The 559,559-nt window shown below is 44.0% G+C and overlaps 4 protein-coding genes and 3 pseudogenes across 7 annotated transcripts; 3 read left to right on the top strand and 4 right to left on the bottom strand.

The window, feature by feature from the left end:
* Window positions 1-63,669: 63,669 nt before the first annotated feature.
* ZFR (zinc finger RNA binding protein) lies at window positions 63,670-138,503 on the top strand. Of its 3 annotated transcripts, XM_054583915.1 has the most exons (21): window positions 63,670-63,808; window positions 64,106-64,205; window positions 83,065-83,088; window positions 84,577-84,859; window positions 87,472-87,616; window positions 89,589-89,807; window positions 95,509-95,756; window positions 98,600-98,791; window positions 99,553-99,844; window positions 101,736-101,929; window positions 103,511-103,630; window positions 104,452-104,597; window positions 108,628-108,790; window positions 109,777-109,982; window positions 110,917-111,067; window positions 112,564-112,705; window positions 117,521-117,618; window positions 118,480-118,575; window positions 134,532-134,643; window positions 134,749-134,846; window positions 137,002-138,503. In XM_054583915.1, exons 1-21 carry the CDS (start codon window positions 63,772-63,774, stop codon window positions 137,179-137,181), a joined length of 3,246 nt encoding a protein of 1,081 aa, XP_054439890.1. In that variant the 5' UTR covers window positions 63,670-63,771; the 3' UTR covers window positions 137,182-138,503. The 3 variants fall into 3 exon arrangements, 2 of the variants coding, with proteins under 2 accessions (XP_054439890.1, XP_054439891.1); XM_054583916.1 differs by lacking the exon at window positions 83,065-83,088; XR_008530033.1 differs by lacking the exons at window positions 117,521-117,618; window positions 134,749-134,846; window positions 137,002-138,503 and having other exon boundaries at window positions 134,532-134,548.
* On the bottom strand, window positions 73,284-77,297 carry LOC129079020 (40S ribosomal protein S2-like; annotated as a pseudogene).
* Window positions 138,504-157,133: 18,630 nt separating the features above from the next.
* On the top strand, window positions 157,134-214,081 carry MTMR12 (myotubularin related protein 12). The gene is made up of 16 exons (XM_054583914.1): window positions 157,134-157,333; window positions 176,421-176,481; window positions 179,261-179,403; window positions 180,369-180,441; window positions 181,260-181,390; window positions 182,690-182,783; window positions 185,978-186,107; window positions 192,364-192,439; window positions 198,231-198,337; window positions 198,991-199,115; window positions 200,635-200,713; window positions 202,040-202,110; window positions 204,323-204,495; window positions 206,568-206,735; window positions 207,634-207,795; window positions 210,983-214,081. Exons 1-16 carry the CDS (start codon window positions 157,253-157,255, stop codon window positions 211,550-211,552), a joined length of 2,244 nt encoding a protein of 747 aa, XP_054439889.1. The 5' UTR covers window positions 157,134-157,252; the 3' UTR covers window positions 211,553-214,081.
* Window positions 214,082-243,022: 28,941 nt separating this feature from the next.
* GOLPH3 (golgi phosphoprotein 3) lies at window positions 243,023-286,185 on the top strand. Of its 2 annotated transcripts, XM_054583912.1 has the most exons (4): window positions 243,023-243,524; window positions 268,802-268,933; window positions 273,382-273,496; window positions 284,347-286,185. In XM_054583912.1, exons 1-4 carry the CDS (start codon window positions 243,300-243,302, stop codon window positions 284,769-284,771), a joined length of 897 nt encoding a protein of 298 aa, XP_054439887.1. In that variant the 5' UTR covers window positions 243,023-243,299; the 3' UTR covers window positions 284,772-286,185. The 2 variants fall into 2 exon arrangements, with proteins under 2 accessions (XP_054439887.1, XP_054439888.1); XM_054583913.1 differs by lacking the exon at window positions 268,802-268,933.
* Window positions 286,186-299,093: 12,908 nt separating this feature from the next.
* Window positions 299,094-502,343, bottom strand: PDZD2 (PDZ domain containing 2). The gene is made up of 25 exons (XM_054583993.1): window positions 501,868-502,343; window positions 382,053-382,342; window positions 381,841-381,970; window positions 373,153-373,215; window positions 369,712-369,844; window positions 364,132-364,287; window positions 341,488-341,599; window positions 333,556-333,701; window positions 330,201-330,320; window positions 329,250-329,364; window positions 326,705-326,778; window positions 326,307-326,532; window positions 325,405-325,522; window positions 323,627-323,759; window positions 318,779-318,860; window positions 317,295-317,329; window positions 316,381-316,537; window positions 314,564-315,369; window positions 311,483-311,591; window positions 305,572-309,658; window positions 304,538-304,655; window positions 301,470-301,571; window positions 300,527-300,797; window positions 299,479-299,613; window positions 299,094-299,104 (listed from the first exon to the last, which is right to left on the bottom strand). Exons 1-25 carry the CDS (start codon window positions 502,341-502,343, stop codon window positions 299,094-299,096), a joined length of 8,205 nt encoding a protein of 2,734 aa, XP_054439968.1.
* On the bottom strand, window positions 358,085-359,277 carry LOC129079056 (ATP synthase subunit g, mitochondrial-like; annotated as a pseudogene).
* A 5,151-nt stretch (window positions 502,344-507,494) lies between the features above and the next one.
* On the bottom strand, window positions 507,495-508,151 carry LOC129079042 (U2 small nuclear ribonucleoprotein B''-like; annotated as a pseudogene).
* Between the last annotated feature and the right edge of the window lie 51,408 nt (window positions 508,152-559,559).

Below are 559,559 nucleotides of genomic sequence, written 5' to 3'. Positions count from 1 at the left end.
TGGGCCACTCGCTCCCCTGTGTGGCCTTGATCCTGTGGGCGGCCTGTGCACAACTCATTTGTTAATTTGGTGATAAAAATAAAAGCAAGTCCAAAAAGACATACGGGTTAAAGGTATCAAAGTCTGAACAGGAGTATTTGTTTTTATTACTTTTAAAAAGCATGCAGTATCTCCTGAGGAGGCCGTGCCAGAGAAAGAAGAAAAGTGCCCAAAGACACAAGAGAAAGAAAGAAGCAGAGATGTTTGATAATTACCCTTTAAGCTCATGCTCCCCACAGGGCGTGGGAAGGGGGGCCAAGCTAAAGGAGTGCTGATTGGCCCCGGGCAGGGGTTCTCTACCCCATTCCAGTGACTCTGGGGTCAGCCTTTGCTGTGAGGGGCTCTCCTGTGTATGGCAGGATGTTTAGCAGCTGCTACAACTAATAACCTTGTATTTTTCTTTTTTAGGATTTTATTTATTTACTTTTAGAGAGACGGGAAGAGAGGGGTAAAATGAGGGAGAGAAACATTGCTGTGTGAGAGATACATTAATCAGTTGCCTCTCACACAGCCCCAGCTGGGGGCCTGGCCCACAACCCAGGCGTGTGTCCTGACTGGGAATCAAACCGGCAGCCTTTCAGGTCACAGGCCGGCACTCAATCCACTGAGCCACGCCAGCCTGTGCCAACTAATAATCTTTCAGAATTTATCATCCAGAGAATTTCAATAGAATTCACCAGATAGGAGGTCATTTTTTAAGTGCTGAGCTTCATATATATGTTATCTATCTATAGGTAGGTTCATTCACAGATTATATGTATACAAAATTTTATTTCCTACGGCAACCAAGGAGTTAGTATAGGAGTTCATTGTCTCCAGTTACCAAGCGAACAGGAAATGGATGACACTGGTGGAGCTTCAGGTGCTTTGACACATGTCATCTCACGGGCTACTTACAAGGCGGGACCGTGATTAGCGTCATTTCTTCTGTAGCTGGTACCCATGATGGTCACAGGGATGATAAGCCCTACCTACCTCTGTCACCCGAGGACAGGCAGGATGCCAGGAGAGAAATCGCCTGTCAGGACTGTCCCTTTCTGCCGCCCCGTGTCCTGTCTGCCAGCTTTTTATTTGTGCTGCTTAAAAGGAGCCCAGGCCTGCCGTGACACCGTGACACCGTCTCCCCACACTCCAGCCCCGTCCCCTCCCCCGCCAGTTCTGCCTGCAGCCAGTGCTGCCGCTCTCTCCTCCCAGCACACAATTTGAATTGCTCCAAGCCAGCCTCCGAGCATCCTTCCCGCGCCTCCCCTGCAGTCTCCCATGCAGCGGGCCGGGTGATGGGCTGGGATAGAGAACAGAGATGGACCATCACTGCCTTGACTGTCTCCCCCATGACTAAGCCACGGGAAGGCTGGTACCTTGCAGACTCCCCACAAGACCGGGAAAAACAAACAGCAACAGAAGGATGGATAGACAGAAAGCTACAAGGGGAAAAAGAGAACATGATTTAAAAAAATAAAAAAGGTCCTTCTGAGGCAGGCTGCTGTGACGATTCCTGATACTGGTGAGATCAGGCTGGTAGTGTGTGTTGTATTTTCTACCAAGCCTCCTGCTGCCTGAGAGTGAGGTCACTTGCATCAGTTGCAAATATGCACCCTAATTTCAAACTCTAGGTGCACAAAGGCCATGTAGCTTTGGACTTTAGGGTAGTTGTATTAGTAAGGGTTTTCCAAAGGAAACAGACTCAATTAGAGGGCAGGGGAAGGGGACAGGGAGAGGGAGGAAGTGGGAGATGGAAGAATAGAGAAGGGAGGGAAGAAGGGAGGGAAAATGAGATAGAGTGGGGGGAGAGAGAAAAAGATTAAAAATGGGGTCACAGGATTGTGGGGGCCAGCAAATGGGCAAGGCAAGCTGGAGACCCAGGGAAGAGCCAGTATTACAGCCTTCAACACAAAGTCTTGAAGTTGCAGATTGCAAGCCAAATTCCCTTTTCTTTGGGGAATTTCGTTCTTTGCTCTTAAGGCCTTCAAATGCTTAGATAAAACCCACCCACATTATGAAAGGTAATCTGCTTCAAAGTCTACTGATTTAAATGTAAATCACATGTTTTAAAAAATGTCTTCCTTGCAACATCTAGACTGGTGTTTGACCTAGCCATAACCTAGCCAAGTTCACACGTAAAACTGAACGTCACTGGAGTCCTAAAATTCTACATCAAGGAGTAGGGCTGGATTCAACAGGACTTGAATGACATACGTATAGGACTTGAATCAGAGCTGAGGTACTGGCAACTGCCTCTGGGGAGCCTCTCTGCAATGGTCGGGACTGGGAGGCCCCCTGCGCAGAGCAGAGGTTCTGCCTTCCATGCACCCACTCCAGTCCCATCTTGTTTACTCCTGCTCTGAACCTCCCCGCTTCCTTCCCAAGTGATCACAGTTAACGCCTGCACAAGCGCCTCCTGCGTGAGGGCTTGCTGGTCTCTGCCACTAGTTCAATGTCAGGAGAGCTGGCTAGACTACAGAAGCACCCACCTAGCACAATGTGTCAGATGTCCATTAAGAATGAATAAATGCCACCTCACACCCATGAGGATGGCTACTATTAAAAACAAAACAAACAAACAGGAAATAACAAGTGTGCGCAAGAATGTACAAGACATTGGAACCCTGTGCACTGTTCGTGGGAATGTAACAGGGTACAGCCCTGTGGAAAGAGTAGGGCAGTTCCTCAAAACATTTAAAATAGAATTATTGTATGATCCGGCAATTCCACCTCTGGGTATGTACCCCAAAAAGTGAAAGCAGGGACTGAGGTGTTTGTACGCCCCTATGCACAGCAGCATTACTCACAACAGCCAAGAGGTGGAAGAAAATCAGTCTCCACCGACAGGTGAAAGGGTAAACAAAATGTGACCTATACATACAATGGAATTTTATTCAGCCTTAAATAGGAAGGAAATTCTGACACATGCTACAACATGGGTGAACTTGAGGAAATTATGCTAAGGGAAATTAAGCCAGTCACCAAAAGACAAATACTTTATGAGTCCACTTCTGTGGGATTCCTAAAGAAGTCAGATTCAGAGAGACAGAAAGTACAACAGTGGGGCCGGGAGCAGGGGTGAATGAGAGGTCTTTGTGCCGAATGCACGTAGATCTTTGGTTTTGCAAGGTAAAAGTTCTGGAGATTGGTTGCAATTAAGTACAGTGTGAAATGTACTTCATACTACTGAGCACAAAAACTGTTAAGATGGCAAATTTTACGCTATGTATATTTTACCACAGTTTAAACTGTTTCTCAACAATGAACGGAGATACATTCAACATGAATGACCGTGAATACTTTAGACTACAGGGAAGGAGCCAGGAACAAAGGACAACATACGGTATGATTCTATTTATATGAAATGCTCAGGAGAGGCAATTCCACAGAGACAGAAAGTAGATTAGTGGTTTCCATGGGTTGGGAGGAGAAGAGGAATTATGCATCACTGCTAATGGGTACAAGGTTTCTTTTGGGGGTGATGAAAATCTCCTAAAATTAGAAAGTGGTAAAGTTCACTCTGTGAATACATTAAAAACTACTAAATTGTACACTTTAGGAAAATGACTTTTATGACCGGTGAATTATATCTCAATAAGCTCTTATTTTTTTAAAAAAATGAATGAGTGAGTGAGGTTCTAACTACATCCAGATACTTGGGATCATTTTAATTCAGTGTCGGTTCCAACAGAAGGGAGATTTGTCCTGAATAATTTGGGTCAGAAATAAGGGTACAAGACGCTCACGTAGGTACTCCGGGCAAATCTCAGCTCAGAGTGCCAGCAACCTTTGAAGGGTTTTGGCTAATGGTCCGTGAGGGCTGCCGGAAGCCCTCAGCTTTGGCAATTGACTGCAGGGCCCTGGCTTGTCAAAACACGGAGACCCTTTAAGGCACTAGGACTAGAGAGAGGACGCTTCCCCAGAAGCGCCCCACTGGGAATCCGGTTCACTGCCTGCCGTTGTGATGACGTAATTGCGTGCTACTCATTGATAATGTGTAAAAACAATCACTGGAGAGTATACACAAACAGCTGGCGAGCAACGTCCTTGCAATATGTGAAAGGCAAACGTCAAAAGATTTTTTTGAATGGTTTGTGCCAACCTGATGTGGTAATGTCAAGTGTGCGGCAGAGCATATGGGGCAGCTCGGAAACGACCGTGACACACTCTGTAAAACGGCACGTTGTCAGAACCACCACAGGAGAAAACCCGAGGGCAACAGTGAGCAAGAAAGTGGAATAACGACTCACTGGCAGGCCTTCGCTCCCATCAACGATCCAAACTTTTCATGCTTAAAGTCACCTTCTGTCCCCCAGTTGCATTTTCCTACGGCATGTACATTTCAATTTGCTTCTCCCGAAATACTTTCTTCTCTCAGCGAGTGGGGGCCTGTGAGCCTCTTTGTTGGAGGAGCCCTACCAATCAAGACCTGTGTGTTGCTGCCTGGTGAGCTACCGGAAAGGGTTCTGTCTAATCCCCAAGACCATCAGCCTGCACTGAATTTCTAACAACCTGAAGGGGCTTCTAGAATTGGATCTTTGGGAAAAAAACAGCAAAATAAATTAAGTATTTGAAAATTTAAAAACCAACCCTGTGGCTAGAATATAGACATATGTAAACAATCAATGCAGGCAGGCCTAGAAAGAAACCATTATTGTAAGTATAAGAGACATAGTTTTTGTTAATCACCAATTCCTCCTTTTTGAGAGAGATGGATACACTCTTTAGCCTCAGCAAAGAAAGGCAGTCTTAGGCCCAACCAGGTTTGCCCTCTGAACCCTGGGGCCCCGCCTGCAACCTCTTGTGCGTTCTGACTGAGGTGCAAAAGGCTCTGAGCTTCTTAGTTTTTATCCGTAGGATGAGGATTAGATTTATTTGCTGTAGTTGCTTCTTTCTTTAAAATATTTTTAAATTGAGATGTAACTTAAAGGCCATAAAATTTACCCTGTTAGTGGGTTTTTGTATATTCCCAAGATTGTGCAGCCATTGCCACTACCTAATTTCAGAACTTTTCTCCACCCCAAAAAGAAATCCCATGCCCATTCCCTCTTTTCCCAGGCCCTGGACACTCCTCATCTATCTTCTGGGTCTATAGATTTTCTTATTCTGAGCATTCCCTATAAATGGAACCATACAACATTCTGTCTTTTGGGACTGGTTTCTTTCACATTGCATGATGTTTGCAGGGTTCATCTGTGCTGTGGCACATAGCAGTATTTCATTCATTTGTACAACAGAATAATATTCCGCCATAAGAATGTCATGTTTGGTTTAGCCATTCCTCGCCTGATGGGTATTTGCGCTGTTTCCACTTCCGGCCACTATGAATAGTGCTACTGGGCACTCTGATATGCAGGTTTTGGTGGGGACACATGTCTTCCTTTCTCTTGAGTCTGTACCTAGGAGTGGATTTGATTAGTCCTATGGTGACGCTATATTTAACTTTTTTGCGGAGTGTGCAGGCTATTTCCTACAGCTGCTGCACCAGTTTAATATCTGTGGTCGCTCCTTATGGTCAAGCCTTTTCTTGGCCTTTGCAGGTTGTGCTTCTCGTTATCCTGCCTGATCAGCAGGCCCTCTGACCACCCACTGCCAGGTGTGTTCTTATTTCCTCGTCCCACTTGCCTTCTCACTTAGGTAGGTTGCTCCCAAGCAAAGAGAGCGGAACAAGAATGAAAATGAAGTGAGGGCCAGCTGCATACCAAGCTCTGTACTCCACACTCTATGTGTTTGGCTCTTCAGTTACTCACAACATGTCTGTGAGTCCCCACCTTACCAGCCAGGAAACCGAAAGGCCTCTGCTGCTTTGATTGCTCTAGGCTTCTTCCCAGGCCCGCTAGACTGTGGCTCTCAAACTCTGTCCCCCAAAACCCAATGGTGCTTCAGGGTTACAGCAAAAACACAGCATTTTCTGCCAGACATTAAAATATTAAATTCCCGAAAATTCCACTCCTCACTTCCGTCTGTTTCATAGTTTGGAGCTGTAGGAAGACCTTGTCAGTATTATTCATGACTGCTTGCCCAGAGCTTAGAAGAGTGCATGGCATATAGTGGTTGTTCAATACGTTTCTATCCCCTGAAATACATTTTCTGCTAAAAATTTAGCAAATCATGTGCTAAGGCATTGGTTCCCACATCTGACTGTATGTCAAAAGTCACCCCAAAGTATTTTTTTTTAAATATAGTTCACTGGGCCCTGCTGAATCAGCCTCTCTGGGTGGGCACTGAAATTGTCGTCATTAAATTCGCACAGGGGACGCTGCTGGAGCTTGCTGTAGGCCCTAGTTTGGATGCTGCTGCCCTGGGAAGTGCTGTCCCTGTGTGTCTGGCGAGTGACTTCCATGGATACCCTCCCAGACCCTAGAGAATCTCGCTCGGGCCCAGAATCACTGGTCAACAACCATATGATCAGGGCCTTTCTGCATCCATTGGTGTTAGAGTCCAATGATCACCCGTGGCTTTACTCCAGCCATTAAGACCTTTCACTGTGACAGATGATTACTCATGTCTGGAAAGGATCGCAGGTCTGGCTTTCCCAATGCTAGACCTGCTTTCTTATTATTAAGTAACAAAAATTAAAGCTATGCTAGTTTGCACTTCAGAAGTTCTCCAGGCTGCAGAGAAGCATCTCAACATTTCTTAAATTCTATCATCTTCTCCACCACTCCCCAGGGACTTGAGGGATGAACATATACTGTGCAAACAAGTTTGGGTTTCCCCTTTCTCTCCACCTATTATAAAAGGGTAGGAGTTCCTACAGGCTCAGCTCTTTCAAAGTCAAGGTTAGTGTAGGAAGCTGTAACGTTTTTCCCCACTCACGGTGGACTGAGAGAAAAAGTACTCCTGACTCATCCTTACTTGCTTGCTCAAGTTTTACTTCCTCTTTTCTCCCAGGAGGAAGGACTTTACCTATTACCAAACTGAAAAATTCTCTAGAGATGTTCAGCTATTTATCCACTGTCAGTTATTTACCTACAGGTGAGCAAAACCAGGGTATGGCAGTGGAGTTGGCCCTTTAGAGCAGAGGAGGGCATAGCAGAGTGAGGGTGGGAGTCCCTCGTGTTCAGTCAAGGGAGGGAGGAGGAAGCAGAGGGGCACAGTGAGTCTGGATGACCACAGGGTAGAGCCCAGTCAACAGAGCACAGCTACTGTAAGGCTGTAGGATCCTCCAATCAGTGCAAGCAAAACACCAGCACCAGGAGCTCGGAAACTCTCAGAATGGCCCCACGGGTCTGCAGAGGATCTCAACACAACTCTTCAGCACTTAGCCACTCAGCCGAACATTTGTTAGAAATGCAGAATTTCAGGTCCCACCGCCCAACTTAACAAGACCCCCTGAGACCTGAATGCACATTTAAGTGCTCTGAACGAGCTTGGGAACAAGCACAAGTAGTATTAAAACCAAGTAGATGATTCGGCAAAGGCTGGAATAAGATATTTTCAAGCTTTAATGCATGTGAGAATTGCCTGGAAAGGTTCGATGCCGTAGACTTTGGGTGGGGCGCAGGAACCTACAGTGGCAGCAAGTGCACAGGGGATTCTGATTCCAGACGCTCCAAATGGTTTAGTTCTGGATGGATGACATGAGGTTTCCATTCATGTGTGTGCACAATATTTGGAAAGCTTAACTAATATTTCACATGTATTTTTCTTTTTTGCCCATTCTCCAGTTTCAACAGATAGTCTATTTTATGCCATTGTCATTTGGAAAGGGTCTAAGAGGACAGAAAGCTAAAGAGAGGGAGGGCAGGAGACATGGGCAGACAGGCAGACAGGCAGACGGGCAGACTTCTTCCTGACTGTGGCTTCCAAAGCCTAATGTCCATAGTGAGAAGAGTTAGATAGAGCCTAATGTTTGACAGTGGGATTGGGGGCAAGGAGGACTTCTCCATACCAGAAAAAAATTGTGCTCAGTGACAGGAGGGACAGGCAAAAGGACAGGCATCACTGAGACCCAGAGACTGAGGCTCTGTGCCCGAATTGCTGCAGAGAGAAAGCATCTGCCTTGGAGGGACTCCTGTGCCTTTAAGACTTAAAGAGGGAATAGCATGGGAAAGGCCCTCGGGCTTGAAGGGACCAAGCAGACAGGAATGAGGGGCCTCCCAGAGCCACTTGCATGATTGGTATGTTGCAGGGACAGCCTTGGCAGGCACCCACATGAACAGATGACTTGGAGATTAAATGGGCCGTGACTGCCACCACGACCAAACCTGTGTTCACAGCCTCAGGTGCAGCTTCGGATTCAGATAAATGGCGGGAGCCACAGAAGGGGCAGGGTCGTGGGTATGAAGCCACAGTGGTACTTGGAATTAAGTTGTTATAAAAATTTAAAAAGTCAGACTGTGGAGTGAAAACTGCCTGGGTCACATGGGAAGGTCGGCAAGACCAGGACTCCAGAGCAGCCCCCACTGGGCTCCTCGGGGCCCTCACGAGGCACCCCTTGGACAGAAGCGCCTCTCCCCATCACCCACAGCTTTTCTCTAAGAACTCTTGGCTTTGCCCCAGCAAACCTCCTATTCTTTTTTTTTTTTCCTTTCTTTCTTGTATTCTCCTCAAAAGAGCTTTAATGGCCCAGAGTAACAACCGCCACCACTATTTAAAACCGGGTAGCCCACAACTAGGGAGAGGCAGAGATTCTCCTTTGAGCCACTTTCTCCTGGGGCAGGGAGAAGCCAGGATTTCAAAAACACGCTGCTTCCCCTTTCCTCCCTGCAGAGGCGAATGAACCACATGTGAACTCCCGCCCAGTGAGGACAGCAGCGGGGCCTCCCGCGCCTGAAGAGACAGAGGCAATGAAAGGGAGTGCAGACTGGTGCGACCACTGGAGAAAGCAGCATGGAGTTTGCTCAAAAAGTTAAAAATGGAACTGCATTTGGACCCAGCAATCCCACTTTTGGGACTATATCCTAAGAAACCCAAAATTCGAATGAATGAATAATTCGAATGAATATATGCACCCCTAGGTTCACTGTAGCATTATTTACAATAGCCAAGATCTGGAAACAGCCCAAGTGCCTATTAGTAGATGAGTGGGTCAAAAAATGATGGTACATTTACACAATGGAATACTACTCAGCCGTACCCCAAAAAAAAGGAAATCTTACCTTTTGCAACAGCACGGATGGACCTGCAGATTATTATGCTAAGTGAACTAAGCCAGTCAGAGAAATACAAATACCATATGATCTCATTTACATGTGCAATCTAATGAACAAAATAAACGGGTAAACAAAATAGAAACAGAGGCATAGATCCATGGAGCAGACTGACAGCTGTCGGGGGCGGGGGGGGGGGGCGCGGGGACTGCATGAAAGACGGTGAAGAGATTAACCAAAAAAATATTGACGTAATGCACGGACACGGACAACAGTACGATGATGGCAAGAGGGAAAGGCGGTGGGAGTAGGTAGAGGTGGGCAAGGGACGGGGCAATGGGGACCGAGACTTCGCTTGGGATGAAGGGGCACAATGTGGTGTGCAGACGGTGCTTTATGGAGCTGTACACTTGAAACTTGCATGGTCTTGCAAACCAATGTTGCCCCCATAAATTCCATGTTAAAAAATTATAGCACCAAAAATAGAAAAATAAATTAAAAAATAAAAATAAAACAAGATGGCCCCGGTATTCTTACCAACGTGGTTTCTGAATTTGAAGTCAAGGTGAGACATGTGTTAGCATTGGGGAGATATGCCTGCTATTAGCAGCGAACACAGTGTCCCCATTTCTACCCCTATCTCCTTGCCCCGTGATGAAGTCCAGTTTTCCTACAGATTCGAGGTCTTCGTGACCTGAAATATCTACCCTAGAGAGACTAATTCATATTAAAAGCATTTACCTTGTAATTGGTTATGGAAATGGAACTTTTAAATGAGTTCCAGGAGTAACAGTGACCTGTTAGGGGCAACGGTACCTCAGTCTCCTCCTTCCAGGCGGGGAGACCAGGCTGGAAGTCGCAAGGGGCTGAGAGTAGGAGAAAATACCACATGCACTCTGCAAGCTCGGTCATTTCTGTGTAGCAGCGTTTCCTACTCAATTCAAAACACACAGAGGCCTGGTCTTGCCCAGCCCCACGTCTCCACACCTGCCTCCCGGGACAGCCTGCTCCAGGGCTCCCTGGGGGCAGGGGTGGGCAGCTCCTTCCTCCTCCCAGCCCAGCGAGGATTTTGTTCACTCTTTGCCAGGTTTTGAGAAATGGAACAAGCTGTCTCCAAGTGGGGACAGGGAGCTAACTTAAGTGACTCAAATAACAGCCACCGCCTCTGCCTGCCCCCACTTCCTCTTCCCTTTCAGCAGCACTGGGAGCTACCTGTGGGTGCATCTTGCCCTTACAAGCCTCCTCCTTTCACTGGAGAATCTACGTGATAGTATGACCTCACCACACAACAATGAAACAGCCAAGTGCAGGGGAGTCCTTCAGTGGTAAGGAGGCTGACTGCAGTCATGCGGACAAAGAAGGAGAAAGAGAGCTGGCATTGGAGGGAAGGAACTGCGAAATGGAAAAGTGAGAGGCCAACAGCCAGTCCTGGCTCCCAAGAGTTCGCTTCCTGCCTCTATCCTCCCGGAAGCTTGACAGTTCTTGGGTTCCATAAAACATCACTGTGCATCAGCCCAGCACCTTATGCCTCCATCCGGGATACACTCTTTCTTCATTTAGATTGTCTAGTTCCCCCACAGAGATCCAAGATCTCCTTGACACCAGGAACCGGTTTTTATTCATATTTGTCATTGCAATCCTTGCTGAAGAAGTCTCGCCCAGAGAAAGTGATTCAAGTGTTGACTGAACGAATACAAGGATGACTCGATTATCACATTATCCTTGAAGGGCATATCTTTCATGATGAAGATTGTTAGACGTTATGTTTGGTGCTTTGTGCACACACACATGCTCACACGCACACAAATATTAAACATCTTTACTTCCATCTATGGTTGACAGTTAAACAGAATATTGCTTTATAAAAAACATGATTGCCTTCTCACCACATGTGCTTTTCATGGCTGCCTCGAAGCAAGAGCCCTTCGGCGGTGCTTATGCCTGCGGACTCTCCTGCAGGGCCTTCGCGAGGGAGCTGTTGCCCTCCCCCAGCGGTCACTCTCCGTCTGGCAGCAATACCCCCGCCCTGCCGTCCAGGTTACAAATGCCGGACTCGCCAATTCTCAGCCTCCCTTGCAGCTAGAGTTCAGGCAGGTGACCCAGCCTTGGTTACTGGGACCTGCTGTGGCTTCTGCTGAGAAGCAGGTCCTCCTTGATAACGGAAGAGAAAAGATGGGAACCCCCTCCCTTGTTGCTGTTGACAAGGCCTTGTGAGGGTGCGATGCTAAGAGCGCTAAAGCGACTTTCAAACCGTGAAGGGTGATGCTGCTGTTAACACTGAGAATGACTGAGGAGCAGCTATTAAAAAAAAGAAAGAAAGAAAGAAATCTTGCAACTTGTGACAGCATGGATGGATACTGAGGGTACTAAGCTAAGTGAAATAAAGCAGATGGCAAGTACTGTATGATTTCATGTATAAGTGGAATCTAAAAAACAGAAGAAACTAACAAACAAACCAAACTGATGGCTCCCAGAGGGAAGGGGGGTAGTAGGGGGAAAGGAGGAAGGAAGTGAAGAAGTACCAACTTCCAGTTATAAAAATCGCAATGGGATGCAATGTGTAGCCCAGGGAATGCAGTCAATAATGTTGCAATAACTCTGTGTGGTGCCAGTTCTAATCCCTGGAACCTGCGAATCTTACCTTATATAACAAAAAGGGCTTTACAGATGTGATTCAATGCTGGATTTTGAGATGAAGCGATTAACCCTGGATTATCCAGGTGGGCCCTGAATGTAATCACAGGTGTGCATACAAGTGGAAGGCAGAGGGAGGTTTGGTGGAAGCAAAAGGTTGCAGTGATTTGAGGAGTGGCCGTAGGCCAAGGAATGCAGAAGTCTTCCAGAAGCTAAAAAAGACAAAGAAGTTCTCTGGATTCTCCCCAGAGCCCCAAGTGACTTTTATCCAGGGAAACTGATATTTTGGACTTCTGGCTTCCAGAGCTGGAAGAGAATAAATTTGGTTGTTTTAAGCCACCAAGTTTGTGGTAATTGGTCATAGCAGCAATTTGTCAATAATGAACTAACCCCTCTACCTCTGGATTTCTTTTGAAATGACATTATTTTTTTAACTCCTGTGTTTTTCTGCTACTTTCAGCAAGGCTTGTTGCTTATAGCACAAAACACCCTAAATAACACTTTTATCACGATTAGTTAGGATGAATGGTAAAGCAGTTTGGGTTCAAGGGCTTTATCCAGAACCAGGCTTCTTCTATCTAACATATTGGGTACCTCCTACTTCTTTTTTTCAGTGGTGATAAATAGGTAGTGATATTTTTTAGTTAACATAAAAGTATGTCTCCATGCCCCGCCATGCCTGTGGCTCTGTGGGGCCCCCATTCTCACCACCCAAGGTGCTTTGTCACCAAGGAAACCAAACACCAGCTGAAAGGGCGAGGGAAGGGGAGGGCACGATCCTGAAAGCAGCCAGGCACTCCTGACTCCACGCTCAGCAACTGGCTCCAGAGCCACGCCTACAAGTCAGGGACACTGGAAGTCTTTATCCCAAGGTACCCAATTCAACACTCAGAAAAAGACGGGGAAAGCCCTTGAGGGAGGACAAATGATCTGTCTGAAGAGTTCTGCTGACAGATTACGGGAGCATGCAAACTAAAATCAAGAAGGCTTGAGCATCTCAGTAGAGTGGCCTAAGAATTAAGCCTACCAACGAAGCTTAACTCAGTCCAAACTGCCCCTGGTTTATGTTTTGTGTTTTGTGTTTTTTTGTTTTTTTGTTTGGTAGCAGCAGAATCTACAATATACAAGAGGCCAGCCCTGACCGGTGTGACTCAGTTGGTTGGGCGTCATCCCACAAGGCAAAGTGTCATCGGTTCATTCCCCTGGTGGCGGGGGGGGGGGGGCGGGGGGGGCGGGCTGGGGGGGAGGGGACAAAATCCTGGGTTGTGGGTTAGGTCCCCAGTCAAGGTGTGGTCCCTGGTGCGTAGGACAGACAACAGATCAATGTTTCTCTTTCTCCCTCCCTTCCTCTCTCTCTAAAAATAAACAGGTAGAATCTTTTTTTTTAAATAATCTGTCTTCTCAGAAAGAAAGAAAGAAAGAAAGAAAGAAAGAAAGAAAGAAAGAAAGAAAGAAAGAAAGAAAGCAGTGGTGGGCCCTCCCCCCTTCCCTCTCCCCCTGGGGCCCCCCTTAGGAACACTGGTGTTCAGTGAACACACTTTGAAGTAATGCATTGCTCTAAGGGGAAACAAAACCATACTGCTAGACTGCAAACCCATATAGCCAGACAGTAATCCTTGGGGATTCCCAACTCTTCTGAGTTTATTTGTCCTGAGAGAAATTCCCCAACCCTGGGTAAAGAAGCTGAACTAGTCCTGTTGCCACGTTCGGCGCTTGATGTATTGTAGAGTCAGTTGCTGTAGAGGAAACAGAGGTTTGAGCGCTCTCCTCTCAGCAAGTGAGAAGCCATTTTCAATTACACCCTGTAGCTCACAGTGCTGTCTGGGGCGGGAGCGAGTGCTGGTTGCCATGGCGCTCCTTTAAATCAGGCCTGTGCTGACACACTCTCACATCCTGCCCCCATAAACCAGAGCCACAGCTAGCTCTTCCTAGCGTGTGTTGATTGATGCTTGAGCTCTGCACCAGGAATATAGATGGATCGGCAAGAAAGCAAATCCATGCGGTTGCCACATCTCCTTTCTGGCTACTACATTGGAAATATTTGAACCAGGAAACAGGAGATCCAGGTTCTGCTCACAGTTCTCCACCATGTGGCTTAGGACAAATCGTTTCATCCCTCTGTGACTTGGATCCCTCACCCGCACTGTGAAAGGGAGGGAAGAGAATGTCCCCAAGGGTTCCTGATCTCCCGGTGTAACGGACTCCCGTTCCTGGATGCTGGTTTGGAGCTGTGGAGATGAGCAGAGCTCTGCAGAGGATGAACACCACAGTGCGAGGGAGGCAATTCCTATGAGCTCTTGCATGGTCCTCCCACCGTGGTTTCTGAAACTCCCCTCCGGCTCCTCTGGGCCGCTGGAGATCTGTTTTGAGTCAAGTCCCTGGCAAAATGCCGCTTGTCAAAAAGTCCCTTCTGATGTGCTAAGAGGACTGTTCTCTACTTGGCTTGAGTCATTATTTGCCCTGAAAATGATTTCTTCTTGAGATAGCCCCTGCCTGGTTCAATGCTCAGGACTTGGGTCCCAAAGATTGTTATCCCCTCGAATAAAGTAAATGATAAAACTAGAGATAGATAACACTTGTGAGGCTGGCCTTTGGCCCTGTTCTACAGAGAGCCTCTCCTGGGATGAGGAGAACTGTGAGAAGCAGCTCTGATGCTTGTCAAACCAGTGTGCAGCCATTCCACTGCCCAGGGCACAGAGGAGGTCATCCCGACGTTTCTGTTGACGTTGCCCTGTCCCCACCCCTCACCTGCTGGTTGCAGGAACAGGGCTTCCACTTACTGATGTATCCCCTTCCCGCCCCTCCATTACTTCTGAGAACCCCACAGAGGACCTCATGTGTATCCATGCAACAAAAACGTGGCCTGAGAAACCAAGGTTACCACAGGAATACAATGTCTTGTCATAAACTAGGGCTACACACGTCATTGGGAAAAAATCCAGGGCCTCAATAACCACCACCATCTCAATAACAAGGATTAAGCACCTCAGTTTGCCTGAGGAGAGGGGAGAGAAAACTCTAGGCAGCCTTCACAGAGAAGGCGAAATGCCAGCTGAGTCTTGAGAACAGACGTTAGATCGAATGGTGATGGCGCTCGGAGACAACAGGATGAGGCGGGCGCCTTGCTCCCCGGCTAACCGAGCTCGCCCGCTTTCAACTGGAACATTTGTTCATCCCTTTGGGACATTTTTTCCTAATTGTCCAAACTTAGAATGAAGGCAAAAAGATCATTACATGTCCTCTCCATGTCACATTGGCCGCCTACCTACAGGCCCTCTTGGGTCCAGTCTGACACAGCCCCGTGGGAGAGAGGGGCTGGTTGCATAGATCTTGTGAATCTACTTACGCCACTGAATGGTACACTTTACAAAGGTGACTTTTGCAATATGTGCATTATTTCTCAATAAAGAAAATAAATAACTTCTCTTGTTATTTAAAGAACAAAAAGAAGTAGCTACGTTCCCTACGCTGTGGGTCTAAGGTGCCTGTTTTCTGGGACCAGATGTGAAATCTGATTCACAGATGCTGGACTTTTCTGTATTGTTTTAATAACCATTGTTTTAAATCATTTCAAAAGCTATTATCTCTGTAGAAAAAGAGAAAAGCCACTCTCACCTGTCCATGCTAGCATATAACTAAACTAAATAGCACTAAATTCAGCCCAAATGAAACCATATTCCATCACTCTTGTTTCAGCATCCTCCAAACCCAGTGTCAGTAATATCATCGGGACTGTTTAAAATGTAAATAAGCAACGAGTCACAGGTGTGTAGCGCTATTGGCCTCCTCACTGGGGCGGCGGTGGCGGGGCGGAGGCCGGGTAAACCGCGCCGCTGGGCTGCTCATCCCCAGCTGTAAGCACTCTCATCTGCTATCCCAGCCTGCTCTACAAATGATTGTTTTTTTCTTATCATGTCCTGGTCCATTTCACAACCTGCTCTGCCCAACCCTGCTCCACCCCTGGCCATGTCGTATTTAGATTTTGGTTGTTGGAACAGTAACACAAGAAGTAGGCCATGAAACAATTCCTACTGAGGTTGGGGGGAGGGGGCAGGGGACTGTCTCCTTAAGACAAAGGAGGTACCCCTCCTGAGGCAGAAAAGGTCAGGGGATTGGGCCTCAGAAGGCTCTAAGGGTTGGAAATTCCATCTTCAGTTATTGTTGTTTACCTGGTTGATCTCCTTGATTTTGCTTTCTGATTTAATCTAAATGAGAAATCGAAATGCCTCCCAACTTTTTTCATATCATGGCTTGCCTCTAAGTCGCCACATCGAAATGTGTGCTCTCACCCAGAGACGCCAAGTCCATTCACGCCTCTGGACTGTTGTTGGTGCCATTTCCTCTGGATACTGTGTTCTCAAGGTCAGTTAAGCCCCACAAACGTATGGGTACGTACCATATAGCAGACTGTAGCACTATGCTATCTCCCCACCCAACGTCAGCCCTAAGCAGCCTGGCCCAAATATCACCTCCTACACAAATTTTTCCTTGACTTCACCACAGGTAGATTTAATAGTTTTCTTATTGTCTGTTCCCACACAGTTTTAACACATGAAAAAAAAAAACAACCCTTGGCATTCATATATTTAACATTTCTAGTTTAGCCAGTTCAAAAGTTGCTCTGTAAAGTGAGTCTATGAAGTGTCATCATTTGTCATTTGGCAAAGCACAAATGGGAACCGTTCTCCCTGAAGAGCTGAGAAATGAGACTGAGTCACCGCCTCGGGGAAGCCTTTCCTGATGCTCCACCCCACTCAGTGTCAGGCTGGCAGCCCTTTGACTCAGTCGGGATACTCAAACCCCTACCTGCAAGTTATTTCACACAACGAAGAGACTGGAGGTGGGCGATTCCGGGATTTGCCTAGCTCCTCAACAATGTCAGGGCTTCGGGTCAGGACTTTTGCAAGATTCAGCCAGGCCCACGCAGACACAACACAACAGCAGCTCCAAACAGCATCTCCTCACATAAATCTACTCACTTTTTCCTTTTATCTCACTTTTTCCCAGGTAGCAAAAATTCCTCCCGGAATTGCTCCGAAGGCTTTCCCTTTGACTCCATTGGCCAGACCTTGGTCACATGCTCAGCCACAAACCAAATGCCAGGGCAGGTGAACCAGGACGCCGTGCTTGATTTAGATTAGTAATCCTCAGGCCAGCAGCATCAGCATCAACTGGTAACTTGTTAGAAATACAAATTGCAGAGGTGAGGCCCAGGATTCTGGGTTTTAAAAGCCCTCTAGGTCAGCGGTCCCCAATCTTTTTGGCGCCAGAGGCCAGTTTTGTTGAAGAAAATATTTCCACGGACCTGGTGTGGCGGATTGGTTTCAGGATGATTCCAGTGCATTACATTTTTTGCGCACTTTATTTCTATTATTACTACATTGTAATATATAATGAACTAACTATACAACTCACCACACGCTAGGGGTAGCATGTGGGCTGACCAAAACTGTGACTGAGACAAGGGTGCTGTGCGGGAAAGAGGCAAGACAGACGTGGTAAACAAAGCAATGGGTGGGCCACGTGCAGACTAAACTGAGTGTCAATTCTAACTTAAATCCTGCCACCAGATGCAGCTTAATTGTCACTTGTCACTCACTGATGGGGTTTGATATGTGTCTGCAAGCAATTGATTTATTATGGTCTCTGTGCAGTCAGACCTCTCTGCTCACGCTAATCTGTGTTGGCAGCCACTCCCCGGCGCTAGGCTCGCCGCCTCAGCTCCACCTCAGAGCATCAGGCATTAGATGCTCATAAGGAACAGGCAGCCCAGATCCCTCGCATGCACGATTCTCAGTAGGATTTGTACCCCTGTGAGAACCTAATGCCACCACATATCGGACAGGAGGCGGTGCTCAGGCAGTAACGCGAGCCACAGGGGGCGGCTGTAAGTACAGATGAAGCTTCCCTCGCTTGCCAGCTGCTCACATCCTGCTGCGCGGCACAGTCCCTAACAGGCCATGGACCCTTGTCGATCCATGGCCTGGAAGTTAGGGACCCCTGCTCTAGATGATTCTAGTGCATATCAGAATGTGGGAAGCAGTGGCTGAGGCAGACCTTGGTTCATCCTGAGCATCTTGTCTACTTGAATAAAATCAGGATTCCAGGCACTAAGAAAGAAGAGAGGCATGCTGTTGGGTAGGCATCACGCTTCTATTATTTTCATTTAAAGTATCACTCATCATAGTATTGATCCATGGGTTTTCTTGCCTGACTCTAACACACCTGTAAGCTTCCTGAGAATGGTAAACCAAAACTTTCACAGTCTAAAGCTTTTCTGAAAGAAAGGGTTTATCGAGCCAAATGCTAGCCAGAAAACGACCAGGTCTTGGGCATGCAGTCTGAACAGCCAGCAACAGGGGTACTTGGAAATAGTTTGGGGAAGAAAGATGTAGTTTGTTTTGAAAGAATTAACACTGACTATAGGTGAAAGGGGTAGAAGAAGTGCAGGGAGCTAGTCTTGCAGTAGACGCAGGGTCTGTAAGGAGGAAGTGTTTGGTCCTTTGGATTGGTTGCGGGCAACAGTCCAGAAAGCTCATGCTAGGCATCAGAAGAGAGGGTGCCTGATGGTGGGGGGCTCCTGGCTATTCTTTGTAGATATTCGGGGAAAATAGCCACATGGCAGTTAATTAAAAGTTTCAACAAACACCCTGTAACGTAAGCAGTCTTTTGTTGGTTTTGCCCTGCAATTGTTAACTGATTAACCTCTCTTGTCTCTTCCTTCTACCCTTCTCCCTGCTGTAATTTAACTTAGGTCATCCCAGTAAGTTCTCCTTGTCAAGAGCTTGACCTTTGTCTTTTATTAGTGTTTCTATCCCTACCACAATAAGAGACACCCAATCAAAGTTTGCTGAACACATAAATAAATATTAAACTGGCCTCTTCTAATTGCCCTTCACAGCTGCTTCCTGCTGCCTTCGCTCAAGGAACATTTCCTCACATCAGCTCATGTCAGTGAGCCAAGGGCTGCCTCTTCCAGGGGGTCTGAGAACAGCTATTCCTTTGCGCATGGGTGCAAGCTGAAACTCTGGCTTTCCGAACACGTGTTGGGCTTTTGTGTGTGTGTGTGTGTGCACATTCGCTTTTGTTCAGGGTGTCCTTAGAGAGCACTGGTGTACAATAACACAGAGCTGAACGTGTGATTGTTTCGCCGGTTCTGCCTGCTGACCCCTGGCTGGCAACCTTTCTCAGACGCAGCTGTGCACTCCAAGGCACACACAACCTGGAAATAGCCAGCAAGCTGCAGCCGCAGAGGGGGCAGCATGGAGCGATGGCAAAGCAGCCGCACTCACTTCTGCTGGCACAGGGACCTCGACGAGCCTCCTGGGCTTTCTGCAGCCGCTCGTCCTAGGTGGGACCCTTTTGGTTGTAACTGACAGAAAGCCAAATGCAAAATGGTAAAAATAAAAGGCAGGGAGGAAGACTTATGGGTACATATATTTTAAAAGTCCTGGGGTAAAATAAAATAAATAAAAATTGAAAGCAATAAATAATAAGTAAGTAAGTAAGTAAGTAAGTCCTGGGGTACGTTGACACAAGAAATGTCCAAAGTTGTAAGAATTTTTTTAGTTTATCTGAACCAAACTGATGACAACTGCTGGGACACAAAATGGAGATAGATGAGAGAGGTGAGAGAAAGCAAAGTGCAAAATGTCAGGAATCGGATACAAAGTAAAATGAATAGACACATACTTTTTTACATAGGTGGATATAGGATAGTTAACAGTTAACAATTAACATGATAATAATAACAATGAGAAGCTCTGGTGGGAGATTGTGCTCTGAGGAGTCTGGAAGAAGGAAATTACCCTGACATTCCAAAGGTATGATATCAGAGATGCAAAAGGACAATAAGCTCAGTTAAAGACTGGTCTTTGTCAAGGAAGACGTTGGCCTCGGTCTGGACGACCCACCATGACTCCCGTTTAGCTAGGACATGCTCGTCTCAGACCATCTGTGCAGCTGCTTTAGGGCCCTGAGTTTTAAGGCCCCCCCATGCGGGCCTCCCCTGAGCTTGTCAGCTTTAGTGTACGGCCTCTTTCTCGTCCACAGATTGTATGAGTTTCAGCTGCAGCTGGATGTGCGCGCTCCATGTCCTTGGGGACCTCCCCTTCATCGCAGAACTGGCTGTCTTCCACGCCGCTCCATTCTTCGGCTTTCACAAAGCGACTCAGGAGCCACTGCAGATGGACACCCCATCCATTTAGCAGCCACAGCAGAAAGTGAGCCCCCTTTTCACAAAAGTGACAGCAAAAGTCCTGGGGCTGACTCTCATCTTCCTAAGTCACATGGACACTCCAGTACGATCACAGTGACTAATTGCTTAGGTTGATATATAAGTGCCCGGCTTGCAGTAGGGGTACTGGGTCGTGTGAGGGTCAGTCTCACTGACCATGTGGCCTGAGGAAAGGTGTCACCCATGCAAAAATCACTGGCTGTTACCGGAAGAGGGTGGGAATGGCTGCAGAGGAGGCAAAAGCCACACAGGCCTAGCCTGCTGCGACCCTGATGCTGAGCCTCCAAGTAACATTTCACGAAAAAGTCACCCACATACATCCATACATGAAGAGCGGGGTATCATTTTTCAAAACCAGGGAGAAAATAAAGTGCTCCCTAAAGATGAATAGTGCAGAGTCTTTCTATTTCCCACTGGCTTGAAACAGTTCCCAGCCCTAACGTGCTGGGGAGGGGGGGAAGTGGGGAGGTGAGGGGGGCGAGGAGGAGGGGTACCTACAACCTCCTTCTCTGTAATTTAATCCTCCAGAGCATCTGCCCTGAACATTCAGCTCTGAGAACAACCCCCTCTCCTCCTAACGGTTTCTTGGCCTGCTTGACTGTCCTTTGTAATCATCAGTTAACATCTGCGTTATTTTATATGTGACAGGAAAGATTTTTTTTCTCCTTTGCCCTTCTTCCTCCTGGGGTTGAATACAAAATGGATTAGAATAACAAAATGAGGCAGGCAGTTTCTTAACATGATAGCTGACAGATTCGTTCAGCTGGGAAGTGTCAATGGAGACCTCTCTGCCACTCCCCAAGGGCACACCCTTGCAAAGACCTCTCCTGGCCCAAAGCCCTGGATCTGTTGGAGGCAGAACGGCACCAGAACGTTACAGGTGATTGGGCCTTGGTTCGGCAACCTCGAGTTTTGGCTAAGAAAGAATTCAGAGTCAGGACTCAACTATAAAAGGAAGTTTATTTAGAAAGTCATAGACTCACTTTGGTGTTCAACCTGCAGCCCATGGGCCACATGTGGTCCAGGATGGCTATGAATGCAGCCCAACACAAAATCATAAATTTACTTAAAACATTATGAAACTTTTTTTATTTTTTTATTAGTGTTTGTATATTTAATGTGTGGCCCAAGACAATTCTTCTTCTTTCAGTGTGGCCCAGAGATGCCAAAAGGTTAGACACCCCTGTTATAGAGTAGAAGTGAGCCATAGAAGACATGGGCTCAGGAAACAAGTTACAGAGGCAAAAGAGCCCCTGGAGCTTAGAAGAGAGAGAGAGAGGCAAGAAAAACAAGCCTGGGGAAGTGGGGAGAGAAAGGGGGTGGGGAAAGGTACAGTGTGCTCCAAGAGGAAGCAGAGCACCAGGTCCTCTGTCCTGCAGGTATTTATCTGGAGGTCTCAAGGGAGGATCCCAGTGGAATATTCATCAGCTTTTCAGGTGCATCCTTTCAGGAGTGTGGTCTCTACTATGGGTTGACACCAGGGCAGGGGGTCATTAGGCAATGTTTCTGGTCCTAATGTCAGCCATGGTGTTGCTAGTCTGGTTTTGCTACTTTTCTGGGACTAGAGGCAACACTGAGGCCTAGATGTGTTTGATGTGCACCAGAACCTCATTGTCCTGCGGGCTTAACTCTTAACTCTGAAGGGCTATTCTCCACATGACCAGTGACCTGCTAGGGGAGGCAAGGTCACACTGGAGGCAAGGTCCCAGACCAGTTTTCCCCATTGCTAGGTAATGGGGGCTTTCCGCCCCATACCTGACCCATCATCCTTGCTCTGCTGTGTCTGTCTACCTGCTCGCCACGGGGGCCACCTGAGGCAGGAGAATACAAAACTAGAAAAGTTCCTGGGCATGTAGAACAGGGGAACTGGGACAGAAAGCTGACTCAAACTGGCCTCATCTAGCACTGTGACTCACTTGCTTCCTTCTCCCTTGCATGACAACTCCCTTAGCATGAAGCCCTCAGTACAATGAGGTTCAGAACAATATTAAATAATCTTAAGAACAAAGCCTTGGGTCTGCTGACCACAGAGACAGAGTTTTGGTCAAACTAGAGATAACATCTAGGTCTCAGTTGTGTTTCAGCTCCAGGTCCAGAAAGGCAGGAAAAGCAGATGAAGCGACACCATGGTTGGCACCAAGACTGGATGCTATTGTTAGAAATGCGAGAGAGAGAAACGGGAAGAGCCAGATGATCTGATCCAGGTGCCTTTATTTGTTGCTGCGCTTACAGGCAGGCTGAGGCTGGCGACTGCAGCCCTGTGGGGGAGGCAGGAATGGTAGAAATGGGGTTTTTAAAAGAAAAACAGTGGCTGTGTAGGGGGAATAGGGGAGGAGTTAGTCTCTTGCTTTTCTGGGCGGTTGCCTCAGGGTATCAGGATTTGAGTTGGGACAATGGGTTAGGGAAAGGGCCTGGCTGTTCCCAGGTACAGGAGGGTCAGTCTGCCCACGGGCCATTATGGCTGGCGCCAGATGTCTGTTGTGCACGGTGGGAGAGAGTTTCCATTAAGCCGGGGGGTACCAAGTGAGTTAGGATAACTGAGTCATAGGCAGTCCAGCGGGTTGGAGAACTGGCCTGGCCGGGTCCTGAGCAGTCTGCGGGTTGGGACACTGGCCTGACTCTTTCAGCGATGACCTGTGACCCCCTACCCTAGTGCAGACCCATCAGTAGAGACTAGGACCCTGACTCTATATGCTCATTTTGAGGAATCAGCATATTAGAGGAGACACCTTGAAAGCTGATGAATATTCTATTGAGATTCTTCCCTGAGACCTCCTCTAAAATTCCAGCTTTTAGGAAACAAATAAAAACTTTTAAGGCAAAGGACCCAGTGCATACTTTCTCTCTAGAGCACATCTGCACCCTCTTTCTTCAGACATGTATCTTTGTTTTCTTTCTCCTAAGCTCTAAGAGTCCCCAGGGGAGCAGCGGCAAGGGGCAGTTTTTCCCAGGCTACTCCCCTGAATCTGTCTCCAAAGGCTCTCCTTTGGCCTCTGTCACTTGCTTCCTGAGTTCACGCAGCCCAGCGGGCTCACTGCTTCTGCCTCTGTGACTTTCTTTCTAAAAGGTCAAGGCGACCCTCTGGACAACTTGCTCAATTCTGCTGAGTGTACTTTCACTTTGCTAAAGAATATTCCTCTTGCACTAAAGTTCTTCCCTCTGAATTCTTTCTTTGCCAAGCCAACAATACTGGTAACACATCCAGGAGAGAACTGATGACGCTGAAAGAGTAAATTCAAACTGAGACGGAGGGCAAGGGGGTTAGAGAAGGAAGGGCCACCATGGAGAGGTGGAAATAAGAAATCCAAGGGATTAGAAAATGAAGGCAAAAAGTCTCTTTGCTGTCTTTTGATGGGAGGGGGCACTATATTTTTTCCATCTGGAAGCAGACAATTCAGCTATGTGGGAGATATAATCTTTACACTGATAACAAAATCAAGGACTTAGCCCATTCCCCTACCTCGTTTTGACCAGGAGTGCAAGAACTAGTAAGATGACTAAAAGATGCATGGCACAGGAAGGAGAGGCAATTCTGGCTCAAACAGCCCTAAAATGAGGTTTTCCACACCAGGGAGGAAAGCCAGCAAGGCAGCTGGGAAAACAGGGCAGAGAGCCTTCCCCGCATCCCCAGAGCCCCCTCCACTCTACTGCCCCCACCCCGGGAGTCCTGTACTTCATCAGCGCATCCATTCGTGGCATGAATGAGACAGCTACTTCCTCTCCAACATGGCTAAATCAATGGGATCACATGTTTACTTATGTCAAAAGCATTCAACCAGTACATTGCAAAGCATAATGTATTAGGAGGAAAAGGTATATTTTGCTTATTTTAAATTCTCTAGTGAATTCATTTCTCAAATAAATATATTTCTTCTCCTCTATTTAACCTATTACCTTCCCCTACATTTGTATATTATGAGTCCTTTTCAGGGAACTCACTCTATCTTCCTGGCAGTAAAGTAGAACTGATTTCTCTATCTATGGGTTTCTTTCTAAGGGGGACTTCCTTTCTCCCTACAGACCTCAAAGATTCATTTGGTCTTTTTCCTCCTTTCCTCACTGCTGCTACTTTCTCTCCCATTTCTGTCTGTATTGATCAGAGTTTGCAGTGACTCACAACAACCCTCTCTATCTAGCTAGTTTATGCAGAAAGAGATTAATTAAGGGGTATTACAGGTAGCCTTACGCATTTCTAAAAAGACTAGAGAGAGAACCAGTCTTGGATTAGGGAACCACCCCAGTAAACTCTTCTAACAATAACCTCCTTAATGCCACTTCAGGCCAATTAGCATCTCTCATTGGGATTCTTTTTATAATCCCAGGGCATGCTGTGCACCCTGTAGACATTTTGGATTTGTTTATTACAATTTCCAGCAGATGGTGTCTTATTCTAATATAGTAGTATACTAATGACAATTACTTTTACGGATGCTTTAGGGAGCATTAGGTATCTTTTTATAATACAAAGATGCTGTATAGGTCAGCAGGAACCATGCCCATGACATCAGATATTAACAATAGAAACCCCACCACACTCTTCCAGAGGAGCCAAAACCCTCCACAACAGTGCTTTCCAAAAGAGACAGCCTCTTGGCCCTCAGGCAGGGCCTCACTTCCATCTCAAAGTCTCACCAGATGAGTGGTCTGATGCACCCCAGCGGCACAGGAGTCGTATTTGTAGGCTTGTCCGGCCCCCGCATACGGAAATGTGTGAGTGGTGTTCTGCAAACCAATCCATGCAGCTGATCTCTGAGATCTGCAGGGGAGCACAACGTGCTTCTTCATTCTTCCTGCTCTGCTGCAGCTGAAAACCACTCAGCCTCTGATATGTAAAAGGTTCTGCTGATCCCTATGGTGAATATCTGAGGAACCATGAAGGAGGGAGAGCTTTTGAAGTCAGCAAAAACATCCCTTGGCATGGTGCATTATGCTTTGCAATTAAGTCGTTGAAAGTTGTATGATATAAGCTACTGGAAAAATCTCAAAAGCCTCCCTCTGTATTCTTTCTTCAGTCTACATAGAAATGCAAATGGAGCTTCTGTTCCCATGGGTAAGCTGAGCACCCACATAAATAATCTACCACCCCCAAATATGACACCTCATGGAATGGCAGCACAGAGACGAGAAGGGAGGCCTGGGCAGCGCAGGGGTTTCAGAGGCACGAGAGTGGAGGAAGCCACCGCCTTGAATATGAGGGGAGGGTCTGACTCCCGGAAGGAAGCCCACAGCCCCTCAGAGGGTTCACGTCAAGCAGCGGTCAAGCTGGCCCTAAACAGGCATGACTACACAGCTGCTGGGTCTGAGATTTGCCACACTGTCATAGGCGGTAAGGAAACCGCCAGCCCAGACAGATGTCGATAGTTCATTGTTCACAGCCTGGCACATGGCGTGAGCCCGAAGTTCACATCAGGCCTGCCGGCCCCCCAGCCGCAGGGACAATGCTGAGCCGGCAGGGGTGACCACACATGGGGCCACCTCACTGCCGAGGAAATCCCCAGTCCTGTGAGGGAGTGGCTAGCAACCCTGCCCACCTGTGCCCCAGAGAAAGTATTTTTTTCATGTTGGGCACGAAACAAAACTGCCCTCTGACCCAGAGAGATGTTATCTCGAGCTTCGAAGGACATTTGCTGAGCAAATAATCTGGTTGTTTGGTTAAAAGCTCTCATAAAATGTGTAGCAATACTGTGGAGAATTGCCTCCCCACGCTCTGTGCGGGTGACAGAGGCAGGGGGAGAAGCGAGGAGGAAAGCAAGGGGTCCGCTAAAAGTCTACGTTGGAGGGGCGGCATCTTACCACCACCCCAGGCCCAGAAGTGGGGCGTTTAAGCTGGTACTTCTGCACCCCCTCAAATTCCAGGACCAATGCAGGGGCATTGCCCCTATACGTTTTAAGGCTCCTTTGGGGAGTGCTTATGGATGTCCCAGGATGTTACGGAATGAGGATTACCCCTACAGGGTAAGTCGAACAGGGGCCGAGCAAAGGTTTAGGGATGGGCAGGAGTTACCAGGTCGCAATCACATCAGTGAGGTGCTGCTGTTGTAGAGAAGTTCTCAAGGCCCGGCCAGCCTAGCCCCTGGGCGCGGTTAATGGCAGGTGAGGACCCGGCCCTGCAGGTAATGACTGAGCTCCCACTCCTTTCCAGGTCCTTAAATAAAGCCCTCTCATGAAAAGCCCCTTATTCCTGTCGGGGTGGCTCCTTCCAGTCAGGCGGTGACTCGCAGGAACTTCCAAACCTCTCTCCCCATTCCTTGCCTCCTTGGAGAGATTTGGAGAGATTTTCACCTTTTAGAATCAAGCTAGGAGACGTGTAGAGTGTCAATGTAAGAAACGTTTCAACTGGGAGAGAATTTTTGTGAGTTTATTTGAGTCAAACTGACAACAATTGCCAGGAAGCAAAATCTCAAGGAATTGAGAAATGGCTCCAGAGAATGGCAGTTGTGTGCCTTCCTTTACACATCACAATAAAAGGAGGAGGCATAAGAGAGGGGACATGAAGTCCATTGGTGAAAGATTAGAGAGGCGGGAGAAAGCAAAGCTGGGAAATCTTTGGGATTGGATAGAAAATAAAATGAGTAAGCACTTCTTTTACATTTGTTTGTATAGTATAGGTGACAGTTAACAATTAACACACTAGTAACTAGGGGTTCTGTGGTCTCTTCTCTGGTGCCCTGAGAGATCTGGAAAAAAGGAAATTACCCTGACATTCCAAAGATATGTTCCTGACACAAAAAGGCGACAGGCTTGGTGGAGGTGAAGATTGACTTTTGGCAGGGAAGATGCCAGCCTAGGACATGACTGCCCACCATGACTCACTTTTGGTGAGGAAGTTTTCGTTTCAGACCACCCGTGTGGTTACTCAAATCTCTGAGTTTGTGAGGCCGCCACACAGGCCTCCCCTGAGCTTGTCAGGCTTAACATGTGGCCCCTTTTTCACCCACAGGAGCAATCAGCTATGGCTAAGAAACACAATGTAAATCTTGTCACCCTTGACGATATGAAAGTAGAATTACAAATGTCAGAAACTGGGAAACAGAGCTTAGGAGTTTAAGAGAAAGGCAAGTTTTGTTTTTGGGGGGGGGGTTTTGTTTGTTTTAATAGAGGGAGAAGTCAAGAAGGTGCTGCTTTTTTTCCCTTGCATCCCTAAACCTCTGTTTTGTCATCTCTCGAACGGGGATGTGTGTTAAGGACTCTTCTGGAATAGGGCTCTTGGTACAGACTATTAACACAGGGTGGTCTGTTGTTCCTCAGCTAACAAAGTGCCTTGAAGGTAATAATTGCATAATCCTCCCCACCCCCGAAACTCGCATTTTACTTTTAAAGCCCAGAATCCTGTTCAGTGTGGGCACTTTTGTCCCTTGTGCACACATCTCTGAGGGCCTAAGCGTTCCTAGGTGAGTTCCAGACCTTGGTTCATGGTGATGCCACAGACTTTATATTCCTTTTTGTCCCACGCAGTGGAATGATGACTTCAGCCTGTCTCTGGATGAGGCCTACACCTTGCAGGCCCTCCAGGTAGGCAGGATACAGAAGTCTTCAGCAGTATCCACAAAAAAAAAAAAAAAAAAAATTAAAAAAAGCACTCACTGAGTTATGTTAAAAAAAAAAAAAGATAAGGCTTAAAAATAACTGTAGAGAGATTTAAGTCCATTACTTAATGTTGAAAAAGTAACCTAACCAATAGAGGAACTAATAATAAAGATATACCTCTACTAGGCAAGGCGTGTAAGTGAGCTAAATCCTTACATTCACAACAGGAAGCCAAGAGATCAGGCCTGAAGTTGATAAACCAACAAAAAGTAGTGCAAGCATAGTATTTAGATACACAGAGGTAATTACCCAAAAACCAGAATCAAGTCGCTGCCTCTGGGTAGCAGGGAATATTTGGTAACCAGGAGTGGGTGTAAACACCGGACTTGTGGTTAAGGGGGGCCTGGCTCTGGGCGGGTCTGCCGAGGGCCGGCCCATAGTGTGTGGGTTCTTGACTTCGTAAAGAGTCCAAGTGACTTTTAGAGGACATTCGTCAAAGCACGGGACAGTGAAACAAGGAAGGGCATAGGGTGGAAGAAGCAACAGGAGAGGGACTAGGTGGGGAAATGAGCTTTGGGCTGGGCTGCTCTGGCTCACTGAGAAGTCAGAGAAAAGGGGGCCTTGGGGACAGGGTCAGGGAGTTAGCCCGGGACGAGCTGCCGCTGCCCGTTGCTCCCTGGTTGCAGGCCTCATGGAGTCCCTTAGGGTTTAGGAGATGCCTGCCTGTGGGGGAAGAAGAAGGGGAAGGGAAAAGCACAGGCAGGTTCCCTGGAGGGAGAAGGGGAGGGAGAGCAAGTGTTGGGACCTAGAGTTTGAGGGTTTTTAAAGGCTGGGACTTTAGCAGAGGTCCTGGGGATGAGATCAATATCAATAGAACATTCGTTAGCTTTATGCTGGAGGCAGGAGATAGTCAGAAAGAGGGAAACTCTGGAGGTGCCCCAGGACTAAAATAAAGGACACTGACATAGGACAGAGACCCTCTAAGACTGGTTGTTCCACTTTCTGAAAAAGCACTGAATCATGGTGAATCATGAATGCGCCTGCGCAGATGCTACATGACCCCTACTTCATTATACTAGTATTATACTAAATTAACATTGTGGGAACCCCTCCCCTGGTGGCCAATCAAGGAAAATCATGGGAGACCACATGTGCAGTAGCTTTAAAGTAATATAACTACTTGTACATGCACAATAAAACCCCGCCAGAACTAGCCAGGAAATATCTGCCTTCTAAGAATAGAATCCCTCCAGCCCCTGAGGTCAATCTCTACTCGGAGGTGTTCTGCTCCCATATTCTGTGGAGTGTACTGTTGCTTAATAAATCTGCTCTCTCTCTTTCTGCTATAAACTCTCTGTGTGTTCTGTTCAATTCTTTGCCTGCAATCACCAAGAACCTGGTTACCTATGCCCACCTGTGATGTGCTGATGTCCCAAAATGAGATCAATTCCATTAACTTCATCTGTCCTTGGGTGTGGTTGCCAAAAGGCACTAATTGGATTTCTGCTCTCTCTCTCCCTGAATAGGGTGATTTAAGCTATTTACCGTCTGGTTGGTGAAAAGTGCAAACCATTTACTCTTAAGTACCCTTGGTTCAGGGGAGACAGAACTTACTAGACAGCTGTAAACTATCTGTCTCAGTTTCCCTATTCTGCTTGTCTTGGCTTACTAGCCTGTCTCATGTAAAATGTAATTTTTTAAAATCATATGTCTATATTACTTTATTTAATACAATAAATAACTTTAAGAACTATAAACAGGATTATGCTTGCTATCTTCTTCCTCCATTTATTCCACGAATAAGATGTTTCTTCCACATCTTTTCTGCTTTTATTCCTGGGAAGATTCATCATCCAAACAAGGAATTTCCATCTCATTTTTTTGTTTATTTAAATATTCATTCATTCATTCATTTATTCATACATACATTCATTCAATATGCATTCTGTGACTACATCATATACACTAGACACGGTGAATTTGACAGATTAAAACACTGCCTTCAAGGGGATTATAGTCCATTAGGAGAGAAGGCTGATTAATTAATTATACGCATAGTTATGATAAGTGCTATGAAATAAGAATAAAAGTACAGGGGGTCATGAGCGCTAGGGGCAGGGGGGCAGCTGTTAGGTGAGAGAGGAAGTAAAGTGCTGTTTCTGTTCTTTGGGGCACTCACAGCTCAACATGATCTTAACTGATACACCTGCCTCAGGTACAACTCTGTCTGCCTAGCACACCTGGCAACACTACGTTCTCTCTGGGCCTTGCCACATCCCTGGAGCTGTATCTAGGAGGATGGCAGAGTTCCCTCTGCTCCCCGAGTTTGCGTCCCCCCTTACCCACTCCCATCCCTGTGAGCCCAAGGTCCCCTCACTTGGGAATCCATTAACCTCCATGTACCTGCAGCATCTGTTCTACCTACTGCAGTCAGAAGAATCTTTACGGAGTCCAGAGGGCTGGAGCATTGTTTTTACATCTCATTATTTCTTAGTCTTTTCTACTCCCTTCAACTAGGCTGCTCGAACTCAAAAGCCGACCGGAACATGGAAGAAGAGGGTGGCAGAGACTTTACTGGGAACACGGGCAGGTAGATTAGCCTGGCCCTGCAATACAGTTTTAAGGGCGACAAGTCATACCTAGTAATAAGTGCTTGTAAGAGTAAATATTTATTGTTCTTATCTGTTACTATTTTATATCAGTTATATAGCCTATACAATAAAAAACACATTTGATCACAGTATAAAAGAAAACCCAATAACACTTTGGTATAATGCTGATGATCCCATAATGGAGCCAGTATCCAGTCTAAGTAAGTTGAGTCCCTCCTCCCTACCATGTTAGGCCGGGGGACAAGAAGGAAGCTGGGACCAAAACTGGAGATGACAACGCATGCCCTTGGTGTCTTTCCACCATGTTTACATCACTCTTTTCTGTCCATTCTAGATTCCAATTCCAACCCCAGGTGCCAATCCCAATAGACCTTGTTACCTATATTTTTCAACATTCTTTCTTTAGGGTATAAAAATGAAGATAATTAGATGTACATTATATGGGGCAGGATTTCACAGAATCTTGAACAATGTTAAAGAGCCTACTTTCTTAGCACTTAGATGTATAATACCAAGGAGTTAACAGAGGAGCTTAGCGCTCCTCTGAAGCAATGCTCTGAACCAGGGGCATTTCTGCCCTCCAGGGAGCATTTTGCAATATCTGAAGACATTTTTGTTGTCACACCTGGAGGAGGGGCTGACTGGCCTATAGCAGCAGAGGCCAGGGACGCGCTGAACATCCTGTAATGTACGGTTCGGGCCCCCACAACAAAGGATCGTCAGGCCCAAAACACCAGCAGCATAGAGACTAACAGGTCCTGCGTTAGGGTTTAAAAAAGTGATTTTATGGTGGTATAATTTAATCAATCAAACGTATCATTTTTAGTCAACTATGCTATGAATTTTTAATCACTTAAATTTGTGTATATCTAGTCTGTTTAGTAGATAAGGAATGCTGTAGTTTTTAGGTTTCTGTTTTTCTGTGTTTGGTTTGGTTTGGTTTGGATGTTGACCCCATTGGTCAGGAAGAGCTCTGCTCCGTGGGAGGAAAAGAAGATTTAGAACAGAGCTTATAAGGAATGACTTAATATGAGTTTTGCCAAATAAATTATGAGAGGGAAGGAGCTAAGTATCTGAAAAGCCTAACAGTGCCCGGCACATGGAAGAAATTCATTAAATATTGATCCAATGTGTGAAGGACAGTGTTGGGGCTCAGGGCAGGCCACCCCAAAGTATTTCACTGTGACATATTGATTATGTTGAATTAAAGTTATTTGAGAAACAGTCAGTGCAAGAAGGACACTCTGACCTCCTCTCTTTCCCCTTGAAAGCAGAAAATAAATCTCCCACGTGAAAGCTACCTTCCTTACACCAGGAGGTAGAGAGACATCTTTATCACCAGAGACAGGAAATAAAGAGCCAATAAGCCTACATCAACAAGCCTTGTTACTTCTTTACTAATTTACTACCACAGCCCAAACTCTGCTTAGACTGCTCACTAATTAAGCAGTCTAAGCTTGAGATTCATTCTCCTGTCACTGCTTCACAAATGTGTCGTTTGTCTAAAAAGCATAAAAGCTATACCCACTTTAGTCATTTCTTTGGGTCCCCTATGAGGTCTCTGTACGTATGCGTTAATTTTATTTTCTCCTGTTAATCTGTCTTGTGTCGACTTAATTATTAGCCCAGCCTAAAGAACCAAGAAGTACAGGGAAAATTTTCTTCTCACCAAGAAAAACGATGTTCTGTTCATACTGGAAATCCGGGGTCCCTCTTTAACTTCCCTGCGTGCTTCATTTAATTCATTACCCAGTCCGACGGGGTTTACATTTTCACTCTCTCTTGAATCAACCCTTTTTTTCTCCCACACTCCCCTCATCCCAGTCACGGTTCTTTCTCACTCAGAATAGGAGACAGCCCATGGCCAGGATTGCTGTAGACCTCATGGAAACAGCTTTCTCAAGCACTAGACTTACAGGGGAAGAAGACCCAGGAGACAATGAGAAGGGAGAACCAGAGGGTTACTCACAACCTATGCATTACAACTAAAGGATAAACTGCCTTATATATCAGTTATGTTGCATGACTTCCTGCAATTATCCAAGCATGAGCTAATCCAAGAAGGGGGCTGTTTCATGTCAAACACAGAAAGAAAAGCTCAGAAAGAGGCATTTTGAGATGAAGAGCTCTAATTGTCTTGGATCGTCAATAGCAGGAATCGCAGGGAAGATAAAACCCAGAAAAGAAGGCAGGGGAAGGAAAATAAAATCTGAGTTGGCAGCTTGGAGCTTGGATTAGTAGACCCTCCAAGGAACCCTACAATCTACAGTATTGCAAGCCTCCAGAGCGAACACAGAGCGGCCCCTCTCATGGAGAGGTCCCGCGCTTAGTTTGTGCTCTGCTGCCACCTCTTAAGACATTAGTATTTTTAAACAAGGGCTCCTGCATTTTTATTTTCCATGAGGCCCCACATACCATGTAGCTTGTCCTGGCAAGGGCAGTTTACGGTATGGACCTGAAAAGCAGAAGTTCTAAGTTATTTCATAGTTTCAATTTAAGAAGAAGAGCATTTGGCTGTAATTTTTGCAAAACTGATTCCTCTCCTAAAGACTTTTTTTTTTAACCTTCTCAGATCATCTGGTTTCACAGTCGGGAATTCATTAGAGGGAATCAGAGCGACAGGAGTGCCCGCCCCTCTCTCTCGCCCCACACCCCTCCGCCCGGAGGGCTGCTCGCTGGCCACACCCCTGGCCCCAGCTGGAGACCCTTCGCGGGCGCGGGAGGCCGCTCCGCTTGCGCGCGGTGACGCAGAGCAGCGGGAGTGCTGGAGTGGGCGTGGCTCCAGAGGCCGCCTTCAGCCAATGAGGAGCAGCGGAGGGGTAGGAGTGGTCCTCAGCCTACCCGCCCCTCAGGAACTGGGGTGTTCGGGGTCATTCTCAGCGCTCCCTCCCGAAGGGAACTACGGCTGCCCCGGGGGGAAACTCCCTTGCCGAAGCACACGGAGTTGGCTCCCTCCCCGGCCCCGTCCTAGTTTTCAATACCCCTATGGGAGCACTCTGGCGTTACCTCCAAAAGACGCTACTTGCATTCCAATCTTCATTTCGGGATATCCCTGGGGAACCCAAAGGCAACAAGTCACTTCATCAAATTCCAGGGAGGGTTGAAAGGGCGACGTGACAACTTGTGCGCGGTTCGGGGGCTACTTTCTCCTCGCCTGCCTCTGAGTCAGCAAACAAGAGGGCAAATGACCTGCCAGCTCAGAGGGGCCTGGGCTGCAGAATCACTGCTTTTTATACCTCTAAATTTTATACCTCAAAAACCTCAAGGACCTACCTCCTATCATGTAAGAAAATTTTTTTAAAAAATTTTAAATTGGTTTCTTAGAGAGAAAGGAGGACAGGGGAACAACAATTTGTTCTTCCACTTACTTATGCATTCGTTGCTTGATTCTTGTGTGTTCCCTGGCCAAGTATTGAACCCACAACGGTGGCATATTGGGATGCTGTTCTAACCAGCTGAGCTATCTGGCCAGGGCTGTAAGGAAATTCTCACTATGCTGTCATTACTTCATATGCTTCAATTGACAGAAAACCCAGGAACAGGGCTTAAACAAGTAGGAAGTTAGTTTGTGCTTCACATAGCAGATCAAGGGGAGACACTCAAAGGCTGGCATGGTACTCTTTCTAAGTTTAGCTTCAATCTGCATGACGCCCATTCCCAAAGTCTCCTCATTCTCCAAAATGACTGCTCACAGTCCAGCCATCTCATCCATGTCCGTAACCGCAAGGAGGAGGAAATGAGGAAGAAAAATATACCCTCTCCCTTTATGACTCCTCGGCAGATGTTATATATATTCTCTTCTGCCAACATCCTAATGGCCAGAATCTAGTCTCACGACTCTGACAAGGTACAAAGAAGTATGAGAAATGTAGTCATTGCTCTGGACAGCAGGCACCAGCTAAAAATTCGGTGTTCTATTTCTATAGGAGAGGAGAACAGGCATTAGGGTAAGCCCCTTACCACCCCATAGAAGGAACCCAGGGAGAGAAAGACCCCAAACTGGCTTAGAACATGTTTCTATTCCCTTAGTGAAATGAGGATTATGGTGGCAATTAGGACCTTTTACAAATATCTATTCTCCTCCTCCTGGGTAGATGGTAGGATGTGCATTGCCATGCCCCCTTGAAGTTGGCTGTGGTCATCTGATATACTTTGGCCAAAGCCATAAGAGCACAAGTGAGATGTATCCTGGCTAAGCTGAAGGTTACGAGCCCATAATGGCTAATTTTATGTGTCAGCTGGATGTTGCTGTGAAAGTATTTTTTAGATATGATTACCATTTAAAACAGCAGGCTCTGAGTAAAGCGCATTATGCTCCATAATGAGGGTGTCGTCCATTCAGTTAAAAGCTTTAAGAGAAAAGACCGAGGTCTCCCAAGGAAAAAGGACTTCTGCCTCCAGACTGCCTTCGGACTCTAGCTACCACATTAACTCTTCCCTGATCTCCAGCCCATCCTGCAGACTTTGGATTTCTCCAGCCCCTGCAATCGTGTGAGCCAGTTCTTTAAGATAAATCTCTCTCTCTCTCACCTTGATTGGGTGCAGAGCCTATGTGCAATTTGTCACATTTTCTTTTTCCCCTGCCACAGTGACCTTGGTGTGTGGACCTGGGGCCTCCAGCGTGGTCCCTAAGTAAACACCTAAGTTCCTCTCCCCTCCGTTGTGTTAAGCCCCTGAGATTTGGGGACTATGTAGGCCATAGAGCACAAACTAGCTTGTAGACAGGTAGAAGGAGGCAAACTAGCTATTAGGGTGACATAGAAACAAAACAAAAATTCTTCATCTTCAATTCTGGAGTTTGCAAACTAAGATTTCATTCCTGCTACAAGTCCTCATGGTTTCTGATTTCTCCTGGCCAGGCTTGCCCCAGGGCTGAAGCCCTGCGGGACAGAAGCAACTCTCTGATTTTTCCCTGCTTACAGTGCTCCTGGAATCAATGTCCTGTTCCCTTCACTCACACTCCCCAGGCTGTAAAATTACCTGCCCCTCTCATTCAATAAAAATGTTTCTTTTCTTCTCAGTGTAGAAGATCACAACCCTGCAATAAGAGGTAATAAGCAAATCCTCTCCAACATGTGAATAGAAGCTTCTTTTTTCCAAGGGGATTTGCATTTGAAAAGATTTCAAAAACAAAACAAAAATCCCACACAAATGAAGCTGTACTTGGTGAAGTTCCAGGAAGTACGACCAAGCGAAGAGATTTCCTGAAGCAAGGGAGATATTTGGGGGCCAGAGGGATGTTTCACAAGTGCTCTGCAGATGGTACTAATATTGTTGGATATTGTGCTTTGGATTTCTGGGTGCTTCTGAGGGGCAGAGAACAGGGAGTCCTCAGGGACACTTCAGAGCAACTTCCTGTGTGTCCAATAATCCACATTTCTCCTTCCCACAGCCTCACAGCCAAAAGGCTTTTCGTGTGTACCCTCAGGCCTAGCCGCCAGCCACTTTGCTTTCTATGGGGCATGTGACCTTTACCTCAGGGTATTGTCCTTGAAACACATATATACCCCCAGGTGCCACACCTCCCCCCTTACTTCATGCTTGAAGCTGACCTCTAATCCCAAATGCAATGTATATGCAGGAGCAATCAACTAGGGCTAAAATGGAGATTCGGAGATCCAAATGCCCATCCAGTAGATCGGACACAGCGCAGAAAGCTGCATTTGTACAAGCGTCCTTCTCCCGGGTGGCTCAGACTCACAGGGTAGTCAGAATATACTTGGAGGAGTAGTGCTCCCAGGAGATGGGGTGAGCTCCTCGCAGAGTCTGCCGCCCTGAATCTCCAGCTACAAAGGAATTCTTTTCTAGTAAGCTCTAGCATTCTACCGATGTAGCTGGGCCATCTGCTCACATCCTTAAAACAAAACAGACAAATAAAACAGGGAATGTTGCTTCTAGGAATTTCTGTGCTGTTTTTCTCTTTTATTTCTGTTTATAAGGAGATTTTTTTTTTTATGGGTGTGGTATTTAGTCTTTAATCACAAAAACGAGGACAAATTATCATCTGTTCTCCCACTAAATTTTTACCATAGTTGCTTAGGGCTTAAAGATAAACACAAAAGAAAGAAGCAACAAGTTCAACAGTTCTCAAATGAAAGTTCGGATAATAAAGAGTTAAATGAAATTCATTACTGTAGTGTCTTTATAAACCTTTTTAGAGCCAATAGCCACAGGGCAGAACCAAACGTCAAGAAGACAAACTCCAACTGGCCGTTTGAAGTGTTCATTTCTGTGACCTGCGGGAAAAGGACGCAGAGGCTCCCCACACTGGGAAGTAATTATCCTCTCCTGGCTCCTGCCCAGCCCCAAGCCCGGTCTCTGGCCGGAATGCATGCGCCTCCTGGTGGCTTTAAGGTGAACTGCAATTTACTTTTACCGGGACAGAGTTGCAGGTACCAGTCCTCTTCAAAGATGCGTTGTCGGGACTATTTGATAGGAAAGTATACCATATCTCTGGTGGCATCTTCACACTTTATCCTGCATAGTTTAAACATTCACAAATGCAGACATTTAGCAACCCTTAAAAGCAGTTTTTGCTGGGTCCAACTCTATGCACTGAATCTGGCCCACTCACCAGTGCTTGTCACAGAAAGCACTCAATAAAAATCAAGCCCCAAGCGCAGCATGGACCCTCCGGCTCCCCAGCACGCACGCTTCAATTCCAGACCCACCTTCCCAGTTTCTGCGTCTGTTTTTCTAACCCAAAACTCACCCCTTATTATGGACCCCAGAATATACTCCCAGGGACAGAGCATGCACTTACCTTGTGTCCCCCAGACTCCATCTGGCTCGCATATCTACTCCGTCCCCACCACCCTACTAGGGGAGCATCTCACAGCTCTAACCAGGAAGTAACAGAAAAAGGCCTCTGAACCCTCAAAAGGGGTTGGCTTTTAGCCAGACACTTGACTTACACATAAGATTTTTAAAAAATGAATTACACAGATACATCCTGTAGCTTAAAAATATCAAATACAACATACAGAAGCCATTGTTTTCCATTTGCAGCATGTACTTCCAGAACTTTCCATATGTATTTACTTATATAAATATACATAGAGAAACAGTTTTGTGAGCCATTTGGAGCTTTAAAAAAAAAAAAAAAAAACCAAATAGGATCATATTGTACCTATCTTCTTTTGCAGCTTGATTTTCTTTAAAAATTAAGAATAAGTCTTATTTTACCATTAAATCTTTCTATGTGCATATATGTGGAGCCATTTAGTTCTTTTTAATTGCCACATACTATTTCATAGTGTTGGGAGTTCAGAAAGCCAAAATAATACTCTCTTTTTTCCCTAAGTCTTGGATCAATGGAGAAAGAAGGCAGTAGCGACAGACAAATGTAAATAAAAAACTGACAGAAGTCAAAATGTCTGTGTTAACAAGCTGATTGGAATACATGGCTTAAAGTACATCCTGAAGAGCTTGCTATATTTCACCCCTGAATGAGTAAAAACTCTCCTGTCAGGCCACAGGCATTCCAGAACATCCAGTGTGTCCTCAGGCTTCAGAGCTTGCTGCAGAGAATGAACAGGACGGAACGCCCTCCAAGCAGGCACCTTGGAAGGCGGCAGCAGATGATCTGCATGAGGGGCCCAGCTCCTTCTGCCTCACTGCCCAATCCCACAGACCAGTCCTCTTTCCATAGAGATGAAAGAGTGAATGAGGGGTGAGAGAGAGGGCAGGACTGTGATCTAGAATCTAAGTGAGGCCAGGGACATGGAGACCCCCTTGAACATTTTCTATCCTTCTGTTCTTGTAAACTTTTTTAGCCCTGAATCCACAGGGGCATGGTTGACTCCCCTGTGCCCCCTGGGAGAAGAGCTCAGAATGTTCCTATCTTCTGTCTTTATCAATCTATTCCCCAAGTACCAACCATTGCTCTTCTGCGGGTCTATCTTGTGGACAGGTTTTATTTTGGCCTCTAGAGAAGACTCTAATATGGGTTAGGACAGTTCATTTGATAAAGTAACTTCTAGACCTTGATGTTGCCTAAGCCAAAATGTGCTCCATATTGTGTTTCCCATCAAAAACATACCCAATCACAATGTCCAGCGTAATTAACCAAAGGTTTTACAATAAGAAGATATGGTTACAGAACCCCACCTATGCTGTTCTGGAGCAGCTGTGGGGTTCAATTTCCTTCCACCAAGAAGCGTAAGTCCCAGTGCAAGAGTTTGGTGAAAAAGGAAAGGGGTCGTTTATTTATAGGTTATACAGATTCAGAATAATGGTGGATTTCTGCTATTAAGTGTCACTCTCTTTGAAACACCCAAAAACACATAATCCTGCCCCCTTTGCCAACTGAGACCAGTTTCAGAATATGCCAGTCAGAGGTACCATCTTTCAGAACAGCAGAAGTCTGCGGCTCAGCATTCCTGGCCACAGTTCAGCCTTCTCAGCATTTCCCACTAATTTGGACTTGGTTAGACAAGTCCCTGCACAGTCCCGTCAGCTCTGCCGCTGTGCTCTTCAGACAGGTTTCCCATCAGGTCTCCTCATTCTTACTCCAGCTCTTAATCCAAAACCACATGGCATCTCCTTATACACCAGACCTCATGGCTGAATCCCCTACTTCATGGCTCCTTCCTCATGGCTGCGACTTACCACTGACCTCATGGCCATTGGGGCGGTGCATCTACACCCTGCTCAAACTGCATGGCTGCTAACCTACTCTTTCAGCCATCATGGTGGACCAGCTCTTCTCTCTCAGCCCACCCTTATTTTTAAATGGTGGCCCAGAGCTTCCTATGTGACCTCATATGCAGCCCCTCTACAATGTGCTACTTCTGCCCGTTCCCCTGTATCTTTTACCGTCTTTCAGCTGCCATTTTTAGTAAGGGCAAGAGTCTTCTGTGACACACAGACATCTGGGGTAGGCCACCTCTGCTGGCTATGTCATGAGTCACTGAATGCTCTGAAAGTCAGCATGGCTATCAACTAGCTATAGTTATGCAAACTATCTTAAGCACTGTATCTTCACTTCCCTCCTCCCTCAATCCTGGGCTGTGAGGAATTTCCCCTATATTCTGGGGATGCCCACTTTGCAAGCAGTTTCAATGGGCCTTTCAAAAATGCAATATCAAACATAAAAAAGGCCATATATAAGGAACACACAGCTAACACGATACTGAATGGTGAAAGACTGAAATTTTTTCCCTAAGATCAGGAACAAGACAAGGATGTGTGCTTTCATCACTTCTATTCAACATAGTGTTGAAAGTCCTAGCCAGAGCAATTAGACAAGCAAAAGAAACATAAGACATCCAAATCTGAAAGGGAGAACTAAAACTGTCACTATTTGCTGATGACATGATGTTATATATATATAGAAAACCCTAAAGACTCCACCAAAAGCCTGTTAGAACTAATAAGAGAACTTGGTAAAATTACAGGATACAATCTCAATATACAAAAATCTGTTGTGTTCTTATACACTGACAATGAACTATTAGAGAAATTAAGAAAACAATTTCATTTACAATTGCATCAAAAAGAATAAAATATTAGGAAATTAAAGACTTGTGCACTGAAAACAATTAGACATCGATGAAAGAATTTGGAGAAGACACAAATAGAAAAAATATTGTGCGTGTGCATGGATTGGAAAAATTAATGTCAAAATGTCCATACTACCCAAAGTGATCAATAGATCAATGCAATTCCTATCAAAATTTCAATGCCATTTTTCATAGAAATAGAACAATAATCCTAAAATTTGTATAGAACCACAAAACACCCTGAAAAAAGATTCTTTCACAATCTTGAGAAAGAAGAACAGAGCTGGAAGCATCATGCTCCCTGATTTCAAACTATATTACAAAGCTATAATAATCGAAACAGTATAATATTTGCCTAAAAACAGATGCATACATTAATGAAACAAAACAGAGAGCTTAGAAATAAACCCACATGTATATGTTCAATTAATTTATGACAAGGGAACCAATAATATACATTGGAGAAAGGATAGTCTCCCCAATAAATGGTGCTGGGAAAACTGGACAACCACATGTAAAAGAATTAAAATGGATCACTATTTTATACCATACACAAAAATTAACTCAAACTAGATTAAAGACCTAACATAAGACTTGAAACCATAAACTCCTAGAGGAAAACATAGTCATTAAGCTCTTTGGTATCATTCTTGGCAATGACTCTTTTGGATTCGACACCAAAAGCAAATGCAACAAAGACAATAATAAACAATTAAGACTACATCAAACTAAAAAGCTTCTACACAGCAAAGGAAACAAATCAACAAAATGAAACAGCAATCTACCAAATGTGAGAAAGTACTTGCAAATCACATATTGATAAATGGTTAATATGCACAACATATAAAGAACTCATATAACTCCTTAGCAACAAAAAGTCCAATACAAAAATGGGTAGAGGAACTGAACAGACATTCACCCCAAGAAAACATACAAATGGCCTACAGGTACATGAAAAGGCTCAACATTGTAATCATTAGAGAAATACAAATCAAAATCACAATGAGATTTGTACCCCCTCATACCTGTTAGGATGTTGATCATCAAAAACACAGAAAATAAAAAGAGTTGGCAAGGATGTGGAGAAAAGGGATCCCCCACCCCCACCCCCAACCCCTAGCTTTGATGAAGTTGGTATGGGGTAGGGCCAGAGTCTTTACATTTCTAACAAGTTCCCAGTGATGCTCATGTTGCTGTGCTGGGCCCACACAGTGACTCCAGGCTCTCAGATCTCAGCCTTTCGTCAAGGGGACTCTCCTTTATTTTGCTTCTGTTCTTCAACTGCTCCAAACTAAAACCTATTTTTACAAACTTTCACTAGTTTCTCCTTAACTCTGTGACTCCTATAGATAGAGGCCTTTTAATACCTTCTCTCCCATTGGCTTTCTAGTAACTTTTATTGAGCTGTTTCTCTACTTCAACCTAGAATTTATCATAACTGTTTACAAATAAAACACATTTCTGTTTCTTGATCTGGGGGCGGATGTGGAGAGTGTTCACTTTGGAAGTCATTCATTGAGCAAGTACTCTTATGATTTAAGCACTTCTGGCATGAATGTTACATTTTAATTTTCAAACAAGGTTTACTAAACATACATCCATACTGATGTTGAAGCCATAGTGCCCGAGTCTCTAACATCCAAAGCCATGACCAGAGTTATGCCACTGGCCACGATGGTGGGCTGTTACTCTCAACCTGTAGATAAGCCAAATGAATCCAAGAGGTTAGTTTCCTGCTTGACCCTAAAAGCAGATGTAAAAAAGTGACCACATCTTGCCCTGGCTGGTGTGGCTCAGTGGATTGAGCGCCAGCCCACGAACCAAAGGGTCGCTGGTTTGATTCCCAGTCAGGACACATGCCTGGGTTGTGGGCCAGGTCCCCATGCAGTTGGGGGCATATGAGAGACACCCACACATCGATGTTTCTCTCCTTCTCTTCCTCCATTCTCCTTTCTAAAAATTAATAAATAAAAAATATTTTTTTAAAAAAGTGACCACATTTCAAACCATATTTCAAATAGCTATATTTCAAATACCCCTGCCCCTGGCCTTTCTAGAGCAACAACAAAGCCTAATGCCAGCAGCCCCAGCTGTGCCAGGACCCTAATCTCCCCATGTGTTCCTTCTGTTCTCAGGGCCAGCCCTGTTCCACTGCCCAAGGTTTCAAGTTGGGTTTTTAGGAGGCCACCATATTTGTTCTTTATTCCCATTTCAAAACAAGACCAACTGAAAAACAGACAGCAAATCACCGTGTCTGCTTTCTTACTGATAAACATAGAATTGAACATGGATTCAAATCTTTGGCTAAAAGCATTTCCGCCTACAGGTTAGGGTTGAGTTGGACAGGCTTCCTTGCTTGGTCACAACTAGTCCCAGAGAACTAAAACCTGACACACAATGGGGAAGAGGTCAAAATGCAGTGTCCTTAAAGGTCATAAAAATGAGAAAAAGTAAAAGACTTGGCTGAGTGTGCTTAGTTTTTTCTCCCAAATTCACTAATCCTAGATGTCCCCTCCTCCCACAGAGAGGAATTAAGTAAGGTGACGGTGGTGTTGCTCTAATTCTATTTCCTCTCATTGGAAATAGGAGGCCAGAAAAGAAATAGAGGTTCTCCCAACAGATAGTATGGTTTTACCAGAGTTGTTTGAATGATTTCCCTATTGATAAGTATTTAGGTTGTTTCTAATCTTTCACAAAATGAACAGGGAAGGTCCTATATACTTGTATGTTTCATAGTTCACATGTTTAAGTTTTCCTCTAGGCTGGGTACCAAGATGTAAATATCTAGGTTGAATGTATAAACATTTAAAATTGTAGTAAATACTGACAATTTTCTTTCTTAAAAGCCTGCACATGATTTGCACTTGAGCTGGGATGCATGCAAATACCTGTTTCCCCACAACTTCATCAATATTGGTTATAATTGGTCTTTTTAATTTTTTCCAATACAATAAGTGAAAAGGCTATCTCTGTATTGTTTTACTATATATTATTCTATCACTGAGGAAAATGAGTATCTTTTTATATGTTCACCAGCCATTTGTATTTCCTCTTCACAAGATTGTATGTTCATTTCCTTTACCCATATTTTTATTAGGTTATTTTTTTCTTATTAATTTGTAGACATTCTTTATACATTTTGGTTACCAATATTTTGCCCTTAATGCTTGTGACAATTATCCTTTCCAGCTGTGTTCTTGTTTTTTAAGTTGAATGTGTATCTTTGGTAGTATAGAAAATTTTATTTTCATGAGGTTGTCAAAATTTACTTTTTAAAAAAAATCCTCACCCAAGGACATTTTTTCATTCTTTTTAGAGATGGGGGTGGAGACGGGGGCGGGGGGGAGAGAGCGAGACATCAGTGTGAGAGACAAACATTAACTGGTTTCCTTCTCAAGCCCCTACTGGGATCGAACCCACAACTTGGGTATGTTCCCTAACTGGGAGCCGAACCTGCTACCTTTTGGTCTATGGGACGGTGCTCCAACCAACTGAACCACGCTGAGCAGAGCAAAATTTACTTTTTCTTACTTCATTGCTTCTACATTCTGTTTCTTTGGTTAAAAAGGTCTTCACCATTTCAAGATTTTTCCATATTATATTCTTCAACATTTTATTCAAATACTTTCCTTGTTTTGCTTTTGAAATAAATGTAAAAATCCAGCTAAAATTTACAACGGAATTAAGGAAGTTATTTTTTTAATTTTTTTTCCAAATAGTTAATTTTCCATTTGTTCTCTACTGACTTAAAAATCCCAGCTTTATCATATACTGACTTCCCTTGCATGCATGTGTCTTAACATATGATTCTAATAAAACTGGATAACCAATTTCCTTATCTACCTTAGATTGGAAGCAAGGAAATAAATGTAGTACTTTTTTTTTAAAGAAACAAGTCAAATGATGGCAAAAGGAAATGAAAAACTGAATACAAAAAAGAACACAGAAAACAGGAGGAGACACTTGTGGGGTCCCTGTTTGGGCGCCAGATGAGGGAGGATCTGTCCCACAGAGTCTCCCTGGTTGCCGTGGAGGAAGAAATCAACTGTACCAGACATGATTTGCCTGTCATGAACTGGGGTGGCAATTCCCTCCAGTGGAGAATGCCCCGAGCCCTTCTCTTAAAGTGGCTTTTATAGAGTTTAGCTCCTATAGGGATACATAGCATTTGCGTAAAGCTCATCAATCAATGTTAAACAGTAATGATTAAAGGAAGGAGGTACGGTTCAAGGATAACAATAAAGGGATTGTAAGAGTCTTTCTGAGTCAGGGTCAGGTAAACAGGGTGATGTCCATTTGGGCCTCAAACATCAGTACTCATTAACTCAGAGGGCATTCTTAGCAAAGCAGGTGTCATAGGATTTAATGCATTCCTTTTCCAGGCCTAATTGTCCTTGGGAACTGCCAGATCCAGTTTAGAGCTATACTTGCCTCTAGTATTGTTTCAAGCCTGAGTCAGGCTGGGAGGGGGTTGTGGGGTGGGAGCAGAGGAGCCAAGAGATAAGGAGACTTCTTTCAGATAGAATGAGGGCTCCGGCCAAGACAAAGCCAAGGGAAGAGGGTCTTTTGCCCCTTCCCCATGTCCCCCAAGTCCTTCCCTGATGGCCCCTATGCGACTGCGCTTGTCTTAGGTTGCCCCTGGCATCGAGGGGTCTTACCCGTCATTGACTAACCTGCTATCCTCTGGGACCAAGCAGGGTGATGTGAGGGAGGCAGGAGCTGTGCCCCTGCCAGGGGGACAGGTTTTGTCTCCTCAGTAGCCTATTTTCCCCAGGCCTCCTTGCTCAGCTCCGGCATTGGGGCCTTCTCAGCTGTCGGAAAGGCTACAGTCCCTGAAACCAGGCAGGACGGTTCCCAACAGAAACTATTACGTTGCACAATAGTAAACATAGATTAATATTCTAAGACTTTAAGAAAATATTGGCTTGTGTTTAGGCTCCTTTGATTTGAAGACAGGTAATAAATTATATATTTTATAACAATGTCTATTTCTAAAAGGTGGTGAAACAAACACTGTTTTGGCCCTTGAAAGGGCAAGTTTCTGTTAAACGGAAAGATCAGTTATGTGGAACCTTATTCTCACACTATGTTGGTAGACTGAGTAATGATATAATTCTTTGATATGAAAGAATCAAGTTCATTAAATGCAGAACAAGACAGATCTTACCTGTAGTTTTCTTTTTTCTTTTTTTATATTTTTCACTTACCTGTATTTTTCATTACTTGTATTTTTAGACAAACCTGAAAAAGAGCCCTGTGTGTCTTTTCCCCACCAGCCTGGCTGCTGCATGGTGCTGTGTGGGTGTCTAACTCAGCGCCTTATGTTACAAGTTACTGCTCTGTGTGTTCCTTCTCAGTTTTGTTGCTTCCTGCCAGGTAGAAGTTCCTGCCTGGTCCTGTAACTTGAGCTTCTGCAGTCTCATATTTAACCTGGGGGTAGAGTAGAAGAGGCTCAAATTTTAGCCTCTAGGGTCAAAATCAAGGATTCTGTATCACAGCCTTGGCTGGTACGGCTCAGTTTGTTGGAGCATCGTCCCGTGAACCCAAAGGTCATGGGTTCGATCCCTGGTCAGTGCACATACCTAGATTACCAGGTTCAATCCCTGGTGGGGTGCATACTGGAGGCAGCTGATTGATGTTTCTCTCCCTCCCTTCCCCTCTGTAAAATCAATAAGCTCATCCTCAGGTGAAGATTTAAAAAAAAAAAAGGATTATGTATCACAGTAATAGTAACACAGGAACAATCTGCAGCAGCATGCCTTTACCATTGAGATTTCACTCTCCTCGCTCAAGGTGTCTCCATGGTAACTCCCTTGTGCCTCCCAACAGCCTTGATGGCCCTGTGGGAGATGGGGTTACTGCTCCTTCACTCCCTCCCTGCAGCAGAATGAAACACCCGCAGCCTTTGCATGTGGCTTGGCAGGATCCCCCACCACAGTACATTTTCATGCTCCGTTGATGCTGGGCTTGACTATGTGATTTGTTTGTCAGCGGATTATTTGTTTGTCACCTGAGCAGAGATCTTAAACATTCCTGCATGGTTGGTCTTGGTTTCTTGAACTCTGTCACCTGCCGTGAGCAACTGCTAGTCCCAGCATGAGAGACATGTGGATGGAGCTGACCTGAACCAGCCCCACAACCTGAAGCCAAACCACCCGGTGGACCTGAAGTCCTATAGTGAGAAACATAAACATGGCACTGCTATCGGAAGCCACTGAAATTTGATTTTGTTTGTTTACCACAATCACTGCAGTAACACCTGTCTGAGCCAGCACCCCTCTTTGGCGCACACCCAGTATTTCCATGAGGCTCCCCTGTCATTCCAAGTCCCTCCTCGCCAGACATGCACTGTGACTTCTGCTGCATGGGTGACTACACGCTTCCCACTGTGGCTGGTGCCCCCATCGTCCCCTGTAACATATTATCTCCCATGTCTCTGGGGTCAAAGGCCAGGTACAGCTCCCCTCAGTTGAGACTGACTGAAGGACACAGGTTCTTCCAACCTGGGATAAACTCTACGATGCCATGAAAGAGCCACCCTGTGCTATTGTCTACAGCTCTTAGGCTTGACTAATTGTTTTCCTTTTGGTACCTGACTCCTCTCCCCAGGAGCCTGATATGAAAGGGCTGGGCCTAAAGATCATTTGAGACTCTATCCAGGGCTGCATTCAAACCCTGTCTCCTTGCCAGCCTAAGCAGTACTTCTGGGCCAAGTGGGAGTGCTCTTGTTGGGGTGAGTTGCTCTGCTTTCAGAGTACCACTGCGAAGGTTAAGATAAAGTGAACGTCCTCTCATCGAAGGTGGATTCAATCCTGGGGCCAGCTGTCCCAGCGTACCAAGCTCCAGGCTCTTTGGAGAAAATAGTTCCTAGTGGCTCATGTGGAAATTCACGTGAACTCCACAGCAGATACCTGCATTCTGTCTTGGATTCTAAGGACAATAAGTGGCTGGTGAATGGTATTGTCACTTTCTCAATCTCTAGAGCAAAGTTGGGCCACAACAGACCAGTCCTGGAAGATTCATTCTTCCACTCACCCTGCAAATACTTGTTCAACTACTGTGCTAAGCACTAGAAATAGAAAGATGGGAGACAAGGTCCTTGCCTTCATGTACCTTATATTCTTGGGAAAAGGAGAGGAAGGGCAGAGAAAATAAACACATAAATATACCATTTTAAGTAGTGACAAGTGCTGTTTTAAAAAGCAGGGCAGCCCTGGCCAGTGTGGTTCAGTGGGTTGGGTGTCATCCCACAAACCGAAAGGTCATGGCTTTGATTCCTGGTCAGAGCACATGCCTGGGTTGTGGGCTAGGTCTCTAGTTGGGGGTATGCAAGAAGCAACTGATTGATGTTTCTCTCCCTCTCTTTCTCCCTCCCATCCTCTCTAAAAATAAATAAAATTTTAAAAAAAGAATCATGGTGAAGGGTTAGAAGAAGTTGGGGCCCTCGCTGGTGTGGCTCAGTGGACTGAGCGCCAGCCTGTGAACTGAAAGGTTGTCAGTTTGATTCCAGTCAGGGTACGTGCCTGGGTTGTAGGCCAGGTCCCGAGTTGGGGGCATGTGAGAGACAACTGATTGATGTTTCCCTCCTCTTTCTCCCTCTCTTCCTCCATGTCTAAAAATAAATAAATGAAATCTTTAAAAAAGAAGAAGTTGGTATCTTTTACACAGGGCAGAGAGAAGGCATTGCTGAGAGTTACCATTTAGGCAGACACCTGCATCAAGGGAGGGAACAAGCCATAAGGCGTTTTTAGGAAGAACAATCTGAAATAAGAGCCATTATAAGGATCCTGAGGCTGGAGCAAGCTTTCAAAGACCATTGTGAAGGCCAGTGGCTAGAGTGAGCCCAGAGGAGGGGGGAATGGTGGGTGGACAGAGGCCAGGCCATAGAGGAGCCTGCCAGCCTCATAAGAAGTTTGAATTTTACTGTAAGTAGAAGAGAAAGCCACTATAGAGAACTGAACACGGGAGTGGCTTGTGATCTGACTAACCTTTAAAACCTCATACAAACAACAGGGCCAGAAGCAGCAAGTCCATATAAAAGGCTACTGCAGTAACACAGATGTGAGACGCCAGTCGTACAGACCAAATGGTAGTGATAGAGGTGGTAAGAAGTAGTCAGACTTAAGGTGTTGCTTGAAGGTGGAGTCAACAGGGCTTCATAAGCAATTGGATGTAAAGTGTGAAGAGAAGAGAAGAATCAAGGACTTCTTGGGATGGGCCACATGAGGTGGAAGGTGGTCTTGAGACAACATCATGAACCCTGTTACATGGCAACCCCAGATTCCCCTCTGCCATTTAGATGAGAATGTCATGAAGACAGCTGGATTTGCAAGTCAGCAGCCAGGAGAAAGGCAGGGGCTGGAGGCATCAACCTGGGAATCATCGGCATTTAGATGAGTTCAAATGAGTGTGGCTACTTGAGGGAGAAAGGGAACTGAGGACAGAGTCCAATCTGTCTGGAATTTCACAATTTGGAAGACTCTTTGAGAAATACACATGGTTCTCCGTTTGGATGTGATGGCTGATATATGTTCTTGAGGGCGGAGGCCCTGTCTTAATCACCTTGGTGAGCCCTCCAGCTTCTGTGGAAGCCCAGGTATGGGCCCCTGTCTCTGCAGCAGGGCAAGTCTCCCCTGAGGCTTCAGCTCTGAACCTGAAGGAACACCGCCAACTCAAGGCTGAGTCGCAGCCAGAAGCCAGGAATGAGCTACAGTTTCCTTCGTGTCGTGCATGGTTTCACACAAGTCTGTGGCCAGGATGCCAATTATGTTGTGTGGGAGGAGAAAAATGGGGAGGAAAATTTCTTAGGGTTTGAAATTTTCAACTATTTTTTTGAGCGAATCTCTAAGTTTTTTAAATAAGTCTTTCACAGTTGCTGGCAAACAAATAATCACCTACAATTAAATTGTGCTGACAATGTAATTTTTTAAATCTTTTTATTTATGGAGAATTTCCAGTTTACACAGAAGTAGACCAAATAAGATCATGAGCTCTTTAGGTATCTATTACCTAATCCCCCAAACCTTCAATCGATGACAATCTTGTCCCATCTGTACCCTGATCAACTTTGTGTCTCCTCCAATTGTTTTGAAGCAAATCTCAGACATAACATCATTTCATCCATAAAATTTGAGTACATTTCTTTAAAAGATCAGTTTTTAAAATATCAGCACAATACAATTATTACACAATAGCATCAAATGTTCTGTTGGTGTTTAAATTGCCAGTTGTCTCAGAAATGTTAGGAATTTTTCTTTTTCCATTTTGTGGTTTTTTAAAAATGGCATCCAAATACGGTCCACACCTTGCAAACGGTTACTATAATCTTAAAATTCCTATTAAGCATAGGTTTTCCCTCCACTTATTTTTATAACAATTTATCTGTTGAAGAAACCAGACTGTTTATTCTGAATAGTTTGCAATAGTCATGGACTTTGCTTATTGCATTTTGTAGTTTATTAAGCATGTTCCTTTGTCCTCTCTATTTTCTATAACTGGAACTTGGAATTAGATATTTATTTTTAACATAATTTATTTTAATATGGATAATTTGGAAACTGCAAAAAAGGTAATACAGAAAACACAAAAAGCACAGTTACACCTATTTTGATCCTCTTTTTGAACAGTAAATTATAAAAATTGAAATTCTCTCTTCCCCTCACGGGACCCCAGTCTTCAGGGGTAACCGCGGGTAACAATTTGGGACTTGGAGGACATGGTCCCAATTGTCTCCGACCACCAACTGGGGCCCTTGGGCCTGCCGCCATTCTCTAGGCAAAGGTTTGGTGGTAAAGGAGTGTTTACTCAAAAGCGTCACAATTTTGAAATAGCAGCTTTCCACACGCATTAATCACTTAAGCCTATCAATCAAGGCCAAATAACTCTTTAGTTACAGCTCTAATCACTTAAGCCTATCAATTAAGGCTAAACTCTTTTTTTTTTCAAGTATAGCTTATTGATTATGCCATTACAGTTGTCCCTTTTTTTCCCTTTGTCCCCCTCCATCCAATACCTCCCTTCCCTCCAGGAATCACCCCGCTTAGTTCATGTCCATGGGTTGTTCATATGAGCTCCTTGGCTTCTCCATTTCCTGCACTATTCTTAACCTCCCCCTGTCTATTTTGTACCTACCAATTATGTTTCTTATTCCCTGTACCTTTTCGCCCATCTTCCCCTGTCCCCTTCGCCACTGAAAATCCTCCCTGTCATCTCCATTTCTGTGATTCAGTTCCTATTCTAGTTGTTTGCTTAGTTTGTGTTGGGGGTTGGGTTTTTTTTTAGGTTCAGTTGTTGATAGTTAGGAGTTTGTTGTCATTTTACTGTTCAGAGTTTTGATTTTCTTTTTCTTAGATAAGTCCCTTTAACATTTCGTGTAATAAGGGCTTAGTGATGATGAACTCCTTTAGCTTTACCTTGTCTGGGAAGCACTTTATCTGCCCTTACATTCTAGGTGATAGCTTTGCTATACAGAGTAATCTTGGCTGTAGGTCCTTGCTCTTCATGAATTTGAATACCATATTTTGCTGTGTATAATGTGTATTTCTTGCCAACATTTTTAAGGGAAAAATAAGGATGCACATTATACATGAGTAGTACTAATTCTGTATCTATATAAATGTTTTTAATTTTTTATTTATGCTTATGCATCTAACGTACAAACTGAACTAACAAGCAAAACAGAGACAGACTCATAGACGGAGAAAAAGTGGCAGGTAGTAGGAGGGAGAGGTAAGGGGGTGGAGGGATTCAGCAAAAAGGAAAACGAACTGATGGACATGGACAACAGTGTGCTGATGGCTGGGGGAGGGGAGTGAGTATGAGGGGACTAAATGGTAATGGAAAAAATATAATGAGGTTATATATTAAAAAAGATTATATATTAAAAAAACTGTAACTCTAGAAATCAATAACAGTTCCAGGGTATATAAAATAATACCCTGGAATATGATAATCAGTTTTGTTTCTCAATATAAATTAATTAATTAATTAATTAAAAAATTAAAATGAAAGATTTTTTTTCCTGAAAGTTTGAGCCAAAAACGTGGGTGCACACTATACATAGCAAAATACAGTACTTCTTGCTAGTCCCTTCTTGTCTGCAAGGCAAGTATTGAGAAATCAGCTGACAGCCTATGGGAACTCCTTCATAGGTAACTCTTTTCTTTTTTCTTGCAGCTTTTAAGATTCTCTCCTTATCTTTAACCTTTGGCATTTTAATTATGATATGCCTTGATCTGGCCCTTTTTGTGTCCAACTTGTTTGGGACTCTGAGCTTCCTGGACTTATACGTCTATTTCCTTCACCAAATTGGGCAAGTTTTCTTTCATTATTTTTTCAAATAAGTTTTCAATTTCTTGCTCTTCCTCCTCTCCTTCTGACACCCATATGAGTCAGATGTTGGTACATTTAAAGTTGTCCCAGAGGTTCCTAAGCCTCTCCTCATTTTCTTGAATTCTTGTTTCTTCTTTCTGTTCTGGGTGAATATTTATTTCTTCCTTTTGTTCTAAATCTTTGGTTTGAATCCCAGCTTCTTTCCCTTCACTGTTGATTCCCTGTATATTTTTCTTTATTTCACTTTGTATGGCCTTCATTTCTTCCTTTATTTTGTGGCCATACTCAATCATTTCTTTGAGCATCCTTCACCAGTGTTTTGAACTCGGCATCTGATAGGTTTGCTATCTCCATTTCGCTTAGTTCTTTTTCTGGAGTTTTGGTCTGTTCTTTCATTTGGGCCATATTTCTTTGTCACCTCTATTTGGCAACCTCCCTGTGTTTCTGTGTATTATGTAGAGCTGCTCTGATTCTATCAGCACACCAGTTATGTTGTAAGAAGCAGAGCCTTAGGTATTTGCCAGGAGAAGGCAAAGTGATTTGCAGGTCTTTGGCACAGTATATGGGGGAGGGGTTAGAGAGGGAACAATGACTCTTGCTTAGTTCTCTCTCCATTTTCAGTCACTTCTACTGTTTCCCACAAGTTATTGGCGCCCTTCTATTTGCTACCCTGGTGTTGATTCCCTGAATGGGTAGGTTTTTGTATGTTCTAGGACGCTGTAGGTCCTTTAAATGGACTCTCCTGAGAGACCAGCATTTTCTTCCGCCACCACAACCCCCACTGGTTTTTACAGCCAAAGATTATGAGGCTTTATTTCCCAGTGCTGGAACCCTGGGCTGCACAGTCTGGCCTGGGGCTGGGATTGTTCTCTCCCCAGTTGTCCCTCCCAGTTTTTATTGGCTGCATGTGAATGTGGAACCATCGGTTCTGCCAGCTGCTGCCACCACCTCGCAGCACCTCCTCTCTGCCCTGGCCTGGCCCCAGCTGCCCATCTCCCCTCCTCCTACCTGTCTGAACGAACATTTCTTCTTTAACTCCTTGGTTGCTGGATTTCCATACAGTTTGATTTTCTAGCAGTTCTCGTTGTTTTTTGTCTCTAGATTGGTTGTTATCCTTCCTACTGTTGTGTGAGGAGGCAAAGCGTGTCCACCTACACCTCCATCTTGGCCGGAAGTCAAAGGCTAAACTCATTAACACCCAAGTTCTCCTATCATTCCTCCTGTTAGTTTTCAATTATCTTGTGTCTACAGGATAGTTCATAAACTAAAACAACATAAGATACAAAAGCTACATACTTTTGGAGGAATGGCAGACTTCTGCCTCAGAGGTTGTCCCCTCTAGAACATCCGAAGAATAACCCTGCCACCCTCTGCTGGGCCAGCCTGATCCTAGGCTGCACCTGGAGTTCCTTCCCATCCAAAACACTGTCCATTGTCCAGTAGGAAATGCAGGCAGCTGCAGCACGGTCATGCAAGCATCCTCAAGGGAGAGAGCCCAAGAACCAGAGCCAGCCAGCCCGAGAGCCCTCAAGAGCCCTTCTCCTTTTTTTTTTCTTTAAAGATTTTACGTATTTATTTATTTATTTTAAGAGAGAGGGAAAAGGAAGGAGAAAGAGAGGGAGAGGAACATGGTATGCTAGAGAAAAAGAGATCAGTTGCCTCTTTTATGCCCCCAACTGGGGACCTGGCCTACAACCCAGGCATGTGCCCTGACTGGGAATCAAACCCACAGCCTTTTGGTCCACAGACCAGTGCTCAATCCACTTAGCTACATCAGCCAGGAAACCCTTCCTTTATTTCAAATCTTCTCACCCATAATTCTATGCGCTCTGGAAGCATTCAGCTTTTCAGCCAATCCTGTCAGGCCTAGATGGTTTACCATTGCCTCATCCTATGGCCCCTCCATACTCCTCCCCAGTGATCTGATCAGATCTCTCTGTATCACAATTCAAAAATGAAGGAAGGTGTGATGGTTAATTTTATGTTTCATCTTAACTGAACCATAGGTGCCCAGACATTTGATCAAACTTTCTTCTATGTGTGTCTGTGAAGGGGGTTTTGGATAAGATTAACATTTGAATCAATAGACTGAGTAAAGCAGATTGCCCTCCCTTTGTCAGGCAGAGGGGGGACCCTCATCCAATTAGTTGAAGGTCTGAATTGAACAAAAAGACTGATTCTTCCTCAACTAAAATGGAGCCCCTCTTGCCTGATTCCTTAAACTGGGATTTTGGTTTGTTTTTTGTATTATTTTGTTTTTTTCCACTCTTTGGATTCACACTAAACTATTGGCTCCTCTTGGGTCTTGAGCCTGCTGGCTTTTGGACTGGAATTTATACCATCAGCTCTCTTGGTTCCAAGGCCTTTGGACTTCATCTGGAATTATGCATCAACTCTCTGGTGCCTCCAGCTTGCCACCTGCAGATCTTGAGACTTCTTATCTTCTGTAATTATATGAGCCAATTCCTTATAATAAATATATCTATATGAAATATACATATCTCCTACTGGTTCCATTTCTCTGGAGATCCCTAACTAATACAGAAGCCAAGTACAGGGGATGGAACCTAAGCTAGACCTTGAGGGATTGGTGGCATTTAAATGGTTAAAGACAAGGGGAAAGGGTACGCCATGAAAGCAAAGTGGAATCATCCGGAAAAATGAATCCGTTATGTGGGGCACAGTGGGGATATTGGACAGACTGCAGCTGAGACTGCTTTGTTGAGTCATGCAGGCCTTTGGAGGCCAGGATAAGGAGTGTGTATTCAGTGCTACAGATAAACAAGAACCACTATCTACTCTTATCAAGATAAGAGGCAGGTGTTGAAAAAGTTCACGTGTCTAGAAAGAGCTCGCAGTGGCAGGATTTGCTGGGCAAGTTCCATTGTGGAATTCTGAAGGAAGCCCAAGAGAGGTGGGTGCAAGGTAGAGGAAAGCTGCACAGAAGCCTCCCTCAGCAGAGTCACAGGTTCGTGCCTTGACTCTTCGACGCTCCACCGTGCCCTCAGCCCCTTTGGCTCACTGGTTCTCATCCTTAGAGTGCACCTGTGTCTGTGTGTCCTGCACTTCCGATGTAGTCTGGTTCCAGGCCTTTTTCGTAGTGTTTCAGGGTCTCTGTTCATTTTCCTCACATACATGAGAGGCAGTATAGGGTGCAGTGTTTCCGTATCTCTGGACCGTATTACTGACATTTCAATCCCCGCTCTATTTTTAAATAGCTGTGTGGCTTGGGGCAAGCAGCCTCAACTGTCTGAGCCTGGTTGCTCCTCTGTAAAATGAGTTAGAGCAACTTACACAATAAATTTTTTAGGACTAAATGAGATGGCACATGTAAAGTGCTTAGAACAGGCCTGATACAACAGTAATAGTTGTTTTTTACTAAAACATATGCAAAGCACGAGGTTTTTGCTTCCATGGCTCTATCCTACTGTTGAGGTCACCCGTGGTCCCGACTTTCATCCTCTGGACTTCAGAGACGTGGGCTGTGCTCTCTCAGGGTTCTTCCCTGGGAACACTGGGTTTCTACACTGCTGAGGCCCCAGGCTGGTTTCTTATCCTTTGGCCAGAGCTAGTTGAGCACTTTGACTTGGAGAAGTGACATCTGAGCCTCTGTCTATATCTGCTCAGCTATGAGCCCTGAGGCACTTTCGCAGCAGGCTGAGCTGACCCTGACCAAGAAGGGAGGTGCTTCGGGAACACTCGAGCCACCACAGAAGGGATCTGGAATCCCTCCGTGGCTGCCACGGGCCTGGTATTTGCTGTATTTATGCTTCTCAAACCCCTTAGCCACAGGCACGCCCCACCTTCCCCCTCCAAGCCTCCGGGCTCTACCTCTGTTTCACATTCCCACTCTAAACCAGGAGCTCTCTCAAAAAGCCTGGCTTGTGTTTGACACTGTGCCTTACCCTCTCTGGCCCAAAGGAGCTCTCCTCTGTTTTCTTCTAAAGGCTTTATTGATTTTCCTCTCATATTCAAATTTGCAATCCATCCAAAATTGATCCTGCCTCTAGTTTGTTCTGCAAAGAACTGAACTGAAAATGGTTGGTTTTCATTTTTTAAGCCGTGGAGTCTGACCAGACTTATTTCTGCTTCTTTGCCCTCCAGAGCTGACTTTGTTTCTGCCCAAGTCTGAGACTGATTCTCCAGCTTTCCTGTTAAGCTTGAGCTTTCTATAAAGTCCCCTATTAATTGCATTACCCAGAATTGGTTTCTATTGCTTGCAATCAAATATCCCAAGAAGTGGATGGCTTAGGAGGGATAGGAGGAGGAGAGAAGAAAGAGAAGGAGAGGGATACAGAGAAAGGGAAAGGGACGGGGAGGGACAGAGAGTTCTTTTCTATAGATTTATTTTTAGAGAGGGAAAGGGAAGGAGAAAGAGGGCAAGAAACATCGACCTGCGGTTGCTTCTCATACCACACCCCCTACTGGGGACCTGGCCCACAATCCAGGCATGTGCCCTGACTGGGAATTCAACTGGCGACCCTTTGGTTCCTAAGTTGGCACTCAGTCCACTGAGCCACACCAGCCTGGGCAGAAAGAGAGTTCTTCCAAAGGCATTGATTTCATCATGAGGGCCCTACCCTCATGACATCACCAAATATCAACACATGGGGGGGTGAGGGCTTCCATATTTGCATTTGGGAGGGGACGCAAACATTCAGTCCATAACAGCTGCTCAGTAGGCAATGAACAATATCTTCCATTCCTGTTCTGTGTGATGACTGGGTGGTGCCAGCTTGGGGATCACATTACTTGCAGGGGACACCAAAGATGTGATTATGATACTTTCAGTAATAGTGAAATTACGTGTCTCTAGCCACTCAGTCCTCACACATTCTCCCTCTCAGACTTCCAGAGCCTGAGACTCCTAGTCAACGGGCTCTGTCCACAGCAGGAATCTCTGATTATTTCAGCCACAACGGGGCAGGCTGAGTGTGGGTGGGGCACCAACTCTATTATAACAGATCTGGGACACCTAAGGAGGCTTATCTACCACAAAGGGAGTTAGTTGGGCTCGCAGAGCAGAGGTAGGACTATGGTTTCAGTTACAGGCATAATTTTTACTTGTTTGTCCAGGAATATTACCCATCTCCTCTGACGGACCCTTAACTCAGGCACCGACAGCAGAACACCCAAATCTCCATTAAACTGGGACTCCAGGGAACCTAATTTGGGGCAGATCTGCAGTGTAATGAGTGGAGAAGCCCTGAAGTCCCAAGACAGGTTATTTAACTTATTATGCCCATCAAATTATTTTGATGCTTGTAGATCTTCAAGGGTTCGATAAATGAGAACATTAATGACATATGGCCTAGAAATTATCCTCTACACAGATGGTTCTCAACCAACGTGATACTACCATCTGGGAAAATATTGGAAGTTTGTGGTTGTCACAGTGACACCTCTGGCATTTAATGGTTAGAGGCCACAGATGTTAAACATCCTGCAATGCATGGGACTGCCCTGCATGTCAATAAATTGTCTCACATTCTACGTGACTACAATATCAAATTAGACATTCATGTATTCTCAATACATGCAAAGTGTGTTGATAATGATCTTAGTCTATAATTTAAGTTGGCTTTGACATATAAATACAAATTATTTTTGAATAGTTTTAACATGCTCTAGACTTGAAAGAAATGTCATTATTGCCCAAATGTCATTATTGCACAAATGACATTGTCCTGTGTCCCATTTAAAACTTTAGCACAGATTGTTTACTATTTCAGAAAACCATGTCACCAGTGCCCTCGCAATTAGCTAGTACATTACCTGATACCATCTGTACTTGCAGCTCTTGCATTCCTGCGGGTTGTCATCCTGGGTACAAGCACCTCCTTCCTGTACTCATTCAATGTCTTCAGACTAGTTGTGACCAAACATTAATACACTGAAATACACATTATTTTATTACGAAGTTTTTCCCCTTTCCTTTTTTTCTTTATGCGTCCACTAAGGCACTCTACTGATTTTTTTAAATTATAAAATAAACATTTTATTTTAAAAAGAAAAATTTTCTACATACATGTAGCAGATACAATTATCTACAACTTTCCCTTCAGAAGAGGACAGAGGGTGTCATAAACTATTTGTGATAAAAGGGGGGCATTTGGGTTTGATAAAATGGGGAACAACCGCTCTATGAGAACTAATTTTTTAAGTAACTTCACATGGAAGTAGGTAGATTATATATATTTGCACAAAACATGAGTGGACCACTCAGTGAAATTTTATAAATTACCCACTTGTTATTCAATTCATATTTATAAATTAAAGTTTTATAAGTTACTCATCTTCTCTAATGGACCCTAATATTATCAGCGCATAGAACTCTCCCTCATACACCTTCCCAGTCACTTCCCACCCACTGTTCTGACTTATAACACCAGAGATTAATTTTGCCTGTTTTTAATTAAAACTCCATGCAAAAAATCATAATTATGTGAGGTCATGGATGTGTAACCTTACTGTGGTAAATATTTCACAATAAGTATACACGTATATGACACCAACACGTTGCATACCTTAAAGTTGCTTAACTTAATATGTCAATTATATCCCAATAAAGCTGGAAAAAAATAAAAAGAAAATACTTTATGTAAATGACATCATATAAACTTATTTGTGTCTGGCCTTTTTTTTCTCTCAGCGTTTACTTGTGAGAACCATCCATGCTGCTGCATGGATCAGTGATTCATTCTCAATGCTGATAATATTCTATTGTGGCAATACAATAGAATTTATTTTACCCATTTGACTATTGATATTTGGGTAGTTTCCAATTTTGGACACTATGAATAGTGGTTTCTATGAATACCCTTGTACATACCTTTTTGTAAACATAGACATTTCGGTAGGTATACCAGGAGTACTCTCACTGGGTAACGAGTACGCATTTGTTGAGCTTCAACTTTTTAACACTTCTCCAAAGTTGCTGAAATAACCGGCACAGTCATTGCAGTCGTGACGGTTCTACTTGTTCCCCACTCTGCTTGCTGTTCGGACATTTAAATGTGTTCTTTCAGCCCCACCTTACACAGAAACTTGCCCGTGCGGCTTTAAGAGGGGACTAATGAAAAACGAGAAAGGTGGGAACGTGGCCACCCCCGCAGAGGGTCCTTTCTGAAAGTGCCCAAGGCCGGGTGCTGCTTGGGCGTGTTGCTGGCAAGCACTCGGACAAAGGCCTTGGCTGTCACAGCCGCCAGTGCTCCCGCCCCTGGGGCTCCCGCTGCGGCTCGGGGCGGGGCGGGGGGCCGGTGGAGCATGACTAAACTCCAAGGTACCCCAGCAGAGAAGGGGTCGGTCAAAGGCCCAGCCTCCAGCCTGGCAGCGGTGGGGAGTCTGCAGTCGGCAGAGGAAAGGGAAGTGAGGGGGCTGGCAGCTACAAAGCTGACTCAAGGTAGGTGGGCGGGAGCCGGAGCCAGGGTACAAATGACTGTATTTCCAAGATGTACGCAGATCCGATGTGCTTAGAACTAAGTTTTTAGTTGAGAAATTCATTCATTGTGATATGGTAAAAGCTTTTTTCCTCCCCACCACAACAAAAGGGCGTATAATGAAAAAAATAAAGTCTCTCTCACCTCTTACATCGCTTGTTCCCTGGGCCTCTTCCCCAAAGAGACGGACCGTTCCTCCAGAGCCAGCCTGTGCTCACCGACCACGTAGGCACGGCGGCATCTTCAACAGGTTATTCAGCTTCTCTGGGCTTCAGTATCCTCTTCTTTAGAGTGGTGAGGTTGGGCCCAATGTCCCCCAAACTTTACTGATAAAAATCACTTGAGAGGGGGACTTGTTCACTCTATGTTTTCCCAGGCCACAGGCTCTGGGATTTCAATTCAGTGGGACTGCAATGCGGTCCAGGAATTTGTATTATTGAAAGACTCCCTGGGCGGTTTTTGTTTTATCATCAGAAAGCTAGGGAAAACACTGGAATTAGAGTCTTTAACATTTAAATCTTTTCAAGCGCCTACAATATTCTGTCCTTTAGAAATCATAAAGTGATATTACTTTGTAGAAATGTGGAGTTTCTAAGTAATGAAGAACGAAGACATGTATTTTCATGGTAGCACATTAAAATTAGAAAAAAAAAACTCCTCTGGGCTCTTTGTCAACAACACTGGTAAATGCTGGCTCTTCTCCTTGGTCTTGTCTTGCCTTTTGCTCCCTGCCTGGGGTCCCCGGCACACAGAGAAGCAGCAGTTCGCTCCTCGCCTCCCCTTGCATGCTCCCCAGGACCCTCCCTGCTGCCCCTCCCGATCTAGGCACCTCCTTTTTATTAAGCTCTCCTGGGCTTGATCTTCCCCTTACCCTACAAAAACATTCCCATCCTTTGGTTCATTTTCTGATTGTGTTAAGAATAGGTGGTGGTTAGAATAACAACCAACAGGCACAGAAGTACTTGTAAAGAGCCGGGCACTGCTACTGATCTAGAAGATTTACATCTAGGAGATTTTAAAGCCCTATCAACAACCCCCTGCTGTAGATGCTACTTTTATGAGCTCTGCTGACAGACGAGAAAAAGGAGGCACAGAGAGGTTGCTGGCTGAGGCAGGCGGTGCAGCAGGGAGTGACAGCTGAGAGTGGAAGCCAGGCGGGCCCAGCTTCAGAGTCCGTCCTCTCACTCCCCAGGCCACACTCCTCTTGGTATAGAGTAGCTTTTATGTTACCCTTGCCGGCTGGCACATTTGTATTTTAACCAGGCCTTTCGGGTTGCCAGGCCCGGACTCGAAGTTGTGACTAAAGAAGACTAGATACATTTTCTGTGAGTTTAGGGTGCAAGGCTTTCTCTGGCTAACTCCACCTTGTCAGTATCAGTCTGCCAATTATTTTCTGGTTTGCCCTCAGATACTGTTGCGGTTCCTAATAATCCCTGAGTTCCTGAACTGTCCTCTGAATCATTAAAAAGAGATTGCACTGTGCACAGCCTGCTTCATTTCCTAAATAAGCTCTTATTCGGGCGCCTATCACCAAGCACCCTGCCTTCATCAAGCTGTAATTTTAAGGGAAGGGGGGAGGGAAGATACGTTAAAGAACAAAGTTTAAATGAGTAAACTTGAAGATCTAATTGGCTTTACTAAGAGGACTAAGAAGTTAAAAAAGTGAATTATTTCAGACAAGGACACCTTCCCTGAGAGCAGTAATTTTCACACTGGACGGCGCCACACCTGCCTAATTAGGGGCACTGACCTCTTTTCCCTTAGATTGTCAAATAAAAAAAAAATGACAACAGCCAACACCACAGGAGCTGTCCAGTGTGAATGAATCAAAACTATACCTATTTATTTTTTGTCAGATGGGCAAAAAACGTATTTTCCGGTTTGCCGCAGAATTTTAGTAGTTAGTTTACGTGTGCTGCGAGATGAAAAGCGCCGCCAATCCTCTGCCTTAGAGGGAGGCATGGGGTCTTAGGTAGATTACCTCGCTAGTGTTCATCAGAAAATTCCAGGCCCATTGGTTTGAAACTTCACTCCTTGGAGAGGCTCACCCTGCCATGACGTTAGTTATTAAGTTGTACTTTGGTGATGTGGCTTAGCAAGAGGGACTCCAATTTGGCCTGTTGTTTGTTTCTTTCTTTCTCTCATTCAACATACATGTTAATCAAATAATCACAAAATAAGTAAGTAAAAGATTGCAACTGTGGCAAAGGCAACTAAGGGGAGATGCCTGGTGCTCTGAGAGCATAATAAAGGTCTGATCCAGCAGGGGCTCCACTGAGCGGAGATGTTGAAGCATGAGGATCACCGAGGTGAAGAGAAGAAGAAGATTTCAGTCAGCAAGAACATGCAAAGCTCTGTGGTGGGCGGGAGCATGGGAAACAGCAAGCCAAGGTAGCTGGACTAGGGAGAGTAAGGAGGAAGAGGCTGAAAAGACAGGGAGGCCAGATCACATAAGGCTTTGTGGGCCACACCAGTGAGTTTGCTCTGTCCTAAGAGGGAGAGGAAGGACAGGAAGGTTTGATCAGATTTGTGTTTTGAACCCATCACTCTAGCTAAAGTGTGGAGAACGACTGTTAAGTGTAATTTTTTGTATGTGTGTGTATGTGTGTTCTGATGCTAGCCATTTCTGGACATGAAAGATGACAGATATAATGGGTTGATTCCAGTTTTCTCTCACTTTCTGTGGTTGGTCCAGAGGACTGCATACTGTTCTGTTGCCTAGACTGTGTACACTCTGGGGCATAAACCTTGCTAGGGCAGAGCCACATACTTTTTGGTTTTAGGTGTCGTACATTCACTTACAAGAAGGAACATTTTTGAAAAAGATTTGCAATCATCCAGCCTAGTTCTTTTTACATAAATACCTTGTGCTTGGTATTGTTTTACAGAAATGCTACCTCACTTAATCCACACCACAGTCCTGTGACAGAGATGTTATTCCGGTCCTACAGGTTTAAAAAGCTTCAATAACTTAATTCCACTACAAAATGCTCAGGAAAAGGACTAAAGTCTTCTTGATTACAAATTCATTCCAAAACTCTTCCTTCATTCTTCCTTAAACAAATTTTTTAGGAGACTTTATTTATTCATTTTTAGAGAGAGGGGAAGGGAGGGAGAGAGGGAGAGAAACATCAATGTGTGGTTGCCTCTCATGCACCCCCCACTGAGAACCTGGCCCAGAACCCAGGCATGTGCCCTGATTGGGAATTGAACAGGTCACTCTTTGGTTTGCAGGCTGGCGCTCAATCCACTGAGCCACACTAGCCATGGCCCAGAACTCTTTCTTTATATAAGCCCAAGTCAAGGGGGAGTTGAGGCCTCTTCCTACAGATTCTCTGTTTGAGAAGAGCACTGGTGTAAACAATTTCCATCGCTGCCACACCTTCTCTGATCTCGAAGAACAGTTACCAAAGAGAATAGGCACCATGAGGCATGCCTTCCTCTTTCTAGTTACCTGCTTGCTCACTGGGGCGTGCCAGCAGCCCTCTTCGATCCTCTAAAGGTCTGCCAAGCAACCACGCATAAAAGTGGCCTACAAGAAATCTTATGCAGGTGATTAACACCTGTCTTTTGTCCTCCAGTTTTATCCGTGTAGCCTGGTAACCAATAATGCAAATTCATCAAAGCACTTACATCCAGTGCCTTGAAGTCTTGATTGTTCCATGGAGTTGAAGGCAAATTACCTTCAAAATGCAGTTCCGATATCCCATGTTGAAAATATTTTTTCCTAGCAACACACTTGGAGCACAGATAACTTCAGCCTAGGGAAACATCAGTATTCTCAAAAACTATGATGTTGATTTTTCTCAAATGTTCTAAATTCTCTCTTTTTTTGAAATGATTAAGAGGATAAATCAGATGGGTTCTTAAAACCAGCACCTCTGTAGGAGGTGTGGGAGAGCAGGAGTGGCACAAATAGGAATTAAGGTATTGTTTCTGCTCTGGCATAAGAGGGTGGGACAAAGCCCTAAGCTTCATGAGTGAGTTTTTTGCATTTCTTTTTAATGCTCATATCCGACATTGAGGACAAACCAGTAGCAGAGGGTCTGGGCAATGGCCATGGAGAAGATGAGGAGGAGGTGAAATGGAGCAGGTATGCCGAACGGAAGGTAGAAAAGAGAGTAGGTGGGAGAAAAAAATCAGAACAGGAAGTGCAATAGGAAAGAGAATGGTTGGAAATGATTGAGGAAGAGAAATCGGAAAGCAGAAGAAAGAAATACGTGCATGGGAGATTTCTATCCTTACCACGAAAGATCTGACACCCTTATAATGTGCCCTTTTGATCCGGTCTCCTGTCACTCAACTCCAGCGAGACGAACTTCCTCGCTGCTCTTGAGCACCCCAGCTCTAGGATCTCCACCTGCGGTCCGTCCCCCAGGTACCTAACGAGCTAGTCCCTCACTTCCTTCGGGGCTCTACTCAAGTAACCGCCCTATCCACTCCCTCCACTGGCTCTTCTTTACCTGGCTTTATTCTTAAAGCTGCAATCACCATCCGACACACCATTTATTTGGCTAGTGTCGAACCCTCTCTCTCCTTTCCCATAAGCTAAATTCCATGTGGTTGGGGACTTTATTGTATTCACTGCTGTATCTCCAGGACCTTGCCCCGCACTCTGTGTGTGTGTGTTGGGGGGCGGGGGCGGAGGGGGGAATGCGCGCTCGCGCGCGCGCGCGCGCGCGCAGGCGGGCGTGTGGGCGCGCGTTGGGGTGGGAGGTTTCAATATGCGTTAACCAAGCGAAGGAGTGGCTGCGAGTCGGAGAGAGTGCAAGTAGAGGTGTGTTCGGGAGGGGTGTCTGGGGGTGTGCTTCCAATCCAACAGAATTGCACACTTGCCATTCTTTTCTCTTTCTCGCCTCCTCTTTTCCTCCCCAATTTAGAGGTTAGGGACAAGAAGCCACAATGCGGGAAATAAGGAAGAATCCAAACGAGTCCAGCTCAAATTCTGATGAAAAATGCACAGGCGAGAAGGACTGAAAGGTAAAGAACAAATGCACACGCAATAGTGAAAGAAGAGTGAAAAGAAGAAAAGGCTAACAGACGTCACTCCCTCGGGTCACTCTCCCCGATTCCCCCACGGCGTGGAGAGGCGCTCCTTCGTCGTCCGGATTGCGGCTCGCTGTCACTACCACTTTGGAGGAGATAAGGCCTGTCCTCCGGCGCGGGCATCCCGCAATTCGCGTCTGCGGAGGCCCCAGCACGCGTCCTCTGGAGCCGCGAAGGCGGCGGGGACTACAGCTCCCAGGGTGCCGAGCGCTGCGGCGCCTGCGCAGGGCGGCGGGAGGCGGTGGACTGTTCTCGCTGAGGAGGAGCAGGGCTGAGGAGGGAGGCAGCGGGTGAGAGTTCAGAGTTCAGCAGCAGCAGCCCGAGCCCATGATTCCCATATGCCCTGTAGTTTCTTTCACCTATGGTGAGTATAATGTGCCCCGCCGAGGTCCCTGCCCAGCTCCTTCCTCGGCCTGGGGCAGCGGGGAGGCGCGGGGGCTGGGGCTGGCTCCGGGGAGGAGGCGGCGGCCGCCACCGGGGCGTGCAAGTGAGTGAGGGAGTGCGAGGCGGGAGGGGGAGGCGGCGCGGCTGCGGCCGCGGCCCTGGCCCGGCGAGGGCGGCTTCTCACGCGCCTCTCTCTCTCCCTCTCCCTCCCTTGGCGTCTCTGCGCCTCCGCTCCTCTCCTCCCGCCATGGGACCCGACTCTCCGTGCCCGCCGCAGTGCCCAGCCGGCTGGGGGAAGATGCCAAAATGGCGACCGGCAACTACTTTGGATTCACCCACAGCGGGGCGGCGGCGGCGGCGGCTGCGGCCCAGTATAGGTAACGGCTCCCGCCCTCCCCCTTCTCTCACCCAGCTCGCTCCTCTGCCCGGATCCCGCCGCCACGACGCCCCCGCGCCGGCCCCCGCCCCCGCGGCCCCGAGTTCCCCTCGCTGCGGGCCCGGCCCACGGCCTCTCCCTCCCCTACGGGCCGGGCCGCGGCGGGGAGCGGCCCCCGGTGGGGGCGGGACGAGAGACGGCCAGGGTTGGGGACGTGGAGAGCCGCCGGGGTTTTCGGCGGCCCCGCAGCTAAAATGGCCTCCCGCGGACTGGGAGCCCGGCAGACTGACGGAGGGACCGAGGCCGAGGCCCCGATCTCCCCGCCTGCCGTGCCTCCCCCTGGTTTCCCTCCCCTGGTCTCGGAGAGGGTGGGCGACGGGGGTGCCGATCGCACGACCCGCTGGCCGCCCTCTCCCGTGACGCCTCCCTTGCGCCCGTCTTCCCCGTGCTCCGGCCCCCTGAGTCCAGATAACGTGTCGTTTTCTCGGGTACCTTCTCTGGCCTGTGGCTTTTCCCCGGCCCTCCCCCCGAGCCCTAAAACAAGCCGCGGGTGTCACGACAGTCACTGGATTCCTTCAGTTTGTCCTGCAAGAAAAGATGTAAACATCCCAACCACCTGTGAATGGTGTAGGTGGTAGACCGCAAAAGACGGTGCGAAGTTTCTAGTGCTGATAAGTGAGTCCACGGCCTTGTCCTGGCTTTTGAGTATAGGTTCCATGTGGGCCAGTAAGTTCCCTTGGCGAGTCTTTCCTCTGGGGAGAAGCAAGCGCAAGTGGGATTGGACCGAGTTATTATGCATACACGTTATGAAATTCCTACCTTAAGGGAAGCGCTAATTTCTGAAGTGTCCGTAGTTCATTATCCAAAAGAAAAAGTAGGTTATTTGTTGTTACTGTCGCTGTTACTTTTGAGTCAGTCTGAGACAGTATCTTCAGATTCAGGCCAAAAGCATGCAGGGCTCCTACGTGATAAGCTTTCTGTAGTGCAGAGATTGTTAGATACCTCGTGTGTATCAGCCATGTCAGCTGTTGATTAAAGCCAGGTAGATTTTTCATCTCATTCACTTCAAGCAGCAGGTTGTGTAATGCAAAGGGCATCATTGGGAACTAGAAGCGCTGGGTTCCGGTGTCTCTTGCTCTAGGTTTTATGACATTAGGCACATCACTTTTCTGGGCTTTCATTTTCCTCATCTATTAAATGAGATTCTTGCCACCTTTGGGGGGTTAAAATTTGTAATTATGACAAAGTTGCCGTTTCTCATGGATTTCTAAGATGCCTTTTATTGTAAGGGGTATTGCTACCAATTAAAACATGACAATGCTTAAGACCATTGATTTTAAGAGATGTTAAAATGTATAAATGTGCGTTTTATTGATGAAATCGGTATTTTATTAGTTATTGAATGCCTTGAATGCATGTGGAATTTTTTTTTACAAGTTTCATATCTTGAGGCCTATATTCCAAAAAAAAAAAAAAAAAGGACAGATAATTGGGGCAAAATCTTGAGGCTCTTTAAATCTTAAAAAAAAATCCTTTACTTACAAGTTGTGAACAACTAACAAAGTCTCAGCTACTTTGTTAAAACCTTTTTAGGGCCAGTAATTTCTGTGGAGAGAGAAAAAAATAGCCATTTTCTTTTTCAGGGAAACAAGAAATAGTTGATCATAAACTCAGTGCTACCAAGTACTTCGTGTTCTAGACAAGGCTGTATTAACCATTAAAATTTTTTCTTGTTTTACCCAGTGTTTGTTTTTTGTTTTTGGGGTTTTTTTTGTTTTTTTAGTACTGGCAGAGTGATAGCTTTGGGGGTTACTGTTTATTATTGAAAACGTAGGGGGTTTGTTCTTTGTGGCAGTTTGAAATATTTTTCTAATGTAATCCTACAGACAGAAATGAAAGGAGAAAATGCCAATTTAAAGATACTTAATCATTTTGTTTAAAGATTGTGTTTATTTATTTTTAGAGAGGGAAAGGGAGAAAAAGAGGGAGAGAAACAGTGTGCGGTTGCTTCTTTGTGCACCCCCTGCTGGGGATCTAGCCTGCAACACAGGCATGTGCCCTGCCAGGGAATCGAACCCTTGACCCTGTGGGTCACAGTCCGGCACTCAATCCACTGAGCCACACTTATTCCAGCCAGGGATACTGAATCATTTTTTAAACAAAATAGTTACATGTATGTATTTTATCTCAATATAGGAAACTATTAAAGAATTTCTGTACCAAATTAATTTTTGGCTTTGGATTTCATAGTTTTAGTAAACTGTAGCAACAGTCCAGTTATTGGTTTTATGTATGCCTAGTGAAAAAAAGGCTACTTTTTTGATGTTGTTTATGTGTATATTGGCAAAACTAATCAAGATACTCTGTTCTTGTATATAAATATAGTACATGGAAATTGTTTGATTTTAATGGGAATAAATCAGGCCAAATAAAGCTAATACTTTGGCTCAACAAAAATGAACAAATAGCATTAATAATAAAGCATTTGTAAAAATTGCAGTAATGATACTCATTTTTCTTCCTGTCTGGAAGTCATTACAATTAACTTAGACTTGGAAGACCAAAGCCCACTTTGCAATTTTTCTTTGTTTTCCAATTTGAAGGATCAGGGAAATCTTAGGTATTTACATGTGGATGCTGTGAATAGTTGCTTCACCTGTCATTGAATGCAAGTAACTGAAAGTAACTCCTAAATCTAGATTTAATTCTGGTTCTAAGTTTTCTTGGTTACAGCTACATCAGGTATTTGATTAAATTTATTTGGAGCTTAGACTTTTGCTTGTTAATATTTGAGCTTCATAATAACATACTAAAAAACCAAGGTTTTTAAAAAAGATTTTATAAAGATCTCGTAAGTTCTGCTACTAATAACTTCAGGGTTGATCAAGGTTGTCATTTATATAATGACATATTAAACATTTTTGTGGTAAGCATTTATTCAGTCTTTATGCTACATGTTCCATCAGCTACTGAGTATTTTTCTCCCTGCTTTGTGTTATTTTTAAAGGCCAGTAAATAAACCTGTTATGCCATTTGCCACTCTTGCAAATGTAATCTTTTCATGTTCTGACCTTTCATTTGCTTTTTTTCCCTCCTCTTGGAAATCAAGAAATCAAAAAATTTTTAAAAAGTATTTGTGTGTATATGTATGTGCTCCTGATAGAATGTTACCTTGAGGTGTGTAGGACAAAGCAGATCTGAAGGATGGTGAAAAAACAGGAAGGGCTCCATGGCAAAAAAGGAACTTGGTTGGGTTGGTAACCCAATTTAGTGGAGTACTGTTTTTGTTTGAGAAGATAGACTTCCTTTTAGACAAACAAATCTAATTTTGTAATACATCTTGAAAAGTTTTTTAATAGGTATGAGGACTTAGGATAGCAAAGAATGTGAGGAAAGATAATTCTGAATAGAAAAACTTTGTAATTAATAATTTCATAGGATCAAAATCATTTATTTTCACTCTTTGGTAGTGATACAGAAGTTGTCACAGTTCTTCAGTTGTTGAAGGGGATTTGTGGCATATACACGTGTATGTATATGTACTATAAAATGAAGTAATCCCATTAAATTCCACTGCTAATAAAACATAACCATTTCTTTGAGTGTATTAAACAGGCAGTTTCCCTTATTCTTTAGAAAAGCCTTGGACATACCAGTTCCTTGTCATCTTTCTGTCTAGACGTGATACTTGATTTGCTCTGGCTAGGTGCCTCAGTTGATTGGAGTATTCTCCTGTACACCATAAGGTTGCAGGTTTGATTCCCGGTCAGGGCACATGCCTAGGTTTCGGGTTCAAGCCCCAGTTGGGGTGTGTATGGGGGGCAACTGATCAATGTTTCTCTCTCCGCCCCTCTCTCCTGCTCTTTCTCTCTCTCTCTCTCTCTCTGCCCCCCTTCCTCTCTCCCTCCCTTCCTCTCTAAAATGAATGAAAACATATCCTTGAGTGAGGATTTAAAAAAAGATACTTGTTTACTTGTCTTTTACGTGGGGAATCTGAATCTTCAGCTTGTGTTTAAACTAATTATCTTTGTCCTATATGTAACTTTTCCTGTATCATTGATATCTGAATGTTATTTGCCTTCAATATAGTTAGCTATTTAAAATAATCATTTGGCCCTGGCTGGTGTGGCTCAGTGGATTGAGCGCTGGCCTGTGAACCAAAGGATCACCAGTTCAATTCCCAGTCAGGGCGCATGCCTGGGTTGCAGGCCAGGTCCCCAGTAGGGGGCGCATGAGAGACAACCAACTGATGTTTCTCTCCCTTTCTTCCTCCCTTCTCCTCTCTCTAAAAATAAATAAATGAAATCTTTAAGAAACAAACAGAGTTTATTGAATTTGGAAACTTTAGAGATTGCAGAATAATTACTCCCATATTCTTAGAGTCTTGGCAAATGTTAAGTGATAAATATTTGAGTGGATTTTGACTGTTCTCTGGACATTAGTTTAAGAATCTGCTAGTCAAAGGAAGGCATCTCATCGAATGATGCTTGAGATGACTGTAGGACAATTTGTTCCTAAAGGATAATTAAGATAGCTTGGGCAGACTGGGTAAACTGATGAATTTTCTCTCTTTAAACTTTTTATTTGAATGTAGTGTTAAGAACATTGTGTCTTGAAGGAAAGAAAAAAAGTAACACTAGTAAGAAAAGGAATAAGCACTGAGAAGGTGAAAAAACCAGGTGAACAGGTTTTTGAAACCAATCATGGTGATGGAAATTTACTGGCTCTATAAAAAAAAGAATTATTGCAACTACTAATTATATCAGCTCTTACATCGTTGGGTCAGGAATCTGAGGATTCCTAATGAGTGAATGAGTTTGAAATAACGAAAATTTTTTTCCTGAAAGGATTGCTGCTGTTAACATTGATGATATTTCGTTTTAATGTTATTAATATCTTCAAGAGTAGAGTGAGCCAAAGTATTCCTGTATAGAATGCTGATGGTGTGTACTTGACAGTGCTTTATAAACTTCCTTATAATACGCTAGAATGGAAGGGGCATGAATTTGGAATTTGTGGGACTTGGCATGTATATCCCAGCTCTGTCCCTTCAGTCACTTGGCCAGATCACTTAACCTTTCCGAGACTCAGTTTCCTTGCCTAACAGACCTTGGAGTGAAGATTAAATGTAAAATTTCCTAGCCTAGTGCCTCATTTTCAGTAGGCATTTTACACTGCTGGTCTTTTTTTATAGAAATTTCAGTACTACTATAAGGGTTTTAAAAATTTCCTTAGTTGATGTTTATCATATACTTAATATATAGAGCTTCATAATCTCAAAGTGAAATTTTTTAATAGTAGGTACTGGAGTATTGGTACACCTGAATTTCAATGTCAAATAAGTCCTGTTTATATTTGGCCACAAAACCACTTAAGTGAGTAGAAATAAAACTAATGAGATATGCAAAACACTTTAAGGGAAAAAATATATTAGGATATGAAAGCCATAAAGGAAGACATGAATAAATGAAGATGAGCTGTGTTCATGGAGTGAAAAAAAATCAATACCATCAAGTTACAAATTTTCCATTAAGTAATCCATATATTTAATGTATTTCCAGTAAAAATCTCGACAGGATTTTTGGGGTAACTTTATGAAGGGTTTCTAATGTTAATTTTGAAGAGAATATCGGTCCAAAAGCAGTCCTGACTATCTGTAGGGTATGATAAGGAAGTTCTTGGATTATCAGATATCCGAACTTGACTAAACAGGAAAATGTGGTATTAGTACAGGGACGGACAAACAGATCATTGGATTAAAATACAGATCCCAGAGATGGATTTATACTTATGGGCAGTTGGATTTGACTGTATAGCTGTTTAGGTAGAAGTATTTGTTTAAAAAAAAAATTCAAAAATATACCATCAGGTTATTCAAGATAGCATTTGGGCTTATAGATGTAGTAATAGACAGACTATGTTAGAGTCACTTAGATACATGATTAAAGGTGAGGAGTTCTGTTGCTGTGCTTGTCCGTAAATTGTTTTGGGTATCACTCTGTCAGAATTAGGGTTATTGTTCTGAGTGGCATTTCTTAGTGTCTTGTGAAAGCTGTTTGCAGTGCAGCTCTTAAGTCATACTTATAGAGCACAAATTAATGAAATAAAGAACATTAGGCTTTTTTGTTTTATTATTAGTCTTGTATGATAATGTATGTTGAAATACATTTGTAGGAAGTAACATAATTAATGGACATCTCCAGTACACATAGTCTCTGCTCTCAAGGGGTTTATACTTTGAGGGGAGGAGAGTGGGAACAGATCAGCTATGCCTACAAATAACAGTGCCATGATAACAATCATAACTGAAGTTTAATGAAATAATAAAATGGGAATTGGAGGATTCTGACTAGGAGTTTGAGGTAGATTTCATGGTCTTTCTTTCTGAAAATCCAGGGAGTGTTATTTTATTTTTTAATTTTTAAAGATATTTTATTTATTTATTTTCAGAGAGAGAGAGGAATGAAAGTAGAAAGAGAGGGAGAAAAACATCAATGTGTGGTTGCCTCTTGCGTGCCCCCAGCTGGGGACCTGGCATGCAGTCTGGGCATGTGCCCAGACTGGGAATTGAACCGGTGACCCTTTGGTTCGCAGGTCAGCATTCAGTCCACTGAGCTGCACCATCCAGGGCAGGGAATGTTATTTTAGACAAAGGAAATGTGTTGAGCCAAGACATGAATGTAAGGATTGGTTAATATGACTGAGAGTGGATGGGCTCTGAAGTTAGCCTGCCTGAGCTGAATCTTGGTTCCTGCTACAACCTGCCGTGTGACCTTAGGCAGTCATTTGGTATTTCAGTTTCTTTATTTATAAACTGGAGATAATACTAATTCTTACCTCATGGGATTAGAATTTTTTAAAAATGTTGAAGTGTAATTTAACTGCAACAGTAATAACAGTATGCCTTTATATAGTGTCATATATGAACACTCCTGTATAACAAGCACCCAGATCAAAAATTAGAACATTACCAGCAATCCTGGGAGACCTACACAGTCCCCATTGTAGTGGTTTGACAATCTAATGAGGTAATATTTGTAATCTGCTCAGAACAGTTCCTGGCATATATATCATCCCCATCAATGTTAGTATTATAGTCAGTAAACAGTTGGAAATTGAGCTTAAAAAAGGGATAGAGTAGGTAGTGTAAATCTGGATATTATCTATATGGTGGTGACCTACCATTAATAGCTGTAAGTATGGTTGAACCATGATAAAGCAGTGCCTGGCATACATCAAACATTAGTAAACATTATTTGAATGAATAAAAAATAGAGCTGTGGTTACAAACAGGTAATGTCTGTGTTTAAGGTAGGGCTAGAGAAAGAAACAAATACTGGGTGAGCAGAGAGCTGGGAGGATGTAGTGTCATAAAAATCAAAAAGAGAGAGGTAGTCTGCAATATCATCGATGTTAGGGCTTCAGAGAGATTAGATTAAGGATTTGGTAGTTATCAAGTTATTGGTATAATTTTAATGGGTAGCTGTTATTGGAAAATTAGAATCAGATATGGAGCTATAGAAATACTAGCTTAAAAATTAAAAAATTTTGCTTAACATAAATTTTTTAGTCTAATTTAGTAGTTAAATTAATTCTTGGGTCCTACAGGTCAAACGAGCTGCAAGTATTGGAAGGGAAGCACTTGTTTGAAAGATCAAGTAAATGAAAATAAATTTTGAATTTATTTTTTATTTCTGGGAAATTATATTTATATAGTAATCTTTCCTTATCTTCAGGCATATGTTCTAGGACCTCCAGTGGATGCCTGAACCACAGATAGTACCAGACTTTATGTACACTATGTTTTTTCTTGTACATACATACTCTTACCGAAGTCTTTATACACAGTAGTTTCCCCTTATCTGCAGAATTTTGCTTTCTGTGGTTAACTACATTCTGAAAATATTAAAATGGGAAATTCCAGCAATAAACGATTCATAAGTTTTAAATGGCACACCATTCTGATTAATTTGCTAAAATCTCGTACTGTCCTGTTCTATCCCCCGGGATGTGAATCATCCCTTTGTCCGTGTTTCCACGCTGTGTATAGTACTTGCCTGTTAGTCATTTAGTACAGTGCTTGGGTTCAGGTAACCTATTTTATTTTATTATTAGTTATTATTAATCTCTTACTGTGCCTAATTTATAAGACTTTATCGTAGGTATGTAGAGGAAAAGATGATATATATAGGGTTGAGCACTATCCATGGTTTCAGACATCCACTGGGGGTCTTGGAATGTATTCCCTGTGGATAAGGAGGGACTCCTTGTAGACTCAAAGCTTTCTGGCGCAATACACTGCTGTTGGTCAGGACACATTATCTTTTCATGTCTTTCACCCACAAATGCCTTTCCATCTCAACTGAATACTTAGGACTCATTGTGGCTATAACTTTTGCAGTTTGAGGTGCAACAACAAAACTAGCACAGATTTCTTTTTTCTTCACAATTTCACAGATAGATTAATTCTTACCCAAGATCTTAGCAACCTCAGCATACAAATTTTCTTTGTAAGTCATGAATTTCCACCTTTTCACTTAAAGAAAATTGTTTGCAGCTTCTCTTTGGCAAATCCCAATTGCCAGCATCAGTACTCTTGCATTTTGGGACCATTATTAAGTAAAATAAAGGTTCCTTGAACACACACCGTGATACCACAACAGCCAATCTGATAGCTGACATAGCTAATAATTGACTAATGGGTGGGTAGCATAGACAGTGTGGAAATGCTGGACAAAGGGACGATTCATATTCTGGGTGGGACAGGATAGGACTGCTTGAGATTTTTCACCCTACTCAAAATGGTGTTCGGTTTAAAACACAAATTGCTTATTTTTGGAATTTTTCACAATGTTTTCAGACTGTAGTTGACTGGTGGTAGCTGAAGCCATGGAAAGCAAAACAGGATAAGGGGGGACTGCAGTGTGCACTGTAGAAAAGGTATCACATTGTTATGATAGCATTAAATGGGCACATTTAATGAAAAGAGATTTGAAAAAATCTGACACTTTTATAGGAAAAAAACAATAAAAAAATTTTTTTAAACCAGCTTAATTCACTTTATTTTTCGTTTATAAAATTATGTGGTGGCCACATCTGGAGCCTATGGCCTCTGCACAGAAAATCTGGTGTGGGTCTTTACAAGCTGGTCCGTGAATTCCCAGTAGGGAGACTTGGAGAACACAGTGTCTTTCCAGAGGTTGGGGGTGAGATAGCTGTAGGTCTTAGAGATGGCATTGCAGGTGGCCTCAGCGAAGTTCCCCAGGGTGAGTGCAGCCCCTGGCTGAGGGGTAGCAGTCCTGGATACCAGCCATCAGCAGCTCCTTGGGCACAGAGGCTGAGGTGACGCCAGTGCCCCTGGGGGCAGGGATGAGGCACACCTGCAGAGAGCCACAGCACCTGGTGGGCCTTGCTGATCTTATTCCCCCCCAGTAGCCTTGCCTCACAGGGACAGTAGAGAGTTTGTCAGTGTGACGGCCCCATGAATAGCAGTGGCTATTTCCCTTGAGCACTTAACACCCAGACCAACATGTCCATTGTTGTCCCCAGTGGCGACAAATGCCTCGAACCAGGTCCTCTGGCCTGCACATGTCCGCTTTTGCAGGGGCATAATCTTCAAAACCTTACCCTTGAGGGATGCCCCCAAGGAAAAGTCAATGATCTCAGATTCCTTGACAGGCAGAGAAAAGAGAGAGATCTCCTCCCTCCTCCAGGGACTTGATTTTCATGTCCTTGACCAGGTGGCCCAGCTCAGTAACGGGGATCCACTTTTTGTCCTAGGCCTTGGCCTCCGCAAGCACCATAGTCTCCATCTAGATGCAGCTGGTGCTGCGGCCTCCCCTTCTAGGGCCCTGGGGCCTTCCGGGCCCTCCTGTAGCACCAGCATCATCTGCTATTTAGTGTTTCCTGGGAAAAAAGCAAAGAAAGTCTTTAAAACAATAACCATATAAATGAGGACGAGAATGCAGTGATTTATGAAGATGGCTTATAAAGATGGCTTTATAGCTTCTCTCACTCCCCCAGTCCTACCCATCCCAAACAATGTTTTTACTATAAGCAGAATAGTCATTATCAAATGTAAATTCACATTACTCCTCTGTTTAAAATTTTTCATTGGCTTTCTACTATTTGCAGAATATCATTGTCCTAGCTTTATATTTAGGGGACTTCAGGATATTATTTTATATGTTTATAATTCCCTACCAACATTTATGAAATCTGGAAACTTCTGAAACTACTCCCAGTCAGTTTGTAAACAAACTTGATAGTAAAAATGGACCTGAAGTGTCAGGAGGCTATTTTTATTTATTTTCTATCACTATTTACCACCCCCATACCCTCGTCCACCTCCACTCACCATCTCTCCCCTCACAATACCACACTGTCATCCATGTAGGAGGCTATTTTTAGTTCTTTTTTTAAAAAAAAACCTTAGTGTGTATATTCATACCTTTCCCTGAAAAAATGTTAATATGCTGAGAATTCATAAAGGATGTGTTTTTCTTGAGTATAAAAGGTACTTTAATTTAATTAACCTACAGTATCCATCAGCTTTTATTGTATCCAGTAGTTTATGAGTTCCTTTTTGGGGCACTTCTGACTATTTACAGATAGTCAAAGGATTCACATGTCATGACTTTTTTTTCCTTAGAGTTCTTCGATGAAACCAGTTTGCTTGTTATTAAAAATTGAATATTTTATCTTACAATTACCCTATGGATCCATTGGTCTTTTTTATAAGGTCTTAGAGTTATAGTGTGGGAACTTATTAGTGATCTTATTTTTCTATGTCTTGAAACATTTCGCTATTTTATTGTCCTAGGAATTGCTTCTTTTTACTCATTTATTTCCAAGGATGCTAAAAAAGACTTAATACAATAGGAAAATGGAAGAATGTTAGAATCACCTAGAAGGATGGTACAATAGTGAAATCACTAGAGGATATTGCATTGCCCAAAGTACTGAGTCATCTTTCAAAGAGGTATGAAAGAAAGTAGAGACATTATTTTTATAATTGGCTTTTAGTTTTCCTTCAGCACAGTTAACTATTCAGAATTGTTCATTCTCTGTTTATATTAGCTAAGAGAAGAAAGTTAACACAGGAAGATGTTTGACAATAGGATGAATGCAAAATACAGCACTACTCTAGACTAACGATGATGGTGAAACTGATTGTTAGAGCAAAGTCTCATACTAAGAATCTTCATAGACAATGTCCTAGGTTAATTTTTCCAAACTTATCAATGAGTTAACAATATGTTTCTAAGGATAAAAAAAGAAAATATGCTATTCTCATCTATTTAGTAGGAAGGACTTCATTATGTAATAGTGTATGACAAGGTTCAGACATTCCGTATTGCTAAAAGTGTGGCAGAATTCTTTCTTTCATCTCTTGTGATGTTTGTGCACCAAAATTTACTTGATATGATTGATTAGTGGACAGATACAGAGGTAATTGGAAGGAAGTAAATGATTTGGAAATGAAAAGATCTATTACTCATTCCAAACCTCAAACTGAAATATTTTTCGATTATTGAGTAAAGAAGATAAAATATGAGCCATCAGATGTTGCAAAAAAAAATTTTAAGCATTGAATTTTGACAATTCAAATACAGGAAGAAGAACCAGAAGTAGTGATGAGTTAGAATTATTAGAGATAAATTTGAAATCTGGAATCAGCATTTATGAGATGGACATATTTCAGGTTTGTGCATTAAATTCAACGAGCAGTTATGCTCAGAGAAACACAGTCCATTTTGTGTATATACCTTTAAAAACAGGACAGTATGGAATAAAAATCTGGGTGTACTAGACTTACTTAAATTTTCTAATAGTTTTTAATTATCCCTCATTCTTGTCAAATGACTTCTAAACTACAAAAAAAAAAAAAGAAAGAAAGAAAGAAACAAACCAAAAAAAAAGTGTAAAAGTTTCTCAAACCAATATAGTTTAGTTGGTTGGGTTTCTTCCCTCAAAGCAAAATGTGCCTGGTTAGATTCCCAATCAGGACAGATGCCTAGGTTGTGGGCACATAAGAGAAGCAACCGATTGATGTTTCTCTCAGATCAATGTATCTCTTCCTCTCTCTCTCCCTTCTCCTCTCTCAAATAAATAAACAAACATACATATATACATACATAGATACATAGAAATGTAAAAGGTGCAGTGGACCAAGACGGTAAGTGGGAATGACTATTTTTCGTAGTATGTTGAGGGTTATAAAAATCCCAAGAAAACTGCAGGTATATCTTGGAGATGTGGGTTCAGTTCCAGTCTACAACAATAAAGTCAGTATCTCAATAAAGCAAATTAATAATATTTTTACTTGGTGGAGGGGCTTTGATTTGTTTAAAAAAAACCCCACACATCTGTGGAGTGCAATTTAAAGCAAAAGCACAATAAAATGAGGTATGCCTATATAAACAGTTTTCATATAGTTAATAGTCCCTCTCCCCTGCAGTCTACCAGTCTCTCAGTTGGAGAAATTGTAGGATTTGTTACTGTTTTTTCTTTTTAAGGATTTTATTTATTTACTTTTAAAAGGGAGGGAGGGAGAGAAACATTTATGTGCAAGAAACACCAACTGCTGATTGCCTCTTATAAACCCCCAACTGGGGACCTGGCCCACAACCCAGGCATGACTGGGAATTGAACCAGCAACCTTTCTCTTCCCTGGCTGATGCTCAGTCCACTGAGCTGCACCAGCCAGGGCGTTTATTGTGTTATAGTTTTAAGAAATGGAGCCTGAATTTAAATTTTTAAAATTGTACAATGATAAAGTTACTGTTTTAATAACAGTGCAAAGGTAAGGGGAGCATGACATTATAATGTCAGGTATAAGAAATAGTTAAAAGTGGTTTGTCTTTGAGATGATTCTATGAGGAAGTTTAATTTTGTGTCTTTTTAACGTTATAAAATACTAAATGTATAGAAGTTAATCTGTTTGTAATATTGTAGGTACATAAAATGGCATAACTTGAACTAGGAAAGTCCAACAGTAGAGCATTAATTTGGACTAATGGAAAAGTTAGATTATGTTTTGTATGCCATAAAAAAGAAAAAAAATATTTTCTTTGTTACCTTTATCCAACATTGTAACAAATGCACACAGAGTATGTTTTCCAAGGGAGAAAAAGTACCTCTAATGTAAGTGACAGATCCTGTCCACATTTTCTTGATTGAAACTCCCTCTCATTCCTTTTACAAGGTCAGAAATTAAACATTCTGCTTCTGCTCTTTGTGGTTCCTCTAGAAATTTAGAATGAATTTCTTCCCTTAGGTTAATTATTATCTTTACTCTCCTAAACAATATAAGGACTTAAAATTCTTTAACCTTGATACATTGCTTCCTGATATTTGCACTGTTGCTGTGCACTATTTTATATTTTTTTACCTCACAACCATTGTTGAGTACAGTTACTGTTTTATGTAGTCAGTGATTATTTAAATTAACCTTCAGATTTACCGCCTTTTTTTTTTTTTTACTTATCATTCATTCATTCTGAGATCAATTTTGTTTTTCCTAAAGTAAATCTTTGAGAATGTCTTTTAAAGTGGGTCTAGTAATGCCTTTTTTTTAACCTTAAAATGTCTTTAATTCACTCTCCTCATTTTTGAAAAGTCATTGCCAAGTCTCTAGGAAGATTTCATTTCCCCCTCCCCTTCAGTCTGCTTATAAATGGTTCTTTTTACTTTGATGTATCTTGGTGAGAATTCCTTTTAACTTACTACTATTTGGGATTTGTTAGAGCTCCTGAGTCTGAGGGGTTTCATCTTTTATTCTGGGAAATCTCAGACATTCTTTGTAGATGTTCCCCATCTTGCTTTCTTTTTCTTCATTTGCTACTCTAATTAGATATGTTACCACTTTTTATTCTGTCCTCTGGGTCTTTTAACCAATCTTCCTTCCTTCTTTTATTTATTTTTTATCTCTTTGTCTCTCTGTATGCATTCTAGGTCATTACAGACACTTTATAGCTCACTAATTTTTTTGCCAGCCATGTCTAATTTATGAAATGACTTTCTTATTTTCTAATGATAATGTTTATATACTGCATTTCATTCTGTTTGGTTCTTTTAAAATTATCTGTTTTGGTTTTGGTTTTTTGTTTTTAAGCAATCTTTGGTCCTTTGTCTTAGTCTTGATAGCCTTTTACTTTCTTTAAGTGTACTCATTTTATATTTTGTATCCAATAATTCTAATACATTTTAGTCTTTTCAAAAAAATGTTTATTCTGCAAATTCTTGCTCATAGTAATTTGTTTCCTTAGGAGTTTTGTTGTGATTACTTTGGTTGAGATCTCTTGTTTCTTGGAAGATTGTAACATATAGAAAAGAATATACTTTTGTGGCACATGGAAACACTGTTATCCCAGAGATAATATTAAACAAACTTCTTGGCTTAGAGTTTTCCTGGTCAGATAATGGGAATTCCAGAGCCCAAACAGAGGGGAGGGCCAGCTTGTGGTTATCAAATTGTAGAGGGAAACTTTTCTCCCTTTTACCCAGGACTGAAACAAAGTTTACTTACTCTCTCTTAAAGGGGGAGGTATGCTTTTTCCTAATTCACTCTGTGTACTGGTTTCTTGTGTGAGTCCCAAAGTTCTAGGCATTGCTTCCCAATGCCTTTCACGTGTCTGCTAACACATAAAATGGTATTTGTAGAGCAGCATGCTGAGTAAACTGGGAGATTTGTAGGGGGATCTGGTCACTCATGCATGGCTCTTTTTCCCTGACAGCTAACACTGTTTCCCTGTTGGATAGAAGGAAACATTTTGCCTAAAGATAATTATTAAAAAGCAGGGGGGAAAAAAAAAAAAAAAGGTGACTACTCTGTGAATGTTCTCTGTAGCATGAAGTGGCAGTTTTCAAACTTTTTGATTTTGGGACCCCTCTACATTTCTAATTGTTGAAGACCTCAAAGAGCTTTTCTTTATGTGGGTTATATAATAGTGTAACAAATTTTAAAAATATATATCAGGCCATTTTAAAATAAGAATAATAAATCCCTATATGCTAACCAAAAGTATTGTGAAAAATACCTATATTCCTACCTCCCCAAAAATAGTGAGATGAGAGGCATTGTTTTACATTTTTACAAATCCGTTTAATGTCCCAGTTATATGATGGTTGGAGCCTCAAATCTGCTCCTGAATTCAGTCTGTTGCAATAAATTATTTGGAATAAAATACATGAAGGCAATCTGTAATTGAAAAAGAGAACCTCCTAGACCTCTGAAAAGGCCTTAGGGACCCTTAGCAGCCTTTGGATCACATTTTGAGAACCACTGTAGTGTAGAAATGTGCCCCTGTTATCAGATGCCACTTACATGGATAAGCTATTTGTACACATAAGTTATTTTAATTTCAGTAGTGACTATAAATTTAGTATAATGTAAATCCACATCATGGTAATGGAATTTGAAAATATTACAAATGGGTCCACAGTTGGATGATAGGTTAGGGTTGAGGCCAGAAATGTAGAAGTTAGAGTCACGTTGGAGTTACTAGAAAGTAATATATAAATTTGGGGTTTGTTTGTTAGTCACTCAGGTTGCCAGTTTAAGAATTCTATTCCAATACCTTTATGCTTTTTTTCCCACCAGAGTAAAACAGAGAATTAAAAATAATGTAGTACAGAAGGGCTTATAATGAAAACAACGTTTCTTTATGTTCCTTCTCCCTGCCTCCCAATTCTCCTTCCAAGAGATCCCCACCTTTTATACATTCTGGTTTTATTTCACTAAATAATATGCTTTTTTTAATGTCTCAATTTATCAACTTTATGCATTATACAGTATTTTGATTTCCTACAATCATAGTTAGGAATTAGTGTATACCCCATCTTGCTTCTTATTTCTCCTCCCAAATTCAGTGATAACGTCTATTTCTGTTACTATAAACAGTTCACTCCATTTCTAGTTCCATCTAAGGTAGACAGTATCTCAGTACTGTCTATTTTAGGAAAAGAATCTTGAAACTCTTGTGCTTTACTTGACTGCTTTCTACATCCCACATCCAACTTAGCTGCAGTTTTACTTGCGATGCCATATACATTATGTTCTGTAATCATAGTTTACTTTTTGTGATTTGGGTTGATTCTAAAAGTTTAAAGCAAAAATTTTCATTATTATGACTGTGTAAATAGTATTTACTGTGAGTCAAGTACTGTCCTATGATTTTAATTCCTAATGTGTTTAATTTTTACAACCCTGTACCACTTACTAGACGACTCTTCCTAAGCTCAAATTAAAATGGATTTTTCCCCTTTTTGCACTCTAATTTTTCAATTATGTCTTTTAGCACGATCATACCTGTGTTCAACAGTTTTATATTTCCTGAAGTCTTCCATTACCTTGTCTTTCTTTCAGACCTTGTCGGTGCCTTTATTAGATTTTAAGGTGTTTCTAGGGTTCCAGTCTGTTGTTCAGTCCTCTTTTTTTTTAACGTGTTCCTTCTGTCCTTCCTTTGATTCCAGTCTAAGCTCATTGCCTCTCTGGGCCTGCTACACAGCTGCTGCCCTGGGCTTTTCTCTCACTCCTGGGTCTGGATCCATGTTTGCAGGATCCACAATTTCTTGACTGACTGGTGGTGGTGGTGGTGGTTGAAACACACTGTCATGACAAAGAAAAGGTATGTAGGAGATAAACTCGTTCAGTCCTTGAATGGCAAGAAAAATCTATATTCTTCACAAATAGTTTATCTGGGTATGGTATAGAATTCTACAATAATCATTTTCCCTTGAATTTTCAAGGCAGCCTATTGTCATTACAGTTTTCTCTATTACAATTTTCATATCTTTATCTTGTCTGTAGTCCTCAACTTGATTTCCTGACTAGTATAAAGTTCTTGTTTTATGAATATACATTAACGTTTTTGAAATTCTTGTCTGTTGCCTTGACATATTTGATTCCCACAGGGTCATTCTTGGGTGTTTTTTTGTGTTTCTCTCCCAGTTTATAGTAGGCTTTCTTTTAAGTTTGTGGTAATTTTGGTTGGCTGTCTTGCTTTGGTTAGCCCTCTGGCTGGCTTCACTTTTTGGTAAGCAGGTGTACTTAACCTCCAGGTTAAGTCCAAAAATATGAAATGTTTTACTCTTTAATATTAATAACTCCCTAAATACTTTCTTCTTTTTCCTTCCAAGAGAATTACCCTTCCATTTTATGTCTGATTCTTCAATTATTTCTTTACATTTTTAATCCATTTTTTATATGTATGTTTCATCATTTATTATTTAGTTTGTGCTGGTTAAAAACTGAGACTGATTAGATTTAATTTATTCACAAAGGATATTATCCAAGTAGAAGCTTCTGCTCTACCGAATGCTTAATAAATGAAAATCTTCTCATTTCACAAATGTATTTTTATGGCACAAGATTTGGGTTATTTGGCCCTGACTGGTGTGGCTCAGTTGGTTGGGCATTGTCCCTCAAAGTGAAAGGTCGCCAGTTCAATTCCCTGTCAAGACATATGCCTAGATTGTATGTTCGTTCCCTCGTCAGGGTGCATACAAGAGGCAGCTGATCAGTGTTTCTCTCCCTCTCTTTCTCTACCCCCCCACCCCAATAATTAATTAAAGAAATATTTACTTTATATCTGGCTTTATTTAAGAAATAACTTAAAGACAGTTGTACATTTTACAAAGGGATCTAATTTAACAGCTTTTATTCTAGCACCCACAGCTAGGCAGAAACCTTGATTTGATCAGCTATTTCCACTTAGACAAATTTTACTTAAATGAATTTGGACTTGATTTGACCTGAATTTTCTAAAATTACCTTATTTATTTAGATTTAACCACAGGATATTTAAGTGAACTGGTGTTGTCCAATCTGGTCATCTACCTCACATAAAGGACAGTTTTTCTAAGGATATTTGAAACTGAAAGAGAAATTCCCAGATGGGTCTAAGAAAACAACCCAGAGACTATTCTGAATAGCAAGCAGTCAGCTACCCTAGCTTTGACCCCTTGGGAATTGGGACTAGATCATTATTGTTTAGGATGCTTTTGGTGGAGGGTATGTCAGCTCATATGATGAGTTATACAGAGCAGAATGAGGTTAAGCAGCCCTTGGGATGTTTACAGTAATTGTTGAATGCACTGGCATTTTTTTATGGCTTCTTGGAAGAGCAGCGGTAGTTTATTGTTCATACCGAGACGCACAGCAGAGTGAGAGTTCTATTAATAATTATGCTGGGACAGTGAGCATAAACTGGAGTATATATGATCATCCCATCCTGAGCGACGTGGACTCTGACAAGTCAAATTGCCTGCCTAATTGACTGGACATTACTATTCTTTTCCCACTCTGCTTTTTATTTAATAGAACAAATTCTGGGGAGAAAGAAATGTGAACAGATATTTGATAAAGAGCAGTGGAATGAATAGAAAGAATATAGGAATCCTAGACTGTCTGAATTTTTACATAGCCTAAACCCCTTCTGTGTATACAATGTAGTTTGGATGTGTGAAATCTCACCGGTAAATGCAAAATACAAGTTTCACAGAACCGATTACTTATATTTTAAGTCTAATTATTCTTTTTAGTTTTAGGAACTTGGAAAAAGTATAATATGTTTGTTACTGGCATTTTTTCTTAAGGATGTGGAATTATCCATAGAAAATGTCAATCCCAAACCAGTTTCCCATTATTACAATTTAAACTTCCTTTTTTTCCTGTCTTAGACTCAGCATATACGTATAAAATGTTAGCTAATTTTAATATCACAATGTGGAACACTTCATCCAGATAGAAATTATAAGAGTTTCTTTGGACTCTGTTCTAAGTTTTTTGTTTTTTTTTCTTTTTTTCTTTTTCATATTGGGCTGAATTCTACCACCCTTCCATCCATTGGTTCTAGTTCTGTTCTCTGGAGCAGCATGGAGTAAGTCTCTTCTATTAGAAGGCAGCTATCATGTCTTCCTCAGTCACCTTTTCTAGACTGAATGTCTCCAGGTCTTCCATTTTTATATGAAATAATACCCATACTTGTAAGCTTCATATTGATTCCCTTTGAATAATTCCTAATTATCAGTGATTTCCATAATTTAGTTAAAATATGAAGGCCCCCAAAGTTTAATTTTATGCTGTATTTCTATGGTACTGTGCACACCAGTGAAGAATATCCTTTACTATCTATAATCCATGAATCAGACACTTTATTAGTGCAGCTTCAGCTTATGTCAGTAGTTTTTTTTTCTTAGCTATTCTTAACAGTTGAGTCAGTAAAACTTATAATCACCTAAACCCTGTCAGCCAAATAACTGTTGGAGCACTCTTTTTTTTTTTTTTTTTTTAAGAAGGCATTTCTGTCTTGATAATACAGCTTTAGCACATCATTGTGAGTGTATTATTCAATGATTGCAGAATAACAAACTTTATCATATGCCAACATCTTTCAGCTTTGGTTTTATGTGACATAGGCTCTCAATTTAAAAGTTAAAGTAAAAATTACTCTAAGAATTTTGGCTCCAAATTTTTTGATTTACGGTTTTGGAAACTTTTTGCCTCTTTGAGGTTTAAATGGTTATGATTGCAAAACATGCTGCATTTTAAAGAAAAAAATTAGTGTATATAATGAAATTCTGCCTCTAATCTGGAAAATTTATCTAAAATAATAGAGATTGCATTGTAGGTTTTGTACCCTAGAGCAGGATTTCTCAACCTCAGCACTGTTCACATTCTTGCCATAATTATTTCTTGTGAGTAGCTATTCTGTGCATTGTAGGATATGTAATAGTAATCACTGACCTCTATCCACTAGATGTCAGTAGCACATATCACCACCACCACCTTTGTACTTTGACCATCATCAGAAATCTCCCTAGATGTTGCCAGATGTGCCTGGGGGCTGAGGGGAGGGAGGGCCTCAAAATCTCCCCTAGCTGAAAGCCACCACTCTACATAGAGCAAAAGTATTTCTTAAGTCAACTGGGTAATAGTTTCTACCTTAAATGTTTTCCATAATTGGAGTTAGAATACAATATTTTTTTAACATCTTTTTGCAGAGTTTTTTTTAACTGTAGAGCATAATAGAGAACTGTATGTACAAGTATTTTTTTAAATTTCAAGTTTGATCAGTTTTTTCCTTCCTAATATTGGTTCCTATTCCAGTTTGTCATCCCTGCTTTGTGATGTGATCTGTGATCTGAAACATAATGTGTTACTAATGTATTGAGATTAAGGAATGAAAATTACATAACAGTGACAAATATGGTATTGATTGGGAGGTTCATTAAATTCAAATAAAATACTTGATCTTTTGTAGTCTTGTGATTAAATTACTTGAAATGTACTTTTTGTTTAAGTGTATTAAACTCCTAGGTTTTAAAATTAAATTGTATTATGTTTATTCTTCTACTCCACAATATAGCCAGCAGCCAGCTTCGGGTGTAGCCTACTCTCATCCAACTACAGTTGCTAGCTACACTGTCCACCAGGCTCCAGTAGCTGCGCACACAGTTACTGCTGCCTATGCACCAGCAGCTGCCACAGTTGCGGTTGCCAGGCCTGCTCCAGTAGCTGTTGCAGCTGCTGCAACAGCTGCTGCTTATGGAGGCTACCCCACTGCACACACAGCAACGGATTATGGTTATACCCAGAGACAACAAGAAGCACCACCACCACCACCCCCAGCTACTACACAAAACTACCAGGTAAGAAAACTATTAGTTTCAGTAGCCTTAACATAGAGGCTTCGGCATCCTCAGTGTATGATATAATGTCTGAGCCACCGTTTCTCAAACTTCGGTCTTTCAAAATGAACCTGTAATAATAGAGAAAAGGAAATGTGTTCCTAGGTAATTGAGGCAGGGGCATAGTTCAAGCATTAAGTTTCTGTGCTTTGAGTTTTATATTAATAATCTCCCCCGAGCCCATTTCACTATATTTGTTTGCTTTAATTTTGAAAAATTCACACTGTTTAAGTATTTTAATTTTACACCAAGTTTTTGAGGAAAATTAAGATATAGGGAAAATGCCACTTGTTTGCACTGTGGCATTATTTGTCCACTTAGAACACAGCTGTTCCTCCTATTTTGAGAACCATGAGCCTAAGCTGTACAGGACAAACAAATTATAGTGTCTTTTTGAAACTTACTGAGGGTGGAATTTCTGGTGTCTGTACATTCTTTCCCTCAAGATGTTCTTTCTTAGTATATAACAGAAAATGATCCTGCTCTTATCCAGTTGCTTTTTGTTCACCCTTGTGAGGATGTAAAAATTTAATTATCTTTATAGCGTTGTGTTTATTAAGGTACTAAATTACTGTGTGCTTATTTAATTAAATTTGGTCCCAGTTTCCTTTAACCCATTTTTATTTTCTTTTTATTGAATTTATTGGGGTGACATTGGTTAATAAAATAGTACAGGTTTCAGGTGTACATCTCTATAATACATCGTCTGTATATTGAATTGTGTGTTACCACCACCCCAAGTGTCCTTCCATTGTTTATCCTCCCATAACCCTCTTCTACCACTCTGCACCCCCTTTTCTTCCTTTCCCTCTGGTAATTACTATGCTGTTGTCTGTGTCTGTGAGGGTTTGTTTTTGCTTTTTAATCTCTTTACTTTTTTTACCCAGCCCTCAACCCCACCTCCCCTCTGACAGCTTTCAGTCTGTTCTCTGTATCTGTGAATCTACTTCTATTTTGTTAGTTAATTTGGCTCATTAGATTCCACATATGAGTGAGATCATATGGTACGTGTCTTTCTCTGACTGGCTTATTTCACTTAGCATAATACTGTAGGTCCACCCATACTGTCACAAAAGGTAAAAGTTTCTTCTTTTCTACGGCCAAGCAATATTCTCTTGTATAAGTGTACCACAGCTTTTTTATCCACTCATCTATTGATGGGCACTTGGGCTGCTTCCAAATCTTTGCTATTGTAAATAAGGCTGTGATGAACATAGGGGTGCATATGTTCTTTCGAGTTAGTGTTTTTGGTTTCTTTGGATATATTCCCAGAAGTGAAATCACTGGGTCACAAAGCAGTTCCATTTTTAAATTTTTGAGATAACTCAGTACTGCTTTCCACCGTGGCTGTTCCAGTCTGCGTTCTCACCAACGGTGCACAAGGGTTCCCTTTTCTCCACATCCTCTCTAACACTTGCCATTTGTTGATTTCTTGATGATAGCCATTCTGATAGGTGTGAGATTGTATGTCATTGCTGTTTTGATTTGCATTTCTCTGATGATTAGTGACATTGAGCATCTTTCCATATGTTTGTTGGCCATCTGTATGTCCTCTTTGGAGAAGTGTGTATTCAGGTCCTTTGCCCACTTTTTAATTGGAGTGTTTTTTTGGTGTTGAATTTTCTACGTTCTTTATAAATTTTGGATATTACCCCCTTACCAGGTATATCATTGGGGAATATGTCCTTCCATTCAGTGGGCTGTCTTTTCATTTTGTTGATGGTTTCTTTTGCTGTGCAAATTAACCTGTTTGTTTTTAGGATCTGTTTTCTAAACTTTGACCTTTCTGGACTTTGCCTAGTTTTCCTATATTCTTTTTAATTATGGGAATTTATTTTGATTAAAAAAATGACATGAATCAACAATATTAGTATTCACTATTAATATTTGGCAAGTTACTAAACAGGGAATTCCTTTTGACTTTTGTCATGGTTTTCATTATGTCTAGAAACATAATATAATAAATTCAGTTATTCTTAACAGGATGAATGAAGCCCATCTTTTTATCCGTTCTCCCTACTTCTCAGCCTTTCTACCTGCATACCTTCCCATCCCTCACTTGAAGCTGTACTGGAATTCACCAAGCTCACCTTGATCTTCATTGCCTTGGAGATTTATATTTAATGTGCCTTCTTCCTGGCACCTCTGTTCCCCTTTCTTCCATCTGGAAGCTCCTATTCATCACTGTGTTAATGATAGTAATAAATAAGGAAGAATGAAAAGAAAGCCGGAGCAATCACAACGTTGAGAATACACAGGTGTTCTTTACTATAGGACCCATCTTTAAGGAAAAACAGCTATGAATTTTTTTAATAAAATTATTATTTTTTAAACATTTTTAAATGTTTTGGTAGTTTTTCTGATATTAAAAGTTAAACATGCTGCTTGACATGGTTTTGACTTTATTAAGTCCAAAGTGAATTCCCTTTATAATTGAATTTGACTCATATATCTAGGTCTAGGTATATATTTAGTTTTTTTAATTTCCTTTATTACACTTTTATATAGCAAGATGAGGGGCATTTACTGTATCTTTACTAATAAAAAGATTTTCTTTCATTTTCTTTCCTTAGGACTCGTACTCATATGTAAGATCCACAGCTCCTGCCGTAGCTTATGATAGTAAGCAGTACTACCAACAACCAACAGCAACTGCTGCTGCTGTAGCTGCTGCTGCCCAGCCTCAGCCTTCTGTTGCTGAAACCTACTATCAGACAGGTAGGTGGGTTTTATTAACATACACGGCTTCATTGTGAATTACTGAAATATGTTATTAGGGTAATTTTAATGAAGATAATGCTCTTTTTAAGTCTGAACAGGTTCTATACAAAAATGAAATTTTTCTGTTCAAATTATACTTGAGGCTCTCTCTCTCCTGTTCCCAGTATTAAGCATCCCAGTATTAAGTATTAAGTATTACTCATCGTGTTATCTTGAAAGATAGGTTCTAGCCATGTCCTTCTTTTTCTCTGCTAGAATGCCTTTGAGTCCCAAAGAGAAGGCAATGGAAGCAATGCATGATCATGCCCTTCTCTTCTGGAAATGTATTTCATTTCTGATCTTCAGCTTACAGTCTACTTCCTGCTGAAATAAGCAGTTCAAAAGCAGTTCTGGTGGTAACCTCTGGCCACCTTCTCATCTTTGCCAGAAATGCCCAGGACACACTGCTGACTGCCATGTAACCAGTAGAGACCCTTTGTGGGTCCATATTTTTAAATCACCTGTCTCTTATCTGTACTGACAGTTGGTTCTGTAACTAGCCATCGATATTACAGTTGGCTCAAACACAGGAAGTGTTTTGTCTGCAAAGAATCCTATGTATTTGTAGTCTGGAAGATGGATTCTTCTGTGGAGTTTTAACAACTTTTAAAACAAAGCTCTCTGGGATTCAAAAAGTAGGCAACCTTTTTATTTTAATTATTTTTGAAGGAGCATGAGAGTATGCTCCTTGCAGTAGGGCCTTGGGTTAGGAAAACAGTAGGATTGGCTTCTAGTACTGGCTTCACCACTAATGTGGGCAAGTGATTTTTTTATATCTTTTCATCTCTGTTCTCTTATTTATAAATAAGGTAGTTAACCCAGATCTCTCTAGGATACTTCTAGTTCTAAGATTTTATGTGTTCCTTAAAAGTGGTTTAAAAATATTTTGAATTAACATAACCCCGATTTTTCCTATAGCCTCATCTCAAATGATTTGTGTGTACAGCAATCTATAGTGGACTTCCTGGTTTATTATAAAGGTTAGATTGTGTGTAAAAGTACTGTGTTATTTAAGACTCAGAAGACCTTGATGTAGTCTAATTTCTGACATTGAGTATGTAACTTTAGTTTTCTTTTTTAAAATGTCTGCAAAAAGTTTTATAAAACTTTTAAGTGCTATTTATTTAAGGTACCTTTATGTAATTGAGCATAAAATGAGTTTGGCCCCCCCCAGTATCCGGGCCTTTCTTAGAAATTATATTTGTATCCTTTAGTGATCCTTAATTGGTGATTAAATGAATTCAGTGATTGATAATGAGGCTGATGAGATTTTTAAAGTATACATTTGTTTTGAATATGGTCAAAGGCAGCAGAAAGTTTAGCAGAGACATTAATGGTAGCCATATATGAAGAGCTGCACTCAAGCTATTAATTGCATTTGAAGAGTTGTCAGAACCTTGTGAGTTGGAATTATGGATGAATCAGTAAAATGTGATGACTTGTATATGAACAGGTTCCCTATAATCAAAAATTGAAATTTTTACTGTGAATTCAAATATATACTTTGAGGCTCTCTCTCTCCTGTTCCCAGTATTAAGCGTAACTCAAGTAGACTGACTAGCCTAAATACATAAACACACCATTTCCAGAAACTTTATTAATACCTGTTTTAAGTAGTACTGGTAATCTCAGTTCTAAAGTTTTACAAAACATCATTTTGGAAGTATGGAATGAGATAGTAATTTATATAGGTATTATATTTTGTTTAATTGGTAATCAGAATTTTTACCCATTTGCCGAGAAGAAATTGCTAGCATCTAATTTACAGTTAACATTTAACGTACTTTTTTAATAGTTTTCCAGGATGTTGGTACAGTAACTATAGGTGTACCTTGCAGATATTGTAGGGTTTGTTCCAGCCCACAGCAGTAAAGCAAATACTGAAAGTGGTTTACCCTTCTAATTTTCTGATGTCTCTTTCTCAATTTAGCTCCCAAAGCAGGTTATAGCCAAGGTGCAACTCAGTATACACAAGCCCAGCAAACTCGACAAGTGACAGCCATAAAACCAGCGACACCGAGTCCAGCTACCACTACTTTCTCCATTTACCCTGTATCTTCCACCGTACAGCCTGTAGCGGCTGCAGCCACTGTGGTGCCATCCTACACCCAGAGTGCTACTTACAGTACCACGGCAGTTACTTATTCTGGTAAGACTGATAGAGAGCATTTAAATAAATAAAGACATTAGAGACTTTAAGTTGTATGCTGTTTTGTTTGTTTGTTTGTTTTTAAGCCAGGAAGATTTTAGCAGAACATGAAATGCTCTTTGGTCATTTAAAAGCTGGTCAGGGGCCTTGGGCCTAGCATTGCAATTAGAAAAAATAACACAATGTTCTACTAGTATTCTATATCCTTTCTGAGTTCTTCGAATGAATTTAAAACCTTAAAGTTAACAAGAGAGTACCACTGACAAATTATATTATTTATTTAAGCCCTCATGGAGCTATTTTTTCATATTATCAGGAATAAGTAATCCATGACAATATTTGTTAGGACTTACAAACATTCATAAGATGATGGTTACGTAATACACATCTCAGAAGGATAGTAGTTTTCCTTAAATGATCATATATTTTTCCTTCAAGAAGTATAATCACTAAAACCTTACTATGAGATACCTGAAGTATTTCAGTTATTAAAAAGCACACATTACTTTTTTGTAGACATTTAGTCTTATACTACTGTATAGTTTATTGTTTTGCATTTTATTTATTCCTTAATACCCTATTTTGTTCCATGGAGGATTTAAGGTGACATGGGTAATTTCAGTTCTTACCACTTGATACTTTGTTGTAGCTTGAGTATTTGAAGCATGCCTACTGAATTAAATTTTTTTTAATTTCTCAAGGCCAAACGCTATGATGGATGCTAGGTATACCATGGTGAAATTAGGCAGGCATGGAGTATTTGGGAATGAGAGTTTACTGTGGCTGTGATACAGGATATATGGGATAATATCAGGAGATGAGACAGAAAATGTCAGTGTGAAAAAGCCTTGTAGGCTCTGCTGTGGCGCCTGTCTTTATCTTGTGGGTGGAAAGGGCGCCAAGAGGAGATACTACAAAAGGGAGCAATGGGAGCGGATTGTGAGTTCACTGTGACAGTCAGGTGCAGGTGAATTGAAGTGAGAAGATGTTATCATTCCTAGATCTGTCATTCAGGATTGCCCAGATGAAACTTTTCTGCCTCTCTTTACCTGATTAACCAGTTATAATTGTAATGGAGTTATTTCAGTGAAATTTGAGTGGATAGATTATTTTTTAATGTCCACATTAGCTTCAGAATACAGAGCATGACAGTATGCTTTCCTTTATATTATGTGAATAACACCCATTATTTTAAACTGGAAACTACAGGTTAAAAAGGAGAGAAAATTAAATCACTGGACCTCTACCCCTAGACACTAACTGCCGTTAACATTTTACTATATATCTTTCTACTTTTCCATGGAAATATTTGTACATAAACATCATGGTTTCTTTATAAAAAAGAATTTGTCTTATATGTACTATGGTGTAAACCACTTCTCATTGTGAATGTCCTTTCATGTTACTAAATATGAAGATGTATCATTCCTTTAATGTTATTCTCCAACTTTTTATTTTAGAAAATTTTCCTTCTACAGAGAAGCTGAAAAAAATAGTAGAGCTGCTTATATAACATTTTCCTAGATTAACCAATTATTAATATTTTGTCACATTGGCTTCATTTCTCTTCTCAAAACATTTTCAAGTGGGTCAGCAGTATATAAAAGGTGCAAATGATCTGGCGCTTTACCCAGAATTTTTCAGCATGTATTCGTTCAGGGCTTTCTTTTACATAGTCGCTTCACAAATGTCATAAAAGGAATTGAACATGGATTTTTATCTAATAAATTTTTTCAGTTTTCCACAAATGTCTCTCAAATGGCTGGGCTTTCTGTGTGTTTGTGCCTTGTTTTCAATTCAGGATTCATTCAAGAGTCATGGATTGTATTTGGTTGTCTTGTCTTGTTTGAGGTGTTTTTGTTTTTAATGTAGAATAATTCCCTGTTTTCATCTCTCTCATGACCTTGACATTTTCTTAAGAGTTAGGCCAATTGTAGGCTATCCCACAATCTGGATTTATCTGATTTCTTTATGCTTAGATTCTGGTAGCTTTTTAGTCAATAAAACTAAGCAAACTTTCCATTTCATCATATCAAGAGCACATAATAAATAATGTCAGTTTATTCTTTATCGATGACAGCAAGTATAATCACTGGTTAAAGTGGTGACTGTCGAATCTCTCCCTTGTAAAAATATGTTTCTCCTTTTGTAATTAATAAAGTAATTTGCAGGCCTGTTTCCCATCTACCTTTCACTCTTACAGTATTAGATCCTTTGAAAAATCTCTTAACTGAATCAAGTCTTATAGTGGTGGTTACAGAGTCCTTTTATGTCAGTTCTTAGGCATTTTTCTCCAAAGAAGAGTTTTCTCGTCGCTTTTTTGTACTCATTCTTTTTTATTTAGTGTAGGATAATCCATTACTCTGGGGGCAGGGGAGGATTTGAGGGACACTCTGTCCCAAATTTGGCCAATGGGATTCTTTTCACACCGGCTCCTGAGTTGTTTGGCTTTGGCATCATTAGTCTTTTACAATTCTTTCCTTTCTGGCACAGTAAGGTGTTACAGATAAACAAGATTTTCTTTCCTTAGATTCACAATTAACCATTTTACAAAGAAGCCATGGTTTCTTATGTGGCAGTATAAAGAGGATCTATGCTTAGAAATACGTAATATTTCTAACATTTTGTTGTATCGATGTATTATATTTTAAAATTTCTCTCTTTTTAAGATTTTATTTATTTCTTTTTAGAGCGGGGAAGGGAGGGAGAAAGAGGGACAGAAACATAGGTGTGTGGTTTCCTCTTGTGCACCCCCTACTGGGGACCTGGCCTGCAACCCATGTGCCCTCGCTGGGAATTGAACTGGTGACCCTTTGATTCACAGACCGTCACTCAGTCCTCTGAGCCACATCAGCCAAGGGTAAAGTTTCTCTTTTGGGACATTCAGTTTCATATTATAGAAAAATTAAAAACAACACTGGGTAAAATAATCCTTGTGTGTAAAAATTTGTATACTTACCAGTTGTTTCCCTAAGATAAATTCCTATATTTGGAACTGTTATATCAAAGGGTATGCACTTTTTTAAAGAATAAGTGATGCACAGCATGCATTTGCCATCCAGAGAGATCATTTTTAGGGCATCTGAGTATATCAGCTATAACTTAGGTTAGCTGTTCTTTTTATCTCATAAAATGAGCTCTAGAATGTTGCTACATATTAAATGGTGGCTTATAGCATGATAGATTTATTATTGAAATGGTATGTTTTTGTTTCTGATAGTGTACATTTAAAAATTATATTAAGTGAAACTCTTAGTATTCAAAATTTAGCTTTTACTTAGGAGACACAGCCTTATATTTGTTTTTCCACAAAACTTTTTACAAGAAATATATATTTGTTTGCTAGTAATCAATAGAAGAATTAAAGATGTTCTTTAATAACATTCCGGAATCATTAGCCCACTTTTCAGTTCATGCTTGACAGTCCAAAAACTAAGACAGTAAGCTATAATTAAGCTTGCCTTTTACTAGTTTTAGACTGCATGTGTGCAGATAAAGCACGTTATTTGTAAATAGTAAGGTTACCTGGTTGATTTATGGTTTAAATAACTCAGTGTTTAAAGGAACTCACAATCTCTTAGCCTCAGTTGGGCGCACGCGCGCGCGCACACACAATCCCCCCTCCCCCCCAAATCTTGGTCCTCCAGCATTGTAGAATGCTGTTGGCTTTATTCTACTTTTTTTTTCTTGATATGTAATTCATGAAGTTATATTAAAGTGGCATTTTTTTTTAATCATTCAAGGACAGTCTTACTGATTTTAGAGACAGAAGAAGGGAGGGAGAAAAACATCGATGTGAGAGAAAACATGGATTGGTTTCCTCCTGTATGCGCCCTGACCGGGGACCGAACCTGCAACCCAGGCATGTGCCCTGACCAAGAAACAGACTGGCAACCTTTTGGTTACAGGGCCATGCTCCAACCTACTTAGCCACACCAGCCAGGGCTTAAAGTGACATTTTTTACAATTTCCATACACAACTAGTCATTTGGAAAAGTCTATTTTAAAGATTTCATACATAAATCATGGTCCTAATTGGTAATGATATAAAAATAGCTTTGTTATTTTTAATTGGATGATTTTATGATGGTGTTTAAAGAACAAAATTTAAACTGTTTTTGTGCCTATAAATTTGAAAGCATTTGGCTCTGCACTTAATTATGTTCTTATATCACATTCTTCAGTAGTAGAGGCCATTGGGAAGACTGACCAGTAAACAGTTTATTGATCTATATTCTTTTAACTGGTTACATCAGTTGTTTTCTAATATTTTTTTATGTGATCATATGCTTATTATTGGTATGTTTACCTACTTTCTAGTCTCAGTTTTAGATTTTTTTATCACACTTATGTATAGACATATATAGAATGTTGATAAGAATGTGTATAATTTAATAACCTGATATAAAAGTCTGGGAAGGCTTTTCATGGAAGTTGCCTGATTACTCTCTCCTGGATATGTCCAGTTTTGGATTCCTGTGATTGTGATTTCCCATGCATCTTAACTCTCACCTTCCCAATTTATGTTTTCTTTCCTGTGTGTGTAGATACAGTGGAATCAGTGAGTCATACGTCTTTAACTTTTCATTATAGCAGTCTGTATTTGAGAGAGCAAGAAGTTCTGGGGTTTTTTTAAGTAGTAATTCTGTGCTATTCTGGCAGTTAGGAGTGTCTCTCTCTCTCTCTCTCTCTCTCTCACCCTCACATTACATGGCTCTTTTCTAGTAAGAAATCTTACTGGAAAATGTGATAAGTAGGGAATCCACGAAATTGCCAGAGAGATCTTAGTTTAGAAGGGGTAAGATTTTTAGTTTTCAGGTAAGCTTATAAATAAAATCAGTGACTTTGTCAAATTTAAAACTTTTATAGGTCTTTAAATCTGTAAATCACTGAATGTAAACAACATGTACATATTATGTCAATAATTATCTTAATATACTTATTCATTTAAAACTTTGAACAATACAAATGGGTAGAATTCATACAGTTAACCAAAAAATATGGTGCTTTTTCATCTTTTGGAACATGAAACGCAGTAGTTAATTCCAAAATCTTTTATCGCTGTTCTATATATTCATCTGAGCCTCCAACTCCATATCACAGACTTCTGCAAAGTTTTATTCACCTTGCTCTTCTTCAAATCAACTTCTGTCAGCACCTGCTGTTATCAGATGCACAACACATCATTTGCTGGGATTCAAAATCTTGATATCATCTTTGTGTGTTTTCACCTTCAGTCATAGTTTTCAACTTAACCACCAAGCACATGAAATCTTATTTTCATGTGGATTTTTTTTTCCTATTTATTGTCTTAGTTCAGAGCCTTCCTCAAGTCCAACACTTTTCCAGTTGTATTTAGAGGAATTTTGTTTGGAGAAATAGTAATGGGTTCTGTAGCCACATAAGTTTACCATATACTCTTTTATCATATTCCTCCAACTGAACCATAAGTTTCCTGAGGACAAGGACCTTATACTTTCTTTATACCTCCATAACATCTAGTGTATGTTGACTAAATACTTGATTGACTTATATAAAACGAAGATAAATGTTTTCTAGGTTTGTGAGATACACATTATTTGTAAACATGCACGTGTAAATCTACCTTTATTAGCAGAATTTATTGAATTTAAATTCATAACATTTAACTTGGCCTTTTATAATTATGTAACATAATCTTTGTTTGATTTTTGTTTGTAAGGTACGTCTTATTCAGGTTATGAAGCAGCAGTGTATTCAGCTGCATCCTCCTACTACCAACAGCAGCAGCAGCAACAGAAGCAGGCAGCAGCAGCAGCTGCTGCTGCTGCTGCAACAGCTGCCTGGACAGGGACCACTTTTACTAAAAAAGCACCATTCCAAAATAAGCAACTGAAACCAAAACAGCCTCCCAAACCACCCCAGATTCACTATTGTGATGTTTGTAAGATCAGCTGTGCTGGACCACAGGTACTTATGTTGTATGTTTTACCACAAGTCTTCAATGGTTATTTTTTAATAGTTACATATGTTTGATATTCTTGCTTTTGTGCCTACAAAGAAGGTTTGCATTCTCTTTTCTGTTAGCTTTTAGCTAACATGTACATAGGTCACTAAATGGCCATTTTTTAAAAGGTATTTGTATTGAGACATAAGAATTAAGGGAAAAAAACTGTAAAAATGATTATGAATGTAAATGAAAAGTGGGCAAATTGGACTTTTATCCAAAAAGGATACTTAGCTTTTTAAGTAAAACTTAAATTTTGCTGAAAAATTTTATATTCAGATTAATTGGGATTTGGGGAGATTGAATTTTTCTTTTTTAGCCTTTATAACTTGCTTTTTCTTAAAGCTTTATACAGAGTTCTTCAACTTAAGACAGTTGATTAATTGATCCCTAGCTCTTCTTCAAGGTCCATTTTAAGTGTATGTACAGAATTTTACAGCTGAAAAAGGATGAGATAGAGATAATTGTTTACACACTTGTACTAAAAATGAAAGGAGTTTGTCAAATGTATTATTTTATTTTTTTGGAGAATATAAATAGCAAGAAAAAATGTCTTTCTGGAATTTTAAAAACTCAAATTCTTTTAAGAATCTACAATTTTTAGGATACTATTTATAATGAAACTGATTTTTATATATGCTTTATATAATATTACTTATTTTGTGTAATTTCCTCCATGAGGGAATAGGAATTCAGGGAACAAAAAAGGTGTAGGGAAGTGTCTTTTTCAAAAAATACCAACTAATGAAGAGTACAGAACCTTTATTCCCTCCCCCTACCACCACCTTTTTGGTCTTTTGTTTTCTGGTTGCTACATCTTAGTGATTTAGGTATTAATCTGTTTATAAAATCTAATGAGTTCAACTCCCTTCCCCACTTTATTTGTTGATATTGTACTTATCTTAAGAGTGTCTACTTTTATATAAAAATTTGGTAAGGAATTTGGCAGGTAATAGGCATATTATTTGATTGAGACCAAATTTTGACTCTCTAGTAGTTTCTTCCAGTTATACCTGTCTCCCACCCCTGCCCCATCTATGTACATTCTTTTTAACTTACTAGATCAGTTCTGTTTACTTTTTAATACTGAATTTTGGGGATATTTTCAGTTACCAGCATCCACTGAATTACTGTCAATAAATTAGGGAATCTTTTCATATGTGGCTACATAAAACAGTGTTTGTCCCTATTTGGAATGTGATAGGAAATGGTTTCATTGTGATTGCATAGTTGAAGGAGAGGGGACAGATGAGGAATATTTACAGTGACTGGGAGTAAACATGAAATGGAGCGGTATATTGGTCTTACTATGAGGAGTGTATCCTACTCTATGATGGCTGTTTTGAGAGGATGATGCTGTGAGTGGCAAATGTAAACCTAAGGGATTTATCCAATATGTAGCACCTTTATACAAGAATAGAACATGGCTCTAGGGTGATAGATTAAAAGCAGCATTTAGAATGAGTGTGTGTGTGTGTGTGTGTGTAGCTGACCATTCACTTGGGGTATCTGAATGGTTACACAAGGACAGGTCAGGGGTACTTCTGCAAGTCAGATGCAGTGTCTTAATGGATTAATGGGCCTTAGGGAAAAATATCATTGATATTGTGAGTCAGAGTCTAGGTGAACATGAGGAAGAGTAGTTAATTGAGATTTAAGGGGCCATGATTTCAGTCCTGGCTCTGCCACTAACTGTGACCTTGAGCAAGTCAGAGACCTTAACTTCTTTGGGCTTTTGTTTCTTCACTTTTGTAATAGGGACTTGTCCTAACTAACAGGCTTTACTTGCTTCATGGGGCCACGTCAGGCTGCCGCAGATGAGAGAAGAGTCATATGGCTGGGTCTTAGGTCTCCCTTTTTTGTTTCAAAAACAGCAGTTTTCCTTACTTGTGCATAATATTTTTTATAAAAAGGATTCTTTTACTTAAAAATTAGAAAGTCAGCTCTGAAATTCTATGATGAATTCATAATTTTATGCTAATTATGTCTGTCTTAACAACTTAAAAAATATGAAAGAATAACTAATTGGCCCCACTCAAGAATAAACAAACTAACCAGTAAGCCATATTTACTTCCTCTCATTTTAATAAATCTGCCTTCTTAATTGAAGACAATTTTTAATACATCGTTTCACTATTTTGTTTGCTAGTATTACAGTAATTTTTTTTGCAATTATACAATTTTTGCTATTTTTTAAAAAATATATAATCTGTATTATACTTGTTCCTTTACTGTTTAGTCCCCTTACACTCCTCTCCCCCAGCAATCACTATGCTGTTGTATTTTAAGTAGGCTTTTGTTTATGGTGGCAAGAATTTTATGTGAAAGTGCACTCTGAGTTAGAAAAGCCAATTTTGTAAACAAACATACCTGTTTGTTAAGGGTTGTGTTACCATACATTAACATGTTTTCCTTCTCATGATGTAGGTACCATTCCCTCCCATCTTAATCCTGTAATTAATTTCTTTGTGGAATGATCACTGTCTTCTCTATTCAGCATTATACATAAGCAGTAAAAGATACAAATTCTTGAAACTGAAAGCAGTTATCTTATATTGATACTAGGGATGTATGTGAAAGTCCTTTGTAAATGAAAGTGTTAAATATGTTCTTGGTAAACAGGATACAGAGAAGCACAGATGTATTAACGTGTGTAGAAAGTCCGATAAGATTTTGTTAAATTGCTTTTAAAATTGTTTAGGGCTCATTTTTAAATGAGTATTACAGATAGGAGAATTGAATAATTTAAATGATTTTCTATCTAGAAAATTAATGAAATGAACTTTATCCTTTTTGTTTGAAACAGACTTACAAGGAACATTTAGAAGGACAGAAACATAAAAAAAAAGAAGCTGCATTGAAAGCCTCACAAAATACCAGCAGCAGCAACAACTCTACTCGTGGGACTCAAAATCAGCTACGTTGTGAGCTCTGCGATGTGTCTTGTACAGGAGCAGATGCATATGCTGCCCACATTCGTGGCGCTAAGCATCAGAAAGTAGGTGGTTTCCCCTTCCCCCGTCTCCCTGTGCGCACGCACACGCTTATGTCTTATTTTACTTTTTTAGTGGGAGAAGGGAGTAAAGTAAAACTGGCCCCAAAACTTTGAGTGTGTTAATGAGCCTTTTTTTTAAAGTTCCTTTTTTTTTTTTTAAAGATTTTATTGATTTTCAGAGAGAGGGAAAGGGAGGGAGAAAGAGAGGAAAAGGAACATTGATCATTTGCCTCTCGCATGCCCCCAACTGGGGATCTGGCCCACAACCCAGGCATGTGCCCTGACGGGGAATCGAAATGGCAAACCTTTGGTTTGCAGGATGGCATTCATTACTCTGAGCTACACTAGCCAGGACTTACAAGCCTTTTTAATATGCTAATAAATATAAAGGTGACATCAAATAGTCATTGTTTAAAGAGGGAAAGATTGGAGACCTTTCTTTAAATTGAGCTAGATCATTTATTCTACAAATTGGAAAATTACATGTTTATTTTGTCTATTATTATGTTTAAGTCTAGGTTGGTATTTATGTGGCCAAGTCATTTCGTCTTTATCTGCCTGAATTTCCTCACTGGTAGTATATGGCATATGTATCCATACCTGCTTTACAGAAATTATTTTCAAAGTAATGAGTTTGTGTATGAAAATACATAACAAAAACAACAAAGAAAAATGTAGTTTATATTTTAATTTTATATTGTCTTTTAGACAAACTTAAAAATCTATACTCTGAGTTTCCTAACAATTGTGCATTTATTTTGTAGGTGGTTAAATTACACACAAAACTTGGTAAACCCATTCCTTCAACAGAACCAAATGTTGTTAGCCAAGCTACTTCTTCTACAGCTGTGTCTGTTTCAAAACCGACTGCCTCTCCTTCAAGCATCGCAGCAAACAATTGTACTGTGAATACTTCATCAATTGCAACTTCCTCAGTGAAAGGTCTTACAGCTACAGGAAACTCGTCTCTTAACAGCACATCCAACACTAAAGTCTCAGCAGTGCCTACAAATATGGCTGCCAAGAAGACATCTACCCCCAAAATAAACTTTGTTGGCAAGTACTAAAGATTCTTTATGTTCTGCCTAACTCTGTCAAAGTAATATTTCTCTTCCAGTCCATGACTTACCTTCTGCTTCTGCTCTTGTACCTATCTTCTCCGTTCTTCCCTGGGACTTTGTTGAATCACATTTCTATTTTTTTCCCTGACTTTTTAGTCAGTCCTCTAATGGTTTCTTCCCTCTTCCTTTCAGCCATGCAAGTGTGCCTTTGTCTTCCATAGTCTTAAATTTTAGAAAGATGTTTTCCCATTTCTTTTATCCTCTCAAACTACTAACCTAATTCTTACTTTCTCTATTTCTGTACTTCCTCTCCAGTCCTCAGTCTGTTACAGTGTATCCATTCTACCCTTCTCTGAAACTGCTTGCAGGAGTCACCAAAGACCTCGTTGCAAAATTCAGTAGCCAGTTTTCAGTTTCATCCGGTTGACATCTCTAACATTTGACACAGTTGACTACTAAACCTTAAACCTTAAGATACTTCTTTCTCTCTCTGTCATCTGTCTATTCACCCCTTTCTCGGGTATCTTTATTGGTTCTCTTGCCTTCATGTTCATTAAATGGTGGTGTTCCTAAGATTCTGATTCTGTTCTCATCTTACTCTACTCACCCAGTATTCATGAGTGGTCTCATCGATTCCGTTGTGTGCAGTGACTTTAAAATCTTCTGGGCAAACTCAAAACCCCTATCTGAGTCTTGATCCCTATTTTAGTTATTCTCTGGTCATCCTGTGTACAGCTGTATAGATGCCTACCGGTGTCTCATTTTAACCCATTGTCTCATCACAAGAGTACCATGAAATAATCTCATAAAATTGCTGCTTTTTCACTTGGTAATCTTCGCTGACATTATTTCTTAGTTATTGCCTCCTCTAGTTGTTTACTTAGTCCTTTTGTTCTATCAGTACAATATTTCTACCTCCCAAGAAAGTGTCTTCATAGCCACTGTCTTGTTTTTAGGCCTTCAAAGTCCGTTCCTCAGAGCTTTGTCTCCTATTGCATCCAGTCTCTCTAATACTTGTTAAAGTCATTTTATGAAAATGTATGCCAAATTATGTTAAACTCCTCACTAAAGGTTCCTGTGTCATACCCCCTTGCATATAGGAAAAAGCTATGTTCTTTAATTATTCTGTCAAAGGCCCTTCAGATTCTGGCTCCTGCCTCATGTGTCATCTTCTCTACCTAGGTAGTTATTCAGAGTGAATTACTGAGTCTTCCTTAAATTGACTGTAGTCTTTTTAACTCCATATTGTTGTGCTATTTTATACATGCTATTTTTTCAGTTCAGACATCATTCTTTTCCTTCTGCCTAGCCAGTTCATACTCGTTACTCTTCTTGCAAAGCCCAGTTCAAGTGTCATACCCTTGGTGAAGCCGTTTCTAATTGGATCAGATTCAAGGGTAACGGCTTCTTTGCTTTACATTCCCACAGTACTCTATTCATATTTATTAAAACTCGTATCACAATGTATTATAATTACTTGTATCTTCCCTTCATTGTTGGCAACTCAAGGCAACTACACTGTCACTGTCTTATTACCAGAATGTAGGACAGTGCCCAGTTCCCTCAGCAAAGGACTAGGGATACAACCAAATAAGGCTTAGACCCTTCCTTTTCAGATTCTTGCTGTTCACTTTTAGGTACTTGATATTATAAGAGCTGTGGTAGTGTTGGATGATGGAGAAGGGGAAAATCCAGACATGTGTCTCATCAATAGGATAAAAAAGCCAAGTGGTTTATATGGTTCTTCAAATTTTTGGTCAGTTGTATATTCAGCAGGTTTTTGACTACTGGTAGAAAAAATAATTTTATCTGAAGTTTTTGTTGTACCAGTTACGTATATATTTACACAAAAATAAAGTTATTGTAATTCTTTTATGCTTTTCTAGGTGGTAATAAGCTGCAATCAACGGGAAATAAAACAGAAGACTTAAAAGGAACTGAATGTGTTAAAAGCACTCCCGTCACTTCTGTACAGATTCCAGAAGTGAAGTCAGACACAGTGTCAGAACCAGTCACGCCTGCATCTCTTGCTGCTTTGCAGAGTGATGTGCAGCCAGTGGGCCATGATTATGTGGAGGAGGTATTGATTTGAGAACACCATTGCTGTGAAATTAGATAAAGGGAAAAAAGTGTGTCACTTTGTTGGAGGCCTTTAATTTTACATGTAAAATTAAATTATATTCAGTTATATTTTAGATTTAGGTTATGAAGAAACATTAATGTAATCTTTTAAGGGTTTTTAAAAAGCATGCACTTGACCTGGCTGGGTGGGTCAGTTGGTTGGAACGAGGTCCTACAGACCAAAAGTTTGTGGGTTTGATTCCTGGTCAGAGCACATACTTAGATGGTGGGTTCAGTCCCCATTTGGAGCGTGTGTGGGAGGCAACCAAGCAATGTCTGTGTCTCCCCACCATGGCTGCCACCCTCCCCGCCCCCGCCCCGCTTTTCTCTAAAATCAATAAATATATCCTGGGGGGAGGATTTTAAAAAAGAAAAACATGCTCTTTAAGTTTGCCTAAATGGCATCACAATATTATTATTATCTCCTTGCTGACACCATTCTTCTGTCCTTCAACTGTCCTGAACCATACAAATTAAAAAAATTGTGAGCAACAAAAATTTTGACAAAAAGAGCTAATATTTTATTTTTCTGAACAATCACTTAGTTTCATGTGTAAAGTTAGGGTTGCTAATAAAAAAGATGCTGTTCATTTGGATTTCTAAGCTGATTAGAAAATTTCCTGTTTTATAGGAAAGTAAACTCAGTCATGGAGGAGTGAGGGAACAACAGTCTTGATTTAAGCATTTGCTGCTGGTAGAAAGACTAACATAGAGTGATGTAAAACTATTATTTATTTGTAACTGTAGAAAATCTGTAAGCCCACTGAACTTCGTTGTTCAGTGAACTAAGTTGTGAAGATTAAATGAAATGAAGTACCTAGTATATAGTAGATTCCCTATCAAGTTACGTTGGGTTCTTTGTTTTCAAGGTGGAAAATTGGGTTATATAGTTTACATACAGTTTTAATTTAAAGAGTAAGATCTAGTTATCTAAAAAAATGTATACCAACAGAGCACCATGATTTTCAGTGATAACTAAGTAATCTGAAACTTCAGGTAATTGCATTCAGATTGCATCCATTATAAACTTCTTAATATATTACATTCTAGTCTACTTGACTTCCTAACTGGTTGTGCAATTAGAAAAAATTGACATTGGGGTTTTTTCCCCCATAAAGTTACATGTATAAAATTTTGGGCTTCGTAGACATTTGTCTACCAAAACAATGTCTTTAAGCATATTTACCTTCATTTCCAACAACAGTATGTGGTATTCAGTAACTACTTATTAGAGAGTTTAAGGTATCTAATTGTATTTAAACATTTACATATAGAAAAAAGTATTAAAATTAAAGTTAATTACAAAAACTAATATATTTTTTATCCTAGTGCTACAGTTAAAAAATCCTAACATTTAGTTTGTTTTTATAGATAATCCTTTGAAAAAATTATAGACAGTGCCTCTCTTTTTTTTTTCCACTTTAAACTCTAATTTTTCCCAGCATTTCTTTATCAGAGAGTCTAGGAGGCCTTATGAATGGAATCCTCAACTATAACATTCCTGTTTTGATTCCTGGATTTTTTTATTTCCCATATCAAGGTACGAAATGATGAAGGAAAAGTAATTCGATTCCATTGTAAATTATGTGAGTGCAGCTTTAATGATCCCAATGCTAAGGAAATGCACTTAAAAGGCCGAAGACACAGACTTCAATATAAGGTGAGTAAAAATTTCAGCTACTTCTTTTCTTTTATTAAACAGCTTGAAACATTCTAGATATAAAACAAAACATCTAAGTATCATAACTGAGTCAGTGAACTCCCACTCTAAGATTAGCGTATTATATCTCAGATTCAGATGTTTTGTTTTTACTGATTAGTTTGTTATGCTTATGTAAGAAGATTATAACCATATTTCATCATTTTCAATGACTGTGTCTAAATTGTAACATTGCTTAGATTAAGTGATAACGTAAGGGTAATTCTTCCCCTAAATAAAGTGTTTTGAAAGAAGTGTCAGGTCTCCACCTACTTTATCTTGGTGGAATTCCCACTGAAATGAATTTTGAAATGAGGAATTCTTCACTGAAAACACTTCAGATGGTAATTAAGTATAAATATTGTATGTAAAGTTTTTACTTAGGCTAGACTAACCTAAGTTTTTTCTTTTAAATACAGAGGTGATGAAAATTAAAATAGTCTGTTAAAGGGCAATACTCTTCTATGTAAAGAAAATTTTTACTGCCACGCTCAGACATTTAGAATCACCTAGTTACAAAAAAAAAGAAATTTAAACAACCATTAGTTCTCTTCTGTTGGTCACCACTGTTATGGACAGTTAAAAGGTTTGGGGGTGGGAATTTTATTCATGTGTTCTGAATCTTGTGATTCAACTTATATACTGATTGTACTCTTACATAATAGGAAATTTGCAACTAAAAGCCTCTGATGAAAGGATATGTGGGATTTTATGAATTTAAAATTGTGTTGATTGTTGGGGGAGGGGTGCTAGTTTTTGAAATGTCTTGTCTGTATTAACAGAAAAAAGTCAATCCAGATTTGCAAGTAGAAGTAAAGCCCAGTATTCGAGCAAGAAAGATTCAAGAAGAAAAAATGAGGAAGCAAATGCAGAAAGAGGAATATTGGCGAAGACGAGAAGAAGAAGAACGCTGGAGAATGGAAATGAGGTAATATCTTTAACTTTTAGTAGCATGATAAGTAGTTCAGCCTTTCTTTTTTTTAAAAAAAAAACCAAAACCTTACCTATTTTAAGTATGTAACTCCCATTCAAATCAATCCAGATTTATTTACTGTACTTTTAATTTTTACTTTTCAGGAAGATCCCAGGTCAAGAATAGAAATAACATTAAATTAAATTACTAGCTATTCTAATATTTGACCAAGACCTTAGTATTAGGAATTATGTGGTTGAGTGGTATCTTATATGTATTAAATATATGAAGAAATAGTTTAATATTATAAATGCCTGAGTTTAAAACAAAGTAGAACATTTGGTTACATGCTAAAAATATTACATTTAAGATTTGGTAGAGTCTAGATATCTTAGCGTGTTTTTTTAAAAAGAAAGTTTATTAGAGAAACTTTAAAGGATTATATATAATATATATGGAAGGAGAGTGAGAAACATATCTTCTAGAGATATCTTCGGGTTTTATTGATTTAACTGCCATATCTTTTTTTTCCTTTTTCCCCCCACCACCTGCCCCTGCTCCCCTCCCCCGCTCCCTCCCTCAGTCCTTACCCACTTTTGGCTTTGTCCATGAGTCCTTGCTGTGTGTTCCCTGACTTTCCCCTTCCCTTCCTCTCCCCTGCCCACCCCTCCCTCCTTCCCTCTTGTCTCTGTTGGTTTCTTTTTTCTTTCAGTGTTGCTGGTCTTATTTTCCTTGCATCTTTGTTTGGCTATTTTCATTTAGCATAATGTTTTCAAGGTTCCTGCATGTTACTGTGTATGTCAGTACTTCATTCCTTTTTATGGCTGTACCACATTTTGTTCAGCAGTTAATGGATATTTGTGTTGTTTCCACTTTTGGGCTGTCATGAATACTGCTCCTATGAGTATTTGTGTGCCAGTTTTGAAATACAATTTCACAAAATATGAACAGAAACATAATATTGCATAGTCTGTACCTCTTTTTCATGGCAGCGTAGTATTCTCTTGCACAGAGGAAAAATACTCTTTATAACCAGTTCCATATTATTACTTAGATTGTTTCCAGTATTTCCCTATTATAATTACATTGACCATCCTTAAGGCTATATTATTGCATAAATCATGATTAGTTGCTAATAATAAAATTTCAGAAATGGAAATATTTGACTCAAAGATACCCACACTTCATCCTGTTCTAGATAGTATAACTTAGTGGTTCTTAAATTTTTTGGTCTCAGGACCCTTTATATGTAATGTGGATTATAGCTGACAAGATTTTCTGCATTTGAAATTAAAACTGAGAAGTTTAAATACTTAGAATTTAATTTTAAAATGACATTTTAACTGTACTTGTTAAAATTAGTTAAATATAACATTAACAATTATATTGTAATATTAGATTAAATATATTTTATAAATATATGGTGAAAATTAACTAAAGAATAACTGTATTCCTTCCTCAGAATCATGAAAATGACTTTTTTTTTTACATTTTTGCAAATCTCTAATGTCTGGCTTAATAGAAAGTAGCATAATTCTCATTTTTGCTTCTATATTCAAAATGTCATATTACCACATTTTGCTTCTGGATAACTCCATTGTATACTCATAAGAGAATGAGAATGAGAAAGGCGTATAATGTATTAACATTCTTATGAAGGTGATTTTGATGTCATTGATTCCCTGAAGGTGTCTCAGGGACCATCAGGGGTTCCTGGATCACACTTTGAGAACTGCTGCTAACATTTATTTAAATTGCTGCAATGAGGGAGTGAAATATGGAAGCCATTTTTGTTTCAATTTGAATTGTTTTTAACTGGGAAATTAAAGTTTTATTTCATGCTTGACCACTTACGTTTCTTCTGTGGTAAATTGCTTGTTCATTTTTTTTTTTTTTACTTACCTGTTGTTGATTCATATAGACACTTCTTATGCTGTAGATAGTAAGCCATTATTGACATTTTACTTTTAAATAATTTTTGCTCTTAATTACGCATTGATTTTTTTTTTAAGGTTTTATTTATTTTTAAGACAGAGAGGAACGGAGGGAGAAAGAGAGGAAGAGAAACATCAGTGTGTGGTTGCTCCTCGCGCTCCCCCCACCAGGGACCTGGCCTGCAACCCAGGCATGTGTCCTGACTGGGAATTGAAATAGCAACCCTTTGGTTTGCAGGCCAGCGCTTAGTCCACTGAGCCACACCAGCCAGTGCTGTGTATTGAGTTTTAAAACTTATTTAAATCCACTGTTCACATTCTGCATGAAGTTTCTGCCTTTTTAATTCATTAGAAATTCTTCCCGATACCTAGATTATGCAGTTCTTTTCTCTTCACTGATACATATTTATTAAGTACTTACCATGAGCCAGAAGCATGTGCCCTGACTGGGTATTGATAAATAATACACCTGATTGGTGTAGCTCGGTTCATTGGGCGTCCTCCCATAAAGGGTTCAGTTGCCAGTCAGGGCACGTGCCTGGGTTGTGAGTTTAGTTGCTGGTCAGGGTGCATATGAGAGGCAACCAACTCAATGTTTCTCTCCCTCTCTTTTTCCTCCTCCCTTTCCCTCTCTCTAAAAATAAAATCTTTTTTAAAAAGAACAAAATATAAAAACTGTTTTTCTTTAAAAAGAAAACAATGTATAAAGGTCCTTGGCCTTATTTAACTTAAACATCTTTAGTAATAGCAGTAAACTCTATGAAACTTGAATGAACATGGTTTAGCAGAGCCTTCAAGCTGTTTTTATTCATTTTCTCTCAGGGCCTAAATAATATGAAAGTGTGGTCCTAAGTTGAATGACCTGAACTACTAATTCCCCAGTCTGACAGAATTGGTAGTTTCTACAAGGCTACTTGAGAAGCCTACGTCTCATGTTTTGCTTTAAACAAATTTGTCTAGTAAAAGCTTGTGGTTACAAAAATTTGCTTTAGTGACATGATTTCCCTTAGGAGGAGGCATTGGTATCTTAGTTTGAAGCTGAAAGTGAGGATAGAATGAAAGATGATGAACAGAAGTCAGATTCTGAAAATGTTGACCATTAAAGCAGAGGCTGTCCATTAGCTGTCCGCAGTCCAAGTTCAGCCCATGGTGTCTCGTTCAGTAAACATGGTATTTTTAAATCTGAACCAACACTCAAAGACCAATATCAAAGACATTTAAAAACATTAAAATCCTGGTGACCTTGGGATTACAGCATGTATTACATTATGGAAATAATTTTAAAAAATATTCTTTTATTAGTAGAGAGGGGAAGGGAGGAAACATCGATGTGTAGTTGTCTCTCATGCGCCCCCTGCTGGAGACCTGGCCTGCCATCCAGGCATGTGCCCCGACTGAGAATCAAACCGGCAACCCTTTGGTTTGCAGTCCACCACTGAGTTCACTGAGCCACACCAGCCAGCACATCCTTATGGCAATAATTAATAGGAGCCAAGACATAGCTGTTGTCTCTAGCCAGAACACACTTTTAATATTCCCAAGAATGAGACAGAATGTGAGTTGCCATTTATCATTGTCTTGCACTGATAATATTCCTTAATCACCGAGAAGTGTTTTTGTCTCTACCTGTATCATAAATGAGGATAACAAGGGTAGTCTTAAGAGGGTCTCTCTAAGAAAAAAGATAGGAGAGAACACATTTCTTTGGATAAAGGAAGAAATTCCCGAAAGTTTTCTTTGAATCTTTTCACTCACGTACATTATTAGTCTGGCCACTTTAGATAGGCATTTAAGTTGGCAGTCTCTCCCTTAAATAGGGAGAGGCTGGAAGGAAATGAGGTTCCTGATGCTTGTTCTTTCAGCTTTGACCTCAGACTAAAATTTTGTTTTGCTTTTCTCTTTGTATTCTTACCTTATCTTTTTACCTGCATTCACTTCATTTACTTCTAAATGAAAGCAAATAAGGGAGAACAGATACAGTAGGGAAAAAAGAAAGGTGTTAGCAAGGCAGACTTGGGATTTTTAATTGTTTTTATGTCATTATTGATGTAAGTTCTTTGGTTGTATTTTTTTTTTTATATAGGCTTGTAATGTCACTCTCTGTGTTTCAGACGTTATGAAGAGGATATGTACTGGAGAAGAATGGAGGAAGAACAGCATCATTGGGATGATCGCCGCCGAATGCCTGATGGTGGCTACCCTCATGGTCCTCCAGGTCCGTTAGGCCTTCTCGGAGTCCGACCAGGCATGCCTCCTCAGCCACAAGGACCTGCGGTGAGTGTCCACTTTGTTTATGTGGGGGTGAAAGTGTAGGATTTGTTCGGTATTAGACGATAACCTAATTTTTAGACTTAATAATCTTGTATTCTTGATGTAATTTTTTTCTTCGGATTTAGAATTTTTCCTCCTGTTACTATCGGTTCTCACTGTCTTTACGTATAAGACTACATAGAGTTTCCATGAATCTTTTCTTTCTTTATAAGCTAAATGGGAGTAGAGGTTCTTTTGCCAGCATAAAAGATTTTCTTGTCTTTGTTGCTGTGTACATTAGATTAGCAGGAACTGATTTATGTTTCCATTACCATTGGTTTAGAATCTTTTCTTTCTTCAAATCCTGGCCATCTAAAACCTAGTACTACTTGTGAGTTGAGTGCAGGATGAGGGGTAGTTCCTAAATAGTTCAAGATTGACGCTGCTGATGATATATTAGGAAAACTGTAGGAAAGATCAGCATCTTAGAGTTTGTGTTCTGTGGAATGTAAATAAAAGAAAGAGTCATCTTGGGTGTGAGGAACATTTCATAGAGGTTTAGACTACAGAAAACAAGAGGATCTTTTGTTTTCTAGATAGCACTTAGAAGAAAAGAGCAAATTCCTCCTTTTTAACCTATCTCTCATTTCTCTTTACACAGAGTAAGCATCTGAAAAACATTTTATTAAAAGCATAAAATAGTTTCAGAATCATTGGTTTTTAAAGTTGTATAAAAAAGTGTTGTCATAACTTTAGATGGTACATATTATAATTTTACTTGTTTTGAGGCAAAGTAGGTACATATGTACATACTCTAGGTAGAATAACTTCCCATAATTTGCATTTTTGTTTTTACTGAAATGGAGAAGGAAAATATAGTTTTAAATGGACAATTTGCATAATTGATTTTGTTATTGAGAAGGTAGGACAAAAATATGTGTACTTTAAAAATAATAGTGTACTTTTTCTCAGGAAACATTATTTTAAACGAAGTGACTTTTTTTCTGTAGCCTTTACGTCGTCCTGATTCATCTGATGACCGTTACGTAATGACAAAACACGCAACCATTTACCCAACTGAAGAGGAACTACAGGCAGTTCAGAAAATTGTTTCTATCACTGAACGTGCTTTAAAACTTGTTTCAGACAGTTTGTCTGAACATGAGAAGAGCAAGAGCAAGGAGGGAGATGATAAGAAGGAGGGAGGTAAAGACAGGTGTGTTTTCAGAGCTATCTACTTTGCATATTTTTGTTTTTCCTTACATGGACTTGATTGGAATAAAAGTTGCACAGACTGAAAATTCCCTGGTTTGAGTCTACTTACTTTATCATGCTTGGGTTTAGTATCTGAGGTATTCAACTGCTTTTTGCTGAAAGATAAACACACAATTCCATATAAACTCCAACCTTGTAAATTTATATATTTTATTTAAATTTTTATTTTATTTTTTTAAAGATTTTATTTATTTATTTTTAGAGAGGGAGGGGCACATTAAGGTGTGGTTGCATTTCGTATGCCCCCTGCTGGGAACCTGTCCTGCAACCCAGACATGTGCCTTACACTGGGAATCAAACTGGCAACCATTTGGTTTGCAGTCGGGCACTCAATCCACTGAGCCACACCAGCCGGGGCCATTTTATTTTAATTTATATGAACCTATTTTGAGTCTGTTTTCAAAGCTACCTTTTTAGTTTACTCATTGCATTCATCTGTTCAGTTTTTATTTATGTATTTAGTATCTGTCCTACATTGAATCTTTGTTTTTGCAACTTTTTCTTTTATGCATTGACCGTAAAGTGTGAACATAACCCAAGCTTTAGCAACATCTTTCATACCAAGTTTTGCATTGCGGTCTATAATTTTTCATGCTCCCTTCATTTGGAAATATTTTAGAAAAGACTCTTATTCTAATTTGTAAATGCAGTAGAGAAGCGTTAATGTTCTTTGCTTTTCAGTTGTCCCTATGAGACTTAACTCATTATGGATTTATCTGTATTCCTTATCTAAATGAAAAATACTTCTAAAAATATTGAATCTTTTTTTACTGTAGTTGAAAAATGTATAGGAGCTGTTAATTTACTATTGTGTGTTCAGAGACTATCATTGTTCTGGTTGAGAAGAGAAATATCATAATTTGATTTTACTGCAGAGCTTTAAAAGGAGTTTTGAGAGTGGGAGTATTGGCAAAAGGACTACTTCTCCGAGGAGATAGAAATGTCAACCTTGTTTTGCTGTGCTCAGAGAAACCTTCAAAGACATTATTAAGTCGTATTGCAGAAAAACTACCCAAACAGCTTGCTGTAAGTATTATGGAAATGTTCATTTTTATCCTTTGTCGGGTTCTAAAGTTTTTGGCAGGACTACCAGTGCTTCAGCTTTAAAGTTAAGGCAGCCTTTAAAATTTTGGCTTGACTTTCCATATCGAGTTTTATTTTTATTCTTGGTTGTGCGAATTGGTAGGGCCATTTTCTCCTTCGTCTTTTTAGGTTTTATAGTGCTTGTACTTGGCATGAAGCCATCTTATGAATTTATTTTAAAATGTAAAATTACATGTTCTCTTCCTGTTCTTTTTCCAGGATTTGAATCATCAGAGAGAAGGCAGTTGTTCAGAACAGAAAGTGATTTTTTTAAAACAAAGCCCATGTATAGCAAGCTTAAATTTTTTAAAAATCATGAACCTCTTGCCTATTTAGTTGAATACATGTTTTTAATAAAATATAGCCTTTCTGATTTGAAGTCCCCCAGTTTTCTGTGTTATAACAGTAGGAATCAGCTCTTTGATGTCCCTTTTGCAAAATGTGGCAATGCACAATTAATAGAATATTTCCTCTTGGTCCTACAAAAGCAATTTTTTTAAGTTTGAATTTTTAAAAGTTTACTGTACATTAGCCCGACAGAATCTCAGACTGAGATTTAAAATAAAGATTCCTTGAATAATTTAATGTATAAAACTTACTTCCAACCTTGCAATTTAATTAGACAATTTTAACTACAGTGATTGACATTTTTATTGGTAATGGATATTGTATAGTAATGAGTCAGAATAAATAGTACCTGACCACAGCAGAGTAACTAATAACAAAGGAATAGTGAAGCATGCTATTGACTTAAGCTCTGACAACTGTGGCACTTACTGTTGTTTGCTTTGTGTTACCATTGTTCCAGCTATGAAGTTTCTCATTGTGGATGACTCTCTTTAAGTATTAAGAACCAGCAGAATTGACACTATCTACTTCTTACTCCTCTGTTGAGGCTGCTAGGGCAATGAGGAAAGAAAAGAAGAGATTTAAGGACCTTGAAAGAACTATGTAAATTTGCAAGAAACATCTTGATCCTAATTATAGTATTTAGTAAAACCACAATACAGGAAATGTTACATCCTAACTAGATAATTAACAGCTAAACAATTACACGAAAAGCGGAATATTCTTTCTAAATATCGGTCTGTACTTAATTGCACAAGTGAATAAGTAATAGAATTCTTCATTGTTGTCATGATTAACATTTATATAGCACTTATGTACCAGGCAGACACTGTTTTAAGAGCTTTATATAGTTAATTCACTTAATGCTCCAACAATCCTATAGGATAGAATTACTGTCCCCATTTTACAGAAACATATATGAGAGTTTGATGATGTTTACATTTATTGCGGGGCATCTCAAAGGAAGTAGTATTATGATTTAGAGCTTACAAAATGGTTATGGTAGTGAGAAAATGAAAGAGCCATTATAAAACTGCTTTGTCTGATAATGTAAAAAATCCAATTAATTTCTTGTACTCTTCATTATGTAGGTTATAAGTCCTGAGAAGTATGACATAAAATGTGCTGTGTCTGAAGCGGCAATAATTTTGAATTCATGTGTGGAACCCAAAATGCAAGTCACTATCACCCTAACATCTCCAATTATTCGGGAAGAGAACATGAGGGAAGGAGGTTGGAAAGCCATTAAACTTTCTACTTTTCTATTAACTTTTTTTCATTTGCCTATTCTTTAAGATGGCATTAAGCCCTAGAAGGCAACATGCTGGCATTACATATGAATTTGATGGATTTAACTTATATAGCAACCAGTTTTACTTAAGATCATTTCCCAGAAAGTAAATGCTCTTTTTAGTAATGTATTTTTATATAAAAATCTCATGGTATTATTGATTGTCTTGATTTTTTTTTCTTTTCTTGCTAACCTCAGATTTCTGGAAAATAAAAAAGTTCAAAATAATTCTTACCGGCATAGTCATTAAACATAAAAAATTGAATGTTGCTAGTAAGGGGCCACAAATTGAACAACTTTTAAGAAGTTCTTATTCTTGCCTTGTCTTACAAAAAGACGAGTGTTTCAGAAATAAAATTGGTTAAATACTTGTAAGTTATATTTTTAGAGGCATTGTTACATATGTAATCATGGATTTGGCTTGTCCTGTGGTAAAAATATTTCTAGTTCTCTGAGGTTGTTCTTTGGTTTGGAGCGCTTTCATAAATGCAGAGTATTTGTAATGCATGTAGATTTGGGCATTTGACCCCACTATTACTCTAGAGATACTGAAAAATAAATAGTGTAGGTGTAGTTAGTGAGTTAGTACAACTCAGGATTTACTTTACAATTGTAGAATATGAAATCCTGCTGGTGCCAGCAATGTTGCTTTAGGGACTGTTCTGTAACATTTTCAAAGCTTCAAAAGCTTAAGCCAAAAAGCATGGTCAGTGTCTGCCATATGTTGGTTCTGTTGTTACATGGGTCAGATAAAATTTACTTTGTTTCCTTTCATGTTGTTTTTGTACATCTTAACTTGATGATAATGGAGTTTTAGTCTACACTAATATTTGTTTGTGATATACAGAAGAGAGTAATATATATTGAATATTAAAATTTGTCTAAAATAGCATCAGTAGGCTCTCAATTACTGTCACTTTAAACTTGTTTTCTTACAGCAAAGCAACTTTTTAAGGCACTGGGCTTTCTACAACCCAGGAAAAGAACATTTCAGTAAAAATGTCATTGGGAGACTTGTCTAATTTTGCATACTTTGTATATACACCATATTAGGACTTGTATGTTCTATAAGCTTTGCATCTTGAAAATAAATGGGTTTTGTGTAAAGGATATTTTATATGAATGTGAATTTCCACTCAAGGTTTGGCTGTGGATAATGCTGGAAAAAACAGTTCCTGAGTCAATTCACATGAGGCGTTTGACTCTTAGGATTCCGGGGGAAAAAAATCTTCAAATGTGATATACTATAAATAAAAGTTGCTGTATTTAGGATGAAATTATACTTGTATAACTGATTAACTTTATTTCAGAGCATATTTTACCCAATTTATATTTAGGCTGTTTAATCTGTGCAGTATCAAGTCATTTTATGTTGCAAAAGTCTAAAGTCAATGGTATCATATTTGCGGTAGAGTTTTAATAACCTATCCCTTCTAAAGGAAACAAAATTATATTTTTGTCTGACCCAGACTTGATATAGAATTATTGTTCGGAATTTCATAAATATTATGTTGAGAGAAATGATCAGTCCAAATTTAAAAGATTTTACTTCAAGACACTGAGCTGAAAAGTTGGATGTGCAAAAAGTGTAGAAACATTGATAGAATATTCCTTGCTGCAGATAACTGCAGTAAACTATGTCTTTAGCTTCATTATGAAGATTGCTTCTTTCTTGCTGCAGAATAACGGTATGTATTCTCTCTCACTGCAGCTCCCAATGCTCTGTGTCTTAAAATCATTTAAAGCCTATAGCTTGCTTTGGGGAGTTAGTTCAGGGGGTAAGGAAGGCTTTGCCGGAAGAGTGATTCTAAATCACTAGACTTGAGACTTGCGCATAGTGTGGTAGCCTCTTTAATGCGTAACAGTCCTATTAAATACCAAAAATTATTTACAGGAAATGATTAAATTGTCCAAATAACTGTTAAACGCATGACAGATCTATTTTACGGCACTGTGTTTGACAGTTAAGTATTAAATAAACGTTTAATTGACTTGAAGCTTGAAATGTTCAAAGTGCTCTAACCCTTGCTGCAGAGTGTTTTCTGCAGCAAGTCAAGTATTGTATGTGTTTTTTTCCACCTGTAGCTTATCAGGCCCGGTCCAAAGCCTTCTAGCAGAGGGGATTGATTCCTGTCAGGGGTTGCTGCCAAGACATCGGAAGGATTTTTGACCAAGGTTTTCAAAAGCTCAGTGTCACACCTGCCATTTGATTAAGAAGGGATTTTGGATGCAGAGCCTGGCATTTATTTGTCCTTTGTGTGGCTGTTTTGTTTTGTCATTGTCTCTTCTAGAATTGAGCAGTGTTCACACTAGTTTTTAAATGGTTGGGTGGATTATATATTTTATATAACCATGTTAATTTAAATTAATATACTCCCATTAACTTTTAATAATAAAATAGTGTGGACACAGCATGTTTTCTAACTGGTGATTAACCCCTTAAAGTTTATAAAATACATTCATGTAGAGTAAGAATTTGTTTTTTTTTCCTTTTAAATAAATTAACTGGCTTTTGTTTTAACTGGGTATTAGGAAACAAGTATGATTTTAGCACAGTTTATCTAAGGGGTTAATCCACTTGAAATATAAACTGGGTGCAAAAATCCACACTCAAAATTTAACAGAAATTTTCTAGCTCTTAATTTGTTTTTAAATTGCAATAGGTGTCTTGATATCTTTGAAATTGTATTAATAATTAAATTTTTCAAAGTTATGAATGCTTGTTTGCAAAAAAATTTCTTAAATATTGGAGGAAATTCTGAATTAACATTAGAAATTGATAACATTTTTAGAAAGAAATCGCACATTGTCACCTATTTGCATTCTAACTTAAACAAATGTAAATAATTAGGGGCATGGAAAGAGCGTCTTTCGGCATGTTCTGTAATCCTGCTTTGGGGAGTGGGGTTGTTTTTTTTTTTTGGTTTTTTTTTGGTGGTGTTTCTTTTTCTTTCTTTTTTACTTCCTTAGTTGGCTGTGCTTTCCTGTGTTCCTTTTTCTTATGTCAGAGTAGCTCATTTCTTATGTTCAATATATTTCTAGATTCAGTAGTTGGTATTGCAGGTTTTAAGATTGTTCATTGTTTTTTAAAAATAACTAATATTTTTGTCTTGATAGTTTCTTTTGAGTACACAGATTTCTCTTAGTGTTTATTCTCAGAATATTGCATAGTCTTCTTTGATTATCTATAAATCTCCCTTCTAAGATGTCCTCTGAAAAATCTGTGCCATCTAATTATTTGGGGAGTAAGAATGTCCAGACAGGGAATAGAATTCTTTATCACTTTAAAATACACTTTATTATATGTTATCGACTCAAAATACAGACAAGTGTCTCTTAAAACTTCTGTATAGTCATATAAAATGTACAGTCGCTCTGACTGGGTGGCTCAGTTGGTTGGGGTGTCATCCCATAAACCCCGAGGTTTGATTGCCAGTGGGCATGTGCCCGGGTTGCAGGTTCCTCCCAGTCCTAGTGGGCACGGGAGAGAGGCAACCAACCATTTCATGTTTCTCTTTGGCAACAATGTTCCTCTCCCTCTCCCTTTCCTCTCTCGCTTCTCCCATCTGTAAAAATCAAAGCAAGTCCTTGGATGAGGGTAAAAAGAAATCAAGTAACTTGCCCATAGTTGCAATAGTACTCAAAATAAAGTCATCTCTAACTTTTTCTTTTGTCATATATTTTTCTTTTTCCCTCATCCATTTTGTGCCTTCAGTAATTTATTACATTGTATCCTATATGCCCCATAATTTTTCTTCTCTTTACCAAGAGGACTGTTAAATTCCATTGATCACTTGCCTGGTATATCATTTCCCTATATTTAGAAAATATTTATACTGTTAAAATCACCAAGAGTTGTGAATTTGATGGACTCTCTTGCTATTTACTTGTGAATAGTTTGATTAGCAAATTTACTGTTACATTTAAACACAGTTTTACAGATATGTTTAGGTGAATATGTTAACCTCTTGTCCTGGTTTAGGTTCAGATTTTCTTCCCAAGTTTTATGTTAGCTTATTTATGTTTTAATACAATAATATGCTTAAAATCAGTTGTAATAACCTTTAGACCCTGCATATTATCAAAGCATTTGCTTACTTCATCTTTTCTATTTCTATATTTACTCTATTTAACTATGCTAGCTCCTTTTTCCCTTTTCTTTGTTACCCATTCTTTCCAGTTATTCTTTGGAACACTTTGTAGGAACTTTGGATGTTAAAGGGCATTTTATATTCCCTTTCAGCTAAAAAGCTCCTTGTGGAAGAGAGTCTTGAATTCATAGAAATGCCAGTTTTTGCTTATTTTTTCTATGATTATTACTGTGTTGTCATTCCATATTTATCATTAATTCTTTGCTATATTAGCCCCAGAATAACCTATGACCATTTACAGTACTGAATAAAACTCAGTAGTTTATTGTACATTCTCATTTATTAAGGTGGATTTTTGTGTTCCCTCTTGTCTTGTCATCTTTGTGCTGGTGCACTGTGTCCAGTAATCCTTCCTTTTGAATTTATTTTGGTGGGTAGGGCTCATATTTGCAGAAATCATTATATTTTTAAATTAAGAGTTTAGTTCTCCTTTTGATCATCCTGTTGGATTATGTAAATTTGTTGAAAAGAATTTCCTGGGTATGTTAAAGTTCTGATAAACTCTCAAATGGCTTGTGTGACACTGATGCTACTTTAAGGAAGTGTCTTGCTCACCTGGTCAAACACCCATTCCTCACTGCATTTTGCCAATTCAATCCATTTTAGATGTAACCTCGGGTATGGTGAAAGACCCACCGGACGTCTTGGACAGGCAAAAATGCCTTGACGCTCTGGCTGCTCTACGCCACGCTAAGTGGTTCCAGGTTCGGAACATCATTTTACTTTTTTATTGTAGCCTTATGAGAGAGTAGTTCAGTACAACATGTTTAACTGTGTTTAAACATTTCAAAAGATTGCCCAAGCAACAATATTTTAAATTTCAGAAACTATGTTAACATAGAAGGCTGGGTTTGAAGATCTGCATATTGCAGTTACTATTAATTTGACAATGAATTTAGAAGTTTTGAGGGTGTTTTATAGTTTGGGTTTTTTTATTTTTATTTTTAGTAGCTATATTTAAAGTTGACTTGTTTAGGAACATCACATGTTTGTGTATATATATTATATTCCATAAGGCTGCAGATTAACTATGCTTTAAATAATGGAATATGTGTTTAAAGCTTTGTGTATAGTTTTAAGATTTCCCCCCTCTTTCTCTAAGTTAATAAGTGTAGGGAGTGAAAGGTGAGGAAGCAGCTGTTTGGTTTAGTGACTTTGCAGTCATGCAAAGGCACAGAAAGGAAACCAAACAGATTTCCTTAACCTTTCAGTCCCTAGACAAACTTTTTAGCTCTTTACTTTTTCTTTTATTTCTAATGTAGGCAGATTATTTTTTAAAGTTTACTGATTTAAATGATTATAGGTCAAGGTTCACAGGGTATCAAGAAATATTATTCTTGTATAATCTGTTTACTTTGACCTAAAATACCAGCTTTTAAATACTAACCCTGGCATAAAATATCGCTGTAAATGGCAGCTCATTGAATCCAATTTCAAGAATGATTATTTTTGTTTTATTTTTATCTGAGCTTCCATTGAACAGTGGTATTTTAACTTTTTTTTCATCAAGGGATATTTTCAATATTTCTAAGATTAATACAGTTGGTTTTTGTGTTGCTCTCAAGGCTAGAGCTAATGGTCTGCAGTCCTGTGTGATTATCATACGTATTCTCCGGGACCTTTGTCAGCGAGTTCCAACTTGGTCTGATTTTCCAAGCTGGGTAAGTAGTATGTAACTATATGGTGTCAAAAAGTGAATATTTAGGAAATGTTCCTGCAGTTTTTATAGTCTGATCTTTACTTATTTTCATTTCCTAAATAAAGTTTCTTTCCTCTTCTAGTGAGAAATTTGGAGGTTTTTAGTTATCTGAGAATTTAGTATTTAAAGAACTGCACTTGATGTTTCTTAACAGCAGTTATTAATTGGCTTTTACATACCTAGTGGGTACAAAGACTAAAAGTGAGAGCTATTAATCTCCCTTGCAGGGTTCTGTTTACTTTTTTTTTTAAATGATAGATAAGGTTAGGAATATTAAAAATACAGAAATATACACTATTCAAAAATAATGTATAGTGGTAGGACATTCACATAATGCAGAAAGGTATGAAAAAGGGAATAAAAACCTTATCATTTAAAGGCAGATTATATTTTAACAATCTGTTATTTCTTCCAGGGAAAAGAGACATACATATACATCACATATGTTTTCTTTTTTTATATATATATATACAAGTATTTGTTTGATATTTGAACTTCTTTGGTTCCTGAATAGAACAAATTCATATAGAAAGGAATTCACTCAAAAGTTTAATTGAACCCTTTGATTCCAGAGTTGGGTTAGTAAAAGTTGTATAGCCAGTATTACCTTAAGTCTTCCTTCTCCTGCCCTCCCTCCTCCCTGTCTTTCCTCCTTCCTTCCTCCCCTCCTCCCTCCCTCTCCCCTCACTTTCCTTCCTTCACAGAAATAATCATGCTATTTATATTATTTGCATTATTCTTATCAAAGTGCATCCTGGAGCTCTTTGAGAAGGGCACAGTCAGGCCTGCCTTATTCTCTACATTGACTACATGGTATTCCCTTTGCATAGACGTGCCGTATTTTATTTAACTGGTACCTATTTGATGGACATTGGGATTGTATGTAATGTTCTGCTATTAAATCTTCATATAGTTGTTGAACTTTTGTGAGTATTGTACATGTGATAAATTACTAGGGCTGCGTTTCAGAGGTCAAAGAACATGTGCTAATTGTTCACCAGAAAGTTGGATCATTTAAAACTTCCAAAAACTGTTGGAATGATCCTTTATACCTATGCTAACTGTGGGATATTATCATGCTTCTTAACAATATAATAAGTAAAAAATGGTGTGTAATTTTTGTTTTGGGTTTGTTTTTTTAAAGAATTATTTATTGATTTGTGAGAGAGAGAAATTTGTTGCTCCACTTATTTATGTATTCATTGGTTGGTTCTTGTGTGTGACCTGAGCAGAGATTGAACCCACAATCTTGTTGCCTTGGAACAATGCTCTAACTGAGGTATCCAGCCAGGGCTTATTTTATAATTTATATTTCTTTGAGTGACTGGTGGCATTTATAATTATTTTTCTCTTTAACTGCCATTTCCTTTGTTAATCATCATTTTCTAAATAATTTATATTTTTTCTATAAGAAGTTGGCTCTTATCTGTATTGAAAATCACTTTTTCTGATTTATTTGCTTTTCAACTTTATGTAATTCCTGCTCTATGAAAGTTTTTAAATTTTTACAAATTCTAACATTAATTTATTATGTCTTCTAGGTTTTATATTCTATTTACAAAATTCTTGCATATTTTAGGTTATAAATTAGTTCACATGTGCTTTCTTCTAGAGTTTTTCCCCCACATAAATTATATTTTCTACAAATGCACATATATATTTTAAAGCCTAGCTAAAGCTCCTAGAAGGATGTATTCCAATTCACTAGTGGTTGTCTCTGAGGAGTGAGAGGAATGGATGTTTGGTTTTTACTAGGATAAAATATGCATCTATTGCTTGTAAAATTAAAGATTAATTTAAAAATTATAAATGAATGAAAGGGAGGTCCAGCTATGTGTTTCACCAGACCAGTTGCCAGTTATTCCAATAGTATTAAACTATTTAATAATGACTCTTTGTTCTCCCAAGCCCCACTTTAAAATACCATCATTATAAACCAGTGGTTCTCAACCAGGGGCAGTTTTGCCCTCTAGGGGACATTAGCAATGTCTGGAGATATTCTTGGTTGTCAAAATGGTCATCAGTAGCACTGAGGTTGAGACACCTATCATAAACCAAAGTTCCTTCTCTGTGGGCCTACTTCTGCAGTTGTCTTTCTCTGTCCATTTTCTTCTCTTGTACTAAACTCTTAATTATTGAAGCTTCATAGTGTGTTTTCATGTGCTGATTGTCCTCTCCATTCTCTGCTTCCCATAATAAATACCATTTTGCACAGGAGAAATTTTTTTGGCTCTTACATGTTTGTTTTTCCAAATGAACTTAACTACCATTTTGTTCATTTTCTCCAAAGTTCTAGTAATGTTTTCTGAGTAAGACTGCATTGAATTAAAAGACTAATTTGGGGAATATCATGACTTTTGTAATATTAGCTCTTCTTAGCAAAGAGTATGAGATGTCCTGCTTATTGAAATTAATTTTATGTACCTATTCAGATTTGAATAAGGTGTACGTGTTACTTGTTTTTGTTTTTTTGTACCTGAGTATTTTATCTCAGAGGCTTTTTCCTCATATTGTATTTTCTAGTTATTGTTTATGTATGTAAAAGCTATTAGCTTTGGGCCCTGGCTGGTATGGCCCAGCAGATTGAACATTAGCCTGTGAACAAGGGTGTGGCTGGTTCGATTCTCAGTCAGGGGACATGCTTGGGTTTCAGGCCAGGTCCCCAGTAGGAAGCATGTGAGAGCTAACCACACATTGATGTTTCTCTCCCTCTCTTTATTCCCTCCCTTTCTCTCTCTCTAAAAATAAATGAAAATAATGTCTTTAAAAGCTATTAGCTTTGGATATTTATTTTGTAACCCACCACCTGACCGCATTTCTTTCTTTGAAATAGTTTTTTTCATGTGATTCTTTTGCGTTTTCTAGTCTTACAATCATATCTAAAAGTGATATTTTGCCCCCTCAATGTTTTCCTTTTTCTAATTTAATTGATATTATATTTCTACAACAAATAAGGAATAAATAATAATTTTCTGGGAAAGTTATATTCCTAATTGTATTGAAAATGCCTCTAGTGTGTTAAGTGTGATACATAGCCTTTTATTTGGGATACTTTATCATGTTAGAAGTATCTATCTTTCCCTCATTTGCAAAGTAATTTTGAATTAGGAATGGAAATTGAACTCTATCAGATAAATTTTCAAGGTTTATTGTCACGAATTCATAGCTTTCTTTCTTTAATCTGTTATTGTTATATACTATACAAATAGGTGTTTTCATAGTTAGCTCCATTTGCATTCCAGAGTTGAGTCACATATAGTATTGAACAATCTTAATGAACTTTCTAAGATCTGTTTGCTGATAGGAATTTAAGAATTTGCAGTGATACACAATAATTTTTTATAGTTTTATGTTTGTCCTCTTGGTCAGACTTCGAAATAATAATGAACTAATTATAGAAACAATTTGGAAGCTTTGGTCTTTCTTTAGAGTTTAGGCTCTGAAACTGTTTTAGTGGTATCAAAACATCATATGTTCCTTTACAATTTATAGAATTCATGAGACATCATTAGTTTCAAATCTTTTTTGAAGTGTGGTGTCTTTAAGTTTTTTTCCGACTGTGACTAATCTATTTTTTCTGTCTCCTGGGGTTAATGTTGGTAACTTTTATCTTCCTGGAAAAATCAATCAGTTCAGCCAGATAGTGCAGAGTTTTGCTAACATAGGTTTTTGTGTGTTTTTTTTTAAATATATTGCAGCATATTTATTATTACTTCTTCTATTTTTAATTTTTCCTTGTCTGATTGATTAGACTAGCCAATAATAGCAGTTGCCTTATAGGAGCAAAATGACAAATGGGTATTTCAGTATTTATCTGTGATCAGAAATCACTAAATTTTTAATAGATTTTTCTGTAGCTGTCAAGGCAGTGTTTTGTGGTTTTTTTTTTTTGACTATGCTATTACAATTGTCCCAATTTATCCCCTTTGCCCCTCCTCCATGTAGCAACCACCCCCCCACCTCAGGTAGTTCCCCACCATTGTTCATGTGCATGGATCATGCTTATATGATCATCCTTGGCTACTCCATTTACTGTACTGTACTTTACATCCCCTTGGCTATCCTATAACTACCTATTTGTACTTTTTAGTCCCCTCACCTCTTTACCCATTCTCCCACACCCTGCTCCCATCTGGCAACCAACAAAATGCTCTCTGTATCCGTGATTCTGTCCTGTTCCTCTTGTTGGCTTACTTTGTTTAGATTCAGTTGTTGATAGATTTGTATTTATGCCATTTTATTGTTCATAGTTTTGATCTTTTCCTTAGGTTCCTTTAACATTTCATTAAATAATGGTTTGATGACGATGAATTCCTTTAGTTTTTTGTCTGAGAAGCTCTTTATCTGCCTTTCCATTCTAAATGATACCTTTGCAGGGTAGAGCAGTCTTGTCTGTAGGTCCCTCCTTTTCATCACTTTGAATATTTCTTGCCATTCCCTTCTTGCCTGCAAAGTCTCTTTTGAGAAATCGGCTGACAGTCTTACGGAAACTCCCCTGTAGGTAACTAACTGCTTTACTCTTGCTACTTTTAAGATTGTCTCTTTAACTTTTGGCATTTTAATTATGATGCGTCTTGGAGTGGGCCTGTTTGTACCCATCTTGTTTGAGACTCTGTGCTTCCTGGACTTGCATGTCCATTTCCTTCACCAAATTAGGGAAGTTTTCTTTCATTATTTTTTCAAGTACATTTCCAGTTTCTTGCTCTTTCTCTTCTCCTTCTGGCACCCCTATGATGCGAATATTTGAACACTTGAAGTCCCATAGGCTGCTTAGACTATTCTCATTTGCTGGGGGGGGCTCATTTTTCTTCCTGTTGTTCTGATTGGTTGGTTTTCTTTTTTGTTTTTTGTTTTGTGGGGAGGGGGTTGTTTTTGTTCTTTTTGTTTTTGTTTTTGTTTTTGCTTTTTTATGTTCCAAATAATTGATTTGAATCTTGGCTTCATCCACTTCACTTTTGATCTTCTATAAATTGTTCTTTATTTCAATTAGTGTATCCTTTGTTTCTGACTGGATCTTTTTTATTCTCTGAAGTCCTTGCTGTGTTCATTGAGCATCCTCGTAACCAGTGTTTTGAACTCTGCATCTGATAGATTGCTTATCTCCATTTTGTTTAGCTCTTTTTCTGGTGTTTTGATCTGTTCTTTCATTTGGACCACATTTCTTTGTCTCCTCATTTTGGCAACCTCCCTGAGTTTGTTTCCATGTATTCGGTAGAGCTGCTTTGACTGTGTCTTGGTTGTGTGGCCTAATGTAGTAGGTGTCCTGTAGGGTCCAGCGACACAGCCTCCCTTATCACCCAAACTGCGTATTCAAGGTGCACCCTTTGCATGGGCTGAGTACATTTTCCTCTTGCAGTTGAGCCTTGGTTGCTGTTGGCAGATCAGTGGGAGGGGTTTACCCAGGTCAGTCAGCTGCAAGGACTGGCTGTGACCACTCACCTCCACCCTCTGTCCTCTGTGGAGGATCAGCTGTGCAGGGGCAAGGAGGTGGAGCTCTGATGTGGTCTGTAGCTGTCCGCAGGGTGCACTGGCCGTGGGGTTTCCTAGTAGTGTAGGGCAAGGTGAGCCCCGGCCTGTGTTTTGCTCAGGGCCGCCCTGCCTGAGCGGTAAAGCAATCTGAGATGGCTGCTCCTTGTGCTGGGCTTGGAGAGTCCCAGGGGGAGCCAAGCTGTGAATCTAGGCGGGCTGTTGCTAGTGCCGGGCCTGAGGCTCACTGAGGCCAGCTGTTGCTTGTTTGATAGGATTTAGGAAGTTGTGAAGCACGAGCCAAGACCAGCCATTCATATGGAGAAGTAACTTTGGTGAGGCGGAGTCTCGGATCTCTCCAGGGCTGGGTAAATAGTGATAGCCAGGTTGACGGAGTCTCACAAATGCCACCACCTTGCGTGCTCTGCAGGGAAGGTTCAGTAAACGGACGATGGCCTCTGCTTGCCTTGATGCCAGACGCTTCAGTTTCTCCCATTATGCCACTGGGGCCGCTCAAGCTGCTTGCCACCCTGGTGCTGGAGCTTAGAGGGAGTGAGTCTGAGTAAGGTGGTCCTTGTGTGGGTTGTTCAAGAGGAACTGCTTGGGGCTCCAATGGTTTCTTCCACCAATTCAACTCCCACTGGCTTTTGCAGCCAGAAGTTGTGGGGACTTATCTTCCTGGCACTGGAACCCCGGGCTGAGGGCCTGGTGTGGGACTGGAACTCCTTGCTCCCAAGATAGCGTCCCAAGTTTTCACCCACCACGCACCGGTGTGGGACCAGTCCATTCCGCATCTGTGCCTCTCCTACCAGTCTGGATGTATATGGTGTCTTTAATTCCGTAGCTGCCAGACTTCCATTCAGCTCGATTTCTGACAGTTCTGAGTGACGGCTGTTCTATCTTTTAGTTGTCATTTTGATGTGGTTGTGGGATGTGGCGAGCGTGGTCTGCCTATGCTGCCATCTTGACCAGAAGTCGCGTAAACTTTTTATCTTGCATGGTCATGTTGTGTTGTTCTCAGTGTACATTGGATTGGCCAAAAAGTTTGGTGGGTTTTTTTGTTGTTGTTTTTTGTTTTGGGGTTTTTTTTTGTAAGATGGCCCTGGTGGTGCTTGGTTGTCTTTAACTTCATTTGAAACAATTTGTTAGATTGTATTTTGTGACTGCTGTCATTTTAGGTGTAATTTTGATGTGATTGTATGAAGGGGTGAGCCATGTAATAGTTATAAGCATTATAACTTTAAATGTTAAAAATTTATAAAAATGTAAAGCATCGCACATCATCATTCTATTTCCGGCTTTCTTCAGCTTCATTCCTCTAATTCTAGGTGCCTTTGAGGCTTTTTCTGTTGTAGTAAGTCCAGTCCTCAGTACTTGTGAGAATGGCCTGTCCGGGCACTCTTTCTGAGCCTCTGGTGGAGGAGTCTGGAAGCCCGACACATGCAGATGGCCCTGCCCTGCCGTGCCCGTTATTTTTTTGATTTATTAGAGACAGCCATCAACTTCATAGGGCACTCTCTCCTTTCGGGTGCAGAGCTGTTAGAACTAATTAGGAAGGGGCGAGGGGGTACACAGGGGAAAGGAATTATGGGGGCATGAGTCATGGCATGCTGGGAGAGTCAGAGAAGATAAGCGTAGCTCCTGGCTGATCTTTGAAATCATATTATTATATTTCTCTCTCTATATATATAACATAAAGTACACCAAAATTTTAGTAGCTGAAAACACACCAAAATACCAGTATTTTGACATTTAAAATTTTTCCTAGTGTATTTTTGTAGGCAGTGATTTTATCTTCTTTTTTTTCCTCTCCTCCCCAAAGAATCAGCTCTTTGGATTTATCTGCCTGATCTACCATTTTCCTCTTTAATAATTCATTAATTCTGATTTCTCTTTGTCTTAGTTGTATTGTTACTATTCTTTTACAAACTTCTTGAGTTGGATACTTGTTTTATTCACTCACACTTTAATTATGTAGAGGTTTTAAATCTGTAATTCAAAGCCCATCACTGATTTTTGGCTATATGTGTAATACTTTTCTGTTTATTTTCTATGCCATCTAAAATGTACTGATACTGTCTTTAAGCTAAGAGTGGTGTGGAGGGAATTTTTTTAATTCTACGTGGTTGAAGAAGGGTGGCTTTTGTTTTTGTAAATAACTTCTGGTTTTTAGAGCCATGTGATCTAATAAATGAATTCTGCTATTTACAATTTTTTAAATTTAAACTTTTCCTTTGTAGTCTAATAACATGTATAGTTTTTATAAGCTAGGAACTTAGAAAATGTATTCTCAACATATAGCATATAAATATATACCTCTTAGTTTAACTTCATGAGTCATTTTGTTTGTATCTTCTGTATTCTTTCCTTACATGTGTTTTTGTTCCCTTCATCTGTTCATGGACTGAATAAAGTAAATTAAAATCTGCTGCTTCTATTGTGTTTCTATTTCTGTTGTATTTTCTACAGCTTCTGCTTTATTATTTTGTTGCAGTGATTTTTGGGGGGACATAAACACTTAGGATAGTTATGTTGTGAATCTCAACACCTTGGCGTTACAAAGGGCCTGTCATTTAACACTTTCTGCCATGACTTAAGAACTGTTCACACATTAATATCGAAACTTGAGTTTTTCTTTTGTCAGCATTTGTCTGGTATGATTTTGTTCACTTTTTTGTTCTGTTTTCTTTTGTCCTATGCCATAATTCTTATCTTTTTCTTTTCTTGTTCGTTTTTATGAATGTTTTATTTAGACATGTAGTTGTTGCCTTTCTAATTTCATTTGGTATTCTCATTCATCTGTTTAACAATTTTAATTAATGTCCGTCAATAATTGACAGACATTATAATGTCTCTCATCTATAAAAACTGAGAAAATTATTATATACTTTCTACTTCTTCCTTTGGTTTTTTTATTTTTTCTTGTTTCATTTGTTTCATTTCTTTGAGTAACGTATCTAAACTTGTTTTTCTTGATTTATTTATCCTAATGTATGCTGATTCCACACTATTTTTTAAACCTTAGAAGTGTAGAAATAACTATATTTACCTTCTGTAGTCTTATTCCCTGTGATTATTTAATGTTCTGTATTTAAATTGTTCAGTGCCAACCACTAGGTCTTTTTACTGGGGTTTCTCCTTTTCATTTCTTGATTGATTACATTTTATCAGATAGTTTTTATCAAAAGTTTATATTTTTTTAATTTCTTTCATGTTTGAGAATCTGCCAGTTGCCATTACATTATTAGGTCAGTTTTTTCCTCTCCATTTCCTGTGTCACTCCATTATCTTCCAGCACTGAGTATTGCTAACTCCAAGTTCAGTTTAACTATTTTGCCCTTTTTCTGCAGGCTTCTGAAAGAATTCCTTGTTTATCCTTGAATTTCAGTAATTTAGCCAAATTATGTCTTGGTATCTGTTGTTCAGTATTTTTTTTTTTGTCCTGTAGATTTGGTTTTTCTTTCAGTTAAGGAGGAAAAACAATCTTCTTATGTCTGATCAATACGATTTTCTATTTTAGGGAAATAATTATCCTTATGGTGGATTGCCTTTGTCCTGCATATCTGTTGTCTTTTCTGTGATTGTTTTAATCTTTGTTCTCTTTTCCCTTGTGATTGTCGTTTTGGCAATAACTTGATTTTCAGCTGTGTCCTAATCTTTGTGCTATTTATAATTCATTTACTAGTTCTGTAATAATATTTTGAATTTCAATTTTCTTTATTAGCTCTGCAATCTTTTCATCTCAACTTTGAGCTCTTAATTTTATTGGTTTTTTTGTGTTCATCAAGTTTTTTTATACCTTAAAACATTAGCAAATTATATCTTTATTCCTTTAAATTCAGATTCTCCAGAGTGGTGTTTTTTTCCCAGAAATGTTGATTTGTTGTTATTCCACTAATTTATGTATTCATTGGTGCTTCTTCTATGTGCCCTGACCAGAAATCGAACCTGCAACCTTAATGTGTCAGGATGATGCTCTAACCAACTGACCTACCTAGCCAGGACCAGAGGGGATTTTTTTTTTTTAATTGACATTTTTTTAGTTCAGTAGTGGTTCATAGAATAATGGAGCAAAGTACAATATAAAAGAGTTCCCTCAACCCTATGCCACATACAGCTTCCCCCATCAACATTTTGCCAGAGAGCAATACATTTGTTACAAGTGATAAAGTTGTATTAACTCATGATTATCACCCAGGGTCCATAGAAGATAGATTTTTCAACTATTCATGCTGTTTCACTCAAATACAATGATGGGTTTGTTTTTGTGTTTCATCTCATTAGTATTTAGCATCACCAGCTCCATTACAAAGTCAGCTTTTTGTGCTGAGACATCCCAACAAGAATTGCTTTGAATCTTTGCACACGTTTTTAAATACCTCTCCTTTTTCTCACTTGTGAGCTCTGCTTGGAGGATTGCTTATGGAAAGAAGTAAGATTTGGTTGTATGCAGCCTTGTTAAAGGCATGGGTTGTGCTTTCTCCTGTGTCTTGCTCAAGTGCGCTGTGGTACTCTATGAGGTGGATTCCATTTGCATGCCTTTAGGCTTCACATTTCAAACCCAGGATGGGCTCCTGGCATCTTTGCCTATGCAGAGTTCACTGTGCTTGTATTTGTTTTCATCTCAGAAACAACTTACACTTCTCTGAGCCAAGAGGGGGTAGAGGGTATATGAAGTCACTCTGGGAGACTTTTGTTGAGAGTTTACAGCCATCTTTGATATATCACTTTTTCTCTAACTCTTACTCCTTTTGAAGACACTACCTTATTTTTTTTATCTGCATGTTAGGCAGATGTCTAGTTATTGTTAGAGATAATTAGATATGGATAATTAGGTTTCTTCTATTCTTACTTTCCTCAATTCCACAAAGATTCCTTAAAAAATTTTTTTATTTCTAGAGAGAGAGGCAGGGAGGGAGAAAGAGAGGGATAGGAACATCAATGTGGGGTTGCCTCTTGATTGCTCCCTAGTGGGAGCCTGGCCCGCAACCCAGGCACATGCCCTGACTGGGAATTGAAACAGCAACCTTCTGGTTCAGGCCGGCACTCAATCCCCTTAGCCATACCAGCCAGGGCAAGATTCTTTAGGATGGTTAATTCTATCACTTTACGTTTCTCTAATGAGATAGAAGGTGGTCAGAAGGGGGTTTTACAGAAAATTCTTCTCTTGGGACTGCCTGCAACATGACTTGTTATTAACGTCTCTGAGTTGGGAAGTCCTTGGTGAAATATTTTTGAATTTTTTCATTCAACTGCCAACAACACCGACATCTTGTCTCTAGAAGGCCAAGTTAGGAGCTATGTAGAGAATTGGTCAAGCTATTCAGTTTCTTGGAAATTTTCTTTTACTGGCCTTTTGTTGAAGCTATTATTACACTTTTGCTTGGGTTGCTTTTTCCTATTGCCTTAACCACAGAGTGACTTGACTTTTTGATCTTCATAAAGGAAATTTGAAATTCTTACGAACTTTATTGTCAATTTTATTTTAGCATTCAGGTTACTTAATTTGACTAAAAAGTAACAATGCCTGCTTTTTTTAAGGCTGTTCTTTTACCACTGTGGTGAGTACTGAAACTGGTACTCTGCCTTCAAATTAGTTCTTCTTTTGTCCTGAATTCTTGTAAAGAAAATACAAATAGCGTTCTATTGTCAGGTTGGTTTGACAACTGAATTGTTATGTAGTACCTAAACCTCCTTTAGGTTGGTATATCTGCTGTAATTTGCAAAAGGCTTAGAGTTAATTTTCTAATGTTTATTGTATATTTCTTAACTGTGTATTAGGATGAAGAATATTTTACAAAAAAAATGACATGTAACAACATGGCTGAATCTCCAAAATGTGAATGAAGCTAGACACAAAAGGTCACACATTATATGATTTCATTTGTATGAAATACCCAGACTAAATCCACAGGGACAGAATACCGATGGGTGGTTGCCATAGGTTTGGGGAAGGAGGGGGAGTGGGGAGAAACTGCCTAATGGTTAAGGGGGTTTACTTTGAAGTGACAGAAACATTTTGACCTAGATAGAGGTGGTACTTGTAAAACATAGTGAATATGCTAAATGCCACTGAATTATTCACTTTAAAATAATTATATGTTAGGTAAATTTTACATCACTTTTTTAAATGTAAATAAACAGTTACCAAAGAAGGGGCTGAGAGAAATATAATTACACTTTCTGCTCAAATGGCAAGTGAAATACGTGATTTAACATTTCTTTCCACATATTTTATAAGTTTTTCAAGAGTATTTTATTTTCTAAATTATTTTTTAATTTTTTTTCCATAACCTCTTTTGCTGAAGAGTATTTTAGATAGACACATATCATTCACATTTTAGTGGTGGTGGCTTACAGTAAGAGAGTTCCTGCCTGTCACTTTCAGAACCAGTGACAAGTGATAGCACACTAACCTCTCAGGACAACCAACTGACATTCTCTTAGCTTGCAAAAGAACCAGCAGATTATACTTGGACTTTATCACCTCATTCACTTTAGCTTAATAATAACTCAGCTCTTAGCTACTCCTTAATTAAAACCATGTACCTAAATGCCCACACACTCCCAAATCATCAGTAGCTGTGAGTAAACCTTTTTTCACAAGACTTGACAGTTTTTAATAAGAACTGTTGACTATAAAATAAGGTGCTGTGCATAAATATAATACACAAAATATCCTGTAAGTTTAAGAATAGAAGTCTGTCATGCACATACCTATACTCCCTATGTCAACTGGAATATAGAAGTGGCTTTTGTATATACAATTGCTGATTGTATTAGTATTCATAAAGTCCTATTTTAATAACAAACTATTTGTAAAATGGGAATGGTAGTCATCTCTACCTCCTAACAGTGATTGTGATGATTAAAATTGAATAATGTATGTAAAGGCTCAGAACAGTGCTTAGTATGTAAGTTAAAATGGTAAGAGGATAAGTGCTACTCTTATTATTTAACCAGAATTCCTGGTGTTACATAGTTCAGTGGTTTCCGGTCATTACAGATAAATAGCTTGTACTAAATATTTTTTTTATGCTTTTGTTTCAGTATAATAGCCCCATTCAAATCTTTAGTAACCAAAACAAGAGTCTGAGAGACCCTGGGATAAAATCCTAGGCTTTTTACCTTGTTAGACAAGCTACTTAACCTCTCTAAGTTTTCCTTTTTTAATCTTTAAAATTGTGGTCTAATAGCATCTATTTATGATAATTAAATGAAATCATTCATTTGAAGTGCTTAGCATGGTGCCTGCCATATAATAAATACTATTGTTCTTAATACTACTAGAGATGGGGCCCTGAGCCAAGTAGTTGAGGTTATTAGAGTGTCATCCACGCCAGGTTAGTGGGTCCAATCCCTGGCCAGGGCACATACAAGAATGGAATAACAAATAGATGTTTCTTTCTGTTCCCCTACTCTAAAATCAATAAATAAAAAATAATTGAAAAATACACGACTAGAGATTGGAAGGAAAAATATGTTCTGTGACTTTTTAAAAACAAATATTGCAGTCATTTCTTTCAAATCATTTAACATGAGCCGCTTTTCTCCTTAAATAACGTAAGCCACCAAGACCCTTTACATTACAGCCTAAATATCATTTCCCTAATTTGAATCTTAATCTTTGATATTATCCTTTGCTTTTGAATGCACATAATGTGTATTTCAGATTTTATAAACCACATGTATTCTACTTTTGTTGCTTTCCTAACTATAGACATCTGTTTAGAGAATAACCATGTTCTGTAGAAATTAATATTTTTAAATTGCTTGCATCACAGAAAATGATCTTAGAAGTTCAGATAGCTGACTTAGTTTCATTGTGTGTTTAAATATATTAACTTATTGTTTTCCATAAATAATTCATTTATTTCTTGGTTTTTAATTGGTTTGTATCTACCTTTATATGCAAGTATAAATCACAAATTCCCACTTCTTAGGTCAGTCAATAAGCAGATTTTAAAAAAGCTTTGAATTACTTGAAACACATTTTCTATCTTGACATACAGATTATAGGTAATTATTTAATACTTATTTTTCTCTTAACATTCTCTAAAGGTACTTGGTAAAAGTTTGAGGTCTTTATGGAAAGTTGAATATTTTATGACTTCAATTTTATATTTTTAACACAATGTCAATAAATAATTACCCTTATTACCCTTCATTTCTTCTATCAGCAGGATTATTTTCACATTCTTTCCTAAAGTATTCTATTTCACAAATATTTACTGAGTATTTTCTATATACTGAATATTTTCATTAATGGTGGGCCTAGCATTCAAAATATATGACATTGACCTTATCCTTCAGGGTTTCACACTCTATTGGTCATCTTAAAATAGTACTTGATTAGTGTGGCAAGAAGAGATTTTTTTTTAATACATGCATAGATTCGTCTGGAAAATTGAAGCTAATTCTTTAACATACTAAAATTTTTAATGAAAATCCTTTTAAAATGTCTTAAACATCTTCTGCATTCTTAAACTAGAAAAATTGAACCATCTTGATTTTTTTAGTTGTGATTTACATTTATCATTATGAGCATTCATTTTAATTTTTTTTCCGGTCTCTTATGCTGCCATCATTTTTTTAAAAATTGATTTTAGAGGCGGGGGTAGAGAGAGAAATATCAAAATGCTGTTTCACCCATTTATGCACTCTTTGGTTGATTCCTGTATGTGTCCTGACCAGCGAGATCAACCCACAACCTTGGTACATGGGGACAACGCTCCACACAACCAAGCTACACTTCCAGGATCCCAGCTGTCGTCTTTTTACTGCTGTTAATGTGCAGTTTTTTAAATTCCCATCTCTCTTACAATCTATTCCTAATTTATTTGGAACTGCATTCTTCACTTGCCCAACATCTTAGAATTCTTATTTTAAAAATCTGAGTAATGGCTTTAGAGTGAATAACCTGACAGTGTTTTACCTCTGATTAAATCTGAGCTTTTTAAGCAGGCAATTAAAAATGGATTTTCACTAAGGCATTTTCAGCTTCAGTATTATTTTAGGGGTTTCGTTATATTTCTAGTCTGTTTACTTTCTTTGAATTGTTATTAGTGGTCTTGTTTAAAATTTAAGTTACTGGTAAAAACTACAACATGGATGAACCTTAAACATTATGCTAAGGGAAAGAAACCAGACACAAAAAGCCCCATTTTACATGGTTTCATTTGTATGTCATATCCAGAATACGCAAATCTATAGAAATAGAAAGCGATTTAGTCATTGCCAGGGGCATGGAGGACAGGGAGAATGGAGAGTGACTACTAATGGATATGGAGTTTCTTTTGGAGGTGATGAATGTGTTCTGGAATTAGACAGTGGTTATAAATAATTCATATATAAATAATCCATAAATAATTTCTTTCTTGGTTTTTAATTAGTTTGTATCCACCTTTATATGCAAGTATAAATCACAAATTCTGACTTCTTCAAGTCAGTCAGTAAGCAGATTTTTGATAACTTTGTAAATAAACTAAAAACCACTGAATTGTAGCCCTGACCGTTGTGGCTCAGTTGTTGGGCATCATACTGCAAAGCAAAAGGTCACTGGTTCGATTCCCAGTCAGGGCACATGCCTAGGTTGTGGATTCAGTCCCCGGTCAGGGGGACAAACAAGAGGCAACTGATTGATGTTTCTCTCCCTCTTTTTCTCCCTCCCTTCCGCTTTCTCTAAAAATAAATCTTTAAAAACAAAAAGAGAAAAAATAAAAACCCATTGAATTGTAAACTTTTAAACTTTAGAATGAATGTTTTCATGGGAATTACATCTCAATTTTTAAAATCTAAATGAAAGCAAATTTTCTAATAGGTCCTTCAGAATACTTCATTGGATTGGCTGCTTTCTAAGTCTGTACTTTTACTTTGTCTTTTATTCATTGATTTAGTTTTTGAGTTCTCTCAAATGTAATTTACAGTGAAAGCATAATTTGTATTTTCCTTAGGGATAATAGAAGGTCAGTTATTCATTAAATGAAAAATTTAGATGCTATACATTGTTTGTAAAGAAAAAAACCAAGTCTTCTCTAATTAGAGGATTGGCCTCCTGTGACTCCCTACTATGTATCGTCAGTATGTAGGTATTAAAAAACGAATGTATATGAGCTCTAAATATGTAAAGAATTTTAAGGACTGTCCTATTTTAGTAGGAAAGGTTAGCAATAATTTATTTTTTTAAAAAAGTCAATCTATTTTGTTTTTCTTCATTAAGAATAAATTATAAAATCTTTTTAAAATGTAAATTTTATATTGCCTCATGAGTTTTGTTTTCATTACTTGTTTTATTAACTTTGTTTTTATATTACATGCAATTTTATTTTGTTTTTATGATTTGTTTTATGTAACATTTTCAGTCTTTAAATTTTTTAATTTTAATTAAGTTTGTCATTTTGGTGTTTGATCTGTAAGTTGTTTGAAACACATTTTATATGTTTTTATTTTTAGGCTATGGAGTTACTAGTAGAGAAAGCAATCAGTAGTGCTTCTAGTCCTCAGAGCCCTGGAGATGCACTGAGAAGAGTTTTTGAGTGCATTTCTTCAGGGATTATTCTTAAAGGTAAGTTTTACTTCATTTTTAATGTTTGTGTTTGAGAATTCAGTAAGAACTCTTCTTTCTTTTACAAAAAGCTAATGCTTTTTCTCACTGTTGTGATGGCTGTAGGTAGTCCTGGACTTCTGGATCCTTGTGAGAAGGATCCCTTTGATACCTTGGCAACAATGACCGACCAGCAGCGTGAAGACATCACATCCAGTGCGCAGGTAAAAATGTGCTCCTAATCCCAAAGCTTTGTTGAGTTGCTGCCTTAAGGTTTTGGTTTTTTATAGTTGTCCTTTAGAATAAATACTGTATACTATTCATTTTTATGCTTTAATAAGTAAGTCTTTACAGGGTATTATAATTTAAACTAGATTTCAGTAATATCTGAAATTGTATTGTTTTAACTGTGTATGTGATTAAGTGTGCTTTATAAATATAAAAATAGAACAGTGTTTTCAGTGCCTCATTAAATCTGAGTATTAGAGTATATGTCAATATCAGTAGAGAAACTGGCATCTGGTTGTACAGAACTGATGTGCTTTGTGGTTTATGGTAATTATTGTTATAATATAGCTTCTCCTGTCTCTGGAAATGCTGTGTAATGTAGGAATTAAAAGTGCACTCTGGAGTCAAGACTCTGTGATTTGAATACCAGGTCTGCCATCTCATCTGTAAAATACAGTAAGAGCAGTATCTGCCTCAAGCAGGATTGTTGGAAGGAATAAATGAGTTAATGTATATAACTATAGAGTGTATGTTTTCTGCCATTGAGTCCAGACTCAATGAATGGTGACTGAATGAATGAGTCATGTCCATAAGGTCCTGTCCTCAACAGTCCTGCTCATGCCTATGGCTTCCTTTATAGAATCAATCCATCTCTTACTTGGTCTTTCTCTTTTCCTGCCGCCTTCTCATAGTATGGCCAAAGTAGGATAGCTTCAGTTTTGTCATTTTTGCTTCCAACAATAGGCTTAATTTGCTCTAGGACTCACTTATTTTTCCAGTGATTCAAGATAATCTGGAGAGCTTTCCTCCAAAACCATATTTCCAATGACTCAGTTTTTTTTCATGTCAGCCTTCACTGTACAGTTTTTATATTGGCTATCATTATCAGTTATCAATCCTATTAGAAGAAGAATTATGCAAAAGGAAAAAAAAAAGTGAACCTAAAGAAAGAATGAAAAAAATATCAAGCAATATAAAAACTGCTATAGCTTTCCATTTTTTGATTCCGGAAATGTACTGAATGTACTGTCTCAGCTGAAGGAAATTAAGAGGGGTTAAAAATAGTCTGTACAGCAGCCATTTTGAAAAAAGTTTGATTCCTAGGTATATACCCAAGAGAACTGAAAACATGTCTACACAAAAACTTGTACATTGATGTACATAGCAGCATTATGTGTAATTGCTGAGAAGTAGAAATTTCCCAAATGTTCATCAGTTGATGAATGAAATGGGTGGATAAACAAATATAGTATATCCACACACTAGAATATTACTCAACCATTAAAAGGACGTGCTAATACATACGACAGTGTGGATGAGCCTTGGAAACCTTACGCTGAGTGAAAGAAGCCAGACACCAAAAGCCATACCACTCTGTGTAAAGTGTCCATAGTAGGCAAATCTGTAAACAGAAAAGTAGGCTAGTGGTTTTCAGGAAGTTGAATTTTATATCACCTGTGTCTCAGAAAATAGTCTAACCAATTATTTTGAGGCTCATAACCATATAGTTAAATTGCCATTTAATGAAATGACTATAAAACTTCCTTAAGTTAGTTTCAGGGACATATTAAGAAATTTGAGGAATAGAGTAAATTATGTCTCAGAAGTCCCTTCAGTTTCAAGATTTCATGGAACCTTGTGCCATCGGTGCCTAACATATTCCTGTGTATACATAGCCATGTAATGTTTGTGAAGTAACAAATTGAAGAAGTGTGATCCTCTTTTTGTAAACCTGGGGGTGAGGGGGGAGAGAGAGCGAGCGCGCGCGCTTCTGGTGCTGAGCCTGCACCCGTGGGTATCACAGTGGGGAAATGGGTGACTGTGACCCAAAGAGGGCTTCGCTCAATGAATGAGACGCTTGTCTCCTGCTCTATATTGTTTCAGGGTGGTTTTTTAAAAAAATGAACATAATATAAATTGTTTAAAGATTTATTTTTTAAGTTAGGTTAAAAAAAAAAATTAGCATGCACACAGAAAAGCCTGCCGATAAAAACAACAGAACATAGGGACTATTTCAGTTATGAAACTAATAGTTAAAGGTATTTCTTTCATTAAACAGAGGCTTTTTTTGCCTATGGGGGTGTAAACTTAAAAATAATTATTACTTTGGTTTTTTTAATTAACTCTAAATTCTGATCCTTTTTGTTGCAGTTTGCATTGAGACTCCTTGCATTCCGCCAGATACACAAAGTTCTAGGCATGGATCCATTACCCCAAATGAGCCAACGTTTTAACATCCACAACAACAGGAAACGAAGAAGGGATAGCGATGGAGTTGATGGATTTGAAGCTGAAGGGAAAAAGGACAAAAAAGATTATGATAACTTTTAAAAAGCTTCTGTGAATCTGCAGTGTTAAAATAATAGGTGCCCATCTGTTGGCTGTTTTTCATTCATAATAATGTATACTTCAAAAAATGTATCAAGAATTTCATAGAAGAACCAAGTTTTTCTGTGACATTAAAATCTTCATGTACAGTGTTAGGTATTATATGAATGGAAAGACAACCCCCATGATTGTGCTCCAACTAGGGGGAGAACAGTGGTTCAGATTTTTTCCTATTATTTTGGTTTTATTTACTGGTTTCCCTAGTTCCCCCTATTTTTGTGTCTTTTATTAACTAGTCTTATTAAATCTTTACTGTATTTAATGCAGTATTTGTGCTTCAGTTGTTATGTGTATTTTGAGATTTTTATTTAGAAGTTTTGTTTTTTGACACTAGTTCTTTGTGTTCTAGATGATATCCTTTACTCTTTAATATTTTACAGCAGTACATTTTTGTTTTTGTAATGTGAGACTGCAGAATTTTTTTCCTTTGTTTTATTCTATATGTGATGGATTACAACACAAGAAGTTACCCTGCCATTTAAGTGCTCAGAACTGAATATTTCTGCAGATCTTGTGACATTTGTCCCTTTAGTGTGATATATAAAGGTGTAATTAAGACAGATTTCTGTTAATCTAATCAAGTTTGCTGTTAGTTGTGCATTAGCAGTATAAAAGCTAATATATACTATATGGTCTTGCAACAGTTTTAAAGCCTCTGCATAATTAAAAAAAATGCATGACATTTTTGTTTTTATAGACTTTTAAAATTAATTTTAGGTTTCACACGTAGATCTTTGTACAGTTGACTTTTTGACATAGCAAGGCCAAAAATAACTTTCTGAATATTTTTTTTCTTCTGTGTATGTGAAGAGGGCATTTTTCATACTATAAGTGGGCTAACCAATATTTTGAAAAGAACTTTATCATTGTGTGACTAACAACAGTAACTAGCCCTTAATTATGATGACAGTTCCTTATTGGCGTATGTGAGATTACTCTGTTACAGTATAACAAAATTGAATAATTTCTTTTCCCCATCCCCATACCCCATCGCCCAGATAATTTACAGTTCTATTAACAGTGAGATTGATAAAGTATTACTGATAAAAAAAAAATTAAGATTATCTAAGGGGAAAAAAACAGAAAATTATTTGGTGTGGCCATCTTACATGCTTATATGTCCTACAAAAAGCTAAATATTCTAGCAGTGGTGTAATAAAAAGTTACATCTTACTGTTGATGTGTGTATGCTCTGGTACACAGATGTCATTTTGTTGTCACAGCACTACAGTGAAATACACAAATAAAAACTTAAATTCATATAATGACTTAAATGTATTATATGTCAGAATTGACATCATAAACTACTTTTGCTTTGAAATGACTTATGCTTTAGTAAAACTATATTCAAAAGTATTGGGTACTTACATCTTCTTATTCCTGACAAATGTTTGTTGCCTGGGCACATAATATCCAGAAATTTTCAATACCATATTGGTTCGATTTCTTTCTTGGGTTACAATCTTCTTCTGGACTCTTAGAGGACCAGGAGACTCTGGGAGCTGACCTTTGGGGAACTAGAACAGGACTCTTAGGCTTTTGTCCCAGGTTTGTCATTTACGGTCTTTGTCACTTGGACAAGCCTTTTTCTTTTTTAAATTTTATTATTTCTTGGTCTCATTTCACTCTCATAAGACTAATAAGTCACCCAGTAAAATTTTGGAAATTTGTTTTTCACAGTTCTACTTAACAGAGAAGAACAGAACTGACATTCGTTGCACTGAAGACAAGATATGCTTGGTCTCTTTACACATTTTCCTGTTTAAAATCATAACAAGAGGAAGAGGAATAAGGGAAAGTGTTAATATTTCTTACTTTTCAGATGAGGAAATTGAAGTCCAGAGTGGCTTAACTTAAAGATCACCCATCAATTGAAGTGACAGTTGAAATTAAGAGGTTTTCGCGTTTATGCTCAGCACATTGCCAGGCTTCTTCCCTTTTTCTTGCAGTTAGTTTCAAAAATGTTTTCATCATGTTTCAAAATTTTGCATTTCATTTGGGTGTCCTCATCTATATATAAAATTGGCACCATTTAAATTTTTTACTAAAATAATTTTTTCAGTATTTTTTATGGCTTAATTGTTTTCATAGCTGTGGATAGACCCACATTAACCATCTTGTCTGAAATAACGTGAAGATTCTGTAGTATCTTCTGCTTTGACAATTAAGTTTTTTTTTTTTAATCCTCCTCTGAGGATATATTTTTACTGATTTTATAGAGGAAGGGTCGGGGGGTGGGCATAGAAACATCGATCGGTTGCCTCCCGTACGTACCCCCATTGGGGATTGAACCCACAACCTACATATATCCCCTTAGTGGGGATCAAACTCACAATCTTTCTGTGTACAGGACTAGGTTCCAAGAACTGAGTCATCTGGCCAGAGCTGCTCTGACAATTTCTAAAGAAAACTAAACTCTCTAGTCAAAAGCAGTGTTGGTTATCACCCTGCTGATGCATTCTTGAACCAATCGTTTTGGCAGCTAATTTACTTATCTGTTCTCTGCCTCTCATACTCATTTCCCTATTAATAGTGCATGCTCATGCTCAAGTTAATATAATACCAAAGAAAACATGATTTCTCTTACCCACTGCCAATTATATAATGCATTCCAAATTAGAGTTTTGTCTTCGCTGTTTTTTCTATTTCTTTGAATAAGCTAGAACTAAAAATGCAAAATTAACAGCATAGCAAACCATACTTGATTTTTTAAGTCAACATTTTAAATGATTTTTTTAATTGGCAAAAAGCAACAACTTCTTTGGAAGTATATTTTATTGATTGTGCTATTACAGTTGTCCTGATGTTTTTTTCCCCTTTGTCCCTTCACTTACACCCCCTTAAACCCTCAGGAAATCCCCCACCATTGTTCATGTTTGTGGGTCATGCATGTAAGTTCTTTAGCTACTCCTTTTCCGATACTGTACTTTATATCACCATGGCTGTTCCGTGACTGCCTGTTTGTACTTCTTAATCCCCTCATCTCTTCACCCATTCCCCCAAAACCCTGTCCCATCTGGCAACCATCAATTTTCTTAAATAAGTCCCTTTAACGTTTCATATAATGGTTTGGTGATGATGAACTCCTTTAGTTTTTCCTTGTCTGGAAAGCTCTTTATCTGCCCTTCCATTCTAAATGATAACTTTGCTGGGTAGAGCAGTCTTGGCTGTAGGTCCCTGCTTTTTCATCACTTTGAATATTTCTTGCCAGTCCCTTCTACCCTGCAAAGTCTCTTGAGAAATCAGCTGACAGCCTTATGGGAACTCCCCTGTAGGTAGGTAACTGCTTTTCTCGCTGCTTTTAAGATCTCTAACCTTTGGCATTTTAATTATGACGCGTCTTGGCATGGGCCTCTTTGTATCCATCTTGTTTGGGACTCTGCGCTTCCTAGACTTGCATGTCTATTCACCAAATCAGGGAAGTTTTCTTTCATTTTTTCCAAATAGATTTTCAATTCTTTGTTCTCTTCTCCTGGCACCCCTATGATATGAATGTTGGACCTCTTGAGGTTGTCCCATAGGCTGCTTATACTATCCTCATTTTGGGGGGTTCTTTGTTGTTCTTCTGATTGGTTGTTTTTACTCACATTCCAAATTATTGATGTGATAATTGGCTTTATCCTCTCTACTGTTTTCTCTGTAAATTGTTCTTTATTTCAATTGCTATATCCTTTGTTTTTGACTTGATCTTTTCTATGCTGCTGAGGTCCTAAGTTCCTTGAGCATCCTTATAACCAGTGTTTTGGACACTGCATCTGATAGATTGTTTATCTCCATTTTGTTTACCTCTTTTTCTGGAGTTTTTTTTTCTTTTTAAGATTTTATTTATTTCCAGAAAGAGGGGAAAAGAGGGAGAAAGGATAGAAACATCAATGTACGGTTGCCTCTTGCGCACCTCATACTGGGGACGTGGACTGCAACCCAGGCATGTATCCTGACTGGGAAGTGAACTGGTGACCCTTTAGTTTGCAGACCAGCACTCAATCCACTGAGCCACAGCAGCTAGAGCTCTTTTTCTGGCGTTTTGATCTGTTCTTTCATTTGGACCACGTTTCTTTGTCTCCTCATTTTGGCAACCTCCCTGAGTTTGTTTCCATGTATTCGGTAGAGCTGCTTTGACTGTGTCTTGGTTGTGTGGCCTAATGTAGTAGGTGTCCTGTAGGGTCCAGCGACACAGCCTCCCTTATCACCCAAGCTGCGTATTCAAGGTGCACCCTTTGCATGGGCTGAGTACATTTTCCTCTTGCAGTTGAGCCTTGGTTGCTGTTGGCAGATCAGTGGGAGGGGTTTACCCAGGTCAGTCAGCTGCAAGGACTGGCTGTGACCACTCACCGCCACCCTCTGTCCTCTGTGGAGGATCAGCTGTGCAGGGGCAAGGAGGTGGAGCTCTGATGTGGTCTGTAGCTGTCCGCAGGGTGCACTGGCCGTGGGGTTTCCTAGTAGTGTAGGGCAAGGTGAGCCCCGGCCTGTGTTTTGCTCAGGGCCGCCCTGCCTGAGCGGTAAAGCAATCTGAGATGGCTGCTCCTTGTGCTGGGCTTGGAGAGTCCCAGGGGGAGCCAAGCTGTGAATCTAGGCGGGCTGTTGCTAGTGCCGGGCCTGAGGCTCACTGAGGCCAGCTGTTGCTTGTTTGATAGGATTTAGGAAGTTGTGAAGCACGAGCCAAGACCAGCCATTCATATGGAGAAGTAACTTTGGTGAGGCGGAGTCTCGGATCTCTCCAGGGCTGGGTAAATAGTGATAGCCAGGTTGACGGAGTCTCACAAATGCCACCACCTTGCGTGCTCTGCAGGGAAGGTTCAGTAAACGGACGATGGCCTCTGCTTGCCTTGATGCCAGACGCTTCAGTTTCTCCCATTATGCCACTGGGGCCGCTCAAGCTGCTTGCCACCCTGGTGCTGGAGCTTAGAGGGAGTGAGTCTGAGTAAGGTGGTCCTTGTGTGGGTTGTTCAAGAGGAACTGCTTGGGGCTCCAATGGTTTCTTCCACCAATTCAACTCCCACTGGCTTTTGCAGCCAGAAGTTGTGGGGACTTATCTTCCTGGCACTGGAACCCCGGGCTGAGGGCCTGGTGTGGGACTGGAACTCCTTGCTCCCAAGATAGCGTCCCAAGTTTTCACCCACCACGCACCGGTGTGGGACCAGTCCATTCCGCATCTGTGCCTCTCCTACCAGTCTGGATGTATATGGTGTCTTTAATTCCGTAGCTGCCAGACTTCCATTCAGCTCGATTTCTGACAGTTCTGAGTGACGGCTGTTCTATCTTTTAGTTGTCATTTTGATGTGGTTGTGGGATGTGGCGAGCGTGGTCTGCCTATGCTGCCATCTTGACCAGAAGTCGCGTAAACTTTTTATCTTGCATGGTCATGTTGTGTTGTTCTCAGTGTACATTGGATTGGCCAAAAAGTTTGGTGGGTTTTTTTTTTGTTGTTTTTTGTTTTTGGGGGTTTTTTTGTAAGATGGCCCTGGTGGTGCTTGGTTGTCTTTAACTTCATTTGAAACAATTTGTTGGATTGTATTTTGTGACAGCTGCCATATCAGTGTCCATTTTTAAAAAGAACATTAAAATTGGTGAATTTTTGTGTAGCCATTTTAATACTGAAAATACGCTACATCTTTGGCCATAATGCATTATTATTACAAGAAAGGTAAAAATGCAACTAAAATGGAAAACATTTGTGCAGTGCATGGAGAAGGTGCTGTGACTGATCGAATGTGTCAAAAGTGGTTTGTGAAGTTTCATGCTGGAGATTTCTTGCTGGATAATGCTCCACAGTCAGGTAGGCTAGTTGAAGTTGATAGCAATCCAGCTGAGACATTAATTGAGAACAATCAGTGTTCTATTATGTGGGAGATAGCTGACATACTCAAAATGCCGAAATCCATAAAGTTATTGGTGAAAATGAAAATGTCTTATTTTATGGAAAAAGCTAAATGAACTATTTGGCCCACCCAACACTATGAATATAAGGTATGAACAGTTCATTTAATAGAGTTCGTTTTTACACTGAATTTGACAGGTAATTTTTTAAAGTGTTCTCAAGAAAGGGAAAACTTTATAGTGTCATAGAAAGATAATGTTCCTAGCAGAGGTCTTAAGTTTGATTGTTATGAGTTCTCTGGAGAACATGGTAAAATTTAAGATTTCTAACCACCTCTAATTCCAAAGATTCTCACTGAGGAGGGATAAGCTTGAGAATGTGCATTTTGAGATGGCTTTCTCTTAGGTATTTATTCAAATGGATAGTTCATACACATGTAAAACTCAAAACGTATAAGGGAGCACATGGCATAAAATGTCTCCTGCTTCCCCTGCCGCTTCCCAGAGGCAGGCAGTGCTATCCATTTGTATATTCTTTCATACACGGTCTGTGTGTATGTTTCTGCACTGTGCCTTTTTTCCATTTACTACCATATATCTTGGAATCTTGTAGATTGTTCCCTATCAGTACATGTAGGGAAACTGATTTTAACAAGCGCTAAGGAACCATTCAAAGTTAGATTTTTTCTTGAGTTATAGGTGGTTCTGATGCAAGTGGTACATGGATCATGCTTTAATCGACATGCTTTATAGTAGTGACCATAATATATAATCCAAAATCAGTATTTTTAATTTAATATTAAAGGTGTTTTATCATCAGCCATACAATACATGTAGCAATAAGTAATTGGAATATTGAGCAAATCATAAAATCCCCATTCTCTGAGCAATTTTAGTCTTCCTTTCTTGTGTGCATAGTATAATATTGGATGTAAAATAAAATCTGAGAATAGGAAACAATTCTATAACTTAATGCCTGAATAATATTTTTGAACAATATTTAAACTGGTTTCATGTTAAATACAAAGCTATTATATTCACCTTATCCTAAAATAATTCCAAGACTAGATAATTGACCTCAATTGATTAAGTGCTCTTAAAATACATTAATATTTAAGAGTTCAGAAGTAGAAAGGGAAACTAGCAGAGAACATACCGATGGCTTGGATCAATGCGGACCCTATATTTAAAGATACATATGATAATGCAGTATGACAGGTTCGTAATAAGAAAAGATTCAGGGTGTTATAATTTATCTTGAGTTTTGCCATGAGCTGTAGAGTGAATTGTACTTCAGTGCAGTTTAGTGGGCAATACAATGCAGATAAAAGCAGATGGCCTGCCTTCTGTTAATGCGTAGTGTGGGGTGTTGGAGCGAAGCTAAAAACTCATCTAATTTTAGAGAGTATTTTAACCCTTTTAACAGGAGCTTGCTTTTGTCCTTTATCTGAATGATACCCAAAATGAGGGATACCATAACCTGCCGCCCCCATATCCACCATTTCACTTTCCACAGTTTGTTATCCACAGTCAACCATGGTCCACAAATAGTAAATGGAAAATTCCAGAAATAGTTCTTAAGTTTTAAATTGTGTGCTGTCCTGAGCAGCATGACGATATCTCAGGCCATCCCATTCCATTTTACTAAGGACATGAACTGTCCCTTTGTCTAGCGTATACACATATACAATGTGTATATACTACTTACCTATTAGTGACCTATTTAGGTTAGATTGGTTATCAGAGGGAGACCACATTCACATACCTTTTATTCTACTATATTACCATAATTGTTCTATTTTATTGTTAATTTTTTTTTAAGATTTTATTTTTAGCGAGAGAGGAAGGGAGGAAGAAAGGGAGAGAAACATCAATGTGTGGTTGCTTCTCACATGCCCCCTACTGGGGAGTTGTCCTGCAACCCAGACATGTGCCCTGACTGGGAATCGAACCAGTGACCCTTTGGTTCGCAGGCTGATGCTCAATTCACTGAGCCACACCAGCCAGGGCAATTGTTAATTTCTTCCCATGCCTAACTTATAAATTAAACTTTATCATAGGTATGTGTATATAGGGTTTGGTAATATCCTCAGTTTCAGGCATCCAGCCGGGGCTTGTGGCACGTATCCCCCACGGTGAAGGGGGAACTACTGCATCTAGCTCTACACTTGGTATTTATTGGTCACACCATATCTAGAGTATGGTGTTCAGTTCTGGGCATTAGTATTTAAGTGGTATTCAAAAGAGCATGACTAATGAGGTGAATTTGTTTGAAACTGTATCATGTATAGTTAGAACTATGGAGCAGGAGGGACAAGAGATGACATGGGAGAGAGAAAGGATTGTATCTTCTAATATGAGTATTTATGGGGGGAAAAAACAATGGAAGAAACAGCTTTTAAAATGTTAACTGCAACAGTAAAATGGAGGTCACTTGCAAAGAAGTTGTTGCCCATGTTCATAATTATAACCACCGGTGTAAGATTTTGGTTAAGGTCCTCTCATTTGGTATGAAAGTATACAAGGTGACCAATCTTTTCCAAGTTTAAAATGCTATTATACTATTAGTCCCTATTAGAGGTCGTTCGAATAGGACTCAAATGGCCAGTTGCCTCAAAGTTGATACAAATTATTTCATGGCGTCCAAAATAAGATTTTGGAAAAATAGGTGCTGGTTTTTGCCATACCTTCCTAACTGTTCCCTTGTTTTCCATAGCACTGAAGTTTCTAGGCATTTTTTCTCTTACCTCTCAACATTTTTCTGCTTCTGCTGCTTCTAAACAGCACTTTTCCTGGATTGTCTTCAGCATCTTCTGTACATGTACATGGGGTTGACTATCTCATTCATCTTCCAAGTTTTACTTACTCCCTTTGTTAAAATTATTTCCAAATCCTTACTACCCAAAATCCAGTTTTGCTTTTTTCTTTCTGCTTCTACTATCTACACTATTTTTTCAGCCTACAACCCCCGGATAAGTCCTCTACAGCATCTGTTTGATCATGTCATTGCTACTCAAAAGACCTTCAAACAATCCCACATCACTGTGTTTAATAGTATATAGCCCTGGTCAGATAGTTCAGTTAGAGTGTCATCTCAATACACTAAGGTTACAGGCTCAATCCCCAGTCAAGGCACATACAAGCATCAACCAATGAATGCATAAAAAATTGGAACCAAAAAAAGGAGAGTCCTGGGGAACTGGAACATACTGGGCAGGTTGGGAAGAGGGAGGTGCTAGGATTAGTGACCTCATGAAATTATTTAAGAATAATTTTATAATAACTTCTTCCAGGGCTCAAACCCAAGTTATTTTGTAAGGCCAACATTATCCTGATTTGAAAACCAGATAAAAACATACCACAACCACCCTGGCAAGGTGACTTGGTTGGTTGGATTGTCATCCCAATATGCCAAGGTTGCGTGTTCAATCCCCAGTCAGGGCACATACAAGAATTAATTAACCAATGAGTATAAAAATAAGTGGAACAACAAACTGATGTTTCTCTCTCTCAATCAATAAATTTTTAAAAATTACATAAAACATACCACAACCAGCCATGTTTCCAGTTGAGAGCATGTGAGAGGCAACAGATTGATGTTTCTCTATCTCTCTTTCTCCCTCCCTTCTCCTCTCTCTAAAAATAAATAAAATCTTTGAAAAACATACCAAAACTGAGTGAACCTTACCTTTGGAATACAAGACTGGTTCAATATATGAAAATCAATCAAAATATGAATTTTACCACTAAAAATGTAAAACTGTATCCTAGAATAAGTAAAGTTTAAATAAATAACTAGAGAAGCCATTACAAAATAATATAACAAAGAACTGATATTGATAAAGATGTTCAAATCATTTGAATCTGATTCCATTAAGAAAAGAACTGGACACTGGCATAAACATTTACTACCTAAATGGTCAAGAATTGGAAAAATGGAACATCTATACAATGGATCAATACAAATAATGATGTAGCTATGTATTTTTGGCAAGCTGAGCTGTTCACAAATATCGTGTGTAAAACCAGCATCTGTGTAAAAGTCCACTTTTGCAATACATGCATCTATGTATGCACACACATATGTAGAAAAATTTCTAACACAAAACTACTTACTAACATTGGCTATCTCTGGCTTATGAGATCCTGGATGACTTATTAAACCGATTTAGATGTTTTGACAGTAAACATGGAATGCTTTGGTAATAATAAGATAAAAACTTTTTCTTGGTACTTTTATTAGTATTTATTTTATGCTGAATTTACTCCTGGACCCTAAGTTTTTGTTTCTTCAGTTTCTCCTGGGATTTCTTTGTCTTCTGTGCAAACCTCCTCTTCTGATTTAGGAACAATCTGTCCTTTTTCAGCAGAATCACCTCAATGGGAGAGGGAGAGCTTGTGTGCAGGATAACCAGCCCACTATCTCTAAATTCTACATCCCATCTTGGGAGGTTTGTTCACCTGAATGTGTTCAATGACCAGAGGATCCACATCTAAACTCTTAATTTCAGTTTTACTCTCAGCATTTTTAAACTTGGGCAGCAAGAACTCAGCGCTCTTTTGGGACCACTGACCGCGCATCAAGCCACACTATGGCCTGGGCGCACTTACAGACTTTACCTTTGTAACAGTGGAACGGCACACAGTGCTGCAGTAAAGTTACAGCCTTCAGATGTTTGGTGGCTTTCAGCTAAGCACACCTTTGCTGGCCGGGGTAGTTTCTCAAGTCTTCTCAAAGTGAACACAAAGATTTGAACCTCTTGATTTGCATGATTTTGGGGGGTTTTCTCTGGGTCAAGTGAATAGTGAACCATTTTCAGGGGTCACTTCAAGTTGCATACAAGAAGAGGAGGCAAAACTTCTTTCTGTAAAAGGGTAAATGAGCAAGGTACATGGGTGGACCATTCTCAAAAGAAGTATACATTCTCAGAAGAAACATAAATGGCCGATAGCCACATGAAAAAGTTTCAATCTTACTAGTAATCAAATATATACTAATTTTAAAAAAACATAAAGGTAATAAACTTTTTGTCAACCAGATTGACAAAGGTTATAAAGACTGAGAATAATCAGGTCTGGTCTGAGCTAGTAATACCAAAATCGCAAAGACAAAAGGCAAGGGGCACTAGCTCAGTCGACAATGGAACAATCTTTCTTTCCTTTTTGTTTTTTTTAATATAAAAACATATATACAGATAAAGAGAGAGAATCTTTGACCCAGCAACCGAACCTCAAAGACTTTATCTTATAGAATTAAATCTAATCAAATAAGTATACAAAAGAAATTCAAATGTTTTTATTGAACCACTATTGGCAAGTGTGTAAAATTAGAAACAATTGAAATGTCCAGTAAGTACTTTACTTTAACACAGTTCAATAGTCTAAATGATATTACAGACCAGTCATTCTAAAAGGGAGTGCCCCCTTCTTAAAAATCGTTGTTAATTCAACCTCTGTTACTCACGAGAGGGTGTCAGCTCCCTCAGGAATGTTAGGTTGGAAAAAAGTTGAAAACAACTATGCAGACCCTGGCCAGGTGGTTCTAGTTGGTTAGAGTGTCATCCCCTTAGGCCAAGGTTGCAGGTTCAGTCCCTGGTCGGGGCACTTACAAGAAGCAACGAAGGAATGCACAAATAAGTAGAAAAACAAATTGATCTCTCTCTCTCTCTCTCTCTCTCTCTCTCTCTCTCTCTCTCAAGTTAATAATAAATAGAAAAGGAAAGAACTGTATAGTAGAATAATACATGAAGACACTTACTTTATATTCTAGTGACAAAATCAGATTGCGAGACCATGTGCAAAGTGCTGCCCCTTTCTGTTTTAATAGATAGGCGTGTATACCATTCTCCAAAATGTTTCCTGTGGTCACCTCTGTACATTATGATTATGGCTTGTTCCATTTGAGGCTTTTATTTCTGTCTCATTAGGAGGTTTGCTAATCTCTGTTTTTGTAATAACTTTTACAGCATAGTAATACATAACGACCTAATAATTCTTAAATAATTGCTACGTAATAACTTTAAAAAGAAACATGCGGGAGGGAGAACCTTCCAGTATCTCCACATGTCTTAAGGATAAATTCCAAAATCCTTAGCATGGATTCCAGGGCCCCATAAACTGTGGTTCTGATCTGTCCTTCCAGCCTCTTGTCCAGCCGCTTGCGGTTCTAGAGCCTACAGTGTAAGTCCCAGAGCAGAGCACTGGTTCTCACCTCTGCACCTGGCGCGTGTCCCGCTCCCCCTGAGGTCAGCCTCCTAGGCCTATGTGGGGTGCACCTTTACTGACCAAGAGAGACAGAGACCTTCCTTTGGGATGGGGGAAGGTGTTGCCCTGGCATACAGGGAGACTAGGGAAAAAGCAAATCAGAGACTTTTTTCTGAAAATTAACTACTTCTTTGATCTTACGTTGTGGTTCCAAATTAAGTTTCTCTTGGTATTTCCCCTTCTGTTGATGTTGTCTCACGCGGGGTGAGAGAATAAATAGATCTTTTTCCCCATCTCTTTCTGGGCCCCTGGTTGAGCTGAGCCATAAAACTTCTTTTCAGGGTTCTTAAACCTGCATAAGATATTTGCAAAGTCTGAGATGGACTTACTTGGTGCTTTACTTGGCTGCCCTCAGAATCCATTCCAGAGTCCAGGTGAATGAATGGTGAATAGACACCAGTGTTCTGGAGGGAAACGGGGAGATGGCTGGTGATTAACAGTGCTCCAGGAAAATCACTCTAAAAAATACTGAGATGTTTCTGTGCAGCTCAACCATTTGCATTCCTTGCATCCTCTTTTTGCCTTTAGACAAAAAAAGGATTTTTAAAAAACAAATTTGAATACATTTTAACCTAGGGGCAGACAACTTTTTCAAACATGAAACAGTGAGCCTTTCACAGTCCCTGTGTTTGTTCTTTTACAGCCACCTGAACAATAAGCCTTTCAGGTTTTCAGTGAGTGGGAATGAGTTAGCCAAGCTCAAAACAGGCCTGACTGCACTTGGAGCAGAGATCCAGTATCCCAGTGGGAGGCACGCTTGGCCTGTTTTTGTTTGAGAAGGTTCTCCAGCCTCAGGGCAGTAACAGCGTTCTTCTTGCCCCTCTAAGATCATCGATCGGCTCCGAACACTGTGGAAAAGAGGTGTCGTCCTGCTGTCGTGCTGGACTTTCTAACCAGGTCCAGCCGCAAGCAGAACTTGGAAGGGAGAGAAGGTTCCCTCGGTGCCATTTTCCTTAGAATCGGAGAACAAACAGCCTGGATGCCAGGTCCCTAACTTCCCCCCAACCAGCTTGGCAGCGCCAGCAATTCTAAGATTGAAACTGAATGCTTTGATCTCGGTAAACATTCAAGAAGGAATAGCACATTGTTTTTATTTTGCGGTGCTCAGCCTCCAGATGACTGAATGACATGTGAAGCATCCAGTTAGGGCAGTCTTAACGATCGGAGACATCAAACAGCTTTTTCCATTCCTCGTTCCTGGAGACCATCTCTAAATCAGATGCCAGATCTTGACTGCTATTATCTTGGAATGAGTCAGGAGAAATTTGAAATGGAGAGCCAAGCAAAATAACAGGTTTTTCTGCTTGCTGTTTCCTCCCTCCCACCACACACACACACACACACACACACACACACACACACCCCCACACCCCCCCCCCCCCCCGTGGTTTTGAGCTGGGGAGAGAGCTGAACTGGCAGAGTGAGAAGCAGGTAGTGTCCTCAGCCCCTGCCTCCCAGCTACCCTATCACTTATGAGAACTGGGATGAGTGGGCCTGAGTCCAACACCCTGTTGGGGACTTTTGGAGGGTGGGAGCCTGGTCGATACTCTCCCCGCCCCCGCTCCTAGGCACAGAGTACTTGAAACGGCAGCACGGTCTGGCTAGGATTTGCAGAAGCCCCTTGCTTCCTCTGTGTCTCGCAAGGGTTTGGAAATGATCCACAGTTTTCCATGGCCCCAGAGTGAGACCTAGAAAGCAGTTAGGAGGTAGAGCCAAGGTGCTGCTGGGAGGCTGCCCAGAGGAGATCAGCCCGGGGACAAGGACTTCGCTGCGTCTCTGAGGAATGAGCGTGCCTGCCAGCTGCACAGGGGCAGGATGGAGTGACTGCAGGCCCCAAGTGGCCCCTTCCCTGCCCAGGAACCGCAGGGCAGGCAATGGACCAGGTCAGGGACCTGGGCACCTTGCCCCGCTCCCACACCAGGCCTGGCTGGGGCTTGGTGCCAGCCAGGAGAGCAGGGGAACAAACATGGAAGGGGGGTCTGACATGGGTTGTGACTGCCTTAGGGAACTTGAAGGGACAAAGCTAAAGCTCGGAAATAACCAGGGTAAGTCAGACCACTGTGCTTTAGAATTGATGTTCGGAAATCAGATTGTGTTACAGAAGTGAGTGCCAGGGCAGCATTGACCAGCAGTGTGATCTGGGGCGAGTTGTTTTACTTCTCTGGGCCTTGTGATGTCCCTCCTCCCTGGGTCTTCAAAATGAATTTGGGTCCAGCTCTGCAAGTAGTTCTACAGCCTCCAGGAGCGGTGGCCCAGCGCTGACTCAAGCCAAGTGTCTAGTGCACGCTTCATGTAATCGTTAGCCCAGTCAGTGTGCCCAGAGGAGGGCTGGTGACGGAGGACAGGAAGAACCGTCCCAGCCTCCTCTGTAACTCTCCTTCTGTGTCCTGTACACCAGTTGAGGGAATTCCCTAACCTGTGCTTGAGAATTCCTTCCTGGCTCACCACTTCCTAAATAGTCCTGTAGAGGGCGCAGTTTCCCTATCCCAGAGGCTTCCTGGGTTCAGGCGGGTCTTTGAGTCAGTCAGATTTGAAGGGTTTATCCTTCCATCAGATAATGCCTTCAAAGCACGGAGGACAATACTGTAGGGAGTATCAGGAAGCACAGGAGGGCCTCTTGTGACCGTGAAAAGCTGTGGGCAGTGAGTAATCTTGGACATATGGCATTTCACATGTATAAATAGATCTGCAGGATACATTTTTAGAAGCGAAATTCCTGATATAATTTTGATGGATATTGCAAAATTGCCCACCCACCCGCCCCATCTATTTACCTCCTCCCTTGGTAATGGTAAGAATCCTGGTTTGTCCCTTCCTCATTAAGGGCTCACTTAATATTGTAGTGCTAATGCATGGGGGCCGGGGTGGGGCGGGGGCGGGGGGCGGCTCGTTATAGGGGAGACCGACCAGCCCTACTCTCAGAACTTCCAGTCTTCCTGAGGGACGCTGAGAGGGGAGTCAAACAGACCATCGGTAAACCTTTATTTAATAGATAAATCTATCAGGCCATGAACTTGTGCTTTGAAGAAGACGGAATCCAGATTATATAGAGTAGGCTCATTAAGCCCCCTACCCTGTGACCAACTTACATTGTGTGTTTTGCAAAGGGAAAAATCACCAGGGAGTCCTTGTTTATAACTGGTGAGTCTCCCCAGCAGGTCCTCATATTATGGTACCACAAGACTGACACCAATCCAAATGCTTCTTAATTCAGGTTTGTTCCTCATCATCTCCAAAGGGGGGCTGAAAGACCCATGGATGCAGCAAGAGGCCAAGGAACTTTCTGCTTCCAGTGAAAGAAGAGGGCAAGTCCTCCCATCGGGACCACGGGCTAAAATTGAAGTTTCGCGTGTGGCCAATAACTAACACATGTACTTTAGTCCTTGACTATCTTATATACATATATCATATGTAAATAACATGTGATATATAAGTTTTATATCTATATACTATATAATATATTTACTTATGATAATAAACAAGAATCTATCGCATATCATAGATAAATCTCTTGTATATAATATGTTATATAGAATAATATATCGTTTTTATTTATTTATTTAAAAATCAGGTCCTAGTTTGTATCCAAGGGATTTAGAAGTGCAGGCTCCAGCCTGGATGCCAGAGTTTGAACTCTTGCTTCCCCTGTTTACTAATCAATCACTTCCCAGGCTGCTTTTCAACTAATACCATTTCGCTCACTGAGGTGCAAATACTTGTTGAATTTCTACTATGCACCTGGCACCTGTTAGACAAAGAGGACTAACATACAAGTAGGCTGCTTCATGTGACTCCACATAGGAGGAAATGGGAAAGGCGGGGCTTAATGGTCTGTCAGAAGAATGTTCCCCCACTCCGGGAACGTGCTGTGGGAAGAAGCATGCTGCCTCTGCTCCGGCTCGCATTGTATGCTAGCTAAGAACTAAGGGTCGACTCGTTCCTATTTATAGTTCTCCAAGAAAGCTTAGGACAGCATTAGGAGAAAAGAGTGCCCTTAAACTATTGTGCATAAATTAAAATGTTTCAAAGTCAGAGGGCTACCATCTGTGTTTATTAATAGATGGAGAATTATTTGATCTCAACACGACAGGAATTTTTCAGTCTGGAGAGACTCTCCCAAGGAGATTTGACCAGCACCCTAAATATTAAGTAAAAATATGCTGATAGCTGGAGAACTTAACAACAAGATGGAGACAGATGTTAGTTTATTCTCTGTCCTCATTCTCTTCTTAAGGAAGAAGGTACAGGTTTTTATGACTGAGTCAAAACTGCCCCTGGAAGCAGCTGATCTTTCAGGCTTTAAAACCTTTCCTCTGCCGTGGATGGGTAGCTCACTTGGTTAGAGCCTCATTCCCATACACCAAGGTTGCAGGTTCGATCCCCAGTGAGGGCACATACAAGAATCAACCAATGAGTACATAAATAAGTGGAACAACAAAGTAATATTTCTCTCTTTCTCCCTCCCTTTCTCTCTAAAATCAATAAATACAAATTAAAAGAACTTTCTTCACTTGTTGGCTATAGTTTTCTGAGCGTGTATACATGCAGTGGTATTGTGAAGTTTCCAGATTCATGACATTGCAAACCAACTGGATGCTGAAGAGCAAGATAAAGTCATTATTATAAGGCATGATGGTTTGAAGGGAAGGGAAGTTGGTATGATGGATTAGAAATAAAAGCCATTATCCCTAGTCCAAGGATTGGGGTAGAAGTTAAAAACGAAACAAGCAAACAAAACCTCTTTGTTTAACAAAGTCCCAAAACTGATTATTAGGAGAAGTCATTTTGCTTCTCTTTCTACAGTCTGGGACAAGGAGTAAATTATGTCCTGCTTGGTAGGATTGTGCTAAAGACAGCCAGCGCCTACTTAATTCTTGCTGCCTACGAGGCATCACGTGGATACCTCATTTAATCTTCAAAACCGTCATCAACCACAAGGTAATTATTATTGTTGCTTCTATCATCCTACATAGAAATAGAGACACAGAGAGGTGAAGTGACTTGCCCAAGGACACAGACAAAAGGTGTAGGCAAGGCCGGCCCTATGATTTGCGGGGTCCAGCGCAAAATAAAAATGTGGGATCCTGTCCCAGGGCAGGAAAGTCAATTCCCTCCCCACAGGGTATGGGTGACCCCGAAGGGATTGGAGCCTAGGTGCCTGGCCACACCAAGTGTCTGAATGGGGGCGGAGGGGACAGGCTCCGGCCAGTCGTCATGGTGCTGTCAGCCCACGGCAGGGGTGGCTGATTATCTCACTCAGAGACACAGGAATGAGTTGGCGGACTGTACCTGACGCTGATCATCTCCCAGTCGATGCCCAGGCATCATGCGGGCACGGGGTGGATGGCGCGAGCAGAACATGAGACTCGTCCCTCATCCCTTCCGGGCAATAAGGCCTGGCTGCTGCCCTCACGGAGGCTGGCGGCAGCCTAGGTCTGGCTGGGGAGGACCAGGGTGCCAGGGCACGGTGGGCACCTGCGAGGAGGTGGGGAAAGGATAGGAAGTGGCACTTTGTAGGAGCCAAAGCTCCAAGACCCCAGGCTTGCTCCCAGGCTTGTCCCGTAACACTTCACTCGAAAAATTACAAATTCAAGGTAAAATGATTCAGAATGTCAAGGCTGCAACCACAGAACATTGAACACCAAGCCCTTCTAAGTGTGGGCCCTGCGTGAACTAGTTTCCTGTCCAAGAAGCCAGTCTGGGCCATAGGCGCCCACACTGACATACTGACTATGATGGGAGATCATGGGACCACAAAGTCCTTTGGAAAGGAAGCAAACATTTGCTCGGGGTATAAAAATCTGCCTTGCCATTTCACAATGAAAACCGAAAACTGTTGTGAAGTATAAAATGGGATATTAGTCCTGACAAATAACTTGATTCTTCAACACCCTCATAAGGAGTGTCTTTCTTTATGAAACTTGACTTGGGCTTCACACACAGGATTGACACTTTGATTGTGCTCCTTCCTAATTTGTATAATTATAATGTTAAGAACATGGGCTTTGGCCTTGGCTGGTGTGGCTCAGTGGACTGACTGCCGGCCTGCAAATCAAAAGGTCGCCAGTTCAACTCCCAGTTTAAGATACCTGCCTGGTTTTGGGCCAGGCCTCTGGTAGGGGGTGTGTGAGAAGCAACCACACATTGATATATCTCTTTCTCCCTCCCATTCCCTCACTATAAATAAATAAATAAAATCTTAAAAAAAAAACAAAACAGCAACCAACAAAAACCCAAAAAACATGGGCTTTGGTATCAACAAAATCTGGGTTGGAATCCAGCTCTGTCAGTGACTATCTGTGCGACCTGGGCAAATTACTTGCATCTGTTTTCTCATTTGAAAAAGAGGTAATGCAGCTCAGAGGTGGCTGCAGTGGTGAAAACTGGATAGGCTTAACAATGGCAAGGTAGTTGGAATTGAGGCCGAGACAGCGTAGGGGTAGCACAGGACTCCATCTTAATGGAAAGAACTCCATCTTAGAGGCCTATGACTCCTTGCTTTCAACGAAATCCCACAGTTAAAATTAACCTAACCACATCCTTAAAGGAAAGAATATACGACAACATCTTTTCTTAACATCATGTTCTGCAATGTAGTTGCTTTGTCAATTAAATGATAACTAGATTATTTGCACAAACATTATTTTACAGGCCCTTTGGATGGTCCATTGACCTTGGAAAACATCTTGTGACTACCCAGGATCAATGGCCGCCAGATGATGATTTGCCTGCCTCATCCTCATTCACAAGCCATACACCCACCTCAAGGACCTTATACAAGCTGTCCACAATAAACGATCTGCTTGATCTTGTACTGAATCCAGTGCTCATTGAGTCCAGTGACATTGAGACTCAAGAATCGGGCATTCAAGGTCCGGTAACAAGGCTACAGGACTTTCCCTGAAAGTCTGTTTGCGAAGTTAAGTTCATCCTTTATCACTTAGACTGCATGCTTATTTGGAGTTGCTTGGGAGGAGGAGTAAGGGGGGAAACTCATGGGAATGAGAAAAGCAAGAGCATTAGTCCCTGACACAGAAAAAATTAACTGCAAATACTTATTGGTGTTTTCCACAAGACTGGATTTCTTGAAAGCTGTGTCCTGTATTATTCATCTGTATCTAACAATGCTTGGGCCAAATGTGTTATTTAAATCAATTTTCTTTGCAATCTTCACTAACAATGAGGGCTTTATCTATAACCTAGGAGAGTGGGTAAGAGAAGCCTCTTAAGGGATTTTGATATTGTCAGAAACACAAACTGAAGCTTGGAAAATGAGATCGACAAGGCCCTTCATAATCAAACATCAAACCTATTACTAAGTGCCTGTTAACACTTGGTTTATCTCGTATTTTTCTACATTTAAAATGAACCTGAATGTTATTAATGTGGGTTTGGAACTCACTGGGGGATATTCAGCATATCACACTTTTGGGAAGTTTTATTCCAAAACGACAAGGAAAGAACAACCGCCTGGTACCACTGCTCATAACTTAGTTACCGCAGGATCATTGGACGACGGCGATATTCTTGCTATCCAATCGCCGAGGAGTCCGGAGGAAACGCTCTCTAGATTGGCAAAGAAAACATCTCTCCAGGTTCATTCAAGAAGGGGCATGGCCAATCAGAGAATGCAGGGGGGCGGGCTTTGCCGCAGGAGGGTGAAATAGAGCCTATCTCAGACAGCGAATCTCCGGCAGTCAAACTCGCCTGTCGCGAGTGGAGGGGGCGTGGCCTCCGGCCACAGTCTTCCAACGCGCGAGGAGTGGGCGGAGCGAACAGTGTAAGCGGCGGAGCCGGATGCGGGCGGTGCCGCCGCCGTCTCGGTCCTGGGGATGGGCGGAGCCCCGGCCGCTTGTGCTGGTGGCCGCCGCCGCTGCCGTAGTCCGAGCGGCCACCTCTGTTCCGGCGCGTCGCTGCTTCCCAGGGTGGTGGTATGCTGGGGAAAGCGGTAGTCGGCGGTGGCGGCGGCACCAAGGCGCTGAAACCCTCCTTCGTGTCGTATGTGCGCCCCGAGGTAAGGGGGTGCCGCGCAGCCTCGGCGTCCGGCTTCAGCGGCCCGGGCGAGGGGCGCCGGGAGCCCCTTCTTCTCAGCGGAGAAGGCGGCGGGTGTGTGCAGGAGGGGAACCGGGAGGGGTGACGTCCGTAGAGGCGTTCTTGGGGCCTCCGGTGGGTGAGAGTGGGGACCGCCGGCGCGGGGAGACAGGTGCCCGAGCGCAGGGCCAGGCTTCTGTTGACCAGGTGAAGAGGCACGAGCCCGGAAGGTTCTGCGGCCCGGGACGCCCCTGGGTACACTGTAGAGGAGCCGGGGTTCTGGGCAGTGCGGAAGGGGAAGGGTTGGGTGGTCCAGAGCCAGTGGGGCCTGCCCAGGATCTGCCTCTCTGGTGGGTCTTCTCTGTCCTTGGAATTTTTCGTGAATCTTCAGAGCTTTCCTGTCTCAGCTGCCTGTTTCTAAGAGTGCTATTTGATGCCGCTGGTGGGATACTGTGCACCCTCTGTCCCCTCCCATTTGCACTGCGGGGAGCAACTCTGGGTCGCCCCCGCCTCAGCCAGCCTTTACCTCTCTCTTGTTAATTCCCCTTTGTCGCTTTCCTTTCATTTCACCCACTCACCGTTATTCTTTCTACCCCCCACTTGCTTTCCTCCAGGATTTTTACTGTCAAGTTCATTCATTCATTCAGGAAATATTTTTTGAGTTCCCACTCTGTGTCAGGCACTGTTCTAAATGCTTGGGATATACATCAGTGAACAAAACAAGTATCTGTGCTCTCGTGGAGCTTCTTTAAGATAGATAGGTTGCGGGGGGGAGAAGTAAACAATAGATAAAATAGATATAAGTGAATTATATGTATATTGGAAGGTGCTAAGTATCATGGGGGGAAAAGTGTCACCTTTCTTCTACTTGCAAAGATGGCATTTGAGCAAAGACTTGAAGGATGCTTGGGATCTGAGGGGACAGTAGTGCCGGTAGAGGAAAGAGTCTGGGGTGTTGGAGGAGCATCAAAGAAGCCAGGCCAGTGACTGAGGGGGACAGTCATAGGAGAGGAGGTTGGAGAGATTACAGCTTGTAGGCCAGGCTGAGGGCTTCTTGATTGATAGCTCCCAATCCAGATGCCTAATTAGACACGTTCTCATTTGGGATTCCTGAAGTTGTTCTCTGCTCCTCTCTCCAGCACTTCATTAGCAATGTGCGGAAGCACCACTAAACTGTGTCTTCAGCCGTCTTCCCATCTCAGTAAAGAACAGGCAGGTGGGCTGTGGATCAGGGGTTTTGGTCCGGAAATGTGTCTGTCAGACCCCGTGTGTGTATCTTCCAAATTTAAAATGTGTGTTTTTTCCAGTGGAGAGTGCTCTCAGAATGGTCTTATTGTTAGTCCTAATTTTAAAATAAAATAAAAACCACTTCCTCTTCCTCTGTAAATGCTTGATAAGGAGTCAGGGTCATTTTGAATTTTCAGTTGGCTTCCCTTTTAGTATATTGGACAATACTGCAGCCAGTTAATTTCCCTTTGTATCTTTTTTGGTAGAACCCTGGTTGAAGTACAACTGATCTTTAACCTTTCCTTTTCAGTGAGGTTAAACTGCAAGTGGAAAGTCTTCTGAAATGTGGCCAGAGTTCAAGAATGTTCACATTTTTCATCCACCAAGTACACATGTTGTAATTAGACTTGTTTTCCCTCTTTGCCCGGAGCGCCTGTTACAGTTCTTTTGAGGGATAATTAGAGTAGAGGAGTGGTTTAGAACCACAGTAAGCCTGAAGTGGTCACATTTTTCAGATCCTTATAGCTGGCTGTTTTGTTTTCTTGCAGTAGAATAGTGCTGTGTAGACTCTGTTTCTTTGCTGTAATCTGAGGACAAGGCTCTGACGTGAATTGTGGATGGTGTTTAAAAGATAAGTGAATGAGGGGCTGAGACGGCAATTGGTGTTTAGGTATGTGTGTAGCTCTTGCTAGATACCGCATTATTGGAAATGCATGTGAGCAGCTTGGGGGCTCCGCTTATGTGCCTCTCAGGGCACTGGCTCTGGTGACACTCTTGCTGGCTCAGCAGGAGTTGTTCCTCAGAATGCCCTTCTGAAGACTGCCGTTCTGCTGTTTCTGCTCCTCTCTCTTGTGTTGCCTTCATCTTTACTGCCTTTGATGTATGTCTTCCTATCACTTCTTTGTATGCACTTTGCTTTTGTTAGCTGGGAAAGCACAGTTTTTCGACACACCTTTTTGCTGGTAGGTCACTGAGCTTCTAAGACAACCTTCATGTCTTATGATATAATGATACCTGTGCCTAGTGATGAACTTGTTCTTGGCCAGTCAGATCTTGGGAGGTTCAGCGGTGGCGCCTTTGATGTGCCAGAGAATCTACCAGAAGTCAGCGCTTTGTGTTAAAAACAGAAGTGTTTCACTGGGTAACGTATTTGAGTTGAAGATGACACTTTTAAACATCACGGCTTATTTTTTGTTCTTGTGATCAGAAACGATTGGCATTGGACAACCTAAATGAGGGGTAGTAGTTAGTTCCAACTTTTAAAATTGGATCTCTGCCAGAGTAACTTGGGCTCTTCTGTAATTGAGCCTCTTAAATCAATGACTGCGCAAGTTAAAATCCTGAACTGTAATTGAGGACCTTTGGTCAGTTTCGTAAGTTCTGTCCAGAGGGTTGCACGTTGGTGAAGTTTGTAAGTGGGAAGGCGGTGGCTCTGGAGGCTGAGGTGAACATGGGAGAGAGATCCGGACCTATCTGGGTGGCACTTGATGGCTGGAACCTCAAACATCTCAGCACCCCATCCCGGGCTTAGCCCCAGGGCCTCTGTGTCTGGGAACTCCGGGCGCTGAGCTCTGCTTCAGGGAGACATCTGTTGATAGTTTGTGTGCCACACCCATTTTCTTGTTAGATAAAACAGCTGTTTGAATTATTTCAGGAGGTGTAAGTGTTCATTGTACAAAAATAAGAAAATATAGATATGCAAACAAATATTTTACAGAAAAGTCAGTAAGCTTATTTTCTAAAAAAAATATTTATTTTTAGAGGGGAAGGGAGAGAGAAAGAGAGGGAGAGAAACATCAATGTGTGAGAGAAGCATCTATCAGTTGCCTTTCACGCGCCCCTAACTGGGGACCTGGCCCACAACCCAGGCCTGTGCCGTGACCAGGAATCGAACCGCCAACGTTTTGGTTTGTAGGCCAGCATTCAATCCACTGAGCCACACCAGCCAGGGCTAATAAGCTTATTAACAACTTGGAATATATCCTATTGGATGTGTGTAGGTGTTTACATATATTTTTTTACAAAAATAGGATTGCTATTGCTGATTATTTTATAATCTGCCTTTTTTACTAGAAATGTATATTGTAAAATGTCTTTCCATGTCATTGTTAACTTGTCATTTTAATTTGACCCATTCCCTCAACAGAGACATACGACGTCTTGGGGAGATGTTAGGTAGCAGAAAGAACCAAAGAAAGTAATACGGTTGTTCAATGTTTTTCTAGTTAATCACCTTCTTTTGTGCTGAGTGATAATCCTGATTCTTCAAAACTGTCAGCTCTCTGCTCAGGAACCTTGCAATTATAAGCACTGGTTTGGTAATTTATAGTGATTAGAAATGTGAGTGTCAGTACCCAGAAGTTTGTAAGTAAACAACCCTTAAGTGGTCCTAAGACAAAGTCCTGATTTAATAAAAGTCTGTTCCATCGTGATAAGGAAGTTGAATAAAAACTGCAGGGTACTTGCTTGTTCCCTGAAACCAAGACCAGGAAAAATTCAGCTTTTAGAGTCTGTTGTACTCGCACCATATTTGTGCAGTATTCCAAATATAGTTAAAATGTATTTCTTAGTAGATCAGTGTTCAACTTGAATGCACTAATAATAGTTATCAATTTCTTATTTGTGGAGTTTTTGATTTTGAAGAGAATGTAAAGATAATCTGGATGCACCCTGACCAGTTGGACTTGGTTGGGCATCATGTCCTAGAGCAAAGGGTTGCTCATTTGGTTCCAGGTCAGGGCACATACCTGGGTTGCAGGTTTGGTTCCCATTTGGGGTGCGCAGCGAGAGGCAACCTATAGATGTTGTCTTGTATATCGGTATTTCTCTCCCTCTCTCCCCCTCTCTCTCCTCTCTAAAAAAACAAATAAAATCCTTAAAGACAACCTAGATGATGTGGCCCCACAGGGTTAAACGCCCTCCTGGGCCACAGCAGTATTGCAGAACAGAGTTAGGAACTGTCTCCTGAGAGCCAGCAGAGCCAGGGTGTAAGCCAGGTTCACAGGCGCTCAAGGGAAGTTTTATGAAAACATGGAAAGAAAAGACAAGAAGAGAGATAAAGATTGAGAAGGTTAAAAAAAAAAAAAAAAAATCCAGACTTAAGAGCTGATTTTTTTTTTTTTTTTTTTTTTCATTTATCACTCAGGGAAGAGAGTCCATTCGATTGCCTTGTCCTGGTTTAAGGCTATTTCTTTTGCTGGGGAGAGGTGAACCTGTAACCCTGTATTCTTCCTGGAGATATGACTGTGGGTATATAGCAAAATAAAAAGCCCTAAATAATTACTAATATTTATTAGGTACTTCTGTGTCCTAGGACTGTACTTAGCTCATTTCATCCTTTCAACCGTCTTATGCAGTGCATACCAACTACTGCTACCTCCCTTTTTTGTGAGTAGATGTGGAACGTGAGACCCAAGGCAGGTAAGTACTCAGGGTCGCAGCTGGCAAAGGGTGGTGCCAGGATTCAGACAGGGCGGTCTGACCCCAGGGCCGTTCTCTTATGCCTGATGTTTATGAACAGAGGGCGTATTGTCAGTCAAACACACGTATAGTCATGGTGGGTCTTTGCACCCTGGAGTGCCTTCTCATCCGTGTTCCCCACTAGCAGTTTCTTTCTTGACTTTTGTTAGGTTATCACCAGGGAACTGTAAGCGGATATGGGCCCCATGGAGATGCAGTTGATTCACTCGACAGATACTTACTCAGCACCTTCTAGTACCAGGCACTATTCTAGATGTTGGGGATACGAGCAGATGAAATGATTGAGATTGTTTTGTGGGGGAATGCTTTTGTATTATACCAGTAATTTTGATGACTTTGTTGGATCCTTGACAAGAAGAGACTGGCGTATCCTAAAATGGCCCTACTTCCCCAGTCCTAGAAATAAAAACTACCTTTAGAAGCAAAATTTAGATCCATTACCTTTTTTGTTTAAGACTGTAACTTTTTTCCTATTTCACACTAATTTTTTAATGGCAGGATTTTTTCCTTTAGCTTATTGAGGTCATTGATAACGATTTAACAGGCCATTAAAGGACATTAAAGCTGCTTCCTAAAATGATCACTTTCATAGCTGTGGCTTTAGCCTGATGATCTGTGTAAAGCTTCCGCTTTTCCTTTCCTGCTTGTGCTTCCTGCGGCATCGCCCTGGGTCATATCCAGCACCACCCAACTTCTGCAGATGGAGCATCAGAAGATGTCATGAGGCTATGTTTGATCACTTCCCGATCAAACAGCTGCTTCATGGACAGCCACCACATTAGGGCCAGACACTCCTAAGTACCCTATTTTCCATCTCTGACTGCCATCAAAATCTTAGGCTGTGGCAAACCCATACTTAGAAATTTAAAGTTCTAGATTTTTCTCTGAATATCCCCAACAAGATGTTTGATGTTCTTGGACTACTTCTACGTTAAACCATCCTACATAATAACGTACTTTAGGGAAAACTCGATTTTTAGGAGCCACAATTTTTTCTGTCACTATAAAAGATGTATATCCTGTTTTTATGATAAAGACAATGTAATAAAGTTGCAGACTTTGGAAGTTAGAAAAATAAAGTCACCCTTAGTTATGCTACCCTAACCAGAGCAATTATTTCTCTCTCTTTTTTTTTTTTTTAGTATTTCTAGGCTTAGTTCATGTGTGTATCTTAAATGGCTGCAATCATAGTATGTGTAAAAATCTATGACCTACGTGTGGTTATCAGATTTGATGATGGCACTGCTGATCTGTGGCAATAGAGCTTATACTTTGAGTTGCTTTTCCAGCAAGGAAACACCCTTAGTTTCTCATCACATTATGCTTGTGCCTTCTGATGTGCTCTTTTTTAGGAGTGTAAGAACAGTGGGTTTGCAGTTTAATGAATCATTTAAAATAAACTTCTTAAGATAGGTTGGAAAGTAGGATTGAACTGGAATAATTTTATAGCCTCTAATCTGCTGCTGCTCTGGGTGGAGGAAGATGGGAGGTGGAAATGGGGTGGGCCCCCGGTGGGGAGTGAAGCTGTGGGGAGGCAGCGGCCCCTCCTGGAGCCCTCTCTGCACCCCTGCGGCGCTGAAACTCCAGGGAAAGCAAACGCTTGGCATTCGCTTTCCCTTGCTAGCCCTCCCTTGCTAGCCCTCCCTTGCTAGCCCTCCCTTGCAAGCCGTGAGTGAGTCTCCATTATGTTTCTCAGTGAAAAGTGGGAATAAGAATAATACCTCTCCTATCTGAAAGGGTACCTGTGAATATTTGGGACTATTAAATGTGATTACGCAGGCCAACCCTTAGCAGAGCGCTTGGCACATGGTCAGCCTTCAGTAGATGGGGGCTGTCGTCATTGCTATTCAGAAGCTGTTGGTCAGAGCTGCTCGGAGGGTTCCGGAAAGTGCTTGATCATTAATCTTAGAATACAGAAACGCCTCCCATCTAATGTGTTAATGAAAGTGGAGTTTTTAGTCGTTGTGGTTGTTGCCATGGTATGCCACGAAAGTGCACTGTGTAGTAACTCTTTCTTAGAATATTTTTCACTCTCTCTAAAAGTTTCTTTTTCTCTTTTCTTTGTTCCTTTATTCATTGGAGAATGATTAGATTATATTTAAAATTCCAGCAAATGCGAACACTTAGTAGTTGACTTTTCATTGTTAATGTTTGGCCTTTGACATTTTGCTGGTTTCATTCTGTGCACTTGTTTCTCTCTCTCCTCTCATTTCTAACAAGTCTGTGTCATGGGGCACATTTTGTCCATTTATCACGTGTATTCAGTGCTTTACTGAAGATATGAGTATGTAAAATCAAATTACCTCTGGGAGTAATAACTCAATTTCTCAGGCAGTTGAAGACCATGCTGTTCTGATTTCACATATGAATGCTTTCCCTAAAACAACGTCGTCGCGTTTCCCGGCTCAGCCGTCCTTCGTTGTTCCTTGCAGACCTGGCTGGTGGGCAGCCCTTCTGAGGTGGCCTCGAAGTCCTGCGCTGTTTGCTCTTGGGGAGGCGAGGCGCTTCGGCCCCAAGAGAAGCTGGGCCACAGTGGTGAAATACTTGGAGATCTGCCTTTCCCCTGTGACAGGTTGGCAGCCTCTGTGACAGACAGTGGTCGTGAGCTGCTGGGCTTTTGCTTTTGTTTTTGCTAGAAGGGTTTTAGAATTCCTGGGAAAACATTGAAGGGAGTGAACCCAGTCTTTTGGATGAGAAGTCTCATTGTTCCTACCTTTTCTCAAGACATAAAACTGAATTCCTGTTTTGCTTTAATCCTTTGAGATCCATTTCCTATTGTGACTTCAGCTCTCTTTGACTTCCTTTCCTCACCTGTAACATTGGATGTCCACTCTGCAGGCTTATTTTGACCATGAGAAGAAAAACTATGCATACCCAGCCCAGGACCTGGCCTATCATATGGTGGATACCCTACAAATGCAAGATGCTTTTATTATTAAATGCTAGATGCTTTTATTATTAACAATAACTTGAATTGGAAGAATTATCGATTGTATACCTACCATTTGCTAAGCTCTATGTTAGAATTAGGAATGCAAAAAAACCAGTGTGTGCACTGAGGTTGTTCCCATTCGGATGAGGAGGTGGCAAGTCAACAGATGGCTCAAGCACACGGAGGCGAGCGCTGCCTGCTTGAGGGAGGAGGGTGCAGAAGGCTCTCGGAGCACGGAGGAGGGCCCACTGCGAGCTGCTGCAGCACCCGCCGCCGCCGAGGAGGGCTGTGTAGGGCTTGGAAGGGGCAGGTTTGAGTGGGCTCTGGTGTGGGGAGAGGGGGAGGAGGTTGCTGTAGCTGGCAGGCCAAAGGGACAACTCGAAAGACTGAGCGGCGCCCTGGGACCAGGTGGCTGAAGCATCCATCCTCATCCCTGGTGTAAGACTTGTGTGGGGGGTGCAAGTGAGCGAAGTCCTGAAGAGTGGAAGCCCCCTGGGGCGCCACTAGGGTGGGCAGGCTTGTTTCTTCCTCTCTCCTGATGCTGCTTCCCCATTAGGTTCGTCTGGCCCGCCATGAGCCTGTAGGCACCTTCTCATTTGCCGCTGATTTCTCTTGTGCCAGGACCTTGGAAGAGCTTCCACTCCAAGGCTCTTAGCTCCTCAGCAGCTCTTCTGCTGGCCTGTCACTTCTATAGTGGCCCTGGGAGGGGCGGGGCGGGGCGGGGGCGGCACGGAAGGCAATGCCATGTGTTTCTGCAGCTGCTGTTAGTCACATCAGTTAAATTATAAGACTGACAGCCCCATAAATGCCACCAAGCATTTGAACACATCCCAGGGTTACCTCTGTAAATGTAATGTGGGGCTTAGGAGTGTGGCTTTGGAATTAGAGCTCTGCTGCTTGCTGACTGTGTGGGATCGGGCTGGGTGTTGAACTCTGAGCCTCAGCCTCCTGACTGATGAAATGGAAATTGAAATAATACTGTCTAGCCCGTAGGATTGTTCTTAGTCTTCTGAGGCAGTCCATGGAAAGTTGTTAACAGCACCTGGCATAGAGTAAACACTTATTAAATGTTGGTTGTAGGGGCTGTTACCCACCTCCCCAGAAGCTGTAGCTCTGTGTGTGTGTGCGTGTGTTTTCATATGCCCTGCAGGCCACCATTGCAGGTCCTGAGAGTGGCAAGACTCGACCTACATCCATTCCCTTCCAGCATTGCTTTCCCTTGCACTCTCAGAGCCTGCGTTGGGGGCGCGGTCCATCTTGTGGGACTGTGCTGCACTCCCATCGGGCACCTTTCCTGTCTACCTGGAGGCCTTCCTGCCCGCACAGTGCTCTTTTTCAGTGAGCGGTTTCATGGACTCCTCTGTCCTCCTGGAACAGCATTTTCCCGTCTCCAGGAGGATCCATCGGCGGCCCCTTCTTTCCCCAGTCACCGTACTCCAGACCAGGCGTGGTCCCTGGGCGCCCCGTTGGGAGGGCCTCGGTGGTGGCCCGTCTTCATTTCCATTGCTGGCCCCTCTGCCAGCATCTGGCGCCTGGGGCTGCAGAGCACAGCTGCTGCCCTGGCCTCTCCACTGACCTCTGACTCCTTCTGCAGCACCCCGAGTCCCCCCACAGTGTGGCCAGGCCGCGGACACAGCCTGCGTGGGTCATTTTCCTGTTTTGGGTCCTCCCTTCCCTGTGTGCCTTCCACGGGTTTCAACCTTGACCGGTGTCCAGGCTCACTGCGGATTCTGCCTACTTCTGGTTTGTTGAGAGAGAGTTAGCTTGACTTTGGGAAACCTGGGCTGTAGCCATTTCTTTTCTGTGTGGCTTTCATTTCCTGATTTATAGAGTTGGATTAGGGGAGTGCTTGCAAAACTGTTTTGTACAAGGGAGTTTTGTTTTTTTTTTTAAAGATCTTAACATTTATTTTTAGAGAGAGGAGAAGGGAGGGAGAAAGAGAGGGAGAGAAACGTTAATGTGCAAGAGAAACTGATCAGTTGCCTCTCCCATGCCCCCAACCGGATACCTGGCCTGCAACCTGGGCATGTGCCCTGACCAGGAATTGAACCACCTACCTTTTGATTTTCAGGATGATGCTCAGCCCACTGAGCCCCACCAGTCAGGGCAAATGTGCAAGGAACTTTTATTTTTAAACAACATTGTTTCTTGGGGAACTTTTCCAGAGCACACTGTCCCAAGTCCTGCGTTAGAGGTGGGGGAAGGGGGGCGCACTGTGAGTAAGTTACAGGGGGGGACACCTGCACTGGGGCTCTGCGTTGCTCTCCGTTACTGTGATCTCTGCCCCCAGTCTCGACAGTCCCCTGTCGAGAACTGCTGTTTCATATGAAATCATAAAGGAAACCCAAATCTGGAAAAAAACGAAAAAAGAGAGGGTGTGAGTATCGTTTGGAAAGCACCTGGCCAGGCAGTCTCGAGGACCCTTGTCACGTAGCCTCTTTGCATTCTCAAGTCTTTTTTTTTTTTTTAAACAAGCAAGGAATATTTTACTGTATGCATTTCTCAAAAGGAAAAAGAAAAAGAAAAAACCCCCGCAAAAACAGAAACCAGAAATAGGAGCCAAGGACAAAGTTTTCTAGCTCTCCAGGATCCACAGGGCACCGCATCTTATAGAAACATAGCTTGTACAAGGACAGAGCGTACTAACCAACATCGCCCTGCTCCCCTAGTCAGAGAAGGCCATCCGCACTGGCATCCTCCCTTTGTTTTTGCCTGTAATGGAGGCTGTCTGCACCTGTGGGTCCTGGTGACGCAGGTGAGCGTCCTCTACTCCGTGGTGTATAATCGCTGCATGTCTGCGGGCCCCCTGAGAGCAGGGCTGCAGTGCCATTCAGTGTGGCTTTGTGCAGCTTAAGATGGTGTCAGAGAGAGCTGTAGATCTGGGCCATCCCAGGAGAGGGCCTCAGAAGGTAGCTGGTAAGAGCATCATTTTGAGGTCTTTTTTTTTTAAGATTTTAGTTATTTTTAGAGAGAGGGGAGGGGAGGGGAGGGAGAAGGAGAGGAAAGGAAGAGAAACATCGATGTGAGAAAGAAACATCAATTTGTTGCTTCTTGTATGCACCGACTGGGGACCAGACCTGCAACCCAGGCATATGCCCTGACCAGGAATCAAACTGACTGCCTTGCACTTTGCAGGATGATGCTTAGCCAACTCCTGCAGTGATTTGGGTAGTTGAGGTGCAAAACTGTATTAGGCCTGCAGTGTGGTTGCTGACTGACTACTCTCCAGAGATCTCTCTGCCCCAAGATTCAGTTTTGGCATGAGGTGCTTTGTCCTAAAATATTCCTTCTAGCTGTCACTATGGCTTGGAGTTTGTTAAACCAGTGACTTGGCATGGGTGCCTGAAACCATGCCTCTGGCTTGCCTTTGCTTCCTCAGGCAGCTTCACATTCCATCAAATGAGCAACCCTCCCTGTTGGAATTGAGCCAGCCGACTACTTGGTGAGGTCAACTCTATGGGTTCGGAGGCTTACACTGGTATTTGGGTCTTAACATTTATTTTTTAGCTTCCCTGTCTTACTAAGGAGAGTTTGATAAAGCGTGGGAGAGTTTGATAAAGTGTTTGGATTGTTTAAAGGCCTGGGGTATGCTTGGTAAGAGTGATCCTTGCTAAGAAGCTTGAGTGAGTACTACTTTCACTGCCCTTCAGTAATTGCTGAGCTGTGGCGCCTTGCCTTGACCAGTGTCGCTCAGTTGGTTGGGCATCATCCTGCAAAGTGAAAGGTTGCCAGTTCGATTCCCTGCCTGGGCACGTGCTTAGGTTGCTGGTTCGGTCCTTCCTCAGGGTGTGTACAAGAGGCAACCCATCAATGTTTCTTTCTTTCTTTTTTTTTAAAGATTTTATTTATCTTTAAATAAAACATCAATATGTGGTTGCCTCTTGTGTGCCCCCTACTGGGGACCTGACTAGCAACCCAGGCATTTGCCCTGACTGGGAATTGAACCAAGGACCCTTTAGTTTGCAGGCCGGCCCTCAGTCCACTGAGCCACACCAGCCAGGTTGATGTTTCTTTCTCACATCGATGTTTCTTTCCCTTTCTACCTCCCGTCCCCTGTCTCTAAAAATAAATTAATAAAAAAATTTTAAAAACCAAAAACATTTAAATCATTAAAGAAAAATGCCAAAACAGGGTGAAGGCTTTAGTTTGGGTCTTAGCAGTTACTGCCTTTAAAAAAAAAAAAAATCTGAGATAAGGAGAGAAACACAGTCCAAATGTGAAAGAAAGGATTTAGAACAGACGCATGTGTCAGCATTGCTCAGCTGTTAGGGCAGCGCCCTGTCAAAGGGTGCTGCCTGTTTCCCTGTCCTGAAGACTTGCAGTTGAAAGGACAGTTGATGGTATTGTCTGGTAATGGGAAAAGTGTTTAAGGTTGGTAGTTGCCTAGGGCTGCGGGCAGGGATGGGGTGGGTAGGGAGAGGGAGGGGATGGAGGCTAATGGGTACGGGGCTTCTTTCAGGCATGGCAAAATGTCCTCAAACTGCGGTGGTAATGGGGATTGCAACTGTGGGCATATACTGAACACCGTCCAATTTTTCACTTTATATAGGTGAGCTATGTCTTAATACAGCTGTACAAAAACAAAGTTAGAGTCCAAAGCACTAAACTTGGTGTCAGAACTCCTGAGAACGAGTTCTGGTCACCACCTCTTTAGCTACGTGAGCCCAGGCACATTATTTAATCTCTTGGAGCATCGTTGGCCTTGTCTGTAAAATGGGGATGGAAATATCTTGCAGGATTGTTGTGAAGATAAATGACGTAGGACGTGTGAAAGTAGAGCTAGTCAAACCTCCAGCAAATTATATATTTGTGTGTTTAATTTAGACATTTATTGTTGTGGATAATTAATGCTTAGTCTGACCTGCTCTTGAGAGTTCCCAACTAGCCCTGAGAAATGAACACCTGGGGTGGCTGAGAGCTGATTTGCACGCTGAGTAAAGGGCAGAGCCCTTAAAGACAGGTACCCACACGGCTCTGTCTGTGGTCTAGGACCTGGAGTCCAGACAGAGGTTGTCAGCTTGCCTCTTACTGCATGTCTGCTTCCCTGCATTCAGATACTGTTTTCTTAATTTATGGCCAGAGTAATTGTTGCTCGTCATCGCCATGGGCCTGGGCCTGGTGGAGCTGGCAGAGGGGCGTTGGTCATGCTCTCAGAGGGGAGGGAGCCTGCGCCTCAGGCTGGTTGGGAGCGGGGAACCCGCAGCCCTGGAATCAGCTCAGGGAGCAAATCCTGTTGTGATTTCTAGCTCCCCCCTAGAGCTGGACGGTGACAAGATCAATGAGTCTCTAGTCTTCCTCTTCGGTGGTTTAGAGTCTGGGTGTGAGTGTGCCCCTGCCCTGTCAGGGAGACCAGAGCGTGTTTCAAAAGCCAGCTCATCATGGACCCATGTAGTGATTTTTAATAGAGTTGTTTCTTTATCTCTCAAGAACTATTAAGGATTAGACTGTTACCAGGACCAAAAGTTACTTGTCTCTTTGTATTGTTTTGATGTATACATTCTTTCAGGAGACTATTAATGACTGTCTACTATCTGTCAAGGATTACACACTGAGTTGAAGCTAAAAATATATAAAGGTACAGCTCCAGCCCCCCGTTGGCATCGTCACCATCGATGACAGTGGCCTGAAGTAAGAGAGCAGCAGCAGGGATGGACAGACATGAAAGGGTTCTGGGGTGGCTAAGAAAGCAGAGCAGACAGAGCGTGGAAGGCAGGGAGTAGTTAGGATGACTCCTGAGGGGCTGGCCTGGCTGGCCGGGTGGAGGGAGGGGCCATCTACCAGGCCACACTCCAGAGGAGGATGAGCTGGTTTGGTGAGGTGCTGGGGGGATGTGATGAGCTGATTTTTAAATGTGAGTTTGGAGAATCTGAGGGGCATTCCAGGGCAGGGGACCTGGTGGCTGTCTGGGTGTTCAGGTTTCGAACTCCAAGAGACCTGGAGGGAAGAGCCGTTTGGGGGCCACCAGCATATGTGGCTGGCAACGCTGTAAGTGGGAGAGCTCATCCTGGGTGCACAGGCCTTGCGGGGAAGAAAGAGGACCCTGGAGACATGAGGAAGAGCAGCTGGAGAGAGTGGTGGGCATTTGGCCGGGAACTCCCTTCTGCCGATTTTCTGGTCTCAGTATAAATGACACTTCCCAGGGGTAGCAGTCTTCTCTGGCCCTCTTTGGATGCAGTTAGGTGTTTCTGCTCTATTTGCCTCACAGCCTGTCCTTTCCTGATCATAACACATCGCGTATGTTTTTGTTGCTTGTACTGTGGTCCTCCCGTGTGCTCTGGGAAGGCGGGGCTCTGTGTCGTGTTTGCTCCTGGGTTTGCAGTGCTGGATCAGAGCAGGTGCATAAGAAATGATAGTTCAGTCCGTGAAGGTGTGTGAAAGGCGAGGGGGAGGAGATAGCGCCCGGGGGTAGGATGTGGTCAGCAGAGACAGGCAGGTTGTGTTGTAGCGAAGAGCATGACGGGTCAGGTAAACTGAGGCTCCGGTCCCACTTCCCCTAACCTTGATCAGCTTCATTTTCCTCATCTCTAAAATGTGGACAATGATGGCAGTTAACAGTGTTTTGAGGATTAAATGAGATGATGAATCGAGAGGTGTAATCTGTAGGCCCTAGTAGTATTGCACTAATTACCCAGTGTTCTAGTCATTATTTTTTGTTTGTCTGTCTGAGCTTCTTGATGGCAGAAGTCAATTCTTCTTCATCTTTTTAGCCTCAGCATTTGATATTTATGATATCTGGAATCTGTTTGTTGAAATGAATTGGTTTATGTTAGAGATCGGTCAGCTTGCAGCTTTGAGTAACCAAACATACAACCCGAGCGTTGACTCACTGGTTTCGTTCACAGGGTTCACTGGAGCCCTGCGCTTTGGGCCACTCCTTCTCAGAAACATATTTATGCGGAGAGGTCCTAATGGCACGGCAGCTGTGTGCAGTGGGTCCCCGTAGGCATGTGTCCTTGGGCCACACGCTTGCTGAAGGGCGGGCAGTGTTCTCACACCTTGTTCGGTGTACGTGGGCTATGGCTCAGCGCTGGGTGCAGCTCTTAGGTACTGCGGGGGCAGTGGCGGTGGCGGGGCCCTGGGAATTGTTGATATTCGAAGTGGGAGCATGAACAGATGTAGCTCCTTTTGATCTGTGGGATAAAATGTGAGGAAACGGAAAGACTTGTTATTCACGTCCTTAGCCTCTGAAACAAAGGGAGCATCCATAACATTTGGGGTAAATGTAGAAATAAGAAAATAATAAAAAACCCTCAATGCTGATCCTACCACACTGGCAGAACTTCCCATTTATGTTTATGCTGTTGTTATAACTGAATTCAGGCCCCTGGGACATCCGGGGTTTGAAAACTTGGACATTCTCCAACGAGTGTGAGCAGTCTGCTGCTCTTCTGTGCCATAATAGCAAGCTTTGTCCACGCTCAGATGAAGTAGCAAGAGGTGCCACCCAAAGCACATGGGCCATGTTTATGGCCACAGTTGTTGAAAATTTGCATCACTTTCAAATGAGTTAGTTTTCGGGCATCTTAAGAAAGAATTTTGTCTGTGTAACTAGTGTAACAAGTTCTGCCTGACTATTAAGAAACCCTCCCTTTCTGCCTTTTGTTCCCCCTGCACACTGAACATGATAGTTAATTGGGGTCAGAAAGGACTTCATTCCACATTCCATAGTTTCTAGAAATAAGATTGTCATCATTTGCTGTTTAGGCAGCTAGGTCAGGAGTGTCCAAGTTGAAGGACAGTGGGACAGAAGGAGCAAAAGGTTAAGGGGGACTCTGGGCCCTTCACTGAAACCAGGTGACAATTTGAGAAGTTCCCAGTGCCCCAGAGAACAGGGATAGGACAGGCAGCTGTCACTGGACAATGGCTGAATTGGCTGCAAGATCCTGGGGTGATGCCAGGCCCTTGCACGGTTGTCGCATCGCTGCAGTTCTCACGGAACAGGCTTCGCGGCTGCTGGTCTTTCTGGATCGATGCCGCGCATGTGGCAGCCTCTAAGGGAACGCAGTCTTCCTCCGGCACCGTGATGTGGGCCTTTGGCGGTGCCCACACCCTGATACTGTGCCCTGATCTCCCATATGTTTCTCTGGGCCCTGCTAGAGCATTTTTAAAACTTCTCAGCATTCAAAGTCATTATTAATTAAATTATTCAACAAAATCTTTTCAGCCCTGACTGTGTGCAAGGCCTGTATTAGATTCTGGGGCTGTTTTGTGAGCAAAAAACCCAGACAGACACACATACGCTCAAACAAAAGCAGGCAAAAGGCCTGGCCTCAAAGACTTTATAGGTTGGGGTGAGATAGACTTAATTACATGAACAGGTGCGGAGTTGCATTTGTGACGAGTGCTAGGAGGGTGATGTATACGGGGCCGTAAGAGCCTTGTAGTAGAGACACTTGTCCTGAGATTCGATGGAGACCCAAAATTCACAGGGCAGAGAGGGGAAGGGGAAGCATTCCGAGCAGAAGGAACTTCCTGTGGAAACAACTGAGAATGGGAAGGAGCATGGCAGGTGTGGGAGGTGAAAGAAGGCCAGTGTGGCCGACGCGCAGGTTGCACATAGGTGGGGCCAGGCTGAGAAGGGCCTCGTGGGCCAGGTTCCATCGTTGAGTTTATCCTGCCAGTAACGCAAAGCGCCCTGGGTTCTGAAAGGATCGCGGCTGCTTTCGGGTAGAGAACAGAGAGAGAACAGATACAGGGAGAATGGTTGGAAAGCTGTTGCAGTGGTCCAGGGGGAGATGGTGATCTCTTGGTCTAGCACTGCTGGAGGAGGTAAGAGAGGAACGTGGATTCTAGACATGTTCACTAGGTAGTATTGATAGAATTTGGTGATAGATCGGATGTTGAGGGTGAAGGAGGCGGTGTCAGTGGGGAACAGTTCAGGGTCACCTCTAGACAACATGCACAGAGGAGTCCATGTTGGAGCCTTTCCTGGAATGTGTGGTGAGTCAGAAATTCCCCTTGGACTTTTGAGGATGGGTTGGTGGGGGTCAGTCAAGTTTGGGCCTTAGAGGACCCAGTGGAGTAAGTCATAAGAGGTAACTCTTTCTGCTGGTGATGGAGAAGCCCCAAAGCTCTTTCCACGTGGCCAGCCATTACTCCTGCGGACAGGTGGGTTTTGTTTTTGATTTTTCCCCTTCAGCCTCCTTTTGCCTCGCCACAGTATTCTTCTAGGCTTTCTGTGGGCACTTCCAGTGATGTTTGCTTTGGCCTGGTTTCTGGTGGGGATACCTCATGTGTTCACTGATCTTTCTGTCCTGGTTTTCCTTTTTTCCTTTGTTACTTCCACGGTAATAAGAGATAGTATGTCCGTTCACAGAAGAGGTAGTATGGTGTCGTGTAAGAACTAGACTGAGCCAGCCACCAGGCTCAGCCCTAGCCTCCACCACGCGTTCGCCGGGTATCGTCATCTGCAACGTGGAGACAGCAGTGGGCATTAACAGCCCTGCTTCAGATGCTTGCTGTCTGAATTAAGTGGATTAATAAGTATAAAGCCCTTTAAACAATGCCTGGCACATGAGGCTCAAGAACAGTTTATCACCCTGGCTGGGTAGGACAGAATCCTAAAAGGTGTCTCCTGGTAGCTAAAGAAAGAATTCCATTAACCATTTCAAGAACTGATACAAGTGGTTTGGGGTACTGTAAAGTCTTCATCATCAGAAGATGACAGATATTTCTGTGGACCTAGCAGTAGGCTAGCCCTGTCCTTGCTGGCTCTACTGTTAGAGCCAAATTCCAAGCACTAGTCAAGATGATTGCTCGAGTTTTCAAACAGCCCCCTGAATTTAATGAACAGCTTTGCTCTCTCCTCAGAGGAAGATGATAGATAGACCTGTCAAAAAATAATTGTGCTTTAATATAGCTCTTTGCCAATGACAGGTGATGAAAACTCTCCATGAGACTATCTGAATTACTGTATTTTGCTGTGTATAATGTGCACTTTTTCCCCCCAAATTTTTGAGGGAAAATAAAGATGCGCATTATACACGGGTATAATGAATACATACCAAATCCTGTGTATAATGCACGCAAAAACGTGCGTGTGCACAATACACAGCGAAACATGGTACCAGCGCACTGTGACTCCTTAGGCGTGTGCTATGGCCTGAGTGTCTGCAGAGGGAACAGGCCCCCCAGATAACCGGACACTCTCGAGTCTGAGAAGCACGGCTGCAGGTGGACTTGGTTCCACCCTGGGATGGCATTGTAGCCATCTCTAAGATGGACCTTGCTCAAGACGGGTTCTCCGAAACAGCCGTGACTTGTTCTTCAGCCTCAAGACGGCCTTCCGCCCTCTCCTGGACTCGGCTGTGCCCTGGTTTCTTCTAATGCCACACTTCAGACGGAGCTGACTACTCCAGAAAACTCAGACCGCCCAGAGCCTTCTGCCAAAAAAAAAAAAAAAAGAAGTGAAAAAATTCAAATCCAGTTTTATTTGTTGACAAAACTGGTTGTGTCTTGTAGAATGTTCCAGAGTCAGGATTTTGCTGGTCGCATACCCATGGTGTCATTTAACATGTTTCCCTGTCCCAGTGTTGCTTATAAATTGGTAGCATGACACAGACGCTCAAGCAGATTGATCTTAGCTATTTGGGCAAGAATGCTTCCTGGTGGTGTGTTCATTCGCATTCGGAGGCCCCCCAACCCCCGAACCGTGCCTCTCTCTTTGTTAGTGTCACAGCCGCTTATGACTGTGCATTAAGGGTTGCTGGTTATCTTTGAATGGTCAGTAACAACTGAATCTAACAGGGGGCATTTGAAGATGTTTTCATTGGGAAACAGTGGCACAGAACCCGGCCTTCGTTTCTTATTGAAATGATTGTGCCCGCGGCACTGCCTTGGGATCTTAGGTAACTCAGAACGGGCAAAGGATGTCCCAGCTGTCTTCCTGGAGTCCTGGTATGCTGTGGAGTAGATGCATCAATACTGACTTTATAATTATTTTTATTATTTTATTCTCTTTTACAGAGTATTAACTTGATATCCATTCATATTTTCTAGTTCTTATCTTTAAGCCCTTTATATAAGTCCATTTTCTCCCTTTTCAGTCTTTTGCTTTTAATCCTTGCTTCTCACCAGCGGGGGCGGGGCAACGTTCCATGGGACGTCTTCCATTTGCTTTCGGACTCTGAGTGGCCTTACTGTGCTGTGTGACCTTTGATCTTTCAGATACTGCCAATCTCTTTCGCTCTGCTTGGGGCGAGGAATAGTTGTCAGTCCTAAATAATTAGCTTAATATATTGAACTAATTTGTTGGAATTTTCTGTCTCCCTTTAGTTAAAAAATACTTAAAAAAAAAAAAAAGTAACTAGCTTGCCAAAGAAAAAACTCCTGAGGGTTCTGTTTTTGTGTGTATTCTGAAAGCGTGGCTTAAGTTCACTCATTTCGAGCCCTTAAACAAAGAAAAATATTACCCTTTGCTCTTCTCTTTTAGGAAATTCACACAAACGAAAAGGAAGTAACAGAGAAGGAAGTAACTCTTCACTTGTTGCCAGGTAACAGTCATGTTAGCATCATGTGCAACTCAAAGCCAGTGTTAATTATGTCTTTCCTACTATCACTATATATGACTTTGTTTTCACCAGTCAATATGCAACAGTAATGAGTGGGACAAAATATCAAGGTCTTTAGTTCAATAATTACACACCTGAGTCTGAGTATTAAAACATCTGGAAAGAATATTTCCTCTCCCCAACCAGTTGAAAATAAACCTGGGAAATTGTCACTGCTTTCACAGGCAAATGAGGCCTTTTTCAGGCTACCTCACTTGGCCCCATCCAAGTCCTGGTCCTCAGTGAGGGAGACCTGGGTCCCCCACGAAGCCCCGCGCCCGCACTCTCATCCTGTGGCCCAAGTGTATGCCACCGCCCTCAGCGAACGCTGCTCCCAGGCTGCAGCCCACCTGTCCTCCGCGTCCGCGTCTGCGCACCAGCACCAGGCGGGCTGCGGTTTACCAGCCCCCTGCCAGGACTGCCAGGGCTTTGCCCTGTGCTTATCACCAGGGAGCCTGGATTGCTTGGGAATTTTTCAGATGGAGGAGAGTGGCTCGATAGCTTGAGTCAAGCTTTAATCATGTCTGAATTCAGAAACAACTACTTGGTAGTGTGTCCTCTTCATATGTGGGGCTATTGTCTGAGCTGTACATTCAGTTCTCCTTCCATTTTCTGTTTTCTAACCCCAAATAGCTTTTTAAAATAAGTTTTTAAAGGTACATTTTCCTAAAACAATAGGGACTTGTTCTGATACTTTTTATTTTATTCCATTTTATTGGGAGTATATGTATATGCACAAGTTTCTGGCTGATCCACCTTATTTGGTAAATATATTGGAATCCTGTATTTATCTGTCCTCACCTGAGGACATGCTCACTGCTCTTAGAGAGAGGGGAAGGGAGGGAGAGGAAGAGAAACATTGATGTGAGAAAGAAACACCGTGATCGCTTGCCTCTAGCATGCCAAACCTGCAGCCCAGGCATGTGCCCTGACTGGGAATCGAACCCATGACCCTTTAGTCCGTGGGATGCTGCTTCAACCAACTGAGCCACATTAGCCAGGCCTATAAGTGTTTTGTTTTGGGTTTTTTTTAAAATGATTTTTAAGTTTGAAAGTCTTTTTTCGTATAATAATAACCTAAACCTTAATCCATGTACCCCATTGTCTTTGCTTTTCTTGGATTGGAGGTTCTGAGCATAACTTTATTTTTAGCATAGCATTACATACATTCTCCCATCTTCTGGGTTACCTGATGGTCTCTCCTGGGTACGCAGCCGTGAGCTCACAGCTGACTTCTCTGAACCCCAGCTTCCTTGACTAGACCAAGGTCGTTTCCAGCCCCCATGATTCAAGACTGTGTACACACAGATTGGAGACTGTGGCGCAGTGCACGCCATGTTCGTGCAGCCTCTCCTGGGGGAGTGGCCACTGTGCGCCCATTTGTCGTCTCCAGCGCCTGACCCCAGATGGGTAACTGCTTGCCTGGTCTTGGGGAGAGAGTCACTGGTAAAAGCCGTCTCACTGTAGGAACTGAAAGCACAGGAAGCCTTGCTCACATGTCGTCCACCTTGGACTTAGCTGAGGCACTTTTTTCTGGGACTATTTTAAACCTGAATGAAGCCCTGATTTCATTGTTTCCTTCAAGCTCTGTGGTCTCTTTAGAGGCTGACCTAGTGACTGAACCATCTTTCAGTACTTCCTTAGTAATTAACCCCTTAGAAGATGACAACCATACTATAATATGTGTCCCTTGATAGTCTTAGTGTCTGTGACTTTTCTCTTTACATATTGAAGGTTAGACTAAATGAATTTCGAGTCAAACAATAAATTTGAAGACATTGAAGGAAATACCCGGAGGGAGATTCTCAGGGGAAAGTGGTTGTCTGTTGGAGGAGAGGAAATTTCTTTTCTTTTTTGTTGCAAAGTATTTACGCTTAGTGTTTCACTTCCCATATAACCTTCTCTTTTCCTGCCCTCACCCAGCCAGCCAGCCCTGATGAGCTTCTCTGTGAGAGCAGAGAATGCTTATCTTTCCCTAAATCCTGATTTTTTTACTGTAAAAGAGGATCACTCCGTCTCCAGGAAGCACAGCTTTTCATGTGGGCTGGGTGCCTGCAGATAGAGCAGGAAAGGTGATGCACTGAGAGGAAATAATCTCAACTAAGAAAGAGAGGAAACAGTTTTTTCCCCCCTACAAACCTCTGACCTCCCTTTTCCTCCCATCCTTGTCTGTGGAGCCAGTGGTAGCGTGGTCATGTTGCAGCCTCTGCATCTGAGGAAGTTGCTTGAAAGCCCCGTGGCCAGGGAGACGCCCACTCCCTTTGAGCAATTCCAGAGAAGCGGCCCACTCTCACCGCAGAGTGGGCTTGAGACCTGCATTCCGGAGCACGCTGGCGCGCCTTTCTGCCTTCACTCGGTTAGGGTGTTGCTTCTATGGAACATCTGCTTAGGTCCAAGTAATAAAAACATTAAGGTCTTATGCTTGCATGTGTAGCTGAGCTCATTTCCACCTCTTTGGAAACTTCTGTTATTCCGTGAGAGGGTAGAAGGAGGCTCTGTGGAAGGTGTATCTGAGTCATTTATCTCCTCTGTCAGTGGTCCCCGCTCTGCCTCATCTTCTACTTTAAGTTTTGCGGCTGCTGCCTTGTTGGAAAGTGTAAACTGAGTGCTGCGTTGTGTTTTGGGTTGGGCTTTACTTGAATACAGTTGTGGAAGCTTCTGCTCTTCGCATGCGGTCTGTTCCCTGAGGGCTCTAAAGAGGATTTGTTTTGGTTTCACCCAGGTGAGCAGCTGCTTTGTGAAGCCAGCACAGTACTGAAGTATGTCCAGGAAGATTCCTGTCAGCGTGGGATCTATGGGAAACTCGTCTGCACAGACTTCAAGATCGCTTTCCTGGGCAGTGACGAAGCCGCACCGGCCAATGATGTATGTCCGAGCACATTCGGCTGAATTTGAGGGGGCCGTGCAGCTGCGGCCCCACTGCTTTTCCCCAGCTTCTCAATTACTCCACCCCCCAACACACACAAGCACAAAGGACTAGTCTGCTCTCTGTCCTTCAGGATCTCCTTCCAGTGTAGAACTATTCTAGAAATTTCCGCTCGTGCCTCCTGTCACTCTGGCTTGCATTTGCCTTCATAGATTGACACCTCTTACTTTCTTCTGTGTTTCATCGCAGTGTGTATCGCTCATTGGAATGACATCTCCCCAAATATACTGGTTCCCCCATGTTTTTTCTATACTAAACTTTTCCTTACATTTGGGAACTAAGTTTGATTATGAAACTGATGCTGAATATAGCACTTAAATTCGGGTTTACTCTGCACCGAGTGGTGGTGTCCTTGAAAGACCTGTCCCTGCTTATGAAGGACGAGTGGCGCGGTGAGGAGAGAACTGGCCACCCTGCTCAGTGGGCGCCGTGCGTTAATGGAAACGCAGCCGCCGCGGCCCGCCCTTGCTCCTTGAACAGCAGTGCCCTTGCTGTCTCCAAGCGTGGCCTTCTGGCTGCCGTCCACTGCAGCAGCTTGGTCCCCAGTCCTGTAACAGACAGCATGTACAGCCACTTGCGTCCCCCGGTGTCCATGTAGCTGTCCCTCACCTACTTGCGCCTGCGTGGGGGAATCATAGCCTGCGCACCGCTGCCCAGCGCCTCTCGAAGACCGTGTGGGCCATAGTGGGTTTGCCTAGGAGCAGCCTGGGCACGGCAGGCTCTTCCTGCGTGTGACAAGCCAGTGATCACAGCTGTCCTCACACCTCTCATCGTCCCTTTCCCAGGCGTGTGGCTGCATTTCTGTTTTTCTTAATGTGTGAGTGGAGAATGGCGGTTTGTTTTCTCTATAAATCTCCAACAGTGCATCGCGAGGAGTCACAGATGTCCCCTTTGAATCTTGTAGGAAACCCAGTTTAAGAATAAGGTGATAGGAGAAAATGACATCACTCTTCACTGTGTTGACCAGATTTATGGAGGTAAGTATCTGGGGTGTTGCCTGCTTTTGTAGCTGATAATGTTTTTATGGTCCTTTATAGTTTACTAAAATCTCTTCCTATATGTATCTTGTTTACATCAGTTTTATGGATGACAAAATTGACACATGAAGTGACTTGTTTGTGGTCACTAGTAGCTGGATGAGCTCAGACATGAACTGAGAACGTGTTCTTTCTAATACTCCACAATGCCATTATAGAGTAGATTTTGATCATGCTTTTTGCTGTCAATGTAGCTGTGTGGGTTTTACTTTACAGGTTGACCTGATAAAGGTCTCATGTACTGCATTTGAGTGTCTTTTTCTGCTTTCAAGCCTCTGTCTGCTCCACTCCTCTATTTTTGTAAACAGAACTTTCAGAAATCATTCAGTAGTCATTCGTGCTGTTTCCAATGCCAGTGGTGCTGCATGGTCCAAACTCTGGGACAGGGAGGAAGGTGGCAGGAGGGGCCCCCCCGCCATAAACGCAGGAGTCAGCCAACTGTCCCTAGTTGTCTCCCTCCCGCCTTTTGTAATCTCAGCTTTCAGGGCAGGGTTATCCGCGCGTTGGTGGAGTCGGTTCTTTGAACAGCTGCCGTCCTTTTCAGTCCAGGGCTTCCTCCAGGGGAGTGAAGGGCCCAGCGTAGCGGGGTGGGGCGGGGTGGGGCAGGGTCCTGGCTGGCAGTTACTGAGGTGGTGCCCCTCCTCTCGCTTCTGAGAGGCCTCCTTAGGAGTTAATAGTACACCTTGTTTCTTTAGCGCTCACTTGGTACCTTATAACATAAATTCCATTCCTGATTTTATCATTTGTTGTATGTGCAGTGTTTGATGAGAAAAAAAAAACTATCTTTGGACAACTGAAGAAGTACCCTGAGAAACTCATCATCCACTGCAAAGACCTCCGGGTATTCCACTTTTGTCTGAGGTACACAAAAGAAGAGGAAGTCAAAAGGGTAACTAGTTGCATGTGTTTTTAGGTTTTATTTCCCATCAGGTTTTCCCCACTAACTTTTGCTTACATTGCATGTAGATTGAGGGGAGCCTTTTACTCTGTGGAGGTGAAATTGGTTGTAATCTCGCATGCTTTGATTAGAATGGAGAGGAATTTGGTGAAGTGTGCCTGTGTATTACCTTGGCACATGCGCGCTTCTTCAGTCCATGGTGTCTCTATTCCTGGAGCCTCTGAAGGGTGGCAGGTGGAAAGCCAAGGTCGGCAGGCAGTTGGGGAGGAGGAAGGACGGAGCAGCTAGAAGCAACCCTCTTTCCTTGCCCCTGACAGCCTTTCCGAGAGGCGGCAGCAGTGACGTCCCCGCCCACCCCAGCTCCTGGGTAAATGAGCTTATACCTGGGGGGTAGTGGAAGTGTGCAGAAGGAGGAGGCAGAGGTGACGAGGTCAGAGGGCCAAAGCCAAGTCACCAAATGAGCCTGTGCTTTTGGACACTGTAGGGAACTTAATCCAATAGCCACAGCAAATTAGGATATATAACTGGGTGAACTGGTTGTAGTGGTCATTGTGACTTCTAAGATTTCTCTTACTGAGATACTGAAGGTCTCAGACTTGCCACTCTCATGATAAAGTCCCTTGGGGAAACCAGGCGAGAGGCCAGTTCATCTGTTGTCTTTGGCTACACTGAGTCATGCACACTTACAGGCAAGTCCTTGATTTTCTTTCAGGTAGTGTGGAAGTTCAGTTAGAATAATAAACATGACTTCAGTGTCTGTTCTGAGCAGAAGGGTGATGTAGGTGTGGAAAATTCCCTGAGAAGCCAGAAACGTCATTTTGAATGATGATTTTAGTCATCTGTCCAAACACACTTTTGTTTGGAACCTCAAACAGAAAGCACAATGTGTTAATTTCTTTTTATTATCTTCTAGAAAAAAATCCTAAATGCCACAAATGGATCAAAATAACTAAATGTTTTGGTTATCTGGTATCAGCTCTATGTCTTTAATGTCAGATTTTTAGGGTGTCTGAATATGGCACTTGAGGTTTTTTAGCACTTAGTTTTTGAGAAATTAGACTATGGTTCACAAATTTTCCTAGAAATTCAAAGCTCTTAGAAAACCTGACAAAATATTTGGCATTTGTGCATTTGGCATTATTCTAAGAGATTCGGCCATAGGCGCAGATCTCAGCAAGAGTTTTCGTATGCTGCCCCGCAGAACCGGTTGGTTGGCATGACTGAAAACTTAGCTAGCTCAGTGCTTACTGCCCAGAATGTGACTGTATGCCTTCTTCGGTTGTTTTCTAGATTGTCAGCGGCATAATTCATCATACCCTGGCTCCTAAACTGCTTAAGCGATTGTTTCTCTTTTCTTATGCAGCTGCTATACAAAACGGAACAGGTAAGTATCTTCTGGGTTTCAGTTTGTAGGTAGGTGGATCCTCCAATTTCTACCTGAAACTAGTGGTGCTTTCTCTACTTCTCTAACAATTGGTCACCTTTGCTTGGGTGACACATTCAAGTTTCTTTAAAAAAAAAGTTTCTATTTTTTCTGTGATCTTTGTTGTTTTTTACTTATCTTTGAGATTTGTTGTCTTTTTTGTGAGGAATTTTTGATTTGATTGTTTCTTATGAAAGATCAAAGTTGTACAAAGGAGAACACATCAGGCAAGAACCAGATGTCTCACGGAAGAGCGTGAGAGGCAGTATATTCATAGGAGCCAGCCTGTCTGGGTTTGAATCCCAAGTCCACCAGTATTAGCTGTGTGGCCTTGAGCAAATTACTTAAATTTCCTGTGTCCTGGTTTCTTCATATGTAAAATGGAGATAGTAGTGATATTTACGTCACTAGGATATTGGCAAGATTAAATTAGGGAATATACTTACTTAGAAGAGTACATGGCCCATAGTAAACCCTAAGAGTGTACAGTTAGCATTATTTAAAAAAGAACACATCAGGAGACTAGCTTGGTTAGAAAACTTAAGATTACAAATATTTTCCATTCAGTTCGCTGAAAGAGAGAGAGCAGGCTTTTAGCTAAGAACCTCTGGGCATCTGAATTCGCTGTTAATAGAGGCCGCATTGTGCAGTGTTTAACCCACAGAGGTCTGTCTTCTTCCTCCTCTGGGTCTCTCCCCTCCATCGTCAGTCCCCTTGCTCCACCCCTTACTCCTAACAGGAGACTGACATCGGGTGATGCCATGTGCTGTGTGCTTTCCCCCCAGGAAGTGACCTGTTAGTTTAACGCCCGTATTAGGCTTTCTGAAATGCCAGGTTGTCTTGTCACTTGCGGCTCATTCAGCAAGCACTTGCCGAGTGCGCGCTGTAGGTCTGGCCCTGGGGATATGGAGGTGAAGGGACTAAGACCTGGCCCTCGAAGAGCGCCACCTCAGCAGCAGCCAGGTGACGGTGCCCCTGTTGGAAGGGGCCATGGGAGCAAGAGGAGGAAGTGCCTGACCATCCGGGGGGAGGGAGGGCGAAGGCTGTGCATGGCGGGCGTGGAGGATGTGGGAATCTCTGGTGGGCACAGAGGCGGATTTTGGACAGAGATGGGATATCTGAGAGAGCAGGTTGCAGTTTGGGAACTGTGGTGATTTAGTTGAAAAAGGTATGAATTTCAGGGTCTCTCCATGAAATTCAGGCTTGAATTCACATCCTTGCTCAGCTGCTTAGGAGCTGTGTGATCTTGGGGCCTCTGGTTTCTCATTGGAAAAAAACAGTAGTGTTAATGCTTCCTTTGAATTTTTGTGAAGATTATAAATTATTAAGCGCATGATACAGAGGGGACAGTCATTAAGTGAGGGTTAATTGGGAGTATAGCTGCCTGTCATTCAGGACGTGTTATGTTCAGAGAATTACGCTGATGTAACATATAGTAAGCATTAGTATTAGGCTGAACATAAAATTTGTTTCTTCATTCAGCAAGTTCATTTTTGTGACAGATCTCTTCACTGCAGGTAAGCGTGCAAGTGCCGACGAACTGGGTGCTGGCTTACAGCAGCTGGTTGCAGTGTGAGACGGATTTTGCTGACCGCTGTTATCTACATAAACATGTGTTGGCATTCCACTGGAAAAGTCACCCTCTATTTTTTAGGGGTTCTGCTTCCTCATATCTGCTTCCTGACCCAGACCCAGCGTAGGGCGGTGTCCTGTTGGGCCCACATGGCAGTCTGTGTGCTGGAGCCTCTGCCAGGGGCGACCTGGTGGTTTCGTTGCCTTGTGGTGGCTTTTTGTGCCATGGGCCCAGAATATGGAACGTCTCGTGTTCTATTTTAATTCCACCCTTCTTTTGTCCTTTTAACCCCCAATTTTTATAAGTAAAGATTATAATAGATAAATTTGAATTGACCAATTAGTTTTTTCACTGAGTAGGGGTTTGTAGAGGTGGCCACTTTGCAATCTGAACATCTGTAATTATTCTCAGGCTTACCAATTCATAAATATGCTTTGGCTGAAAGGTCCTAAATGCTTAGTCCATGGGGAAATTCTTTTCTTCCAGTTATTACTTTATGGAAATTTTCTTTAGATCTGCCTGGGCTTGAATCCCAGTTCTGCCATTGCGTAGCCCTGTGCTCTTGGGCACGTTATTTGACCTTCCGGTGCCACACCTGTAAAGTGGAGGAAATAATATCACCTCACCTATGGGACTGTAAGGATTAAGTTCATACATTACAGCATATTACAATGCTCAGAACAACGCCTAGCACACACTAAGTGCTCTAAGCTTATATAAGCTTAACTACTGTTTTTTCGAATCATTATTCTTGTTATCATCCTTTGTACAGTGATCTGATTTTATTAAAAAGAGCAGGTGGGAGTTTTGTCAAGACTTTATTTTTCCCAGAATGCTTGTTTTTTAAATGTGCAGAGGCTTGAAATAACCAATCTATGTAAATACCCAAAACTATTGTGGTGTATGTCACCCCCAGGAAGCAGTGCTGTGGCTTGGGAGAGGGTCAGGGACAGTCAGTGGGACAGAGCAGTGCTCCTGGGCATTTCCTTCTAGCAGGTGGTCACAGGGCAGGGGCAGGAGCAAAAGTACCGTCGCCGTAATGCAGCCGTTGGCTGGCAGGCCCTGACCCCGCCATGGCTCGCCGTGGCCCTCAGGAACCAGGTGTCACACTGGAACGTCCTCTTGCTGGCAGGGTATCTTCAGATTGAAGGAGGATTTACATTCAGGAATCCTACATGCTGTTCAGATGGATTTGCCATCCTACCTACGCACATGTTGGTGGGGCTAAAAATATTCTCTGAGCGTTTGTGCTAAGCCTGTCTTTTAGTGCCTCTCAGGATCTTTTTATGTTATATAAATTATCTCATGGTCAGATGACTGAAAATGGAGCTGTAATTACTTTTGCAAGGAATGGAACTAGAACAACCCCTTTCCTCCAGAATCAAGCAACAGAACCTCAGTCATAATTTTGGATTAATGACAAAAAAGAGAAACGAGGTTAGGATTAAGTGGTGAATTCATTCTGCTTGGATAAAGATGGGTGTAGTAAAGGAAACTGGGGCCTGAGGATTCACTCTCACGTCATTAAAATACCAGTGCTTCATGATACGATTTTATTGTCTTTTTGAATTTCTTTTGCCAGCCACCACTCCCAAGAACCACACTGTAATGTTTGACACACTTGAGGACTGGTGCTGGGAATTGGAGCGGACTAGAGGCAACATGAAGTACAAAGCAGTGAGTGTCAATGAAGGCTACAGAGTCTGTGAAAGGTAAGGTTTCAGTGCTGTGCTTTTTAAAACAGCTTTATTGAGATTTGACTCACATGCCATACATTTCACCCATTTGAAATATACTGTGTTCTGAAATATATTCACACAGTTGTGCAGCCATTACTATGGTCAATTTTAGAACGTTTTTGTCATCTCCAAAAGAAACTGCATACCCATTAGTAGCCTCTTCCCAAGTTCTCATGGCACCCCCGGCCCTAGGCATCCACTTACCTACTTCCTGGCTCTGTAGGTTTGTCTGTTCTGGACATTTTATAAATGGAATCATGCAGTGTGTGTTCTTTATGCCTGGCTTCTTTCATTCAGCATAATGGTACCATATGAAGGCTCATCCTGTTATAGCATGTATTAGAATGTCATCTTTTCTATCACTGAATAATATTCCATAGCACGGATGTACGTATACATCATGTTTTATTTATCTATTCCTCGATGGACATTCGGGTTGTTTTCACTTTTCAGCCATTATGACTAATGCTGCATTGAACATTTGGGTACACGGTTTTGTGTGGATGTATATTTTCATGTCTCTTGGGTAAATACCTGGGAGTGGAATTGCTAGACCATAAAGCGACTCTGCATTTAGCTTTATGAGGAACTGCCAGACTGTTTTCCACAGCAACTACCCCATTTTACGTTCCCATCAGAAAGGTCCCGTTTCTCCACATTAATTAAAGTATCCTTTAAAACATTCGAAAGAGAATTTGTGTTTTTCTCCCCATTATTGTATCTGTCACCTAAGTGTAAAATTTTTCGAGGCATTTCTGAACTTATATTGTGTATTTGCTTTTCTCTTACCAAACACTTCATTTATTCATTCAGTAAGAATTTTGAGTGCCTACTATGTGCTAGACAGTGTCCTAGCTACTAAAGATACAGCAGGAAACAGGGTCTAAAAACCCCTGCCCGCCTGGAACTGCCTTACAGTGGAAGGAAAATGATGGCAGAATAAGTGAGCATTTATAGGATATTAAAAGGTGGTAAGCGCTACAGAGAAAAACAGGTGAGGGAAGGGGTTAGGGGGTATGGGAGCTGTTGGTGGGGAGGCCGGTCTGAGCGGGAGCAGCAGGAACCAAGGCCCGAGGTGGGGTCTCATCTGGCTGTGTGAGGAGCGGCGGGGAGCCCAGGGCTGGAGAGGAGCGCGGGTCGGAGTGGCGGGAGGCGGGTCCGGGAGGGCGGCTGGTGGCAGCTGGCGGGGAGGCTTTCAGAAGAATTTATAGCTCAGCGAGGAGGAGTTTGAGCAGAAGTGTAATGTGTTCTGACCTACATTTTAAAGGTTGACTCTGCATAATTCTCTTTTAGAAAATCGTACCATTTTGGAACATAATGCCCCAGCACTGTGCTAACAGTTTCATAAAATTTGCACAGTAATCTTCCCTTATCCACGGTTTTGCGTTCCGTGGTTTTAATTACCTGTGGTCCACTGCAGTCCTAAAATATTAAATGGAAAATTCCAGAAATAAACAGTTCATAAATCGGGTGCTATTTGAGTAGCACAATGAAATCTTAGGCTGTTTAGCTGCATCCCATTGGGTTGCGGGTCATACCTCCCTCTGTGCAGCGTGTCCCCACTGTAGACACGACCTGCCCTCTTGCTGGCCCTCTCGGCTGTCAGGTTGACTGTCATGGGGTCACAGTGCTTGAGTTCGAGCCGCCCTTATTCTACTCAAAAATAGCCTTAAAGTGCGAAATTGGCGAGCGATGCGGCAATTCAGTATGCCAAAATGGAGCGGTAAAGTGTTTTCAAGAGAAAAGGTGAGTACAGTGCATTAAGATATTTTGAAAGAGAGGGGAAAAATCACATTCACATAACTTTTATTATAGTATTTTGTTACAGTTGTTCTATTTCATTATTAGTTATTGTTAATCTCTTACTGTGCCTAATTTATAAATGAAACTTCATCATAGGTATGTATGTATACCTATGTATGTATAGGAAAAAACATAGTGTACCGTATTTTGCCATGTATAATGTGTTCCCGTGTATAATGCACTCCTGTGTTTTTGGCCCAAACGTTCAGGAAAAGAATCTTACATTTTAATTTTTTAATTCAAATTTTATTTATATTTAGAAACAAACTGATTATCATATTCCAGGGTATTATTTTCCATAGAGATACCATTATTGCTTTCTAGAATTACAGTTTTAACCATAAGAATAAATAAAAGAATTAAAAACATGCACATAGATATGGGATTAATACTGCACATGTATAATACACATCCTTATTTTTCCCTTAAAAATTTTGGCCAAAAAGTGCACATTTACATATGGCAAAATGGAGTGAGTGCATAGGATTCGGTACTTTCTGCGGTCTCAGGCGTCCACTGGGGGTTTGGAGCGAGTTCCTGGGGTTAAGTGTGGCTGCCGTGTTTTTGTAGAGCATTTTGTGCTCAAGGTTCAGGTGAGCCTCTTCAGCAGGCAAGTTTCGATGTTGTCCAATCTCAAACATTTATAAGATTAGCTTTCCTGTCACGGGGAACTGGGGTGCCAGTGGGAGGGGCCTGCGGGGTGAATGCTGTATCATACCCCCCCCATCCAGCTCCTTCTCCCCTTTACAGTCACAAAACTGGAAAAGGGAAGGCCAGCACCTACTCAGAAAGAGGCTGGGAACCCCCACTCCTAGGAGGCGGTAGTTTGAAAGGTGACAATGGACCTGATAGGAGCCATTCCCACTGCCAGAGCCGTGTAGGAAAAACCCTGCCACGTACTGATTAAGGTCCCTAGTATTTGCATGGGTGTCAGCATGTAAAAATACATCTGGAGAGGAAGGGGCTCTGGGGAGCCGAGGATGCTATGCTTGTTCATCATTACAGGGTGTGGCAAAAGTAGGTTTACAGTTTGAAAAATAATACAGTAATTAATAAATATTAATACAAGAATAAACTGTTTTGTGTATTCACAATTATAAACCTATTTTTGCTCCACCCTCTGTCCTCAGAACTGAGTGTAGTGCCTGGATTTATGAAAGACTCAAGAAATAGGAGACAGAATGAATAAATTAATGAAAGCCCTTCAGTAGTTAGAGGGGACTCCAGTCACTTTGGGTAAGAATAAAAAACTGAGTGTCTACGTCACCTTCCTCTGCGTTGGTCAGAGCTGGCTATTCCTGTACCGCAGCCTGTCCCTTCTCCTGAAACGCCTTCCTCTTGTCCCACCTCCCTAGGAAGCTATCAGAAGGCCTTGCCCCTGTAGCATATGTGTAACAGAGGAACCTATGAATAGGCCGACGTGGCCGCAGGTAGACATTGCTGCTCCCCTGTTGTCGCTCTGGGGACTCCCTCACCCGAATGAGGCTGTACCTGAGCAGATCATACAACTTCCCTCGAATAAAGTCATCCTGTATTTGAAGGAGCTGTTTACTTTCTATTCTAAATTCATCCTAATCACTAAAATGACTGCTGTCCCAGGAGGGAGGGTTACTTGCTTGTAGACACCGGGAGTCTTATCGCAGAGGCTCCATAGCGCCGCCTGTGGTTCTGTGAGATAGGACAGGGCATCCCCCACCCCCTGCACTGGTGCGGAGCTGTCCATCTCTGGGCAACCTTCTCCTTCCCTCATTCCTTCCTTCCTTCCTTCCTTTTTTTTTTAATTTGCCAGGAAGCAAAATTTCAATGGATTGAGAAAATTCTCCGGACCTTCTTTCTTGAGGGGTACATATGCTGATTCACTTGGTTCTGACAGTTTCTTCCTCCTTTTGGTGAAAGACATAAAAAATTAACTAGATAACCAACACTGTAAGACACACAAATGTTTTAAAGCAATATGGCCCCACCTCGACTTTGCAGAACGAGCCTCTGGGGAAGGAGCTGGGAGTCCTGGTTTAGACAAACCTCGCGGTGACTACTGTAAAAGTGGAGAAACAGCAATCTGTTTGTAGGTTGCCATCTAGAGCACTGCTTCCTCTCACCATTTCTTGTCGAGCTAAGTCTCCTGGAGCTTATTGAAATGCAGAGCTTGAGTCTGTAGGTCTGGGTTTGGGCTTGGGCTTGAGAGCCTGTTTTCTTTATAAACATGGAGCTGATGCTCTTGCATACTTTCAGTAGCAGGATCTTCTAGAACAACAGCTTTCGTCTTGATTGTACATCTGGAGAGCTTTTAAGCTTTTGATAGACAAGTTCTGGGATGGAACCTGGACATAAAGAATTTTCAATCTTACCATATGATTTTAATGGGCAGCCTGAGTTTGAGAGCCATTGATGTATAAAGAAGTGTTTATTTCAGTGACAGTGACCTCTGAAGGGATGACTTACTGCCCATGCACTGAAGCAGACACATGAGAAAATATCCTTACCGCTTCAGAACCTCAAAAGCCAAACACTGCTCCTATGTTTTGATGGTGTGAGGTGTCCTAGCCTTGACCAGTGATTCCCAAACCTAGTTTTACATCACAATATTAGGGGTGCTTTTTTCTTTTTAATTACCTTTAAGATATTTCTCATGGAAAACTTAAAGCAGTGTAAAAGAAAAGTGAATATGATGAACTCCCTTTTCTCTGTCACCTCCTTTCAGCGATTACTAACTCATGGCTCATCCTGTTTTCTATATCCTCCCCTGGATTCTGCTGAAATAAATCCCAGAGCTCATCGCATTTCATTCATAAATATTTCAGTATACATCTCCAAGAATTAAGGACTCACTTTACTTTTAAGATATTACTTATTTAGTGTTTAGAGAGAGGGGAAGGGAGGGAGAAAGAGAGAGAAGGATTGATGTGAGAGAGAAATATTGATTGGTTGCTTCTCATACGCACCCCAACCAGGGACCTAATCTATAACCCAGGCATGTGCCCTGACCTGGAATCAAACTGGCAACCTTTCACTTTTCAGGATGTTGCCCAACCAACTGAACCACACTGGTTGGGGCAAGGACTCTTTTTTTATAAGGCTAACCATAAAACCATTATGAAAACTTTCAAATTTAACATTAACTCTTTAATATCTTTCATACCCAGTGTTCAAAATTTCCCCATGTTTTATATATTTTAAAACAATTTATCTTTCATCTTTTTACCTATTTTACGATTAGTCAGGATACAGTGAGATTGATATTTTGCAGTTGATAGATTTTCAGTGTCTCAATCTATAGATTCACTCACCATCATTTTCTTCTTATACTTTATTTGAAGAAACGAGGCCATTTGTCTGAGAGTTTCCCACAGCCTGGATTTTGATGAGCACATCCCCATGGTGATGTTTAAAATGTTACTCCATCCCCTCTGACTTGATTTGATCCAATGGCTTGATTGCATTCAAATTCGGACCTTTCAACTTGGAAAGTTAATCTTTCCCATGACCTAATATTGATATTTAAGAGATTTACTTCACACATGCAGCATACAAACACCATCTGATTAGTTTCCCTGTAGCTCTTACACCATAGGCACCTTCTGATCTCGTGTGAGGCTTTGTTTCGGGCCCTTTGAGTGAATGATCTTTACAGTTCCCAAGCGATAGAACTTAGGTGACCTTCTTAGTAAAGAAACCTGCATCTGCCAACTACAGGAGGAGATGGTGTGCCCATACATCTCCAGTCTCTGCAACTCTGAAAATCTGTCTTTCCCACGTCCCTTCTTAACAGGTTTGTTATTTTTAGAACCTAACTTTTCTCATGTAGAAACTGAAATCACTGCTCTTTGGGTTAGGTCCCAGCTTCACTAATACTTACTAGTTGTGTAACCTGGGAAGGGCCTTAGCAGTGTTGTGTCTCACTTTCTTTATTTGTCAAATGGAAATTATGATAGTACGTGTTGCTTAGTGACGTTGGGAAGATTAGATGAATAATTCATATTAAATAATTAGAACAGAGTCTGGCATATATTCAATAGTAACACTTAAGTGTTGTTAAAGCACTTCATAAAATGGGCAGTAGTCATACTAGTCCGTCTGAAAGCAACACAGGAGCTTGTATTGTCACTGTGTGATGAGAAAGATCACTCCCAATTTTGGAATTCATATACTTTTAGATATCACATATTCCAATGCCCTCATTCAGTGGATGAGAGGACTGACCCAGAGAGGTAGAGAAATTTATCTATAGTTATCAGAATCAGAAGCAGAGCTAGGATTTGAACTCAATCTGATTTCGGCTGGAGGGAGTTCATTTGCACTGGTTCTTAACAGGGAAATATGGTCCATTTTCTACCACTCTGCTTAGGTTCCTGTGTTCATTAAAGTTGAGCTTTCATATTTAGTGAATTAGTCCAGTACTGACATTGATGACATCTCTTTCTTCTAGGTTGCCAGCATACTTTGTTGTCCCCACCCCTCTTCCTGAAGAGAACGTGTCACGCTTTCAGGGTCACGGCATACCAGTAAGTACATCTGGAAACGGGCTGTTCGTCGGCCCATCTGGCAGATTGTTCACTTAAAGCCCCTGGCTTTGGTACTAAAGAGTTTGTCCTTAGTCCAAGAGTGATCCAAAAATACCTGAGGGACTCCCTGGAGAAGTGAGTCTCTTAGACACAAGGCTCCTGGGGACAGGGTTCTAAAGTTTCCACAGACGCAGTGGCGTTCTTAGCAGAGACATCTTTGGAAAGCTCTAAGAGGATTACAGATCTGTCTGGTTCTGAAAGCTAGCCTGATTTAACACCTAAATAATTTTGAGACTGAGAGGGCCACTCTAGGGGCAGTAGGGTTTAAGATTCCCTTTGGCCTGCACCAGTAATCTTTGAATGGGCGTGGTCGTGGTTTTTCCCAGAGACAACATAAAGAGCTTACTGAGTTTCACAGAACAGCCTGGGATGGGAGCCATATTTAATGTGTCACTGATCAAAGAAAGCAAGACTCTGGCAGTTACTCTAGTTTCTAATGGGTGGTTGGGAGTTGCCAAGACTTCAGGAATTTAGTGAGGAATGAGAATTACAAATAAATGCTATGCTGCGCGCATGGCTGGTTCACCGGAAAGGTCACTCTGTGGAGGAGGTGAGATGTGAAAGCAGGGGTCGCCAGCCCAGGAGCATGTGCGGGGCGGGGGGGGGGGCAAGCAGCCAGCACAGCGCTGACAGAGCACCCGTGTGGCCGCTCCTCCGCGCCTGCAGGTTTGCGCCCGGCAGGTGTGCAGGTCGGCTCTTGCCAGCGGCCTGGCATCTCAGGAGGGACCTCAGATGGGGATTCTTATGTGAGTTTTCTTGATTTCTAGATGTATGCCTTGGATTCAATGGTTTAAACAACATGTCTTGGGGCCCGAGGTGATTTGTGTCCCCCGAGCTGGTAACCTTTAATTGAGAGCAGTAGATCTCCAGCTTCCTGGTCTTAGGACTGTTTGCACCCTTAAACATGACTGAGGATCTCAGAGTTTTTGTTTATGGGGTTGTATCTATTGATATTTGCCATATTAAAAATTAAAACTGAAACAGTTAAAAAATTGTTATTTTAGTGATAAACTCATAACTTGCTAATATAAATAATATATTTCTATGAAATATAAATAATATATTTCTCTGAAATATAACTATATTGTTCAAAAATTTTAAAAATAGAATATCCCTATACACTGGATTCTTCTCTATGCTTCTTTCATTTAGTCTGCTGTGGTATGTTAGGCTTTGGATGAAGTACATGAAGAAAAGTCCAGCCTAACATATGTATTTGGGAAAAGAAGAACTATTTAATAGCCTTTTTCAATAATTGAGAGTATCATTCTTTGATGGTACACCAAAAAATTGACCAGTGGTAGTTTCATAAAGGTTAATTGCAGTTAGGAATCTGAAAATATAATCAACAAACTTTTCATTCTCTGTTAAGTTAAAATCCAGTGGTTTATCTTATACTTTGAATGGATCTTAAAACGTGTGATTTTATAACATTATACATTCATCATCTGGAAAATATTGATTCACTTAGGTAATACAGATTGTCCAGATATTGACATTTCCTTATATAATATTAAAATCACACTCATTTATATCATCCCATCTCATCAGCAAAATCTTTAAATATTGGGAAGCTGTCCAGCCAAAAGGCCAGACACTAGTTTTCCAAAATTCTAATTTTTACTTGAAAATTCAGTTTTTATCATCGGCAACAATTTGTCCGTTGTTTTCCTTGAAGTGATAGACTCACTTCATTCATTATTTTTTAAAAGAATGACTGACCGCCAGTTACCAAAGTCTGAACACCCTTAATTTGTCTATCAATCACCCATTCTTTTAAGTCCATGAAAAAAAGCAGTTAATTCAGATCTCAGCTCAGTTGCATAGGCTCTTTTTCCTTGAGACAAACATTGTACTTTGGTGCTCACCTCCCATCCCGTCACACGGAATATTAAAAAGACATGTAATGGTCAAGATTAACACAGTAATTTTTAGTCCCTCATCCAGGGCATTGTCAAGTGAAACCGAGTGTTTCGGCGCGTGCGTGGCAGTGGGGAATTCCGGGGCAGGCTGTGCCGTGTGGCCGCAGTGCCTGACTGGTGCTGGGGCACCGGCAGTGCCACCCACCACCGGTGCGAACGTCAGTACAGGGAAAGGACAAATGGCAGATCTCGGTGTTTCTCAGGACATCTGGAAGGGGCTTGGACTCCCCGCCTTGGATCTGTGGATTACATTTTGAGAATCACTGTTTTAGAAGAGTGAAAATGAGGGTCTTCGTCCTTCAGCTTTTCATAGGTACATCTAGGAAAAGAGGGTGTGCTCTGTGGGAAGAAACAAAGATGACTTTTCTACACACATGGCAATAGGCTCTCCATCCGGCGCTGTCTGCAATTTGGATGTTGTGTGTTCTAGCCACGCCTTGGGCTGAGAAGCAGAAAACATTTTCAGCTCTGAGTGAGGAGTCGGCAACATAACTGATAGGAACTGTAGGAAGGTGCTCTCACTGTATTAGCTCGACGGCTCTAATCACGTGTCCTGAAAGTCATTAGTAGAGTTTGCATGAATGAACAGCAGAAAAATATTACCTAAGGTGGAATTTATACATTTATTCAGGGAACGCAGAACTCTGAAAACATACAGCATAAATGACACTAGTGACATTTGGTATATTCACGGTCTTGTGCAGCTGTCACCTCTATCTAGTTCCAGAACACACCTTATCTCCATGCTTTTTAACCCTGACTCTCACCTGTTCTTCTTTTCTGCCTTCACTTCCTCTGCAGGGAAGCCTCCACTGCTTGTGATTTTAGTTGTCTCTCGCTGCTGATCTCGAGTCTTTGGCCTCCAACCTAGAGTATCTACTTTCCCCCCCCCCCCCTTTTTTTGCCATGGGGCTTGAACATGGCTGTAGGTTATTTACACCAAACAGCACAGCATACTTAGTGGGATGTACGGAAACTGTTACCTGGCTCAGTTGGGCCCTTGCTCTGCTCGGCCACCTCGCCTGTTGTCTAACTCCTTTTGCTGCCTGTGTCATTCTCCCCTGGGGCTGTTGTAAACAGTTTTCATTCTCTTTCTGGTTATGATTCTGTCTGCACTCTCTTGCTCTCACAGACTGTCTTTCCCATCCTTTAGTGGGATCTCGGACTGTACCACAAGATGCCCCTCACCTTCCTTCTTTTCTACCTCCTGTTGTTTCTCTGGACTCCCCTTTCCTTCACCTGGAATCCAGACCTCTGCCTGGGCCCTGGGCTCCTCTGCCTGGGCCTGTCTGGAGCCTGCTTCCGTCAGCCTTCCCGTCCCACGCATATCTTTCTCCGTGGCCCTCTCCTCTTGAAGACAAACTCAGCTCTCCCCACACGTGAAGAAGCCCTTCCCGAAGAGTCAAGCTAGTGTCTCGTTCTCCTTCCCTGTGCGGCCAGATGTCTTTAAAGAGTCTGAACTCGTTTTCTCCGCTTGCCTCCCTGCTGCCCTCGCTCTGCTGGCCGGCCCCCAAGAGGCTCTGAGCCTGGCCGGCCCGGTGTCTGGGCCATGGCAGCAGCTCTGCCCCTGACACGCCCTCCCCGGTGCCTTTAAGCTCCTGTCGCAGCTTCATACACACTCCACTGTCTTGGTCTCCTTACCTCCTTAGTAGTTCCTTGCTTACACTGACTCCTGGCCTCCAATTGTACATGTTCCCCTCAGCTCAGTCTTTGGCTCTCTTGAGAGAGGCACCGTAAGATATATGAAATAATGAATAGTTTTCCCCTCCCTTTTTTGAGATAGACAAGATTAATGGTCTGTGATTCTTATCCATTGTCAAGTCATTCACACTAAGAACCCTGTGGCCCTTTCCCAGACAGAAATAGTTCATGTCACAATAGCAGAGGACATGTGCTTTTTGCTAAATCCGTGTGACAGGCCTCTTTCTGACCAGGAATATTGCTTGTTTTTTCCTTACTGTTTCAAATGGAGGGTGGTCTGGGAACTGCCCCTTAGCACCTCAGCTGGGCTGAGGCAGTAACTGTTGTGCCTCAAGTAGAAAATGAGTTACGGCTTCATACCACTAAGAGCCACCCTTTCTGCTCAGGAAAGGAGATAAAAAGGATTAAAATCACTCAGTTGCCTAGAACTATCACCCAGTTGTGGTTATGAGTGTCTCCCCCTTTATCAGAATGAACTGTGCCGGTTGGGGGCACGGGACCGCTTGGGCATTCAGAACGTTGCCGCCGGGGCAGAGCGCGGACGCTGGGGCAGTTTTGGCCCGCCGCCCACCGAGCGTAACACTGCACGGGGAGTCAGCGGAAGGCAGAGGGCCCTTTGAATTGTCTCCTGCCAACACTTCCCTCTCCTTGTGAATCTTAAAGAATCCAGGTGCCACCACCCCTCAGGGGAGGCAGTGCTTTTTGGCAGTTTTGTGTCGCTTTGCCCTTGCTTCCCGGGTGGGCTCACGTCTTTTCCATGTGAGCTGGAAGTCAGCTCCCGTGTCCAGAGCTCCAGGCCTGCCTTCCCCTCCTAAGCTCAAAAAACCCCTCTTAGGTGCCTCCTGAATGTCGTCACTTGGATGTCCTACTGGCACCAGACACCCAGCATACCCAACACTGATTATATCACCTTCCCCTGGAGCCCCAAACGGGTTCCTCTATTAGCCTTTCTAAGGGTAGTGCAGAGTATCACCTGGACTGTGCTGATCTCTAGCTTCCCAGCCCAGGCTGCTGCTAACATATCCCAGGTATGGTTTGTACATTGCGGAATAATGGCAACAAGGCGCCCCCTCTCGGCTGTTGAACTCCTGTAGGTTTACCTTTGAGCCAGGGCCCAATGGCATGGTCAGCAGAGTGGGGGCTGGGCTTTACCTACTCTTGAACCTTTAGCCAGGCCCTTACACCAGGCACAAAGTCCATAAATGGACTCAATTGTCCCAACCAGCCTCATCCGCTCCTCTTCATTCGAGGCTATAGTGGGCAGATTACTTTGCTCTATGATCAGTTCTGATCTTCTGTTCCTGTAAAACAGAGGAAGCAAACAAGAAAATGCCCACTGTATCCAGAAAAACACTAGAACCTGTCGCTTATGATCATTCACATGGTTTCTCCCTCCTTTGCCTTCCCTTTGTTGTTCCTTGAAATTCTCTTCAGCTGTGGTTTACCACATTCTACTTCATTAGATTGCTAAGCTCTTTTCCCTCGTAGAGTGTCAGCTCCGTGAAGGCAGACACAGTACCTTAGCCCGCTTTACACCCTCTCACAACCTCTTTGGTGCCGTGCACATGCGAGGCTCCTGCCAGTGTATGTTGAATAGCCGGCTTCCCATTCTCTCGAGCATGAGCTTTCTCCACTGGCAAGGGCTGCCCCATTTTACCATCCAGGTAGGGCACCCGTTGGAGTCAGGCTGCTGCGGCTGGCGGTGCACCTTTGGGAAGTTCCCTGGTCCCTCTAAGTCTCAGTTTCTTGTTGTTAAAGGGGATGATAATCATGCCTGTCTTAGAGTGAGAATTAAATGAGTTACTTCATGTAAAATCGTGACATGAGAAACTGCACTCCAGCGATAGCCACTATCTCACTAATGGTAGCAACGTTGTTATCTGCATCTGGGCTCCCAGCACTACAGAGCCTGTCCACCTAGACCTGTTTTGTTTTTTAAGACTAAATCAATCTTCTTTGTAACTGTTCCTTAGCATAGAAAAGTTGAATATATCCAGCCATTTCATATTGAGCTTATAAATTTCCCTGTATGAATTTAAACAGTAAGCTTACCGCTCCCTGTTGGGTTGTGTATATTATATTTGGAAAACCTTTATTTCTCTCTGCAGATATGGTGCTGGTCCTACCACAATGGGTGTGCCCTTTTGAAAATGTCAGCCCTACCCAAAGAACAGGATGATAGCATTTTACAAATCCAAAAGAACTTCTTGGATGGGTCAGTACTGTTCAACGTTTTGTTACTGTTCATCTCAGTTCTTACTTTCTGAGGAGCACGGAGTAGTTCTTAGTAGTATGTCCATATCTGTTTGCCTCTAACAGCTTAGTGCTCGGGATGCAACACAGAGTGGTTGTTTTTAATTCCTTCAGAAGGTGTATAACACAATCATTAAGAATGTCAGCTGCATAGTTTTTAGAGATGCACGCTGAAGCGTTTAGGGGGAGATAGCAAGATGTCTGTAATGTTAACACTTGTCAAATCTAGGCCATGGTACATGTCACTGAGCTATTTTCTACTTTTCTGCATGTTTGAAAATTTTCAAAATAAGTTTAAAAAAAAAACCCAGAGTGCATGAATTAAAAACAGAAAAGGCGTAGACTTTGCAGTTAAACTGCCTTAGTTCAGATCATGGCTGGATCGGTTTATGAACTGCGTAGGCTTGGGCCAGGAAGGTGCACGCTGCACACCTCCCCTTCCATGTGCATTGACTGGCATGGTCCTGAGGGGCTCGCCTTGTGGGTGGGGGTTCCATGGGAGGGCACTTCCACAGTTCTTCACACAGGTCTCGCCACTTCGTAAGTGCTCAGGAGAAATAAGCTATTTCCAGTTGACATCTGCCCTTCTAATCTCTCATTACTTGTGATGCCTAGAATTTACAGGATCATCCACAGGCCACCCTATGAAATTGTCAAAACCGAAGACCTGTCAAGCAGCTTTGTGTCGCTGCAGGACATCCAGACCGCATATGCCAAATTCAAGCAGCTCTTTCTTATAGGTGAGCAGGATGCTGAGCTGAGCAAAGCCTTTCTGTTAAGTGGGGAAGGACACACCGCGTGGATCAGGCAGAAGTCGGTGCCTTTCCCAGGCTCCTCATGGGAGTGCGCAGAGGTTGTGGCCATGAGGGCCGACGTCGTGGGGTGGAGGGCGGCTGCCTTTGCCACGCTCCCCTCCACTTCCCTTTGGGCTTTCCCCCACTGCCCGTTCTCACAGCAATGGACACAGAGCCACCCGTCCCCGCCTCGCCTTTCCTCAGCACACTGTTGCCCAGTGGTGAACACTGGGCTCCCGTGTGTAAATGCAGTAGAGCCGGGCAGTACCTGTGCCCATGGACTGGCATGCAGGGATGCGCCACGAGAATGATCAGCTTATTTTCCTTAGTGCCTTATTGAATGGGTTCCCCCCTACCCAAGTGGAATTATTTTACTTTTATTTCTGATTGAATATATATACACACACACAGACATATTTATCTGTGTGTATATATATCAATGTAAAAATTTTCAATCAGAAGTGTACCAAGTAGAAAATGAAATCTGCCCATCCCATCCACCCCCACTTCCTTGTCTAGGCTGCCCGCTATGAACAGATTAGAACTTCCGTCAGATTTAATCAAGCTCAGTTGGCTATTAATTCTTTGCATTCTTGAATGAGTCTTTACCCTCTGAGATTTGTCACACTTACAGGTGACTTTTCCTAACTTGGACCTTTGGGTCTAACGAAGCCTAACTAGCTTAGGGGCCCTTCATTTAGTCAGCTGGCACGCACTGAAGTTCCATAGCACGTTCTCACTGTGCGAGGCCCTGGCGGTGAAAATGGATGCGACGCCAAGGGAAGCAGAAGTGGCTACCTCCAGCCAAAACATGTTGTGACACATATTACAATATGGATTTACTAAAAGTAGGGGCCTGGTGAGGAGAGTAAGATCCTTTACTAGTTGATACAGGACTGTGATTCTCCCCTTCTGTTCTCATCATTCTGGACCGACAGGGGTACCTGCTTTTGACTTGATCTTGCAACTTTGAAGTAGTGGGTGTCTGTGAATTCTGGGCTCTCTGTGTTGGGGGGCTGGGGCCATTGCGTAGCGGTGCCCAAGGTAAATGTGTTTGTGCATTTAGGGTTTCAGCGGAAGCCAGGTGTCCCCCTTAGGCCTCGGTGGCATCAGGATGCCTCCCGTTGCCCTCTTCCACCTCCGGGAGCAGCAGCCTGGATGTTGACCGTCTCTGCCCGGAGCGGGCTGCTCTCTGGCTGACTTCAGGGTGGGCCGCGGCCCCGTGTCCCTAGAGCAGGCTCTGTTTATGTGAGCAGTAAAAGCTGTTTTTGACGGCCACCGCCTTCCAGGGCTTTGCAGTTCAGACACCATTTCAGCTGGTGTTTGAAACACCCTTTACTTTAAGTGGAGACTTGTGTCTGGATTCGCACTTGAGCAGGGTGGTCAAGTAGCACCAGCTTTTGTGGCAGGCGTGTGAGCGAACCACCTGACTTCTTTACTCTTTTTTTTTTTTTTTTCTTTTCAGATAACAGTACCGAATTTTGGGACACAGACATAAAATGGTTTTCTCTGTTGGAAAGTAGCAGCTGGCTTGATATAATCAGGTATTTCAAACCATTGATTGCTTGTGAATGTTATAGTTCTCTAAATCAAAGTAGTAAAGCAAATTGATAAATAATTGAAGGGTTTCCTATTTCACAGTTAAATATTCTTAGGTCCTGTGCTCTACTCAGGCCTCATAATTTTACATTTGTTATTTACTATGTGTGTGCACCATTGATCGGAATTTACCAGGAGACCCGCTCTGGCCCGTAGGCCCGGCCTTGAGAGGAGCGGGCTGGTGGGGCGGAGCTGCCTCCAGGGAGGGACCAGGAGGCCGATTTTGTACTGGGTCCCTTTTAGAGGAATTTGGTGTCTTCTATATATGTTACCTGTTAAAAATTTTTTTAAATGACCATTCATGTCAATTTGTGACTTTGAGTTTTAGAATTAGGTTGAGATTCCCAGAGAACAGCATTGTATTCGCTCTCATCCTTCCTCTTTTGACTAGCTCCCCTCTGTGACCAGTAAGTAGAAGAGAGGTCAGAGGTGGGAGGCACAGAACGGACGTGATAATTGGGAGCTTCGGTCCGGGATAGATTTGAGGAAAGAGAGGAATTCTCCCTCGTGCCTGGCCTGGCCTCCTCTCCCTGCCATGCCTGCTGTGTGGTGGGGAGGAGCCTCGGCCCTCCACACTTACTAACAGGTGTTTTAAAGAGCCTGCTGTGTGAATATGTTATGGAAAACAGTGATATGGGTCATAGGAGCCGTTCTTTTTGTGAGGCCGAGAGAAGGCTGAAGGTCCTTAACTAGGCGAAGGGTCGGGGGCGGGGGCGGCCTCACCGCAGGCAGTGGGCAGCACAGGCGAGGCGCTCGTTCTAAGTCAGAGCTGCCAGCAGTGGCCACAGCCTCAGGGGGAACAGTGCGTCTAGAGAGGGACACAAAGTATTTCTGGGCATATTGGGTCTTTTCGGCCACACTGACTGAATCCCACGTGACCTTGAATTAAACAACGTGGATGTGCAGCACTGTCGCCAGGCGTGGGCCTCTGTGGGTCTCACCACCAGGCTCAGGTCTAAGTTCTCACGAAGAATTACTAGGTTAGAAATCATCTAGGAGCACTTTTATGTCAACTTTGGGGTTCCCTTCTGGAAATTTTAAGTTTCTAACAGGCAAAGGAGTGTCTTGCAGTATCTGAGTAGTATAAATGGTCATTTGTTTCTTTTGGAGGCTTTTAGCAAAAATAAGATAGAAAACTGAAGCATAGAAAACTGAAGATAAAAGTAAGATAGAAAACTGAAGATCAAGTCAGACTATTTTCTAAAGTTCTTACCGTTTCAGTACCAAGCTCAAGAACTAATGACCTTTTTTCTTGTCCCTGTTCCATTTAGACGTTGCTTGAAAAAAGCAATAGAAATTATAGAATGTCTGGAAGCACAGAACATGAACGTTCTCCTTTTAGGTAATGTATTTACAGCACACACTGAGGCTTCCATTGTCCTTCCCTTGAGGTTCAGTCCTGTAGACACCGCTCTGCCCGATCGCAGTCGGCTTGAACGAGGCGTGCGCGAGCGTGGAAATCCTCCCCAGGCGCTCCTGCCCTAGCCTCAGAATCCTTTGCGCCCGATTTCAGAGTTACAGTTTAAAAACAAATTCTTTCACTTGGGACTTGGCAGATCTATTTGCAGCCCAAGAAGGAATTGTTTGCTATCTTTACCAAAGCTCGCATTTCTTAATGTTTTGGATTTTGTTTTATATTAACTCAGCTTGGTTAAAGTTACAATCTTTGATAATCCCTTTTATAGAAAGAGACCCATGGATGGTTTAATTATTTTTATGTGTTTGTGTTTGACAACCTCATGCAGTAGCCATAGAAACTGTGTGGTCTGTGACTTCCTTTTCCTCAGTGGGCTTAACCTGCTGTACGTGAGGACAGGATGCAAACATGCACAGTGATAGCAAGTGTAAGCTGCCACGCGGCAGAGATCGCACGGGAACTGGGTTGGTCTGAGCTAAAATAAGATCTGCTGTTTAGAATAATTGAGGTTTCTTAGGGCCCTGCATTTCAGATTTAGTAGATTGTCTCATGCTGTTGTACCCTCAAGCTCTTACTATTTCTCTGGCATGCCCCCTGGCTGCTGAGATTTTGCTTTTATGGGCAGATTGCAAGAGGTGTCTGCCTGTGGCCTCTGTACCATCTGATGCCAGCTCACTGGCTTAGCTTTTAGTACATTTATTGAACACCTACCGTGTACAGAGCTCTATGCTTCTGACTTCTGCAAATTTACAGCCTAATGGGAGAGTCGACCTAAGAACTTTACTGGAAAAGACCCACCCAGCAACAACAGAGTAGAGTACTAACTGGTGAAGAGGAGGGGGGATAAAAATTGGGGGGCTGAGAGGTAGAAGGCCCAGGGCCAGACTGCGCTGATAACACAGTTGCATAAAATGAGATGCGCACCTTTGGCTGCCGTGGCTGATAGGTCACTTGCCCCGACATGGACTGCTGCGTTGCCTCTGGTCTGAAATCTCATTTTCTAGCCCCTCTTCCTAGAACCCATGGGTGTACTCTCAACCCCCTTCAAGTGCAAGAAGGCAGAGTCCCTTCAAAGGCGAAGCTTGTTTTGAAAACTGATAGCACTAGAAAGTCAAAAACGGAAATGTTTCTTTTCACCTTGTGTGTTCCTGGAGGAGAAAAAGAAGCACCCGAAAGCCTGACCCTGTAGCACTTCATGGTTCTGAGGCCACATGAGGGCTTGAGGTGCAGGCACCTCCCTGCTTACAGCCCATTCTTAGTTTCTCTGACTCCAGCAATACCAGCTCCATCCTCCTCAGGGACGTTTTAAAATAGCAACTCAAGTTGCACTTCTTCATTCTGTAAAGAGGAAACTCTGGGGATGTCAGACCCTGACTCTGAAGATCTTAAAACTCTCAAAACTAAAATGCATGGATGTAGATGTATGCTTTGATTTGCTACGAGTCATGAATGTTAAACAAGCATTTGAATGGGAATTGTCATGGGATGGGGGCGGCCGTGGAAATGGGCCATGGGGGAGCTGCTCCTCTGGGCCAGGCCACGAGCAGCAGGCCCTTCTGCCCCTTGGAGAGAAACAGAAAGAGCTGTGTCGCTGAGAACAAGAGCGTCGAGGTGCAGTCCAGAAATACGCAGCCCCCCGCAGAGCAGAGGGAGTGGAGGAATTGGGAGTGAGGAAGGGTGCTGAGACAAGTCCGAAAAGCCGCTGGGCTCGGAGCAGCGAGTTCACTGATGGAGGCTTGGCCACACCGGCGCGAAGGGTTTCGAGCTTGGTCTGCAGAGCCAGCCGGCCACCGTCATGTGGGTGACCCGCCCTCATTGTGTGGCCTGTCCGGGCGCCCACATGCCGACCACGGATTTGCAGCCCTGCTTATCCATTCAGTAAGCAAATCCATATTTACTGCCAGTGTGTGCTGGACCCCTGCTAGGCGGGTGAGAAGCAGTTTGTCTTAGTCGGAAAACATCACCTTTTTTGTAGTTGGCCCGTTTTTAGGGAATTAGAGCTTGACATTTTTAGGGAGTTGTAGCAGGCCTTGGCGATGGTGACCCTGCTGTCAGCTGTGCTAGTGTGAATGCTCTTTGTGGGCGTTTAACATTTCGTATCCTCCTTCCTCTTTGTGCTGCCCTGGTGCCCTCCCAGAGGAGAACGCTTCTGACCTCTGCTGCCTCGTTTCCTCTCTGGTGCAAGTGATGATGGATCCCCACTGTAGAACCAGCATTGGCTTCCAGAGCCTCGTCCAAAAGGAGTGGGTCATGGGCGGGCACTGTTTCCTGGATCGCTGCAACCATCTCCGTCAGAGCGACAAGGAGGAGGTGAGTGTCCTCGTTGTGGGCTGTGTCCGTCCGCGGGGAGAAGTGCCTGGCCTCTGAATTCCTACCTTCTGACGTAGGGCTTCTGCTTGCAAAGTACGCACTGTGTAAGCTCAGTGGGAAGGCTGTGATCAGTTCACCGTTTGATGACTTTGAATGTTTAAACAATGTTGACACCGTTCCCGGAGGGAAGAGGTTAGCAAGTGTGTTCAGAATGTTTTCTTCTTAATTGTGTACATCAAGGGTGTATACATATTTCATGGTGGGCGTAATATTGATTTGTAAAACTTAAATAAGAACTAACTCAGTGAGAGAGACTTCTATAATTTCTGCTCAATTAGTCTTTGCAAAAAAAAAAAGAATATTCAGGATACAAGTTTTCTGTAGAAAATACATAACACAAAATAACTTTTCCTTGCACATAAATCTTTTCAAAATTAATCACAGGGCGATGCGAGCAGCACCCGCCGCCAGGGCCTCTGCGCTGTGTCCGAGAGTGTGGCCCGCGGCCGCCTCTGCCTCTGGCTGTGGGAGGCGCTCTCGGCCTGGGCCCCGAGGGCAGGCGCGGCGGTTGTGTTGGGAGTTCGGTTAATGAGAACGAGCCCGCCCCCGCATTGTGTCCTACTTGGCTGCAGCTGCTCAGACTCCTTTGACTGTATTAGCGATGATAGTGGAAGGAAAAATGAAAACGGCACTTTCTTTAATTAAATCACCTGCAGAGCTGCCGTATGCTTGGGACGTGACTCCAGATAATAAGCATGTCTGTCTGCGATGCTGACCAGCCTGACACACATACTGTGGGACTAGAGAGCCGCGGCTCTTGCCCTCAGAGCCTTGGCGTGCTCCTGGGAGACTTCTTTCAGGCGTGATCTCTGCTCATCCTGACCTCATTGAGCTGAATGGAAATCACTGTCTTCTGTTAATGGAATGGACTTTTCCTTTCTGGGAAGTTAGTTTGAAAGCTTATGGGACTCAAAAAATGTGGGCAAAGAGAGCTGGTAACTGTGGGGAAGAGTGTGTTTTTATAGCTGAGAAAGTGGGGCTGACAGGCGTCGCGTCTGATGGGGAATGAAGCTAAGAGAAGGTCTGACTGCTGCTCAGCCGGCCCTTGGAGAAGGCCCGTGCTTTCTGAGCCCGTTTTCTGGATGCACAACGGGGTTCAGATAGTTCTCACTCCCTTTAATGGTACTGAGCATGAAATGAAGCATGAAATAAAATTGCAGTGTAAGTGTTTCTTAGCATCAGCATGGACGTAGTAGAGTTTTGAAGGAGAACTGGGTGGTCTGTTTTGTAACTGAAGTGACACAGTGCCGGACGTTGATTCAGGAGTTGAGTCCCAAGCCCATCTCTCTCTTGGGAGCCACGTGTGAGGCTTCGGCCAGCCCCCATGAGGGAGCGGCTGTCACACGGCCTGTCTTCCCCACCTGCGGGGCCACTGGTGGCTCGGAGATGAGCTCTTTGTGAATGACAGAGCACCCTAGAAAGTTACTGTCCCCCCGAATGCGTGACTTGCCTCTCGGTGGCTAATGAGGGAGGCCAGCAGTTAAAAAATACGTTTGTGAAGAATATTAGAGACTCTTTTTTCACTGCCTCTGCATTCTCTCCTGTCCTCTCTCTTCTAGGCTCTCATTTTGGGGGTGGAGGAGGGGGTATTAAAAAAATTCAAAATAATTGAATATAGGTTTTTTGGGCAATAAAATCGACTAAGAAGAAGAATGGAATTCTTTTGGGGAAAATAACATTTCACTTAATTGGGCTTCAAAGTTAGTGTTTCGTATCCACAAAATCAACTGCAAATGCTCATCTGTTAATGCTGATAGTGAGATTTTACATAGTTTACTTTTGAAATGTCACACAGCAAGGTACCACCGAATATTGCTACTAATCTGTGTGCACGTGATTTCCGTCCAGCACGTTTATTGCTTGGAGTGCAGTGGCGTCTGCCGTGTTGTCCAGGGACTACAGCTCAGCAGGGGTTTACTCCACAGCCACTGACATGGCTGTCCCTGAACTCAGGACGGCTGGCATTGGACCCTTAGCACCCGCCCAGTAACGTGTGTCTTGTTTTCACATAGGTCCCTGTGTTCCTGCTTTTCTTAGACTGTGTCTGGCAGCTGGTGCACCAGCATCCCCCAGCATTTGAATTTACGGAGACTTACCTGACTGTTTTGTCAGATAGCTTGTACGTACCGATTTTTAGCACCTTCTTCTTCAATTCGCCTCATCAAAAAGAAACTAACATGGTAAGAGTCCCTCTTGGGAACCTGTGTGTTGAAGAAGCTGCATCTCACAAGTAGGATGCAATGAGACGGATGATAAAAACAAAATTGATTTAACACTGACAATGTATGAGGCCCTATTCTGAGCCCTTTCCGAGTGTTGATGTTTAACCCTCACAGCATCCTGTGGATCTGTATTACTATGATTATCCCTGAGGCACAGAGAAGAGAAGTAACTCGCCCTCATCACTCAGTAAATATTGGGGCAAAAATGCTGGAGTTGGGGAATTAAACAGAATTAAAACTTGTCCTTTGTAAAGGCAGTCAGACCCGGTGCCTTCTCTTCCATTTGCCTGCGCATGTAGTTCCTCTGAAGAGAATGGAGATGAGGCAGAGCAAGGAGGCTGGGCTGGCACTGCCCTCAGACTGGCTGCCGGGGGTTTAACTCCGAGCAGCCTCGGTGCCCTGCCAGCCTCCTGCGGGTTTGCTTGAGCCGGCCTTCCGGGAGGGAGTTTGCCAAATCCCACGGTGAAGTGGGACACGAGAATCTGGGCTTTCAGTCACACAGCCCCGGTTTCAGGTCCCAGCCCTGCCACCCACCCACTTCCTGACCTCAGACAGTCGCTTCAGTTTTCTGAGCCTCATTTTCCTAAAATGTAAAATTGCAAAAATAATAGTGACTCCGCAGGTTGTTGTGAAAGTACCCAAGCATGGCTGGCATATGACCGGCTGGGAAAGAACGTGTCCTCCTTCCCTCCCTCGTCCCCGACCAAAGCCTAGCGAACAAGCCTTTGAGAGGGGAGCGCCGTGAATGGTGGGTCTCAGGGCGCCCGGAGCGCCTTCCTGGTGCCTGCCTCCGAAGCGTCTGTTTGCTTTCCGCGGCCCTCCGGGAGGCCGTCCTGACCTGTGCTTGTCTTGGCAGGGCAGGGAAGGCCGGGATGCACAAAGCAAGTCTTTGAGTCCGCTCACCGTGTGGGATTGGTCTGTACAGTTTGAACCCAAAGCCCAGACGTTGCTCAAAAACCCTCTGTATATGGAAAAGCCAAAACTGGACAAAGGCCAACGGAAAGGAATGCGCTTCAAAGTAAGATGTCCACATGCCTCACCCCCTTCATCTCCCCCCCCCCCGTGTATATCAGGCTAAAAGTTACATATGGGTTCTGGAAACAGCCTGCAGAGTTGAGGTTTGTGGCGGGCACACTGTCAGGTCCAGGAGAATCCTCTGCTTTCAGCAAAGCAGCCCCTGCCCCGGTGAGACGTGGCCTTGTGCTTAACGTCACCGGGGGCACTGCCGCCCACGCGGTTGTGCTGCGTGGAATCGAGCATCTCACCTGAGCATGTGGTGGCGGCGCAAAGGGAGTGGGATGGTGTGGGCTTTACTCTGTACCCGCCCGTGCTGTCCACGGCAAGACCTTTCTGCAGGACACACGCCTGAAGCTTTTCTGCCTTGGCCTGTGTGGTGTCTGGCACAGCTCCTGCTCTGTCGTCGCAGTGCAGACGGCTCCTGAGCAAGTGGGAGTGGCCGAGTGCCGGTACTCACCGGGACGGACACAGCCCAGGTTTGGCCCTGCGCTGTCAACCCCCAGTGTCGAGTTACTTGAGGTTCACTTGAGTATTTGTTCCTGACCTTACTGGTTAGTAAAACCCCAGGGTTCCCTAGATGATACCCAGTTCACGTGGCACTACCTGGCTCTGCCTCCAGGCCCGGAATTTCTCCCTCGCAGACCCTACAGAAAGGGGAGTGGGAGGGCAAGTCTGATCCTGCCTGCCCTCCAGGGCCCAGAGTCTGCAGGTGGCTGCATTGTAGAGGCCCCCGGGGGGCGCAGGTGAGCCAAAGCCAGTACTTGCAGAAGGGGCCGGCTAGCCACTTAGAGCTGCTGCTTTGCCCTTTGGGAGGCCCTCAGGCGCAGAGTGGATACTTGCCCACAGATTTAACCTCTTTCCCGCCAGCTGGGCCAGGACTCCGAGCTTGGAAGCTGCTTGGCCCGAGGTCAGTTTTTCTTCACTCACTCTGCCCCCTGGTGGCTGCATACACACTTCCTGGGACAGCCGGTTAGGATTGCAGAACTGGCCGGGCCAGAGGGTGAGGGACCTGAGAGAAGGCAGGGCCCAACCCTCCTGTTTGCACTGGGGGAAACGAAGACTCTGCCTTGTAAGACTGGATTGCATTTCTCTGCCCAGGTCGAGTTTTTCTGAGCGTCCCTTCTCCTTGTAGGTAGGAGCGGAGAGCCTAGGCTCCAGGAGCTGGCTGGTGGGAAAGGTTTGAGCCAAAGGGCTGGCCAGCCTCAGGTTTAACTGGATAAGGCCCACTTGGGGCTGGGGCAACGAGGAGCTTTGAAGCCGTTGGGTTAGGAGACCAGATGTCAGGCGCAGAGCCCCTTGTCGAGTGAGTGGATGCGTTGGAGAAGCTCTGTAGAGACTGAAGAGGCCATGGCAGGAAGTGCCGCTCGGTGACTGGCCACAGGTGACCGTGGGCCCGCTCAGCCATGCGATCTCGGCCACAGCCTCAGCCGTGACTGGACTCCAGCTGTGTGGTGCCATCCCCACCCTGCTCTTCTCAAACACTCTGTTCATGTTGGGCGGTGATTTCCAACCTTTTCCGTCTCACGGCACACAAACTCCATAGCACACCAAAAATATATATTTTTGCCAATTGGCCAAGAAAAATAGTATAATTTGGGTTCATTCAAACCAAATGGCTATTGTTGTGTTGGCTGTTGTCATTTTTTTTTTAATTTGATAGTCTAAGGGAAAAGAGGCCTGTGCCCCTGACTAAATAGCCAGGTACCACCTGTCTTAAACATTCTTGCGGTGCACCCATTGGAAATCGCTGGCTTAGGGGACGGAGAGAAGGGGCTCTCGAGACGAGCAGAGTTCTGTGAGGAGCCCGCACCTTAGAGCCAGACTGTCTGTGAGTGAAGCCAGCTTTGGCACTGGGTGTCTGGGGCTTTGGCTCGTTAGTTAACCTCTGTGCCTTAGTTTCCTCATTTGTAAGATGGGGCGATAAATGGGACCTTGAGAAGTGGATAAGTTGGTGCATATAAACCACTGAGCAGAGCCGGGTGGCAGTAAACGCTCAGTGGCTGTCAGGTGCCACTAGCATTCCTCACTCCCCTGCCCGCTCCGACCCCTGTGGGTCACTGGGAGAAGAGAGGCCAGCCACTGGCCCCTGGCCTTCGGCTCCCTGTCCCTAGCTGGAAAGTCAAAAATCCCAGTCAGCTCTGAGTTGGGGCTTTGTGGGTGGTTTTGCTTTCTTCTTTATATTTTAGTTGTTATTCCATATTCTATAATAAGGAAATGTTTCCTTTATAATAAAAAAAACTTTTTTACAAGGAAGAACCACTGGCAGAAATAAGTTAGAGAGTTGTTATAAGTCTAGCCTGAGAATAAAACTCTTGTCTGTTCTTATTTCAAATGGATACCTCAGGAGCAGAAAAGTTGGGGAGAAACAGCTTCCCCCTTTTTCCCCCTTCTGCTTTGGCCACTTGAGATCCCTCATAACCTCCCGGCCCCTTTGCCCACCCTCACAGCCCTTTCACAGCACAGCCACAACAAAGCGCCTTGCTTCGGCTGTAGATGGAGTTACCAAGGGGGAGAAGCCACGTGAAAGCGCTCACATTTCCTCCTCCTTGCAGCTTGTGAGGCCAGAACATCCGGCCGGTTTAGTCAGTCCCTGCGAGTGCTGTCGCCCCCACCTGACTTGGCCAGGAGAACCTTTCCGACGTGGGCTCGAACTCCCGCTGGACGCCTGGCACCCTACGGTTATTTCACTGATGGGGTAGTCAGGGCTGCTTCCTCGCACGCATTCAGAATACTGTAGAAGCTCAATAGTCTCAAAAAGGAAATGTTTTGTTCCCTACAGAAAACGGATAGACGCTGCCTCCAAACTCCCCTACGTCGTCACCCTGTCTTGAGTTAAACTTGTTCTTGTAAGTGCTCAGCGCCCTTTGGTGCCCCTGCGGCCGTGGGGCAGGGGCAGCGGAGGAGGCTTCCCTCTGTGCTGCCCGCTGCCTTTTTTGTGCGGCTCCGGACACACCTGTTTTCGCCCACTTGTGTACAAACATAGCGTACAGCTAACATCTGCATCAGAACTAGACAAGAAACCCCGCCCTCTCTGTATATTATAGCATTTTAATTTGTTTGCATTTACATAGCAATTCTGAGGGGTCAGGATTTGTAAATGCAGGATTATGCTCCTTTCTTTAATGGGAACAACAGTACCTATGCTGTCAGGCTAACCAGAGATTTTTATTTGTGTTTTCTCTCCAAAGCATCAACGACAGCTTTCTTTGCCACTCACCCAATCTAAGTCATCTCCCAAGAGAGGATTTTTCAGGGAAGAAACAGATCATTTAATTAAAAACCTCCTGGGCAAGAGAATTAGCAAACTCATTAATTCTTCTGATGAGCTGCAAGACACCTTTCGGGAATTCTATGACAGCTGGCATAGCAAGCCCACTGACTACCACGGTCTGTTGTTGCCTCACATCGAGGGGCCAGAGATCAGAGTGTGGGCCCAGCGCTACTTGCGCTGGATTCCAGAAGCCCAGATCCTGGGCGGCGGCACGGTGGCCACCATGAGCAAACTCTTGGAAATGATGGAGGAAGTACAGAGCCTACAAGAAAAAGTCACCGAGGGACACCCCCACCAGGAGGCCCTCCAGGCAGAGCCCCCCTCCCTGCTGAGGAACTCCGTTCGCCTGTCCTCTTTGTTTCCTTTTGCTTTGGTGCAGCGACCTTCCTCTAAGCCCGTCCTGCCCACCAGTGGCTGGAAAGCCCTGGGAGATGAGGAGGACCTGGCCAAACGGGAAGATGAGTTTGTGGATCTAGGGGACGTGTGACCTCTCTGGTCAGCGACTGTGGAAGAGGAATTTTGAAGCCTGGGACGGGAGGCCAGCACACGGACCTCTGGGCTGGTGCCACGCGACGCCCACTGCTGGACGCGGGGCCGCCGGCCCTGAGCGCTATGCGGCAGACCTGGGCCTTCTGGGGAAGAGCTGGTTCTCGGCGGGGGTGTTTGTTTTGTGTGTGTGTGTTTTTTTTTAATGGTCCTAAAAGACTATGCAATTAAAACCATCTGTCTAGTATTATTAATTGAAAGGAATTATTACTTGACCCATAATAGAATTGTAGCTGTTATCTGATGCGTAAATATTATACAGAATCTGCAGTAGCTGGTTTACTACTAAAAAGGGCTTTAGTAAGATATTCTTGGACTTCATTCTTTCTTCAGATCCTTTCTGTGCCAGGATAATTTATCCAGTCACTGGGAAGAGTCAGTGTCTCTCTCACCTGTCTCAGTTCGGAGCAGGTTCAGCTTTGTGTGGGGTGTGTGTGGCAAACAAAGATTCAGATCGTGGCGTTGAGATGTATGGCACTTACTCAAACCAACCACAGCATTTTTCCTTCCTGCATCTTCCTGCTTGGAGAGAAGCTGGAGAAATGCTACCCATGTCACCTATCCTGACGTTTCACACCGTCCTCCCTCCTACATCGGCCGTGTCGCTTTGTAGGGGTGCCGGCGCACCAACCACACCACCTTTGTGCTCGCACCTCCAGGCCTCGTCCCGCCTGCTCTGCCCCGCCCACCGCCGTCCTCCTGTGCTGCCCGCTCTGGTGCATGTGGGCCCAGGGTCTTGCTGCTAAACCCGGTGGTTAGACTGGAAGACTCTCTTGGGTCTGCCCAGAGGAGCTCCTGTTCTTCAGGAGGCCCTCAGTGTTTGCGAGTACAGTGGTACCTCGGTCCTCGTCAGTTCGTTCTGAGAGGCCAGCAAGCGACGGGAGATGAAGCACTTTCTCTTGTGAGGTGCCGTCTGACTCACACAAGTTCCAGCGAGCGCGGCAAGCAGTGAGCAAGCGCCGAGTGCTGAAACCTTTTTTCTCATCAGAATGCAGTGAGCACCAGGTTTGATGAGTCCTGAGGCTGACGAGTGCTGAGGTACCACTCTCATCGCTCTGCCGCCTTCTAGCAGCATGCCGCAGTCCCGGAGCCGTTGGGACCACGGACCCTGTAGCCGGCACTCCTGAGCTTTCCCCACATTCTCTGTCCCCCGGCAGACTGATGAGGATCGCTTTTGAATGTGGCTTTCATAGGGAAGCAGTTAAGCATAAATGTCCATAGTGAAGGGTATGGTATAGTACCTCAGCAACTTAAAAGCCATAGAAGAAACGTAACTGTGTCTGTTAACCTTGCATCTGCTGTCTAAGTGATCTATATTTTTAAATGCAGGAAAGTACCCTTTGTAAGGACCAGTTTTTTCATTCTCAAAGGAACCCTATTAAATCCCATTAAAGGGAAGGGGAGGGAAAAAAACTAATGTTACAATGTTTCAAATGGAATGTTTGCCTTTTATATACATTCACTCTCTGGTATAGATCCCAATGTAAATATTACATGTTTAAAAAAACTTTGAGTTGCTCAAGGTCGATAAGAAGTTCTGAAATGATTAACAAAGAAGTTTCTCAGTTTGCACTGAATCGTCTTTTGTAAGTACCAGAAGCCACTTTGCCACTCCACTCCATGGAGACACACGAGCCGGGGTCGTCTGTTAGGATGGTCCAAGGCTGAGGGGAGGGCAGGGTTCACACGTGGGGGCCAAGCACATGTCCAGTCTCGGTTGCCTTAAGATTCTCACTAGGGAGGTTGGTGTTAGGCTTGCAATAGGGATTTTGGAAATACACCAGTTCATTCGCTACCTTCGCATATTTTCTGTGGGCCTTCTGAAACCGGCACTAACCTCTGCTTCTCTGCCCCAGCTGTTTCCCAAGGACACTATGGAGCTAACTATTTTTTTTTTTTTTACCACATTGTAACGTGAATATTTATACAGTGGTCTCTTCAGTCTTAGGATCTTAGTAATTTTCATTCCAGAAATGCCCAGTGTGAGGCTTTACACTTCACAAAGATGATTTAAAGACCCTTGTCATAGCAGTTGAATGTGCATTGAAATATTTTTCTACGAGTTAAAAAAAATTACAATAGAAAAATAAGCTGTTATAACATGGAAGGTCGTGACCATTTATGTATTTATATTTGAAATCAGATTTCTATAAACTTGTATTTGTGTACAGAATTCTCAGTGGCTTTATATATTGTGACATTTTTATTCAAGATTGAAATGTGGGTTATGCTTAACAGTTAAAGCTGAAATGAGACCATTTTCTTTGTTTAAAATGCACTGTGCAAGTTCGGAAATGTACATTAATTTACTGTATATAATATCTTGAGTTTGTTTATACCTCCAAGTTTTTACACTGAAGATAAATTAGCTTTAATTACATTCAAAACTTTTTTTTTAATGGAATAAGCTGTTGGGCGAAATCTGTATAAATGTGCTTTTTATTTTCTGGATGTACAATGAAAGTTTATACTTGTATCTCACTGCATCATATCTGATTGCAGAAATTAAAGCACAATTTACTAGCAATCCTGTGTTCAGTATGGTTGATAAAACATGGATTAGTTACTTTCACTCGTGTGTTTGTGTGTGTGTGTGTGTGTGTGTGTGTTGGTTGGTTGGTTGGTTGGTTGGAAATGGTGGAATATCAATAACCAAATATTTAAAATTTCAAGTGGTTATAAAATACTACGATGAAAAATAAAATAGGGTAGGAGGCGTATTGGAGGGACTGAAGGAAGCAGTGTTTTAAATCCCAAGAATTAAATGTCACTCCCTCTCCTTGGGTGGGGATGTGTAAAATGAGGATTGCGTTTTATTGCTGGAAGAATTCTGAGTTCAGTTAAACCAAGAAAGAGAAAGGCTTTGCTTTTCCTTCCAGAGAAGGTAACTAGGCTCGCCCACCAGGTCCCCTGGGAGCACAGGAGGCTCTCTAGGTCCGTACGGTACGTTTAACCCTTGACCGATGCAGACCTGTTGCTTGTGTTTGTTGGGAGAAGTTTCATTTCCCTGACCTCTCTTACCTGCATCCCTTTCCCTTTTAGTCAGAACAAGAGAAGAGGTCGCCCCCCTACCCACGTGCCCCTCCTTGCGTCAGGGAGCGAGTTCTGAGACCTCCCTGGAACTCATTAAGCCGTCATTGCTACACCGTTGTTTTCACAAGCTTCAGTCCTTTCATATTTGTATTAAATTCCCAAGTGGTAATTAGGACCCTACTGACTCGCAGATTCTTGTCCGGTTTTCTGCGCTGGTGGCACAGCTCCTGGGCTTGTGCGCACTGGCTCTGTCTCCTGAATTTGCTTGTTCCGTCGTTCCCAGGGGAGGGCGCTAGGAGGACAGAGGGGCGCAGAGTGGAGCATTTCCCATCTCATGTGAAGCGGGGTGTTGGGGGCGGGGCTCCTACTGAGAACGCCTTCAGCTCCTGTGCCTGCCTGTCACCCCTCCTGTCCTGGAAGGGCAGTCAGGCCGGGGCGCCTGGACTGCAGCCTGTTTCCTGAGCCCCTCCTGAGGTTGTCAGCGTTGCTCAACAGGGAAAGCTCTCCTCAACTGTGCTCTAGAGCATGTGTGAAGCCAGCCCTGGGCAGGACCGGCGGACACTGAGCACCCGGGACCACCTCCCGCCACGCAAGGGCAGGGTCTGTAGTGACTGCACCTTCCACACATGCCCTTCCAACAACCTCCCGACAGGCGAGCGCGCGCGTGCACACACCCCCACACACACCCACACACACCCATAGCGCCTTTAAAATATTAGCAGTGCAGGGGGAGGCCAGGCCCTGTTTGTGGTACGCATCCCACTGTAAGCAGAATGTGCCCTAGCACTTACACGTAAGTATATTGGTAACTAGGCCAGCTGTGGGTAATACAAATAACTGCTTATTGAAGAGGAAAGTAATTGATTGGTGTGATGGTTTTGTGCCATGAAAAACACAGCCATCTTAGCCTATTTTGTGGTTCAGGCCCAGGTTCTTTTTTTTCTTCTTTTTAATCCTCTGCCTACTTATCAATTAAAGGATATGAAGTGTCAACTCACCTGGAAATGTGTACAGTAAGCTTTTGGCCTTTTAAGAAAAACTTTCCAGTTTTGCTAGCCAATCCCATTTTTGTCGAGTAGTTACTTTTTTAAAATTTAGATTTGCGTGTTCCTTTTATATAAGGCTGTGTGGCTTCTTTTCTTTCTTTCTTTTTTTTAATACTGCAGGGCGGACTTTTCAAACGACCTTCACAGAGGCTTGGGACAGGCAAGTGGGCGCTTACTCATCCCGCCCCGCAGGCAAGTTCATACCAGTCTCGGTCAGGGCAGGAATGCGGACAGACAGCGTTTCCTCCCCGAGGCTGAGCCTGAGGGCCTGGGCTTGGGGCCTTCCCGGGAAGCTGCCCACTGGCCTCGCTGAGAGCTGAACACAGCCTCTCCCAAAGCTAGGGCGGGAAGAACCGGCAGAGGTTGCCTGTGGTGGGGCTGGAGGTGCAGGGGCAGAGATGCTGGGAAAGGGCGTGAGGGAAGCTTCTGGAATGATGGAAACACTGTATCTGCTAAGGGTTTGGATTGTACAGGTGTATGCCAGAACTCTGAGCAGGTACGTTTATGTTTCATTGTATTTAAATTTTAGATGAAAACTAGGCAATTGCTGAACTTGAATGAAATGATTCTAACACCAAGTTATTTAGGGGGTGTACTGGTCACTGCAGTTCACTTTGACACCAGCAACAGGAGGGACTAATGGGTGGACGGAGGGACGGACAGGACTCCACATGTGATAAGGCAAGTGGAGAGAATGTCAGCGGAGCGGTCCAGGGTTGCGTAGGTGCGAATGTGGGTAGTCGCAAATTCCGTAAACTGTTACGTTTGAATCTTTCCATAATAAAATGTTGGAAATGTTTTTAATTCTTAAAAAAGTATAAACATACAAAAAATGCACATGGGAGTATATTGATTCTTTCTGGGAGAAAAGAAACCCTGTTCTTAACCAAACTACCTGCATAAGAAGGACGTAAAGGCACTTGGAGAGGGAACTAGAAGGCTCATGTCCCCCTCACGCCGCTTTTTCTCCCCTGTCTCTCTCTGTCATCATTTTCTGTTGCCTGGATCACTGTTAGAAACTCTCTCTGCTTTTAGTCCCTTCTGTCTTGCTGCGGATGAATCTTCCTAAAGTAATCCTGTAAAGGATATTTTTTAAAAATCCTTTTTTTTTTAAGCTTGAAAACTTTTAATGGATGCATCACTAGAACTCAGGGTTGCAGTAACTTAAGCCAGAAAGAGAAATCACGTGAGTTTGAAGGTTTAGGTCCGAGGTGCTATCGGGTCTCAATGCCAAAGCCCGTGCAGTCTTCTCTGGGGCTTCTTTGCTTCCCCCGCTCCGCACACCAGCTTTCTCTTCTTTCCACTCTCCTAGAGCAGCTCTGTTTTCCAGAGACCAGTCCGATGGAAGCTGGAACCTTGGTCCTCCTTCTCAACCCTGGGGAAGAGCCTGGGCTTGCTCACTGGGGGCGGGGTCATTGTGGAGGCCTAGGGCCGCTTCTACTGTCCTGCCTGTGCGCTCTGAGGGCCTCAAGTTTTGTATCAGCATGACTGTTGCGTTTCCACACCGGCCTGAATGAACTCCGGCATGAGCCCCTGGCAGAGGCTGCGTAGTGCGGTGGTTAAGGGGCTGGGTGCTTTGGAGCCAGACAGCCTGAGCCTGAACGTTCTGCAACTTACCAGTTGTGGGACTGGGCTGGGGGTAAACGCCCCTCTGTCTCAGCTTTTTATCCATGAAATGACAGCGTTCATAGAACCCACCCCACTGGAGTATTAGAGGGTTTAAGAAGAGTTCCTTTGAACCGCCTCACAAAGTAAATGCTCAATAAATGTTAGCTGTAATTAGAGTATGTGAATGGTTATTTAAATACTTCATATAAACAGAGGACTGTGTGTGTGTGTGTGTGTGTGTGTGTGTGTGTACTTTAACTTCCACCCCAGGAGCAGTTAGCACTTAAAAAACTCTAAAACAGAAATCCGAGTTCCGAAGCCGGCTACACAGGCACTTTAGGTGCTCTGAAAATCCACCTAGAGGGTTTGTCGAGCGGCACATGGATGTTAATCATCTGTCAATGTGAAACGAGTGCTGTACTTGGGGTATGTGGGTGGCTAGAAATATAGAAGCCTCATCCTGAGACCTACAGCATAAAAATACCCATTAGGCCCAGCAGCATAAGCACCAGGGAGCACAGCGCGGTGTCTAGAAACCTCGTGGATGCAGGGGCCTGCCCATCCTCTGACAGACTACAGGATTAGCTGGTTCTGCTTTCTCACTGCGTCTATCTTGGGAGTGAAACTTGCATTCAAGGTGCTGGGTGGAGGACAGAGAGAAGGACTTCCCCACAGCCTAAGAACAGGAAACAAGATTATTTTGTGCAGTTAATAAATGTGGGCACATCTGGTAGACTTGCTCCAAGGCCGACTTCCATTGTGAAAGCCATCTGCTAAGGAGGCTGTGATGACGGTGGCAGGGACCTACAGCCCCCTGCCTGCCTCTGACCTCCAGAAGCTACGGACACTTACCAGAAGCATGTCGCAATTGCCGAATGGCCAAATAGACTTAGGTCAGTTCATGACATCCCCCAAGATTTACTCGAAGTTCGGTTGTTATATATAGTTAGAGTTCCTGGATATTCAGTCACAGTTTTACATAGTTCATCTGAAGGCCTCCGCCCTCATTGCTTAAAGTTGTACGGGAGGCTCAGGATGTGTGAAGTCTGCTTGTGGCCTTTGGTCCATCGTGGCCGCTGCCTAGGGGCTCTTTGCCTCAACTCCGTACGTTTTAGTTTGGAATCCCCCAGCAGCCAACTCAGGGACCAAGATTCGGGTGCCAGTAGGTAAAGATTTGGCAAGTGATCCCAGGCAGCACTGTGAGAATGAGGATCTAGGTCAGGAAGGGAAAAACAATAGGGCATTACTGAGCAAGTTACTGCTGGGGTCCTCCAGGACTCAGCCCTGCTGGGGACCCTCTGAGAGACGGTCGGAATTCGGGTGGGGCTTGTTGGTTATGCTCATATCTCTTCGCTTTGCCTTTCTCACTCAGCCACCGTCCTGTGGCAATTCCTCTAGGCCAGGTAGGGAAGATCCACCTCGTTCCTCATGTAGTAGCTGGTCAGAGAGCAGCATGAAGGGCTTTGGAGCAGCCCCTTCAAGCCCATTCCTCACTGACGTTTTGGCTCCGTGTTCTACCTCAAGAGAAATTTCCTGATTTCTCCCCAAATTCCAAAGGTGGGACTGCCTGTACCCCGCTCTTTACCAAGAGGTACTATTTCTGTAGTCTCAGTGCCCGTGGGCATTTCTAAATGCCCTTCCTGTTCGTACCAGGAGGCTGAGTTTCGTCCTGCTTCAGAGCTTCTGGTTGCAGGGCCTGATTTCCCAGAATTCTTGACGATTTGACCCACACTGTCCCTTGCCCCACAGGAAATAGCAAAATGAGCTACATGATTATGTGATTCAATCCCAACCACAAAGTCGAGCATTGAGTTAACGAAAACTAACTGCACAGTATGTTCAAGTCGCAGAGGACCTCTATTCTCCTCACCCAGTTGCACGAACCCCTGCCGGGCCTCTGCAGCACGGTAACGCTCTCAGCGCGCAGCACCCCCCACCCCCTCAGGCCACAGAGCACTGGGAAGGGAGAGCAAGGGTTCAGGCAAGAAATGTTTTGTGAGTTAAAAGGAAAAAAAAGGGTTAAAAGCCAAGAAATTAAACCACCTCTGTTTATAGTCACTGGTAAGAAAAACGTAACATAACGTATACCATTTCCTGCCTTTGCGCAACCGGTTTGATGTATAGTTGTGCTGTGCGAGCAGATTCAAACCTTTTTGGTTTTCTTCGCAGTAACAGAGGACATGCAAGGGAATAAGGGCCCAGTGTGTTGTGGCACAAGGAGAACTTATCCGGGACTGACTCAGGCAGAAAGGAGCCAAGCTGTCAAGACAAAGGACAACTTAGACACAGGAATTCCAGCATGACGCCCAGGGCTGCCCAGCTCAGACACACCGATTTGTGGCTCTCCCAACACCCACATTTTGGGTAGCCGTCTATGTAGCCCAGGTGCTTGAGGGTTTTTGTGACTTGCAGACAGAACACATTGGGTGGAAGGAAGCTGCCCAACTGTGAGGCTCTTTTTTCCTTTCTTTTCCTTTCCTTCTCTCTCTCTCTTTTTTTTTTTTTTTTTTTTGGCAACAGCTTTATTGAGATATAATTCACATACTGTACAATGCACCCATTTCAGGTATACAGTTCAATAGTTTTTCATACCCACATTTGTGCTACCATCACCCCAACCAATGAGAGAATGTTCCCATCACCTCAAAAAGAAACCCATACCCCCTTTAGCTACCCCTCCCCAAGCCCTCATGCCTCTCAGCCTTGGGCAGCCACTGACTCATCTGTCTCTATATATTTGCTTATTCTGGATATTTCATATAAATGAGGTCACATAGGGTATGTTCTGCAATCAGCTTCTTCCGCTGAACATGATGTGTTCAAGGTTCAACCCCACTGTAACATGTATCAGAACTTCATTCCTAATAGCTCTTTATGGATACTCCACATTTGGTTGATCCATTCATCGGTGGGGGCGTTTGGGCTTCCACCTTTTGGTTATTATGAATAATGCTGCTAGAAACATTTGTGTGTAAGTTTTCATGTGGACGTGTTTTCATTTCTCTTGGGCATGTACCTAGGTGTGGAATGTCTGGGTCTAATAGTAACTCTTTGTTTAACTTCTTGAGGAACTGTCAGACGGTTTTCCAAAGTGGCTGTTCCACTGCATATTCCCATCAGCAATGTACAAGGATTCAATCTCCGATTTCTCCACTTGCCAGCCAGCCCTGACTGTTACCTGCCTTTTTGATTCTAGCCCTCCTAGTGGGTGTAAAGTGGCATTCTTTGTATTTTTTATTTGCATTACTCTGATGACTGACTAATGATGCTGATGTTGAACACCTTTTCTTGGGCTTGTTGGCCATTTGTTTATCTTTCTTGGAGCTGGAGGAATGTTTGTTCAGATCCTTTGTTCATTTTTTTAAATTGTGTGGTCTTTTTGAAATAAGAGTTCTTTATATATTTTAGATAGAAGTCCCTTATCAGACATAATTTGCAAATATTTTCTCCTCTTATTTGGTTTTGTTCCCACCTTTTTGATGTGTCTTTGCAGCACAAACTTTAATTTGATGAAGTCAAAAGTATCTAATTTTTTCCTTTTGACATTGTGCTTGGTATCATATCTAAGGTTCCATTGCCAAAACCAAGCTCACAAATATTTACCCCATGTTTCCTTTTTTTAAAAAAAGATTTTATTTACTTATTTTTAGAGAGAGGAAGGGAAAGAAGGGGGAAGAAAGGGAAACATCAATATGTGGTTGCCTCTTGCATGGCCCCTACTGGGAACTTGGTCTGCAACCCAGGCATGTGCCCTGACTGGGAACTGAACTGGAAGCCCTTTGATTCATAGGCTGACACTCCATCCACTGACTCACATCAACCAGGGCTTATCCCATGTTTTCTTATAAGAGTTTTACAGCGTTAGCCTTGACTGGTATGGCTTATTTTGTTGTGCATCATTCCGCAAAGCAAAAGGTCACCCGTTTAATTCCTGGTCAGGGCACAGGCCAGGGTTGCAAGTTTGGTCCCTGGATGGGGTGCATATGAGAGGCAACCTACTGATGTTGCTCTCCCTCCCTTTCTCCCCTTCTTCCCATCTCTCATAAATACATATGTACATAGATACGTACCTACATAAATAAAATTTTTAAAAAGTTTTACAATTTCAGCTTTTATACTTTGGCCTTTGATCCATTTGAGTTAATTTTTATATATGGTGTGAGGGAGGGGTCCAACTTCATTCTATTCCAAGTGGATATCCATGCAGTTTCTTAAAGCCCCGCTTAACATTCTGGCTGTAAGTGGTTGAGGCTCATTTTAACCAGAACATCCTGCAGGATACAGCATGATGTGCCCAGGCATTGTAACACCACCGTCTAATTTTGACCCAGGATATACATGTTGAAGAAGCTCCTTTAGAAGGAGATGACTTTAAACTATTTGGTCTCAGATTTGTTATATTATTATAAAAGATTGGTTTTGATATTTGTGAATAGAGCCATCACTGGAGATTAAATGGGCAGTTTGATTGCTGGAGAAGATGGGAAGGAACATCTTCCTTGACCTTGTGGCTCTAGCTCAGCATTATTCAGGGAGGTGGAATAATGTGACTCCTGGTCCACATTCCCCATCACCCCAGGCTTTCCGCTGCCTCTGTCCCACCCCCTTCCCTCTGTCCTTCCTGTCACAGGAGATGTAGACTTCTTCTTTCCCTGTGGAGCCCCTGCACCTGTGCCCTGGCTGCCACCACCTGTTACCTGCCCAGGAGCCTCTGCTCTCTATGACCTTCCTGGTCCTTTAGTGTCTACTGACCCTGCTCATCGGTATTGCAATGAGCGCAGCTCTAGCTTATCTCAAAACAAACAAAACCAGCACCTTGAACCTACCTCCTCCTCAGGCTCCCCACCCCAACGTCCCGCCCTCCGCCAAAGAGCCAAACTGTAGAACGAGGCCTCTTCACTTAGGGTTTCATTGTCCCACCTCACACTCGCTTCTCAGTCACTCCAGACTTCTGAGCCCATCATCCCAAGGAAGGCCCCAGTGAGTCCCCTCCACCAAACAAACCCAAAGCGTCCTTTTCAGTTCTCATCTTGCCTGTCAGTTAGGACTGCATGTGACAAGGACGTTGGGAAGACTTCAATGTCTGCCAGACCGCGCTTGACTTTCAGTGGCCAGCACCAAGGGCCCTTTCCTCCTTCACGAAAGACTCTTCTTCCCTTAGGCTGCATAGTATCGTATGTTCCTAGTTTTTGTCAACTGAACACAAAGAGTCAGGAGGCTTTGGCTACAAATCAATAGCAAAAATTTTTTCAAGGGTCTTAGGATTTCAAACTGGAAACACAACCAGGCAATACCCAGAGTGTTCTGAGGAAGAAAGGAAAGCCAAGAGCTCTTGTAGTAAAAAGCACATTCTTGAGAAGAATAGGTACTTCGTTCTCAGCCTCTGGATTATAGTCCAAGATGATAATCTTCCAGATGTCTGGTGGTCTGGATAATGGATATCAGGCAGCCTGGACCTGTGACACTCTTATCTAAGTCCTTCAGGGGCTAATCAGGGGGTTACCTATAGGATCTCTCTTTCCCCCACCTGCCTCTCTCTCTCAGCATTACTAGAGAGTTCAAAAGTTTAAGTCCCCAGGCTAGTTAAAGAAAGAATAGAATCATTTCTTTATGCCTCAACCTACTTGATTTTACTAATTTAGCAGCTTGACTATAGTGATTCCATTTTATCTCTTCACTATATTCCTCATTTTCCCCTTTTGATCAGTATTTTTCTATCAGAAAACATTCCAGATCAAAATATTTTAAAGTCCCTTAATGCCTACATGGCAATACTGGGTCCATCAAGTCCCTTGGTGGGGGCGGAGGGGGGCAGCTAGAGAAATGTTTGTCATATATGAGTTTATGGTCAGCTCAATATTTATGCCAAATTTTAGGTCACAGCATTAGAAAAGAACTGATTAAGACATTATTGCACTGGCTGATATGGCTTAGTGGATTGAGCACCCACCTGTGAACCAAAAGGTCTCCAGTTCAATTCCCAGTCAGGGCACATGCCTGGGTTGCAGGCCCAGTCCCCAGTTGGGGACGTGTGAAAGGCATCCAATCTGTGTATCTCTCATACATCAGTGTTTCTCTCCCTCTCTTTCTCCCTCTCTTCCTCTCCTCTCTCTTAAAGAAAAAAAAGTCATTATTATTATATAGCAGTTTCAGAAATCGGTCTCAGTCTTGCGAATAGGTCCATTCAGGTTAATAGTTGTCTCTCACTTGAGCAGGTGATGCTGGTGGTTCTCCATATTAGGCTGATGGGGAGGTGGTCAGGTGTCATTGTAATAGGAGGCATCTCGAGAAGATTTCAAGATGTCTGGCTCAAAACATCTTGAGACGGAGTGAAGGCCGGCAGCGACCGTCTGATAGACTCTCCTGCCGTGTGGTTTGAATGTCTCCGGTGACTTGTTTTCTGCAAAAGGCACAGGGGCCGTCTGTGGATAGACTCTTGGGGCGATTCTTCTGAGGTTCAGTTTGTGTGGCTTTGGGAAAGCAACAGTGTCAGTTCTCAGTGATTCCAAGTCCGAGGACGGGAGAAAGACTGGAAACGTCAGTCTGGAGAGTCATAGGCAGGCACAGAGGAATCTAGGCTAATTCAGGATCCAGTTTAGTTTATAGGTCGAAACAAAACCTGAACAGCACTGCTATCTAATATCCACAGAGGTGTACTACTGACACATAAGTTTTTCTCTCTAACATCACCCTCATTTTTACCAATGATAGCCTAATCAAGACTCTTTTTTAAGGAAATAGGTGTGCATTGCAAATTCTGATTTTCACCACTAAAATTGGTAAGTAAAATATGTATGACACTAAATCAGTAAATAGTTAGGAAAATGGAATTTCCCCATATTCAGCTAACGCAGTTCCTTTCGATCCGTGGCCGTATAGTGTAGGACTACTCAACAGCACAGATTCTGAATCCAGGCTGCACAGGTTCCAACCCTGGCTCCATGAGTTACTAGCTCTGTGATTTTGGGAAATTAATCTTTTACCTCAGTTTCTCCCTCTGGAGAATGGTGGTATCTACCTCATTGGGATTTTATGAGGATGGCACAAAATAAATATAAAGCAAACAAAACAGTGTGTAGCATACACGTGCTGCTGTATAAGTACTGGCGTGCCAGGAGGAGTCGTGGCGGGTGTTGAGAGAACCAGTATGGGCCGTAGGAACACAGCCCCCTGATGTGAAAATCAGTGTAGCAAATTACCACCCCCAAGTGCTGAGCAGACTAGGACCCAACAGTTTATGCAGGGTTTGTTTCATCTGATTTAAAGTGTTGGAGAAGATATGGTAGCTAGGCCTTTAAACAGTTAATGGGTATGTGTTTTTTTTCCCCCCGGTGCAATGCTTTTTATTCTTACACCTCATAAAGGCCACTGCAAATATTGAAAGCAGGGCCCTGAAGAACTCGGGGCACACACACATCCACACATCTTCCCCCGCTTCCTTGATGGAAGATTCTCTGGCTGGGAAGATTTGGCAGAGAGCAAGGGTGGGCAGGTAGCACCCTGCTCCCTACCTCCGGCCCTTGACTTCCCTGCATGTGTGTGGAGGAATGCTGGGTGCACAGCATTGACTGGCGAGTCTGCGAGTAAAGGGGACCTACGTCCCGCTCTCGGTTGTAGGACTCCCCGAGTGAACGGTCGGGCGGGCCACGGGGGAGGGTGGCCTGAGGCAGTCCAGGTGCCAGAGGAGAAGAGCAGGACACGCTCCATGCTGCTGGGGACCGAGGGTTTGACCGAATTCCTGTGTTGAAGTCCTAATGCCCACGGCGATGGTGTTAGGAGGTGAGGCCTTTGGGGGTCATTAGGTCACGAGCAGGGAGCCCTCCTGAATGAGCTTAGTGACCTCATGAAGGAGACTGAGGAAATATCCTCACCCCATTCTCCTCGTGAGGACACTGCAAGAAGACCGCCATGACACCAAGGACTGGGCAGCGGGCCCTCACCAGACACCAACTCTGCTGCTGCCTTGATCTTGGCCTTCTCAGCCTCTAGAACTGTGAGAAGTAGGTGTCTGTTTATAAATTTCTCTGTTCTAGAGGCCCAAATGGACGAAGACTGTACCCTCAAGAGTGGTCTGGAGGAGCTAAGAGAAAGGGTCAAGGGGTCTGACGGGTCTTGTGTGGGAAGGGGGACACATGGCTGCAAAGGCAGGAGAGAGCCACCCCCCCCATCCCATGGTCACATTAGTGATAGGGTTTAAGACGACCTTTACCTGGAGCCTAGACACAATTCTGGGAAAAACGCGGGAAACTCCTAAATCAAATGAGAACACTCTGAATTGACAGTTATGCCAAATTAACTAAGATGAAGTGTTCAGGCAAAAGCAGAATGAAGGTTTTTGATAGAAATGAGGGACAGATATGTTTGTTTGTGCACACCTGAGTTTGTAGCCTCCATAGTAAACTGGCCCGCCTCACAGAGTCATGTAAGTTGAAATGTGGTTTGGAAAAACATAATTACACCACCTATTTTTCATTACACAAGAGGTTAACAAATTCAGATTAGCATTTCTTCCCTAGACCACTTCTATTCCCATCCTGCGTAGATTTGGTTCAAAGCTGGGTCAGTGGATGTTTTCCTGAAATACCATCGACCTTTCTAAACTCCTATTTCCACTCAATAACTGATCTCACCTGCTGCACCAATCGATCTTGAACTAACACTGGCGTTGATGACGTAAAGCCAAAAGTATTAGTCGTAAATGTAGCAGCTACTTGGAAGGCAAAGTCAAGTAGTTGTGGGGTAAGAAAACTAATTCTTCAAATTTATTAGGACATCAGTTATTCCATTTTTATTCCCAGAATGGAATTATTTTATATACTTGAATCAAGGAAAATTTTTATCTTTGCCATCCCTTTCCACATCCCCTGAGATCTTCAGATACAGCGGAGGCCCTCTGTTGGAGACCCAGCAGGGGATTATTTCAAAGAAGGGGTCATTTGAGAGCTCGAAGGAGCTTTTACTCAGCCAATTAACCAGCAAGGAGTGCCCCTGCTGCGGCAGGCCTTCTGCCCCCTGGGAGTCCCCAAAGACTACACCCTGGCCGCTGCTCCCGAGAAATCTATGGCCAAGGAAGTCTCAAACCCCATCAGACACAAAAGAAGCCTTGAGTCAATGAAGTGACACATGATGGGAAGACTCAGTATTATGAAGGGGTTGGTTTTCCTCGTCTACCTTACAATATAACCCAATCTCAAACTATATCCCTAACCAAAATTGACCCCTACAAAATGACCCTAGAGTTCACCTAGAAAAGAAAAATGTGAACCGTGAAGGAAATTTGGGAGAAAGAAGAGTAAGGAGGAGGTTTTCCCTGTAGATGATATGGGGTATGATATAGTTATCATTTCAGAACACAAAGTTTAAAAAAAATCTGTTATCAAAAGAGAAGAGTAAATGAAAAAGAATGAAGTTTAAAAATGGATCCAAGTAGATAAAAGAATTTAGAATATTATTACTTTGCCTTTCTAAGCACTGAATTGATTTTCAGCCAGAAGTGATTGTTCAAAAAGTGCCGTTGGAGCAACTGGCTAACCCTTTGCAAAAAATAAAATAAAAAAAAAAGAGATCTATACCTCTTATATTTGAGAGTGGCTAAGGATTAAATGTAAGAAATAAAACCATGAAAGGACAAGAAGAAAATGTTGGTGGATATTTTTATCATCCTGGGATGGGAAAGATTTCTTTAATATGACATCAAAGGCATAGCCTCACCGATTGTTCAGCTTTGCCCTGGCTGGTGCGGCTCAGTCGACTGAGTGCTGGCCTGTGAACCGAAGTGTCACCGGTTCAATTCACAGTCAGGGCACATGCCTGGGTTGCAGGCCAGGTCCCCAACTGGGGGCATGCAGGAGGCAACCAATGGATGTTTCTCTGGCACATTGATGTTCCTCTCTCTCTCTTCCCTCTCTCTAAAAAAATAAATTAAAAAAATTAAATGCAAAAATATACCCAATGCTTATATATTTCTAAATACAATTTCATCTTTAAAAAGAATCAGGGCTCCTTGGAGGAATGACTGAGTCTAGGGCTGAGACAGGGGAAAAAAACCCCAAAAAACCACAAGATAAGTCAGGAACACAGGAACACCTTGATGTACCAGAAAGTAAAGAAATGGAAAAACAACAAAAAGCAAGACAGGGTTGTGTTAAAAGAACACAGGAGCTAGTTGGAAGGAGAGCCCACTGACCAATTCTGGGATACTTTTGAACTAAAAATAAATCAGGAGAGTAAAGGATTATAATTCAGTGACTAAAATAGGAATCTTTCAATTCATGCTAATAATAAGTACATAAATAAGTGGGACTGAGAAACGGAGAGCCTTCCTTAGAGTGAAATGCAGATTGAGAAGTCTGGAGGGAGGGATGGAGTAGAAAGATTACTGTTTTGCAACCATCATTGTAAAGAATAGCTTAGGCAAGAAACAGCAAAGATTGCTAAATCTCGGGGAAATAGTTTGATGAGGAAGAGGATATTTACTCAATCCTGAAGTGTCTCTCTACAAATTGCTTATTAGTTTCAAAGAAAGAATAATAACTACACAATGAAGAAACCGGACAACACCTGGGTCCATATAGATCAAAATTAACCAACATGTATCAGATTGACATGGTGTGATTTCCAATACAAAATTCAGAGAAGAGCGCAACATCACCTCTGTGCTATTCTGGCAGAGGACCCATAACCTGAATTGTCAGGAGGAAACAAACACCAGACAAGTGTAACTCAAGAACTTTCTACAGTCCTGGCTTGCATTCTTTAAACATATCGACGTTGTGAAAGACAAAGAAATACTAGAGAACTGTTCCAGGTACAGAGATTAAAGAGACATAACAGTTTAATGCCTATGCAACCCATGATTGAAGCTTCTCCTACAGGGGGGAAATGCTACCAAGAATGTGCTGGTATAATTGACAAAATTTAAATATGGATTGCAGAGTAGAAAGAAAGTATGTATGAAGGTTAGATTTCCTGATTTGAAAACTGTTTTGTGATTATGGAAGAAAATATACTTGGTTTTAGGAACTATATAAGGAAGCATTAAAAGTATAATAAAGGCATGATGTATATAATCTCAACTGGTTCTGAAAAAAGTAATCACAGAGGGAAGGGAAGAGAGAGAATAATCAAACACATGCGATGAAACATAAAGAAAGGTGATTATTTTGGATAAAGGTTAGATGAGAGTTAACTGTAACTTCGGCAACTTTATGTTTGAAATTATTCATAATAAAAAGTTTAAAAATGTACATAGTCACAGTCATGGCTCGATCTGAATTATTTCACTCCAAATGCAGATGTACACAGGTAAGTGAGATGTTCACATGGAAATAATTTATCCGGGGTGGCGGAGGAACAAAAGGGATTGTTGTGTTGCGTGATAAGCACGTCCCTCAGCTGTCGCTCACCGAGGATGGCAGGGGAGTGGGCCGTGGCGACGGGTCTCAGAGTGGAAGGCAGTGGCTCTTGCTGGGGAGGCGGCCACAGAGCGTCCTGAGAGGTCAATTTGCTGTCAGCCATGGTCTATGAACATGGACGTGGACGTGGTCGGGTAAAATGGAGCTTCCAGATCATAAACAACAGACGATAGAGGGGATACAATTAGAAATTGTCCAGGAGAAGCTGGCTTCACAGGGACTACGGGGACCAGGAGGCCATGGTGCAGCCTGGAGATACACAGGGGGCTTTGCAAAAAATGTTCCCTTTGTTGGTGCATAATTAAAAGAATTCAAATGGGGATTTGCTGTATTTGTGGTCGCTGTAGGGACTGAATGTTAACCTGAGAAAATGATATGGACTATCACTGAAGGTAATACCTGGAAGTAGCTTAGTGGCTTCTCAACTCTGTTATAAAAATAAGATTTCTTCACTACAAAAAAAAAGAAACGGAAGATGGCGAGACCTCTTTCTTTACAGAACACCACTTTGTTACTCTTTCCCTCGCCCCTCCCCACTGCCCTCCGAAATGCTAAGCACAGTGGTAGGATTGCAGTAGTTAGTCCTCATGCTGGTACTTCATCAACTTTCTTTTAGCCACTAAATCCCATCAGCCACAGAACTCTTCCTCATCTTTCTCCATCTCATCTTTCTAAATCTTCATTCCAACCAAGCTCCTGTTTGGAGATTCAAATTTTAGTTCAAATTTCAGTGGCCGTTATAGGCTCATTTTTCTATTGTAAACAAACAGAACAAAACAAAACAACTCTATATTTTGAAGCTAGACCATTTGAAACATGCCCGCCAATAAATGGGCAAACCAACAGACTGCCACCGAAGGGGGACTTTTCTCTTAAGGAGCCAGGGGGTTGATGCCTGCGGTCACACCCCTTAGGAGTTAAGGTTAAGGATAGAGACACAACTCAGAGTGGCAGGTGTATCTTTGACATAGCTGCAAGAAATGTTATGGCTTTACTAACATATTAGGTGGTTTACAATTCAGTTGTCTAAGGCTCATCCCACAAGGATTTATTTATATTTAGCTTTGCCTTTGAAACATCCCACGGGCCTGGGACGTTTTTGTAAAAGGCAAACCTAACCTATTCATTCTCCTCCTCCCTCCCTCGACCCTTATTGAGACAAATAAATAAAAGTAAGACTGGTAGGTCAGACCAGAAGGCTGGATATAGCTATGATTTAGATTTGGCTAAATGACCTTTGGAGAGACATTTAGGCTTTAAGGTCATGAGGCACCAGTTTGTACAATGAGACGAATGGATCTGTCGAAGAGGCTGAGGGGATGAAGGAGTTAATCGGTATTTCCAAGGGTACGTGCTGTTCTCCCCAGGGTGGGCATCTAGAGGAGAAAGTGGCTAGCTTTAGTTATAAGGTTTTCTTTATTTTAAAAGCGTGTATTTATAGTCAAGTATTAACTTTGCCCAAGGGACTAAAAAGAGTAGGGGAACCAAGAAAAGTAAACATACTTCAAGGCCATCTTTATTAAGAAACTCTTTGGGCGGGCAAAATTGCTTGCCTCAAATTCTAGGTCCTTCTGCAGCTGCATTTTCCTGCCACTGGAGTCTTCTGTTTCCTTAGTGAGTAGCCATTCTAGAATTCCGTGGGAGAAGTCACTAAAGAAAGAGTCCTTAAAGGCACGGGACAGAAGGATGGCAGAGAGTATGTGAGGGTTACCTCATGTGCAGAAATCAGGACATGAGCTGCTTTATTCACCAGTTCATATTCAGCTTAAGACGTGGAATTTCTTATAGAAACACTCCACACACACATGTTTGTCCAGGGGGGTACAGATGTTTGTAAAGTAGCACTATTGGAATTGTGGGCATTTAGGAATGTTCCACGTCTGTCATGACAGAACTGATTCAATTGTTTGCCCGTACTGTGAAACGCTTTGCAGCCACTTAAAAGAATGCAGTAGAAGGTAATGCCCTGACAGAGGGAGATTCTCAGGACGTAAAGCAACTTGCAAAACAATGTATACAAAATGATTCTTTTACATTAAACAGCTGTATAATATACTGGTATGTACACGTGTTGCATGTATATACCTAGAACAGGGACAGGAAGGATGGATGTGAAACCACAGTCCTGGCTAATTGGGGGGAGGGAGGAAAAAAGGTAACTTTTACAGTTTGCTCTCTAGAATTGATTTATGTTTGAATCTAAATCATAAGAATGTGTCTGTGTTGCCTGTGCAATTTTAAAAGAATATTTTATTTTTTAGAGAGAGGGGAAGCGAGGGAGAAAGAGAGGGAGAGAAACATCAATTTGCAAGAGAAACATCGATGGGTTGCCTCTCTCATGTGGCCCCCTGGACCTGGCCCACAACCCAAGCATGTGCCCTGGCCAGGAATTGAACTGGCCACCTTTCAGTTCTCAGGCAGGTGCTCAGTCTGGCACTCAGCCCACTGAGCCACACCAGTCAGGGCTGCTTGTGCAGTTTCAAAAGATCACCTGATGCATTCAATTTCTCCTGAAAACAGAAAGTACTAACTTCATAATGATAGGTTGAACCCACTGTGTGGGTAATTCTTTTGCCCGTACCCCCCTTCATCCCACCCAGCCCCCTTCCCAACCACCCCCCTTCAAGAGTTCAAAACCAAGAGTGGGAATTTCTGTGACAACCCCTCCAATTCCTGCTCAGGTGACATAACTGGATTAACATTTTTGTCCTACCCTTGCAGCTGGACGGTTTTCTCCCTCCCTCTTGAGAGCGTATCTACTTTTCCTCAAGATTGCTTTAACCTGATTGTTTTTCTAAGCCAGGCTGTTCCAGGCCCTTCTGTGCCCTGGTGACTTCACTCTTCCTATTTAAAGTCTCAGGCCCGTAGTAGAAGGAGTGGAGGATCAGCTTTCACTAAATTACTTATTTTGATGAGAGAAGCTGATGAAGGGTTCAGAGTTCTATTGGCAGTTACAATTCCTCTTGATGACTGACTGTTTTTTTTACCACTAGAAGAGGGAAGTCCTTTGGATCTAAATATAGTATATACCAGACTCTGCTCTAGAGAATGAGCCAAAGAAACTCTTCTTTTTAAAAAAATAAAAAAATTATTTATTTTTAGAGCAAGGGGAAGGGACGGAGAAAGAGAGGGAGAGAAACAATGTGTGGTTGCCTCTTGTGTGCAACCCAGGCAGGTGCCCTGACTGGGAATCAGACGAGTGACCCTTTGGGTTTGCAGGTCAACACTCGATCCACTGAGCCACACCAGCCAGAGCCCAGGGAAACTCTTCTTACCCTGTGTTTCAGTTATCTATTTCTGATAACTATTTCAGTTATCTTTTTCTCACAAGTCCATGGCTTGTCTCTGCACATGGCATCAGCTAGGACAACTCAGCAGAGGGTGGGGGGATTCACTTTCAAGATGGCTCACTCATGTGGCTGACAAATCAGGGCTGACTGTTAACCAGGAGCTCAGCGGGGGTTGTGGGCCCAGGGCCCTCAGATCCTCTTGAGGTGGCCGCTACACAGGATGGCTGGGCTTCCCCACAGTATGGTGTCTGGGTTCCAAAAGCAGTCATCCCAAGAACACAAAGCAGGTGTGCATTGTATTTGCATTATATTTTAATGACCTACCCTCAGAAGTTTCAGAAGGTCAATTCCACAGTGCCTGTTGGTTGAAGCAGTCTCAAGGCCTACTCAAGTTCAAGAGGAGGGGGTATGGATCCCATCTCTGGATCAGGGCAGATGTAGGCCATCTGTTGGCCTCAACTTGGTTTTGAGAAATAGCACAGACAGAATCGATTAGTGGATCTGACATAGAATATAACAGCAGCGAAGCGAATGTACAGACTGAGACACCGATGTTTCCAGATCTTCTCAATCAGATCTTCCATAGTTTGGTTGATAATGAATTTTCCAAAACCCAGTAACACTGTCAAATGCAAAATGCAAAAGAATAACAGTTTAAAAAAAATTAGCCTAACCAATCAAGCAACTCTTCAAAGAAAAATAAAACAACCTCCCTGACTGGGTAGCTCAGTTGGTTAGAGCATCTTCCCAATATGCCAAGTTTGCAAGTCCTGGTCAGGACACAGGCAAGAAGCAACCAATGAATGCAGAGGGAAGTGGAACAGCAAATAGATGTTTATTCCCCTCTCCTCCTTCCTCTCTCTCTAAAATCAAGGAATAAAAATTAGAAAATAAAAAAATTTAACAAACCAATGTCAATGTTGAATTTAGGATTATTTATTACTTACTTACATGTGACTTAACTAAATCTCTCTTTCATAAGAGAAGGAAATAGGTATTTATATCACACAATCTTATTTATTAATTAAATGATGCAAGGTCATAAAAGTTTATTGGGATTTTGAGTTAAAGAAGATGTAGTCATTATTAAGATTATTATGGACATTACTCTGTCACCTATTAAGATAACTTTCTTGCATCCTCATTTTATCTTAGTGGAAAGAAATAATACATTTGGAATAATAATTTCTATTTTAGTTGGTTAAATTTTGATTAAAATGAGTGTTTTGTATATCAATCCTATTGCTTTTTCATATGGTTTAAACAAACTCTATTCAGAAGAGATTTTCCTATGCTCCCATTTGGAGTATTTTCTGAATTTTGATAGTGACTTGATGGGCAGGGCTTTCAGTGGTGAGAAGGTAATGGAGTGGGAACAAATACAGAAGGAGAACTGTTGTGGGAAACTTTATGTGGGTCTTTTAGAAATTGCCCTAGGGTGCTAAAGAGTATAGTGAGCTTCTAGAAAAGGGGCTATATAAATGCAAAATGCAACGAGCTTATCTTTTTTTTTTTTTTAACTATTCAAGTGAGAAAGGATTGGTCTACTTGGCATAGAGTTCTTCTTTTTAAACTATTTTATTTATTTATTTTTAGAGAGAGGGGAAGGGAGGGAGAAAGAGAGGGAGAGAAACATGTGTGAGAGAGATATCGATCAGCTGCCTCTCACATGGCCCCCATTGGGAACCTGGCCCACAACCCAGGCATGTGCCCTGACTAGGAATTGAACTCATGACTTTCTGGTTTGCAGGCCGGCACTCAGTCCACTGAGCCACACCAGCCAGGGCACAGCAATTTTATCTTTTAAAGATGTGTAGGAGATGGGAAAAGGCTATGCTGGATATACACCTGTATCTTGGAAAAGCTCCCTTGCCCTGTGGCAGGTAATGAAGCAGGAGTGTGAGGGTTCTCCACATCAAGAGGGGTCAGAGCAGGTAGCTCCTTTGGAAATTCCACGTCAGCTGGGGACAGTGGCCACGGGCAGCTGGCAGAAAGCCACTCCTTGCTGCTATAGGGCATTTATAGAAATGAAGCCAAAAGCAATATGGTGGCCGTCAGAGAGGAACATGTTCGTACTGGCATTGGTATAAAATAAGCAGAGGTGACTGTAGATCTGTGCACCAGAGAAGAGAAAAAGAGGAACCGACACCCTCACAGAGTAGGCAAATTGACACATTTGCCTTAGGCTGGGGGAGTGAGATTCAAGAGCAAAGGGAATGACTGCTAGTGGTTGTTTTGGGTGGAGGGAGTGATGAAACTGTTCTAAAATTGATTGGGGTGATGTTTGTACAACTCTGTGATTATATTAAAAAAACATTGACTTGAACAATTTTAATAGGTGAATCATATGATACATGATTTAAATCTTAATGGAGCTGATATTTTGAAAAAGCAAATCTAAAACCAAATGTAAATAAAAAATATATGTGTAGATTGATAAAAATTTATGCTGCATGGAAAAAACACTCACACCATTGACTTGTTCATCACTGTGTCCGTAACCTCCCTCCCAAATCACATAGCCCCTTCTGTTAGTTTCTTCTGTATCTTTCCAGAGCTTTAAAAATGCAGATATAATAAAATATGAACATATAGTCTTTTGTTCTTCCCTTTCTTACACAATATAAATGAAAAAACAAAATAGAAACAGACTTCTAGATAGAGGGAACAAACTGATGGAAGCCAGAGAGGAGGAGTGTTGGGCGGTGGGGTGGAGAAAGGCGACGGGATTAAGAAGTACTAATTGGTAGTTACAAAATAGGCCGGGGAGTGTAAGGGAAAGCAATGGGAATATAGTTAACAGCACTGTAATGGCTGTTGTATACACTGTTCTTCTCTTTGTATCTTCCGTGTACAGCGTAAGTCAGAGCTCTTTCCGTCGGAGGGCACAGAGAGCTCCCTCGTTCATTTTCGCAATGTGCAGTCTTCCGTGGGTGTTCTACTGTTTATTTAACTGATCTGCTGATGGACTTCGGGTTATTTCCCATCTTTCACTTCCACAGTGTTACAGTGAACCACCCTGTGCATATGTCATGTCATTCATTAGACAACAAGTCTGGGAGACAAAGTGAGATTGGAAGATCGAAAGGTAAAATGCATTCATAATTTTGATAAGTTCATAATTTACCAAATTACTCTCCATTTTGTACTGTCACCAGCATGTATGAGAGTTCTGATTTTCCCCATACTTTTGTTCACATGTCGCGTTAACAAAATTTCTAACTAGCTGATGAAACAGAATTATCTGTATAAATACGTTTTTCTTATCACTAACAAAGTCAAGGTTTTTTGTATATTTAAGAGCCAACTGTATTTATTTTCCTGTGAGCCATCAGTGTTCTGTGACCAGTTTTCTCCATTTGTCATGTGTCTTGACTTTGTGATATTTTTTTCCCATGCAGAAGTTTTTGATATTTATGGAATGAAATTTATCAGTGCTTTCTTTCCTGGTTCTCGTAGTAGTAAGAAAGTTTCAAAGCAGTCCACCTATGTGTTTTTCTGGTACTTTCATGGTTTACTTACTAAGTGCTTTCAAATGTTTATCAAAATAAAAACTTAAAAGACAATGGCCCAAGCTGGTGTGGCTCAGGGGATTGAGCACCGGCCTGTGAACCAAAGGGTCACCAGTTCAGTTCCCAGTCAGGGCACATGCCTGGGTTGCAGGCCAGGTCCCGGTAGGGGACGTGCAAGATGCAACCACACATTGATGTTTCTCTCCCTCTCTACCTCCCTTCCCCTCTCTAAAAATAAATAAATAAAATCTTTAAAAAGAAAGAATTTTATTATATAAAAACGTTCAAAGAAAATGGAAAGCAGCTACTAATACTTAAGATTAACAGTTATTAAGAATAAATCTAGCAATACTTAAGACTAATATGAAGATATCTGCAGGTGATAGCTTATTGAAAACAAGCAAAGATCAGTTAACTACTTTTAACATTAAATGCCATTATATCTTTTACCAGTTAAGAAATGCTCTTATATATGAAGATGGACACCTTACAATAGTTATCAGGTAAATACTGAAGGGTTCTCAGCTTTGAACTTTGTATAATTGTAAAAAGGAAAAGAAGCAGGATCTATTTCCCCATCCATTGCATCTCAGTTCACCTTGAGACTTAATCTGACTGGCATCATTGAAAGAAAAAACAAACTGACAGTAACGAGAGGGAAGGAGGGAGCGGGTAACGGGGAAAAGAAAGGGAAGGGTCAAATCAAGGAACATGTATAAAGGACCCATGGACAAAGCCAAAGTGGGGAAGGATTGAGGGAGGGAAGTCGGGGTGTGTGAGGCAGGGGAAAGTGGTGGCGGGAAAATGGAGACAAATGTATTTGAACAATAAAAAATAAAAATTAAAAAAAACCCTGCTTGGTACAAAAGAACACCAAAAAACAAAAAAAGAATATGGCAAAAGTAATACTGCACAATTTCTGAGCCTGGTAGGTTCTCTTGGCAATCAGACGCCACGTGAAGAAGACTGGGGCAGCCTGCTGGAGGCAGGTGGACTAGCCTACAGCCAGCGCCAAGCCTCACGTGTGAGTGAAGCCTCGTTACATCAACTGGCTCAAGGTAAGCTGCAGTTCAACTAGAGCCACGTGAATAACTCTAGGGGAGACCAGCAGAAGAAAAGCCCAGCTGAGCTCAGCTGAGCCCAGCCCAAATTGCTGAACCATAACAAATGAGCCAATAGTTGTTTTAGGTCCCTATTTTGGGGATATGGTTTGTTCTATGAAAAATAAATGACACATACACATGGTTTTGTAGGGAGTTTTGAAAATACTGAAAGCTAGGCTCGATTTTGTTCATTCCCATCCTCTTCATTTCTATGCAGAAAGGATTTGAGGCTGCTGTGGTGGGCAGGCCCTAAGGTGACCCCCAATGATCCCTGCCTTCCGATGTCATGCATCTGTATAATCCCCTCCTCTTGAGTGTGAGTTGAAACTAATGACTATTTCTAACCAATATGGCAACGGTGATGGGATGTAATTCCCACCATTACTTTACATTATGTAATACTCCATTATGCTAGCAGATTCAAGGGCTGCTCCTTGTTGGCTTGATGAAGTAAGTGGCCAAGTTGAAGAAGCTTGTGCAGGCTCTAAGAGTGGAGGGCGGCCTTCAGCCGACAGCCTGCAATAAACAGAAACCCTCCATTCTACAGCACAGGGGAAGGAATTGTGCCAATAACCTGAGCATGCTGGGAAGCCAGTTCTCTCCCAACTGAGTCTCCAGTTGAGAATGCAGCTCAGTTGACATCTTGATTGCCTGCTTGTCAGTCCCAGAGCAGAGCGCCTGGCGAAGGCGCCTAAGGCCTGCTCCACAGAAACTGTGAAATAATAAATGTATGCTGTTTGTTCCACAGCACAGGAAACGAATACAGCCACTGAGGTAGCCTGTGCACTCAGTGCTTTGACAGGAAAGCGGCCCTTGTTTCTAGAAGAAAAAATTGGGGTTTGTGAAAAGAGGAGGACATTCTGTGGCTTGGTGTCCAAACTTTTGGCATCTCTGGGCCACACTAGAAGAACTATCTTGGGCCACACATTAAATACATTGCAACAGGTATCACAGGAAAATCCCACAATGTTTTAAATAAATTTACAAATCTGTGTTGGCCTGTATTCACAGCCATCCTGGGCTGCATGTGGCCTCTAGGCTGCGGGTTGGACACCCCTGCTTTAGAAGATCAGTTCTCATCCTGCCCTGATTTATTTTAAAATCCTGGGGCAGGAGGGTACATATTTTATGGTTGACTCAAAAAACAGGATCATTACTCAAAGAAGGTGGGGCAGGGAACAAATTAAATTTTGTATAAATGTGTAAGGGGTTATTTTCTAGGAACCAATAAGTAAGTTGGTCAATTTCGATTGAGCTGAGAAAAAGAGAAGTGTGTTAAGTGCAAGAAAATTTACCTGAAGTAAATTCCAACAAGGTAGCTTTGGTCTAAAATTCCAATCACAGTACAGACCATTACTTATAAGTCAGGAGATGAGTGATTTCCTGTTCACTTTTAGACAAGCCAGAGGCATGGAGTAGTCCTTGAAAACCTGTCTCCCTTGTACCCTACCCACTCCATAATCAATCTTCCACTGAGTCCTTCCTCAGTGGAAGGTTTAAAAAAAAAATTTGTAAATTTTACTTCCAAAGTATCTCTTGAAAACATGAGTTTCTCATTTTCTCTTCTTCCATGATCAAAGGTAAGTTACCATGTGGTTCTGAGGGACTACTGTGGAAATTAACTGGCCCTTGTATCCATTGTGACCACTTCCTTGATGTGCTTGCTGAGCTTTTCAAAGTGCAAGTCTGATAACATTACCCACCTACCCATTCCATTTTTGCCCACATGGGTATTTGAAAGTACCTTCCATGACCTTTAATTGTGTTTAGTTGGAAAAAGGCCAAGATCTTAAAATGGCCTTATAGCACTGCATGATTTGATGCTTGTCACTATTGCTTTTGACAAACCCTCCCCCTCTGCCCAGCCAAATGGTCTTCTATTTGATTCTACATCATCCTATGATCTGTCTTTACCACAGGGCCTTTGTACATGCTATTTCCTTTCAGGAATGACCAACCCCAATTCGATTTAGTTAACTAATGTTCATTTTTGGGCTTACTGCTTCCTCAGAGTTGTTTTCCTTGAGTTCCAGAAAATATAAGTCTCTCATATATATGAAAATACATGCTCCGATAATATTGTATTCCTTCTGTATTTAAATGTATTAAAAGCATTTCTCAATTTATACATTAATTATTGTGATGATTTACTTAATATCTGTGCCCCTCATTAAACAGCCTCATGATAGCTATGACCGTGTCTCTTTGGCTTACTGTGATAGCCTCATTGCTTAGCACAGTGCCTGGCATACAGCAAATATGCATATATACATATACGGGGTAGGCAAATGTGGGTTTATAGTTGTTTGTATGGAAAGATACATTTGGGTTATGATTATCACAACAGTTTTATTAACTCAGAAAAAGTCACAGTGGCATATTGCACTGAGATACAATACAACCTCATCAGTGCTCAAAGTGCTGATCCTATTAATACATTTGTCTAGTCTACTTGCTCTGCTCACCCTTTGACACAGAGTTCTTTATTATCATCAATAAACCTAATTTTTCCCACCCCTGTGTTTGTTCTTAATTAAGGACCTGGGTTCTAGTGCAGGCTTTGCACTTTGCCGGGTGTTATGTTGGGCAGATTATTTAACTTCTCTGAACTTCAGTCTCTTCACAAGCCAAAGGGGTGTCTTAGTCTGGGATTCCCAGAAAGCAGGACCTAAGACAAAGGCTTTTGTGCTACTATTTTGTTAGGGTGTGCGGCTCCTGGAAACAGGAGCAAGGAGGGGAGGCTGAAGGGTGAAGGAGGGAGAGCCATATCAAGAGTGCGTGGCTGAGCTTGCTGGAGCTAAGCGCCACCGAGGAGTTGCAGGAAGGACCTCCGCAATCCATTGTGGGGGAGAAGGGAACGTTCATCTACCAGCTTGAAGCGCGGACTCCTGCACACTTCCAGGTGGCCCCGCCTGGGCAGCGGTGAGGTGCTGGCAGGCTGCGCTACTTTATGAGTCCCCGCAGAACTGCAGTGCAGCATGGGCACCTGACCTGAGGGCTCCGGTGGGGGCTTCTGGGGAACATGCCTGGCACACACTCAGCAGGTGACAAATAAATGCTCCTTGTTATTAGGGATCTATATTTTGGTTCCCCAAATATCATGTCCTTTGCTTTCACTTCCTCCCTTTTTCCCCCCTTCTTTCTAGCTAGACAAGGTGATTTTGAAAGCTAACCTTATGGAAAATAAGCAAGGAAAAAAAATGCTAGGAAAACTGAAGAAAGGAAAAAGAGAAAGTTATGTAAAGACTCAATAATTTGAAGAGTGTGGTGCATATTTTTATAGACAAAATATGTGGCTATTCATTATATTTACTTTTTCCTTTAGATTTTTTTAACCGTTCATTTTTTATAGTATTTTCCCTATTACCATTTGTCCCCCCACACCTTCTTCCACCTCCACCCAGCCTTTTCCCTGCCACGACCACAAGTGTTCATGTCCATGAGTCCTTTTTCTTTTTTGCTCGATCCCTCCACCCCCCACATCACCCAGAGTAATTACATTCATTATAGCATTGTTTGTAATAGCTAACGTTAGAAACGACTTAATGCCTATCAATAGATTGTCTAAAAAAAAACCCCATGCTATATTTACACAGTAGAATGTGATGCAGCTGAAACAAAGCATGAAGTTCTTAAGTATTGATATAGACAGGCCTCCAACATCAATTAAGCAGAAAAAAAAACAATGTGGATAACGTGCTCGTAGTTGCATGAAAAGGGAAAAAACTTATTTTCATATTTGTTTGAATACACATTTCAAAAACTCTGGAAGGATATATAAGAAAGTAATATTAGTTGTTAACTATTTGTGTGTATGAGGTCTGCCTGGAAAAAGTTGGACCATTGTTAATATAATGAGAACGGTTTGCACGACAGCAGTGTAACTTGGCAGCCAAGGAGAGTGGACTGGAATGCACATGCATGAACGGTGACAACTTCACTGTATTAGTCAGTGGCGGCAGTAGATGCCATTGAGTGAGCATGTGTACTGTGTGGCCATCATAGTCAAAATGACTGAGAGAGTAGAGCAACGAATCTGCATCAAATTTTGCATTAAGCTTGAACATTCCTCTGCCGAAACTATTTGGATGCTTCAGAAGACCGCAGCTATGGTCCACTGGTGATTGGCAGCTTCATTACCACAATGCGTTTTGGTGAAACATCAAATCGGCCAGGTGACTCAGCCCCCTACAGCCCAGATTTGGTGCCCTGCAACATCTGGCTTTCCCCAAAATTAAAATCACCTTTGAAAGGGAAGAAATTTCAGACTGTGGATGAGATTCAGGAAAATATGACAGGGCAGCTGATGGCAATTGGGAGAACTGTGTGAGGTCCCAAGGTACCTACTCTGAAGGGGACTGAGGCGTCATTGTCCTATATATGTTTCTTTTATCTTCTTCAAGAAATGTCCCTATTTTTCACAGTACATGGCTGGATACTTTCTGGACTGACCTCATATATATGCCCATGTAATTTTAGTACTCTTACTCTTTAAAACATGACCCCAAATTTATCAGCCTAAGACAAGTGTTTATTATCTCACCGTTTTTGTAGCTCAGAAATGCAGGAACAGCTTAGCTGGGTGGGACTGACTCAGAACCTTTCCTGAGGCTGCAATCAGGATGTCAACTAATGGCTTGACGGGCTGGGGGATCTACTTCCTAGACGGCTGACTCACAGCTGGACCTCGCCATAGGCTGCTTGCCGGTCTTCATGATACGGCTGCTGGCCTTCCTCCGAGTGAATGATGAGAGAGAGAGAGAGAGAGAGAGAGAGAGAGAGAGAGATGGAGAGGGAGAGATGGAGAGAGGGAGAATGTAGAAGCAGTGAAGACTTTTATGACCTAATCGAAGAAGTTACACACAGTCACACTGGCCACGTTCTATTCATTAGGAGAGAGCCACTAAGTCGGAAGAGGGGAGTTAGGCTCCACCTTTTGAGAGCAGGAGTATCAGAGAATTTGTTGACCTGTGTTTTAAAACCACCAAGGCAGGGGAAAGGGGGAGCAACTGGGTGAATAGAGGCAGGTCTGGAAGGAAGATTCTCCCTACGTCCATGTTTATACTCCTTCAACTATGTATTTGACTCTATTACTCAAACACGAAGTTAATTCCATTTCTTTTAAAAGGAAATATATTTAAGCTCTTTGGGAAAGAACTGGGAGAGGAAAAGCTAAACAGGATGTGAGTAAGAGAAGTTGTTTGAGGTGAAGTTGACCTTTGCTCAGAATAATAGGGATATAAAAACGTCTACTCTGCGCTCGCCCCGCCTCCCCCCACCCCCCAGGTGATTTAGCGTCCTCCCCTGCCAGGGCTGGGGTGGGGACACTGTGTGACCAGTTCCGGACGACGGTTTTGTGGAGGAGGAAGAGCTCTGCAGCTAGAACGCTGTATGGGACAGGCGTTTATAATTTATTATGTCCCGTTACAACAATATGTCTCTATCTCAGCCATTCTGCTGCCACAGCTTGTGGTCATTGTTGATTTTGAAGAATATTAGATGGCATACAATGCCATCCTTAATAGGTCATGTTTTACTTACAAGCTCCACCCTTCTGGCCTTCCAAAACCCCTCTCGGGTTTGATATTTGTTCTTTAATGTAACTTGTATAAACCTGTCAAGCAAGCCAAGACGATGTAACCTAGTAATTAAATTGAGGGAGATTTAATGTCCACAAAGACATGGCATGAAACCCGAAGAGGTTTATTGTCTCTCCATCAAGTTCCTTAAGGGCGAGTGTACCGCTGTGGGCAGCACTAACTGTCCTCACTGCGGGCCCTGGTGGTCACTGTACAAGCCGGGAGGTAAGTGGAAAAGTTTTACAAACAAAACTACTCAATTTGTTCTAACCTCTTTCATACAGTAGTACACCTAGAAAACACAAGTCTACTTTCAAGCCGTTTCAAGGCGGTTGCTGCTTCGGAAGGGTCAGGTCGTGCGGGCAGAGCGCGCCCTCTCCTCGACCTCATCTGCACCCAAGTCCTTTCTGTGTCTCACGGAGACCGCCGGACTCCAAGCCGGGGCCCTGCCACGCCGGCCGCGGCCAAGTCCGAGGATGGTGGTGTCCGGGGAGCTAAGGGCACAGCTGGAGGCTGAGCGGAGAGCACCCTCTCGGGGCCACGTCCCCGAATTTGTGGCTCCAGTCCTGGTTTCTTGACAAGCGAAGTGGGAGGCGGACGGAGGGACGGCATGACATGGAAGGGGGACAGTGGACCGCGCGGCGAAGGGACGCTGAGGTTAAGGGCGAGGGCCAGCGGAGACCCCAGGGCTCCAGAGCGGGTCGCGGTCGGCGGGTCCCCGCCCGCCGCTTCCGGCGCCCTCTGGGCCAGCCCTGTGCCGGCGGTGCCACATCCTCCGGTGACGTCAGCTGGCGCCGCCATATTGGGAAGGCGCCGCTGCCGCCGCCGCCGCCGCCGCCGCCTGGGAGCTCGGGCCGTCTCCGGGGCTGGGGCTGCAGGAAGAAAGCAGCTCCCGTCGCGCCGCGCCGTCAGCCCGCCAGCCCGCTTCGCCCTGACCCATCTCCCCATGAGTGCCCCCGGCCTGGCTGCCGACGGACGTCGCCACAGCATCCGGATTTAACACGGAAGCCCGGGGCGGGGGCCGCGGGAGAAGGAGGAGGAGGGGGGAAGGCCGGTAGGTCCCGCGTCCCTGTCGGCCCGGCGCGGCGGCCTCGGCCGGAGCCATGACCTCGCTGACCCAGCGCAGCTCGGGCCTGGTGCAGCGGCGCACCGAGGCCTCCCGCAACGCCGCCGACAAGGAGCGAGCGGCGGGCGGCGGCGGCGGCAGCGGCGAGGACGACGCGCAGACCCGCCGCGACGAACAGGACGACGACGACAAGGGCGACTCCAAGGAAACGCGGCTGACACTGATGGAGGAGGTGCTCCTGCTGGGCCTCAAGGACCGAGAGGTGCGGGCAGGGCGGGGGCGGCCGGCCGGCGCGGGGCCCGGGCGTCTCGGGCGTCTGCCTTCCGAGCTCCCGAGCCCCGCTCCCGGGAGCGCCCGGCTGGCCTGGTGCTTCCAGGTCTTCCCCGCACAGACGGCTCGGATTTTCCCTCCGTCCTCTCCCATCCGTTCATTTGGGCTCCCTGCATTTCCTTCTCGCCCCTCTGCGCGTGGTTACTAGCCCGCGCAGACCCCAGGGAACCATCCCCACCTGGACTGCCGGGTAGAGCGAAGCACCTGGAACCACCAGCGCCCCGGACTCCTGGGTTTTGCAGGTTTTAGGACCCGGGAGGGCTCCACGGATCTGCTTTCTGGGAGATTTTTAAAAAGCTTAAGGTGTACTGTTTGGAATTTCTAAAAAATGTCGGTGAGATGGTAATGGAGGCAGGGTTGTTTCACTGATAACAGTTGAAAGTCCAACAAAATCCTGATGACACCTACTGGAAAATGACTTTCTAGCTAAACTTTGGGTGACACATAGTTTATGGTATCACTTTTACATTTTGTCAGTCGACTATTCTCCAGAAAGTATTGCCGTCTTGAGCAAGCCTTTTTCGTGGGGTGCTTGAAATGGTAGGTTTGTGATTTCATGAAAGGCTTCAGAGCCTTAGGTAGGTTTAAGTTGCCATAGGTATTTCTTTGTCTTCTGACTTTGGAAGATGATTTTCACCCAAATATAAGAATTTTCACACGTGGAGAAGGTGAAAAAAATGCTACAGTGTACACCTTTTGTATTCTGTTCTGTCATTAATATTTTGCAGTAATTGCTTTACCACCTACCTATGTACAAGAATCGTTACTTTTAGAGACTTGCAGGCTGTGGGAGAGATGGTTAGTCTAAATCGTATTTGGCAAGGTGGTTGCAGAAGCTTGTTTTCTCTCAGCATGGAAACCAGACAATTTGAGAGTCAGATACAAAAATATCTAAGTTATTTTTCTTTTTTAATATTTATTTTAAAATTATAGTTGTCATACAAAATTATATTCATTTCAGGTGTACCTGTTTTGATTGTAAGAACGTTTTGTCAATTCTATAAAGTTGGGCAAATTAAAATTTTTATGAAACAACTTAGTCTTACTTCATCCGTACTTATCAGATATAGGTGAGGTTATATGGACTTATCTGATATAGGTGGACTCAGGATATTTAGTAATCTAATGAACTAAAGTTTACTTGATAGAACTGTCTAGAACATTTGCAATATCTAGGTTTTCCATTTGCTCAGGTTTTTACTGAGATCACATGAAAAAAGGTTATGTTCCTCTGGCTGCACAAGTGGGCCTAGGCCGTATATGGAATTTCTTTTTGTTCTTTGGAAAAATAAACTAAATATCTAGTGTCCTAGAAATGCGATTTTAGAAAGTATTCAACTTGCCTTTTTTGGCTTTACAATATAGAATCTTGGTAATAAACGTTTTTCTTTAAGCTTATAATAAACATCTTTTTTCTTCGGGACAAAAGTAACATTTTAGAAAAAGAAAAAACAAAAGTGAAGAAACCGAGTTATCCATCCTTATTTCTGAGTGGATATTTTGGTTTTACAGTGTTTGAGACTTCTGTGAGGGTCCTGTGTCTAAAACTAAACTTAAAAATACTAAAACCAAAACTAGCTTCTGGACTTCTGAGTCACTCAGTGAGAAATTATGGTGAAAAAATAAGTACTTTCGTTTTTTTTAAAGTATGTGTTACTCTAATGTTTAAGCTGAAGTATATCAACATACTACTTTCCTGTGATAGGTTTTCATGAAGATAATCTAAATAATTTGTTGAAGCTTAATGGTACTTAGAAAATTTAGACACTTGTAATGTGTTGTGGTGGCAAGTAATTGAAACCATGTGTCCTGTTTATGTCAGGAGTCCTTATACTTTGCCATGTCATGGCCAAGGTCCAGACACTAGCTAATTCTGAGCATTTCTTGCTGATTCAGCAACCACCATGGGTAATTTTTGTTTTTTCCCCCTGCTGCAGGCAGGTCCAAGGAGTTGAAGTGGAAGTGGATGGGATTGGAATTTTGCATTGCTTTAGACTTAGGTATTAACCTACATATTTTTTCCTGTCCTCACGTCTTCACATATTAATAGCCAGCCCTGCCAACTCATCGTTCTGTATTTCTCCTTTGGAGGTTTTCCCCCATGTTTTCACCTTGTGTCAGTCTTTTTAGGGGGTAGGAATTACTTACTCTCTTACCTAGAGCCTAGGCATTTATGGTTGCTAATACTAAATTTTAACTTACTAAATTTGATAAAAACAAGTTCCAGACTTTAGCCATAATACATGGTGGGGCAAGAGTGGATATACAGTTGTGAGTATGCAAAACAGTTTATTCTTGTATTATTATTTATTAATGTATTTCCATACGAACAACTGTAATCCTGCTTTTGCCCCATCCTTTATATAGTTCAGCAAACTTACTGCTTTTAACTTTTTTATTATTTTAACTTAGCATCCACATTTGTAATAACTGGGTACTCAAGATATTTAAAAGTTATATTTTAAGGTAAGGTGGGTCATTAGTGGTGGACACGCTTTATATATGTGAGCTAACTTCATTTGAAATAAAAATAAATTGTGAAATGGTGACAGCAGTGTACTTCTTATACATTTTTTTCCTTTTTAATCCTCACCTGAGGATGTGTTTATCGATTTTAGAAAGGGGGGAGAGAGAAAAAAAGAGGAAGGGAAACATTGATGTGAGAGAGAAACATCCATTGGTTGCCCGCCCGCCCATGCGTCCCGACCGGGGATCAAACCTGTAATGTAGGTGTGTGCCCTGGCTGGGAATCAAACCCTGACCTTCTGGTATATGGGACGACGCTCCAGTCAACTGAGCCACCTGGCCAGGGCTACCTTTTGCTTTTTAAAAAGCTGAGAGTTAGGCTTTTTGAAGAAATACATATATTTTTTGTTGAATAATAAACCTACAGAAAAGTGTAAATATCATAAATATGGTGAATTTTCAGAAACTGTTAAACCAGCGTCTGAGTCAAGAAACAGAATGTGACCAGCTCTCCCACATTCCCACTTGATTTCCCTTCCAATCGCTGCCTGGTCGTGAAAGGCCACCGTGAGCTTGGCTTTCGAAGTCAGCATAGAATAATTTTGCTTATTTTTGTACTTTGATTTGTGTCTTGCTTTTGTCCAGCATAGTGAGATTCATTTCCATTGTGCGAGGTTGTCATTCGCTCATTCTCACTGTTACCAACTTTTAACACATTTTTAATCTGTAGTATTTAAAAAGTTACTTTGGCTTATATCCTGAATCTAGTGTTCTCCTTCTCCCCTCTTTACTGAACAGAAGGCTCAGCTTTCCAATGAGCAGATAGTCTGGCTTCAGATTACTTATTATTGGTGACTCTAAAGTCTTTGTGAAAGACTCTTTTTTAATTTAAGTACACATTTCAGGTTTGTTTTTTTTAAACCAATGGTTTTCCTTTTTGGTTTTTACTAAACACGTGGGGATTCCTGTGCTCAGTCTGGGGGAGCGTCAGTGACGTATGTATTGATGTAAATCTTAAGAGGCCCAGCAAGCATGGCAGATAGCCTTAAACTTGAACTCAGCTTCACGTAATTGGCACTATTCCTGTAATCTTTCTTGTGTCTGACTGAGGGGGAGGGGCAGCAAACGAGCCAGGTGTTTTCCGTTCCCCATCCAGTATTTGATTTTTCCATGGATGCCTCCAGTAGAGTGCAGAATGCCTCATTGAGAATTACTTCAGGTAACTGGTGTCATGTGCTTTTATTTTTTTAAATTTTATTTATTGATTAGAGGGAGGAAAAGAGGGAGAAAGAGAAACATTAATTTGTTGTTCCACTTACTTATGCATTCATTGGTTGATTCTTGTATGTGCCCTGACTGGCGATCGAACCCACAACCTTGGCATATTAAGACAACTCTAACCAACTGAGTATATGGTCAGAGTGGTGTCATGTACTTCTAAATATCTTTCTTGGTTGTAAATCTTTGTGATTTAAGGTTGGATTTGATTATTTTAAAGGACCTGGTGTAATTTAGAGTGAGCCCATGGAAGAGCAGAAGTGGAAAGAGGTACTAGAGAGAGAACTCATCCTCTCCCATGGTTATTTTGATTGGACTGTTGGAGACGTTTATTGGTTTTACTCTCCACCAAGATTTCCCCCTGTTTGTCTTGCTCTTGGGGCATTCCTGTTTGTGTGTAGCCCAGGATGCTCTGTTGAAGCACTTTACCCCTTCCCTTTTGTGGTGTAACCAGACCTGGACTTGTCCAATCAGGTATTTTCTCCCTGGACTTTGGCTCTTGAGAGCAGAGCAGGCTGTGGGGTTTTTTGGAGACCTATCAGTGGTTTCAGTGTGTGCAGCGGACTCTTCTCTCACACGGTTCCTGAGAGAACACTGTCCTCTGATGTAGTTCTTTAAGCTTCTCTTCCTAGTTTGTCGGAGCTGTCTTTTCTGTCCTTTCAATTTGTAAGGCATCTTTCAATTTTGTAAGTTTCAAGAACAGTCTAGTAAAGCTTGTTTTTAAAGATAGCCAGAGTCCGTTGCTGATGTTTCTAATGCTTGGAGACAAGAACCCTAATGCAGTATTTTCACTCTTTATATTCTACCCTAAGCGTGTACTTGAGCTGGATAGTATACACTTAGGGTAGAATACTTAAGTTTAAAATGATGGAACTGACTTTTGCATGTTTTTGTGTGTGACAGTTGTGTGTTTTATCTAAGTGTGTGTATTTTCCTGGAGAAAGAAGGCATAGCTTTCATCAGATACTCAAAGCATGTTGTGAACCAGAAGCTTAAAGGCGTTTAAACTGGCCCCAAAGATCGATCCCATAGATGTGTTTCAATTTTGGAATAAGTTTCCCAAGATCACTACTTTGAAGTACAAATACTTACCAAGATGTACGACTTAAATAAAATTCTCCTCTCTATACATGCAGTGATATACACCATCTATACATATCAAATTTGATGAGTAGCATTCAACAAATATTCATTATTTCAAAATGTGCTAAGATTTTAATAATAAAAGTATCATAAAGGCTTCTGAGTTTTGGAATTTTATGATTTCTTAATAATACAAATAATATTCCCTTCATATTTTTGAAAGATTTGAACTTTCTTTTTTTTCCTTTTCTTTTTTAGGTGTATTGGAGTAGATACACAAATATGAGAGATACAAAATCTCAACAATTAGTTTTTGGGGTTAAGTGAATCATTTGTTTGTGCCTTTTACACACGATTTTACACTATCGAGACAACTTTTTAGTACCTGGGGTTCTTTCACAGTGTGGCCAAAATACTAACATTTGATATTTATTAACGTTAAACCTCTGAGCCTCCCTGTATGGATCATTTGAGATTATCTTTCAGAATTATACGTTGAAATTATTTTGATCAAGTTTTGAAATATTTGGGGAGTTTTTCTGATATTTAAGAAATATACTTTATAGTAAGTGTTAGCTTATATGTTAAGTCTCAAAATAGTCTGCAGGGGTGTCCAGCCTGCGTCCTGGGGCTGCATGTGTCCTAGGATGACTGTGAGTGCGGCCCAGCTCCAAACTGTAAGTTTACTGAAGACTTGAAGTTTTTTTGTGATTGTGTGTCACAGCGTATTTAATGTGTGGCCTAAGACAACTCTTCTTCCAGTGTGGCCCACAAGACATCAAAAGGTTGCGTCCCCGTGCAAGGCATTATGCTTGTCGTGTTGTATTAACCTTTCGGCCCAACACTCCTTTATGTCCAAGCAAACTTGCCCTGCTTTCTACCAGCATAATTTTTCTGTTATTAATCAGAGTAAATGGACTCATTCAGAGTTGCTATGGCCTTTGTTTAGGAGCTGCTGTTTTCGCGAGAGCCTCCTTTTGAAGCAGCACCAAGAGACTGTGCTTGTCCCTGTGTTGCTTCTGTTTAATCCGTGTACTGACACATATCAAGGGTGGGAACCTGGCTTCGTTTTGAAATTGATGTTTGTGGCTCTGGTAAATATTGAGGTTTTAACTTATATATTATATGGAATTATGTTAATTTACATTAATTTAGGTGGAATTATGTTAATTTACATTATAGGCTGTTTCTCTTAGTTTGGTATACCTCATCTGTAAGAATACAATTTATATTTAGGTACATTATATTACCAAAAAGAATGCTTCTGGTTAAGTACACATTTAAGCTTAAAAACTTATATTTAAATGAAAAATAAACTTAATAAACTGCATTTGGTTTACATATTCCTTTAATGGAGAAGTTCTTAAATTAGATGGAGTTAACAGATGGAGTTTAGAAACTGTAAACAGTTTGCAATTGTGTGTTTTGTGTGTGTATTTTCCTGGAGAAAGAACGTATAGCTTTCATCAGATACTCAAAGCATATTGTGAACCAGAAGGTTAAAGATTACGGAATAGGAACTGTTTCTTTGTTTTAGTTTAAGTTTTTGCCTTTTTTTTTTTTTTTTTCCCCTCCTGAAAATTGACTAGAAAATTCCAGGTTTCAGGGTTGCAGTGAGTTGGATTTTGAGTTCTATGAGCTATGAAGTCAACATTTCTGTACCTTGGCCATCTTGTTAAGTGGCGTTCACAAGCCCTGTGACAGCCACATATATAATTCTGACAATTTCCATACATTCATCAAATATTTATTGAGCTGGGCCCTTGACTAAGGTACAAACACTAGGAAGATGGTCTCTATTTTCATTTTAGTTCCCTCGGTCAAACTCTTATACTAAAGTACAAAATTAGATTGTGTTGCTGTTTAATAGGGAGTATGTCAGCCTGGCAGTTGCTACCACGCAACATTTATTAAGTAAATCTTGTATTTTCAGGGAGGGCAATTTCATCCCTTCAGGGAGTGAAAATTGGTTTCGGGGGGAGGTGGTGGTGTTGAAAAGTTCTTGCTCTGTTTATGTATAAAGCATAGGTGTGCATACAGTATGCAAACAGATTTACAGTGCTTCCCTCTTATTAAAATTTCATGGAGGAGAGGGTAATTAGGAAGCAAAAGTCTGGAAAAGCTTCTTTGGGGAGTGATAATGAAAGTTGAGAACCACTGAAATAAATTAATATTGGAAATACAAAGTTTGTGCTTAGCTGAGGTTTAGAAATCTTTTTCTCTGATAAGAATTTTTAATGTAATAGAATGTCTAATAGTTTAGTAGTTGGAAGAATAGTTGTGACATACTGAACTGTGGGAAGTTGTGAGTTAAATTTTTTTGACCGGAATGATATGTGTTGGTTGATGATTCGTAGGAAAACTTTTGTGTTCCTCCACCCACTACTCTCTGGGAGGACTGGAAATTTAAGGACTATGTGTAAATTGCTAATGGTTATTTGTACTGTGGTTTCATTTCCTAGTTCCAGTTTCTTAAATGCTACTGTTAAACATGTAAACAAAATAAGCTCAGAAATAACATTTAAGAATTGAACTTAAGTTTCAGTGCAGTCACTGAGTTGAGTTTGTCATTTAATTTTTGTTATGTATATCCTATTTATATAAATTGGAAACAGATTTAGGGTCTGTACGTTTAGGTAAGGTCAACTATTGAACACCTATGTGACAATCTCTTTGCTAGGTGGTGGGGTGACAAAGAAAATGTTTTTATTCTCGAGCAGCATCCAGTCTATATAGAAGGTAGAAGTGCAAATGATTTCAGTAAAAGAATTACTGACTTTAATGGAAGTACACGTTAAGGGCAGTAGGGACGTAGGGGGAGTACCTTGGATGTGGAGCAAAAAGATCCCTGCTCTTGACTTCCACCCTTGCCCTTGACTAGTTAAAAGAACTAGGATAAACCAAATGATTTGAATTCTTAGACCTGCAGTTTTCCCCTGGACAAAATGGGCCTGCGTTTGTGGGCTGTCCCCTAACTCCTAAATTGTAGGGATCCAGTGAATTGGCTTCTGTGCAAGTGCTTTGAAAGTTCCGTGGTAGTGAACAAAGGCAGATGGGTACTTACCTAGCTTAGAAAAGTAAATTAAAATTTATAGTGGTCTTCACAAATATTTAGTGCTTTCACTATTTTATTATTTTTTGACCCGCTTGTACTTTATCTGCTGGGCTTAGTGAGGATTCCATTCAAATGCAGTGCATTTGTCCAACCTTTTTGCAGGGGCGCAGCGGGGCGGGTATGAAGTGGGTGGTCCTTGGGCCACCTGGCTGGGAAATCTGGATACCTGAACTACCACTTGACTTCTTGTTTTTAGGCCTATTCCAGGGTCTTCTTCAGACAGCCCTTATAGATACTGCTAGCTCTGCAGAGTTATCAGAAGCCTCCAAACCTCCAAAATAATAAGGACTCTAAGGACAGTTAAAAACACATGTGAAGTGCATACCACCATTGGTGTACCACAAGTACTAGGCTTCCAGACGTCTTGAGGCCCCAAGTCAGAAAGCTTCAAAAGGTCCCTGACCTCTTTCAACACCTGTGATCACCATTCGTTTCTACGTTTTGATGTTCCCATCTCCTATTTTGAACTGGCAGAGGGTGTCTGTCCTTCCTGCCAAAGTTCAAAGCCAGGATCTTTTTTATAAATTTATAAAATTTGCGTATTGATTTTGGTGAGGGGAGAGAGCGAGACGACAGTTTGTTGTTGTTCCACTTGTATATGCATTTATTGATTGCTTCCGGTATGTGCCCTGACCAGGGATTGAACCTGTAACCTTGGCATCTCGGGATGAGGCACTAACCAACTGAGCTATCCAGCCAGGATCTTTTCTGGTAATAGAGCTGGGTTCCCTGGAAATGGCATTGACCATAACCGTTTCTTTTTTATCTTACTGAAAAAAAAATCAATTTCCTCCCTTTTTAAAAATTTTTATTTTTAGAGGAGAAGGGAGGGAGAAAGAGAGGGAGAGAAACATGATGGGTGAGAAAGAAACATTGATTGGTTGCCTCTCACACGTCCCCAACTGTGGGGGACCTGGCCCACAGCCCAGGCATGTGCCCTGGCTGGGAATTGAACCAGTGACCTTTCAGTTAACAGACCAGCACTCAATCCACTGAGCCACACTAGCCAGGGCCCCTCATTATCTTTTGAAAATAATTATTTTCTTAAAATTTATTTTTCAGTTATAGTTGACACACAATATTATAGTAGTTTCAGGTGTATAACAGTGATTTGACATTTTTATACTTTACTACATGCTCAATAAGTCTGTTACCCATCTGACACTGCACATAGTTATTTCAATATTATCAATTGTATTTCCTATATTGTACTTTACATCTTCATGACTATTTTTATTATTTTAATAAAAATTTCTTTTTCGATTTCGGTTGACATTCAATATTGTATTAGTTTCAAGTGTATAGCATAAGCGTATAAAGGTAAGACATTTTACATTAGGAAGTAATTCACCCAGTAAATCTAGTATCCACCTGGCACCATACATAGTTACGACAACATTGTTGAATGTTCTCCCTATGCTGTATTTTACATCCCTGTGACTACTTTGTAACTGCTTGTTTGTGTTTCACCTTTTTCACCCAACCCCGTGATTCTCTCCCATCTGGCAGCTATCAGTTTGTTCTCTGGTATCTATGAGTTTGTTTCTGTTTTGTTTGTGCATTTATTTTTTTAGATTCCACATGTAAGTGAAAAAATGGAATTTGTCTTTTCTCTGTCTGGCTTCATTTAGCGTAATACCCTGTAGGTCAGGTCCTTTGCCCATGTTGTCGCAAATGGCAAGATTCCATTCTTTCTTATGGCTGAGTAATATTCCATTGTGTGTATGTACCCCATCTTTTTTTATCTATTCCTCCATCAGTAGGCCCTTAGGTTGCTTCCGTATCTTGGCTATTGTAAATCTTGCTGCAGTGAACATGGGGGTGCGTGTGTCTTTTTGAATTAGTGTTTTGGGTTTCTTTGGATGTGTATCTGGAAGCAGAATTGCTCGGGCATTTGATAGTTCGGTTTTAAATATTTTGAGAAACCTCCATGCTCTTTTCCATAGTGGTTGTGCCAGTTTACAATTCCAGCAACAGTGCAGTAGGGTTCCCTTTTCTCCACATCCTGACCAACTCTTGTTGTTTTTTGATTTATTGATGAAAGTCATTCTGACAGGTGTGTGGTTATATCTCGTTGTGGTTTTGATTTGCTTTTTCCCTGGTTAGTGATGAGGAACATCTTTTCATATGTCTATTGGTCCTCTGTATGTCCTCTTTGGAGAAATGTCTGTTCAGGTCCTTTGCCCATTTTTTAATGAGGTTGTTTGTATTTTTGATGTTGGGTGAGTTCCTTATGTATTTTGGATATTAACCCCTTATTGGATGTATCACTGGCAAATATCTTTCTCCATTCAGTAGATTGTCTTTCATTTTGTTGGTGGTTTCCTTCACTGTGCAAAAACCTTTAAGTTTGATGTAGTACCATTTGTTTATTTTTTTCTTCTGTTTCCCTTGCTTGGGGAGACATTTTTAAAAAAATAGCCAAGGGTGATGTCAGAAAGTTTATTGCCTATATTTTCTTCTAGGAGTTTTATGCTTTCAGGTCTTCCCTTTAAGATTTTAATCCATTTTTAATTTACTCTTGTGTAGGGCATAAGAAAGTTGTCTAGTTTCATTCTTTTGCATATATCTGTCCAGTTTTTCCAGCACCATTTATTGAGGAGACTGTCTATCTGATTGTATATTGTTGTCTCCTTTGTCATCGATTAATTGACTGTATAGGTGTGGCTTTATTTCTGGGCTCTCTTTTCTGTTCCATTGATTTACGTGTCTGTTTTTATGCCAGTACCATGCTCTTTGGATTACTATAGCCTTGTAGTACAGTTTGATGTCAGGTAGCATTATACCTCTGACTTTGTGCTGCTTTTTCGAGATCGCTTTGGCTATTCTGGGTCTTTTGTGGTTCTGTATAAATTTTAGGGTTATCTTATTTCTGTAAAAAATGCCATTGGTATTTTGGTAGGGATTGCATTGAATCTGTAGGTTAATTTGGGTAGTATGGACATTTTAATGATGTTAATTCTTTGAATCCATGAGCACAGTGTATGCTTTCATGTATTTGCACTTTCTTCTGTTTCTTTCTTCAGTGTCTTAGAGTTTTCCAAGTACAAGTCTTACCTCCTTGGTTAAATTTATTCCTAGGCATTTTATTCTTTTTGATGCAATTGTAAATAGGATTGTTTCTTTGATTTCTCTTTCTGATTGTTATTGGTGTATAAAAATGGAATTCATTTCTGAATATTAGTTTGTTGTATTCTGCTACTTTACTGAATTCCTTCAATAGGTCTAATAGGTTTTTGATGGAATCTTTAGGGTTCTCTATATATAGTATCATGTCATCTGCAAATAATGACAGTTTTAGTTCTTCCTTTCTAATTCGGAGGCCTTTTATTTCTGGTCTGATTGTTTTGGCTAGGACTCCCAATACAATGCTGAATAAATGTGGTGAAGGTGGACATCCTTGTCTTGTTCCTGATCTTAAGGAGAAAATTTTCAGCTGTTTACCATCGACTATGATGTTAGCTCTGGGTTTGTCACCTGTGGCCTTTATTATGTTGAGGGTCATCTCTATCTTTTAATTTACTTTGCATTTTCTCTTCATTTTAAGTCCTTTAGTTATTGTATTTGTGCAGGTTTTTCTTGTTAAATGGGTCTAGGAGTAAAATAAAGTAGGAAGTACAGTCCTAGTCTTCACATGTTTGTAGTCTCATGGTGGGGAGACAAGACACATGAGGATGACAGTAACAGTGTAAAGTAGCACTCCTGGTGCCCCTTTGGTGGTGGAGACGGCACGTTTTCAGGTCAGAGGACGTAGAGGAGGAGGCTGAGGCTGTCCTGCAGGGTGTCAGGAGCAGAGAGGAGTCGAGCCGGGTGTCGCATTATGTGCAGAAGGACGGGCATTCCATTCTAGAAAGTAGGGGTAGCCAGGGCTTTGAGCCTACCCTCCCAGGGAATTCTGTTCACAGAGTAGTTTGAAGTTGATTGGAAATTGATTTTGGGATAAACTTCCATTTGATTGTCAGTTTTTTTAAGAGGGTGCCTATGAAATTTTAAATTAAAAATTAGAAAATTTTTTTAAAATGCATTTTTAGCGATTTTTAGAAAATATTCGATATATTTAGAAGTTATTGTTTATAAGTTTTGAACTTACAGTATTTTATCTGTGTATCCACCCATCCATTCACCTCTCCATCTATCTATCTCTCACCTGTCCTCAAATATATTTTGGGATCTTTTATGATGTGGGCAGTGTCGTGAGTGTTGAGTTAAAAACATTATTAAGACGGTTCCCTTCCACAGTCTCCATAGTCTTAATTGTGACAGAGATCTAAAAGAGTAGGAGAGCCCTAAGTTTTGTATTTTTAATTTTTTATTGTGGTAAAATACAGGTAACATAAGATTTACTGTTTCAGCCATTTTAAAGTGTACAATTTGGTGGCATTAAGCACATTTGCATTCTTGTCTGTGTTGCAGCCATTATCACTTTACATCCTAGAACTTTTTCATCATTTGAAACTCTGTGCCCTGGCTGGTGTGGCTCAGTGGATTGAGTGCCAGCCTACGAATCAAAGGGTCACTGGTTCAATTCCCAGTCAGGGCATGTGCCTGGGTTGCAGGCCCGGTCCCCAGTAGAGGGTGTGTGAGAGGCAACCACACATTGCTGTTCCTCTCCCTTTCTTTCTCTCTACCTTACCCTTTGTCTAAAAATAAATAAATAAAATCTTAAAACAAAAAAAGGGACTCTGTACCTGTCAGAATAAGGCTGAATAATATTGTGCTATATGTATATACCACATTTTGTTTGTCTATTTGATAGACATTTTGGTGGTTTCAACTGTGTAGCCATTGTGAATAAGGTTGCTTTGAACATTGTTACACAAATACCTGTTTGAGTCCCTGCTTCAATCCTTTTGATTATATACCTGGAGGTGGGACTACTAGATCATATGGTAATTCTGTGTTATAATTTTTTGTAGAATACTTATTTTATGTGTCAGGTCTTTACAGGGGAGTTTATATATAATATCTCATTTATTCTTCACAAAACCCCTCAAAATAGGCATTAGAATATCCATTTCCCACGTAGGACGCTGTCACATGGTAGTTATTAGCCCCAATCTGCGCGCCGCCCCCCGGCAGAGTTAGGATCTGAATTCAGATCTAATGAAGTCAGATTTTCTTAGGACAGATACAGCTCATATGAGTTCTAATCTGTAAAATAATAGAGTCAAAGCACATTAAAAATTCAAGTTGCTGGAGCAACATCTTTTGGGGATGACCTGGAATGAAATGCCTACTGGTTTCTAGATCACAAAGATGTTCAACCTGCCTTCCAGTCTCAGTGGAAGAGTGAGATGAGGCAATGAAATCGTTTGTCTTCCTAAGCAGGTTAGGTATTTTTTATGTGGCTACCCTAGGGTAGGATGTCTCTTGACCGCATGGAGGGATTCCAAAGTTTACGTCTACTTCTAAGTGGAATGCTGTAAATTAAGAAAGTTATTAAACAGAAATAATGTGGTAATAAAGAATGCAAACTCAAGCGAGAATCCTAGCTTTGCTTCTTACTAAAACATATCCTGGGACAAGTTGCTTAACCTTTCTGTAGTTTAGTTTCTTCATTTTTAAAAATGGGAATAATAATTATAGCTACTTCATATAGTTTCTATGAAAATTAAGGGAGTAAATCTGTGTAAATGAGTGAATTTATACTTAAAACTATGCCTAGCACAGAGCAAGCACTTTCAACCAAGGTACGATGCTGGTTTTTTTTTTTTTTCCTTTTTAAATTAATTACTTATTTTTTTCCTTTAGAACATGTCATTGATATACTCAGAACAGTGTGACCTATTCACAATAATTAAGGAAAAATCTGCTTGAACTGGTGAAGAATGTGGATTATAGATTTTTTTAAAAGAATCCATTATGTTACTTTAAAAAGGTTGTAGGTATTTAAAGTAACTAAAAGGTATTAATGTAGTTATAGGGAACCTACTTCAGAAAATGGATATAAATGTTCTTAAAAATGAATACCTTCTTTGAAAAGTATTTTCTATTAAATAGTTTAAGTAGTCCATTACATCACACTATTTTTTTTTTTTTTTTGGCATACAATGACTTTCCCTACAGAAAAGCAATTTCATAGATTCAAAAAGCATTGATAATCATCTTAAAGTTAATTGATGCCAGTCTTACTCTTATCAGGGAACCCAAATCACCCAGCTCTTGGTGTCACATGGATTCCATGAAGAAAACTTCTATTCTCATTTCAGTCCATCTTTAGAAAGTGCTTCCTTAAATTGTGCTCAACTCTTTCTCCTTACGACGTTCACTCTGTGTCGCTGCTCTGGGGAGTCACACTGAATGCGTATCATGCCCTTCTGGCTGGTAGCAGTTTGAGAATCTGAAGGCAGCTGTTGCAGTCTTCCCTGAATTCTCCTGAAAGAGCATCCTCAGATCTTTGGACTCTTTTTCATTGACATGACTTTAGATGCACCATCCACTTGGTCATTTTCTTCTGGACTTTCTCCTCTCTTGGGATTACCAGAACTGAGCATGATGCTCTAGGTATAATCTGATCAGACCAGACTCATAAATTAGGAATCGCCTTGCTTGTTCTGGACCCAATTCATCCTGATGTGTGTCTTTGACTCTCTAGAACTTATATCAAGTTTAGCATCCTTCCACTCTCTTTCTGAAGGCAAAGAACTGAACTAAATCATCTTAATTTCTTTTCTTGTGCGAGTTCATCTTGGGTGGAGTTCAAAAACTTGTCTCTGTGTTTGATTTTTTGAGTAACTACCATACTGTTTTGTACAGTAGCAGAACCATTTTACATTCCCAGCATTAGTGTTCAATGATTGCAATTTCTTTACATCCTGGCCAATATGTATTACTTTCTTTTCTGTTCTGTTTTCATAGTAGCCATTCTAACAGGTATAAAGTGGTATTTTATTGAAGCTTTGATTTGCATTTCTCTAATGATTATGACTTGGACATCTTTTCATATACTAATTGGCCATATGTATATTTTTAGAGAAATTTCTATTAAGTCCTTTGCCCATTTTTTAATAAGTTTTTTTTATTTTTTATTTTTTGCTTCTTAGTTTTATATATTCTGGATATCAATCCCTTGTCAGATATGTGATTCGCAAATGTTTTCTTCCTTTCTGTGGGTTGTGTTCTCACACTGATGGTAGTGTCCTTTGTCACACAGAAGTTTTTATTAAAGTCTACTGTGTTTTTTTCTTTTGTTGCCTATGCTTTTGATGCCATATCCAAGAATTAAGCTCCAATTTAATGTCATGAAGCTTTTCTGCTGTTTTCTTCTCTGAGTTTTATAGTTTTAAATCTTATGTTTAGGTGTTTGATCCATTTTGAGTTAGTTTTTGTGTATGGTATAAAGTAAGGGTCCAACTCTATTTTTTTACATGTAGATATCCAGTTTTCTCAGCGCCATTTGCTGAAAGATTGTCCTTCTTCCATTAAACGGTCTTGGCACCCTTGTTGAAATTTATATGGCCATACATTTGAGGGTTTATTTCTTGGCTTTCTGATCTGTTCCATTGGTCTGTATATATCTGTCTTTGCCAAATACCACATGGTTTTGATTTCTGTAGCTTTGTAATACATTTTGAAGTCAGGGAGTATAAATCTTCCAACTTTGTTTAAACTGTAAGTTTTTGGAAATGAAACCAGACATTAAAAAAATTTACCCATCTGCCTAAAAAGTTAGAGCTCTTGAAAAGAGCACAGAAGTTTCATTCAGACAGTCCCCCAAAGTATTTACTTTACTGTCTTTAAGTTGTCTGTCTGCTGATCTGCCCCGGATTGTAAGTTCCTTTGGAAAGTTCAGAAGGAGAGGTCCAGTAACCAGTTTATTTATACCTTACCTTGCTGCTTCAGTAGGCTGGTGCAAAATTGGTTTTGGTGTTCAGGAGAGATGTCTAAACTGGAAATGGGGAGTCGGGGATTGGAATTTCCCCTAAGATTGTTCCTGCAACTCTTTGTCAGTTCCCTCCAGCCACACAGTTGCCTAAGTCAGACTCCGCTGTCTTCTTTTTCACTAATGACGTCCAGTAGGTACCTCAGCCTACATTCTCTGATTAATTCTTTGAATTCGTTTTCATTTTCAGGCCACTGCCTTAGTTCAGGTCCTCACTTATCTCCCCTGGATTGATTCTCCACAGTGATTATTTAAAATCTTCACCACTTCCTTAAAATCTCTGTGTTACTCCTTCCTTTCAGTTACAGGGGAAGTGACCTCCTCTTAAGGCTAACCCCTCCGCCAATCCTGATACATTCTTTCTGCATCTTTAGGGACTTTGCTTTCTCAACTCTTGTGTCTCCTTTTCTTGAATAAAGATGGAACAGGATTGATCAGAAAGATAATTTTTATAGAAGGATCATTAGGATTTAATTACTGTTAAATTTAGAAGACAATTTGAGAATAAAGCAGTGATTTTCAACTGGTGCACTGCAAGAATTTTTAAAACATGCAGTACCTGACTATTTAGTCAGGGGCACTGACCTCTTTTCCCTTAGATTGTCAAATAAAAAAAATGACAACAGCCAACACAACAATAGCTGTCTGATGTGAAAGAATAAAAATCTGCAATGAGTCAGATCAGCAAAAAAAAAAAAAAAAAAAAAAAAAAAAGGAATATATTTTTTGGTGTACTGCAGAATTTTAGAAATTAGTTTATGTATACCATGGGATGAAAAAGATTGAAAACCGCTGGTCTAAAGAACTAGTAGGGTGGTAAGTGTCTTAATTATTTTCTTGTACAAGTCTGTGCTCATTGGCCTAACATGTATGAAAATAGTTTTAAAATAGTAATGTCAGTATTACTGCCAACTGACTATTGAGTTCAACCTATAATTTCTTTGCAGTGCTTTTTTAAACACTGCATTCAAAATTTCTTTGCAGTGCTTTTTTTAGTTAAACACTGAATTCAAAAGCCAGTTAAAATATTTAATTTTTCCATTTGGTTGTATCATTAATTGGTATGCAGTTAGGTTAGTTCATTTGTTTTTCCAACTCTTTAAAAATGTTTTTTCTGTTTTGAATGTGTATATTACAAGTTAGAGGTCTTATTTTTATCGTTGTCCCTTCTACCTCATTCCATCCTTCCCTTATTGGTAATTTAAAAAAAATAGTTTGAGAAGTGTTTCTTAGCCCCCTATTCCTTATGCAAAAGGTAGCCTACCATTTATGCTGTTTTGCATCTTCCTTTATTTTTTTCCTGAAGATTTTTATTTATTATTATTAGAGAGGGTAAGGAAGGGAGAAACAGAGGGAGAGAAACATTGTGTGGTTGCCTCTTGAGCGCCCCCTACTGGGGACCTGGTCAGCAACCCAGGCATGTGCCCCAACTGGGAATTGAACTGAGGACGCTTTGGTTCACAGGCTGGCACTCAGTCTCCTGAGCCACACCAGCCAGGGCTTGGCATCTTTCTTTTAGCATGTGACAGACTGAAGATTGTTCTACAACATTATAGGTATCTTTCATGGCTCTGTAACATTTCATTATGTATGTATATATTCGGATAGTCATCTGTCACTTATTGATGATGGATTTGTGGGCTGTTTCAGGCTTTTGCTGCTTTAGATAATGTCACATTTAATAACCATATGAATGTTTATGGGGATTTTTTTAGAGGAGATTCCTAGAACTAGGATTTTCAAGTTAAGGAACACATATGATTTTTCTAGATTTCCAAATTCCCCTCAGTAGGGGTGGTGTCATTTTTGCATTTCTGTTACAGAATATGTGAGTGCCTATTGCCCTTATCCTGCCAACAGAATATGCTGTCAGATTTTTTAATTTTTGCCAGTCTTGATAGGTGAGATTGTTTTATGTAGTTTTAAAAATTGTGGTGAAATACATAACATAAAATTTATTAACTTTTTAGCGTATAGGTCAGTGGCAATAAGGACATTCTAACTGTTGTACAGACATCAACACCACCATCTCCAGAACTGCTGCGCCCCATACTGAAACGGTACCCATTACACAACTCCCCATTCCCCTCCCACCTGCCCCTGGCAACCACCATTCTACTTCCTATGGATTTGACTACTGAAGGTGCCTCATTTAAGTGGAATCATACAGTATTTCCCTTTTTGTTTCTGTCTTATTTCACTTAGCATAATGTCCTCCAGGTTCATCAGTGGTATAGCATGTGCCAAATTTCCTTTTTTTTTAACGTTCAATTGTATGTATATACCACATTTTGCTTATACATTCATCTATTGAGGGACAAAATTTTTGATTTGGGGTTTTTATGTCATTGAGTTCTTACGTAATTTAAATGTGCATTTTATTATGAGTGATGGAAGCATTTTTTCCTGTGTTTGAATCACGTTCATTTCTTCTGTGAATTATTCTGTTCATATTTTTTACCTTTAAAAAATTGAGTATTGATCTTATTTTCATTTCATTTTTAGGGACTAATCGTGTGCTACAGATAATAGTCCTTTATTTGTGATATACTATAAATATATTTTTGTACATTTTCATTTGTTTTTTTACTTTGCTTACGGTTGTTAGCATTCAAACTTTAAAAAAACTTGTGTAGTATAATTTATCAGTCTATTCTAAATTTTGAATAATAGCTGGGAAGTTTTTTTTCCCTTCCCAGGTTATCAAGGTATTCATCCCTATTTCTTTGGTATGTAATGCTTCATCTTACATTTCAGTCTTTGATTCTTTTGAAGTTTATTTTGGAGGTTAGTATGAAGACCAAATCCAATATTTTTTTTTTTCTATATGGCTCTCCAGTTGTCCTAATATTATTGATTAAAATTTCCATCTTTCCATCTTATACCAATTTGAAATAAAACCTTTATCCTATACTAGATTTTAGTATGTTTTGGTTCTTTTTCTGGACTTTCTTCTTTTGGTCTGTTTGTTTGTGTGTCAGTATCACATCATTTACTTTCTAGGGGCTTTAAATCTATATTCATATTTAGTAGGGCAGTTTTCATTTCTCTTCCCCATATATTGCTCCTTCCTCTTCCAGGTTTTCTTGGCTATTTGATTTTTGGTTAGGAAGTTTATTTTTAACTTGTATAAATCCAGGGGAAAAAAATAACCAGTTATTGTTATTGGGATCATACTAAATTTGTAAGTTAGGAAAAATTGATAACTTTGTAAAGTTGAGTCTTTGTAAATCTAAGAATGAGATGCTTTCCATTGTCCAAGTCTGTTTTTAAGTCTTTTTTAAGAGAGTTTTGAAGTTTTCTTCATGTAGGTTCACCAAGATATTTTTTGTTACTACTGTAAATGAGGTATTTGTAATTATATTTTAACCTTTTATATTTCATTTATATTTATTGTTTGTTTATGACAGCTATTGATATCTGTTAATTTTATAATCCTGGTACTTTTCTGAATTCTCTTATTTACAGTAATTTTTCCATTTATTCTCTTGGGTTTTTCTGCATAGCCCATTAATTACATCACTTGCAAATATAGGTAGTTTTCCCGTTCTTACGTCTTTGCTTTTTTTGGTCTTTTACAAACGTCTGTACCTGAAGTTATCTTCATTCTTTTAATTGATTTATTTTTGCCAAGAACTTTCCACTCTTGATTCTTTTGAAATAATTAAAAGTTTGTGTAAGATTTCAGAAGTGACTTCACACACGGACTATTAGTTATCTGGTTTTGGTAATAGTTTTACTGAAGTGGAACATCCCACACAGTTCACCCATTTAAAGTGTACTCTAGTCAAGGTAGTTAGTATGTTCAGAGTTTGGCAGCCATCACCACAGTCACTTTCAGAACAGTTTTGTCACTACCCACACCCAGAGAAACCTTAGACCCTTTGGCCATCACTTTCCTTTCTCCTCATCACTTCTGACTTGAGGCAGCCACTATAACAGTTCTCTTTAACTGTATAATGGAATTTAGCTTAAAACAGCAGTCATACCGTCTCAGTTTCTATGGATGAGGAATAGGGCATTGCTTAACTGTGTGCTTTTGAGTCAAGATGTCTCATGAGATCGCAGCTAAATTGTTGGCCAGAGCTTGAGTTGTAGCTGAAGGCTCAGCTGGAGGAGGATTCTGTCTCTGGTTGGACTGAGCCTCTCTGTTCTTTGCCTGGTGCGTTCCTTGCCTGATGCGTGTCTCTATAGGACAGCTTGAAACGTGGCAGCTGTCAGAGCAAGAGAGGAGGCCCAAAGTCGGAAACTGACCTCTTTGTAACCTAATCTCTGAGGTGACAAAACATCGTATTTACCATATTCTGTTTCTTAGAGGCAAGCCTGCAGACCCCTCGGGTAGTGAAGGGCAGGGTATTGCCTGAGGGCATGGACGCCAGGAGGCGGGGTCATCAGGCTGTCTTAGAAGTTGCCTCTCAAGGACAGGATAACTTTTTTTAAAAACTCTATTTCATTTTATTTTTGGGGTTTTTAATCCATATTCTTTTTCATGACAAGCCACCTTCTGTTGGCCTCATTAATTACCTCAAGCATGCTGAAATGCTGGGTTTTTAGGAAACAGTGGTGATATTTAGGTTTCTGTACAGTCCGGAACCTATCAATCAGAAAGTCTTGAATTTGAATTTTTAAAATCTAAGTGTAGTACACGTGTGCCATGCCTCTATAACTGCTAATAAGGTGGCAGAATACTTATAAATTTTCTTAACAGTTTGACATTAAAGAAAATTTCATTGTCAAATGAAAACTTGAACTTTTTTTTGTCATCTTTCAGATTTTGTATAATAGTGCCAAACGTCAGTTTTCGGGTACCCCATTATAAGTACTTGTTGATTCTGAGAAATGTTAACATTCTCCATACAGTTTTTTATGTGCTACTATACAGTTTTTAAAATACTCTTGAAGATTGATTTTTTTTTTTTTAGAGAAATTAAAATAGATCATGTATACTGTTTTGCCCTTAGGAAATTCTTAATTGATTAGAACTATACTTGGGGAGTGCTTGAAGTCCCTCTCTCTACTTGTGTAGCTGAGGAAATGGAGACTCAAAGAAAGAGGATATTAAATGATCTGCTTAAAAATCCCGTAACAAGTTATTCTTGTGGCAGAGGTCAGTATTCAGGTCTGTTAGCATCTGGTCCAGTCTGATTCTCTTAAAGTACATCTCAGTGATACTCTTTGTATGAAGGCTTTAAAAAAAACAACAAAAACCAAAACTAATTCAGTTTCTCATTATAGGTTTATTCTGATTTTATATTTCTTATTGAGTTGGTTTTGGTAATTTCTGTTTTTTTTTCAGGAATTTGAACAATTTGTTTAAATTGTTTAACTTATTGGCATAAAATTGTTTCTAGCATTCCCTTCTAATCCTTTAATTTCTGAACTGTTGATAATGTCCCTGTTTTTATTTTTTATTTTGGTAATTTGTGTATCTCTCTACTCTCTATGCCTTTCTCCCTTCCCTCTACCTTCATCTTTTTAAAGAAACAATATTTGGTTTCATTTTTTCCCCTGTATTTTTCTGTGCTGCTTTCATTGTTTTCCATGATGATTTTATTATTTCTTTCCCTTTGATTGCTTTGGGCTTAGTCTATTCATTTTCTAGTTTATTAAGGTGGAAGATTGGGTTGTTGATTTGAGATCATCTTTTGTAACATAGGTACTTAATAAAGCTACACATTTCTTTCTAAACACTCTTTAACTGCATCCCACAGGTTTTGGTATTTTGTGTTTTTATTTTTATTCAGTTAAAAATATTTCCCCTTGGCCTGGTAGCTCAGTTGGTAAGAGTGTCGTCCCTTATATGCCAAGGTTGCGGGTTTGATTCCCAGTCAGGGCACACACAGGAATCAACCAGTGAATGCATAAATAAGTGGAACAACAAATTGATGTTTCCCTTTCTCTAAAATCAATTGAGAAAAGTCCTTCCTAACTTTCCTTGTGATTTCTTTGACCCGTGGATTATTTAGAAGTGGTAGACTAATTCCCAAAGGAGATTTCCCGGATTTCATTCTGTTGACTTTTAATGTAATTTTCTTGGAGTAAAATATACTTTATATGATTTCATTCCCTTTAAATTCATTGTCTTATGGATTAGAAATGGTCTATCTTGGAAAATATTCCAAGTGTGCTTGAAAAGAACGTGAATTTTGCTGCTTTTGTTTGGAGAGTTTGTAAATGTCATGTAGGTCCACTTGGTTGATAGTGTTCAGTTTTGCATCTTTGTTTTCTGTCTTGTTCTTTCAGTTACTGTCAGTGTAACCTTCAACTACTATTATAGTGTTGTTTCTCCTTTCTGTTGTCAGTTTTTGCTTTATGTATTTTGGGATTCTGTTGTTAGGTATGTATATATTTATTTATAATTGTTATATCTTCCTAAGAGTTAACTACTTTATTATTATGAAATATCCCTTTTGTTCCCCTTAGTTTTCTTTACTCTGAAGTTTATTTTATCTTAATTCTATCTAGTCCAGCATTCTTTTGATTATTGTCTGCAGGTATACAGGCATACCTCACTTTGTTGCCCTTTGCCTTGTTGGCCTTCACAGATGTGCTTTTTGCAAATTGAAGGCAAGACCTCTCACCAGCAAAAGGATTACAACTAGCTTTATTGCGATACTTGCTTTGTTGCAGTGGCCTGGAACTGATGTGCAAACTCTGACGTTTCCCTCTGTATTTTTTCCCCACTCTTTTAAACCTACTTATGCCTTTGAATCTAAACTAGCTCTTGTAGACAGCATTGGATTAGATGTTTTATTCAATCTTGTAATCTTTAGTTTTGAGTGGAATATTTAATCTATTTACATTTAATGTAATTATTACTAGAGTTGGCTTTACACCCGCCACTGCGCTCTTTGATTTCTGTGTCAATTGCCCTTTTTGTTCCTGTGTTCCTCCTCTACTGCCTTCTTTGTGTTAAATAGAAAAATGTAGTTATATCATGTAAATTCTCTCCCTCCATTTGAGGTTTTTTTTTTCAATAGTTTCTCTAGGGAATACAATATGCATCTTTTTCATGCTCTTCTTCAAATGAATACTAATTTAATACCAGCAAAATATAGGAACTTTGCTCCAGTGTAGTTTCATTTACTCTCCCTTCCTTTGTGCCATTCTTGTCAGAAATATTACAACTTTATATGTTATAATCCCAACAATGTGTTTTATGCAATCTTTTGCTTTTAAGTCATTTTTTAAAGCAAGAAAAAGAGGATGTATAGTCTTTTTCATTTATTTACTGCTGTATCTTTTCTTCATATGAGTTTAAAATATCTTCTGGTGTTACTTACTTTCATCCAGCAGGGCTTTCCTTATTACTTCTTTTAAGAATGACCTGCCAACAGCAAATTCAGCCTTTGTTTATCTGGGAATGTCTTGTTTCACTATCATTTTTGAAGGATAATTTTGCTGGGTATATATTCTTGGTTGATAGTTTATTTTCTTTCAGCACTTTGTGTTACCATAATGCTTTCTGGTCTCCAGTGTTACCAGTGAGAAATTATCTGTTAATAGTATTAATTCCCTTATGTTTGATAAGTTTTCTCTTGCTGCTTTCAAGATATTCTTTTTGTTTGTTGTTAATAGTTTGACTGTGATGTGTTGGGGTCTCTTTGTGTTTGTCCAGCTTGGAGTTTGTTGAGTATCTGGATTTTAGATGAATGTTTTTCGCCAAAACTGGGAAACTTTCAGTGTTATTTTTTTTCTGCTTTCTCTTCTTTTTTGAAACATCTGAAATTCCTATTCTGGGAGGCAAATGTAAGCTTCTAAGAACTGTTCACCTGGAATTTCCAGGATGCATGCATCTGTTACTGCTTCATGAGGTGTACTTTTTTAAGAGGGAGAGAGAAAACCATCAATTTGTTGTTCAACTTATTTCTGTATTTATTGGTTGATTCTTGTATGTGCCCTGACTGAGGATCAAACCCACAACCTTGGCATATTGGGACTGTGCTCTAACCAACTGAGCTATCCGGCCAGGGCCTGAGGTGTTCTTTAATTCTTTACAGTTTGTAGAGGCTCACCCAGGAACTCCGTCCGTATGTCCAGGCCCATTGGCGCCTGGTATCTGTAACCGATTTCATGTGGAATCCAATTATAGGTTTTTTAGGGGTTTAACTGCCATGGATATATAGGCCATGGATTTTACCTAACCTCTGTAAGTTATTTGGCTTATTGGCCACTAAATCTCTGGTAATTTTAATTTAATCAGACCCCTAATACTTAAGTTGAAAAGGATACCCTCAAATCCAGTCTGTTTGCTTCCCCTGCCTCACATTTAAATTGCCCTCTTCATACATATTTTTGTTTCCAGCACAAAACTCTTGGGAGTGATAGCTTCATTAGGCTGAGTCCTTGTGTCAATAGTGAAGTCCCAAGGACCCTGATCGTCAGCCATCTTTTGAAATACAGGTTGACTGACCACTGTGACCTATGATCTGACTGACCACTGTGACTGACCTTGAGAATCAAGTGCTAGAACCAAGGGTCTAGGCCTCCCAAACCCTAGGCCCTCCATTCTTCAGAGAATCGTTTGGCCTGCTCTTCTTGCTACCAGCATTGCATGTTACCCTGTTCTAACTCTTGACTAGGACACAGTTGTAGCTCCTGCTTTCCCCTCAGAGTTGGGCACTTGAAGTTGGTAGCTGGCAGCCCTGCTGGTAAAGTTCATGGCATCTTAGTTTGGACAACTGTAGTTAGTCACTCTCAGAGTGTGCCCTGGCTTTATCTGTGATGCCTGGTTTCCTAGACTATCCCCAGGTTCCTAGATGTCTGTTACTCTCACTGCCTGGCTGTTCTTTCACCTTGGATGTGCCCTTAAATTTCTCTTTGGGGGCCCATCCGATTGCTTTATTGTTTCTCATTCAGAATTTAAGGCATGAGCCCATATGTAAATTTTCTGGTACAGCCTTCTAAACGTACCCTTGTATTTTTATCCTAAACTGCACTGAATGAATGATAGTTCTAATTCTTCATGAGGCTACATTTGGGCTAGCTTGTTTTTCCTGAGCTACCTAACCTGTCCATGTCTCCTAATAATAAGCCGCTGTAACCTGAGGTTACTGTGTGCATGAGCCCTGGTCCTTGCAGTCGGAAAGAGCTTAATGAACACATAACGTAATGGAGAATGAAAGATACACTTTTAAGCCTGATTTCCAAAGTTACTTGTTGTTTATCTGCATGTAAGGATAAGTGGTAAAAAGACGGTAAGCCCTGAAAATCCTGAAAATTCTATATTAGTAATGTATAGTAATTGTATTTTTTCAATGTTGTATTTAAGATTATAATTATGGAAAGACATGAAAGATAAAAGGCACCAAATGGCTAAAAATATTTCTATTTTTGACTCTGAATTCAAAGTAAATTAGTTCTTTTCTTTTCTTTTTTAAAATAGGGCTATACATCATTTTGGAATGACTGTATATCATCTGGATTACGTGGCTGTATGTTAATTGAATTAGCGTTAAGAGGAAGGTTGCAACTAGAGGCTTGTGGAATGAGACGTAAAAGTCTATTAACAAGAAAGGTAAGAGGAGTACTAAATAACATATCCCTGCTCAAGAGTTTGTGCTGCCTAAAAATAGTGTTTCTACTAACATCTTTCAGAAATTAAAGAGGAAGTTGATTTTAAAGTTAAGTTTTTATTAAATCATGTTTCTGTGTATTTTTTTCATTCTTGGTTTCCTGGTTCTTTGTGCATAATGAGTAATGTAATTCATTGTTATAATCATTGGCCATTGCATCTCACATATTCAGAAAGACTCCAAACTTCATTTGATGCTTCTTAAAGCTATACTGTATTTTGCCATGTATAATCCACTTCTTTGTATACCATATACCCACAATTTTGGTCCGAACTTTCAGAAAAAAATCTTACATTTTAATTTTTAAATTCAATTATTTATTTATTTATATTTAGAAACAAAACCAATGATCATATTCCAGAGCATTATTTTGCATACGGATTATCGTTACTGCTTTCTAGAGTTACACTTTTAACGCATACGCATAAATAAAAGAATTAAAAACATTTGAATAGGTATGGGATTAGTACTACCCCTGTATAATGCACATCCTTATTTTTCCCTCAAAAAACTTGAGCAAAAGAGAGCGCATTATACACGGCAAAATACGGTAATTTGGAAAGACCTGACATAACTTTCATTGTGTTTCTTGGGGGCATGGTGTTTCAGAACTGTTTTTTCCCTTAATATAGTGTCCTAATGAAATCCAAAACGTTTTAGGTCAGAAGGGAAGTTTTATTATTGGTATGCTATAGAAAGTAATAATCCCATAGGAAAGAAAGCCATAAATGATTCTTTAAAGGTGTATACAAAGTAAACAGTATAGGAGAAAATACTTTTCATGGGATTTTAAAATTAAATCTTGTCTGGGTATTTAAAATAAAGTCAAATGAGCTGACATGAAGTTAGTTTTAAAATTACTGTTTAAGATAACTATATTATAAAGCAGAGTATAATTTCATTTTACTGTGCAACCACAGAATTATGGAGGAAAAGACCTTAAGAATCTGCCATTACAGTTATTGATGAAATATACACATAGGTTGCTAGTAGTTATAGTAGTTGCGAGTAATTTTGCATTAATGTTATGGAGCCCAGACCTGAAGAGAAAATACATCGATACAGGTTCTTTGTGCTGATACGGATACTTTGTGTGGGAACAAGACATGTTTAGTTCTAAGTCCGCCACGTGTTGTCCTTGACCTGGGGGATACAGCGGTGCCTGAGACACATGTCCCCTGCCTGTGTGGGCTTACTGTCCAGTCTCCGTGCTTTTGTGATCTTAAGTAAGTAGGTAGTTGATAGGTCTTTGGAAAAATACTCCAGTGTCATTTAATTTACCCACTTAAACCAGTTTTCTTTGTAGCTGTTCTATTTTCTTACCTGCTCCATCAGAGAAAACTAAGCAGTATTAATTTTCAGATGTTCAGATACATCATATAACTCCATTAATTCTCTTAAAATTCCGCCTTGTGTTCCAGTCTGAGAGAGTTGTGCTTTGGTTCTGTTGGGATTTCCTGTGACATACCTACTGCTCTCAACCCTCTGTTTTCTGGATATAATATTTTCTTCCATTCTTGTGGGAGGAAACTGGATACTTTGAATTCCTGTCGATGCATTTGACTGGCAGTAGAATGTTAGATATAAATTATTTTTCCATAGAATTTTTGAAGGTATTTCCCCATATTCTTCTACTATACAGACAGTTGCCATTAAAGTTTGACTCCCTTCTGATATTCATTGTTTTTATGATACCTGCTTTTTTCTTTCCAGGAGCATTTGGGATCTTCTTTTTATTACTGGTGTTCTGAAATTGTATGATTTGCCTTGATGTGGGTCTTTAACAATTTGTTAATGCATGCTCTCTTTCAATTTGAAAATGTGTCTTTTGGTTTTGGAAAGTTTCCTTACATTTCTTTTATCTTCTGCCCTCCATTTTCTAGGACTTTATCAGTTGAATGTGGACCTCTTGGCTATTTTTTTTCCCCCCTGATTTTTATTTCCCAGTTTTACTGAGATGTAATTCACATTGAGAGGCTCTTTGACCTCTCTTCTCTTTAACCCTCTTGGGTATTTTTTTATTATGGCTTTCATGTTTTTTATTTCCAGGAGCCATTTCTTGTTTTGTTTTATTTTATTTTATTTTATTTTATTGTGGCTTCTCATTCTTGTTTTATGGATGTAGTATCTTTAAAATCTTTGATATTATGGCTCTTCTGAAAATTTCCTTTATCTGTGTTATCTGTGTTTCATCAAAGTTCTTATTTCCTTTCTTTTTTGGTCTCCTTGCTGCTGCTGATGTTCCCTCAAATGTCTTGTCGCCCTTGGTTATCTGTTCAGATTGAAGGAGACTTCCTCCTCCAAAGGGGAAAAAAAACAAAGTAGAAATTACATGTGGTGGGCACAGAATATTTGCCAGCAGGCTTCATGTTACTGACTTTTATTAGGGAGTTTAGAACTTACTCTGAGTCAGAAGAGTTTTAAGCAGAAACAGTGGAATGCATAGTAAGATTTGTCTTTTATAAAGATCAGTGAAGAGAATAGATTGAAAGGGTTATAACTAGTTAGGGAACTCAAATGTATCCACGTGAAAGATAACCAGGTTAGGTAGACAAGAATAATTGCAGAGGTGATGGAGGAACGTGGTCCCTCTAGATAGATTAGAGGACAGAATTTTGTGGGGAAAAAAGATCTACTTGTATCCAGGTTATTGTGATCCTGATGTAAGACCTCTCTCAAAGTGGAGGGTGGGGGCGGTGGGTGGGCCTGAGGTGCGCACTGAGGCTAGATTGCATGGACTTAAGGAGTGAGTGGGAAGGAGGAAGTAGTGTGGTAGGACCCCAGTATATGGACATACAACTTTTTCTCCCTAGGTTCTCCTTTTCTCCTGTTCTCTCTGACCCCCTTTTGAAAGCATGGTTTCCAAGAGCACTGTCCAAAGAGCTTTCTGCGATGATGAGAATGTTCTGCATCTGCACTGTCCAGTATGATAGCCACTAGCCGCATTTGTCTGTGAGCCAGACCCTTGAAATGTGACTAGTGCCAATTGGGACACGCTGTGAATAAAAACACACTGTATTTTGAAGATTTACCATGGAAGAAGAAGGATATAAACTATCTCAATTTAAACATACTTATTGCAGCCCTGGCCAGGGCTCACTTGGCTGGCGTGTCACCCCGTACACCAACAGGGTGTGGGTTTGATCCCTGGTTGGGGTGCGTACGGATGGCAGCCGGTTGATGTTTCTCTTTCGCGTCCATTTTCCCTCCCTCTGTAAAATCAATAAACATATCCTTGGGTGAGGATTAAAAAATAGATTAAAACAATTTATTGCATGTTAATATTTTGGCTATAGTGGGTTAAGTCAAATATATTAAAATAATTAATTCCACCTGTTTTTTTCTTTCTTTAGTATAACTACTAAAATTTTTAAAGATGGATTTGTGGTATGCATTTGTGGTTCTTCAATATATTTCTATAGGGTCACACTGTCTCAAATAGATATTGTATGTATATTGTAACCTTTTAGAAGAAGATTACATTTTTTTGGACAAAAATGTAAAGGCCACATTGTTGAGGACAAATTTAAGAGAGGACTGTTGCATTTAAAAAAATAATGCTCTTAAATTTCATAACATTTTAATAGCTAACATAGAGTAATAGAACAGATTTAAATTTGATATTATACAGTTTAAACTAGAAATTTATTGCTTAGGCAGCAAGAGCATTAACGAAGGCTATAGTGATCTATTACTTAGCTAAAGCAGTGTAGCATTTTTCTGTCTCATCCCCCAACTCTGGAGTTCTCCACTGCTAAGGTGGAGTCTGTATCCCAATATAGTTTAGAAAAAGATTTGTAGCATTTAAAAATTTTATGTAATGAAGCCTATCGGTATTTTCTTTGTCAGAACTTTGAAAAAACCTTTCTCACCCTCAGAATTATATTTCATTATATAAATCTTTATTTTATTGTGGTATAAGCTCTGAGGAGTCATCTTACTTAATTTTTATGGCTAATTTGTTAGTTTTAATAACATTTATTGACAAGTTTATTTTTCTACTGATTAAATGCTACCTTGTATCATATACTGAATTTTAATGTATAATTGAAACTGTTTCTGGAATTAATGAATGTTTAAAAAATGAATTATGGGTAAATTAGCCCAAGGTTGAGTAGTGAAAATAATTATAGTTATTATAAACTCTTCTAGCACTTTGCTTTACTAATTAAGCTTATTTTCATTCATGATTTTAGTTAATCTGCTTGGGTTAAATGTTGGATTTTCTTAATATAGAATTAATTTAAAATCTGAACTTTGATACTGAATGTACACTTGGGGCTTTAGCCACAATGAATTCGTTGCATAATTGTTTAAGTTTTTCATTTAAAGAGATCAAGTGAGAGAGAAGGAATCTGTGGGTCATTTCTTGCTAATGCTTCCCTTTCAGGTGATCTGTAAGTCTGACGCCCCAACAGGGGATGTGCTTCTCGACGAAGCTCTCAAGCACGTTAAGGAGACTCAGCCTCCAGAAACTGTCCAGAACTGGATTGAATTACTTAGTGGTAAGTTGTGTGTAAACTAAAAATTGAATTCTGTTAAAAATTTTTTTTGGTGAAAGTTTAAAATCCTTTTAAAAGGAACTTAGATAAAATAGCCAAGAGCTTGTTTTGTTATTTAGGCAAAGTTGTAAATTATCAGTCACTGAACCGGGAAAGTGGTGGTTTTTAAAATTTCATGCCCATAAGCAAGACTGAGCAGATGCTGAATGAGATGTTAACATTCTTCTCCAGAGCTCTCATCGTTCTTTCTTTATCAGGACTACCTCAAACTCCCTGATTCTGGGTAGGCTAGGTTACTTTGGTAACAAACAGCCCCCAAACCTCCAAGGCTTAAAACGGTAGTTTCTGTCTCACTCATGCAGTCAGCCTGGCGTGCCCCCGCCACTCCGCCTCTGACCGCGGCCCCTCTTCGGGGCCTTCATTTGTTGCTGTTGGGAAAGGAAGATGGCACAGCAGGTCTCCCAGGCTCTTCAGTTGCAGCTCAGAAATGGCGTGTTCCAGGTTTCGTCGGTCAGAGCAAGTCACATGGCCTCTCCTGATTTTAAGGAGATGGGAAAGCGAGACTCTAGCGGAGAACCTGCAATACTCGGTGGACAGCAAGCACTACTGACTACTGCATATATATTATTTGTGTATTTGTATAATCTTCTAGATAGAGAGCTGCTTCAGGAGAACAAGACCTAATTTATCCTGTTCTTTCTCTCTTCTGTTAACATAAAACATACCTCTGCATACAGTTGACCGTTGAACAGCTTGAACTCCATGGGTCCACTTACATATGATATTTTTCAATGAATACTATAATTGTATTTTTTTCCCCTTAGGACTTTCTTAATAATATTTTCTTCTGGCTTACTTTATTGTAAGACTACAGTATATAATACATATAACAAAATAAAATATGTTAATCAACTTTATGTTACTGGTAAGGCTTCTGGTCACCAGGAGGCTATTAGTAGTTAAGTTTTTGGGGAGTCAAAAGTTACACATGGATTTTTGACTGTTCAAGGGCCAGCAACCCTACCACATGTGTTGTTTAAGGCCCAGCTGTACATGTACTGTTATTTTCATTTTATGTGCAGACCTATTGTTGCTTAGCATAACTGTTTTAAACACATGTGGACTTTGTCAGAGATTGGTAATGAACGAGGTCATTTTTTTACTTACAGAGTTTCTAAAATAACAATCCCTATTATGAAGATGTTCTTTTAGTAATAAAACTTTGAGTTTTGCATGTTGGATTATTTAAAAATTGAAGACACATACTACATTCTTTGCTAATAGGGCAATAATGGATACTTTACACCTAGGGCAGGTTTATTCTTCTTTTTGATAGGAAACACTTTGATAGAGAACAGGTTATCTTGATAATTTTGAAATTTTGTTTTTTTGACCAGCTTCTTGTAGATCTTGTAAAGTTTTTTACCTCATTGAGTGAGAGAAACTTTATTCTTTCCCTTCTTTCTTTTTTGTTAAATATTTATTTATTTTTAGAGGGAGGGGAAGGGAAGGAGAAAGTAAGGGAGAACATTGATTTGTTGCCTCTCCCATGCCCCCAACTGAGGACCTGCCCCACAACCCAGGTATGTGCCCTGACCTGGAATTGAACTGGTGGACCTTTAGTTCTCAGGGTGATGCTCAGTTCACTGAATCACACTTGCCAGGGCTACTCTTTCCTTTCTTTGTGCTTATGAGATTACTGATGTCTTAACTGATCATTTCTTCTGCAGGAATCTTTTAAAATTACTTTGCCCATTGGATGAGGATTTGTTTGGTTAAAACTAGATAATACAGTCCACAATTCCGCTTACTCAACACATACCAATAGAGCATGTCACTGTGCCCAGCACATTGTCATCCCTCTCTCATTAGCCGTCTTCCACTTATGCCTGTTGGTGACATACTGCCATCTGACAGACTCAGAGATTAACATCAGCTCTATATATTAAGTATTAACAAATAGAGTTATTTTAGAAAAGAATGGAAGTTCTACTAACTTATAACTGTATCCTAATGGATCATTTTGTACATTCTTTGAAGATCATTGACCTAAGCAGTCTTTGGGTAGAGCTCATTTTGTGCTGCCATTGTTGACCACCTCTGATATTGCAAATTACCATTTGCAGTTAGGTTCTCAGCTGACCAGAAGGAGGATTTCTCAAAGTCTCCCTGGGGTGGAGAGATACCCAGGGGTTAATTTTATTATTACTTATACTGTGCATCATGCATGCTAAACCTACTGCTATATTGTGAATATTACTTATATATGTGTACATCTCATTAATTTAAAAATTAATATACATATATTTGAGGCAAAGACTTAAAAATGTTTAACAACTTTTTAAGAATAAAGAGTTTCTGGCTTTCTGAAATCTTAAGGCATGTAGTTGATCAACTTGGTCACAAGGTGTCACTAGACTGCCAAATTTATGAACAGCTGCTTTTAGTTTTGTAATTTAATGTCAAGGGAGACAGGTGTTTTGTAGTAAAATTATGTAGGTAGATGTTCTACTGAAGTAATTGCTGGGCAGAGGACATAGCCTTTGAGGAACTTTTCGTCTCTGTATATACCATATTTTGCTGTGCAAAATGCGCTCCTGTGTATACTGTGCATCCACGTTTTTGGTCCAAATTTCCAGGAAAAAGAATTTTTTTTTTTTATGGTATATAGATATGGGATTAGTACTACCCACATATAATGTGCCTCCTTATTTTTCCCTTAAAAAATTTGGGCAAAAAGGGCGTATTATACATGGCGAAATATGGTACTTCTCTCAGTTTCCGTTACAGAAAAGTGAATAAGTAAATTCTATATGTTTTAAATTTGCTTTTTAACTTAATAAAGTCTCTTCATATAAACAGTGAATAGAGACTGATGAATAATAATATGTAATGTAATACAATCAGTAATATCTTTAATCTAGAATTTTTAGTGCTTTTTTTTCAGGCATTTATTACAAGTATTTAAAAGGTTTTTAATATTCAGCTTAAATTGAAGCAGCTAAATTTTTAGTAGCTAGTATAGGTTAAACCTTTATTGTGTCTTCTCTTTACTCATCCAACTACCTTTCTCCCATCCCAGTTTATACTGGTTTCTTAAAGTATGCTAATCTCAGGGGTGAATTTTTTCTTTGGATTTTGCTTAATTTGGTTCTTTTAAAATAAAAAGCAGATCAGGATACCAAGACACTTGGACCTCTCAGTTATTTTACTGGGGTGCCCAAAATAGTATTAAACAGCATCTGCATGTTACACTGGTTTAGTCTTCTGCTTATGAGGTTTCTTCATTCTTTCAAATACCTGAGGAGATCTTAACGTGTTTGTTGAAGGGAGCACAAAAAGTTTGTCCTTTTCCAGGATATTGCTACAGAAGAAGATGATGTTTAAACCCTTTTTATTACTTCCCCTGAGGCAGAAAAGATTGCCCATAAGAAGGTGTAGCCTTAAGTGAAACACCTTATTTGAAGGTGGGTCTGTATTAAGGCTCTTTTCATTTTTAGTAGCAATACTAAACTGTAAGTTATCATATATTGGAATTGAGGAATTTCTTACAGTTATGTTGTAAGCATCACTTGTTCCATTGGTTACAATATACATGATTTAATTGTGAATAAGTTGTAGATGAACCTTGGTATGATGTCAGTACAATAGTCGGTAAGTCATAAACTGCTGATCGCATTTATTTCCTGTGAAAAAGAAAAAAATTATTGTATAGCAGCATGAGGGGGGGGTTGTTTTTGTTTTTTAGGTCTGCAAAGAGAAATTTAACTATGGGTTTCTCAATAATCTTAATTACCTCTCATTCCCCACCTTTGCCTCTCTCTCCTACCTGCCCTGCTGCCCAATTGTTTGGAAATACATGGCCAAGATATTCTCTGAGGCATAGAATATATTCCTATTTGACTAGTGAATTGCTAGGGAATGCTACTTCTTTGATAATTGACAAATTATTATAAGCATAATTGATTAATCCTAGAATTGAACTATAGTTTTTTTATAGGCTTTTATGTAAATTTGGCTATTGAGTAATTTGTTAAAAAAATTTTTTTTGATTGTATTTCTTTCCATTACCTTTTAGTCCCCTTAAACCCCTCTCCCCTGGGCAGTCATCACCCTGTTACCCATGTCCATGAGTCCTCCTTCCTTCGTGCTCAGTCCCTCTACCCCCCACTCGCCCCACCTCTTAGCTGTCATTCTGCTCTCAATCCATGAGTTTCCCTCTATTTTCCTTGTTAGTTCAGTTTGTTCATTAGATTCCACATACGAGTGAAATCATACGGTATTTATCTTTCTCTGACTGACTTATTTCACTTAGCATAATGTTCTCCAGGTCCATCTGTGCTGTTACAAAGCGTAAAAGTTCCTTTTTTGTGGCTGAGTAGTATTCCATTGTGTAAATGCCCCCCAGTTGTTTTATCCACTCATCTACTGATGGACACTTGGGAGTAATTTCTGTTTACAAGTTTAAATTTCCAAAAGTTAATTGAGAATGTTAGAAAACACAACCTTGTCAATTCCAGCCTAATGACTTAGGCTGCCTACCACTTGCCAATGGCATAAGGAAGCCAATACAGAACCCAGTCTGTGTGGTGAACGGTGCACCAGGCAGGCATTTCCTGGGGAGACAGCGGGGGTGGTACAACAATGAAAATTCTCCATGTGACCATCCCGTCCACTTTATTTCTTCTGCCTCGAGTGCCGGCTCCTCTCCCTTTTGTAGGAAGTCGAATCCTGCTGGATTTCAAAATTTAGCTTGGAAGTTCTTTGTCCTGGAACTTTCGTAGATATACCCCTTAACCTCAAGCCTGAGAAATTTCTTATTTCTCTGGGCACGTTGTTCATACTGTTTTAATGGCCCTATTTGCATCTAATTCTAGCCTGCATAGTTAGTTTTATTATGACTCTTTTTTTCTTCTCTTGATTTTAAATTTCTACAGTTAGAAATATGTCTTACTTACATTTGTATTTTCAGTACTCAACATGATTTTTTTTAATGCCATTATAAATATGGTAAATAAATATGGTAAATTCTTTCTGCCAAAGTGTTGATTCTTGCATGGATAAATAACAATAACTAACATTTCTTGAGAGCTTACCAGGTACCAGGTTTTGTTCGAAGAACTTGTTACATCTTAACTCATTTAATCCTAATAATAACCATATGCACTGAATATACTTATCTTCACTTTACAGATGAGAAAAGAGAGATTAAGGAACCCTGCCCAAAGTCTCAGAGCTAGGAGATGACCAAGCTGAAATTCATGCCTACCGGTCTGGCTTGCTGTTATAACATATTAGGCTATAATGCTTCATTAAATAACTGTTAATGATGTCTTAACATTAAATGTAGGTGTGAGCTTGTTTGACACCAGAAATGGAAATAAGGTTTCATGTATTATTAAATTATGTTTTTCTTTTATATGATTAGGTTTTAAAGTCTAATAGGGCCCCCAAATATATTTTAGCTCTCACTCATTCATTCATTCATTCATTCTTACCCTAGGGCATTTTTATTTCCATGACTTTTAGAGAGGTTGGGACAGAGAGAAACATTAAACATTTGTCTCCCGTATGTGGCCAAACAGGGGATCATACACACCCAGACTGTAGACCACACGTGCCCAGACCCAGACCAGGATCAAACATGCAGTCTAGCCATGTGCCCTTGACTGGGAATCGAGCCCAGAGCCTTTCTGTTACAGATGATGCTCCAGCCAACTGAGCCACACTGGCCAGGGCAGCTCTTCTCCTTTCTGAAGTTACCGAGGAAGTTGAATGCAGTGATTGTCTTTTGTGGAAGCTAATTTGCCAGGTTTTTTTTTTAATTGGAAAAAGTCATATTGTCTCTAAATGTAGGTGGTGACTTCAGTTTACTAATAATTCATGGTACCAACCCTTTATTATTTAAGTTTGTAGTTACACAGAGTGAATCACAAAATGAAACATAGCAGTTCCAGATCATTTACTCATTTAGAAAAATAGTTCTTGCCCTGGCCAGGTGGCTCGGTTAATTAGTGTTTTCCACTTCCCCCAAAAGTTTCAGGTTCAATTCCTGATTAGGGCACGTTACCTAGGTTGTGAGTTCGATCCCCAGTTGGGGCATGTATGGGAGGCAGCCGATTGATGTTTCTCTCTCTCTCTGTCCCTTCCTCTCTCTCTAAAATCAATAAACATATCCTTTGGCGAGGATTAAAGAAGAACAATCTTTTCTCTTCATTGTGTTCATGTTTTTCTTTAAATTATTTAGATATTTTTGTAACCATTTTAAAGTTCTTATCTATTAAGTCCATCATTTCTGTGGCCTGTATTTTGTTTGATTTGGGTGACTGTTTCTGTTGGTTTTTTCTTTTCCCCTCTTAGTTTTAGGTCACGTTTTCCATCTTTGCAAGGTTAGCAATTTTATCGTATGCTGGACATTGAGTGCCATGCCGTTGAGTGCTGAATTTTACTGTCTTCTTTTATATAGAGTGTTGAATTGATAGTCAGTTAAATTGTTTGTGGATTGGCTTGTTTTTGAACTTTGTTAGGCCAGGTCTAGAGTAGCCTTTTATTCAAGGTCTAGCTTAGTCCTCCTACTGAGCTTGGAGCCTTCTGGAGTCCTGTCTGAATGTCCTGTGTATTCATTGAGCCTTTCCACTGAGGCTAGTTGGCCGTCAAATTTTTTAATCCCTGTTCAGTTTACAAATTTCTGGTAATTTTTCTTTGCCTAACGTTGTAGAATTTCACGCTGAAACATGTGTGGCTTTGTTTTCAGCCAGATTCAAGGGAACAGACCTTGCGGATTTTTAGAGCTCTTAACGTAACCTGCACAGTTCCCTCTTCTCCAGTGCTCGGCTGTGCAGATCTCAGTTGCTTTTGCCTCTGACCTCTGCTGTCTTAACCCAGCAGGACTCCTGTGCTCTGCTTTGGGTCTTCTCTCCTACTCTGTTTCCTTTACTGTGCCTTTAGGTAGTAAATTTGGGCAATAATAGGGCTCACTTAGGTTTCTTTCAAGGATCACAGCTCTGGGCTGCCATTGGACTAGCAGGTGAAAACAGTTGTTTCATATATTTTATCCAGATTTCTCATTGTTTAACGTCAGAATGCAAGTCCAGGACTGATTACTCTATCATAGCCGTGTATTTTTTAGTGTTGACTCACATGGTGAAATAATTTTGCCGATAGCCCACTGAATAGTAGTAGACTTTAAGACAGCAAGACAGCACTGTGCACCAGAATTTTCTGTGAGTGTGGAAGTGTTCCATTTCTGTGATATCCGAACAACAGCCTTGGCCACACATGACTGTTGAGCACATGAAATGTGGCTTGTGCAACTGAGGAACTGAATTCTTTTTATTGATTTAAATTTAATAGCCCCATGGGGTTACTGACTCCCATAGTAGACAGTACACTTTAAGGTTTTCTCTCAGTATTATAAAATTTCAACCTTAATAGCTTTTGTATATAATAAAAGTTCCTATGGTTGATCTTTAACATGCCCCAATTTAGAAAATTACTGTAGTGTTTTTTTTTTTTTAAACAATAAACATAGTTACACGTTCATTGGAGATCATTTGGAAAATACAAAACATACAAAAGAAAATTTATCACACATAATTCCCATAATAACCAATGTCTGGACTGGGGATCGAACTGCATCCTAGGTATGTGCCCTGACCGGAATTGAACCTGCAACTTTTTGGGTATGGGACGATGTAGCAACCAACTGAGCAACACTGACCAGGATAAGATTAATATTTTGATATATTTCCTTTCAGTCTTCTATAGGGAAAAACTGTTTTAGGTAAAAAAATCGTTTGGTTTATTTTAAATATTTCTGTCTCAAAAGAAAATGTGTATTTATAACAAGATTAAAATGTTGAAGATGTTTAGTCCTTGAAGAATTAGCTTTATATTGTCACCAAAGACTGCCATAGCCTAAACAGGCTTTTCTATCTTTATAGGTTGGGTATATGTAGTAGGAGATTCAGGAATAACATATTGGTCAGGAAACTTTTTTTTTCTTTTATCTCTTTGTTGCATATTGGTGTTTAACAGAAAATAAACATCTTATTTTGCTATTGGCTGCTTTCTGACAACAGCTGGAGAAAAGCCAAACATAATTTAACACTTGGCTCATTTTCACATTGGGTTACTTGATTTGAACACTGCTTTCAGTTCTGTCGTTTGAGTAACTACTATGCCTGAAAATGTTCCAGGTGCTTAGAATCCAAAGGCCAGGTGTTCAAGGGGTTCATGGTTTATTTGACAAGAAAACACAGTTGTATTTTTCTTCTGATTCTCTGGAGTGAAAAACAGTTGAGTTTTACTATTTATTTTAATAGTACAAAATTTTATAAAATTAGCAGATCTTCTCTATCATCTTTTTCAAATTAAATTTTCAAATCCAGTTAACGTAATATATAATTATGTAATATAATGCAATATATAATAACATGTAATATAATACAATATTAGTTTCCATTGTACAGTATAGTGATTAGACATTTATATATTTTATGAAGTAATCACCCCGATAAGTCTATTTATTGACTCTATTCCCTATGCTGTAATTTACGTCCCTAAGATCTATTTTATAATTGGCAATTTGTACATCTTAATCCCTTCACCCTTTTCACCCAAGCCCTACGCCCTGCCCCCTGCCACTGTGACCATCTGGCATCTCTAACTATACATATACTCTGTACCTGTGAGTTTGTTTCTGTTTTGTTTGTATGTTTGTTTTTTAGATTCCACATGTAAGTAAAATCATATGGTATTTGTCTTTCTCTGACTAACTGATTTCACTGAGCATAATGCCCTGTAGGTCCATCCATGTTGTCACAAATGGCAAGATTTCATTATTTTTTATGGCTGAGTAAGAATCCATTGTATGTATGCACCACATCTTTCTCCATTTATCTTTTAGTAGACACGCTGCTTCCATATCTTGACTATTATAAATAATCTTGCAGTGAATATAGCAGTTCATGTATTCTTCTGAGTTAGTGTTTTGGATTTCTTTGGATATATTCCCAGAAGTGGAATTGCTGGATCATATGGTAGTGCTAATTTTAATTTTTTTGAGGAACTGCTTTACTGTTTTTCCCTGGTGGTTGCACCAGTTTACAATTCCACCAACAGTTTACAGGGTTCCCTTGTCTCCACATCTTCCCCAGCTCTTGTTGTTTGTTGGCTTATTGATGAAAGTCATTCTGACAGGTGTGTGGTGGTATGGCATTGTGGTTTGGATTTGCGTTTTCCCTTATAATTAGTGATGTCGAGCATCTTTTCATGTCTATTGGCCATCTGTATGTACTCTTTGGAGCAATGTCTATTTAGGTCCTCTGCCCATTTTTTAATTGGATTATTTGGGTTTTTTGGTGTTGAGTTCTTTATATATTTTGGGTATTAACCCTTTATTAAATGCATCATTGGCTAATGTGTTCTTCTAGTCTTTTTTGTATTGTTGACAGTTTCCTTTGCTATGCCAAAACTTTTTAGTTTGATGTAGTCCCATTTGTTTATTTTTTATTTCCCTGGCCTGGGGAGACATATCCAAAAAAATGTTACTGAGAGCGATGTCAGAATTTACTGCCTATATTTTCTTCTATGAGTTTTATGGTTTCAGGCCTTACATTTCAGCCTTTCATCCACTTTGGGTTTATTTTTGTATATGTTGTAAGAAAATGGCCTAGTTTTACTGCTTGTGCCCAGCTTGGGGCTCTCTGGTAGGAGCTACAAGGTGGTCTGCGGTTAGTTGCTGCTTATGCTGGGTTTGGAGCTGCTTGGGAGTGCCTCTTCTGCAAACCAAGTCTGGCTGCCACTTGCTGGTCTTAGGACCCTTTGGTGGGTACCATGATGTGAGCTGAGGCCAGCTGCCACTTTTGTGGAGTTTGTGGCTACTTAGTTGAGGCTATGTTCCAAGACGAGTGCTTCCTGTGTATGCCAGGCTTGGGGCTACTTGATGGTAGTTACAATGCAAGTTGAAACCTGTTGGTGCTTGTTCTAGACTTGAGATAGTTTAGCTAGCTCATTGAGGACAGCCACTGCTTTGTGGATCTTTGAGTGATTTTAGAAAAGTCCACAGCCCGAGCTGAGGCAGGTTGCCTGCTTGGAGGAGCTGCTGGAAGTTGTTCTGCTGGGCACACCTGTTGTGTGGGGTGGGTGGGGTTTCACTGAATCGCCTGGGCGGGGACCACTGGAGTTAGCAGGGTCATGGAGAGCTCAGATTAGGGCCTGCCTCCGCTGGGCTGGCTGGGTGGGGGAGGGCTCCGCGGAGGAACAGTGGCACCCTGGGAGAGAGCAGCCCCCACCCTGCTCCTCTAGCGCTTTCCTTGAAGCTGGCCAGTTTAGTTTCTTCCTGTGTGTCCCTGGTGCTTTTGGAGCCGCGGCCTCTGCACTGGAGCCCAGTGCGAATGACTTCGTTGTAGTGGATCTGTGTGCCGCCAGCCTCCCAGCAGGAATGCCTGGGCCTCCCGCAGCCCTTGTCCTCAGTGCCGTGCAGTCCCTGCTGGTTTCCACAGCCAGATGTTACATGTTACGGGGGCTCCTCTTCCCACCACTGGCGCCTTGGGCTGGGGAGCCCAGTGTGGGGCGGAGGCCTCTTGTTCTTTGGCACCTCTGCAGCTGAGGCCACGTCCCCTGTTTCATGTCTCTGCCTCTCCTACCAGTCCCGTAGCGGCTGCTTCTTTATGTCCTTTGTTATAGCATTTAAATTCAGCTAGTTTTCAGGTGGTTCTCAGTCATGATTGTTTTATAATTTAGTTGTATTTTTGATATAGTAATGGGAGAAGGCAAGGACAGTGTGTACCCTGCCATCTTGACTGGAAGGCAATACCTGTCATTTCTAATTATTGAAATCTTTTATTTAGGTGAAACATGGAATCCGTTAAAACTGCATTATCAGTTAAGAAATGTGCGAGAACGATTAGCTAAAAACCTGGTAGAAAAGGGCGTATTGACAACAGAGAAACAGAACTTCCTACTTTTTGACATGACAACACATCCCCTCACCAACAACAACATTAAGCAGCGCCTCATCAAGAAGGTCCAGGAAGCCGTTCTTGACAAGTGGGTGAATGACCCTCACCGCATGGACAAGCGCCTGCTGGCCCTCATTTACCTAGCCCATGCCTCAGACGTCCTGGAGAATGCTTTCGCTCCCCTTCTGGACGAGCAGTATGACTTGGCCACCAAGAGAGTGCGGCAGCTCCTCGACTTGGATCCCGAGGTGGAAAGTCTGAAGGCCAGCACCAACGAGGTCCTGTGGGCGGTGGTGGCCGCGTTCACCAAGTAACTCTGCTCAGAATGGAGTGTTCTCCTTTCTCTACAAGCCTGTAGCTTTTGGTCTGTTGGCTTCCAAGTTTCTTCAGTTTGTTTTCTCTACACTAACATTGGCTTTTGTGTTGTGAAATAATAGGCAACTTTTTTTTTTTTTAAATGTATGCAGGATTCTGCTGGTACGAGAGGCTTTCCTCTTTCTGTTTAAAAAGAAGGTTTACTGCCATATTGGCATTCCATTATCACTGTTACCTGTTTTGGGTCACTGGTGTGCTTTGACTTGCAGAGTACCTCCAGTCTTCTCACCTGCACACCTTTGGATTACCTCAGGTTGTGTTTTTCCCACATGCACATGTACATCTCACATTCTGTCTGCAATTCAGACAGAAGTCACAAAAAGGCCTTTAATTTACCAAAGGTGAAAAAATGTATGTATTAGGACATTTTATATATAGACCTCAGTTGAGATGTATACTTAGCAAAATTATTTTTAAAATTGAAACAACATATAAATAATACAAAATGCCCCTTGAATTTTGCTTACCATGAAAATCTCTTATACCATTTGTTATAATTTTAACTATGAAATAATACAGGTCCAGTTGTTTCATAAAGCCACTTTGTGGTGAGCTGCATTCCAGGTATGCTGTATATAGTTGGAATTATATATAAATTACCCCTTCTTAGGGCCACCGCTGCCTCCATCTTAGTATCTGGCAAGATTTAATCAGTTTTACACCTGGTACCCCTCACTTTGCCTATTATTATTTAATGACAGAATAGAGCTCTAATCACTGAGAAAGAAAGAGGTGTGTCTGATTGGTCCCAAGATTCTTTGAGCTGTGCCATTCATGACACTCTGCAATTTTTTTTGCTTTTACTGTTTTATCATTTCTATAGGGAAGAGGCTTGTGACCAGTACTAATCTTGAGTACAGTATTTTTGTTTGTTGATCACAAGTAAATTAATGTCTTCTCTTAAATGCCCTTTATTTACACTATTTTGAGAAAAAAAATCAAATGTCACTTATAGCAGATTTGCATGTTAGCAAGTAATGACTACGGTCAGATGATTAAGAATTTTATAACAGAAAGCTCTGCTATGTTTTAATTTTTATATACAATTATGACATTGTAAGAATATAAACCTTTGATTTTTAAAATTTATTTTTACTATTTCTTTATCACTGCTTATTATATCACCATTCGTTTCATAATGTAAATACTATATATTGAACAAATTAAATGTCAAATTTTTTATTACCATAGTTCATGTTAATAGTGGGGCTTTCAGGTATCTAAATTTTTTGGTTAACATTCAATGCAAAAATACTAGACAGTGTATAACTTTAGATTTGAATTTTAAGGGATTCTCTAATATGTACACTATCTTTTTATCTCAAATAAAAAATAAACTATGATTTTGAAAGTGCCTGAATTAGAGCAAGCATGTCATTTGTATTTTTGTATTCTTAGTTTTCTATCTAATTAAGTTTCACTTAGCCTTGTATAGCATGGTAATATTTTAATGCAAGCTTTTCTTATAAGGCCAGATAATAAATATTTTAGGATTTTGGCACATATGGTATCTGTTGGAACTACTCAACTCTGCTGAATGAAAGTCATTGTAGACAGTGCAAGTCAATGGGTGAGGCTGTGTTCTAATAAAACCTGAGTCACAGAGACAGGCAACTGTCTACAGGCAGTAGTTTGCCAGTCCCCATTTTAATGCATGAGAGAGGACAGATTTTCTGTCCCTTACAGTAACCTCCTTTGCCGCCAAAAATGACACAACTGGTGGTAAGTATGTATAGAAAGTATTAGCCTATAATTTCTTCCCATAAAATGGATTCTGGAAACTGATGCCAGTATTGGAATTTCTTTTCAGGTGAAGATTTATTGTTTTTCCCTTGAAAAGATTTTAGAAGTAATGGATATTCCTAAGGGAGTCTTCATTTCAGCAGCATCATTGTTCTCAGGCAACGGGAAAGGCCGGGCCTGAACTTGGGGCAGGGTTGCGGGGCAGCGTGCATGCTGGCTCCACCTGTGCGGCTCCACCTGTGCGGCTCCACCTGTGCGGCTCCACCCGTGCGGCTCCACCCGTGTGGCTCCACCCGTGCGTCGCCCCAGCGCCAGCACCCGTTCTTGGGGGCGGAGAGAGAAAGGGTGCAGCCTGGAGGTGGAAGGCCGCTGACTACACTCCTCTCTAAAGCCCGGGACACTCTAAAGCCTGGGCAGGTGGCGTGACTCTGTGAAATATTTACTGTGTGTGGTAGAAGCAGTATTTTCATGGGTTCATGCCGCTTGGGTTCAAAGCCTTCAGATCCAAGAATCAGGCAGTGAATTTTAATATAAAACTTAGGTAAAGATCTGTTGTGCAAAGAGTTAGTTGCTGTGGTTTTTTGACTTTTTTAATTGAGGTGTATTCCCTAAAATGACAGGATCTGGAACAACGTTCTAAAAGAAGGGACAAAGGAAACTTACTGAATGCATGTTCTGTGCCTAGTTAGGTATTTCATACCTTGTTTTGAACTCCCAAAACCCCAATAACTATCTTCATTTAATGAAGAACAGGCTTGGAGAGGATGATTTGCCCAAACTCACATTATCTGGTAAGCGTTTGAGCTTTAAATCCTGAAGTGATTGAATAACAGTAATGGCATTCAACTACAATATATCCTTTCCTATTGGGGCACTAGGTGGGGGGCTTCTTTTCTCTCTCAGACAAAAACAGAATAGCAGGCATCCGTGCAAGAAACCGTCATGCCTGTGCAAAATAACTGATGAAAAGGACATCCTTGTTTTATAATATCTTGGTATAACTCACATTTATTATAATATCTTGGTGTAACTCACAAAAATTATTTTTTAGGGATGAAACAGTTGACGAATTCTGTATGTTCTCAGAAGAAAAAAGCATTGCCAGGTGTCAGATGGCCATGAACCCCCCCGGCCCACTGCAGCAGGCTTGCCCAGGCCCCTCGGCATGTTCTGTCCCTGGGTTCTTCCCACTGCTTGTGAGCTGATGGTGGCCATGCTCTTTCCACATACAACAAACCTTTGAACTTGGTTATCACCCAAAAGGAAGTGAAAGAGGCTAGCGTCTGGCTGCTTCGGCGGCAACCTTGGACCAATGAGTAGTGGCATCCAGCCTGATGATGACCAGGGTCCGTAACTGCCAGGCAGGCATGGCTGCTACTTCTGCCCAAGGAGCAAGGGAACCGTCAGTCACCTGCCTGTGAGGTATTTATTTTGTGATGTTCAATTCTGACTTCATGGCCTCTCCATCTTGTACTCACTATATATTGTCAGGTAATATTGTTTGTTTCACTGTCATTTAGGTGAAGGTGACTGACTGACAGCCTCAGGTAATTTCCAATTCGTTGCAGCCCATCCAGTCCCAGAGCACTATACCTGGCTCTTGTGAGTTCTGCACAACCGTCATGTAGTCAGTGGTACCAGTAAGGAAGTATTAATATTCATCACCTTGCAGGCTGCCCTTCAAAGGGGTACGGGTGGTAACATTGTTCATGTTGATGTGCACATTTTCTCAGCCCCGTGTTTGAATGACATGGTGGTTTACATGGGTGCACAGTAAGGCCCCATTAGCATCATTATGGAATGGTGTGCAGTTTTCTTTTTGTGCTTATGTTGTAGAGCGCTTTCAGGACAAGCACACGTTGTTCTTTTTAAATCATTTTTGGCTTCATTACGTAACTTTGTTAAATCTATTAACGGACATTTGGATTACTCATGTTTTTCATTATTGCAAACAGCATTTTAAATGTACATATATCTTTATATTTGACTTCTGTCGGAGGAATTAATAGAAATTAATTTGCTCAAACTGTATGTCTTGAAAATGTAAAAGGTAAAGCCACATTGATTTGTAAGATGCATGTTTGAACTTACGTGTTCATCAGTAATGTGAATGCTGGTTTCCCTACACCCTGGCAAGTACTGTAGAGGGTCTTATCAACCTGGTCTTTGCCAAGCTAATATGAGAGAATTACCAATTTGTTTTAATTATTGGGGGGGGGGGGAGGGTTGGTTATCATTTATTGTCTTTATTGGTAATTTGTATTTTTTTTTCTCTGAGTTACCTATTCATGTTTTTTATTCATTGTTCTAATGGCCATCTTTCAATGAATTGATTCATCAGGACCTTTCATATATTATGGATGTTAACCCTGTGTCTGTGATGCCCCAGCCTTCAGAGTTGGTACATGGTGAGTGTTTTTTTTAACATTCCATAGAACGTAAGGTAGAGTGTTGAGCATGGAATCTGTGGAGACCTTAACTGTCCTATTACAGTCATCTGTGTGGTGGTCAGATTTGGGGTATGTATGTATATTTCATAAAAATTTGGGGGGTATGATTAATTATAAGTATAAAAATTATATAAACAAATGTATATCCTATGAGTACCTGTGTATATAAGCATTTCACATAATTTTTATACTTAAAACACAAATGGAAGATCACATAAAACAAATGCAGAGTCTAATGAATTCTTTTAAGGTGATACATTTGCAGCCGTCACCTAGGTCAAGAGGTGGAACTTGCCAGCTGTCCAGAAGCTCTTCAAGGCTCCCTTCCAGTTACCATCCCCTGGTCCCAACCCAGTGTACGTCTCTCATACCATTGTTCTGTTTCTTTTTTCATTTGTTCAGTGAGTGTAAGTTTCTCCTAATTTATAGGTTCTCCTCCTAACCCTCATCTCTTGTTTTTTCCCTTGCTGAGTATTTGTTGATGAAATTGGATTACTTGTCCTGAGCGTTTCCCAAAGTTTGGATTTCGCTGATTGCATCTACATGTAGTTTAGTGTGTTTTTCCGACTTCTTCCTTCCCAGGAATTAGTCATTGGATCTAGAGGCCTCAACAGATTCAGGCTGGTGTGTGTGGTCAACACGGTTTGCTAGGTGGCGGTGGCGTGTTCTTCCATCTGGGGGCACGCACCCCCTCTCTGCTTTTGAGATGTTCGCAGCCTTGCTGCTCACTTCTTAGATCCTGGGATTTATTGCGGTGATATTTTAATTCTTGCCATTTCTCCTTTATTAGCTAGAATTTTTCTATAAAGAGAAACTTCACCTTATCTTTATTACCTTTTAGTACAATTCATAGATGAAAGGCGGGATACATTCTAACCCTAAATTATGATTAAGTACTTAATAACCCTAGCATTCACCAAAGGTGACTGAGTAGCTTTTTTTAATATTATGAATGTACGGAAATAAAAATTGTTTGATCATCATTAGTTTTCTTCATGAGAGCCAGGATTCTCTATGAGGAAAAGTGAAGGCACAGCTTTAAGACGGGAGATAGAAAAACCTTGCGGTTCTAAATTAAAATAGGAAGTATCAATGTAAACTTACGAGGTACTTTACTTGTTTTTATTTTTTATTGTACAATGTACACAACATGAAACTTTCCATTTTAACCATTTTTTAGTGTACAGTTCAGCGCTGCAGGTTTTTGTAGTTGTGCTGCATCTGCATTTTAAGAACAGTGTCATCATACATTGTAGGCCCCCCTTTTAATCGTCTTAACTCTTCCGCTAAATACATACTTAATAAATACACACTTGCTAATTTATCAGTCTTCAGAAAAGGCTTGTGAGCAGTGTTCCCTGAGTTTGTATGCAGGCGACAGCCTATCTACCGCCTTTCATTTGAAAGTCAGTTTGGATGAAATTCTTGGTTCACATGTTTTTTCTCTCATGTATCTTACATTCTTTTTGGCATAAAGCATTACTGTCAAAGTCTGATTAGTATATGATTTTCTTCCCCACATGAATGCCTTATTCTTTTTGCTTGAAGCCCACGGGATTCCTCCCGCCCCGCGCCCGCCAATTTTTTCCCAGTGCTGCTACAGTATGTCTTGGTTTGGTCTTTCTGGAATGGCGTGGTCTTTCAATATGTAGCGTCAAATGTTTTTGTTCTCATTTTCAGGAAAGTGGAAGTTTTAGTACTTGAAGGTCTGTTCCTTTGTTTAGGTTTTCTTCTTTGGGAGCTGCTACTGTGCTGGGGCCGGCAGAAGTAACGCCTGCGTGAGTGTGGTTGGTAGGGAAATAATATGAGTGTAATATAGTTTTAATTTGAACATTTCACCTAAAATGTCAAATGGTGTGCTTGAGAGTTACAGAATTACGTGCTTATGATTTTATAATAAAAGATTTTGTCATAAAAAGGAGCATTATTTGGGCCAGACCCTGTGTATCTTCTATATTTGTCAGTTTTGCTTGGGTTCTGTTCTTTCTTCATTACTGATATTTAAACAGTTTACCCTTTTTATTTTCTCTTAAGACATTATTGTGTTTATTTACTGTGAATGATCTTTTAGTTTAGTCTTCTTTGAAATTGTTTTTCTCTGAGTTTTAATGCCCATTTTAAGTTTTTTTCTAATTTCAGTTTATATCATTCATATTTTCTTAATGTGTTTTAATTTATTTTGAAGTATTACAGTTTTCATTGGTTTCTTGGGCACGACTTTCCGGTGTGCTTTTGTTGTCTGGAGGGCGTGTATTTGCTTCTTGTGCTCCTTTTTCATTGTGTGGGATTTGGACTAGATCATCTTTTGTTGCCCATTTTTACATGAAGTTACCTTTCTATTAGGAGGGGCAGGTGGGCCCGGGTAGCTTTTCTAACGGTGTTTATTCTCTAGGCCCTCTGTCTGCTGTTTTGGTGGAGTGTGAAGAAAAACAGCAGCTTACTTTCCGAGGTTGGATTCTGCTCCCCTTTACCTCGGCCCTGCTTTTCATGATCTCCGATGTTCTTGTCCTGCTCAATTCAGATTCTGTTCTTGAAACGTCTCCTCGGTGTTGGGAATTGGCAGGTCTGTTTTGAGAGTATGAGACCTGCATCGGCCCTTCTTGCCTTCACCTGGGAGCCCACATGCTTGCCCACTGTGAGGGGGTGAAAACACGAGTCCAGCCTCAGCAGCTGCTACCCTGGTGCTCCTCTGAACTCCTGCCGATTATGGGGGGGGGGGGGGGCGGGCAGTGGGGGTGGTCCCGGGGCTGTAAGATGCCCTGTTGCTTCCTTCTCCTTGGCTTTGCACAGATCCTGATACCAAATTGGTCTTTTTGGTAGTTTGTCCCTGCCACTTGTATACTTTGGGGGTTTGGGGAGTACTTTCACACTGAGTTTTGTGTAGATGTTTACGAGGTTTTTCTGTGCTCGTTGCTCTGTGTGTGTGTGTGCTGTTGGCAGTAGGCCGTAAGCAATGGTGGGATATGAGACACTAAAACTCGGTCACCATTCTGCCCTCCTGCTTGACTCTGCTGCGGTGGCCCCCAATAGTTTGTATGTGGTTTGGGCAAATTATGAGTCTTTGGCTTAATAATAAAGCCTGTGAATTTACCATATTCACTTTATGATTAAAACAATGTATTTGGCTTTTTAGGTGGGTTTTTTCCTTTCTTGCTTTTAAATCTATAACCACTCTCGAATTTTATTTTGTTGTCAGGAATTTATTTTGTTGCAAGGGAGTCGGCTGGCCCGCTTGCCCCCATACTTGCTACCCTCAAATACTTAGTCAATTTTTCCAGAATCAGGTACTGAATAATCTTATGTTTTCTGCCACCAACTTAGAATATTCCCGGTGTTTTCTTTGAATTCAGAAATACGATACATACATATATTTGGCTTTTTCCAGTGGTTTGCTTGTTCAGTTCCATGGAAGAGAGGCCACTTTTAATTACGGTCGTTTTTGGTAATGTTATAACAGGGCTAGTCCCACTCTTACTATGCTTTTTCAAAATTCTTCTGTTTTTACATGTGGACCAAATGGACTTTAGAATAATTTTGTCAGGTTAAAAAATTCTTTTGAGATTATGGTTGGACTTACATTGTACTCATAAGCTAGTCTGGGGAGAATTGAAATCTTTATAGCATTGAGTTGTCCTATTCATGAATAAGCTATATCTCTCCATTTGTTTATCTTTTTTATGTCTCTTAATAGAATTTTTTTTTTTAGGTTTGCCAGTCCTTGCTAAGGTTAAATATATTTTTCCATTGCTATTGAGATTAGGTGTTTTTTTTTCATATGTTCTGTTGGTTATTATTTATATACAGGAAAGCTCTTGTTTTGGTGAATAATTTTTGATAGTTACCTTACTGAATTCTAATACTTTAATAGTTTTTAAATTCACGTGCTTGTGTTTACATCTGCCTCACTATATCATGAGCAAATTATGATGTATTTTGTTTATTTTCATTATTTACACCCCTTTTTAAAAATTTTGCCTGATTGTGTTGGCTTGTACCTTCAGAACATGTTATTCAACATAACAATGAACATCTTTTTGGTGTGTATTCCTGACTTTAATGGGAATGAATCTGGAGCTTTTCCATTACAGTATGGTGCAGGCTTTTAAAAACTGTCTACTGACATCTTCCACCATTTCTTTTTCTTTTGTCCTACTCATCTGATGAACTACAAGCCATTTCATACATTCCTGGAATTAACATCACTTAGGCTTGGAATTTGCTAAACCTGATTGTTTAGTGGGGGCGGGGGGTGGTTATCAAGCTTGCCCTTGGCCCGGTGTTGGCCAGCAGTGGACCTGTTAGAGCCCTGCTTGTAAGCATTTTCCCGTTCATTCCTCAGGATGAGAGGAAAGTGGGTACCAGCCGATTTTAACCTTTACTCAGATACTTGGCTGCTCTGGCGGTATCGGAAGACGGGGTGTGGATTGGTGCTTGCTGTGCCCTCCGGTGGGCGAGCTGTGGCCGCTGTTCTCTCCCTGCATCCGATCAGCTCTTTTGTCACAGGATCCCATCTGGCAGGGGCTCTCCCCCGATCAGGCCCTTCCTCAGCCCTTGCCTGTTGTTCCTCTGACCTGCCTCGGCTGGCCAGGCGGGCCAGTTCAAAACCCCCTTCTTCAGCCTCACCTTCTGGGACCTGTGCTGAGGAGGGGAAACGGCTCCCATTCTAGTGTTTCCTGCTTTTTCTGGGGCCTGCCTTCTCCTCTAACTCCCTTTCTCCAAGTTGAGGGGTTAGTCGCATTCCTCAGAACTCCGTCATACCACCATCGCTTTCTCTCAGCCAGAGAGAATCCGTATCCCATTTCATTGTCCTTCAGTTTGGTCTTGGAGTTCATTGTACATGGGTTGCAGTCTCCGTATTCATATAGAATTGGTCTGTGGCTATTTCTAGGTTGTATTAGAACTCGTATCCTTCTTTGTCTTTATTTCCGTGGGTTTTAGAGAGGCTCCCGCAGCAAGCAGGTCTGTCCTAGTAGAGCCAGTCACAACCTTACTTTTGGGCTGTGTAAGGAAAATCAGGCAGACAGCCTGGCAGTGGGTGGGGCCAGAATTCTGACAAGAGCATCCATGGGTCTCTGAGTAGAGAAACGGCATGGAGCCCTGGGGGAAGGCAGCCGGTTGGTGGGGACAAGCGGGTCTGCACACACGGCCCCCAAACAGCAGTGGCGTCCTGCTGCTCCAGGCCCCTCGTGGAGACCCACGAGCCCCCGAGCCCCTCCAGTTTCGGAGGCGCTGTCAACAGCCAGGCCCCGTTCTTGGATTTCTATGAGACTTCATCCTGCCGCCATCCTGGGGCTCCTGTAGGTTGGTGTCTGCATTTTAAAACCAAAAGAACCCATGTAAAGTGGATGCTTTTTATTTCACTCTATGAAATAGGATCCCAGATCACCTAGGTATTTTAGGAGAAGGTGAGTGGGTTGGGGTTTTGAGAAAAATGAACAGGGTCATTGTGAAGAATGAGAAAAAACTGGTGAGGAAATGTTCGTTGGATAGCGCTGCGAGTCCAGCTGAGGCTGGAAACCGGGGATCTGTAGCAGCATCGTTCTGTGGGGTTGTAGGGATTTTTCTCTGGGGCTCAGCGTATAGAAACCAAGCAGCTAGCCAGTTGGACGGCTCCAGGATTTATCTGGGTGAGGGGGCTGAGCCTGTGGGCCGGGGACAGTTGCTCTTGCCATGGGGTCCAGTCTGAGGAGAGTTGAGGGTGAAGGGCAGGGGTTCTGATGGGGAGAAAAATAGACAATTGTCAGAGGGCTCGCTGAAATTGAAGACAAGGTAGGGGAGCGAGAGCCAGAGGGTCAGGAGGTGGTGGAAGCGTGAGAAGTTTGCTTTTAAGGTTTCAGAGGGAGCCCGTTTTGGGTTGTGTCATGTTCTGAGTGTGGCTGTGGGAAAGAGCGGGTGACTTGATGTTCTGTAGCCTTTGTACCCCCCACCCACTTAGATAATCATTTAGGTAACAATAAATGTTTATGATCTTGACGTTTTAAAGGTTATTCTGTAGATGCAGAACTAGAAAAACTAGTAAGCAGAGTGTTTATTTTTTTAAAATTACTTAAAAAAGGTTGTTTACAGAGATGTGGGTTTACATAACAGCAACAACAGTTTAAAATGTACAGGCTATTTCGTATTATTGCACTTACTCTTTAATAATATAAGGCATTTTTATTTTACATAAATAAAGAATTATGTATATCATACAACAGGTGTGGTGCCAATTAAGTCAAACAAAGTTAAATGAGATGTGTATGGTAGAATAGAAATGAACTCAACCTACTTCAACCTTCATGGTCTATCCTTGCAACTATGATTTACATATTATAACACATATTTACCTTCATAGCTTATTGTGAATTACCAACCAGTTAAAAAACCAAAACAATGAAAGTTTTAGTAGGACAATACCATTAGTGTTTACTTCAGGAAGTGTGGGAATTTATTAGACTAATTAGAAATACTAGTCATGCCTTGAACACTGAAGACCAATAAATAGCTCTCTATCTTAGGGTCAAAAACAACTGCTTCTGCTTCCTCCCTTATGTTCCAACTGTCCGCCAGGGAATCCTTCTGGCAAGATCTACTAGAAATGGCTGATGACTTTAACATAGTTGGGTGAGCCTGAGGTTTGACCACGCGCCCCTCAGAGACGAGGGAGGGTCAGGCAGTCTCAGAGGCGACGGCCCACTGCTCCAGAACGCCCTGCCTGTTCAGAGGACCGCGCATTCTCAGTAGGCACAGCTGGGAGGGTAGAGGCAAAAATTAGTTTTCAGTGTTGACTTCAAATAGTCTCGTGTCAAGAAAACAAACCACAAAACTGACCTCCAAAGACTTAAAAACAACCTAGCATGCACCTTGCACTGAATTTCTATAGTATCCTACCTGGAATTGTAGTGAAAAGTAGAAGCTAAATCAATCAGGTCTTTCTAGCTAATTTCTGTACTACACTTTCTTTTGTATAACCTGTTAAAAAAAATGAGAAACCTACGCTCGCACCAACTAGAGACTTCACTCCCATCTGAGAGATCCCTCTGGGCCGGTTCCACCAAGGTTGACTGGGATGGGTCGCACGGAAAAGCGGTGTGCAAAGGTGCCGGCTCGTGCGCCTCCGTGATTGGGGCGTAATGGCCCGCGTGCTTCTCTCCGAGCCACAGACCCAAGCTGCAGGTTATTTAAAGAAGCTCCAGCATAAAACCTTAGCGTCGTCATGTGCGCCTGTGGGCCGTCTCACCTGTATTCCCAGACTCAATTAGCCGGCGTGCACACCCCAGCCCTGTGGATTTGGGTTGTAACTCCAATAGTCCTGCTCTGTTACCGTGAGAGGGGGACGCGCTCTTGTTCTCCGTTCTGCTCCTCCTCACTGCATTTTGGTAAATGAAGCTGATGAGGATTTGAAGTCCAAGGGGAGAAAAGCCAATTTTGTGACAAGGAACAGCACCTACGAAGTTCCTCCTTCGAAAGGAGAGCAGCTGGGACAAGTTTCACAAGCAGCGTGAGTCACAATAGTCTTCTGAAGGGGAGCAGTTTGGCAAAAGGAAGAATTTGCAAAACAGAAGGACAAAAATAGCAAAAACTTCCATCACTGCAGAGATATGTCATTACACCCAGGTCAGGAAAAGCGATCCAGCGCTTGGAAACAGCACATTTTTCAAGCTTGTTGGGAAGGGGAAAACAACAACAAAAGTCCCCTAGAAGGACTATTTTACGCTCCTCTATTTGGATTGTAAATATAATGCCTATGTGTATAAATCCAAGGATCCTAAAAAGATACTTGATTTCTAAAAATTCAGTTTAAATTACTGGTTGGAGTACATAAAATATAGACATGGAAACCCAGTGACTGCGATGGTTTTGCCTGCTCTTGTGTTGACCAGTCTTGACTGCAAGCACTTATTCAAGACAAGGTCCAAACCGGATACAAGGTGCTTTCAGAGCTGGAACTTCCTGCTCATTGTAAGCAGTAAAGTTCATGGCTATTTAGTACAGTTTATCAGAACTGCATTTCTGTAAAAGAGCCTTTCAACCTATACTTCTAGGTTACGACCAACACTTCATGGTGCTCAGTAACCCACTGAATTGGACTCTGCATCCATACATTGCACATTACACTCACTAAAAAATATCACTTCCTGTATTTTCCTTTTTCATTTTTGGATAATTCCTGAGCTCAGCCTAACCATTAGATAATGAATGATACATATATATTCTTTTTAAGTCTCATTTTCTTTCAACATACAGGGTAACATACAGACCACAGCTCTCTCCATTGAATGTGCCTAAAGCGTGGTTACTTACAAAATTATATAAATCTAGAGTCTGTTTAGTGGACCTTTGTGTCATCCCTCAGATTCTGCAGGCTCCCCGGTTGCGTGGCCTAGGTGTGCTGGGAGGGGTGGCAGGAGGGAAGTCCCAGGAAAGCGAGAGAGGGCCTCGTACCGCGCCTGTATTCCCGTCAGTGAAAGTGGAAGGTGCGGGGCTGGCACCGGAACAAAACAAACCCCCTCCCCCGCCCCCGGCCCCGGGCGGTCCAGGTGGACGGCTTCGAGTTGAGCTTCAGCTGTCAGTAAACAGGTGGAGATGGTTATAGTCCTTGCCTACACCAGTGTTTCTCTGCTGCTTCAGGAACCTGCAGTTTAAAGAAGTCCCTCTGATATGCTAAGTATGAAGGGAACGGAGAAAAGGAGATTCTTGTTAAAAACTGTGAGTGTCACTACTCGTGCTTGTTTAATGAAGAATTCCGATGCTTCCTAATGACTAACTGCACAGGTCCCTCAGGGACGGACTTCATAATGTTCCAGGCATCGAAGTGCATGAGCCCGACCAGGGGTCTCCCGTTAATGGCAAGGATTTCGTCTCCAGCTTCTATTGTTCCAGCTTGTTCAGCTGCACCACCTGTCGGGGAACATAGAGGGCGATGGCTCGGTGCGTTCAGAGTGTTCACGAGGAACTCCAAGTAAACTAGAGACTGCACTGAGAAAGCTCTCTACGTGATGTGTCTGTAGCTATAGCCTTAGGGTGGATGCGCAGCATATATATCCATAAAAAGAAATCAGACTGCATGGAAAAACTCAAATCAGTGACCCTTTCCCTGCCCCCGCCCCCGCAAAATATAAGCAACCAAGGGGAAGCTATTTCAAAAGAATTCAAAATAAAGTTGAACAAAGGAAATCAATAGCTAAAATCCAAATGGCCAAGAAATGCAGAAAAAAAACAGGTCCAACTTCTAATCGTTAACAGTAGTTAATGTATCTTAAGTTTGTGATTTACTTAATCGATTATTTAAAATGTTTAACATATTTCTACACTGCAACTTTCTGTATTGATAGCAAGTTTACAAGCTTTGAAAAACAAGTTCAAGCCCTCTATTTACTTTCTTGCATATACACATATTAAAAAGAAACGCACACTGGCCACGGAGGCACTTACGGAAAAAGGGCATTGAAAGAAAAATTCCCAAATCTGAAAATAACTTTCTCAAATTTAATCCTTAGAAAACTGACCAGATGTAGCTATTCTATCCTAAAGTTCTGAAAATCATTGTTACATATTATCTGATGTCTATATATGATTATAGTTGATTTTAAAGATTAACAAAACAATAAAAATATAGCTGGAACAAAGTAAGTTCAAATTCACCCCACTCAAGGACAGAAACATTTTATGTTGATAGAGGCAGATACTGTCCTTAGTAGAGCAAGCCCCGATACTAATTTTTAATAAAGCAATGCTAATAATTAGTATTAAATTTAGTAATAAAACGATTAATGTTTAATATACTAGCAATATCAGTATTAAATGATGTATTACATATACATATATACTGCTATTGTTAGTATAATTATATTGTTAATACAATTATTCAGCTCAGGAACCTGAAGAGACTTTTAAGAACTGTCCAAGATTATAAATTTAGGTTCTACTGAACCTAAATCAAATGAATGATTTTAAATAGACATATCTATCAATCATTTTACTTTCCCATAGTCTGGTATTTGCGGTGTTAGTGAACATGATTCTGGACCATGGTAAGTATCCCTGACTGGCCATTCTGACGGCATTACTTAGCTTGGTATGTTCACATCAGTTAACAGCTGATGTTAAGAACACGGAGACAGGAACTTGGAGTTAGAGATACAGTACATAGGAGTTAGGGGCACACACTAAAGCTAGACCGCCTGGTTGTATCACTTACATCCGTGACCTTAGTTAGGTCCCTGTGTAAGTGCCCTGTGGCTCAGCCTCTCCTTTGTAAAATGAGGATGATAATAGTACCTATGTGATTGGATTGTCATGTGGATGACGTGAGTTAATATGTATAAAACACAGGCTGACTCCCATTAACCTGATGTGTCCTGAAGCATTAAAAAACATTTCAGATTCTCAAAACCCATTTCTGATTTCTAAAGGAAAGGCGCTGACACACACAAAGGACACGGATGGCGGGTTGGGTTTTCTAGGGCATTACCTTTGTATACTCTCTTTATGAACAGGGGCCCATCCCCAGACATGGACGATTTTCCTCCATCCAGGCTCAATCCCAGCCCAGCCGAGGTCTTCAGCACTTCAACGCACAGAGCATCGTGTGCAGCTACGCTTCTCCCTGCAGTAAAGATGACAATGACAGGGACACTCACCCCCTCCTGTCCAGGCCCCGCCAGTGCGCTCCCCAGGTCCACTCGAGCCCCCTCTGCTGCGAAGAGCCGGGAACACTGAGACCAGCGCTGGGGCCGGAGCGCCCTCCTGGCGGTGCCCCTGCGCCCTCTGCTGTCCTGAGCACCGGCTGCCTGTGCGGAGCGGGCCTCCACGCCCATGCAGACCCCTCCCAGGGCCGTGCTGCTCTGGTCAAGCCCCCACCCACACGGCGGGTGCATGTAGCAGGCTGGGGTCACACTTGGGGAAGAGCGTGCGTTTCAGAAACCGAAACGGCGCCTCGTTCTGAGTCAGTACTGAGTGTGGCTTCCTGTGGAGCCTTGGTGTGACAGTGCAGGGCATGCACACAGAGTGTGTTTCTGAACCCCTTTTCTTAAGCTCTCCTTTGTTGATTAAAATCTGTCTTTAAACACGTTGCCCCCTCATTTCCATATGTTCTGTGACAACAGGAAACGACGCGAACCCTGATGTTTCCTAAGGTCACATCTCGGTGTGGACTTTCTGCTCTTTCAGCGTTGACTTCCCCATCATACGTTTCTTGTTCTTACCAGCTACTTAGGTCCTAAAGGGAGGATGGAAATGCACGAGGGCTTCCTCCTTAGGACGTTTAGAAAAGCTGTCAAATAGTCGTTTTAATCTTCAACAGCCTGGCTTTAACTACAGGCTGTTGAAATGGGTTAAAGAAAAAAAAACCCATGTGTCACACTGCGGCTGCAAGACTCACCCACAAACACAGGACTTGACTACATTTAATTTCTCTGACCCAGGATGAGATCCCAGGTCGCCTTTACTGTCCTTCATGTTCAGCCTGAGCCTGCACCGCCAGCCGCTCATACCCTGCGGGCTGCTGAACGGGGTCTCACCTCCTCCGGGCTCCAGGGCGACAGTCTTTCTGGACAGCGAGCCCTTCCCATTGGCTGTGGGTGGCTCCTGCCGGGGGCAGGGCCTGGGCTGCTCGTTTCCTTTCTTGACGACCACGAGGACATCTCTGTGCAGCTGTGCCTGGTGCAGAACCTTCAGGACATCCCCATGGGCTAAGCCAGCCAGTGAGGCGCCATTGACTGACAGGAGGACATCCCCTCGGTTCATGGTCCCTTCCTGAGAAGCTGCCCCCTGAGAAAATACCCTGTGGACCTGGGCAAGGAGAGGACAGAGCCAAATTCATTTATGACCTCTGGTAAAAGCAAAAGTAATCGCAAATGTGTAGTAGAGGGACCTTCTAATGGCAAGTTTTCCAAATCATCTAAACATGTGGTTTATCAAAAACATCCAGGGTGAGGGATGGAATTACAAACGTCAGTGCCAGCATCCGAATGCATTTCTATGCAGCTGCCCGCTAGTGTGCAACATGGGCCTGACACTCCACGGGGCACTAAAATACAAAGAGGAAGGGGACCTGACCTTGTCCAGTGAGGGTGGCCTCCCTAATCATCTCAAAGGCCCTGAGTGATACAAAATTTTCGGTGGTTCTTGAGAAATAATTTCATAAGCAGATACAGGTTTGCTCAATTAATTCTGATGTTTTCTACATAAACTGAAGAGGTGAGTTAGAGGCTACAGATGAGTGTATTCACGTGTATCGGCATCTCCTGGGTCGCTCAGCCTGTACGTCAGCGCTGTGTGAAAAGGCCTGCCTTTGTCGATGGAAATAGTATACGCTACTCTCCCTGCATTCCCACTTCCGTTTGGGTCGCAGTGAACAAACAGCAGCAGCCGATGAACTCACTGAGGTGTGTTTTGTCCTGATCAAACTCTGAGCTGCTTCAGCAGGGACTTCCCTGAGAGCAGCTCGACATTGTCACTCACCACAGTCGATTTTGGTTCCACATCTGTCCCTCCTGCCACACTGAATCCCAGACCTGAGCCTTCTTTTTTAGTCAAGACTATGAAGCAAACATCTTCTTTATTCTAGTGGGAAGAAACAGAAAAATAAAAGTATATTCCGTGTGCCAAGATAAAGATCCTCCTACAGTGTATGAAGCAAACGTCTTTATTCTAGTGAAAAGAAACCGAAAAAAGTATATTCCGTGTGCCAAGAGCAGTGAGTGTGTGCTGATAAAAATCCTCCTACAGCTCTGAGATGTATCACCCTGAAGTCCAGTGGGTTTTCAGGAGCCCTCAGAGTATTTGGACTTGGAGGAGCCATGGCTTTATGGGTTTTCAAGGGCACGTCCTGTAGCTACAGAAGCATGGCAAGGTGGGCATGAACCAGGACGGGGGCAGGGACGGGGCAATTTAGAAGCTAGGGGAGCCATTCTAGGCACCAGAGTGTGTCCTCCCAAATTTGATCGTGAAGAGAGTTCTTTATTCTACAGTTGAGCCTGCAGTTGCGCAAACAGCTCAGCAGCAAAGGGAGACGCGTTAAGCACGAAGAGCAGGGTAAGAGCACATTGAGGCCACAAGTTCTGTGCCCTCTTCCTCCCATGTTCAGGTCACTGGATTCCAGGTGCAGCCAGTGAAGCATACTCATAAAACACAACGTGTGTTTGAAACTGTAAAGTACGTTACACTATTTAAAGTACATTAAAACTGTCAACTCAGTAGTGATCTAGTCTACTGCATTCTTAGTAGAGTCCTGAGGTTACGTAACAAAAGACTGCCATGTATTTCAAGTGTCGATCAAGATACCTTGATTAAAGGTTTTAAAGTAAAAATGAGCAGGTCTAATTAATTACACTGAATTTTGACTTCACCCACCCACACTCTAGAGATGATTCATCAACATTTTAAAGATCTCCATTGCTAGGTTTCCATGAAGTGATTTATAATCCATCAATTCGAGATGTTCTCAAACAGCAGTAGAAAAAGAATCTAATAATAACCATTAAGGATTGCTTTGACGAGAGACAGTGAAAACGTTGGAAGAGAAAACCACCTCTGTACTGTGCTGGGGGAGGAACCCAGTATTTGAAAAGTGCTTGGTTCTATTAGTAAGTCCTAAGGGCTAATCTTACGCATTTTACATTTCTCTAAAGAAGTCTGTTCAAACCAAGGCTCCATATGCTGACAACACAAAGTCCCACAGAACTTTCAGGGGATGGGCTTTTGACTTGATGGGCAAGTTCGGCCATATGTGTGCTCAGACCCTGTTCAGTGGAGAGAAGAATGATGACAAGGCTTTCTCAGCAAAACGGGGCCATGTGGCCTGGCAGATGACTCTGTGCAGCTCCTCAGAGGTAACGTTTGGTGCTGAAACAGGAATACTACTTAAATGCATGATTGGAGCAAGAGACAAAATATTTGAAAATGAAACTCTTCTGCATCCCAGGATGTTATCACCAAAATTTTAGTTTATTCAAATTACCTTTTTCCAGTTATGTTTGAGGATACAAGTGTGCAGACCAGATTTTGCCCCTGAGAGGCATAGAGCCCAGCATCAGGAAAGCTGGATCTCCCACCAGGGGCTCCCCAAGGTGCAGGCCGATAGCAATCAGAGGACCAGGGCCTGTTTTCTGACTCTGGTCTTCTGATTGTTTCTGGGATGCTCATCCCAGAAGCCACAAGCAGTTGTTTGGGGCATTTCCATTTTCAGCACCAATGAACGATACTCATTGGAGAAAGGCAAGGCAAACTTCTGGTCTAAAGATGGCAGACTGAGGACCTCTCGTTCACTGCTCCTTTGAAACCAACTGAAGACAATAAGAAAATTGGGAGAACGCTGCGCTCTGATGAAAGTAAGCCTCATCTTTAACACCAAGCCACAATACCGGCCTGGCCGGAGGAGAGTATGGAACCAGGGCAGGGGTGAGCGGGGCCCCAGAAGGTGCCCCCAGGTGGTGCTCAGCACCCTTACCCACACAAAAAGTCGCTCCCTGTGTATGGTCCCTGAAAATGTCCCATCTCTTGTGAGACTGACTGAGACCTTTTACGTTTAGTTTTCTCCCTTAACACCTGTATGCTGTCAAGGTGGCCCTTGGCAAAGTGTGGTCCCATAGCACCACCCTGACCGGAAATCCCCAAGTGAGACTTTGTGTGCAAAATGCTTGCTTATTGTAAGTTGAAGGATGAAGGGAGATCATGGACTAGTCCCTTTCACTGAAAGTGGAAAATACTGGCCATCTCAAGGTAGTTCCTGACTGTACAGACCCAAACCAGTGGGTGGAGAGCCAGGCAAGGAAGCTACAGGGACTCGGTCTCTATTTTACCCCCTCCTCTCCCTCCTGGCTCACTCCTCCTTAGACGCCAGCATCACAGCCCTTCTAACGTTAGAACTTCTGGTACAGTGTTCTTAGATGCTACCAGTGATGCTGGTACATTACCGTTCAAGGAAAACTCAGATTTGTTTTTTTTCTCTAACTAGAAAATCTCATTTTTTAGGATCCAAGTCTCTATGGATAGTCCTGAGACATTAATGTTGCACTTCAGAGAAGTATTCTAGATAGGAATCCCACAGTTTCTTTTGTTATTGTTACTGCCACATCCAATTTATTTAAAGACCATTTGTAATGACCAAGGAGCTTTGTCTGGAACCCACAGAGACAGTAACTCATTTCCCCAGCAGGTGGCGCCCTTGACAGGTAGTTTCTGTCCACTTAGGTAGACAGAAGTACTTCTGATCATTCCCCTGCAGCTCCCAGATGCCTGGTTGTTTGAGGACTCTGCAGATAAACTCTGTATGTGGGGTGGGGTGGGGTGGGATGGGAGGTCAGTAATGAGTCGCCACTGGGGAATAACAGCAGCTGCACCAATCTGGCACCTAAAAATGCAAGACAAGGTCTAGCCTCTAAAGCAATCTGCCAGTGAGATCAAAGAGTGAGCTGTCGACTCACAGCTCGAGACCTGGAGACGGGCTAGGACCCCTGTAGCTTGCGCACAGGCCTGGGCGCGGACGTGGCCGCAGTCTCGTCTCCCCGGGTTCTCCGCATTCCACTCACCTCTGATTGTGCTTTCGCCTCCTGCATGAGAGTCAGGACGGTAGATTTTGACCTCACTGAGGACAAAATGGACTGCAATCTTTGCTGGTCCCCCGCTGAGACTAGAAGTTGATCCAAACTAAATAATGCAAATATGTAGAACATTAAAAAAAAAAAAGCAGCTTCTCCATTTTTAAGGACACATTTAACACGACCTCCTTTCAACTATATTCTAGGTATTTTCAGTGGGAACTACTGTGGATTCAGGGATTCCTCCAAGATGTTAGGGGACCACTGTGGTAATTTAATGAAATTCGATGTATTTAAAAAAAATATGCAATGTATAGGCTTAAGTGGAGTGTTTTAAAAATGGCAGAAATTTCCACCCTGGCTGGTGTGGTTCAGTGGATTGAGCGCTGGCCTGTGAACCAAAGGGTCACCAGTTCAATTCCCAGTCAGGGCACATGCCTGGGTTGCAGGCCAGGTCCCCAGTAGGGGGAGTGTGAGAGGCAACCACACATTGATGTTTCTCTCGCTCCTTTCCCCTCTCTCTAAAAATATAATCTTTTTAAAAAAAATGTTAGAAATTTCCTGTTTAACTGCAGTCACCTTCAAAGGCCCAGACCTTCCCTGAGGTGTGGCCTCCCCATCCCCCATCTCTCAGAGCTTCTGCCTGAGCGTCATGTCTCGCAGAAGCCTGTCCTTAGCACACCGTTGTGGCAGACACTTTTCCCTGCAGGCACTTCATTGTTCCAGTAATGACATTAAAAACAACGGGGTGTTGGGGGGTCCTGGGCGGGATGCTTGAGCAGAAAAAGGACGCTTGTGGAATCCATTCAGTGATACCTAAGTAGCTGTAGTTAGCCACACTGTTCCGCTAACTTGTTTTGATCAGTGGGCGGCAGTTACATCAGGCGCTAACATTAGGAAGAACCGGGTGAGGGGTCCATGGAAACGCTCTGCATGTTCTTTGCAATTTTTCTATAAGTCTAAAACTAGTCCATCATCATCATCATAATTTGATTTAAATAAAAGGGGGAAGGGCAGGTACTTACTTAACTGACCAGCTTTTTCCAGAAGGCAGAGCCTGGGTGGTTTCACCCCCGTCGCTGGCTGAGCTGGGGGCTCCCGGCTCACCGGCTTTAGGCCTACTTGCTCCTGGACAGGCCCTGTCCCCAGCCCTCACCGGGCACAGAAGGGTGGTGGACCCATTGAGGCCCCCAGCCGGGGAGCCCAGCGACCTCCTGGGGACAATTTCCAGCTCGGTTTTGAAGAGCACAGCCGTGGGCCCTGCCGAGAAGTCCTCATTGCAGAGCTTGTCAAGGTCGGGCATGCTCAAGGCCCTCAGCTCCTGGAGCTTAGAGCGTGACAGGGGCGAGGGCTGGGCATGGCGCACCGAGGACTTGTTCCTCTTGATGGGGGAGGCAGGTGTCACCGTTGGGGTGGGAATTCCGGAAGGACCAGGTGGTTTCTTCGGGTCAGAATCAGGGCCCTTGTTACTGGCCTCCACCAGGTTCTGCCGGGAGACCATCAGGGTCATGCTGGACGGGGACTTGGTCATCTGGGGAATGAGGCTGCTGGCTTCGCTCTGACTCTCGCTGCAGGAGCTCAGGCTGCGTCTCAGTGACCTCGCGGTTGGGTCGCTGGGGTGGCTGTAGCTCCCGGAAGCCACGCTGCCAGAAGACCGCCTCCCAATGGGAGGCTTGGAGCTCACAGACAAGAAGGAGGAAGCCCCAGACTTGGCCACGGGCCGGTCAGAATTGGCCAGGTTCTCAAAGGACTTGATCCTCTGCTTCACAGAGAAAAATGAGGTAGATTCATGGGGCCAGTTCTGCTCAGAGTAGTAATGTCTCCTGGTGACTTTGATTTTATCGGGGACGAGGCAGCTCGTCTCTGGCACTGAAGGGATATCCCCTTTGTCTGTTGTTGGAAGGTTCCTTGATGTCTCCAGCAGGGGCTTCACACTGTAGATGCCCTGTCCATTGACCAGGCCAAGAGCACCGCCTCGGGACACCTTGGCCTCAAGGAGGACCCCGCTTGTTGCAGGGATCTGGCTGTCCCGATGAGAGCGACCTGGGCTGGGCAGGGAAGGCCCTTCCCGTCCAAAATGGCTCGTGAACTGGGCTGGCATGGAGTAGGTCCTGGTCGCTGGCCTCGGCATGAAATAGGGATGCTCATCCAATGCCGGGCCCGCCAGTGTGCCGTTCTTGGGTGTCCCTGGGGACTCTGACACCTGGCGTGGCTTTCCCGGGGAGGAACCTGCTTTTTTAGCAGGCAGCTGTGGGGAGCAGGAGGTGGCCAGTTTTGCCATGCTGGAAGATCGCTGCATTTCCTGCTCCGCCTGGGAGGCACGTAACGTGAGCGAGGGTGGATGATCTGGGGACGAGTCCACCGACGGGTGACAGAGTCTGATTTCACTCTTCTCCTGACAGTTGCTCTGGGCCAGGAATCCTCCCCGTCTGTCACTTTCGGCTGGCATGTCGCCCCATGCTTTCTTTGGCATTCTCTCAGGAGAAACTTCCACTATTTTCAGCTGGTTTATTCTTTCTGGAGGATCACTAGCAATTGTTTTGCTTCCTTTGTCGCCAGCTACGCTGGGTTGGGCTGCTTCTGGTACCAAACCCGTTTGGCTGGCCGAGAGCTGCTGGCCCTGCCCGGGCAGCGGGAGCTCCCGCGTGTCCACTGCTGCGGACACACTGTTCCGCGATGCTGCGGGGCCTGGCCCTGAGGCTGCCCTGATCTCTGGTCCACACTTAGGCGACCTGGCTGTGGTTGGGCAGCCTCTGTCGGGTTCAGAGTGGACAGCTGCGTGGAACCTACTACCCACACCTTGCTCAGGGAGAGCCTTGGGGGAGATTGGGGGTGAAATGAATGGCCTGATGCTCGTGTCTGACGCTGATGACCTCAATGACCCCAGAGTCGCAGGGGGTGGCTTGCTCTCGAGCTCACACTGGGGAGACTTGAGAGTGGCTGTGGCATTTTTGCTGGGGTCCTCCTGGTTGGCTATGTGGAACCGGGGTGATGCTACCTTAGAAAGCATTTTGTGGGAGGCCTGGGGCGAAACGAGGGATTTCCTGTGGTCCGTCCCACCGGCCTTTGGAGTATTAGGAGCAGGGGCCTCGGAACTGCCTTTGCTTTTGCTCTTGATGCTCAGTCTCCTCAGCTTAGGACCGGACTTGGACTTCTGACAGTTATTTAAAAGGGTTTCCACTGAACTTTTTTTAGGTGCCTCTTTATTTTCAAGATTCAGTTTCAGCGGAGGGGGGCTATTAGGCACTGCAACCCCCTTTCTGTGGCTTGTGCTCGGCACCTGGCTTTTGGAGTCGGGACTTCTGGCCGGCGTTGCCGACGGTTCCTTTTCGGGTTGGCTCTGCAAATGCGTACCTTGGTTCCCTTTATTGATTTCTTTAAACCAGGCCATGATGGGCCTCCTGGAGGTCATTTTTGGTTTCTGCAGCAGGTCATTCGGGTCTTGACTCTCAGAGATGTGCAAGTCTGTTGGAACAGAGTCCCCGTCCTCAGGGGCACCGACAAGAAAGGAGGCCGGATTTTCAGCGGCGTTAACATTTGTTTCTTGTTTTTTATTTGGGCTTTCACCGTCCAGCAAGTCATGTCCCAAACCATTCACTGCGCTCGGCGAGCTGAGAGGGACTGGGTTGTTATGAGGCTGCCTGGCGACTTCAGAGGCCGGGTTGCTTTCCATGGCGGAGCCAGTGCCGGTGGCTTCCATCGTCTCTGCTTCGCACGAGGGTCTGAGGTTCGGTGTCATCCCTAGGTCTGCGCGGGGTTCGCGGCCCGGGGAGTCTCCATCTGGGAGCGCAGACGCCGGGGCAGCGTTTGGGGCTGCAAGGCATGCGGCACCCGGCTGGAGGGCCGCCGTGTTGCACGCACTTGCCGCGGCCTCGCAGGTGGCACCGCGGGTCGGGGGCGCAGCTTTGGCTGCCGGGGCGCGGGGTGCGACCCGGGCAGGTGCGCGTGCCGCCGTCGAGGCGGCGTTCGGGGAACCACTGGTAGAACAAATTTCGATTTGCTCGTCCTCAGACTCCGTGGCCTCTTCCTTGTGAGAAGGCCCCCGAGGACGAGGAGGGGACCAGCCGACCCGGGTGGAAGCTCGTGGGGCTTCCGGGAGCGACTCGGGGTCGGAGGACGAGTCCTCCGCGTCGCCGTACATGGAGGAGAGAGACGGCTCTGTGCTGTCACCCAGGCCTGACAAGGACGTGCTGTCCTCGTGAAAAGGGCTAAAATTCCTCGAGTAGTTGCTCAAAAAGCTTTTGTTCACAGTAAAGTGTTTGTCGGGGTTGATGGAATCCAACACGGAGGGCTGGGAGGCCCACTGCGGGGGCGGCGGCGGGGGCGGGCAGGCGGCCCAGGTCCTCCCCGGGCTCGGGGTCGGGCTCCCGGCGCCCGGCTCCGCGCGGCCAGGGCGCCCCGCTCCGGCGGCTGCGGGAAGCGGGCCTGGCGAGCTGCCCTCTCGACCCGCCCGGTCCCCTTGGACAGGAGACTCAAGTCCTCCTTCCGAAGCACCTGGCTCCTTGATGAGCCTGTCGATGTCAGTCACGGGAGTCTCTCCGCTCTCCCCGGGGCAGCAGGGCCCCGAGTCACCGCCGCGCTGCCCTTGGGCCCTGTCAGCCGGCGGCGCGCAGGTGGGGCTGCCCTGCGCTGCCCTCTGGGGCCCCGTGTCTGTCCCCTGGAGCCGGGCGGACTCCTGGGAGTGGTCAGGTGCGAGCGTCCCTGTCACGTGCAGAGCCTGACCGTGGTCGCCCGGGACTCCTCGTCTCTCCTGGCTCACGAGGCGGCCCGGTGGCAGGACAGCACAGGCCGGGGTCGCTCCCTCGGCCTCGGGTCCTGCTCCCCTGTGCGCACCTGCCTTCCCGGGGGCGTCGGGCCAGCAGGGTTCGAGGGCTGGCTGAGCGGAGCTGAAGTCGGGAGGAGCCGCTGCTGTCTTCCCTGGGGAGGTGCTGCGGTCCCAGGTGAGACTGGCGTGACCTCTGTCCTCAGACTTGGGGACCCTGGATGACACTGGCTCTCGGGGGTCCTCGGGCCGCCGCCCTTGTTCTGTGTCCACTGAGGCCTCGCTGCGGTCAGGGCGTGCGGCCCGCTTCTGCCCTGGGGAAGGGACGAGGTCCGCGGAGCCGTGCAGTCCTGCATTGGGAACGTAACAGAAGGCGCGTTACGGTAGCGGAGGTAAAGGGGGAAAGGTGAGAAAACAGAAACACTCAAGTGAAAAAGAAAAACGGCAAACTTTTTGTCTTTTTCAGAAAGACATTCCACAGCCTGAGTGCAGGCCTTCTTGTCTCTCAAATTACAAAGCGCACCCGCTTAGGAAACGGCGCGCTGCTTCAGACGCTCAACAAGAACTCGGGCGGGCGGCTCTGCCCGGCCCCTTTCTGCGCTCTCGGTCGCGTTTAAGGACGGGGCACACCGGAAGTGCCTCCTGTGGCTGTCCCTCCGCCATGCACTGTGAAGGCAGGAGCCACAGGAGTCAGGCTGCGGCTCTGATTCATTCCTGCTTCGCGTGGCCTCTGCAAAGGCCCCCTGCCTCTCTCGGCTCCAGCACCTGGCAGATCACGGCCGGTCTAGCTCCGCGGCCTGGGGGCTGTGAGCCACCCCGGAAAGTATAAAGCGGTCCCAGTGCCCAACTTAGGGACTCGCTGCCTCGGCCCATGGAACGCCACGGACAGGACGCGAGCCTCCACTGAGCCTTAGCTGTGTCTTCCCCAAGCTCAGAGGAGGGAGAGACCTGAAGGCCAGGTTCCCCCCGGGAAGCTGGGGCAGAGGGCTGGGGACCTGAGAGGCATTCTGGAAGGACGGTTTGACCTGAATGATGAAGAGGGAGAGGAAGAACAACAGAATGGAAACAGGGAAGCAAGCAGCAGCACGAGGCCCTGGCTGGGTAGCTGAGCTGGTTCGAGCCTCGTTCGGATACTCCAAGGATGCAGGTTTGATCCCTGCTCACGGCACACACGAGAATCAACCAACGAATGCATAACTAAGTGGAACAATAAATCAATGTTTCTCTCTCCCTCTCCCCCTCCCCTGCTTTGTCTTTCTCTCTTGCTCTCAAATCAATAATAATAATGATAATAATAAAAGCAGCAGCATGAAATCCCAGTGGTGGAGGAAAAGGTGCTGTATGCCAGGGGCAGTGGGAATAGTCATTCCATGAAGGAGAGCTACCTTGTCCTGGAGCTGCCCTGCCCCAAGGCCCTAACGCTCTGGGGCTAATCTGCCTATGACGTATTACCATAGGGGGAAACCGGCATAAACAAAACATAAGATTTGCTATTTTCTCAGGAACTACAGGCCTGAGGCAGGAGAGAAAAAGTCACCGTGAAAGCTCTGGCTTTGAGAAGTGTGTCTACCCTGTAGGCCTTTTCCTTCCTGAAGCTCCTATGTCACTAAGGACTAATTGCTACAACTTAGCCTTGTGCTAAGAGTTTTTCTTGCACTTGATCCCAGTGAGGAATCCCAGCCCCGTGAGGGTGGTGCTGTGGCCACATGCATTGGAGCAGCAGGGAACTGAGGCACGGAGCGGTTATGCAATGTCCCCAGGGTCACAGGGTTCCTAGCCAGGGGTCACCCCAGGAAGCTGGCTCCACAGCCCACACCACGACCTATACCCCTTGGCCTCTGTGTAGAGAGCACCTGGCAACAACAGGCTGACTCAAGACAGCTGTGGAGACCCTACAAAATTTCACCAGGCCCCTGTGAAATTCAGATCTAAGGTGCACGTCACAAAATGGGTGAGGTGCGCCGGCTGAAAGAAAATGCACGCCCTGTTCGTGGCGTTGGACCTAGGAGTTCAGGCACAATGATCCGGTAAAACTGTTAGATGTGGGCAGCTTTTAAGTATCATGAATCTGTGTAATAGTTTTTCTTCCCTCTTAAAATTCTCCGCATGCAACGATTTTTAGAGGCACTTCTACCCTCCCCTCTAGAAGCATAACAAATGATAAATAATCTTACCCCCCTTGGGTGTTTGTCCTTGGTCTGGTCCAGCTTCGGGCGGGTCCTCGGTGAGGCGGCCAGCACCTGGAGGGGGGCCCTGCCCGGCAGTCAGCTTCCCCGGAGGTTCCTGGCACAATGACAACAGCAAGTCACTGTCTGCAGCTTTCAGGCTGTCTGCATCCCAGGACATCACATATCGAGGAGAGCTGGTTTGGGGAAACCTCAAAAAGCCCTGGACTAGGAGCCACGAGACCAGCCTCTGGGTTTACGTTAACTGGGAACTGCATGCTCTTGACCCTCTCCCTGAGCCTCCGTCCTCTCAACTTTAAAGTGATACAGCGCCTCCTACCCAGCAGGATGGCTCTCAACAGAAAACAAAAATACCAAGTGTTGGTGAGGATGCGAAGAAATTGGAACCTTGTGCACTGTTGGCGGGAATGTCCACTGGCGCAGCCACTGTGGAGCATGGAGGTTCCTCAGAAAAATAAAAATAGAGCTACCGTATGACCCAGCAATCCCACTTCTGGGGTATGCACCCCAAATTTGAAAGCAGCGTCTTGAAGAGATATTCATACACCCATGTTCATAGAAGCATTACGCACAACAGCTAAAATACGGAAGCACCTCATGTCCATCGACAGATGAACGGAGAAGCAAAATGTGGCCTATCCTGAAGACAGAAATTAGCCTTAAAAAAGGAAGGAATTCTGACACATGCTGCAACATGGATGAGCTTTGAGGACATTATGCTAAGTGAAGTAAGCAAGTCATAAAAAAAAAAACAACCCCAAATACTGTGTGATTCTACTGATATGAGGTCCCTAGAATAGTCAAAATTACGGAGACAGAAAGGAGAGTGGAGGTGTCCAGGGGCTGGGGGGAGGGGCATCGGGGAGCTCCTGTTGAGTGGGCAGGTTTCTATTTTGCAAGATGAAGAGCTCTGGAGACGGAGGCGGTGATCCTCGCATGACATCAAGGCTTCAGCTCCTGTCACTGAACTGCACACTTGAAAATGGGTGAGACGGTAACCTGTCAGGTGTGTTTTACCACACACACAAAAGGACGCGGGGGTGAAAAGATTTGCCCTGTCTAAATCATAGGATTTCAAATAAAGGATGATTAAATGAGGTGACAGTTATAAAAACAACATCCGTCATACAAAGGGCTATAGAGACAGAAGGAATTCTTGTCATTATATCGCATTGCGATACCTAAGGGTATAAAAATCAGCCGCTCGGTTTGCCTGTCAGGGAGAGGGCTAATCTGGACAAGTGAAATTGACATTTAATAGTTCAGAATTTCACTTTAGCCACGTGCCACTGACCTTCTATTCCTTTCTTCTAACAGCTACTGTAAAAAAAGTGTTTTGAAAACAAATTTTCTAAAATGTAATATCAGATTTCATTGAACTCTACCCTACGGGTTAGAGTCAGAGAGCGGCCCACAGGTGGCAGCAGAGGGAAGAGGTGAAACGGAGAGAGGGCCTTTCAGCTATCCTTGCCCCCTGCCCCCCCCAAAAAAATCATTCAGTAAAACATCAGTCGTCTGCTGAGGGAAATCTGCACAGGGTTTAACTCAGTTAGGTTTGTTTGCCAGTAAGGTATAATATAAAAACAGGAGAGGAGGGTGGGCGCTAGATAGTGGTTGTACATCACTTGGAATGTCTTCAGTTCCAGTGAACTGTACACTTTAAAATGGTGAATTTTAGGTTCTGTGAATTTCTTCTCAATTTTAAAAAGTATTAAATAAAAACAGGAGACAACCCACTTGCCAAAAGAGAAAGATTTTTTTTTTTTTTTTTTTTTTTTTTTAGCTTCCACTATTTGAGGGTAAATACTTGATGGCAATGCATTCTATTTTCTTTCTTCTGTATAAGTAAAACCAAATTTTGGAACTAAAATGTTTAAGAGAAAAATTCAGCTTCTTTGGAACAAGAGTTTTTAAATACTGTTCAGAGTTCGTACTGAGAATACTAAGTCACAATCGCAAAAACCTTATTTTAATAGATATAAATTATTATGAACAAAAATGCCAGCTTGGCTTTATATAGTTATCCTAAACTTGTCAATGATACTTTTTAAAAGAAAAGGTTTACCCATTAGCTCAACATTACATTTTAAAACACGTGTGCTATTTGGAGGTAATAATTTTTTAGGAGGAGGAAAAAAGATGTGCATTCCTTTTTTTTTCTACAAGGTTAAGAAAACTCCTTCTGTTTAGAACAGTTTTTATGACTTTATCTTTTCTGGGTCTATTTACATGTATGTCTATGTACAACCACTTGAATACACATCTCTATAAATATGGTCTTACAAGTCATCTCAGATTCTTTGCTCAGAAAGAAATCATCTATATTGAAGAGACTGTGAATAACAGTTGTGTTTCTTACTCTCTCCTTGCTAAAATGGAAGGGTTCTGAAGTTTTAAAAAATGAGCAATTTGATAACTCGCGGTCACTCTGACACAGGTGTAACCAGGTAGTAACAGAAACAGTATTAACCTGCATTTAATGCAGTAGCACTGGAAGTTTCTTTCCATGTGATACAAGGGTCTATGTAACTTTTAATTACACATAATCGCTGTAGGAAATTTTAAAAATGAGGATCGCTCAGAACTTGATCAGTAGGAGATAATCCCTGCTGCCCTCTATTTGATGGTCACCCCAGCTCTGTGCGTTGATTGGGGCGTAGACCATCCCTCCTTCACAGCAGGGACAACTGCGGTGCAGGCAGGCTCAGCTACTTCCTCAAAGGTCGCCCCGCCAGTGTGTGGAGACAGTGGGACCAGGCCCCAGGCTCTCCTTCCCCGGCCTTGTGCTGCCCTTCCATTAGCAACCACAGGCCCCGTGTACACGTAAGAGGGTGAGTGTATCTTTTGGCCAAATGATCTGACTCAACACCTGGACGTGTTCCCTTACCGACCTCCTGATACGTTAACGGGCCCCCGAGCAGCCAGTGCACTGAAATGAATGACTTTTTAAAACAGCATTCTGTCATTATCTTTTCTTGCAGGCAGATGACCCTATGCTTTGTAACACACTCCATATTCATTCACGCAATAGCCACTGAGATCCCAAGTAGCTAAGGGAAAATCAGTTACCTTTTCCCCAGTTCCACCTGGTCGAAAACCAGTCACGGTCACTTGCCCTGAAGTGGCCTGGACCTTGGAACCCAGACCACGGAGGTCGTCGGCTCCCTCCGCCAGGCTCACTGCCTCCGAGCCGCTGCGCCTGGCCTCGGCCTCCGGCCTCTTGCAGTGTGGGCTGACCCTGGCCACTGGTTTGTGTCTGGACCCCAGGCCTCCGTTCTTCTGCTGCGGGGAGCTGGCACTCTCCGTGCTCGCCGGACTCTGGGGACTGGCTCTGTATTCCAGTTTGGGGGAACTCCTGGACCCTGACAGTTCCTTCCGCCCTGAGCTGCCAGAGCCACCCCTTGGGGCCTCTGCAGAGGACAGCAGGCTGGCCGCACGGGGAGGAGGGGCCCCTAAGTCCCTTGGGACGCTCTCCTCGAAGTTCGATGAGCTGCCCAGGAGAGGCACTGAGGAGGCCTTGCTGACCAGGGTTTTCGGGGGGTGTTCCTCCTGGCTGTTGACACCCATGACCTTGGAAAAGGCCATTGAGACGTGCCTAGAGTCGTCCTCCGTTCGAGGCCTGCTGGGCCCCGGGAGGGTCCCTGGGAGGGAAACGCAGTCGCCTTCGCCGTCGAGCTCGTCCTCATCGCTGGCGTCATCGGCCTCGTAGCAGCCCACCTTCTTCTGGCGGAGGAGGGGGTTTCGGAGGACCTGCGGGCTCCCAGGGAGACTGGCTTGTCGGGCAACTGTCACCTGCTTGTGGAAGAGCCCAGAGCCCCGCTGGCTTCCTAGACACACAAGGCTGTTGGCCCTGGCTTTTCCTGGTTCCTTGTGAGCTGGTGGGAAAGGAAAGTCCAATGAAATAGTTAGCTGTCTGGCCTGACCTTCTCATTCACCCCTCCCCGAGCGTCTCCGCATTCACAGCTGCCCGGTGGCAGCCTGTGGCCACTGGGTGCCAGGCTTCCACGACAGGGCTTCTTGAGGCTGCACAGAGCACAGTCAGCCTCCCTCTCTCGTTTTCCTGCCAGCCTCCCTTTTTGTGTTTTTATTTTTTACCCGAGCCTCTGGATTGTGGAACTTAAACATGGACGCTGCCTAGAAACAGAAAGGTGTCATTTGTCACCACCCAGGGTGTCTAACACATTGCCGGGGTCCAGCTCAGGTGCTGCTGCTGAGAAACCATCTTCAGGAGGCTGTCCAGGGACCAAACAAGTGCCCCACGCCCAGGCCCCCCTATCACCTGAGGTCCCTTCTTCATCGGCAGGCTTGACCAGCAGACACGTGAGCTACTAGGCTGTGCGGTACAGGGAAGCCTGCGATTATAATCTATGAATAAATTCCACCAGCAAAGGGAAAAAGGGCCCGGGCTGCTCTGCCAACTCTGCATCTTGCCAATAAGTGTGGTGAGAAACTACCTGTGCTTCCACCTGGAAGTGTCCCCCCAGTCCAGAGGAAGTTCATCGGGTGCCCCAAGCAAGAAGCAGGGTGATGATCGCCTGCCTCTTCTAAGGGGCATTTTCTTGTTCACACGTTTGAACTACAGTAAGAGAGGAAACCACGCCAGCAGAAGTCTGAGAAGTCAGTACAGTTCACATCGGATCATTGTCTCATAGAATAGTGAGAAGATAATCAATGAGATTAAATGTCTGGCCCAGCCCGTTTACCGCAGACTTGAGTGGCCAGCCATGAACAGCGGCTGCACTTTCCAAGAATAAACTCTGAATTTAGTCCGTGTAGACAGGCGGCTTCTACTCAACCAGAGGCCTGGCTTCCATTTCTCTTTTCCTGTTATAGGACCATGATGTGTAACCCAGTGTGGCCCGAGTCTGAAAACAGTCACCACTTACTGGAGGTGCTGGGCGGCAGGCTGCCGTCCTCAGAGGTGCTGCAGCCGCTTCCTGTGTGGTCCTCGTCCTCGGAGCCGGCCACCACAAAGTCTGACAAGGGGCCTGGGACGTCGTGGGCAAAGTACTGGGAGAGTTCAGATTCAGAGATCAAGGAGTCCTGTTGAAGAAGACAATGTTGGGTGGCTCAGAAGGCGCATCAGAAGTGGATTATTTTAAACACTAATTACTTCCTATTTTTCCAAGAACACTTTGTTCTAATCCCTGGTCATTTGAAACAGCTGTGACGGTAAACACACCCTTCCATTTACTTTAGGATGGCTCATTAAACATTCAATGAATCAAAAGCCAACGGTGGCTGCCTGAGGACGTTTTTTAAGGACAAAAAAAAATTTTTTTTTTCTTGGCCAAATGTTTGGCAATGATCAGAAAAGCCACAGCAGCCATGTAGCAACTCTCCCAGGAAAAATAGTGGGGAAGAGACAGGAAAACAGAATGAAATTCCAAGCCAGTGGTTCGGCCTATCAATGAAACAAAACACAGGGGAGCTTGAACCCCACACGCTGACCTGCTGGGACGGGGGTGGGGGTGGCAGCCGAGAAGAGCCCACCGGCTCTGTAAGGTTGCGGGGCCCCCAGAACTGGCCAGGGCCCCCTTATTATCGAGCATTTTGAAAACTGGTTTTCAAACAGCAGCTCAGTTCTTTTGTTTTTCTATTCTTTTCCTGGATAAATATTTAAGAAATGAAACACACACTTGTGTATTTGTTCTCAAATCGGCATTGTTGCTATTTCCTGTGTGTGCGGTGGCCAAGTGACTCGTGGACAGGAACACAGGCTAGGCCCACAGTTGGCTTGTGGGCTCTGGGACTCTGTTTGGGAGCCAGCTGGGTGAGGCTGCAGCGCGCCTTGACTCACCTTTTTTGCAAAAGAGGGACTCTTCAAGGGGGTACCTGTTGAGGGAAAAAGTCACCATATTGTCAAAACAATGAAGCTCAAATCCTTATAAATAGGCTCACATCCTTAAATAGAAAAGGAGGAGCCAAGCACATGAAACAGTTTGCCTAGCACTTGATGGACCTGTACACAGGTATCGACATGCATGTTGTCTACCTGGGTCCTGAACCCCCGACCCGTCCCGCCCCACCTCCCAAGATTCTGCTCGTGGTTTAAGGCTTAATTCAGATGCTACCACTTTCATGACGATCCCGGCTGAAAGTAACTTCTTCTGAATTTCAAACATATTTTGTGCTACTCACACACTAATTCCCATACATGCAGTATAACTGAATTGTAAGTGGGTGCATCTCCTCTCACTCCCTCAACTCTTTTGCTACGTACAGGGCTGGAACACTTGCTGGTCTGACCCCAGAGCGCTCAGCCTGGCACCTTCGTTACAGGATGAATGAACAAAGGGACAGCACCCAAGAGACTCCGACAGAACTGGGGAGAATGCTGAGTATCTTTTAGATTTTGGTTAAGGAAGAAAAGACTCAGCATTGAGACTTTAAATTCTATGCCATGAACAAAAATATCTTGGGCATGAGGACTGTGCTTAACAGAATCTTTTATAAATGGTCGGGGGGTCGTGCTGGGATTAGCAGGGTGGCTTTCAGGCAGGTCAGGAGAACGAGCTGGTTGCAGAAAGAGCTCATTCTGGCTGTGCCATCGTTTTAAATGTATTAATTATGGATGCAAATGATCAGGTATTTCATGGTTTCCAAGATTTCCTTTTCCTCTGAGAACCACGAAGTCCTGTCTCGGTTCCCTTTCCTCCTGACAACAATCTTAACGTCAGGAATATCTCAAGGGCAGATGTGCTGCCAAGGCCGTTTAGGGTTCCACTCTATAGGGAAGGTGACTTGTAAAACTCGAGGCAAAGCTTCCTATTTTAAGTTCATATGAAATTCTTACGATCTCAGTCCTCCTCTGCCTGAGCTGTTCCATGTAAGAGGGGAAAAGTATGATTTCTGCAGCCTCTAGCACCTTTCTTAAGTTGACACTTTTAATTTGTGTAAAAGAAACCCCAGGTTTTGGGATGGATGATAGACTCTGCATCTAACAACTGATACACCATACAACTGATATTTTGGTATCTCTTCCCGTTCACCTAGAACATTTCAAATACACTGTACCAAAAACACATGAAATGCTGCTAACTCACTTTTGCAAATTATCTTCCAGCAGTATAAGAAGCATGAATCATTAGAACTTTCATACGGCAGATGAAATAACTGCAGAAATCAAAAGTAGCAGCTAAGAGAAAGCAGAGAATCTCCTTGACAGCTACTTCTGCCCAAAATGATAATCACAGAGAACACAGTAATACTGCGTGGGGGTGCCCCGGGGGGAACTCCTCGGGACACTGCTGAACGTTGAATGAAAATGTGCAATTACAGTACCTGAGCCAGGAGAGGAACCAGCCTCTCTGCTCTCCTGGTAAGTGCTGCGCGCTATCACTTCATCCATTTCCTGCTCAGAAACCTGAGTTTCAGCAGAAAGCACAAATTAGATCTTATTTATTTATTTATTATTTTCCCCCAACAAAAAGTAGCTAGAAGCAGAGGCAGGAGCTGGGCACAGACACGGAGGGAAACCAGAGGAATAAGGATTCTGAGCAGCCTCTGAGGTGGCCTCTCCGGGCGCGTGAGGGAGAACTGGCTTTACCAACTGCTCCAACCAGATATTTGAAACAAGACCTTTGCTTGGCTCCCACGTTCATTAGGCAAAGCAATCAAGTGCGACGGCTGATACCTGCCTCTCCCTGAAACACTCCTCTTTTTTCCTAAACTTTATTTAAACAATGTTGAACTTACATACTTGCAAGACTAGCCTACAAACAGTGGACTCCTCGCCTCGAGCCACCGTTCGTTGGCAACCCGCCACGTTTCCATTCATGCTCTGTCCTGACACACCCCATGCTGTAGCTTTTCACTAAACTACTTGTAAGTTGGTCACAGACGTCGTGACCCTTCACCCGTACATTTTTTCACGTAGCCCCCTAAAAACAAAGGACTTCTCTTAAATAACCCTGGTACTATGATCAAATTCAGGAGATTTGATGTCGACATGGACAGCTGTCTACTATACATATATTTCATGTTCCATTTTAGCCAACTGTCCTAATGCCCTGCTTCAGAAACACCGTTCCAAGCGCGTCTTGGGAGCAGTGCCCAGAAGGCGTGATGCCGGCCGGTGGCGAGGCGAGGTTCTCCTCGAGGATGCAAACCAACGCGCAGATTCTTTCACCAGCTACATCTTGCCAGGGGAAAAATGTCATGTGACCTAAATGCTGTGCACAGTGATCCAACATTGACATGCTGTGCAAGCCCCTCACCTTGTGGACGTCTGTGGGCTGTCACCGACCCATGTTTTTGCAGAGCAATAGCTTTACAGAATCTTTTCCCCTTTTTCTGGTAATCCAGAATTTGATTCTGGAGCTAGCAGCTGTCTCTTTGGTCTCCTTTAAGACAAGGTGATTCCAAGCCTTCCTCTGTCTTTCATGATACTGATTTTGGAGGACAGGAGGCCAGCCCGAACTGTCAAAGGATTTGTTTAATAGTTTCTTTATGCTTAGATGTAGGTTTTGCATTTTTTTGGCAGAAAAACGACAAACATCATTTCCTTCTCAGCACACCCCAGGGGCACTCCGGGTCGGTGTGTTTTGTAATTAGTGATGACTCTGATCCCTTAATTAGGGTGGAGTTCACCCTATTTCTCCCCTGGGTTTTTTTTCTTTTTCTTTTTGTCATTAATGGGTAATCTATGAGGAGACAGTTTGAGACTATGCCAATATTATTTTCACTCAATGGCTTATGATCATTGATAATTCTTTTTTCCCCTTTATTTTTATCGTTGACACTAATACAGATGTCTCCATTTTTGCATGAATCAATTATTATGATGTTTTCAAAGTAGTGATTTTTTAACTCTTCCCTTTTAAAAAAATTTTATTTATTTATTTATTTTTAGAGAAAGAGGAAGGGAGGGAGAAAGAGAGGGAGAGAAACATCACTGTGTGGTTGCCTCTCGTGCACCCCCAACTGGGGACCTGGCCCACAACCCAGGCTTGTGCCCTGACTGGGAATCGAACCAGCGACCGACCCGCTTGTTCACAGGCCGGCACTCAGTCCACTGAGCCACACCAGCCATGATTTCCTTCTATATTTACTGGTACCCCAGTAAGTTCAAAGATTTTTTTCTGCCCATCCGTTGTTATCCAAACTGTCATAATTCAGGGGAAGTTTTTTTAAAAAAGCCTGAAACATGCTAAACTATGAGATGTTTTAAAAAGACAATTATGAAACTTATAGTTTCTTTTTTAAAGATAAGAATATTTAAAACTTAGAATGATAATTTTTTTATAGTAACATTTATTATAAATAATATTTGGATAAGCATAGCAATTTGTCTTAAGTAAATAAATATTTCTATATAGGACTCAGCATTACATTTTACCATAATCACATCATGGCCTTTATGTAATACTTTCTAGTAGGTTTTACAGGAAACAAAATGTACACAGACATGCACACAGGCCTATACACTTACACCCACCGTCCCCCCACCCCCACCCTCCATAAAGCAAAGGGTAACTTTGTAAAACAAGCCAAGGGAGACTATCAGCTAAAACAGTAGTTGCAACTTTTTGTTGCTATTAGACTTTCAATATCTGCAACTGCTCTTCTGAGTTGGGGTTTGAAACAAGTGAAAGATTTCTGGATAATTCCAATTGTGCTGAAAGTCCCAGCACCAATTAAAATGGATCTCTCTTCCTTCCTCTAATTAACATAAGCTGGATGCGGCTGCCTGAGCAGGTCCGCTCTCGGCTAGTCTAGACCCCGAGGGTCTGACTACCCAACGCGGGCGGCTGCTGCTCCCGTCGTTATGAGAAACAGAAGAAAAGAAAATCCTTGTGGTATTTCTCTTGGAACAACATGAAAACAAGGAAGCACATACATTCAGTATCAAAATGTACTATTGGCATGAAATGCTAGGCTAAGTGGTACAAAAATACATTAAACATAAAATGGAATCCTGACCCAAAGAAAAATACAGTATGATGTTACAACTAAGAACACCATGTTTACCTAGGAAGAAACGTGAAGTCCAGCCAAACAATTACGGGAATTCGGTTTTGCTGGACATTATGCCCAGCCCCATCCTGACGACCATTCCATTACGGCTGCAAACACGGATCACCTGTATGTCCAGTGGATCACAGACCATAGTCCATCAGGATTATGCTTTGCCCTGAAATGCCTTGTGTTTTTGTTCGACTGTATTAGCAAATTAGGCAGATGCTTCTGGGCTGAGAGGAAGTGAACTCTGAACAAATCATGACCTGAGTTAAGGTGGAATGGATTTTGAAGTCAGACATGCCTTGAAGCTGTTAGACTGCAAACCACCGAGATCTTGACTCTCTATAATGCTGTTGAGGGACGTGCTCGGTCAGCCACAGCCTAATGGAGTGCTCCCCAAGGCGATGGGAGGGATGGCCGTGTGGCTGGTGGAACCCATGAGAGGACCCCGGAGGAAGGAGCTAAGGCTGTCCTGGCTGTCACAATGAGGCAAAGCAGTGTTGAAAGTGACCCAAAGAGAGTCCTGGGGAGAGCTGGAGACAGGGAGCAGCAGATTCTAAGGGAGAGTGTCAGGACTGCGGAACAGAATGGGGAAAGAGGGGATGTGACAAGCAGAGAATGTGGAGAAAGGTAGAAGCAGGACTTGTTTTATATTACTGATAGCCAAGAAGTTTTCAGGTAAGAGGGATTTGAGATGGCACACAGACAAGAGAAAAAAAATCTGGGGAAAAAAAAGCAGCGGCGTTGACTCTGAATCAGTGTAATGACAGTCTCTGTCCGAGCACTGTGGGTGAAGTTGCCTTCCCCGGTGAAGGCATGGAGTCCCAGCCTAATGGCGCTTCCTGGGACGGGGGAGAACCAGGAACCACGGCCGCACGGAGACATTAAAAAAATGATGTCATAAAGTTAACACACTAAAGAAATCTCAGACATGTCCTGGTGGTTGTGGCTCATTGGACTGAGTGCTGGTTTGCAAACCAAAGGTCGCCAGTTCGATTCCCAGTCAGGGCACAGGCCTGGGTTGTGGGCCAGGTGCCGAGTAGGGGACGAGCGAGAGGCAACCACACATTGATGTTTCTCTCCCTCTCTTTCTCCCTCCTTTCCCCTCTGTCTAAAAATAAATTAAAAAAAGAAAAAGAAAAAAGAAATCTCAGACATGGTGCATAGGAAGGAGGGCCCACAACGTCTTTTGGCACTGACATCTGATTCTTAAAATGGCACACAAGCCACCATCAAGCTCAGCAGCCTGGGACTGTTTAGGGTATAATCAAAGAAAACTACAAATAATGCAAGGGTGGCCAGATGACAGGCATGGAAAGAACTAATGTTCTTAATGAACATGGTGAGATGTTAAAAGATTGAATTTTGTAAAATTCAACCCAATTACAATGTTAGAAGCTAATTTAAAAGATTTTTACACTGAGCACCCAATACAACAAAGCGCTCCCTTCAGCAGTATGCATTCTAAAGTTGGAGCGGTACAGAGAAGATTAGCCTGGATGACACGCAAGCCTGTGAACTGTTCCTTATTTTTAAAAAAATCAGTGTTCAAAGAGGGTTAAAACAGTAGAGTTGAGTTGAATTTGCTGAAGCATTTTGTGATTAGCTTAAAAAAATTAAAAGCAATTGCACAAGTGTCGAAGAGATAACCACATAACAGCAGGGGTTACGATAATCCGTAAGTTCCACACAGGTTCGAAGTGTGGATATTGATGCTCAAAAAGAAAAAGTATCAGTGGACTCCCAAGCCTCATTGCGGAAGTATTCTGGTCCGGTCAGAAAAGGCCTGGCAAATCATCTGGTCTCAGGCTCTCAGATGGTCCAGGCGCAGAAACCACAAACAGGTTCGACATCTCACCAGAGGTCACACGGCCAGCTGGGGGTTACCCAGAGCCCAGCACTCCTAGCTTCTACTAAATTTTAAATTCCCATTGTCAAAACTGACTAATAAAATTTTCTAAGAACGCGAGGACAAAGGAGCCAAGTCCTTCCTTTCCCTTGTGTATCTGTCACCTCGGCCATTGTGTGGCCTCAGGCTGATTCCCACCCCTAGCTGAGCGCACTGTCTCTCTGCAGAGTGTGTGTCGACATTGCAGTACATGAGCCACTGCTACTGGACAAATAGCCAAGCCATCTTCCCACACCCAGAAACAGTACGAAACACCTCACCTTTGGATTAGGGTGCCGGCCGATGACAAGGCGAACGGGTCCTGGGGGGCATTTGCTCAAGATGGCGTGGACTTTGCTTAAAGCAGCATGGCGGACGTTGACTGAGTTCACTTCCAGGATTTGATCTCCGCGGCTAGGGAGGCAACATAATCAACACCACGCTAACAGTTAGCTTTTTACAAGGTTTCCTTCTGGGAGAGGCCCCTAACAAGGAATCTTTACTGAATACCTTAAAGAAGCCCATGATAGCCTTTTCATCTTGGCACACATGTAACAGAGCAACACATTCATATAAACACATGAGATGGGAAATTGGCAAAGGCCATTATGTGTAGCTACCCACACTCTCAGAAGTAGTCAAGTTAAATGCAATGGATGTAAGGACAACAACGCAGGCCGCCATTGCTTGAGCACATAGTGCATGCCAGGCACCATGCGAAGCAATTCACAGAACGATGTTTGAAGAGGTATTATTATTCCCGTCATGTAGAGAAGACCACAGGCTCACAGATGTCATCCAGATGTCACACACTGTGGAACTCAGGTCTGTCTACCTCTTGATCATCACGTGATAGCCCCTCGACCACCAGACCACCATCGGTTTCTTTTTCCCTACCATCTTGAAATGATTATTGTAATATAACTTAAGGAGGAAATATCTGAAGCTCAAAGGTTACCCAAGAATTTGTAAAAACGTTTCAAATTTGAACAAATGAGAAATTGAGGACAAGATGCCCATTTCTGACTTGAAATTATAGGGAGAGAACTCAGTACAAGAGAACAAAGCCTCTTTATATGGGGTTTGAAGAATGTTCATTTGGCAGGCTCCAGGCATATGGAACCATTCAAGAAAGAAACATCATCTTGGGATGTCATTAAAGGATTTTTTTTCCTTGGGTTCTCAAAGTATATTTTCTTTAATGTACTTTGGATGATTTGCTAAAATTTTTTTTGGTATGGAAATTCACTCTGATGATTAACTAAAAACATAATATAATCTATTAACAGGGCCCCAAAATGGCAACCTCAAGGAATGTCATTTTGACAATTCCTCAACCACTCAAGGACTTAGAAACTTATGGGGGAGAAAGGTGATACTGTTTGCTCAGAGTGCTTTGTGCAATACGCACACATTCCTGTGAAGTTTGGGTGGGCACAGGCCCATCGCAATGGCTATACAACAGAATACCTAGGCATGCCTTGTATAAACAGAATACCTGTCCTGCAACCCGGCTAGCTGCCTGAGGTCAGACACGCAGTGACTTCAGATAGTAGGCATCTAGACCTCACCATCACCACCCAGGAAGGAATGAAACCACAGAAAAGGTTTAAGAGATTATACTTAATGAAAAAGGCCTCCCATTCCAGGGTATAATTTGAAGACTCTCTTGTATCCAGTGATCCCGAACCATTATGAACCATTCCCAGCATCTCAAATGAATTGTACATAACTGAACATAAAAGTGAAAGAAAATATTCAGATAATCATTGTTATCTAAGAGTTGTATTTTGTCGTTTCTGAAACTGAACTTCTGTGCCCAAATAGCATAAAATAGGAAAAGCCAAGATCCAGAGTTCTCTAATTCAACCAAATTTCACTTAGAATTGCTTGTCATCTTTGGAGATGCTATTAATTATAATCCTGGCTATATTTCTGCAAATAATAGAAAGATTTAGAATCCCACAAAGGGATGTAATAGGGCAGGCATCTTACATGTGTATGTATTCAGATATTCCCGAACATGCCAGAACCCTGCACTGTCAGGCTGACAACAAACCTCAGATTGCTCTCCATCTTGGCCACGGATCCCGGGGCGAGGCTGTGGATGTAGATGCCCGGGGGGCTGTTTTCCAGAGCCAGGCAGCAGGCCCCAATGCCTAGTCCAACTCTGGGCTCTGTGAGGGCAGTATTCAGAGAAAACAAATGACACCAAGAAAGAAGCGTGAGTGATCTGAAACTGCATGAGTGTATATTCAAACCAATAGCCATTTATTTTTTGACCAGACTCAGAATGTAAGCCCTGCTTTTCTTTGTGCACATTGCCATATGCTGTTACTGAAATGAGCCCACGGCAGAACCGTGGCTGACTCTGTGCTGTGGCTTATTCAATGGTCTACTCTGCTCAGTCTAAAGAGCCCCGCAAATCTATTTTTTTGGAAATAGGCAGAGTTGAAGTACTCTATTTCATTCTGAGTATACAACTTCAGGTTTTCTTTTATTTCTCGTTTTAGCACCTAATCTCTTGATGATTTAATTGCTCGTCATATTTCTACAGTAGGTGGGCAGGGAAAGAAAACAAACATGAAAAGCAGTAAGATTTGGTGATCACTCATGACTTAGTTACTGGTGTTAGTTGTATTTTTAACTGTAATCTTTGTTCTTTGAAATTTTATATTAGTCCCAAAATTAAGCTGGTTAGTGGTTTTTGTAAACATGAGTGTCTGATAGACAGTGATTTCACTGGGGGAGCCTGTAGGCTGCTGGTAACTCCTCTTCTCTTTGGTATGATGCCTAAAATCTCTGATATTGATCCACTGTCCATTTAGAGAATAACCCATGTTGCTGGGAGCTGAGTGTTCCAAAGGAACAAGTCATAGAAAAAAATATAAAAAGTTAACCTAAGAACAGAGAACACATATGTGAGGGCCCGCAATGAAAGTGAGGAATAGCTGGTATCACCTTTGTTGAGCGTTACTTCCATGACAATTCTGTCCTTGGGCCCAGGGGCCTTCCGACCCAGCGATAAAGAGCTGCTTTCATCGGAGCCTACAGCTGGGGTTCCCCCACTGGCATTGAAGTTTGGGGAGCTGGATCTGCTCATGTGCGTGGGTGTCGAGCAGGGCGTGAGGCTTGGACTCAGTAATTTTGTGCGTACCGTTAACACAAACAATCCACTCCGGATTTGCTGAGAAAACGAAAAGAAAGTAGGGCTAAAACATTCACACTGTCCCCATTGCAAAGGGTGGAAAAAAACCAAACCAAAACCAAAACCAAAACCAAAACCAAAACCAAAAACCCAATCCAGAAGGAAATTAAGAAAAACATAGGAAGATAAAGATCAATAAGAGTGTCATTACCTTAAAGGTATGAATGGCTTCTTGAAACGTCAAGCCCTTTATTGGTATTCCATTTACATCTAGGATTTCATCCCCTAGTGAGCAAGGAGGAGAATTACATTAACGTCCAGCTTTAATTTACGGGAATCTAACTGCTCAGTCAGTACAAGAATAGGATACCACATGGTCCCTGATTTACAGCTCTATAAAATGAATTTTATTGTTTCAATCCACTTTCCTTAGTGTAGGTCCCAGGAATGTCACAAAAAGGAACAATTAATGACAATGCATACTCTTTGGCAGTAACTCTGTATTTCCATCTTTAATTAAAACAACTATGGGAAGCATCATGGCCTTATTCTTTAGCCAGTGCCAAGTTTAATAACAGATGTCCTATGTTTAGAGATCAAACTGCAAAAAACTGAGTCCCAAGTCTTTCCTTATGGTCTTTGTTTAACAATTCAAATCCACTGGCAATGAAGCATGAACACACACAACATGTGAGAAGCCACTCCTATCTTTGCAGAAAGACAAGCTCCTTGAGCCCAGAGAAGCATCACAGGGCTGGGAAAATGGTTTCAATAATAGAGACCAAAAGCTTGTGAGATATTATTTAGGAATGGCAGGCCCCCCCCCAACCCCTCGGCCCCCACCTTCTAGATGCCTGGCCTTGCTGGTGCTGGTCCAGGTTCTCGGTCATTAAGCTGCTAAGTCATTACACGCTTCTATGTAGGAAATTATTGGAGGCTAACGTCAGCTTGCACACACATCCTCTCTCTTTCTCCCTCCCCCACCTCATCCCGGACTCATCTTCAAGCCCAAGGAGGTATAGTTAGGTCATTTTTCAAGTTGTTGATAATGTCTGCTGGGAAGAGGAAAGAACTTGGACATCCTGTTGACTTATGAGAGTTTGTTTCTAGTTTGTATTCTTGTAACATGGTCTGTTTTTTGAAATAACAGTTCATCAAAAACACTACAAAGGGGCCCCCGAGAGGAGAACAGATGGACCCTGCACAGCAGTGCGGGGCAGAAGAGGGGCTTCCCTTACCTATAACAGAGTGCGAAGCAGAGGAGGACCCCAGTGCCCTCCCCCTGGATGGCTGATCCCAGGGGAGCGCTGCGCATTTGGTGAAAGGAAGCCTGTACTGGAGTTTAAAGATGTAGCAGCTCCCCACGCATTTGTTCTGTGCTTTCTCTTTAATGCAATTACAGAAGTTGTAAAATAAGTGAAAGAATCTGTTTAAAAATCACCTGGCATAACTGCTTACTCAATTAGGTGAGGCTTTGGGTTTGTTTCCACATGGGAAAAGGATGGAAACATTAAAATGATTGCTCATGCTCCAAAAAATCTTTATACAAGATTCTAAGAAGACAGACCATTCAACAGGTTGACAATCCATTTCAATGACTTGTCGTCATTGTAAATGAATACAGATGAAAAAAAAAAGTATTAGGAAGCTTCAAGTGCTATTAACCTTTCCTAACTATTGATTTTCCCCTCCACTTTGCTCCATTCCACCCGCAGTGCAGGATGAATTTCAATCAAGCGAACACATGGCACATCCATTATAAAAATGCTCTGCTGTGAGAAGTTTACATTGTTCTCTCCGTAGACAAAAACACCACCTGGGAGTCACCCCTTCCTCTAAGAGAGAGAAATAAATATTCTGCCATCAAAATATTAAGCCTGCTCACGAGTCAGCTTTAGCAGACAGGCTGCTGGGGTCATTCTGCCTGAAAAAGGGGACTCCAATTCACTCCAGCACTAAAAAAAACACACACACCAAAAACCAAAAACACAAACCAGTTTAACTCAGCAGGACTTCTACTTCGGTCCAACTGTAATGAAGAGTCACAGCCTCTCTGAAGGTAACTAGAAATATTGCGATCAAATCCTTTCATGAAGAAAGCGTATCAATAAAAAGGGGAACATCAGAATTCATGAATAAGTTCTGGGGATCTAAGGTAAAGCATGAGGACGACGGTTAACAATGCTATTTATGTTCTTGAAGACGGTTAATAGAGTAGAATTTAAATGTTCCCTGCAGACACACATGGCACAGGTGATGTGAGCTGACGGAGGGGCTGACGAACCTGACTGCGGTAAGCACGTCGCAGTATATAAGGGTGTCAACTCATCATGTTGTACACCTTAAACGTACACCATGCTGCCTATCAATCGCAGTGCATAAAGCAGGGCAGGGGTCGGGAGTGGGAGCCCTTGTTTGGTACGTTTATTTGTGGCAAAATGGAAGGTGCTATGGAGAATGTAAAAGGTTTTTCACGTATCCAGCCCTGAGGCAAGGAGGGGACCACAAATCCTCAGGATTTTTCAAGGCAAGGAGCCCGATGATGGACCAAGGCCATAAGGTAGGCACTGGAAGGCCCAAATAAAAAGCGGCAAGCCATTTTTCACGTTACCGCATTTAATCCTCACAACAGCTCTTCAAGGTTGGTATTAACACCCCAAGTTCCTAACCGAGGAAAGTGAGTCTCAGGTTACAACCGCCCGAGGCCATGATGTGAGAAGTGCTGGAATCACAGCTCACCCCCGCTGAGGACCTACCTTCTTTAAGTCTTCCGTCCTCCGCAGCTGACCCATTGGGGAAGATGGTCTTCACAAAAATCCCCATCTGTCCTCGGATGCAGTCTCGACCGCCAGCAATGCTAAAGCCAAGGCCCTGCACCCAAAGCAGACGGGGGTCCAGGCTGTCACTGCGGCACTTCGCCGGGGCTCCCCCCCATTCCGGCTTCCCGTCGAGGGCATCCTGCCCAGCCCAGCGCTGGGCTGAGGCGTCCTCCCCAGTCGTGCTCGTGGTTACGCTAACTAGCGGTAGATTCAAGTTTGCGTTTCCTTCTTCTCCCCCTGCCCCTGCCCCGCCATAGCTATTTGCATTGTGCTGGCTGTGCAGCCCGTTGGAGGGAGAAAGTGTTAGGATGAAACATGTAAAGTTGCCAGTATTTGACGACCTTTGCTCTCCCCAAATGGCAATTTCACATGGATCAACTAATAGTTCACGAGAGTCATTTCATACTGTGCAGGTGCCATATTTGTTTTATTCTTTTGTTTCAGTCTTTCCATTTTGTGTAACATCAAGCGAACATTTTGATACTTGTATAACGATCCAATTACATGTACTATTCTCTTTATGATAATATCAGTATCATGAAACTCATTCAAAAGGTTAACTGGGAGTATTCCCCGAAGCCGCGGGGTCTGCTTTTCTCTTAATCGTGGTGAAAGTCGGGGCACTCACCTCGCCAGTAATTTCGCCCTAACAGCCGGGGCCGGGGACCCCTCAGGCCCTAAGGGCGGGAGGGTGTGCCCATCGTGCCCAGAGGCCCCCAGGAAAGGGCGCCCGGGGCCACTCAAATACACGCAGAGGCCACAGCATCTATTCCTCTCTAAACGTTTTACTTTCTATTTCATATAAAAACAGCAATAAACAGCCACCATTCCAAAAATACACGCTAACATTCACCGGGAGGGCAAAACAGCAGGCGGAAGAGCGCGCACCTTGCCTTTCTCTTTGTACAGCCCGATGATGGAGATGACCGACGGCCGGATGAGCCTCCAGGGGGACTCCACCTGCGTGGTGCTCAGCGAGCGGGTGGACTTCTTCACGATGTGGTAGTCCTGCAAGTGAGCAGACCGCCCGGTCAGACAGAGCCTCGCTCGCCCTTCTGGGGCCTCTGGCATGAAAACACATTCGGATTCGGAAAACCTCGGTCGTTTTTTGGGTTAGACGGCCATCTCTCTCTGGGCCAGCAGCTTCAAGAGCATTATTACAAATAGCATGGGAGGCACAGCCCCTCCTGCACTAAATTTCCACGCCTTCTTTCTCCACAGAAAGAACGGCTTGGAGGCCACAGACGTCTGGTATTTCTTTCAACGGCACGCCACGGCTCCCGCGTCCTGCCCTCCGGAACGGAGTCAGGGACCAGAGACCCAGCGGTCGCAGAGATGTCGATGACCACCAGGGCTGGGCTCTCCCTTGGAAGGCGCCCTCTGCCCCCGCCCCACGGTCGCGATCGTGGCTGGAGAGCATTCGCTGTTTTAAGCTTACTTCACTCACTCAAAACCTTAAGCCTCTGTTTCTTGTAAAACCCAAATGCAAATGCAGGTATGACTGTTAATCTGTATAAAACATCCCACTGAGAAACTGCAGCCGCTCCAGTTCTAATCCCTCACGCTTGGACAATAAAATGTCTTCCCATGGGCCATGCTTTCCCTTCCCGGCACAGAGCAGAGCAAACCTTCATCTCTTTTTTCTGTCCATCACCCCGATATACACATGTGTAAGCAGGGCACACTATTTATAACATAAACAAGGGATTACAGGAATCTATTGCGAAAGCATTCCTACAGTCTAGCTCCTTGTTATTTTTCTTCTTAGAATAAGTTTCTTAAATGACAGATTTTCCAGTATTAGCAAAAAAAAAAAAAAAAAAAAAATCACTTCATATTTAGTATGAGGAAAGAGCCATCAGAAATAGTTTTTATCCTTAATGGGTGTATTTTACTTTCAAAGGTAGAAACAAGATATCTGCTAATGATATTTTTGTATTCCTGGCAGCTTAGAACAATTGTATTTTGCAGTTTTACAAAACTTCTGCCAGCTATGTTGGCCTCCCAGACTCTGATTCAATTAGAAAAAAAAAAAAAAAAGATGCTGGCTCTGCAAAGTTACTGGCCTTTTACTGAAACCCCATGGAAATGGCCATACAGTGCCCATGCGTTTACAGCCGCTGACTAGAGGGGCCCACGTGTGGACTCCAAAGGGAACTCTCTCTGACCACCCATCTCCAGCAGCCCCTCACTCCGCCTTCGCTTGGGGACCACAGGCCTGTCTGCTTCACTCTTCTCTCTAGCAGTTTCAGGGGGGCCCACTGAACTTTCTAGACCTGTGCTATCCAAGGTGGTAGCCACTAGCCACCTGTGGCTGTCTGTATTTAAATTAAGAGGAATTAAAATTAAAAACACGGCCCTCAGTCTCACTAGTCATTTTTCAATAGACACATGTGGCTACTATTTTGGGCAGTACAGATACAAAACATTTCCATCACTGCAGAAGTTTTAATGGATAGCTCTCTTCTATTTTATTTTTTTATCCTTAACCAGGGACATGTTTATTGACTTTAGAGAGAGGAGAAAGGGACAGAAACATTAATGTGAGAGAGAAACATTGACTGGTTGCCTCCCGCACACGCCCCGACCAGGGATTCCACCTGCAACCCAGGCTTGTGCCCTGACTGGGAATCAAACCTGTGACCTCTCGGTTTACGGGATGACGCCCAACCCACTGAGCCACACTTGCCAGGGTGGATAGCTCTATTCTAGACAATCCTTTTTAGTGAAGGAAGAGAGAATAAGAACAAAGGAAGGAGAATCTTGGGAGAAAAAGAAAAGGGTAGAAAATAAGAAGAGAAGACCAAAGAAAGGGCAATTTAAAGAGACAAAAAAACCATCTTTCCTGTAGTATCTTTACTAGCCTGTGCTTCCTAGTTCCCAGGAGCCTGGTTGGAACTAGGTATTTACAGGCTATAAATACAGCCGGTTCCCTCAGCAGGTCACCACCTCAGCACTGGACATCCTTGCCCGCAACGGCTGTCAGCCCTCTCCCATCCTCCACACTAACTGCAGTGCCTGACAGCGTGGCTCTCCTAAGCTTTCTGATCTCTCCCTTGGTTGGTCCGACTGCATCATTCTGAGCAGGTCACAGGCTTGTCTCCAGTCTGGAGGTGTTTTTACCCGGTCTCAAGCATGTGTTTTTGCTCTGTTTTCTCTTGATGCCCCAACTCAAGGTGCCTTTGGGCGAACTGAACACACAATAACCCGATCAGCAATGGCCTTGGAATTGTGGGCACTTTTCATGCAAAGCTTCCTTCCCAGTGATTCTGGCACAGCACTTTGAGCAAAACAGTTCATCTCGTTGAGATTCAGTTGTTCTATATGTGAAATGATGACACCACATTTAAAGTAAGGGCCTGACCCAGGTGACCTAACCGGGTCCTTTCGAGCTCTACGATCTATGTGTCCCCCAGCACTTCGGGTGTCATTACCGCCTCGCCCTCTTCTCCTCCGCCTCTGCCTCATCACAGGCCTGGAGCGAGATGCCAGTGGTTCCTCTTGAGCCCCCTGGCTGATGGGCCAGGACCTGAGAACCTTCCTCAAGTTCGCCAGAGACTGAGCCTGCCTCCAATGCGGTCATGAGACACCCACCCAGTTTGAACTGGGTTCAGGATGATGTAATTGAAGAGGAGTCCCCATTTGGAGTTATGGAGCCCCAAGCACTTATGGGGACGGGCTCTGGGATATTAACATCACCACCCACTTCACCCCTCTCTGCAGCCCCGTCTGATTCCTGTGTAACATAAGGATCCCAGGTACAGCATAGGTAACACGCCACAACACACTCCCTTCCTTCTCTCACGCAACCCAGCATCGACCCACCCAGTTGTTAGCCTGACACCTGATGTGCCCACTCAACAAGTAACGGTGGTTCCCCCCAGACCGTGCGGCGCCACAGTCTCCCAGCAGCTGAAGGCAGCTCTCGGTGCCAAACCACGCAGTAGGAAGGGGGTCAAGACATCAAGATCCAACAGGGGATTATTTTTCTCTATTGTTTTCAAATATTGGGCTGACTTCCTTCTAGCCTCCCCAGAGAGACCTCACTCTTTGTATTATATTTCTAGTCCCAGATACTCCTGGCCCACACGGACGTGCAGGTGTTCAGAACCCAGAAGCTCTTGGTGGTCTTTGGAAGAATAAAAGAAAGCCTAGAGACCCAGGGGTGGAAGCATGCTCTTTCCTCCCCGACCGGTCGGCTGTGACTGCGTGAGAAAGCAAGCAGCTCCATGGCACTGCCTACCTGTGCTGTGCTCGAAGACTCCAGCAGCTGGGGAAGAGAGTGCTTCCGGCCATCTCGGGACACCTCCAACATCCTGGCCCGGGGGTCCCCATTTTGCACCATCAGCTCGTTATACTCTTCAACAGATTCTAGACGGTGTACGCCCCCTTGAAAATACATGGGAAAAAGACATGGCTTGATATGGGACAAACAGAAGCTTAAGAGCATACACAGGGACAAACCTGTGGTATTTATATGCACAGTCATGGTCTGCAGAAGGCCTGGTGTCCAATTCTTTCAAAACACCAAGCTCACCACGTTCTACCATCAAGCTCTCCATCAGATCAGTGTGTGTTGAAGCAGTCATACCAGATTATGAAGAAAGTACCAGTTTTTGAAGGGATCAGATAAGGGAGATGTATACACGAGGGGGGACCCAAAAATCCCCCAGAATTATCTTCTGGAGGGCAGGTCCCTAGTAGTACAGGCTTCCCTCCACTACCTGAGTGTTCTAGGAACCCATCTGTACCAGTGTACCAGCTGTTGGTGTTGTTGAGAGGCTGCATTTGGCTTCAGTGATTTTTTTCTGAAGACTCTCTGAATGCATTCGCCCATTTCACTATGGGTGATTTACAAGTGCACCTGCCCACACCGTGCTGAGTGTTCAGCAGTTTTTGACCGAAAATGGCATGGCTCCTGTGCCCCACCTCCCTTTTCATGTGATCTTGACCTAGGGCGACTTGGTTACTCTGGATGAAAAAAGCCCTGAACGGGAAATGTTTTAATACTGCGGAAGAGGTGAAACAAAAAACAGCAGATGCACTAAAAGGCATCAAAATCGATGAGTTCAAAAAGTGTTTTGAGCAGTGGACAAAAATTCTCAAAAGGTCTATTGCATCAAATGGAGAGTACTTGGAAGGTGGCTGAAGTTTAAACATGTAAGAACAAATACACAATTTTTAATAAATAACTTCTGCGTTTTTTGGGGTCTCCCCTCATGTTTTACCCCAGGAAGGTGCAGCCGTGGTTGACAGGGCAATAAGCAACAGCGAGAATGCTCCTCTCAGGAGGCTGTTTTCTAGTGATGGGGGCGCGTCGCTCCGTGGTTGGTAGAGGTCCATTGCTGGGGCAGACGTGCCCTTTTCATGTATAATAATGACATTTAAAATAAACTTAAAAGAATTATAACAACTTACAGAAATGCGCACAAATAATAAACATACAGTGTCATGAAATTTCACAAAGTGGATGTACTGATAACCAACACCCAAACCAAGAAACAACCTTGCCAGGATGCAAAAGCCCATTTTGTGTTACTAACCACCTCTCATCCAAGGGTAACCACTACCCAGGTTTCCAACATCACACATTACTTTTGTCTCTTTTCAACCTTTATATAAATAAACACATGCAGTATGTACTTTTTTGTGTGTCTGGCTCCTCATTCTTTTAAAAAAAATTTTTAAAAACCGGTTTACTGATTTTAAAGAGTATGGAAGGGAGAGTGTGAAAGAGAGAAACATCAATTGGCTGCTTCCCATACGTCGCCGAATGGGGATTAAACTCGCAATCTAGGTATGTGCCTTGACTGGGAACTGAACCCCCAACCTTTTGGTGTACAGGATGATGCTCCATCCAGCTGAGCCGCACCGGCCAGGGCTGGCCCCTCATTCTTGGCATTTGTTTGTGAAATTCCACCATGTTGTTGCATGCCAACAGATCGTTCATCCCATTTCTGTGTACTATTTTGTTGTATAAACACGCCATTTCTGTGTACTATTTCCATGTATAAACATCCATTCTTTTGCGGATTGACAGTTGGTTTACTTCCAGTTTTAGGTCTAAAACAAGGGTCAGTAAACTGTGTGTGTGTGTGTGTGTGTGTGTGTAAAGGCGAGAAAGTCAATGTTTTAGGCTTTATGGGCCACAAATGGTTTCAGTTGCATATTCTTTACAAAACTTTTTACACCCACTAAAAATGTTTAGCTCATGGGTCATACAAATACAGCTATTGGCAGTAGTTTGCTCACCCTGATCTAGACCATGCTGATCCTGAAGATTCCTGTTACACGTCATGCCTGTTGGATGTGGATCTGGGAGCGGAGTTGCTGGGTTACAGGTAAACATGCACCTTTACCAATGTCATGTCAGCAGTGTGCGTGAGTTCTAGTTTTTCTACGTCTGTGTCACACTTAGCGGTGCCAGTCTTTTAAATTTTAGCCACTGTGGTGGCTATAGAATGGCATTTCATCATGGTTTTAATTTACGTTTCACTGATGACTAATTGTGACTGAGATTCTTCTAAAATATTCACTGGCTGTTTTTCTTTTGTAAAGTGCCTGTTCAAGTCTTCTACCCATTCTTTTATTGTGTTTCTGTCTTTTGTTGTCGGTTTACAGAATTTTAATTTTGTTAATATATTTTGGATATTTGCATAGATCGTGGGATTTATGTATTGTAAATATCCTCTCTATGTCTGTGACTTGCCTTTTCACCCTCTTAATGTTATTTTTTTATAAGCAAAAGTTCATACATTTAATATAGTGAAATGTATAGATATTCTTCCCCCTTTTTGGTTAGTACTTTTGTGTCTTGTTTAAGAAATTTCATAGTAATGATTTTTAAAGACACCTTCATCAGTACATCCTTTATATTATATGTCATTTAAAAATAAGATAATTTAAGGGACTTTAATCTTAAGTGATGGCTTAATTACCTTGAATTAGTAGCTATAATCACATTACACTGTATCAGTGATTTTTAATCTTTTTCATCTCATGGCACACATAAACTACTTACTAAAATTCTTCAGCACACCAAAAGTATATTTTTTCCTGACCTGACAGAAAGTAGGTGTAATTTTTTATTCACTCCCACTGGATGGCTATTGTTGTGTTGGCTGTTGTCATTTTTAAATGTGACAACATTTAAAGGGAATTTTCTAAGGGAAAAGAGGTCAGTGCCACTGATCAAATAGTCAGGTACTGCATATTTTAAAAATTCTTGTGGCACAGTGGTTGAAAATTGCTGCACAATATGTATGTATATATGCGTATGCATGTGTGTGTGTGTGTGTGTGTGTAGCTATACACACATATAGAGTCTTTGGAATATCAAGCTCTCCTAGACTGTATAATGTTTTATTTGATGATCTAAAACTTCAATTTACCTAAAAGTTTTTCATGGGATGAAACAAGATAATTCTGTACTCTTTTATAAATAATACATTGGTGAATTTTTTAAAAACATATTTTTAAAGGTTTATTTATTTTTAGAGAGAAGGGAAGGGAGGGAGAGAAACATCGATGTGTGAGAGACACATTGATTGGTTGTCTCACACGCTCCCAACCAGGGACCCAGTCCACAACCCGGGCATGTCCCCTGACCAGGAATCGAACTGGCGACCCTTCAGTTTACAGGCCGGTTCCCCCAACCCACTGAGCCACACCAGCCAGGGCTTGATGAATTTCTAATAGTGATTAAAAGTTAGAGTAGGGCAGACAATTATTTTAAAATGGACATCACTAAAGGCTTAGTTTTTCAAAAGCTGAATATTAACTTTGTTATACAGGTTTTCAAACACCTGAAATTCCTTTGCAGTCAAAGAAAATTTTCCATTTAAGAAGATCACAAGCCTAAGGCATTAACATGGCTAAATCAAAAATACCAAAATTAAAAGGGAACCCTGCTGGCAAAAAAGAAGACATGAAGTATGAGAACTCAGGTTAAAATTTCAGAAAAAATGTTCCATGAAATCACTTTAGTCATTTTTTTGGAGCCAGACTGGGCAAAAGTTGAAGTGGAAATGGCTGGAACCTCTTTACAGAACACCTCCTTAATAATTCATGACCAGATTAATCTCTCTTGGCATGCTTACTCATCTGAAAAAGATTGATTAGAAGAAAATTCCTTTGGAGCTGACAGGGAGGCACTTGCCATCAACAGAAGAGAAACCACATACGGTAGTGTCTGAGATAACAGACTGATAGGCAAATACCAGGGTGACTCGCTTTAAGAAAATACGAAATAAATATCCAAGTTTACAAGACAAATTAGGAGCTCATCACATTAAAATCTTCTGTATTCAAATGTCTGTAGATTGAACATATTTCACAGCACTGACTGCAGACCCAATTCCTAAAGCCTCTTTAAAAGGCCTCCAAATTGCTTTTCCAGTCTTATCTCCCACAACCCAGCTACATGAATCCATTGCTCTAGCCTGCTGATTCTCAAAGGAAAGGATTTGTCTAAAACCCGCATCCTTTCCAAAACTGGGGAGCACATAAATATCATTTGACGTTTCCCCCAACTCTGCCGGCTCCGTCACCTCCCACCCCAAGCGTCTCCTCTCTCCCGATCGCTCTGACGAGCTCCGCTGGACTGAACCGCCGTGACTGTAGAATTGCTAGGTCTCGCAGACAGATGCGGAGGAAAAACAGCTACCCCAAACTCCTCTCACCAGGTTTTCCCCCTTGTCCCTAGGCAGCTCTCGCAATTTTTTTTTTACACGTCTAGACAACGCTTGTCCTCCCCTTCTGTCCGACCAAACCCTGCCAAGGTCCCGGCCCTCCTCTCTTGCCCCCCGTGAATGTCTCCCCTGGGCGCCACGGTCCAGAGAGACTTCCACTCTTTGGACCTCCGAGCTGCCTGGTCATGGCCTCCATGTCCTTGAGACTCGCCCTTGTACCCAGTGAAGCACCTTCCCTTCTTGAGAGGGAAAGAGGAGGACGACAATGACAGTGATGATGTGATATTAATGACAGCAATGGTCGTAACAGTGGCAGCTACTGCCGAGTGAGGGCCTAGCGCTACCACCCTTTGGAGGGGCGCTACCTGGCATGTTCCCTCAACTTCATTTTTTTTAATCCTCACCCAGGGACATTTTTTCATTGATTTCAGAGAGAGAGAGGAAGGGAGAGAGAGAAACATCAATGTGAGAGCAGTATCACTTGGTCGCCTCCCATACACACCTGGACTAGGGATCGCATGCACCCAGACTGGGAAACAAACCTGCAAGCCAGGCCTGTGGCCCGGCCAGGACTGAACCTGCAACTTTCTGCTACAGGATGACACTCCCACGAGCTGAACCCACACTGGCCAGGGCGTTCAGCTCCATCTTTCAGGGAGGCCTGGCACTTCGAAGGCACACACACGGACTGGTAGAATAAATGAAGAAGCAGAGCCAGGGAAGTGAAGTCACTTGTCCCAGGTCACGCAGAGCTGGGCAGTGCTTCCTCCCCACTTCCTTGCTATGGCCCTGGATGTCTGAGAAAGGCACAGGAGGGGGAGGCATCCACAAACAGCAAATAGCAGCCAGCCCTGGATTCATTACTCAGCTGCATGTGCTGCTCATTCGAAATTAATAGAATAAACACAGCTAGAGAATTGTGGACCTGGAAGGTCCTCAGTTAGACACCCCCCTCCCCACGTCTACATCTATGAAGCCCCAGACTGGGGAACAGGACTCCTTTCAAGATCCTCAGTAAGTCGAGGGGTCGGTGAGAAGAACTCTGTTGGGACGCAGATCTTTCTGGTGGCACTGAATGAGTGACCTTTGGGATTCCCTTAGCTCTCCGGTCTCATCCATAAAATGAGGAGCGTGACCGCACTGGTTTCATAGGTCCCTCATATCTCCACAGAGCTCTGTGGCCCTCCTCTGGGAACCGTTTACAAGGTGTCAGTCAACTCTGCCAGGACAGCTGGCCTAAAGGTCTCCTCTGTGCTTCCGGTCCCAAACACGTGCAGGATTTAAATGTACGAGGTCTGTCTGGAAAAAAGTCCAGCCATTGTCACTATAACGAGAACAGTTTGTGTGACATCGATGTAACCTGGCCGCCAAGGAGAGTGGACTGGAATGTGCATGCGTGAACAATGATGTCTTCACGGTACTAGTTGGTGGGGGCGGCAGACACCACTGAGTGAGCGTGAGTGCTGTGTGGCCACAGCTGTGGGCAGCTGGTGACTGGCAGCTTCATCACGACAATGTGCCTGCTCGTGCATCATGTCTCGGGCAGAGTTTACGGCGAACCACCAAATCACCCAGGTGACTCAGCCCCTCTATAGCCCAGATTTGGCGCCCTGCAACTTCTAGCTTTTCCCAAAACTAAAGTCACCTTTGAAAGGGAAAAGATTTCAGACTGTCAATAAGATTCAGGAAAATACAATGGGGAGCTGAAAGCAATTGGGAGAATTTGGGTGAGGTCTCAAGGTGCCTACTTTGAAGGGGACAGAGGCATCACTGTCCTATGTACAATGTTTCTTGTATCTTGAATCTTCTCCAATAAATGTCTCCATTTTTCACATTGCATGGCTGGACACCTTCTGGACAGGCCTCGTATTTCTCTCAGCTGTTCCTCAGGCCGACTCTCTTTAACCACCCTCTGGGCATCACGCTGTTCTTGTCACAAACCCACATTCTAGCCTTCGCTCAGGTACATAGGGCCCAATTGTTCTGAGTTACAAACACAAAGCAATTCATTTTGTTACTCAAGAAATGAAACTGATGTGTTTTATGGTCTTAGACCAGCCACCTCACCTGAGACGAACTCAGCGCGGGGCCAGGCGGGGCCAGGCCGGGTGGGAGGGGATGCTCTTGATGGACAGGCACAGGTGCTGCCTCTCACCACTGATCTGAGTAGCAGGAAGACGAAACGGACTTCTGGATGTTAATGTACCTGCTTTGTGCGAGCCACCTTCATGGGAGCTTATTATTATTATTTTAAAGAACCTGTTCAACCCTTCAAAGTCAGCATTATCACCTCCTTTTTGCATGCGAGGGAGTGGCATTCAGGGACATGACATAGTTGGCACCAGGTGATAAGGCCAGTCAAGAGCGGAGGGGAAACCCGGTCCTGCCAAGCTACCCTGCGGCGCCTGCTACACCTGACGTCTCCCAGGGACGGGCAGCCTGGGCCAGCTTCCCCTTCAGGCCACAGACACAGTGCCGTGGGCCCACGCCACTTGTAAGGACCCATAAACGTGTTTTAATTTCTTAAATTCAGAAGAAGAAGAACATAATAGTGATGAATAGCCAATAATGAGTCCAGCGTGTAACTTTATACCAACGCAACCATAAAACATAATTGTTAGTATTTTCTATATTCTCACTCGAGGACATGTTTACTGATTTGAGAGAGAGAGGAAGGGGGCGAGAGAGAGAGAGAGAGAGAGAGAGAGAAATATCGATTGGTTGTCTCCTGTACACATTCCAACTGGGGATCGAACCTGCAACCAGCGTATGTGCCCTGACTGGGAATTGAACACACAACATTTTGGTGAAATTGGGTGACACTCCAGACAACTGACCCAACAGGTCAGGGTGGGTATACTTTTAATAGAGGGAAGGACCTGGCAAAGCAAAGCTGCCTGGGACCCGCGGAGGCCACTGGGTCCTGGCACCCAGTCTCTGCTTTCACTGCTGACTCCCTCTCTCAGGGCACAGGCCAGACACTGTAAGGACGTGCCCAGGAAACGTCAAACCTGTCTGTCTGTTCCGAAGGCTGCCACTCCATCCCATTCCTTACCCCCCTACTCGTTGCAGTACAGATTTGATATTATATAAATAGCTCTTTGCTCCTTGTTGTGGTGGACCGAGGGCTTGGGGCAGAGGTATGTTTGCTGGGAAAAGAGGCCATCAGGAATGTGTCATCGGGACAGGGTCACCTGAAGAGTCCTACTGAAGTAATGAGACCAAACACGCAGGAAATTTAAATTTAAGCAGAGACAAACAGAGGTGTTCACAGTCACTTCATTATGCTGCAAAAACATTCACGTGGGAGGCCAGGCTGAATGCAGCCCTATGCCTGTGACATGCACTATCTGAAGGAAAACCAATTTTGAGGTTTTAAGAAAGAAAAAAAGAAGAGCTCATCCTGCTAATGACTGTCTCCTCCCAGTCCTGAAGCTGGAGCCTTATTTTCAGAAAGATCAAATCCAGCAAACAGCTCCACTTACCTGAAAGACGGCTTTTGAGTTTCATTTTACTGCTGCCCTGTTTGGGACTTTCCAGGTTCCCCTTGGAATCCTCGGAGCCACAGGAGTCTTGGGGCTCATCTGCCCCGGGGATCTGAAAAGCAGAGAGCACAGGGCTGACGGGAGAAGGTTATCTCCAGGCTCCGGGAGCAGCAATCCAGGTACCACGTGAAGGGGTAAGGATCAGAGCGCAGCCCTGCTGAAAATCTGGAGGCAAGTCCTTCCCCAGCAGCACCTCACCTCACCGCACAGCTCAGAGCCAGGGAGGTTGCAAAGTTTGTTTTTTTTTAAAATCCTTACCCAAGGACATGTTTATTTATTTTTTTAAAATCCTTACCCAAGGATATGTTTATTGATTTTAGAGAGAGAGGAAGGGAGAGACAGAGGGAGAAAAACACTGATGTGAGGGAGAAACATCAACTGGCTGCCTTCAGTACCTGCCCCAAGCAGGGATCAAACCCTCAACCCAGGCATGTGCCCTGACCGGGAATTGAACCCACAACCTTTTGATGTTCCGGACGACGCTCTAACCAACCAAGCCACTCAACCAGGGCAGGTCCCAAAGTTTATAGGGCTCGAGGGGGTCTTTTCATTTCTTGAGAAAACTTGTTGGACAAGATACCGATGTGGTCAGTGGTCACAAAGCCACAACTAGAGCCCAAGTCTCTTGACTTGTAGTTTAGTGCTTTTTTTCCTCTAGAGCAAATTGCAGCAAACAGTAAACCAGAAATTTAAGTTCAATTCTTCAGTTCTTAAAATACAGCAAACTTTGATTTTGTGGCAGCCAAATACCCACAGCCCTCGGGCCAACTGGATGTTTCGTGCGCTACACTCCTGAGTACTGATTAAACACCTTCCGGAGTCAGGCACTGCCAGGGCCACGTGGAGGTGTCCACGTAAAGTCTGCCTACACACCTGTAAGTTGTATGTCTACACTACCAGGCTCCAACAGGTGATGCAGAAGGACGGCCCCAAGATCTACCGGGTCCCCCTTCAAGCTTTAAAAAAAAAAAACAAAAAACACCAAAATTATGTTTCTTAGAGAGGAGACTTATGTGCTGACAGTGGTTATAAAAAATTGGGGGGGGGGGTAAATTAATATGTACAAAACTGATGAGGTATATCCAACAGTGAGCCTACGCATTTGAAATTTCATTTTTTCTTTGTGGCTTTTGGGAAATAAAGTCATATTAATTGAAATACAAAAGATTCATGTGAAGGAACATATACTGCAAAATGACAGAAGATACCCTTTAACACCTGGCAGTCATTGGAAAGTCATGTAATTATAAGGTAAAAGAATCTCTGAATTTTAATGAATAATAAAAATTATACATGGTATCTAAAATTCAGTACATGAAAATGTATGAAGTAAGCTATAAGGGAAATCTCCCAGGTAAACCTCCTTTTAAGAGGTAATTGCTTTTATATAAATTGTATGTAACGCATAAGATTTAGAAGATTCGCTCTTTGCCCTTAAGTTCAAATATCTTTCTGGATAAGATACAGGGAAAAACGGTCTGAGAAATGAGGAGATGTTGGCAAACTGAGGAAGGGGCTTTGGGAAAACAAATTAATCCTGACATATAAAACTAAGATAAATTTGGTGAATTCCTATTACAATGTCAGGGACTGGCAGGTCTCCAGGTTTAAATTATGAAGTAAAGGCAATAATGGAATCCTGAAGGTGATTTTAGAGATTCTTTGGAGAGATGTGTTTCCCACCCCCAAATTGTGACATTAATTCAGACATAGTGCAAAAGAACCCTCTTGGAGACATGCCAGAGATCTGGGGCACAGAAAACATGCAAATAGAAATAATCCAGAGAGAAGCCTCTCCTTTGCATGGTTTAAAAATTTTACAGAAAGAACCTGTCTCCAGACTGTAAACAGCAATTGCAGGTTAAATTCCTGGTTCTTGCTGGTTACACCCCCTGACTGAGGCTGCCAGCCTACAGGGAACCCATGTGAGAAGTTCACGTCAAGGGAGGAAAACCACCTCGGCCTGCTGTTTCTGGATGTAGACATTTCCTCCATCCCTTCTCCTATTTTTTTTTTTCCCCCAGCATAGCCGCAGGTTTGCATACAATCAGAAATTTTGGAGATAACATAAACACGCACAGGAATAAAACCAAGAAGAAAAGTGGCCTGCTCGCAGTTCTGCAACTCACTGCAGGCCAAAGGCTGTGACCTATTCAGTCCCTGATTTCCAGCTTCATGTATTGCTAGGGTATTTTCTGCCCCTCCATCATAAGGTGCTTTTAAAGATTTTACTCATTTTTAGAGAGAGGGGAAGGGAGGGAGAAAAGAGGGAGAGAAACATCAATGTGTGGGGTTGCCTCTTGCACACCCCTCTCTGGGGACCTGGCCTGCAACCCAGGCATGTGCCCTGACTGGTAATCGAACCAGTGACCCTTTGCTTTGCAGGCTGGTGCTCAATCCACTGAACCACACCAGCCAGGGCTGCTTTTAAATGAATAACTTTGGATGATCAATACTGAACCCCAAGGCCTAGGATGGCTATGATTGTGGCCCAACACAAAATCGTAAATTTACTTAAAACTTTTTTTTTTTTTTTTGCCTCATCAGTTTCCGTTAGTGTTCGTGTACTTAATGTGTGGCTGAGGACAGCTCTCCTTCTCTCGGTGTGGCCCAGAGACACCAAAAGGTTGGACACCCCATCCCATTAACCTCAATTTTTTCCCACTTAATTTTCACAGCAAACGTGTGTCCCAAGGTAAATAATATCATCTCCATTTGACAGATGAGGAAGTAGAAGTGAGACCCATAGGTTTGTCACTGAGACCCGTTTGTCATAACACATATCCAGGGCCTAGCACTGATTGTGTGTGAAGAAAGTCAGCACAAAAGGAATGGTATAGATCTTTACAAGGGCACACAGACGCTCCATCAAACCCGAAGTCCTTATGAGACCAACGCTGGTGCTATACACGGTTCTTGATTTTCACAGGCTGAGGGAGGTGGTTTAGAAGTAAGAATCACTGCCTTAAAGAACAATCTTTTCTGTAGTCCTCAAATACACCGAAGGATGAGATGAGATTTGGTTTCTATGATCTATATAATACCAGTAAGATTTCTTATATCCAAGGAATCTATGGTAAAGATGGTGTCTGTCACATTACTATCGAAAGCCTGGAGCTAAAACGGATTAAGAGCGGCCCCAGAGCCCCCTCCAAGTGCTGCAAAGGCACCCTGCGCTGGTGAGCTCTGGCACAGGGCTCCGGATTTAAATGAAACCGTTTCCTCTTCCAAGAGAAAACTGGTCTGTCACGATTTTAGGTGGCTTGTAACTCAATGAACAGGAAGTAGGTTGCTCAGATACATTAGTTCTACGTTATTTCAGGAAGTAACAACCCTGGAAGTGCAATTTTGATTACAATGATTCTCTCTTTAGTTTGACTAAACTAAATGACTATTGTCTGAAAATATTCACATTCTAAGAAAGTCCTTTTGTTGGTTTTACTTTTTTTCAGATTCACAGAACAAATCAAACTGCTCTGGAAATGATGTCATTTTAGTTGCCCTAAAATGAAATGTGCACAAAGTTCTCCTGGAAGACCGTTGGTTCAGAGAAGCAGTTGATATAATCTATTATTCATCAGCAATTTCTAACTCATATGTCATACAACAATGCCATTCTATTAATGGGATCTGATACAACTTGCCAATTTCCAAGTTAGGGCCTCTCTGTTTGCGTGCTGCGCCACACCTGTAACCTAGGAGATTCTCTCTCAATGAAGGCGCACCACGTCTAGCTTCCGGTTTCACAGTGAGGTGGTAGGGCAGAGTGGCTAAGAGTCCAGCTGCCTGGGCACAAATCTCAGCTGCATCATTTATTAGCAATGCAGACACTTTTATCAACCTTTCTGAGCTTCAATGTCCTCTCATTTGAACAATGGGGCTCGATTTAAGAATGAAATGATATAGCCTTCAGATAAAAGATGGACAGATTTCCCTCCTGAAACCATACTAAAATGACAGCGAAGAGATTTTAAAAATGAAAGACAGAATCCCACAGGGACACAGAGAAGAGAAGATGACAGTAAGAAAGTTCTAAAGCCAGCAAGGAGACAAGTGCGTGGTGCAAGCTGAGGAAGCTGAATCCGCACGTGGCCCCGAGAAGGCCCCGGGCAACTCGGTGTGCAGGCGACTCAGTTGCCAGCAAGGGAGCTCAGCTGAAGCAGTGGTAGAAGGAATGGCTGAACGAGTTGACACTGATTTACGCAGGTATGTGGAGTAGATCTGATTTTGAGGGAAGATTCCCAGGGTCAGGGATGACCCAGACGAGCTTTGGCGTGCATCAGAGTCACAAGGAGCTATAATAAGAGCTCGGGCTTATGGACCTAGACCTATGCAATTCACCAGTGTCCTGGTCCAAAAAGGACCAGCCTCCAAAGCAGATGCGGGCTGAGCGGGAATTTCCCCAGTCCTCCCTCCCCTCCCCTGAGCTTACTCCAAAGACGGAGTGGGGAGAATGAGGCTCCCTGCTGCACCCGGGTAGCCCCTGGCCAAAAAAGGCGAAAAAGTTGTTACCATCAGGCTACGTTCTATTCAGAATATAGGTATATAAGCAGCAACTGTGGGAACCTCTGACCCACTCTCCGTATGGACTATGAACACATGAAGGGTATATGATGAAATTCACATGTACCGTGGGCTGTGACATCTATTGTGCCCATAATATATTAATAGCACATTGATGTCAGAAGCAGTTCTTTAATTCCATACAATAGGAACGTGAGTACTTATTTCTGAAGAGTTAACCTTACCTTGTAATTTATCTTACAGACTTATGATGAGGATTAAAGAATGCATGTGAGGATACTAGGAGAGTTCCTAATGTGTATAATGGGGGTATAGGGAAGGTTTACTTAAAAAAACAAAAACAAAACCTCCCCAAAACCAAAACCCTCAATCTTTCTTCCTACCAGGTGCCAGCGTGCCTCTAGATTTAGTGATTGCATAGACTATGATTACAGCTCTGGGCTGCAGTGTGTTCTAACTTCATACCTATAGGAGGTAACAGATTTAATTACCAGATAAAGCAAAAGCTGTGGGGACCCAAAGAGAATGCGCCATCTTCTTGGAGTGAAGATGAGGAAAGAAGCCCCATAACATCACTGTACACCTAACAGTTAAGAAGACAGTTTCAAGGCATGTGCCTGGGACACTTAGATTTTAGAAATCAAGTTTGCACAGGGCACCAAAGAGGATTTGAGAACATGCTCTGGTCTGACGATCAGAACAGGAGTCGTGCAAGAAGGATAATACAGAAGACTTCGCGATTTGCTAAAGGAACAGAGATATTTCCTTAAGAAGATGAGATCTCAGGGGATGAATGGACATAGATGAAGGGGAGGTGAGATTGTGAAGCCCAGGAGGATACAATGACGTGTAAGGAAGAGAGAGATGTTCTTAAAGTGAACATTACAAAAGCAAGGAGACCCTTAGATATTCCTAGATCAGGGAGCGTGACTGCGACCTGAACATATCCAACTGAGGGAGAAAGAGAAAACCACAGGGAACAGAATGCAAGAACTTCCTGCTGGGATCCTGGGCCCAGAAACGACGAGAGATGTGATTTATGAGCTGCAGATGAAGAGCTGAGTAAGAGGATTTGGGACGGCTACACCCAGAAGGATCAGATTTAAAGCAGAGGCGTGAGGACGACCAGGAAGAGTTAAAAAAGAAATTTCTGGGTAAATTTTAAAGGGATGTAGTTATTTTTGTTGCCCTGACGGAAGTGGCCTGAGGAATGGGAGCCAGGTGGGACAATAATAGGCCAGCAGTTGGTGTTGGTCTGAGGGGAGTTTATTTCCTGGGTGGAATGAGCCAAGACAGAGGTGGCAGTAGTGAAGATACATTTGAACAATGGACACTTTAGTAAACAGAGGACTCATTGATTCCATCTCTTTCACAATGATGGGCCCCATATGACAGAGTCTAGAATAGTATTTTGGAAAAAATATCTGAGTCAGAAAGCAAAGGAACAGCGGAAGTAAAAAAGGCACACAGACTTAGCAAGCAGGGTTATGAAAGAAGAAAGGGGTCCATTTAAGTAACAGGTTAAACAGAAATTCAAAGCGAGCCTTCCCAAAAGGAGACAGATAGGAAACACTAGAGGCATATTCAATTACTGCCCAAAAATATGTAGCAGGAAGCCATGCTACTCAAATCTGGGAACATTCAAAACCTGCGGAAGGACTTGCCAAGGAGCAGGGGCAGAGGTATTAGCCTTACTAGCTCATTAGGGGCATAAACTTCAGAATCATCAACAGCAGGTCTGGTTCATGAATGTGCAGAGGGTGTGTTTCAAGCTGCATCAGCGGAGGTGGGAGATGCAGCTCCCTCCAGGCCAAGCCCTTCTCTATCACAAGGCAGTGGAAATGGAACATGCAGCCCGGGACTGAAACGTCTGCTTCTGAGAATGAGGAAGCTCTGTCATGGACGTAAGTCACACCCAATGTGGCACACCAGGGTGCCCTCTACTTTTATCGTAATGTGTGAATGCAAATCAAGAAGCTCTTGGCTCTGTCTGGGTAGCTCAGCTGGTTAGAGCGCTGTCCCAGTATGCCAAGGTTGTGGGTTCAATTCCCAGTCAGGGCACATACAAGAATCAACCAGTGAACGCATAAATAAGTGGGACTCAAACTGATGTTTCCCTTTCTCTCTCTGAAAAATCAATAAAAAAATTGATTTAAAAAAGAAACTCTTGAATATAAACAAAAAGCACTGTAAGTAGGACCAGACTGATTCTCCCACCTAGACTGGGAAGATTCCTAATGAGCTGAGTTTAAGTTCACTGCCATGGACTCCAAACGATTTCTATAGATTGACTGGCATCTTTAAGAGAAGCCAAGAATATTTTCATCATCAACCCAGCTTCATGTGATAGTATTGAGCCTCTGCTATATAGCCTTTTGGGAGACATTTCTCCATGGGTCTCTCCCATTTCTGTGTCTTGTGAACAGAGGCACAGGCTGTTTTTACTGTGGGTTATCTATCCTTTCAAGGATGTCTGTAGAGTGAACAGTCCTGACAGGTAGAGAAAGGAAGAGAAAGCAGCAGATTTGTATACTGTCCAGTAGAATAAAGATAATGTCTCTCCCTGGAGCAAAGAGCAATCAGGTTTGTATCTGGCCCATCATAAAAGATTCAGGTCACCTATGCTCAGGGTTCCTCAGCTGGGATGCAGATCCACTGCGTGTGCACCTACCTGAGCCTCTATGCATCACTCCCAAAGGGTGTGCATGTCTGTGGGTGGGGGCCATGCCCACAATGAAGCTCTAAACTGAGACTGAATCTTAACCTGGGGCTGCAGAAAGCCGAAAACTGCTGTGTCGTGAGTAACAAAGTCGTTTGTCTCTGACCCAGGAATCTCATGTCTTCTGCCAGCACCCATTAATCTGGAGTATAAAATTTCAGACTTTACAATTCTTAATGTGGTTTTTGGCAAAATTAAATAAGGTCCTGAGAACAAAATTTTGCCTGGGACTGCTGTCGAGGGGATGGGGATTGGCTCATTTGTCTACATGGCCAATGTTTTGATACCAATGTGGGTCTATTTACTCTTTGTTCACTTACATTTCACTAACAAGTAAAGCACACAAGAGACCTGCTGTTGAAAAAATTCGACTTTCTTAGAGCTAAAAGAGCCATATTTGTTTCAGTGGAAAACAGCTCAGGTGATACAGAGATGCTGAAAAGCACCACCTTCCCCCAGCACCCAACAGCCAGAGTCTCCTTAGTTAGTAAGTCAGTCTGAGAAATCCAAATACTGCGTGACTTCACGTACATGTGGAATCTAAAGAACAAAATAAATGAACAAACAAAACTGATAAAGGCTCACAGATACAGAGAGAGAACTGGTGGCTGCCGTAGGGGCGGGGGTTGGGGGACTGAGTGAGAGAGGTGAGGGGACTGAGGAGCACAAATTGGTAGTTATAGAACAGTCACAGGGAAGTAAGGAAAGCATGGGAAATATAGTCAAAAATACTGTGATAACTACGTATGGTGCCAGTTGGGTACTGGGAATATTGAGGGGAGCATTAAAGTATGTGACTGTTGAACCACTGAGCTGTACACTTGAAATTGACACGTAATAAAATTACAAAAAAAAAAAAAAAGAATTTCCTTAGTTAAGATGGAGCAAAATAAGACATAGGAGAGAGTGGTGGAGGCCATGAAGTGCTTTGGTTTTTAACTCAAAAGATCAAGGAAATTTCTGTTTGGATGTTAATTACTTTAGGCTTTAACGTCTTTGGGTTATAACCTTTAGGGGATATGGATTGGTTGGCATTTTAATTATCTGAACATCATTATGTTGACATTTTCATCTCATTGCAGAACCTCTGAAAAGCCGCACTGGACAAAGGGCAAGGCATAATTTTGGATGAGAAACAGCATAGAAATTGAGTTTTAGTTTCTGGCAGATTTTAGTCTCCTCGGGGTGGGGAGCAAACATCATTGTCTACTATGAGACAGGCCTCTTTGGTCCAAGCTAAAAGTCTAGCACTCAGACATGTGCTACAACTGCTGTCCAAGGCGTTTATGAGATCTCCATGAACGCACTGTGACTAATAGGATGCCGAACTCCTGAACATCATCTGTCTTTCTCAGCTAACTCTTGACGCCTTACTAACCGACCATGCGAAGTGTGGCTTTTATCTCCAACCATTTCCATTGCGCAAGCACATATGATCCCAAGGAAAACAGCAGGAGGGCTGGCTGCACCCAGTTCATGCCACATTTTTGTGGCTCCCAGCACTTGACCAAAAAAAAAATCTGCAGATGTGACAGGAGACATCCAGGCTCCAAATCCCTAGGAAACTGCGCTGGCTCTTTCCCCTTGTCAGTATCTACAGGGCAGCGGAGCCTGGGGACTTCCCTCTCATGCTTCAGCTGCACTGAGGTTGTTTTCAGGCTGCCGAAGGACGTTTGCTTTCCAAATCTCTGGGGCAGATGTTTGAGTGACTGAAAGAGAAGCGGAGGCCAGGACTGGGAATAACTAACCATTCAGAAAATGGCAAAGGGACCAACCATAAATCAGCCCCAAAGTAGCAAGAAGCCTGAGAGCTGACTGCAGAAATTCAAACACAAATCTACTGCAACACTAGACTCATTGCTTTCCAACAAAGAGGGTAACTCAGAGCTGAAGAGGAAAACAGTAAAGCTGAGGAGCAGAGCTCGCCAAGTGCCAGCAGGCTCTGGGAGAGGCAGAGCCTCCAAGGCAGCTGGGGGAAGCAGCAGCTGGTGCGGACCCAGGCGTTGGGCTGTGGCTCAGCCGATAGAATAATATTGTCCTTGTTCTAGCTGAGCCCACTTCCGGTTTCCTTCCATTTATCATCCCCAAACAATCTGAGCCCACTTTGTTGGTGATTTGGATGATTTTTATGCATGCAAATCAAACCATTCTCCTGGTCCCTTAGAAAGCTGAGGCGAATAAATCCACCTTTAAGAACACAGGCATGGGATCACTCACTGGTGCATGTTTGTCTCTCCTGGTATAGATTTCTATGTGTCACCTTCCCAAGAAGAGATCATTGTCCTCAAGTCACTCTCAACTCAGTTCTTAAAAAAAAAACAACAGCAGCAGATGTGGCTGGCAAGAGGGAGAACGTGTCCCTCCTTGGTACTGATTTCAAACTGAAGCAAATACAGACCTCTGTGAGGCAGGAATCTCTCACTCTTGCATATTCCCATGACCTAGTGGGTGAGGACCATGCAGGGCCTGGATTTTTTTTTCTGGGTTTATGGGCTGGTTACTAAAGGCAGACCCCTGGGTCACCGGTCAGCAGGAGCTGGCTGCCTGCTCTCATTGGCCATATTTCTGGGAGCAGGACTATGATACGCTTTACTCTCAATTCAAGAGTGATGAGAGAGAGAGAGAGAGAGAGAGAGAGAGAGTGTGTATGTGTGTGTGAGAAAATCCCGAGATATACATAAAGTTGAGGCAGGTGGAGGGCTATCAAAAAGGCATATAAAAGAGACCAAAGATGTAAGCAGAAGGACTGGCAGGTAAGAAAATAAGGGATGAATCATCAGAGGTGGTCCAATACAGCAGCTGGGTCAAGTCCAATTTCACAGCAACAGTAAACACATGCCAGATCCTTCAAGGGCCCTTCCCCCTCCATACGAAAAGGAAGTTTTAGAGGAAGTTTTTACGTGATTACATGGCGGATTGTAACAGAACGGGATTGTTTTAACGGGGCATTCCACTGAGGCCTCAAATGGTGAGGAACTGGTCCTGGAGAAGACATTGTGGTTACAGTTCGGCCTGTCACGTCCCAGGCAGTACCCTAAGGCCTTCTGCTGCCTTTTCCAGACCAACACTCTGCATTCTGTATATTCCAGGATGGTGTTGAGTGCGTGCTGATTTGCTGACTGATATTCCTAAGGGCATGTCCTTCTTGAAGCAGCGTCCTGGAGTGCTGAGGCGCGCTCTGTGGGGGCCGCCTGGCCAGCAGTCCCGAGAGCTGCCCCAGGCTCACGCAGGACCAGCTACAGCAGGGGTCGGGAGGGCTGCCCAGGGGCCAGGCCGGGGCCCACGCCTGCTTCTGTAAAGTTTTATTAGAACACAGCCGTGGCCATTAGTGCACTTTACCGCCTGTGGCTGCTTTCACGCTACACCACCACCTAGCGCTGCTGCCGAGAGACACTGCTTGGCCGGCAGAGCCTGCATCGTTTACGACCTGAACTTTACAACTGCCAGTCCTTCGCTTACGGGAATAGCTCATGCCCTAGCCTACTCATCCCTGTCCGAAGTCATTGTGAACAAGCTTGAGAATTTTTTTTGGAAACATGGAACGTTGAAGGGAAGGCACTGACAAGTACAGACATCTTAAGGCAAGTGCTATTGGAGGCAAGGCTTAGTGGTCCCCCGTGGTATCTCCTCTGAAAACAACTTTGCCATTGGGCTTTGGGGATTAATCTGGCCCCCTCACTCAATTAAAACCCATCAATGAGTCACAGTACTTGTAAAGTAAGTCCTAATGCCTTAGTCTGGAACTAAAATCATGGGCTAACCCTTTGCATTTAATAGACTATTGAGTTGATCCTTAAGCAGGCTTTAAAATTTTCTGTTGGTGGACCACTGTATGTGTTATATTTCTGCTCTAGAATGTCACCTATTTTTGTGGGTGTTTTTGTGGAATTCCTATGGAATAGTCAAATACCTCCCTATCCACTGAACCCTCCCTGATCCCTGGAAGAAATCAGACATCCCTCCTTTAGGCCATATATATATATAGCACATGGCTCCTAGGGATTAATTATATAGAAGAAGGGGGTATGAAAAGTACAGAAAAGCCTATAATTCATTATGGAATTTAATAAATACTATAAGAGAGGAAGGCTGTGTTATGTCTTTTTATCTCCCAAAGCACCCAGTTCACATGGGTGGCAAAGTCAAGCTGGCCAAGTCCAGTGCTGATTCATACTAGGTCTTGGATGTAGGCACCTGAATGCCATGTTATCAACTTCTGAGGTTGTATCTGGTATCAGTGGGAAAAGCTTTAGGAAGAATTAGAAGTGTTTGCTCTGGGAGCTAAAGAGCCTGTGCGTGTGTGTGCATGTGTGCGTGTGTGTGCATGCATGCGTGTGTGTGCATGTGTGCGTGTGTGTGCGCATGCATGCGTGAGAAAGAGAGAGCGAGAGACAGCGAGAGAGAGAGAGGAGAGAGAGAGAGAGACATGTGGGCCCCCTATTTGCCACCACTAGCTTACAAGATAATACCACAAATATTTTTTAATATATTTGTCTCTAGGGGAAATAAATTGGAAACAACCGCTTTACCAGCACATTTTGAGACACATCTATCTTACCCACTTACATAAATCAGGAGGTGTCCTTCTGATTTTTAAGAGCTAAAATGTGGCAAACAGACAAATAAGATCAGCAATCAGAGAACGTAGAGACCGCAAAAGTCTGGAGTCATTAGAAACGTCTCTGAGGAATGAAGGGCTTCAGAATCTCGAGAGTCAGGAGTGGAAGGAATGTTCTTTCAAATGAAGAAACAAGAGCAAGAACCAGAGGGAGAGGCATGGCTTACATTTTCTGCAAATGTCATTTACTAAGTCAGTAACTTATGTAATAAAAGCTGGGCAAGCAAAAACCAAACAGGCAGCAAACAAAAACCTAGGCAGGCAAACACTTGGGTGGGGAGAATTCTGTTCATTGTAAACAGCTCTATTTCTATGGGAAATTTCTGCCCTGGATTCCACAGAGCACCTTCTGCTCTCTTACATTTTGCTCTGTTTTTATTTCTCAGCTGTGTCCTACCGTGGTGTATAAGATGTGGTAAAAGGAGAAAGATACCTCAAAACTCCAAATCTTCCACTGCTCATGAAGTCTTCAACTGAGATATTTGTTTTGTTCGGACCACTCATTGCCGTTTGTCTAACTGATCTATGCACTGCCAAAGGTGACTTCATCATTTGCCTTTAAAAACCAACACAATAACTGGAATGGAAACTAAGTGGGGATATCCTGTTTCTTTTAAGAGAGAGCAAGAATCTGTGTGTATCAGCTCCATTTCTATTTAGAGTCTCAAAAGACACATACATCTCAAGGATTCCTGTTACCTTATAGACTGAGCAAAGCTCGTGAGCAAATAAACGGTATTACCGAGACGGATGGTGTGCAAACGAGTCACACCATCCTGTTTGATTTTCCCTGCGTAACTGCCATCTCTTGCCTACGGCAGAAGAAGTTGTTATTTCACTTTCATTTCTGAACTGCCACATCCCTTCAAGTCAATACAGTCCACTCCACATTTCAGTGGGAGAACTAGAGATTTGAACTCCCCAAAAACCATACAAAACTAAATCCACAGGGGTGCTATGTACAGGAGCAACATTTGTAACAGGGGGCAGTGCTGAGACGCGTCTTGGCATACTGAACGGACAGGAAATAACCCACCTGGAGCGAGGAGTTCCCTTTATGACTTCTACAGTATTATTTTCATAAAAGAAATGAATCGGAGGGCAAAGAAACTTCATTACATGCTCTAGTAGCCCATACTTTATTTTCACGGAAACTGGAAGGAATTTTTCACATCCAAACGACGATAATAAAGTGGACGGCTCATCAGGGCATGTCTCTGCCTCCGTGTCCCACTGCCCGGTGCTGGGCCGGCCACTTTAGTGGGTTTTGCAGCCAGCGGGCTCTCCTGACACAGATTCATAAATTATAATCCAAGAGTATCAGATTAATGTATACATGCACCAGAAAGCACAAACATATCTGACATGAGATACAATTCTAAGTGCTTTCCTCCCACACTCCAAGGGATGATCTAGCCCCCCCGCCCCCCACCCAGTGTGCTCACCCCACTTGGGAGACCACTGCGGTATGCGGCTGATGAATATTTGCTTTTCTACGCAGAGCACGGGTTGTTTGCTTCCCTGAGAACCGCGAACTGCGCAGATGAACGGGCAGCACGAGCCAGGTAGCAAGTTGGAACAGGCCCCGGAAAATGTGCCACGGGAATGAGCCTAACTCAAACTTCAGCAGTTTTCTGGGCAAATCCATCCAGGCCAAATAATTATTCTTATCATATATTTTTCCCCACCCATTTAAATAATCGCTTCATCTCTTTAAGTATGAAATCAAACCAAACCAAACAAAAACCACCCCCGCACATAAATCTTGTTTTCTTAGGCCAGCAATTATTGCAGCCTGGTTTTTCTTATCTCGCTCCGGCAATTCCACACACTGCACTGAGTTTCAAACAAGGTCATCTGTCCGGCTGTGCCAGCGGAAGTGCGGCTGAAGGAATGTCTAAGTGAGCTGAGACCTACGTGGGGAAGTCTGGGGCTGCGAGGGGAAAGAGGGCAGTTCACAGTTTGGGGTAGTGGAGGGAAAAAAGTACAACTTGGGGAATTGGGGGTCAGCAGGTAATGCTGCCTGCTTCAGGCTGGTGCCCACCTGGGCTGCTTTTGAAAAGACTCCTGCACGCCCCCCCACCTCAGATCTGCCAAATGGGTCCCTCCAGTGGGAAACCTGGAGGTGTGATGATCGGCTAGACAACAGGAATGCTTTTCTTTGTGGGTTCACCTTTTCTTTCCTTTCTCTTTTTCGCTTTTCTCTCCTAGCTGACTTGAGCAAGAACACGACTCATCCAGGGAACAAGCTTGCTATCGGTGGAACTCAGCAGGTGTCTCTCTCACCTGCAATTTCTAGCTTATGAAATGCAATGTCTGGACCAGCTAATCCCCAAGGTTCCTTGTAACTCTGACATTTCAGTGTGATTAGCCACAACCCGCATCTCTGAGACTGGCAGCTGCATGGTCCTTGCTCTGGTGGCTTCTTGCCTGATCTTGTCACTCGCATCCCACTTCATCACCTCCCTTGGGGTGATCACTCCATTGTTGTCATTGTTGATTTGTTAAAAATCAAGGCCTAAATGCCCTGTGTAGCTGTTTTGAGTTTTCAAGTCTTAACCAAACAAAAAGTGTGAAATCTACTCATTTGTTACTGAGCTGCTGCTGCAAATGTCCTATTTTAAAAGCAAGAGACACTGTGTCCTCCCAATACTATACTTGGGAAAATGATCTCAACATCACTGATCTTTGAATCTCAGATGGCAGCTCCCACGAGAGAGGCAGAGAGGCTTCCTAGTTTTCAGACACAAATAGTAAGCACCTACTAGGTGCCATCCCCATTTTAAATTCCCAGTATGCTGGGGAAGACAGGCAAGTCAGTGGATGATAACCAAATCATTTGATGAGGAGTCTAAGGATGCATTAGGAAGGAAAGCAATTATAGCAACCATCTACCTGTCTGCTCACCTGTCCAGCCAACCAACCAACCAACCAACCATCCTATCATACATGTTGAGAGCCCACCGTGAGCACCTGGTATACCCAAGCAAGCAAACCTGACATGGGTCCTGTGCCCGTGGATCCTCTACTAATAGGGAATGATGCCATTAACCAAACTGTCACATGAATACATGTTATAATCTGTGCTAAGAGTCATGGATGAAAATACAGGGTGTAATGCATGCTGGGGCCCAGCCAAGAAGGATGTGTGTATCTGGGAAGACTTTCTAGAAGAGGTGAATCCTGAGGCTAGACAGGTAGGAAGTGTAAGCCCAAAGGAGAAGGGAAGGCTGTTGCTGACCCTGGAGAATGAGGACATCCCTAAGCATGGCTGCCACTGCCCTGTGCTTCAGGGACCCTCTGAGCCCACTGCTGCCCACGAGCAGCCTGTCTTAACACCGCCCGCACTGCCCCTCAAGCCCTGCAGGAAAGAACATTCACTCCGCTTACAAAAAGCGTGGGGAGCCCTGTGCCAGTGTCTCCCTGCGTTATCAGCCTCCTGCTGGGAAGAGCTGATGGTCAGTCGGACGCTGGAATGGTCCCCCTTTCACACTAATCGCAAGCTCACACACTCGATACTCACTCTTCTTTATGTTAACTCTGCGTTCAAGTCACCAGAACCATCTAGCTCATGTCCCTGCTTCCCACCCAGGGCGGTTTGGCTCCGCCAGACATGATACTTTCAGATGCTGTGATACAACTTCTTAACATCCAGGCACACTTTGGGAAGCGCTTAGAGGGAACACTGGATCACTCACCCAATCCCAATTCAAACAGGAGAGCGCCTCGCCTTTCGCTCTGTATCTGGTAGGCATCTGCCTCAGAGGATGCTGACTCTTCCAGAAGACTATCATTCAGGTCCTCACACCTCCTGACCATTCCACCAACACACACAGATGCAAACACCAGTAGCAGACTCACGGGATTGTAAGGTCCAGCTCGGCCCTTCTCTCCTCCAGACGAGGAGGAGAGACAAGATGAGGTCCTTTATTCCTGCTTAAACCCTAACCACCCCAAAGTTCTCCAAGATCTTCCCAAACTAGTGATTCCAAAAATGTCAGAGCTGCTTCCTTGATGTCAAAGGAAGCGGAGACAGGTCCGCTGATGGATGTGCTGAGCACACTCTTCCTAGCGGGGCTGTGACAATTGCAGATTTGGCAAAGCAATCAGTTCCACTTCTATTTTTTTGTGGGGGTTAAAAATATAAAAAGGGAGACAGGTTCCTAATCACTTAAGAGGTATCATCCATTTCACACCCCGTTACACTGAACCTCTTCTTCCTTCGCTTCATTTGAAAATAGGGCCACTCTCTCAAAGTGACAGAGCAGGGATATTTTTTCCCCCTGAAAAATCTCATTTGAAAAAATGAACTGTAATTATTTACACTGGAGAAGGGATAGACACTTTTTTGAATAGCCAATAAGAACACACGTGCCACTCACTTTATTGGAAGGCTCTAAAATTCTCAAACATTAGCCTGAGTCCAAAGCACCTGGAAGGCAATAAAAACACTATTGGACGCCACCCTCTGATTTCCTGCTTCTGCAGGTCTGTGGTGGGACCTGAGGATTTGCTCTCATTGCTGTTGCTGTTGCTATTGTTGGTTTTTTTTTTGGAGAGATATATATATAAAAATATATATATATATTTTTTAATTCAACTACCATTTTGATCACTCATCGTTCAAGAACATTCAAATAATAAAACAAAAAGAAACAGATGTGAAAGATTGGTCCTCAAATACTATAGCCAACGACACCACGCTTGCCTGTCATCTTGCTGATGTAAAACCACACCCACACCTCAGTGGCCACCAAACCATTTGTGTGGAGCTCCTTAACTGTGAGCTGTTTGACGTTACCGGTTTGAGCACTGTTACCTATTTTCTTCAAGCACCGAGCAGCTGTAGGGATCGCCACAGGAGTTTGAGGAAGCAGGTCAACCTCGGCATAGTGCCAAAATGTGGCCACTCGAGGGTTTGTGTTAAGTCACAGCAACGTTTCCCAGTCAGTGCAGGGCTTTTTCTACAAGGTTATGAACAAATTTGGCCACAATTCTAGGTTGGTAGGTCTGTGGCCTAGAACAGCCAGCTGAATATCACTACCCCACCCCCCACTGCCCCATTAGGCAAGGATTTGTATATTTAACATGTTTCTAGATAACATTGATGCTGAAGGTCGAGAGACCCCAATTCGAGAACCACTGCTCTACGGAGAGCTTTATGATCAAGACACATACACGGAGAATGTACTCACTACCAGGTACTTCATTGGATATTGGGGGCCCAAAGAGGGACACCTGACTTCAAAAGTTGGTAAGTCTTAAGTGCTTTTTCTTTCTTTCTCCAGAGAGATAAATGGCAACAAATAAATAGACAACAGCAGATGCTAAATGCCAGGGAGCCGTGATGAGCAGATCTGGGGGACAGAGGATCACAGATGCTTCCCGAGCGGGAGGCATCATGGGTAACTTCTAACTTGACCTGGCCTTTGCGGGGAAGCAGTGCTTAGATCGCGAGAGGAGGGCACACGTGTAACGTCTTGAATCAGAACCACTTCCATTCCTTTCGACGTCTCCTCCCCTTTCCGTGGGAATCCTGGCACGCAGCAACAGGGCAGCAGCTCACGTGTCCCGTGGGCTCCCGTGCTCAGCAGCACCGCTCCAGCAGGGTTCCACGTGGGCAAACCCTGAAGCTGAGCTGAGCCCCCTCAACTGACCACAAGGACCGGAAGAGAATCACCATCCTTTATTCTCCAATCAGTTGCAAGGTCTGATTTCAAAGTGCTGCCATGCCCCCGAGTGTGGGCACCTACCTGGTGGGAGAGGCAGGGGCAGATGAAGAGGGGCCCAGGCAGGGCAAGGGCGGGGGCAAGAGGAGGGAAGCAGAGGAGTCAGAGCCTGGGGACCCGGGCTTGTACCTCAAGGGCATATGGACCAGGGGAGCTTCTGGTCCCCCAGGGAAGGACCAGAGGTGGTCAAGGAATGACAGGAGATCACAGAGGATCCCTCCCCTTCCTTCCACCCCTGGCATTGTACTGTGCTATGGATAGAGAGGTGCTTTGGTGGCATGGTCTTTGCCCTTGAAATGTGTGTATCTAATGAGGACGACAGAACAGTAGAAAGATAATTCATGAAGACAAGATGGTAAACGCTGTGACAGAAAGCGCCACAGAGCACACTCTGTAAGCCCAGAGCACAGAGCAGAGAACTCTGGAGTCAGGGAAAGGCTTGCTGATAGGGAGAAGTGACGCTGGCCTGGGTTGACAATGACCTTGCCAGGCAGAGGAGGTCTTCTAGGTAGAAAGAATGAGCAGGTGCAAAAGCACAAAGTAGTAGCCTGAGGAATGTGGAGCTCACAGTGCCACGAGGGGGCTGTGTGTGCGTGTGGGCACGTGTGTGTGTGTGTGTGTGTGTGTGTGTGTGTGTGTGTGCATGTGCGTAGGGCTCCTGGGAGCACATACAGGAGAGAAGATGGCCAGGTGGGCTGGAACGGATGGCAGCCCCTGTTAAGGAGCTGGGATTTTAACCTCAGTGTGATTGAGAGCTGCTGAATGATTTTACACTGTTAACGGCGGCCAGACTCTCATTTAAAAATTGTCATTGCGGAGCAGGAGACCACGTGGAGCAGGGAGACCTGAGGAAGGATGGCCAGTCAGGGGGCCCAGGGCCGCAGAGGGTGTGTGGGAAAGAGTGGGGCTTCGGACATTCCGGACAGCAAGCGGGCGGTCCTCAACGCGGGGTGAGCTGGGGGCGGCGGGGAGAGAGCCCTGCCACGGAAGCCAGACCCCACCGAGATGCATGACAATCACGCAGATGACTGCAATTTCGCCATCCCATCGCCGTTTCCTGCCTCTATTCCTCAAACTTGATATTCACCATATGGTTTTAGCCTAAGCACGACTGGAGCTTTTTGAAAGGAAAATCTCATTGTAGTTTATTGTAGCCATGAAAAATAAATCATAAGGGTGCTCCTGGCAGGTCCTTAGCATTTGTATTACATTTGCTCAGCCTAAGTGCTTGGAGCACACCACCGCTTGCAGGTGCATAACCAGTCAATGTCTGAGTGGAATTTGGCAGCAGGTTTAATCAGTCTCATCTGTGAAATAAATGGCTTGGTAACCTAGCTGACTAAACAGTACCAGGTTTCTTTCATTTAAGGTGGTTCATTAGTGTTTAAAAATGACAAAACAAAGAGTCTTGGATTGTAAAGAAGAACTGAGAGAGGGAGGGAGAGGGAGAGGGAGAGAGAAAGAGAGAAAGAGAGAGAGAGAGAGAGAGAGAGAGAGAATTTTTTCCTCAACAGTTCAGCACCTTTCCAAGGCACAGAGGGCAAACCCTGGGTAGACTGTGATATCCGGAAGACGCCTTGTGTCCGCTGCCCCTCTCCTGGCCTTGCGGGGCTCTGTCTCAGGCCCGGTTCTCCTGGTTGCAACTAGGCCTCAACAGAATGGCCAACAAAGGACGGGTGTTCAGGTGTGGGTGGTGAGCCCGGGAAGGAGCCCAGGAAGAAGCCTGGGTGTCCCTTCCTCTAAGTGCTTTGTGAGGGGGTGGAGCAGAAGGAGAAGTGAGATGAGGGAATCTCCAAGGCACAGAGAAAGGGGAACTGTCAGAGCAGGATCATCCATTGTGGTTTCTCCACTCGCAATAATGGCTTTGAGGTTTGTGTGTCACAGCCAGGGTGACGAGGCCAAGAACCCCAGACATAGCAGCGGAACACGTGCACTCGTGCAGAATTAGTGCTGAGAGGCACTCGTTTCTCCTTAAAGGCCACCCAAAGTTCTGAAAATAAAGTGTGTTGGACAGAATGCATTCAAATTCCTTTGGAAAAACTAGAGTATAGCATATAAAACCCTATGTGAGTAACTGGTAATTTTTTTTAAAGGTAATGCCATTGGTGATGATGGGAACTGGGCACTGCTCGAAGTTTAAATCAGTAAAACCTCTCTGGAGGAAACCTTTGACCAAGCTGGTCCAAGGGGCTCCAAATGGCAGAGAGTCAGCACCCTTTCCGTGGCTGGTTGGAAGGGGAACAAAGGCTAACAAGAGTTCGCGCTGGCCTTCCAGTCAAGATGGAGGCATAGGTAAACACACCTCGCCTCCATGCACAACTATACCAAAAATACTACCAGAATACAAAACAGCTATCACCCAGAATTTTCAGGAAATCAAGCTGTGTGGATGTCTGATATCCAAGGACTTAAAGAAGCCACACTCCTCCAGACAGGTAGGAGTGGCAGAGAGGCAGAGATGGGCAGAGGTGCGGTCGCAGTGAGACGCGCGGAGAGGTGTGGAGGTCAGAGTGATGCGGAGAGGCACGGAGATGTGAATGGGTGGTCCCACACCCATGTGTGGTGGATAAAAATTGGGAGGGATACCTCAGAGCAAGGAACCCCAGCCCCAGAGCAGACCACTCAGTCCAGGGTTCCACTGCCAGGAAGATAAGTCCCCAAAACTTCTGGCTACAAAAACTAGTAGGGGTCGGGGTGGTGGCAGAAACTGCAGGATTCTTGAGACTCCACTTAAAGGGCCAGCAATGAACTTAGGGCTTCTGTAGAACCACCCTCTCTGGGATTCAGCACCAGGGCAACAGCTGGAAGGGTACAAGCAGCATATGGGGAAAAAGTGAAGCGACTGGCATCAGCGCAAGTGCTGGGAGACAGCATCCTCCCAGGCAAAACTCCAGAGGCCAGAGGGGGCAAGACGTCCTCTGGCCCCTCTGCGAGCCCTCCCCCACGCAGAGCACCAGAGCGGTGAAATGGATCAGCCTGCCCTGGTGAATTCCTTAGGCTCTGCCCCATATAACTTAACAGGGGTGCTTCTCTACAATAGGCCACGCTACTAAGGGAGTCAAAGCAGCTTTACCTAATACACAGAAACAAACAGGGCAGGAGGGGGCGGGTGCTGCCAAATTAAGGAGACAAAGAAATATGACCCAAATGAAAGAACAGAACGAAACTCTAGAAAAAGAACAAAATGAAATGGAGATAAGCCACCTATCAGATGCCCTGTTTAAAACACTGGTTATCAGGATGCTCAGAGAACTCATTGGGTACTGCAACAGCATAAAAAAGACCCAAACAGAAATGAAGGTTCCATTAAGTGAAATAAAGAAAAATCCACAGGGAATCAATAGTGGAGGGGATGAAGCTGAGAATCAAATCAATGATTTGGAACAAAAGGAAAGGAAAAAAAGCATTCAATCAGAACAGTAGGAAAAGAAAAGAACTAAAAAAAACGAGGATAGGCTTAGGAACCTCTGGGACATCTTTAAATGTATGAACAACCAAATCATAGAGATGCCAGAAGGGGAAAAGGAAGAGCAAGAAATTGAAAACTTATTTGAAAAAATAGTGAAAGAAAATTTCTGTAATTTGGTGAAGGAAATAGACATACAAGTCCAGGAAGCACAGAGAGTCCCTAACAAGATGGACCCAAAGAGGCCCACTCCAAGACACGTCATAATTAAAATGCCAAAGGTTAAAGATAAAGAGAGAATCTTAAAAGCAGCAAGAGAAAAGCAGAGAGTTAGCTACAAAGTTCCCATGATACTGTCAGCTGATTTCTCAAAAGGAATTTTGCAGGCTACAAGGGACTGGCAAGAAGTATTCAAAGTGATGAAAAGCGAGGACCTACATCCAAGACTACTCTATCCAGCAAAGCTATCATTTAGAATGGAAGGGCAGATAAAGTGCTTCCTAGACAAAGGAAAACTAAAGGAGTTCATCATCACCAAGACTTTATTATATGAAATGCTAAAGGGAATTATATAAGAAAAAGAAGAAAATCAAAATAATGAACATTAAAATGGCAATACGTCCACAACTACCAATAATTGAATCCAAATAACAAACTAAGCAAACAAGCAGAACAGGAACAGAACCATAGTTATGGAGATCATTTGGAGGGTTATCAGTTGGGCAGGAGAAGGGAGAGAATGGGGGAAAAGTACAGGGCATTAGAAGTACAAATTAGTAGGTACAAAACAGACAGGAGTATGTTGAGAACAGTAGAGGCAATGGAGAAGCCGAAAAACTTATATGCATGACCCGTGGACATGAACTAGCAGGGGACTGCTAGAAGGAATGGGGGTACCGCTTGGAGGGGGCAAAGGGGGAATAATTGGGACAACTATAATAGCATAATCAATAAAATATATTTTAAAAAAAGAGCTTACACTAAAAATGACACATCTCTCAGGTCTGGGATACCAAGCAGAGAGCATGGAGCCCGACGGCAACCGCAGGTCACCAGAAGCCCCGCTGACTGTGCGCGAGAGCAGCCCGTGAGGGCGCGAGGCATCCCAGGCTGTGGCAGGAAGAGCTGCGAGCCCCAGAGAGTCCTCGTCTGATTAAAAACTTAACACCTCTCTGTACAATTCTGCATGAACAAGTTTTGTGTTATTTTAGCATTCCACTCTCAACCAGGAATGTCTAAGTTTAAATTCACGAACAATACTTTTCAAACACCCTATCCAGAGTGGCAATAAAATCCTTGCATATGTTATTAAGCATCCTAGAAGTTGGTATACTCACTGACCTTCATACCCAGTTGCTCTTATCCTGTTTCCAGTTTCAATGTTTTTTCTTATATGAAAAGCATTACCCCCATAGGTCTTTCTGGAAGATTCTGACAAAAAAAATAATAAACACGAAGAATGCTCTGTGGTCCTTCCCAACTCTGATCTCTGTCATACTCCCTTGAGCTTTTATCCCTGAGCCTGACACCGCCATCTTCAGGAGGACCTCACTCCATCAGAGCAGCCAGGGACCACAGGCGCACTTACCGCTCCCTGGATGGAAGACGGGCCAGTTCCTTCGTCCTCTTCCCCGTCTGGCTCCTGGTCTTCGTTGTCAGTCCAAGAGGACACGTCCTCTACCGAGCTGGTCAGATCAGGCAAACTCTTCGATGTTAATCTCAGGAGGTCCTCTGCAGAGGTTTCCTATGGGAACACAATTAAAGCCCACAGATTACCCGATGGCACTGGCAGTTCTAGGTCAAGGTCAAGGAAAAGCGAGCAGAGCCAGCTGTGGGTGGTCACGTGTGCTCCCAACCCAAAGACTATACTCAATGGATGTTCTGCATTTCCAGGCTTGCTAGGTTACCTCAAATGTCAGGGGTGTAGACCCAGTTCAAGGCCAAACGAATTTTCCCCCCTCTGAAGAATCTGTTTCTTAGATGAGTGTTGCTACAAACAATCCGAGGTCCCTGAACTTAGGTTCCTTTGATGTCCTCCCGTCTTGCTTTCAGGATGTAACTTTACAACGTCAACAAAAACATACGGAACCAGACTCCATTATGATTAGACTCTAAAGGGGGCTTCCTCTCCCACTGCTCTCTGGCTTTTGCACTCTCCGTTCTATACACCCTTTGAGTTGAATGGTAACACTTCCCAAACTTTTGGTGGTTTGCTGGTCTCTCGTTTTTAGAGGGCTCTTGACACTATTTTCTAAGAAGGAGAACAGGTAAATTTTTCCCCCCCCCTTCTCCCAAGCACACATTTTATAAAGCCCTGATGAATTCTGAATATATAAGAGGGCTTAAACATTCCCTAATTATGGATCTGTGATGTAGTAAATTAGCCCCATGCATATATTTCTTCAGTGCAGGGACTTCTCATTTTCTTTTTTTTCCCTCTCCTTTCCTTTGCAACGGGCTTGCTCATATCCAGGTATAGCTGGTAAACCCAATTTTTAAAGCAGGAGCCTTACTTGATTTAGTGTAGATGTTTCCTGTCTACTCTTTGCTGACAGGGCCTTTTACATGAGCGTTTTTCTTTTTGTGTGTGTCACACGTTTGTGTGTTAACGAGGAATGTACATATTTTAAAGAATAAAAAATAAAGGGGCCTTCATCAACACAGGCCTTCCTACACACAGATAAGGTCAGAGTGGGCTGTGACACGCAGGCGAGATCGTAGGGCCACATGACAATCCCAACTGCAAAGGAGGCCCACACAGCAGCTGGGGGCGCTCCCGGGAAGTGCTGCGGTCCACGAGGCCAGGGACCAGGGCCGCAGGGCTGGTCTGAGGCCAGAACAAAGAGCCTGTGTGCTCTCTGCATTCTCCCACACCAGCCATTTCTACAAGGCAGCACACGTGTGGACAACTCTGATGATCATATCCCTTGGGAACAGACAGAAAAGAGAACAACAAAAATAACCATCTTAAACCATGGACAAACTATTACTGCGGAGGCACCTGGTGACAGTGACGTTGGATGCGGGTTCCACCTTCAAGGTACCTGAAGTTCACACACTTCAGGTCAGCAATTGCAAATACTACACTGTTAGCCCCTACTGACGGAAGCGAAAAAGAGCTGCTAAAAAAAGTGAGTTCAGTGTTCCTCTGTGATGTCAACTCTGCTAGACCATTAACAGGAGAGAGTTAAAAAAAAGTTGGGAAGGTCCTAGCGGTGTGTAAATTGCACCACAGCCACAGGATAGAACACATCACGGTCATAAAAAACGGTGCTGCAGCAAAGGGTCCAGGGATGTCAAGTACCGCACAGGGAACACAGTCAGCGACGTCGTCACCGCTGAGCGCGGTGCCCGCTGAGCGCGGGCAATGTTGGCGGGACAACTGTTGAAGTATGGTTGTCAAACCACCAGGTTGTACACCTGAAACTCATGCAAAATAATGGTGAATGTAAACTGTAATTAAAAAATAAAACTAAATAAATGGTGCTGTAGCAATGTACTTCCTGATGTGGAAAGATTCTTATATACAGTATGCTGTTTAGCAAAAAAGTAGGTTAAAAAAATAATACACAGTAACTGTATGAATAATAAATGTAATAATACAAGATAATCATAAAGGTAAACATTGTTGTAAACAGCTACATTGTTCAGACCCATTTGCATCTCACTTAATCTTCCTAACAGCCCATGATTCTCAATGTACAGACGAGAACACTGAGTTTTAGAAAAATGTAGCAAGTGGCTGAAGATACACAGCTTGTCCAGGGCTGTGCTGGTGCTTGGGTCCAGGTGCACTCTGTCTCCTTCTGTTTAATTCCATTTAATGACGTGTGTGTGTACACATGGCACACATGTACGCCACACATATACACATCATTATGTGTGTGAGATGCCATTTAATGACACATGTGTACATATGGCACACATACATGTGACATGTGTAAACACACATGTGTGTTCCAGTCTGGAGGGACACATCAGTTAATAGTCAGTGCTGAAGGTGGTATTACAAAAATTTTATCTTCTTTTTCCTCTATTTTTTCCTGGGGTTTCTACATTAGATGTAGTAAGTACACATTACTTGTTAATAAAAACTGAGAGTGAAAAAAAAAGCACAAGAGAAATCTGTATTGCTAATTGCTACATATGTACTTTCAAGGAACATCAAAGCAAACATGGATTTTCTGATTTCATTCATTCAACGAAAACTTCCTAAGCTCCTATAACCAAACAACATATTTGTGTGGAAACATGAGATACACTCTCCCGAAGATGTGACTGTTGTATTTCTAAAACAATGGCTTAAAGTTTTGTGATGAGGTGACTGTTATCGATAATAATAATTTACATTTTTATTATTCCTTATATTCAGCAAGTCAAAGCTCTTTCTTCCCTCTAGTCACAACTATGAAACCAAAGCCCCTGGACTGCTTGCTCTTGTCGGATAAGGAAGGGGAACAGATGGCACGAGGCGCCTAGAGAGTGACTTCTTTTCTCCCCTCCGAGGATGAGCGCCCAGACGGTGCAGACGAAGCTGAGGAAGGAGGAGGAGGCAGCAGCTGCCGCAGAGGACTGCCCAGCCGTAAGCAGAGCGCACGGGAAGAAGTGACAGGCATCGCTCCTTTCAGTCAGCTTTAGGGCTACAGCTCAGTGCTGGTGGCCAAGAGTCTGGGGACCGAGAACTAAAATAGACACCATTCTTTGGCTCTGGGCTGCAGCTCAGCCCTACAAAGACCCCAGCAAGTGTCCCACAAGTCAAAGCCAGTGGCAGGAACACATGACCTTTTCCAGTATCATTAGCGCTAGTGTCCTTTGTACCTTATTTGACTGAGGGACACCTTGGGTTAGGACATGGGACCCCGGATGAAACCTGCTTCTGCCACCCACTACTTGTGTGACCTCTGGGCAAATTGATTAATCACTTAGATTTTAATTTCATCCTTTGAGTAAAAAGAACTAATACCGGTCCCATGGGAATTATTTTAAGAGCTAAATGTGATGATAGATAAGAAGCACCTGGCACTCAGTGGGCACCTGATACTTATCAGTGTCCTTTCTCCCCTTAAGTCAGTGCGTGAAATTGTAGGTCAGGCATCAAAACCTGCTTTCACAATCCCATGTGTGCCCCTTAATTATTAGTTTTACCGACAAGTGGCCTGTTTTTGTTTTTAGTTTATGTTTTCTGTGTGTCCATGTGTTTTTGGATGATGACCTGACATAGATTTCCTCTTTCCCACTTTCCAAACTATCAGGTGAAAAAAGTTGTCATAGAACTTCCAGTTTGGTGGCCAGAGTATATGCCTGTGTAGAAAATTCTGGGTTCTTAGGCCATAGACATTGGGGAGGTGGGATGTGCAAACATAGGGGAGGGTGGAGTGGGTGGGGGGTGGGGGATGTGTGTGTGTGCGCGCGCGCGATCGATCGGATAATGCTTTTCAAACTCCCAGCCCTTCTGGTCAAATGACGAACGTGTTTCCCTCCTTGTGGAGTTCTCTAGGCTGGCTGAGAACATCCCGGGCTGCGCTCCCCCTCCCCGAGCCTCGTGAGGAGATGCCAGGCTGCCCCACAGCATCTGCGGAAGTGGAGGAGGGGCCTGGGAATGGAGAGTGTCTCCATTTCTCCCTCCAGTGCCTGGATGCCAACTCCTTCTGCCAACTCTTTCCCAAGGCTCCGCACTCTTGCTGGAAGCCGGAGAGTCTAGGTCAGGGGTTTGGGGTAAATGCTATATGAAGGGAGGGAAGCAGATTTTTCAGGTAGCTAAAAATATTAAAATATTCCTTCAGTCTATTTAATAAATACTCCAAGAATAGGCAATAGATGCTGCAACCTAAGAGCAGAAATACAGTGTGGGGCAAACATAGGTTTATAGTTGTGAGCGCGTGAAACAGAGTTTATTCTTGTATTGTTGTTTTTTTAATTTTATTTTTTAATCCTCACCCAAGGATATGTTTTTATTGCTTGAGAGAGAGAGAGAGAGAGAGAGAGAGGAAGAAACATTGGTGTGAGAGAGAAACACTGATTGGTTGATTGGTTGCCTTCCATAATACACACCCCAACTGGGGATCAAACCTGCAACCCTTCTGGTATACAGGACAACACTGCAACCAACTGAACCACCTGGTCGGGGCTATTCTTGAATTATTAATTATTGTATTATTTTCCATAGGAACGCCTGTAAACCTACTTTTCCCCCACCCTGTATATAAAACCCTGTGGATGCCAGGATCAAGAATAACAACAGGGAAAATGGGGGGAAGTGGCCATACTGGCAAGAGCACAATGCTCACACCAATTCCGCCCTGGACTGCACGTGGGACCACCTGGGATGGACGGGGCTGAAGCCTTGCTGTGGCGACACTCCCCCAGCTCCTCAGTCGCGGGGGCTCTTTCCTCGCCTCCCGCTCCGCACGATGAGACAGCGGAGAGAACCAGGAGAGCCCAGCCCCCGCTCCTCCTCATCACGCAGCCGTGGGGCCCTGCCGCCTTCACCCAGAGCCCTAAGGCTGGCGAAACCCGGGGAGGAGGCAGATGCTGGGGCCCCCGGACATCAGCACGGCCTTAACGCACGCCGGGGACCCCAGCGGGAGGCCTCGTGAAGAGGAGGCAGCCACAGAGGGAGGGGACAGACACTGGCTGTGCACCCAGACCCTGGATGGCATGCAGGCCACCACGAGAGGGGAGCCACCAAGAAGCTCCGCCTCACTGTCTCCTGTATAAGACTGAGGAGGGAGAAGGGGAGAGGGTGACACGCACAAGCTCTCCGGCAGCACCGACTCTGTGTGAGGCCGTCAGTCAGGGCTCCCTCCCTCCAGGACCTGGAAGGTGGCGCCTCCGCACGGCTCGCACCCATGTGGCCCTGTGGGCTCCACATCTCTTCTTCCCTTTCTCCCCTGGGCGAGCTGCTGCTCTCGCCATCTTCTCCTTCCTCCCACCCTACCATTCTTACCTTTTCCTTAGTCTTACTCTTTTTCTATCTTCTAAATATACCTTCTAAATAACCTTAAAAGAAAGCAAAATACACTGCACTCCAGCTAAGGGCCCCCTCGTGGGCCTTGTGCTGTATTATTGCGGCTGTTAAAATGGCCTAAGGGAACCGTGTGTGCAGAGGGCTCCAAGTTCACCACCACCTTTGGAAATATAACAACGACAAAGAAAACCAACTACCTACCTTGCTGGCCACGACCAGCTGAACCATTCCCGTGGCTGAGCGAAGAATGGCCACAGCTTCCTCGTGGGACAGCCCGACCAGTAAGTGGCCATTGATTACCAGCAGCTCGTCTCCTAAGGACAGTCTGCCATCCCTGAGGAAACGGAGATGGGAAGAAATTCCCTGTCAAGTCATGCTGGGCTTGAGAGAGGATATTTTCCTGGAGCTGGGAGGGTTGTGCCAGGGAGCGGTTACCACCAAGCCAAAGAGGAAGTCGGGATGGGACGGCCAGCCATTGCTGGGATGGGAAAGCTTTATTCTTTGCTCTGGCTCAGAGGTGTGAAATGCTCCATCATTTTAGGCGGTCACCTTGTAATAGGCACATACTTAAGGGATCCCTACGACACCTGGCATTCATGGCAATGAAATGTCCCATCGGGTGGAGACAACTATAGAGGCACAAGGTTTTAGGAGTCAAGTCATCCTTTTCTCGATCTGCCCTGCCCGCCTTCCCTTGTGACTTGGTCCTCAGCTGATTCAGTGAGCTGAGCCCAGAGAGTGAGGGCACCCTAAGCTGTCCAGGAAGCCTTCTCTACCCCATGCCCCCGTGCTGCCAGGTGACACGCCGTTGGCCCGATTTCCTCTGTGGCACCTGGGACACCACAAGGCATGTGTCTGTCCAACCCCCTGCCCCGCCCCCACAGGTATAGGACCTTGAGTCTATATAATCCCACAGAGTTGCAGGACCTCAAGTCTTTCAGCCCCTTTTCATTCCTGTGCCCCTACAGCTAAGCTTCCTCAGCAGAAGGATGAACACAAAAAGGAACAAAGAAGCTCATTTATTGTTGTTGCAGGTATCAGACCTGGTCTACAAACACAGGTGCACAAACACATTGTGCTTTTTTTTTTTTTTTTTTTTTTTTTTTAATTTCCTTTCAATGAAATTGCAGCTGGCTCGGACCTTCCTTCCCAGGACTGGCAGGAGAGCCAGTGGTCATGGGAACTGGCTCCCCTAGGATGGGTCGAGGGTCTGGGGAGGCACCCGCCAGAGCGCTGGGCAGGGCCCTTCATTCAGGGCGCACCCACAGTCAGTGCATTCCAACGGAGCCTCCAAGGGTCTGGTCTCCCAAAGGCACCAAAGGCTTTTCATCTCCATTGCTAAGTACGGGACAGGAAACCTGGTGAGGCTGGGAAACCCTGTGCCTAGAGTTCCATCTCCCCCTCTGTTTTTGGATTTGGCTTTGGATTAGCACCCAGGGTGCGCCCTGGGATACATGCATGTCCCCAGCAGTCCTAGCCCACCCAAATCTGTTTCTCTCCAACCTGTGGACCTTTTCCCCCTGCTTCCTTTCTACGGATCAACCAACTTCTCTCCCGCTTTCCCCCCCTCGCCCGTTCCTCTCCCCATCTCCTTCCTCTAGGGCAAGCATCAGACTCTCCTCTACGGATTCAGGCCTTAACAGAAGACAAGGAGCACCAAAGACTTCCGAGTGCCTCTGCTTCTGTTCTTCAAAAGCTCCTACGGAGAAACGCTAAGGACCCCACTAGCTGCTTGGAATGGAAGGAGAGGGGGAACAGGACAAGCACAGCACAAACCACAGGGAACAAATGCCCAGAACCTCAAGGAGCCGCGTGCTGGGCCAGTCCCGGGGAGAGGGATCAGGGGAGAAGGGCGCATGCAACGGTTCTGGCCGGTGTCGCTGGGTTTGCTTCACCACAGCACCATCAAGGCCATCCCGTCCCCATCTCTTTATTTGTTCCCCTCCTTCATTCCATCTTGCTCTCCCCCTGTGGTTGACCCCCATGTGAGCTATACACCCCAGGGGAGAGACGCGCACATACAACTCCCTGCTAAGGGTGAAAAGAAACACGGGACTGACAATAAACGACTCACAGAGAAAACAGACAAGAACCGCTCTATGTGAGCTCACCTCTGGGCGCAGGAATTTCCTAATTGCCAACCTCCCAAAGTCAGACTAAGAATGTAAGACCTGGGGTTGGGGGGAAAACGGCTACCTAGTGGGAGGCCCTTAAAGCGTGCGTCACCCAGGACGTGGACTGATGCTCCGGTGGATAAAACCTATCGGAGGTCGTCGTCCTTCAACAGTGCCTGCCACACAGATGACTGACAAGTGTAGTTAATCTCCTCTCTCCTCCAGTGGTGAGCCTCCTACCTCTAGTTAGAGGACTGATGGGCGTGAAACACTTGGACAGTGTGTGCCCCGGCTCTCGCCTACTCTTCCGTTCTTCAGACTTGCATACCCTCCAGCTCCTGCTGCTCCGCCACACGAGGTACGTTTCTGAGTGCCCGCTCCCCCTTGGGTGGGCCGGCGCTGCTCTGGTTTGCCACGCCTCCCTTCGTATCAGGGTGCCTGGCTTGAACCCTATGAGTTCCAGACTGTATTCACTTTCCTCATCAGTGGAACTCGACCTTTATGTGTCTACTGTACATATGGGGGCGTGTAACATATGTACACGCCCCACCGTGCTTTGAAAACAGTAGACGCCTTATGTACAGTAGGTCCTTGGATAACATTTCATCCAACGTTGTTTCATTACCATGTTTACGAGATGATGTAGAAATTTAACTCTTGTCTATGACAATTTGCCTACAGTAAAACTGGTCTTCTTATGCATTGTTTTTTGTAAAGCTGCAGCACCTACTGATGCTAAGCGAGGACTTACTGTGCACAGAAGCAATTAGCAGGCATGACAAGAGCCCACTTTGTATATTGGGACCACTATATCCCTATAACTCCAAATAGACTTCTTTGTACAAGCTCTGCCTAAGTACAGTCACTCTTCCTATTTCAGATAATTGTTCAGACTGGAAAATAAATTTTGAGGTATGAATTGTTTTCAAGGCACAAGGAGAAAGATTCATTTACTTTTTTTCCCCTCTGCATCTGCAGGTCAGAGACACACATATATAAGTGTGTTAGAAGCCTGACACCCAACGTGAGCTGTGGTCGTATTTAAAACCAATCGCTTTGCCAAGTCATTAGCCACCGTCTTCTGGGAGTTTGGATGTCAGGAATGTGGTATTCGTTTGCGAGGCACAGTCCTGATAAATAACCGCATATTACCAGCATTCCAAACAGAGGATAAGCAACATTCGTTTGAAACTCAAAGTGGGCCAGAAAGAAATCCCAGTGCTCCTACATGGTTTGGCGGAGTCTGCAGCATCTCCAGCAATTAGCTACTTCCTGTGCTCAGAGGTAGGTTTAATTAGAACGGCTCCGGCCCACGTGCCTCTGTGCTCAGCACAGTCCTTGTGAGCTGTAATTACCAGTGTTTTGACCAAGGGGGAGAGTCCTAGCACCCAGGGGCAGGGAGGGGAGAGGACGAGGAGAAAGAGAAAGGGAGAGAGTTAACTAGTCACCTGTGAGCGGCACCTCCTTCCTTCACTTGAGTGACAACGATAGCGTGAGGTGAGCGCTTTGATCCTCGGCCTCCACTAACCTGAATTCCCAGCCCATCCGATTCTTTAAGCAGCTCCAGCTTCCATATCCGGCCGACTTCCTCCTTGGAAGAAAAAGTGAGCACACTATGAAGAACAGAGACAGACGCACGGCCTGTGCGGTTGAACCCAACCAAGTCTAGCTGGCAGTGCTGTCCAACAGAATGTCCTCTGAAGATGGGAATGTTCTATATTTGCACGATCCAATCAATATGGAGTCACAGCTACAGGTAGCTATCCAGTGCCTGAAAGGTGACTGGCAACTGACACATTGAATTTTTCACTTTATTTAATTTTAACTAAATAGCCACCTATGGGCTAGTGGCTGATACTAGACAGCACAGAAAGGGTAATTATTGATCCCTGAGCAGGGTCCTGCTAAGTGATGCTTCTTCTGCCTGAAACCTCGATACCATTGTGCACATGGCTACTAATGCATAGGGAAGACGAAAGGGAAACTAAGCCTCGTCCTGGCGCCAGACTTCAGCTGTTGGAGCCCAGCTTGGCTGCTTTGTACTCCTGAAAGTCACCCGAGGCCTAAACACATCAGTTTCTTTGCCTCTCAAGTTGGGATAATTATTACTACTCCCGGTTTGTTGTTAGAGTTAAGTGAGATATTTCTGGAAACAGGTGGCAATGTTCCCAACATCTAATTCCCTATTCTATGTACCTAATAAATGTTGATAGGTAACCATATATTCCTTATAATATGTATCATATGAATATATGTTAAAAACATCATATTGAATTGAACCTCAAACTTCCTTAAACCATTTAAATGAGATCTTTGGCGGGAGAAACCCAAACAGTAAATTAGCTGATGAATTTGTTATCGACTTCTTACAGACGTTGGTCTGTACACTCTTTCAATACACTAAAAAATGCCTCAACAAAATGTATCCTTTTTAAAACTAAGAAATGCCTGTAAGTCCTCCAGACTGCTGGTGGCCTTTCTGGTTCAGTTCCTTCTCCACTGCCCCCTCCATTTCACTCCAAGGACACAAACATAGGCCCACTGGGAAATTCTCGAGTTCCCTCAGCTACTGAGCGATTCAGAGAAATGAAAGCAAAACCTTCCAAAGTGGTTTATTTTGAGTCTTATTTAGGACCACCCCTATTGGTCTTTGCAGGTCTAGGTCCATGGGGAATGTGGATCACAATGCATTCTCCAACATTTAAAACAAGAGCCATCTGCTTTCCTCATCCATGACCTCATCATGAAGGTCCAACGGAACCGTTAAGGCCCAACATGAACAAAGCCATCACCCTCCTAGAAATAGGCAACCTGCCCATTCAGGCTGCTTGCAAAAGAGAAAGAATGTGAAGCACTTAGAAAATCTGAAATACACTCTGTCAGAAATGAAAATGAGGCTTTATGCAATAGTAAAAAAACCAGATGTTGAACGGTCACTGATGCACAGCAACAGGAATGTCTGGGGAAATTATTACCAGACAGAGACCTGTTGGATCCTAAGTATCCCTGGTACCACGCTGCTCGGTGGGGCTCTATCACCCCAGCAACACGCAGTAGGTGCCAACTGTCTCCTTCATCCGCTCACCACAGACACATGAAGCCTGTCTGGCCAAATGTAACTTCAGAAGTCGCTGGCTTACCACAGTAGTTCATGAACTTGTCAACGATCTCTAATTCATCCAATCGTCCCCCTCAGGATCCCCGGTTTCTGGTTTGTTGCCTCTGACCCCTGGAACACCTTTCTCTCTTCCCCATTCAGAAGCAGTCCCTGGCCTTCGACAGCTCACTGAGCTCCACTAATTCAAGGGGCCGTCCCTGAGAATCAACGCTACTGCCACAATGGCAACTCTCGCCACTTCCAGGCCAGCAGAGCTCCTGGTGGCCAGAGGGCGGCCCCATGGGAACCCACTTGGGGACAGCCGATTCTCTCTTGTCGCATCTCGTTGGGCACCTCACACGAGCACATGGGGCGGGCTGTGGCTGCCTCCCTGGGCCTCATGACGCAGTTGACAAACTAGAGCAGATGGTGGCCTGATTTGCTTTTTCCTTGGAAGATGTGCCAATGGCTCCCAGAGCCTTAAAGGTGTGGGACAATGATCTCCCCTCTCCCGGTGAGCAAAGCTGTGGGACTCTTTCCCAAGAGCAGCAGGGCACGTTAGTAGAGTCTAGAAATAAGGAAACCCATTAGGTTTTCACCCAGTGAGTAAAGGACTATCCATCCCCATTACTAGTTACACCGCCATTCCTCCCAGTCCCTCCCTCCCACCCCCGTCCTATCCTTCTTGTTAAACAGGTTAAGTATGGATCCTAGATGGTGTGCCAATACTAGATATGGTCCTTTATAATATTTAAATACTTGTAGATATAGGACTTGTGACAAGAAACATGCAAAACTATGATCAGTGGGAAAGAATAATGCCCTAATGTACACTCTGACACAGACAGTTGTAGTTAAAAGCACCCACATCGCCACTCCATAGCCCTGCCCCCGCCCCAAACACACACAAGTTAAAAACAAAACGAAACATGTATCTAACAAAAATGGCTTTGGAGGGCAGAAATGACCCATGTGTAGTATAGCCCCCATCTATACTAGTCAAGAAACATATCATTTTTCACTTTTATCCAAGAACACTTTTTTCCCCCACAGTTGGAAGTAGGAACTATAAGGAGAGAGTTCACAGAAATTAATGCAAGTTTCCGTGCCTTGGAATTTCTTGGTCATCTAATCACAAGCTCGGAGGTACACAAAGGAAGGCACAAACAGGAAGGGGCAGATGTTATCAGTCTCAATTGTACAACTGTCAGTGTGGTATTAAATTTATCTGCCTATAGCTGAAAGCAGTGCTCGATTAAAAATAAAGTCAATGTTTGAAGTTTATTTGGCTAAAGCTGGTACTGGCCAAAAACCAGCTGGCCAACTAAAATATGATAATATTATTTCCAACTGCCTCCTTACAATTCCACTTGGGTATCCGATACATGCCTCAGCATGCTCAAAACAGGACTCTCCCCGTCCCCCTCTAGGCTTTCCCATCTCAGTGGGAGAAAATACTATCATCTACTCAAGATGAAGAGGATATACAGCCCAAAAGTCAGACCCAAACCATGAGCAAGATCTATAAGCTCTACCTGCAACATAGACCCACACCCACCTCCTCCTGCTCCTCACCCCTGCCACCACCCTTGTCAAAGCCACAAGCATCTTTAGCTTGGGTTATCACCATAGCGTCCAGCTGGGTCTTCCTTTTTGATTCTCCACCTCCTCCAACTCACCACTCTCTATTACACATCGAGGGTGAACTTTAAAAAGACACGTCACGATGCCCTCAGCTTAAACCTTTCCACAGTTCTCCACTAGACTTCGGATGAGGCCAGCTCTTGGCAATGGCGTACGTGACCCTTTGTGATCCAGCCCTGTGCAGCGGGTTCTCTAGTGACTAGAACTGTCCCTGGTATATAACAATATGCGTAAATGCCATGAAATTAACAGCTGTAAGATGTTTATCCACGAATCTTACGGTTCTTCAGAAGTTACTGAGACTGGCATTAAAGAGGCTCGCTCAGATGGGAGACCTGCATGTTTGCCAACGTTTAGCATGTGAACGCTGATCCAGTTGTAGACACAACTGCGTTCTGGAGCAGATTCCGTCTAGACAGATGGCTCAGGCTTTGGTTCCCTTTACATGGGCTTAAAGGGCAAGGAGGCTTTGTCAGTCTGTGGAGAAAAAGCCAAGCCACACAGACATGGACACTATGGACCTCTGTACCCATGCGAGCGCGGACTTTGCCACAGAGTGTCGGTGACTCTGTGAGTGCACACACGCCTCTCTCTGCGGAAGCCAACAAAGGGACTTATTTACCAAACAGCGGGGGCACATTGAAGGGAGCTGTCTCCACAGCATTTAAAGGACCTCATCCTCTTCTGGAACCAAAAATAAAATTTCACAACAGCGTCTTGGCTCCAAATGTGAGAAGATGTATCATCCAACTAGAATTTCACTGCAGTAAATGCCCTGGCTCTAGTTGTAAACCTATTCTGAGACTGTGTGCTTATCCCTCCTTATTTAGAATAATCCGTAAGCTATGAAGAAGTGTGTGATCGTAATGTCAAAGTTGCAGTCCCTTTGTCATCAGGCCCAAATGCTCAGTTTATAGGTGAGAAGACAGAAGCTCAGAGAAAGGACACCGCAGCCCAAAGGAGCTGGGACGAGAGAGCCAGGCTTGGAACTTGATGTCCACCTGTCAGGCCTGGTGCTCCTGGGTGCCTTTACTAATGAATAGCTACAGAGCACCTGCAAGTGCAAGGCCCTGAGTTAGGACAGAAAGACAAATAAGGTCCTCGCCCTTAAAGTCTACTGCGGACACACAGCCCAATGCTGTTCGGTATATGTGGGATTCATGCATTGATGAAGATGAGCAGGGGTCCTGCAGGAGCCCCGAGAAGAGAGGCCTGAAGGTGGGGGCAGGTGACAGGGATGTTATGGAAGCCTCCTTGAGAGGGTGCCATGGTGCTCAGTCCCCCAGGAAAGGCGGAAGCTAAGCTACTCTGGGGAGGGGAGAACACAGGATAGCGAGAGCAGCATCTGCCAAAAATCAGAGGCAAGAGCACAGACTTTTGAAAAACAAAAAACAAAACTATAATTCAGCCCAAATCAGGGAGGCAGAAGGTTAAAGAGCGACTGGATAATACTAGGCCTCACGCGCTTTGCAAGCCAACGTGTTTGTTACCCCGAAGGCGACGTGGACCTGTCAAAAGGGTTTAAGCAGCAGTCTACGCGGGTATGCCAGCACAGGCGTGGTGACATCTGCCCTTCAGAAGGGTCTCGCTGGTTGTGTGGGACGGCGGATGATGGCGTTAGAGTGGGGGCACTGAGATGGGCAGGAGACTACTGGGGCCACCCAGATGAGGCAGGAAGGCAGCCTGGCCCTGACCTGAAGTTGTGGGAGGGGGGGAAAGAGAAGTAGGGTGGTCAGGGAGGTCTTAAAGGGAGCAGGCGTTGACAGGGCTTGGTGATTGCATGGACATGGTTTAAGAGAGAGGGTAGCAATTCAGTTACCTAGAGGACACCAACTTGGGATAAAGGCATTTCCCAGGACATGGGATTTTCAGTGCAAAACCAGGGAAAGCTTTGGGCAAATCAGGACGAGGAGTCATGAGCTAACTCTCGGGGTTGCAGTTTGGACAGCTTGGGGCTGCTGAGTCCTGGAACCCTGGAGCAGGCTCGGTGCTATGGGCGAGTGATGCATCGAGTTTTAGGCATGATGTGCAACAGCCAACGTGGCAACATCCTATAGGCAGGTGGTGGAAACTCAAGGCTCAGGCAAAGGTGCAGGCATGGACTTAGGAGACATTCCCACACAGGAGGACCCAAGTTCGCTCAGTGAACAGATAGAAGAGGACCATCCTGATGTTGCATTTGCTTGTTGCAACCATCAGGGACCACCCAGCAGTTGTCCTGAGTGTCAATCTCCTGAGCTTCTGATCTTTTCCTGCAGATTCAGACCTTCCTGAGGTTTCTGCTAAAGGCCCAGGGGAGAGGTCTGGCACTGCATAGGGCAGGTTACCAGTAGCAGGGTCAGACCACAAAGGCACCCACAGACACGTGTGCCATTAGTGAACACACTCCCCTGCCTGGCAAATGGTGGGACTGTTTTTCTTTGTTGTGTGACTGCCTTTGTTTGCATACATTTGCACTGTGCAGCATTACGAAAACACACGTGTATCTAAACACGCTCACAAAAACTGTCACCTTCGATGACAGGGAGTAAGTAATACTGAATGCATTTCTAGAACTGCTTATCTGTGTCCTAGGAGATTATTATGTTTTGGATGATAGGCCCAAGTTTTTAATCTGGTTGCATACCTATCATTATGTGTTAATATTTTATAGAACCACACTGGTGGTTTTTTTTTTTTTTAAAGATATTTGTTAGAGGAAATATCTTCCTATAGCTCTGTTAAGGAAGAACAGAATATAAAATCATGTAACAAGTGACAGTCTGTGAAAAAGAAGCATCTGATAAAATTGGTCTGAACGATCATTACAAGCATTTCCTGCAATTTATTAAGGCTTTGTAGATACGTTAAATCATTAATAAAGCAGAAACAGAACAATGCTGTCATGTTCAATCTCCCATTATTCAAATGGAATGGAATTTTTTCCACCAAAAGTCTTAAAAGGTAAATAATTTTTTTTCCCCCTGGAGATTCCATTTTAGCATGACTTTGGCTCATCCTGGAGTAAAAATAGAAATCCACTCAGCTCAAGGACAGAATAATTTTCTGTGAAGACCTACTGGTTCCAATTTGGGTACCACCTGGATGTGGGGAGAAGCCACTGCTTGCCAACTGTATCAATTTTGGATAAATGCATCTAATGATGACACTTCTGGGATTGAAAAAGATGCTAGAATATTTGTGTCTAAGAAGGTGTGTGGCCCATTCAACTGTGCCGGACCTTAAGTCAATAATCAGTCTATGGATTACAGACAATGATGAAGAATGCAAATTCCAGATGGCAAGTTTCTTCTTTCTACAGGCACGTGGCTTTTTAAAAAATGCCCCACAGGCAATTGGTTTTTATTTCACCATTTCATTTAGATTTTTTGGACATTTGACCTTGAACACAAAAATCAGGTACTTACTAAGTGCAGTTTTCAGAAAGTTTAATCCAGAAATTCAATTTTATGTTATTGCCTTTAATTAAGATAAGCAGAGGATGGTACTTCAAAAGTTTGATGTTTTTTTTTCTTTTAAAATCACTCCAAATTATTTCCACTTATGCTACAACAAATGAAAGTATACTGTTTAAATCATGTGTGACAGTCAACTTAAACCTTTTGTACCTGAAACCTTCAAAAGTATTAAGGATGTCAATATTCCCTAACTTAATTTTTTCCCCCTCAGACTTTCTGTGTATTTACAATCTAATCATGAGGGGGGAAAATCACATCAAGATATAGTATCCATGGATAAGGGACACATAATAATATAGATATTACCCGCTTTTCGGAAGTTTGTGTCACGCCACTGTGTTTTTACAAAAGACTTACAGTAGACCTGTTTTCAGTAACTGAAGGAAATCCAAAGAGGATTTTTGCTTTTATGAGAAAAAGCAAAAAGTGAAAATAGTGTCCAGCGTCTGTTCTTCAGGCAGCCTTACAGTGGGCAGCGTGCACCCTGACCAGCAAGGGCAGCACTGCTTTTACTACTAGTGTTATTTTAGATTGTATGTGCTGTTTGGTATGACTTAGTAGGTTATTTTGGGGGTCTAGGAACACTAAGGATTCTTTTCATATGAATTAATAATAATATTTTAATCCCCACTGGAGGATAAATAATTGAGTGTGGAGGGGGGGGAGGGGGAGAGAGAGAGAGAGAGAGAGAGCGAGAGAGAGAGAGAGAGAGAGAGAGAGAGAAGCATTGACTAGTTGCCTACCATGTGCACCCTGACCAATGACTGAACCCGCAACTTTTTGGTGTGCAGGACGACACTCTGACCAACTGATCCACCCGGCCAGGGCAGGGCTGTTTTCTTACTGGCTTTAATTTGGGAGGGGGGGCTGGGGGAACATTAAAATTGTTTTTTTCTTTAATCCTCTTTTGGGGGAGCATAACTTGTTAGAAAAATCACTGATAGAGACATTAGTTTTTCTTTCTATCTGTTTACACATCCATCTACAAAGATGCCTCCTTAGTGTGAGGCTTTAAGATGATCCCCTAGCTCCTCCAATGAAAAAACATGGCCCTCTAAGAGGTTATTTTGATTCTTCTCAACCCATTATACAGATTGGCTACCACTGCAGAAATGTGCGTAAAAGAAGCCTTTAAAAATTACATTCCCTCACAGGGCTCCACTTCCCAGCAAAGAGGAACAGTATACTTCCCCCTAGGCCCATTTTCTACCTTTCCAACTTTCTCTTTTATCCCTAGCAGCGACTCCTGAGTCACAGAAGACACCAGTCAGGAACCACTTGGGAAGCTACTGCTTCATGAAGAATCCATAGCAGTATCTGCCAAGAGGATTCTTGGAAAGAACATGTTTATCCTAAAGAAATGCAACTTGATGAGCGAGTGTTGGTTATCACGGGGAAGACGATCTGTGGCTGGAAGCACACCCCCCACCATTCGGAATACACCACATCTGCTTTGCCTTTAGGTAGTAGGACCGGCCCTGACCATCACAGCTGGATATTATAGCATCAGAGATTTTTGTGAAGTTTCTAAACTTCGCTGGAATTCAGCAATATAATAACATGATCCCATGAAAATGTCCCTGGTTTTGAAGTGTTAAAAATAAAAGCAGATGCTTCCCTGCGTGTTGGACATCCTTCCTGTGCAATACCGAGGCTTGGATGTTTATGCTATCAACTGCCACCAGGAATTCTTGGCCTTGCAGTGGCAAGTCCCCTGGTGACAGCAGTGATAAATAATGATGCAGTTCAAGTACTTCATCTGGGCTTCAGATGACTCAAATTATACCACAGAAGGCTTGAATTTTCCACTTATGATCACTCGACTCACTCTTTATTTAACTAGGATAAAATGACTTGGACTTTTTGGTTGTTATTGCTAGGTCCTCTGATCATTCATCTTAATATATGTGTTGGCTTCTAAATGCAAGGTCGTCTTAGACATATTTACTAAACTTTAAAAGCAACTTAAACAATATTACTTTAAAAACTCAGGTTCTATAATCAAACAAGACCTTACCCGTGCCAAGCAGTCACTTGATTGGAAGTCTGTCTTCCCCGATTTTGAGAAGTGGCGTTTGTCATTGCTTGTGGGCAGAGGAGCATCTGTTTTTGGAACTCTGTGCTCTGTTCCTTTGTCCACTTCTGACCTGTCTAGATGGGATCCAGCCACCTCCTTGAGCGAATCTGGGCCATTTTCTAGCTCAAAGGCATGACCATTGCCAAGTTCACGGTCTGGGCCATTGTCCAGCTCAGAGATGGGGTCATTGTCCAGCTCACAGCCAGTGCTGCTCTTGGATTCTTCAGTGGCCTTGTGGGTAGAAGGCCTGGAAATGACTCCAAACTTCCTTGTTCTTTTCCCCTTTTTCACAGTTCGATCACCCAGCTCCAAGGTAGGCGTCTCTCCTGGTTCAGAGCTGTTGCTACTGTTGCCATTATAAGGAGAATGGACTTTGTGCTTGAAGCGACGCAGCATGATCAAGTAGATAAAACCGCCATTCCAGCACTGCTCAGCCAGGTAACTGCAGCAGACAGAAAGGTGCAGTTAAAACCCTTGAAATATCCCTTGTGAATGATGCGGCGAGCTGGTGCGTTCAAAGGCCCACAGAGGACCCGTGATTATAAACCAGCCAACAGACTGAGGTACTGAGCTCCCCAAAGAGACTTAACACTCATTTCATTCTTTTAATCTATATAATTGTTGATGCTAAAAATGACTCTAAAACAAACCAGAAAAGCCGAATGAACTAGAAATTACCAATGAAAGTACCCTAGGAAAGGTAATCAGAGAAGGATTTTCCTATTAACTGAGCCAATCCTAACATACCATTAAAAAAAAAAAAAATCCTCCACTCAGCAATTTCTTGCATCAGAATTATTCTAGCCTCCCATTCACACAGTTCTGCTGTAATAACTCTGCAAGTCCCCAAGGTAAAGACTGGGCAAAATAGGTTTGGGGAAATGTAAAGTTTTGCTCTTAGGATCAAAAAAATCCACTGCACAACAGCCACCTCTGCCTCCCAGCAGTAAAAGTGAGAAGACAACGGGCGGGGGGAGGGCAGTGGTGTCGGCTGGGCTGGTGTGAAGATGCAGCTGGAAATGAGCGCTGCCCCACGTGTCCCGGATTAAAGGAGTGTCGGCTCATTTCTGGGTAACGGTGCTACGCTGCGTTGTTCCCAGCACACACGGAGTGTCATTCCCAGGCCGGGCATCACATTAAAAGGAACGCCGACAAAGCGCACACCTGCACAGACATAGGGTGACCAGGACAGAAACAGGCTGTGGAAGCTGTGTGAACCAGGAGTAATGGGAGGAAAGAGGGACCCTTAACTTGAGAAAAACAAGCGCCAGGCTCAGTTGTTTTGCCATGTATTTCACGGCCGCCAAACACTCAGAAGCAGGAAATAATATAAATGAGATAATGCACGTGAAGCCCGGCACACAATACTTCTCCAGGCCTGAAAAGAATAACAAGAAAATAGAACATCAAATAAGATGAGTAATTAGGGGTGATCAGACCAGATCGTTAAAGCTTCAGCAAAGAAAATACTTGGTCAAGGTCAGGAAACCAGGCTGGGATGGCCCTTCCACCCATGCCACCCAAGATAAGGAAGCGCGACCCCCAGATGAACCCAGGGGTTCGCCACTGGGGTCTCGCCACTTTCTACACATCGCCAGTTCCCAAGACAACAACATCAACAACCAACTCCTAAATGAGTCAGATCTGCCCCTCGTCTTCATGCGCCCACCAAGAGAAGGCCTTCATCTTCATTAAGTGAAAACAATTTTTCCAAGCATACCAAGCCAGCGTTGCTCCCTCCGGGCCTGGAAACCAGACCTGAAAACCAGACCTGAGAGCCGGAGCGAGCAGCGTATGGGAAGGGGGCCAGGTGGTAAGGAGAGGCAACCAGCTGTGTTTAATACTAAGTTCTGGGCCAAGAGGCACATATTCCTCATACCTAATGCAATGACAGGGACCGTCTAACTGAAAAAGAGAACAATTCTGAGCGTGCCATGCAGTAATGTAAACAAAACAGAAGGGCCTTTAAACGTCAATGGAAGCTAATACAAACTCTGATCCTGGGCTATAAACTATGGTAATGAATGCACACATAAAACCCAAGTAGATAAAAGATACTGTATTTAAGACTCAGGTTGTTCTGTAAAATACAGTGGGATGAAGAGGTATAAAGCCCAGTCCACTCGAGTACAAAAAATGAAAATTAAAACTGGTTTTCAGCATAACTTTTCTACAACGTTTAGGTTTGTATTTCCTTGGATTGTTGTGGTTTCTTTTTTCATAATGGAAAAATTCTTACAAAGGTATAAAATCCTAACAGCGGTTAGCCAGGTTGTAAGGGTTTCTTTGAGCAAACCACTACTGTGAATACAATGCACAGGCTCAGACATTATGAATAACAGTGTGCAGTAGGAAAAACAGGAACAGGTTGAGGGTTAGATACCCAAAGTTCTGCCTTTGGCCCAACTGTGTAAAACAATGGTAATTTCCCCAAATTTCCATCACCTGATGAATATATGGACAAAATGTGGTATATCCAGGTGATGGAATATTATTTGGCGATAAAAAGGAAAAAGTATCTGCTACAACTTGGGTGAAGCGTAGAAACATCATGCTAAGTGAAAGATCCCACACCATCTATATGATTCCACTTCTGGGCCATGCCCAGAATCCACAGAGCAAATCCACAGAGATGGAAAGTAAATTAGTGGTTGCCACGTTGCAGGGGGAGGGGAAAATCATGACTGACTGCTAATAGGTACAGGCATTTTTGGGTGGCGATGGAAATGTTCTGGAATTAGAGAGTGGTGATGACTATACAAGATAGTGAATGTACCCACTTCAAAATGGTGAATTTTCTGTTTAATTGAGGTATAATTAAATTATACCTCAATTAAAGAAAAGGATAGCAAATAAAATAATACTGGCCAAGTTTTGAGTTCATTTTTTGAGTAGGAACTCCCTAAGAAGCATTTACAGAAGAGGAAACGGAGGCTCAGAAACATCGCTCCACTTGCCCAGGTTCACCTAACTGCTGAGCGGGCGGCCCAGGCCCGTCTGCCGGCCAAGCCCCGTCTGCCGGCCAAGCCCCTGCCTTGTTCTCCGGGCAGCTCTGCTTCTTCAGTTGTTACCTTCCCAGCACTGCAGTTCCCTCATCTGCACAACGAGGCACTACAGCAGGTCACCTGAGTTGCTTTTGCATTTTAATAATTGCGGGTGCCACTGTTCTAGGACAACTTCTAGGGGTGAGAGGAGCAAGCCGTCTCAACAACCCTGATCCTGTGTCCAGGACAAAACATCACCTTGGGGGGAAAAAATCAACAAAAAATTTCCTTTCATGTCCAAGTCATCCTGGGCCTGTTGGACATTTCCCAACAACCTGAAAAGATTTCACCTGGAGGGGGCAGTTCCTTTAAAAATAGTTTTGGGACTCTACCTTTTGTACTAAAACTGAACAGCTTGAGGGGTTGTACCGCAGGGACCTTCTTGTCAGTACCCAAAAGGTTGGCCCATGGATTCAGAACAGAAGCTCCTGAATATCTTTCCCATCATTGCTTTCATGGAAGCTCCGAGAACTTGACAGGTTCCATGACTGAGAGTACTTTATCCCCTCCTGCAGAGTCCACGCTCAGCAAAACTACAAAGCAAGAGGAGTTTATCTTCAGTTCGGCACCATCTCCCTATTGTCTCTCCCCTGGCTTCCTAGCAATAAATAAGACCCTGACGCCTTCAGGGAACTGTATGACAGGTTATTTTATTCCTTCCTGGACACAGAATTTTCTAAGGTCATCCCAAAGACAAAGAGTAATGAATGAATTATGGACACTTGAGCAAGTTGGTGAGGAAGAGGCTTTTGGGCAGAGGGTAATTTTCTTGTAATTCTTTGAATCACCTTAAATGCCATGGCCCCGCATTCCCTACCTGTGTTGAAGTAACTTTCCTAACTTTTCCAGCACCTTCCTGGCTAATTCATACTTCCAAATCCCTTTTTCTTCTGTTCAGGAGAATTCTTATCCACCATTAGAATCTGTTAATTTCAAATCAACATTTGAGAAAGAAGAAATGGAATATAATCCCATGACTTAGAAAAAAGAAAAGGTCTCCTATTCATGATCAATGGGTAAAATCAGAAGCTTTTCTACCATATGATTATTGTTTGATTTCTTCCAGAAATGTCAACCTGTCCTCTGGCAATGTAAAATTATTAATTTAACAAGTATTTGATTTTCACTATCCCAGGATGGCCTTAAGATAAACGAAAAAAGACTAGCATATCCAGAAATGACGTTCCAAATTCTAGCTTAGAACCTCCATCCCTGCCCTGCACCTTTCTGAAATGTGTGTGGTTCTTCATGTCACTTGGACTTTGTGGGCATCTTTTTAGAACAGATCCCTCCCTCCTTCCCTTCTCTCAAACAGAGTGCTTTATGCAAAGAACACTTCGAGTACCTCTTCTGTTTCCTGAAGCTCTGTTATAATTCTGAGGTCTGGGCCCTCTGGGGTTGGCAGGTGAGATTGGGCGCTTGGAAAACTGAAGTCTGGAGTTTGAAGAACAAGAAAACAGGGAGGTAGGAGCTAAGAGAGGGGCAATGACAGGTATTGGAAGGCCAAAGACACACATTTTTTACCCATGCCCTGATTCCATCAAAAGAGGGCTTGAGGGAGCTGTAAAAGTTTGACATCCTGGACTGGTTTGCCAAAGTCTGTGGAAGGAGCAATCTCCAGGTACCTTTGAGAATCGCCTTGGGCATTCAGCCATCAGGTACTGATGCCTGGCACACGGTGTGCACCAACAAAGGGGTGCTCCCGCCGAGCTGACCCACGAGTGTACATCTGTGTGTAACTGAGGGGAACCTGGGTCACCACCACTGGGCACTGGCCTGTCTGCAATGCCATGAAAACATGATGTAACTCAGAGAACACATGACAGAAGCCTGGAACTCAGACTTTTTGCCAAAGCAGACACTCAGCTGAGTATGTCAGGCTCCCAGCAGACAATAGGAGAATAAACACTGACTGCAAGAAGATGTTTATAGGCAATTATTCTGACGGAGCCTGAATTTTATGGAGTGGGGCCAGCTGCTAAGAGCCACCTGGTCTAACACACGGGATGGAGATCCATCCTTCTTGCCTGTGATCTTCTCCTGCCTAAGCAGTGAAGGGAGGCTGGGAAGCTGTTTGTGGTCATCTGAAAACCTGCTAAGCCGAATGAACCCAGAGGCCTGCCTGAGGTTGTGTGTGAATCTGCCGGTTCCCAGAGAACAATGCATTGAGAGGAAGTGTTAAATATACACAGATTAATTTCCCAGTGAAGTCTTGGCTGGGAAACAGAAGGCGGCAAGTGTGGACAGCTCTGTACAAGGGGACGGGAAGATGAAAGTCATTATTTCTTGGAGTCATTTAGGAACCTGGTTCCCGAAAGGCAGTTTCTCTCAGGCGCTGCCTCCCAGCCACACTGAATTTCGGAGATGCTTCCTCCAGATTCCACAGAATCTCTCTTTGGGAGACTCTGAAAGTGGACGCTTTTAGGCTGAAAGCGAATCGTCCCACGCCTTTGCTAGCACAGTGAGGGAGAACATCAGCCCTCATTAGGTGGAAGAGGAAGGGGCGCAGGCTCCAAGGAGGCATTGAAACTAGGTCAGAGGCAAGGCTTAGAGTAGAAATAAACTAGAAATAAACTAGAACACTTTCCAACTGCTGCTTGCAGGAATGCTATGGATGCAGCCAATTTTTACTTCTTGCCTCCTTTGTTCAGCACAAGTGGCTGAGGTTCAGCAACTCTCTCCTCCTCTCCCTTATCTGGAGTCCAGACTAGAGAATATAAATAAATCTATATGTTTTATTATAAAATGTGTATTTATTATTTTTTTATTATAAAATTGGGATGGGGGTACACGAGTTGAGAGCAAAGAATCAGGGTCAATATTCTGGCCTATAATACAATATTAGCCATTCAAACCCCACCTGAATTATCAGCTACCAAAACTTGTTGCTATCACTGAACAATAGTGAAATTTAAAGCGTGCCCACCTGTGTACCAGCACAGGGCCCACATTGCCCCCAGGGAGCTGAGCTTGGAGAAGCAGTGCAAGTAATGTTAATACTCTGGCTACTGCTATTTCCATGAATAATAAACTGTCTTCTCATCTCTGATCCAAGAGCCTCGTGTCTTCTGCCAGCATCCGTGAAACCGTGGCAGGCTAAGTTGTGAGCTTACCAGTAGAGTGAAATCATAGTTCTTGACACATACCTCAGGACAATACACAGAATAACTCAGTTTATAATTGGCCTTGTTCCCCTACATTAAACTTATACGAGGAGTTCAATGATATATTATTCTTTACACAAGTCACTTAGAAATATCATTTTGCATCCTACATCAAACCAATACTGAGAATAAATCTCTAAGGCAGAATCAAAGAGAGGTGTACTTGAATGGAGGGGAGCGAGAAAGAAGGTGGGTGCTCTACCGTTCGATTCCATGAACGGTGATAATTCAGCGTGTCGGCCTCGAAGGCAGCAGCTACGCGTGTGTCCGTCAGCATTAACTGTGCCTCCCTCTGTCTCGTCCCTGCTCAGATTCTATCTCCTGCCACCACAGGCTGTGACATCTGTCCATGCTGGAGCAGCGCTGGCTCTCTTTCTGATTTCGGCTAAGAGCTCCTGGATGTAAAGGGGTGGAGGTGAGGGGTGGGGGGAACATGCCAGAAAAACAGTGGGTAAAAAGCAGCCAAATTGTATGACCGATGGAAAAAAATATTTTGACTTCCGTGCAACGGGCTATCACTGGTTTTCATATTTATCTTAAGAGTGCACATCTCAGACTAACAAGATTGGTTGAAATTCACAACTCTCATAGCAAAGAATCTGCACAGGAGGATATACTGCGTGTGATCAACCCCAGCACAATTTAACAGGAAGGAAACAGAAGTGTGGCCTTTTATCCTATGGCAGTACATTTACATGAAGTTTCACTTTTTATCAAAGGTTTTCATGCACCTCATTTCTGCATGAATCAATAAAAGCTTTTTAAAAGTAGCTAATGTGCCTTTTGGAAATAGGAATCCAGAAGCTAAATTAAGTAAACATGTCTGATCAATGATGAAACTGACCTTATAAAACACACTGTGGAGATACCAGCCCTTGAAAGAGAACCTCTAGACTTCCATTTGCAAATGATTGCATTTCTTTATTAAATTGCTGTGAGTGAAGCAGAGGTGTTGTGTGTGTGTGTGTGTGTGTTTAAATGATGATATGAAATCAACCTGCAGTCTATATGGAATCAGATTAGAACTCCAGCCACACGGCTCTGCTAACTCACCCTGATGATGTTGGTCACATTTTCCCAGGGAGCAAAGGGGCGCTGGTAAAGTCAGATTTCTCCAGACGTGAATGAGTCAACCTCACCTCATCAGAGGACTAATGAGCATCACACAGCGCACCTGGGAACTCACTTCACTTTTTTTCTCATGACATAATGCTATTTTTTTGTTTACAAAATTACTATTTGCTCATTACCAACTCATGTGTTCATTCATTCATTCAACCAAATAGTTATTACTTTTTGTAAATCCTCACCTGAGGATACATTTAATGATTTTTAGAAAGAAAGTCAGGGGGAGAGAGAGAGAGAAATGCTGATGTAAGAAACATCAATTGGTTGCTTCCTGTACGTACCCCAACCAGGGATCAAACCCACAACTTATGTACGTGCCTGACTGGGAATCAAACCCAAAACCTTTTGGTGTAGGAAATGATGCTCCAATCAACTGAGCCCCCTGGCCAGGGGCAACAAAAAATTAGTGAATTATCAACTATATGCCAAACCCTATATCAGGCTTTGGGGGGTACAGCAGTGAACAAAACAATTCCCGTCTTTGTGGAGCTTACAATACAGCAGGGTAGAATAGGTGACAAACAAGAGACCGATTAAAATTAGCGTCCAACTGTGTAGTAAGTTGGAAGATGAGAGGTGCTATGGAAAGTAGAAGACCCTGACCCGGAGAAGAGGCCTCCGCGTGCCAGGAGTTGGAAGAGCTGGGCTGGACTCTGAAGTGCCGTGGCTGTGGCGGCAACACTGGAAGAGCACAGGGAGCAGACGCTTGAAGATGAAAATGTTGGCCATGCAGCTGCCTGGAGGAACATTCCAGACAGAGGGGAAGCCAGTGCAAAAGTGGTAAACTGGAAGCCTGTCTGGTGCGTTTTGATGACTAGCAAGGAGGCCTTTGTGGCTGGACAGTGAAGCACGGATAGGAGTCATAGGGAGGGCATGAGGTAGGAAGAGGTAACAGAGACCACATTTATGCAAGAACTGGCCAGCTGTTGTCAAGCTACGAGCCACTGAGTTTTGAGCAGAGGAGTGACGTGATATGTTATGTAGTATGTTTTGAAATAATCCCTGTTGCTGTGTTGAGAATTGGGCAAGGGTAGATGGAGGGAGACCAGAGAGACAATCATCTTAGGAAATTCCAGGGAGCTCAGTGTGGAGCAGCTGTAGAGATGGTAAGAAATGGCGTGAATTGTGATCAGTTTTGAAGGCAGAGTCAGCAGCTTTTGCTTTTGGATCAGATACAGGGTGAGAGAGAGACGTCAAGCACAGTGTCCAGGTGTTTGGCTTCAGCAACTGGAAGGATGCGGCCCCATCACCTGAGGCCAGTAGAGCCGCCTTTGGGGGTTGGCACTTTTTGATTCGGAATGCAGAGATCTATTCCGGAGTTAGGTTTTGGACGTGTTAAGTTGGAGACCCTTGTGTGGTTGTTGTGTGGGCAGTTAGAGACCTGAATCTGGATTTGGGGGCAGGGGCCTAGTCTGTGGACAGAAATCCGAGGGGTGTCAGAACACTGATGGCATGCATCTAAAGCCCCCTGAGGATAAATTTCTTTAGGCGAACTTTCTGGGCCCAAAGTCCTTGTGCAGTCAAAAGTGTTTTTCACATGTGCTTTACAAGTGTTTCCTATGTGCTTTCAATCTTGCCTCCAGAACGGGGGCAACAATTTAGAATCCCACCCGTTGCGTCTTACCAAATCATTTGTTCCTCATGTCATAGTTTGCAAGTCAGTAAGACAAGTGAGGTCAAATTCTTAGGAGCCATTTGCCTTATTTACAAACTGCCTTTGTCAAGGCGGCCCTGTCCCCTCACACATGGGCACAGCGGCTGGTGCATATTCTGCATTGCAAAAAATGGTCAATGAGAAGATCCCTTCTATGTAAAAAGGTTCTTTTTAAAAACAACTTTATTGAGGCATGTTTTACCTACCCGTTTCCAATGGGTAATTCAGTGATTTTTAGGAAATTTACCAAGTGGCGCAGCCAACACCATTCATTGGTTTCAGAATATCTTTATCGCCCCAGTAAGACACCTCCTGCCCATTGCCAGTCAATGAATGCCCTTTCCCCTCCTGACCACCACTTTCTGTCCCTACAGGTCTGCCTCTGCCTCTGCTGGACATTTCATATAAATGGAATCATACCACTCATGGTCTTTCCTGTCTTGCTTTTTAAAAATATATTTTTATGGAATTTACTGGAGTGTCATTGGTTAATAAAATGATACAGGTTTCAAGGGTACAATTCCATAACACACTGTCTTACTTCTTAAAAGCAACTTCTTCTTGGTTGGTCCTTATTCACCAGTCTTTAGTTCCTTTTGCATCCTCTTGTCATTTACCTCCTATGGAACGTGATTCATATAAACATGCTTTAAAATTTTACTTATTATTTTGAGAGAGAGGGGAAGGGAGAGAGAGAGGGAGAGAAATATCGACTGGTTGCCCCTTGCATGCACCACGACCAGAGACCAAACTCACAACCCAGGCATGTGCCCTGCCTGGGATTCAAACTGGTGACCTTTTGCTTTGCGGGATGACTCTCAACCCATTGAGCCACACCAGTCAGGGCCAAACATGCTCTTTTGGTATCTTTCTTGCTTTCCTCCGATCACACCCGATTATCCTGAGGAGATAGCTCTCACGATTCTGCTAGCATCTCACCGATCCCCTCCCCTCGCAGTATACCACCGTTCCTTCCGGCTCAGGCTCTGGATACCCAGGGAGCCCCTTTACCTCCAAGGCCCCTCAGGTGACCTCACGAGGCATTCTTTTCTAGTTGTTCTCTCGATTCTTCCCACTGTTCCAATATCATCTTAAACCAACTCTATTTCAAAAGGAGATCTTTCCTCATTAACACGAACCAGGCAACAGTTCCAAACACCATGTTAATATAAGAGTGTATAATATGCAGCATATGCTAATGTACTCACATCACTGTGCACTCCTATGAGCTACGTTTTCATTTTTTAGTTTCTCCTTGCTATTTTTGTCCAGGACAGAATATCAGCATCTGCTGGACCCAAAGTTCCCCCTGTGCTTTGCCTAGGTTGGCGCTAATGAAGCTTCTCTGTCCCTCCCCGATGGCCTGCTCCCCGGCCAGCCAAAGATATTTAATTCACATCCCAGAGGCCTTTGCCGTGATTTGCCTCTGATGCTGAAAATAGGCCAAGTCTGAGAAACAGAAATCTGCCCAAGTCGGCCCACTCCCCTCGCCCGATGTGCCCTGCGCGGCCCTGCCAGGGCCAGTGCCTATGGCTCTGCCTGTGCTGTCCCACGTACGGCATTGCCCTCGCCCGCCCCTTGGAAGAGGCTGCTATCGACACGCAAGGATAACTGGAGGCAGACCATGTCCCAGAGATTACGCTCCACTTCTTTTCTAACCTCAGGGCCACCTAGCCCTGAAAAAGTGTCAAAAATGACCCAGGGACTGAGTTCCATATTGCCCCTGCCACATCTTCCTGGCTCTTCCACAGGGAAAGCTGCTGGAAGCCAGGAAAGTCACACACACTCCCCCTTTCTGCTCCCACAACCACCAGAGCAGCCAAATCGGAGAGTTCACAACCAGCCAGCAGTCCTCAAGCCCTGGCTTGGCACCATGCAGGAGGCGGCGGCCGCCCCCTCCCCTTCCCTAGAGGTGACTGTAAAAGAAGGGGGACTCCTGGATGTCTCTCAAAGGCACACGATGCTACTCACACCCTAACTCAAACACTGATGAAACGTCTGTACCCTCCAGTGTCCTCCCCTTTCAAGTGGCTCCAGCTACGTCCTGAAACAATTTCCCCAGCCCGTCTCAATTCCTCCACGGCCGGCCTGTTCCACTGGCTTGGCCACGGCACGCCCCACCTTGTGCCAAGCCTGGTTTTGCTTATGTCAAAGCTGCTTCCATCAAAACAGTGGAGTTCTTTCCTGGATGTCTTTCACTGTTCTGAACTCAGCAGAGAAAAGATACTGGAGGAATTGCAAAATGGCTACCTCCAACAGCGTGTTCTGGCTGACGTCAAGCCCTGCTCTTTTCCTCAGCCTCTTCTACACAGTGTCCTGAGGATTTTTAAAAATCTGATTTTCCTTTTTCTTTCTTCTCACAGGCTCTCTGGCAGGCGCGGTTGGGTTGAACAGGTCTCATAATCTGGAAAGGTTCCTTTTTCTAAGTTTTGCAACCTTCTTCTCCAAGCAAAGGGTGCTCCTGAGAAGCTGGGTTTGTTGGTGGTTTTCCCTGTGGTCCATCTGTCTGCCTGATCCTCTAGGACTCTCGCTGGTTTGGAGAACTTCAGTTACAGGAATGCCAAACCAACAGAGCGCTAGCCTAGGAAAACAGATGAGCCAAGTCCTTACAGATGTGGAGAGAACAAGTTTTTATATCTTGGCTTCCAATCAGTGCACTCTTCATGTGTCTGTTGATCGGTTGTGACTGTGACATCATCGAGGAGTTTTGTGACCTCTGGTTCTTAGTCATGTTCAGACAAGAAACATGCAGAGCCATTTGTATTTATCTCCTGGGATTTTAAAGATAATGACAACTGAAGCACTGGAGAAACTGTAAGTTATTGAATGCACAAGCATAAATGTTGATACAAAAAAGGCAAAGCTTGCTTTTAATGGTGTGTTTATATTAGAAGCTCCAAAAACTAACAAGAATTATAATCGACAAGGGGGACAGGTACCAACATTGATTCAGTTGTAACTATATGCTGTGTAGTAAGTTAATGGCACACACACATCACCTCATCAATCTAAAGCAACCCCGTTAAATGTCAAGATTATGATCCATATTTCAGAAATGAGAAAACTAAGGCTTAGAGAAATTAACTTGCCCAAGGTCACAGAGCTGCTATGGTGGAGCTGGGATTCACATTTCCATCTGACTGTAAGCAACCCAGGCAATGACCTTAGGACTCACTGTCCCAAGTCCCACCTACTGTTGTTTATTATGATCAGGTTTGAATCCAGAAGAAGGGCTGCAACTTCTCACAGCCAAGAGGCCTCTCCTCACATTAACATCACTTTAGCGGTAAGTTAACACCAAAGTATGCCCCACACCCATAAAACAAGGGCCCTAGGGAAAACAAGAGGCATTTTCAGGCAAGCCCAGAACACAGGTGAGTCTTTGGGAGGGGTGAGGTGGTTTCTCAGGGTGTGGGTGGAAGTGGCCAACTGCCCCATTCCATCTTAGCTCTGAGCTTGAGGCAGTCTTCAAGAATTCTGGAGAAGTAGATACAATACTTGCTCAGATTACCTAGAATCAGAAGACTAAGAAACCAACCTGGTGTTTGGCCCAGCTGTGGCCAAACAAAATGGCTAGCAGAAGACATGCCCCTCCAAGTTTGGCCGCTCCCCCTCAGGAGCACTCTGGAGCTCAAATCTCTCTCCTCCCTGGCCACGCCGCACCACACACGGTGCCCTGACACCAGGCCAGCGCTTCTCAAGTAGAGCTGTGCATTGGACACCTCTCCCTCTACAATGAACTGCCCCTCCTGACTGCAGGCAGTCTGCATATTTTGGCTATAAGAGTATCTTACTATTATATTGTTCCTGTGGATTCTTTCAGGAGATGGTGTGCTGTCAGGTAGCAATGGGCCAACAAGATCAGGATGCAGGAGAAGCAGGCAAATCTCTGGACTGATATCACTTAGATGCCCCTTCAGGTAAGAACTTACTGTTCAGTTGGTGAGGACTGTGTTAGCTCATGACCTCCAGCTGTGAGCTTCATCAGAACTTTCGAGTCAAGGTTGCGATCTTCTTGAGCGATTCCTAGCCAACGGCGATCCAGATGGGAGACTAAGCTGGCAGTTTCCACTCAGGGTAGGACTCCTTATATGGGCAAGCTTCGCTTTAGAGCTCCCTGTTGGGTGACCCACTTTATCAGGTCACGCACAGGGTACTGTCTCCCCCTGTCCAGCACTGCTTCCTCCCTGTCCTTTCACAGGTGTTCTCCCAAAGGACACCCTGCACCCTTAGCTCTAACTCAGCATCTGCTTCTGGATGGTCCCCAGGTGAGAGAGGACAATATAATATAACAAAATATTTCCCAAAAAGGAGATGATGGGAAATAACAGTAGCCAAAGAAGGCCTGTCAGAAATGAACGGGACTCATTTAATCTGCGTTTAGCAGCAGCCAGCAGAGCATTCTTGAGAAGTCAAGTTGGATGAATGGCATTCACGAAGATTTCTTTTAAGTCTGTTGACTGGTAGCAAGAAAAACCAGCAGCAAAGGGCTCAGATTCTCTTTATTCAACACCTAAACAGCTTCACCAAAATTCTCCAAATATATATGAATACAGTTGCTATTGGAGGAAGATTGCCTGAACACTTGGATCAGGTGTAGCATCCACTACTTGAGACCTTGGGGCAGGACACAATATCAGAGATTAATCCCTTAGTCTCCTGTACCGAAGGGGCTTTGGGGAGGAGTAAATGAATAATGAACTAAGCAGGCTGGTTTGCTGGCTGGTTTCCTGCCTGGCCCATCATAAATGCCAATAAATGATATTCCTTGCCTTTTGGAAATTTGCTGGGTAACCCCAGGTTGGCCAGTTAAACTTGTCTGCAGCCATTGTCCTGGACGAAACCCTGAGAAGGCGAACTCATAGGACAGAATGGTCAAAGCCGATTCTGTGGTCAGAATGGGGCAAGAGCACCACAGTTAAGCCAGAGAAAAGGAATCTCTGGAAAAAACAAGTCCACAGGGACAGGCAGAGAGTCAGGAACAGATCTGCAAACTCAAGGTCTCAAAAGGTGGGGCAAATGTGCCACAGCCACAGAGGCTGTTTGGCCCCTTGGAGGCAGAGAAGCACTCTGAGGGTCTGGCGGACCAAAGTCATTGAGCTGAGAAGTATGGCTGTGCGCGCGCTGAGGGACCAGGCTGGCGCAGACAATCAGCACAGCGTCTGGCCAACTGCAGGCACACTGTCTGCCAGGGAGAGACGAGACAGATGCCTTTCGAAACACAAACCGATGGTGGCCTCCTGTTTCACTTCCACGTCCATCTGGCCAGGGCCAGGCTTCCAGCTCCCAGAGCAATTACAAGCTTTCTGGCCTGACCTGAACTCCGGGGAGGGTCCCAGAGGTCCTGGAATTGCCCCAGAACTCAGGGCGGGGCCTGGGAAGCTGCCCATCCCACCAGGCTGTGACACGGGCTGACCCCTGAATGTTTTATAAAATATGTGAGCTGCTCACAGTGATATAAGCAACTGTCACAAATAAATCAGATGCACGTGTGCCTTAGGAGAGAGACCACCTCTCCCAGCATCCACTTCTCCCTGACCTACCTTTCCTCCATTTATTCACATATTTGGATGACAACCCTCCTTTTGGTTCAGCTGCCTCCTTTACGAGGGCCTCTTTCACTTTTCTGAGGCAGGAGTTTCCAGAGTCTGGCTGTTTTAACGTTGAATGTTTCAGCATGTTACAATGCCATGAGATCGTCAACACTATTATGATGGTTTCTAAGTGTTTAGAGTGGGCCTCCGTGGACACACGATTTCCACTCAGGGGGAGCCGCCCCCGGCTCAAACGGCTGGCTCCTCTGCTATTGTCCGAGTACACGGTGTGGGCACCAGAGTCACGGGCATGTTTTCGGATAGGAGGAGCTCACTTCCTCACCATGAGTTCTCCACAGGAAAGAGCTGGCAGACAGCGCACACTAGACTTGGAACTCTCCTGCTCAGAGCAAACGGAAAACATCCAGAAACAAAATCAGAGCCATGAGCTGCCTGGAAAAACAAACACCCCCAAAAGTTATTTCTTGAAATGCACACCAGGAAGAGTGTGACCTAGAAGAATCAGGAAGGCGGAAGAAACAAAAGCACTGATCAGAGGACCTCCTCAAATCTCTGGGGATAAAGCACCCGGGAGTTTTCCACTGTGGCCCTGTTCCATTTAAACTCACAAATACTTCTCACAGATAAAGGGATATCTGGATTTGGTCGAGCTCCCTGAGCTGGAGGGCAAAGTGCACCCACGTTTCACCCAGACTGGCGCTCTTTGCAGATGGTAGCAGTCCTGGGTCAGGGGTCAGGTACCCTGTTTGCCAGATACTTAAAGGGCTCGATATGGGTGCCAGACCATGTGTTGTCAAGAACACAGCAACTCTCAATCACTAGAGAGTTTGGGGTTTTTTGTTTTTGTGTGTTTTTTTTTGTTTTTTGTTTTGCTCTTGTTAACTAATACTTTGCTACCAGAGTTCTCTTCACTGATTTCCTCCCAGAGAGGTTTATTGTAGTCTTTTATATTTAGCTCTCATGACCTACCGAGAGCACCATGTTGACATTTCTTTACCCTCCTTGTTTAAGTCCCTCAAAGGACTTACATATTATTACCTCCACTTGTTCTCAAAAGGGCCACTTCCTAGGACTTTGAGCAAAAGGAGAGGATCCCAGATATGACTTAAGGGAAGAAGCTGTTTGACAAAGCATATCTGTGAAAAATTCCAATATTGCTCTTTCTTAAAGAACTAAATTAAAATGATCAGGCACGAAGCTTATCAGGTCCAATTTCATTTAAAACATCTTCAAAAATTATAAACAAATACGTGACTAAGTCCAAAGGGGTTTCTCACTTTGGACTGTTTCAAATAGCTAACATTGCAGCTCAAAGAGTCTCCAGACCTCGTCTCAAGAAAATGTATGTTTGTCAAGTCTGAGATGACCCCATTCTCTCTCCCCGCAGGGCAGAAGTGAAGGATAGAAGGTAAAAAGCAACTGGGAGGAAGAACAAACAAGAAAAGCGAGTAGTCAGATTTCATTCTTTTCTCAACTCCCAATAGGATCAATTACTGAAGCTGTATTTTATATGCTCTACCTCAAATTTCAAGACGACACACAGACAGCCCTCAGACAGCATGGAGCCCAACCATAGACCCCTCCCCGCTTCCACGGAGAGATGTGAAAGCTGAAGAGAGACAGCGCTCAACAGCCGCAGCTCCCCAAGTCCAAACGGGAGGTCCCCGTGAGACATTCCATAGGAGATCAACAAGGGAGTCAGTCTTGTGCCAAACAACAATTTTCTCTGAAGGTTAAGATGACATGAAGACAATAGGTTCAAAAATTGAATTCAGGCATTGGGCTCAGTGCTGATGAAGCAGCAAAGAAGGCACGGGGTCCCTACTCTCGCAGATTTCAAAGTCAGCCTGTAATTGGCTTTAAAAATTAATGTGTCAATTATATAATTAATTATATAAAATTATTGAAATAAAATTTTATACAAAACATGGTACCACATAAAATTATATTAAAATGTATTAGTGATTAGAAAATATTCAATAATAGAAATATTAATATATAAAATGAAAATATATAAATTTATTTTTAAATGATGTTAATTATATGAAGAATGTTCTAATGGTAGCACAGGTTACTTCAGAAGCTTCTAAAAGAGGAACTGGCCTAACCCTTGTGCACTGTTGGTAGGAATGCAGGCTGGTGCAGCCACTATGGAAAGCAGTGTGGAGTTTCTTCAAAAAATTAAAAATGGAACTGCCCTATGAGCCAGTGATCCCACTTCTGGGTATATATCCAAAGAAACCTGAAACATTAATTCAAAAGAATATTGCACCCTTATAGTCACTGCAGCATTAGTTAAAGCCGTGGTACATTTGCACAATGGGATATTACTCAGCCATAAAAAAGAACAGAATCTTAGCATTTGCAATAGCATGGATGTACTTAAAGGGTATTATGCTCAGTGAAATGTCAGTCAGAGAAGGATAAACGCCACATAATTTCCCTTATATGTGGAATCTGAAGAATAGAAACAAACAAACAAACAAAATAGAAACAGACTCATAGATCCAGAGAACAGACTGATGGTTGCCAGAGGCAGGGAGGTAGGGGACTGAGGGAAAAAGGTGAAGGGATTGAGAAGTGCAGATTGGTAGTTATAAACAAGTCATGAGGATGCAAAGTAGAGCACAGGAAATAGAGTCAATAATATTGTAATTACTATGCATGGTGCCAGCTGGGTATAGGAAATACCAGAGGGGACACTTTGTACAGTACATGGTTATCTAACCACTATGCTGTACACCTGAAACTAATACAAAGTAATATTGAATGTAAACTGTAATTGAAAAAAAATTTCTTAAATTAAAAAGTGAAAATGAAAGAGGGACTGGCCTGCTTTGGCAGTGGACATACGCAAGGTTGTCCTCAGGAAGCATCGGGGGCTGGAGGTCCAGCAGAAGTTAGTTTGGCTGGGAGGAAGTGGAAGTGTGGGGCTTGGATTTGAGGGGAGAGGAGACAGGATGCAGGCAGAATTAAGGTCATGCTTAAGCCCTGGGCCACGAGTTTGACAATGGAGTCTCTGGGCTAAACAGCGAGTGTCCCCCCAAGAACTGATGTCCACCTGGAACCTCAGAATGCGACCTTATTAGGAAATAGGGTCTTTGCAGATGTAACAGCTTAGGGACCGAGAGGAGATCCTACTGGATTGGGGCAAACTCTAAATCCAGTGCAAGCGTCCTTCTAAGAGACAGAAAAGAACAAAGACCCAGAGAAGTACGTGATGTGAAGGGGAAGGTAGAGATTGGAGTGATGCATCCACAAGACGAGAGATGTCAGGAATTACCCATAACAAGCTGAGGGAGGCACTGGATACCTTCCCCCCAGCCTCCCGAAGGAGCCAGTTCTGCCTGCGACTTGATTTTGGACTGCTAGCCTCCGGAACGCTGAGCAAACACATTTGTGTTGTTTGAAGCCATCACATTTGTGCTCCTCTGCATGGCAGCCCTAGGAAATGAAGACAGCCTCCTTCCCTCCCTTTGGCTCTTCTAAGACTTTTTGACTCTTGAACTTCTTTCACAACAAGACGCAATCTTGTAAAACCTCCAAGACCTGCCTAAAATAATTTAATGTTTTTCATGGTTATAGAGCCAAGTGATTTTTAAATAAATATATCATATTGATATGCTGTCAAAATACTTTAAAACCCCTTTTAATACAATCTTTAAAACTATCAAGATGAATTTCCCAACTTCACAAGTCATGCGCAGGGTTTCATTTACTTCAGATTAATCCATAAGATCGAAGATGATTTACTGACTCATACATCACTTAAAAATATTTAATAATATGCATCATTTATAAATATTTAAAATACATATTTAAAAATACAGAGATAAATTACCTTGTGATACCTACGGAATTAAGAACAGAGGGAATAAACCCTGCTTTTTTAATTCTTGGATGGCAAGAATTTTTGCATTTCAATCATAGCAAATGTCCTGTTGAGTTTTTTAAAAGTATGAAGTTTGGAATCTAGATGACAAGATGAGAGATTTCTAGCAGCAGCTTGTAATCACGTCTCCTCAAACAATACATTGCAGGAGTGAATACGTAGTCTTTGCTCCAATAAATAGCAGCTACATTGGCTGGAACAAGACACAGCTGCTATGCACGAACTTGATTAGATGAATGTAACTTAAAGATCTGGTGAAGACCATCTTGAGGAGAACAATCACTCTTATGCCCCTCATTAATGTGAATCACCAGTGTCCCTGTGCCTCTGGTTTTTCATGACTCATTAAAGGTGCAGCAAACAAAGATAATACCAGGCAGGGAAAGTGATTTTAGGAGCATACGATGGGCAATAGCCCTGTGCCGGCTAGATCTGATCGTTGAGTCATAAGAACACTGACTGTTTTCCCATTGTTCAGTACCCGCTTTGAGATTCTCAAGCCATTTGGGAGGGAAAATGTTTAAGCAATCATTTTATTTTCTAACTTTCGGCAATTCATTCGAAGTCGACTCTGTGACCGCCTTTAACAACAAAGGTGTTCCGTGAAGCAGGGGCACCTTTGCCAGCTGTTGCTAACTCAGGCCCTGCGCTGCGTGAGCTCCTGCCTGCAGGTGGGATCTTGTGGGCCTGGGGTTTCCCACAGCTGGAACCGCCAGTTGGTGATTTCCCCTGGGTCGGAGTCAACAAGCATGACCTGTGCTGTCACTTCAGCCTCTCTCCTTGCTAAACACACTTCAGAGGATTTTTTAAAAAGCAAACAAACTCAATAAAGATGTCAACGTGTATTATCCGTGTTTCACACAGGTTTCTAAAGGGCCCTAAACTCTGGAACAAACTCAGTTTTCTTCTTTGTACTTCCTCCTACCACCTGACAGGTTTACCAGAGCTCATGTTCCAACTTGGCAGTGGCTCCCTCTTTCTCCTATAGCACTAGAGGCGGACCACCATGTTGTCAGCCCACGCAGGCAGACGTGTTACATAACAGAATGCAAGACTTTTAAACAGATGAACAAATAAAACAGAAACAAACTCACAGATTCAGAGAACAATCTGATAGCTGCTGGGGCGGGGAGGGGAGCAGAGGAAGAGGTGGAAAAGGGGAAGGAGATTAAGAAGTACAAACTTCCAGTTATAAAATATATCAAGGGGATGCAATATGCAACACAGGAAATAGGGTTAACAACATCCTAATAATTAGGTTCGATGACAGATGGTTATTAGATTTATTGTATACCTTAAGTATACACATGTTGAATCACTATGTTGTATACCTAAAATAAATATAATACTGTGTGTCAGTTAAAATAAAAAATAAGCAAATAAAAAAAAGGCAAGTCATTTGCACTGCTCAGACCTCACCTAGATGTTCTTGTGAAGGGAGGAGTCCCGTTTCTATCTTCTTTAAGACACGCCCACATTTCTAATGGATGCATTCATTGAATGGCGCTATTTTCCCTTATTTGATTCTCCAAATATTGTATAAGGATTTACAGCCTCATATGTAGGGGAAAGGCCAGGAGAATAGTGTTCAGCAAAGCACATTGGTGGAGGCATAAAAGACCTTAGAACTCTTGGGATTACATATTAGTTAGGACAGTTTAGTACCCTCGTTACTATTACTAATACTACCTTACTTTGGTATAATTTACATCTTATGAGAGTCACTATTAGTAGTATGGTTATGATCTGACCACCACAAACTTGGGAGGTGCGTGAGGAAGATGTGATCATCTCCAGTGTCAAAGTGACAAAATTTAGGAACGGAGACAAAGGAGCTTCACAGACCCCATCTGGCCACCTGGTCTGGAGCTCCTTCCTCTCATGCATACAGGGACAAGAGATGGTAAAGCTGCTGTTTCAGGACCTAGCTGGACTCTGGCCAGGAGGATCTTCCAGAATTCTCCCTGCATGGCAGGAAGGGTATGATGTTCACTGGGGAGTGGGCTGAATTAGATCTAGCAGCTTATTGGATAAAACATGGGTTTTGGGAGTCTAGCAGACATGGGTTTGAATCCAGGTTCTATCACTTACCAGTTGTGTGACCTTAAAGTAAATTATGTATGTTTTTTCTTTTTTTGCCTTCGTTTCCTCTTCTGGAATGGGTTACTATGAGAATTAAACGATATTTAGATGTAAAGCATGATGTGTACAAATGTTCACTATGACTATATCCAAGTCTCCAGGGCTACCTATAGGGTCAGTTGACTATGTATAAAAATCCCTCCGGTGAGGGGAGAGCATTAAAACCCACCTGCTGAAGATGACAGTGCTGGGCAACCAGATACCAGCTCCAGGGCCCCGGCCCATGTGCTCAGGGAAAGTCGTCTCCATTGTAGCCCCAGAAGAAACCGTTTATCCTCTAAGCTAATCAACCTTCTAACCTGGCATTCTGCAATGGCGCCTGTGAATCACCTGGCCTCAGAGCACGAGTTCATCCAAAAAGAGGCCTGTTTCAAAGCAGCAAGGGGACCGGGAAGGTCTCCAGAAACGTTTGTCTACCCACGTGGGCTCCTTGCTCCCCCTCTTCCCGACCCCTGGAGAGACAGGTCTCCTTTAGAAGTTCCGCAGGACACAGGTCCTGGACACCCTCCAGGACCTGGCCATGGGTTCATCACATTCAACTTGACACTTGATACTAAAACTTTTACAAACTGGTCCTTAGTGGTTTTCATAAGTAGGCCATGTTGCTCTACAAGACCACGTATACTGTAAAGCAGGTTCCCGGCCCTTTTGCAGCCTCTTCTCCCTGCCTCCCCCATGTCCTTCCCAGGAGTGGAGTGTATTCCTAGGCACACTGTACGTCAACAGTCCCTATGCATTGAACATTTGAATTAAATACTGATTTTCAAAACATAAGAGAATCTTACCAAAAAAACACATTTAGACAATAAGTACATTTCTAAATGTGAGTCACTGCAAGTGAGGAGAGGCGTTAAAAAACAGCAGTAGCTACTATAATTTATATGCCTTTTTGCCATGCTCCACACACTGTGGTAAGCACACTGATACAATTATGCAATTCATAAACACCTTCTTTTTTCTCTTATTTACTGAATTTGTTGGGGTGACATTGGTTAATAAAATTATATAGGTTTCCGGTGTACAATTCTATAATACATCATCTGTATATTGTATTGTGTGTTCATCACTCCAGGTATGAATACATTTTTACGGAAAACTCTTATGGCAAAGTATATTGAGTAAAATGTGAACGTAACTCCTTCGTATCATCCCCCAAATCATTCCCACAACGAAAGTCAAATTTTTTTCTCCGTGTACTATCATCCATAAGGTTAGCATATCTTCTTGTGTTTTCTGACTTCCTGAATATATAGTCTTTGTGGTTTCCCCACCTTAGATAATATCCTCCTGTCTTCTTTTAATACTTTCACAGATTTCAGTTTTGTTTAGCTCTTTATCCCATCTGAAATTTATTTATGTATTTAAAGGCAGGGCCTAACTTTATACTTTTCTCTAAAAAGTTTTAGCTACTTCAATAAAATTCACTAAATGATTATCATTTAGCCTCTTGTTTTGAAATGTCTCCTTTTCATACATGAAATTTTCTGACATATATGGGCCTATTTCGGATTCCCTACTCTGTTTCACTGGTGTATTTGTCAATTCCTGTGCCATACCATTTGGATTGCTATAGCTTTAAAGTATAGTTTGCTAGGTGATAAAAAATGCTCCTCATTGTTCTTATTTCTCCAAAAATTTCTTAGCTATATTTACTCACTTCTCCCCCTTTCAGATGAAGTTTAGTTCATCTGCTCAAGGTTCCAAAATAATTTTCTTTCAGATTTTGATGGAAACTGCATTTATGTATAGATAGGAAAGGAAGATAGCAGAATCTAGTATCGTTAAAGGACTCTCTGTAGAGCCCATTTTCTAGGTATAAGAACTCTGGTTGCATTATAAGAAGTTAGGGTTGCCCCATTAAAAAGCAAACAACTAATCCACGTAGCTAGCACTAGTGGTCAGCTTTGAATCTTTAGAGAAAATCTCAATGCTGTAATCAGCACTCCATAAGTTTTCAATTGAGGTTATGAAATCCAAGAAGATTTTCTTTAAAACTTCTTCCTTACCAAATCATAAATCAAAGGTGTACAGAGGTTACAAATTCAGACATTCCTATCACATAATTATTTCAAATCACCCTCTCCTCCATTCTAACCTGAATTTCAGAGTGCAGTGTTTATGATATAACTATAGATCTCTTGGCATAGCTATCAAAAAATTATTACCATAGACACTTAGTGGAACATGTCCAATTTTAAACTGAAAACAGTTCTTTAAAAGAGTTTAAAATTCTGGCATCCTAGTTCATGTAATAATTACAATTCAGTAAAGAAGCCATAATATTAAGACAGTGACAGAGTTCCTGTAGAGATGCTTGACCAGATTTTTCCTTAAAAAGAAAAAACAAATGAAAACCAAGAAGGGTTTAAACTTGTTTCAAAGTGTAATAAGAGATAGAAACAAAACTTATACTCAAAATAGACAAAAATCTAGTGCTGATGCCTGCGGGCAAAGAAAAAGCAAGCACACATATCTTGTACAAAGACCCTACTTTTCATGTGTTTTCCATACTTCAGGAGATAGAAAGATAGCAACTCAGTGTGACTGAAGTTCAGAGGCCACACGTAAGAGCACCAATTTCTCTATCCAATAGACCAAAACCCTCTCTTTCATGAGGTGTTACACAGACCTCTATCTGGAGTGACAGCCCATTCAAGGTGTGAGTGGAAAAACCAACGGTGGCACATCTATACAATGGAACACTGCTCACCAGTGAAAAGGGAAGGACTACTGATGGATGTATTAAATAGCATGGAAGAATCTAAGTTGCATTATGGTAAGTGAAAGATGTTAGCTGAAATGGCTAAATACAGTATGATTCCATTTATATGACATTCTGGAAGAGGCTGGGGGTGAGAAGAGGATCTGACTATAAGAGAGTACTTTCTAGGGTGATGGAATCGTTCTTCATCCTGACTACGGTGATAATTCACAGGACTTGTGTTTATCAGAATTTATGGACTGATACAGCTAGAAAATCTTCCTTAATTTCTGTCTTATGTTAGCATAATGTTTCAATTTTGTACTTTAAGTGTACTCCCTTTAATCCTTCTGAAATTGAGGAAAATTTATTATGCTAAAGAGTGTCAGCAAGTTAGACTTCCATAAACTTATCATCATCATCTAAAAAAAAAATGCTGTTGCAAACCAAACCCTCACCCTGTCTTCCCATACCATCCTCCATCCATCAACAGCGAGTCAGCTGTTTATTTGCTTATGGAGGAAGGAACCATTTAATGGAAGTCAAGTGTACAAAACTGTCTTCCTTGAGAGTTTGTGCTCTTCATTCTCCCAGCCACCCAGAACTCACTTCTCAGCCCTTCCACAGGGCCATGTGGATGGTCCCGGAAGTGAAGCAAGTTAACAGCACTAAATGCTGTGGCCCGGAAGGTGGTCCTAGGCTCCTGGATCAGAATCTGATCCCATGGATATTTTAAGCAAATCCACGTTGCTTCAGTCCAAACCTCTGTGTTTTCACAGACAGTCAACTTAATTGAGAGAACCAATGAAAAGGCACAGCAATATTTGACTGCATTAAGTGTACGGTCCACACCAAAGGAGGCGATAATCCTGTTTTGGATATGACTGCATGTAGAGAGTTTGATTTGGTGCAGCCACCGAAGTTCAAAACTGGCAGTTCTGTTTCATGCTGAGCGGCTGATGAGACTAAGGGTGCTGCCCTGGGGAAGATGATAAAGAAGGGGGAAGGTAGGAAGGACGTAACGATTTATACACAGATACTGGAATGATTACGTGAAGAAAGGGGTAGACCCCTTCATGGCGGTACAGGGTGTATACAGGATTAGTACCACTGAGAGAAAGATTAAGTAGTGGAAGGTATTCGGCTTGATGACACAATAGCTTTGGAACACCTAGCGTTATCCCGTGGTGAAATGGCTGCCTTCTGAGGCAGGGCAACCTTCAGGGATGCTGCCCGCAGCATTTCAGATTTCACGGGATGCTGGGTGAAAAGACTTAGAGGAACAGAAATGACCAACAGTAAGCCGATCCCACTGACTGAGTGGTCTACCAGCCATGCCACACCCAAGACAGGACAGGGTACCTGGGAAAAGCAGCGGAGGAGAGGAAAAGAAGGGAAAGAGAAAGATGTGGACATAGTTTCATTGATGGTAGAGAAAGAGGAGACAAACTTCTTTTGCCTGCATAGAAGGCAGGTGAATGTTTGGCCATCCAGCATCTGACCATCCTTTCGATTGGGGAGACGCTTCCATTTTATGGGAGCTGATAAAGAAGGGTCATTTATTCTCTGTCCCCACTCCCACATACTGCCAGTCTGTTGGCATTTGACTTAGATCTGGCTCGCTGGAGGCTCTTGCCTCGCTCTCTGGATCATGAGGAAGTGACGTGAAGACATGGGGACAGGCAAAGGCTCATTGTAGGAGTCTAGTAACGGTCAAGGCGGCGTGCTGAGGAGCTTGTTCCTGGGCCACACGCCTGCCTGTTCTCTCGAGCTCAGACCTCACTGTCATTGGCTCCTGTGAGCTACCCAATGTTCTGTTACTAAATTTCTACATTGTCCTCACATCACGCATGAGGATGAAACTCTTTAAAAATTACAGTTCCTCATATTGGTTGTATATGGAGAACTTTTTTACTTTTTAAAACAATATTAGGTTCTTTACCTTTACCTGTCCCCTAACTGCTTCCAAGACTCTGAAATACTAAATCAGCGCCAGGGAGCGGTGATGGCAGTGGTGGTGGTAGAAGCCAACATTTTTTTTTGCCCCTAAAGTTTTCTAGGTAATTCTAACACGGGCTCTTAGTCTGACAGTTGGGTTTCTAAGCAAATGAAAATGACTTGAACCACTTAACAAAATTTGTATACTCAAGTCTTTTCAATCCCTGAAGTATCAGACCAAATCTGACCAAGGTACCAGGGGTGACAAGGTGAACCTCATCTCCAGCTCTTCTCGTAGCTCCTCCCACAAAACCCACACGCACTGGCCCATCCTCAAGCTTCTACTCTGTACTCTCGCCCTCTGGGAATGTGGTTCTCAATGTCTCTGCCTACACAGACCCTACCTATGCATCAAGGTACAATTTATGAATGGCCCCTCCCACCTACTCTTTCCCATCCATTCCGGTCTAGGATTTTCCACAGAATTGTATGATCTCAAAGCTGGGACGGTCCTCTAGTAAACACACGTCATCCATGTCACCTCATTAAATCACATATTTCTTTCATTTGAATTAGTTTCTTATGTTTTATTTCAAATTTCATTGTAAATATTTATACCCTGTTTCTCCAAGTCCATAAGTTTTCTTTAAGGAACTCTATGGAGGTATATTAGTGCTTGATATTATTAAGGTTAATTATCATGGAATGAGTTCCCTCATTCGTAAGCAGTACCATTTCTTGGGAAAAAAGAAAGCTCTACCCATTCTAGGGACATCTCTCTAGGGGAACAGCTGCAGAAACTTCTCAGAGATATTAAAATCTGTCTGTTTCTTAATCCAGTCTGGAACACAAGGCTGAAAACCCTGCCGCTCTCAAAATGATAAATCTTGAAGCATTTTCACTACTCAGCGCAGTAGGGAAGATGTGAAAGACAGTCCTTGCCTTTGAGCAGATGGAAAACATCCTGTGACTTACATGTACCAGCTCGCTCACCCAAAAGGCTCCTGGCTCTGGAGCCCAGCTGGAAAGGGGCCATAAAGGGCAGAGAGTGTGAAATAATTCACTAATGGGCCATTAGAGCTACTTTAATCAGAAAACTCAGAAGTGATATATTTCCATGGGAATCCTAATTCTTCCTTCCCTCTCCCCCAAGGTAAGCCTGCCATTGGGCTGTAGTAGAATAAAGCCTTTCTTTTATCTCTAGTGATTCTATCTGGCACCACTCAGCAGAAATGTAAAATCTTGGGGGCAATACAATAATATTGGGGATGAGGAGACCACCTTAAAATGATATATTTCTCTGTACTTTTCCCACCAAAGCCCTCACATACATTGCCTGATTTTCACAACCACTTTGTAAGGGAGGTAGTGCAGATAGAGTTACCCTCATTTTACAGATGGGGAAGTTGAGGCATTGAAGGATGAAGAGGTCTCATGACCAGTTGGGGCCTCCTGCTCATTCCAGGGGCCTGAACTGTCAGCTGTGGAAGCATCAGGATGGCCGACATCACTCACATTTTAGGGCTAGATCTGGGGACAACATTTGGGTTAAGTTTGGTCCACGTCCTGTTTTTATGGGCATTTGATTACGGCTGCTCTAACACGACACTCCAGAAACAAGGCCCCTGTGGTGTGGTGAGTCTGTTTTTGGTGTGGTCCCTGTACAGGAACCCAGGTCGCAGCCCCTGATGCCAGTTTGGCCACAAAGCCTCAGTTTCCATAAAATGAGGGCTCTGAGTCAGAGATAACAGGTCGATAGGGGTGGTTTTCAGATGTGGCTGATTATAAGACCAATCTGGGGAGCCTTTTATTTGAAGAAGAAAAAAAAAGACTACTTTGTAAGAGGATACACATTCATTACATATAAGATTTAAGCAAAAAAGGAAAGTATAAATAAGGAAAAAAAGAAGTCCCCAATCTCCATTGCCCATTGGTTGACAGGACAGTAGTGACACAAACACATTCTGAGGCAGGTGGCCACCATCAGAGGGACGGCTCAAGGCCCATGGAAGGTCTTGCAAGGAAGACTCCAGCCCCTCCCCCAGAACCAGGGCTGGAGGCCCCGCGGTCTGCATTTTATGAAGTGCCTCCTGGAACCAGGGGTGTCAGTGATCCATGCAGAGTCTTTGTGAGGAGACTGGTGCGAAACGGCACATTTTTCAGAGGGAACTCTCCCAGCCACCAGGCGCCATCTGTTTCCTTAAAGCTGGGATAACCACTCTTGGGGCTACAGGGAACTGGCCCCGAAAGTTGAAATAGCAAGCAAGAATTAAAAGGAAAAAAAAAATTAAGAGAGTAGAAATAGTAAGAGTTACACTGTAATGGCTGTGCACCTGCAGAAGCCTCCCTGCCCCATCCACACACATACAGCTCCTCAGAGACGATGCACGGACTGCCAGGTGGGCAAGGAGACCCAGCAAACACCTGCACCCCGTCCCAGGTGACACACCTGGTGGGTCACCATGTGAAGGAAAGACCCAGGGAAAAGGAAACAGGCTGGGGGCGGGAGTGGTCTTGGGGGAATCTCAGTCAAGGCAGCCCCAAAGCCTGTGGCAGTTCCGGCGTGACTATTCAGCGCTAGGCAAGAGAGAGAACGCCGCGTCTGGGTCCCTGGAACATTCCTTAAGACTTATTCCATGTTAAGATCTACACTCAACTCCCTCTCTCCTGAGAAACAGGGCTAAGATGGCAGGAACAAACAGCAAACAGATGGCAGGACCATATTTAGTCACTGGAAGAAGCCTTCCTTCACTAGGCATTAATAAACAGGGTTTTGGATGTCCGTCTCCCGGCAGTTTGATTAGCATCAGTCCCCTGGTGGCTGATAACCCCTGGCATTTAGACAGAATTGCATTTCTGGACCTCTGTGGCTACGCTGTGAAGCCACCAGCCGGCCATGTGGCAGAAGTGGTTTGACCCAGGCCAGCAGCACCCCTTTAGGAGACAGCAGGTCAGAACTGGGGGTGCTGGGAAAAGCCACTTGGGCCACAGAGGTACAGTGACTTTTTCTCCCCATACTCTCTGCCAAAGGACCTTTCTCTAATTTGCAAATGTGTATGAGAATCTTACAATGATATACAATGTGCATCATCTAATGACATGCCTAATAAATCACCCTTGGGGAGAGAAGCAAGTCATTCCCAGCGCTCCTCAGAGGGAGCATATGGTGCCGCACACACACTGGGATCAGATGGTAAACCCACTTGGCTGCAGGCGGGCAGCTGCCTTGTGCGGTGTGTGGCCCCCAGCGCACCTGGATCCTGCCGGGGCCGCAGCTGTGGCGGCTTCCCGGGCCAGGCATTCCCATGGCAGAGCCACCTGGGAGACACACACCTGCTACCGTGCCCTACACCTTGGCAACCTCCCCCAGGCTTGAGCTTCCCTGCATTCGGCCTCTGGGCTCCAAAAGATGGAGCACAGGGCACTTTGAAGCAGGTGACGTTTGCTTGTGTTTTGAGATTCTCCGACTTCCCCTCTCCTGGGACATCTCTTGCCACAACCAAGTGTTATGATAATTAAACTATTACATACCACTAAGTAAGACTGACCACAATGATTGGAAGTGAGATTGGGAAACACAGGCCTCTATCAGGACTGCGATGGGCCAGAACCTGGCTACTCTGATTTTGTCAGAAATACAGAAATCTTAGGCCCTCCCCCAGACCTGCTGCATGAGAAAGAATCTGCATGTTATCAAGATTCCCAGGTGATTCCCAGGTTAGAATAAATGCTGTATTTAATATTTTTCTTCCAGTAAATAAAGATTTAAATAAATATCAAGTGTGTAGCTTTGAAGACAGGGTTTCTTTTCTTTTGTTGGGTCAAATCACTTCTTTCTCCGATAGCTACTGCATTTGCCTTCTTGGCTTTAGTCAGCTGGCTTCTATGTGAGTTCCTACCACAGAGCTGAGCACTTAGATGTTTAATAAGTACTTCTGATTAGATGCTGTAGGTTGGGGTCTAAATAGTTCTGAGTCATTCCAGGCTACATTCTGAATCCCATTACACAGAGTAACTAAAATAATCCCATTTTGTAGGAAGCTGACTTCTCCATCTGCAGAGGCACTTCAGACAAATGTGGATTTAATATAAATTACTGACACTGAGTTCTAAAACCTTCCCCCAGCTCTGCCAGAGCCTGGGGCAGGCTTCCTGTCTCTTGGATCATAAGCCTGTTTTCAGGGTAGTTTTCTTGCCAAGAATAAACAACCCTTCCCACAGCCATGTCAACTGTGGTTCCCAACATAAGATCCATTTTCAGAAAAAGCCAACATCGATTTGTCCCTGAATTTCAAAATTGTACATCCGAGGCATCCACACTGCTCTGAGGTTGTTTTCTCCTCACACTCACCAAAGCGCCGCGGAAGCAAAATGGGACCGAACACGTCAGCCTCGGGGAGTTTGTCTGACACTTGGTTTGAACTCTCACAGCAAAGTAGCTACTATACACTGAGGCATTCCTCTAACAAAAACACATCAAGGGAACATGTTTGGGCCACGTGTTTACAAAAGAGAAAAAAGACCTACAAATTCGAGACACAGTGTTACATAAAGATTTTTGCTCAAAAATATCCCATGTCCCAGACCATGAATTAATTTCAGCTTGCGACCCTTCTTCCTAACACACAGGCCATTCGCGCTCAGCTTTTCCTTACCTAGGTCTGCTCACCTAAAAACAGATTTATTTCCAAACCTTGCATTCTGAACAGGACAAGGAGTTAGTTGCATCGCCTTTATCTGGTCCTCCTCCTGTCCTGGTTCAGGGCTGGCAATCTAAGACATGATCCTGACAAAGAAATCAGGCAGGACGCAGAGGGAACCTCACAGATTTTTGGGTCCGTCTGTGGATAACAAGAGTCTATCACAGCAAATCAAACCAGAATAAAACTGATTTTAAAAAGCAGCACTGTATTATTCACTATCACTGGACCTAAAAAGGTAGCCCTGGCTGGGCGGCTTAGTTGGCTGGAGCGTCACCCTGTACATTAAAAGGTTGTGGGTTCAATTTCCATTCCTGGTCAGGGTACATACCTAGGTTTTGTGTTCAGTCCCTGGTTGGGGCACATACAGGATGAAACCGATCGATGTTCCTCTCTCTTCCTCTCTCTAAAATCAATACACATATCCCTGGGTGAGGGCTAAAAGAAAAAACTTAAAAAGAAAAGGTGGCTGACCATATGTATGGGTTGATAGCTCAGCTTTCAAGACTGCTTTGGTGGTAACCCAGACCTTGCTGCGGGAGGCGAAGAACCCACAGTAAAAACACTAAAACCGATAGCAGGGTTTCTCCCTATTTCAAAATCCCAATGGGAGCATGAAATTAATTAAGCCAACAGAAGACCATAGAGATGACTAATGTTTTTCCTAGCGAAAGCCGGAAATAACTGACTCCACTCACCTTTAAGATGAGCTGTTAAATTTTTGTTACTGTAAGCAGCTCATTAAGAATGTCTAATTACTTATAGACATAAGAATGTCTGATGCCTCAGCATTATGAAAACAGCAGGGTGCCCACCACACAAATTGGTCCCGGCAGGGCCACCAGCGGGACCCCGATAAAGTCTTCACGCACCAAGATGTCTCCAGGTACATTGTTCGGCTCCAGTGTTCCCTTCTCCTTTAACATTCCTTGACTCACTTGAGGGAGAAACTGAAGTCAAGCAAGTTCCAGCCTGTAAAGTGGATTGTGCAAAGGACTTAGCTTTGCAAACCCAAACTGCACCCTTCATTTCTGCCACCTTTTTCCCTGCAGTGCTTAGAGGTAATTTTCTGTTTCCCATCCAGGACTTCACTGCTCCCCTGCCAAAACTCGCTTGCCTCTGTTACAATAAAATACCTGTGATGTGTTCCAAAGCCAGCAGCTTACTGCCAACAGTCAACCCTCTACCCGACGGGCAACTGTCTGGGAACTTAAGTCAGAGCATTGCAAGGTGAAGTGAAAGCGGGGGTTCCTGGGAAGACAAACCCTCCTCTTGCTGGTAGAGCCAGCCAGCAGGAGAAAAGCAAAAATGCTTTTGACAAAGGGGCAGAAACAGCAGCAAAAGGCAAAATTAAAGGGCTGTCCTATCAGGATGCATGTGTTTCAAATGAAGGTCAAGTACGGTGCCTCTGAGCTTCCCTCAACCCCAACCTGGGGCACTTCCAGTGGTGTTCTTTCCGTGGGAATTCTAAATTGTTCACTGCAGGACCGCTTTTTTTTTTTTTTTTGAGAGTAGGGAGGGGAACTTGTAAAAGTGTTTCAATTTTTATTAAAAGGGCAAGCCTTGGGGAGCTATGATGGATAGACAGAAGGCCATGCGTCTCCCCTCTGAGGGAGCAATCTGTCACTGTTGTTCCGCCCCACAGTCTGAGGAGACTCACGGAAACAGAGGCCTTGGAACCGAACTGATTCTCAAGGGCCACTCTGGCCCTTCCTCAGACTTGCCCTGCTCCCCTGATTCCCAACTTGGTTTCCGTCTTCTAATTTAGGAAGAAAATCCATGTCAGAATTAGAAAGGCAAAAAAGATGGTCCATGTATGTCTTGCTTTAGGTCAACCTGAGAGCCTTCAAACCTTAAAATTACAAAAAATACAAACCATGGGGTGATCCTTCTCCTTTACCAAAGGAATCACTTTTGGTCCTTCTAAGTGCTGCTTTCCTCTGGTGCATACAAAACGTAGTTGGATCGCTTCTTCGGGGGCAGAGGATAAAAAGGGAGGCAGGTGGAGAGTCCCAGGTCAATTGCTGTCATGGTCTGACTCACTGTAGAGGGCTCTTGCATTTAAGCCAAGGCTGTGCACCCACGTCGTGCCCTATGGAGGCCATGGGTGGAGTCACAGAGTCGTAGCGTGTCTCCACACCCATGTACACCTGGATTTAACAAACCAAGGCAACATGGGACAGATGTGTCCACCGGGGCAGCAAAGCCATGAGAAGACCTCCAAGTTGGGCTCACTCAGCCCCCTCCTGCTAAGCCCAGCAGGTGAGTATCAATGGAGGAGGAATGCTCTCATCTTGCTCCCTGGCTACCAAGGAAGAAGCAGAGCTCCAGTCGTGATCTTCAGCATGCAACACCCCCTGGATCCCACTGCAGGAAATGCATAGAAATCATGGGCAAGGGGAGGTGAAGAATAGTATAGGAAGTGGAGAAGCCAAAGAACTTATATGTCCGACCCATGGACATGAACTAAAGCGGGGTGGGGGGGGGTGGGGTGGGGATAATGCTGGGGGGAGGGGTGGTACAGGATAGACGGGAATAAAGAGAAAAAAATGGAACTGTAATAGCATAATCAATAAAATATATGTTTAAAAAAAGAGAAAGTGTGGATCCTCTTTCTCAAACTGTGGATCCTCTTTCTCAAACATGGTTGCAAGTTTTCTCTTTGTAATTCAGAATCACAACTTCTTTTTTGCTTGGCTGTTCCTCTCCTCTAGGTTTACACACTTCTGCACACATGTATGTATGCACAAACTAGCTCACTCTTTTATCCCATGCACCATCAGGGAAAAGCTTCGAAAAGATTCCAGCCCTGTTCAGATAGTCAAAGGGAGGGGGCAGATGCTCCAGCTTTGAGCAGAATGCTTAGTCTTCCCCACATTCTATAAATAAGTGGGCTAATTAAGGGCCGCTCATGGCTTGTAATCCACTTTGGCTCATGATCAGAGTTTGCCTCCCTGATTGTTCTGTCTCTTTCTGAGCCAACTTGGTTGCATGCCTCTGAAGTGAAAGGGTCCCTCCTGCTACCTTGAGAGAGCAGGTAGTTCTGGAGCTCTGAGATGTGCACGGCTGGCTCACATGGAGAAGTTACTCATCCTCTGAGCATGGACTTCTGGGAACCCAGAGCCTGCTCCATTGAGTCTGGCCACACAGCAGCATCACACCCTCTTGGGCAATCTTAATAAATTCCCTCACATGCTGTGATTCGTAAGTGCCCCTCACTTGCGGAGTCCAAGCCTCAGTCAGCTCGGCTTCCAGTTGTGTTCCAGTAGTTACGGAAAACAGGTTTCCAATGGTGTCTGAAATTCCAGTGTATACAGGAATAGCAGGTTGCTTAATCTCTAAATTCAGAGCCAACCCCCTTTCTAAATACAGACAAAGGTGCTGCCTGGCTCACGTCGCAGATTCAAGGACCCACCCCTGCCAGCTCTGACACCCTGCCTTTGCCGAGTGCATTGCCGCCATCTTGTTCTCCAGGCGCCAGCTCCCGTGGGCACCACACAGCACATATTTTCATCCTGCCTCGCTTGTTTTCACCCATCAAACAAGGCCCCACCCCTATTCTTCTCTACTGACAGCAAATAATTTCCAAATACAGGAGATGACTGAAATGTCCTGTAGGAAAAAACAATTACGCCAGCCATTTTATTTTTCTTCTTACACTACAATCTTTTTGTGACAACTTTCTTGGGCCTCTGCAATGGACTATAAGCTACTTACAGAAGTCAGTTCCATGCCCAGGCTGGCAGTTTTGACACAAGAGCAAGGTCATCAGATTTTCCTCTTGCATTATTGGAAATAATATTAACAATGGAATACTGTGTTGGGTCGAGAACGATACGTTCAAGGTTAAGCCTGGAGGGTCTATAGTAGGCTTTCTTGGAGAGCAATAAAGAAACACTATTCTAAATAGGAGAAAGCATGATACCCACTTCTTTTTTTATTATAGAAAACATCTCCCCCCACACCAGTTTTCCCGGCTCCCCTGCCCCCAAAGTAGCAACACCAAATAACTTAGATTGTTGAAGTCTGGCCCACAGTTAGTCCTCAAGAGAAAGAAGGAAGTGAATCACTTTTGTGTAAGCTAGAGTTTTGGTCCCCATCAGGTTCTTTCAGCAGGGATGCAGTCAACATAGTGGGTCTCACAGTACCTGTATCAGCAGCTTCACCAACGAGGGGAGAGAGTGACAATCTAACCACAGACCCAGAGTTCATTTCCCATTGTTCGGACCTTGCAGAAAATCTTCAACTTCCTTGCTCCTGAAGCGACCCATTTGGAGGTAATGATGCCATTTAACACAGACTAAGAAACTGATTTTAGTTTCCAAACCAACAGCCTGTTCAACGAATGAGTGGCATCAGCCCACTGATCATACTGCTCATGAATGATGCTAGTAAGGGGTCAGCAACCGTTTTCTCTAAAGGGTCAGTTGGTAACTATTTTAGGCTTTGCAGGCCGCATCTGGCTCTGTCCTGTATTTGTCTTCGTTTGTTCAGTGTTTTAAAATGTAAAATGCATTAGCTCCCCAGACATACAGAAACAAGCTGGGACAGCCTGGACTTGTCCCATAGGCTATAGCTGCTGACCTCTGAGTACTTCCAGAATGGACCTTGGAAAGAAAGGGGCCGGTCCCCCAGCTCAGTTTAATCCACTGCAAATAGCGCCTGGGACAGACAAGTGTGAAGGGTGGGAGACAAAGGGACCCTCCCAACAGGTGGACAGCAGGCGGGGAAAGAACAAGAGTGTCCTTAACGACCAAAGGAGGCTCGGTTCCCTCCGGGACAGCGTGGAGGGCTGAGGAGTCAGAGAGAGAGGTTAGCGATAAGGGGTGGGCCTGCCTTGACTAAACTCAGGCATCTCCCAGGCCTTCAGGCGTAAAATGCAAAGCCACAAGATTTGGCCACCACAGCATGAGGGCAAAAGCCAGCCAATGAAGAGCAAGCAACGCAGCTCTCACCTCTGCCTTCTCAGACACACCCCTATGGCGAACTCGCATTCTCAGGAGGCCAAACCCAAGAGCACCAGGACTCGGGCTGGCCTATTTCATCAAAATCAAGTTCTCTACCTAATTCTGATGCTCCTGTCACTCTGGCCACATACACCATTTCTGACCTACACTGTGTTAGCTCCATTTAACACTCTGTCCACTTCATTAGCGGCAAACCCATATCAAATTATTCAGGTGCTGATCAGAAGCAAGGCCTGGAAATGGCTCAGAAACGCAGGCTCAAGGTGGTTTTTATTCTGTTCTGCTTCTCTTATCACAAGCCCCCAGGAGGGAAAGAGTAAACTGAGACTCAGCTACAACCATAGGATCCACAGATCAGTCCTTAAATTATCCCCGCGTGTGGCTGCAATCCGTGGCCCTCCTTGTTTATTTTCTACTTCTGAGCATGAAAATGTCCCTGTAGCCCTGGCTGGTAGCTCAGTGGGTTAGAGCAGCATCCCAATACACCAAGGTTGTGGGTCTGATCCCTGGTTAGGGAACACACAAAGAAGCAACCGATGAATGCATAGATAAGGGGAACAGCAAAATCACTGTTCTCCCCTCCCCCTTCTCAAAATCAATCAATAAAAAAAAATAAAAGAAAACGTCACTGTGACCATTTCTACTTCTCTGCTCCTCATCCCCTCCCCCACTCCCCTCCCATGATGAATATTCAGGATCCACACTGCACTTTCCCAGTACTTTCCACTTCCCTGACCTAGAAGCTGAGCAGAGACAGCCTGCCTTAATGAAGAAGACGTTCATGCATTTGGGCTCCACTCTGGATCCCAGTCAATTCTGGACATTTCACAGCTGTCACACATCCACCTCCTTCCTTACAAAGTTGGCAAAAATTAGCAAGCACCTTGCTGGCTCTGAAATACGAACATACAGCAACAGTCAACCCTGAAGTCAGTTTCTGTTCAGCTATCTCCAAAATATTTGTTCTAAAACAATGTCTGCCGTTCATTTATCATCTCCCAAATTTAAAGTCAGTTTTAACTTAAATACTGCGTGATTTGGGGTGATTTCTTTTTTAAAAAGCAACCCACAGGATATAACTGTCATTTGGCCACCAAACTGGTAACCAAAAAAAAAAAAAAAGAAAAAATTCTTGCTTGGGCAGATAGCACAATTCAGGCTGAGTCTGTTTCTTATGTCAATACAATCTACTCATTTCTCACACTCCTTTTTTAAGTAAGCCTTTGGAAGACAAGGAAGTTGTGTTCGGAGAGATGATGTGTCTCTCTTGGGTGCTCAGGTCTCCCCTCCTACCTGTTTCATGAACCGATCAGGTGAGCGTTCTCCTCTGAGCTTCACAGCCACTCGCCTAGGACAGATTCCAAAGTTTGTTGCGGTTCATTTCCCCTCTCCATTCACTTCGTTCAAGTCCTGGGCTATTAACGATCAACAAAAACGTGAGCCATGCCAGCGTGTGCTCCAGCATCCTGCCAGCTTCCCATGCTACTCAGCTCAGGAGCTGACTCTCCTCCCTCTCTCTCTCCTTCCCCTCTTCCTGGCTTCACCTCCTGAGCGCGAGGGCCCCACCCACAGCACTCAGATCATTTTTCATTTATGAGTGCATCCAGCAAAACTGTGTTTGTAAGGAAGTGAGCCAACCTTTGCCCTGTGAGTGTACTAAAGCCATGCTGCTAAAAACGACTTCAATTTTTGGAAGTATAGGGTGGTCTGGGGGTGGGTAGGGGGGAGCCAGATCCTGGCAGAAGTCGTCCACGGCTTCCTCTTGCAGGTACCTGCAGATCCCCTCTTCCATCAGCAAAGGATGCACACCTTGGTGATGAAGTCACGGTAGCTTCAGTGTACAGACATCCCCACAGCACGTCACAAGCATCAAAAAGGTACCACCAGGATGATGGGTCAACAAACCTTCCACCCAGAAATCTAACACTTCACAATGAATTAAATACGTTATTTTACACTTATTAAAGGTCCAAGTTCCTTAATGCATTCAGATACGAATAACAATTGAGACCTTAATGTAAAAAAGAAGCCCATTGGTATAAGAAGGCTTCTTGTCATGATGACGCCAACCAAATCCACAACTTGCCCAATCCAACAGCATTCCCGTCTTCCATCCCAGAACAGCGCCAGCAAAGCAGACTATCAGCCAGCCCCTGGGGACTCCTGCTCCTGCTGGAATGTCAGCAACTACAAAGATCATATGATTCTCAAGATTTTTGTCCGGAAATAGGATTTTTTAAAAAACTGGCTCCCCCAAACTAGCACGCATATACATTGTGGCTTCTACTATGTGTAAAATTCATCCTATTTTGCAGCTGGAGAAAAAAGGGTCTTTCATGACCTATCAAGCAGAGACACAGTTGCCGAAACCCCAAGTCCTTCACAATAGATATGGAAATTTACACACAAATGATTTAAATAAGAATAGCATCCTCTTATTAAAATGCTGACAGGCCTTGAGCAGTTACAGTCATCAGAACAAATGAGGAGCAGTCATTCCAAGGTCATGCTTCCAAAAACCTGGAAGGACTGTTAGGTTTTAGGATTAATGTTTGTCTTTTTTAATCTACTCCTTTCTTTTAGGGTTTCATCCCATAAGGATTTCCTCCCTATGGACCTTGTACTGTCATAAGTAAGTCCCAATCATCACGGGAAGTTCTTTGACCTTCAAAATTGCTTTTTAATTCTTCATATATTAAAAACAAAAAACATGACTTGGTAGTATACAGATTTAAAGAAAGTCTTGTTTTTTTAATTAGATGGTTCAAATGTTTCCTTAAAAAAAAAAAAGCTATACATTTCCACACATGCCCTCAATGGCTTCTAGTCATCCCAACTTCCAAACACCACATCTGGGGGTGGGGGGAGTAGGTAGGGGGAAAACAAGTTCTTGTTTTTTTGTTTTTTAACAGCTTCCCATTGGCCAGTTTAACAAATGAGAAAAAGAAAAGCAGACACAAAGTCCCTGGAAGATACATGCCATGTCACCAGTGGGGCAGAGAAAGAACCGCTGGAGGAGCGGCGCCTGGTGTCCGAGCCCAATCCAGAGACCATGGACCAGTTCGAATCGTCATGTGCCATCCAGGGTATGAAACGTGATCCTGTGAGTGTCCTCCTGGGACTCACTTGACTAGTTTAAGAGTGTGGACTTGCTCTGAGTGTAATCTAAGGATAAGTCAGTCTGTTCTTCAAAATGTTTTAAAGAAGTGGGGAAAACCAGGGGTTAAGACTTTCTTGGCCCATGACTAAACTAGTCTTAATCAGAAGTAAAATTTGCCCATGGAGTATTCTGCCCAGTGTCAGTTTGTGACATCTGCCAAAAACCTACGGTGGTGAAACCTGTTATTCTACCTGTCTTTGCTCTCCATTCTCTCCATTCTCTCAACAGAGGGTGGGTAATATATACCACATAATTTTGTTTTAAGGGAAATTGCTGCTCCATTTAATCACAACACTAGCCATGCAGCACATACCAGAATGTAGTAAGTACACAAGCCATTGGAAACATCTGACCATCCAAGGTTTCGGGGCAGGTAAGTTTCTGGTCACAGCACCCACGGAAGGAGTCTGCGGCTCCGCTTTCTTCCCGCCTTGGTGCCTGGGGTCAGGAGATGACCGTGTCCTCCCTCTCTGCGATCTGGGGGGGACCCTGAAGACGGCGTAGTTCAACCTTCTCATTGTGGGGATGTGGAAACAGAGGCCAAGAGAGAAACGAGAAAACGTGCCCCGGTCAGCACATGAGGGGAAATCCTGAGAGGAGAACTGAGACTGGATCTTCTGGATTCAAACTTGAGGGCGGCACTAGGTAGAGGAGGCGTAGATCTTCCCGTTCCAAGAACTACAGGCAGGGGCTCAGTCCCAGCTCTCCAGCTGGTCACAAGGCCTGGCCAAGGGACACATGTAAGGCTCTCCCAGGAGCAAAAGCAGAGGAGTAACAAACAAAGGCAGCATCAGAAGGTCAGGGAGCAGCTGCGTGATTCCAGCCATCTCCAACAGAGAGAGGAGTCAACAATACCACACAAGTCATCAGACACTTCTGGGTACTCACCCAAAGGACAGAAAGCAGGGACACGGATGGCTATTTGCACAACCATGTTCATAGCAACCCAATTTGTCCATGGACTGATGAGTGGATATAAAAAACATGGACTATATATACAATGGAATACTACTCAGCCTTAAAAGGGAAGGAAATTCTACACATAGTACAACAGAGATAAACCTTGAAGACATTACATTAAGTGAAATAAACCAGGCACAAAAAGACAAATACTGCATGGTTCCACGCATGTGAGGTACCTAGAGTTGTCAGACTTAGAGAAGGAGAGTACAATGGTGGTACCAGGGGCTGGGGAGAGGGGAGGATGGGCAGTTATTAATTAATGGGTACAGAGTTTGTTTTATAAGATGAAAAATGATCTAAAGGTAGATGGGGTGATGGTTGCACAACGTCAGCAGGCTTAATGCCACAGAACTGTACACTTAAAAATGGTTAAAACGGGCCCTGCCTGGTGTGGCTCAGTTGGTTGGGCATCGTCCCACAAAGCAAAAGGTCGGCAGTTCGATTCCTGGTCAGGGCATGTGCCTGAGTTGAGGGCTTGGTCCCTGGTTGGGGTGCGTACGGATTGATGTTTTTCACATCAGTGTTTCTTTCCCTTCCTTCTCGTCTAAATATAAATAAAATATTTAGAAAAAATGGTTAAAATGGTAAATTTTATACTATATATGTACATACATATATTTTAAAAAGACAATGGAATCCAAGTTTTCTCTCGGTTTCCATCTGGCCAGTTCTACAGCTGTCATGCTTCCTGTCATTAAAGCTACAAAGTGAAGAGGACCACCTGCTGTCAGGTGAAATTCCTAAGTGACTTGAGAACAACAGCAAGCACTAAAGTTTCCTTCTCTCTTGCTCCCCGTCTCCTGGTCAAAAATAACTCCCAGGAAGGTACGCAAGCGAGCAAGGTGCCCAGCTGCTTCCACAGGCCGCGATGGGAGTCAGGACTGCACACCGTGCGGTCTGTGCGAGAAGGGGCGCCCTTCCGGCCTCGGCAGCCGTGGAGGCGTGGCAACCCCCCGGGGGAAGGCCCGTGCGGGCGGTCCGTGTGCCCCCTCACAAAGCTCTCCTAGAGCTCACACCCCGCCCCCCACCTCACCCAGATCGGCGGCACAGGCTGACGCCATCATGCTTTTTTGTCCTTACATGAGCACAGAACTCTTTCTTAGCTGCTGAATCTGTCCAGGTGGCCCGCATGCCTCAGCTCTCCCACCAGACCACCTCAGTCTCCATCCTCGACTGGCCTCCTTCCTCCTGGCCGGCCAGGGTGAGGCCTGCAGGGGCGCCTGCACCTCGCTCTCTCTCCTCCCCTTCCACTGCCACAGAGACCGCCACCAACAAAGAGCCGCCTCCAGCTCTGGCCCCAGACTGCTCTTCCTGCCCCGCTCCAGGCGGCTGTCCTACAGGCGCCTGAAAAGCAGTATGCCCTCAAATAAAACCCGTTAGGCTCTCCCTCAAACCACTGCCTCCTCCTGGAGTCCCCCCTTTAATTAACATCAATCCCCAGTCACTCAAGCCCAAGCAAGTCACCCTTGACTCCTCTCCTCCCTTCGCCTTTGGTGGTTGGGCCCAGTCAACTCTGTAAATCTTCCACCTGTCCCCTGTCCTGTATTCTGTCACTTTTAAGAACCTTGATTCCAAATGAGTCTCTCTCCCTCAGTTGTTTACCACCACTCCAATCTATACTGCACACGGAGATATCCGATAGCGGAGATACAACAACTGCTTGAAATGCTCTGATAATTTCTCATTGCCCCAGGGATAAAGCTCTTTGCCTGATACCTAAGACCATTCCTGATCCAGCCCCAATGCCCTCAGCATGAAGCATACTGGCTGCTGCTCTTTTTCACACAGTGTCTGTGCTTCTGCCACGGGAAGAAAGGGGGGCTGCTTCTGGCATCCAGTGGGGAGAGGCCCGAGATGCTGTTAAACATCCGACAATGCACAGGACAGTCCCCTGCCACAAAGAACAAGCCACACAGGTTCTTAGAGCACTTGATTCTGCTGTATTTATTATTACCATGATGGCTTCCCACGCTAGGGACTGCAACCATAAATGTTGTCAGGATGCAGACCATGAAATGGATGTGAGAAGCAGGTCAGGCGAAAGCAATAGGGGCTGCTGAGGAGTGGAGCAGACATGTTCTTCCAGAAGCGTTCAGAGTCGGAACTCCGCCAAACCCTAAGCTGACTCCTGCAGTAAAGGGGAGGGTTTGCAGCTTCTGTGAGGCTCCTGAGCAGGAGTGGAAGGAGGCCTGGGTCCGTACTTACTGCAGAGTTTCCTCTTATATTTCCCTTCAGAGCCATGCACACTCCCAAGTTCTAGTACATAAATGGAAAGACAGAACAAAACTCTGTCTCAGATCCTTAATACACTTTCACTGTCCTTTTGAATTTTCATCTCCCAAAGGTTCTTTCCTTGTAATCTTTCTAATGACCTTACTCCAGCTTTTCCAAAAATGCACTCTACAAAATGGAAGGAGGACTCGAAGGTCAAACACGTCTGACGAGTGTGACAGGTGGGTCCAAATCTTATTTCATCAAGCAGTTCCCATCCCTGCCTTTTTTTATAATGGAGCTTGTTAACAGGAAACACGTGCTGTGGGGAGGACTTTTTGAAACACTCCTAGGCGTTCTCCTGGCCACCCAACTCTTCTCCCCTCAGCACAGGGCGCTCTCATGGTCCAAGTTTCCATCTGTGTGCCAGCAAGGGCCAGCTGCCCCTCACTCGGCCCCACGCCTCAGGCTGGAACCCCTTCCTCCTTCTCACTGTCCTCAGCCGCACAGCTGTCTCCCTCTGTCAACAAGGTGGGCACGGTGCACTGGGCCAGTTGTCTTCAGGAAGGCGCCGCCTTGGGTGCAGGTGGAGGGAGGCAATGAGAGTTACACCGGGTCGGGGAGGGTGACTGAACAGGAAGCGCACATCAGCGTGTCCCAGGGCCTGGGTCCTGGACAAGGACACACGCCTCTTAGGGCCACTGCATCTCGGGCCAGCATTTCAGAGTCAAGGCCGTTAGTGAGGATTATTAGGTCAGGCCATTCAACAAGAGAAGCATGTTTCTCCTGGACACAGATGGAGAACAAGACTGATCACTCTGGGGCAAGGAAAACCTACCTTCAGAGGAAGAGGAAGTCTTCATGAGTTCCACAACCAAGCGCACAACTCACCGACTCCCCGCAGAGAGCTGCCCCAGTCACGCCCTCACTCCAAGGCATGGCACCTCCTTGGCCCCTCGCCTCGGACAAGCCCTTTAGACCTACTGGCCAGCGTGGTCTGAGTCATGGAGTCAGTGCTCAGCCCCCACTTTTTAGCTGGGCTTGTCAGTCCTGCCAATCCTTTGAATTAGAAGTAGTTTCTTTCTTCATAGAAATGAAGACATTGTTGGTTTTGTGCACTAAATCCAACCCCATTACAACTTGGACTCCCTCCCTGGAATCCTACCCCAGACCAGAGCACCTGTACGGACCAGGCCCCAGGCCCTGTCGGTGGGAACTCACACTCATCTGGGCAGAGGGAGCAACTGGTTTCCTGAGCCAATGTCACCAGCCACCTGCAGCTGGAGACTTCTCTTTAATGCCTCTCAAGAGCCCGGACTCTAGAGAAACTACTTTTTATGAGCAACCCTGCAGACTGTTCCCCAAAGCTTCAGTATATGGTCTTGCTGGTGTCAAGAGACTAACCACCCTGTAAAACCAGAAACAGACAACTGTCTCCCCCAAGCACACATGCCGTGCAAACTCAGGGAGCAGATGAGACCCTGCCCATACGAAGATCCTCGCCTTTGCAGGGCAACGTGCTAAATGGGAAGCAATGCAGAAAAGCAGTCAGGGCTCCGGGATTTCCGCAGGGAGGTGTCACCGTGGGCCGGGAATCAGAAGTGACTTTCCGGAGGAAGTGGCTCTCAAGCAGAGCTTGAAAGGCTGCTTCTGGGTTTTGACACATCCCACAATTCCTTGCCTGCCCTCCTTGCATAGATGTGCAGGAGCAGGGGGCTGAGTTCTGGGTGTGGTTCCCAAGCAGCAGGAGAAGCAGCTTAAACTTCAACTCTTGCCAAGGTCCTAAGTGATCCAAGGGGAGCCGAGGACACCTGAACAGAGTGCACACTCGATGCACACTCTGCAGCGGGGGACTGGGCGGCAGGTGATTTCAAAACGGCTGGAAAAACTTGTATGAACTGGAAATATGGTTTTTTTCACAGCAGTTTCATGATTAACCAACTCTTGCCCTCGTGTCTCCTCCTGCTCGCTTGTAAGTTTAACAGTGGCAACAGAATTCCCCATGATACTGTTGTAATGGTTTTCTGCACCCAGTCTGAAATTTCCACATCTCAAAATAGTTCCTCTTAAAAAAAAATACAGTCCCCCAAGTCTACAGTATGATTAAAAATTATTAGCCTTTCTTACTCAAACGGGGAGGGATGGAGTGAGCCCTTGGAGGAAGAAAGCTATCAAAAGCCACACTACGCTCACTGACATGTGGCCTCGCTGTACTTTGAAGGTATTTCTCACCTCTGCCAGCAAGAAATCTTCTCTGGGAATCACGTATGGTTCTGTGTGAGTAGGGACTTGACTTACAAAACCTTAGCTTTCAGAAGCATTGGTGAGGAAGCTGGGTCCTGTACGGAAATTTCTTTCTATAAGCCTCCAAACAATCAGTTATTTGTTTTCCCCCCTTTTTTCCACCACAAGAATTTCTCTAAATAATTGGAGGAGATTTCCCATGGGAATCAGGCAATGGTGACTTCCAGATCTTAAACTTATCTAAATCAGTTTAAAAACAAAAGACACAAGAATGTGCCTGGCTGGCCGGTAACAATGCAAATTCTGGCCCTAAGAACAGCAGCCAAAGTGTGAAGCTTCCAGTCCTGGAGGAGGCTGGCCAAGAGGGTAAAGTCTCTTTCGTTTTCACTCGACCAACTAAGAATGTGGGGTCCTCCCAGCAATGGCCAATTAAAGTTTAATTTTAAGACCTATGAAAAAAAGTCTGGGCAGAGCTTTCCTCACCCAAGTAGCAAAATAATGTCAGACTCCGTATGAAAATAAGCTAGGTACAAAAGCTTCACAAACTTCTGAGATCAGTGGGTCTGGCGTGTTCAGGATGGTCTGGCTGCCAGAGGGGAGGGCGGTTGGGGGATTGGACGGAAAAGGTAAAGGGATTGAGAAGTACAGATCGGTAGTTCCAAACAGTCACAGGGAGGCAAAGTCCCTCCGAGGGAATACAGCCCGTGATAATCTAACAACGACGTAAGGGGCTAGGTGGGTACTTGAACTATCGGGGGAACAGCTGGTAAAGTATATGACTGTCTAAGTATATATACCACTATACAGTACATTTGAAACTAATACACAATAATATTGAACGTAAAGTGTAATTAAAAAAATGTTTTTAAGGGAAAAAAATTCAAAAATAACTTTGGCCACAGCCACCTGTGCACAATGCCTGCAGAGGGCCAGCGGCTCCCCGGAGCCCTGCGGGCTGATGGCAGAGCGCGCGGCATCTCCGTGAAGGTAGTGCTCCCAAGTCACAGAAGGCGGGGCGCTGACATTCAGGTCTGCCCGTTCCCAAACCCGACGTTCCTTCCTCTCCGCACCAGACTCCTAATGTGTCCCGCTGGTCACAGAGAATCTAGGTGAGTCCTCTTTTGAGGTGAGGGGTGGGGGCAGCATATTTATGGAAAGAGAGTGAGCCTCAGTTAGACAACTATGGATTAAACTCATGGTCCTGCGCTTCCTAGCTAGGTGAATAACACACACATCGCTATGCCTTGGCCTCCTCATCTGAAAAAACGCCATGCATTTCCAGAGTTTTTGCTAAAATAGATGATAATGGTTTAGATCATCCCTGCGCGGTCCACTCACTGGGCACTCCGCAGATTGCGGTTACAGCGACTCCCGTAGAAAACCGACTCATCCCTCTCCTATTTCTTCACATTGACGTTTCCTCTCTGCTCTTTCGCCTTATTTAGATCTCTACCCAAACCACACACAGCTCCTCCCGAATCCCAAAGTCCCTGGCTTCACTGAAAGTGACAAAGGGGAGAGTGGGAAAGGAAGGCGGAGTGCTCAGGGGACAGCAGTGTTCAAACCGCGGAGTCAGCGCTGTGTGTCCCCACAGGGGCTGCCCGCTCCGGTCAGGACACTGCGCACTGGACAAGTGGAGGAAAGGGAACCACAGGCCGTCCACACAGAACACCCGCCTGGACTCCACCGAAGAGCATCTCAGCCTCTTTCTGGGGGACCTGGGTCCCCATGATCGGCGCTTCTGTGGCAAAGGGAGCTGCACTCTCCTCTTTGGCAGTGCCAAGAGCTCGGTCCTGGCTGTTTTCTGAATGACTTCCTGTCAGGTAAGGGGCAAGCCAGGTCTGCTGTCTTTTCTTTCCTTTTCCTTTCCTTCCTCCCTCCCTCCCTCCTTTCCTTCCTTCCTTCTTTAACCAACGAAGAAAACAAAGAAGTGTAAAGACTAAGGCTACTCTAAAAATCAATGGCAAAGCCTGCACTCGTTAACAAAGCTGTGCCATCTGAAGCGAAAGGTTCTCTTGGGGAGGCCTGGAACCTCAGGAGAAGCTCGCTATCATATACACACCTCAGGGGAGAATTCAGAGACACTCAATGACGCCCGTGGATGATTTCCAGATGGCTCTGTCTCCAATTTAACTTCTCAACCCCAGGAGACCTGTGCACTCCCCACAGCGGGTCCCGTGTTCCAGGAAGGAAGGGGGTGACATTTGCAGCTAGGTGTGCCACTGACCTTTCACCGAGCTCCACACCACCTCTCCTTTCCCCCAGGCACGCCCCTGAGCCTCAGAATGGCACTTTCCTTTCTGTACATCCTCCTGTGGGAAGGGGCCGATTTTTACTTTTTTCCTAGCTCTCCTTGGCCACAGATTAACAATATTCTCTACCTAGTAGGTGTCAAACGCCACAAACGTCCCAATCCTGTGACTCCCAGAGTTTCTCTGCATCACATGTCAACTCCGGACTGTGGCCACCGAGCCCTTCTACTGGCCGACCCCATCCTCCTCGCCACCCTGATGGCTCCCCCAACCCCCAGGACAGGTTACTGGGCCCCGCCTTTGTTCAAGATGCAGCGCCTGCCTTCGCTAACCCTTTTGTCCTATGCCAGCCACGTCTTTCCCACGTTTGCCGGCAGTGCTACTGAATGTATAAACAGTGACATGCAAAAATGTACCTCCCATCATGACAACCAGCCCAAGGGTCCTCAGTAGATGCCGACTGCTGTTGATAAGAAGCACACACCTCTGTCCTATTTCACACTCAGGCAGACTGCCCCCCATCGATCCTGGGCCTCCCTGCCTTCCCTCGGCCTCCAGAGCTAAGTTTTATCTCCGGCCAAATGAAACGCTCCTGCCAAGGAACAGCTAGGCCCAAGGCCTCCACTGCAGAGAAGCAGTGAACGCCCAGGGAACCAGGAAGAAAACAAGTGAGCACGTGCAGGTCACAGCCTTGCAAAAGTGACACTCGAATCAGGGCAAGCCCCGGCTAAAAATAGGCCATCAGAAGGCATGAGAACGCCACACCTAGCTCACACGGTTTGCTTGCCGGGCTGGGAGAGCCGGTGTCCCGGGTTTGAGGTAACACAGAGATGGCCCAGGCGTACTTGTTCACCTCTTACTCAAAGGCAACTGGGGACCCAGATGGAGTAGAAATCAGGCCTCTTCCCGACTGTGGGCACACAGAGGCACTCTCCTGTTCCACGCCACTGCACGTGGGGCGGAGAAGCCAGCCTGGGACACGGCCAACAGTCACCGAAAGACGCCGGAGAGATGAGTCACCTCCAGACAGGGCAGCCACGGCTGCGGACACAGACCCCAGTGCCCTGGTCTGGAATGGACGGTTATGAAAGCTTTTTATTTTGTAAACATGGTGTTCTGCATCTAGAAAATGTCTGGAAAAAATAAATTCCAACGTAAAAAAACCCCCAGTTGTTTGCCTTCCAAGGATTTCGTTTTAGATTTCACAAGCATCTGCCAGCAACAGCAGCATCTATGCGGCCCTATACCCTCTCTCCAAAGGCCCTCCCAACACATGCGCATTGAGATGCCTGCAGCGCCTGCCAGACCCACCTCCAATCAAGTCTCTTGAAAAACAGCTTGGAATACACAGGGTTTCTGAATGAAGCACTGGTCTGAGGGTGCCCTGTAAAGAGGGAAATTTCCCTGCTAACGGTGGAAACAGGACCGTGATCAGGGAAAAGCCAAGAGCTCGTTAACCTGCCTGCGCACTGCTGGTCCTCTCATCTATTTTTCAAAAACAAGTCTGAGAAGAAGAACGTCTGTTTCTACCCAGGGTAAGTGTCAAAACAAAACAATCAAAAATCAATTAACACACCCACAAGCACACAAGCAGATCAGAACTCCCTTCCCTCACATCCTTAGTCACCAGCCTTTGGTACTCTCTGCCCTGTACACGGATCATCAAATGGGGTGCTCACAAGCCTTCGGGGGTGTTCAGTCAAGCCCAGCGATGTTTCTCCTGTGGACAGAGAAGGGCTTGTCTGGAGCAGCCGCCTGCCTCGAGGCCCACATGTCTGGAGGTGGGACTCAGACAAAGGTGGTTCTCTGGCTAAGCACCCAGGAGAGGAGCAGCAGGAATGTAGGAGACCCCTGCCCTCAGGAGCCGCTGTCTTGTGGGGAAACCACCCAGCACAGAAGGCCTGTGGCTCATTAGCTGGGGAATGTAAAGTCTAGGGGAGTCCATGAGGCTGAAACTCATCCAGAAAGGGACACGTAGGCACAGGGTCAATCTTTTCTCTATGTGGATTTGACAGCTACCATCTAAGGCAACCTAGTGATGTCAAGTGAGATATTTTGCCAACTACAGTGTAGGCAACCAGAGTGTACTGTCTTCCCAATATTCTTTGACATTACTGCACAGATCTGGAAACATCCAACAATGCCTTTCTTGAGAAAGTAAAAGTATCCAGCGAAGCCCCTTTTACGCCTTTCAAAAGAAATAGGAATTTATATCTGAAACTTTGCCTCTTTTCAAGGAGATCTAGGCACGTTTTCACCACTTCAGTATTTCTCCATGTCCTACATTTGGTTGATCTCAACCTCTGCAGATGCTACTCCCTGCCAGGCTGACTGGAAATATTTCATGCCGCCCCCTTCCCTTCCAAGCACATGCCAGAGTCACTGAGGCTGCGCGGCCGAGTTCAGGTTTGCTTCACCTGCTTTCTGTGTCAGTTCCGTGTTGTGTACACACAGTGTCACCTCGATTTCAGCTGAGCTTCCAGCTGGAACAAAACCGGCTTTTGTCACTGAACTACTGACTCAGTTTCTTCACTGAAGAAAATGGGATTAGCTGTGGCACCAGATTTCACCGGGTCGCGCTCACACATCTGTCCTCCGGAAATTCTCAAGGTTGTCCCTTGAGACATGTCCCATCCACTTAGAACATTTTCTTCTCAAAGTGAGATCCTTGTGTTTTAATTTCCTAGCTTTTCAGTCCTGGGATCACGTGGCCCTGGGGATGTTCATCAAGGCCTTTTGTGGTTGGGTTGGCATGACTGAAGAGTTACAGACATTGATGTGTGTGTCACCAAGATACAGGGAGTGACATCTGGCTCCAGCTCTGGGCAGCAGAGACAGATTGTTGTGGGTGGGGAGAGTGACCCAATTAAAATGCAAATGACTCCTCTTCTTGTTGCTGCTAAATGAACTTTGAAGGAAAATTAATACATTGAGTGCAAGTCCCTGGCCAAATCAAGACTTCGAGATGACCAGGAAATGCAAACGAAGACCCTCCTTGATGACTTTATCTCTAACATTGCGGAGGCTCTAAACCTTAGTCACAGGGATCAAGGGAGTTAAAAGAACCCGATTTGGTTTTTTCCCCAGTCATCTGGAGTTAAACTTGGATCTGCTTATTCACCTGATGACATAAACCACTCTGGTAATTAGCAAACTAAGAAAGTCAGAAACCCATGTGGGCAGCAAGAGCCGTGGGCGGAATGGCCACCCCCACACAGCGGGACTGTGATTTCCTAAAAAGACAAGAAGCTAAAACGTAAAAATTGTGTGCCAGACACTGTGTCCAGCATTTGAACACTTAATTCTTATTATAATTCTTAGGGTATCAGTGTTTGTATCTTTCCCAATTTTACAGGCCAGGTAAAGAAGTCAGAGATGTGAACGACATTTGCCTCAAGTCACCCAGTTGATAAGCAGACCATCAGCCAATTCTTGGGCCCCTTTTCCTTTCATGTCTAGACTATTCCTCCCATCAAGCCTCAGAACTTGGGCCTCCCCGTGATGTTTTTCTTGAAAATGACTGAAGACATGAAGCCTAAAAGAAGTACCCAATGTATTTTTTTAAAATTTAAAATTATTTTTATTGACTCATCATCAAGAAACTCCTATATTTTGATTACAGCTGTCTGACCAGGTAGAAATGGACTCTCATTAAGTTCATTGTAACGAAATATAAAGTATGTGGCACGTCTTATGCATCTCACTCCCAGGCACGAGGTCTCTCAGGAAAGCAGAACAGTGTGTTTCTCATAAAGAAGAAAGAGGCCAGCCCTTTTCTCATGTGCTGCTTTTGTTATCATCATGCGCAGCCCGGAGAGCCCCGAGCTGGGCGGGGGGGAGGGCTCGGGGGAATGGCCGTGGCACGATGGAAGCGTCTACTCCTCGAGGGAGCACTCACCATGTGGTGTTCTCCAGCAAGCACAACCCACTCGTGAATGAGGTCTTCTACTATAAAACGTAACTTGGGAAAACACCGTCATGCTAGCTGGATGCCTCCACAGAGCAAGTGCCCTATTGGGAGGTAAGCAGTTTTTCCAGGAGGACCCTCAGCGTAGCCCCACTGTTGGTTATACCAACTATAGTCAGAGCTGCAAGAGCAAGGAGAGCAGGTCCCAGTGCTAAGAGGCGCTTGGAAATGTCACACATGCGGTCTTTGTGTGTTGCTGCCAAGGTTGGGGCTAGAACCGGGCTGAGTTAAGTGTGCTGGACGCGGTATGTCGGTTCGTCAATGCCCCTTTAATGGAAAGTCAGCAAAACAGAGAGCAGACGTGGACACAGAAATGGGCAAGGCTCGCCCTAGCCTGCAGGGATCACGGTGGAAAAGGGGTACGGCTCTGGCGGTTTCGCCCTAGAGTCCTGGGCCAGAGCAGTGAGCCACGGCAGCGTGGTTTTCTGCTACAGCAGTCCCCGCATGTGGTTTGGCTCTTTTCCTGGCTCTACGACATGTGAGTCTGATGCCTGATCCTTCCCAGAAATTCTGCGAACCACCTAACATCCTTTCGTACATCCCTCTCTGCTTAAAGCAGCTACAGGAATTTCTGTTGTTTGCAGCCAAAAACTGCTGGGCTCAGCAAGGGAGAAAGCACAGAAGCTGGAAGGGCTGCCGAAGCCCGCTGGCCTGAGCCGTGCGGCGCCCACATGTGCTAAGTCAGGGCTTGTACGCCCAGTGCCGTGTGCCCAGAGGAGCCACATGGGGTTACCCACAGTGCACAGATTTGAGTCGGCTGGGTAGGGTTGAAATCTCAACCCACTGCCCAATCTGTACGGTGCATGCAAGTTTCTCATCCTCTCTGAGCACGAGCTTATTCACCTAAAAATGGGGATAATGTTGTCTGTCTTATAGGATTAGAGAGAGCCTACAGCTAGGAAATACCTGTAAACAGCCCAGTGCGGTGCCTGGTAACCAGCAGCTGTCCCAGAAATAATATGGCTCTCCCCCGAGCCTTTACTAGTTGACTTGGCTTACATGTTAATACACAGAAAAATACCACGTATGTCCCAATACTTTTTTCTGTAAAATTATCCTCATAAAAGAACATGTTTGTCTTATATTTGAATCTATATCATTATATTATGAGCCCCTCTTTCAAATACTTTAATTTGGGTGACAGAGCACTCTTTGGAGAAGACACAACTATCTCAGACTCAACCAATGTCAATTTTAGACTTTCAGATGCTCACAGAGGTCAGAATTAGTTTAAAATCGAGGGAAAAGAAACTTACCGGTGAATTTCTCACTCACTCTTGCGGGGAATGAGCTCGCAACGTAAGGGCTGGGTTTCCTGGTGGCAGAGCAGTGTGGGGGCCACAGCAGGGACTCTGGAACATTCCAGCTGTGGTGGAACCCTGGCTCTGCCTGGCACGGGCTGTGTGACAGAGCAGGATACGTGAACTCGCTGGGCCTTAGCTCCCTTAGCAAAATCAGGTAGAAGGAAACCTTCTCACAAGGTTGCTCTGAGGGGTAAATGAATTAATCCATGCAAAGCACCCGGGAGAGTGTTTGGCACGTGGTAAATGCATACGTAAACATGAGACATTCTCAATGATAGGATGAAGGAGTTGGAGAATTGTGTGAACGGGTCCCTGTGGCCTTGGACAAAAGACCTAGAGGCAGCACTATTACATGGATATAAAAATCGCTGTCTCTCAGGAGGGAAATGAACGTGAGAAACCCTGAAAACCTGACTTGGATGATGTAAAATGTGGCTGAGGTTGAAAAAATTTGCTTATGGAAGTGGGAAAATTCATAGCACATTTAAATTTTAAATGGGATTTCAAATGTGTGTGAATTAAATTAATACAGCAGATATTAGAGAGAGACATGGCTATTTCATGTTTATTGCTAGATTATCTGTATACTGTATACTATTTAGCATACAAAACATATGCTTTCATATGTATATTTATGTTGGCAAAAAACCTCTCTGTAGAAGATCTTGCTTATGCATGGAGCTTGTATTCCACTATGTATGGTAAAAGAAAAATGTCCTTACTCCATTTCTAATCAGCACAGAAATACAAACCGAAATCAAGGAGCATCTTAAACCACATATCCCTGCTCCCTGAAATTCATGCTCTTATGCCCTCATTCCTGAGTTTTGCTTAGATTTCAAACAGAAATAAACAGTATCAAACCAACATAAAATACAATGGGGATGGAAGGAAATGTAGAATATCCTCCTGTGTCTCAAATATATGCAGCCTCCAAAATGGATAAGGGTGTTACCCAACTGCATTTACCAGATACCTTCATTCTGTGTGGGGGATAATAGAATTCAACTAAAACAAGATTTTCTACATTCAAAGAGCACGAACCATAGAAAGTGTTCTGTTTCACAGGGTCTCTCCTCATCTCGGCTTCACTGGAAATGGAGGGTGAACCCGGCCGGGTTTTGCGTGCCAGCTAATTTCTGGGGTTCTCTTGACAGCCATGCGCAGGGACACAGGCAGGCATACGGCTGGAGCACGCACGGTGCTTATGACATATGAAGGGCAAGGAGCAGGGCCACATCAAACACTCAGAGGAGATCACAGCTACACTGTCAACAAAGACACACGTCCGTTCTAACAAAATAAGCCCCTCCATACTGACCTTTTTCCCAGTTCTGTTCATGTGCGATTATAAACTCATACTAAACAAGCATTCTACCGAGAATTAGTCTATACAGGTCTCAAAGTTTAGACATAACATTAAATGCAATTCCTGTTGATATCAGATTGTCCAAATGTGAAAACATTCTGTTCAAGATATTAGAGCAGTTTCTTAATTAATAGATTTCTCAAATCACTGATAACACCAAACTAACACATCAGTAACACATGGCATATTTTACCTCTGTGGAATTTCAATGAAAATTACCTCGGTTTCACACTTAGCGTCTCTTTCTCTCTCAAAAACCAAGAGTCACTGAAATTGGCTCAGGATTGGGGTGGGGCAGGGAGACGCTACTTCTGGCAGATGAGTCATGTGCTCCGGGCTCTGAAAGAGTTGTTTCAAGCCTTTCGAGTCACCTGAAATGTTATGAATCGGTGCTGCCAACAATCAACCTTGTCAGAAGGCACCCGGTATTTGAATGAAGCAGCTCTTTCTCTGGGAAGCTCTCAGCAGGGGGGTATAACTGTCTTAAGATACATTTCTGACCAAGTAGAATATGCAGAGAACCAGCATGAGGTCACATTTAATGGTGTTTAACAGGGGTCTGCTGGGTTGGAAACTGCAAACATCTCTCGGTAGTAGACTGAGCTCAGCCCCCAAAGGCAGGAAAAACAGCCAAAAAACGTTGCAGAATATTCCATCACCTGGTCTGGTGAGAAGAAGAAGAAAAGTAACCCCAGCATCCTCAGGTTTTAGGTAGAGAAGGGAAAGAGATGATCAAACCACTTAAGTTTAAGCTTAGAACACCTGCAAGGTAGTAGGAAGGCTTGCTTCTCATTCCTTCATCATTTAGAAAAAGAGAAAGGGACACTGATCAGACTCAACCCCTTAAAAACAGACTCACTTGTGAAATTTCATAGGCTGATTGAAAAGACAAGCAGCAACATTTAGTATGTGCTACTTCTTTTCTGACATTTAATTCAAACCGTGGCTTATTCAGTGTAATTTAGTGTTACTGTGCCCAGGATTCTTTATCTGTACTTTTTCCAAGTACATTTGTTACCTACCTCCTTGAGTTAAACTTTTCAGGCTCAAGTACCACATCTCCCCTCTGAGGTGATAATAACATTATTTATTGTGTTCTTCAGACGTTTATCAGCATGTTTACAAATATCGGTTCATTTAAAAGCCCTGAGGAAGACACGTCTATCACATTTCCTTATGTGAACCATGACCAGCCTTGACCATAGAAAGTACTCGATAAATGGTTGTTAGCTGAATGACTGTTGCCTAAATAAACTTGTCCTTGATTTTTAACATCTGTGGCTGATCTCATTAAGTTTAACTCTCACCAAAATTTGTAATTTGTAGAAAGTTAAAGTACTGATACCAGGTTACAAAATGGATGAATCTTGAAAACATACTGAGTGAAGCCAGTCTCAAAAGGCGATGTAGTGTATGATTCCGTTTATATAAAATGTCCAGAATAGGAAGTTTTTAGAGACAGAAAGTGTAGTAGTGGTTGCCAGGGGCTGGGGAGATTGAGGGAACATCGGGAGCGACTGCCGACAGGTACAGGGTTTCTTTTTGGGGTAAGTAAGAATATTATAAAATTAGATAGTGGTGATAAATATACTAAGAACCATTGAATTGTACACTTTAAATGGGTGGATTTTATGTATGTTAAAAACAAACAAACAAACAAACAAACAAACAAACAAACTCTAATAAGACAGATGCTGACCTGTGGGTTCCTTAACACTGTATCTGTTCCTCACTAAGGCACTGGAGATGGACCGAACTGAAGTATTACCTTCTCAAATTTTAAACAGGCAAAGTCAAGATCCATGGAAACCATCTAGGTAACCAAGTCACCTGCTCTTAGAGCAGTTAGCCTAAACGCACCATTTTAAATGCTTGGCAAGTAGAAAGTTCTTAGAAAGGTCAGCCCTTGACTCCAACTCCCTGGCCCCTTTTCTAAGCTGGCTAGTGCTTGGGCAAAATTAGAGAAAATTATTAAGCTATTTTAAAATAAGAATAGTAAGCATCTGTCTAGGAAGATTTATGAAGACACATTTTTAGTGGAAAACTTATAAGCAAAAAAAAAAAATCTAAGCTTTCCTGCTGTTTTTTATTTTTCTGTCCCCTCTTCCCATATACCCTCACAAACACTGGGGCCCAGCAAAAAGAATGACACTTGGTTTCCTTATTTCAAGGAGCAGAGGGTCAATATAAGCAAGTCCATTATATAGATAAAGACATAAAAATTCAGGGAAATAAAACCAGCCAGTCCTCAAGGTCATAACTAAGACAGACAGCTTATATACTCCTAGAGCTCACATATTCTTCTACCTTTTGTCCCCCAAGAAAGAACTAAACTGCATTTTACGTTTGAGATCACCTTGTTATGGTCTCTGGCCTCACTTCCTCTTTGGTAGGTCCCTGCTTCCTCAGGCCAAGGCAGATGGATGCTCAACATCAGGGACAAAATGCAGAGTGTGGAAGGCTGGCCAGGCCCCACGGGACACTGTGTCCATCCTCCCGCCTTCCACCTGGCCTCACCTTTCTCCAGGGATCAGACCCCACCCCTGGCAACCTGGAGCTGACTCCCCTTCCAGGCCCTGAGCCCCTGGACTGTTGCCTTTAAGGACGGGAGGAAATCTGACTTCCAGCAGCAGTAAACTGAGCTCTTCACAACTTGTCTCCATGTAGACCTCTTTCTCTATAAGAAGAGGAAGAGTCAGCACGTTCCTGAATCAGTTCAGCCAAGATCACATGTGTCCACGAGTATTTCCTGACCTCACGCAGTCCCTAGACACCTGCCTGGGATCCGGAGCTGAGAGAAGCCACCAGAGGATGCACCCCACCCATCCCGATGGCTCACCCACTGCCCTTCTCAACTACTGGCAGCTCCCGTTTATTTCACTACGTCATTTGCTGTGTGTAACATGTCTGCATGTCATTGGCTTTAGGTGGATTCTTTAAGTCCACCAACAAATTTGAGAGGGAAGCATAGTTATTATTCTCAGTTTATATGTAAATGCACACAGCAAAGCTAAATAACTCACCCAAGGCTACACAGCTAGGATGTGGGCGTGCTGTGATGAGGTTCAGGGCCGTGAAGCCAGCATCCTTAATCCCAGAAGAGGAGCCTCTGATCCTGATGGGCAGCAGGAAGTGACCTACCAGGAAAACCTGCTGCTTTCCCGCTAGAATGGAGGCTCCCTCTCTCCCTAGGAATTACCCCCACAGCTGTCCTGGGGGAGTGGTTTAGTTCCCAAGGAGCTGGAAAAGGCTTGGCTGGGAGAGAGTTGGCTCAGCAAGTCTCAGTGTCCACACGGTGCGTGTGGACATTTCTTTTCCAAGTGAGAGGGGCGTACAGCTCACACCAAACAACACACCAGCAGAATCGAGTCTCCAAGGATGGCCAAGCCCAGGGCTTAGAGACAATGAGGGTGGACGGTGGGTGCTCAGCTTTGCAGGAACCCAGGAGAGAGCAGCTCCAGGACCAATGAAAGAGTCTCCACCCTCTAAGGGTGAAGACAGATGATATACACGTGAAACAATGGTCACGCAAAATGAGACTTGATGTCATTTGAATGTTTCTTACATGTCTCTTCTGTACTAGACTTTGGTAGTTGGGGACTTTGTGCACATTGCTTCTTTATCTGCCCTAATCACAGAGAGAAAACAGTTTCACACTGTTGGAGGGCACCCGGGAACACTGGGGGAAGACGAGGGGTCTCGGGGTCGGTCATCATTAGAACTATGGGGTTCCAAATGAGCCACCCCCAGATGCGCCTCTGGCATGCTTTTTTGCAATAAGGGGCTCAAGGGAAACTTCTGCCCGCCTCTTAGCTCCCCATAGAAACGTGAATTAGGGGCCTTGCCTATGATAAGAGATATCAGAGGTAATCTTTTTTGACCTATTTATAGGGCAGGACAAACAAACTTCTATTTACTAAGCATCTGCTCTTAATATCCTGCAAGGACCCTTTGGAGCCCCTAAGGCACCTCTGCGCATCCCTAGCTCAGGACCCCTCACAGGCCCAAGCTCCCCTCCCATCTCCAACCGGCTCGGATGTGCGGGCTTCCCATACATATGTATGCATTACATTTGGTTATTTTCTCTTGCTACTCTGCTTCATGTCTATTTGATTATTATACCAGCCTGAAGGACCTTGGGAGTAGAGGAAAGTCTGTTCCTCCCCCACAAGACACAAGCGCAACTTCGGCCACTGTTTCTTCAGAACATGTTACTCGGCTTACATCTGAACATCCGATAGTGTAGAGGAGCGATCACCGAGGTCCGTACCGCTCTCCCAAGGGCCAAGAGCACAAAGCCAGCACATTTTGAGCGAGAGCCAGGGGAAGTCTCACAGAGACCAGAGCAGCTGCCCACCGGTTCTCCAAAGGCAGGAACGCAGTTTCCTTGTTGTGATACAGTTTTCAAGTTGTGAACACACAAGGCTCGTTTTCCCAGGCACACCTTCTGCATCAGCCCAACACAGTCCTGCAGCACTAAATTCCAAGGTGCGTGTTAGTTCACTGGTTTAGGTGTTATTACGGAAAGTATTTTAAAATATAAATGTTTCTGTGGGAGAGAAACTATTTTAACCCTGCATTTTTTACACAGGGGTAACGTATAGACCCGTTTTAAAGGGAAAAAAATTTCTTGTCAGAGTCATACCTCCTTAGACCTCATTTTGCATAATAGGGACTTAAGGAGATAAAATCATATTTTATTGCTATATCTTTCAGTTGCAAGTTATTGCTGCAAATGAGGCATTTTTCCTTAATAATTGGCAAAATGCTATTGAAAAGATTACTGTAATATAAATAGCTTTTTTAAAAAAAATGTATCCATCTGAAGATTTAGAAACCCTTGTTTGAGAAACACAGCTTTAATTTATTAAACAACCTCTACCCAACTAATATACAACCCAGCACAGGGCTTTGCACAGGGATGTTCAATAAACCTTTTTTGAGCAAATGAATTCTACATGATTCATCATACAGAGGCAGGGACTGGGTCGAGTCCAAAGTGTAAGCACTGCTGGTGTAAGCAGGCCCAGGCAAGCACCAAGCTATGACTCCAGTCAGTTGGGTTTAAGAAAGAACCACAAGAGAACATCAAATAAGAATTTGATCAGGCAACTAAGTCACTAACTCTGCCCCTGGTTACCACCAGGAAACCAGTTGATGAAGACTAACAAATCCCTTCCTCATCCCGCACAGCACATGCCACGCCCTGCCTAGCCTAGTATAATTATTTTTTCACATCTCTATCACAGTACCCGGGTGGCGTCAGAGAGAAGGACCAGAGGCAAGCCTGGTCCCAGGGAGACATGACAGGAGCTGAAGTCAGCCGGTTGCGGATCCTACCATTCGCTACTGTGTCCCTGGACGCATTTCTTACATTCCAGATTTCAGCCTTCTCATTAGTGAATCAGAACAAATAGCCATCTGGCAGTGTTGCTGGAGGGGGCACATGTTAAGACTGCCTGTGAAAGCTCCCGGCAGGTCATCGGTGGTGTGGTTAAGGAAGCTCATTCCCTAACCGGAGCAGGAGGAAAAATCCGGGACATGAAGAAGGCTCGAGGTCAGGAATAAACAGGCTGGTCTTTGGGGTGCGCTTGGGAGCAGCCTGGAAGTGAGCAAGGGAGAGGTGGAGCCGCCTTCTAGATGGAGGCGGCGTGTTGATATCATGGCTGAGTGAAAGACAGAGGAAGAGGACGTACCACGTGTTCATGGAAGTTCCAGGCAGAATTTAAAGTCATTCCATTGGCTCAGGAAAACTAGAAGATCCTGTTTTTGACAAGTCCCACCATCCCAAGAGAAGACGTGTTGGTGAGCTAAGAGGAGCCTGGACTAAGGAAAGTGGGCAATGGTAGGTACGGCGCCTTTTTGCTACTGGCAACGTGGACTAAGACTGGGCCGATGAGGTAGTTCCTGAAAGACTCCAGCATTTGCATTACCCTTTGGTTAGACTTCTGAAATATTTTCTTCATCCATCATTAGGGATTCATTGAACCGAGGGTAGAGCCAGCCTCGGGACACTGTCATTCAATCCTTCAGGTCACTCCAGCTCACCCCAAACTTAATTTCAGGCTATGGTAAAACCAGAATAAAAAGAAATCAGCATACGCTACAATTATAACTATGTTATTATTATAAGTATGCACGCAGACAGGGGTCTAGAAAAGCTTGGAAAAGCAAAATACAGTCAATGCGCATTAAGTGGTAGAACTGAGAATTTTCCCTTTTGAAATTCTTTTTTAAAATTGTTCTGATCTTATTAGTGCAAGACATAAAAGCTGGGAAGGGAAAAAAGATCAAGTCAGGAACAGCCTCATCTCATCCTTGCCACTTAGCCCACGACAGGAGAACTGGGACTGAGACCACTGCTGAAATCACCCACTACCTCACGCCTGGCTGCCGACCCATTCAGAGCGGGCCAAACCAGACACAGCTGCAGCCCGTCCGGCCCAGCGCTTCAGGGACTGAGAGGCCCAAGACTTACTGTCTCTTGGCCAAAAAGAAAAAAAAGAAAAAAAAGAAAAAAAAATGAGTGCAAATTTCACCCCCCCACAGCACCCTTTAATGTACTATACTGATCTCACACTAGACCCAAAAATTTTTAGGCTTCTCATTAGTGAATTGGAACAAATAGCCATCTGGCGGCGTTGCTGGAGGGGCGCATGTTGAGACTGCCTGGTTTCAGGCTATACAACCGGATGCCAACAAATACCTAAGTCAGCGTTTCCTCTCTCACCGGTCTGAGATTTTAGTAGTTCCATAGCCACACAGAGACACACAGGCAGAGCCACTTCCCTGATAAGGAACTACACTGTCCCTGGTGTAGGAAGGAGACGAGGATGAGAACCTATGCAACCTGGCTCTTACCTTAAGACAGACTTCAGATGTAACCAATCGCTTTACATTTCTTCCACAGGCAGTGACCTACACCCAAGGTTTTGTTACACAAACCATAGTGGATGTTGGACTAGACAGTAATTGGGGGATTGGATGATCTCAAGCATGACTCTCGGAATATGTAGTCTTTACCAATACATGACTCAACCCACACCTACAATAGATAACCCCAAGGGCAAGATAACTGCACCTGGTCAATGGATGCAAGTTCAATAGTCCCAAGGTTAATCTGCCTCTGCTTCCTTCTAAAAAGCTCTTCCATAGCCCTTACCTTTGCCTCCTCCTATCCCAATACCTTGTCCATACCTGTTTCAACATTTATGCTGCAGTATTGCATTTGCTTATACACCTGTCTCCCTGCCCGACTGTGAGTTCCTTAAGGGAAGAAACTCGATCTTCCTTACCTGTGTGCACCCAACTCAAGCACAGAGCCTGGCCAAAGGGAGATACTCAATTTGCCCTGTTTCCCTTGGGGCGTCCTGGTTTAAATGGTCGCCCCCGTGTAATTATGAACGCCCCTCTGGGTGCCCAGAGTGTACTGGTGTATACAATAAATCCTATGACCAGCCTGTCAATCAACAGGAGATGAATGCTGGCTATTGGTTTTATGAAATTTGTTTGCTCATTTTCCCATCATTTGCTGTGGTTATTATAGGTGGTAGATAGGTGGGTGGATAGATGGGTAGGAGAGGAAGAGACAGCCTGACGCTGAGAAGCAGGTAACCATAAATTAGTTAAGAATTTGAAAGCATGGTGGTAGCTTTGTTTTATCACAGCAGAACTTCCCTTCTGATTACCTAGTCAGTCATTTGATAACGGTGAAGGGACTGCGCTTTTCCTGAGCACACCGGCAGGGCCGGGGCGCTGGGGGCGGTTAGCAGTGGCTGCAGGGTGCTGGTGGCGCTGGGGAAAGCCACGCCGGCTTCGCATCCACACCAGGACTGCTGAGCAGCGACGGCATCGGCACGTGTTCACTGCTCCAACCTGGACGTCCCTGCCCCATGGCCCAGCATCCCGCCTGTGATGCCACCCCGCTCAGCAGGTGCCCCCTAAAAATGGAGAAACCCCTGAACTTTTCTTACAGTCCTCAAAAATGGACGAGCAGCAACCAGAGAAGGCGAGGATGGCACTGGAACCCGTGAATGGACTCGGCATCTCGGGTTCTGGTTTGTACAGCAGCAAGCAGTGCGTGAATACAGTTACCAGGAGCACCGATAAAATCAGGATTATCCAAGCGTACGCCACACTGGTCCCGGGGCCTTCCCTTTTTACAGCCCGGTAAGGACGGAACCACAAGTCTCCGCGGGGCCTGCCCCACAAGCAACTGCCACAGACGGAGCCGCATGAAGGCCAGGGAGCAGGGGAGTGCTCCACCTGTCTGGCCCGTTTCCTCTGGCAACAGAGACACTCCTCCTTAGATTTAAGGACCCAGAGGGACTTCCCAACTCTCACTGCTCATTAAGCCTGTTTGATTTTAAAGGAGAAGATTAAATACACAGCCCACAGCCAAGATTCCAGATGTTAAGCAAGCCTTCCTTTGTGGTTGGGGTCCCCTGCTAAGTAGTACTTCTAATTAACATCTAACGCTGGGCTCCGAGGGGCTGTCAGAGGCGGGAGGCGAGGCTGGACGGGCCCTGGCCCCAGGCCCAGCTCTGCTGTGTGCCTCAGGTCCGCGCCCCTCATTCGGCTTCTCTGGGTCTTGGTGTCTTCATTTTTCCCTCCCAGGAGGAGACTGTGGAGCAGACCTCCTCCCCTCCTGAGCAGGCTGTCAAAGGCGGAGGTGACTCATCTAGGAGTTCTTCAGAGGACGTCTAAAAGCCTCCAGAGCTGCCCTGTCCAGTGTGCGACCACTTACCACGTGCAGCTATTTAAACCTAGCGAATGAAACTTTAAATTCAGTCCTTTGGTTACACTAGCCACAGTCCAAGGGCTCAGTGACCACACGTGGCTAGTGGCTGGCTACCACACTGGCCACGTCAGGTCAGAGAACACTCCCATCGTCCGGAAGGGTCTACCAGACAGCGCTGCTCTCACGCCTCTCTTACGTTTCTTTCTTTCTTTTGAAGATTTTATTTATTTTTAGAGAGAGGGGAAGAGAGGGAGAAAGACAAGGAGAGAAAGAGCAATGTGTGGTTGTCTCTTGCACGCCCCCAACTGGGGACCTGGCCCACACCCCAGGCTTGTGCTTTGACCTGGAATCTAATCAAGACCTTTGGTTTGTAGGACAATGCCCAACCCACGGAGCCCCACCAGCCATGGCACCTCTCTTGGGGTTCTCTCCATAAAAGAACGGGAAGGAGCGTACCAACCCTGTCAGATGCTCGGGAAGGCAACGGCCCATGTGCGTTTTAATGCCTGCAAAGAGAGAAGCTCTTTACCGACACAGTAGGGCCACGACTAGGCTCTCTTCCAGCTTCTTCAAAGAAAGAGACAGTTTTTCTTCCCAACAAATGAGACAGACGCTGGCACGTGAGAAGCTTTTCTCCCACAGCCCCCTGCCTGTTAGACTCAGATCACCCTTTCTGATCTAATCTATTATTTACACAGTCCTACTTTTAAGAAAATGCATTTTCAAATATTCTCTCAACAAGAGTGTTAGGTCTGTGCAAATCCAGAGACCAGGGAGACCCAGTCACTTCCTTCCGCCTGCCTGACAGGCCTTCCCATACAGCACCAAGAAATGGCCAACTTGAACCACTTAACAAAACAAAAGGACACACTCTTTCCCAGGGGCCCAGTGTTAAAAGCATTCCAAAAGAAAATGGCCCCAAACAGAAGCGCCTCCCCTCCAATCTGTCCCTCCTCGGCCAAGGATTTATTGGCTGTAGCCATAAATCAATTGCCAAGAGAAAGTAAAACCACGGCCTCAATGTAAATACTTGTTGGTAACAATCCTTCAGTGTGACACTTCGGATTTCAAGTGGCTGGGTGGCCCTCCCAACGCCTCATTAAATGGCAACTTTATAGCATTACGAGGAAAAGGCTCTGGGATTTTCTGCGCAAATGTATAAATCGATCTTTTTAAAGACAAACAATAGAACAATTCACAAAATGTGTATGATTGGGGAATTGGGGAGGAGGGGCGAGCAAACTGAGGAAGGAGAAACTGAGAAGCTGGGAGAGGTTGGTCTCGAGTCTTTCCTGGCCTCAGGGTATCTTGACTCTGGACATTTCCATTCTGCCCAATATTTGTTTACCTATCATCAAATGGGACCATGCTTCAAATGGAGCCAGCATGTGTGTGTGTGTGTGTGTGTGTGTGTGAGAGAGAGAGAGAGAGAGAGAATATCTCAGACTAACAGTGTTTTTGTTCCTCCTCCTATCCTTCAGGATACCATAAAGGTTTCCAAGAGGCAGACAATTACAGTCAGTCAAGCTCAGTGGCTGATTTTATGTTAAGAAAAGCTGTATCAAAGCTAGTTATTGATTACCCTCTTGTACAAGTCACGATAGCAATGCCTGGAAACACACTCCTCCTTCACTCCCCCAAGTAATGCAACATGACTTGCAGAGCGTAAGCCAGCAAATTAACAGTTAAGCCCGTAAGGAAACTACATCCCCGCAAATCCTAGTATTTGGTCTTGACCAACCCAGCGCCATTTTCTTGTTCAGGAAACTTTTCCGTGAGCGTTCTCTGCTCCATGCAAATCCCACTGCTGTAAATGGACCGAGACAGCGGCCCTCCTGGGCCCAGGCTTGGGACACAGGCTTGCTTCCGGCTGCTGCGCCCTCGAACACCAGGGTCTGAGGTTACTCCCACTCTCACTGGCCTTCAGCAAAGCAGCGTTTCAAAGCTATGTGTGGTCCCCAGTAGGCCAATCAATTTTATTTTTCCTTTAGGAAAAGCTTTTTTAAAACCCCACAAAAAAAAAAAAAAAAAAAACCAACAAAAAACAAACAACTGACGGTTGAAACCAGAGAGAAAGTTCTGGAATACAGCGTACAGCGACCCTCTGCGTTAGTGCCAGTGGCCACCTCAGCTCTGTCTCCCAACGGGCAGTTCTGTATAGCGCCACTTATTTTGTCCGATTCTTATAGAAAATCAGCCCTATTGTTCCAAAAGAACAATGAGCAACTGATAACTAGCTCAGTGAGACAAAAGAAGAAGAACGCAGGTCTCAGGAACGGTCCCTTTCTGCGGTTAAGACGGTTCCTATTGGAAAAGCTGCCATCTTGGTAGCCTTCCCTCATCCTCAAGTCTGCCGCTTCTCCACCTCAAAAAAGCAAAATGCAACAGAATCGAGCGTGTGGATTAGTGAGAACTGCTCGCAGGCTCACAACGTGGTCCCTCCACCAACACCCTCAGTCCCTCCTACAAAGAGCATGTCCCCAGGGCACCAAGTGCACTGCGAGCATTTTTGAGGCAAGAGTCATTTTCCTAATACAATTCCCACTCTGTCACTGCCTCCTCATTCAGCCCATGTGTGTGTGTGAGTCAGAGAGACTGAGAGAGTGAGAGAGTGAGAGAGTGAGAGAGAGAGAGAGAGAGAGAGCGAGCGCGCGTGCTGCCTCAGACTATTCAGAGCCTACCAAGTTCATATTTAAAACATCTACTCTTCCATGGGCTTGTGGAATTTCCAGAACTTATCAGAGAGGTCAATATACAGAAATCCAAAGAACGAACGAACTCAGCTATGTCAAACTAAGAACTCAGGCACAGAAACGATATGCCCATCCAAGCTTTCCCAAGGCAACAGCCTACCATGAAGTCTTGCACCCAGCAGGTATCCAAGAGGCTTTGACAGAATCTAATTGATGCAGGAGTACCTCTGGGCTCGTGTGGGAGTCACTTGGCCCTAACTCAAGAACTGAATTCCACCCCAGGCACGAGGGCCAGGGATGTGGCAAAGGTCCCAGGACGTGGCAGGGAGCCCACGCCTCACAGCATCCTTCACAGAAGCAGCTTCCTGCAGGGAGGCTGCTGGTCCCCCGCCAACCCACAGTTCTCAGAAGGCTGGAAGGGCAGAGGGAGGAATTCTCCCGCTGGCAGACCCTCAACACCAGAGCGAGTGGGGAGGGAGGGAGTCCGGGCAAGCCCGGAGGAAGAGGGAGAGGCAGGGAAGGAAGAGGCCCGCTGGAGGCACGTCAACAAGGTGGCGCATGCAGGTCAAACCCGAGCGAATCTTTGAGTCACTACCAGTCTCAGAGCGGCGCCCTTTGCACAAACGTGTCGTTAATTGCTTCAGATGTATATGGATGCATTCTTTCTGTATGCTCTTCAAACTATACGAACTTTAATCTCCTCCTGAATTCTGCTCTCCTCCCCTCCCTCAAAAAAACCAGTTTTCTGTTTTTCCCCTAGACCTTTTCTGGATGCAGCATTTACATACTGTTACATTCCCACAGGAAGCAAGTACGTATCACTTCACTTAAATGGCCACATAGTGTACTTACCATTCTACCCTGTGCTGGAGAAAAAGAAATTTCCCTTTACCAAGACTGTTCTGTCTTCACAGAGAGATCCACTTCTTTGAAACTGCTACACGGTATTCTACAATGTGGATTTACCACATTTTATTTATTCATTCTTCTACTGATGCTTAATTTTGGTTTTTCCTCCCTTTCAGATTTGGAATAAATACACGTTCAGATGCAAGGATTTCACTGGAACTCAATTCTAGAAGTAAAATTGGGTAAAAAAATATGTACAATGTGAATGGACACTGACAAAGCACCTGTGACGAGTTTGACTCCCACGGACAGTATGTGAAGAGAGCAAACACCCTTCTCCAAGGTTTCAGCTACCAGTGGTCAACCACCATTAGAAAACATTAAGTGGAAAATTCCAGAAACAATTCATTCGTTTTATTTTATTTTTATTTTTAGTGCTTACTCGAGGACATGTTTATTGATTTTAGGAAAAGAGGAAGGGAAGGAGAAAGAGAGGGAGAAACACTGATGTGAGAGGAAAACATCAACTGCCTCCCATATGGGCCCCGACCGGGATCAAACCTACCAACTTTCGGTGCACCGCACAATGCTCCAACCACGTGAGCCGCCCAGCCAGAACCAATCCGTAAGTTTTAAACTCCACGTCGCCCTGAGTAACATGGTGCAGTCTCACACCGTCCAGCTTCGCTCCCCACCCCCCTCCAATCCCTCCCAGGGCGTGAATCGCCCCTTTGCCCTGTGTCTTCACACTGTATAGGCTACCTGCCCATCAGTCACTTGGTAGCTAACTGGATTAGCAGACTGACTGTTGTGGTATTGCAGTGTTTGTGTTCAAGTAACCCTTATTTTACTCACTAATGACACCAAAATGCAAGAGTAGTGATGCTAAGTGATTCAGATATGCCAGAGAGAAGCCTTGAAGTGCTTCCTATAAGTGAAAACGTATGAATGTATACGGGAAAAGAAACCATGCATGGGGTTTGGTACTCTCCACAGATTCAGGCTTCCCCTGGGGGTCTTGGAAAATATCTCCCGCAGATGAGGGGAGACTCCTGTACTCATTTCCCCAAGTCTATCCACACTTGATTCTACCACCCTTTTAATTCTTGCTGAAGTCTAACCTTAAACCTGATATTTTCCAGACAGGACGGTAGACAGTCGTGCGCGTGCGTGCGTGCGTGTGTCTCCCACTGCTTTAATGTGCACTTCGTCGATTAACTGAGAGATCAAGCACTTTGTCTTAGCATTATTCGCCATTTGCATTTTCTCTTTGAGTATATTCTGCTCATTTGTCTTCTGGGTCATTTGCTTTTTTTCCTCATTATATATATATATATATATAGTTTTTAACGTGTTCTACTAATCCATTGTTCTATTGGTCTTAGTCATTTCTCTCATGTCTTTTTAAGATGTTGCCTGTGGCATTTCCTCACAAACAAAGTAATTCCCCATGAACAATACGGTAGGTTCCAAATTGTTCTTTTCAGCCACAGCATCCTTTCTGGGACCCAGTAAGAGACAGAAATAGCAGAGCTGCTCTGGCTGAGGCTGAACCGGCCTCCTACGGGGTCCCTGCTCCCCAACCTGAGTCTGAGGGGTTCCTCGGAGCTTCTAAGAGCAGAGTTTGCAAGCACAGTGGTTCAGTCCCCGCCCCCTTCATGTAGCAGATGAAGAAACGCGGGATGGCAGCCACCAGAGGGGCGAGCTCAAGGCCTCCTGACAGAAACAAGACTGGCACGAAGGTCTTCGCTCAGTTTCTGGGAACCCAGCACGGTATTTAAATTACAGAGGGGAGGTTAATTCCATTTGGATCTGACAACCAATCTCAGCTGTCTGGCACCGGATTCACGGACTTTTCTCCCATCAAAGAAAGAGTGATATGCTAATAAAATAAACTAAGGAACAATTTCACTCAAAAACTCATGGGAAAAAACCCCTTTATCATTGCGTTCTAGTTATTTGTTACTGTGTTACCTTCCCGCCTCTTCCCCCTAAAATGTAAGCTAAATGCCAGCAGGGAGCCCTTGCCCTCCTCTCTGGGGTCCCTAAGGGCCAGAGCTGCACCTGTCCAGTCACAGGCTCAGTAAACACTGACCTCCCCAACCATTCACTATGTGTAAAACCAACCAGAAAGTGACCCAAATGGCACTTTTAAAGAATTTCAACTGCATCTGTCAGTTCTGTCAGAAGAGCTCTCCATTAGTGGGCGCCCAAGAAAGGAGGGTGCAGGGAGCGACGTCTGGATAATCCAAATGGGATCACCGAGAGCGACACCACTGAACGCATATGACCACCCGCTTCCCTCCTCTTCACAGAATTCTTTGGGCTCCTGGGTGTCATGTCTGTGTTTCCCAGGACATCTGGCACTTGAAGGCCCCTTTGCAAAAAACCTCACCTGAGAAGGAAGCTGCTTGAGGCAGCAGTGTTCCCCTCTGAGGTCTTTTCTGTCACCTGCCGTAGTGCTGACCACCCCACGGGAGCCTCAGGAGGTTAAGTACTGCGGGACCCCGAGCCTCAGGTCCCTGCTCTGTAAAGGGGGCATAGTAGGAGGCCCTGCACCTCCTAGGTTTTTGAGAGGCTTGGTGTCAGTGCATGTATGTTCCTTAAGTGATGCTACACACACGGAATCAATGGCGTTCGCTTCATCGGTTCATGTGATACACAGAGCCGTCAATGTTTACGATGGGCCTTGCATGCTCACAACAAGGGGACGGAGTCAAACTTAACATCGTTTAATGTGAGGCAATGGGAGATGACTCCGCGTTATTAACCATACATTCCCGAGCGAACGGCACAAATTGACAGGGCAAGTCCAACGTGTGTAGATGTAGGGCTTAGAACTCCTGGGCCACGGAGGGAAGGGCTGACGGTGGGAGAGCCTTCCGTTCAGTTACACGCTGTCCTGCTGCTGAGAGGTCCCGGGCCCAAACCACAGCCAGGCGGCCGCCTCTCCATCCCTGTGCCTGAGGTTACGTGAGCTCCTGTTTACTTCGCTTGGCTGCAGGGACATTTACAGCCTCCATCTGCTCCCCAGGCAAATCACAAAGAATGTCTTCTGGCCCAGGCCGCCTGCCAGGGAACAATAACCATTTCACACACTGGTATTTAGTTACAGGCCTACGGACGCCCAATAGCCAATCAAAACAGGATTCCTGCAGATTGGATTCTGATCTCTCTACAGGAGGACAGTGCCTAAAGCCCCTCTGGAAAGGCCAAAAAGAGCAAACATTCTGTTCATAGAGTTTTGGACATGTCTGCTTCCTATCTGTGCTCAGAGATGGTAGCTGAAGCCGTGCTGGGAGGCCCTGGAACACGGGGAAACAGGAAATTCGTGTTTCTTGGATTGGACGCATCCTAAAAGATGAAAATACAAATAGCAATATCTGTCTTTAAATTGGCCAAAGCAGGAAAAGTCTTCTGGATTTGACGATAAAGCATAAACCAAAGCGCCCACCATTACTCTGGCCTTGGAAAGTCAGGCGTCACTGGAGAAACTGGGAGTGGTTTCCTTAGAACTGACCTCAAATGGGGTCGAACCAGTCCTGGGGATTTGTCACCCACAGATCAGTCTGGTCACTGAAGGTACTTTTCTTTTGATCTCAGCGGGGGTGGGGGAGTGGGGATGATTTCCTTTATTTGACAAAGATACTGAAGATAAAGGGAAATGCTAAGCAGAAAAACATTTTAAAACTGGCTTTGAAAAAACAAATCTCTCATCCATACGATGAATGCTGCAGAGGGGAGAAGAAAAGGGAAGGAGAGACAACTGAAATGCAGGCACGAAACATCAACAAGTCAACAAGCGAAGTGTGCCTCTTGCCAGAACTGATGTGACCATTCTTAAGAAGACTGCATGCTCTGCGTCTCCTGCTAAGAAGAGACCTAGAAGGAAGCTTTCAGAAATATCTAGGGTTGCTCTTTATCCAGCCTTTGTTCACTAAAAAAAAAAAAAAATAGAGTGTAGTTCAACTTGTTGGGTCACACTTGAGGAGAAATTTCAATTCTGGATACCTCCCTGAGTACACCAGCACCCACAGGACCAGAACCCACCCGTGGGCGGCCTCGCCCAGTGAATGATCTCGTCAGAGCCACAGCCAGCTCCTGGCCCTTCGTCACTGCGCAGCACCACGCCTGTGCAGTTGCAGGCAGCCAGCAGTGTCATGTGCAGTCACAGGTATTTAGATACAGGGTTCGCCATTTCTACCACATTCTAAAATAAGCGGAGGCCACTCAACCACTACAGGCCCCGAAACCTTGCATCAAACTGTATCACACAGGGTCTCAAGATTGCCTATGTTCTCTGAGGTGAAGAGAGAATGAAAAACAGTGCTTTGTGGCAAAACCCTGGGAAGCTAGGATGGTTGATGAGGACACTGAGAAGGGATGGAGCTAGCTGTTTCGGGCCAAAAAAATTAAAAAGAAGAAAAGTCAATGGGGAGGCATGGGTCCCAGAGGCTTCCTGGGCACCTGGACTGTGACACGGTTTGCTTCTGATCAGCCCTGAGCAGCCCGCGTGTGTGTGGTTCTGGGGTGCTTGCTGGGCTCATAAAGCACATAGTATTTTCTCCCCATCTCAGAATGCAAAGTGCAAACCACTTCAAATCTCTGGACTCTAGTTTAATCATCTATTAGGACACAGAGCCAGAGGCGTAGTTAACAACCTCATTAACGAAAAGGGGACTTTCAGCAAAGTTTGTAAAGCAGCTTCCGTGAAACAACTTTCTTTCTGACCTACGATGCTAGACATGATCTTATCGGAAATGATGATTACAAAGCACACAGCACAGCATTTTAAAACAAGTCATGAAAGAGAAAAGGTTGACTTTCTGGCAAAACACTAATAAGTCTAAACTATTAAGAATCCTATGCTTCCCATCAGAAAAATTTCAAATTACCCGACATTAAAACATGCAGTAATGATATTTCATAACAATAGATGTTTATTGAAAGCTTAAATTAGCAGGCGCATACACAATTCTATGAAGCCTTGCAACTCTCCATGAATAGATATTAGTATTACCTCTATTTTTAAAAAATCTGAGGCACAGAGAGAGTCTAGGGTCATGGAGATGTGATAATATAGGAAAATCTGGTCAGTCTGGCATCAGAACCCAATGTCTGCATATAAATTGACATTTCGTAAGAATTGAATTTGAGGCCATACCTGGTCACGGCCCAGAACTGGTGGCTAACACTGTCTGTTTGTATTTTTATGTTCCTTGGCACAAAGCCCAACTCCAGAGGCAATGCCTGGTGCATTTCATTACCCTCAGGACACTTTGTGTAATTGTGGATGACAATGTAACTCAAAAGTTTATAATCAAAACAGTAGTGAAAACCTGCAGTCAGTCTTTTACATTTAATTATCAAGACAAAACTCCGAACAGTCAGAATGAATAGATGTTGCAAGATTGCTGGGAATCAAAATCCAAATTCAAAGATCAATACTATCCCTTCACAATAGCAGTAACCAAATAGAGAATAGCATTGTAAGAAAAAAAAAAATTGGCTTCCTTAGGAACCCAAACTATAAAGTATGTAGGCAAAAGTCTAAAACAACATTAATAAGATATTATAAAACTACCATCAAAGGATACAAAAGACTTGGAACAATGGAGTGATAAACCTTGTTTATGAAAAGGGAAAGACAACATTTTAAAGATGTCAGCATTTCCCAATTCATCAACAAATGGAGTGAAATTTCAAAAAGATCTCTGCAAGAATTTTGGGAAACTTGAACAATGGTTTAATAGTTATTCTTAGCCCTGGATTCTCCCAATAAGTAAGACAACTTTGAATACCAAGTACAAAGAGGATGGGCACGCCTTATCAGGTATCAAACCACATTGGGAAACTACAGGGAGGGAGACAATGTGATATTGATGTGGGACCAGAATAATGATCGGAATGGAATCGAGAGGCCTGAAACCGACCCACACGTTTTCAGGGACTGTGTATGACACATGCAGAGCAGAGGAAGCTACTCGCTGTGCCAGTTTTGTGATCCATTTGACATTTATCCTCAACCCACTTTAATCTGGTTTTCTCTTTAGAATGTGGTAAAGGTCAAATTACATGTTTTTCACATAAATGCAAAAACACACCTCATATGAACAATTCCCAGAAGAAAAATATAGGATAGAGTATTTTCTTAAGACAAAACAGGGACTTAAAATAAATGACTCCATTAACTTTTTTTACACTCCACAATTTTTTTTCAAAAACAAAAAATGTAGAGTATGAAAAGCAGGATGCAATATATCATCTATGTCAATTAAAACATACAAAGATGCACATGTCTACCTACAAATAAATGACAGTATTTCAACACTTAACACAGTCTGGATGGGTATGCACTAAACTGGAGCGAGATGGGGGAGGGGCTGAAGGGAACTATAGTTATGACGTATTTTTTTGTTTAAACAAAACCTTAAAGGAAAATATGGCAAAATACTAGTGGCTGTTAATTTTAAGTGGCAGGAATATGGATGTTTGTCAGATTGTATTTTCTGTATCTTTTAAGTTTTTAAAGAAAGAATTCTCAAAATTCAAGTATTAAATCTAGAATTTTTTCATTAAATTTCCTTATCAACCTAGAGTACTTTCTTGTTAGTTACAATCTTATTTACTTCAAAACATAGAATAAAACAGGAAAGATAAATAAATACAGTTATCGATCCCAATGGTGATGGTTAATTTTATGTGTCAAGTTGGCTAGTCTCTGGTGCCCAAATATTTTGTGAACACCAATCTAGATGTTGCTGTAAGGGTGTAATATTTTTTAGCAGTGATTAACACATTAAAGACTTTTGTGAAGATTAACTCTCCATAATGTGGGTGTGCCTCATCCAATCAGTTGAGAGCCAGAAGAGAAAAGAGATTGAGGTTTCCTAAGGCAGGAATTGTCCTCAAGGTGGCCACCTAGGAACCCTATCTGGTTTCCAGCCTGCTGGCTTTCCCTACAGATTTCAGACTTTCTACCCAACTACAGTGTGAGCCACTTTCTTAAAATAAATTTCCCCACCTGCATCTACACATACATTTCCTCTCCATTCTGTTTCTCTGGAGAACCCTGACTGATACCCATGTTGCAAGTTTTGGGGCAGCCATGGTTTCTCAACAGATAAAACGGCCCGTAATTTTTGCAATATTTGAAAGGAAAGCAAAGCCTGCTTTGGGGAGGGGATCGTCAGCGATAGGCCTGTTAACGTAACGCGCTGAGATTAAACACATCTTGTGCTTATTTTCTAGGAAAAAACGTATCTCCTGAGAAGATCAAGTTCTTCAGTCAGCGCCTTCTTGTTGGAGATATGTTCTGTTCAGAGCGGAAATTTCCCTGTTGGCCTGTGATTACTTGCTGGCCAGATGCGCTGTGGGGAGGACACAGGCCCGCACTCCCACGTGGAGGATGAAGAAGGGCCGGAGAAGTGAGCGTTGGCCTTCCTGTGCCTGTGATTTTTCCTGAGGGAAACTCGCCTTGTTTGCTTCACCAAAACCACAAGTTGACAGGCTGCCCGGGATTGATTGCGCTCCACAGGCTCCTGCTCCCCCGGCGGACCCTCTGCGCTGCTGCTCAGGCTGTTATCAACAGGGTCAAGGGCGCCGCTTTGCACAAGAGCCCTCTCTGCTCTCCGCCTGCGCGTGACACTTCCAAGCGCCCTGTGTGTCCGGATGTAAGGACCCCTATGTGTAAGTTGGGGCCCCTCCTCTCAGTTTAGATCCCTTCTCGTTGTAGAGAAAATATATTGGAGTCACTTTAATATTTTGCATTTCCGTTCATTTTAGTTTTGGTTTGACATTTGCAAACCAGAAAGTTCAAGAAAGAAACAAGAATGGAGTTATTGGAGCAATGATTTAAGGCGACAGCCACATACACTGTAGAAATTCTTTCTGGCATCAGTTTGTGTTTTCTAGAGAGTTAGAGATGGACAAAGGACATCTTAGCTGGATCATAAGGTGACCTCAAATATAAGTGACCTCAAATATAAGTGACCCCCTACTGTCCCAATCAGGAGAGAGCTAAAAAACTGGGGGAGGAAGGAGAATTTGGCTGGATACATATACATGATGGAAATGAAAGAATCTGTATCCTGAGATGTAAACAGTCTAAGATATTAAAAACATAACATATAAAATATTTACCTTAAGCTATTTAAGACATTAATATAGCAATATACATGCTTGTATGTGCATAAATATTATATATACACACATATTTTAAGCATCATATAAGTAAATGCTAATTTTAAGATATTTTTTGCTTCTCCCCACCCCTGATTTAGGAAAATGGTTATTCAAAGTCTTCACTAGCCATGGCACTTTTCACCCATTCCTGTGATTGCAGCTACTTTGAGTTTTCCAGAACATATCCTCGTCACATCTACTTAAGTTATTTGGATAACAATCTTAACTTGTTCCATTTTTAAATAATCTTTAAAAGTCTTGTTTATAAAGAAACCCAACACTTGTCACTATGAGGTCAGTTGCCCAGGAATATTACTAGATGTTTTTTAACCTTTTTTTTTTTCAGTATGATTTCCTCAGTTGACCTCCAAACGCATCCAAAACCAGCACTAAGGTCCTTTCAGGCTAATGTGTGTTCCCTAAATAATATTTGGATGTTCAAAATAAAACAACTGTAAGATCCTCTCACAACATGAGAGGTAAACACCTAAATAAAAGGCGATTTGCTCGTTTCTGATAACGTTTTGGGGGTCAGGGGAGGGCCAGGCCTTATATTCAAGCCACGAGGTAAACTCTCTAACTTCATTTCCCACATTTCCTCCCATCTGCCTTCCCTGCCCCCGCCCCCACCCCTACAAGCCAGCTGTGGCACCGCAATAGACTCCTAAGTGGACTTTCTCAGGGTAGAGTGGGGAGCCGGGGGAATCCAACACGTTGGGTCCAGAGGACCCAGGAACAGGTGCCTCTGCCACAGGACCGATGGCTGCTGCCAGACGAGCCGGCTGGGGGGCGCCGCTGGCTTTCTGTCTTCCTTCCTCCTTCTTTTTAAAAAGGATTTACGCCGCCTTGGCCGGGTAGCTCTGTTGGCTGGAGCATTGTTCTGTACACCAAAAGGCTGCAGGTTCAGTTCCCTGTCAGGGCACATGCCTGAGTTGTGGGTTCAATACCCCAGCGGCCCCCCACCCTCCCCCTTTCGGGGCTCATTTAAGAGGCAACTGATTGATGTCCCCCCTTCCCCTTGGTCTAAAAATCAATAAAAACATATCCTCAGGTGAGGATTAGCGATAGTAATAATTTACGACGCTGTGCTCCTGTTACGGTGGCAGGAGAGCATCTGTGACAGGCAGAGTGCCCCCCACCCCACCGCCGCCACCCCAGCCCACCTCCAGGAGGGGTGAGACTCCCCCTCTCTCTGCCCAGGACTCCCAGCTCAGCTCCAGCACTGCTAGAGGGCGCTGCCAGCAGCCTGGGCGCCGCGCGGAGAGACGGAGGCTTTTCTGAGATGTTCTGCAGAAAAACTTTGCCTGCACCCCTGCTGATGACCTCTTCCAGGGACTGGAGTGGGAAGGATGAATGGAGGAAGTTGTGAGAGGTGTTCACTGCAGCCAGAGGGGAGGGGGATGATGGTGAATACACCATCAACAGTGGGATACGATTATAGTAAGAAATACATATTTGGTCTCGGCCCACTGCTCCTGGCCCAGAGCTCCTAAAACCCTAGTAATTCCTCATAGAAGAGTCACAAGGCATCTTTCCTTATAGTGTATATTGGGCTGGCCAAAAAGTCTGTTACATTTTTTCCGTTAGAGTACCCGCTGAGTTGTCTTTAACACATTTGAAACAATTTTGTTAGATTGTATTGTGACAGCTCTAGTATTAGTGTGCATTTTTTAAAAAACTTAGCAGAATTGTTGAATTTTTGTGCAGCTATTTTAATACTGAATGATGGCAGAATATATACAACATTTTCGGCGTACTACACTTTATGATTTGAAGAAAAGGTAAAAACATAACTGAAATGCAAAAAATGTGTGCAGTGTATGGAGAAGCTGTTGTGACTGGTCAAACATGTCAAAAGTGGTTTGCGAAGTTTCTTGGTACTACTGATATTTTGGCCAAATAATTATTTGCTGTGGGGCTGTCTCATGCATTGGAAGGTGTTCAGCAACACCCCTGGCCTCTGCCCACTAGAAACCAATAGAAGGAGAGAGCTGACACACTCAAAATATCCAAATCAGTAAAGTTACTGGTGAAAAAGAAAAATGTGTTTCTTATGGGAAAAAAACGTAAATGAACTTCTTGGCCAACCCAGTAATATTTAGTTCCAGAAATAGCTACAGAGTAATAAAGGTGAAATGGACATTTTTTGTTATTCATAACAAGCCCCTTTTAATCACATCTGGGTATGACAATATATGGCTTTTTGGAAAGCCCTTAAGGATGGGGGCTGGTTACCAGGGGACCCAGGCAGATTAGAGGCTGAAACTTCCAGTCCTACCCCTCGACCTCCAGAAGGGGAGAGGGGCTGGGAGAGTGAGTCCAGTCACCAAGGGCCAGCGGTTTAATCAACCGCACCTGCGTGATGAAGCCTCCGTTAAACCCCAGAAGGGCGGGGTTCCAGAGCTTCGGGTTGGTGATCTCCTCGAGACGCTGTGCCCTTCTTCCCACACCCTGCCCCGTGCGTCTGCCAGCTGGCTGGTCCTGAGTTGTGTCCTTTTATTAAACTACCAAGTAAACTGTTTTCCTGAGTTCTGTGAGCTGCTCTAGCAAATTAATTGAACCCGACTAATTAATTCTATTAATTAATAGGAGGGGTCATGGGTGCCCACCCTGCATTTTGCCGTGTATAATGCGTACTTCCTTGACCAAAATTTTGAGAACTAAGGATGCGCATTATGCATGGGTATAATGATTATATACCATGGGTATAGTAATCCCGTGTATAATATGCACAAAAATGTGGGTGTGCGTTATACATGGCAAAATACAGTACTTATAGCCCATTGGTCAGAAGTGGAGGTGACAAGTTGGACTTTTGGTTGGCATCTGAGGTGTGTGTGGGGCTGGGGAGCAGGCAGTTTTGCGGGACTGAGACCTTAGCCTGTGGGATCTGCCCCTCTGTCCAGGCAGACGGTGTCAGAATCGAACTGAACGGAGGGCGCCCAGCTGGTGCCCCAGAATTGTTGGTGTGGGGGGGAACCTCCCCCAATGCACACACTTGGTGACCAGAAGTAAAGTAGTATTTCGAGAGTATTGTGTATAAAGTAAATGAAAACAATACAGTTTTCCTTTACAACAGGCAGAGTGAGTCACGAAGGAGGAAAGCCAAGCGGCAGGAACTGAGGGAATGTTGCTGGAATTCGGCTCATTCAGAAAAGCTACTTCCAGGGCGGCTGACCAAGCCTAGGCTCTCACCAGTAGACTTGAGTGGGTTATGCCCTAAAGTGACACACAGACCCAGCACGTGTGGAAGTTTGAGCACTCTCACGTGCAAGATGGCCATTTGCCTCATTCTCCCTGGGTTTTTCTCCCTTCAGAAGACTGACCTTTAAGCCTCATTTGATGACTGTGGAAACAACTCAGGGAAGCTAGCAGCTGACAAGCACATCCAGAAAGCAGCAGCAGCCAAACCCTGCTTTAAGGGCCCAGGAGCTAAATATCACTGAGGGCTTACGTGCCCAGCACTGAGACTTCATGTGCCATACCTCAGTCCTCACCACCAACCTGTGAGGGAGCGACGCACCTTATCCCCACTTCACAGGTGGGAAAACCAACGCAGAGAAGCCAGCTCACTTTCCGCAGAGCCACTCATAGCAAGAATGTGGACCAGCTGGGTTTGGAACGTCATTACTTCGCTGACAGGGTTTATTTGTGGCGTCAGACAGAACTGAGAATGTGATATACCCCCCTGTCCACTAGCCACGTGACTCTGGGTATGTGACAGCCCTTCTGAGCCTCAGTTTCCAGTTCTACTCAATGGGCATAACACATAGCTGTCTGGGTGTGAGATCCTTTAGTTAAAAGGCCCAGGCACAAAGCCTGACCAATAGCAGGCTCTCTGTAAAGATACTATCTACACTTCTCTTTCCTTTTCTTTCCTGAACCCAAGGCTTACAGGTAAGAGGTCACAATTTATCACCCCCCAGGGCTGACTTCCATATGTAAAAGAATCGGAGGAACACTAATTACTGACATTTACATTATCACATGCAGACCTGGGCCAATCTGCTTTGCTTCTGTTAAGGAAAGGCTTTCCCTTGTCATTTTAAACCAACCTGAAGCTGTGAATTAGTGCAGCCCAAGGTTTTGGTTTTGCAGGGAACACCTTGTCCTCTGGTCCCGGTGCTACCTGAGCTCTGCAGGGCCGCCGCGGTCACAGGAGCAGGGCCCAGCAGCAACCCGCGCCCCGGGGACGCCTGCAAGCAGCCCTGGCCTGACATGGAGATCCTGCTTCTGCAGAAGAGGCCCGAGATTCCCGCTCTACTAACCCTCTACTAACCGCAGCGGCCTGCACGTGGGGCTAATGCTGGAGCCTGGGTTAGAAGCCACTTCTGCATCCTATTAGGCCCTTTTATGAGCTCAGACAGGACTCTCTGGTTTGCATTTGCAACACAGAGGGAAGCAATAAGGGGCAGCAGAGAGGCTTTCTAAAGGGCACCTTAGGGAGGTTAGTTTCACCAGAGAGCACCTATGAGATGACCAAGCAGTGTGACCGGAGGGAGATGAAGAGGACCTCCAGGCAGAGCCGGGGCCGCGCTCCGGCTCCATCCATACCATCCACCCCCTGCGCCCCAGCCCGAGGCACCAAACCCTTCTGCCTGAGCGTCACCTAAAATGATGAACCTCAGTTAGATACGCTCCAAGGTTCCTTCTGGCTTCATAACTCTATTGATCCAGTTCTTAATAAACCTCCTTCATGAACCTCTGATAAAAACATGAATGCGAATGCCTAGCATGAAGTGTTGCCTATAACAGGCATGTGGTAATTGTTTACTGCTGAAATTAATGGACCAGTGCTGGTAAGGATACAAATCAAGGTCTTTTTAAAAAATCAAGTCACAGATACATCACACCCACATATATACCACATATACCCATGCACTTCTATTTTTATGTTATTATTTTACCTCAAGAGTTGCCAGCTGTTGTGACCTCCATGTAATACAGTATTTAGGCATATCTTGTTTTACTGCACTTCTCAGATACTATGTTTTTTTTTACAAATTGAAGGTAAGACCCTCCTCCAGTAAAAAAGATTGACTTGCTGAAGGCTCAGATGATGGTTAGCATTTTTTAACAACAAAAATAGTTTTTGCTTAAGGGATTTATGTTGTTTTTTTAGACATAATGCTACTTATTGTACACTTAACAGACCACAGTATCGTGTAAACATACCGTTAGTGTACAGTACGCTGGGAAACCAAAAATTCCATGTGAGTCAGTGTATTGTGATATTTGCTTTACTGTGACTATATTACTGGTCTGGAACCAAGCCTGCGATATCTCTGAGGTTTGCTTGAACTGACATGTAGGCAGAGGGTGAAATAATCCATACCCCTGCCCACCCCCGCCCCCGAAACTGGTAATCTAAGAGAAAAGACAAAAGACACAATAAGAAGACAACAGACAGGATGAGATACAATTCAAATTCAGAGGCACTAAAGCATACTTGACTGGCCTTTTAGAGCTAGACACCACAATCAGGATTTTCTGCAACAAAAAGAGGGAGGTACAGGTCCCAGTAGCAAACAGAAGGCACGCTCAGAGAGGGGCGGAGGGGAGAGGTGTATGCGGGCCTATCCCAGAGGGGCGGGCAGGGCAGGGCGCCCAGGGGCCAGCTGCAGCTGGGGAGCCCTTACTTCCTCCGGGCCAGAAAGGCTGGGAAGGCGGCATGAAGGGGGACTGCACTCGAGGGCTGGGAAGGAATCAGCCATGGTCAGAACTTTAGCAAAGTATGGGGGACAGTGGGGAGGAGGAGAAACACTCCAACCCTCTCTCCTGCCTTGAGGTCCGCCTGTGCCTCCCATGGCTGAACCCAACCAGGAACCGGACAAAGGCAGGCCAGATGTTGTCGTTCACAGACGTCTGTCTCTTGGTACAGAGGAGGGAGAGAACAAATTGAGAAGGAGGAGGGGGGAGGAGAAAGAACACACACTTATAAATTATACACACATGCGTATACATTTGAGATATATTTGGGACAGTATGTCTTTGACTTTTCAAACAAGATTATTTGTTCTACAAAAGGGTTTTACTGTAGGCTTAATCAAAATTTAAATATCAAGGTCTTCTACTATATTCCAGATAATTCACTTGATAAAAGCGGAAACTTCTTGAACTGTAAATAACTTCTACGGGGCAATTATATTGTCTGAGACACGGTGTGTTTGTTTACATTGGGCCTAACAAGTGAAACTGCTAGGACAACCTGCCAGCCACACAAAACGGTGTCCTAGCAGTGTCCCTTAATCCTCTCCCCCCACCAGTCCCAGCGTTTCCAAAGATAAAAAACAAACTCCGGACTTTGCATGCTAACACATTTTCCCCTTTATATTTTTCTATCAATTGGCAAATTAAAACAAGAACCCCAGAGGTCAGCCAGAATCTTAACAAATGAAAAGAGTCCAGAGAGATTATCTCTGGACTCAAAAGTGCCAAGTGACATGTTATGAGAAACCACCTGGAAAGCGGCCCTCGGGCAGACTGCGTCTCAGGCATCCGCATTCCAAACGCAGCTCCTCGCCAGCTAATGCTTCACCTTCAACAGGGACCCTTGGACAAAGTTCCCAAAGTAGTAAAGCCGCGAGAATGCCATCTAGTCTTAGAGTTGTACTGAGGGCAACAGGAACCTGAGATTGGATGGGGGTCAGGGTGGCTCCTACGGATGGCGGGAAAGGGGAGCCAAGAGGGCTAAAAAATACCTTGTGGTCACCTCCCAGTTGGTGACCACACATCTGAGGCTTCCCTAGACAGTCCCAGTCTCAGCAAGCCTAGTCCACACGACTTAAATGTCTAATCCCAGAGGAACAGTTACTCAAATTATGGTCCTTTGACTCTGTGGGGAAATACACCGCCATTAAAATCAACGAGTCTGTAAAGACATGAAGAAATCCTTGTGTTTATTCGGTCACAATAATATTGGAATCCCTATTGTACACGACAGGTGGTGTAAGGGTATCCAAGCTACAGCGATGAATCCTATTGCATACATACCATGTAACACAGAGTGGGCTCCAGAATCAGACTGCCAGCATTTGAAGCTCCACTCCATCACTGAAAAGGCGGACAGCCTTGAGCAATTTCCCAAATACTGTGTGCCTCAAGCAATCTCCAAATAGGGAGGGGAACAGCACCTTCTCCATAAGTCGTTGTGAGGACGAGATAAGCTCACGCGTGGAAAGCTCATACCTGGCAAGCAGTAAGTGCTCAGTATATTGTAGCTATGTTACAATTTGAAGTACCCGTGCTAACTGCCTTGGTTTAGTAAGAGACACAGATGCAAACAGGAAAACCACGGTCTAATGCGAAGTGTATTTAAGGGCTTCCCTTTAGGCTAACACCTCATTGGGAATGGAAGAGATCAGGAGGGCCTCCCATTCATAAAAGTAAAGAGAGTGTGTCACTGCTGTGTGAGTGAGGCTGGGGATAACAGGATGGACAGAGCACTTTCTCCTGCATTCCGGTCTTCCGGACACCGCTGAGCACTTCCGGAGTTCATTTCATCTTCAAAGCTTCCCAAAGGCTGGGATGTACAGAGACAAAGGACGGACAACAGAGGAAACAACGCCAAGAGTGCAGGCCGACTGGCCAGCCTCCATGTTCTCAGGAGGGAGTGAAAACCAGTCCTTGGCTTTTCAGCGGCTGGAACGCACATTAGTTGTCATTTTAAGAACAGGCTTCGCTTTCGTGACAGCCCTAAGATGTTCTCTCACTAGGACTGAGAGAACGTTGGACTGTGTGAGCCGTTTCCAAAGCAAGGGATCCTCTTTGCCCCATTAAGTGTCTCCATAGTTATTCCTTCCTTTGAAGTTGGAAGAGAGAATAAAATTACTTTCATCTGCCGGAAAATAGGCAGAATGGAGAGGAAGGAGGAACCAGGCAGCTCAGATCTTCAGTAAGGTGAGCCCGCGGGCGCCCTTAACTTTTGGGGAATGAGACACTGCATCAATAAGTATCTACCTGTATCAGTTTGGTAGCAAATGATACCAAACCCAGAGCCAAGTGGCTTGAACCAGGAGGAAATTAATCATCTCCCATGATAGGAAGTGCAGAGGAAGGGTGGGGTTCCATCTGCCCAGCTTGTCAATGACTTGCTGGGATCGCCCCTCTGGAGCCAGCCAGCTTCATCTGAAGGCCAGAGAAGATGCCTCTAGCAGTTCTAGACAGCAACATGCGAAAGCCATGGGGTCATTTATTTTTCTGTATCTTTTTCTCAGTAAGGAGCAAACCTTCCTTAGAAGCTCCACTAGAGACTTTCCTTCACACCTCATTGCCCAGACCTGGCCCGCACACTCTTGTCTACACTTGTGTCCGGGTGTGGCACGGAGGCACCATGACTGGAGTGGGCTAAGCATTTCACAGAATGGATGCGTCTGAGGCCGAACGACCAGTGACGCACCTGAGGGGCTTCTGGTGAGGACCAAAGAAAGAAATGAACGTGAACCTATTTCCACGGGGTTAATGTGCTACGCAGTTATTCTCACAGATAGAATTCTGATCAGCGTTAGCATCACACACATTCAGACATGCCCCGCCCGATACCCCCTCCCCACCCCCATACACACACAAAGAGGCACAGTTAGTGACCAGGTGGAGAAGACACTAACATACCTAGCGCAGACGCCCAATAACCACTCTGTTCACAGCCTGGGACACTTGTAATGACGATTACTGATGAGATGACAATACGACCTGGCCCACGCGCATTTCCGTCCCAAGTGGGCACTTGCCGGGGCATAAACACGGAGGCAAGAAAGGAGAGGAGGGCCCCGGGGCAGAGCTGGGGAGCACCCGGCAGGAAGACTCAACTGCCAATAACCACGAGGGGTTGAAATGAGAGTAAAGGAATTTTCTAAAGTGTGGGGGGAAGGGTTCACTCAACTCTCAAAGAGAACAGAAGAAACAATGATTGCAACAACATTTTTGAAGCTGGCAAGTGGTCAAACCAGTGGTAACGGACTTAGCAGATGAGAGAAAGCTGAAACCCTGCACAGCAGCGTGCGAAGCCTGGGAGCAGGCTGGGATTCATACCACAGAGCTCCAGGGAGCCTCCGGGACCGGGGCACCAGGCGCTGAGGGGGAAGAGGGCCCCCGACAGCAGGAGGACTGGCTGAGAGTGCTTGAAGCTGTCGGACCCCTGTACCCCTCCTCTCTCAATCCTAGGGCCAAAACGACTGCCTTCTGCAACCTGTCTGCTCTGTTGAATCAGAGACGCCATGTGTAGCTAAGGGACCAGGTGCCGCTTTCCAAACGGGAATAAGAGAAAGTCTCCATACCAAATGTAGACTCCCGGGCTCCTTTCCACATATGGCTCGCAGAAAGCCACAGCCCGACATTCCCCTCAGTGTGGAGGATTTCTCTTCCCCTGGTCAGTTCCCTCTGCGAGGAAAGCCCTTCCACCAACAGGTGGGAGTCCTCCAATAAAACCGCGCAGCAGGAGAATCCCGCAGTAGAAGCGCTCAGAGCCAGCTGCACATTCCAATCACCTGGACCCTAGGAAGATCATGCGTCATTCAGTTACTGGGGAAACATGCCTGAAAAGTTCCCTGGGCGCCAGACGTTGCTACAGACTCTGAAGCGCCGTTCTGGGTGGCGTTCTTGGGAAGGAGGAACTGTTCCTGGGGACAAGCCTCATCCACGCGTACAGACCTTCCTGTTAGCTGTCCAGTGATCAGTCCAGGATCTGCAGACACTTGAGGAAGGCCTTTAACATGCACGATTTAAAAACAAAACCAAGCCAAAAATACTGAGAAGTCAGAGGAAAAGAAACCACGCAGCGAGTGGAGGAATGCTTCAAAGAAGTTGTTGTTGACCTGCGTGGAGAGCTGAAAAGCTTTTCCTCTGTAAAACAAGAACAGGATATTAAAAAAGGAATATTTCAGAGGTTTTTAAAGAGCTCTTGGACTTTAGAAATTTGCTTGTAGGCATAAAATTTCAATAGATGGGTTAAAAGATAAAATGAGGAAATTTCCCAGGAAGTAGAACTTTTTAAAATGAGATAGAAAATGTAAGAGAAAAAGAAAATGAGAGGTTCAGTCCACAAGGGCACCCTTCAAATTTAACAGGTGTTCCAGAAGACGACTTACTTTTTTAGTTCCAGAAAACTGGAATGAGTTTCCAGATTGATAAGGACCATTGAAAGCCAAGTGAAATGGATGAAAAAAAGACTCATAGCATGGTATGCTCTAGTGAAATTTCATCCCAGAGAGAAAGGACCTTACAAAGGACAAGGATTCTGAGAGGGGAAGTAATTATATTATACTTCAAAGCATCAGAAATTAGAATGACATCAGACATCTCGACAATAATATGGAATCTGGAAGAGCAGTGCATTCCCAATTCTGAGAGGAAAGGATTTCCAATGTAGAGTTAACGCCCCTTCAAACTACCGGTCAGCTTAAAAGATCTCACAAAGCCTATCTCCCATGTGCTCTTTCTCAGGAATTTCTAGAAGATGTGTTTTGAGAGAGTGAGAGACAGAAGCAGAGTGAGAACAGGGAAAGAGGAAGACTGGGGTCTAGAAAACAGGAGATGCCACATGAGAAAGAGACAATCTCCAGGGTGAGGGTGAGGGTGAGGATGAGGAAGAGTCCAGGGGGATGGCCAAGCAGCAGACCCTGGGAGCAGCAAACAAAGTGAGCAGGAGAACCAGGGAGCCAGTAAGCACTTGCTGTGAAGAAATGCGTATAAAGATTCGAAAGGTCTCTGGAATACAGCAGCCGAGGCTGGTGAGGCGAGTGACTGATGTTTCTAGTTATAAACCTTGTGGAAAATACTTGATGTTTAAATTACGCACTGTATATGTCTAGTTTTGATAAAGAACGAAGGGAAGCTCAAGCTATGAATCAGATTCCAGAATGAGAACCCAACCAAGGGGCAGGAAGACGTTCCAAGTAGCGCCCCAGAGAACCCACTTCTGGAAGGCAGCAAAGGTTCCTGGTGAAGCCTCTGGGAAACGGGACGGGGGGAGGGGAAGGAGGAGGGGGAGGGGAAGGAGGGGAAGCAGGGGGAGGAGGAGGGGGAGGAGGGGGAGGAGGGGGAGGAGGAGGAGGAGGAAGGACTGATTTGCAACAACAGGGATGAACCTAGAGGGTATTATGCTAAGTGAATTAATTCAGAGAAAGACAAATACCATCTGACTTCACTTATCTGGGGAATCTAAAACAAAATAAAAACAAAATAGAATCACACTCATTGATAACTGATGGTCACCAGATGGGAGGGGTTTGGGGGATAAAGGTGAAGGGATTAAGAAGTACAAATTGCCAATTATAAAAACAGTCACAGGATGTAAAGTACAGTGCAGGGAATCCAGTCGTTAATACTGTAATAACTATGTACGGTGCCAGGTGAGAACACTAGACTTATTTGGGTGATCACTTTGTAAGACATAAAAATGTCTAATCACTATGTGGTACACCTGAAACTAATACTGTATGTCAACTATAATTAAAAATCAATTTACAAAAAAGAGACAGGGCTGAGCACATGGCAGAGCAGGTGAGAAGACACCCCAATGTCCCAAGGAACAGTCCACAATGGGTCACTGTCTCCCTTCAAGGAAGCAGTTCCTACGGGTGACCTGTGTGAAGTTAGAACAGGACTATAGGCAGTTCCGTGCCAGGTGCGGGCAATTCACGGGGGGGGGGGGGGGGGGGGGGGCGGGGGTGGCGAAGGGGCGGAAGGCGGCCTCGGGAAGCCTTTACTGCTCCTTGCGCCACCTCCCCCGCACTCCACACCGGGGCGCAGTTGGCTCTCTGCCCTGCACTGCGCCCAGCAGGGCAGACTCACCTAGCTCCAGGCGGAGCGAGCTGGAGCAAGCCTGCAATCCTGAGTCCACCTGCGTTTCCCAGTCACTTTCCCTGGAACGTCCTTTTTGTTTCTCCCACACGTGGCCCACTCTGAGAACTTTTTTCTTTCCTTCAGAGCCGGACACTCACCTCTTCTCCAAAAGCACACCCTACCTGTGGCTCCTCAGGACTGCACCCTACTAGGGACAGTGGCTCTGACTAGAGATCCTGAAGGCAATTCACTGGGTGAGTCCAGTACCTTTTCAGCTTCATTAACATTTTGGGGGGGGCACCCTACATCAACAGGTTAAGGAGTATTTTATGGCCAGAGGAACATGGCGGGGTAGGACCATCCCCTTGTGCCTTTTCAATTCATGTGCAAAGTGAATTTCTAAGTGCAAAGTCTAAAAGTACTGCATTTTGTATATTTAAAGATACTTCAATATTATTATTAACGGAGTTATGCCATCCCTCTTTTCAAAAATCAAACTCAGCCTGACCCAGTTTGATGAACATCATTCACTGTTTACATTTGCAGAATCTCTGCTCCCAGAAATGGTTCCCAGGAAGACAGCTGTCGCTGTCCCCCTCAACCCCATCTCCTGAGACGTCACTGACTTAATTTCACTCCTAGTATTTATGAACTGCCTCCTGGAGAACAGCAACATCACAGAAAATGTCACTCTCTTTCCAAACATCCTTCATCTTTAAAATCTTTGATTTGTGGATACTACAAACAAAACATGTTATGAATCAGTGCTGGGGGAGTTTCCCAAGCAGACTGTTTAGTAGCTTGGGGCAAAGATCCGTCCCCAAAGGAGATCGTGACCTCGCCAGGGGTCATAAACTGTTCCAGCTGGTGGAAGACGCAGCTTTGCGCTGCCCCTGATCCTTTCCCCTGTCGCCAAGCCAGGAGCGCGGCGCCGGGCAGCGTATCGGACGCCTGGGTCACTGGAACCGTGCCCCCCACCCCGCATTCTCCTCTCGGGCTTCGACAGCAATTCTTACCCGGGGTCTTAAAGAACGGTGGCTCTGGAGCCCCTCCCGACTTGTCCCTTGTGTTCCCCACTCCAAGGTTCCCCCTTCCCAGCATCGCACACACTCAGGGCGCCTCCTTCCGTCTAGTCACTGACCAGCCAGTTGCAGCTCAGTTGCTCCTCCCAAGGCACACAAACCATCTCCAAACACGCAATCCCAAGTCAAAAACAAGGCACCCAAGTGATCTGCGAGGTGAGGACAGCGGAGGCCCCCGGAGGCCGCTGCGCTTCTCTGCGGCCGTGGCTCCCCTCCCATCTTTGTGGATTCGGCTTCTCTCCGCGCCCCAGCGCGAGGGGACGCAGGCGCCCGAGGTCTCCGTGTGTAGAAGCGGATCCCTACCTCCAGCTCTGAAGTCACCTTCGGGGGTCTCCTCTCCGACGCGTCCTGCGGCGCCCTGGCCGGAGAGGCCGGCTGGGGTCAATCCTCCGGAGCGGGGCGGGGCTCCGCGCGCCCGGGCGAGCCTGACCCTAATCACCTGCTCGGGGCGGGCTCCCTGGATGGGACGCGGCCCCGGCGCGCGCCTCAGGGCTGCCCTCCGGGCGCCGGGTTCCTGCTGGAGTTGGCGAAGGCTCCTTTCGGCCCGCGCCGGCCGGTGGGAGTACCCCTCCTCCTTCCCGCAGCCCCGGTCGGGGAGGTTGTGCACAGGCTGTAATGGAATCCCTGCTCGGCTCGTCACTCCCCGGCTCACTTGTCAAAACTCCACAGCATTCCAGAACCCCTTCCCCGGTCACTCCCTTCGCCTCGCGGGGAACAGGAAACCGCCCCGGGGAGGGTCTCGGGCAGCTTGGGGCTGCGGTTGCAGACACCTCGTCTGCATCCAGGACGCAGGAGCCTCCAGTGGTAACTGGGAGCAGGTTGGAAGGAGAACACGCCCCACCCAGACACCCTCGCGGGGTCCCAAGGTCTCCTTCCAGCCGCCGCAAGAAGCTCCACCCTTCCCCCCCACATCAATTCATTTCATAACTGCTCCGTTTCATAATCAGCAGCAGCATGGGCTCTCACTGGGGGTGGGGTGGGTGGGGAGCGCCCGAGCCTCGAATCCCAACCATCACACCGGGCAGGACGTCGGGAAACTTTCCAGAAATCTCCGGTTAGTTTCTTTCTGCTGGAGTAACCAAATTCGCCGCTGCTGAATTACAATCGCCGGTGACTGCACAACTTAAGCATTTCCTTTATACCTTCTCCGGCTCCGCGCCCCTCCCGTCTTCTTGGGGTTCAGTCAACAAGTCATCCCCCCAGAGAGGCGTGAACGGGCCCGGGCCGCGCAGCCATCTCTCCAGCTGCAAACTGATGAGGAAGCCCGACCCTCGGGCTCGATTGTTTACATCACACCCACTGAGGGCTTCCTGTCTTATATTAATGGGAAGACAAATAAGACAGGAAAAGAGTGTTTGCTTTTCTTAGAGCTGCGGCGGGAGGGGGGACAGGCTGAGAGAGGAGGAATTGTCCCGCGGTTCGTTGCACGACGACGTTGCTTTTCAAAACTTCAACTGTATTTCATTCCATTTTTCTACTTTAACACTTGTTGAAAAGTCAAAGCATCGCCGTGCCAAACCTCAAACCATTAAGGGACCTGTGCTCAGGACGCATTTTCACCTGGCTTCAGAGAGGGACCCAGGGTGGAGCTGCCGGGGGACTGGGGAAGAAGAGACACCCCCCCCCCGCCCCGCCCCCGGCTGACTGACACAAATTTTGGCACAAACTGAAGCCCTGCGCCTCCTGGGACCTGCAGACAGGTGCACACACTCACCCCATTCCTTGGGGTTCATACAAGAACCTGGCCTTGTCCCATTCCCCAACTCTATGCCTCTAAGCAATGGTTCTCCTCCCTGGCATCCTGCAGCCCCTGGAAATAAATTAGCTTTGCAACGGACAGATCTGTTGGAATTCGAAGCAATTAATTACAAAGGAAGAGGCGAAAGAAGCCTTCAGTTCCCAGTCCCATTACTGCCACCGGCGTGAGTAATTAGAGGCTGGGAGGGGCCAACCCATGTCAAGACCTGCCTGGCCATCTGCCCTCTCTCAGAAGCAGCCTGCAGAGCGCCTGGTAAGTCATCATCATAATCATCAGTCCTGGAATTACCCCCGGTTGCTTCATTCAGGTTGGCACAAGAGCAAACCGGGAAACAGGCAGGAGTCGGGCGGTGACAGTCCTCCTTCGGAAGTGCTGGGAGGGAACAAAACCCCTGGATAAAGTGCATCTCAGAGAGGCGGGGGCACTGCACCAACGCTGACACGTGGGATAGGTGAACGCGACACGTGCCGGTGAGAACAAGCTTTGCACGCCAGTCCTCAAAATACTGCAGGTTCCTGGGGCAGAGCAAGGGAGGCTGATGACCGTGGAGAGGCCGAGTGTGTCGGGAATCGCCAGCAGAAAGTGTCTGCCTTACAAAGAGTACAAGGCTCGCAATGAACGTTAGGTCCGCCCCATTGCCTTGTCCCTCTTTTCGGCCCTGAGGTGGGAGTCCTGATAAATTCACTAACATACTTTTTAGGAAGCCTCTGGGCATCTAAATTCTATGGGAGTTAAGTTCAGATCGAATGATCTTCTAATTTCAGAAGCGCTCCTTCTCTTCCTTTCTCGTTGCTTTCTCCACTGCCACTTTCTTTAGGCTTTACCTCTAACTCTTCCCTCCTCCTCCAACCTAGTGTGCAACTTGTGATGTGCAAACCAATGCTGTTTAAAGTAAATCCACGATTTTCAGCATATGCAAATAAATATTCCCCTTTCCCCCACCAACTTTGTTGCCTAAGCTCAGTTTAGGGTGTGTATGTGCTGGGAATTAAACTGTAACCACATCTGTAGAAGATCTTAATTTCAGGAAAGCCTTGAATGCGCATGACATTCTCATCAGCAGGCCAGAAAGATAGGATCAGGTCGGCCCTTTCCCTCCCCGGGTCTCACCGCTGACTGGAAAAGAGATCAATGGCTCGGCACACAAAGGGCTGCTTAAAATGTGGCCTTCGATTTTATGCTGGGTCTGGTTTAAATAACACTTAAAATTGCTATGTGCACACCCAGAGTCAAAAGATAAAATTAATTTGTGTGGGAACTGTTGATATGTCAGGAGAAGCCAAAGTGGATTCAGCACACGAAGGAAATGGCTCATTAAAAACTGTTTAGAGTTCAGCACTGACAGCCGATGACAAAAGCAGCACCCAGGGCAGCGATGGTCACCGTGACCCGCACGGGTGGGTTTAGCATCTCCAGTCAGGAACACCTGGCAAAGACCTGCGGATCACGGCAGACCCTGCAGCTACCATGGATCTGCGTGTGTGGTGATAAGAACGAGGCTCCACGACGATGCTGGGGCAAATTCACATGAGTGGGAGCTTGGCATGAAAGGGAGGTGCCTCTCCCACAGTAGAGAATTTGGCAGCCGAACCTTCTTAGGGTGGTATGTCCAGCCCGAGGCCCCTTATTTTAAGGGAGATGTGGAGACATTGGAAAGGTTCCAAAGGAGAACCTAAATGATTAAAGAGACAGAAAATAGAACCTACAAGGGAAGGTTAAAGGATTTGGAGTTGTTTAGTCTAGAGTGAAAAAGTGCTTGAAGGCAAATGTAACCGTCTCCCATGTGAAGCGTTACTATAAAGAGGATGCCGGCCAGCTGTTCTTCATCTCTACAGAAGACAGAAGAGGTAAGAAACTCAAAAGCAAGATTACAACTTGGGTCAGACCTAAAGAAGGCTTGCTTGATGTAACGGTGACCAGCTTGACGTTGACGTCACTGTGAGTGAGATCTTCCCCCATCCGACTCCACCCGAAGTGCCAGCCTTGCACGTGTAGGCAGAAGCCAGGCTGCAGGATTTCTTCCATCCCCTTCTAGGGCTACAGTGTTCCTCGTTTCTCCACTGGATGTGGGAGCTGAGATCCTAAGGGTCCATGTGTCCTGATTCACAAACAAGGTGCCATGAGACTGCAGGGCTACGCACAAACATGTGCCCACATCTCACTGGATCTTGGTGGATCAGGATGGGTATCTCTCAGAGTATGTCCAACTTCAGGCACTGAATAGATGACACATAATTTATAGATTCACTCCTCTACACAGTTTCTATGTACAGGCGGCAGTGCTTTTTGTTTAGTGGGCACACAAATACTAGTTGATAATGATGACAGTAATAACAGCTATGAATTGTTAAGCTCTTTCTATAATTATGTTGGGCACTGCGCTACTTTATGTAGATTATTTCTCAATTTATTTTTTTGCAGTAACTCTGTAAAGTGGTAATAATTATTAGCTTTGTTCTAACACAAGGAAACTGAGTCACAATGAGGTTAAGTTAGACAGCTAGGAAGCGGTGCAAGTCCAGTTCAAACCCATTGAGTCTGACTCAAAGGATGTGCTTAACCATGCACCAGCGCCTCCCATCAGTAAGTATTTTTAGCCCTTAGGAGGGAAGAAACACTGTGAAAAGCATTTATGCTCGGTGACCCCAAATGATCAAAAACCAAGCCTTCCACAGGTTTTCATTGCCTGAGGAATGCAACGGTTTTTTTTTCAGCATCACAGAGGACAGGAGGACCGACTTTGTCCTCCAAGCAGAAGAATACATTGCTATCTCCCACAAAGCTGAAGAATCCAATCAAGGTTCGTGTGTATTTTATTAATTAGAAACACTGGGCTGTTCATCTGTATTCTAACCTTGCATATAGTGGGCCTTCTATGAGTATTAAATGACTACAAACGCATTATGACTGTGATACTGTAAGACTGAACTAAATTGAGTTTTTCCAGTGCACTGGTGGTCAGGGCTCTGGTGGATCATTTCTAAAGGCCTCTTATCAGATGTTCCATAAGAGTCTCAAAATCCAACTGTTTCCTTTAACTCAGCATCCATGAGAAAGCATATGGATGGGTCACATATTTTTCCAAAGTCAACTACTTTCAGATCAAGGAAAGGTCTGTAATGGGGTTTATTGAGTGCTGTTGTATATCAACAATAGATGATTCATGAGTGAAACAGACATCAAAATGATTTTTAGAAAGGCAAACGAACCACACACAAACAAAAAATTAAAAGCCTTGATGCAAATTACTCCAAAGGACAGATATTTTCCCATTAGGACGATTTATCCTGAGTCTATAAACAGAGAGGGGCATAATTATCCAAGTGTTTGCTAACAGATTTAAACCTTATGTAGCTATAAAAGCTGGAGAGAGGAAGAAAGAGGAAATTCCCAGGAGATCCCCAACCACATCCAGGGCCTAACAGATCTCTATAAATACAAAGGCCAGCAGTGATACCAAGCAAAGCACGGGAAGAAACCTCAGGATTTTAACCCAAGCCACAGAAATAACTTTGAATTGTCTTAAAACTAAATAATGACAATTCTACCCGTAAACTTTCAGCCAACATATGGGCAGAGTGGTGACTTATTGGCGTTCCAGATGTAGCTAATAGAAACATGATGCCCAGGACAAAAAAGATATTCGGTAAATGATGATGAATGAATGAATGAATGAATGAACGAGTGAACAAATGAATGAGTGAATGAGTGTCTGAACACACGCCCCGGCTGCCTCTCTCCCCTCTGTGAATCTCTGTAGGAAAGAGGGCTTTGGTGCTTCAAACCCAAAGCTCCCACATAGGGGTTGGATCATTTGATGCTGGTACTCTGGAGACAGCTCATGGAACCTGAGACTCGTTTCTGACCCAAAGATACCAATCTGTGATCTTGCCATGGGCACAGGAAGGGGAACTGCCATACCTGTGGACCATCTTTGCAGGCCTGGATTCGAAAGCGTCCATTATTTATACTATAGAGTCTCAATTCTATTTGAAGTCTAACAGGATCAAGTACAAGTAGCAAGTGTCTATCAAGTACTAACTGGATGTCGAGTCTTGTTCTAAGCCCCTTACATATTAATTAATATCCTGATTACAATCTTAAGAATGTTTACTATTATTATCAACCCATTTTATAGGCAATAAAACTGGGCCAAAAGATTAGCTAGTTAGCTCATGGTCACGTAACTAATAAGTAAAGAGGCTGGAACTCAAACAGATGCCATCTGAAACACTCGATCTTAACTGCTATCCAATGCTACCTGTACAAATCTTATCTCCTGCTGCTCCTCAGTACAAAATCACTGTCCCAGTCAAAGTATTACCCACAAATATTCAAAGAACATTCTAATCTCTGCAGGTCGTGTTCCCTGACCTCCCTAGCCCGCTGTCACCTCTCCTGAGTGCTCACATCACCTCTTCTCCAGTGAGCACAACTGTAATTCAGCTCACATCACATCTCTCCAACTAGATCGTAAGTTCCTTGGGGGTTAGGACTGTGTGTTGAATGTCAGTCTGGGGATGCAGTGGAATAAGAAAGACCTAGTTTTAAAGTCTGAATCCCATCATTATTACCCATGGGACTCTGGATAAGTCATTTAACATTTCCTGTTCTCATATTCAAATCATATTCCTTAAGGGCTAACTGGGGAGGGAATATTGAATGAGAAAATGTAAATGAAGTGTCTAGGATGATGCCTGACATTGTAGGCCAGCGATTCTCAACAATCAGCTATTGGGACCCCTAAGGGACATTTGACAATGTCTGCATTTATTTTTGGTAATCACAACTGTGGGGAGGGGAGCTCCCAGCATCTATCATAGTAGGTAGAGGGCCAGCCATGCAGCTCAACATCCTAAAGAGCACAGGACAGGCCCCCGCAACAAAGGATTATCCCACCCAAAATGTCAATAGCGATAGTGCTGAAGCTGAGAAACCCTGCTGTTATTTTTTATTAAAAATAATAGTTTGTTTTCCTCCCTCTATTTTTCAGAGCACGGGGCTTATATAAGGCAGGTATCTAGTAAATCTTTATTGAGTCCACCTATGCGTAAATGGGCACGTGAGCACATGAGGCCTAATATATTTTGCTAGTCAACAGCTGACCTGAGGATGTGGCCTAGGCATGGCAGGGGTTTGGGTGGGAGTCAATTAACCGAGGACCCGAACTTTCAAATACCCATGCCCCATGAAAGGGGTTCTGAAATAAAACCAACCTACCACTGTGGGCCTGAGCCCAATGAAAGCGATGTCAAAGTTCGTCCTAGGAGAACTTAAAGGCCGGCTCCTCCTCACTGGTCGTTCCTCCCAAGTGACATGCTATTACTCTGCCAATGTTCCTTTTTCTGAACTAATGCCCACTCCAAAGAACAATACAGTAAAAGAACTAGAAGGCCAGGGAAGAATTTGTTCAATCTCTCATCCCGTGTCCGCTCTTCATCTCTGGAGCGGCCACACTCAACCTGGAGCCCAGTCAAATGAACTCTCATCAAGAATGCAAGTCAAAAAACACAGTGGAAGCAAAAAGAATATGCAATTATTACTTGAAGCTTTTGGTAGGTTTAGTGAGATCAGTTGCAAGAATTGGAAAACAGGAATAAAAGCCTCCATTCTTGGAGATAGCATTAATGACTTTAACACAAACCAGGAGAGAGAAAGAGAGAGCGAGAACACAATTCCTCCTATCTCCCGTTCTCCAGACTTGGTGGCAACATCTGCTTTCCTTTCCATCTTTTACAGTCGGAATACTTGAGAGATTTTTGTGTACTTGTATATGAGAAATTGTAAAACTTCACTGTAGTTTCCAGTCCTCTTGAAGCTTCTCTGGGAGATATCACGAACTAAATTACCTGCGCAGAACTGCAAGAAGAAGACAGGCTCTTTCTCGCTTTGGGCCCGTGAATGCATCTAACCTGGGATTACCGCGCTCACTCTAACCACCCTCACCTGGCTATTCCCTACTCCTCTCACTGGTCTCAGAGATCACCTTCTCCAGGATCTCACTCTGAGCCTCCCCTAAAGTATGTCGGGGGCCCTCCTTGGTGCTACCAAAGCATCCCCCTTGTCCATTCACTTGTCTGCTTACTCTTCTAGACTGTAAACCCTTTGGGGTATGGTTGTGGCCTTGTTTACTATTTTATTCCCAGGGCCTAGCCTTGTGCCTGGCACATATGGGTGCCCCAGGAATATTTGTTGAATGAGTCAGTATAAATCAGGAGACTTCCAAACGCATTCATTTCCACAACTATACTTACTGAGTGCCTACTATGAACCAGCTATTAGTTTAGGTAATGGGCAAACAACTATTACTACCTTGATATTAACAAAAACAGTAACTGTAAAAGCAATCATAGCTAATGTTTACTGGATATTTACCATGAACCAGGCATCAGGCCAAGTTCTTGTATGTATTCTCTTTTAATCCTCCCCTCCCCCAAACCCATGTGGCAGACACTGTTATTATTCTCATTGTACCAATGAAATAAGAAAGCCACTCCCGTGGACCTTAATATGAGAGGATTTCTGACATTGAGGTTCCTCAGAGTCTGCTTGCACAGGTGTAACTCACACCAGCTGAGAAAATGTTAATTCACACACAAGCTTTGCTGATGGGTGTCTCCTTGCATGGAAAGACCCTATTTATTTTTCCTATTGCCTGAAATTCATTTTGAAATATTTTGATACCGGCTGTCAAGGGATGCCAACCGTAATCCACACTGGAGCGGCCGTGTCCTGATGTTCGAGGACCCCGACAGCCCGCCCTCCGCAGGCACCGAGGCCACTGTGGCAAGCGCTGGAAATGCCGCTGTCCTCAGATGCACCGCGGGTCCCTGTAGTTAGCAGAGTGCAGGTGAGGAATATTTTTTCATCTGTGGAAGAGAGACTTTTAAGTTGGTCAGACAGCACGTACCCCTGTCCTTGCCGGCTGCGCTGTAAGGATCCAGAGAAGCCAGCTCCCTGACCCCTCTGACTGATGCTTCTGCTGCGAGCTCCATAGGTCCGGGGCCCCTCTCTGCCTGGAGGATCCTGTCCCTGGGCCTGCCAACAGAGTCCGGTGATCCCGAGGACCGTTGCGTGCCCTTCAGAGTGCACCTGCGGGGAGGGTTCCTACAGGAACGAGCAGCGGAGACGTCACCGAATTTACAAAAGCAGGCTGTGGGACAGTTTCTGTGCCTGCGTGCTCAGACCCACTTTCAGTGAGGCAGGGGTTAGGGACTGGCTTTCGTGGTGACCTGCAACCATGGTCACCTACCACCTTAATCCCATTGATATGTGTTCCTGTCAACTGTTACTCAGTAATTGGAAGTTTTCTTTTCAGGGACCTAATGCAGGAGTGTTACAGATCCACGTCCTTGTCTCTGGCTCTCTGGCCTGTACCATGTCCTCAAGCTCCCTGGACCAAAGGAACTTGTCCCAGCCCATGAGGCCTTCACGCTGACCTACCCCTGAGAACTGGGCCTTGGCCTTTGCAGCCACCGCCCGCCTCTGGGCCTGGCCCACGCCCCAGCCCTGCCAGCTGGCTTTGCAACGGTGGGCACTCCGTTCCCCAGAAGGGCCTTTATGGACCCCGAGGGGAGTCACAGCAGGACGGGAGCGAGCGCAGGACTCTCCCTTTCCCCCAGGGTCTTCCTCACCAGGGGCTAGCACCCTTCCCTCCCTGGGCTTGTCCCAAAGTCACCAGATAAAATACAGGACACCCAGGTAAATGAGAGTTTTAGGTGAAAAATGAATACGTTAGCCTAAGTATGTCTCAGATAATGCATGGGATTTTTTTTTTTTCCTAAATCTGACAACCCTAGTTTGTACTTCCTACTCTGTTTTGATAAAAATCCCATCTACATTCAGGTAAATAATTATACAGAAAACAAAACATATATACACTTAAAAGATGGAACCCCTAAAAACGCCCTTTGTGCCCCGTGTCTCACTCTGATGGACGTCTTCTTCAAGGATGGGCTTTTCATCGTCTGCGTAGCTCACTGGGAGGCCCTCACCTCTGCCCAGCCTTTCTCACTCAGTTTATAATTCTCTTCCCGTGATCATTCTTTGCATCATTAAGTTCAACCACTTTGCTCCTTTGTCTCCTCCCAAGCAATTACCATTCAATTGAATGCTTCACCTTGGCTTGCTCTGCCTTATGATGATATATCAAAACATCTGCTCTTCACAAGTCACTGAACCAAACTGAGGGAACATTGAATGGCTAGCTGGTCATTCCCCAGTTCTTCCAAATTGACCTCCAGGATCAGATTTTTCTTCCTGATTGCCCAGACTCTCTAACTCTAAGAAATCCTTCCAGAAAACCACGCCGGGACCCCAGCGCCAGTTCGGATCTGGTCCGCCACTGTTCCCCATCAGCTGGAGAAGGTCCTAGTTGGGAAAAGCAAAGGACCAGATAAAGCTCCAAATAATTTTCTCAGAAAGGAAATGGCTGCATTTTTCTCTGGGGCCCAGGGGACACCTCAACCATGTTCTTTACAAACAGTCCCTCTGTGTAAAAGAACCATGTTCTTTTACACAGAGGGCACAGCAACACCACCCCAAGCAGTGGGGAGTGTAACCCATTTACAAACGCATGCCTGGTGCAGGGAGGGTGTAAAGGGAAACTAGTCCTGCAATTACTTTCAGTTTTCATGGAGCGTAACTAGAGAGACTGTGGGTAACACCCAGAGAGGGGACCAGGGTCGCCAACAAGATCCGACAAGACAGGGATGCTCCCTGGGGCAGCTGGTTAGGGAGAAAGGGAGGACATTAGTGAGATCCAGAAAGAGTTATTAATGTATCAAGGGGGAGAAACACTTTGAAGGGCCTGAGTCACAAAGAAACATCATTGAAAACAGCCCTGGTGTTAGAGGGGCAAGTAATGTCATCACTATTTAAAACTTCCACAATATTATTAGTATCATCACTTTCGGTGAACTATCACTTGACTCCCCAAGAGGAAGGTAAGGTATATAATTATTACACTCACTCTGTAGAGGAAAAAGTGTGATGAGAAGGATATAGGAAGTCCTAGGGACCCAGGTTTCCTGACTTCTGGTCCAGGGTGCCTTCCTTGCCTAGCAGATAGTGGTTGCTCCATTAGGAACCCACGGGACCCTGGCCAGGAAGCTGCTTTCAGACTCATCCCGGTACATCCAGAAGTACGTGCTGGGATTTGGGACGGGGCTGCGTCAGGGTGAGCAGCCCAGTGGGAAGAGGGAAGCCTGAGTTTGGATCTGAGCTCTTCTTTGCCCACCTGGATTCTCTTGTCTGTAGCTGGGAGAGTGACAGTTACCTCGCAGAGGTGTCATGAGCTATAAATGAGCTGGCACGTGTAGAGTGCTGGCACAAGACTGTGATATGCGTGAACACTATTATTAACAGTGACTCTAATTGCAGGTTCAAGGATCTAACTTGTGAAGAAGAGCTCAAATAGATGCAAATCCCCACTGAGGTAGGGATGAAATGGATGAGAACTGGTAGTTTTTCAAAGCAACCAAAAGGCTTGTCGAGTTACATGTTTTTTTGAAGTGACCAGAGAGAGTGACAAACGAATAATGGCTCACATCTGTTGATGGCTTGTGGTGTGCCAGACACAGTGATAAGCCTTTATGTGCATCTAGTCTCCTGTCACCTTATGAGTTAGGGATTGGTCTTCTTTTCTCCATTTCACAGTTAGGAAACCTTGGCCGAATGGGCATAAGAAATTGCCCAGGGCTACCCACTCCATAAGTGGTAGCATCAGGGCTCACTAGGTCCACGGTCTCAGACACGTAGCCTGACCAAACCATCCTCGTAGGGGTGTGTGAGTGTGTGTGTGTATGTGCGCCCGTGAGTTCCGAAGAAAAGACACCAAAGATTAGCAGTGATCATGGGGGACTATAGGCGATACGCACTTTCTTCTTTATGCCTTGGGTATGCACTGCTTTTGTCAGTTAAAATATTTTTCATTTTGATAACAAATACAAGCTTTAAAAAACTAAACCAAAATGAGGCTTCAAAAATATAATGGAAATGACCACTCCTTGGATACCTGGGAGGTGGGGTTGGGGGAGAGCAAATAGCCATGGCATTTTCAAAGTCCACTGTAATTAAACTTTCAGGTTTTCATTCCCATTAAAGAAAGCTTCAGAATAAAATGAGCATTTGGAAAATAAAAATTACATTCTTTTCCGCCACCTAAAAGCTCAGGTTCCATTAGCCCTATCTTTTGGTCCAAAGGCCTGAGTTCTAAATCTTGAATCTGCACATGACTTGAGTGTTAACATTTACCCAAAGATTTTTCCAATTATTTACTGTATAACACCACCAATGGGTTCTTAAAATGTTTTGTTTCACTACATTTTCCCTTTGCACAACTATTTATTTCTTACAAGCAAATGCCCTTCTCGTCCATGGCCATTACTAAAGATAAAATGATGAAAGACCTCCAAAGCAAACATTCGTCTTACTGTTTGCTCTGAACTCGGAAGTCTTCTTCAAGGAGAAGAGCGATGATAAATTAAGATTTGGTACCCGCTGTAAACAAGGCGAGCCTTCAAAGACGACCTCGGTGGCGGGATAAAGGAGTTGACAGCAAATCGAAGGAACTCAAGAACGAAGCCCTCTTCCTGTTTTTCTGCTGTTGCTAACGAGGCAGGAGGAGCAGGAGAGAGCTGCCTGTCCTCCAGAGTGGGGGCCCTGGGCTTTTCCTGGTGGGAGCTCCTAGGGGTCCCCCAGGTAATATGGGCTGGTGGGCAGAGGGAGCTGTGCTGAGAAGCCCACAGGGAGGCTGGGGGAGCCAGAGGCCACGCCCCACCTTCTTGGGTGCTGCTAGAGATTGCTTGGAAGAGGAGGTTAAGGGGCTCTCGTGGGAGCAGAGGGCTTGGAGTTCATCTAAGCAAGGAGTCCAGGCTGTGGTCACAGACCTGACCACCTGGGATTGCCCCCACGTGGAATTATCTGGCTGGGCTGGGCTAGATGCCCTGGCTGTAACTTGAAGGTAGCAGGGAGGCCTTCTGGCTACATTTACATTGACGTGGGGCTACGAAATCAACGAAAATCCATGGACTGTCAAGAAAATAGAGACAACTTGTTTGACTTTATACTATTTAACTTAATTTAATATTAACGCTTCCATATAAGTTTTAGGAACCTCACGTGAACATTTGCATGGCTGTTTACCTCTTTGAATTTTGGTCATTTTCTTTATCAAAGTAGAAAAAAGCAAGATTCACAAAGTCTCCCAGGCTATGATCCAGACCTGAGACTGTGCTATTGCAGACATATGCTCATGCCAATCTCTGGGTGGTATTCCTGGCTCCACAGGTTTCTAGCTTAAAATATACCTGGCATCCATAACGCCTGGAAACACAGAATATTATTTTTAGTACTATTTTATTTTTTACAGATTGAAGACCTTGACAGAATTTTGTATATTTTACCTATGTTTCCAGAATTAACAGACCTCATACATTCTCTCTTACTCTCTCATTTTCTTTTTTATCTCTTCTTCCTACTTCCTTAATCTTCCCTCATTTCATTTTGAGCAGGGGTTTCAGTCAGGGGCTGATAGGAGAAGCGGATCCACTAGGACTAATGGGTGACGATGGATTTGCCCTCAGACAGTTGGGAGCTGGTTGAAGCATCAGCCAGTGGACGTGAACGGCTGTGGCTTCTCTGGTGGGGCTGGAGCTAGTGTCAGGAGGGCGGGCGACCAGGAAGGAAGCACACAGAGGAGGGAGAGCCAAGGCCCGTGGAAGTGTATAAAAATGAGCCGAGGGGACAGGGACCATCCCCTGCCTCGGCCTCCAACTGGGACGGTTTTGCTGACCCCGCAGCAAGGAGCTGACGCCCTTCACCATGGAGCTGCACACGCTCCGGGGGAGCCGAGCGAGGACACCTGAGAGGACCTGCAACGCCAGTCCACAAGGTGAACCATCAGAGGATGATGCCCTGTGCCCTACAACAACCTTTTGAGGATGCACGCACGCACACACACAAATATAGCTGCTGCTTCACTTACATGCTCCAAAGCTTGGGCACAGGGCCTCCCATGGCCACACCACCCAGCACGGTGCAGTGAAGGCGTGAGAAACGCAGCTCAGGCTTTGCCCAGTCAACCCAAAGCAAACCCGCCCCTGCCTCCGCTCAGGGCGCTGGTCCCAGCGTGTGGCTGTGAACATTTCATCCCCTACAAGGTATAGGGCAGAGATCCGCAAACCTTTCTGAAAAGGACCAGAGCATGAGTATTTCAGGGTTTGCGGGCCATATATGGTCTCTGTCTACTCTCTTTACAACCTTTACCAAAGTAAGATCCATTCTCAGCTGGCAGGCAGGGGTGTGCTCTTCCCTGGAAAGAAGGCCCCAGCCCCGGTCAGGAGGCTGTTCCCGGGACCTAGAGGGAGACCCCTCACCCCCTAAGGGGGCTTGGGCTTTCTCATCTGCAAAATGAGTGTTTCAGAAGAGTTCCGCATCAAGAACGCACGCCGAACATCCGAAGACATAGTGAGCCTGACTGTTGAGGGGCAGGGTCCCAGCACGTGACTTCTGTTTGCAATTTCAATATAGATTCTTATTGCAAGATAGATGACAATATAGATTGTTATATTATTATTACAATATATTCATATTAATGGGAATCAAATATACCTTTCTTCTTCTTTTGAAAATGAGTTAATATACATGCTTTATTTTAATGATCCTGGATAGATGAGACCCTTTTTCAAACATACTTTCTAGAGGTGATCATAAAAGCCTTTGCCTACACCTCCACATTTGTCATAGAGCCCCGCCATGGCAGGACAGGTTTTAAGAGAAAAGATTTAGATTGAGTTGTGAAAATTTGCAAAAATTACGTTTGTTTGTTTTTGCAAAGGCAATAAATTTACTACTTATTTATAGAGAAACACGCCTTCACAAATACCAGCAGCATGCTATTTTTTTTTTGTAAGGATCCATTTCAATCTATTTCAAAACATACAAATCAGATGGGTAAATTGGGAACACCAACACAGACTGTCTTTTTGCAAACACAGCAAATGAAAAAGCACATAACATGTAATACTTCTATTTATTTTTAGGTGGGCAATTATGGAAGCTCCAAATCTGGACCCACTGGGGCTGAGGACTACATTTGCAATGACTGATGCTTCCGCCAGATATAAGGGGACTGGTGAGGACCAATCCCAGAAAACACAGAAACCCAAGGCTCTCCTTTTCAGAGGGAATATTTATTTTATTCAGCAAACATTTATTGGGCTTTCATTATGTGCTATGTGCTCTTCTAGTTAGAGACACCAACCCAGCCCGAGGCCATTGAAGCTCTGTTTTTTGCCTTGTGTCATTGATAAAAACGTTCAACACCAGCTTCAGAAGTCATTGAAGGGTAAGAGGAGCTACTTTTTGTAACTGTCCCTAGATGAACTCTGACATTCTTGGTCAGCAAGGCAGATTCTGTGAGGCTAAAAGATAAACTTTCAAAAACATTCAATAGAGAGAAACTCATCACAGAGAAGAAAGGTGTAGAAGCCCTGGCTGGATGGTTTGGTTGGTTGGAGTGTCATCCAATGTGCCAAAAGGTTGCAAGTTTAATTCCTGGTGTAGAAGATATTTGAGGGGTAACTTGCAGTGGTCTCACACTATAGCCCTCAAATCAATGATGCCCACACATCAGTGACCACCATTCTCCTGCATTGTCTTTGGATTGTGCATGCTGGGAGAAGTAAAGAATAGAAATAATCTGAATTGTCTTGCTCTAAATTATAACACACAGAGTGTTCTTTTTTTTTTTTTGTCCTCAAAGAGAGTTGAGTCCACCTGCCTAGGCTATTAAAGTTATGAAATAACCAGCTAACATTTCTGAAAAGCAAATATCCCCGAAGAGTTCTGGTTTGTTTCCTTTTGATCACTCCTTAATTACAACAACTAATAACAGAATGAAATAAATCTCTTCAAGATATACCTCCCAATCACAAAACATTTTTTTCTATACAAGCTGAGGTCATCCACCACCTTTTATGTTTGAAATGTCAAAAATTTAAAAAAAAAAAACCCATTGGAGATGAATACCACAAAATGTTGTGGGGACCAGAAAAATGTGCACAAAGATGTCATCATTAAGCCACAGCTTTGAGCCATTTCTCTGCCTTTTATCTCTGTTTCACAGTTCAAAAAAAATTTTTGGAGGGTGTCCATGAATTCAAGAAACTTTTTGCCACATCATCTTTAAGCTGATATCTTATTCTCATAAAATCAGCCGTGTTCAACTCTGGAAACCCATTTTAAGCAGAAGCTTTCTATTGTTTTCTTTCATGAAAAAGGTCTAGCACTTTAAAATGGAGAGTATAAACATGACCTATTCCATATCTTAAAACCTGCGAATTGGTGGTTAGTTAGCAACAGGGTGGGGAGTTGTCAGTTGCTCCAACTGGGTACATCCTTCTTCAGACCTGAAGACCCGTATAGAAGGAGTCAAGGGGTGGAAGAAAACTTTTTCAGGTGTTTCCTCCTCTTAACAATTTTTTTGTCTCCAGAATTGTGAGAACATAAGTTGCTTTATTTAAGCCATCCAGTCTGTGGTGCTTGGAAGTCGTAGCAAACTAATGCAGTTTTTAAAGCTGAATACTATTCCACTGCGTGTATATGCCACACTTTGTTTATTCATTCACCCATCAGTGGATATTTGGATTGTTTCTACCTTTTGGCTATTATAAATAACCAAATATATATATCCAAAAGAATATATATATTTCTGGGTCATATGGTAATTCTAATTTTTAAATTTAACTTTAGAAGTGAAATTTCTGGGTCATATGGTAATTCTAATTTTTAAATTTAACTTTAGTTTAATTTTTTAAGGAACCACCATACTTTTTGCACTTTTTATTTTACTCACTACTCACAATAAAAAGAGGAGATGTAAAGCGATATGTATGTACATATATTGATTAAGATTCTGGAAACTTGACCCCTGTTCTCTTTTAAAGCACTTTTGTCTTCTACTATGATGAACATTTCCTTATAAAGACAGAATTGGCTTTTAATCATTTTTTATGAGCTCCTTCAACTCCTTTATCTTTGCCCAACCTTTTCACTCAGTTTACAGGTTTTCTCACCCCTTGGTTATTCTTTGTACCATTAAGTTCAACCACTTTGACCCCTTTTCACTTCCCAAGCAGTTACTCTTCCATGTCCTTATCACAGTGACCGACTGCATCTTGTTTCATCCTCCATCAGAGCACCTCCTTTTCTACTGGCTAATGGTCCATGACAACAAAAAACGCTGAGAGGGAGCTGGGTCCCCACACCTCATAAATTGTCCCCAGGAAGGTCTGTGTCTCCCTTGCTTTCCCACTGGGGTAATCCCTCAAGAGGGGCAACTTCCGGATATAAATACTGAGTCTGAGCTGAGCCACCACGGCTCTAAATTAGCTGGAGAAGCCTTGGTCATGGGAAGCAAAGAAATTTCCATGAAAGGATAATGCTTCTCCTAAAGGCCTCTGAGAAACTATCCCTCTGTCTGTACAAATCAGAATGTTTGGATATTGTGCAGAAGCCCCATGAAAAACCACCTCATTTTATCCTGAAGCGATTTCAGCTCTTTACGTTCATGTTGATGATCAAGTGTGACTGCAAGTCTTGGAAAAACGGAGAGAGGAGAATTACAGTCAACCCTCCGGGGCCTGGTTTAGTGAAGGGAGAATGGCTGGGGTCATAGAATAATTCCGGGAGGCAGGAGGAGCTGGAAAGAAATCAGTGGGCGCCCCAGGTAGGTTAATTAGTTTAAAAAGTTGAAAATTAAGAACAATAAATTTCACAAGTAAAATAAAGATGGTATTAAATGTACTAAGGGAGTGGTTTGGGGGGATATTTGAATAATGATAGTCAAACAGAGATTTGGAAAAAACCATGACGGTACTGGACAGACAAGTTATCTTGTAATAATTAATTCCACTTCACTTTGATTGGGGGGGTGTTCGTAACTGGTAAAGGGTAAGAGGGGGTGTTCTTTGGTACCAGTAAAATTCTGTTGCTTCATTCGGATGACGGTTAATATAAAAATTCACTCATTGAACCCATGATTTGTGCAATTTTCTATGTGTATGTTACACTTTTTTAAAAGTATGTTGGAGGAAGCACCTCTGGAATGATAGAATGAGAGCCTCCAAAAATCCATTTCTCCATAAAACCAACAAGAACACTGGAAAAAAATATCAAAAGCAACTTTTCAGAACTTTGGAAATTAACTAAAAGCTTGCAGTAGTCTAAAAAGCACTTACTCAAGAAAAATGGCTGGATCTCAGTAAGCCCAGCGGGTTTTGTGGCATTTTAACGTACACTATTCCCATCCCCCTTCTCCCTGCAGCTTTGAAAACCAACAGCCTCACAACTAGGGTAGCCGTGGAAATAAGCAGCTGGGCTGCCACTGGGTCAGAACAAGGTTGGGGGCTCTCAAAAGCCCCATTTCCAGAGAGCTCTCAGTACTTTTCCTGTCTGGCAGCTCTTGGAAAAGCTCCATTTTCAGGGCTTGTCTTTATTTGATTTGAGTCAGAGCTGACTCTGTAAGAACAGCCTAATCCCTAGGTCATTTGTTGAAATCAATCAGTGACAATTGCTTAACATCTCTAGGTACCTTAGGAAATATTTGCAAATCACATAGTCAATAAGGGACTTGTATTTAGAATATATAAGGAACTCCTACAACTCAACAACAACAAATAAAGGCACTGATACAACTTAAAAATGGGCAATGAATCTAAGTAGACGTTTTCCCAAAGATACACAAATGGCCAAAAGCACATAAAAAGGTGTTCAACAACTTTAGTCATTGGGAATATAAATCAAAACTATAATGAAATACCACTTCACACCCATTGGCTGTAACAATAAATAAAGATAACAAGTGTTGGTGAGAATGTAGAGAAATTAGAACCCTCATACACTGGTGTGGGGAAATAGAACAGTACAACCCTTTTGGAATACAGTTTGGCAGTTCCTCAAAAATTTACACATAAAGTTACCACGTGACCATCAATTCTTTTCCTAGGCATACACCCAAGAGAACTCGAAACATATGTCTACACAAAAACTTGTACACCAATGTTCACATCATTACTCGTAATAGTCAAAAAGTGGAAATGACCCAAATGTCAATCAATTGATGGGTAGTTAAACAAATGTGATATACCCATGTTATGGAATACTATTTAGCAATTTCTGAAACATGCTGCAACCTACATGAACACTGAAAGCATTATGCTAACTAAAAGACGCCAGTCACCCAAAACTACACATTCTAATGTCTAGAATATGCAAAAAATCTCCATAGACAGAAAGCAGCTTAGCGGTCGCCAGGAGCTAGGACACGGGGCGAATGGGGAATGACTGGTGATGGGTATGGGCCTTCTTTCTGGAAGGATGACAATGTACACTTTAAAAGAGTGGATTTTACAATATGTAAATTGTATCTCAACAAAGCTATTGTAAAACAAAGATGTTATCCCTGACTAGAATGGCTCAGTGGGTCAGGCGTTACCCTGCGAAGGGAAAGGTTGCTGGTTTGATTCCTGGTCAAGGCACGTGCCTGGATTGTGGCTCGGTCTCTGGCTGGGACGTGCATGCCAGGCAACTGATCAATGTTTCTCTCTCGCACATCGATGTTTCACTCCCTCTCTTTCTCCCTCCCTTCCCCTCTAACAATAAATACATAAAATCATTTAAAGAAGAACAAGAAAGTTTATTTTAAAATCACTTAATGTCCTTATGAATCATATAACCTTACCCGAAGGGTGAGGCAGTTTTCCAAGGCACTGATGCCAGCCCCATCAAATCAGGGATGTTTTGTGTCTTGTACACTAGTATTTCCCTACTATGCAGAAACAGGGCTAAAACATAGTAGATGGTCAACAGATAACCCTATACAAATAACAATGTAGAGAGATTATGAAACTTTCTAGAACAGGATTTCCTGACCTTTGAGTCTTCCCTTCCACAGTGGAGAGGGGGCGGGACAGCGATATCATGAATAAGGCGCTTGAGGTGCCTTGGCCAGGATGCTGCTTATAGAATTATTGCTGTGCACCCTTATGGGGAATAGATATGCTGTCTAGTTAGGGGGCAGGTGCTCTCTATTGGGACAGACATTCTATTTGTGGTGTGGGTATGAATGGACAGAGCATCCCAGCAAAAGAACCAAAAACCCAACAACGCAGGTCTTGGAGACAGGTGAACCTGGGCTCAGGTCCAGGCCCTGTTCCTTAGCAGGTGTGTTTACCTAATCTTTCTCAGCCTCAATTTCCTCATCTCTAAATGGAAATAATAATACTTACCTTTTACATCATAAGGTTGTTGTAAGAGTTAAGTGGAAGAGTATATGTAATACACATGGCTTATGTGGATATTTGAGAAATAGTTTTATTGTCATTGATAACATCTAATAAATAGGGGTTTTCAAATATCTTGTAAAGAAAAAAATAAATGTAGATGGGCCAGTGGTTGTTCTCAGACCTCTCAGAAGGCCCTGAGGTCTGAAACCTCACTCCTACCCTCCCAACTTGCCGGCACCGAGCCAGCTAGAGAAGGGCAGTAACTCCTCCCCCACTTCAGCTCCCACTCCCTCCAGACATACAGCGTGGCTTGAAACCAACAAAATTATCCAAGGGGTGTGGTGGCAACAGGTATAAAACCTCACCACTAGGAGAGAAGAGGAAAACAAGTAATTTATACGCATGTCAACCAAACACGCTTTTCCATGTTCTACAACATTGCCATATTTACTTGTTTTTCCAATTAAAAAGGAATACGTGCCCACAAAAATGTTACTTGTGTCTGAGTACACAAAATAGAAAAGGGCTGACTGAACTTGAACTGGTTCCCATCCCAAGTAAAAGAAAAGAAAGCTTTCATTTTGTTCGATGCCTGCAGAAGAAACAGGTTACAATGCTAGAGAATAATCTACCATTGCTGGGAAAATCTGTGATTTAGACAGAATTGATGTAGTGCAACCAGCAGTGGTTAGCACATTGTTTATTTCAAACACCTAGGTCTTAACAACTCTCTCCCTACAGCGTGCACTAGTGTGGAATAAACGTAACCGTATAGTGCCCTCCAGAGGTCACTGGGAATTCAACTGTGCTGACAGCTGAAAGTTGAAAATGGCCCAAGAGACACACGATTTTATTTTCTTTTACATTATGTGAGTCAGCATTCAGATTTGTTGTCCTAGGACTTATTAGAACCTGACTGATTTCTCACCCACCAGCAGCCTTTGGACAGAACTTATTTGTCGGCAGGGGATACTTTACGAGGTCCGGAAATCTCGTGGAAACCAGCCCAGTCAGGCGCCGCGGGAACTGGTGCCGGCAACGCAGGCTCTGAGCCCTGGAAAGCTGTCGTCCAGTCCCTCCGTCTCTGGGGATGCTGTCTCTACCCCTGCCCCTCCCTGCGTGTCTCCTCTGTGTTCCTCTAAAGGGACCTGCTTCCTCTTGATGTCTGCTCATCTGTCACCTGAGGCATGTGGCTCTGGCTCTCTGGACACCTCTGCTCACCTCAAGCAGCGAAGCAGCTTGGTCTCTCACTGGCCTGATTCCAAATTCCTGGGAGACAAAACTGATTACCAGTCAAGTCCAATGGCTGGACTTAGTTTGTCCACCCTGGTGGGTGGCCATTGGGTGGAGGTAGAGAGAGAGAGGGGCGTGTGTGTGTGTGTGTGTGTGTGTGTGTGTGTGTGTGCGCGCGCGCCTCGAGGGAGGGAGATAGGGTTAGGGTCACACAGTACAAACAAATTTAGCACATAGAGAACATACAGAACTGTGGGAAGCATTTCAAAGAGTCTGTTGTGTGTTTTTTTTTTTTTTTTTAGTAGCAATAAGCTAATATTTGTACTTTACCACAGAGCAGGAACTCTACTGAGTTTTATAGACATTATCTCATTTAATGTTTATAACCCGATGATCACGTCCCACCTTCAGAAGTAAGTGCTGATAACAGTGGTTGTGTATCTGATGCATTTCATTCCCACTTTAAAGATGAGGGAACCGAGATTGAGAGGTTGAGCCACCTATGCAGGCTGAGGCGGCCTGAGTCTGAACCTGCCCGTTAAGCACCAAGCCCTCTCTGACCCAGCGTAGTCCCCAGGGCAAGGCGGCCCCTGTGCCGGAGGCAGAAGAAACAGCAGATTTGGTCTTATTCACCAGGAATTTATAATCTGCTGGCGGGAGACAAAGATTTACAAATGTGAAAGGATTAGTAAACGACAAGAGACTGATTAAAGTCTTAAATGGTGTGTGGACCTTGTACTAGTTTTCTGCTGCCCGGTAACAAATGACCAAATTATGTAGAATCTTGGGAGCTTTTATTAGCTCACAGTTCTGCAGGTCAGATGTACAGTACCACATGGTGGGCTCTCTGCTTAGCGTTTCTTAAGACTGACATCCAGCCCCTGGCGGGTGTGGCTCAGGGGACTGAGTGCGGGCCTGCAAACCAAAGGCTCGCTGGTTAGGTTCCCAGTCAGGGCACATGCCTGGGTTGCAGCCCAGGTCCTCAGTAGGGGGTGCATGAGAGGCAACCACGCATTGATGTTTCGCTCCCTCTCTTTCCTCTCCCTTCTTCTCTCTCTATAAATAAATAAATAAAATCCTAAAAAAAAAAAAAGATTGACATTGAGGTGTGTTGGCTGGGGCTGGGAGCCTCTTCCAGGCTCACTGGTTGTCGGCAGAGTTTGGTGCTTTGCAGTTTTAGGACTGAGCTTCCCATTTCCCCGCTAGATGTTGACCAGAGATGGGCTGATCTCAACGCCTAGAGCTCCACCCTCCCACTGCCTCTCACAGCTGCGGGAGCCTGCTTCCCTCCAGGTCAGCTGGGCCCCGGCCCCCGACTGCCTCCTCTGCTCCTGGCCTCAGAAAAAATCTCTGCCTTTCTAGGGTTCCGATGACCAGGTCAGGCCCACTGCTGCGTCTGACGGTGACATATAACCTGATCATGGGGGAAAATCCCACAAGTTCCCCGTCCTGGGGTGATGAGGACGTGGGCGAGGTGGGAACCCTGTCCACTGCACCCATGAAAATAGATGGTGTGTGTGTGCGGGTCAGAGCTGCTCTCAGGAGGGAGAGGAAAGGTTCCTCTTGGCAGGGGATTTGAACTGGGCCTGGAAGGATGGACCAGGCCAGAAAGGACAGTCTTCCCCTGGGGTAGCCTGAGAAGCTCAACGCCATGGCTCAAGAGAATTCGAAACAATAATTAGGTATGAATTTCAAGTAATGTTAGAACAAATTTCACCACTGGCATGGAGGAGGGGGCTAGCACTACTAGATCTTACTACATGATCAAAATACTGTTGATGGGTATAAAAATAGACATGTCGAATAAGAATAGGACACTTGGAAATAGAAGTGTGTGTGTATGTGTGTGTGTGTGCGTGTTTGTGTCTGTGTGTCACAATAAATCAAGCCTCACAAATTAATTCAGGAAAATTAGTTATTAATAAATGGTCTTTGAATAATTACATAGCAACTTATTAACAATTAGATATAAATTTTCCACTACACTACATTAAGATAGATCCCAGCTAAATTAAAATTCTAAATTATGAAGATACATTTCAAATATAATCAGGAAAATTGGTAGAAGAGTTTCAGGCCTGAGAAGATGGTAATGTTTTAAGATCTGAAGTAGTGAAAAGATGATTACAAAAGATAAAAACCACAAACTCACCCATAGGAATAGTCAAAACTTCTTTACAGTGGTAACCACAACCTTTTAAAAGATTAACCACATAGGGCAAAATGATTGAGATCTGTAACATCTAAGTGCTAAAGATTAGGACCCCAACAGGTAGTGGATAAAAGACAAGAACAGATTATTTAGACAAGAGGTAAAATAAAAGAGGGTGAAAAACTTGGGGAACATGGTCAAACATCCTGATAAAATGAATACAAATTAAACCATAAAGGTGAACCATATTTCTACTCATTAAATATAACTTTAAATTATACAGGGTGGGACAAAGGTAGGCTTACAGTTGTGAACATGCGAGATACACTTTATTCTTGTGTTAGTATTTATTAATTACTGTATTCTGTTCCACACGAACAACTGCGAGCCTCCTCTTGTCCCACCCTCTAGTGTCCAACCCGGGAATGGTCCTGGTGCACTGGCACTTGTACATGTTTGGTGAGAGCGTAACTTGGTGAAACCATTTGTGAAAAGTAACTTAGCGATATGTCTTTTGACACAGTACTGTCATTTCAGGAAATCTGTCCTACGAGCATGATTCAAAGGGAAAAATAGAGTCATGGTCTCAAGCATTTACACATAGTATCATGCATAGTAATGAAAAACTGGGAGCAGTAGAATGAGCATCTTACCTACATTATTAGTGATGATTGTGCCTATCACAACTAATTTAATAAGGGGGGATATATGAATGCGTTAAGTAAAAAAGGATAACAGAATTTTGCCTGTATTGTTATTAAATATTTTAAAAGTGTTCCTATGGTATTGGTGGAACTGTGAGAAAACAGCACTTTTATGTATGCGTTAAGTAAAAAAGGATAACAGAATTTTGCCTGTATTGTTATTAAATATTTTAAAAGTGTTCCTATGGTATTGGTGGAACTGTGAGAAAACAGCACTTTTATGTACGTCAGTGGGGATACAAATTAGTGTAACTTTTTCGGTGCAGCCATTTGCCACATGGGTGAAAATTTAAAACCTGATTTGTTTGAAGATCCCATTTGAAGGAACCTATCCTTTACAGGAATGTAAAATTTATTATAGAATTGCTGGCATAGCAAAAGAGACGACCATAAAATGCCCATCAACTTGTGACCGGTTAAAAAAATAATTAGGACCCTTCGGTGGAATATGATACAGCTATTAAAAACAATGAGTGAAGTGACATGTACTTCTGATTTGAAATAGTCTCTATGGTGGGTTTTTAAGTTTTTTTTTTTTTAAATTAAGATGTAGAATAGTGTGAATAGTGTGTCCCTACCTGTGTACAAGAGAAGTAACACAGAGAACCTGGATATGCTTAGAGGATCCTTGGAAAGACCCCCGAACTGGCCGCAGAGTGCGGCCCTGGAGTAGTGCAGCTGGTGCCAGGGACTGGGCAACCGGGTCTGAATTGAGGAGACTCACCCTCACCGCCCTTGGAGTCACAGGCGAATGCTTTGCCCTGTGCATGCATTTCTTTCCAGTGAAAAGAACTGTTAAGAAAGGTAGTCTAAAATATATATATTTTGCAGATGAACATAGATGAGATAAAATTAAATCTATAGCATTAGGATGGCGGTTTGCATGGTCACAGATTATATCTTGCTGTAGAAAAATTAAATTGAGAATTAGTGTAGTAGAACCACAAGCCATTTTTTCCTTTACAATGCTGTTTTCAATGTTGTTTTAATGTTGCCAATGAAATAGAGAGATTAGGGCTGATGGGGACTGGGTGCAGCAGGAATGAACTACCAGCTTTGTAACTATGTTGCCTGGGAAGAAATAAGCTGAAGCCTAGTGAGCCAAGGGGAGCTCACCCAAGGGCCCAGAGAGCAGGCAGTTGGCAACAGTAGTGAGAGGAGGGAGCTGGCGGGTCTGTACTCAGTGGCATGTCTGGTGGGACACTCCCCGGTGCGCACTCAGAGGTCCCCTAGAAAACAAGCGAGGAGGAACTGCAAGAACTTAGGAAGCACATCCAGTGTGTGGGGCCGAGGACACCAGCCCTCAGGAGAGCCAGGAGTGGGCACAGGGTGGATGAGAAACATCTAGATCTCCAAAATCCCAAATGAGACATTTCCTTAGGGAGACAAGGCTAGCCTTTATACCTACAGATGACTACTCTAAAAATGTGAGTTTCTCATTCCTCTCAGAAAAAAAAAAAGGAAAAAAAAATGAGCATGCACTTCCATTACATATATATTTGCACGTACCATTGTATTAATACAGTATATGCATTATTAACCATATGAAAAAAGTATTTAAAATAGATACACTTAACCTGAAGTGCTTTACTAAAAAATAATAGAGTTTTTTTATGCTTTACTAAAAAAAATAATATAAAGTGAATTGTCTGGGTTTTTTTAAGGAAAAACTATGTAGTTAAATATACTTCAAGATTTTTTATTTTATTTATTTATTTTTATAGAGGAGAAGGGAGGGAGAGAGGGAGTGAAACATCAATGTGTGGTTGCCTCTTGTGTACCCCCTATTGGGGACCTGGCCCACAACCCAGGCATGTGTCCTGATTAGGAATCAAACCAGCGAGCCTTTGGTTCGCAGGCCAGCACTCAATCCACTGAGCCACACCAGCCAGGGCTACTTCAAGGTTTTTAAAAACTTGGCTTAACACTTTGGGTTTTAAAGTTCAAAATAAATGAATGTTGTTGCAAGGGCTGCCATAGCTGAAGACAGCTCACATGGGCAGGTAGACCCAAATGGAAGAGGCAGGCCAGTGGAATCATTTAATCAACCATAACACAGGGGTGGGCAAAATTAGGGTCACAGTTGTTTGCATGAAAAAAAGGCAGATTACGAGAATCACAATAGCTTTATTAACTCGAGAATGTCACAGTGCAACTGTAAACCTACTTTTGCACACCCATGTATTTATTTATCAACCCCACACACCACTTTGTGTCAATTTTCAACCTGGTTGAGTTTTTCTTGAAAAGTCATTGAAAGGTGCTACCTTTTAAAATAGTCTTTTAACATATAAAGTCTCTAAAATTCTTTGGAAGATTTAAAAAAAATACAAAATTTTCTCTCAAGGTTTCAAATATGCCTGTGAAACTTTTTGTTGGCAAACAGCCTTTTTTGTTTAAAAAATCAGAGACATATGAGAACATTCCCAATTTCCAAAAATCCATTTTGAAAATGCTCTTTTCATAGGCAGTAGTCACTTTCTTATTTGTTGTTACAATGTCGTCTTTACCTTGGAGAGCCAGGGTGTGTGTGTCCTGTTTTTGTTTGTGACCTCCAGAAAGCAGGTCACAAGCCACTGAAAACCACTTGTTTTCAGGCACAAGGTGGGCGAATGAAATGCCTGTCTTTTTTTTGTAGAAGGAAAAACACAGCCATCTCTAAGTTCAGTTCCTCTGTTAGATGCTGTGCCTCAAGACAGACAGCAGACCTCCAAGTTGTGGAACTTTTTCACAATCATCTCCCATCTTATTACAGAGTAAAAATTGTACTCATGTTGAAAGTCTTATTTTTATAAGAGGAACCATACTGATGACATTCTTTGATAGTGCTGGCGTTTCTGTCTTTTGCATCTTTGCTGCATTATCTTTCCTGGGACCAATGTGGTGAATCAATTTCATGTTCTGGCCTATTTTTGTAAACTTACTCGGAATTCTTTTTATTCCAGTCAACACAGCTGTTACCTAATATAATTTTCCCATAAGGCACTATTTTAACTAACAAAGTTATTGACTTTTGGAAATATATCTTTTCTGGTGTCTCTTTTCTTTAGTGATTCACAAATAAGTAGGTGTCCTATTTCATTATCAAAACAGAATTAAGCAGTGGTCTTGGCTGACATGAAGGTGTTCTGTACAGTTTGCTTATCAGCCAATGATGTAGTGATCAAAATGTGCAGTACTTGTGCGTTATGTGGATTTTAAATTTTTTCATGATGCATTATGTCAAATCTACCACTGTATGATTGGAAATTAAGATTTTATATAGTAATTTTTCTTCAAATAAATCTCTCCTATAAATAATAAAAAAATCAGTAAGACGGTAAAAAAATCAGTTAATGTCATCCATAGGTTCTGGGACTTTAGGTGAAACGATGTACGATGAAGCCAGTTTTTGCCGTAGGCTAATTAATATGATGAGAGTTAAGCTGAGGCATCGCATCACCATTATGAAATGGCTTGGAAGTAGACAACGCTGTTCAAGGGCCTGCCGTGCCTTCCTTGGAACCAGTGAGAAACAGCAGTCCTTTCCTCCAATTTCCTAGCAAACCTCCCACCCTGCATGCTGTTTATTGAAAACTTCAGCAATGTTTCTGTGCCTCTTCCAGCAGAATTTGCTGACAAAATCAGGCATTTTGTTTTGGAGCTATATTGTTTTCCATGCATTATTTCAGCTATTTTTACATCAGTAAGAATGAGTGATTTTCTAATGGTATACGACTTTTTTTGGGGGGGGGGACAGGTCTTAAGCAATTAAGTAAAGTTCCAGATAGGTTCTTAAGTATTCAGTTTAGTACAGTTCTGAACTAAATTTAGTACTGTATAATTTTGAACATTACCCAAACATTTAAAACTATTTGTGTTCATGTTGTGAAAGGTTAGATTTTGAACATCTTGCTAATGATGACAGCCTCAAGCCATCCTGAAGTATGATCTCAAGGCACGGTCTAGGGTTATGGGTGAGCTTTCTCTTTAATGAGAGAGGCTGGGAGTTTATATTTCCCATTGTCTTTTCATAACTTCGAATTTTATTTTTTTGTCTTCTTGTCAATCTGAATAAATTGTCATCGTCTGACCTCATAATGTGTCCATACACATACCAGTGGTAAGAAGAGGGTCAGCACAGCCACTTTCTCATGGCTTTATTATATCATCAATATAATCAATGTGTATCAGTTAATTATGTTGCATAGATAGAATTAACACTTACCAAATAAAAAATAAAGTTCCTGAGGGATAAAAAGAATTGACACTATTGTATTAATAATATATTAAGTATCTACTATATGTGATTATAAATACATTAATATATAATTAATATCTAACAATATACATATAACATTTGAAATATAATATATAAATAATATCTAATTAATATAATTAATACAATAATATGTTGATCCCTTCCCCCCCCCTCAAGAATTTTAGTTTATCCATCTCTTTGGTAAAAGCTAATTTAGTTAAAATGAAAGAATTTCATCCATAAACCTACTTCACTGAGTGAGGCAACACGAAATAAGTAAAAAATGAATTACCGATCGGGGGACATGGTGGATGGCCCCGTCCTCTGTCAGGACACGTTGTGTGCCGCACAGGACACGGGGCGCTCTGACATACAGAGTGAGGGTACTAGTGGCCATCCCTAACTAGACTATTAGTCAAGCTGAATTTCTTCATTCTTCCCCCTTACCCCATGGATCTTCTTGGGCTTCCTGCTTGGACAACACACTTTCTAGAGCATAAACCATTTCTGTCGACCGCCATCCACGTCCTCTCCGCTGCTCTGCTGGCTCAGACAGGACTTCACAGAGATCGACAGCCGCACTGCGTAACACTTTTGTGGCAGAGAAAGACCCCAAGACTCGCCATACAATTCGACAGGGACCTGCTCTTCCCAGACCTTGAATTTTTAAGGAGGACACTACCTCCCTTGCCCCCATAATAGCTCAGGCCTCCTTCAGGGACATTTGTGAAAATAGATCTGTGATCCCAAAGTCCAAAAGTTTCTTAATGAATCCCAGCCCAGGTTAAGTGGAATAACCTGCAAATCCAGCCGAAAGGGCTGAGCAAATGTAGACGCCAGGGATGAAAACAGCCCACCCCCCTCTCTTCCTTCAAGCCCCGAAAGGCAATGCTTGAATTTAAGTCCAAAGACATTGTAAATGACAGAACCATCCTTTGGTGGAGAAAGAGCCCTGAACAAGGTAGATGCAGGATCAGTCAGCTATTAGTCATCAATGGCCCTGCATCCAGGCTTCTGTGGCTGGGAGAGGCAAAGAACCCGGAGATCCACATTTTAGAGTATTGCTCTGTATACAGGGTCCGGCAAAAGTAACGCCTGCTTGAGTGTGGTTGGCAGGGTAACAATATGGGTATAATTAATTGTAGTTTTAATTTGAACATTTCACCTAAAATGTCATACGGTTTGCTTGAGTATGATACTGTTATGTTACAGAATTACATGCTTATGACTGTGTAGTAAAAGATTTTGTAATGAAAAGGGGCGTTATTTGTACCGGACCCGGCGTGCCAACATTGGCGAGCCCTGTCATCCAAAAAGCCCCCACCAGTCACCTCCCCGTTGCCATTTCACACCTAGTGTAACTGACACACACACACCCTCAAACACCTTTGGGGAAGATCACACTTCAGGGAAGAGTCCCATGAAGAAATCTGTATCTGTGTAAAGCCTATGTTTTATTATGAATTACATGAAAGATGTATGCATATATACATACTTGTGTCCTGAAAATAACAGATTTTATTCCCCTGCAGAAGGAGGCAGCTACCCGTGATCAAACACCACAAGACAGGAATTCAGGTCTTTTAACCCCCAGGCATGGCCAACAGGTTGATTAGGGGCAGTGATGCCAGGCCGTGTGGCCATCTGCCTCCGCTACGGGGAACAGGCAGGGGCAAGGGCGGAAGCTTGGAGCCCAGTGACCTTTTGGAAAAGAAAACTTCAAGAGTCATTAGAGGGCATCTGGTGCTCAAAACAAGAGAATAAGAATCCACAGCACCTAATTTAACACTGGACATAAAAAAAATTTGAGGTAGACGTCAAGATTTCTGAAAATGGCCTGGGAGTGAAGGGTATGAAGTCAGGCCTGTAACACTATAATCGCACTAAGTTTTTATCTTTTTCCTTTTCATGGTTTATAATTACAATGACAACAGTTCCCTAAAGCGGTGTGAAAAGTTTCAAGCGAGTGTCTTAAGTGGGATATTTGGGTTTTCCATCCCGCACGCTGGTCAGTCACCAGTGGTGTGGATCGGGGTTGGGGGGAGAGGGCCGAGGGGAGGCAGGTCACTGGGGTGAAATTAAAGGGCATCTGCAGATGGCGCACTACAACCTCAACGCAGTTTAAGTCCTGGAAAGTGGCTCCTGTTATGGAATCTCTTCTCTCGTGAGAACGCGTGGACGCTGCAAGGCGACTCTGGAAGCGGCCAGCTGCCCGTGAGGGTGTGTCAGAGTTGCCAGGCCTCTGAAAGAATGCACCCCCTTGGCCGGCGTGGTGTTTGACATCGTCTGGCCACTCACGCTTTCTGGAGGCTTCCTGGTTCAGAGGCTTAGTTGGACTGGGCGAGGAGGGACTTCCCTCCAACACCCAACACGGAGACCTCAGCACTGGGGGTCTATCAGGTCAGCTACTCATCTGCCTGCAGGGCACCTGAAGGCTGTGCGTGTCAGGAGGGGATGCAACGGGGGGGCACGGGGATGGGGCACTTCCTGGGGGCAGCGCGAGGACACCAGCACCCAGAGGCAGGGATGGTGTCCGAGATACTCTCTACTCAGAGGCTCCGGTGTTGCCATTCTAGGACGGCTCTGAAGGCCAAAACCATGATCCTAACAGCGCAGTTGAAAAACCCACACAGCCTAATGAATGATGAACCTGACCAAAACGCCCAGCACTTTCTCGCACTGTGCTCAGCTGACTTCAACCACAAGATGGCAGGCGTGGGCGGGAGATCGCCCGGGGCCCAGCCCAGGACGCCTCTGGAGAGCAGAGCAGAGAGCAAGCTCCCACCGCCCAGGTCAAGCACCATCACACTTTTAGCTGCGACAAGTTACACCCTTATCGAGGAGACAGGTTCTCAGTGGCTCTACCATCCACTTAAGGATGGGGATAGAAAAATATGTAGAGAATATGTAGAAAATCTTGACTTTCTATTTGTTTTTACTGTGAACAGTAAGTTGTTTAAAAAAAACCCCAAACTATCCTAATTTCATTGGTTTCTCTTTGCAGTGTTGAAGAGAAAGTTTGAAAGTTTTGAGTTGGAGGCCCTGAATTCTAGTCCTTACTCTTCTCTTCAGAAGATAACTTGACCCCAGGAAACTACCTGCTGGAGCCTCAGTTTCCTCCTCAGGACAACGAGAAAACAGGAGCCTGGGATGCGCCCGGGGTACCGCCCAGAACCCAAGTCATGACATGAAACAGCACGTGGCAGCAGCAGGCCGAGAAGGATGAAGTGGGCACAGAGATGCTTCATTTACACGGCGTCCTCGGGGAACCGGCTGTTCCACGTGACAGGTTTTCCAGATAACTGAATTTTAAATGTTGAAACTTGTTTTCCTTTTTAACCTTCTATAATGGAAGTCTTTCTACAGTGTAGGACGTGTTTCTCTAGCTTCTTAAACAGCAAGTGGAACATAATTTAACCCGGTGCGAGCATCTCCAGGTCATCGTGGTGGCCGCTTCTCCCCACAGGTGCAGTCCTGAAGGGGGCGCCGGCACCTCGGGCACCCTCAGACAGGCAGGGCCTCGTGCGGGATGGCCCCAGAGACCGTGCTGTGGAGCTATAATTGGTAATTCTTCCTTTCTTCGATCTGTACTGCTACCTGCCATCATTTCTCCAAGTAACACCTTCCAGAAGCTTCTTGACACTCTGTTTAAAATCTGCTATAACCTAGAGAGAAGTCAAGGTTGCCATGGGTAACCGGAGTCTGAGCTTGCAACAACCCTAAATTTAATTTTACACACAATTTAAAGGCAGTGGGTACTGTGCTAAAGGTTACTCCTGGCCTGGGCTGATCTTCAGCTAATCTGCCCAAGATGGGAGGCTTCTGGGTGGCTAATCGCCCTGAGCCCCAGGCCCTCTGACCAGCCCAGTGCCCTGTCCTTGCACGTGCCAGCCTTCTTCCCAATTGGCTGGTGCCCACGCCATACTGGTTGCTCAAGATTGGAATATCACACTGGCTTCTGGATTGAAGATTATTCTCTTTTCTGCTGACGGAATTGCCAGAGTTGGAGGCTCTTCTCTGACCCTCATACTGAAAGCCATTTCCTCTGCTGCAGGCTGAGCCCTGGGTTCAGGTCATCTAAGCCAACCAGGTGGGGTGTTAATAGCTACCTTTGATGGAATAGCACGCGTGTGCCAGATGCATATTCAGTACATTATATAAATCATCTTATCTCATCCACTAATGGACCCTGTTGGGGAAACAGCCTCAGCCTCCTGTGGCTGAGGAACTTGCCCTGTCACACGGCCAATAAGCGGGTCTGGAAACCAGACCCACCTCTCTGAGGCGTGTTCTTTGCACTATGTCCTGCTCAAGTTTATTAACGTACAAGAAAGTCCAGTCAAGGGTCACATCCTGAAAAATATATTTTAAGTGAAACACGGGCCCTTTTATTTTTCAGAAAAGGCTACTTGTTTTTGGTGTGTGGGTTGCGTTTTAATTAATTCCACATTGAGTTACCAATTTGGAACAATCTGTCCTCCGGGAACAGATCTGGTTTACTTATAGAAAGCTAGCGGAGGGAGGGACAGACTGTGGTTATAAAGTATTTGGAGGAACTAATCGAAAAAAGCTTTCCCAGTTCTCCCTGCACCAAACAGAATAGAACATTCCAGAAAGTCTCATCTTCCCAGAGTAGGTGGGATAGAGCTCACAAGCAAACACTCAGCTAGGCCTGCAAAATGGAGCATGTGACATCAGACACAACTACAATCCCTCTCATCCCAAAAAGTCCTCTAGAAGTTCACTCCAGGGCGATGCTGTCACCACTCAGGACAACGAGGGGCCGTCGGAGCCACGGGGGAAGCCCAGAGGCAGGCTGCGGACCTCGGGAGCCTCAGCCAGCCAGCAGCCAGGAACAGGGCCTGGAACTGTGGGGCAGTCCCAGTTTTAGCTTTGGAACTAGTTCTGGGGTGCAGACGGATGTCAGACCCACGGCTGTGAACCCGGTCGTCTCCCCAGGGATACACTCTTCAAATGGACTCTCAGCTAATTTTTAAAATGAGCAAACCATGACCTCATCTTCCACATTTTGCACCTGCTCCTCCCACCGTGCGCACACACATGACTTTCAGTGTCCTCTTCCAAAAACATGCACAGAGCTCTACAGCTTCCATGGCAACTCTTGTCAGGGAGGAGCCCCAGAGAAAAGCTGACCAGCCATAGGTGGCGGGGTCGAAACATCACATGCATTAGTTTTCTAGGGCTGCCATAAAAGGACCACACATTGAATGGCTTAAACAACAGAAATTTATCATCTCTCAGTTCTGGAGGCTAAAAGTCCAAGATCCAGGTGTTGGCAGAGCCATGCTCCCTCTGAGGTGACAGGGAAAGACAAGCCCCGGGCCCCGGTCCCAGCTTCCAGTAGTTCCTGGGCTTGTGGCAAAATGACATGGCCTTCGCCTTGTATGCATGTCTTTGCTGTTTTTATAAGAACACTAGTCACATTGGCTCAGGGGCCCATCCTACTTCCATATGACCCCATCTCAGGTAATGGTATGTGCTACGGCCTTAATTCCAAATAAGGTCACATTCGGAGGTACCAGGGATTAGGCCTTCTGCCTATACATTTTGGGGCAACACAGTTCAACCCATAACGTCACCTAAGGCAGTTTTGAATTCAAAATCAAACTGAAGAGAAGGAACAGAATGATCTGCCCAAAAGACTGCCTCACGGTATAATCGCAAGTAATAGCATGGACGATTAATCATGTTGGCAGGGTGGGCGGGCAGCCGATGTGTGGACCCCTGAAATCTCTGCTTACGAGAGGGAATCGAGGAGACTGTTGGCCGTGGAGCAGAGAGGTACACTGGGTTCTCTGCAGAACCCTCGCTGCTCCTCACCACTTTTAGGACAAAACTCACCTGGGCATGTGTGAAAGTTCAGTGTCGAAGGAAACCGCCCACTCACCTGGCCCCGCTGACATCCACGCCGACCATCAGCTGCCCGTTCAGGGAGAGGATCTCGTCGCGCAGCCGCACCTTCCCGCTCTTCCCGGCCGGGCTGTTCTTCCTCAGCTCCGTCACCCAGATGCAGCCCACGTCCAGCACGGGGCCCTGGTGGGTCTTCCGCTTCTTGCCCCCCCTGCGCTTTTCTCCATAGTCTCCGAAAACAGGGATGTTCCCAAAACTGAGGCCCACAGTGTCTGTGTCCCCCAGCTCCTTGGAGAGGTACACAGTACAGATCTCCATCCCCGGGGGGCTGTGGTCGGGGCGGACCACACCCTCATCCACGGCGAAGTTCAGCTGGATGTACTCCTGCAGCTTCTGGATGGCCGCCTGGCACAGCCGCTGCTCCGGCCCATCCCCGCCCTCCCGCACGCTGTTCTCCAGCCACCGGCAGAGCAGGGGCAGGTGCAGCCCGGCATTGTCCTGGGTGATGGGCATGGTGCTCACTCCCGGACTCCAGCATCATGAGAAGACCTGCTCCTGGGGGCCGGGCCCCATGGGGCCCCACGTCCCTTGGGAACCCTGGCTGTCATCGGCTTTGCCTGTATTCATGTCCAGGCTTGCAGACGAGGGATGCCGGTGTGATGCGGGCCGTTGGCCTTGGCAGCAGGAGGCCAGGCCAGGCCTGGAGTGCTCAACGACAGAAGGGAGGAAGCGCCCAGCAAGGCTTTGCTCTGTTCACATCACAGCGGGGCCCGTGCAAATGACCCGGAAATGGTATATCCCTTCATCCGCCACAGCATGACCTGCTTGGATTCATTCACACCTGGAAGAGGAGAAAACAAAAAATCCCTTCTAGTCACAACAGTGAGCCTTCTGACATAGAACACACGGCCTCTTGTATTACAGAAGGGCAACGTTTGCTTTCTGGGCCAGAAGCCTAATGCCTCTACCCATTCCCCAGCGTGGCTCCCTCCACCCAGTATACACAGACACACACAGAGACAGAGAAATGGACACACATACACACACCCCCTTCCCTCCCATAGAAACCTCTGGAACACTGATCTTCTCCAGGAAGTTTCCCTGATTGACAGGTAAATGAGATGACTTTTGCCAGGTCAACCCCTATCAAGCCCACATCCAATCAGAAGACTACGTGACAAGACTCCTTAGAAAATCATAGAGGGGTCCGGACGTAGTTAAGACCTTACATTCCTGGGAAGTTGAAATCTATCTCCCTTTGCCTTGATCTGTCCAGCTGCATACACGAGAAGGCTCTCCGATCCAGAACTATGTTGTCACAGTGCTAAGAGGAGGAGGAGCCAGGCAACAGCACAGAGAGACTCATGCTCGGCCCAAGGACCCCACCAGCCCTGAGCTGAGCCGTGGGCTCCACCTGCCATCGTGCAGAGCCACAGGGAACGCTGTCCCTTGGCACCCACCGCTCTCAGGCTCCTCAGGCTCCTCTCTTCTTTTCCTTGGGAAAACTGTTAAAACCAAGCTACCCTTAGGCCAATCCAAAGCCCTCTCCTCCAGAGAAATGTCTCTCCAAGCTTCTGGGTGAGAGGGCTCGGCTGCTCCCTGACGTGTGCTTTAACGCGCGACTTGGAGCAGCGACGCGCTCACTGGCTGCAGGGTCAGCTGCCACAGGAGGCCAGTGCCGTCTTCCCCCACTGAATTTGGCACAATGCTTAGCCCGCCACTGTCCCCCGAGTGAAAGGCTAATTGAATTTCATTACCAGTTCGTCCTCTCCACCAAAGAAAATTTTCACCTCCATTCCCTGTCAGTGCAGAAAAATGACCCCTTTCACTCTTTTCTCTGAACTTCACTTTCCCCCAAAGTCAATATAAACTGGGCCATCGAAGATGGAAAACATTCTTCGCCTTCTCAGGAAATGATTTAACAAGAAATAATAATAAATGGGAGAGGTGTCAGAAGCCACGTCAATAATAAATAACCTTATTACTCAGTAACTGTAAAGAAACGTCTAGTATTGTAAGTTTTGATTTTCCGAAGAACTTGAGTGCCAGCTATTAATGGGTTCCAAATAAATCAGAAGCCTAGCAAACATCATCTACATAATCACATGCCTATTAAAAAGAAATGCAAAAGCAAAGAAAAGATAATCCATAAATGCACAAAAATAGAATGTTCCCTTTGGCCAAAATAAGTAACACCTCTCACTGAAAAGTAATGCCACACAGACATATTAAAATCTTATGAATAAATGAAAGCATTTTCCATCGGGCCTAGCAACCTCTCTGAGTCTCCTTTTCCTCATCTGTAAAATGAGAAAGTTAGGCTAAATGAACTCTAAGGCCCCTCCAACTCCATGGACAGACCCTAAAATACAGTGACCAAGTTGTATTCAGCAACATACTCCCTACCCTAGCACAGTGCCTATCACCTTGCATGCTCTCAATGACTTAAAACGATTTTTTAAAAGAGCCTTTAAATTTAAATTTTAAGGGTCTGTGATTCAAGGTATTAGTCTCAGCTCCAATGGTTCCATGCATATGAAAACAGTAAATATTTTGGACGAGATACTCTTTAAATAAATCTGATTGAAGAAAACCAAACTTCAGAGCAAAAGAGAATTTGTGTTCCTGAAGTCAACTTGTATTCATTCAATACATATTTATTGAATCTCAATTAAGAGCCAGACCTTGGCACTGGGAATATACTGTCAATAAGGCAAATTCCTTGTCCTGAAGGAATTCCTAGTCTAGTGGGGAGATACCTAAATAAATGGAAACTAGTGTGTATTACATCTATGGCAACTCTCTTAACAGAATGGACAAAGGTGCCTCCAGGCAGCCATGCTCATGTGATATAAGCCCCCAGCCCCTGGCGCGGGAGTCGGAGCTGGGCATCTCGTACAAGCTGGAACAGAGTTCTGTCCTGAGAAGTGAGTACTGGGGCCTAGAGAGCAAGAGTCTAGTCTCAAGTGTGTGGTGGTGAGAACTATTAACTTGTGATCTAGGGATTGTAGATGGCAATATTCTACTGGGTGTGTTAACCGAGGGGCAAAAAGCCATGGGGCCAAGAAAAAGAATTGTTCAGTAGAAGGAAGAGGGGCCAGGCTGGGGAAGAGTATGCTCTAGCTCCCCACAGCAACCCTGGCCTTGGCTTCAGCTCTCCTGGGTGGCGTGCCGTGCTGACCTCCTCTCGGTCTGAAAGACCATAGCTATCCTGAGAATAAATTATATTTTAAAAACTTACCTACTTAAAAAAAGAAAAATGATAAAAACTAAACTAAAAAAACACCTTTAAACAAAAATAAAGTTTACCTTGAGTGGTTTTCCATACTTTGCACCTCAAAAGTTGTCAGATGATGCACTGGAGGTGAGCAAAGACAATCGGCTCAGCTTGGAGCCGTTGTCCATCTGTGGACCAGACGGTTATGGCCGAGGGGATAGAGTCATGAGGCACCAATATGGCTGCCAGGGGTATATCCTCTGGCCCTGCATGTGGGGAGGGCAGGGACAGAGTTTTCAGAAGATGAAAAATTGTTTCAAGCTCACGGATACCCTCAAAGACAGTCTTGCTTTGATGTTCATAGGCAACACAACTTTTTAATTCCATACCTATAATTGCGAATTTTCCAGTAATACTTCCAGCTCCTTATTCTAGCAACTCTTTTTCCTGGGACTTTCTGTAAAAAAGGGAGGTAGAGGTATTCCCATCCATCTCAAAAACTGGAGATGACTCAGGTTTTAGAAAAGATACACACTTTAGCAATACTATGGAAAGCATGGTCCTTCCACGACATCCATTGAAACGTTCCAGTGACCACAGGGTTGACCCAGAGAAGATACAGAAGAACAGAGACCTGCAAATGGTTACAAACACCAACATCCCTGTTTGCCTGATCCCACAAAGGCCTAAAACCTTCTCATCCTGAAGATCAATCCACATCAACTGTGAGCAGAATTTGTGGACGTGAAGGTCCACTGCATGGTCCAATTCGCTTCTCTCTATCGTATATAATTTTCTAGTTAGCGCCTCATTTCAAGCAAATAGCCAAGATAATTTAATTTAATTTTGAGTAGCCTGAAGCTGACAGCCTTAGCATTCAAAATAAATGCTTCTGTTACTGAGGTAATTTATCAATACTGTGTTGAGCATCTACCAACTTCCTTGGATCCCCTTTGAACGAACTCACGCATTCACAACAGGGTGATGTCACTCACAATGGGGTGAAAACTAGTTCGAGGGTGGGCGGCCATAAAAGTCTTAGATACTATAAAGGCTGGTCCCCCCTGCCACAAAGCTAAATCATATCTGAAAAAACAAATCTTACTCCTTAGTATTTAATTTCTGTGTTTGAGAATTAAATTAAATTTAATTTTAAAGCTAATAAAATTTAAATAAATTAAATTTTTCCTCCAGGATGAGAAGGGGACAAGAGTGGAAAAGACTGAGGAACTCTGAGCTAAGTGAAGCCAATCGCCTGCCCAAAGGCACGGGCCCGGAGTCTTCGGAAATCCAGAGGCTAAGCCCCGGACCTGACCTTGCCTCAAAGCCAGATTCACGGCAGGCCCTCTTGTGCAAGCTTCCCTCTTGCAAACTGTCCTGGGTTCTCGTCGTCCTCCTCTTCTGACCTCCGCTACGTTCCAACTTCCTAAACCTTCACCTCGTTTTCCTACCTTCTGGGTTGGGCTCCCCTCTTGACTTTTAGAAAACGCTCACATTTTAAAAGAAAAACAACGTTGATTAGGTATCTACTAGTCATTCATTCAACAGATGTTCATTGAGTGCCTATCACGTGTTGGGGCCTGAACAAAACAGACAGGAAATAATGGCAAGTTAGTCAACTTAAAATACTACAATGTCAGAGGCTAATTAGTACCATGCGGAGGACTGCGGTCTGTCAGAGGCTAGTGAGTGATGCGGGGGTGGGGGGATTCGGAAAGGCTCCTCTGAAAAAGACTTGAATAAAGTGAGAGGCTGAGGAGAGAGTGCATCTGTGGGAAGGCTGTACTCAGACAGCAGGCGCAGACTCCGAGGTGAGAGCCTGTGAGGATGCCTGAGGAAGAGAGACCCCTGCTGAGCTGCATGCTTCCCCACGGTCTTATTCTCTCCCCCAACCCTCACACCCACCTTAGAAAACAAGGGCATCTGACCCCATCTCACCAACATCGGCAGGCTGTCAATTGGCAGCTGTTACTGAGTTCCTACTTTGATTTGGGGGCACAAAAACAACAATGAAAAAAGAAAAACAACAGAGCATGTTTCTGCCAAAGAATGAAATGCACACAGGAGTTCATACAATGAACTCCTACCATGGGACTCCAGGTGTTACAGACAAACCCACAACGGACTGAGAAACTGCGAATATGAATGCTCGTGAATGACTCGTTTAGGTTGGCTTATGTTTTGGAAGAGCAAGGTACGGGCTAATTTTGTTTTGTTTTGTTTTGTTTTGTTTTAAGAGTATAAATAAAAGTTCCTTGTACAAAATTAAGGCCTTCCTATTTCATAGTTCACTAAGGCTAAAGAAAGACTAGGTCATTTTTAAAAACCTACACAAAAATTCCACTTTCACTTCCTCCCACCCCCAGCTATTACAATGGCCGGACCAAATGTTATCAAAACAAATACTATAAATAACACCAAGTCCTTTCAAGATGACACCCCAAATGTCATTTCTTGGTAGAGGTGATCTTCATTGCATGGGACGGTGTGAACTTCAACTCCTGCAAAGTGTCCCTGGCCTGTCCATTATTTTCAGATTCAACAAAGGCAACGTCATGCCTTCCAGGTACTACACGTACTTCCTTGAAACTAGGGAACAGATTAAACAGCACAGAAAACATCCTCTCGTTAGTCTCTTCTGGTACATTATTAAGGACCAAAGCGTAGCTTGCAGGGCACTCAGGGACCCAGGGGCTCGGTGTAGCATTTCCCTGGGTCACAGTGGGCTTGGGCGTTCCCTGCGCAGGTTTGTCTATGAGCGGCCATTGCTGTCTGTTCCGCAGTTTTGGCTTTTTTCTTTTCTTTGTCAGCAAAGGTGCCACACTATTTAGATGTTATGTCAGAATCTGTTTTTGAATACTGGATTCACATTGGTTTACCATAAAATGGATATCTTTGTGGGTAACTGTGGATGAACCCATTTCTTTCAATATAACGAAGGCTTGCCCCTCATTTTCATGGTCTTTAAAGCCACAATATCTACCACATGGCCAAACCGAGAATATGGAGCATATAGGGACCTCTTCAATGTCTTTTTTTAATCTTGTCATTCATATTGTTGGTGTTGTATGGTTTGGTCTGATATCCATCTTTTGGCTTAAACTGTTCAAGCTGGCACGGTGTCTTGTAAGAACTGAAGGCTGGAAAAGGAGCAGCTACTGGCCAATTTTTAATTCTCCACTTGGCTGACTCTAGACTAACTGGATGGCTGTGCATCTGAGACAGAAGAAGAGTCAGACCCAGCCTTTATTTCATGCAACAAGGGCTGACGGTGCCAGGCCCTGCACGGGGCTGAGGAAGGAATGCGGGGGAGCCCGTGGGGGCTGCGGGGAAAGAGCATGGAACAAAGTGCGTGAAGGGTGATGAAGCCGCCCATTTGGGGGCACACGTCGGATTCTGGAAAGTGCGGCTTTCCAAGGTCTATGCTGGGGTGTTAGGGGATGAGAGAGGCGCTCCCATGTAAATTCTAGAAGGTGGGGACCTAGAAGGAACCTCAGGGATTGCCGCTTCCAGCCTCCTACATTACAGATGAGAGAAATGCACATCAAGACAGGACAAGGGTCCTTCACTCTCCGGGTCTGATGATCCTTGAAGGGCAGGGAAAAATAAAACACTGAATGAAATGAAAAGAGATGACCTGACAGCTACTTTTAAAATCTAGTACTTGAAGATCCTGTATATCCTAAAACATGGACTGTTTATCAAAATAACAGAAAAATGAAAATGAGTAGAAGTTTCGTGAAACATGATGACTGCTTTTTTCTTCAGATGAGTGCAGGAAAAAGAGCTGGAGACCAGAAAACCAAAATGAATATTATGAATTATTTCTGTTCCCCACCTAATTGTAAACCCTATTTGCTGTGGCTTCAGACACCGGAACAAGTTTGCGTGTCTGCAGTTCAGGATTGTTTACGCAGGATCTGGCCAGTTCTGGGCGAATGCTACTTCTGGAGTTTAGGTATCTCCGTTCTAAACCAGTATAATGACTGGGGCAAGAGGGCATTTTACTTGTGAGTTGGCAACTCGATGCTTCGGAATAGCTGCTGTCCACCCGGTGGGGGATTAGCTGAGACAATCACAGCTTCCGTGTCAGCAGCAGGACGGCCCTGAGGCCACGGTGGTGCCCATTTTAATGGGACCTTCCTGTCGCTTTGTACGGATGGGGCAGCCAGGATGCCACCAACCTGTCATCCACAACCCCACGGATCATGTCATCAACATATAGGATGCATTACAGTAAGTTCTTCAACGACACTGGAGTGAGTTTTAAAAAATAGTTATTTCACAATATTTTACAATTATTCCTTTCAGAACAATTGTGTTCTTTAGATGCCTCTGGTAGTTTAGGCTTTTGGGTAAATAATCTACTTACTATATTTGAATCCTCAGCATGTAACTGCAGAGGCTCTGACCTCATCTTAATTAACAATGACTCAGGTATTTATAATAGCCAGTAACACACTCTGCTGTTAGTTAACTGCAGGGCCTCGGGCAAGTCATTTAGCATCCTTTTTGTTTTCTTAAATTATCACTTAAGAATATGTTCATTGATTTGAGAGAGAGAGAGGAAAGGAAACAGAGAGAGAAACTTCAATGTGAGAAACACTGATGAGTTGCCTCCCATATGTGCCCCAACCAGGGATTGAACCCACAACCTAGGTATGTGCTCTGATCAGCAATCGAACCCACAGCCTAGGCTGACCGGGAACTGAACCTGCAAATGTTTGGTGCACGGGATGACGCTCCAACCAACTGGGCCACTGGGCCAGGGCTTGTTTAGCATCTTTGAGACTCAGTTTCCTTATCTGCCAAATGAGGTGGTTTTACTAAGTTTCCTTCCAGGTCCAGCATTTTCCTGGACTTTGGAGCTGAGTTAGCACGTCCGGGATGGAGTCGCTAGCCTCATTAAGAAGCATATTCACAGCACATGGAAGTTACAAACTGCTGAAAAGATGGGCCAAACTGCTTTATCAGATTTTGAGTATATGCCAAGGCAAGGGAGGAAGGGGGCCTCTGGGGCGCTTTCATATTCACTGTGCTTATAACCGGAGTTCAGCTCTTCCAGAAGACAAGAAGAAATACATCCTACCAAATAAAAGCTCTTCAGAGGAGCAGAAAGAACCAAGGTCTCCAGAAGGGAGAACGAGCTTGCCTGGGAGGTGGGGCTCGATAGGAAATCTGGTGTTTCCATTGTGGCCCCGCAGATGCTCCAATTTGGCAAAGGCTCGAACTGTGCGGAGACCGGCCTCTGCTCCCTTCCCTCCCCCGCCCGACCGCTTGCAGGACCCAGGGCTGGAGCGCCTGGTGCAGAGAGTATCCTCAGAGGAAACCCAGAGATCACAGAGCACAAAGGTTCAGCCCGTGTGCGGCTCGGAGAAGCATCCCCTTTTCCCAGGCCTCGCTGTGGGAAAGGCCTCAGACAAGTCAAAGTCCAAGTCCATGAGAGAAAGAGAAAAAAGAATCCTCATCTGACCTCTTCCAGGCAGGAAATCTGAATCAAGGAGAAGGAAAGATGGTGAAAGAGCGTGAGACCTCGGTCCCCGCACCCTCAACGGCCCCCGCCGCTACTCGCGCTCCATCTTGGTTTTAAAAGGGGTGGGCGAGAAAGAAAGTAGAGAGAAAAATAAGATGAGATGGCACCGATGGAAAGGCGCTGGGCTGGAAATCATCAAATTGAGGTTGAAGTCTGGGCGGTGCCATGGGGACCCTGGGGAGAGGTCTGGAGATAGGAGGGGGATGGGCCCACCATCTTTGGGGATCCTGTGATTGCTGTGTCAATGTTGATGTGGGGGCCGGTGCATAGGTAAAAGATGTGGGCGAGGAGGGTCCCCGGTAGGTCAAGGAGATGCCACAAGGGGACCTGCGCTTGGTCGACTTCCCACCATCCATGCCTTCAGGCTCCCAGGCTCAGAGACAGGGGTTCTCTCTGCACCTTGAAAGAGCCCCCGCCTCTCGATTGTAGATAGACTGTTACCAGCAAGAAAGCTCATTCATTAGTTTTCCGTTGGAAATACCGTGGGCAGGGCCATCGCGTCGACCTGACCCATGCCTGTTCTTCCTGCCGGCAGGGCGCAGAGGAAGGCAAACTTCAGAACAAGGAGAACTGGGTGAGTCGGCTCAGGGGGACCCCCCCCCCCCCGCCACTAAGGCCCTCTCTCTGCCACTCCAGCCAGGGCTTGGCCAGGGAAATCGCCCACTTAACCAAGACTCCCCTCCACTCGGCCACACCTGAAAAGGCATCGCCAATATCTGGCTCCTGGAGGTTTTTCTCCCTGTTCTCTGTACTAACTCCCAGCCCTCTTTCTCCAAACTACATACCAGAACATCAGTAAGTGTTCATTCCTATTTACTGAATTACGGGCATGATCACATTCTATTCGTTTCTGTGGACAATTTCTTAACTTGGGTATTCCTGGGGCTGGCTATTCAACCATGTATGGTAGATTTCCTAGTTTCATTCTCAACATAGGAACTTGACTTCTGTGTTTCTAAATTCGGGGTTATGGGGAGGGGTCTCACTGTCACCCCCAAGGACCGAGGACACCTTCCAGATTTAACAAAACTACAGGGGACCATGCAGCAGACACTGACCTCCTGAGAGAGCAGGAGCAAGGTAGGACAGGAGGGACAGAACCAGAGTCACGAAGGGGAAAGCCAGCGGAGTCCCTGTTCTCTTTACCTTTCTTGGCCTGGGACGCTGCTGGGGAGCCATATGCTGCTGCGATTCCAGACAGCGGTAGCATTTCCCAGGGCTCTGTGGCCCTAGGGCAGCCCCCCTCACGGTGACACAGATGGGGGAACAGATTGAGAGGGGACCTGCGATTCCGCTGACAGAGCGCTAGGTGTCCACAGCATCACTCGGCAAAAGCTTGCTCCGGATTGGAAGCACGTTCTTATCCATTAGGCAAAGCCTCTTGCCAGGAAAATAAGAAACTGGAATTTAACATAAAAACCAAACCTTTACAGAGTTCTTTGTATTGGAGACAATGTAGGCACCGGGGCATGAATCTGTGGGGAGAAACGTAGCCATTTGGATCCATTATGGGTTTAAAGTTTTAGGACAGAAATCTAGTCTTCATGTGGCTAAGCCTACAGCGATAGGTGCTGCCAGAAACAGGTGTCCCCAGGCTCCCTGCTGATCTGGAGAATTACTGAGATGGACAGAAATGGCTATTACCTGCCACCCACCAAGTTCCACTGAAGTGTTGCCACAGGCTTGAAGCACCCTGGCCGGATGACTCCAGGTTCTGAATCACCCCCGCTGCGAAGCTGAGCACTTAGACTGCGCCAAGTCAGACCCTAAAGGATCCTGTGAAAGAACCGAGGACCTGTTCTCACCTTGAAATTGCAAGTCTCTTCGCCTGAGGAGGTGATTAAAAACTTGGCCTACCTCTCCATGCAATGCCCCTGCCCCCTGCCTGCCGGACGGCGGCTGGTCTTGGTCTCTCCTGCCAGTCTTGTCCCTCCCCCTGCTCGCCATGCCTCCCGCCCGGGTCCTTTCCCACGAGACTCACAACCAGGGGAGAAATGGAAAGAGAGCCGTCACTGCTTCTGGGCGTCCTGGGTGCACAAGATAAACACCGGTTAAGTCAACATGGAGTCCTCAGGGAGGAATAGCTCATTCATTCACTCGTTCATTCAACAAATATTTATAGAGTGCAATAAACAAAGTGACGGCTTTACCCTCAGGAACCTAGAATCTGAACCGGTCTTCCCAGGCTGAGCCAAGCCTCAGAATTGCTGGAGGCCATTCAGATAGTCGGCATTTTTAACCAGCCTTTCAGGGAACGTGATGTCACAGGGCCTCAGAAACTATTGGCTACGTAGAATGAGAGGTGCTGGGGGCTCCACGACCTGGAGTGGAGACCAGGAGAAGAAAGTCAGCTCTAACTTCCTACTGTTTCAGGAGGCCCCCCATTTTCCACCCTCGTAGGGTTGCTAGATTCATCAAGTAAGAATATATAGTGCCCAGTTAAATATAAATTTCAGATAAACAAGTACTGTTTTAGTATAAGTATGTCCCAAATATTGTAGCATGTCTTAGTATATATATGCCCCATGCAATATTTAGGATATATGCTTATACTAAAATGTTACTGTTGATCTGATATTTAAGTTTCATTATGTGTCCTGTATTTTATGTGGCAACCCTATACCTCCCCCATCTGAAATCGAAGCACTGAGAGCCTTTGGCCCGGGCGCCTTGTCTGCCCTTTGCGGAGCAATCCTGCCCAGCACCTCTGTCCCTGCCCCAACAGGCCCTCCACTGCCTCCTGCTTGCAACTGCCAGCCGCGGGCCAGGGGCACCCACGCTCTGCAGGCAGAGCGCGAACGAGCCCGTTGCAGGGCAACAGCTCACCGGCCCACTCGGAGCCGCTTCTCCTCCCGGCTCCCTGTCATCTCCGCCTCTGGTCTCTTGTGCCCAAATCCGCTACTCCCAGCCAAGCCGTCTTCCTTGAATGGCCCTGCTTGCCTGGACTCTGCAAATACTGGTCCCCGCTGGCCTCTTGTCCCACGTACTACAACCACATCCTTAGGATGAAAGGAGACAAGGAACAGAAAAACATTTGGCCTAAACACAAGAGGTACTCTACTAGGGACTGTCAAACCAGGATCCTAGGTCCGCAACCTTCTGTAGGTTTATTTAAAAAATAAAAAAAAAGTTCCTCTGATTTTATCAGTTTTATTTGTTTATTTTTCTGGGTAAGATTTTATTTGAATGAAGGTAAGTTGCTAAAACTGATTGAAAATCACTAGATAGTTGGCAACCAATTCTACGGCTTATTTTAAGGTAGAGAGGACACTGTTGACTGTCTACCCAGCGTCTGTTCCCTCTTTCTAACTCCATAACAGAATTCTGACTTTCATTCAGGGATTCATTCATCCTCTTGCGGAAGGCAGGTGTCTCCGCTCTGAAGAGGGGCCTGACCTATCAATGGGAACGTCCTTCCCTTGCAAGCAATGGTTTCTGGAATGAGCAGGAGACCCAACACTGGTCAGTGTGTCATGAGCTTGCCTCTCACGGGTCTGCCAAGAAGGGACTGTCCTTCTTCTTATGGGTGCCACCCGGGGTCAGATGTCTAGAATTGCTGTGGTCACCTTGCTACCAGCCTGAGGAGAAACATGATGCTTGAGGATGGCACAGTGAGAGAGGAAAATAAAGTTGGGACCTTGCTGACATGTGGACCCTATGGAATCCTGGAGCACCCTTTCTGTTGAAGCCGCTTTGGGTTGCATCCTGAAAACACCCTATTATGGATGTGGTTTTATGCTTGGAGTGTCTGTTAAAAGGTGACGTAAAGACATTACATCCGAGGTTCACGGCAATGAAGGTGAACATACCTGCCTCTATTTCTATTCCAGACAGCAGCAATCTGCTCATCTTTATTTCTGTACAGATAGTAGCCATGCAAGGAGTGAAATCAACTAGCTTCCCCTTACTATAAGTTGGAATTAAAATAACTCTAGTTTAATGTTTGTTGATAAAGTGTCAAAATGAAAATAAATTTGCTCCTCCCCCTAGTAAAACCTTAATATTTAAGCATCCTCAGACGCACAAGCAGCAGCACATGGTGCTTGAACTGCCTTATGCATTTTTCCTTGGAGCACAGGCAAAGGCAGAGGCCACAGTCCCTCGGGCATTTCTACGGTGCAGAATCCCACTGCCCAGGGCTCCAACTACACCCCACTCCACTCTCACACACTTGACTTTTCCTACCACCTTCCTCTCTAGTGAGTGCTGAGCTAGCCCCCTGGTGTTGAAGGCTGTCTCCCATTTTCTACTCAGGTTGCCTTCTCCTGTTTCAAACATTTCCACAAGCCTATAAATCAACTCTTCAGGAGAGGGCTGGACGCCTGACTCTGGGTTGTTGACTCTGAAAGATGGAGATCGCTTCTCAGGGATTCCAAACAGCACCGTACAGCCGCCAGAAACCAAGAGCATCTTCAATTCACCAGCGAAGGCAGAACTGAAGTAGTGGATGGCGCTAAGCCAGGAGCTCTTATTTCAGTAGAGCAAGACCGAAACATATGAAGGAGGAAAAGAAAATATAATATGGATTAACCACGGACACCAATAAAAACAAACACGTGAAACTGGCAAGAGGATGAAAACACACATACCAAATCGAGGCCAATTCATTCCATAAATATTTACTGAGTGCCTGCTGCCCTGTGCCAGGCATAACCACACGTTGCTAAAAATACAAACTGAGTAAGTTCTGTTTCTGCTCTCAAGAGATTCTTAATTTTCCTAGGGACAGACACATAAATAACTTAAGATAAATCTTAAAGAATGAAAGAATTCACAAAGCGGAGATGGGAGTCATTTACACGAGTCCATTCGTCTGGATCTCGGAGTAAACACCTAGGTAGCGTGTCCCTGCAAAGGGAACGAGAGTGGCACAGAGGGCGTGCGAGGGTGGCGTGTGCGGGCGGGGACTAGTGTCAAGGGCAGGTTACGTCTGGCCTCCCCTTCTGTTTGAAGGAGTTGGACCCTCTTCTCGTAAGTGATGGGTTTTGGTTGGTGGTGGTTTTAGTTACTCAATTATTTAAGCAAGGGAGTGATGCAACCAGATTTGTGATTTCATGTTAGAAAAGTATCAGCACTGGAGAATGTTCACTACATTACAAGAGGAAGTAGGTTACAAAGTAGCGTTGATTGTCAGTTGTGTTTAAGAGTGAAAACAGTCTCTGAGGGATAGTCACTCAACAAGTTCCATCTCAGGGTTTGCTTTTTTACCTTTAAATATCTGGGTTTTCTAAATGCTTATTGAAACATATTACTTTGCTGACTTTATTTTTAAAAATTGTTTATTTATTTTTAGAGTGAGGGGAAGGGAGGGAGATAGAGAGGGAGGGAAACATCAGTCGGTTGCCTCTCATACTCTCCCCTCCGGGGACCTGGCCTGCAACCCAGGCATGTGCCCTGACTGGGAATCACAATGGCGAACTTTTGGTTCGCAGGCTGGAGCTCAATCCACTGAGCCACACCAGCCAGGGCTGCTGCTTTGCTGATTTTTTTAAAAAAATTGTGTATTGTGGGGATACAGACTGAGTGAGACTAGACAGCAGGGAGACCGGTCTGAAGACAGTTCTCCCGTTGTGACAGTGCCGGTGTGACAGAATGAGCTCTCGGGCCATGGCAGTGGGACAAGGGGTAGAGGGTAGCTTCACGGGCCATTTCTGAGGCAGAGGCGACTGGTCCAGGTGACCACCTGGAAGCAGATGGGTGGGGAAGAGCAGAGAGAAGAGGAGTCAAAGATGACCCAGGGGACTGGAAAGACTTGGGAGCTTGCCCGCCAGAGAGGCCCCCTGTTCATGGTGGCTCTCCCCTGTGCCTCTTCCACTCTGGGCATCCGAACTTGACCCACTTGTCAGGGGTCCAAACCAGGTTTCTTGCTCTTCTTTGTTCACACTGGGCACACGAGTAGAGGGAAAGGCCAAGTGTCTCCTTCTTGCTGTGACAACGGACTCCCCCCCCGACTCTGCGCTCACCCACAGCAACCTGCTCCCCATACCTATGAAGTCTTGGTTGGAAACTCCCCATTTGCATTCGCTGGGATTGGGGGAGCCAGGTTTGTTATCAGAAGCTCACAAAGCTCAGCCTCTTTAAGGCAATTAAAACTCCAGTGTGGGAGACCTTTGGCACCCACCACTTTTTCCACCGACTCTTACCACAGATGCAACAGTCCACCAGCTTAGCAAGGCCAACACATTACCCCGGAGCCAAGCAGGAGATGACTCCACACACACACGCTGCTTTGTGAGCACGGCCCTCCGCTCCCTCGTTCCCCCCGCAATTTCCCAAAGCTCCCATTCAACAAGGAAAACATGGATATGATTAGGAGGTTATTCGTGGGCCAAACAGTTGCAGCCTGATTCTCATCAGACAGACAGGAGGGGGGCCAATTTCCATCAGAAACGCCAGGGGAAATGAGTGACAACTATAGAAGTGAGTTGCTGGGCCAAGGAAAAGGAGCTGCAAAGGAGAAAATTGCCTCTATTAAGTCAAATCCGTCCTGGGATAATGGACTGTAGAATCAGTTCCTGGCCACCACACTCTCTTCTGCTTGATCACATTAATCTTCTATTTTTTTCCCAACTCCATTTCTATTCATGCCACCTAATAAAGTATAGGTCCACTCCCTACTCATATGAGGATCTGTGGAACATGAGAAACAGGCACATGCAAACTAGAGGGCAATATTTACAATCAGCGGAACAGGCTAAGATCCAGCTCTTGATTCCATAAGGGAAACAACTTTGATTCACAAAGTAATTTGACAATCATATACCTTACAAAGCGTTCCTTTGACCACTACGCTGCACACCTGAAACTAATACAAAATAATACTGACTATAAACTGTAATTGAAAAAAACATTTTAAAGTTAACTTGATAAAGACAACTTTCAAAAGTTTAGCTATAAAGACTTCTGCGTTCTACTGGGAGGGAGAAAGGCTAATTAGAGAACCAAACCTGGTCAGAGGTGTGCTGGGGCCGGCTCTTACTGGTCCCAATGGCTGGCTAGTAAGTTTTCAGGAAGTTTGCAAGTTGTTGACAATGTGTTGGTAACTTGAAATCAGCCGTGGTGGGAATATTTACACCATGGAAATTGGCAAATACTGCAAACCAGGACGGCGTCTCTCCAAGCCATTTGTTAAACATTACTGGCACACCATTGAGTATGATCTTTTCCTTTAAAGTTCTATTTATATACACATTGGTGTGCGTGCGTGTGTGTGTGTGTGTGTGTGTGTGTGTGTGTGTGTAAAAAGTCAGGAAGTAGCTAAAACATTAACCCTTTTGGTTCTAGGTGGTGAGACTAACAAGCACTTTTAAATCTTCTTTTATTATATACATATTTTACAGTGAACATGAATTCTTTGTATAAAACTAACCTTCTCTTTCCTCTGAGCTGTCCGATTCACCATTGTCCTCTCCTTCCTCCTCTTAAATCTCTTGCTACCCTGGCCTCCCAGGTTTTCATTCTCTGCGTAGGGCGGTGCTAAAATCCCAAACTACTCAGCTACCCCCAGGCAGGCAGGACTCCAGGTAATGAGTCCAGGTGAGCAGACACCAGGCCGCAGGGGGGCAGAGCCCACGTTCAGCCCACGTGAGGCTCAGCAGTGAGGCTGAGTTGGCTTCGGGTCCCCTGTGCTGTGCGCAAAGCTGTTACTGGTGATTGAACAAAGGAGCCATGACCAGCTAGGGACCTCAGCCCAGGTGACCCCGGGCTCTGTGCAAGTGACATCACCCTCACGCCAGGGATCCATATCAGCTTTCACCAGCTGTGTACTGGCCCTCCTACTGTGTGTTGAGCAGGGTACCCACTCTCCACACTCACATGTTTGTGACATCTCACTGTGTCCTTGCTATAGTCGGACATCAAACACATCAAACCCAGGCACAGAAAGCTCAAGTGATTTGCCCAAAGTCACATGGCCAGGAGCAGAGCTAGGACAACAATCCAGGTATTAACATTGAACTTCAGGGGTTTTACCCCTCAATTAAATGGACTGCTTCATGAGAACCTGCATTTCTAACAGCATCGGTTTGAATAAAACTCAAGCTTCCATTTTCACATGAGTAAAGAAGTCTCAGACAGCCTTTCTGAGTAACGGAAAGGGGGTGACTAAGCCTAATTTGACTTGGTTTGGAGCCAGTCTGTGGCCTCTACAGGAAGGTAAGATGGCACGGTGGTTTTCCCTACTTCCCACGTACTGCCTGTCCAGGAGATCTGAATGTGGGGGAATGCTGGTTTTATTGCTCGCGTTGCTTCTCAATCACTTTCTCTTCTTACTCCCACAGACTGTGAATCTCAACACCCACCTGTTGCCGCCAAATCCCCCTGCCTCGCAGGAAGATGAGAAGCCTGGGTCAGGAAGGGCTGTCTAGGGGCCCGCAGGGTCTCCTCAGATTAACAGAGGACAGTGTATGTACCCACTGCCGTCCAGGTCTGGCTGAGGGCCTCCTGGCTCAGGCCACTCGGGTGGGCTCCTGCTTGACAGAGAGCCCTGACCCATACGAACAGGAGGCGCCGCCCTCCAGGCAGAAAGTATCTGGGAAACCACGAGCAGCTCTAGAAAAAAGGCAGCACTGATTCCAAAGTCTTATTGACCAACTTCGGAGCTAGAAGGGATTTTAAAATGTTATCCAATCCAGCATCTTTTAAAAAAATTATTTGTTTTTAGAGATGGGGGGAGGGAGGGAGAAAGGGAAGAGAAACATCGATGTGAGAAGGAAACATTGATCGGTTGCCTTTTGTACACGCCTCGATGGCGGACTGGACCTGGAGAATCGAACCAGCGACCTTTTGTTTTGCGGGCTGACGCCCAACAAACTGAACCACACCAGTCAGGGACAATCCAGGGTCTTTTAATGCTGTTCCCAGGAGGTCAAGAAACTACCTTGACACATAGGGCGGGCCAAGTAGCTGGGGCTCAGGTGCCCATTCCAGCTCCTCCCTCCAGTGCTGACTGAAGCGCATCCCCTTTTGTTTGATTTGCACATTGGGCTTTCTTAACAAAATCTTGTTTCAAGAAAGGGTTCAGTGCCTAAAAAAAGCTAAGCTTGAAAGTCACTCATCCAATCTAACCATGTTATTTAAGAGGCTGAAGACACTGAGGCCCAGGGAGGCAAAGGTCAGGTAGAAGTGAGTGGAGAAGCCAGGTCTTTCCACTACACCCACATCTCCTCTTGCTTTAAACGTCCTTGGAGTTGACAGGCAGTTGACCTTGGCCTCGTGAAATACTCCAGTCTTTCTGGTCTACCGCAGTCCTAGCTTTTGCTGGTGAGGAAATGATCTAATCATTTTCAATTTTGAACCTGGCTCCACTACCTGCACTTGCCTCCTTATTGACTTAGATTTCCTGTCCATGGACCCTGGCCAATCCAACAACAGACCTGCCAGACCCTGTCTTACCTCCACATCCTCTGCCTCTCCACACAACACAAATCTGCATCGACTTTGGTGGTCCTAGAAACTGCAAAAACACTCCCATCACCCTGGGATGTAAGAGCTGTAACACTTAATGCCCCATGCGCAGACTGCTTTGCTCTGACAGCAAAGATGCTGGTGAGAAACTCAGGGAGACATGATAGCCAGCTATAGCCAAGAGAAGCACCAAAGTACACTGCATTAACCACGCATAGACTGGGATCGCCCAAGAGTTCTAAGCAGTTCCATGAACAGATAATGCCTGTATCACTCTCTATTTCTTCTTTTGTCAAATACAGAGTGGCAGAACTTCACCCATTGTCATGGAGGTGTCCAATTTATGAAGAGCAAACACAGTAGCCCCATAGCTCATCCCCAAACAGCTCTGCTGAATTGTGCTTATTTGCACAACCCCAGAATTCTTCCCTTTAGAAACCGCATTGCTGCAGGGTTCCCTTTGCTGGCAAGCTTCTCTAATAACCATATACTCTTCTTTACACACACAAAAAATGCAGATTTTACAACATCTGCAAAAAAAAATTACAATGCACTTTAAAAGATGAAAACTATAGGTAAAAGAAAGTAAAAGAAAAACAAAACAAAACAGAAGACAAGACCCAAACTGAGACCATACATGGCCACTTGACTTTTTCCTAACACTGAGAATCCAAGGACGCTGGAGCTGCACAGAGCAGCTGCCCAGGCTGGTTCTCTGCATGTAGAGAGCTCCTCCAAAGGCCCCCGTGTGGAGCTATCCAGGCCACCGGGTCCAGTTCACGTCAGGCTATTCTGGGTGGCCACTGCTGTTAGCACCTCTCTCGAGGAATCTGGCCGGGACCATGACCTCCCAATGGCCTACAGACCGGCGCAGTCAGCGGCTCCCCTGGACCTTCTGAGCACAGCAGTCCTGTTCACAATCCCTAAGCCAACAGCAGCCAGTGAACTGGGACTTGGGGGAGCCCTAGGGGTACCTGAGAGCGCAACTACTCAGGATGCACCCCCAGCCCCAGAGAAGCCCCCAAACACTCTCTTCAAGTCTAAATGACTGCTGTTCCGCTGCAAATCAGACTCTGAAACACACACAAGGGACCCATCCATCGGGCCTCGGCTCCCCACTGGCCCAAGCAGCTCACTGAGCTGGCCCGGGCGCGGCTTTCTTCAAACCTGTGGGAGACCCCAGGGTACAGGGATGGTGTCAGACCGAGCCTGGGACACAAATCATGTTGGCTTAAGAAGCTGTCATAAAACTAAAATATCTGACACTTCCTTCTTCATCCTCTTTTCTGTTTCTTTCACACATGGAACAGGCTCCAAGTGTGACCTACTTTCTCTTTCTTTGTGAATATGCAGAACTCACAAAGCTTTTCCTCGAGCCTGACCAATATTTTCAGTGACAGGCATTTCATCTTTCAGAAAAGAAGAGCCCGCTGTAGCCTGCCAGAGCACATGAGTCTCGGCGAATGACCGAAAAGGATGCGTGAGGTAGAGACTCCACTGGGGGACTCACAAGAGACTTTCACTGAGCACAGGAAAAAAAAAAAAACCCAAAAACCTTCAACAAAATCCAGATCTGGTCCCTGAAAGGCATTAGCATGTTGTCTGAAAGTTTTCATCAACAAGAATCACGACGTTATTAATGGGCTAAGTGCCTCCAAAATTCCTCAGCACAGCCCGAGCTCCGGGAGCGCGGACCCCGAGCCTGGCCTGGAGTCCCGCCGCACTCCGAGCCCACTCAGGCACATCCAAACTCTGCATTTTGCATTAAAAATTAATTGCCTTCTTCCAACTTTTCAGTGACTCAGAACACAACAGGGTTTTAAAGTATCAGGAGGAACGATTTAAAAACAAAAACCAAGCACCCAGCTTGGGTGGAAACCTGGCTCCATTATTCAAAATTAAGTTGATATTGATTTCCCCCCCCTTTTTTTACCTTGGAGGCTCTGCACTTTTTCATGTCTGATCTGCTGTCCGTTTTTAACAGCGAAACCCCAAATTAAAACTGGGAGTTGGAAACCATTTGCTTGGTGACTTTAGAAATGTCGCTGCTGGCCCAAACTCTGGCCCTGGGATGCTGATCCAAAGCTTCCCTTTTATACTCAGTGAGGTGAGACAGAGTCTGCTAAATGTTTACCCAACAAATTGTCCAAAATAGAAACAGAACTGCAGCCTTGGCTCCAACCGTGTTTGCTTCTATCCAGGTCAGTTCAGCTTCAGGTCACATGCAGACTGCCTGGTCAGCACTGACTCAAATGCAAGCCGCACAAGGTTGTGGGGTCTGGAAAGTCGCTGTGTCCGAGTGGGGCTCACCGGCTGCACTGCCCAGAGCTAAGTCCACCTCCATTACTGTTAAATAGTTCCCATTCATGAAGGACTCATTCATTCATTCATTCATTCATTCAGAAAGTAGTTATTGAGCATCTCCAGGCAGCACTGTACTCAAGTAGCACAACGGTGAACAAAACACGTTGCCCTACCCTTAGGGAATTTGTGAGAGTGAAGATAAGGACAAGGATTACAAGTGCTACGGTGGAGAAGGCAGAAGGTGCTGTTGATTCTCAGCCTCTGCCTCTTCCTGTCCCTTCTACGCAAGCCCATGTGATTCCCTGTAGCCCTCCATCCCTGTCCCTGCTCAAAACCACCTGTAATTTTCAGTGCAGTCATGACCTTTGGTGGGAAACACCGGAGAGCTGCTTGCTGGCACACTCTTAGACATGGCACCAAATTATCCTCCTTACGGCTTATGTCCTGATTACGTTCCCAGTGCTAACCACCAAGGCTTCATCCATGTCTTGCTAGTATTAAAATGTGTTTCAGCACCTGGAATACCGCTCTGTCTCTTGCATGGGTGGCTGGGAGGTGTTGCAAGCTGCCTGCCAGCCTACCCTTCACTGAATTCCACCCGCCTTTGGAGGCTCTGGTGCCAACTGTTCATCTGAGCCACAGCGCACTGTTGCTGGTCCCTTTGATGTGAAACCTTGCTTACCTCAGCTGGTGGACAGAGACCTGACACCAGGTCCTGGTGCCATGCAGTTGGCACCACCTACCTACCCTCCTGCTGTTCGCTGGGTGAGGATAGATGCAATGATGCAATGACAACACTGGACGGGAGAGCTGACCTCACAGGTAAAAAAGGTAGGCTAGATAGGAAGAAGGTGTTCCAAAGAGTGGATCTAGTTGTTCCCAATTTATTACTCTGCCTTCACACATGCTACCAGAAAGTATTTGGCAAGATTGGACAAAGTGAAATTGCCTAAACAACAGTTGGCCTAAGGGACCTGGATAAATTCTCTCAGGAAGTGTGGATCAAGAACAAACGGTGGGACATGCCAGGAGCCATGGCCTCAGGCTCCAAAGAGAGCACGCGTGGAGAGTGAGGGGCCTGTGGATGGGTCCTGAGCCAGCAGTCAGGTGCTAATGCTGCTACATCACGCGACACCCCACGGAGGGAGGTCACGGGCAACTGTCTCATCACCCTGGGCTTCCGTTTCCTCATTAATAAAACAGCAGATGATATAAGGCCACCTGAAACCCTTAAATAGTCCTCCTCTTACTTCCAACTAGCAGATGGATTTTTTAGTAAAACACAGGCAAAATGAATACACAGTATTGAGTCACCTAGTGGGAAAAGTCAACTGAGACAATAAAGGCCTTTGACCTAAGGAACCGGCATAGAGCAGCCAAGGTTGTGCCATCAAATGACACTTCCAAGAGTCACCCTACTGGCCAGGGCTTCCACGACCACATACACAGACAAAACTGCTGTCTATGACACACTCTTCCTAAAGTCAGCATGCCCGTTGAATTCTCTGACAAGTCCTGGCCTGTTGAAACCCATTTAAGGCTTAAGCCAGAGCATTTAAAACTTATTTGACCATGGAACTGTTTTTTATATTTACTTATTTATGAGCGAGCATCTTTCAGATATGGACATCCAATTTTCACATTATGGAATATAGTTCTATAAAGAAAGTTTGGACTTTTCTCTTTTTAAAAAAATAAACATAAAGGGCCCAGCAAAAACAAAGCAGGCATAATCTTAATTCACCAATTCGATTCCTGAGCAACAGCTCATGGCTGGCCCCATGTTCAAAGTTACAGCCCATCAGGCCTTCTCGTTCTTACTCACTGACCCTTCAGTCACTGCAAAAATACGGCCCAGCTGGGCAAAGCGGTGACCTCAGTCTTGGCCAGCCACTTCTTGTGGGGCCTCAGGACACACAGCATGCTGTCAGCAAACCAGCCAACACAGGCCTAAATCATGGCGATGACTTCCTGCCTCGGGGCCGCGCCTCAGCCTGCTCGGAGATGCTCGGGGACAGCTAATAGCTTTTCAGCTCCGGCTTCACAGCTTTCTCACATCCACTATTCCCCAGGGCTATCTTTTCTTGAGCTGCATTTTTCAGAGAATAGGGCGGGAGGAAGAGGGAAAAGAGAGACAGCCGTGGTAGACAGGAAATTGCTTTTTATCTTCATTATAACTTAAATGACCGTCTTCAAAGGCCTTCACTTAAAACAATAAAAAGTCCTCTCCTGAGCTTAGGTTTTGGGTGTCAGGTTGAAGGTGGAAACTCCACACCATAGGGAAGCACAGCCACTGGTGTTTTGGGAGACAGGAAGGGCGGCTTCCTGGAGGAACAGGTGCGGCTTCTGCTCCGGGGCTGGGACACTCTGGTCACCATCAGGAGAAGTGCTGAGGGAGCAGACAGCAGGTGCCCTGCTAAACTGGGGCTTGTCCCCTAATGTGCCTCCCATTAGTGTTCCCTGGCCAGACCATCCTCCTTTCATGTGAGGTTTCCGCTGGACTCACTACACGTGGATCCGTATTTGATTATCAGTGGGATGACGCCTTTCCTTTATTTTCAAATTTTTGAAGGCTGACTGCCTGCTGTTGGCCATTTCCAACTTGCAGTCAGAGGACAGTTTCAATGTGGCTGGTCTCATGCTCACCTGGGCTGCAGGAACCTCTTAACCGGACTTCTCACCAAGGGCCCTGGTCCACGTGCAGCTGCTGAGCCGGCGTCTCCACAGGGAAAGGGAAGGTCTGAGGCTTCCTGTTCCACTGTCGTGCTGACATCCCTCCCTCTCCGTCCCCTCAAAGTTTCCAGGTTCCTAATGTTATATTCTACTTAAGAGCAACCATGTCATTAAAGTTCATAGGAAGAGTTTGCCAAAGTGGTTCGTTCCCTCTTAGCTCTTTCCCTGCAGTACGGCTTGTAGTCGTCATTCCCTCTTTGTGGTGAGGCAGCAGTGGTGGTTGAGCTTGGTGAGTTTATTTCTTTTTGGTCTGCTCTAGACAAGGAACCGCACAGCCGTTAAGGGCAGAGCTCTGTGGCTGCCGTGGACGGTGCGCAACAGGCTGGGGTCTGGCCAGCGGGGCTCGGACCGCTTTCCTTGGGAAGCAGGTCAGCCTGACCGCGGAGAGCAGAGGGCCAGGGGGCCGCAGCGTCTGGCGTGGAGGTGCTCTGTGCGGAGGGGCCAGGGCCGAGCCGATGCTGGCAACGTTCACCCCAGCACTGAGAGTTCCTGAGGGCTGGCCTCACCGCTCCCCAGCTTCTGAGAACACAGATAATGACGTCCCAGTTGCTGCCCTCACAAACCACTAACTCTTATTCAAATGGAAAAGACATTTCTGATTTCTCATAACTCCCTAAGTGCTTTAAAAAATCCCATTCTTAATTACCCGCTCTACTGAGCTCCACCTTGATTCCAAGTCAAATTATTCCCAGTTTGCTCATTGCTGAGGGGAAGTGTGTGGTAGAGCGGTGGGGGCAAGAGAGGGGGCTGAAAAATAACTTGGCCCATAAATATCAGGCCAAGTTTAAATGGCTGAGGAGTACACTCCAAGTAGGAAGGACACAAGAGAGAGCAGAATGCATTACCTCTCAAGTCCAGCACTCAATTTAAAGTCCCCTCCCTCCCCAATCCTGATACTATTTACTACTTCCATTTAATGAGCTTTGATTTGTGGCCAATGATTGCACCCAGCCAGCTGCCTTCAACAACCGCCACAACACATGGCTTCCATTGAAGTTGATACACGACTGAGAACTAGTTCAAGTGTAGAATGGTGGCACTACAGGGAGGGAAAGGCTTCCTCTGGCATCAGAGGGAGTGACAGTTCAAGAAGGCACATCCCAGGTAGCTGATGAGGTCATGAGCTAAGCTGAGCAACTGACCATGAAGCACTTGGCTGAGGCTTGTCCTCTCCCTCAGCCACCGTCATGGTGGTTGTCAGACCAACGTCACAGAGAGCTGGGTCTTGAAGACTGTTGAAGCTTTACCCACTGGGGGCAGCCCCAGGCCCTCAAAGAAGCACTTGGCTGTGAAACTCTTACAACAAGACTTAGTCTTGGACAAACAAATGGTGAGAATGTGAAGAAACTGGATCTCCTGTTGGAGATCGTGTAAAACGGTGCAGTATTGTGAAGGAGTTCGGCAATTCTTCAAGAAGTTACCAACATAGAGTTGCCATATGAGCCAGCAATTCCACTTGTAGGTATACATCCCAAAGAATTGAAAATAGGTGTTTAAAGAGAACTTGCACACAAATGTTCATAGCAGCACTGTTCACAATAGCCAACAGGTGGAAACAATCCAAATGTCCATTAACGGACGAATGAAGAACAAAATGTGATGCATCCATACAGTGGAATATTATTCAACCATAAAAAGGAATTATATACTGATACATGCTACATCATGGATGAACCTTAAAATCAAAGTGCTAAGTAAAAAAAGTCAGTTACAAAAAAGCCATATATTGCATGATTCCACTTATAGGAAATATTCAGAATAGGCAAATCCTTAAAGACAGAGAGCAAATTAGTGTCTGCCAGGGGCTGGAAGGAAAAGGAGTAAGGAGGGACTACTTAACAGGTATGGGTTTCCTTTTGGGATGATGGAAAAATTCTGGAGTTAGCAGTGGTGGTTGCACAACACTGTAAACGTATTTAATGCCACCGAATTGTACTTTCAAATGATAAATATTACGTCTCATGAAATTTGTGACACACACACACACACACACACACACACACACGAATCAGTCTTGCTCAATTATGTGCCTACCGTACTCCCAGCACCCTGCTTTGTCCTTGTGTCAGCTGGTGTTGACTCCTACTTCGGCCTGTGGCCTACGCTCCTTAGACCCTGAGCACCTAACCTGGAGATTGTGCCAGTGATTTTCAAGTGCCCGGTCCGCCATCTGGCCCTGGCCCCAGTTCATTGACATTAGGGCTTTCAACTCACATCAGACCTCAGTGTGCAAAGTTGTCATCACTTCAGTATAACATTACTGCCACTAAATCAATCTGGTCTTTCAAATATATATAAGTAGCGGTTATTCCATTATATTGTTCATGACTTTAACAATTAAAAATCATCAACCCATGTGACAGACAGATATCCAGCAGCTTTGTCGGAATATTAATTGGCCAGGGCGTGTCAGCAAGAGTGGCTCAGAACTTCTCAGTCAACTATTGGCAATTATATGAAAAACTGTGAATGAGTTAATTGCAACCACCTCCAGAAAGTCAGAAAGTGCCTATTAAGCCAAAATGCATGAATTGACAGGCTATTAATATTTAAGTGGGATTTCTCCTATGACATTTAACTGAGTGGCCTGAGATTTGGTCAGTGAAGAGAAATGGTACATGGAACCACATCAGATGCCTTTCTGCAATCCAGATGTCCAGACTCCTAGACATTCTGATTCAGGAAGTTTCTAGAAGGCCTCTTTGGCGCCTATACCTGATCCTTTAGTGTCTGCTTCATACGCTCCGACTTGTGCACAAGCTCAGCCTTCCTGCTTTCCCAGAGCTATAGACCCCAATATCTGTCTACTGCCTCAACCCATCCCTAGGTTGAGATCGAATGGGAGAAGGTGCTGGGAGCAATTTTGAGCCCTTAGCTCTCTATTTTTCCTTCTCTGAGACCACTCGTACAAACCACAACACAGCATTTCCCATCATCCTTAGGACATCTCTCCTGGGAGGCTCTGCCATATCTTGCAGCCTAACACGTCTAGGACTACACCAAACCCTAGGCTTTTGGGCCTGCCTCCCCACTTTTGCATTGGGCTTTCTATTGTTCTACTGTTCATATCTATCCCATTCTTTGATATCCACCTCTAGCCCCACTTTCTGCCAAATGTCTTCAGGACAACCTCAGGCCTGTCCAATTTCTCTCTGAGTTTAACTGTTCATAGTGCTCAATGTCGGCATCATCCTCACAATCATACACTGCCTCTTATTGCTCCTCCAGGCATGTTTCATGGGAACTCCTGAAGTTATTTCACACCAGGAACTGTGCACTATTGTTCAAGCAACTGGCATGTTGTCTAAACACTTCTTAAGAAGTACAGTGAGTTCACTCTAGGTGCTCAGTAAATATATTTTCTAATGCAATTGTACCTGAGTTCAACGTAAGAGCCATCAATGCAATGGCCATTTAATCCATTAAGGGCAGCCCTCCTTCACTCCTGGTATGCTTCCTTAAAAAGATGACATAATGGCCAAGAAACACTCCCCCCATCCCTCCTCCCACCTGCCTCACCTAAAGCAGAGCGCCCTCCAGCCTCTCCTAGGAGGCGCTCTGCAAATGAGGTTGGAAGATGACGAAACCCATATCCCATCGCGGAAATTCATGCTGCATGTACTCACTTTTGGTCATCTTTTAGCTTTAGACATGGGAACAAACAGCAAAGAAACAGACCCTGGCCTCAGCAGACATAACCTATCAATGCTATGGGAAAGTCCTGCAGTAAAGGGATTTTAGGATTGTTTAACTGTATTTTCACTAACTGTACTTTCCCTCCCCCGCCATTTTTTTAGAATCACCTAACAAAGTTCCATGGACCACACGCCGGGCTCCAGAGGAGAGGGCCTGCAAATCAGGCTAAACCAAAGTTTTGGGTGAGAGAATAAAGAACTGATTCTTTTATTTCATCCTAGGAAACATCACGTCTCCCCTGAAGCCTCCTCAAAGAGCTGAGGGTGTGCGCACTAACAGCTGTTCAAACCCATCTCTCTTAAAACACATGAGTAGGGTGGTCCCCATGCACATTGATTCTGCAGCAGCTAGCTCGGGCTGTTCCCTCCCAGGCACCCAGAAATAACAACAATGGAATGATAGAGTAAGAGGGTGGGGGAGTGAGTGGGCACCAACAAAGGGAGTGAAGGCTGATGCTCAGAGGAGCTGGCGTGGGGGCTCTCCGATCTTGGGTTGTAAGAGTCTTACTAATGGAGTGAGAACTGGGGCAGAGCTGACGGCAGAGGGGCCGAGGAGCTGCTGAAAACTGAGGCGGAGGAGGAGGAGGAAGGAGCGGGGTACACAGGCAGGCAGGACCAGGAACATACTGTAACCAGGGAACACGCGGGAGGGAGAAGTGGGCGGCTGCTGGGGAAGAGCACAATTCTTTCTCTGATGCGTTATGACTCTACCATTTTGCTTTTAAGGCAGGGACCACACACCTTCCATACTGTAGGGAGAAATGGGTAGATTCAGAAATGGTCACATTTACCCACCTGGGGATGCCTTCCCTGCCCTTCTGCCTCTGCAGAGAGAAGAAGGAGGAGGTAGTCAAGATGAGGGAGGGAAGAAGGAAGGCCCTTCCAAGGAACACACATTTTGGGAAACTCAACTTGAAGGGGACATACGATTATGGGATAGCACCAAGCAGACCTGTCCTGAGCCCACACGTGAAGAAGGCAAATCCCCCCATTGCCCATCCCATTGCCTCCCGTCATGCCCTCCTCCCTGCAGGTCCTCCCCAGCACAGGAGAGGTACAGCTGTGCGGACGCTGCATCTCCAGGCCAGAGCCCGGGCCCTCTCTCCTCTGTGGTTCCTTTCCAGGCTCCGGGCGTCTGCTCAGCTCAGGACCTCCCCTCACTAAAACCTTCCTGTGCTGAAGGGCTGCCCGGCCCCATCTCCACTGAAAGGACTGGAAGGTGTTGCCCTTCCCAGCGGTGGCCAGCTGTGGGTGAAGGCAGGGAGCCCTCCGAGATGCTCAAATCATTCACTGAATGAACTTTGCTGAGCCCTGCTAAGTGGCAGGCTCAGAGAAGATATAAAATAGAGAGGAGTTAAGGCCAAGCCCTTGGAAAGTTTAGAATCCAGTGTGGTCAAGAGCAGGAGGAGGGACCCCCTGGGAGAGGCGCCTGAGGACCCAGAGGGCCCCTGGACAGAGCTGCCAGCAGACCGGCGGACAAGACGCACAAAACAGATGCGCCCCCAGCCTGGGCGGTCACTGCTGTGGGCAGGAGGGACCAGACATGTGGAATGAATTAGGGAGACAGACAGGAGCTGGAATTAACAGTGCAATAAAAAAAAGAGTTAATTCACCCTCAGAAGCCAGAGCACTTTATGGGGCGCAAGGCTGGGCTGACAGGCCCTGCCGGCTGCACCTCCCTATGTGGGGCCCAGGGAACAACAGCCCAGCACAGCTGGCGCCTCAGCGGGAAAGAAAGGGACTGAACCAGAGCCATGTTGCAGGTGGGGAATCGCCACCTGCGCGCGGACACTCAATGCCGCGTTCTGGCTTGGGTTGAACCCATAGCAAAAGCACCTTGACCCTTCTCTTTCACTTTGAGACTTTTCCTGGAGACTGAGCAGAGTGTCACAATCAGCCAATGAACTGTCACAGCCCCTGGGAACTGCCATTAACATGTTCTTAATAGCTTATAACCCCCTGGCCCTTGTTGACTCTGATTTGACATAAAATTCTAAAATATACATAGTGGTGTTTTTGTTTCTTTCTTCCCATTTGCTTAATTAGCTGGATTATTCATCGCATTGAGGGTTCTTCCAACTCTTGCTCTCAGGGGACACTGCGTCTTTTTGGCTTGGCCACCCAGCACGGCCACCCGGCTCCACCCTCGGAAGGAGGGGCTGCTCCCTGCATCCTGCCAAGCTTCCTCACCACAGCCGGGACTGCCAGGACCCATGTTCACGAGTGGGTGGGGGCGTGGCCCTCTCACCCTGGACTTGGAACCTTGAGGGAAGATGTGCAGATGGAGACGTTTAGGAGCCCTCCGCAGCGGGGTAGCGCTGCGAGGCCAGGGCAGCAGGAGGAAAGCCAGTGATACCCAGCGGTGCCCTGGATGCTGGGTGGGTCACGTTCCCCAGACCTTCCCTGTGAGTGACCCTGACTCTTTGGGCCACCTTGAGGGCCACCTTGACTCTTTGCTTCCTCAGTTCCCTGCTGGCTCTGGGGAGGGCCTGAAATCTTTCCAATAAATTATTTTGCTGCTGCAAGTATGCAGAGAAGGCATGTTACCCGACCCAGTAGCAGCGTGTCCCCATGGCGGCCTGGCCACAGCCAGGCAGTAGCCACAGGACTCCGTGGGGGCCCTGAAGGAATGGCTGGTCAGCACGGTGTGAGGTCTTCCCGAGCACCTCTCCCCCTTCCTTTTATTTAATAATCCACCAAATAGTAAATGATAATAACCTTGGTTGGTTGGTGCTGGGCATGTGTTGCTCACAGAACTGGAAATGGTCCTTGCCCTCAGAGAGCTGACAGCCTTTGGCACTTACTCAGGCTGCCACTTGCACTGAGAAATTCACTCCAGGAAGCACGCGACCCTGAGCTCCGCACAGGCGCAAGTCCCTTAGAGGCGCTGGGTTGCCTCCCCCTCACTGCCTGCCCCGAGCCCACCTTCCTGTACTGCTCTCCTTGCCTTTCCCCGTCAGAATGGGCCTTTTCTCTGGCCCCTTGCCTCTGTCCTGAGCCTGTAGAGCCCCGGACTCACCTGAAGATCTAAACTATAGACTTTACATGTCAGTGGCCAGCAATGTAGTAAAGGCTTTTAAAACAATTTGAAGACAACAGTCTTCTATAGTCAAACCCAGACCCAAGATTTTGACCCTCCTTCTCAGACCTGGAGTCAATATGGGCAGTTGTTTCCAGATGCTTCTAACTCTTTGGTCTAGTGAATACACAGCCTTTCTATTGCAGCCTCCTCTGCCCATCCTCCCTCGCTCCCCCCTCATTGCACAGTCAGGCCAGGCTGTCCTCATCAGCTGCTAACATTGGCCACTTAGACGCTGCTCTTCCAATGCACAGAGACTGGCAAATTGTTTCTGGAAATGGGGAGCGTGGTTTTTCCTTCCCATTGAATCGATCATTCATGTGAGATTCCACCCTTTTTAAGAACACTTACTTTGAGGGAATGAAGCCTGTAACCTCCTGTTGTCCATCTTGCCCTGAAAAAAATATAGCATACCACCTAAAGATGAAAAAACAAAAAAAGAAAGGAATGTGGTATAGATAGCCAACATCCACGGATACACGAGCCTCCAGAAGCAACGTGTGCTCCATGGGGTGGGGGAGGGGGAAGCAAGAATACGGCATCTGATCAGCATTCTGTAGGTGACATTTGCACAAAGCAGGGTGTCCTCTGGGTGCTCCCTTTAAGCTCTGCAAGCACCACTTCCTCCCAAACCCTGTCAAAATGGCCATTGCAGACTTCTAAGCCCAAAGAAACTTCTTGAGGCTTCGTGTTTCCCTTTTCACCCCCATCCACTCTTCCCATGTTATAATTTGCTCCCATCTACAACAAAAACAAAAAACCCTCCAGAAACGGTGGTCTGAAACCGTTCAGAACCCAGCACAAATGAGGAGCTGCTTGTCATCGATAGTGAACTAGACCACAAGATCTGAGCGTCTGTGGTCTGTCCACAGGGTGGACCCTGGGAAACCTCCCCAGGGCGGCCACCAGCCGGCGGGGGCCGCTGCTACCCTCTCATCGAGCATGCTGCCTGTAATTTTCAAGCAGGACGCCCCACATCACACAACACCAACATCCTCCTCTGTGCTTTTTATAACATAAGTGCTGAGTTTTTGCTGAACAAGCCCTCGCTTGTCCAAGCCTCAGTTAGTCTGTTGTATAACATATGTAGAGTGGTATTTTTATGGACTTCTGAAACACACCGAATTTCGTTCAAGGAAGAGTTTGGTGTCATTTCAGAGAAACATGTAAATCATCCTTTGCAAGTGCTGGAAGGGACAGTTGTGGTTGTGTAGTTGAACAGACTCCTCTCTCCAGGACGCAAACGGGCCAGGAGAGGGGAGTCTCCCATGTAAGTTTACACAGAGCATTTCAGAAAGCATCACCCTCAGAATCCAGGCTCTCTGATTTCTGAACCAGAGCTCCTTCCACTTGGAGAAACCAAAGTGCAAGGTTGAGCCTTTTAAAGACATGCTCTGTTGGCCATGGTAAGAGGAAAAAATGAGAAAAAGTTACTTAAAATACAGAAAGAAGCCAGAAGCCTGATGATAGCCAATTAAGTAAATACATCCTCCCGATTAAACCTTCCACATGGAAGCTACTTTGTGGAATTTGAGTTCCTCTGCTGTCTTCCAACAGGATTCCCAGTGAGCCGCAGGGTGACCCAAAGGAGAGGGAAGGGACAACCAAGAGCCTCCAAGGTCCGGCCTCAGACCCCTATGCCTGGGCACAAAGAGGTGTCCATCAGCCTCCTGTCCTCCAGTGGCCCATGGTGACAGGGGCGTTCGACCCCCTCATCCCTGTGGTCAATCAGGGTGGGTTGGAGGGACTGAGGTCCCTAACAGCTGGTCCCTCCTGAGGAGAGTATGCAGATGAGTGAATGACTGGTTGCCCAGGGCTGCCAGCAGGGGCTGAAAGGCACTGCATTAAGCCCAACATCATTATTATTAAACCTACAATTTAAAACCAATTACGCTTTGCAGAAGACTGCAGCCTCCATTTCAACCACTCCTGGAGGAAAATAAAAAGCTCACTGTGCAGAGTTCAAGGCAAGCTCCAGAAGCGCTTATGCTGCATGAAGCTGGGATTCAAGCACAAATTAATAACAGTAACCCCGGGGTTCCCACTCGGATGGAAGCAGGACACAGAAAGCAAACACAAGAGAAGGAAAAACAAGATGCAAACATCCTCCTTATACTGAAAAGCAGCTGGATCTCCTGGAGATTTCACAAAATAAATTTACTCCCCTCAGGGGAAGAAAAGCTAATATGTAAATCAGAGGTCCTAAACTGGTAGCCAGGCCCTCCCAGTAGTACTGGCTGGGGAGAAAGAAAAGGTTAAAAAAAAAAAATCACTTGCTAACATCTAGAAGTCAGAGTTTTCCATGAAAAAGTCTGAATTTGCAGTTTCTCTCGACAAATCAGAATATCCAGAAATGCTATGGAAATGACTGCCTAGAGCCAAGGCTGGTTGTCAACATCAGATGACTGGATGCGCACATGGTCTCTTTGCCCCAGTCTTCACCACTCCCTATTGCCTCTGATCATCTTACAAAGGCTTACAAAGAAGGCGAAATCTTTCTGAAAATGGTGTCACTAGCAAAAATTTTCTCATGCCTGTCCTTCATTTATTTTTGTTTTCTGACATATCTTAGACGTTTGATTGCTTGATTCCTATCCCAAATCTCCTTTAAAGGACAAGTGTCCTGCAGCTGCTGAAACTATCAGTCATAAAGGAAGTCAATTTCAATTTGAGTAATATTTATCAAGTGCCTACCGGGTTCAAGAGACTGTCCTGGGCCTTGGGGGAAGGACTCAAAGATAATTAGGGCCCATCGTTTCACTGCGGGCATTTGGGCTCCAAGGACTGCATAAAATGCCGGAGAAGATGATGTCATACAGAAGGCACAAACTACTTTGGGGTTCAGAGGAGGCAGAAACCACCCCTGGCTGGCACATCAGGAAAAGCTCCATGGAAGAAACAGCATTTGGAATGGGCTTCGAGGATGGTGGGGGGTGGGGTGAGGGGGTGGGTGGTGGTTTGCTAAGTCAAGAAGGAAAGCAAGAGATCTGCTCAAGAGAGAGCGAGGTAGGCATTTGCAAAGGCAGGGAAGCTCTAGGGTGTGCAGGGAACAGGAGGGAGCCCTCCCCCAAAGATGTCTAAACTGGGAAAGAGAGGGGTTGGGCTGTTGAACTTCTGGGTTTGTTCCCACCTCCTCCCCCAGCCCAACTCCTGCAGAAGCAGAGGCGGCATCTTAACTCCCTGATGACAACTGAGTGATGCAGAGGGGCCACCCTCACAAAAGTCCCCTGCACCAAGAACACGCAAACCACCTCCCCGGGCGCTGACACCACGGCGTGGCGTTAAGCCTCTGTGTTACCAGTGGGCAGTGCTTGCTGCTCCCAAACTCTGCTACTTAACGCAGAGCCAGCTGGGAGCCAGGCCCCTGCTGGGGATGCGCCCCAGGATAAAGCACGGTCCCTGCCCTCCTGGAGGGAAACTGACAAGTAGGATATTAGCATAGACGTGGGTTTCCGCTCAGTTGCTGCTGTAGTTAAGTCTTGGAATCCAGACTTCACTTCCATCCCCAACACCTTTGGTCCCTACCCTCAAAATGCATCCTGAGGCCCATCTCTTCTCATTACCTGCATTGATGTCATCTTAGCCCAAATCCCCTCGCCCTCGCCCTCAGATTCTCTTCTCACTGGAGAAAAGTCCATTTTAGCATGACACGCTTCTACCAAATCACATGCCTCAGACTTGGAATAAAATCTGAAGTCCCCTCGGCGGCTTTCAAGGTGCTATCTAACCTTCCTCCCAACTACCTCTTCCCCTCCTCTGCCGCCCCCTCTCTTCGCTGCAGCTGCAGTCACGGGAACACTTACTGAGTGCGTGCCAGGCGCCCAGCAGCCCTCGAGGTGCTGGGAACAGTGCCCGTCTCGCTCTTTCTTCAACATAGAGAAAACGCTCCTGCCGCAGGACCTGTGGCACTGGCTGCTCCCTCTGCTTGAAACAATCGGTGCCTCCCCACCATGCCGCTCACTCAGGCCTTCCCAAACACCGTCCTAGGAGGGTCCCCCTGGTTGTCCAGCTCCTCACCCGCTTTGGTTGGCCCTAGCACCCGCCATTAGCACACCTTACATTATGTTATAAATATATTTGTGTGTTATGTTTTCTGCCTGTCTCCTCCATGAGAATGTAGCTCCACCGGGACAGGGCCCGTTGTCTGTTTTGTCCACTGTCGTGTCCCCCCCCCCCCACCGCCCCCGCCAACTAGATGAGTGTTTGGCACAACACAGCTGCTCACTAACTGCTTACTGGAGGGCGGAGGTGAGGGCTAATCTGCAGGGCCTGTCACTGGGGCTAGTAGTCCTGGAAAGGAGAAAGCGAGGGTGAGCTGCCCGTGGCTAGGGGGAGACTTAGGGGTGGGGGTGGGGAACAGGGCCCCAAAGACCACCTGTGAGGAAGAAATAAAGGCAGACAGGAGCCTTTATCTCTCTTCCGGTGGGAGAAAAACCACGGCCCAAAGCATACGAGTGGAATTCGGCAAGGCTGGGGCTAGAGAGGGCATGCTGCCCACGTGACCCCAACATTCAGTTCTGGGGGTTTCGCAGCTGAAGATGAACTTGGATAGGAAGGGCAGGATCAGCGGCTTTAGAAGTCACCTGCCCAGTGTGGTGATTGCTGGGGGAGTGGTTGGGGGTGGAGGGAGGTGGAGGAGGGTACAGTGGGGATAAATGGTGATGGACAGAGACTTGGGGTGGTGAATACAAAATACAGTGTGCAGACGAGGCATTGGAGAACTGTACTCCTGAAGCCTGTATAATGTTGTTAACCAGGGTCACCCCAATAGATTTACTAAAAAGGAAGAAAAAATCAGCTGCCTGGGCAGGGCTCCACCTCCAGAAATCCAGGTCCAGTAGTCCTGGGGTATGAACCAGCAACCTCTCTTTACCAGGTTCGGGAACCGCTGTATGGAGAAGCCTACAGTCCCAAAGATAAACAACATCGGAGCAGGCTGCTGATTTTCCATTGGACAGTTATCTGTTCACCCCTGAGGGTTTCTCCCTGAAAGGGGAGCTGGGGCGGGTCAAGTAGGGGGAAGGAGCAGTGCTGGGGGCGGGGGTCGAGGGAGCCTGCGGGGCAGCCCAGGGAAGCTTAGGGGAGAGCACAGGGACTGCGGGGCAGTGCCCTGAGGATGGAAGCGTCGGAGTCCCATCTCACGCCTCCCGAACTCCTCAATCAGCCATGTAACGGAGGCGTGTCTACCCCAGGCCTACTGCCCCTCTAACTACTTAACCCTCAGAGCTTGATTTTCCCCTTCCCTCGCCTATCCTACTCACAGAAAACAAACAAAGCGCAGAAGGCCTACTATGTGTCACTGACCTGGGCTGAGATGTACAGATTAAAAACAAAGAAACAAAAAACCCCACATCATTCCTGCCGCTCAAAGCGTGTTCACTTTCACCAGGAGACAAAAAAACAAGGAAACAACATCAAACCAGTAAACCGTATACCAGAGTTGTTGCAAGGATCTAAGAAGCTATAAATGAAGGGCTCCATATAAAGTAGAAAGTCAAGGAAGTCACCACCGCGTTGCTTGCTTGTTTGCTTGCTTGCTTAGGGCTGCTCCTAAATTTAATAAGTGCTGACAAGGGACCGGTACCCCAAGATCAGGGTTATTCTAGGTGCTGTTCCAGGCCTGGCAACCACTGTCCTAGAGGAGATACAGATGAGGATGAGGACAGTCAAGCCACACGAGACTCCCAGGCCAGGGAGCCCGGCCCGCTGGAACTGCAGTGCACGGAGAACCTAAAACCTTCTCTTTGTCTTTGGTTTCAACCTCCACTCCATCCAAGTGCGTGATCAGAGCTGCTGATGGCAGCAAACTGGAGAGATTTAAATTTCATCTCCTTTTAGTTTTCCCACCCACCCCCTTCCAGGAATGCCTGCTTGCAGGGAACAGCCTCCTGAGAAAGAAGGCCAGAGGGCAAGCAGCGGTGGGGTGGGGGGTGGGGGCATCACAGAAGCTCCTGTGGGGGTGGGGCGACCAGGGAGACACCAGGAGGAGCCTGTGGGTCAGGCTGGGAGTGAGCGAAAGCTCCACGAGCTCTGCCCAGTCTGGGCTCATTGTGGCTCCAATCAGAGCAGCTTTAGCACTCTGTATTGGGATGGTGTTATGTTTTGAAAAAAAGAGTGTCGTTTTTAAAACATTTTGATGGTCACTGAACTGGTCCTCCCACCCACGTTATAGATGAAGAACGGGGTGCAAGGAGGAGAAGTGACACAGCTACGGTCACACAGATCATTGGTGAGAAGAAGGATTAGAATACAAGGTTTCTGGCTCCAACACTCTCATCTCATAACGGGTCTAAACACCAATGATGGAAAAAAGCAAGAAAAGATCACACAGTAGCAGGCCAGGGACATTACTTGTCAGACCAAATATCTTGAGGCTCAGTCTGGGGAATGGGGTTAGCACTTCCAGGTGGCTGCCTGAGCAAGGCCAACAAAGCTTGGCAGGAAAACAGCCAAGCAGACACGTCCACGAAGGAATCCCTGCCATCAAGACTCAGCTGCCCATTGCATCAGTGTTAATTTGTGACTTCAGTACCACACAGCCTGTGTTCATTTATGGTAACCTAAAGAATGGCAAGGGGTGGGGGAGGGGCGTGAGAGCTTCTCAGAAATAGAAATAGACCCAGAGTTTTAACAAAGAAAAAATACATCCCATGCCTACGGTATCCTAACTCTCCCATGCTCAGTAAACAGACGTCTGTGGTCGTTCACTCATGGCGAATGGGCTGTGTTGGCGGCACACGGTAGTGAACAATGGCTGGCAGGCTTCAGGGGCAGGCTTATGGGGTGGGTTTTTGGAAAGCTGGCTCCCAGAAGGTCAGGTTTCACAGCCATTCATGCCCCAGGCAGTGGGGAAGGCAACCCTGCCAGCAGGGGGAGCAGAAGCCAGCACTGCACATGCCCTGCAAGGCTGGCTGCGTTGGCAGGAAAGTCTCCCCGCCATGGAGCTCGCATCGGAGCCACTGCGCATAGTGTGTGGATGATAAAAGGGGGTGGTGGGTGCTTGGGGCACTCATCGTCACATTGGGGAGTTGAGGTAACCATGCCCCAATCAAGGGGCTCCTTGGAAAGAGTGCACAGCACAGTGGAAAGAGAGAATTTGCCCAAGGGGCTCCTGAAACTCAGGATGGGGACATCTCCATACAAGGTGGTTTGCAATGAACGAAGTGTAATGGGTCTTTGTTTACGCCTGTTGTCCCAGGATAAAAGCAATCTTTCCCACTCTCCAAGGTATCCTACCTTGATTTTAAAAAATCACATGGTCACCCTAGTCACAGGACCCTTTATATCACACTTTTCCAAGAGTAATGGTTTCAAACACCACTTTTGAGCACAACTTCTTTTCTATACCCAGGACGACAAACCATGGGCATACCTGTCCCCTTCCCACTCCCATATCCATGTCAGACATTGTTAAGGAATCACAGCTCACGTTCCCACTGATCCCAGACAAGGCCAGAGAAACGTCTCAAAAGCAATTCTCCAGAAATTGAGCTGACTCCTGAGTTGACACCGGTTTGCCCTTGCTGGTCTACAGCTCATCTATTCAGGAAGCCACTCAAGAGAGCTTCAACTTCCTGAGACCACGAGGACAAAGCCACAAAAGCCTTGACCTGGCTGCACCTAGGCATTTGTCTTGGTCAAAGCCAAGGTTATTCTCCTATTTTGGTGGGGACTGGCAGGGACTCCTGCTGAGGATGCTTGGAATCCAACCAATTTCCAAGCAGACCAAACCAGTGAGGACCCCACAGGTCTAGGGAGAGCCCTGTATTTGGTTGTTTACATTGCTCTGAAGGACGGTCTGTCAGTGGCTTGCTATAATGTGGGCCCTCCACTTGGCTTTATGGATCAAGTTTCACTAGTTTTTGTTTTTTCCTCCCAGATTTTTGGTGATGGTAGAAGACACAATTCAGACACATTTTGCTGAAATGCAACATGCTGCCTCATAGAAGAGGCCCTTCAGTTCTTGTATCAGGAAATTAAAGCCATTCATTTGCATGAATTAGGAGACTCCTTACTGCAGAAGTATATAATGAACACTGAATATTTTTCATTTTTAGTAAGACAGGATATGGAGATAAAAAGAGTAACTCGAAACAAAAGAAATTTGGCCTTACAAGAACTCTTCTCCTCCAAAGAGGGGAAGATGGTAAAACAGGACAGGCTAACGGCTGATGGCCACTTCTCCAGGAAGTTAATGGACAAGCCTCTAATGAGAGAGGTAACTGTGCACATGAAAACGTGTGTGTAGGTAGTTTTGGCTGCACATTTAGTGAGGCTGCAAAGAAGATGTCTTTCCACATGGTGAGTGAGAGCATCTGGAGGAGAAAGACTTTTAAGATCTTGAATCCATTTTTTTTTTCCAGAAAATATTTATTGAACACCTACTATGTAACAGGCATTATTCTAGGTGCTGGGAATAAAATCACAGACACAGCTGGCAGAGAAAGAAGTCTCTATTTATCTTCATCTCTAGTTCTCTCTTCACACACACACACACACACACACAAGCATTAATAGGGTTTTTATCTGCATGGTGGGATTATTGGTCTTTATCCCCCTTTTGGTCCAACCATATTTTTTCATTTCTCTGCAATAAACATGAATTTCTTTATTAACATAAACATGACTTTAAAATTAAACATTAAAAAGAAGGAACTCAGATTGGTGAACACACAATATACAGTTGATGTAGCATTGAACACCTGAAACCTATAAAATTGTGTTAACCAGTCACCCCAATATAGTCAATTAAAAATATAAAAAAATAATAAAATAAAAAACCGATCACAACAACAACAGAAAAGAAGATACTGCAAACAAGTACCAGAAAGACAGAAGGCAGTGGGCAGCCAAGGGATGGCACTCAGCATCTGTTTGTGCGTTTGAACGATAAGGTGAGGACAAGGGCACCAAGTTCACCCTGCGGGCTCCCTCCCTCTCTCTAGTCCCCCCAGCGATGTTGTGCGGGTTTAGCTGTGCAGATGTGGGGCATCCAGCTGGAGCGGGAGTGAGGCGCTGAAAGGACCCTCACTAACACAGAGCTTCCTAGCCTGCCAGGAGGAGAATTCTTTAACAATATTAAACTTTTTGGTAAGTTCACTAAACCCCCCTGAAATAATCTGAGGGTAGCCTTAACCTCAATAATCATACATACAAAAAAAAAGAAGAAAGTGTTTTTACTGTAAGATTCTTTCCTGTTCAAACTACAAGGTGGGGGGGATCTACCCCCCCTCACTCCCCACCCCCCAGATTTAGCATCAAGGTAATACTGGACGAGAGAATAAATGTCAAAAGAAAAATATCATATGATTATTCAAATGATATCAATATCACTTGACCAGCAAGTCATTTTCTTTCCTTTGTATTTTTAAAGTGAAGTAAGACCCTCTCTGGGTCACCAGCTGTGACAGGAAGGGCTTTTTGGCCTCAGAAGGATGATGTGGCTGACCTACTCCTATCCTCCTGTTAGAGGCTGGTAACCATGGGTGAAGCGAGTCCTGCCCTGGTTTTGAAAGAAACCAAACAACAACTCCTCCCAAATGTCAAGGAACCGATACGATCTTCTGTACACAATGGGATTCAGAAATGGAAACCACTTTAGAGCAGGGTGAAGCCAACAACCAAGCCATTGCCCTCAAAAGGAGGTTCAATATTACTTTATGGTTCAATATTGGCCAGACAAAATCCCACCTGTAAACTCTTTAGAAAGTAAGTGTCCTAGAATGTTCCAGAGAAGCCCAGTTCCATGGACTTGTGGAGGCCAGCCCTGTATAATACTGTGACCACATTAGTAAGAAGTGGCTTGTGCTTAGGGTTATAAACTAGGTACAACAAAGGGGAAAAACCCCAGAAAGACTAGGACAGAAAAACTATGTATTTGATGTCACCTGAGCCAGTTAACTGAGCCTAGAAATATTGATTTCATTCTCTCACTGACCAGTCTCTCAGATGAAAGTAGCGAACTACATATCGTGCATGACTGGCCTTTCATTTTCTTCCACGGGCCGTGGTCCCTTCAGTATCGGAGGCACCGACCTCCTGGCTGGGAATCGGACAGAGAGCTGGCGCTCTGGGAGTGGTGGCTGGGGGAGGATGGGAGGAAGAACGGTGGACAGGCAGATGGAGGAAGGGACAGGTAACGGCACTATTATGAAAGATCTGTCCTTTCCCAACCTGGGTGCTCCTGGGCCTGCCTTCAGGAGCGCTGTTCACGTTTTTTTCTAGCAATGGCGTCAGCTCTTCATCCCATGAGCAACTTATTAACTGCAATATTCTAGGGATGCTGAAGGATAGAGGGACAGGAAAATATTATATTCAAAGACTAGCTGAAGAACAAAGACAGAAAACAGCTCGCAGTAGAACGTAGTCAAGTTGAAAGCATGTTGTATAGGCTCACAGGAGGTCAAGATCAATGGCTGGAATGGCAAACTCACCAAGGGGAAAAGAGTCAAATGTTATCCATACAGCATTCTCCAAAGGGAAGGATGGACTGGCCAACCTAAATGAATATTTGGAAAGGTTTCTAAATTTGTTTAGAAGCCCACTTTTCTATCACATAGCATATGGCAGAGAAACTATTAGAAAGATAGGCAGACAACAGAAACAACATAATTTGATTCACAAGTTAACTTCCGCCACAAGCTAAGCCAAACGCCCCAGAGACCAGCGGGTAAGTGACCATATGCCTCTGTGCACTGGGCACTGTTCTGAGAGTTTCACGTGTATTTTTTCACTTGGTACCTGCCACAGTCTTCTCAGAAGACAGAAATGCTAGCCCACTTCACAGGTGGGGAAAACAGGCCCCCCAAATTAAGGCTTTGCAAATTTACTGGGTTGGCCAAAGCCACACTAGCAGAGACTCGGGGTAGGACAGGGTATCAGGTCCCCTTTCCTGCAATCGAGGGACAGAAGCAAGTGCCGGGCATGGCGGGTGCCATGGATGTGACCCCTGGGACAGCGAACAGCCGCAGCTGAGCTCTCACAGACCGGGCCCAGGGAAGGTGAAAACCAACCACCCCACACTTCAAAGGGGGAAACCTCTTCATTCTTCAATACTGACAACAAGTTCAGCATTTAAAAAATTAAAAAACGAGGCCACTCGGCAGACCCAACAAAACTGCCCGCCATGAACTGCAGTCCCCGTGCCTCCCTCCAGCACGCCGCCCCCGCCGCGCCCCCGCCCCACCGTACCTCCCTCCCTCCCTCCCTCCAGCGGGAGACCTCTGTCTAACACGTGGCCAAGGCTCATTTCACTCAGGTGCTTTCACTTTTCACAAAGACCCTTGAAGAAAACTGTTACTATTTCTGCTCATGGGTGAAGAACCCATGAAGGCTTAGGGAGAATGAGTGACCTTCTCGCAAAGGCACCTATTGACAAGCAGAGGCCCTGGACTCCATGACCTGGCCCTTGGGGAACGGAGAAGACTCCCTTGAGCTCTGCCACACTGAACAGCCCCTCACGCTGGAGTTTGCTGAAGAGAAGGCTGTCCTTTCATTTACAGCTTCTTCTGTTTTTTCCCTATGAAAATGTAATCCTCCATAGGCAGGGTCATGGGGTTAAGCATTTGCTGGTCAATGCACCTTGCATGCATTTAATAAATATGCATTTAATAAATATGCATTTAATAAATATGCATTTAATAAATATGCATTTGAAGGAGTGGGGGAGAGTTGCAGGCAGCACGAGCCTGGGTTTGGGGGCAGGGGGCCTGCGAGAGAGAGTGCGCAAACACGGGCCGGGGAGGCAGACATACAGGCTCCTGTCTGCGTCATGTCTGGCCTGGAAGTGGCACTGGTAGATACACCCTTCTGCCAGGAGATGACAATGAGAATAACTTGGACTTGGCTCTCAGCTAGTAAGAAAGGGGAGTTTGGGTGAGAACTCCCATATTCTGACTCCAAGTCCAGCCTCCTCTTTTACCTCACCTGCACCCAGCCTCTTCTTCACCGCAGCGGACTAAACCGCAGACCTGTCTTGACTTTGCAGGTCTCTGTTCAATTTCACTGTGGAGCTACAATGCCAATGTGCAAGACCTGTAAGAAATTTCTCAGAAACAGCCTTCCTTTAAAGAGTAAAATAAATATTGATTCTTAACTGAATCAATTTTCATGGTAAAAACAAATGGAGAAAATAGAGAAATACAAGAAGAAAATAAAGCCATCCACAATCTCACCAATCAAGACGACAATTTTAAATTATTTCTTCAGTCTTTTGCCAAAGTGTGTGGGTATGCGTGTGCAATATTTTGTGCTTAATTGAGGTCATCACTATATGCAGTTTTAAGCTTATATTCTCACTTATATCTTACACATTTTACCATGTCGTTATAATTCTTCAAAGACTGAAATTTTAAAAGCTGCATTATACTGTAACAAACAGATCACCATAATTTATTTTACTAATTCTATGTTGGGAATGTAGGTTACAGCCCTTTATTTTTTATTTTTTGCTATCCTAAATGATGCTCTGATGAATACAAAATTGTCTCTATTTCCACTTCGTCCAAGATGCATTTATAGGAAAGGAATTACTGGTGGCAGGGCATGTGCTTTGAGGCTCTTTATACGTATTGCCAACATGATTTCCAAAAAGGTTGTAGCAGTTTACACTAAAATTGCATAATTAAAAAAAGACTTTGCCCCTTGGTCTTCCTTAACTTCAGAAGCGACTGCTCTTCTGGAAAGATGGCGCTCCCTCCCCTAAACCATATGAGGCCACGCAGTGGTTGGGTTCCTCCCAATGAAGCTCTTATTTCACCTCACTTCGTGTCTGACTAGGAAACGAACATGCCACACTTGTTAAAAGAGGCCAAAATGCCCTTTATTGTGTTTTAAAGGCCTCCGGTGGGCAGGCTGCAGTGAAGTTCTGAGAAGGGCTGAATCCGTCCCGAGCCTGTACATCACGACGCACAGGCCTGGAGGGGGAGCATTCCACTTGAAAGGGCAGGGGTGGTTCAGAGCTGCGTGGCCCAAATGCCCGGGAGCTGTTTGTCAGGAATATTTTTAGAAAGTGCAGAACACGACTGTGCACCCCAGGAACCCGCCCTCAGCCTTCCGAGTGGCCGGGGACCCAATGTGCTCCGGCACTGACATGCACCGCACGCCCCCTCCAACAGCATCAAAGGCGCAGCCCAGCAAGGACACACGCTGCCCAGCGGTCTCTCCACGGATCGTCAAGGTTTGCAGTTCCTGCAGGTAAAGAGCTTCTGTTATCAGGCTCCACAGACTGAGAAGGCAAGAGGTGAGAGCCAAGGGCTGCGTCTGTGGTGAGGCGGACTGTCATTTGTCAGGTTTCTGAAAAGAAATGATTCTGGGGGAAAATCCTGTGATCTACAAATATGTCCTGGATTTCATATGTTCCGATCCCGCTAACATCCCCAAAATGTCGTTGTCACTGCTGTTCTTCAGGTCTGTGGTCTTCCACTGCGGAGGAAGCTGGTGCTTAGGGCTCGGGCAGAACTGGGTGACCCTGAGCAAGTTACTTTACCTCTCTGGGCCTCAGTTTACTCATCAGCAAAGTGGGTCAATATTCATGTGACGTGCTTTCCATAAATACTAATCTTAATACTAGTTCAAAAGCAGATTCACCCAGCTATAAATTATTGGCACATTTTACTTCTAGAAACCACTATTCACTAGCCTCCTCACCAGAGGAAGGGGAAGAAATGAAGCCTGAAGAGTCACATCTGCATTATGTTAGCCATCCCTACCTGCCACTTGATGGGAAGAGGAGTTTGTAACAAGTGCTAAAAATGAAATGACTAAATGACCTGTGGCTGTCCCTGCCCCCGTTTAGCATCTATCAGAGGATATGAAGACACACAAAGGATGCACAATTGTGTAAACTCTGCACAGCGTCAGAACTTTTCCTCTGATTCTAACTTCCCCTCTCCCAGCTATAAGAGAGCTTCCTGAAATCCCATGAACTGACCAAGTGTCTCCCAGCCCCAGGGTGTAAGTGGGCGTAGCTTTGGGTTAGACAGCCCTGGGGCCCTGGGACCCAGCCCTGGTCTGCCACTGACTATACAAGCTGCTGCTTTTCTAAAAAAGAAAAAAAAAAAAATTAGGCGATTGAACTAAGGGTCATGTCTAAACTCTTATTTGGTGATGTGAGAGCATGTGGTTCTATTCCCACAAGCAATTTTAAGCTCTAACCTATCTTTTCCTGTGGATTTTATAAAAGTCTCTTCTCTTTTATAGTGCAGTTGTTCACATCAGTGTGAGCAAATGAGTCAAAGAGGGTTTGAATATCAATTTGAAACAAGGTTATATGGCTGCTGGTAGACTTGTGGGATTCAGTGCAAAAAACCTGCATTGAATTAGGTCAACAGGCATTTACCGAACAGTGATGCACAGTCACCCTGTAACAAACTCCCACGCAATACCGAGCTAGGCACTAGCTCCGTACGGACGTGAGCTGTGATAGGAAGAGAAGCAAAAGTAAGGAAGCCTATCAATTATTTTAATGCTATTCTTTTGCTTACTCACAAAGTTATCATAAATCATTAAATGTTTTCTTGAAGAATATTTTCCATCCAATGAATAAGCTGAAAATTTATACCTAGAGCAAAACACGAGACACTGTTAGAATCACCTCCATTTTGGATGATTCTGATTTAGTGAGTTTAGTAGAACCACCCTAACAATTTTATTCCCAAAACTTCTATCTTGGATCTCTCTTGTGTCCTTTATAATTTGGGATATTTTAAAATACAGAGTTTACATAAATTGGTAATGGAAGGTTCTTCGTGGGCCCTTCTTGGTTATTGCCACTGGGCTGGTCAGCTCCCATCAGGCTATGTGCTCTCATCTCTTCATCTTCTGTTTTACAGATAGAAAAAGGCCTAAGAGCCAAGGACCAAGGGGATGGCAGGAGGTGGTGAGCCAGAGACAGCACCAAGTACCCCCCTGCCATCCCAAATAAACATAGGAGCCAAAAACCGTGTGTGAGCTATACCAACGCAACTCCAGAACAAGCCCCCGCCCCTCCACCACAAATGCTACTTCTAAAGTCCCCCTGGGCTCTCCACCTCCCCCCGCCCCCAGTATGGAGCTGCCACTGGGCCCAAGGCAGCTGGCAGAGAGACTGAATGCTCCACTGGAAGGAGTCAGATTTGGACAAGTATATCTAACGGTTCTGATAGACTAAGAAATAAATCTGTTTCGATCAGTGAAACCCTTGGAGGCAAGGGAGTGAAATTCAACCTGAAGAACAGAGCAGGAACGGGAATTTATCGACACATATAAATTAAAAATCCATGGGGAATGGAGATAGCTCTTAGCATGGCTGGATCCATATATACTGTCACCAGGAATCTTGATTTTTCTCTCTTCTGTGTTGACTCTGTTTCCAGTTGGCACTCCACGTATGGTAGCAAAGACAGCCGCCAGCGGTTGAAGCTTACATCCCACCAGTGCAGAAACACCAGCTGAGATGTGTGCGGCTTTCTCAGCAGCTCTAGCAAACAGATTCTCATTGCCTGACTTACATCCTGCACCCATCACTCAACAAGCCCTGAGTAACACATGCTCCTGGAGCCCAAGGGCGGGGCAGACCACCTGCGGCACCAGAGCTAAGGATGGGAAAGCAGGTGACAGAAGCCAAGGAGATCCCTCAGACCTCTCCACAATCAGAGGCTTAGCGGTCTGAACCATATTCACCCCTGGATGTTTTCCATTCTCAGTGTGGTGCACACTAAATACGATTTGAGGTTCTGCTAAATCTCAAAGAGCTGCTCCCAATCAAGAATTGGAATGTAATCAGCACCTTGGGAGCACCTTTGTGCTCCCTCCCCAGTGCTAACCATCTGGCTTTAACCAGTGTCCTGATTTCTGACACCAGAGATACATCTGCCTGTTACTATACTTCATATAAACAGAGATGTATAGAATGCACTGTGTTATGATTGTGCAATTTTCTAATTGTACATTATACTTCAATAAAAAGTTTAGTTAGAAAAAAGAGCTGGTTGTGATATTTCCTCTACCTTATCAACATCATAAACTGTGTGACTTTCAAGGACTTTCTCAGCTTTTTCAGAAATGGCCTTCTCTCCAAACAAAACAATCTCTTAGCACATTCTTCCAGCATCTGCAGTAAACCACAGGCGGCCAAGGTCGCAGGCAGCGGCGCCCCTGGGAGGGACTTGCCATGCCCTTCAGCCTCCCACCTCATGGCCACAGCCTTCCAGCCTGGGTTCTGTCCTCCCACAGGTGGGTGTTTAGAAAGACATCAGCCTTTGCTGGTCTTTGCATCTGGATGGCAGAGGTGAGCAGTGAGCAGAGAGCAGCCGTCAATCAAACGGCAGTGTGCCGGCACACCTTTGGAGACTCTTGGGTAGGAGAGAGATGTGGCATTATTGGGTCACTCTAGGACAGTGGTTCAGGAACCCATTAAAGAGGAAGGACAGTTACAAAATATTCCTCTGCTGCTCCACATTGAAGCTCATCTGTTGGTAAACTCCAAGAGTCTATGGATTCCAGGTGAAAAACTTCTCTATGGGGCAGAACAAAGGCAGGCCAACAAATGCGTGGCACTGGCCACCAATGGACTGGGACTGGCCATCCTCAGGAGTCAGGGCACCCCCTGCTCTAGAACTGCACATGCAGGAGGTGGAGGGGCTCCCACAAGATTTACTGCGGACAGACTCCTGGGATGGGAGAGAAGATGGATTAAATGATCTTTAAGGCTCTTTTTATTTTATTTCATGTTTTTCTAGTTTATTTTTATTTTAATAACTTTTACTACAGAGTATACACTGGGAACTAGCAAAGAACAAAGAATTCACCCTGGGGATTTAAATATAAGTTAGAAAAGGCATTAAAACCCAGACACAAACCTAATAAAATGAGTAGACCATAAGGATCTCTTTCTTTCTGAGGTTTCTTTCCCTGCTGGGTCCACTGAGCACACTTCCTAGTGTCTTTGGACACTACTTCACATACTATAGGTATTCAATAAATACTTAATATAATCCATCACATCATCAGGCTAAAGAAGAAAAATCACAATCGTGTTAACAGATACAGATAAAAATCCAACTCCAAGGCTCTTTTTAATGCCCTGATTTCACGATTCTAGCTAAGCCCCTCAAACAGGAGACCAGGAGCTAAAACATCAAAACCAATGCTTGTATTCCTCGAAAAGCTAAACGCAGAATTATGGCACAACTGAGGAATTCTGCTCCCGAGTGTATACCAAAAGCACCAAAACGGGCACTCTGCCAAATGCTTGTACACGAATGTTCACGGCCGCACCACTTGTAACAGCCAAAAAATAGAAACAGCCCAAATGTCCATGAACAGATGAATGGGTAAATAAATGGGGTATATCCATGCCAGGGAATAGCATTCAGCTTTAAAAAGGAATGAAGTTCTGAGACACGCCACAACAGGAATGAACCTCAAAAACATTCCACCAGATACAAAAGGTCACATATTGAGTGATTCCATTGATATGAAATGACTAGAATAGCTGAATCCACAGACAGAGAGCAGATCAGTGGTTGCCAGGGGCTGGGGGGAGGGGAAAATGCAGAGTGACTCCTTCATGGGTACGGAATCCTTCAGAGGGGTGATGAAAATGTTTTGAAACTAGACAGAGATGATGGTTATACAACATTACAAATGTACTCAATGCCACTGATTTGTAATTTTATGTTTTGTGAGTTACCTAAATAAAAGATTAATAAATAAAGCCAAAGCTGAGTGAGCATCCTGTTTGCCAGGCAAACATGGGTCCTATCATTCTGGGGCTCCTACTCAGGTGTGTCCAACCCATAGTCATTTCTGGGATTTGGAAATTCAGAACAAAGCTAAATAACAACACCGACAACATCAACAAAAACACGAGTCACTCTGAAAAGCTTCTTTATCCTCTGAATACGCAACCTGCAGGCTGGAAACTGGAGAGGCAGATGTAAATAAACTACCTGCAGGTCAAAAGGCCAAGGGTTTTAAGCTTGAAAACACCTTGGGAACTCAGAGGCTGGAGTAGTATTTTTCCCGCAAACTCAAAACAGAGCAAAGGAATTCACTCTAGACCTATTATGGTACATGTAGCCTTGAGAAAACACAACAGTATTTGAAGGTCTCAAAATCACCTACTGTATTTCATTTCGGCAGATCCAGCCATTGGCCTGGCCATGAGAACCATTCCCCAGATATCCAGCCCTTGGTGTCTTTCAGCTTCTTTGCCCTTTCAGAGCAAGAATGCATCAATGGGGCCCAGATAGCCAAGTTATTCTCGGATCTTAAAATGTTCTATAAAGTGTAAGTAATTTCATGGTCTATTCCATGACAAAGCTGGTGACTTTCCCACTTGATACTCATTCCAGGATACCCTTGGAACACGGATTCTCGAGGTCTGTTGCATGGGAGGGCCTCTCAGCCATTTACTAGATAGAGAATTCCATCCCACCTCAACCCACTTTCTCATACACACACTCACCCCCCGCAAATGATGGCTTGGCTTCCTGGAATAGCTACCTCTTCCTTGGCTGAACTGTACTCCTTATGACAGTGGGAAGGTTGTGACCCTCTCCTATGACCCAGCTGAACAGAAATGACTTCATGGCAGAATCACATGGACCCACTGCTCACGGGAAATATCGGTAGGCCCTGCAGAAAAAGGGAATGCCAAGTGACAATACTACTCAAGTACTCTTGTTGAAGCTGCTCTGTCTGCATGGTGCCTAAAACTAGAGGGCAACAAGAAATAAGTCATCTCCAGGGCTAACTTGTAACATAGAGATTTCCATTTCTTAAGAGGCATGAAGAGTTTTTACTCATCCTCAATTCCATCTTGCTGGAAGTACACAGGAGCTAAGAAAAATCAAAGAGCGAGTTTCGATTAAGCACCAACTCTTGTGTATGACACTTGAGATGGGAAGAGTTACAAGATACACTCTCAGTCCTCTTAGAGTGTAAATCACTTTGGGGTGGAGAAGCCACGTATACTGAGAACAGACATAAATATTTTGTAAAAACAACCCTGAGGTGAAAAGAGATTGTTTTTAAGATGGTGGGAAAAAAAACTGAGGACAGACCTTCAACTCCTAATCTCACATGAAAAGGCAGTCTCTGAAAACAGAACAATCTTTTTTTTTAAATTTTTTTTTTAAGAAGAGAGATCATTTAGGGACTGTGTAGAGGAGGCAGTCTATTTACAGATACCAGTCTCTCCACACTCTAAATATGCCTGTCCACATTTTTAAAATCTATACTTGCATGTTCATTGATGTGTTTGTGTTTGTGTGTGTGTGTGTGTGTGTGTGTGTGTGTGTGAGAGAGAGAGAGAGAGAGAGAGAGAGAAACATCAATTGGTTGCCTTCCATGTGCCCTCTGACCGGGGATCACACCTACAGTCTTTCGGTGCACAGGGTGATACCCCAACCAACTGAGCCACCTGGCCAGGGCAGAACAACCTGAATTTGAATACCGTCCTCAACTTCTACAGGCTTTGTGATGCTAACAAGATACTAAATCTTTCCAAATCTCACTTTTTTCGTCTATAAAATGGGCATCATGCCATCTGTTGTGCAAGATGGTTATAAACATCAAAAGAAATACGAAGTTAACACACCACAAAGGCTGGTGCCCAGGTTTCAGCATTGGGCAATGGCTAAGTGATACCTAACTTACCGAGATGGGGAAATGCAGAAGAGAAACAGATTTAGGGGAAATAGGGCCCTGTATTCCAACTTGCTAAGCCAAAGTGTCTTAAAAACATCCTCATTCTTAGCCTCTTCATTATTAATAAATATTAACTGATGAAATGCACCATTAGGCATTGCTACTAAGACTCACTTTTTAAGAAATCTAAGGTGTGAAAAGTGGGAACAAATTTGCAAAACAGATGTAATGAGATTGCATTTGAGATTTAAATTAAAAACAATATATAAATATAAATGACAGTTATCAAGGGTCTTGTACTTTTCACTTTATACTTTCCTTATTACTTTCATCATGACATTTTTTAAAGGAAAAAAGAGTCACTCCTTTGCAGTCAGGCTTTGTAGTTCCCACAGCCCCTCTGAAAATGCGCAGTGTCTCCTACTGGAAGCCAGAAGCTCTTAGGACAGCTGAGGGGAGCAGAACTGGGAGGGGGAGAGAACACAAGCGGAGCCCACTGTGCAGACAGCCCCGTGCGGGATGCCCTGAGCACTTCCCAGCTGCTCCCACAGGAGTCCACCACTAATGCTTTCAGCCTCCAACCTGCCTTTTCTCGTTTCAGAGTTTCCATCTATTAAATGTGCCACACTCACTGTGGAGGCATGTTTAAATTCAGACTGTGAGGGTCCCTGTTCTTATTTAACTCTGAGCTGCTCCTCTTTTGCCTCATCCATCAAGATGAGCTCAGTCACTGATCACCTCCTCCAGCAAGCCTTCCCTGACCACCCCAGGCTGTTAACAATACGTTTTCTGACCTGTAAGCATGTGTTGGTTATAGCGCTTGTCCTACTAATTTTTAAATATACTTTTGTTTCCTCCATTAGACTGGGAGTTTAGAGTGGATACCTGCCATACTTTTTGTCTACCCAGTGCCTTTTGACACCTTTCCTATGTTTTCATAACTTCCCATCACATGATCACACACCTTTAAGGCAGAAGGCAGGAACTTGCTTTCCCAGCTTTCCTTTCCAGCCAGGCATGTGAGCTGGACTCTGCCAATAAGACATAAGGGGCATGAAGCAGTGATTGCCATGGCGGCTGCAGCAACCCAACCATCAAAGACAGAAGCAGAACACCTTAAAGCAGTGTCTTGTGCTCAATGTCAAGCATTGGCGCCCGCGGGTCCGCGGGAGCAAAGCATTGCCCAGGCTGGGCTTCATGTCCCAGCCAGTTCTGCCTGTGCGGCAGCTGCTTTAATGAATGACCTCTCTGCTTAGGCCAGCTAGAGCGGATCCTGTGGTTTGCAACCGAAATTCTTCACTGACAACTGAGGTCCTCAAGGCAGGGATGGCATCTCATTCATTTCTCTGTCACTATCTAGCAAAGTGTTATGCACATCCCCCCTTTACCTGCCACCTTGAATGTAAGCAAGAATACTGATTTAAGCATTATTGAAGGTGCTCTGTCAGTTATGTGAAGTGAAAAAATGGAAAGAGAAACCATACGGCCAGTGATTAGCTTCTTGAATCACCTTTCTTTCAGCGATCATTGAAATGTGTTATCGTCCTGAGTCTTCTAATGAGAAAAGATACACAGGGATGTTGCTTCCCATAGCGAATCTCAAGGTTCCTTTGGAATATGAGTGATGTTTCCTTTGCTAAAAGCAAATAATAGTGAGTTTTTCCCAATCCATACAGAACATTTGTTCAGTACACGGAACTTTGTCAGTTCCAACATTTTACTCAAAGTTTTTAAAGCTCTGGCACCTGCTACTGTTTTGTCAGCATGTACAGTAGGTGAAAAAAAAAATAATTGAGCAAGTAAGCACATATTATAGCAAAAACTCAAAACTGCTAGTCTGCTTAGTTCAGCAGCTTCCCCCTCACCCTGCCCATTCGGTTCACTGGGACTGGAGATTCCACTCTGACACAGCATCCTACTTTCCGCTGCTGAAGTTGTTCTTAGTTCCTGTGATGGAATCCAACAGTTGAACACCTGTTTGGACACCACTAACTTACAAAATCTTGGCCACCTGAACAGTTTTGAGAATTGCAGTTCTGGGTTGCCACCACCATGCAATCCTGTTAGGGGTGGAGCTGGGTCCTCCCCTAATTCCATGTTGAAGTCCTCATGCTCCCCTCCCCACCCAGGACTCAGAAGATGCCTGTATTTGGAGATATGCCCTTTACAGAGGTAACTGATTACAGCTAACACAAGGCCATTAGAGTGGACCCTAATCCAACATGCCTGGCATCCTTAAGAGAAGAAGAAATTTAGACACACCAAGAGCCACCAGGAACGTATGCACCCAGAGAAAGACCACATGAGGACGACACAGTCAGAAGGCAGTCGTCTGCAAGCCGAGGAAAGAGGCATCAGGAGGAACCATGAATCATCAGCCTCTAGAACTGCGGGAAAATACATTTCTGTTGTTGAGGTCGCCCGGTCTATGGTAGATATCTTGTTAGAGCAGGTCTGGTGAACTAAAGCACCTCCCTTTAGCTTCCTAGCCTCAAACCAGGCTTGCAGCCACACACTGTCACCTGAACAGGAGCTTTCAGCTGCCAGCCCTTCTTCCCTGGGGTCCTCCTCCTGCCTCAGTCTACCCTCTGCAGCCCGGGCTGGGGAAGTGGAGGAACGAACCACGGCTGTTCTCTGGGACACGCACATGGATGTTCTTTATGAATCAAAAGACCCCCGACTTGCGCTCCCCATCAGAAAGTCACCTGTTATACTCCGCAACGAGCCCCTCTTCCCATGCTCCTTTATAGCACAAATACCATCGGAAGGAGTGACCTTTAAATCCCACTAATGTGACTGAGTTGCACAGAGGGGCACAGTCAGTCAGATGCACAGTCAGCACAGTCAGACAGCACAGTCAGATGGCCCAGCCCCTCAGGAAGGCCCGGAGGCAGGAGGGGAAGAGACTCACAAGAAGGTGATGGCTTGAGACAAACTGTCGACCTTGAAAGTGCCTCTGGCCTCGTGCTGGCTCCAGGCCCCTGCCATAGATGACAGTGTGTGGGGCTAAGGCAGCATCTGAAAAGGGACTCTGGGTGGTTAAAGGGGCTCCCCTCCCAGCCGCTGGTGCACAGCTGCTCTGAATTAGCGCTGGGAGTTCTGCTGTGTAACAGGGCAAACGGGAAAAAGGTGGGGGGGCGGTGCCTCCAGCTCTGACTGTAACCAGGCCTCAAGGAGAGGCACGCGGGAAAGCTGGGAGGTAGCGGTTTTCCTTCAGTGGAACCACGTGGCGTCTCTGCTCGCAGTCAGTGGGAGTGAAGAGAAAGCAACAAACTTGGTGATAGCTTTAGAAGGTAGAGTGGGCAGAACGTGAATGCTGAGCATTAAGGAGTGAGGAGGTGGTGACAGGGAGAGCAGGGATCACTCAAGTTCAGGCTTCCATGGCTGGGCACACCAGGAGGTCATTCTCGGCAGCAGGGACTGTGGGAGCAGTAGGTGTGGAGATGACAGTAGCTTTCAGGATGGCAATGATCGTGTTATAACAGATGTAGTTATGTGTTTCTTTCTCCAACTAGACTGTATACTCCTTGAGAGCACAGTTGGCCTTGTAGGCACTTCTAATACAAGCTCCAGGCACCAGTCTGGAGCCTTCATTCAGCACTACGTAACGAACATCAACAGAGGGCCACCACGTGCCCAGGGCTGTCTCAGGCTCCGCGCTAGCTCTAGAACCACAGTCCAGGCAGGGCTGGCACTCAATACGTGCCGTTATCCCTTGGGTAACTACTTTGAAGGATGGTGCATTGACTATATTTTCTAATGTTCCCTTCTTGATGCTCTGGCGCCTGGGACTTGCCGACCTGAGAGAGACGACCCCTCCCAGGGCTGCAGATTTGGAGACAGCAGAGCCGCCAGCTTGCACACCACCCCTTTCCTCCACAGACCAACCGATCCAGAGTCCACATCCCAACTGCCTCCTTGACCAGCTCTCACGTGTGGTCCCCTGCCCTGATCGCCGCAGGACCTAATCACTGCCGTTGTACCAGACAACTTGGGTGGATCATACACCTCGCAGCCCTTGAAATGATTCAAATTACTTCTAAGACTCCTTACCCTGTATCTCACCCATTCCTTCCTGTGAAAATCACAGAAAGGCTTTTGCGCACACTTTCCCTTTGCTCTCCTTCCTCCTGCGTCCTGACCCACCCTGGTGCTTCCCTGTGTGGCCCTGCATAGTGTGGTGCCCCCTGACTCCAGGTACCTGTGCGTATGAACTCCCATCACGGCAGTCATTTCTGTGTCTGCATCTCTTATCGCACACAATTAAAACAAATCCCGGGTACGTTTTTAAACAGATGGTTAAATGTGAATCAGCATTCAGTAACTATAAACAACTGATCCTTTCCAAGCACTGCAAAGTACATCTTCTTCAAAAGACGGAAAAGAGGTGTTTGTTCTCTCGATCATTATGTCCAAAGTGAATAGAAGTGGGAGAGGCGGCTAGTTTGGGAAGACGGGACAAATCCATATACAGGCTGTCCCCATCTAATGTGAGGTCACGGGTTTGGGGCAAGAATGAAGAACAAAGACAGACGAGAAGAATGGCCCCCACCGCCTGCCCCGTAGAGCCTTGCACTGGCTGGGACAACAGAACACAGATGCTCTGTGAACACCAGCTGCATCATAGCCAAGACTTTTCCTGTCCGGGAATGACTTTATCACAGCCATGTGAACCCACAAAACATGGAGGTGAAGGAGGCATCCCTTTTATGACGTTTATTTCTTAATAGTGGCATCAGAAACTCCCATTAATCCAGGAAGAGGACATGAGGTCATGGGTGCATAAAGCCTGCTACCCAACATCTGGTATCAAGTGAACACTCGAAAAATTATAGTTGATATTGCGGTTGTTATTAGCCATTGCGAAAACGAATTCTCTAAATGGCCTTTCTAGTAAACAGTATTTAGAAGACCAATTATCACAAAAACAATAAAGTGAAATTCAACATTGTGCCTGGTCTGCACATCATTTTGTCTTCCTTTCATGCCTTGATGATGCTGAATACACTTTAAGATCTCACCCAGCTTCCAATGTATTATGAATAACATTAACTGCCTCTGTATCTTAATGATCATAAAAGATATCCTGATTATAGTTGGATGTACATCAGGTAATCCAGTGGGGCGGCTGGGGATCATCAGATCATTAGACCAGGATGAAGGGTGACTCATCTATGGGGCATATCTGCGGAGCTAGGACCTTCCCAGGTATGTCAGGTGTGTGTACTAGAAATAAAGGAACATAAATGATGATATCTGCTTCTTCACATTTATCTCCAGGAATTTTATAAGCCTAGACAGATGAACCAAGGCCCAGCAAAACACAACTCAAAGGAATTCTGCCAAATCCACTTTCTCAGTCTTGAGCTCCAGATCTGGGAGCTAAGTGCTGATAAACACGAACCCTCCAGAGGCGAGAAGGAACAAACGCTTTCCTTGGGAGGGGTGGGACTGGAAAAAAGGGACGGTTAATCACCCACTTCCATTCCCGCAAGACTTCCGAAAGCTTCTCTTTCCTCCTCCCTCACGCAGTTTCCCTCTCTGGGATCTTTAGACATCTCCCCTCCACCTACCAGAACATTAAACATTTCAGACTGCTAATTCAAGCCACAAGGACCATGGGAGCCGAGACGCACGTGGAATCCATGGACACATCATCAGGAATTATTTGCGCTGCAGCACAGGCCTCCCAACAGTCTCGACCACAACCGGCACCTGAGTCTACCTGACCAGGAGCCCTGCTTTGGCCCTGGCTGGCCACCCTTGATTCAGGCGAACTCCCCTGGCAAAGCCCACTTAGCTGAATCTGGGGGTATTAACCCATTTCTACCACCAATGCCTGTTCACTGGGAAATGTAGATTCAATAAGATATTCAAATCCTCTTGTGATGTTTGTCTTAAGTCACTATCATCAGGAGAAACACCAACTAGAAGGAAGGATACCAAGGTGTATAAGAACCTGACCTTGACTTCAAATGTCTAATAGCTAAATTGGAAATAGTCCGCGGAGGTAAAGATAGTTAACAATGCATGGGAGAATCCAGTGGTGGAAACAATGCATAGCAGTATCTATCTAATGGCTGAAACTCCCTCAGCCTAAGTTTCTAGAGACCCAGAAACTAGGGTGGTCCAGCAAAGCCTGGCGGAGGAGGCAGGCCTCGAAGGCCGGCAAGGTACAGGCAACCACTGAGAAGGCAACGAGCCCTGCCAAGCGGGGCAGGTGGGAAAACACATGGCACATTTAGAGACTGATTAATATGCCTGTCTTCCTTCTGGTAAGAGCATGGCATGGTCCGACCCAGGTTTAGAATAAGTCTTTTTTTTTTTTTAAGAATAAATTTAAACGATTCAAGTGATGCTATGCCTCTGTCCAAGACAGATGTGACCAATACACCATAGCCCTGAGCCTTGATGTGGCGTCAGAATCCTTCTCAACACCGTGCTCTAGGGCAGCGATTTTCTCCCAGTGCGCCGCAAGAATTTTTAAAACATGCAATACCTGACTATTTAGTCAGGGGAACTGACTTCTTTTCCCTTAGATTGTCAAATAAAAAATGACAACAGAACACAACAATAGCAGTCCAGCGTGAATGTCCTGTCTGGAACCATAAATGCATAGGTCATATAATACAGCTGCATCTTATTGGTCACATTATATAGTAAGGTTGAATCTGATTGGTTAATTCTTGATACTAGAAATCCTTATATACAAGTATAGGCACCTGATTTTTTAAAAAGTCACTTTGGAGCAAAAAAGGGTAGATGATTACTATTATTTCTTTTGTAAATCAATCAAAATTGTAACTATTTTTTGTCAGGTCAGCAAAAAATATAATCTTTTTGGTGTGCCGCAGAATTTTAGTAATTAGTACATGTGTGTCATGAGGTGAAACAGGTTGAAAACTGTCACTCCAGGAAGCCACAAAGAGTCGATTAGAGTCAGCACTCATGACAAAAACCATTCCTCTCTCCCTGAGGCCGGGGTAAATTTAGGCTGGGTGAGTTCAGACCACTGAGTCAGGATGGTTTCCTGGATGCAAGGAGCAAAGAGTGTTCCTCGTGCTAGTTACATCTCCCTCCTGGGACCAGAAGGGGGTTTGATCTTGAGGGATAGTTAGGCCGGCTCTCTTGCAACCACAAAGGGCCCCTGGGCACCATTACTGCAGACGTGTCCCCAGACTCCACATGCTTCCAAATTCTGCCAAAGGGGATTCGTAATAGCTTATTCCCAAAGGCGGGCACTTCAGCGCCTTCTCTCCCTGCGCACACAGGCCCTCCCCTAGGACAGTGCCGTCTCCTCCTCCGTCCCTTTGACTCTAAGCTGTGACTGCTCAATCAGTGAGATAAGCAGAACACGGCTGTGCCAGGCCCCGTTCTAGCCTTTAAGAGGATTAACAATTTCTGCTTCCTCTCTCTTGGGGGCCTGAGCTGGAACCATCAGGTAAGAAGTCTGGCAACCTGGCAAAAGAGACACATGGAGAGAGCAGATGGAGAGGAAGATGCCCTGGGACTCGAGTGGGGAGAGAGGGACCAAGGCCCAGCCATCCATCCCAGCGCCCCAGCTGAACCTAGCCTTCCAGCTCCGCACTGCCAAGGTTGCTGACATGAGAGCGAAGCCCTCCTGGGCCCTCCGGACCGGCCCAGCCACTGAGTCCCACTGAGGGATCCAGTCCCTGTGGAGCAGGACATCGCTCAGCTAAAATCTGCCCAAACTCCTGGCCCGAAGAATCATAGACAGTAAACATGGATCAGATAGTAATGCGGCCTTAAATAACCAGGAGTATGTGCGCATCGGTCCCACTTCACAGGCATCTGCGCCTCTCAGCGCTCCTGGTTCCCATGCTGATCCCTGCAGTTCCCAGGCCTTACCACGTCCAGACGTGCAGTCTGGAGCACATGTTACACTTTCGGTCACTCACAGCCCTGGCCTCAGCTCACCGCCCACTTGTCTCCTTCAAGTTGTCATGCACAATTTCTGAAGAACCCAAGTTAATCACTTACTCAAAGGTTACAAGTGTCGTCCATTTGTTATTATTTTCTAACGGATATAAAGGGCCAGCGGCTCTTCCCTCAGAGGCTGGTGCCTTGGAGGGCTGCAGCCAGTGCTCAGGTTGTGGATGGGAGAGTGGGC

Source organism: Pteronotus mesoamericanus, unplaced genomic scaffold, assembly GCF_021234165.1.
Source record: "Pteronotus mesoamericanus isolate MK-2021 breed Mesoamerican mustached bat unplaced genomic scaffold, CSHL_Meso_final contig_75, whole genome shotgun sequence".
NCBI classification, from domain to species: domain Eukaryota; kingdom Metazoa; phylum Chordata; class Mammalia; order Chiroptera; family Mormoopidae; genus Pteronotus; species Pteronotus mesoamericanus.
The sequence above is the reverse complement of the archived record's forward strand: the minus strand, read 5'-3'. Positions and strand labels throughout refer to the sequence as shown.

What these genes read in the sequence shown, in the direction of transcription:
- MTMR12 (XM_054583914.1), top strand. Translation starts at nt 157,253, where the DNA reads ATGCTGGGGAAAGCGGTAGTCGGCGGTGGCGGCGGCACCAAGGCGCTG. An exon ending in AACTCTTCACTTGTTGCCAG is followed by an intron (nt 176,482 to 179,260) that starts GTAACAGTCATG and finishes GGTTTCACCCAG; the next exon opens with GTGAGCAGCTGCTTTGTGAA. An exon ending in AGCTGGCTTGATATAATCAG is followed by an intron (nt 200,714 to 202,039) that starts GTATTTCAAACC and finishes TGTTCCATTTAG; the next exon opens with ACGTTGCTTGAAAAAAGCAA.
- PDZD2 (XM_054583993.1), bottom strand. Translation starts at nt 502,343, where the DNA reads ATGCCCATCACCCAGGACAATGCCGGGCTGCACCTGCCCCTGCTCTGC. An exon ending in AGCTGGTCGTGGCCAGCAAG is followed by an intron (nt 364,288 to 369,711) that starts GTAGGTAGTTGG and finishes GTGTTCCCATAG; the next exon opens with GAAACCTCTGCAGAGGACCT. An exon ending in TGTACAAAGAGAAAGGCAAG is followed by an intron (nt 329,365 to 330,200) that starts GTGCGCGCTCTT and finishes CTTTGGGTGCAG; the next exon opens with GGCCTTGGCTTTAGCATTGC.
- GOLPH3 (XM_054583912.1), top strand. Translation starts at nt 243,300, where the DNA reads ATGACCTCGCTGACCCAGCGCAGCTCGGGCCTGGTGCAGCGGCGCACC. An exon ending in AAAGTCTATTAACAAGAAAG is followed by an intron (nt 268,934 to 273,381) that starts GTAAGAGGAGTA and finishes CTTCCCTTTCAG; the next exon opens with GTGATCTGTAAGTCTGACGC. An exon ending in CTGGATTGAATTACTTAGTG is followed by an intron (nt 273,497 to 284,346) that starts GTAAGTTGTGTG and finishes TCTTTTATTTAG; the next exon opens with GTGAAACATGGAATCCGTTA.
- ZFR (XM_054583915.1), top strand. Translation starts at nt 63,772, where the DNA reads ATGATTCCCATATGCCCTGTAGTTTCTTTCACCTATG. An exon ending in TGTAGTTTCTTTCACCTATG is followed by an intron (nt 63,809 to 64,105) that starts GTGAGTATAATG and finishes TGCCCGCCGCAG; the next exon opens with TGCCCAGCCGGCTGGGGGAA. An exon ending in AGAGAACATGAGGGAAGGAG is followed by an intron (nt 112,706 to 117,520) that starts GTTGGAAAGCCA and finishes AATCCATTTTAG; the next exon opens with ATGTAACCTCGGGTATGGTG.